A 487,587-nucleotide genomic window follows, 5' to 3' on the forward strand; every position below is an offset into this window, starting at 1 on the left:
ATAGGGCAAGACTAAGAGAATTTAATAAGCTCCACAGTGGGCCTGACTAAAGCCATGTCCTCAATCCTCCCCCCGTGTGCCCCCACAGCCACCACAGCCCAGCCCCGCTCTACACGTCCAGAGCCGACGGGGAGGTCTGTGACCCAGAGAATAATTTAAGAATGGAATTCTTTGGGTTGAAGGGCCCTCCCCAGCTCCCGCAGTGCCCCCCTGCCATGAGCAGAGACATCTGCACCAGCTCAGGTTGCTCAGAGCCCCGTCCAGCCTGGCCTGGGATGTCTCCAGGGATGGTTCATCCACCACCTCTCTGGCCTACCTGGGCCAGGCTCTCACCACCCTTTTACCAGCTGCACCCAGCAGCAGCCTCGTGTCACATCAGCTGCCCCCAAACTCGGCTCCAACGACTTAATTTGCAATTTAAACAACACTCACCCACAATGTTGGGGTGCTGGAGGTTTTTCAAGATCTTGGCTTCGTCGTTCAGTCTCTGCTGGTAGATGCTTTGCTGCTTTGTGTTGCATTTCGGGTTAATTTTCTTCACGGCCCAAGGGGAGCGAGACAAACCTCTGGGAGACCTGCAGAAGAAAACCCGCACGTCTCAGAACAGCGGGCAGCACCAGGGTTGGAGTGCGGACAGGTCCCTGAGGAGCCATTCAGGAGAGCGTCTGCCTTTATTTGGCGGAATTAATAAAGAACAACGCTAAAATAAACTAAGATCTGCTCATGTGCACACCATAGAGGTGCATAATAACGCATGGTTTGAAACTCAAGGAGGGAGATTCAGGCCGGACACGAGGCAGAAATTGTTTGTGCTGAGGGTGGTGAGAGCCTGGCCCAGGTTGGCCAGAGAGGTGGTGGCTGAACCATCCCTGGAGACATCCCAGGCCAGGCTGGACGGGGCTCTGAGCAACCTGAGCTGGTGCAGATGTCCCTGCTCATGGCAGGGGGGCACTGCGGGAGCTTTAATGGTCCCTTCAACCCAAACCGTCCTGTGATCCGATGATTTTTACGGTTCTAGAGGAAAAACCAGGCGCGGCGCCGCTCCGAGCTCCACCCGCGCTCCCACACGCACCTTTTCATCAAGTAGACGTTGACCCCGGTGCCGTATCCCAGCTTCTGCATGAAGGGAGAGGCCGGGATGGTGACGGAAACTGGGCCCCCACCTAAAAAAAAAATAGATTAAAAAACCCCACCAAAATAAATATACATATGAATAAATACATATATAAATACATAGATCAAAACCAGCCCCACGTGTGACCCCGCACGGATCAAACCACCGGGAGAAGCTTCGCTGAACGGTCGGACTCGCCAATCATCAAGGTCTTTTCCGACCAAACCGATTCCCTGAGGGGTTTTGATGCTCTGATTACGAACGAGGGTTATCACTCCGCGCGCAGAACGCGTGCGGAGTTCTGAAAAGCTCCTTTCCAACCCGCCCGTCCCCCAATATCTCACCAAACCCCCACCCCGGGATGGAGCGTTGGGTGATGATGTTTTACCCGTTACACACGTTTTATCCCGGGGTGACCCCACCGATGTTTGGGGTGAACGGGACTCACCCGGTTTGTCCTTCTGGGCTGGATTGGGGGACTTGAAGGTTTCCATGGCTGCAAAGCGCAGGGGGGACCCGGGGTCACCCACACCCCCAGAACTGGGGGGAACGCTCGGGAGGACGCGCTGTGCTGGGGCCTTACGGATGTCACGGCACTACATTAAAATGCAATTAATTAAAAAAAAAATACAAAAAAAACTAAACAAGAAACCCCACAACAACAACAACAAACCCCACCCCACCCCCCCAAAAAAAAACAATCCACAAAAAGCAACAACAAAACCAGCAAAAATAGCCCAACCAAGACCAACAAAACAAGCACCCAAACAAAATTTGAAAAAATAATTAAAAACGAAAAAATTTTTTAAAAGTCAAATTAAAAGGTAAAAAAAAAAAAATCAAGGAGTTAAAATAATTTTTAAAAATTAAACTAATAAAAAAGTGAAAAATTAAAAGAAACGTCGAAATTAAAAGAAACGTCGAAATTAAAAGAAACGTCGAAATTAAAAGAAACGTCAAATAAAAATACAATAAAATTAAATAAAAAATTAAAATTAAAAATAGGAAAAGGTAACAGTAAAATAAAAATCAAATGAAAAACTAAAAAGTCAATAAAATACAGAGTCAAATTGAAAGATAAAAATAAGAACTAAAATTGATTTAAAAGCCAAAAAAAATTTAAAAAAATCAAATTAAAAAATCAAATCGTAAAAAATCAAATAATAAAATAACCATTAAAAAAGAAATAATTAAAAAACCATTAAAAATGGAAATAATAAAAACACATTAAAAATGGAAATAATAAAAACACATTAAAAATGCAAATAATAAAACTGCAAACGCGCAAATAATAAAAACGCAAACACGCAAATAATTAAAAAACCAGAAAAATAAATAAAATAAAACATCGGTAGGGAAATAAAACATCGGTAGGGAAATATAGGTAAAAACACCAAATAAACAAAATAAAACATCAAATCAATAAATAAAATAAAACATCAAATTAATAAATAAAATTAATCGAATTAAAACAACAACAACAACCAAAAAACCCAAACCCAACCAAACCAGCCCCACCGCACCCCAACAACCCGACAGGAAAATCAACCGATCTCCCAGCACCGCGGGACCGGACGCGGCCCCGGGCGCCCCTTGGGCTCCGCTCCGCGGGGACAGGAGCGGCCGCTCCCCCGCGTCCCCGCCCTGTCCCCCCGGACGGCTCGGGGGTGTCTGGGGCCCCGTGTCCCCCGTGTCCCCCCACCCCGTGACCATTACCCGCCACCGCCGTCTGAATCCCGCGCGCGGGAAACCCCGACCCCGCCCCCCGGCTACGGCGGCCCCGCGCGGACAAACCGGGAGGAAGGCGGAGGGGGGCGGGGCCAGCCCGAGGGGCGGGGCTTGTGGGGCGGGGCGGGGCTTGGGGTGGGTCTCCGGGGGTCCCCAGGCTCTGAGAGGGGGTTTGGGGGGGGGGGTAAAAGGGTCCCCGAGTGCTTTTGGAGGGACTCTTGGGGGTTCCCAAGGATTTGGGGGGGTAAAAGGGTCCCCGAGTGCTTTTGGAGGGGCTCTTGGGGGTTCCCAAGGATTTGGGGGGACGTAAAAGGGTCCCCGAGTGCTTTTGGAGGGGCTCTTGGGGGTTCCCAAGGATTTGGGGGGCACCTGAGAGGGGTCCCTGGGGCTCTGGAGGGGGCACGCAGGTCACCAAGGCTTTGGGGGGGCCCTGAGGGATCCCCAAGTGCTTTTAGGGGGGGCTGCATGGGTTCCCTAAGCCCTCAGGGGGGTCTCCATGAGGTCCCCACACCCTTGGGGAGGGACCTCATTGGGGCAGTGGAGTCCCCAAGCCCTTGGGGGGGTCTCCATGGCATTGCCACCCCCTTGCGGGGGGTCACTCTTGAACCCCCAGGCCGTGAGGGGGTGACTCTGAAGTTCAGCAGGGTGCCCAAGCCCTTGGGGGCTTTCCGAGCCCTTTTGGGAGGTCTCTGGGGGGTCCTCAAGGGGTGTCTCTGGGGGTGGGTTTGGGGGTTCAGGCACCCCGGGGTGCTCTGTACCCCCCACCCAGGGGCTTCTTGAACCAGGGCCAAGCCACACCCAGGGTCTGTATTTATAGCCCCCCGGGACCCCCACAAATCCCCATCGCTCTTTGACCTGCCCCCTCCGAACACGGCTGTACCAGCAGGGTAGAGAATAATAAAAAAGCATTTATTTCTCTAATAATAAAACCATTTCAGGAAGCACGGCTGAGATTCGTGGGGGACGGAGGGACCCCCACTCCCCAGCCAAATTTGGGGGCGCCCCGTCCCCCCCGTCACGGCGTCAGGCACTTGACGCCGGCGTCCTCGGCGTGGCCGCAGTTGGTCTTGCCCCAGCTGGAGAAGCTGCAGCGGAGGAGACTTTCCTCGGTCCCCTTGCAGGAGACGTCGTCCATCCAGATCCTCCCCGTGCCTGCGGAAACGGGGACACGCTGGGGGACGCCGGGATCGGCGCTGGTACCAGTACGGGCACCGGGAGCGGCACTGGTGTCCCGCTGCGTCCCCCGTGACCGCGGGAACATGCGTCGCCGGGGTAAAGCAAAAATCGTTCGAGCCCTTGAACAAAAGGCTTCATCCCTTATGAAAATCCCCCCCTGTAATTATTATATCGGTCCTTCTTTTTGGTAAAGTGTATTAACTTTATTTTATACCTATATATTATTTTTATATATAACATATAATATATACTACATAATATGTAACATGTATGTAGTATATATTACATATTATATGTATGATATGTAACATAGTACATAGTATATATTATATATTATGTATGATGTGCATGATATGTAACATATTATGTAGTATATATTATATATTATGTATGAAATATATGAAATGTAACATATTACATAGTATATATTATATATATGAAACATATTACATAGTATACATTATATATTATGTATGATACGTATGAAATGTAACATATGTAGTATATAAATTATATGTTATATATTATATATAAAAAATAAAAAATATATATAAAATAAAGTTAATACACTTTATACTACATAAATATAATACACTTTATAGTACGTAATATCATACATAATATATACTATATACTATATATAGTATATATACTATATACTATATATATAAACAATATATATAGTATATATGCTATATATACTATATACATGTATTATGTTATATATTATATGTTACATATTATTTTTCACTGTGATGTAATGAGGTAGTGGAGTTTCATTGGAGATTTTTTGTATTTTTCATGCTTAATTACAATAAAGACCTAGAAATAAGGATTTTGCTGCTTGGCAGCTGCCCATGGAGGTTGAGGGATGATGCTCCTGGAGAACTGAGACCCCACAGCATCCTACAGCCCACCCGACACGGGTTGGGGACTGTTCGGGACCCTCCGTCTGGGGTCGGCGATCGGGAGCCGGCGCACAACCGGCTCCAGGGATGGCTGGGTTGATAAGGAAGCAGCAAAATGCTGCAAAAATCCAGTTGCTTCGCAAGGTTTTCCTGTGATTCGTCATCAGAAACGCGGGGGGTGGTGGTTAGTCCAAGCGTGGTGCCCCTGACCCCCCTGTAAAACCACATTTGGGGTGCCCCAAATTGCCTGGGTCACGCCACAAACAGGAATAAATCCAGATTTTTCTAATTTTACACTTTGCAGCCCAGGTTTTCTCCTCGGCCAGTGCGAATTTTCAGGGCACGTCCTAATTCCCCATCGCTGCAGGTCACCAGCGCCAAAGCTCTGACGTGGGGGGGCCTCTGGGGAGGAAAATCCTTCCATGTCCTTCATGGGTCATTTTTTCCCAAGTCACTATTCCTAGTGAGGTGGGATGTCCCTCAAAGCACCCTACTGGGACCAAGACTAATTAATATCTTCATCAATGATGCAGTGGGATCAAGTGCACCCTCAGCAAGGTTGCAGGTGACACCAAGGTGAGCGGTGCAGGTGGCGCACCGGAGGGACGGGATCCATCCAGAGGGACCTGGACAAGCTGGAGAAGTGGGGCCATGTGAACATCATGAGGTTCAACAAGGCCAAGTGCAAGGTCCTGCCCCTGGGTCGGGGCAACCCCGGTATCAGTCCAGGCTGGGGCTGGAGGGATGGAGAGCAGCCCCAGGAGAAGGACTTGGGTGCTGGGGTGAGACACTGGACATGAGCCACCAATGATAATGATTTTAGACTAAAGGAGGGAGATTCAGGCCGGACATGAGGAAGAAATTGTTTGTGCTGAGGGTGGTGAGAGCCTGGCCCAGGTTGGCCAGAGCGGTGGTGGCTGAAGCATCCCTGGAGACATCCCAGGCCAGGCTGGACGGGGCTCTGAGCAACCTGAGCTGGTGCAGATGTCCCTGCTCATGGCAGGGGGGCACTGGGGGGGCTGGGAAGGTCCCTTCAACCCAAAATATTCCATGATTCTACAGCCAGGCGGCTGTACCAGCTTTGAGGGTGGCAGAGGACCGGGGTGGGAGACGGTGGAAGAAACCCAGGAGTGGGCAACCAGGGCACTGGTGGGAGGTCTCCCAGGGCTGGGGTGAAGGACACCAACTCCTGGAGAGCTCCAGCCGTGCTCGTGGAGAAGGTCTGACCAACCGACGTGTTCACGGCTGGATGACGGCCATGGTGGGTACCTGCTTTTGGGACCCATCATCTCCCTGGCAGCCCCAAGCGGCTGGGGAGAAAACAACTCAAGGAGTTAAAAAGCCAAAGTGGAAAGGGAGCTGGTCTGGGCAGAATCATAGAATCGTTTTGCTTGGAAGAGACACTCAAGATCATCAAGCCCACCCCACCCCAACGGTTTGGTGCCAAGGGCCGCCGCTCCGCCCACCAAAGCCTTCCTGACAGTTCCCCTCTGTTTTTAAAAGCTTTTCCTTTTCCTTTTTTTTTTTTTTTTTTTTCCCCCTCCCTTTTGTTATTCTAAAAAGAAAATAGATCTCAAAAACCACGTCCGGCTGGAAAACCCGAAGCGTTCGTTCCAAAACAACAAGCCTGGGGACGGCTCCGCAGCGCTGAGTCAGCGCGGGGACGGGGACGGGCCACCGGGGCCCGCGCCAGCGGAGGCCGCGCACGCGGCCCCACGAGCCAACGCCAAAATGTTTGGCTGCCCGTGCTGAATAAACTGGTGCTCAACTGGGCTGAAGCTTCTGGGCCCCTCAGCTCCAGCAGGACAGGGAACTGCTGGAGAGAGTCCAGCGCAGCCACGAAGATGCTGCAGGGAGTGGAGCATCTCCCGTGTGAGGAAAGGCTGAGGAGCTGGGGCTCTGAGCTGGAGAAGAGGAGACTGAGGGGTGACCTCATTCATGGGGATCAATATGGAAAGGGGGAGTGTCAGGAGGATGGAGCCAGGCTCTTCTGGGTGACAACCAGTGACAGGACAAGGGGCAATGGGTGCAAACTGGAACACAGGAGGTTCCACTTAAATCTGAGAAGAAACTTCTTCCCGGTGAGGGTGCCAGAGCCTGGCCCAGGCTGCCCAGGGAGGTTGTGGAGTCTCCTTCTCTGCAGACATTCCAACCCGCCTGGACACCTTCCTGTGTAACCTCATCTGGGTGTTCCTGCTCCGGCGGGGGGATTGCACTGGATGAGCTTTCCAGGTCCCTTCCAATCCCTGACATTCTGGGATTCTGTGATTCTTGGGCCACCGCAGCCCCTGTCCTGCTTGTGGGGGACACGCTGGATGCCTCCAGGCTCATTTTTGGTGGGTTTCTGGGTTGATTTATGGGTGTTGGTGGTGGATGAGGTGGGGTAGGGGTGGAGGGGTCCTACCTTGGCCGAAGCGGGCCATGCGGTACACCTCCTCGGCACCTCGGAAGCCCAGCATCCGGCACACCACGTCCCCGTCCTTCTTGTCCCAGCCGTCATCGCACACCGTGCCCCAACGCCGGTCGTAGAAGACCTCCACCCGTCCCTCGTGGGAGCCGGAGCCGTTCACCAGCCGAATCATCCCCTCCTCGGCGGCGGCTGCTGGGGAGACAGAAGAAGATCAGAGGGACCTTGGTGGCATCTCCAAGTGCTGCTCCTTGCCCACCTCGAACCACCTCCTGTGCCCTCAGCTGAAGAAAGCGCGGGGTGATGCGCCTCCAGGAGACCTGGGGACATCCCGCCACCATTGCGTGTGGTGCTAGAAGGGCCCCAGGGTTTTGTCGGGGGACAATGAGCCTTGCGGTGGTCACGCCAAGATGGGAAACCTGTTCACAGCCTAAAAGTGCTGCAGGGAGGGCAGGGACCGGCAAGGCCCAGTCCTGAAGCCACCAAGGTGAGACCAAAGGGAGACAGCTCAGGCTGGCGATGAGGAGGGAGATCCGAGCAACCACGTGGGAGGAGGACGATGCCAACAAACCCGGGGCACAAAGCGTTTCCAAAAGGGACTAGAAAGGGAATTTCAGGTGATTGTGAGGCTCTTCCAGCCTGGAGAACAAGGACCAAGTCCACGCTGCCCAGGTGGACCCTGACTTGGTGCTTATGGCTCCAGTTGGTCCAAAAAGCCAAACTGGGGTGGTGGGACATAACATGTTCTCCTCCCCACCATGGCTTTGCTCCCTCTGCTCCCTGTTGCTGCTCAGCCTTCCTCCTCCCACCATCACCCTCCTGCCAGGTGGGACCAGCGTGGTCACCCCAGGGAGAAGCACGGAGGGGTGGTGGTTTATCTGCCAAGGGAATGACCGAGGAGCTCAGCACCAAAACCAACCCACAACGGTTCTTCCTTCCACCCCCAGCCAAGGAAACCCAGCAAAAGGAACACGCCACAAATCCCATTATTTGGGATGAAAAAGGGGTCAAATGGAGAAAATCGCTGTCGGGCAGCTGGGCTCTGTGACTCACCGCAGGCTGGGACGGCGGCCACGGGTGGAGCTGGGCTCTTCCAACCAAGGTTGGATTGCAGCTGCTCGGAGATTTGTATTTAAAGAGATTTTCTCAAAGCCAGGGTGTTGGTTTGTTTTCTTTTTTTTCCCCTATCAAAACACACATTCCCATTGGAAATGCTCACTGACATCACTTCTCAAACGAGAAGATAAATGAGGTTTGGATTGCTGCATGAAGAAGCATTTCCAGGCAGACCGAAGTCTCCTCCTTGATGACCATCAACTCTCCAGCTCATCCTCCATGCCCAAGGCTGGTCCCCATTGGAGAACGGATCGGGGGGCTGCGCTCTGCTTCCATCCCACCAAAACCACCACAACCACAGCCACCAACAATATCCCAGCAGTGTAAACGGGAACAAAACCTCCTTATCTGCTGTGATTTTGCCCATACATGGACCATGGCAACTTCCCAAGGGATGAAACCAAAAGGTCTCCACACCAAGAGGTGACGATTGCAGAGGGAGCTTCAAAGAGCCGGGTAACATCTGACATTGGTCCCACTTCTGTTTTAATCTCATGGTGGTGGGATATCACAGAATCACAGAATCGTTTTGGTTGGAAAAGCCCCTCAAGATCATAGACTCCAACCATAACCCAACCCTGGCACTGCCCCATGTCCCTGAGAACCTCATGTCCGTCTGTCCAACCCCTCCAGGGATGGTGACTCCAGCACTGCCCTGGGCAGCCTGTTCCAATGCCCCACAGCCCTTTGGGGAAGAAATTGTTCCCAATATCCTATCTAATGTCGATCTAGCTCTGCCTCCAAAGCCACCCACATTCCCTGGTGCCAGGAGAGCAGGCAGGTGACCAACAGTCCAGGACCCGTTCCATATCTCCAACCCAAGCCAGTTGCTCACCCCAACATCCTCATTCCTCCCCCTGCAAGTCCCTCCTTGACCTGTTGCTTTGCTGGATGCCCATCAGAGCCTGTCCACGCTGCAGGACAACAACCCCATCCCCAAGGAGGTGTGGAATCAGGGCAGAGATCCAGGTACTACCAGGATGTTCCCATTAATCAGCAGGGTGAGGGCTGCTAATTAACTCTCAGAGCTCAGCCTTTCCACTTAGCCTCTAACAAGCGTTGCTTAGAGGGCTCGTAAAAGCTCATAAACCCCAGAAGTCTTCTCACAAAGTCTTCTCACTTCTCACAGTGTCAGCTGCCCATAACAGCCCAGCTTGTCCCAGCCCAGATGGTCCCAGCCCAGATGGTCCCAACCCAGCTGATCCCAGCCCAGATGGTCCCAGCCCAGCCTGGGGCTGTTTTGTGCCCACAGACCCTGGAGACCCTTCAAAAGCTGCAGCTGGAGTGGGGGCTGCGCTCGTGTCCTGGCCCCCAGGAGCTGGTGGAGCCATCGGGAGATGCTCAGGGACCAAAGCGGGTTGTCCACATCGTTGTGCTGCGGGAGGTTTGTCCAGGATCGGGGCCTCCCCAGCAGGAGCATCCCAGCCCTGCCTGCTCCCTGCCTGCAGCATCCTCCTGCCTGCAAAGTCTCCTGGCCCCATCCTGCTCCAACATACCCGGTAAACCCCCCAAACCGCCATTTCTTCCTCATCCTGGGCATGCGCGTTCGGTTTTTGCTGCAGCAATTCCCTCCAAACCCCTTGGCCTCTCCCCTGCCCAGCCCCCAAAAACCAGCAAAACGCGCAAGGAAAAGTTGAGGAGGAGAAATAACTCCCAGTGGCCAAGAAAACATGGCCTGATGCTTTGCAGCTGGGTTGAGATATCACCTCCCCCGGTGATGGAGACCATCTGCCCCATGTTCCCTGGACCCCCACCTCCCTCTCCTGCTGCCCCCGCTCCACTCCGGTCACTTTGGGTTGGGATTCTGGATGCAAACACCACGTTTCCAGGGGGTGGATGTGGGGTATGTCTATCCCAGGAAATTAAATAGTGATATTCACCCTCATTTGGACTTTGCAGATAGGAACTGGTCATGTTCGCCCACCAAGAGTGGCTGGAAGGGGTGGGGGTGCTGGGTCCTCGGGGTGCAGGTGCGTCCCACCACAGAGCTCCCTGCTCCCCTTACGACCCCACCACATCCTTGCTTGTGCTTGACGCCCTTTGGGTGTCACGGTGGCTGGTGGCAGGGACCTGGAGACCCTGTGTGGGCACCTGAGACAGGAGAGATGTCCCTGGGGTGGTGGGAGGGATGTCCCCAAGGAGGTGGGAGAGATGTCCCCAAGGAGGAATGACTCCGGAAAGGCAGGAGGGATGTCCCCACAGAGGCAGGAGAGATGTTGCTGGGGCGGCAGAAGGGATATTCCCAGGGAGGGATGTCCCCAAGGAGTGACCTCCCCAGGAAGGGATGTCCTCAAGGAGGCAGGAGGGATGTCCCTGGAGTGGCAGGAGGAATGTCCTCAGGGAGGGATGTCCCCAGGTTGGCAGGAGGGGTGTCCCCAAGGGAGGATGACCCTGGGGAGGCAGGAGGGATGTCCCTAGGGTGGCAGGAAGGATCTCCCCAGGGAGGCAGGAGAGATGTCCCTGGGGTGGCAGAAGGGATGTCCCCAAGAAAAGATACCCTGGACAGGCAGGAGAGTTGTCCCCAGAAGGGATGTCCAAAGCTTGGAGGAAACCATCAGTATCTCCAGGGGTCTCAGGGATGAGGTCCCTGCCCAGCACAGCCATAAGGATGGGCAGGATCCAGCCCTGGGCTTGCTCCCTGGCATTACTTTGCTCTCTGCAACTGCCTGAAAGGAGCTTGGAGCCAGGGGGGGTCGGGCTCTGCTCCCCAGGAACAAGCGCCAGGAGCAGAGGAAACGGCCTCAAGTTGCGCCAGGGGAGGTTGAGGTTGGATGTGGGGAACAATTTCTTCCCCAAAGGGCTGTGGGGCATTGGAACAGGCTGCCCAGGGCAGTGCTGGAGTCGCCATCCCTGGAGGGGTTGGACAGACGGACATGAGGTTCTCAGGACATGGGGCAGTGCCAGGGCTGGGGGAACGGGTGGACTCCATGATCTTGAGGGTCTTCTCCAACCAAAATGATTCTATGATTGAGCTTGATCCTATTTATCTCCCGGAAAAAGTGGGGTGCAGAACACCCCAGCCAGCTTCGGGCACCCTCAATCCAGCACCACCATCCCGGTCGGGGTCTCCACACACCAGGGGCTCCTGGGGCTGCAGAACAAGGTGCTTCCCCCTGCTTGGCTCTGCCTTAACGTCACGACCACTTCCCTTGAGCATCCTTGGTCTGACATCCCTCCCACCTCTCCGTTGCGCCGGTTCCTTCTTGCCCAAGGAGGAAAACCCAAACTCAGGGCTCAGCAGCCTCGTCCCGGCAGCTTTCCTGCCTGCTTTGCAGGAGGCATCGCCCCACAGGCTCCTAACCCCGCAAACACCACCAAAACGGTACCCAAAGCAGCGGGGAGATGACCGTGATCGAGAGCTTACCCGTGCTACCGCCTCGGTCCCCCTTCTCTCCCTTTGGGCCGCGGTCACCTGGGAAAAGAAAGCACATGGCATAAATCTTGCTAAAAATCAGATTTTTCCCGGAGATCCTGCTCTTAGGTGTCAGCAGCGCTTGGAAGGCTTTATCAGTTTGGGGAAACTGAGGCACGAAGCAGCAAATGACTTCTTGTCCCCTCTCCTGACCCCCCCAGCCATGCTGCTTGGCTATGGAACCTTCTCACCCCTCCAGCTTCTCCTGGGATGATGCTTTGAAGAGCAAAACCAACGTGGCCCTGGGAAAACGCGGCTTTGTGCAGGTTTATCCCGCGTGGGGCCGGCTGCTCCCCAGGCTCCGGGGGTTTGTGTTTCATGCCCAAAGTGGTTCTTTGCCCCTGTATCTGCAGGGGGGGTACCCCTTGGTTTGGACTCTACAATACCCCCCAGTTTGGGGTGCAGGGAAAGGATGGGAGGATGGAGAACACCCCAAAAATCCTCCTGGGGTGCATGTCCCATAGGAGATGGAGGACAGAGGGGCTGGTGGCCCCTCAAACCATCCCATCCGCTCTGCCCCCCCCTCCATCCCAAACAGTGGAGCAGGAATAAAGGAAAACAAACCCTGAGTCTGGGGCTAAAAAAACCCCCAAATTTGGGGCTAAAAAGGCCTCATTTTGCAGAGGTCAAGGGCAGGGACCTGGTTTCCCGCAGCCTCAGCGGAGCATTGACCCTCCTGCACCCAGCTGGTACCTCCCCACGAGCAGACTTGCTGAACCCAGACCCCGTATCCATGGAGAAGCAGCGATGCTGAGGGGCTTGGACCAGCTGGGTAAACAGGCTGCCTTCGAAAACACGCCTACCTCCATATAAAAATAATGAGCTCACTAATCATCTGTATCATGGCTTGGCTTTCCTCGCGACCCGCGAGCAAGGGCTGCCTCTGCCTGCACCCCACCACCCCCAAACCCCTGCCCACGCTCCAGCTTTGCCTCTGGCAGGCAACAGATGTGCTTTTCTGCGGCGTGCACCACTGAAAACACCATCCTGAGTGGGGCTGTGGGCTTAGCTTTGCCGGTCCTGGCTTTGCCAGTCCTGGCTTTGCCGGTCGTGGCTTTGCCAGCGATGCTCCACAAGAGAGCCCCAGCGCTGCGGCACAGCCCTGCTTCGCTACATCCTCTTTCGTCTCCGTGTAAGAACAACAAACAACACACACACGCTCTGAAATTTTGTATAAAATAATAATAATAATTAAAAAAAAAGCATGCAGGAAATTCTTGCCCTTTAACTTGGAGGCTGTGGGAAGGCGCGATGGGTCCCCCGGGCAGGCACAGCTGTGTGGGATGAGGAAAGCTGCCTGCAGCCCGGCCCGCTGATGGGAACCAGATGGGAACAGCCCCCCCGAGCAGCGGGACAGGGGCCAGAGATGCTGCTCCCGGCACGTGATGGTCCTGGGACACCGGAGCAGCCCCTGCTCTGCACCACCGGCGTTCCCCAGCCCGGAGGAAACGGGGTTGGAAAGATACAGTTATGGGGGGTTTGTGTTTGTCCCCAAAAATCTGGCTCTTTCAGAGCAAAAGATTGGATCTGGGGAACAATTTCTTCCCCAAAGGGCTGTGGGGCATTGGAACAGGCTGCCCAGGGCAGTGCTGGAGTCACCATCCCTGGAGGGGTTGGACAGACGGAGATGAGGTTCTCAGGACATGGGGCAGTGCCAGGGCTGGGGAACGGTTGGACTCAATGAGCTTGAGGGTCTTTTCCAGCCAAAATGATTCTATGACTCTAGAAGTGCCCTCCCTGCAGAGTCTGGGCTCCATCCTATAGGGCGTTGTATAGGAATGATGGAAAGAGGTGAAGGTGCAAAGGTGGAGCTTGAGGAACAGGAATGTATCGGCTGTGCTCGCAGAAAAGTCATGGACTGAAGCTCCTGGTGTAAATCACTCAACTGCCATATGAGACCGTTGCTGGTCTCATAGAGTCACAGAATAGTCTGGGTTGGAGGGACGTTCCCAGCTCCCCAGTGCCCCCCTGCCATGGGCAGGGACATCTGCACCAGCTCAGGTTGCTCAGAGCCCCGTCCAGCCTGGCCTGGGATGTCTCCAGGGATGGTTCAGCCACCACCTCTCTGGCCAACCTGGGCCAGGCTCTCACCACCCTCAGCGCAAACAATTTCTCCCTCATGTCTGGCCTGAATCTCCCCTCTTTTAGTTTAAAACCATCACCCCTTGTCCTATCAGAACAGGTTCTGCTAAAAAGTCTGTCCCCATCTTTCTTAGGGGCCCCTTTTAAGTACAGAAAGGCCACAATCAGGTCTCTCCTTGCTTTTCATTGCTCTCCAGGAAGGCTTTTCTCCTTCTTTTCTCTTTTTCCCTTCTTCCCATCTCTCTTTTCTCCCAAAACCTCTCTGGTGAGCAGAGAGGACATCCCCTTTGGTGGCACAGCTTGCTGAACTTCACGCTTGGGTCAAGCTCAGCTCCCTGAGGTGTCCGGGCTGGAGAACATCCCTGGCTGGGGACAACTTCCCTGTGAGCTGGAAGGGAGAGAACCTGGGGATGTGACAGAGCTCACGCGTTCAGCATCACCACTGGTCCTACCAGAAAGTCCTGCCTGGTGCCTTCACCCAACGAGTGTCAAGGTTTTGCTCAACCGTTTCCCACTGCAGGTCAATCAGCACAGCTCAGGCTGGTTTTTCTGGACCGTGCAGACAACTTTGGCACAGATGCCATGACAAGTGACCCTCAGCTCTTCCCACGGCAGAAGCTTGGTCCTCACTGACATCCTGCATCACCTCTGCTCCAAAAATCAGCGCTGCTAAGAGTGGCAGGGCACAAAACCTGCAAAGCTCATGGGATAGGGCATCACTGGAGGAGGGTGGAAAGAGCTCCTGGGTCTGCAGGGTGAGGTGGACCACCATGGTCCCAGAGCAAGCCCCAAGAAAAGCTGCCAACTCCCCATCTTCATGGGCAGAAACACGTTCTGCCTTCAGCAACATACCAGAAATTCCCTCCTTGCCTGCACGTGGTGTTTAGGAAGGGGACTTCTCTTATTGCCCTGAAATTATCTATAAATTAGTAATCCCTATCTTGGCTCATTTTCTGCTGTTTCCTCCTGAACGTGTTCCCTGCGCAATGTTCTCCATGGAAGAGTGAAGAAGACTGATGTATACTCGCTTTCCAGAAGAATTTTCCCCATTTGGAAACGAGAAAAGTAATACTCCACTGGGGTAATTTTGAGGGAAAATGCATCAAGGATAGGAAAATACCAACAAGGGAAAATACTCAGGACTCTGCTATGGACAGGAGAAGTTGTGACTTGACCAAGTCAGAACATCTCTGTGGGATGGTTTGACCCAGGATTTTTGGGGAGGAGGCTCATGTCCCCCAGGTTCCCCCCACCCCAGGACAGGCTGTATTTCCCAGGGAACTGGTTGCTCAGAAAAGTCATTATAGATGTGTAAGACTGGTGCTGCAGAAAAACAGGCCTTTGCTTGAAGCCTGGCCTTGGACCGTTGCCTGGCTCAGTATCTGTTTCCTATAAATTTCAGAGAATCCCATAAACTGTAGAAATTCAGAGCTTGCTGCCAGCGTGGTTTGCTGTTTGCTGGAGAAGGGATTGGATGAAAACCCCTTATCTGAGCACTCCTGACCTCCGGGAGGTGAGAAACGGGGGCTGTAGTTTGGGGTTCCCTTCGTAGGGGACACGTCCAAGCCCTGGAGGTGACATCCATCCACATGGGTCAACAGGGGGAGGTGGATGGAGAGACCTCTGTGCTGGTGATGGGCTCTGGTGGGACCTGGGAGTGGACCATCCCCTTGGGGAGGACACTTGATGGCTTTGCTGCCATGGAGTCATCCTCACCCCAAACCAAGGACGTCCCCAAGAAATGCACGAGGAAGGGGGTGCATCAAGGCCACGGCTGGTGGAACCCTGGAGATGGCTAAACCTTCTTCAAGTCAACGGGCCTCCTCAGATACAGGGATTACTCTGCACCCATGATACGGTGATAGCCTGAAGCAATGCACCGCATGGCAAAGACCCACCAATACTTTGGCATGCTCTCCGACCCATCACCTCCCAAAACCAATAGCAGAAGTGCTTGATTTCCCTGGACAAGGGGGCTTGAGATGAAGACCAGCTTTGGGGAAGGGTCACCAAGCTTGTGGGCGTTGATGCTCTACTACTGTGGTGTGGCCATGGTTCTCCCTTGAGGCAGGGGCTGGCTGGGGATGGTCTCCATCATCTCCTGGGCTGGGAAGTGCTGGAGAAAGGCTTCATCCTCAGTGTCGTGTCTCCAGAGAGCTCCTTGCTGGAGCCGCGACACCCACCACAGGGTCTGTTAACACATCTCAGCACTGACCCAGCACAGCAGCTGTTAACATTTTTGACTTAGGAGTGGAAACGTGATGCAGGAGCCCGTCAGTCTCCTCCCTCCAGAAGGGGCACGTCCCACGGGGATGCGCTTTGCAGAACAAATCTGTTATTTGGGCTTGGTTGTCTACTGGATCCTCTCTAGAACCTGAGGGAATGGCAGCAAGATGTGCCAGGGAGGGTCAGCTGGACATGAGGAAAAGGTTCTTCACCCAGAGGTGCTGGACACCGGAACAGGCTCCCCAGGGAGGTGTCACGGCCCCAACCTGACAGTGTTCAAGAAGAGACTGAACAACGTCCTCAGACACACGGTGTGAACTGTGGGGTGTCCTGTGCAGGGACAGGAGTTGGACTCCATGATCCTGTGGGTCCCTTCCAACTCAGGACATTCTACGATTCTATGATACTGAAGCCTAATTCAACTGTCCCAGGCTCTTTGGGATAATTTGCTCCTCTAATGAGCACTTGGCACTGGCCAGTGAGAAAAACCCACTTTCCTCTGCTCCAGGGAAGGGAAGGAAACCGCAGTCCCGAAGCACATTGTGGTTTTGGTTGGCCAACCTCAGTGTTTGATGCGCTGCCAGGAACATCTCAGCGCTGACGTCTCTCTCGCGTTAGCACCCCCATCCCTGCAGCCCTCACACCTTTGCAAGGTTTGTGTCAGGGACGTGTCCAGGGGCTGGTTTGACCTTCTGCAGCATCAGGCCATGTATTTTCACCCCACAGCTTGGATCACAGAATCACAGGATGGTTTGGGTTGAAGGGACCTCCCCAGCTCCCCCAGTGCCCCCCTGCCATGGGCAGGGACATCTGCACCAGCTCAGGTTGCTCAGAGCCCCGTCCAGCCTGGCCTGGGATGTCTCCAGGGATGGTTCATCCACCACCTCTCTGCCCAACCTGGAACAGGCTCTCACCACCCTCAGCACAAACAATTTCTCCCTCATGTTTGGCCTGAAAAAATCCTTTATCCCCACAACATGATATTGGCCATCCTACAGGCCACAGGTCCAAAAAACCCAAGTGATAGTGCTGGAAAGCAAGCACAAGATGCTGCTTGCTTTATTCTTGCAGCACATCCAGCTCTGTGCCCCGCTGGCAGCCTCTGCCTTGGTGGGAGGATGGAGACTTATCCCAGCTCCATCAGACCAGACAGAGCAGGAAAAGGACATTTTAGAAGGACATCTTCCTTCAGCTTTCACCCAAAGAGCTCACTGCATGGAGAGCTTGTAAGACAAATAACAGATGGCACCTCTGCAAGAAGGGACACCAACATCTCCTGCCCACAGCGCTGCCTGCAGAGCTCCGGGCATCTTCCAGACCTGGACACAGGTCTGTGGCTGTAACCCCAGGTCCAGGTGGCCACATCCCAGGTCAACATCATGCACCAGCATGAGATGAGGGGGGTTCACAGCTTGGGCCCCCTCCAGCTCTGCCCAGGAAGGTGCTGTGTCCTTGGGCTGGGCTCTTCCTGCCTCCTCCTGACCACAAGGCATTTTGAGGCAGAAAAAGCATGTTTTGGGATTATTCATCCTGGGTTAGGTTGCAGGATGGAACTTCTTTTAATAGATCTCCTGGGACAGATCCGTCCTGCTAAATAGGTGCGCAGCCACTTCCTACACCCACAGTTTCTCCCTGCTCTTAGCCGGGGTGTGGTGGGGAGCCGCAAGACCACAGCGAGCCAGAAAAGGTCACCAGAAAACAAACACGAGGCTCTTCCTAAAACCCCGACAGAGCCAAGCGTGGGAGGGCAGCCCGGCAGGTCCTCACGGGGCTCTGTCGAGGCCTGAGCCCCATTGTGTGGCAGGAGCAGCAAAAACCCAACGGTTTTGCCATTCTCCCTCTAGTCCCTGAACTCTCTCCACTTCTGGCTGGAAAGTTCTCGGTGCAGAGGTTGTTCATGTGCAGGTTCCCAGCCCAGCAAGATCTCCTCTCACAGAACCCCAGCCTGGCTGGGGCTGAAGGGACCTCTGGAGATCCCCCAGTCCAACCCACCTGCTCACGCAGGGTCACCAGAGCAGATCACACAGGTCGGTCCAGGGGGTTTGAATGTCTCAGAGAAGGAGACTCCACAGGCGCTCTGGGCAGCCTGGGCCAGGCTCTGGCACCTCCCAGCAAAGAAGTTTCTCCTCATGTTCACATGGACCCTCCTGTGTTTCAGTCTGTGCCCGTTGCCCCTCACCCTGGCGTTGGGCACCACTGACCAGAGTCTGCTCCATCCTCTGACACCCACCCTGAGATATTGATCCCATTGATCAGATCCCTCTCAGCTTCTCTTCTCCAGCTCAACAGCCCCAGCTCTCTCAGTGTCTCCTCATCACAAAGATGCTCCAGACCCCTCAGCATCTTTGTGTCCCTCCGCTGGACTCCCTCCAGTAATTCCTTGTCCTTCTTCAACTGGGGAGCCCAGAACTGGACACACAACTGCAGATGGGGCCTCCCCAGGGCAGAGCAGAGCGGGAGGAACAACCTCCCTCCCCCTGCTGCTCACACTCTTCCTCATGCACCCCAGGTCCCATTGGCCTCTTGGCCACAGGGCACGTTGTTGGCTCATGGTCACCCTGTTGTCCCCCAGAACTCCCAGGTCCTTCTCTGCAGAGCTGCTTTCCAGCAGCTCCACCCCAACCTGTACTGGTGCAGTGGGTCCCCAGCCAGGTGGGTCCCAAGCCGAGGGACCCACCCCTCTCACACCCACAACCAGTGTCTCTGCCCCTCATGCTGGTGGTCTCCAGAAGCCACTTTGCCGCCCAACAAGCCCAGCCAGACCCCACGACCCACCCAGGAGCAAGCGCAGGGGCTGGTCCTTACCTTTGAATCCCCGCATCCCCACTGGACCTGGAGGGCCAAGGTCTCCTTGGTCGCCTTTCAAGCCACGTGGTCCTGGTGGTCCTCTCTCCCCGGGTAGCCCTGGAGCGAGGACAAAGAGGCAAAATGACCCTCTTGTAGCTGAGACCTACACAAACCAGATGTGCACACACACACACACATGTCCTGCTTGCCAGCAAACATGGCAGGTGGTCTCTGGTTCTTTGCCAGGACTTGGGGATCATCCAGAGACACCCGAGAGTCCACCTCATGCTCTCTTTCTGCACCCCTGGGTACAGGATGGATTTAACCCAGCCATGGACTGATGATTGGAGCACCTGAAGGCTCAGCTTAAGGTAACTGGGCTCCAAAGCTGGACACCAAGGAGGAAGAGTGAGGAGCCAGGGTGGAGCAGAGACCCCAAAGAGACATGACGTGCCCAGCATGAGCTGCAGGTCCCTGCCATCCATGCATGCTGAGCAGGTGGGTTTGCTATTTATTGGAGAAGGGTTTGGATTAAAACCCCTTAGCTGAGCACTCCTGACCTCCGGGAAGTGGGAAATGGGGGCTTTAGTCTGAGAGCTTGGGCTCCCTTCATAGCGGACATATCGAAGCTCCAGGGGTGACCTCCATCCATGGGGGCCAGCGATGGATGGAGGTGTGACGGTGATGGGCTCTGGTGGGACCTCGGGGTGGTCCCACCATGTTGATCCAGCAGAGACTCAGCTTGAGCCTGAGCCTGGGGCTGGATCTGAAGCTCCTAGGGGAGAAGTCCTTGAGATGAAGCTCATTCAGCACCCGAGCTCAGTCTCCCGCCTGGCATGATGCTGTGTCTCCCCTGCCCATGCACAGGGATCACCGGGTTCCCTTGGCACTGAGCCTTCCACCCCTCCTGGGCTGGGCTTTTCCAGACTTAGTCACTCTTTTCCTCTGGTTTAAGAGAAAAAAAAAAAAAAAAGCTGCCAAGAGGAATTTGGGCACCAGCTTCAGTGGACGTGGTCTGGACTTAACTCTTCCCCTGCTGCATCCAGCCAACACCTCACCTCCCTGCCAGGGGGATGCTGCAGGGCCTGGCCGTGGGGTTGGGTGGAGAAGGTGGGAAAAAGGCAGGGTGGTAGATTCATTGTGCAAAAGGGATGCTTCACGAGCCTGGCTGCACCTGAACCTGACCTTCTCCTGCCCAAAGGGCTGGTGCTGTGACCGCCTCCAAAAAGCAGCAGAGAAAATGAGACAGAGAAACACCTAAAAATAGTGGCCCTTTCAGCAACTCTTCCTGAAGGTGAGCCCTCCAGAGTTTGTTTTGTTATTCCGTCTAAACAAAAAAAGAGGAAAGAAAAAAAAAAAGAGGGGGAAAGAAGCCAGACAATATATTTCTGATGCTTGTTACACCCAAGAAAAACAGCCATGAATCTGTCAACGCAAAAAAATGTAGCTGTCGGTGAAAGGCGCAGGGGCAGCCAGCGCTGAGCAGGGCTCTGGGAGAGCGGTCGGCTTTCCAAGCTGGATCTGCCCCACTTGGCTGGTCCTGCCGCCCACCGGGGTACCAAAATAGGAGGTTTTAAGCCCAGCTCAGTACCCGCAGCTCAAATGCACAGGGCCAGGGTGCTAAACCTGACTCTGACACCGATAGTCTTATGTAGTTCAGGTCTTCAGGAGACAAGGTGGAGCCAGGGCTGGAGATGGAGAAGGAGGTCCGTGCCCTGGGCAGGACAGATCATAGAATCACAGAACCATCTGGGTTGGAAAAGACCTTTAAGATCATTGAGTCCAACTGTTAATCCCACCCTGGCACTAAGCCATGTCCCTAGGAACCTCGTCTATGCATCTTGTCACCTCAAAAGAGCCTCTTGGGGACAGAAAGTCCTCACCGAAGGGGATCCTCCATCACCTCTGTGCCACTCCTGGCTCTTGGATGCAAAGCCAGTATTTCTAGGCTTGGTTTAAAATCAGAAACAGGCTCAAGCTGACTCCTGTTTCTTGGGGTAGGGGGTGTCTTCTGCTGTATTTTAATTGAATTTCTCTCAAAAAAAAAGGTTGAAATTGAGACGGGGAAAAAACTTGGCATTCTTGAAATTGAAAATAACGTCCTATGAAAAGCCTCAAGAGCTGCAGCTGGTGCCCGAGTCTCCTCAGCCAGCCTAGAGGGACCCTGAGCCGGGTCCCCGTGTGCTGCCGGGGGAGTGCGGGCAGCGGGACCAGCCCCAGGGCCTTGCAAGGGCTTGGTTCGAGTGACCATGTGGTGGTGGCCAGTTCCTGCCCAACGCTGGGCTGGGTGGCTGCATCGAAGGGGCCTGGGGGCACCAACCGGCAGGTGATGGACCCTTGAAGCTCTCGCTGTCCTGGTCCCAGCTGGGAAATCAGAGAATCCCAGCCTGGCTGGGGTTGAAGGGACCTCTGGAGATCCCCCAGTCCAACCCACCTGCTCACGCAGGGTCACCAGAGCAGATCACACAGGTCGGGCCAGGGGGTTTGAATGTCTCAGAGAAGGAGACTCCACAGGCGCTCTGGGCAGCCTGGGCCAGGCTCTGGCACCTCCCAGCAAAGAAGTTTCTCCTCGTGTTCACATGGACCCTCCTGTGCTTCAGTCTGTGCCCGCTGCCCCTCACCCTGGTGTTGGGCACCACTGAACAGAGTCTGCTCCATCCTCTGACACCCACCCTGAGATATCCATAAGCATATTTACACAATGAGAGAGACTTTTTGACCCCGAAGACTGACAGCCTGGCGGGAGATGGGGCAGCAGGTTAACCCTGTTGTTCTTCAAGACCTGTCCGTAGCCAGCGAGGTCCCAAGGGACATGTTGGGAAGTCACCAGGAGGTGTCCTGTTGACTCTATGGACTTTGGGTGAAGGTTTGCAGGGTTCTGGGCACCCTGGGTGTGATGTTCCTTACCTCGCAGCCCAGGCAGGCCGGGAAGACCAGGTTCACCCTCCATCCCTTTGTTGCCTTGGTCTCCTTTGGGTCCTGGTGGCCCTGAAACACAAGAGGGTTTGGAGTGCAACCATCGCGCCCCAGCTTTGCAGCCCTGCAGCAGGTGCATGAGCGCATCCACCCACCCATTAACCAGCCATTATCATTTAACAGGTGTCCGGGGACCTCTAATAAACCCAGATCCCTGCAGACAGGAGCAAAGCAACAGCAAGGGAGCTTGTCAGCAGCTTTCTTCCACAATCTGTGGATTTTAAAGCCCAACCACGACTCCATCAACCTAAGTGCCAGAAATCTTCACCTTGCAGCTCCGGCACTTCCACCTTGAGTGTGACTCTATGGGAAATTCCAACCTCCCGGAATTTCCTTTTGACCAAAAGTTGTGACATCTCCAATGATATAATGTTAAGAAAAAATCTTTAAAAAAAAGAAAAAGCATTTTAGAAATACTGAGATGACCCTTTAGGAGAGGATTTGCATCACTGATCCCATCAGAAACTGGCCACTTGTGATCACTTTGCGGTGTAAACTCTGGTGAGCGGGCAGAAAGTCCAAACCAGCAATAGAGTTCTATTGCTCAGCCTGCAAAGGGCCAGGTCTGCAAAGCTGAAAACAATTATGAGCTAAATCAATTGGAAAAAAGAATTTGAACAGGAAAAAAAAAAAAAAAAGACTCATGGGATGATAGAAAATAGGGCAGAGAGAGGCCTGGAAGGGCCGTTTCATCTTTGTCCTACCAAGCCAGGGTGATAATTGGAAACTGTTAAATGCTGTTTTCCTAGAAACCCCAAAAGCCATAATCTCACAGTTGTGTGGAAAGCAAACGACTAGCCAGGGCTCCAGGCGATGTGGTAATGCAGAAGGATCAGGAGAGGAAGAGAGCGGGGATGTTTAGCCATCCTAATGAATGAGTAATTAGGATCTGCAAATAATATGCAGAAATGAGCAGGTTCCTGAGCAGACGAACCACAGCGAGCTCAGGAAACATCCTGAGCTGGAGATGGTCATGGGTTTGGAGAGGACTACGGGGAAATATCGCATTTCCTTGGGTTTCCTCTTCTCTAGGTGATGCACATCTCTGGGCACTGAGGGGATGTGGGGATGGACCCCAAACCCTGAGGACACGTCTCCTGTTCTCCATTGGCAAAACAAAAGGATTCAAAGAACAGTGGACACCCGGGAGAGCCGAGTATGACGAGGAGGCATTTTTGCGTGGGAACAAGAGGAACCATGAGCAGCAGGGACGCTGCCTGCCCGGGGACAGGGAGGATTCTCCATGATGGAGAAGGTCCAGCAACATCCACAGAAGAATGTGGGGCAAAGTATGTGCTGTGTGGAGACACTGGGATGGCTGGTGGAATAGTTTTTGTTCCCATAGCATTAAAGAAGGGCTCTACAACAGCCATTAAATCATAGAATTGCAGAATGGTTTGGGTGGGAAGGGACATTCCCAGCTCCCCCAGTGCCCCCCCTGCCATGGGCAGGGACATCTGCACCAGCTCAGGTTGCCCAGAGCCCCGTCCAGCCTGGCCTGGGATGTCTCCAGGGATGGTTCAGCCACCACCTCTCTGGCCAACCTGGGCCAGGCTCTCACCACCCTCAGCACAAACAATTTCTTCCTCATGTCTAGAATGTCTAGAATGCAGAAGTAAAGAATTGAAACACGTCAACACCATTAATTTCAGCCTACAGGGCATTACAGAAAGCAGATTCTGCTCGAGATCGTGGCTTTATAGAAGTGATGGTGATTTTGAAGGGTTTCAGTGAGAGTGTCAAGGCAAAAGGGATTTTCTACTGGCACATCTCCTGCCCGAAGGTCCCAGCTGTCCCAGGATGGGCAGTGGAAACTCTGCATGACCCTGCCTGGGTTTGGGTCAAGTTCTTCCCTCCCCTGCTGCACCCCGGTGTAGTCACAGCAAAGGCTGGGCTGCTGAAAACCGCTGAATTAAACCAAACAGATGCCTTCCCACTGCGAGCAAAACTAAAAGCAACCCTGGAAACATCTGCAGTGGGAGCCACCGAGGAAAGGTCTCTCATTTTGTCACCTTGACTTTGCCCCAGCCGCTCTCTCTGAAGGAAAGGGGTCCCACACCAGTGACACTGGAGCAAAATCCTGCTGACATGAAATGTCTTTTGTCCCCCACGTCGGCACCAGCACAGGTCGGCTGAGGTCCCCTGTGCGGGGGCAGCTCCAGCAACTTCCATCTGCTCTGGTTTTATGGGCACATGTGGAAATAACCCATGCTAGGGCCCCACCTCGGTTCTGTTAACCCTGGAAGGGACATGGGACCTGCCTGCTTGGGGCACCTCTTGGTGGGATGGGGGCTGGAGCTGCCCTTCCTCCTTAAAATCGGTTGCTACAGTGCAGCCCCCCATCCTCCGCCACCATTTCATCATCTCATCATCATCTCATCATCATCTCATCTCATCTCATCTCATCATCATCTCCTCTCCTCTCCTCTCATCTACCACCTCAGAAAACCATCCCATGGGTCACCATGGAGGTCAATGGCATGGAGGGGCTAAGAAGGGGGCCAGGTTTCATGGAGGGTGACCATGGGCAGCAGACAATCTCATCAGCTCTGTAAGAGCTGGAGGCTGGGAGAACACGGTCAGGGAAGTTGTTCCTCATTCACTTTACCCAATGTCTGGAGTCAGAAATGGAGCTTGGGGATGGGCTGATCCTGTTTGCTGGCTCCTGGGTTGTGGCACCCATCCTTCACAGCTATTCCCACAGCAGTGAGCCCTGTGGTCCATCAGCCACCAGAACATCTCCAAGAGACACTGCCTTGGAGTGTCTGTTGGCTCAAGCTGTCCCAAAGGTTGGACACTGCCTTGTTGGTTTGGCTGGCCTGGGTCTGCAGGCTCCAGAGAAGCCCTTCCAACTCCTGCAGTGACCCCGTCATGAGGAACAAGGAGTCCGAGTGGTTCTGCAGGAGGTCCTGGAGCCTCCAGGCTCATCCCACTTCAGAGGCAGGTGCAGCAGCTTCAGAGGGGAGATGTTCTGGTGGCTGATGGACATCCAGGCAGCTCCATGAGCAGGCACGGTCCTGTCCCAAGGGACAGCTGGTGGGATGAGACACAGGGTGGGGTGGAGGATGGAGGAGCACGGGGAAGACAGCACTGCAGACACCGTGCCAAGCTGGTCCCCACCCCACCATGTCTGGGGTTTGCACTCAGGAATGAAAACCGCAGCCCAGATGCACTCTCCTGCACAGGGCTGGGCTGCATCAGCGGAGGAGAAAAACCCTCCCCAACTATCGGGGCGAGGACTTGCATGACGTGCGCAGCTCTGATGGCCAGATGGGATCATTGCCATCACCCCGGCAGACCCGCTGCGAGCCAGCGCATCCCACCCCGTGAGTTGTGCAAGCGGATGCAGGCGGGCGGTGGATCTTGGGCATCCTCCCTCCCGTGACACCCTCGTTTAAGACCCAGAGCCCTTCTCCGAGACACGCGAGCTGCTTGGCAGGTTCAGCTGTTGGAGATGAGCCTGGAGACCTCCCCAAGCTGCCATCACCAGCAAACAGCCCCAAAAGCCAGAGCCCGAGGCAGCTGAGGTCTTGGGGGAAGGAAAATGCTCCCCCAGGCAGGCAGCCCCGCATCTCCCAGCACCGGCTCTGCTTGTGTGAATCCAGTTGGGAGCACAGCAGATTCACCCAAGGACATCTGCAGCCAGGGTGAACATAGGTGGGCACAAGGGTCCTAAAATTATCCAGGCCCAGGGTCCGTGGGTGCTGACAGGGCAAGGAGGGAGGAGGGATGGGGAGGTGGGGGCTGCCAGGAATGTGTCAGCGCAGCAGCTGATAAATCAGGTGCTGGCCCGTTGGGAGGGGATTTGTTTGGTTTTCTGCTGGTGTTAATTGGAGTAACGTGGCGCATGGGCTCCGTGACAGTTCCCTCCCGGGTGGCTTCATCCAAGAGAGGGTGATGTCCTCCCTACGGCACTGAGGGGGAGAGAGGGCACCAAGGGTGGGTGGGCAGCTATGGAAACCTCCAAGCAGAGGGTCCAATGTGGTCCCAGCAGCCTCAAACCAGGAATCAGGAGCCAACATCCCCTGAGGACCAGACCAAGGACCATTGGAACAGGCTGCCCAGGGCAGTGCTGGAGTCACCATCCCTGGAGGGGTTGAACAGGTGGAGATGAGGTTCTCAGGGACATGGGGCAGTGCCAGGGGTTGGACTCAATGATCTTGAGGGTCTCTTCCAACTGAAACGATTCTATGATTCTATGACCAGGGAAATGACCTCAGTGAGCTGCTGGCACCCAAGGGTGGTGGTTGGCCTGGATGGGGAGATGCAGCTGCTGCACTTCAAACCACATCTGTCCCCTCCTGGCTCAGCAAACGGACAGACAGATCAAGTGCCTTGGCCTCAGCCCCATCCTTCGCCATCTGTTTTTTCAGCTGAAAACACCAGAAATGAGTAACAGCATCTCCACAAGTACAAACCAACAGCTTAGAAGTGGGGGAGCAACTGCCCCCCAGCCTCTTGCTTTGCCCCACGACCTTGTACTGGGCTCTTCTGTGTTTCTTCATGGTGTTTCCCCTCCCGTGGCCAGTTCGTTTGGGACTGAACGAGCCACCACAATCAGATATTTAGCAGCTATGGATGTGTCCCTTGATATCTGCCCAGCATCTTTTGGACCCACTTGGGTTTCTGCCTCCAAAAGCTCCTGCAGCGAGGAGCTCCAGCCAGGTGAGAGGGTGGCATGTGGGACAGGGGAAATTCATAGAATCACAGAATCGTTTTGGTTGGAAGAGACCCTCAGGATCATCAAGTCCAACCGTTGACCCAACCCTGGCACTAACCCATGTACCTGAGAACCTCATCTGCACACTCCTGACATAAGAGCGGAAGAAATGTCTAAGCAGATGGTTAACCCTGGCCATACAGCTACACTCATGAGATAATGGGGTGACAAATGGCTGGACCTTACAGATAATCAGGAAAAAGAGAGTAGATGCTTAGCAGACTGAGTGGGGATTAGAGAAACAACCATATAAGTACACAAAAAAGGACCAGCAAAACTAGGGGTAATGGTCAAGAGTGATCAGGGATGGGTTCGCTATTTCACCACGATGAGGGTGGTGAGAGCCTGTCCCAGGTTGGCCAGAGAGGTGGTAGATGAACCATCCCTGGAGACATCCCAGGCCAGGCTGGACGGGGCTCTGAGCAACCTGAGCTGGTGCAGATATCCCTGCTCATGGCAGGGGTGGCACTGGGTGAACTTTAATGGTCCCTTCAACCCAAACCATCCTGTGGCTTGATGATTTTATGTGCTGGAGATGCCTGAACACTGCTGACACCTAAACAGAGTTGTCTGACAGATTTGATACATCCTGAGACATCCCCACAGGACATCCCCATGCCACAGGGACCATTTGCACCACCACCCAAAGCACCGAGGACACTCCCCTCCTCACAACAGCCTCATGCACTGGCGAGGGAGCTGCTTACGAGAGGTTTTCAGCTCACCCTGTATCACGGAGATGTTCTTCAGTGCCACGGAGTGCTCCCAGTCCTTGAGCCGCAGGTCCTCGGTCACATTGTTGAGGATGGCCAGCTCGTGCTTCAGCTGCTGCTCCATGGCGATGTGGATGAGCCGCATCTGCCGGGCGTCTTCGGTGGCATTGCTGATCAGCACCTGCAGGTCCTGGATGCGGGTATGGTGGACGTTCACGTCGTAGGAGAAGGTCCTGTTCATGGTGTCCACCGCCCCGCTGACGGCCGTCACCTGGTCGCTCAGGCTCTCCATCCTGCTGCCCAGGTGGCTCAGGAGGTGGTCGTGGTGCTGCAGCAGCAGCCGGCTGCTGTTGCCTTCCACCGAGAGCTTGTACATCTCCTGCTGAGCCGCGTCGCTCTGTTGGCTCAAGCTGTCCCACAGGTTGGACACTGCCTTGTCGGTTTGGCTGGCCTGGGTCTGCAGGCTCCAGAGAAGCCCTTCCAGCTTCTGCAGTGACCCCGTCATGAGGAACAAGGAGTCCGAGTGGTTCTGCAGGAGGTCCTGGAGCCTCCAGATGTGATCCAGCACGTCCCCCTTCAGAGGTAGGTGCAGCAGCTTCAGCTGCATGTCCCGAAAGCTCTCGTTGAGGCGGTTGACGTTCCCCATCAGCGCCTTCAGGTCCTCGGGGGAAGTCTGTGGTCTGGAGACTGCAAGGGATGGAGAAGCGGAGGCATCAGAAAGCACCCCATGGAGAGGGGACCCTCCTGAGAGGTGCAACCCTGCCCATAGACGTCGTGGAGTCTCCTCTGGAGACAATCAAACCCACCTGGACACGACCCTGTGTGATCTGCTCTGGTGACCCTGCGTGAGCAGGTGGGTTGGACTGGGGGATCTCCAGAGGTCCCTTCAACCCCCAACCAGCCTGTGATTCTGTGACATCCACCTGTTCCTTGGTGCTTGGAGGTGGAAGCCCTACCTCAAACCCCAAAAGATTCATCCCCATCAGCTCCTCTCTGGCCCCACAGTTTTCTCCGTGGTTGGAAAAGAATGTTGGTTGCTGAAGGTCTGGAGAAGGAGACACCTCGCTCGGGAAGGACAGCAAAGGCTCCCAGCAGCTCTGGGCTTCGGGCTCTGGGCTCTGCCAGGTGGGTCAAGGTGCTACAAAGCTTCGCCCAGTTGTGTTTGCCTTGGGCCAGAGGACTGGCTGCTAAAAGCATCCGCTTCCCTTTCCTCAAAACAGACCTTCAAAACTGCTGCTTCCCCCCACTGAGGTTTTAATTTTAACTTTAACAATCAGGTTTCCCTTCTGGCCGCTGCTCCTGGGCCTGAGCTCAACCCTCTCACTCTGTAATGAAGACCAGCAGGTTGGCTTGGAAGGTCTCCACGGCTCGGGGTGCGGTTTGCTGTCAAAATCCAAGTACCGCATCCCGGGGCTGCCAGGGCTCTTCCCAAGGGAAGGATGGAGAGAGGAATCATAGAATCACAGAATCACAAGATGGTTTGTGTTGAAGGGACCTTCCCAGCTCCCCCAGTGCCCCCCCTGCCATGAGCAGGGACATCTGCACCAGCTCAGGTTGCTCAGAGCCCCGTCCAGCCTGGCCTGGGATGTCTCCAGGGATGGTTCAGCCACCACCTCTCTGGCCAACCTGGGCCAGGCTCTCACCACCCTCAGCACAAACAATTTCTTCCTTATACCTAGTCTGAAACTCCCCTCCTTTAGGTTAAAACCATCACCCCTTGTCATATCCCACCTCGGCTCAGGAGCATCCTTCATCCGCCACCTCTGCATCCCCGATGGGACAGAGCTCCTGGCCATCCCCACCCCAAACCCCTCCTGGTCTTGCACCAGCTCCCAGAGCACCAAGATGGGGTTTGGAGGGGGAACCTGGAAATCTGGGGGGAGCCTCTTGCTCTCAGCGGCTCCTAGCACTTCCTTAGTGACCCCCTGCCCAGCAAGCCCAGTAGCACCCAGTAAAAACCAATCCTGCACTCCATCACACCTTGGTGAACCCCAAAAATCACTGATCCAGGCAGGGGAATATCATCATCTCCCTCTGCCTTGCAGCGACTCTGGGTGTCCAACGCAGTGGGGGACTCAAAACCAAACCCCCGCGAATAATGAGATTTAAAACAAACAAAAAACCAACCAAACAAAAATCCCCATTGTTCCAGCGGCGCTGGGGCTGGCGTGAGGCTGCGGGCTGGCGTGGGACCGTCCTGGCAGCTCAACCCCCTCATTTCCAGGGAGGAGAAACCCAACGAAGGCGTTTGGTTCGAATTAAAATCGCAGGATTAAGGAGAGGGCAAAGGCAGCCGTGCAGGCACGAAGGGGCTGGGGCCACCCGCTGCGGTGGCACTGGGTGCCCCAGGGGACACACTGTGACTGGGGGGACCCACTGTGCTGTACCAGGGGACCTGAGCATCTCCCAGGCACTGAAAGCATCTTTTCTTCATTAATTAGCATCCATGAATTAATCTTGCTGCTGGATTGTCCCATCTTTCCAGGCTGGGGCATGCTGATGTTGTTTGGTCCCCTCTGCACATCCCTGCTTGTCACCTGTGTCACTGCAGGGGGGACACCTCAATGTCACCAGTTATATCACCTGTCCCTGCTGTGCTGAGAGCCCAGTGGGCACCATCTCGGGGGGCTTTTGCCCATGGGGGTTCACAGTTCAGAAAGCAACCAGGTGACATGCCCAAGGCCACCCTGAGAGGGGACAATTGGCAAGGAGGGACCTTGGGAAAAGCCACCACGGGGCTGGCAAAGGGCTGGGTGCTGCTGCCTCCTGCGTGGGTGACCAAAGCTGCTCCCTCGAATCCTTCTGGACCCAGAGTGCCCATAGAATCACAGAATAATCTGGGTTGGAAGGGACCTTCAGAGGTCCATGATGGGCATGGAGACAACCACGGCTTCCTTGCAAGGAAACCAAGGGGAGAAGCAACGCTGTGTGACCGGGATGAAGAGAAATCACCCATAATCCAGGTCCCGCGGTGGCCAAAGTTTGGGGAGCACAGGTGAGCTCCTCCCTTTGCACCTGCAAAACCTGAAGAGTTCCCTAAATTCCCACAAATCACTTAAAACAGCCATCTGAGATCCCTGGGGTTCTTCTCTGCCCAGCCCTGGAACTACAGCCACCAACCCCAGAGCAACTCAGGCTGCTCTGGATCATCCCTGGCACTGGCACTAAACTAAGTTCTCAGGGACATGGGGTAGTGCCAAGATTGGGTTAATGGTTGGACTTGATGATCTGGAGGATCTCTTCCAACCAAAACGATTCTGTGATTCTCTAACGCCCGCCCTGGTGTCTGTTCTTTGCATGAAATCAAGAGCTGGGAGCTGGTAGGTCATGGAGTTGCTGGGAGCCTGGAGCACATGCATAAATGCACGAACACAGCTCTTGTTTGCACATATGTGCTCACACACACATGCAGGCATGTGCACAGCACAGACACTTATGCACACTTGCACATGTATACCTGCACACACTCAAGTCTGCACAGAGTGAACACATGCATACATGCACACACAGTGCTGGTGCATGCAGACACATGCACACAGCACACATGCATTCACACATGCACACAGCACAGACGCATGCATCCACACAGCGTGCACACACCCAAATGCACACAGCACACACGTGCATGCACACGGTGAACACAAGCATGTGCGCGCACACAAAGCATACGGGTATTAACACATGCATGCACACGCATGCACCCTGCACACATGTGCACACAGCAGAGATGCATGCACACAGCACACGTGCAGGCACAGTGTGCACATACACACGCACACGTGTGTGCGCACACAAATGCGCACAGAATCCCAGCCTGGTTGGGGTGGAAGGGACCTCTGGAGATCCCCCAGTCCAACCCACCTGCTCACGCAGGGTCACCAGAGCAGATCACACAGGTCGGTCCAGGCGGGTTTGAATGTCTCCAGAGAAGGAGACTCCACAGCCGCTCTGGGCAGCCTGGGCCAGGCTCTGGCACCTCCCAGCAAAGAAGTTTCTCCTCATGTTCACATGGACCCTCCTGTGTTTCAGTCTGTGCCCGTTGCCCCTCACCTTGGCGTTGGGCACCACTGAACAGAGTCTGGTCCATTCTCTTGTCACATACGCACATGCACACACACACAAACACCCCCAGCACAGACCCACTCCCCACCATGGAGCCCCAAACCAGCTCCTGGTAGCGCTGCAGATGAGCTAACAGTCCCCAAAAGGCTCCTTGAGCAGCTGTTCCCTCCTGCTATTGTGTTTTGGGGACACACCGTCTTCCCGGCTGCTGTCCCCACCCCTGTTTGGAGGAAAAAAGCTTTGCAAGAACCCCACAGTGCTACCCCGAAAGCCTTCCCAGGCCCTTCTGCTGCTGAACAGAGCAGCCCCAGCCCCGTGCAAGGTCACACTCACATATGGGTGCGAAGGTGCTAAAGAGCTAATGGGCACGGAACGGCAGCGGCAAATAGATGGGGGGGTTCACCTGTGGAACCCCTCGCTGCAGGCAGTACAGGAAGAGAAATGCCTTGAGGTTACTAAATACACATATGTTTGTATAAATACATACATATATGCACGCAGCACAATGTGAATGTGCATGCAAGCTCCTGCCCTCTCTGCACATCTGCATTGCAACCTGTGCATATGCACCTGGAGCTGTGCACACACTGACACTCACATTTTTGCACAACAGGGACCACAGGCAGCTCTTCCCATCAGTTCATACCTGCAGGACGTGGGCTCTGGCAGAGATAATCCAGCCTTGATGGAAACCACCCCTTTGCTGGGGTGAATGGAGAATATGACCTGTGCCCTCTTGCTCCTAATAATCATTTTCATGCGACCTGTCCCACAGGAGCCTTGCAGAGGGGACAAGCACACAGACGCACAGCTGTACGTGCACACAGGAACCCTGCACCCCTGCATGAACCCCAAATCTCTCTTCCCCCCTTTTAGGCTCCACGGTGATGCTGCAAAGCAAACGTGCATGTTGTATGATTCTATGTTGAATATGGATGTTTTCACCATCCTTGACAATCCAACTTTTGCAGCATTATGTAGCTGCAGAAAACCGAGAGGCTGTGCACAAAGTCTCACAGGACACCTCAGTTTAGTGTCCAAGCTGAAGGTGCTGATGATGATTTGAACCCTGGGGGCCATCGCCACAGAATCCCCTGGGGTATTTTCTCTATGGGGAAGTCGAGCAGATGATTCAACACACAACTGGGTGCACAACGACAGTCTGGGCATCCCAAACCTCCAGCCCAACACAAAAACATTTCTTCCAGCATTTGGGAAAGGGTGGAAACTAAGTCCTGGGCTGGGAAAAGAGCTGCAGGAAAAGGATTTGGAGAAGGATGGGGAGCAGGGGACGGAGTGCAGCAGCAAGAACTTGGCTCCACCACAAGTTTCCTGGGGCTTACCAGCCCAGGCTGACGCAATGGTTGGGCTTGGGTTTTGGGGCTACGACCCTTGAAACGGAGGCTGCTTCTTCCTTGGATGCCACGTATGGAAATGTGGCCACTCTCAATGCAAATATCGGCACGGAGATGGGGTGCAGGTCGGATGCCCATCTGTGTGCATGTTTCAGATGCCCACACAACGGCGCTTGGCTCATTAGCAGAGTCTTAACGAGCCCTGTCTGGCTTCTCAGTGCTGCAGAGCCGCTCAGGGCTGGGTTCCCTGGGCACGGAGCCGGGTTAGGATTTGGGTTCAAACACCAAAGTGCAGGTCTGTGCATGCAGGCGGCTGGGATTTAACCCAGACCTTGCAAAAAAAAAAAATTAAAAAAAAATAAAAAAAGAAAAAAAAGCGCGAGGTCAGATTCCTAAATTTGGGCTAGGTGCCTTTTTGGGGGGCGGCAAGGGGGAGACAGGGGCGGGGAGAAAGAGCGTGTGCGTCCCCAGGAGCCAGAAAACTGCTGCCAGGCTTGTGAGAGAGGATATTAAAAGCAGGTTGTGTTGAAAGCGCTCCGGCTCTGTTGCTGAAAACATCCTGTTTCCGCAGCTCCGAGGTGGTTCCCGGTATTTTTAGCGGTTTGCTCATTTTCTAACCCATTTCCACGGAGGGTGTTGCGAGTCACAGCACACCTGCCCAAAATGATGCCTGGGGCAGCTGAATCCCCAAAAGCACCAGGTTCTCATTCTGGGGACACCAGCGTGTTTTGGGGTATCTCCAGGGGGGTGATTTTTCCTGCAACACCGCAGCCCTCCCAGGCAGCACCCTGGGGTGTGCGTGTGTTTGCACAGACACACGCATTTCTCTGTGTGTTTGCACACATACGTTCGTTCCGGGGAGGCTTTTGGGGAATTTTCCTCCTTTCCCGTGGGCAGGAGGGGAAGCAGTGGAGCGGGGCAAGTGGAGCATCCCCGCTCCGTGCTGCTGGCCCTGGATGAAGGATGCTGGCACATGGACCGGGGACACAGTTTCCCCATCACCCTTGTATTTTGGGGAGCAGCTGGGGTGTAACAGCTCCACATCCCTCTCCAAAGAGCATCAGGTCTGGAGATGTGCTGGACACCAGGCATTCAGATGTCTTGGGTGGGACAGTGTCTGTTCCAGGCGGGATCTGCTCCGAGCAGGGACGTCACTGCGGCTGTGGGAGGACAGAGGTGGCGTCAAACAGGGATGTTCCTCTTCCAGCATCATGAACAGCTCTCCCCAGCCCAAGCACGAGGTGAGGACAAGTTTTCTTCACTAAATGCTGTATCTTTCTGGGTATCTTCCCCTCCGACGGAAGGTGGGGGATGCCGGGCAGGTCTCAGCTCCGACACGCTGGTGTCTGTTCTCCATGAGCACTAAGTGGGATGTTCCATGGGAAAACCAAGCCCTCCGTGGTTAAGGGTGCCCAGGAATACCCAGTTCTGCTCCTCCGAAGACCATCGGCTCCAACATCGAGGTGACAGGCTGAAGCTGGGGACATCAGAGCTGTATCCATGGGCTACATGTGTGGATGGGGTCTCTGGTTAACGAGCTGCTCTTCAGCCTGTTGCCAGACCAGCTTGTGCCTGTGGTTTTTCTTTATGGGATAAGACAAGCTCTGGGCACCCGTGGTTGGCCAGGCCACCCCAGCACTTGGGTCAGCTACAGCCAAAGCCTTGGCTTAAAGTTCCGGAAAGCAATAACGAAAGAGATGATTTCTCTCTTCATTTTGTCCTTTCTTTTCCAAGATTGTGGCGCGCAACCCAGGGCGTAAAGTGGTTTTTACTGGGCTTTTCCTGAAAGCTGAAGTCCTGCCAGTCACGGGACTCCGGGAGACGGGGCTTTAAAGGTGCCCATGATCATGAACCTCCAGCTCTTCCAGATGCCATGATGTGATTGTTATTGCTGGAGCTGCTTTGGGGTGAGCAGCTGTAGCTCAGCCCAGGACAAGAGCGTCCGTCCCGAGCTCTTTGCACAATTCACGGCATCCCTCGCTCGGGGTTTCGCCGGCCAACAACAACATTCAAACAATGTAATGCAAGAAATAAGTGGGAGAGGTTTCAAAATTCCAGCGAAACCTTCTCTGTCCCTTCCACAGCCCAAGAAAAAAAAAAAAATAAAAAAAAAATCCACCCTTTGCAAAAGACACAAGCTGCCTTCACAGTGCCAGCAGCTGGAGTTAAACATTAAATCCATCACCCCCCAGCAGGCAGGGTGCAGAAAATCATCCCAAAGGAGGTTTGTGGCTGGAAAAAGGGGGGTTTTCATGTCTCGCCCCATGGATGCTGGGGTTAAAGCTGGGAAGGAGGTGGGTGGGAAGCAAGGAGCTGGTCTTTGGTGGTCGCATTTCCCAATTCGAGGCCATTTCCAAGCCCACCCCCCCCAGCAGAGCCCCACACGGGGGTGGTATGGGTGCAAGGTGGGGGTAATGGGGTTGTGGTTTCAACCAGGCATCTTTCCATCACGATGAGGGGGAAAACAAACTGGCGGTGACACGGACCACATGGGATGTGTACACGGGGGGGAGCTGGGAGCAATTATGGGCATTTGCCAGCAGCTTTCCCATCCCTGCACTCCCTAAAAAACACAGAGGGAAGGGGCAGGAGCCTTGTGGGGATGTGCTGTGCAAGAATAACACCCAGCCTGCATCGCCATCCTTACCCCGAGGAACACGGGGGGGGATCGGTGCCAACCCAGCAGCTCTGGGAACAATTCGAGCCTTGAACATGGGGCTCCTGAGCTTCGCCGTCCCCAAGGACATGAAGTTTGGACCCTCCGGCCACTCCAGCCTCAAAGCTTAAATCAAAAGTGCTCCGGACATGCAGTATGAGCCAGTGGGTTCCTGGCATTGTCCCCAGGGAGCTGGAAATGGGGTGTGAAGGCGATGCCCAAGGCGGGCATTGCTTCTGCACCCCACTTCTGTTGGATCCCAGATTTTTCTCCGCTGGATAGAATGGAAAACCCTCCCAAATGCCACCACAGTGTCACCAGAGCCATGGTCCCATGCTCACAGCCAGACCCAACTCACATTGCACCGAGATCCTGCACGGGGTAGCATCACCCTGGGGAACCGCAGCACCTTTACCTGCAAGGATGAAGACTCCGACGAGGATGAGGAAGACGAGCAGGTAGAGTCCCACCACGGCGTACTTCAGTGCAGCCAAGGAGCCCAACCGGCCACAGCGTCCCGCTGCCTTCATCCTCCTCCCGGGACCTGGGGACAGAGCGGGGTGTCAGGGGGAGCATCTCCCGCCCGGGGAAATATTGCAAATATAAGTTGGGCAACACATTGTGGGTGCAGAAACAGCTCTGCATGCCCCACTGTTGGCCCACATGACTTTCCCTGGGTTGGGACCATCGATTTGGGTCCAGAGGAGCCCCAGAAATGACCCGAGGCCGGAGCAGCTCTGCTGGGAGGACAGGCTGAGAGAGCTGGGGGGTTCAGCTGGAGAAGAGAAGCTCCGGGGAGACCTTAGTGCGGCCTTTCCAGACTTAAAAGGGGCCGAGAAGAAAGATGGGGACAGACTTATGAGCAGGGCCTGTTGTGATAGGACAAGGGGTGATGGTTTTAAACTAAAGGAGGGAGATTCAGGCCGGACATGAGGGAGAAATTGTTTGTGCTGAGGGTGGTGAGAGCCTGGCCCAGGTTGGCCAGAGAGGTGGTGGCTGAAGCATCCCTGGAGACATCCCAGGCCAGGCTGGACGGGGCTCTGAGCAACCTGAGCTGGTGCAGATGTCCCTGCCCATGGCAGGGGGGCACTGGGGGGGCTGGGAAGGGCCCTTCAACCCAAACCATTCTAAGACACCTGGGTCCTGACATCCCTGCCAGCCCCTGCTTGCCCAAACCTGTCCTTACTGAGATCCAGCTCCTATTCGATGCTGTCACGAGCAGCAAGAGCTGGGTGAGAAGGAGGTGGGTTTTAGGAATAAAGTAACTAGAAGGAAAATGTAAGGAAAGACAAGGAAAGGGTCCTGTGCCATGAACCCAGCGACAGGGAAAAATCATCTGGTTTTGGGCTTCGCACACATTCAAAACCCAAGCTGATGTTGAAATCTGGGCCAGCTCGTGGTCTTAGATAGGAGCCAGAGCCTGATCTGCATACAGACCCCACATCCTTCTGCCCCCAGCCCCAGGCTGCAGTGATGCTTCAGCCTGATGCCTTGGCTCCCTAGATGACCCCATGATGCTGGGATGGGGTGCAGCGTGTTGGGTGCCTGTGTTTTTGTGTTGGACCCTTGCAGAAACACAAGGTTTCTGAGAGCTGCTGAGAACCAGCAAGTTCATGCCAGGTCAACTGTCACCACCCAGGTTTGCTCCTTGCCAGACCTGAGATGTCTCCAAGGAGACACCAAAAGGTGGAGGAAGAGTCCAAAACCCCCACCCCCTGGAGATTTCATAGAATCATAGCATCATTTTGGTGGGAGGAGACCCTCAAGATCATGGAGTCCAACCGTTCCCCCACCCCTGGCACTGCCCCATGTCCTGAGAACCTCATCTCCGTCTGTCCAACCCCTCCAGGGATGGTGACTCCAGCACTGCCCCGGGCAGCCTGTTCCAATGCCCCACAGCCCTTTGGGGAAGAAATTGTTCCCCAGATCCAACCTCAACCTCCCCTGGCACAACCTGAGGCCGTTTCCTCTGCTCCTGGCGCTTGTTCCTGGGGAGCAGAGCCCGACCCCCCCTGGCTCCAAGCTCCTTTCAGGCAGGTCAGAGATCAGAAGGTCTCCCCTCAGCTCCTGTTCTCCAGCTGAACCCCCAGCTCCCTCAGCCGCTCCCATCACACTTGTGCTCCAGCCCCTTCCCCAGCTCCGTTGCCCTTTGGGTTCCTCCATCCCACTTTTCCTGCCCTTTCAGCCCTGATGCACCATGTAGCACCGACCCAGCACCTGCATCAACCCAGGAGAAAGGAAGAAGCACCACAGCCACCCCTCCTGGGGAGGGGACCGCGCTCATCCATGGCCAAGAGCAACACCCACCTGCACCCCAGACCAGCCCTTCTGGGCTTTGGGACCTCACCCCACCACCAGCCATGGGGCAGGAGCTCAGCTCCCCGTGGGACCAGGTCCTTGGGGTGCCAGAGAAGGAGAGGAGGTACAATGGGTTGGGGTGTCCTGGGCTGCACCCAGCTGATGGTCCGTGTGTCTGTCCTGCTGGAGCTTTGCAAATGCCTCCAGCCAGCGAAGGGTTACGCTGGGTGTATCGCGTAACTCAGCCCCATTTTTTGGCTCGGAAATGAAGAAGTGCTGAGGTCAGGCTGGCTGACACCCCAAGGGGACCCCGCAGGGACATGGGGTGCTCCATGCGCCCCAGCTCAGGTGCAAAAGGTGGTGCCTCCCCACCAAGAACCCCCCATCTGCAACTCGTTACCCGCACGCGGTTCCCATTTACTGTCACCGGCCAAACAGATGGAGCCGAGGGGGTTCAGAACGAGGAAAAACTGCAATATTTTTCTGACATTAACACTTCTATCAGGTCCTGGGAGGCTCCGGGAGGAGCTGGCCCCGCGCCCCGAACCACCCACTCCTTGGGGCAGAGCGCGACCGACCGCAGCTGCGTACGCTGGGTTTGCTCCGAGGAGCCCACAGGCGCGTTCCAGCCAGTAACCAAGGGGAAAAGCAAATATTTCTTCCCTCTGCCCATGCCCAGGGGAGCTGGAGCTCTGGTCCAGCCGGTCGGTGGGGATGCAGAAGGTGCGAGGCTGAAAGCAGCCAGGACTTGGTGTCCCCGAGCTCTGGGGGATCCAGAGCTGATGTCCTGGGGGTCACGGCAAGCAGCAGGTCCTCAGCCCCATGCTGAGCACTTTCCGTGAACCCAGAAGGGAGTCGGGTGGTCCCATCCTCATGATGAAGCTCTCGGGGTCGACTTTGCCCTTGGCCTGTGCAGCTACAGCCCAGACACAGCCCCACGAGCAACATCTCCTGGGGGAATTGGGTTCAAGGCCAGGCTGGACGGGGCTCTGAGCAACCTGAGCTGGTGAAGATGTCCCTGCTCATGGCAGGGGGGGCACTGGATGAGTTCCCTTCCCACCCAAACCATCCTGCGATTCCTTGGAGGGCCAGGGTGAGTTATGGTGAATTATGTCCTCAGAGGTCCAGGAAAACCTGCCACAAAACTGCCCAAGCCAGGGAGATACCTTGAACGCTGCCCACACCAGGGCAAGGTCTCTGCTGGGAAGGGTGGCCTCAGTCGTGGAGGACACCAACTCTTCCAGCATCCCTCCCTCCAGGCTCCACCACCCCCTGCCCTGTCTGGGGACATGGGGACAGTCCCTGGGCAGGATCTGCCCCTCTCTCTGCTGCAGGAAGGTGGGCAGAAGCAGGAGTAGACGCTGCTGAGAGCAGGGGGACACTTGCAGGGTGACATCAAGTTTGGGGAATGGCGTCAAGACTCAGCTTTCACCTGGAGGGGAAATCCACCCTCTGGACTCAAAATGTCCCCATCCCAGAGGCTGGAGGGCAGGAGGAGACACCCACACAGCAATGACCACCTCCTCTTGCAATGACCACCTCCTCTTGCAATGATGAGCCACCTGCGCCACACAAGCATCCAAAAGCAACTCAGCCAGGACTGGGTGCTCCCAGTTCACCCAGTGCATGTATGCATCTCATCCTGGCACAGGACATGCCCTCTGGAAGTGCCCAGGATTCTTCATCACATCCCAGGGATGCCCCACATGCCTAAAACCAGGAAGGTGAGTCCCCCATCACCGCGATCCCATGGTTGTGGTGGGGGACAGCAGCACTGGGAAGGCTGCTCAGAACACGACCAGTTTCCCCAGTGGCCCCACAGGACTCTAAGCAGGTCCCACATTCCCCAGTGGTTCTGTCCCCACTGCAGAGCATCGCTGGACAAAACCACATGCAAGAGAACCAGAGGCTTGAAGGAGGAAAAAGAATACCAAAAAAAGCCACCCCAAAAATCAGCCTTTAGCAAGCAAAGTGACCTTCCCTGGAGCACAGCCCGGGTCAGGGGCAGAACCACATGAGATCCTGGACACCCCCAGGGTCGTTCCCCATCAGACCAGACCAGGAGACAGGACAGGAGGCACAGACACCTCCTTGCAAGAGGATTCCCTGAGTGTTTCTCCCCATGGGGCTGTGCCAACAGGAGAGGAGAAGATTCCTGCTCCGTTTAGGACACACACGTTCATCACCAAGATAACCTCCCCCAGGCACCCCCAGGGCAGGGATCGCTCCTCTGCTCTGGTCCCCTGGGACCCACAGCTGGAGCTGAGCCCCCAACTCAGACCAGACACCTTCACCAAATCGCTGAGCTGCTCCCTGAGCAATCCAAGTCACTATGTCCCCCCCAGAAGCTCTCCAGGTTTCTGCCACCATGTTCAAAGCCCCTCCAGACGCATCCGCACGTGGAGCCCGTACTCACCGTCCTCGCAGAGGTTCAGTTTGGAGAGGTTCCTTCCCTCAAAGGGCTCCTCAAAGATGGAGCCGTTCTCCCTCTCGTTGAAGGTGTGGAGGTACATGGCTTTGTTCTCCATCCTGGTGGAGCAGAACAGGCACATGAGATGGTGCTGAGCGGCTGTGGTGTACCCTGACATGGCTAATCCTGTGCCCTGCATGGTGCTGGCACCGTCGTGCTGGGTCCATGGACCTGCTGCCAGGGGACCTTGTCTATCAAGAATAGTGTGGCCAGCAGGACCAGTGATGGTCCCCCTGTGCTGGGCACTGGGGAGGCCAAACCTCCAATCCTGGGGCAGTTTTGGGCCCCTCACGCCAAGAAAACCCTTGAGGTGCTGGAGCGAGTTGAGAGAAGGGAACGGAGCTGGGGAAGGGGCTGGAGCACAAGGGTGATGGGAGCGGCTGAGGGAGCTGGGGGTTCAGCTGGAGAACAGGAGCTGAGGGGAGACCTTCTGATCTCTGACCTGCCTGAAAGGAGCTTGGAGCCAGGGGGGGTCGGGCTCTGCTCCCCAGGAACAAGCGCCAGGAGCAGAGGAAACGGCCTCAAGTTGCGCCAGGGGAGGTTGAGGTTGGATGTGGGGAACAATTTCTTCCCCAAAGGGCTGTGGGGCATTGGAACAGGCTGCCCAGGGCAGTGCTGGAGTCACCATCCCTGGAGGGGTTGGACAGACGGACATGAGGTTCTCAGGGACATGGGGCAGTGCCAGGGCTGGGGGAACGGTTGGACTCCATGATCTTGAGGGTCCCCTCCCACCAAAATGATGCTATGATTCTGTCCTATGACCTGCCTGCTCTTGCTTGGCAAAACCGGCCACCACATCTCAGCCTGTGGTTTCTTGACCTGCCCATGGCCCAGGCTGGGCTTGGCAGTGCCCCAGATGAGACCCAGACCCTCTCAGCCAATGCAGGGAGAAGCTGGTGGGTGGGCTCAGCAGGACCACAGGTCCACCACCAGCAAGTCCTGCCTGTGTCCTTGCAGCTCAGTGAGATGCTCCCCACCACCACAGACCCTTTGTTGGCCAAGAAGGGGCTCCTACCACCCACCCGTGCTTGACCACCTGCCCTGCAGATGTCCAGCCTTGGTGTCCCTCTCCAGGGCTGGGGAGATGGGGGCCCATTGTAGCTATGTGAGCTTCCCAGGACATCTTTCACTCTAAGGACTTGGGGTACCCCTGCACCCCCAGATATCCCCGCACCCTGACTATGAGCCAAGCCCAGGGGCCTGATCCTGCTGTCACTGCCCCTCTGGTCAGGAGGCTGGATTTGGGCTGGTCTCATGTCCACAGCAAATACTGTGAGCCCTGGTGGGGTTGTGCCCCCACTGCCACCAAGGTTTTGTCACAGCACCCAGCCGGGGGGTTGGAATCGGCCCCCAGCAGGGCTCTGGTAGTGAAGGAGTTAAACTCACCCCCTAAGCAGGACCTGCTGAGCACTCCCAAACTCATTCCTGTGCGCTGCGACCCCCCCAGCTCCAGCTGGCAGCACATGGGTGCTGTGCCCCATGGGGGCCCCCAGCTCCTGCCATCCCCCCCGCTAACACCAGCCCCGCTGGGCACAGGGACCACCCTGGCCAGGAGCAGCATCCTCAGGCCCTGGTCCCTGTCCCACGGCGGGGGACATCACTCGTGTGACCCGGGGGGGTCTCACAGCACCGCGGGATCAGACCTCGCTCCTCCTTCTGCATCCCAGGGGGTGGCGGCTCCCCACGCAGGGATGCTCAGGGAGCACCCCCTGCACCCACCCCACGCAGGGGGTGTCCATCTCCACCCCCCATCCCTCTCCCCGCCCCCGCCCCGGAGACGCGTGTCCTCTGTCGCGACACCACTCACCTGCCGGGCAGACCCACGCAGGAGCGAGTTTCCCGTGGCTCCTTCCCCCGTCTTCTGGCTCAGTCCCCGGGCTGCGACATAGTGGCCGGGGCGGGGGGGCGAGGACAGCAAGGGGAGCCCCCGACCGCACCGCCAGCTCCCCCCGGGTGCAGAGGGGCCGCCGCTCCCATGGGTGGGGGGCGTCCCCGGCGGTGGGTGATGCGTGGGGCCGGTGGAGCGGCTGCGGAGCCGCAGGCTGTGAGCAAAGAGCGCCCGGCCGGGAGGGTTTTGTAGGCGGGGAACGGGACGGGGGGCCGGGCTCCACACCCACCCCCCACCCTCCGGGGCCGCCCCCGCCGCCCATTCGCCGGCCTCGGGCCGCCCTGGCCGCGGGGAGCCGGGTGGGGGGACCGGGGCAGGAGCATCCCCCGGGGAACCGGGGCAGGAACCGGTGGAGCCGGAACAGGAGCAACCCCCGGGAAACCGGGGCAGGAGCATCCCCGGGGGAACCGGGGCAGGAGCATCCCCGGGGGAACCGGGACAGCAGCATCCCCGGGGGAACCGGGACAGGAGCATCCCCGGGGGAACCGGGACAGGAGCAACCCCCGGGAAACCGGGGCAGGAGCATCCCTGGGGGAACCGGGACAGCAGCATCCCCGGGGGAACTGGGGCAGGAACAGGGGGAGCCGGAACAGGAACATCCCCCGGGGAACTGGGGCAGGATGATCCCCGGGGGAACAGGGCCAGGAGCATCCCCGGAGGAACCGGGACAGAAGCATCCCCGGGGGGCCGGGGCAGGAGAATCCCGGGGCGGGGCAGGAGCATCCCCCGGGGGGTGTAGGAGCATCCCCGGGGGAACCGGGGCAGGAGCATCTCCCGGAGGGGCCGGGGCAGGAGCATCCCCGGGGGACCGGGGCAGGACGCTTCCCCCGCGGGGTGTAGGAGCATCCCTGGGGGAACCGGAGAAGGAGCATCCTGGGGGGAATCGGGATAGGAGGATCTCCCGGGTGCGCTCGGCTTATGGGGGGGAGTTTCCCGTGGAAGTCCTGCCCCTGGGGCAGGAGGGGGGTGAGTGGGGCGGTCCGTGTCCCAGCTCCAGTGGGTCTCCACAATTTCCCTCTCCCCTCGGAGCCCAGTTCCCCATCAGCTCAGCGCACGACGGGCAGGAGCAACCGCAGCCCCCAGAGAGGGGAGAGGTGCTTGTTCCCTGCTGCACCCAGGGGGAAACTGAGGCACGGAGGAGCAGAGGGAAATATGCTGAGCTGACCCTAAATCACGGCTGTTCTTTGCCTTGGCGTGGGATGTGCACCCACTGTGGTCAGTCTCTGGGAGGGGACAAGGTGGGGGGGATGGTTTAAGGTGCTACTGCAGGTCCCTCGCTGGTTTTGGGGTGCTGCCCACTTCCCGATGCAGCCTGCAGCTCCCCCAGGCCACTCGGCGTCCCGAGGAGCCCTTGTCCCATCCCATCCATGGTCCCGGAGCAGAGCCAAGCACCCTCCAACAACTCTACAGGGCTGGGGGGGGACTGGCTTGGCTTGGTGACACCATCAGGATGGTCACCTCTGTCCCCTTGGGGTGGGCATATGTGGGTGCACTGCTCCCCTTCTGGGAATGCCGCCGGAGCGAGCACTGGGCAGACTGGGACGGTGGGGTCACCGCTGGTTTGTGCCTGGTTCACCACCCATTGGGATGATGGGGCCAGGCAGAGCCACTTGGTCCCCCCAGTGCCATCAGCCGGGCCATGACAATGATAACACACCCTTTTGGAAGCCATAAACATACTGGGACCAAGACCTAGAGCTGGAAGAGAGATGGCAAGAGCTGGGGGAGAAGGAGAAGCGCGTCTCACCCAGGGACATCTCACGATGCCATCCCGAGGACACCCATCACCTCTTCACAGGGCTGCAGGTCTCCTCCCACAGCCAACCCTGACCAACGTGTCCCCTTGGGCACCCACCAAGGCCACCCCAAAGCTCTGGGACAAGGAAACTCAACACACTCTGGGTCTGAACAGCTTGGGGTAGGGCTCTGACCCCTGGGCTGCCTTTCCTCGAAGAAAGGCCAAAAGCATCATCGACGCTTGTTCTCCATTCAGCCCCGGCCAAACATCTGCAAACGTTGCGCCAATGAAACCAAAACTACAGCAAATAAAGGCAATTATTGTAGAGAATTCCCAAGGATTCATCTTAATACAAAACACCTCATCAAGCAGGCTGGTTACTTCTTCTGCATTAAAAAAAAAAAAATACCAGTCACGTGTAATTCAAAAATGTTAGTATTTTATTAGATTTCAGGTGATTACCAGCAGAGTTGCACTTTTGCGTCTTTACAGCCTTCTCTGTTCATGCACCACACAATAAATTTGCCATTGGGCAGTTCTGGGTTTGATTCAGGTGCAGGTTGAGTCTCACTCTGCTGGGTTCTCCTGGAAAAGTGAAATACATGGGGGAAAAAGGATTTATTTTTATTAAAAGAGTATAAAAACGACGCACAAGCTACATCCAACTTTTAGTATAAATGCAATTAAACTCATAAGCTTCATCCATCATCCTGTTTCCTAAAAGACGTTCAACAAAGCAGTTGAGCAAAGCCAGCAATGGGGAAAAGTCCCTTCACGAGGGGCTGGTAGATGTGACATGGGACCTCCAAGAAATCCACACCCGCCTGGGTCCTTACGAGCCTGTGTGGAAGCTACTGAATCTAACCCAGAACATCGCTAAAATTCCCACTTGTATGGTGGTCAACACAGAAAAGCGATGAACTGGTGGGTTAAAAGCAGCAAATAAATAAATAAAGTATTTTTATGAATAAAAAGCAAAGGAAGACTCTTCTTGCAGGTCTTTTTGGTCAGCCCGGCTGTCACGGGGATTTTGGCAGAGCCTGGATTTCTTGGCATTCCTTCTGGAGAGCTGCAAGGAGAAGAGCAAAATTAAACATTTAATTGTCGACTTCTATATTTTTTTGTAGAAGGGGGAAGAAAATTATAATGTATTCAATAGAAATGAATGGGAACATGCAAGTATGATCAGCAGTCATGAAGCCCGGCTGTTTTTTTAGGAATATATGGTGGGAAAAGACACAGAGCACCCCAAGTCTGTCCCTCTCTCACCCACCACGTGTGTCCCAGACAGGAGGAGTTGGACCATACCTGGCAGCACCCCAACCAGTTGGTCCCACAGATGGAAGGTGAGGCTGAGCACATTGGAAAAGTTCTTCTCCAGCATCTTGATGATTTGCTCCTACAATCACAGAAGACGACAGCATCACGTAACAGAACCATTAAGCTCCAGGAATTTTCCACTATTATCTGCTGGCACTACCGAGGTCGTAATGCTGGTGATGGCAGCTCCGACCTTGTCATACCCAAAAAAACCTGCTGGGGAAGCATCAAAACAGTTCTTCAGTACCCAAAGCAGATGAGGATTAGGTAAGTCCACATCCCACCCAGGTGTCCACCGGCTCCAGTGGAGCCAGCGTGCCAGATATTTGGACGGCATAAAGGAACTTCACTCAAATAACTGTGATGAGTCTTGGTGGGCTTGACCACAGCCTGAATCCACCAGGTTTCAACACACATGAATGATCTGACTGGCCAGAGACGGGGTAGAAGAGCTCATGTGAGGTCAGAAATGAAGAGGGGACCAAGCCAGGAAATTACTACCTAGAAATCTAAAATTTTGCTTGCTGAGTAAGAAGATGGCAAAGCTGGTTTTGGGATTGAATCCAAACACAAATCAGCTGAAGCTGGTCAAGAGCTCATTATCTCATGGAAATTTCCAAACACCATCACATCTATAACTTCGCAGAACAACCTGCTCCTCACATGGTCACTCTGTCATCTTAGTAGCTGTGTCCCACATGGTCCATAAAACTTCACCCCATCTGCAGTGACCACCAGTCCAGCCATTAATTTGTCTGTCACATATTCTGAATTGATAACAGCAAGTTTTGAAGCGTCGCTCCCCATGAGATCCTGGAACTAGCTCTTCGTCTTCTTTGCTTTTTCAAACATCTCCCTCCCTATCTCCACCTCAACGTCATGTTCCAGATGGGTTTTTGTCTGCGTCTTCATTCTTATGAAATCATAACATCATTGTAGTTGAAGAAGATCCTAAAGATCATCGAGTCCGACCATTAACCCAGCCCTGGCACTGCCCCCTGTCCCTGAGAACCTCATGTCCGTCTGTCCAACCCCTCCAGGGATGGTGACTCCAGCACTGCCCTGGGCAGCCTGTTCCAATGCCCCACAGCCCTTTGGGGAAGAAATTGTTCCCAACATCCAACCTCAACCTCCCCTGGCGCAACGTGAGGCCGTTTCCTCTCGCAAACCATCTCGTGTTCCCTCAAGGACGAAGCAGGACCTGACTGTAGCTCAGTTCTGCTGCGCCAAATGCTAAATAATAATGACTGGTTATTAGAGGTCCCTCCTAAATGACTGTTAAATAGATGATGGGGTTTCCCCCGCTCACCGTCTCTCCTGGGGTCACAGCTTTCCCAAGCACAGGAGGATTTTGGGGACAGCAAGGGCAGGGCAGCTCCAATGCAAGGGAGTGTTGCAGATGGGAGTTGCTGCTGGTGTTGTCCCAAGGTCAATGTCAGAATCCTGTCCCCAGGACAGCCCAGGCTGAGGATTTGATCGTTGTTGGTTTATTCTCTGCCAATCAAGGCAAGCTTCTTTTATCACAAGACACAAGATTAATTCACTTCCTTCTTTTCTTTGGAGAATAGGAGATAGGAAGATAGTAATTTTCTTTCGTATTCTGTCAGAACCATGTAAAACACAGAACAGAAAAGGATGTGCTTGCAAACATCACCGTGATTTATATATTGCACACGTAACACAGCACACCAGCCCTGGTTTCCAGGTAAAGAAATTCTGAGGGCTATTGGCTGTAGGAAGATTAGAAGCAACATAATGAGAGATGAGCAAGTTGCTGAGATACATCAATCAATTAGAAGCCTTGCCCAAGTGAATTAATAATGATGAGACATTTTTAATTTGCTCAGTGGCTGGACAAAGTCATGACATCTGAGGTTTCTCGGGGAAGAAGAAAGACCCGAGTGCTTCCCAGACCAGGCCACCTGCAGCTGAGTTTCCAAGATTAGTTTATTGGTGGTATTTGAGAAGAGACCAGGCAAGGTTAGACAACAGTAAACATTTCACCAGACGAGTGTATCACTGGGGGAATGAAGGCAAGATGTACCGGGATACAAAAAGTTCTTTGGAGTTGTTTTATCAAGGATGACAGTTGGGCCATCTTGTCCTGCCAAGCCAAAAGCTTGGCTTATGAGATTTTGCTTCTTTGTGTTTATTTGGCTTTAGCAAGAGAATTCGCTCATTTGTTGCTTTGCATCTACTAAAACATGAGCGATGGCTTAAAAAATGTCAAAATTCCTGGTGGCAATTTTTACGTAACTGCCCAGAAAAACAAAACAAAACAAACTTCCATCTTTTTCTGCTCTTTTATCCATCCCATCGTGATCTGTTTGTTCCTGGATTCCCAGGTCATTCCTGCTTGTCTCAGCGTTTGGAACAGACAGCTGGAAACCCTCTGCCCCTGCCTAGTCCTCCCCACAGCCTCCTTCAGCCACTAGCAGCCTGTCTGGGCAGAAAGTAAAGATCTCTGCAGGATAACACATCCCATCCTAAAAGAGGTAGGGCTAAAACTACCTCCTGTGGAGCCTTTCCCTTCACCGGCTGTAGGACAAACCCAAACCACCAGCTCAGCTCAGATGACGGGTCTCCTACGCCTCACCCCACAAAGTCATGGAAGGAATTTTTGACACTGAGGATGGTGAGAGCCTGGCCCAGGTACCCAGAGAGGTGGTGGATGAACCATCCCTGGAGACATCCCAGGCCAGGCTGGACGGGGCTCTGAGCAGATACAAATATCCAGGGAGTTTTCTCCTTGCTAGATGCAGTAATTCTACCACCACCACCTCCCAAAGGGCTATTTCTGCAGCATGGCCTCTGCCCTCTCTAACACCCTTATCCTTCCCTCATTTCCCTGCTCCAGACCCCAGCCAGCCCATTCCAAAGCTGGAGAAGCTCCCGGGGCGCTCTGCAGGAGATGGCACTTGGCTCTCCACTCACTCCTATAATCCCTCCTCTGATATTCCCATGGGATGCCAAGAAGAACAGCTAATTTTCCCTAGGGCAGGGAGCTGTCAGAGATGAAACTCTGCTTTATGCACCCCCCTGGATCAATCCAAGTAGCCAAATCCTGGGTTTATTTTTCTCTCTAGAAACAAGCCTCCGCCAAACCCTCTTGAGCACGGCTAAACCTTGGAGCTAGATTTGTATTATTTGCAAAGTTCCCATTATTTCTTCTCAATGCAATTTGGTGGGGAAGATACCCAGGGCCAAGGGGCGCTTTTCTTGGGGAGTAATCAGAAAGAGTTGCTCCAGGTATGGGGAGCTGCTGTGGGATGCTCTGGCTCCTTGGACAAAGCACCAAGATTGCTCCATCATGGTGGATATTGGTCTGAAAGGCTCATCTCCACAAGCATGAAGAAGAAAAGAGGTGTGATGGCTGGGGAGACCCAAATAACATGATTAGAGGCATGGACACCCCAATCTCACTCCTCCTAGGAGAGCATCAACCCCACAGTCCAGGGTGATACCCACTACAAGGAGGCAAGGTCAGAGCAACCTTGGGATGGAGGGTCACGGCAGAAGGATGTGGGACTCATCATGGCACGTTGGGGATTGCACGGGACTCCTGTTTATGCAGGATCATAAAATACATACAAAATACCTTGGAAATGTTTTTATGGGGAAAAAAATGTCACCTGAGGTGATTGCTTAGGAATGCACAGAGTAAAGAGAGCAAGGCACGGACATGAATAATAAAACTGAATTATCTGAGACGATCCCCACAGTACTAAGCACCTCTGGCTGAGTGCTGGTTCTTATGAACGGTGTGGGTGTAGAAGAACTCATCCTGCAAGTGTACAAAGAAAAGAGGAGTCCATTAAAGACAGCTGGTTCACGGTAAATCTGTCACTTTTCTCTTGCTCCTCAGCCAGGGAAAGGTGACTCGCGTGAGAGCGAGCAGCTTTTGGGCAATGCCACAGCTAGGAGGTCCCGTGCCTCCAAACCAGAGGTGCAGGACCTGGTCCGCATGCACAGCACAAAACATCCCCTCCCAGGCTGCTGCACCGGGGCTGTACCTGGCAGCTCGCTGCCGAGTTGGTCCCGTGGGCAAAAGGAGAGGCTGAGCATGTCGGAGAAGTCTTTCTCCGTCTTCTTGATGATCTCCACCTGCACAACATGGCCAAGAACATGAGCAGGGGACAAGGCTCGGAGCCTCTCAGCCCACAGAACCCCCCCTGTTTCTGCCTGGCAAAGGAGCAATCAGATGTAGACGCAGCAGCTTTGAGCTGCTCCAAAGCCCAAATCATTATTAATTCGAGGGCAGGAGTGATGTAGTTACCGATTATGGATGGCAGCTGCTAGTCGTTAGAAGTTTGTGGGCAGACCGTCGAGTATGGGGCTCAGACCCACATCAGTGCCTTGAACCGCGTTGAGTCAACACTGGTGAGCAGCCATGATGGCTTAATGACATTAATAATGCTTTAGCCATCCCCGGAGATGACTTCTGCCCCAAAAGCAATGTCAATGGTGGCCTCCCAGTGTACGAGAGAGCCTCCTGATGCCAGCAGGTCCAAGGAGATGCCTTCGTGTTACCACACACATGTTCACCAGATCCTTTTTTGAGACATTGTCCTCCACCCCCAAACACTGCCCATGGCTGAAGAGAGGTCCCCAGGGAGCAAGAAGGTGCACAACTTACCTTCAGGTCCTGGAACTGCCTTCTCAGGTTTGCCTGTGCATTTTCAAACACCCATCATTCCACCTCTTTCTTTATACCCTTGCTAAAGATGGTTTGTGTCCTCTTGCAGGCCGGTGCTCCACTTCGCCTGGCAGCAGCTGTTGGTAAATTGGCGATGGTCACACTGAGATCCAGACCTAAGATGCCCATGGGGAGGAAGGCCAGTGGAGCGGTTTGGGAAAGGAAAATCATAGTCATAGAACGGTTTTGGTTGGAAAAGACCCTCAAGATCATCGAGTCCAACCATTAACCCACCCCTGGCACTGCCCCATGTCCCTGAGAACCTCATCCCCGTCTGTCCAACCCCTCCAGGGATGGTGACTCCAGCACTGCCCTGGGCAGCCTGTTCCAATGCCCCACAGCCCTTTGGGGGAGAAATTGTTCCCCACATCCAACCTCAACCTCCCCTGGTGCAACTTGAGGCCGTTTCCTCTGGTCCTGGCGCTTGTTCCTGGGGAGCAGAGCCCGACCCCCCCTGGCTCCAAGCTCCTTTCAGGCAGGTCAGAGATCAGAAGGTCTCCCCTCAGCTCCTGTTCTCCAGGACACTGTCCTGCTTAGGCTTGGCTAACTGGCCCAGCTGCCTATTTTTAGAATTAACTAATCAAGTAATTAAGGCGTCTTCCCAAAGCAAACATGGGTGACTTCTCAGTTCTGGGTTTTAAACTTTTTCATTTTCTGAGTGTGCCACCTACTGATGGGAAAGTGGTAACGAATTCGTGAGCTTATTACTTTAGGATGATAAAGGAGACATGAAGGATGTCCTTCAAAGATAGACGTATAACAATAAATTAATTCTAGGGAAAAAAAAATCCATAGTTTACAAGAATCAGCCAATTAATTTAAAACAGGCAGCTCATTTTCACTATTCGAGCATGATCTACTTTGGACTTCAGAAATCTCTCTGAGTTGATGACCAAGTGATCCTTGTGCCCTGTGGATTTCCTCCCAGCCTTTCAGCAGGCAGATTGTAAGCCTGGAGGGCTCTTCTGAGCCTGTATTGGGGTTATTCTGTAAAAATCAAAAGAATCTTCAGTGTAAAATGACAAAAAGATGAGGTAGCTGGTCACCCAGCAGGTCATTTTGAATGGAGACAGTAAGGGAGCGGTGGAGGCAGAGAAAATCATGAAAGAATTTGCAGAGAAAATATAAAACAGCATCTGCCATTTTACACCATCAAGCTAAACAATTGATGCAGCACATCCTTGGTTGAACACATGAGAACTGAGACAATGATGTCAGCTTAATTTTCCAAGAGTTGAAAGAATTTATCAGATTTAATCAGACTAAAGATTCTATAGGAAAACCAAGTCCAACAATTTGCAACAGAGGTGTGGAGATACTTAAACCTTTACATTAGAAAGAAATCTTCCCAAAAGTTACTGTCAATAAATACAGTATCAATTAATTAATCAGGCTAAAATCAGACGGCAGGTTATTTAAACAAACTACAGTCATTCAAACATCAACTGCATAAGAAGAAGAAGCATGGCCACAAAAAGTCCATTGCAAAAGAAACTGAAATTTATCTAAGTTTATACAACCTCTTAGCTTTGGATTTGTAGAGTTGTTGGAAACTCTTCTTGCACAGCAGAACCAGGTAAAACCTCAGCAAATAGGCAACTTATAGAAGCACAGAATGGTTTGGGTTGAAGGGACCTCCAAAGCTCCCCCAGTGCCCCCCCTGCCATGGGCAGGGACATCTGCACCAGCTCAGGTTGCTCAGAGCCCCGTCCAGCCTGGCCTGGGATGTCTCCAGGGATGGTTCAGCCACCACCTCTCTGGCCAACCTGGGCCAGGCTCTCACCACCTTCAGAACAAACAATTTCTGCCTGAATCTCCCTCCTTTAGTTTAAAACCGTCACCCTATCACAACAGGTCCTGCTAAAAGGTCTGTCCCCTTCTCTCTTATAAGACCCTTTTAAGTACGGAAAGGTCTCAACTTCTGGGGGACACAACCAGACCCATCACATGGAAGAGCCACCATGCCTATCTTTTTTCCCCAAGATGATGCACTTTTTCCAACATCTCCCTGTTGTCTCATTTCTCATACTCCTGGGGACCAGCAGCAACACCTGGGCGTTCACTGAAACCTTCCTCCCATGTTCTTCAACCTGTTTGCTCAGATATGGCCAGGACACCAGGTTTGTTAGTTGACCTTGGACATGACTCCAGCATCTTGCCTTGAGTGACCTGAGCTCAGTAGGATGGATGAGTTGTGGATTGCCCACCCTGGTGCCAGACGATGGCTCCAGAGGTCAAATCACATCTGCCCATGAATGGGTTGTCATTGTCCACCAAGAGGAACCCCAAATACACCATTGCTGGTGTCCCTTGTCCTCAGTCTTGCACATCAGCAATCCTGGCCATGTCACCTGCCACCCAGGCCATAGTGCTTGTGAAGCTGTAGGGACAGGGCACTTGGGGAAGCCATGGCAGGAATGAGTGGGACGGGGTCAAAGCAACCATTGTCACAAGTTTTGCAGATAAGCGTTACGCTCCTGTCCCATAAGATCTTGCACTCACTTCCTACACGAAGGGCACGGTGTCTATCTAAAAGGATCATCAACCTGCTGTCCACCTCTCCTGGGCATCCTGGAGAATTCTGCAGCTTCTCTTAGGAAACCCATGTCTCCTTCCCCATCTCTTGGGGATGCAAGTGCGGCTTGGACCAGCACCATTCGGGTTGGACTAGCAGGAATGGTTTCTAGGAGAGGAGGGACAGGAGATGGATCCTGAAGAGCATCTCCCACAGGTTTTGGGGTAACTGTGGTCCCACCTGGGAGAGGACACAGCCCATCTGCCCATGAGTGGTTTCTCTGACGCCATGAGCCAGGCTGGAGTGGACCTGGCAAACAGCCTTTTCCTCCCAAAATCCGCTTGTGTGCCTGTGCGAGGGGAGATGGGCTGAGCTCAAGGACCTGGATGGCACCAGCCCCAGGTTGTGCAGGGACACCAAGCCCCATCCCTGGTCCCCAGGGCCAGGCATCTCCATCGGCCACATGCCCAGGCTGAAAGCACAGGCTCGGACAAGTTCTGCTCGAAGAAAGGTCTTTATTGAGATGTTGGCTTGGACAGGAGGCACTTGAAGCTGTACAGGTTTTGGGGGACAGGGACCTGGTTCCCTCTGAGCTGCTGGTTTCCAGGAGAGATTTCCAGCCACCACAGAACCTCGTTAGCATGGAGATCAGAGCAAGCCCCTGCCCGTGGGGCCAGCCCTCGCTGCCTGCTGTCGCCTTGGGACCATGGAGGACCATAAGCTTTGGGGTGTCTCAAGAACTGGGGGTGATGACTGACTTCTCCTCCATCCCCCAAATTGCCCCTGTCAGTAAAACACCTTTTCCAGGTAGGAGTTCAGGAACATCCCGGTGGGGTCCATCTTCTCCCGGACAGAGCAAAATTTGGGGAAGGCTGGGTACATCTTCTCGAAGTCCTTCCTGGTGCAGCTGTGGGCCTGCAGGAGAGAAAGTGTCCAGGGGAACTTGTCACTGGCCCTGGACCCCACCACCATATGCTGTGGGAAGCACCTGCAGAAGTGGTGGGACCTCCATCCCCTTTATACATGCCCAGGGTAGGTAGCAAACAGGGGAACAGCATCTCCTTGAGGAACTCATCTCCCTCTGGGACCAGCCTGATGTGGGGGCTCTTCTCTGACCCCCACTCAACCACAAATTCCCCCTTCTATGTGATGGAGAAGGGGAAGGGACCCCCTGCCACATATCCTCTCCTCCCAGAAGAGCGGGGCCATCAGTACCTTTGCCCAGTGTGGTCTCCCACCGTGCTTCTTCATGATGCCCTCGTAGGTCAGCCAGTAGTTGAGGCGGGGGACGTTCTTCCCATAGGGCCTGGGGTGGGGGACAGGCAGGGGGGACATTAGCAGGGGATATGAGGGGATCTGCACACCCGGGAAACCCCCCTGAGAAACCTCCACCTGGGGAGAAGGACAGCCCCAGGGACCCATCACGGGATCTTTGACCAGCACTGGGTGATGGAAACCCTCTGGGAACCAGTATCCCAGCAGCACTTGGCCAGTGGACCCTGACGTAGGACAACATCCTCAAGAAAGAGGGGTGGGTGGCTCTAGGGTGCTCCAAGGCCACCCCAGCCCTTCTGGCTCAGTGCCTGCAAATGTCCAAGTGGGGTGGGCAGGCAAAGGTGCAGGAGCTCCTTCCATCCATCTCTCCAGCGCCAGCCAAGAGCTGGTGTTGATGTGTTTGAGCTGCATTTGCTGCTGCCGGGTCTCAGCACAGCTCCTGGAGCTCCACCAGACTGACTCGGGGAGGAAGAAGAGGAGGAGAGGCGGGTGGAACGGGGCCATGGCTCACCTGTACATGATGATGTTCATGTAGCAGCTGTCTCGCTGGAAGCAGGGACTCAGCCAGATGTCGTCCCCCCGAGCGAAGCGCACCTCCACGGGGTAGTGAGCCACCATCTTGGGGTTGTTCTCCAAGGCGGCTTTCAGCTCCAGCAAGGCTTCCTTCGTCTTCTCGCTGCCCAGGAGAAGCCCCCAGCCCAAATCAATGCCAGTATGACCACAACCAACTGCCTTCAGGTTTGAACCCCCATCCCCACAGCTCCATCCCTGGCCCCGTGCTAATTTAGGGAATGAGGTGGCATGTCCTACCACATCCCTGACATTGCTTTGGGCTCACAAAACCACAAAACGTCGTGTGACTTGGATTTGGGGATCTTATCAAAGCCGATAGATATCTCCAGGGTGGGTGTCAGAGGATGGACCAGACTCTGTTCAGTGGTGCCCAACGCCAGGGTGAGGGGCAACGGGCACAGACTGAAACACAGGAGGGTCCATGTGAACATGAGGAGAAACTTCTTTGCTGGGAGGTGCCAGAGCCTGGCCCAGGCTGCCCAGAGCGGCTGTGGAGTCTCCTTCTCTGAGACATTCAAACCCCCTGGACCGACCTGTGTGATCTGCTCTGGTGACCCTGCGTGAGCAGGGGGGTTGGACTGGGGGATCTCCAGAGGTCCCTTCAGCCCCAACAAGTCCGTGTACCCTGGGACAAGGATGCAGAAGGGTCCCCATGCTGAGCTTGCAGGTAGGAATGGCGTCTCCTAGCCAGGTCCCTTTCTCCATGGCTTTGGGCTGGGGCAGGCACAGGCAGGGGATGGGATGTGGTTTGGGTAGGGATTCCGGCTGGGGACCGACAGGGAGGGTCTGCAGAGCCATTTACATGGGGATGGCCCAGTCTTGAACGTGCTGCTTGAAACGACACTCGTAGTTGAAGATCTTGTAGCTGATGGCGATGTTCTCCACCCGGGAGCTGAAGAGGAGCCAGAAGAAGAAGCGGTTGATCCAGCACACCAAGCTGGGCACGAACGTGCTGCAGGGAGGGAGCAGGAGGTGAGAACTGACCCCAGAGCTGCTGCCCAGGGATTTGCCAAGGGTGTGAGATGTGATACTACAGCCTGGAGAAGAGAAGCTCCAGGGAGACCTTATTGCGGCCTTTCCGGACTTAAAAGTGGCACATAAGAAAGATGAGGACAGACTTTTTAGCAGGGCCTGTTGTGATAGGACAAGGAGGGAGATTCAGGCCAGACATGAGGAAGAAATTGTTGCCCTGAGGGTGGTGAGAGCCTGGCCCAGGTTGGCCAGAGAGGTGGTGGCTGAACCATCCCTGGAGACATCCCAGGCCAGGCTGGACGGGGCTCTGAGCAACCTGAGCTGGTGCAGATGTCCCTGCCCATGGCAGGGGGGGCACTGGGGGAGCTTTGACACTCCCTTCCAATCCAAACTATTGTATTATTCTAAAAGGCTGCTTTGCTGCTGCAGACTCAGGCTGCTCCAGCACGGCTCCATCTCTGTGCACACCAGAGGGCAGTGCAGCCCCAGACAGCCACCCCAGCCCAAACCCGCTCCTCCTGCACAGGAGCTTGCTCGGAGCAGAAAAAGCATCTCCTCCTTCCCCAGGATGGGTGTCACAATTCCTCCCTTGCCATCTTCACTAGGACATGCAGTGAAACAGCACAGGTTTCAGAGTAGAGATGCAGAAAACAGAGATGGATGAGTCCAGCCCTGGACAAACCTCCTGGACCCGTCTTGTCCCCCACCGCTGCCCAGAGCTTGCTCCTACCTGATCCAGAGCAGAAACTCCAGCAGATAGTAGCCAACAGCATAATCCCACAGCCAGCTGGCGGAGGAAGAGGGGGGCTGCAGAGCCAAGCAGAGGAAGATGATGATCGTTAGGGAGCAGCAGGGTTTGCAGGTTTCTTGCCAGCGGGTGTGAAGGTGGGAGCACGCGCCTGGACCAGGAGCAAACTGGGAGCAGGGGTTTGGATAAGGGCACCCCAGGACGCCCCAGACTTCTCTCCTGTGATGAAAAAGGGCTACATCCAGTCCCACGAAGAGACCAGTCTTTGTCATGAGGATGCTGAGAGCTTGGACAGCCCCAGCTGCATCTGTGTCCCCAAAAAATGTTCTTTCCCTGATCAGACACCCCGGCAGCCCTTGCACTGCAAGCCCAGCCTAAAACGTTGGCCCCGGAAGGGCGCTCAGCTTTGTGCACAGGCCCTTCTCCCTTCTTGCATGGAGCCCGGTGCGACCTGCCTTGTTGGTGGGGTCCTGGTAGATGACGCTGACGTTCTCGCTGTGAGGGAACCACAGGAATCGGAAATATTGGGATCTTTTCAGGTGGTCCCCAAGGTGATCAAGGACCTGCAACAACAAAAGGAAAAAGGTTGGTGATTTTTCCCATCCCAGAGCAGGGACCCCAGGAGCAGCGGGGTGGAGGCACCTCGGGGGACTCCTGGGGATGCCAGGGCAGGTCCGAGGAGTCTGTCTGCAGTGTCCCAGCAAGCACTGGGTTGGAAAGGAGTCAATAGAGCCCAGCCATGCACCAAGGGGCTAACAGGGACCATGGGGACCCGACTCTTGGAGAAGGGAACAGGGCATGTCCTTTGTCTCCTCTGCCTTGGCTGGGACAGAGCTCCCCATCCTGGAGATGCTGCTGGGGCTGTATCTGTCACACATCCGAGCTCAGATGCCATGTCCTCATACAATCACACCTCTGTAGCCCCCAGACTGCTCCATCAGGCATCACCAGACACGAGGCAGCATGGCCAGGGCTGGAGGGTCCCCCTGCAGCCACCAGCCGTTCAGCAGGACGTGCTGAGGGCTCCTGAAATCCACCTCCTGGGCCGGTGTCAGGGGTGCCCTTCCCGGGGCAGCACAGCCCTCTGTGGCTGGGATCGCAGAAACACAGAGTCATTTCGGTTGGAAAAGACTCGCAAGATCATCGAGTCCAACCATTAACCCAACACTGCCAAGGCCACCACTAACCCACGTCCCTGAGAACCTGGGCCATGGGCAGGTCAAGAAACCACAGGCTGAGATGTGGTGGCCGGTTTTGCCAAGCAAGAGCAGAGAGGTCATAGAATAGAATCATAGCATCATTTTGGTGGGGGGAGACCCTCAAGATCATGGAATCCAACCATTCCCACAGCCCTGGTACTGCTCCATGTCCTGAGAACCTCATGTCCGTCTGTCCAACCCCTCCAGGGATGGTGACTCCAGCACTGCCCTGGGCAGCCTGTTCCAATGCCCCACAGCCCTTTGGGGAAGAAATTGTTCCCCACATCCAACCTCAACCTCCCCTGGCGCAACTTGAGGCCGTTTCCTCTGGTCCTGGCGCTTGTTCCTTGGGAGAAGAGACCAACACCCTCCATAATGCAATGGGCTGCAATGGCGCGTGGAATTGGGATATGCCCTGTCCCAGAGATGTCCCCAGGTTCAAAGGCAGAATTGCCCAATTATTCATAAAGACAGCAAAAAGAGCTTTAAGAAAGGCAGCTGCCTGACACAGCAGCACCTGCAGAAATCAGAAGACCCTCCAGCCCTCGTCCCTTCTCCCTACCTGTGCATTCAAGGATGGAGGGACCCTGTGCTCGCTCCCTGCACAGTGATTTTTTGCCCGGACCAGCACCTCTCCCTCTTGCAAACAGCTTCTCCAACCACTCCCTGCTCCTCCTGCAGACATCTCCCACAGCTTTGCAGGCATCTCCCACAGCTTTGTACACACCTCCCACAGCTTTGTAGACATCACCCACAGCTTTGCAGACTTCAAACGCCAGCAGCTTTGCTTCAAGAAGCTTCCCTGACCCAGGAGAAGGCGCAATGACCCATGGATATAACCCCAGGAAGGTCATGGCAACCTTAGTTGTCACGTTGTTCCTTTCCTGCTGGGTCCTGTCAGTTATTTGTCTTAATGAGCTACTAATCACCAGGCTGGGCTGCTTTAGCACCGAGAATCTTGCTGTGACCCTGCCATAAGCTGAGGGTCTTTTGTAATGCCATGGTCCCATTAAATCACGGAGGATGGGAAGATAAATAGTATATTCCTGTAATTGGTGAGAATTAATGATAATGTTGTTGTCTTCATCTTCACATCTCCCAAAAGGCCACAGAATCTCTCTGAGATGGTCCCAAAACAGCCTATTTTCTGGCCAGAGAAGTTCTTATGTCAGAAACGCTTAATGATTGTGCAAGTAGAAGCAGAGCAAAAGCTACGACCCCACATTTTCAGTGGTTTGGTTTCGGAACAAATGCATCGAGTAGCTAAAACAAGTGGGGAAAAGACGGATGCAGCTTTCCCAAGGTGATCCTGCCCACGTCTGTTTGTCTTCCAGCCGCAGCATTTGAGCTCAGAAGCAAATTGCCAGCGGGGCGACCTTTTCAATGTGCGCTTTTGATCCTCGTGATAGAGAGGAATGTGGCTCTGAAGACAATAAGCCCCGCGACTTTGTAGGATAATTACAACACAGCGAGCGAGGCAGCTTCGGGAGTCCTTGGGGACACTGTCTGCTGGCTGAGCGCCCAAGTAGGAGCCAGAGGTTGAGTGGTGAAAATCTCGGTGCTATAACGTGGCCAATGCGCTCAATGAGACAACCCCGGAGCATGCAGAGACCTGGGGGATTTTGTTCGTCTTTGCTTCCCTCCCAGGAGTCCGGGATAAATCCTTTTGCTTCATAAAAGCCAGGTCAAAAAAAGCCACTTGCTTTTTTTTTGTTTGCAAACACCCTCAAGTGCTCGCTGAGCTGAGGGTCGGGCACCCCGCCTGCTGCGGTGCAGGTTTGGATGCTCCAGATGGTCCTCGGGGAAAGAACCAGGACGGGACAAGGGGCAGATGTGGAGGATGAAGCACAAGAAGTCACTTGCACATATCCCGTAGGTCCACCAGAGCAACAAAGGGGAGCCAAGGAGTGCGGAGAGGTAGCATTTTGGGTGAGGAAACGGTTATTTAGCCTCCTCTTTTGCCTGTGTGCTGCCTGCGCCAGGATCCCACCGCATCAGGGGACGATGTCTGAGCACCAGCTGGAAGAGTCACGTCCACGCACTGAGGCCAAACCAAGCGATTCTGGCGAGGAGGGATGAGATGAGGCCCAGCAGTGGTGGGGGGGGTTGGTTTTGGAGGAGCTGGGCTTGAGGGATCCATCCCAGGTGCCTGAGACATCCCCCAAAGGGACAGGATTCAGGTAAGGGTTAGGAAATGGTAGGCTCAGACCAAAAGAAGCTCTTCTTCACCCACCAGATCACTACGCTGTGCAAGTCTGCAGTTGTTTTAAAGTTTTCATGGGTTAAGAAGCAGATTAGAGACCTTCTTGCATGAGAAAATCATTGTGTTATTACATATCAATTGATGCATTGGTGGGGACAGACTTCTGAGCAGGGCCTGTTGTGATAGGACAAGGGGTGATGGTTTTAGACTACAGGAGGGAGATTCAGGCTGGACATGAGGAAGAAATTGTTTGTGCTGAGGGTGGTGAGAGCCTGGCCCAGGTTGGCCAGAGAGGTGGTGGCTGAAGCATCCCTGGAGACATCCCAGGCCAGGCTGGACGGGGCTCTGAGCAACCTGAGCTGGTGCAGATGTCCCTGCCCATGGCAGGGGGGGCACTGGGGGAGCTTTAATGGTCCCTTCCACCGAGACTATTCTATTCAGGGGAAGAAGCATCATATCTGAGCCTGACTCATCCTCATCAGCCTCGCAGCAGCTCTGGGGCAGGGGGAGGTTGGCCCCATCGCTGCCACCACCCAGGGATGCTCGGTGGGTCTCTCTGGTGACCTCAGCTGTGCAATGAACCCTCTCAGTCCCGTGCCTTGTTCCTGGCCACCGTCAGCAGCCAGAGGAGCTGCGTTTATCCCGGTGGTAAAGACAATCACGAGGCCAGAAAAGAAAGCATGCGGATCTTACATAACCACAAATCCAAGCCTGGCTCCGCTGACACATATATTATTTGCAATGTCTTAGATAACTCAGGCTTAAATATTTCAAGCAACCTGCTCCCTTGCCATTATTCTCTTCCGCTTGGCTGGGCCGCTCGACATGAAAGCCGGAGATCTGGAAGCAGGCGAGGAGCAGCAAGGGCTGAGAAATTGATAATGGCATTAATATTTATAGAGTGCATTCTCGTTTCACCCTGCTAACAGCCCCGAGGGACGGGGAAAGACAGGCTGAGCTTTGCAGGGGGTAAAGCCTGGGCAGATAATGCTGAGTAGAGTAAAGCTCAGCCTAAGCTACCTGCCTTGCTCAGGAAAGCGGGGTTATCCTGAACATGAGCTTAAGTTTCCTAGCTAAAAGGCAGATTAAGAAGCGTAAAACAACTCTCGCCCTGGCGATTTGGCTGAGGGAAAGTGCTAGAGGATGCAGTGAAGGTCCGAGCAGCCTGGTGCGGGGTGAGGAACGAGCTGTAAGGACCTGGCAAGTTCTCACCATATTTTAAAATATTTAAATGCATTTAAAGCGGGGAAATCCCTGCTGCAGGGCACCAGGGAAGTCTCAGCTCAGTAAACAAGCCGGCATTTCACAAAAGATACTCCTGAGCCATTTAACACAAATTCATCACCTCTGAAACTGGAAACACCGGTAGCGACCTCACTGCGGGATGGAGAAATGTCTCAGGTTTCCCTTATTCCCTCCCCACCTCCCAGGAAAAATAAGGCGCTGAAGCGCTCCAGCTCTTGGCTGCTCTGGTGCAACTGCTGGGAGGGGGTGACAGCAGGGGGGACATGCCGAGGGACCCGGGTGACATGCATGGACCTCTCTGTCCACCTCCCCAGCCAGCCCAGCTGGCACGGTACAAGGACCACTGCTTTGGATCAGCGATTACAGAAAAGATACTGCAAAAGTGCGTTAAATTCACGTTGGTGGTGGCGTTCGAGTCACCCCAATGGGGCACTGAATAATTCAGTCCTTAAAAAATTAAGGACGGTGCTTCTCAGAGCTTTACTGGTGCTGCGGCTCTGATCAATCCTGCAACAAATTTTGCTGCTTTTGTCCAAGGACTATTTATTTTTCATGAGCCAAACTTAGCGAAGGCTTGCGCTGTCGCTAGCCAGGGCTGGAACTGGACCTGTGAGACTCAAATGAGACAACGGATGAGGATGCTGCTGAGGATGCACCAGCGAGGATGTCAGACCACAGGAGGACAAAGATGATCAGTGGTTGAAGCAGATCCAAGCCCCTGGAGAGGTTCTTTTCCACTACCATCAATTCCTCTTCTCCATGGACTTTCTGCCTCAGTTTCCCCATCCAGAAATCTGCCTCCTTCGAGTGAACGCAGTGGGACCACACGGCATTTAGAAGGCCACCAGGTCTTTCAACTTGCAGGTGGCATCTCCTCTGTAGGGTTTAGCCCGTGCGATGCTGCAGCCTCCAGCGATGATCTGGTGCCAGATGGGATGAGCTGGATGACTGCTCAGCTCGAGGCAGGAGGTGACATCCTGATACGGTGGCTGTGCCGGGCTGTCCCAGCCGTGGAGGGGCTGAGCATCAGATGGAACAGCTCATTCCATCTGACTTCCCACCACCATGAGGGTGGGAGGGCTCCAAGGAATTGCGTGCAGCAGTTAAAAGAAGTTTATGTAGCGGCAGAGACATGGGAATTTGGTTTTGATGTGTTCCCAAGACAAAAAAAATCCCTTCAAATCGCTCTGTAGAAATGCCCATGGGGCCTTCAAAAGGCTTTCTGAGGGAACCGGATCACACCCACCATTGGCCACAGGCACATGGAGACTGAAGCTCATAAAGCCCAGGCGACGCGCAGCCCCAAAACAGCGCATTTTGTGCCTCTTTCGAGGGAAATCAGCCTGTTTCATGCTAGTTCGTGCTGGGTATGGAAAACTCATCTGGAGGTAACCGCTGCCCAGCATGGAGCATCTCTGTACCAGCACCCCAGGCCACTGTCCCCAGTGCCTCAGCCTTGTCCTGAGCAAGGACCTGAACTTCTCATGCTCCCCATGGCCAATCTAGTGCCCTTTCGTGGGCTAAAGGCAAGATGTGGTCTTCAGGCAGGACATGGCCACAAAAAGGGGACAACAAAGGATGGACAGATGGTGGGACAGCAGAAGAACTTGCTGAGGAGGAGACAGCCATAGGAAGCCTTCAGAGCTATGCGTGATCCCCATCTATGAGACAGCAGGTCAGAAACCCTGCTCAGAAAGCCAGCTCCCTTTGGGCTTGTCCCAGATGGGCCAGTAACCAGCACCATGCACCTTGGCCTGGGTGATGGGGACCTCTGGCAAGACGGAGACAGAGAAGGCCAGCAGCAATGTGACAGTCAGTTAAAAGGGAGTTTTCCATCACAGCTCTGGGGTTGGATCCCCATAAGGGATTTGTTCAGTCTGGCCCTTGAAATGTCTCACCCATCGCACTCCTACTCATCCGCAGCAGAGTTTGTCCCAAGTTCAGCTCAAAAGAAGAGTTCAGTCCAACTTCACACTGGGAGATCATAGAATCACAGGGTGGTTTGTGTTGAAGAGACGTTCCCAGCTCCGCCAGTGCCCCCCCTGCCATGGGCAGGGACATCTGCACCAGCTCAGGTTGCTCAGAGCCCCGTCCAGCCTGGCCTGGGATGTCTCCAGGGATGGTTCAGCCACCACCTCTCTGGCCAACCTGGGACAGGCTCTCACCACCCTCAGCGCCAACAATTTCTTGCTTGTATCCAGTCTGAATCTCCCCTCCTTTAGTTTAAAACCATCACCCCTTGTCCTATCACAACAGGCCCTGCTCAAAAGTCTGGCCCCATCTTTCTTATGGGTCCCTTTTAAGTCCAGAAAGGCCACAATAACATCTCCTCAGAGCCTTCTCTTCTCCAGGCTAATGATGGAGATGGGGACCCCCACCCCAAAAAACACCCAGACCTCATACACAAGAAAGGACCAACTTGTTTTCAAAAGCACAAGAAGTGCATGGGCTATTTTAAGTCGTTTGTCTGTCACTGGAAAAAACCGCCAAGCTCTCCGTTAGCCAAGCAGCAGGAGACGACGAGATGGGAGATGGCACCTCCTGGGTGAGCAGAGGGCTGGCGGAGCAGCCGTGCCCTGCGGGATGCTGCTCCTCTCCCCCGGGACGCGCTGCTGCCTGCGGGGATGCTGGCTCAGCGCACACACACTCTTCTCCCTCTCCTTGCTTAGTCCAGGCAGCACATCAGCCCGTCGGACCAGCCCAAGATTTCCAGCAAGGGCAGTTTTCTCCAGCTGGAACATTAAATCTGCGTTAAGCTTAGTCATGCGTGTCTGGGGTCACCAGATCTGCGAACACCGGGTTAAACAGAGCAGAGGTGTGGGCTCATCCATCTCCCGGTGATGTTGTCCGTGGACAGAAGAAGCTCAAGTGCTGAGAGTGGCAGCGCTGATGCCCCGTAGGCTCCTTCAGCATCTCTAATTCAATTGCACCGGAGCCTCCGTGCTCAGCCCCACGCGGCCCGGAGGCAGCCCAGGGAAGATGAAGCTGACGGCTCTGGGCAAACCTCCATCCCGGCTCTGGTGGGACTGCTGGCATCACAGAGCCCGGAGCAGCTCCCCACCACTGCAGCTGCCCATCCCATCACGGGGTGGGGGAACAGCTTCAAACCCCCAGGGTTGTACACAAGGGATAGGCGATAGCTGGAGGAGAAGGGTCCCATTTCTGTCATCTCTGAGCTGAGGCAGGGGACAATTGATGCTGAGAAGTGAGGATGATGCTGCAGGATGTGGGGACAATGACAGCAGTCTCATTGTCCAGACTTTTCCCTAAAGACGGCACTCGCTGTCTTTCCCGAGGGCAACCACCTTGCCAGCCCCAAATCTGAATGGGAGGTGAACTCAAGAAGAGGAGGAAAAGCTCTTCAGGCTAAACATGCCGAAGAAACTTTTTACACTGAGAGTGTGGTGAGAGCCTGTCCCAGGTTGGCCAGAGAGGTGGTGGCTGAACCATCCCTGGAGACATCCCAGGCCAGGCTGGACGGGGCTCTGAGCAACCTGAGCTGGTGCAGATGTCCCTGCCCATGGCAGGGGGGGCACTGGATGAGCTCTGAAGGTCCCTTCCAACCCAAACCATTCTGTGATTCTAAGCATTTTGACACTCTCCTCCCCTGCCTCGGTCCCACCGGTGACACGCAGCTGCTGAGCAGGAGCCACCTGTCCCCCTGGATCTCAGGTTTGCAACACTCCCCATGCCAACGCGTCCTCTCTGAGCTGGGGATCATGCCCAGGGATGCAAGCAGCGGTGCCTGCCCGCTGCCTGCCAGCCTCGGTGGTCCCAGCTCCTCTGGTGGGACCCAGAGGATGTCTCTGAAGGACACAGCCATGTCCCAGCACAGGGTCCTTCTCCAGAGCACAGAAAGTCTTCGATAGGTTCCTGAGAATACTGGAAGCCACCAGCCTTCTCCTGCAGCCATAAGCTGCCCGGGGGCTGCACAGAGGCTGATCTGGGACAGTAAAATCAAGCATTGGAACCTCAGGCTGGGTAAATGCAAAAATCTGCATCAGTACAGACCAGTTTTTAAAGAGAAGCCTGGGGGCAGCTCAGAGGTGAGCACGGCAATGATGAAAGAGGTGAGGTTTCACATCACCTTCACATCCCTAAGCTGTCCTGGGCCAGATGTGGAGCTGAAAGCAGCTGACGATGGGCATGACTTCTCCCAGAGAAGCTGCCAGATCACGCTCAGCCCTCGCCTCTCCCTCATGCAGCACCCCTGGGAGCAAAGTAAATGTCTTTCCACAGCACCAGGGGACTCAGCACCCCCATTTCCCACCACCCCACAACATGCAACCATGCCAGGGGCTGCACCCCAAACCCTGCTTTGCTCCTGAACATCAGCTGCACGACGTGATGATGGGGAGATGAGGTTCTCAGGGACACGGGTTAGTGGCAGTGTTGGGTTAATGGTTGGACTCGATGACCTTGAGGGTCTCTTCCAACCAAAATGATTCTGTGATTCCACGTACATCTCACTGCAGGTCCCAACCATCCACCGGCCCAACGTGGTGCAGAGGTGGCACTCATGAGTGCCTCTCCTCCCACCCCACTACCTGCATCTCTCTGCTCCCAGAAGATGTGGTTTCAACCCATGGGAAGTTAAAGTGGCATTTGCTAAGAAACATGGCTTTTCCTTCCTCTCATTTGTCACCCTGGAGAAGTTTCCAGCTTAAGGAACACTATAGGACGAGAGAAAACATCCTCAAGTTGCGCCAGGGGAGGTTGAGGTTGGATCTGGAGAACAATTTCTTCCCCAAAGGGCTGTGGGGCATTGGAACAGGCTGCCCAGGGCAGTGCTGGAGTCGCCATCCCTGGAGGGGTTGGACAGACGGACATGAGGTTCTCAGGACATGGGGCAGTGCCAGGGGTGGGGAATGGTTGGACTCTGTGATCTTGAAGGTCTTTTCCAACCAAAATGATCCTATGATTCTATGAAGATGTACAAAGAGTACAATGTACACACACCTGTGGGATTTTCTACATCGCCACTTCCCATCTCCCTCCAACCATGTCACCTTGTCAAGAACTTTGCTTATCCCCGTGGATGCTTGGGAAGTATCGCCCACGCCGTACCTCAGTGAGGGTGGAGGGGAAGGCCACCTCGTGCAGGTGGAACTGGGGCACGCACTGGAAGGTGACGGTGAGCACGACGCCCAGGCAGCCGAGGTGCAGGCGGGCAGCCTGGAAGATGTCGGCGTTGATGGACTCGGAGCACTCCAGGATCTCCCCCGAGGCCGTCAGCAGCGTGAGTGCCACCACCTGCCGAGAGGAGAGGTGCTGGTGTTGGTACAGGCTGGGGATGGAGGGATGGAGAGCAGCCCCAGGAGAAGGACTTGGGGGTGCGGAGGGGTGAGAGATGGGACATGAGTCAGCTGTGATAAGGGCTTTAAACTAAAGGAGGGAGATTCAGGCCAGACATGAGGAAGAAATTGAGAGCCTGTCCCAGGTTGGCCAGAGAGGTGGTGGCTGAACCATCCCTGGAGACATCCCAGGCCAGGCTGGACGGGGCTCTGAGCAACCTGAGCTGGTGCAGATGTCCCTGCTCATGGCAGGGGGGGCACTGGGGCAGCTGGGGAGGTCCCCTCCCATCCAAACCATCCTGTGACTCAACGATTCTGTGATTCAATACAAGAACTGCTTTCTCTTTAGCACAGAGCTCATTCGTTGGACCACAAGACCATAAAGCACAGGGACAGAGGAGTTTTCAGCTGGATCATATTTTGGCTGGCAGATGAGAAGGTCCCACTGTGCCTGGTGGATCTGAGGGTCCCCCACAGCAGCCCCATCCCTGGAGGACAGGACCCCTCCTGCTTGCAGTGTTCTTCTTCCTCACCCCAGGGTTGGGCACACCAGACCAGGTGATGGGACATCTCCCCTGAAGCCCTCAAGATGCTGATGATGTCCGTGCATCGACTCGTGTCTCACCTGAGTGGGGAGGATGCCATGCTTGATCCCAGTGTTGTGTGTCCCCGTCCCGATCACACCAGCTGCTGCCACCTCAGAAACGGCTCCTAAACTGGGAGCAGGTGAAGGGACTGAGTGAGGACCACAGTGTGTGGGACACGGCCCACCCTGCCAGGCATTACATTGTGTGCAGACCGTGCACAGAAACCCCCAGGACATGTTCCCCTGACCCAACGAGCAGAGTTTTCCACCCTTCACCAAATCCTGCAGCAATGGGTGGGTTTGTTGGCCACATGCGCTTGTCTCCATAGGACGTATCTATCAAGACGCTGCTATGGTCCATGGGGAGGAAGAAGCAGCTGGTGAGAACAGGTCACCATGGTCAGCTCAGCTGTGTCCCATCTCACAAGTCCCCATCTCTCCCCATCGGCATGGAGTGACTTGCTGGGCTGGAGGCATCCCTCTCATTTGCATTCAGAGCAAGGGGTGAGGAAACTGGATTTACCCCAGAAACCTCATTGTGGAGCAAAGCTGGAAGCAGCATCCACAAGCATAAGGGCTGCAGGCCAAGGTCCGTCCCTCCAACCACGGCCAAGATGGGCACGTGGGGATGGTAGAAGGTTAAAAAAAACCTGTGTTGTTCCTGTGATTTTCCCCAAATACATTTCCAGCTTCCAACAGCTGGGGAGCAGGGATCTCCTGAACCAAACACGGGTTTTATGACCATTGCAAGCCTTGGTGGATTCCTCCTCCATGAGGGAGTCCTGCTCAGGTGGAGCTTCTTTCTCTGAACCCTCACCCCAGTCCTGGCCAGGGCTCTGACAAATTCATCACTTTCATTGACAGAGGAACATAGATATTGAGTTAGACAGTAATTAAGGAGCAATTTCCTCCCTGAGGTCAGCAAATGAAAGAGATTGAGCGTGAGAAATGCTGTCCATGGCTATTTCCTTTGCAAACCCCTGTCTGAATCTGGCTCTCTCCAAGTCCTTGGCAAGACACCCTCTGCCAGGGAGAACCACATGTGTTGGAGCATCTCATCTTCTGCCCCAGATTGCCCTGGACCCCCAGCCCATCACTTTCACCCCTTCTTCGGGGGACAGCAGACATGCCAAAGCAATGCAGAGCAAAGATTCTCCCATGCCTCCTGCTAAGATATTCCAACGGCTAATCGCCCTTTGCCATCAAAAACTCATTCCTACCTAATTTTGTCAACCTTCAGCCTCCTTTGCCTGGTGCTGCCTGTCAGCCTCTGCTCCACGTGAGGCAACCCTAGGAGAGCTGCTCTTATCTTCTGAGGGACAGGGAATGTAGAGTTTTCCTTTGTGACATGGAAAGGACCAGCCTGGTGGGTGCAGTGAGAATACAAAGTTGGTGGGGATGAAGGTTCCCCTTGTCCAGCTTCCTGCTCCAAGGCAGGATCAGCTGCTCCATCATGAAGGGGGTTGACCTGTGGTCTGCAGGGCCCTGATGGAAAACCAGATCCTGAAGTAAACACCCCTATTCTGCAGCAAAAGCTCTTCAAACATCCCTGGTTTGACATGTCTCAGCACTTGACCTGGGGCAAGGATGGACACTTTGGAGGACACCCAGGGATGTGTCTCACTCACTTGGCCAGGGCCAGCCCATGCTTGTTCAGCTCGACGTTCAGATCCGAGAGGAAAATCCCACCTTCCACCGTCACTTGTTGCTTCTCCTTGTCCACCTGCAAAGGATGGGATGGGATGGGTGAAGGTCACACAGCTCAGAGAAGAAACACCCCATGGAAGACACCTCTGCTCTCACCAATACAGTTGATAATGTCTATATTGGAGAGCCACGTACCACGAGGGACTAGCTCCATCCTAAGCTGCCACCTGTCTCAGACCTTCACCCAACCCAAACTTCATCCAGCCCGTTGGTGCCACTGGATCCTGACTCTGGTCCATCTGCCACTCCCCTTTGCTCTCCCCAGTCTCAGAGGTCTGTAACCTCTCCCATAACTTCTCCCAGGTGTTGGTCAATGCAAGGGAGAACACACCACTCAGCAAAGCTCTACCTTCAGCAAACCTCTCTGCTCTGCCCTCCTGAGCTGTTTCCTTGCCAACATCGTCAAATGGAGCAATCGCTCATGGGCACGTTTCCCACCTGACGCAGGAACAAACCATGGACCATGAACAAGGAGTCCCATGGAAAAGCCAAGGGGCAACAGGTACAAGTTACTCCTGGGGAGATTCCGACTGAACACAAGAGGGAAATTTTTCCTGATGAAAACAATCAGCCGTTGGAATAATCTCCCCAGGGAAGTGGTGTGTTCCCCAGCATTGGACACATTGAAGATTCAGGTGGACAGGGTGCTGGGCCAGCTTGTCTAGACCAGGCTTTGCCAGGAAAGGTTGGACCAGAGGAACCGTGTGGTCCCGTCCAACCTGGGATTTGATGATTCTGCAGTTCTATGACTCTATAAACATCCAGCCAGGTCTTTGCCCAAGGCACCTTGCAAGCTCGCATCAAGTGAGATGTGACAGGTGACCCTGCCAGGCACCTCCACCCCATCCAGCAGACCCTGCTGTGATGAGGACAACGTGCCAAGGTTAAGCCCTCACTGAACACACGTTGGGAAGGCATCACTTCTTTACATTTGTATCGCTGTTCCAAATGCTTCCAAGGCACAAGGGATGATTTTACACTGGGAAGATGCCCAGTCCCTAGTCCTGCACCAGCATTTCAGGGTCTGGTTTGGGAAAACTCCGGGTTGTGAGAAGAGGAAAGCCTCTCCATCCTTCCACCTCTCACCCTAGTTATGACAGCGTTGGTGTCATACCTCAGTGGTCACACAAGCAGGGGTGCCACCACATTTCAGGGCCACCACCCCACCTCCCAGAAGCCAGTCTCACCTTGAGGACCCTGTTCATCTTCCCCATCTGGATCATGAAGTCATCGGTGCAGGCGATGTCTGATGGGGAGTGACCACCCCCCACCACCTTCACCCTCTTGTGCCGCTGTCTGGCCATATCCAGGATCTGCAGAGACAACAGGCAGCCCAGAGCATCCACCTTCTCCCCCAAAGCTGTGTGCTAAGGACGATGCCAGGGGCACTGTGAGACATCCCAAGATAAAATCTTACCCATCACTGACTCCACCTTCACTTGGATAACTCACCATCTGGGGTTAAAACCACCCTGGAGCCCAGACACCTCCTAAGACAGCCCTTGGGATCATCCTTGGGGGTTGGACTAGGTGACCTTTAAAGGTTCCTTCCAACCCAAGTCATTCTATGATCTCAAAAGAGGTGATGCCCACCTGAGACTGCCTAGGGTGACAGAAGCATCTCTGGGGTGACAAAAGTGACATGGGACTCCCACCCCTCAGTGTGGCAGCCGGGGCAGGTAGAGGACCCCAGAAGGACGCCAGATGCTGATGCCCAAGGAACAGGGTCCAACTGGGGCCAGGCGTGCTGGTTTTCTGCATCTTTTAGGTGTTTGGCCCATTTGGCCCAGTTCAGTAGGATGGGCCATCTCCTGGGGCTGCGGGAAGGACTTGTGCGGTCACCATCTGTGACCCCTCTGACTGAACACAATGGACCATCACAGCCCTTCTGGGCCTTTTCTCCTTTTCATTTCTCACGAGTTGTCTCCTGGAAGGACCCCCCTTACCTCCCGGATCTCCTCCACCGAGGTGGGCTGGAAGTACAGCTCCGGAGAAGAGCCATAGGTCTTGGCCCAGTTCTGGAACTTGACTCCTCCTTGGCCGTGAACCTGGACCAAAACCAAGAGCTAAAGCAGAAGAAAGCGAGTGCCACCCCTGCTTTTCCACACAGCCCGTTCTCCGTCTGCCAAGACCACTGTGCCAGAGCCACGTTTCCAAAAGGATTAATTATTTATGGGCACAGAGGATCGTCTCAAGCCCTCGAGTCCCTAAAGCGGAGATGTCTCCACGTGAGCAAGTCACCCTGGGCTCCCTTGGCAGTCACTGGGGAGAAGTGGGAGGATGCCCTGGTGTGCTGGAGACATGTCCCTCGAGCGCAGCCCACCCCTTCCTCCTACAGCGTGATGTGTGCTGGGGTCCTCTCGCTTTGCACCGTCTCTTCTGCCCTGGTCTCCTCTCAGCACCCAGATGTACCTTGTGGCTTCATGTCCCAGTGTCCCCAGATGGTCTCATCATGAGGGGCTGACTGGGACCAGGTTGGGACCTCCCTCCAACCTCAGCCATCCACCCTGAGACGCGGTCCCCAAAACACACAGCCCCATCCCATCTCCAGGCAGGGCTTAACCCAAAGCAGGGCTTAACCCAAGGCAGGGCTTAACCCAAAGCAGGGCTTAACCCAAGGCAGGGCTTAACCCAAAGCAGGGCTTAACCCAAGGCAGGGCACCCTCAGGGTGGTCTGGATGGGTCCTAGCAGGATGGGGACAGATTGTCCCTGGTCATGGCCAGCCCAGCTGGGGCTTGGGCAAGGGAGGACCTGGTGTGGTGAAACGGAGAAATAAACTTAACAGCAAAGTCAATTCTACTGTTAAGTGGCATTCTTCATTTCATCAGCGCTGGGGAACACCGGGGCTCATCCTCCGTAAGTGCTCCAAAGACTGGATGCTCTTGCGCTGCTTATACTCACACAATTATTACATATGCATTACAATGTTTGAAAATTTTGACATGCCTCTATACTAAGAAATAATTGAGGATGTTATAATTGTTTAGTTTCTTACTTACAATACTTGTATTAATTATTAGTTAAATATAAACTAAGCACTCTGCTTCTAAACAGTGTATCACTCAATCTTCTGTCTCCCTCTTGTCATGCAGAAGGATCTAAAACTTGAAAAATATCCCCTTGTTTTGCAGGTGGTCAGAAAGCATTGATCATGTCAATTGGTTAATGATGGGTACATCTTTTATAACTTAACCACAGTGTACATTTATTTAGCAGCTTCTCTTCAGTGGGTTTGGGCACCAAGCCCCAGAGAAGACGGTGGGTCCCCCCGCCCCAGGCAGGGCTGGGACAATGTTCTGCCCCACCAACATGTCCCACCTTGGCTATAGGGGATGATTTATTCCCTTGTCACCTCCTGCGATCTCCTTCCTCCAGCCTCCTCTCCATCAGCAAACCCCCCACCTCCCACCTTTCCACCCTCACTGTCCTTCTCCCCATCTCTGACGGCTTCAATTCCCACCCAAAAAGCAGACCCCCAGAACTGCCCAAACTTCTCCAGGGGTGCAGAAGGGGTGTCTGCAGCATCCTCCCTCCTCGCCACCCCCTTCCACCACCACCTCCAGCCCCCCAGGCAGGGCAGGGACAGCGGATGGCCCATCACTCTGCCAGGGAGGTGACACTGCCTGTGGCCAGGGCCATCAAGAAGCTATGGCAGATGTAGCCCAGATAGCAGCAGGGAGCCCTGGAGACAAGGTGGGGCTGGGGCTGCTCCGCAGCTTCCCCCCCATAAGATAAACCCAGAGCTGGGCTGGGAGCCAGGGAGAGAGGCAGGGAAAATTGAAGAAAAAAAAAAAGAAACTGAAAACCCGTGTGTTAGAAAACGCTCATTTATCCAGGGAATCTGTTGTTTTCCCTTCCCTCTCTCTTTTCTGAACCCCCTTTCCTATTTCTCATCATATTTCTCATTGGGGTTGGACTGGATGAGCTCCAAAGGTCCCTTCTGACCAAAACTATTCTGTGATTCCATGATCACGGCCATGTCGGCTATTAAATCCACATCCAAGTTGATTATGAAACCCTGTCATCCCCACCAGCCCAAATCGCTGCACATTGCCTGGACCACCCTTCCCACCCCAAAACCAAGAATTTCCCCTCTTTTGGCTTTTCCTTACCATCCTGTCGGCCTGTGAGATGCTGTGCAATGAGTGGGACTCCGGCTGCTCCGGCACCGGGATCCTGGCCGGACCAAGGCTGGTAGAGCTTGTTCCTGCCCTGAGGGTCAACAAGGAGCTTCTGGAAGGATAATGAATAACAGCCTGGCCCTTGGGCTCTGCCTGATTCCTGGGGGAGGAGAGGGGCCGAGCCGAGTGGGATCCGGACACGCATTTGAACCCGGAGTCCTGCATCCTCCAGGGATGGTGGTTTTGGGAAGAAGATGCTTTAGAGGGTTTTGGGGAGAAGCTGCTTCTCTTTTGGAGGGTCCTCACCCTGGGGAGGGTCCCCTGAACCTGCAGCCTTTGCACAGGGAAAAGGGGGGAATAGGGAAAAGGCGCTGCCAGGTTTGGGGGGACCCGGCAGTGGGTGAGGCGAAGGTCTCAGTGCATCACATTGCCACGAGCAAAACGCGTGCTGGGGGTCTTCACAGAACCACAGAACCATTTCGATTGGAAAAGACCCTCAAGATCATCGAGTCCAAGCGCTCCCCCAGCCCTGGCACTGCCCCATGTCCTGAGAACCTCATGTCCGTCTGTCCAGCCCCTCCAGGGATGGTGACTCCAGCACTGCCCTGGGCAGCCTGTTCCAATGCCCCACAGCCCTTTGGGGAAGAAATTGTTCCCCACATCCAACCTCAACCTCACTCCCTGTTCTGCAAGGCGGAGGGTGTTGTTTTGCACCCCAGATTTGCTCGGCTGCCCCACGGGGAGCAGAGGGGGGTCAGGATCTGGGCAGGTTACGGGTCTCGTCTGCAGGACAGCGAGCAGCAGCGATTTGCAGCTCTGCAACCGCGGCTGCGCTTTGGTGATAAGCAAAACCTCCCCAGTCCCTCATTAAGGAGGGGATGATAAGGATTTTTCTGTGCTGGCTAACTCGGACAAGGTGACCCCCTCAGGAGCACCGCTCCGAGCCCCGAGCGGGCAGGGAACCGCCGCTGCCTTCGCATGGTGCTCAGAGATTCATTTTTTCCAGCACAATCCCCCAAAATTGCTTTTTAATTCCAGAGCAGGAGTTGCGTAGCCTGCAAAGGACCTCGCAGCAGCTTTTTCCCTGGGTTTTCACATCCGCCTTCAAAGCTCCCTGACCTCCTGACCATCCCGAAACCCTGCTGAGGTTTGGTGGGTTTTTTTTCTTTTTCCTGGCTGCAACTCAGCAAATTAATGAATAATCCTCCCGCACGCCTTCCAGCCCAGATAGACCTCAGACTGGGGTCAGATACCTCCACGCTGGGTCCAAGTGCTGTGCAAAGGTCATCAAAACCTTCCCAAAAATACCCTCCGAGGGTTATTCATTAACAGTGCGGGGTGAGGGGGATGCAGGAGGGACTCAGCTCTGCCCCATCGCCTCGGTCTCCACCAGCTCTTGTTTTATGTAGGAGGGATGTCCCAGCTTGGCTAATGACTGCAGAACAGCAGGGAATAATTACATTAAATGGAAAAAAAAAAAGTGGTGTTTTGCCAGGTGTCAAAGCTATTTGTGAATTTATTTATGAATTTTTGGGTGAGATGGGAAATGCCCCGGCATGCTGCAGAGTCTCTCCTGGAGGGATCCGGGCGGCTGGAAAATCCAGAGCAGGGAAGGATTCAACCCCCCCAAAGTCACCCTGGGAACTGGGAGATCAGTTCTCAACTGGTGTAAATCACGGGAGCGCGATGCCAGGGGCTGCTGGGGGTGGGACAGGGTCCCTGCCAGGGTGACACAGGGTTATTGGGTGCCCTGGCCTGGCGGGGGGTCTCCAAAGCAGCCGAAATGGGGCTGGGGACTGGGAGAGACCCCTCTCTGCAGCCGCTGGTGCTGAGCCAGTGCAGCAGCAGAGTCCTGCCCCAGTGTCCTGCCTTTGCAGCTGCTTCTTCGCTGGCACATCTGGGACACAAACGGCAAATGCATTCCCAGATTGCAATGCACTGCTAAATTGCAATGAGTTCCCAAATGGCAGTGCATTCCCAATTTGTAGTGCATTCCCAAATTGTAGTGCATTCCCAAATTGCAATGCATTATCAATTGCGATATGTTCCCAAACTGCAATGCACGCCCAAATTGCAATGCACTCCCAAGTTGCAATGAGTTCCAAAATTGCGATGCGTTCCAAATTGCAGTGCATTCCCAAATCGCAATGTGCTCCCAGACTGTAATGCATTCCTAAACTGCTGTGCACTCCCAAATTGCAATGTGTTTCTAATTGCAATGCACTCCCGAATTGCAAGAGCTCCAAAATCACAGTGCATTCCCAAACTGCAATGCACTACCAATTGCAACGGCCTCCCAAATTGCAATGAGTTCCAAAATTGCAATGCATTCCCAATTTGCAGTGTATTTCCACACTGCAATGTGTTACCAATTGCAATGCACTCCCAACTTGCAGTGACTTCCCAAATTGCAATGCATTCCCAAAGTGCAATGCACTCCCAAATTGCAAGGAGCCTCCCTTGCTGCTGTGCGGGAAGGGTGGATGTGTGAGACTCTGCCTCTGAGCCCTTGCAGGAGCATGGAGATGTGATTTGCCCCAAAATTTGGCTTGTGACTGGAGCTTTCCCCCTGTCCCCTGCCCATCAGGCTCCTCCCCAGAGCTGCCTGCACTTAGAGGGGCTCCCAAAGTTACTGCCTCCCCTACAGGAGTGGGGAAACTGAGGCAGGGGTGCTTTGCCGAAGGTCCTTCAGTGTCTGGGCCAGGCAGAAATCAGGTGGGGTTTGGCTTTTTGCCTTCTTTATTCTCCGTTTAAAAATAAAACAGCTGAAATTTAATTATGGGCAGCTTTTATTCTTTACTTCTCAATCTCCAAGGGCTTTTTTTTTTTTTTCCTCTTTTATGAGTTAATTGCTTCCTTTCTGCAATGGGGCCAGAGAACAACGGCTGGAGGAGGGGAGGACAGGACTAGAGTTGGACCCTGGATGGGAGCAGGGACATGTTGTCCCTTCATTGTCCCCACCAGGCACAGCCACGGTCCCACCGTGTCCTCCCTGCAGCTCAGCATCCCTCCTGCAGCACCCATGGGTGCGTCACAGCCTTGGAGGGAAATGCCAATTAAAAGCAGAGGAAAACAGTACATTTCCAGGGGGTTTGGTCCAGGGGACAAGCAGAGACGGTCACATCGTGCCACCCTTGTGCCAGCGTGGGTTTGGGGGGGGTTGACACTGCAATTTGAGCCATGCAAAGACATGTTGGACCCAGAGGGACCTTCGCCCTCAGCACCCAGCAAACAGGGTGTTTTCAGGCCTTTTGGGGCTGAAATATTAACCGAGCATCCCCAGGGTAAAACCGGTGCTGTCCCAGAGTCCAGGGATGGATTGAAATTTAACCGGGTGCCATCAAGCTTGATGGGTGCAAGGGACCGCGGCGGGGTGCAGTCCTGCCCCCCAGCACCCAAACCCCAGGGGGCAAAGGGAACCCTGCCCGTGGGTGCCAGAGCCAGAGACTGGTATGGGGTAAAGTCATGGAAGTGCAGAATTAGGATTAGGATTAGGATTAGGCCCATCTCCTTCCCACAACAGCCCTGAGCCCGCGCCCCAAAGCAGCTGTGTTTTACCTGCATGTATATTCTTTTTTTTTTTTGTCCCATTGCAGGTTTCTCAGGAGCAGCCGGGCAGCCATGGGTTTTCCAGCCTACTCGTTGTGTGCGTGGGGCAGCATTGCCCCGACAGACCCTGCCAAGAGGTCAGCCCTGGGTTTGGGGCTCTGCACCCTCCTCATCCCCCAGCCTGGCCCTGCCAGGCTCTGCCTGCACCCTGCACCCCATGTGTGCACCCTGCACCCTGTGCGTGCACCCCATGTGTGCACCCTGTATCCCCTGTATGCACCCCATGTGTGCACTCTGCATCCCGTGTATGCACCCCATGTGTGCACCCTGCACCCTGTGTGTGCACCCCGTGTGTGCACCCTGCATCCCGTGTATGCACCCCATGTGTGCACCCTGCACCCTGTGTGTGCACCCCATGTGTGCACTCTGCATCCCGTGTAGGCACCCCATGTGTGCACCCTGCACCCTGTGTGTGCACCCCATGTGTGCACCCTGCACCCTATGTGTTCACCCCAGTACCTGCAACGTGCACCTCATATCTGCACCCTGCACCCAGTGCCTGCACCCTGAACCCCATGTGTGCACCCTGCACCCTGTGTGTGCACCCCATGTGTGCACTCTGCATCCCGTGTATGCACCCCATGTGTGCACCCTGCACCCTGTGTGTGCACCCCATGTGTGCACCCTGCACCCTATGTGTTCACCCCAGTACCTGCAACGTGCACCTCATATCTGCACCCTGCACCCAGTGCCTGCACCCTGAACCCTGTGTGTGCACCCTGCACCCTGTGTGTGCACCCCATGTGTGCACTCTGCATCCCGTGTATGCACCCCATGTGTGCACCCTGCACTCTGGGTGTGCACCCCCATGTCTGCACCCTGCACCCTGTGTGTGCACCCCATGTGTGCACACTGCACCCTGTGTGTGCACCCCCATGTCTGCACCCTGCACCCTATGTGTTCACCCCAGTACCTGCAACGTGCACCTCATATCTGCACCCTGCACCCAGTGCCTGCACCCTGAACCCTGTGTGTGCACCCTGCACCCTGTGTGTGCACCCCATGTGTGCACTCTGCATCCCGTGTATGCACCCCATGTGTGCACCCTGCACTCTGGGTGTGCACCCCCATGTCTGCACCCTGCACCCTGTGTGTGCACCCCATGTGTGCACACTGCACCCTGTGTGTGCACCCCCATGTCTGCACCCTGCACCCTATGTGTTCACCCCAGTACCTGCAACGTGCACCTCATATCTGCACCCTGCACCCAGTGCCTGCACCCTGAACCCTGTGTGTGCACCCTGCACCCTGTGTGTGCACCCCATGTGTGCACTCTGCATCCCGTGTATGCACCCCATGTGTGCACCCTGCACTCTGGGTGTGCACCCCCATGTCTGCACCCTGCACCCTGTGTGTGCACCCCATGTGTGCACGCTGCATCCTGTGTATGCACCCCATGTGTGCACCCTGCACTGTGTGTGCACCCCCATGTCTGCACCCTGCACCCTATGTGTTCACCCCAGTACCTGCAACGTGCACCTCATATCTGCACCCTGCACCCAGTGCCTGCACCCTGAACCCTGTGTGTGCACCCTGCACCCCATTTGTGCACCCTGCACCCCACTACCTTCACCGTGCACCCTGCACTCTGTGTGTGCACCTTGCACTGTAGGTATCCAGCCTGCACTCCCATGCTCTGACCCTGTATCCCGCGCCTTGTGTGTGCACCCTGCACCCTGGTGCCTGCACACTGCACACTCTGTGTGCACCCTGTGTGTGTACTCTGCACCCCCATATCCACACTGTGCACCCTGGGTGTGCAGCCTGCACCCTGGTATCTTCACCATGCACTCTGTGTGTGCACTTTGCACTGTCCCTGTGCACCCCAGCGCCCACACTCTGCACCCTGATGCCTACACGGTGCACCCTTTATATGCACTCTGCACCCCATGTATGCACCCTGCATCCCAGTGCCTGCACCCCGTGTGTGCACACTACACCCCAGTACCTGCACTGTGCAACCCATGCTTGCACCTTGCACCCCACATGAGCACCCCATGTGTGCATATTGCATCCCATTACCTACACCGTGCACCCCATGCATCCAGCGAGTACCCTGCACTCCATTTGTGCACCCTGCACCCAATGTGTACATCCTGCACCCTATTACCCACACCGTGCACCCCATGTTTGCAGCCTGCACCCTGCACTCCATTTGTGCACCCTGCACCCAATGTGTGCACCCTGCACCCTGTGTGTGCATCCTGCACCCCATTACCTACGCTGTGCACCCCATGCATGCAGCCAGCACCCTGCACTCCATTTGTGCACTCCGCACCCAACGTGTGCATCCTGCACCCCATTACCCACACCACGCACCCCATGTTTGCAGCCTGCACCCTGCACTCCATTTGTGCACTCTGCACCCAATGTGTGCACCCTGCACTCTGTGTGTGCATCCTGCACCCCATTACCTATGCCGCACACCCCATGCATGCAGCCAGCACCCTGCACTCCATTTGTGCACCCTGCACCCAATGTGTGCATCCTGCATCCCATGTGTGCACCCCATAACCCAATGCCTGCATCCCGTGCGTACACCCTGCACTCTGTGTACACCTTGCACCGTATGTATGCAGCCTGCACCTTGCACCCTGTCTGTGCAGCCTGCACCCTGGTACCTGCACCCCGTGTGTGCACCTTGCAGCGCAGCCCGTGTCCGCACCCTGCACCCCTTGCACAACATCCTGCAGACATTTCCCATCAGAGACTCATTGCAGAGACTCCGCTGGGCTCAGAGAGACAGGAGAAAAAGCTGGAGGTGACTGTCTCCCTCCAGATACACTTGTCCCCTGACTACAGCGCATCTGCCACCACTTTCTTCTCCGCAGCAGAGCCAGAACACCCACCTCTGCCACTGTCCCCTGCTGGCACCTTGCTCAAGCCCTAAAAAAAAACAGTGTGGGGCAAATAATGAGAAATAAAGCTTTAATTCCTGCAAACAGCCTGCAAGCAGCCTTGCAAACCCGGCCATGTCCCCAGGGCCAGGTCCCGGACATGCTGGGTGCTGTCACTGTCACCCACCCGCTTGGAGCAGCTGAGCCTCCGCTTCCCTGGGGACACAACATGATTTTTCCTCAATATCCATTTTCTCTGTTGCTCTCCAAGGTGAATGTTAGGATTTGTAGTGCGGGAATTGCAAGCTTGTCTTAAAAAATAAACCCAGCTTTGGTGAGCTGCCCTGGGAGCTCCAGGAGCTGCCTCTCGTGTCGAGGCTTTGCGGGATTATTTCTTCCAAGCCCCTGCTGGTCATATCAGGGCTTTGAAAACCCACCCTGAGCTTTTCCAGACATTTTCTGCTTTCTTTTCAAACCGAAGAGCTGAGAGAGGAGCAGGACAGAGCCACGGCGCATCACCCAGGTGGACACAACGTCATTTTTGCTGGTACGAGCTCTCCAGCTCTGCAGCATCCCGAGGAGCATGGTCCCTCTCCCTTCACCGAAATCACCACGAGCGGCTTCCAGCTGCAAAAAGCAACGGCCCAGAGGAGCTCGATCTGCAGCCAGATTTATTTCTTCATTTCAGGCTCCACCCGTCGCGCTGCGCGGTCGTTGGGGCAGCGGCAGCCGGTGCCGTCGCTCACGTTTGTGGGATAAACTCCCCGAGAGACCGAGCGAAGCCCCAGAGGAAACCAGGGTGGGATTTTGTGTCTCTCTTGCTGGGGTCTGTGTTGCCCTGGCCGCGCCAGCGGTGAGGCCCCAATCTGCTGGGGCTCTGCTGGTTTGCTGGTCCCCAATCGGAAGGTGTTGGGGTGTCTCCATCCCCACCGGGCACCTCGGACTCACTCCATCCCACCCGCCTGTGCCGGCATCAGAGCTCGCTGGACACACTGAGGATGGGGCACGTGTCCTCCTGTGGGGTGGAGGACGGGTGCACCCAGGGGACCGAGAACGTGGGACACAAGAGCACGAGTGTGATGGGAGCGGCTGAGGGAGCTGGGGGTTCAGCTGGAGAACAGGAGCTGAGGGGAGACCTTCTGATCTCTGACCTGCCTGAAAGGAGCTTGGAGCCAGGGGGGGTCGGGCTCTGCTCCCCAGGAACAAGCGCCAGGACCAGAGGAAACGGCCTCAAGTTGCGCCAGGGGAAGTTGAGGTTGGATGTGGGGAACAATTTCTTGCCCAAAGGGCTGTTGGGCATTAGAACAGGCTGCCCAGGGCAGTGCTGGAGTCACCATCCCTGGAGGGGTTGGACAGACGGAGATGAGGTTCTCAGGACATGGGGCAGTGCCAGGGGTGGGGAACGGTTGGATCTGATGATCTTGAGGGTCTTTTCAACCAAAATGATCCTGTGATTCTATGCACTGGGGCACCGAGGACCTGTGCACCCCAGGATCGAGGGATCCGCATGCAGGGTGCACCAAAACCACCTGCACCCGTGGGGCTGAGGACACTCACAGCCCGGGCGGGGGCGGGAGCCGGTCTGGGCTGCAGGAGCGGGGGCTGGGGGTGGGGGTGGGAATCGGGGGGAAGGGGCTGCTGGAGCAGGAGCAACGCCAAGGCTTGGGGCGCAGGGAGGGCTGGGCTGCAGGGGGGGCTGGCAGGAGCCTGCCAACACCTACAAAAACCTGGAAGGCTGATGCCAGCGCCACGGGAGAGGCTGTTTTGGCAGCACTCGCCTGGTTTTCCGGGCAGGGCTGTGGGGCGGGTGCTTGGCCGCCGGTCCCGGCTGCCCAAGGATGATGCTCTGGGATCTTATATTTCATGGGCAAACTCCAAAGCAGCCCCAAAACCCGCTCCCAGGGCTGCCCCCCAACCAGCAAACCCGGGGGGACCAGATTGTGGATAATGCCGGGCTGGGGGGAGCAGGTTCAAACCTCTCGCTGCCCACCCAGGGGATGTTGTTTTTCCCTCTCCCCTCACTCCAAATCCACGCAGCTCCTCTTTCAGGAACGAATCCGGATGCAACAACATTCCCGTGGGCTCGCTGGCAGAGCGGGGAAGCGCTGGGAAGAGAGACGCAGACAGACAAACCGCAAAGCCCTGGCTGAAAATAGTTGAGGGCTGGGGAGAATTCAGCCAGGGGGGTGGGAAATACCAAGCGTGTTTGCCCAAATCCCTACGCCATCCTGTTTTATAATGTCTGTTGGGGCCAGGAGAAGGGCTGGGAGCTCGGGGAAGGTGGATACAGGCTGGGGACGAGCCCTGACACCACGGGGATGGGCCACGGGGCGAGGGGACGAGGTGGAGAGATGCTGCAGGAACCTGCACCCCATGGACAGCGGGGAGAGCCGAGGCGCTCGGGTCACTTTGTGCTTTATTTCTCAGCGTGATAAGGCAAAAGGTGATGTCTCAGGCAGCATTAATTATTAGTAGTGCACTAAAACCTCCACACCAAAACCACAACCCGGGACCCTCCAGTCAACCCCCCTGAGCGAGGGAAGCCCCTGGGATGGGGTCGGGGTGATGTGGCAGCCCCAAGGAGGGGTTGAGCCCCCAACCATCTCCCAGGACCTCCGTGAGAGCTCCCGGGGACCCTGCACAAAGCAGGAGTCCCTGTGCCACCCTCCTCCCAGCCCCGGCTCCCCCATCCCTTCCACCCATCAAACCCCTCAAAAATACCAAACCAAGCCCTGAAGGCAAAAATCAACCCCTAGAGGTAAAAATGGAAGTGTAAAAGGCAGCATCAGCCCGGGGGGGAGGGAGGGCACGAGGCAGAGCTCTGCCCGCTCACAGCCTGGAGATCTTGGGCACGGGGGTGTCCGGGGGGAGCCCCTCCAGCCACTCCAGCAGGATCCTGTTCAGCGTCACCGGCCTGGGGGGGTGACACAGAGCTGGGGTGGGATCTGGCATCCCCTGGGGCAGGGGGAGCCGGATCCACGCCGTGCACGGTACCTCTCCATCTGCGTCCAGTGCCCGCACTCCTCGATGTGCCCCCGGCGCAGCTGCGGGATCTACCGGGGGGGAACACACAAGATGGGATGCTTTGGGCCAAGATCTGGCACAACTTAGATCAGCACAGCCCAACCCAGGCTGCCTCGGCATCCCCAGCTCTTCCTTTTGGCAAGAGGAACCCCCCCTGCCACTGCAGGCAGGAGAGGAGGCAAATGTCCCCCTCTCTCTCTCTGTCTGTCCCCCCTTCTCAAGGGATGTCCCCAAAATCCAGACCACATCTGGAATATTGTGTCCAGTTCTGGGCCCCTCGGTTCCAGCAGGACAGGGAACTGCTGGAGAGAGTCCAGCGCAGCCACGAAGATGCTGGAGGGAGTGGAGCATCTCCCGTGTGAGGAAAGGCTGAGGAGCTGGGGCTCTGAGCTGGAGAAGAGGAGACTGAGGGGTGACCTCATTCATGGGGATCAATATGGAAAGGGGGAGTGTCAGGAGGATGGAGCCAGGCTCTTCTGGGTGACAACCAGTGACAGGACAAGGGGCAATGGGTGCAAACTGGAACACAGGAGGTTCCACTTCAATATGAGAAGAAACTTCTTCCCAGTGAGGGTGCCAGAGCCTGGCCCAGGCTGCCCAGGGGGGTTGTGGAGTCTCCTTCTCTGCAGACATTCCAACCCGCCTGGACACCTTCCTGTGTAACCTCATCTGGGTGTTCCTGCTCCGGCGGGGGGATTGGGCTGGATGAGCTTTCGAGGTCCCTGCCAGTCCCTGACGTTCTGGGTCAAATCCCACCGTGGGGTCTCATGGAAGCAGGACAGGACCAGGCTGGCTCACCCACTGCTCCATGCCCTTGCTCATATTGGGATGCAGCACCACGTCCTTCCCGGCCGTGACCATCAGCGCTGGCATCATGATCTACAAGGGGACACAGGTGACAAGGTCTGGGGAAGGCGCCGCGTCTGCAAATCGTCCCCGTGGGACAGGATCGGTCCCCACCTTCCTGTCCTTGGCAGAGAGCGCCCAGCGCCAGTTGGGTTGTATGTTGCGGTACCAGTTCAAGGGGCCACTGGGAGAGAAGGGAACGAGCTGGAGATGCTGGGACTCGGCTCCTGTCACCACCGCAGGGACAATCCCACGGGATTGACAACGGCCTCCGCCCAGCAGCCTCGCGCCTTCTCGGGGTTATCAAGTAAGGCCAAGGTGGGTTTGGGGGTCCCTCTTCTGCATGGGGGGACCCCACCACCCACCCAGGCTCCTGCCTCTACCTGAAGCCGGATTTCTGGAAGCGCTGGATGTAATATTGCAGATCGGGGCCGTGCAGGATCTGGCTGGCGGGGGGGTCTTCTGGGAAGCCCACCAGCAGCCCCCCTGCAACAAGAGGCACAGCACTGCTGCCATGTCCCCCCCACGGCACCCCCACCCCACAGTGAGCTCTGTGTCCCCCTCACCTCGCTCCAAGACCGCATGGAAGTTGAGCTTAAAGGGCAGTCGGTCCTGCAGAGAGAGGTGAGTGATGGCAGGCAGGAGGAACACCATCCCGGGGGGGAAACCCACTATCGGGGGGCTCCTCAGGGCTGCCAGGCAGACTTGGGGCTCCATCCCCCTCCTCGCTGGGAGCAGGCACACAGCATCGCTGCATCCCGAGGGACGCAGGAACCAACCGAGCAGCCCTGCACTGCGAAGCCAGGAACAGGCAGGGAGCATCGCTGCATCCCTAAAGATACAGGAATCCATCAGGCAGCTGTGGGACACAGAGCTGGGAGCAGGCACGGAGCATCGCTGCATCCCGAGGGATGCGGGAATCAATCATGCAGCCCTAGGACACAGAGTCAGGAGCAGAGCATCACTGCATCTCAAAGGATGCAGGAATCAACCACACGGCCCTGGGATGCAGAGCTGGGAGCAGGCACAGAGCATCACTGCATCCCAAAAGATGCAGGAACCAACTGTGCAGTCCCAGGATGCAGAGCTGGGAGCAGGCATGGATCCCAAAAGATGCAAGAACTGACTGTGTAGCCCTGGGCTGTGGAGCCAAGAACAGGCACAGAGCATCACTGCAACCCAAAGGATGTAGGAACCAACCATGCAGACCTGGGATCTGGAGCTGGGAGCAAGCACAGAGCATCACTGCATCCCTAAAGATGCAGGAATCAATCACACAGCTGTGGGACAGAGCTGGGAGCAGGCACGGAGCATCGCTGCATCCTGAGGGATGCAGGAATCAATCACGTAGCTCTAGGACACAGAGTCAGGAGCAGGCACAAAGCATCACTGCATCCCAAAAGATGCAGGAATCTACTGTTCAGCCCCAGGGTGCAGAGCTGGGAGCAGACATGGAGAATTACTGCATCCCAAAAGATGCATGAACTGACTGTGCAGCCCTGGGCTGTGGGGCCAAGAACAGGCACAGAGCATCACTGCAACCCAAAGAATGTAGGAACCAACCATGCAGACCTGGGATCTGGAGCTGGGAGCAAGCACAGAGCATCACTGCATCCCAAAGGATGCAGGAACCAACTGTGCAGCTCCAGGCTGTGGAGCCAGGAGCAGGCATGGAGCATCAGTGCATCCTGAGGGATGCAGGAATCAATCATGCAGCCATGGGACACAGAGTCAGGAGCAAGCACAGTGCATCGCTGCCTCCTGAGGGATGCAGGAACCGACCATGTAGCCCTGGGCTGTGGAGCCAGGAGCAGGCACGGAGCATCACTGCATCCTGAAGGATGCAGGAAATCAATCACACAGCCCCAGGCTGCAGAACCAGCAGCAGCCGGCGGTGCCGGCAGAGAATGCCACCGGCAAGGCACAGCCTCCCACACGCTCCCGGGGTGCTTTTATTTTAAACGGCCAAGGTTTGTGCCCTGCAGCGAGAGATGAACATTTATTTGCAGGGGTGAAGGACGCAGTGCTGGCACTGCGAGGGCTGGGGAGAGCTCCAAGCCCAGACAGATTCCCCAGGCTGGGCTGTCTCTCCCCAGGCACCACGGCTTCCTAGAGCTCTTCTCAGTCCCTCCTCAGGGTCAGCTTTGAATCTTAAAAAGATGCAGGCCCTGCGCTGCTGCTTACAAGGATGCGTTCACTCTGGTCCCTACTGATGGCTGACAATGCAGACTTTCACAGGACAATAAACACGGGGCAGGACAGCCCTCAGAGTCACTGTGGGCCACTGCAAAGCCAGCCCTGAGCCCTTTTGGGAGGGTTTGGAGAGGAGTATCAGGCTGTGAAGCCCCCCAGGCCCACCCTCAGCTCCAAACGTACCTCCTGGCGCGTGGAGCGGATCAGCACCTTCAGTGTCCGGCCGATGTCCTTCTCCAGCTCCGCTTCTGCAACACCCTGCACGGGGCGGGGAGGAAGCACCGTGGGTGACACCGACCCTCCCCAGGGACCCCAACCCACTGGGGACTCCAGTTTCCCCCCCAGGCCAGATCCTGCCACCCATTGGGGTTCGGGGGGACGCTGGGGATGGGTTTTTGCAGAGTTCAGCTTGGGGACAAGGTCTGGCAGGGGGACCACAACCCAGCTGGGGTGACAGTGAGACCCCCACGGTGTGACACCAGGCGATGCCCAGGGGGTCCCCATACCCTGGAGTGAGGGGTTTGAGCCCCAAAAAAGTGGTGGAGGATAAAAATTGGGGTCCTGGACTCACTGGCTCCTGGAAGTAGAACTGGTATTCGAAGGTGGGAATGGTCTTCATCTTCTCCACGACATCCATGGCGGGGTCAGCGGGGCGGTACGGGGTGTTCAGCGAGGCCACGGCTCTGCCACATCACACACAGAGTCACCATTTGGGGTCCCCCGCGCGAGCCGGGGCTTTGCTGCGGGGACAGGACGGGATTTGGGGTGCCCCAACCCCCGGGGGGGACCCCGAGGACCCACCTGACCCTCTCGGGGTAGAACAGAGCCATGTTCCACACCACCGCGCCGCCCCAGTCGTGACCCACCAGCACCGCCTGCGGGATGCCCTGCGGGGAGGGGGTGTCAGGGCTGCACCCCCACAGCAGCACCCGAGACGCAGCAAAGACATCAGAAAACACCAATATTTTCTTTCTTTTGTGTTTTTTTCCTCCACTTTTTTGCGTTTTTTTTTTTTCCCCCACAAGGAACAAGCATTACCTGGATCCCCCTGAGCTATTTGCTCCCATTTAATGAAACATTACAAGTAGCTGCACTCTCCAGAGGAAAAAGGGTTTGATTTATCCACTGAAAACATGTCTGGAGGCTGCTTGTCACCCCGAGGTGACAGCATGGGGACATCTTGCTGTTGTCACAGCCAAATAAATCCCCAACCCCTGGGACGGGGCTCACAGCATCCCCCAGTGCGGATCCTGCGGTTCCCCCCCCACATTCCTTTTTCCTGACCCCTCTGGGCACCTACAAATAAATCCAATTAAACCCTGTGCTGCTGACGATGCAGCAGCCGGTTCATAATTAGCTGATATTTAGAAGCGTAATTAAAATTCCCTCCCGGCGGACGCGGCTCGGGGCTGGCGAGTCCTGCTCGCTGCTGTGTGATGGCGTGAAACCTGGTGTCTGAGACCCCCCCAAAGAGGGGTGGAAGGTTTGGGGGGATCCCAGCAGCTCCCACAGCCCATGTGGGGCCGATGGGTCCATCCCACCATCACCGCGCCGGCCCCTGGACCGCTCGGCATCTCCTGCATCTCCAACACCAGCACAAAGCCGCCGCCGTTCCTCGCACAAGGAGCCCTTGCAAAACCCTCCAGGGCTCTTTTTTTCCTCTCCATTGTTTCTTGAGTTATTCTGGGTTTTTTTAGCACTGTGTTTTTTGAAGGACTCGCCCCCTTGGAAGCTGTTTCGCAAGGAAAAAGCCCTGGAGGTGCTGGCATTTGTGGGCTCTGCCTTCCTCCCCCTCCACTTCATCTCTTTTGAAAGGCACAGGAATCAACCCCATCCTCTCGCCGGGATGGGAATTAAACCCAGAGCTCCCAAGTGGATGGGATGCCGAGACGACACCGGGTTCAACCATGCTGGGGGGCAGCGCTGGTCTCCCGGCCACCCCAGTCACTCAGGAGCTGCTACAATTGGGTTTTAATGGGGGACGGGGGCTGCAGCCCAGGATCCTTCCCCACAAGCATCTGACCAGCTTAGCAAAACCCAAACCAGGCACCACCAGCTCATCTCCCCGTCCTCAGCAAAGACACGACGCCCAGGAGAAGGTGACGTGGAGCTGGGGACCCTCCCAAGGATGGGATGTCCCCACCACGATGGGTTGGGGTAACGTCCCCGTCCTTCAAATCCCACCCACGGGGAACACAAGGACAGGGCTCGGTGCTACCCCAAGGGGTTTGGAGCAAAGTCACCAGGGACCTCTGGTGTCCCAGCATGGGATAAAGTCACCAGGCAGCTCAGCTGTCCCTTCCTGGGAAGGAAAAGGTGAAGGACAACCCGGGGCACAAGTGCCCAAACCTTGCTGAGAAATAGGGACCCATCGCGGGAAGCTCCTCACCAGTTTGTCCAGAAAAACCACCAGGTCCTGGGGACAGGAGGAGAGAAAGGGTCAGGTCCTGGCCGGGACCATGTCCCACCAGCCCACCGCCCCCGTGCTGCCCCTGCAGCTCCTCACCTTGCAGATCTGCTCCTGCGAATATTCTTTTATATCTGCACAAAAGACACAATGGCCATTATTTTACCATCTCCACATCTCTATGGATGTGTTCTGCATCCATCGGAGCTGCGGGAGGAGCAGAACAGCTCCCACCCCCCCCAGGAGAAGACTCCTCCACCCACCTTCTCCTGGGCTGGACCTCAGGACCGGCAGCTCCAGCCCCAGACATCCCCATCCCCAGTACATCCCAGTAAACCCAGCTCACCCGGCGGGGCCGTGGACTCCCCGTAGCCCTTCATCTCCAGAGCGATCACCCTGAATCCAGCATCGGCCAGCGCCGGGATCTAGGGGGAAACCATCAGCTTCTGGAGGGCACGGAGACCCCCGGAGCCCCCCTGCCCACCCCAGCATGCCCAGAGATGTCCCCGAGGGGCAGCTGGTGACCTGGAGGGTGGGGAACATTCCTGGGTTATCCCGTGTCCCTCAAAGCTGAAGGCAGGGTGGTGGGACAGTCCCAGAACCCCCCAGGAGTGCTGGCCGTGCACTCCCTCCACCCCAGCATCCCACCCCCATCCATCCATCCATCCATCCATCCATCCATCCATCCATCTCCTCGTCCCCTCCATCACCTGGTAGCGCCAGGAGAGCCAGGACTCGGGGAAGCCATGGCAGAGGCAGATGACAGGGCCATGTCCCAACTCCACAAAGTGCAGCTGAACGCCGGGCTGGAAGGGACAGAGACCCCTCACCAGCCCGGGGTGTCACCCCCCAACCTCCACTCACCACCCCCACCAGCACGGTTTGGCCACTGGGGTGGATGGAGAAGACCTGAGTGATGGGACAAGCTCAGCATCCCCCAGCCCAGAGGACAAGGGACAATGCAACAAGCCACCCCGCGGCTGGCACGTCCTTGCATGGAGCTCAAGACCCTCCCCAGGACACCTGACCACCCTCCACCAAGCCTGGGGACACCTTGTCACCCAGGCAGTCCCCTACCCGGATGGGCACGTAGCCGTGGGTGACGTTGGATGGGTCACACGCGGTCGGCAGTGGCTCTTCTTGGCCGAGAAGCTGCGGGGCGAGGAGCACAGGGTGAGCGGTGGCTGCAGCGGGATGTCCCCACCATGGGACAGCCACGTGTTTGAGGTCCGGGGGATGAGGTTATGGGCGGCGGGCAGCGTTTGCAGGAGGTCACTGTCCCCCTCACATTGGGTCCCAAAGCCACCCGCAAGTCCTGCGCCAGCACCGTGTCACGGCAAAGCCCGGAATACCTCAGGTTGGACCTGTAAGGGTCATCGAGTCCAACCCCTGCTCCTCACCGAAGCCTTACTAAAAAAAAATTAGTGACTTTACACTGAAATCTAAAAACATGAGTGAAGTGCACCATGAATGTTCAAAGTGAAACGTCATTTAAAAGAACCAAAGGAAGCCTTTAGTTTCCAAACAAGTTCTTAAACAATCTGTGCCCCCCAAAACATCAAATATCTTTACGGTCAACCTCATAAATCTGGGAGCCGGACACAGTTTGAGTTTGGCAACAACATGAGTCAAGATGCCAACTTCAGGTGGTTCCCTTGCGCATGAGGGGCCTCGACGGACCAAGGGGAGGAAGGACGGGAAAACAGAGGGAAGGGGGAACAAAGAAGATAAAAAATGGGTTGGTGACGCATGACCAGGTCATGTCGACACCTTTGCTTGTTTCTGCCTGTGCCCACCCAGCCATTATGTGCACGAAGACCAGCAGGATTTACGCTGGCGCTTCCGCTGTTTTTTCCTCGTTTCAACACTAAAAACTTTCCCTGCATCATTAGAAAGGGAAGAAGTAACTGTATAATTAAAGTGGAGGAAAAAAAAAACCCAAACCCGAAGCCCAGGACACAAGCACCACTTGCAGAGCAGCAGCGCTGCCCGAAGGGTCCATCCCACCCATCGCTGCAGGGACCCCAGGAGAACAGGGGGCAGGGGGCACCCAGACCACACCGTGTACCTGGACACCCGAGAGCCGCTCCAGCTCCTTCAGGACGGTGTCGGTGTCCCTGACGAGGACAGTGGCCATGCCCATCTCCCGAGCCGGCCTCAGGTTCTCCGCGATGTCATCCAGGAGGATGACCTGGAGACGCACCAGCCAGGGCTCAGCACCCAATCTGGGTGCTCGGAGGGACCCCCCGTGCCCTGTTATTTTTTGCAGGGGTGACGGCCGTACCTCCTGCGGTTTCGCCTGCAGAGCGTCCAGGGCGTAGGTGTAGATCTGGGGATCCGGCTTCTGCGCTCCGAGGCGGCAGGACTCGATCACCAGGTCGAAGTGCCGGTGCAGCACGTTCATCAGCGTGGCCGTGAAGAGCCGCCCGGTGCTGTCGTCCACCCAGTTGTTGGTGAGGACGCAGGTTTTAAACCCTAGGAAAGGGCTGGTTTTACCATGCCGGTCCCCCAAAAGCATTTGATTTCACTTCTCCTCCCCAAGCCACATCTCTCAGACCTTCCCAGCCTAAAATTTCCCATTTACAAGGCTCTGTCTGGAACAAGACAACCCAGCAGGAGATAACAGGATGCTCAGCAGGAGCTTACACCCAATTTGTACCTCTAGAAAAGCAAATCTGAACCTTCAGGACACCAGCCAGAGCTCGGGGACACCAAGATGCTGAGGATGAGCTGGTGGACCCGTCACGGTGCAGGGTGAAGGGCTATGGCATCCTGCTAATTGCTGGCTGGGTGATTACATGTCTGATGGATTTGGCAGCAGGCTCGGAATATTTAGTTAGAGGTGCTGAGAGAGCACTTTGATAGAATCACAGAATCATTCTGGTTGGAAGAGCCCCTCAAGAGTCCAACCATAACCCACCCCTGGCACTGCCCCATGTCCCTGAGAACCTCATGTCCGTCTGTCCAACCCCTCCAGGGATGGTGACTCCAGCACTGCCCTGGGCAGCCTGTTCCAATGCCCCACAGCCCTTTGGGGAAGAAATTGTTCCCCACATCCAACCTCAACCTCCTCTTGATGATGATGAGGGACTGAGCAGGGACCTCATGATGGGACCAACCAGGACCTCCACGGCACCCGCTCAGGAGGGCAGCAGCACCCTGACTCCATCAGGTTGAGAGAGGTTCTCCTGCCCCTCTGCTCTGCCCTGGGGAGACCTCATCTGGAATATTGTGTCCAGTTCTGGGCCCCTCGGTTCCAGCAGGACAGGGAACTGCTGGAGAGAGTCCAGCGCAGCCACGAAGATGCTGCAGGGAGTGGAGCATCTCCCGGGTGAGGAAAGGCTGAGGAGCTGGGGCTCTGGAGCTGGAGAAGAGGAGACTGAGGGGTGACCTCATTCATGGGGATCAATATGGAAAGGGGGAGTGTCAGGAGGATGGAGCCAGGCTCTTCTGGGTGACAACCAGTGATAGGACAAGGGGCAATGGGTGCAAACTGGAACACAGGAGGTTCCACTTCAACATGAGAAGAAACTTCTTCCCGGTGAGGGTGCCAGAGCCTGGCCCAGGCTGCCCAGGGGGGTTGTGGAGTCTCCTTCTCTGCAGACATTCCAACCCGCCTGGACACCTTCCTGTGTAACCTCAGCTGGGTGTTCCTGCTCCGGCGGGGGGATTGCGCTGGGTGAGCTTTCCAGGTCCCTTCCAATCCCCAACATGCTGTGATCCTGTGATTCTGTGATCACCCCTCGCCCCAACCCCCCCCGGCACCCACCGCTCCTCCGCAGCACCCTGGCCGCCTGCAGCAGGGGGGCATTGACCGTCCCCTTGGCCGCCATCTCCTCGAAGATGCGGGAGACGGAGAAGGTGGGCGGCAGGGTGATGCCCGAGGCAGAGGCGTGCTGCCGGCAGCCCTCTTCCATCTCCAAAAAGAGCTGGAAAACATCCACACAGTCATTCAATAAACCCCCCAAAAATAAAATAAAGCCCATCTCGGAGCCTGCGCTCCCCCAGCGCACCGGAGCATCCGTGATGCTCCACGGTTGGTACCCGAGGGCTCACCTGGGACAGGGTGATCTGTCCCCTCATCACTTTGGCGTAAGGACTGTCGGAGCCACCAGCAAACAGCACTTTTCGCAAGAAATTACTGCAAGGAGAAGGAGGGGAGGTCAGCTGGGGGGTATCCCAATACCGGAGGGGTGCTGGGGTGCACTATGGGGAGGGGGATGCTCCGTGCTGGGGATACAGAGCTGCCTAAATCAGTCCTGCTCCCTCGTCCATCATCTCCCGGGACTGGAGCACCACTCCATTACAGGACCGGGAGATCGCTGCCCATTTATTTCTCGCTGGCAGTTCAATTACTTCGCCCGCAGATAAATGAGCAGGGAGTTTCGACACGAACAACAAAAAAAAAGATAAAATAATGCAAAGAGTACGGGTATTTTGTAAGCTGTATCTCAGGGAAAATAATTTTCCCCTATCACAAGATCACGAAAGGCCTTCTTGGGTGGCAATAAAACAAGATTATAGCCACTGGCCTTAGGACAAAGCTCTCCTCCGAGTCGATAAAAATGCAGCTCAGTTAAAAATAAACGGCTTTACCTCTTCCAGCAGGATTGCTGTCATCTTTTTTTTAATATAAAACGAAGCAAAAAATATGTTTGATGGCCTGATAATCTGGGAATTTATTGCTCCATCTGCTCCACGTCCTCCAGCATTTAGCTATTTAATATTTTATTCTTTTTTTAACTCCTCGCCTTTTTTTTTTTTAAACACCCACACGCTGCCAGGAAATCCCAACATGTTGGGTGATACAGACAGAACCTGTTTGGCTGCTGTTTGGGAGCTTTGGGGATTAGTAATTCCCAAATATCTCATATTAAATGGGGCAAAGGGCTCAGCGGGACTCGAGAGGCTGTTTGGGACCCGCTCGGGGATGCAATTTTCTGGGTTTTGTCAGCTCCAGCTTGTGCATTTAGTTGTGTCAGGTCTCAGCGCTGGGGAAGAGATGAACTTATTTAATTATCTTGCTTAATTAAGTATTAGATGCTCTTCTTAGTGCTTCTGCAAACATCCCCTATGGCAACCTGGGGGTTAGTTTTAACTGCTGACCTGCACCCCACAAGCAGGACAGGATGCTCCCCAGCCTGCACCCCACATATACACAGGGACCCCAACCTGCACCCCACACTCAGGACAGGGGGCCCCCAACCTGCACCCCACACCCTGTCCTGCGTTGCTGCTGCCCAGTCGCGCACAGCCCGTGCGGGCGGGCGCCGCACACACAGTATTGTCGCCTCGTCTCTACGTGTCTCGGGCCGAGCGGCGACTCGCCGAGGCGCGGGCGGAAAAGCGCCGCCGGGCTAGGCCGGGCCGGGTCAGGCCATACCTGGGCAGAGCGCAGTCCCGCTCGCAGGAGCCCAGGAAGTGCTGCAGGCCGGGCCCGAAGAGCACGCCGCCGAGGTCGAACAACACGGCCCGCCGCGCCATGGCCGCCCCACCGCCGCCGGCACCCGGACTCGAACCCGTGATCTCGGCCCCTCCACCGCTGAGGCCCCTCCGCTCTCCCCCGCAGGCCCCGCCCCCGAGGCCTCGCCCCCTGCCTGGGCGCTGCGCTGGGTCCTAGCGCCGCCGTTCGGCGCCTGTCGCACAGGGCACCCCTGCACGGAGGCCATCCCTTTTGTCCCACCAGCACCCTCCCGGTCCCGGGGGGCTTTGGGGACCTCCGTCCCCACGGCTGTGGGTGGCCGCCCACCGCCCCCCTGCTGCTGTGGGTGCCCGCCCCTCCACTCGTTCCCTGTCTCTGCTCCCCGGGGTTTTGCCCGTAATCGCGTGTTTTTTTCCCATTAACGAGGAGCCCGGGACCCCCCTTCAGGTCCAGCAGCACCCCAAGGTGCAGCAGCACCCACTGACCCAACCTGCCTGCACCCAAATCCTAATGTGGCTGAAGGTGGGAAGGGGCAGGGGGGGCACAGGCCAGACCAGCCATATGTGCTGAAGGTGTGCACACGCATGTGCACGCACAGGTACACGCATGTGCATGCACACGTGTTCACACGCACACGCACCTGCCTGCATACATGCAGGAACACATGCACACATGTATGCACACGTGTTCACACCCATGTGCTGGCACACATCTCTGTGCAAATGGACAGAGAAAAATGCATGTGTGCAAGCATGCGCATAAACACGCATATGCAGACATGCATGTACAGCTACAGGCATGTATGCACACATACAGACATGCAAGTACACATACACACATGCCTGCACACATACAGACATGCACGCAGACATACACACGTATGCACACATACAGGCATGTATGCACACACATGTGTGCACATATATATGCAAATGCGTGCACACACATATGCACATATGTGTGCATATGCAAAACCCTTGTGTGTGTTTGCGGAGCATGTGTGCACACCACCAGGCACGTTGCTGAGGGGGTGTGTGTGCTCTGTTCAGCGCGTGTGTGTGTCTCCGAGCACGTGTGTGTGCACTGAGGCTGTGTGTGCTCTGCCAGGCATGTGCGTGCACACCGAGCACACGTGTGCACTGCTGAGCACGAGTGTGCACCACCAGGCATCCGTGTGGGCACTGAGCACGTCTGTCCACGCTCAGCACACGCCTGCATGCCAAGCACATACGTGCACACACGTGAACGCTGCGTGGCCATTTCAGCAGCCCTGAAGCCCCCCAGAGAAGCGGCCTCGGTGGGATACACGACCCCCCGTGCACCCCAAACCAGCCCTGACATACTCAGTGCCACACCCGTGTCCGTGGCGTGTCCGTGGGGACCCCTCCCTCGGGATCCACCGGCATTGCCGTGGCGTGGCGGCCGCGTCGCCGAGCGGTGAGCGGGGCGGGAGGGGGGTCGGGGGGGATCGGCAGCGGTTTCGCAACCCCAGCCCCGTGCCTCAGTTTCCCCACCTGCCAAACAAGCGGTGGGATGCTGGAGGAGGGGGGAGCTGGGAGGGGTAACTGCACCTCTGCACGGCGCAGCAGAGCTGGGGGGGCTTTTTTTGCTAGTGGCGAGGGACAGAGTTATTTAAGGGGGGGCTCAAGCCCGGACAAGCCACGCATTTATCAGCAGCGGGGCTCGGTGTCCCCCATCCCTTGTCCCCAACGTCCCGCTGTGCCCGGGACCCCCCCCCACCCGCTCCCGGGGTGGTCCAGCGCCGGGGGGTGGACGAAACCCCCCTGCCTGCCTCCCGCCAGCTCCCAGCCTTTTCCTCCTCCCATCGCGGCGGGGGCAGCTCCGGCTCAGCCCCCTCCGCTCACCCCAAACCCGGGGCCGGCAGCGGGGCCGCAGCCCCCCCGGACCTCCAGCCGCCGCCGCAGCGAGCCCAGATTCTCCCTTGGAAAAAAAAGGTGGGAGCATTCTTTTTTTTTTTTTTTTTTTTTTTTTTTTGGAGGGGGAAGTAGGGGAGAAAGGAAGAATTTTGCTGGGCTGTTGCTATTCCGGTGCAGCCGCGGTGCCAGCGAAATGCCAGCACGGCGACGCCTCTGAGACCCGGCCAACTCATGGCAGGGCTGGGCCGCCGCCGTCTCTGCTCCCCGCTGCCCCCCGCCCCCCCCTTTTTGGGGGGCCCTTTGCTCCGACCCGAACCCCCCACCCCCGCCACTCCTGCCAGGTGCGGGGCTGAGACCTGAGCAGCTCATTGCAGCCCAGGATGCTGGGGGGATTCGGGATGCCCGTGGGAGCCCCCTCCTCTCTGCAGAGGGGCTTTTGGGGGGGTGGGGGGTGCTGGTGGGGACCCCTCCGAACCCCCAAACTCCCCCACCCGCCGCCTCTGGCACCCGGTCCCGGCGCCAAGACTTTGCGGCGGCGGTTTTGAAAGAGCCGCATTGTCTGCACCCCCCCAGCGCCTGGCCCCCCCACCGCGGCCTCCTGCTTTGCCCTGGCTCCCCAGGCAGGGTCTGGGGGGACAAGGTGCCCCCCGGCAGGATCAGCCTCACCCCAGCCCTTCCAGCCTTCAACTTAACCCCTCACTGCCTCAGTTTCCCCATCGCTATGCTCTGTGTGTTGTGCTTGGGGGGGGGAGTGCAGAAAGGGTCCCCCCTTACCCCATTGGGGTCCTACATGGTGCGGGGATGGTGGGGTACAGCACCCCCAAATCCCAGCAGCCAGAGGTGCAGATGCATGGAAAAATAAGGGTGTTTAGGGGATTTTGCTGGTGTGAACTGGGGGGCACCCCAAAGGGTCTTAGAGGGGTCTCAGCCGCAGCCTCGACCCCCCGTTTTCTCTTTGCTCCTGCAGGACACCATGGGGGGCCCAAACTGGTGCCTGCTGGTGGGGCTCTGCGCCCTTGTCCCCCCCGTCACCACCCAGGGGGGACCAGAAGAGGACGTGACACCCGGCACCGAGACGGAGGAGCTGGGGTACCACCCAGCCCACGATGGGGACCCCCTCCGGGACCCCCAGCACTGCGGCATCACCTTCCACACCCCCAGCCCTTGCAGCCCCCCTGGGCCGCCCCCCTCCATCTCCCGCGATGAGCTGGATCATCTCAAGAACCTCTTGCAGGACACCAAGGCCAGCCTGAAGGACCTGGAGACGGCGGCCACGCTGGAGGACAACCAGACCCGTTACCAGGACGTCATCACCGAGGCGCTTCCCGCCATCCGTGGGGCCAACCTGGAATTTCGGGAGAGCCTGGAGAACGTCCGCAAGGAGCTGGAGGCTCACGTGGCTGAGACCGATCACCCACAGATGGCGGAGAAGAAGGAGAAGTAAGTGCCCTGTGGGGGGATGGACATGGGGAGATGCTCCATGGAGCCGATGCCCCAAACTCCATGCGGGGGAGGCAGCCCCAGGCTGGGGGCACCTTAAAGGGTCTGGGTGTCCCCAAGAGCCCCACAGCCTTTGTGGTGGCTCTTGGGTGACGTGTGGGGTTTGGATGCTCATCCATGTGTGTGTCCCCGCCCTAAAGCCACCGCAGCAGGGACAGTGAGGGGTCCGCAACGACAGGGTGGGGGGTGGGATGTCAGGAGGGGGGAGTGGTCACTCCCAAACCAGTGACCCAGCACAGCTGAGCCACAACGTGATGATGGAGCAGGACGGAGGAACTGGGGGGTACCTCCTCACCCAGGCTGGGGACATCCCGCTGGGACGCCCAGAACTGCAGCATCACCTTCTACACCCCCCTGCGGGGATGCTGGTGGGGACACTGAGCCCCCTTTGTCCCCCTCCCCAGGTTGCGGAAGGATGTCCGGGTGGTGGCCCACATGCTCCGGCTCACCAGCCAACTGGCCCAGAGCCTCGAGGCCGCGTCCCATCGGCTCCACGCCGAGCTGAGCCAGCGCCTGCAGAGCTCGGCCACCCACGTCACCGCTGCCACCGAGCCCTAGGACAGCGGGGACGGGCCCCGTGTCACCCCGCACATGGCCTTGCTTGCTGGTAGGACCCCAACCCGGCTCATCTCCCCGGCTTTTGGGGTGTCCGGGCTCTTCATCCTGGTCCTGGGAGCTGAGGTTCTGCACGGGGGGTTTGTGAAATGGTTGGGGGCTGGAGGTGGCAGCGCCCAGAGGGGACGGGAGGTGCTGCCTGCGAGCGGGTGCCATCGCACACGTGGTGCCATCACGTGTAATGCCATTGTATACATGATGCCATCGCACATGTGATGCCATCGCACATATGGTGCCATCGCACGTGATGCCATCGTGCACGTGATGCCATCGCACACACAATGTTATAAAAGGTGATGCCATCACACGCAGATGCCATCGCACGTATGCCGCCATCGCACGATGCCATCGCACGCGTGATGTTGTCACACACGGGATGCCATCGCACGTGGGACGCCGTCGCACGCACAATGCTGTCACACGTGATGCCGTCACACACGATGCCTTCACACGTGTGCTGATGCCATCACGCACGCGATGCCGTCACACGTGAGATGCCGTCACACACGTGACGCTGTCACACGTGGTGTCACACACACGGTGCCATCACACACGCAATGCCATCGCGCACACAACGCCATCACACGCGCGATGCCATCGCACACGCAATGCTGTCACACGTACGATGCCATCGCGCATGTCGTCACGCAGCAGAGCCCGGTGCCACCACGTGTCCCTGTCCCTGTCCCTGGGCAAACCCCTGTGTGGGGGCTCCGTCCCACCCCAGCACCCTCTGCTCCCCTCACTCCTCCATCCACCCAGGCTCTCGTTTCCCCAGCTCGCCAGCCCCGTGTGCCACCAGCTGAGCCCTCGCACCCAGACCCGTGCCTGAGCTGGGCTCCTGGGGCTCCCCAGAGTGTCTTAAATATTAATCCCAGCTTGGCTGCATCTTACCGGGTGTCCGTCATGCAGACAGAGCCGCTGCCAGCCCTGGTGAATCCTTCTCACCCTTGGCAGCACCTTGTCCAGGCTTGGAAGAGCCTTTTTGACCCTGAGCTCCGGAATTTGGTGCCTCTGGGTGGGCAGGGTGGAGGGGATGGGGATGGAGATGAACCACCCAGGAATAAACTGAAGCTGGCACCTCCGGTGCTCTCAACCCATTGAGGTTTGGGCAGTGGGAAAACAGCTGGAAGCGAAATAATCCCTTCTTGTTTGTAAGCCATGAGGCTGGAGGGAATGGCCAGGGCACCCCAGGGCACCCCAGTACCCCCAGTGCACCCCGAGCGGGGGCGGGAGGCAGGAACAGCCCCGGGCAGCGGCGCTTCTGCAGGAATAAAGATGCATTGCGCTCGGCCAGGCGTCAGCCTTATCTCTGTTTTCTCCCCATCCTCTGTGCTCGGAGGGAAAAGGAGGAGGGATGAGGTTGTTAATATACTGCCCCTCCACCTCCAAAACTGTGACCCCCATCAGGAGCCCAGCGAAGGGGACAGATCCCCCCAGCATCCACAACGTTTCCCACCACCCCCCAGCCTTCAATCCACCATCCCAGCAGACAGCTCCTTTTTTTTTTTTTTTCCTCCCCGGAAAAACCAATGTCGCTTGTCTTTTTTTCCTGATTAATTTGCTACGGTCTTACCTGACACATCCTTCTCCCTAATTCCCCTCCTTTGATGGGCCCGGATTGATCTCCTGGAGCAGCCCGTGCAATATCCGGCTGCTCCCCATCCCTCTGGCATCCATCGCTCCATCTTCCCCCCTCCTCATCACCCAGGTTTGGGGATCCATCTGACACCCAATGCCCTCCCTTTAGCTCCACAGCCTTGGGATGTGGCCATGGGCTGAGGACCATGACACAAGGACGGGGCTTTGCATCGCCCCGCTGGCTGTGGAGAGGTTCCCCAGGGCAGGGGAGGTTTGCCACAGTGGTTTGATACAACCATGACATGGATGATTAAAAATTGGAGTGGTCTGATGCAATCGTGACATCAGTGAGACATCTGGATCACCTCAGCGTGATGTTCGCATCGGTGACATGTTCCTGGAGAGAGGACAACCCGATATCTGCCTGGCTTTGGCATCAGCTGCCGTGGCGGTGAGATGGTGGGATGTCATCTCCCTGGTCGTCCCCATGGATTTCTGGTATCCAGCATCCCAAGGATGGTGGGAACAGTCCCATGGATGCGGATAGGATTGGAGGCCGGCAGCGGGGCTGGGAGAGCAGCAAATTCTGGTGCCCTCCGTGACCAGATCTGCCTTTTCATTAATCTCCCAGGGGAAAGGAAGCAAATCGTCGGGCAGGTCCTCCGGGGCTGGAAATTGCAGCCCTGGGCTTCGTTTGCAGGAAGGTCGTGCATTAAATTTCCTTGCAGGAAGGAAGGAGAGAGGCTGCTCTGGGTCTTCACCCGGGAGGTTGAGAAGCAGCGCGGAGCTCTGGGTTTCCCATCCTTTTGTGGTCAGACAACCACCTCTCCTGCCCAAAGCAGCCTTGTCCCCATCCCTGTCGCTGTCGCCTCGGATGGGGACACCTGAGATGGGAAGAGGGGTTGATGCTGGATGTTGCCATGGCTTTGCTTCCCCAATTTTGCCACTGTCCCCCTGGCAATGTTTTACGGGACAAAAGTGGGCTGAGACAACTCAAGACCTTGCGCCCCGTTTTAACGCAGAACAGGGGACATCACTACTTACTGGAGCTGCCCTGCCCATGGGCAGGTTGGGACCAAACCTGGGGTGGGGGACAAGTGGGGAAAACCTGGTCTGGTGGGGATGTGAGCAAGCAGCCCCCTGCATCCCCCCAACTGTGCAAGAGCCTGGACCTTTGCAATGCCCCTGCAATGCCCTGTATGATACCCTGAGCAATGCCACACACAATCATAGAATCATTGAATCATTTAGGTTGGAAGAGACCCTCAAGATCATCGAGTCCAACCAATGCCCCATGCAGTGCCCCACATGCTACCCCGTGCAATACCCCCTGCAGTATCCTGTGCAATAATCTGTGCAATATCCCATGCAAAACCTCATGCAGTGCTCCCTGCAATGCCCCATGCAATACCCCCTGCAATGCCCCATGCAATAATTTGTGCAATACCCCATGCAAAACCTCATGCAATACTCCCTGCAATGCCCCATGCAATACTCCCTGCAGTGCCCTGTGTGATAATCTGTACAATACCCCATGCAAAACCTCATGCAACACTCCCATGCAATAGCCCATGCAATACCCTGTGCAATGCCCCATGCAAAACCCCATGCAATGCCCCATGCAATACGCCCTGCAATGCCCCGTGCAATAATCTGTGCAAAACCCCCTGCAGTGCCCCGTGCAATAATCTGTGCAATGCCCCATGCAACACCCTGCAACCCCCTGTGCAATGCCCTGTGCAATACCTCATGCAACACACTCTGCAGTGCCCCATGATCCCCCCTGCAACATCCCATTCTGTGCTCCAGCTCCTCCACTCCTCAGCACTTTTTTTCCTGTTCTCCCTCCCTATGCTCACACACAAAGCCCAACACCCCCTTCCCAATCCCCCGGCTGAGCGATGCCTTGGGAGCAACCGAGAAATCCCTGTCTCATCCAGCCCTTTCCCACGCTGGGGATGCTCTGCCAGCGCATGGCGGGTGATGAGGAGGGCCAGGGGAGCTGGTGTCCCTCCAGCCTTCCTCCCCCTCATCCTCCCCTCCTTCCCTGCCTGGCCATGACTCTCCCTCCTCCCCCTGTCCCTGTCGTCACCGCCACCACTTTGAGTAAGAGCTGAGACACCGTCAGCGGAGCTCAGTCCTCGCCAGAGCCCTGCGTGGCACAGCAGCCCAACCCTGGCGTCGCGGAGGGAACAGGGACTTTGGGGACCCCTCCTCGCTCTTCCTGCAGCAGGTAAGGGGGTTCGTTTGGTCCAGGCTGGGTGGGAAGGAGAGAAGCTCTTTTTCCCCGCAAACATCCATGATTAAAGCTGTTTGCAGAGCGCTGAGGATGGGCAGGGAGTGACGGGGAGGCAGCAGAAGAGAAAGTTTTCCAGCTGTGCCTGAAGTTCCCACCAAAAACCAAAAAAAAAATCCCCCCACTGTCCGCCTTTAAAATCCAATAAATATTTATTCTCGCTGCCTCCCTGACTGCACGTCGGGATGCCGAGAGCTTTGTCGGGCTCGCCGCAGTCGCGAGCATCCTCCGGTCCAGCCTTTCGCATCCTCGCGGGGCAGGTTCCTGCATCCCCCAGAAAAGTGGTTGGCAGGTACCAGCCAGCAGCATTTTTGCAGGTACGGAGGTGCCTCTCGGGGCATCGCTGCTGCGGGGTCAGCAACACAGCAAACCCAGCGCTGGGGGTCAGGGGGCAACGGGGAATCTGTCAGGGAAACGGTTTGGATGTGGGGAGACAAGGCAGGGCTGCAGGTACAGGGCAGGACCGGTATATTGAGATATCTCAGCCAGGAACGTCCATAATTTCCTCTCCAGTCTGGCACAGTGGCCAGTGTTTCTCCTCCTGTTTCCCACCCCGCTCCACCATCCATGCATTAATCAGTTGAAAACTGCACAGAAGATGATGATGAGTTCAGGAGGATTTTGTGGGTTTACCGGCTCAGGGAGGAATTTAAGCCAAAGGAGCTTCCTGTTTAGCAACATCAGTGCTGACCTGGGAACCTCCTTCTCTTGGGGACGGAAGGAGTTGCCTCCTGGAGAGGGGAGGTGGGTCCTGGGGGCACAGTCAGGTGTGGAGGAGTCACCTTGTAAAAAGAAGAAGATTTTGGGACCTGGGCAGAGCAAGAGATTCCTCCCCTTGCAGAGACTGGCCATACTGGGGAGGGGAACCAAACACATCCATGGATAGGTGCATGGAAGGATGGATTAATGAACGTACAGATGCATGGATGGGTGGATGGGTGGATGGATGAGGGTGGATGGTAAAAGGGTGATCCCTCTTCTCAAAAGTGAGTGTTCCTGGAGAAACCAGCCCGAGGAGCCGATTTGGGGCTTGGTCTCAGCTCTTGGAGCAGCTGAGATGTTGCTCCCTCCCTCACCCTTGGGGAATGAAGCAGCTTGGAGTCAGGGAGGGCAGAAGGATGGTTGAAACGAGTTATTTTCTGGTCACCCCAGTAAGGTTTGCAGCACTGGGCTCTGTCTCTGCTATTAGATCACCTGGGGACCAGAAACAGGGACGAGATGCTTTGGGGATGTTTTCCCTTGGCCCTGCCATGGTGGCAGCTCAGATGAGCTCCAAACACTGGCTTTGAGGGGACCACAGTGTTGAGGTGGCACCACGGTGACAGTGCCACTCTCTGCTGTCTTTCCAGGGATGAAATGTGGGGCAGGTGACTTGGCAGAGCATCCCAGACCACACACCCACCCTGGACCAGCTGTGTCCCTCCTGAGGTTCTCCCAGCCCACGTCCAGCTCAACCCATGGCTCCTCCAGCACTCCTTAATGGTGGGGACACACAGGCCACCGTGTCAGAGGTCCCCTGTGGTGGCTTTCGCTGCTGAGCCTCCTCCTCCACCACCACCTGAGCTCGTCGCTCCCCTTGGTTGGCTTTGCAAACTGCTCCGGGGGGAATCCATGGGGGACACTGGTACCAGGAGGATGTGGCGGCTGCCCCATGGCATCGTCCCCCTCGTCATGTGGTGCTTTGTCACCTTCCAGGCAGGTAAGGACAGCTCTGGCTTTCCATGGGGTACCCAAATTTCCTTCCCTTGAGCCCTGCCTTCCCATGGGTGTCACCCACTGGGACCAAGGCGGGGGAAAAAAATCTGGGGAGAGGAGAGGGGAGGGGAAGCTGAGGGGTGCATGTGCATGGAAAACCAGTTCTCTCCCAGTTTACCCCCATGCAGTCTCCCAGCACCCCCAGTCTCCACGCTGGTGTGGTGTCCTCCACCACACACCCTGCTAGGATGGGGTTCGTGTCTTTGAAGGGCAGCTCAACACCAGCTAGACACTTGCGGGGGGACAGTCTGCTCTGGGTCACCCCCCAGGGGATGCACCTCTGGGACCTCACATCCAGCCTGTGCAAGCTAAAATCTTGCAGGAATGGGAAAAAAATGGATTTTACTCCCACCTCCTGTCAACGCAAGATCGCCACGGAGCTGAGCATCTTTTCTGTCCCTTCACTTGGGACCAGCCCTCCCCAAAACCTCTGAAACCTTCAATGCTGCTCAGCACATCATGCCTGGCCAAAGTTCAACAAGCAGGACCCTTGCTGGGCTTGCTGGGTATGCCGTGGGGCAATGCACCCATCCTTCTCCAGGGCAGAGCCACCCATTCAACGTCCCTTTGGTCACGCTTTGCTGTGCAAAGCCCTCCCCCGCTCCATCCCTTCCTCCTTCAGTGTCCCTGGACTTGCTGGTGGAAATTTATGGGGCTCTGCAGCGAGCGAGGACGGCCGAGCGATGCACTGCAAGCTGACGGCATCCGAGACCAACATCAACAATTTCTAGGCAGAGCGAAGAGCGTTGAGCTCCTTCCCAGCCCCATCTCCAGCCCAGTCCCAAGGGAGGACTCTGGGTGGGCTGCAGCCACCCCAGGGACTGGGTCATCCCTTCACCTTGCAAAGCCAAACCAGTTAGCACCAATAAGAGCAGCTGGAGGGGACTGGGAGAGGGACCTCAGCCACCCAAGATGGGGATTTTCTCAGTTGATGTTGCAAGTTGAACTTGCACTTCACTGCCCGGGGCAGCTTTGAGGAGGGAAATTCCCCTCTCTCCATGCCAGGGTGGGGTTCAGCATCGCTTGGGCACCCCAATTCAGTGGGGTCCATCCCCATCTCCCCACAGTCTCCTGCCTGCAGGACCAGCCGGGCAGCCATGCCGAGGAGCGTCTCTTCAAGCATCTCTTCACCGGCTACAACCGCTGGTCACGGCCAGTGCCCAACACCTCCGACGTGGTCATTGTGAAGTTCGGGCTCTCCATCGCGCAGCTGATCGATGTGGTGAGTAGCCCTTGTGGTACCTGACTTTTCCCAGTTGGTCCTACTGGTCTGCGAGACCGGGGGCTGGGGACCCTGGTGGGAGGTTGGGTTTGGGCACCAGCAATCTCTTGGCCATCTCCATCAGGTGACAAACCACCCACCCTGCCTCCCTCAGAGCTCCAACGAGCAGCAGGGTCTGCATCCCTCCTCTCCATCCCAAACCCTCCCTTGATGCAGGAGAACATCAAGGAAAACTGCGGTTCTTCCTTCTTTCCATGACCTTACCCACCATCTACCTGCCCTGGGGCACATCTGGGCTTTTCTGTCCATCCATCCCTCATTCCTCCCATGCACACCCATTCACCCACCCATCGACCTGTCCATCTATCCACCCATCTACCTAACCATCTGTCCACCTATCAGCCTGTCTACCCATCCAGCTGTCCATCCTTCCACCCACCTCTCCATGGGACTGCACATTTGTCTGTCCATCAGAGCAGCTCAGAGCTTTATGCTGCAATTTGCTATTTCTTGCTGCCATCTAGTGAGAAGATTTCTCAGAGAAATATAGTCTCTCCTTGGACTTGTACCAGTTGCTTCCAGGAGCTGAACCCCAGATGTGGAGGGCAGAAAGTGAAAGCAGTGATTTGGGGGAAGATGCAGTGATGGGACAAGCCCTCTCTTCATCTCCCCTCACCTCTCCCTCTTTCCCACCGCAGGATGAGAAGAATCAGATGATGACCACGAATGTCTGGCTGAAGCAGGTAGGAGCCTGGTCCCTCTCTGGGGCAAGAGCGTGTCAAGGAGGGGACAGCCTTTAAGACCAAGTCCCTCTGGGTGGCATCTCCACGTTGCTGTTCCTCTGGGGGATGCTGCCAGAGGAGGAGGCATTGGGCAGCTCTGTCCTATCAGACCCAAGGTGACTTGATGCCTTCCCCTCCATGTCTCCCTCCAGGAGTGGAGTGATTACAAGTTGCGCTGGGACCCCGCGGAATTTGACAACGTCACCTCCATCCGGGTGCCCTCTGAGATGATCTGGATCCCCGACATCGTGCTCTACAACAAGTGAGTGATGCTGCTGAGATGGGGCGGCCCTAGGGCCTGCTACCCCATCCCATCCCATCCCATCCCATCCCATCCCATCCTCCTCCGACCTTCACACCTCTCCATCCCCGCAGTGCCGACGGGGAGTTCGCCGTGACCCATATGACGAAGGCCCACCTCTTCTCCAACGGGAAGGTGAAGTGGGTGCCGCCCGCCATCTACAAGAGCTCGTGCAGCATCGACGTCACCTTCTTCCCCTTCGACCAGCAGAACTGCAAGATGAAGTTCGGCTCCTGGACATACGACAAGGCCAAGATCGACCTGGAGAACATGGACCACCACGTGGACCTCAAGGATTACTGGGAGAGTGGTGAGTGGGCCATCATAAATGCCATTGGCACCTATAACTCCAAGAAGTATGACTGCTGCACCGAGATCTACCCCGACATCACGTTCTGCTTCGTCATCCGTCGCCTCCCGCTCTTCTACACCATCAACCTCATCATACCCTGCCTGCTCATCTCCTGCCTGACCGTGCTGGTCTTCTATCTGCCCTCTGACTGTGGGGAGAAGATCACCCTCTGCATCTCCGTCCTGCTGTCCCTCACCGTCTTCCTGCTGCTCATCACGGAGATCATCCCCTCCACCTCGCTGGTCATCCCTCTCATTGGCGAGTACCTCCTGTTCACTATGATCTTCGTCACGCTCTCCATCATCATCACCGTGTTCGTCCTCAACGTCCACCACCGCTCCCCCAGCACCCACACGATGCCCCGCTGGGTGCGTAGCTTCTTCCTTGACTTCATCCCCCGCTGGCTCTTCATGAAGCGGCCCCCGGCGCTGCCGCCCCCCGAGGGGACCGCGGGGCAGTACGACCTCCCGGGGACCAGGCTCAGCACCTCCCGGTGCTGGCTGGAGACCGATGTGGATGATAAATGGGAGGAAGAGGAGGAGGAAGAAGAGGAGGAGGAGGAGGAAGAGGAGAAGACATACCCCAGCCGCATGTCGCAGGCGGGGTCCCACGGCCAGAGCACCCAGTGCCGCTATGGCTGCAGACGCCAAGCTGGGAAGGTGTCGGGGGGCTCAGCCCCCCGAGTGCCCCCCAAGGGGGAGGAAGAGGAGGAGGTGGGTGCAGAGAAGGGGCTGGTGCTGTCCCCCAGCATCCTGAAGGCCCTGGAAGGGGTTCAGTACATCGCAGACCACCTGCGAGCTGAGGACGCTGACTTCTCGGTGAGTGGGTACCCCCGAAGGCTGGGGGGGTACGGGGGGGTCCCTCACACCGGGTGCTGCCTCCTGCCACTTGTACCTCCCTGGGGGGTCTGTGCTGGGACCCCTGGTCGGTTCCCTGGCTGCTGAGGACCCAATGCTGGGGAGAAGATCAATGAGATGCCTGGTCCATGGGGTCAGTTGAAGGTTCCTCCAGCTGTGGGAGCACTGGAGGTCCCTTTGCTGTCCCTGGAGAGCAGAGATGGCCCATCTTGCTCTGCTGGGACCTGGCTCAGGGGCTGCACCCCTATTTTTGCCCAGATTGTTTCAGAAAACCCTGGGTGGGATTTGCTCTGCCCCAAGCAGCCTCCCCAGAGAGGTCCATCCCCAGCCCTGCTTCTCCAGGGTTCTCCCAAGGTATCTCCTCACCCTGAGGAGCCCCAGTTGGTCTCCTAAGCTCAGAGAGTTCTCACAAATTGGGGGGCTGCACCCTCTGCCCAGGCTCACAGCCCCTCTCTGCTCGGCAGGTGAAGGAGGACTGGAAGTACGTGGCCATGGTGATCGACCGCATCTTCCTCTGGATGTTCATCATCGTCTGCTTGCTGGGCACCGTGGGGCTCTTTCTCCCGCCCTACCTGGCGGGGATGATCTAGGGACCAGATGGTGGGGACCATGGGCAATGCAGGGTCCCTCCTCCCAGGGAGAGGGCACGGTGGAGCCCACGTCCAGGCGGAGCCTCACCTCTCCCCAGGAGGACACAGTCCCAACCATGGAGGACCCTTGGGTGCAAAATGCAGGCTGGAGCAAGGGCTGTGCCGAGGGGTGACCTGGGGATGGTGCGGAGGGACAGCTCCTTGCCATCCTGCCCGGGGTGGTCGCAGATGTCCTAGCATTGAGGAAGGCACGGGACAGCTTCCCCATTGCCTGAGCACAGCCTGGAGGCATCTAGGAGAGGTTTCTGCTTCCTCGAGCTGCTGCAAGTCCCACTCAGAACCCAAGAGCCATGTGTCTAATGTGCTGGGCAACCTCACAGGCACTTTAGGATGCATCCTGACCACAGGGTGCTCAGGACCACGGGCTGGCATGTTTGAGCATGACATGGAGCAGCTGATAACGCCTTGGATGGTCCATGGAGAAGGTCGTGAGGTGGTGGTCCCTGCTCGGCTGCATGGTTCAGGGGTCTCTGCTCTGCAAAGCCCAGCCCAAACATAGACCCTCTGCAACCCACCGGCACAAGCAGTTGCTTCCACGCCATCCCCCACCAGAGCTCGGGGCAGCAGGAGACAGGAACAGCTGCCCTAGGTGGCCAAGAGGCCACCAGCATCCTGGCTGGGACCAGCACTGGTGTGGCCAGCAGGCCCAGGGCAGCGACCGTCCTGTGCTGGGAATGGGGAGGCCAAACCTCCAATCCTGGGGGCAGTTCTGGGCCCTCATGACACCCCTTGAGGTGCTGGAGCGAGTTGAGAGAAGGGAACGGAGCTGGGGAAGGGGCTGGAGCACAAGTGTGATGGGAGCGGCTGAGGGAGCTGGGGGTTCAGCTGGAGAACAGGAGCTGAGGGGAGACCTTCTGATCTCTGACCTGCCTGAAAGGAGCTTGGAGCCAGGGGGGGTCGGGCTCTGCTCCCCAGGAACAAGCGCCAGGACCAGAGGAAACGGCCTCAAGTTGCGCCAGGGGAGGTGACAGGCAAGCACGGGCACAACAGGACTTTGTGCGTGGTTTATCTCAGCCGGAATGAACAGCGCTGTGGGAAGATGCTGGGAAAAAAGCCCAAACCGGACGGTTTCCAACTCAAAAAGCACAAACCGAACAGAGACTTGGTCTGCCGCCGTCGCTTAACACGGAGCAGCTCAGAGAAAAAACGCAGCTGGAAGAGGCACCGTTCTCCTGGTTTGTGCCACCGAAGGCTGTGGTCCCCGGGGTCCCATCCCTCCCCGTGCTCTGCGGGCTTGGGGACGGGCACGCTCCAGCCACCCACGCCGGACCCACCTCCCATCATTAAATAAATTCTTCTATACTATGTACAAGGAAATGCAAATGGTCCCTCCGGCCACCACTTTGATGGCCCTTGGGGACCCCTGTGAAGTCCCCTGGGATGCCAGCTCCCCCAGACGCTGTGACCCCAGCTTGGGGTCCAGGTCCCCATCACGACATGCCGCCCGCGGCCATCTGTCCTCAGACGGACACGCGGACCTGCTGGCAGCCGGGGAGCCGCCGAGCCAGAGGGATCTTCAGCTGCCTGTGGGGACGGCCAGGTCCCCCCTAGTCCTTTGTGGGGAGGAGTCACCAAATGCCTCCCTCCTTCAGAAGAGCGACAAGACGATGATAAAGACACGAGCGGCTGCAGGAGGAAGTGGGGACAGGGAGAGCAGGACGGCGAGGCCACGGGGGACACACAAAAGCCAGCTCCTCCGCAACGCCCTCCTCCATCTCCACCGACCAACGCGTAGTGGTCCCTCTCCTCTCGTTCTCCACCCCTTCTCCTCCCCTCACTCCAAGCACAGCTTCACCAGGTTGGCCTGGACCTTGGCTTGGTCCACGGCATCCAGGAGGTTCTTGGCGTCCACGGCCAAGGTGTGGGAGGCCGTCAGCATCTGCCGCTTGCACTCCTCGCTCAGCGAGGTGACGGCGTTCTGCTGCGCCAGGCGCATCTTGTTGATGAGGTCGGCCAAGTCCTTGTTGAGCAGCTTCTGGGTCCCCTCGATCTGACCGGGACATGCAGGGGTTAAAGGCACGGGTGCCACCAGCACCCAACCCCACACCAGACCCCTCTTCCTCCTCCTTGGTCCTACCTCGGTGCGGGAGCTGGCGGGCAGGACGGGCAGGATCTCGTCGACGCTGCCGATCAGCTTCCGCAGGGACAGGCCCACGTTCTGCGGGGAGGGCAGCAGGGTTGGGGTGGTCCATGGCACGGGGAAGTGGGGCGTGGGAACAGTCTGGGCCACTGAGTCAAGGATCCCGTTTGGGAGAGGAGCATGGCCAAAGGAGCCAACAGAGGAGCAGGGCATGTAGGAAACTCTCCCATTATTGACCCAGGACTCAATGGAAGAAGACGACATGTTGGAAACTCTCCTATCATTGACCCAAGGACCCAACAGAGGGGCAGGACATGTTCCAAATGCTCTCACCATTGACTCAAGGACCTAAAGGAGGAGCCAGACACGTTGGAAATGCTCTCACCATTGACCCAAGGACCAAATGGAGGAGCTGGGAGTGTTGGAAATGCCCTCACCATTGACCCAAGGACCCAATGGAGGAGCAGGACATGTTGGAAATGCTCCCACCATTGACCCAAGGACCCAATGGAGGAGCAGGACATGTTGGAAATGCTCCCACCATTGACCCAAGGACCCAATGGAGGAGCAGGACATGTTGGAAATGCTCCCACCATTGATCCAAGGACCCAATGGAGGAGCAGGACATGTTGGAAATGCTCCCACCATTGACCCAAGGACCCAATGGAGGAGCAGGACATGTTGGAAATGCTCCCACCATTGACCCATGGTCCCAAAGGAGGAGCTGGGAACGTTGGAAATGCTCCCTCCTACATGTGCAAGACCTTCCTGAGAAGGATGCTTGGTAGGAGTCGCTCAGCAGACTCATTCCCAGCTCCCTGCCCCATCCCCCTGGTGTTGCCCCCTCCCTGCCCACCCTACCTTCACCACCAGGATGTACCCCTCGGGGGGCAGGAGGCTGATCTCGTTCTTCAGCTGCAGCACAGCCCGCACCAGGTCCATGACGTTGCTGTACACCGTGTCATCTGTGCGGTCCAGGTTGGCGGTGGGGGCCGGGTGGATGGACTGCTGGGGAACGGGGACACAACGGTGATCAGATGGACCAAGGGGGCAAGGAGGGAAACACCAACACCTATGGGGAGCCCTGGCCAGGCCCACCCACCTCCCACCCATGACCTCGATGCTGCTGGGTCTGTCTGACCCCTCTGGTGCCTGGGGGAGTCAGGAAAGTCCCATCCTGCAGATGATGGAGGTGGAGGTGGACTATGGAGATGGAGAAGGAGAACCAGGACCACGGTGGCTCTGTCCAGAAAGGTCTTACCTGCACCACGAGTCTTGGTGGCTTCTGGGGGGGCCCCGTGAACTCCGCTACGCCGTCAGTAATGGAAAGGAAGGAGAGTCACTCCGGATGGTCCCTTGGACAAGCTGCAAGACCCCTGGGACCCATGACATGTCCTACACCATGTCCCACTGCAGCTGGACACCCCGACTGACCAGCTGTGCCACCTCCCCGCAGGGTCAGACCCCCTTAGACGCCCCATGCCCAGGACAGGCAGGACCCCCCCCCACGATCTGGGGTTTCTTCCATGGAGGATCCCAAATCTGGGAGGGATCCGACCCCTGAGGCTCCTCGCAGCTCAGCGCAGGGCACCCCGCTCGCACCCCCAAAGTGGCTGCCGGGGGCAGCCCCCTGACCCTGCGCAGCTCTGGGCACTCACTGTAATCCGTCTCCTTCTCCGGGAGCAGCTGTGGGGGCAAAAAACAGCAAATGAGAGGAAAAAAGTCCTGGCTGGAGGGAGCAGAGAGGGAGGAGGCATTACCATCCCCTCCTGGGGTGGGGAGCTCCGCACCACCAGAATTTCACCCCGTTAACACTTTTTCATTAATTCCTTCCAGCGAGGGGCATGTATATAAGTATTTATCACCCACCCATGCCAAAGCAAAGGGGGATCTCCGGACATCCCCCAAAAGAAGGACCCTCTGCACCCAAATACACCGGGACCCGGCAGCTTCACCACTCACCGGGGGAAGGTTGTTGTTCATAAACACCATCGGGTCCTGCAAAAGGGGAGAAGCTTTGTGAGAAAAAAAGGGAAATAAAGGAAAAAAAGGGATTTTCCTGATTTCTGGGATACTTGTGAAAGATATCACGGAAACAGATCTCTGCAGGGTCTGGAGATGTGTATGGGGAAGGGGCTTCGTGCCCATCTCCATCCCATCCCATCGCCCCTATCTGCTCCTGAGATACCAGAAACCTCAAAGTTCTGCTCCGAAGGAAAACGAAGCTTAATTCCAAGTGCTGTTTGCAGCCTCGGTGGGGGGGGGGCTGAGCTTTGCTTTATTGGCGCGTAAAGTCGATCAAATAAAAGATTTTCCATCTCCTTCCAAGCCTGTCTCACCACAAGCTGATGCATTAGTCACACGATAGCTATTTCCAGGTCCTTATTTCAAAAAGCTTTATAAAAGCTCGTTAAGACATGATTGAGTGTATTTTAAAATTGCCCAAGTTTCCAAATATTCATTTTGAAATCAAGCAGCTCCGTGAGATTTTTAAGGATGCAAAAAATAAAGAGGTGCAAGAGGTTTGGCTACTGGAGGAGCTGTTCCCTCTAGGAAAAGTGGCTTTTCCGGCCATGAAAAACAACATAATTGGTTTTTGTGGCTCTTCCAGCACCTTTGTGATGGTGCAAGATCTGGAGACAACACAAGGCCACTCACCAGGGACTTCTCCTCCTGCCGCAGCCACTGGTAGTCCTCCACCATCTGCTTCTGCTGCTTGTCCAGCACCTGCTGCATCTTCAGCCTCTCCATCTCCCAAAGCTTCTGTGCCTCTTCCCTGCTGCTGGGACGGAGAAAATCTTCCTCCTGGTGTGTGATGGGGGGTTCAGGACTCAGAGGCCACCCCAGTTTTGGCACCGGGAGCCAGAGCCCCGCTCCGCACATGCAAGCCATGCGCCGGACCCCAACAGCCATGCACCCCCAAACTGAACGTGGGGAGCACTTGTGGTTTCCAGCAGGGACAGGAAACCACTGGTTGGCCCCAAATCTCCCACCACCACATTCTGGAACTTTCCACGGGCCTGGGGAGCAGCTCACCGTGCTCGTGGCACCGTGGTGGTGCCGGCACAGACAGAGCGTCTCAGGATGTGCCCCACCACCCAGCTCTGATTTTGGGGCTAAAGTAACCAAGTCCAGGCTGCAAACCACCACTGGCATTTCAAGTGACACCACCGAGAGTGAGAAGCTGACCCAAAGCTCCGAGGAGCAGCGGCCACCTGTCCCCTGTCATTTTTGGGGACACCGTGCCAATGCTCATCCACCAACATGCCTTCACCGTGATGTGCGTGCAAACGTGCGTGTCGGGGGAGCTGGTGACACCCCAGAGCCCTTCACGGGCTCGATGGCTTCGTCCTGCAAACAGCACCCGTGGGTGACACGATTTGTCCCTCCTGCAGCCAGGGTGGCAGCGACACGGAGCTGAAAGCAGCGCAGACGGCAGCGCAGAGCGGAGCGCGGTGCAGCGAGCATCCCTCCTCCCGCCCGGCCCTCGCCTCCTGCCACGTCCACAATGTCCCCAGGATGTCCCCACGCGGGGCCGGGACGTCCTCCGGATGCTGCAGGATTTGGGCATCCCTCTCTTACCCTCATGCTGTGGCGCTTGAGGACGTTGTGGCGGTTGAGCGGTGGGGTGTGCAGGGAGGTGGCCGGCGACTGGTACTCGACAGGGCTGGTGAGGGTGGGCGAGCTGGCACACAGACCCTCGGGGACCTGCGAGGGGGTCAGCGGGGCGGCGCGGGCACAAAACAAGGCAACGGGGTTAGTGCAGACAGACAGACAGACAGAGCAGACAACGCAGGGAAGAGCGGCTTTTGCACCAGGAGCCTCTGCTCTCCTCTGTGCAGCAGGATCGGAACCTTCCTCCTACTCGGCTCTTCTTCACTCTGAGCCCATGTGGGCTTGAGACCTCCAGCGCTGCTGCCTGGACCCTGCCCGGCCCCAAAAGGGCACCCAAAATAGTCGCTCTTGAGGGTCTCACAGAACCCCAGCCTGGCTGGGGTTGAAGGGACCTCTGGAGATCCCCCAGTCCAACCCCCCTGCTCACGCAGGGTCACCAGAGCAGATCACACAGGTCGGTCCAGGCGGGTTGGAATGTCTCCAGAGAAGGAGACTCCACAGCCGCTCTGGGCAGCCTGGGCCAGGCTCTGGCACCTCCCAGCAAAGAAGTTTCTCCTCATGTTCACATGGACCCTCCTGTGCTTCAGTCTGTGCCCGTTGCCCCTCACCCTGGCATTGGGCACCACTGAACAGAGTCTGCTCCATCCTCTGACACCCACCCTGAGATATTGATCCCATTGATCAGATCCCTCTCAGCTTCTCTTCTCCAGCTCAACAGCCCCAGCTCTCTCAGTGTCTCCTCATCACAAAGATGCTCCAGACCCCTCAGCATCTTTGTGTCCCTCCGCTGGACTCCCTCCAGTAATTCCTTGTCCTTGTTAAACTGGGGAGCCCAGAACTGGACACACAACTGCAGATGGGGCCTCCCCAGGGCAGAGCAGAGCGGGAGGAACAACCTCCCTCCCCCTGCTGCTCACACTCTTCCTCATGCACCCCAGGTCCCATTGGCCTCTTGGCCACAGGGCACGTTGTTGGCTCATGGCCAACCTGTTGTCCACCTTGATTCACCCTGATGATGCTGTGGGGACCAGCACCGGCCCTTGCAGAGGACACCCAAACTCAGCCCAGGTAACACCAGAAGCAGCAAAGCCTCCTCTCCTCCCAGCTGTGCCTGCAAACCGGCTGGTGCCCAGGGTGCAAACTGCCCTTCCCTGGGGCAAAAGCCTCTCTGCCAGCTAAGAGGGACGGACAACACATGGGGTGAGGAGGGCTGAGCCCTGAGCAGCACAAGGTCCTGATTGCAAAGCATCAAGAGGCACTTGGTGGTGGTGTGGGACACCCTGGAGCCCCAAAATCCATGAGCCCCCAAGGGCTCGAGCTCCAGGCAGGGCTTTCCAGCGTTGACCCTGTTGCTCAGATCCCCATGAGATGCTCCAGATGTCCAGCCTCACCTGGAACTGCAGCTTGGGAGCCAGGAGGTTGCTCTGGGGTGGTGGTTTGTACCTGGGTCTGCTGGGCTGTGGGGAGAAACACATGGTGGGTGCAAGATCAGGGAGGTCCCACTTCTGCAGCACCCATCAGTGGGTCAAGGTGGGGAGATGAAGCCGCACGGGCTCTGCCATCTCCTCACCTTGGGAGGTGGCTCCTGGTAGGATGGTGGCTCCATGATTTTGGGAGGCCGGTGGCGGTTGTTCCTCTCCTGCTCCTTGGCCAGTTCCTTCTCCATCAGGTAAATGTCGCTGCAGGGGGACAGGGAGGGTGACAGTCCCAGGAGGGAGCATTGGCACATCTGCCATACCCCAAAGTGTGGATGGGCCATGGAAAACATGAAGGAGGGAAGAGGGATGGGAAGAGCAAAGGGAAAGGAGCAGGGGGACAGAGTGTGGTCCTGGCCAGCCACACCAGCATCAATAGAATCACAGGATGGTTTGGGTGGGAAGGGACTATTAAAGGTTGTCTGCTCCAACCCCTGCCATGAGCAGGGACATCTGCACCAGCTCCGGTTGCTCAGAGCCCCGTCCAGCCTGGCCTGGGATGTCTCCAGGGATGGTTCATCCACCACCTCTCTGGCCAACCTGGGCCAGGCTCTCACCACCCTCAGCGCAAACAATTTCTTCCTCATCAGTTCCCCCACCTCCCCGCTCACCTCAAGCTGCAAACCAAGTCCTTGAACTTGGGCCTTTCACTGGGGTCGTAGTCCCAGCAGCGCGTCATGAGAGTGTAGAGGATGGGGGGGCAGAGGTCGGGCTTGGGCAGGCGGTCGCCCCTCTCCAGCACCCCGATGACGTCCTTGTTCTCCAGCCAGAAGAAGGGCTGCTTGCCGTAGCTCAGGATCTCCCACATGCACACAGCTGGGGGAGCAACAGGAGCAACCTCAAGCCATGTTAAACCTGGGGCAACAGCCCCTCTGCTTGGGTTTTTGGGGATGTGGTGACATTGCCATGCTTTGTTGTGTGACGTCAAGTCATAGAATCACAGAATGGTTTTGGTTGGAAAAGACCCTCAAGATCATCGAGTCCAACCGTTCCCCAGCCCTGGCACTGCCCCATGTCCTGAGAACCTCATCTCCGTCTGTCCAACCCCTCCAGGGATGGTGACTCCAGCACTGCCCTGGGCAGCCTGTTCCAATGCCCCACAGCCCTTTGGGGAAGAAATTGTTCCCCACATCCAACCTCAACCTCACTTGGCTGCTTGGCCTTTCTGGTCCTGGGGTGGAAAATGCAGAGGAAAGAGCTGCCTGCTCCTGGTCACTGTTGGCCATAGGGCTGTTTGGGATGGACAGACAGACAGCTGAGCTCCAGAGGCCATGAGGATGGGCTGATGGGCAGCAGGGTGGATATTTGCAGGGAGCAGAGTTTAACTCAGCCCCCCCGACTGTCTTGAATTCACTGGAGGAAGCATCTACTGATGGTTGAGTTGCAAGAAGCTCTGCCTCAGGAGCCCCTTCCCCAAGGTCAAGGTTGGGACAACCCCACCGTTCTGGAGCAGGATTTGTCCCTGGGCATTGAGACAATGCCACGGGGGTTGGACAATACCCAGGACCCCTCTCCATCTCCATCCCACCACGCACCGAACATCCAGACATCGCTGGCCGTCGTGAAGCGGCGGAAGTTGATGGACTCAGGTGACATCCACTTGATGGGGAGACGGGTGACAGATGCTGGAGGGAAAGACAGAGGGTGGTCATGGTCACTGTGGTGGGGATGGATCAGCCCCAGCACAGGCAGCGAGGTCTCACCACAGTCTCCACTCTCACAGAGCCCCAACCCCATCACGCAGCTCTTACCTTTATAATATTCCTCATCCTCGATGTACCTGGAGAGCCCAAAGTCACCCAGTTTCACACACTCCGGGGAGGCCACCAAGATGTTCCTGACGGCAATGTCCCTGCAAGGAGAGAGAGCCTTGGCTGGAGAGGAGGGATGGAGGAGAGCTCACACCTGGACAAGAAGGGTCTACAGCAAATGATGCTGCCAATCTCTGCCCACTCCTGCTCCCCCCCAACTGTCCCCCCACAGTCCCTGCTGTCCCCTGCCTCTCAGGCCACCCTGCCCAGCTCCTTGTCCCTCCTGTCCCACCTGTGCACGCAGTTGATGGCCTCCAGGTAGGCCAAGGCTTTGCTGATCTGCAGGGCGTAGAGAACGAGCGTGGGCACGGCCAGACAGGGCTTGTTCTGCTCCAAGTACTGGCCCAGCTGCAAAGGGACAAATGATGTGGCTCAGAGACCCAGGGGACAGAGCAGGGGGTGGCAGGTGGACAGGTGGGACCCCCCACTCACCTCTCCGTAGGGATAGAGCTCCATGATGATCCAGGTGGGCTCCTCCTCCGCAATGCCGATGAGCTTCACAATGTGGGGGTGGTCCAGCTTCTTCATCAGCACTGCGGGGACACCAGGTCAGACCCCCTGCAATGGGGGGACCCCCCTCCAGGAGCCCACCCCCTGTCCTGAGGTGGGGGGACAGGTCCCTGCCATGGAGCCAGAGATGGAGCAGAAGGAACTAATGTCCCTAAAGGGGCTGGGGCTCCATCTCCCCAGGGATTTCCATCCAGGTGGTGCCCATCTGCTCCTACACGTGGATTCTGCAGCTTTTCTTCCTCCCTCATAACCATCTCTCCCATAAATCAGGTATTTTGGAGAACAGCCAAGTCACCGGGCTCCTCCCACTCTGTCCCACATCGCAAGGGCAACTTGTCCCCAAGCAGGGACCAGGAGATGCCAGGGCAGGATGGAGAAGGGATGGAGAAGGGATGGAGAAGGGATGGAGAAGGGATGGAGAAGGGATGGAGAAGGGATGGAGAAGGGATCCATCCCTTCTCCATCCAGTCTCTAACACCCCACCATTCCAATGCTGCGAACACCACTGGTCCTCCCACATCTCTCCAGGCTCCAACCCCTGGAAAGGGCAGCAGGACCCCCCAAAGGGCAGCAGGACCCCCCAACGTACCCGCTTCGCTCAGGAACTTGTCCCTGGTCTCGGGGCTGCAGTCCTTCTTGCAGGTCTTCACGGCCACGTTGACCCGCTCCCCTTTCTGCCAGGAGAAGAAGGGGTGGGGGGCGCTGTACCCGGCCCCCCGGCCATGGAGGGGGCAGGAGCAGGGCAGGGGGACAGGACACTCACCGGGGTGGTGTAGATCCCTTCATAGACCTCTCCAAAGAAACCTTCTCCGAGGATCCTGCCCAACGTGACATCCTCCCGGGAGATGCCGTAGTGCTGGGCTTCATGGACGGGGGGACAAGGGGACAGGGGGACAAGGGGACAGAGTGGCAGTGCCAGCATGTGGAAAGCTGCCTGCACCCCTGCCCACACCACGGGCAGAGCGCCCCATACTACGTGGGAGATGCTGACGGCACCAACCCTCTCCATCACCCCCCAGCGAGGACCCCTAGGTCCTGCCTCATGGCATGTGGGGTGACCCCAGCTCCTTCAGCCCTGGGGGTTTTTTTTTTTGGGGGGGGGGGGGGAGGGCGGGGCAGTGAAGGTAAAATCTTGTCCTCAGTTTTGGGGGGACAGGGTGGAGAATGGGGGTGGGCAGGAGGAGGTGGGAGGGCTTGGCTGGGGTGGTGGCACCTACCTCCAGACCTCGGTCGTGAAGATTCATCGAGGATTTCAGCGTAAATATCGGAATCTGGAGGAAAAAAGGAGGTTGCAGGCAGGGATGTGGGCAGAGGTGCTGGGATGTGGGCAGGGATGCTGGGATGTGGGCAGGGATGCTGGGATGTGGGCAGGGATGCGGGTAGGGATGCGGGCAGGGGCGCTGGGATGTGGGCAGGGATTCTGGGAGGCAGGGATGCGGGCACGGATGCGGGCAGGGATGCGGGGATGGAGGCAGGGATGTGAGCAGGGATGCGGGCAGGGGCGCTTGGATGTGGGCAGGGCTGCGGGCAGGGGGTTCTTGCAGCATCCCCAGCCTGCAGCATCTCCTGCAGCCAACCCAGCCCTTCCCAGGGCTGTTCTGCTGCATCTCAGCACCCCAGACAAAGGGCTGGGGGGGGCCCAGCTCCATGGAATTCCCCCAGATCCTGAGGCAGGGGTGTCCTGCAGCCCCCTTGTCCCCCCATGGGGTGGGAAAGGAAAAGAGCCAAAAAACTCACCCATGCTGGCACTGTCGGACAACAGGGACTGCCGCTCACCCAGGTGCCTGGCGGGGGGAGGAGGTGGAGGGGTTAGGGAGAGGGGTGGGGAGGTAGGATTTGGGGGGTCCCCAAAAATGTGGGGTCGGGGCTACTCACGGGGCTGGGATCTGGGGTAGACTGATCCTCTTCTCCCGCTCTGCAGAGGGGACAGCACACAGTCACGTCCCAGTGCCCCTTCCCAGAGCCCGATGGGCGCTGGGACCCCTCCCAGAACCTCAAGCACATGTGTAGTGAGTTTGGGGGTCTCAGCGGAGCTCAAGCCAAAGCCACGGGTGATGCTATGGCTGTGGAGAAGCGCTCAGGGGGGCACAGGTGGGGACCAGCCAGGGTCAGACCCCCCTCATCACAGCGTCACGGGCACTGTGGACCCCCCAAAACCTCACCCACACATGCAATGAGTTTGGGAGTCTCAGCTGGGTTCACACCAAAGCCACAGGTGATGCTGTGGCCGTGGAGAAAGGCTCAGAGGGGCACAGGTGGGGATCGGTGCCCCCCCAGGGCGCTCACCTCGCCTGGGGAGGATGATGAGGGAGGTGTCCGAGCCCCCTTGCAGGCGGCAGTAGCCGTCGATGAGGTCGGCCATGTTCTCCGCCTCGGCCAGAGACGCCGTCTTGATCGCCAGGGACTGGGGGAGACAGCGGGGAAAGTGGGGGTGAGCCCAGAGCTGGGGTGGGGGGTCCTGGGGTCTCCCCATTTTCTCCACCTCGGGGTCACTCAGTGACTCTGCAGTGGACCCAGTTTCTCCAGTATCATCCTTCCCAGGCCAACACACCCAGCACCAAACCATCCCTGGGCAGGGCTGGACCCTTGGGGTGGGGGGGGAAACCCCCAGTGCCCTATTTTGAGGGTCAGTCTCCCCTTGGTGGGGGTTCTCCCAGAGGAAATGCAGCCACCCACCACATCCTACCTCACCCCCAGGGATGCGATGTCACCCCACGGCACCGGGGGATCCCCCATCCCACCCGCACCCCCCCGGCACCCTGGGCACCCCCCCAAACGCCTCCTGACCTGGGGGGTGCCGCTGAGCCCCAGCTGCAGCACAGCCCGACCTTCCTCCACGCTGGAGCACTTGATGGACTTGATGTGCTTGAATTCGGCCAAGCAGGTGGGCTGGGGAGAGGGTCAGAGCCCCAGGGGCAGCTTGAACCCCCAATTTCAGAGCAGCCACCCCCCCACTCCCCATCCCCAAAAATGCACACACACCTTGGCTTCCTTGCTCGTCATCTGCCGGATGCCCTTGGGGCCGATCACCAGGTCCACTGTGATGTTCCATCCTTGCTGGGGGGACAGAAGGAAGAGGATAAAAATCAGGGGTGAGGGGTACCCCAATAGCCAGACCCCCCCGCAACCTGCTGCAAGGTGGGAGACACTTTGTGAAAAATCACCTTCTTGGAGAGGGGATGGTTTGGAGAGGAGATGGTATGAGCAAGTGGGTGCTTTTCCCCCTTCTGCCCCCAAAAAGTGGTGCCCAGCACTACTGGTTTGCCACTTTCTCACCCCAAAAGGGGTTCAGCAAATTTCAGACACTGGCTTGCAGCCACCAGGCTTGGACCCCTCGGGTGTGGAAGGTCCCTGGAGCCCCCCACTGCAACCCCAGCCCCACGAGAGGAAACGGCCTCAAGTTGCGCCAGGGGAGGTTGAGGTTGGATCTGGCAACAATTTCTTCCCCAAAGGGCTGTGGGGCATTGGAACAGGCTGCCCAGGGCAGTGCTGGAGTCACCATCCCTGGAGGGGTTGGACAGACGGACATGAGGTTCTCAGGGACATGGGGCAGTGCCGGGGCTGGGGGAACGGTTGGACTCGATGATCTTGAGAGTCTTTTCCAACTAAAATGATTCTGCGATTCTATCTCAATTCATCCCGTCCCACCTCATCCCACCCCAGCCCAGACGCACGATGAGCTCGCAGCTGTAGCTCTCCTGGTCAATGTTGGCGAAGGTGGCGAGGGTGTGGAGGAACTTGAGGATGCACTCCTCCTCCCGCAGCAGCGCGTACTGCTGGAACGTCTGCTGGATCATCTTGCGGAACTGCTTGGGCTGCGGGCACAGGCTCTGCTGAGCACCCCGGCTGTGCAGGGCACACGGCGGGGAGGCAGGCAGAGGGTGCGGGATGCACACAGACATGTGCACGGACACGGAAACGTGCACACACATAGATACATGCACATACACAGACAAGCACACACGCACAGGCATGTGCACACACATAGACGTGGACAAATGCAGGTACACGGACACATGCACACACAGGGGCACATGCATGTACACAGACACATGGGACATAGGCATGGACACACGCATGGACACATGGACACACAGAGGGGTGGTTATGTGCATGCACATGGACATGTGCACGCAAATGGACATGTGCACGCACACAGACACGTGCGCACATATGGACACATGCATACACACAGGCATGTGCACATACAAGGAGACGTGCACACGCATGGACACATGCATGTACATGAACACATGCACGCATGCACTCACCTGCAGATATAAATCTACCCCCACACATATGCACATGCATGTAAATTCCCCTTGACATGTGCAAGCAGACATGCCTATACATGCAAATCTGCCCTTGAACACTGATACACACACGGGCCTGCATGTGAATGCACACACAGAGGCACAAACACCTTAATGTGTGTGTGCAAAGCTCTATGGGTATGGGTGGATGTGCACATACACACGTGTGCAAACCCACTCACGCATGCTGATGTGCACAGCTGGCCCAGATGTGCACTTATTCAGATATGTATACATGTGTGTGCATGCAGATCTATCTCCACATGCATGACCACGTGCTAATCTCCATGCACACCTCGCTGCATGCACACAAGCACCCCCAGCCACATCTGTGCACTCTCACAGCCCTTGCACACGCGCACCCAGCTCTGCTTGCACACATCTACCTCCCAACATGCATCCCTTACCTTCAGGTTCTCCTGCATCTGGCTGGGGAAGAAGAGGTCCAGGCCCACCTCCTTCCTGCAGAGCAGAGACACCCCCGCATGTTAACGGCCCCGTGGGGACCCCCCAGGAGCTGCAGACCTGTGCAGGTGGGCATGCACCAAGAAAAGTGGGTGTGGAGAGCAAGGGGGGACTCCTGGGGGAGAAACTGCCCACCCAGCAGGGGTGAAAGGTTCCTGTATCCCCCCCTGCATCCTGCCCATCAGCAGGAATCATGGCTGCGGGGGGATGAGGAGCTGCGGGGGGATGAGGAGCTGCGGGGGGATGAGGAAGGCTGCCTGCAGCACCCCAGCCCCTGGGGGCCAGCTGGCAGGGATGAGGGTTTGGGGTACAGGGGCTTCTGCCCGGGGGGGCTGTGCCTACTCACTCCAGGAACTCGAAGTTGGATTTCTTCTCCAGCGCGTTGTGAGGCATGTCCTTGTAAAACCTCCTGCCAGATGGGGGGGTCATCAGCCCTGCACTCATGTCCCCCCACCACATCCTCCCATCCCGCAAACCCTGCCATGCCCCCAGCCACCGTTCCCATCTCCCCCAGCCCTCCCGCTGCTGCAGAGGGGCTGGGACAGGCAGGGACACGTACCTGAGCTCCAGGCAGCCCAGCTGCAGGGCCATACCCTCGCTCACCTTGCTGGCATAGTTCTGCATGTACTCGCTGCGGAGCTGCGAGGAGATGTGGGGTCAGGGGGTGCAGGGGGCATTCACAGGGGGTGCTGGCAGGGGATGCTTGCAGGAGATACTGGGATACTGGCAAAGATGCTTGCAGGGGATGCTCATATGGGATGCTTGCAGGGGATGCTCATATGGGATGCTCATGTGGGACACTTGCAAAGGATGCTGGCATGGGATGCTTGCAAGGGATGGTCACAAGGATGCTTGCAGGGAATGGTCACAGGGAACGCTTGCAGGGTATGCTCACAGAGATGCTTGTAGGGGATGTTTGCAAGGGATGCTTGTAGGGGATGTTTGCAAGGGATGCTTACAGGCACGCTCACAGGGGATACTTGTAGGAGATGGTCACAGGGATGTGCTCACAGGGGATGCTCACAAGGGATGCTGGCAGGGAATGCTCGTACGGGATGCTCACAGGGGATGCTGATGGGACATTTGCAGGGGATGCTGGCAGGGGATGCTCACAGGGATGCTGGCAGGGGATGCTCACAGGGGATTCTTGCATGAGACGCTTACAGGGATGCTGGCAGGGGATGGTCACAGGGATACTGGCAGGGGATGCTGGCAGGTGACACGTGCAGGGTCTGCACCCTCCCATGTCCCACACTGGGATGCAGCAGGTGTAGGAGGGGGGTGACAAGGCTGGGATCAGCTGTCCCCGATGGAGATGCACAGAACCAGCAACGGGATGGGACCCCAAGGGGCCATCCATCAGCAGCCCAGGGTGAGGGTAAATGGGCTGCAAGGTCTTGGGGCTCTCAGGACCCACATTTTTTGGGCTGGGGAGTAGGAAACATCCTCCTGGAGGTGGGGTGGGGGTCAGGGTGGCTGGAGAGTAGAGCTGGCTGAGGCTAGAAAATCCCCAGGGTCACCTCTGACCTGCTGGTAGAAGTAGAGCAAGGTGGTCCTATCCTCTTGGAAGCGCTCCATGAAATCCTCCGGCAGGTAGCGGATCTGGAGGTCGTACCTGGCAACAGGAGAGCCCCTCCATGAGGACCACACTGCAGGAACTTCCCCTAGAATAGGGCTCGGTGGTCCCTGTGTCTCTGGGTGGGTTTGGGGACACGGAGAGGGACACCACCCCCATGAGGTCCTACCTCCACTCGGCTTCCAGGTGTAGACACTCGTACTTCTCCTGCACTTCACCCACCGTCAGGTCTGGGTGCAGCCAGTGGATCTCGTCCGACTTGACGTGTTTCAGGCGCAGCCCGTAGCACTCGGCCAGCTTGATGTCGGGCCCGATGCGGCCGCTCACCAGGATGGACCTGATCACCTCCTGGGGTGGGACGGAGCAGGGCTGAGACCCCAGCAGCCCCAGCCGGGCTCCAGGTAGCGGGAAAATGAGGAGGAAACACAGCAAAACTGCAACAGAAATGTCTCCAGAGCGAAAATACAGCCCCAGGCACAGCCACCAGCCCCAGCCATCTCCATGTGAAGCCTCCAGAGATGCCTCCACCTTGCTCTGCAGCAACCCACAGCCTGGACATGTCTTATCCAACCTCCCAGGGGTTTTTTGGTCAGGGATAAAAACCCAGTTGGGTCATTTCCACCCTTCCTTGCACCTCAGCTGAGCTACACCTGGTGCACAGCATCAGTTGTAAGCAGGGAGCAAAGCAGACATTGGTGTTGCTGGAGAGCTCTGGTACCCAGATGGGCCTCTGCTCTCACCCTGGTAACCAAAAAGCCAACCAAAAGCTGATGGTTATTGACACATCTGGTGGCCAAGCTGTCCCTGAGGAGCGACCACCTCCGGCTCACTCCGCTCCTGCATCCCAATGGCTGCGCTCCCAGCCTTGCCTTGGGGACAGCTGGACCTTGGGGACAGCCAGACCGTTGTCAATTCATAGAACCACAGAATGTCCTGAGCTGGAAGGACCCACAGGATCATGGAGTCCAACCCCTGTCCCTGCACAGGACACCCCACAGTTGACACCGTGTGTCTGAGGACGTTGTCCAGTCTCTCCTTGAACACTGTCAGGTTGGGGCCGGGACACCTCCCTGGGGAGCCTGTTCCAGTGTCCAGCACCTCTGGGTGAAGAACCTTTTCCTCATGTCCAACTGACCCTCCCTGGCACATCTTCCTGCCATTCCCTCAGGTTTTAAAGAGAAAATGGGGATTTTAGTAGAGCAGCACCATCCCTTCATCCTTCCCAGCAGCTGTGGGGCCATAGTGGTCCCAAAGCTCAAACCATCACCAAGGATTGACTGATTCTGGAAGAGGCTGAGGGAGCTGGGTCTCTTGAGCTTGGAGAAGAGGAGACTGAGGAGTGACCTCATTAACGTTTATAAATATATAAAGGGCGGGTGTCACGAGGATGGAGCCAGGCTCTTCTCGGTGACAACCAACAGTAAGACAAGGGGTAATGGGTTCAAGCTGGAACACAAGAGGTTCCACTTAAATTTGAGAAGAAACTTCTTCTCAGTGAGGGTGACGGAACACCGGAACAGGCTGCCCAGGGGGGTTGTGGATTCTCCTTCTCTGGAGACATTCAAAACCCGCCTGGACACCTTCCTGTGTAACCTCACCTAGGTGTTCCTGCTCCGGCGGGGGGATTGGGCTGGATGAGCTTTCCAGGTCCCTTCCAATCCCTGACATTCTGTGATTCTGTGATCTTCTTGCCATTCCCTGGGGTTCTGTCACTGGTCACTAAAGAGAAGAGTTTGGCGCCTGTCCTTCGTCCTCCCCTGGTGAGGAAGCTGCAGCCACCATGAGGTCTCCTCTTATGGCTTCTCTTGCATTTCCCCTACCCAGGCATCTCCTTCCCAACCGGACAAGTCCTCTCCTGCTCTGACCACTCCTCTGAAACCTTCTGCCATGCCATCTCCTCCTGGGGACTGGACAGCCCTGTCCCCCTCCGTGTCCCACCAGCCGAGGAACAACCCCCAGCTCAGCTGTACCTCGGTCATCTCCCTGTGACTTCATTGCAATGAATGTCCCGAGGAAGGGTCAGCGTCACCCATTCTATGATCCACTTGTCCCCCGGCCTCCTCCCATCGCTCTCAGCATCACTGTGCCCAGGGATGTCTTCTCCAGGGCGAGGTGAACCAGGGCCTGGAAACTCCTCTTTGCTGCCCACAAAAGGGACCAGCAGCGACTCGTTGGGGCAGATCCTCACTGCAGGAACTGGCAGTGGGGACAACAAGCCCTTGTCCTCTCCAAGCTCCTATTGGGCCACCAGAGATGGCCAAATTTTCTCCCTGCTCTCCAGGTTTTGGTGCTTCTCAGCCATGGGGTGCCCATGCCATGGGAAAGGGTGTCTGAGTCACCATAGAATCACAGGATGGTTTGGGTTGGAGGGACCTTCCCAGCTCCCCCAGTGCCCCCCCTGCCATGGGCAGGGACATCTGCACCAGCTCAGGTTGCTCAGAGCCCCGTCCAGCCTGGCCTGGGATGTCTCCAGGGATGGTTCAGCCACCACCTCTCTGGCCAACCTGGGCCAGGCTCTCACCACCCTCAGCACAAACAATTTCTTCCTTGTGTTCAGCCTGATGTCTGGAATGGAGCCGGTTCTGATGTTCGGTGGACAAAACATCCCCCCTCCCCTGCCCAATCCCCTTCTCCCCACCTACCCGGATCTCCGTCGTGACAGGACACTTCACCAGCTTGAAGTTCTTGCCCAGGTTGAAGCTGTTGCTGTAGAAGCAGACCTTGAGGATGCGCATCTCCTCCTTGTCCATGTCCAACGTCCCCATGCCCAGGGTGGCCTCCAGTGTCCCGGCCAGGCTGCGGGACGAGCTGCTCCGTGGGCGACCCAAGGCCTCGGGGATGGACGTCATTGCCACCACGCCGGGGGTGCTAGGGGCTGAGCATCCCTTCCCTGCGGGACAGACACCGCGCTGGCACCTCGGGGACCCTGGGGACAGGCTGGGGAGAGGGTCAGGGGGATGGGGGAGGCAGGTGGGGACAGTGGGGACACCCCAAGGTAGGTGGGGAAGGGCTGGATGGAAGGGATGGAGAGACGGAGGGGTTTGGAGGCAGAGGTGGGGAGGGACAACAGAGTGGGACAAGGGTGGCTTGTGTCCTGTCACGCAGACCCAGTCACGCACGGCCACCAATATCACCCAGCCCAGCAACTCTGGCAGAGCCTGGTGTCCTTGTCACCTCCAGAGCAATATGTCTGCGTCCTTGTCACCTCTAGAGCAACATCTCTGTGTCCAACCACCTCCAGAGCAACACCCTTGTGTCCTTGTCACCTCCAGAGCAGAACTTCTGTGTCCCACCACCTCTATGTCCCTTCTCCTCCGGGCAGCACCTCTGTGTCCCTGTCACCTCCAGACCAACATCTCTGTGTCCCCATCAACTCCAGAGCAATACCTGTGTCCCTGTCACCTCCAGGGACCTCTGCGTCCCCAGCACTCACTGTTTTCTCCCCCATGAAACCCAGGTAAAAGCTTCGGGCTGCACCAGCCCAGCACAGGAACCTGCGGCTGGGGGTCAACAATGTGACCCCCCCAACCCAGCTGCATTTAGCAGAGAGTTTTGCAAAAAAAACCCAATACAAAGCAAACTGGGGTGAACAAGCCGGTTCCTTCTCACCTGGAAGGGCGATACTGGTTTATATCAATTTGCTCTTTTATTTTTAGAGGGGATAAAACCCAGAAGCCAGCTCAAAAAAATGCCATTTGAGCCAGAAGGGAAGTGGCTTGAGTATTTCTTTTGCTGAGAAAAAGAGTCTAATGGGGTATGTGGGGCTTGGATTATCCAAACTTTTCCTCTTCGGGCAGATTTTGGGTTGTGAGCTGGGCAGGGTTGGCACACAGGATGCCCTGGGCTGTTTTTTCCACCTCTCTCGACATGCACCCAGGCTGAGACCGGGCAAACTCAGCTCACAGCCCCACCAAGGGCACAGGGGTTTATCTCAGCCTCGTCACTGGTTTCTCAGGCCAGCACCGAGCTTTGCTGGGAACCTCGATGAGTAGAAAACCAGCCAGCACATCCCTTCACCTGCAGCCAGCCCCGGGGCAAATTCAGGTTTGCAAAGAGCAGCTCCAAACCACATTTTTGTAGGTGTGAAATAAAAATAATAAAAATAAAAATAAAAAAATATGGAAGTTCACCCATTAGGCTGTTTCTGAGCTGGAGCCCAGCTCAGCTCGTTCCTTGAGTTACTGATTAAACAAATAGGAGCGTCACGGCTCTCGTGTTGCGTCGCTGGGGTTTGCAACACGGAAATGACCCTCTGCAACTGCCTGAAAGGAGCTTGGAGCCAGGGGGGTCGGGCTCTGCTCCCCAGGAACAAGCGCCAGGACCAGAGGAAACGGCCTCAAGTTGCGCCAGGGGAGGTTGAGGTTGGATGTGGGGAACAATTTCTTCCCCAAAGGGCTGTGGGGCATTGGAACAGGCTGCCCAGGGCAGTGCTGGAGTCACCATCCCTGGAGGGGTTGGACAGACGGACATGAGGTTCTCAGGGACATGGGGCAGTGCCAGGGCTGGGGAACGGTTGGACTCGATGATCTTGAGGAGCTTTTCCAACCAAAATGATTCTGTGACCCTATGGTCTCTGTTGCCTGCCAGGGCAGGTGCTCATCAACACCAGCCAGCCCAGCCCAAACTTCACAGAATCACAGAATCATTTTGGTTGGAAAAGACCCTCAAGACCATCAAGTCCAGCCATTAACCCAACACTGTCACTAAACCATGTCCCTTCAAGGCCACTTGTCTCACACCACAAGCATGAAGTGCCGGGGGGGGCTGCAGCCGTCGCCCCATCACCGACCTCTGCAAAACCAAGCGCTGGCGGGGAAAGAGCAAAAAACAACCCTGCAACAAGAAAAACCCTACAGCAAGAAAAACCCTACAGCAAGGAGATGTCAGCAGGAACCCTTCCCAAATCCAGCTGCTGAGCTTTTCTCTCCCCATTCCCCGGTTCCTTGTTCCTCGCTGGGATTTGCACCATCGTTTGCAGAGCACGTCCCAGCGGTTTTTACAATTACAGCCTCCCGCGAGCTCGTGTGCTATCGGGACGCCGTGTGCTGCCTCCCGCCACCTTCATCTTTTTAAAGCATCTTGCTTGAGTCACCGGCCTAAAAATACACCCGGCGTTGCCTGACGCTTTTGGGTCCGTACGAAGGGGTTTGCTGTCAGTGGTGCAACACACAGACAGCCCCAAACTTTGTTTTCCAGGTAAGGGAATGGGCAAAAAGGCTCTGTATCCCCATGGCTGCGACGGAGCAAGGCTACGACAGCGATGGGATGCTAAATGTGAACCTGGGCAAGGCAGCAGCATCCTCGCCTCTGTACACAGGTCGGTGGACACATGGATGTGAGCTCGTGTGTATTTCGTGCATTTTTCATACCAGATTTTGTTGTTTGGTCGGTTGGGTTTTTTTCTTTCCGTTGGCCAGCTCTCTGCAGGTGATGCACCTCATAACCATGTCCCTTCTCACGCAGGGACAACCAGGGCGTCCCAATTTGCTCTGCCCTGTCTCTGGCCATCCCCCCTGGCAATATCACGGGTGCTACATGCAACACCAGCCTGCAGACCACATCCCGCTGTGGCTGCCCAGCATCGCGCCGTGCTGGACAAGTGTCTTCCACTAAATCAGGATCAACCAGAAAGAGGGTAAAGCAAAATCAGCAAATCCCCTGTCCCAGCTTGGTAGCAGGCGCAGGAATGTTCCACTTGAGGCTTTGCTGCAGCTCTGTGGAAGAGGCTGGTACCCAAAGAGCTTCTCCTCCGAGAAATATCTAAAATAAATATCTAAAAAGAAAATCCTGTTTCAGAGGGACCTTCTGAGGGGGTATCACGGTGGGGACAGTGCCCTGGTCCAGCCCCTGGGGAGAGGGAACTCAGCTCCTGGTTGAGAGATGGAGCTGCTGACTTAGGAAGCTGGTATTTCTCAGAGCATGTGCTGGGAATGTTTTGCTCCGGCTCTTCTTTTTCCCCACTTTCTCTGCATTTCCTGCTTTCTTCCTCTAGCCCCATGCCCACAACATGTCCCCTTGCCCTCTCGGGGAACCCATGGGGTCAAGGCTGGGGCTGGATGTCCCGTCTGTGTCCCTGCATTGACGAGTGATGCTGCTGGGGATAGAAATGCAGAGAGAGAGCGTCCCATGGATAACAGCATCCTGCAGGGCGCATCTCATGGATAACATCCCATGGATATCAGCATCGCAGAATCACAGGACGGTTTGTGTTGAAGGGCCCTTCCCAGCTCCCCCAGTGCCCCCCCTGCCATGAGCAGGGACATCTGCACCAGCTCAGGTTGCTCAGAGCCCCGTCCAGCCTGGCCTGGGATGTCTCCAGGGATGGTTCAGCCACCACCTCTCTGGCCAACCTGGGCCAGGCTCTCACCACCCTCAGCACAAACAATTTCTTCTTCACGTCCGGCCTGAATCTCCCTCCTTTCATTTAAAACCATCACCCCTTGTACTGTCACTACAGGAGCAGAGGGGCAGGATCCCCCCAAACCTGCTGCTCACGGGGCTGGGATGCAGCCCAGGACACGGGTGGTTTCTGGGCTGCCAGCACACATGGCCGGGTCATGGCCAATGTCTCACCCCAGCACCCAAGTCCTTCTCCTGGGGCTGCTCTCCATCCCTCCAGCCCCAGCCTGGACTGATACCGGGGTTGCCCCGACCCAGGGGCAGGACCTTGCACTTGGCCTTGTTGAACCTCATGATGTTCACATGGCCCCGCTTCTCCAGCTTGTCCAGGTCCCTCTGGATGGATCCCGTCCCTCAGGTGCGTCACCTGCACCGCTCAACTGGGTGTCACCTGCAAACTTGCTGAGGGCGCACTCAATCCCACTGCGTCATTGATTAAGATATTAATTAATCTTGGTCCTAGTACAGACCCCCAAGGGACACCACTTGTTACTGGTGTCCATCCACATCCAGACATTGTGCCATTGGCCACTACTCCCTAGGTGTGACCATCCAGCCAGTTCCTCATCTGCCGAACAGTCCACCCATCAAATCCATATCTCTGCAGCCATCAAATCCATACCTTTGCATCCCGCAGAGAGCATCCCATGGATACCAGCATCCTGCAGAGAGTATCCCATGGATAATATCCCATGGATATCAATACCCTGCAGAGAGCATCCCATGGATAACCTCCCATGGATAACAACATCCCCCAGGGAGCATCCTGCTGCCCCTGGGCAGCACCTCTGACCATCCTGGCCAGAGTCCGACAGGGCTGGCGGCCGCCAGGGTGAACAAGGGCACATCCCGCGTTTCGATGTCCCCTCAAGCCCAGCACGGACACAAGGGACGGCTCCAGCCCCGCCAGCCAAGCACCCCAAGTCTCGCAGCCCCTGTATCCCCCCGGGCACATCCCCGCCTTGCCTGGGCCAAGATATTTGTTCAAAATAAAGCTGGGGAGGGCAGCAAAGGCACCACCTGCACCCTGCCTGCATATCCCAGCTGCTCCCTGCCAGGCACCCATTTGGCTGGAGGCTGGAGAAGGGGAACTGGCCACAGCCCGAGCCCCCCTGCAGCCACCCCACCTGCTCACCTCCCCTCCAGGGTGGGGACACATCCCAAGGGACCCCAGATTTGTCCCAAACTGTGTCAGACGCAACACAGCCCCAGCCAGGCACACGGTGACGGAGGAGCCCACGAAACGAAACCAAGAGCTTCCACCGCCACCAGCGTCCCCTCGCTGCACCCTACCAGCCCCTGCTCCCTTCTCCTGCAGGTGACACCCCAAAATGTCCCCGCAGCCGCTCGGAGCCACCCCCGTCCCGCACCCGGCACAGCCCAGACCAGGAAGTTTTTTTCCGGTCGCTCCCACACTCTGCGAAAAGTTCGGTACCCCAAGTGCCGCTTCCTCCAGCCCCATCCCAAACCCCGACACACCTGGGCTGGCGGCCACCACCTCGTCCTGCCCCAGGGACACACGGAACCCCCCCGGCCCCTTCCCTGGCTCCGCGTGACGAGTTTGCAGGTGCCCAGCCCTCCACCCACCTCCTTGTGGTGAGGGTCTCGGTCCCACCGTCACACCGCGGGACACCCAGGGACGGGGGAGCAGGAGGCAAGCGGCACTTACAGCAAGGTGGCCGTCCCCTCTGTCCCCAGGGCCAGCCCGGGCTGACGGAGCCGGCGCTTCCTGCTGCGGCTGACAAGTGTGCGCAGAAGTATTTGCGTAGCACCCCGGCAGCGGGCAGGCAGCAGGCAGGGCCCACGCGCAGGCAGGCTCACACACGTGCTGCAAGCGGCTGCTCGAGCCCGGCATATGGATGGGGAAACTGAGGCACGGCTCACCCAGCCCGGGACCAACCAGTTTGGGTGGTCCCAGTGCGAAGCGGCGGACGCAGGCAGCAGGCAGGGCAGGCAACAGGCAGCAGATGCAGGCAGCGCGTATCCCCCTCCTCCGCAAACCCCAAAGCCCACTGAGCAACGCCACGACCCCAAAGCGCCGGGGAGAATCCAAGCCGAGGACGCTGCAGGAAGCAGGGGACGGGGACAATGGTGACTTGTGACTCACCCTGCGCACCCACGAGGGTCTCTGGCTGCCAACCAGCCCCATGGGCTCCATCATCCCTCACGCCGGGACCCAGCGCATCCATCCCCAGACCATCCTCATCCCCTTTTCTCGGCCAAGTGGAATGCTGGCTCCATCCAAGCCTGTCCCCGTGGTCCCCGCCCAGCGTGGGGACCCCAGCCCAGCCGGAGTCACCCCAAAGGCAGGGGACAGGGGACAGGGGACGCGCAGGCAGGGCCCCAGCAGGCAGGGCTGCCTGCTCTGCTCCCGGCCCTTCCCCTATCTATGCAGGTATTTAAATGACTCACGACTTTATGGCTCGGTTCCCCAGGGAACAGACGGGCTCTCACCCTGTTTGGCACCCCACTCCAGCCTTGCTCCGCCACCGAAACCAGTGAGTTTCCACCATTTAACTGGGAGAGGGGGTGGGTGCTCCCAGCTTTATCTCTTATTCTCTGTATCTACCTCAAATCTGCCCTGCCCAGCTCCCATCCATCACTCCAGCCCTGTCCCCAGTGGGAAGCAGGTTTTTGCCATCCTGACGTAGATCCCGGCCAGGTATGGAGGGTCAGTGACACAAAAACACGGCGTGTGGCCTCAGGGTGCTGCTGGGACCCCCATGACGGCTGGGAGCTGAGCTCCAGCCTGGTACAAACCTCTGCTGGGGGTCCTGCCTTCCATCCCATCCCAACCCTGTCCTCCATCCCCTGTCCTGACCCCCAGGGCATCTCTCCCCATTCCCACCAACGAGGGTTCATCCCTGTGGGATTTCACCCCAGCTGGACCGCGGCACATCCCTGGAACACGCAAGATGCTGCTGGGATGCGACAGCCCTTGGAGGTGGGATGGGAGGTGGGAGAGTGGCCCAGAGGTGGGAGCTGGCTGGGGGGCACTGGGAGGGTCCCACTGTCCCTGTCCCCCACCCCGGGCAGGCAGCACTGGGGGAGGATGGGGACAGAGGGCTCCTCACGTGATGTCCCCGCAGAGGAAGCCTGTGTTTCGCAAAGCTAAAGGAAGTGACACAGGCTCCTGCCTGGCCGCCTGAGAGGGGGGTTGAAGCAGGTATAGAAGCACTGTCCCCTCTGCCGAGAGACCCCAAAACACAGCCCCCCACTGACGCCCCCACGCCCGGTGCAGCAGCTCCCCACAATGGTTGCAATCACCCCCAGCAGATGACAAGCATCCCCCAGACCTCCTCAGGTCCCACCACGTTTCTGTCCATCTGACACCCATCCTACTACAACAGCAGCCCAGGACCCCTCATTCTGTCTCTTGTGGGGGGCGGTATCCTCCTCTCCCAGGCAGGCACCCTTATTTTTCAGACTGGGAAAACATCGGCGGGGTTGGTTTTGGGTGCAGGGCTGGGCATGGACCCACACCCCATCTTCCCCATCGCCCCCTGCATCCCATCACCTCCTGCATCCCTTCTCCCCCGCCACACACCATCACCCCCATATCCCATCTCCCTCGTCATCCTATATCCCCCGTGTATCACATCACCCCCTGCATCCCATCTCCTCCTGCATCCCATCTCTCCACGCATCTCATCTCCCATCCCACATCCCATTTTTTGCTGCATACCATCAGCCCCCCACCCCATCTCCCCCTGCACCCCATCTCCCATTCCATCTCCCCCTGCATCCCGTCTCTCCATGCATCTGATCTCCCCCTGCATCGCATCACCTGCAGCATCCCATCTCCCACCCCACATCCCATCACCTCCCGCATCCCATCACCCATCCCACATCCCGTTTTCCCCCACATCCCACCTCCCATCCCAATGCCGCGACTGCGACCTGCACCCCGACAGCCCATGCGACGGCCGGTACCGGTGACACGTTCCCGGGGAATTAACAATAACACCCGGCGAGCTGCCGCACAGCCCACGCACGGCAGCTCAGCTGGAGGGGCTGACTCAGGCGCGGGGACAGATCTCCGTGTTCCCGGCGCCGAGCGGCACTGCCTGTCTGGAGCAGGGATGGGATGAGGCAGGACCATCTGGGGAGGAAGGGCTCACCAGGAGATGGTGACAACAGGCTGCCGGTCCCCGAGGTGACGGGATGCCCGTGTGAGGCTCCCCACGAGGATGCATCACAGTGAGGGGCTCAGGGACCCCCAGCCCCACTTTTGTTTGGCCATGACCAACGTGGTACCCGGTCTTGAGGACAAAACGTCACCTCTGAGCGCTGCTAGCTGCTCCTGGCCACCTCCTCCCCAGGCAGGGAAGCTCTGCAGCCACCCCCCAAGTATTCGTGGGCCCCATAGCTGCGGGGGGGGTACAGCATCCTCCCCCCAGGCCAGGCTGCCCGGGTTTCAGATGCAAAGTTTGCTACAACCATCCCTTCTGGTCTGCACCCCTATTGAGATCTTCCTGCCAGAACTGCCCGAGTGTTGCCCCTTGGCCACGCCAGAGCCATCGGTATCTCCGCTGATCCAACCAGGCGCAATCCCACAGGGGGAAAACACACCCCCCGAGCAGCCCCAGGCTTTGCGGGGCAAGGGGTCCACCCAAAATCCCTTGTCTTTTGTGCCACGAGAGAAACAACTCACACCCGAGCCAGCAAAGCTGTGTTTTTATATCCCCCTGCAGCTGCCAGGAACGAAAAGGATCACGGGCAGGCTCTGAAATCTGGGATCAAGGTCCCAGGGCTCTGGTGCTTCGATCCTGTATCACGGGATCATCCTGGGGCTCCCACTCATTCCTACAATTAATAATGGAATTATCATTTGGTCCATGGCTTTTTTCTCTTGTACCTCCACAACACAAATGGGTCCAACACCGCTCCAGCCAGAACGACGCGACTGTGGCGTTAGGAAAAGGGTCAAACAAGCCAATAGGCTGGAAAAGCTCCCAAAATCAGGCCTGGTGGGGATCCAAAAGCCTCGAGGAGCGTTGTAGGAGGGGTGCGGGAGATGCTTTTTGTTCTGGGACGATGCAGGGGGACGGGGCTGAAGCACCATCCCCAGGCCAAGGGGCTGGCAGGGCTCAACCTTCCCCCCCAAAACCAAACCACCCCAGCTCACAAAATGTCACCAGGCTAAAAATAACCCCCGAGCGGCATCAAAGCCTCCCCTCGGGGAGGGAAATCAGCTTCCCAGGAGCAGGGTGGGCGTATTTCCCGGGAACCTTGCTGGGGGAGAAGGAACCGGAGCAGGAGAGGGCTCAAAGCATCATTTTTTGGCACGGTGGGATGTGTCCCGGTCGCCAAGCATCCCTCCCGGTCGCCAGGCAACCCCCGGGGATCACAGGAGATGCTGCTCCTGCTTCGTTTTGGGAAAGAGGAAGAAAAAGAAGAGGATCTGGGGTAGAAACCCCAGGCGCTTACATTAATTCCACTTATATTCATCTCAGCTTGCTGAAGGAAACTCATTGGCAAAACTCCTGGCGGGGCTGTGGCTTTTTTGGGGCAGAAATTTCCCATCCGGGTGCAAAGCTCCAGCTCCTCCAGCCCTTCCCCTGCATCAAAGGGGAATTTCAAGCCCCAGCTGCTCCGTCACAGCCTGGAAAAGCCCTCGGCCGTGGTCACACCACACGGTGACAACTAAATTATCTATACTGTCCTATATGGCTTTACAGCCACCTCCCAAGCCTGCGTTAGAGTTGCGTGATCCCAACACACTCAGCTAGGTTTGCAAAATGTGGGAAGTTTGCATGTCCCAGGGGAATTCAGCTGAGTTTGGGGGGAAATTAATTGCTGTCGTTTAATTAAGCATTTTCTTTTCTTGCTCGTCAATCATTTCCACCGGGTGATATCGCGCAGCCGCACAGGCTTACGCAAGACCGGCTCGCTACCAAACTGCAAGTTTTTTTACCCTTTGCAAAGTTTTCAGCCCTTTTCTCAGGCAGATAAGCATTTTAAATCACATTTTTTTAAAATTAAATAACCCAGGTGACCTCCCCGAGGTGCCTTCAACTGTCTGCCCGCCTGACCTGAGCTGCAGATGGACCAGCTCAGGCCAAAAATTGATGTTTATCCCCCTTGAACTCCCTCAATTTCTAAACTACTTTCAGTATGAGGTCTCTAATTTTTTATCTCAAGGGGTTTTTTTGACTTGGGGCCAGGAGTGCAGGTCCCAGCGGGGGGAAAGGCGGCTTCATTTCATGTCACCCCATCTTGGGATGCCAGGGATGCTACGGAGCATCCCCCACCCTCTCTGCAAGGGGAAGGGTTTGGGGATTTCCCACCTGAAATCCCTCGGTGTTTCAGCTTCTGGAGATCAAACCAGGCAGCAAAATGCCCCGATTTCTGCCAGGTGGAAATTCCCCGTGTGCTGGAAGCTGCCCCAGCAGGGCCCCATGGGGACCGGCCAGATCCTGGCAGGTATTTTGCCTCTGGCTCTAGTGGCACAGGGAGGGGAAGGCAAATCCCCATCCTCCTCCTCCTCCTGGTTTGACTGCAAATTAATTAATTAGTTAATTAATTAATTAGTTTTTTTTTTTTCCATGCAGTTAGAAGCCTTTCTTTTCTGTAGCTAGCACGGTTGCTGCTTGCGTTTAGTTTGAGAACATGCGGATAACGCCCCAGGACAGAGTTTTAATTACTGTTTTCTGAGAGCCAAGGTCTCTGCCCACAGGTGTGGGGCAGCGGGTGGGACAGACCTTGGCTGACACCAGGCTGATCAGTGACAATATTCCGTGCCATTAGCATCACGCTTCGTATTTAAGGAGAGTCGGGAATCTTTTGGCTTAGGGTTTTTCGCAGCCAGGATGGAGACCTGTTTGGGAGTTTCTTTATTTCAGCCTTTCATCAGCCTGCTTTTTTGCAGGGGCCTCTGGGCCTTTTTCTCTCTTTTCTCCCCCAATGGGCTGTTCAGGACCAGGTGCGGCTGCCTGGGACTGGCTGCTCAGTGCAGACAGTTCGTGAGCAATTGCACTGAGTATCTTTTATTTTATATTCTATTTCTATTTTGTACATCTTATTAAGAGTAGCGTATTAGCATTTTGTTATGTTATTAAACGGTTCATCTCGATCCACAAGCTTCTCCTTTCCCTTTTGATTCTCTCTCCTATTTGGGGGCGAGGGGGGTGAGCAAGCAGCTCTTGTGGTTTTATTGCCAGCTCAGGTTAAACCGCGACAACTGCTCAATGCCAAGGGAAGGGATGGCGGCCTTGGGGTTGGTTTGCACGCGACGTAGCTGGGCAGGGGGAGCGGGACGTGCAACGTGGCTGGGCGGGCAGCGTGGCAAGATGTGCAATGTGCCACGGCGTGCAGTACGGCAGGGTGTGCAGTACGGCAGGGTGTGCAGTATGGCACGGCGTGCAGCGTGGCAGGGTGTGCAACAGGGCACAGTGTGAAGTGTGGCTGGTCCACGGAGTGTGGCAAAGCATGCAACACGGCCAGGTGTGCAACACGGCCAGGTGTGCAACATGGGCAGGTGTGCAACGTGGCACAGCGTGCAGCACGACTGGGTGGGCAGCGTGACAAGGTGTGCAGTGTGGCGGGGTGTGCACGTGCAGCGTGACACAGCATGCAGTGTGGCTGAGTGTGCAGCTAGGCCGGCTGTGCAATGTGGCAAGACGTGCAGTGTGGGACAATGTGCAGCACGGCTGCGTGTGCAGCGTGGCTGGGTGTGCATGTGCAACATGGCTGTGTGTGCAACGCGGCTGGGTGTGCATGTGCGATGTGGCTGGGTGTGCACGTGCAACATGGCACAGTGTGCAGCTTGGCAGGGTGTGCAATGTGGCATGGTGTGCATCATGGTCGGGTGTGCAATGTGGCTGGGTGTGCATGTGCAATATGGCTGTGTGTGCAACGTGGCTGGGTGTGCATGTGCAGTGTGGCTGGGTGTGCATGTGCAGTGCGGCTGGCTGTGCATGTGCAACATGGCTGTGTGTGTAATGTGGCTCGGTGTGCATGTGCAAGATAGCACGGTGTGCAAGTGCAATGTGGCTGGGTATGCACGTGCAACGTGGCACAGTGTGCGGCATGGCTGGGCATGCAGCATGGTCATGGACGTGGCTGGGTGTGCATGTGCAGCGTGGCAGGGCGTGCAGCGTGGCAGGGCGTGCAGCGTGGCAGGGTGTGCAGCGTGGCAGGGTGTGCAGCGTGGCACTGTGTCCTGGGCACGCAGCTCAGCCAGGTGTGCAATGTGGTAAGATGTGCATGCAAAAAAAAAAAAAGTGTGCAACATGTTGGGGTGTGCAGCCTTTCAGGGCGTGCAGCGTTTCAGGGTGTGCCACACTCTGCCCGAGGCTCAGAGCCCGAGCACCCCAGGTGACACTCACTGGTCACCTTAGGACACAAGACTGAGGTCAGGTTGCCCGCGGTAAGCAGGGACAAGGGCAGGGGACAGGCAGGGACAGGGCAGGGGACAGGCACAGCTCTCCTGCAGCAATTAACAGGGCCAAGATGCCCAAAACCTCCGTGGAAATCACCTCCCCGGGGCAAAGCATCACTGTGCAACTCTAAGGAGCGAAGTGGACACTCTCAGGCCCCTGTTTTTGGCTTCTTCCCAGGATGAAACAACTCACACCCTAGAAATGTCATTTTTTTTCATGCCTTCAAGCGGCTCTGCTCAAAGCTGTGGCCTCCGGGGTGCACAGACCAACAACACGGCCCATACCCAAATCCGCAGCACTTCCTTCCCCCCGGCGCTTCTCTGCACATCGCAGCCATCCCAGTTCAGCCCAGCGCACCTGCTAACCTCCCATACTGGTGGTTACAGCTGGGGAACGTGGCTGCTGGGTTTTTCCTCTGTGGGAACCAGAGTTCTGCTGAAAGTTGGGTTTTTTTTTAGCAATTTTTTAACACGAAACATAGCAAACCGCTCCGAAACTGAGTCCTGCGAGGTTTCCCCGTGGGGCTGATGGGAGCCACATCTCCAACGCGTCGTGTTCCTGTTCCCTCTTTGAAGCCGCTTCCCCAAACAGAGCCGAGTGACTTCACTGCGATGCCACCAGCACTGTCCCACGGGAGCTGCAGGAGGATTTCCCTGGGGAAAAATCTGATTTTGCCCCCCGTGGTTCCCTAGAGAAAGGTCCCCCTGGGATTTTTGTGCTGGGTTTTACCCCTCCTGCATGCCAGGATGCCTCGGTGGAGGAGACGTGGGGATCACACAGGATCTGCCACCCTATCGATTTCTACCACGAGCACGGCTTTGCAGGGAAGGTTCCCAGCTCCGTCTGCCCCTCATGAGTAATAACTCAGCCAGGGAAAAAGCAAAATGATTCAGACGCTGCTTTTCCCAGCCCCCAGCGCCTAGAAGAACCTTTTATGCTGAATATTAAAAATAGGTGAGTGTGAAGGCATGGAAACGTAGAGCTTGGGGACGGTGGCACTTGTGGCCCCGCACACCGGAGCCCTTGCACACGTGTGTGTGTCACTAGCGTGTGCAAAGCATCACTGGCTAAAGTGAGGGTGTGTTCCCCGTGCACACACACACTGTGCATCACTGCCCGTCCTTTGCAGTGGCAGCAAGGAGGGGTATGTGACAGATGCAATGGGACACTGTCCTCTCCCCGACAGACCTCAAAGTCACCTCGTCCTGGAAATGCCCCTGTGCTGGGCACAGTTTCGGGTCAACAAAGGGCTGCAGGAGCCTCGCAGCATCACCTTGCCCATGAAGCCACCGCCGCTGACCTCTCCCCACCTCCCTGCCCTAACGTCGGTGTCTTGTCCCCTGCAGTCCCACCAGCAGCGTACAGCACGCACACAACCATCACCGGCCCCCTGCCACCTCCTGGGGACAGTCCCAGCCCCATGTGGCACCTTCGAGCCTCTCAAGTCCTTCCTGATCCCTGAACAAGAGGCCAGACAGAATGACAGAATCATAGAATCACAGGATGAAGGTTTGAAGGGACCTTCCCAGCTGCCCCAGTGCCCCCCTGCCATGAGCAGGGACATCTGCACCAGCTCAGGTTGCTCAGAGCCCCGTCCAGCCTGGCCTGGGATGTCTCCAGGGATGGTTCAGCCACCACCTCTCTGGCCAACCTGGGCCAGGCTCTCACCACCCTCAGCATAGAAAATCCCCTGATGTTCCTGTCCCGGGGGATCCAGCCCTTTCCAGCTGGGCGGTACAGAGCAGATGGACCCGGCCAGAGCTGAGGGAGGAGAAGCAGCGTGTCCCAGGGGGACCCTCTGCCAGGACGATGTGTCCCCAGCTGTATGTCACCCCAGGAAAAAGCACACGGGGCTGTTCCATCAGCCCCCTTGGACCACAACGCTCCCGTCTCCGGCTTTGCCCCCGCTGTGCTATGCTGGGGAGCACAGACGGACACGTTCACCAGCAGGAACCGCCCCGCCGCTGGGCAAATATTGAGACGGCAGAGCCCGGGCACCTCCCGACCGCTGCTCCCTGTCCCCGAGCACCCCAACACCGCTGTCCCCTCCACACGGGGGACCCCCACCACGGGTAGGGGTGCCCCTCTCCTGCACCCACCCCCTGCCTGTCCTCGCTCGGCTCTCCCTGTCCCCCCCGGCACCAGGTGTCCCCCCAGGGGGAAGCAAAGACTCTCACCTTGGCAGGGGTGCCTTGGCCCCCCGGCTGGTGGCAGGGACAGGCGGTGGCGTCGCCGGCGGGGCCGGTTGTCCCGGTGGGTGCGTGTCCCGCGAGTTGGCACCGGTGAAACCACTCCTCCCCGGCGCCCGCTTCCGCAACGGGCTCGCTGGGGCTGGCGGTGCCAAGGAGGAAGAGGAAGGCAAGGAAGGCGAGGAAGGCCCAGGACTCCTCGGCTGCCCACCCAGCCTGCCCCTGCGGGCGCGTTGGGGCAGGTTTTGGGATCAGGCAGGAATTTGGGCAGGGAGCCCGAGGCAGCCGGCGTTGGGGCTGGTCTCGCTCGTACCCGGGAGGAGCTGGCAGGCTGCCCATGGGGCCCCCGCCGCAAGGGTGTCCCCCCAAAACCGCCCCAGCACTGCGGAAGAATCCAAGGCAGCAGGAAGGAAGATGGTGCAAGAGCCACCGGGGACGACGTTCCTCGTCGTGGGGTGGCCGTCCGGCACTGTCACACCCCCGGGGCACAGCAACAGCTCCCTGCTTCTGGGGTGCACCAGGCCCCCCCTTAATGCTGCTTTAAAGCTCCTCTGAGGACCCCCCCCATGCCTGGACATCAAGGCTGGCGACCCAGATCCCCAGAAAACCTGACCCCACGGTGGTTTGGGCAGCTCTGGGGATGCCACGGGGCCGAGGAAGAGCTGGAGGAAGAGGGGAGCAATGGGGTGCACTCCACGCCCCCCGGCATGCAGTGGGGCAGCCACGATCCCAGGGAGCACTGGAGGTGGTGGGGGGCACCCCTGTGCCGAGCGGGAATAGGGAAGCGGTGGGGTGAAGCAGTTCCCCAAATCCCAGGCAGGAGTTTGCAGGGTCCCGGGGAGCTGCAGCCCCCCTGGGTTTCCCCCCACCCATTGCTCAGTGGGTGCCTTGCTGGGTCACCCCATTGGTGGCTGCTCCCCAGCACAGCGGGGTCCCCCCTGGGTGGGCATCCCCTGCCTTGGAGAGGTGTTCAGAGGCAGCTCTCACCCCATCTTTCTTAGCAGCTCAGCTCCCCCTCCTCCCCAAATTAACCCCCCCACAAGGTGTGATGCCTGGGAGCGACTGATGCTACACCCGGACACGGCCTCACCCCGCTACAGCCACTGGCACAGTCGGAACATCCCTGAGACAGCACAGAGGGGCAGCGGGACCCCGGGAGATGGGTGGGGGAAGAGGCAGAGAGACCAAAAAGCTTCTGGACATGAGCAAGACCATCTCCAGGGCCAGGAGAGCTTTGGACGGACACATGTCAACCACCGTCACCCTGTTCCCAGCCTGGCAGCCGTGCCCGGAGCTCCCGCAGCCGCTCTCCCACGCACGGAGCGCGGCGCTGACAGCCTGCGCCCACTCTCCTGCCCGACGCCAGCCAAGCGATTGAAACGCCTAAATATCGTCAAAAGGATGGAGCCACCTCCACATCCCCCCGGCAAGGGGCAGGGGGAGCAAGGGGGGCAGCTGGGGGGGGCGAAGGGAGACCACCGGCTGCGGGGACCCCTCTGCTCGCTGCTGCGGAGCCGGGGAGGCGGCACCAGCGCTGTGCACCCCTTTGCCCTGCACCCCTTTCCCTCTCCATCCCCTCGCCCCCGTCACATCCCGCCCACGCGCTCCCAAGGAGGTGCCTGGGCTCCAAACATTTGGGAGAGACCCTGGCACGCTGCTCCTGCACCCACAGCAGCATAGCCCCCCAGGGAGCAGGGCGGCCCTCTCCCCCTGCTAATCCCTGCCAAAAATTACCCCAAGAGCCCCCCCACAAGCCCCCCCGAGAGGATCCAGCCCCGTGACTTACAGGAAAGCTGGTTGAACAGCCTGCTGAGCCATCCCATGCTCCTGCACCGAGGGCGAGCTCGTAGCTACGAAACGCTCGAGAGAAACAGGTTTCCCCCGCCCCGCTCCTACTGCCTCCCCTTTCCCCAAACCACCCTCTTCATTGGCACAGAGAGAACCGATAAAATCTGACGGGATTTATTAATAGCAGTTCTCCCATCACTAGGGAGCGATGCTTCAATAAACGGCTTTGAGCATCCCAGCACAGGGCTGTGGGAGGGAGAAAAGCATCAACTTACTTTTGCCAGGGAGCAGGGCCGGGGCCGGAGGGCGGAGGTGATGGAGAAGGACACGGGTTGCAGCTCCAGGGCCACCACAAGGTCTTTGGTGGCACCAAGAAGGGGCAGAAGAAGTTGCATCGTGAGAGAGCCGTGGGGAGATGATGCCGGAAGAAGTGGCTGGGGGTGTCCTCGGAGCCAGGAGGGTTGGATGGAGCAGTCCCCACTCGTTCCAAGAGGGCAGAGGAATGCTGCAGGTTATTGCTGCCACCTCGAGGTTGGTCAGCCCGAGCTGCAGAAATACCCTCTGGCCCCCCACAGCACCCCGGGGAGTGTGAGGCTCCCCTCAGCCCCCACAACCTATAGCAAGTTCCAGCAAAGTGGTTATTTTTATCATTCACTTTGATAATCAATCTTGTTTTCACCTGCAGGGGATGACAAATCCTTTTCCCAAATGGCTCAGACCCCAAACCCCTAAAAACAGCAGGAGTGGGGGGGGCGGTTCTGGGAGAGACAGGGTACCAAGCCATGGGTGGAGCAAGATTCGGGATGCTCGGGTGGTTTTTGGGAGCTGTCAGAAGGAGCCAAGACAAGTGCTAGTGCCCCGATATGGTCATCGCCACCCCTGGGAGCACGGTGGGGTCCCCGTGGGTGCTCCCCGCCAGCACCCCATCTCTCCTCAGCCCTCGGGAGCGGTAGGGTCAGGCCACCAGGGCTGGAAGGGGATGGTGGGACAGGCCCTGAGGATTTGCAGGAAAGCACCCGATACGGGGGAAAGCACCCAACATGAGGCTGGATCTGCTCTTCTTTTGCCATCTGACGGTCCCTGGCGAGGAGGCTGCTCAGCTTGCTGGGTCCTGGAGCTTTTCTGCCCGTGACACCGCAGACCCTCAGAGCCTGGGCTGTCGTCCCTCACCCAGTCCAGCCACCACCCTCCTGGTGTCTCGGTCCATCCATGGTGGGTTCACCATGAACCGAGATCCTGCCAGTAGCTTGGAACAACCCCAAAGTCCTTCCCCAACGCCCCACTTTGGAGGGGGCCTTTGGGTCCTGTCCCAGGGCAAATAAGTGTCCTCTGAAAGGGGCTCCCTGAGGTCCAGGTTGGACATGAAGCTGCTGATGCAGGCCTGGAAAGGCAGGACCATGCCAGGCTGGGGGACATGCAAACCCAGCCCAAGGATGATGGATGAGGCTGAGATGACCACGTCTGGTCACCTCAGGGCAGCAGGACCACCCTTTCTCCTCCACCTGGAGCTACTGGTGGTGACCACTGCAGGGTTGGAAGGATGGTGGCCGTGAAGTGCAGAAGAAGAGGTCTCCAGCTTCAGCACACCCGGGCATCCGCCCGCCTCTGGGCTGTGGGAACTGGTGCCATTGCCTGCGCTGTTGCCATGGGGTTGCCATGGTATTTGTATCTGTGGTTGCCATGGAGACGGGAGGAGGCTGGGATTGGGGGGCTGCTGCCAGGATGTCCCCAGGATGCCCTGGATGTCCCCCAGAACCCTCGTTCCCCAGGTCCTTCTTGAAGATAAGAGTGACGTTACCTTCCCAGGGAGCTGAACCTCCTGGCTGGAGTGCCCTACAAGCAGCTCTGCCACCTGTGTGTCCTCTCTCCTGCCTGAGTGGGTGGGACAGGAGCCAAGCTGGACCCAAAAGTGTCCAACAAAGGGGGGTGGTGGGGACGGGCTGCACTAAGGTCTCCCCAGAGTTTCTCTTCTTCAGGTGAACCCCCCAACTCTCTCAGCCTGTCCTCCCAGCAGAGCTGTTCCAGCCTCAGATCATTTCTGGGGCTCCTCTGGCCCCTCTCCAGCAGCTCCATGTGTGTCCTGTGCTGAGGACCCCAGAGCTGGACCAGCACTGCAGGGGGGTCTCACCAGAGCAGAGCAGAGGGGCAGGATCCCCCCAAACCTGCTGCTCACGGGGCTGGGGACACAGCCCAGGACACGGGTGGTTTCTGGGCTGCCAGCACACATGGCTGGGTCATGGCCAATGTCTCACCCCAGCACCCAAGTCCTTCTCCTGGGGCTGCTCTCCATCCCTCCAGCCCCAGCCTGGACCGATACTGGGGTTGCCCCGACCCAGGGGCAGCTACCTTGCACAGTAGTTTGTGAGTTCTCATGGAATCATAGCACAGTTTGGGTGGGAAGGGACCATCCCAGCCCTGCCATGAGCAGGGACATCTGCACCAGCTCAGGTTGCTCAGAGCCTCGTCCAGCCTGGGATGTCTCCAGGGATGGGCCCTTTGTGGCAGGTTCACCTCTCCAACCACCACCCTGAAAGCACCAGAAACCTCTACACCCACAGACCACCATGGTCATGTACCTGCTCCTTGGTCAACAGATGGGGCCCTTGACCAATGAAACACCTCAGCTGAGAGAAGTTTCTAGATCACTGTCCGTAAATGGCAACAGCAGAGGTTCAGCTTAGGGTATAAATGGAGCTGCCAGAGACTCCCATTGAGTTGGTGTCCTTGGAGCAGCAAGGTTCTCCTCCTCAGACTGGGATGGCCTCTAAGGAATGCTCCTTGAGGATTCGGCCATCTTGCTGGCCTGGGGAGTGATCTTCTGGGGACCCTTGAGAGTCCTCACTTTGTACGAGTGGGAAGACGCACACCTTGAACCATCGTGCCAGAGTTTGGGGATTCCTTGAATTTGAATCAGGTGTGCAGTAATTAAACTCCCAACCAGTACCCGAATCCATAGCGTTTAATATTGTTTAATGTTGTCAGAGTGCTGACTAATTTTGGATAAACCAAATTTCTAGTTGGTTCTCTGGTAAACAGTTCTGGTTAGAATAAAGCCAGTCTGGAGCTTATCACCTGCCAACATTTATTATTAGGGTGTTTCTGCAGCAGCATTGCTGCTCCAAACCGAAGACCAAAGTGCAGGAGAGCGTCGGGGCAAGCGGGGCTGGCTGGGGACACAGAGAGCTCAGACCCACCGGCACCACGGGAGGGGACCGGTCACCCCAGCCCATGGCTGGTCCCAGGTCAACGGGCTCTTCCACACCATGGCCAGGGCAGCGTAGGGAGTGCTGGCCAGAAAAGTCACCCTGACAGCTCCTGAGGGTGGACAGGAATTTCACTGAGGAGCCTTGAGGGGAATTGGCCCAACTCGCCCCCATCCTTCCCCCTCAGGTGTCCCTGCGGCCACACAGACACCCTGACAGGGTGTCCCAGGGCCTGGCCAGGATCCCTGGGGCAGGAGAGGGGCCGAGAGACCAGCACAGTGTCCCTGGCTGCTGAGAACCCCCAGCCCCTGGGGATGGCCGCTCTGACTCCCCGTGGGGCCGCTCCCCGCAGGCCCTGGGCCGTGTCCTGGGGTGCATGGGCCCCCAAACCCTGACACAGGGGCTCTCTGGGCGGCTGCACCATCCCCTGCGCCAGCTCAGCCCTGGGTCACTGGGGCAGCCCTTGTGTGTCGATGTGATGTCACCGTTGCATCACAAACGTGGCCCTTATTTAAGTGGGTTTCGGGGAGGCTCAGGTGTCATTTCGACTGCAAGCGAGCTAGCGAGCGAGCCAGCGAGCAAGCGAGCCAGCAAGCGAGCTAGCGAGCGAGCCAGCGAGCAAGCGAGCCAGCGAGCGAGCGAGGAGATGGGCAAGCGTGTGAAAAACACATCAAAGATGGAAAGACAAGCAAAGGCGCAGGTAGGAGCGGGTGCTTCGGTGTCACCCCAAGCTCTCCTCACCCCGGGGATCTCGCCGGGTTTCTCGGCTTCCCCAGCTGATCCTTTGCACACCCCCTCGTCCTGCAGAGACCCCAGAGGAGATTCTCGCTCTGCGTCAGGAACATGGCGGACTGGCAGCTGACCCTGCTGATCTTCATCATAATCCTGCCTTTCTGGGTCCTCTGCAACATCCTGCTGCCCCGCACCATCATCTTGTTGATCATGGCTGTGAGCATCTACGTGGACCATTGGGCCAACACCACCATGGCCAAGGTCAGTGTCCGTCCTGGGCCACATTTTGGGAGGGAACAGTGAGCAGTGGCCATTGCCCAGCCAGCCGGGCCCCTGCCCTGGAGCCACCTCCGCTGGGCACCAGGCTTGGGGCTGGGACACTCCTGTCCCTGTCACTCCAGACACCCTTCCCAGGCTCCTTGTTTCCTGGCCGAGGAGGGACACCCCGCACTAACCCGGGCTTTGCTTCCTGGGGACAGGGCAGGAAGAGCCCTCGGAGCAGCAGCCGGACGGACGCCATGGGGGAGCAGCCCCGTCCCAGAGCTGCCCCGAGCTCCACCGCGGCTCCCGGCCGAGACAGCCCAGCGCAGCCAAAGCCCTGGGAAGATGAGGAGGGGTCTGCAGAGAGCCCCAGGCCCGGGTAAGGAGAGCCCTTCCCTGCAGGGGGGCAGCCCCTCGGGAGCCCCTGCCTTGGCCTGAAGGTGCCCGGCCCCTCGCTCTGCCTTTGTGCTGCTGGGCTGGGCTTGGCCCATGTCCCCAGGTCCCCAGCTCAGCCAGCGATCCCAGAGCTGGCAGGGCTGGCACCGGGGAGCTGGGTGATCTCCCATGGGATGGGAGAAGGCAGAGAGAGGGTGCTGGGTCTGTCCTGTCCCACACCAGCCCCCACAGTCCAGCCGCTATTTCCTCCACAGCGGGTGGATTCCCCAGCAAGGAGAGTTGTGGAGAAGGAGCTGCGGCGGAGAAGCAGCCTCTGCAAAGGAGCTCCCCCAGGAGACAGAAGACAAGGGTCCAGGTGGACATTCACAGGCTGACAGCAGCTCTGAGCTCCCCAGGAACCAGCCCTCCATTGGCAACGTAGAGGAGCTCAGCAGATCCCTGATGGACTCCCTGGACATAATCGCAGTCTGCCACGACCTGATGGAGGAACCAAAGGCAACATCTTTGAAGAGCAGGGCTCCAGTCTTGCACAAATCCAAGAGCAGAGAATACCTGGTCTGCCTGCAGTGCCGTCGATGCGTCACCAGCAGCTGCCCACACTGCAGCAAGCCCGAGGAACAACAGGACCTGCCCGTGCTGGTCATCATCCTCCACGGATACTATATGATGGTGGCCAAGGGGAAAGTGGTGGAGATGACGCTGGAGCTGAAATTTGAGCTGCTCATCGGTGGGAAGCCGGTCTACACGTGGGAGAAAGCCCAGCTGCTCTGCGAAACAGACCCTGAGACGTACTACATGGACTGCAACGGGTCTCTGCCCATAAGCCTTTGGGGCAGCGAGCGCTCGAAGGCCCCGCACCCCGTCCTCAAGACACCACAGGGACAGATGGGACCGGCCAGGCAGGACACATGGGCTTCTCCTGGGCAGCAGCCTTGGACAAAACGCAGCGATGCCAGCAGTGCAGACCTGCAGCCGGCTGGGCAGGGGGAGTCTCTCCCCACCGGGGTCCCCACTCAGGCCAGGAGCCCTGGGGACAGTGAGACCTCGCAGGTCTCGTGTCCCAGCCTCAGGGCCCCGGGAGCACCACAGGGACAGACAAGACCAGCCAACAAGGACACAAGGGCTGCTCCACACCTGCAGCTGGCTGGGCAGGGAGAGTCTCTCCCCACCATGTTCCCCACGTATCCCTGTCCCCCATGGGCACAGCCCCCCTCCCCTGTGGCCCTGGAGCGGCTGCACAGGGCTGGGCTGGAGACACTGCCCCCGGTGGCGTTCAAGGGCCTGGGGCAGGGGCTCAGTCTGCAGCAATGCATCCGGCTCTGCTGCACGACCATGAACAGGAGACTCGGGGCTGCACTGGCCTATCTGTGCATCGCAGAGAGCTCGGAACCCACCGACATCGCGGAGTGGGAGCAGACGGTGCGGATGGATCTCCAGCGCAGGGCTGACATGCTCTCACACACCACGGAGGTGGTGGTGTGAAGAGCTCCGGCAGGACAAGGTGGGACCGGCAGGAGCGTGGGCAGGGGCAGCACAGTGTGGGAGGCCGGGGCCGGGCTGTCTCGTGCGGCTGTCGGAGCTGGGTTGGTCGGGAGGTGTTTCTGCAGGATGAGGTCCTGTGGAGTGTTGGGGTGGTGCTGGGAGACGGGGTGGCCTCTGCTGCGGTTGGTTTGGATGGGGCTGACACAGAGTGCTGACTCCCCACCAGCTGGGTCCCCTTGGCCCATGGAGATGCTCCAGCAGATGGCACCTGGTTCCTGTGTGCGCTGAGCCAGCTGCCCCCACCCTGCTGGGGCCCAGGAGATGCCCGATGCTGCTGCTCACACCCCTGACCCGTTTGCTCCCTGTGCAGCCGCAGGACCAAGGACAGGAGGAGCCCCCAAGCGCCTCGAGCTCTGCTGGGATGGAGCGAAGATCCGCCTGTCGCCTCTGGAGGCCTCGAGCAGCAGAGAGCCCCGAAGAGCAGCTGTGAGCGGACAACTCAGCGCTGACACGAAGCTTCTGTCAGAATAAAACTGTGGAAGCCTTGAAACAGCCTGGAGAGCTCTTCATTTAGGGAATAAAGCGGGGGAACAACCTCCCTGGCTCCGCGGGGCTGCCGGGGGCGGGATCCCGGGACAGGCCCTGCGGTGCCTCGCAGGGGATCTGCTGACCCAGGCGGGACCAGCAGCGCAGCGCCGAGCACACAGGACCCAGCGACCTCTCGCAGGGCTCCCGGGGCCGTTCTTCAGCACCAATAATTCCGCCCTGACCCCCCTTTACCGCCCCTTCCCCTCGGGCCGGGCTGCGGACGTTACTCGCCCTTCTCGGCTGCTGTGAGGAGGCGGGAAAGCGCCGCGCATGCGCAGTGCGCAGGTGCCGGGAGCCGCCCAACGCGCATGCGCGGTGCTGCCGTTGCCATGCACCGCGGGGACGCCGCAGCCGCCGTGCGCATGCGCAGCAGCCGCCGCTCCGGGCGGGCCGGGGCTCCATGAGCCGGGCAGCGGGCGCGGATGCGGGATGGCGGGCACCGGGCCCGGCCCCCAGCGGCCCCGGCCCCCAGGAGCGCATCGCCGCCCGCCGCCGCCGCATCTCCGCCCGCCTTGATGCCAAGCGCCGGTGAGAAACGGGGCTCGCGTCTCTCCCCCCCGCCTGCACCCCCACCGGGTCCGCCGAAATCAGAGCCGGGCCCAGGCCGCTCCCTGCCCCACACCGCAACAAGCCCCGCTCCTTCTGCCCAAACCCCGTGTCTGGTCGCAGGTGATCTCCTCTGCCCCAAACTGGCGCTGGAGTTCATGCCCCCACGCCCAAACTAGTCCCAGTTCCCTCTCCCAAACTGGCACCCGGTGCCGAGCCCCCCAGGACCAGCGCGGGCTCGGAGACCGGCCCCAGGGCTCGGAGCAGCCCCCGCCCCGCACCAGCCCTGGGGCAGGACCCCCACCGCCCACCGCGGGGGGCAGGGAGCCAGCATGGCCTTTCCAGCCCTCCTGGGCCCCGCTTTGCGGATGTCGGTAATGTCTCTGAGGTAGCCTTGGGTTGTTATTTTTCCCAGTCGGTTCTGTGCTTCCCAGCAAAGTGCAAACTGGACGTTACCTTGCAAGTGTTCAGTGTAGTTTGTAGTTGCTTTTGGTAAATATGAGCAGAACTTTACAGCTGAAAATTTTAGCAAATCCAGCTTACCAAGTAACATGAAGGAAAGAGTACATTAAATATCATACAACCTTATATCTCTAAATAATTCTTTATATTTAGTGCGCATCTACTTAAGCTAAATGATTAGTATCAAACTTAATTGGGCTCATCCACTGACCTGTGAGTAGTAAAACCATCGCCACACAGCTCACTTCTTTAGCAGGGAGAGCTCACAGTAGCTCACCCAGGCTGTCGCATTTATCGAGTAAAGTGGGTGACTCGTAGTCAAATTGCACACGGTAGGAAAAGTCTGCACGAGACTCCCTGAACCCACAAGCCAACGTGTCCGGTTCCCGTTGTGCTTCCCGTGGGTCTCCGGGAAGGAGTTCTTGGCCTGGCTGCGGCTCAGGCCTTTCCCTCCTCTGGAGCCTGCACCGAACCGCTCTGGTTTGGCTGGGGGGTCGAGTGAACCCGCCACACCTGGGACTGAACCCACCGTGGGGAACAGAGAGCGAATTGTGCTGTGCTGATCCAGCTGGGATCCCAGATCCAAGGGCATCTCCGAGCATTAGGGTGTAAAATGTTCTGCGTTTCCTCTTTTCTGCCCAGGGCGGCCCTTGGAGAAGATGCGGAGCCCACTGTGGTCGAGGAGGAAGAGCAGAGAAGGAGCCGTAAGGAGATTGAGGAGAGTGGGCAGGTGCGGCAGGAGGACGGGAAGGTCCTCTGGTGTCCCTGACCTCTAGACGTTTGGCTTTACCCTCCTTTTAGCTTCGTGCGGTGCTTAGTGCCACACAGCAGCGCTTATGTGAGAAGCAGCAGGGACAGAAACTCCTCAGGACTGGGTGGGGGGTGAGTCTTGGGCTGGATCCCGGGAGATGATTCCCCTGTGACAAACAGCCCGTGGGCTGGAAGGATCTGGGACTGTCGCTGTGCACCCAGACCCCAGCCCAAATCCCAAGCCCCATCCGCACACGCAGGGGAAGCAAAATAAGCAGGAGCTCTCAGCACATTCCTCTCGGTGCTGCTGCCGTGCAGGGCTTGCCAGGAGAGGAGCGAGCCCGGAGGGCATGGAGGTCCTTGCAGTGCCCATCAAACCCCACCAGAGCATGGAGAAACGAGGGGTTTGGGTCTGCACAGGCATCTCAGCGCGGGGATAGGAGCCAGACCCCAGGCAGGCATAGCCAGCGTTGCTCCAGTATCCCTCCAGAGTGTGAGATGGCTGTCACTCAGCTCCACAGTTGAAGAAGGACAAGGAATTACTGGAGGGAGTCCAGCGCAGGGACACAAAGATGCTGAGGGGTCTGGAGCATCTTTGTGATGAGGAGACACTGAGAGAGCTGGGGCTGTTGAGCTGGAGAAGAGAAGCTGAGAGGGATCTGATCAATGGGATCAATATCTCAGGGTGGGTGTCAGAGGATGGAGCAGACTGTTCAGTGGTGCCCAACGCCAGGGTGAGGGGCAACGGGCACAGACTGAAACACAGGAGGGTCCATGTGAACATGAGGAGAAACTTCTTTGCTGGGAGGTGCCAGAGCCTGGCCCAGGCTGCCCAGAGCGGCTGTGGAGTCTCCTTCTCTGGAGACATTCAAACCCGCCTGGACCGACCTGTGTGATCTGCTCTGGTGACCCTGCGTGAGCAGAGCTGGGGCTGGGGGATCTCCAGAGGTCCCTTCAACCCCAACCATTCTGTGATTGTGTGTGACACTTCACAGAGGCTGGCCAAGCTGCTCTTTGAAGGCACGCAGATGGTGACAAACATCCAGGTGGCTGCTGACCTGAGGGAAACTCAGAGGAGAGCAGAGGAGGCAGAGCTGAAGCTGCAGAGGTGAGAGACTGCGTGGTGGATCTTTACAGAGTGCAGCAGGTCAAGGCTGGTGGCTTCTCCACGTGGCACTTAACAATCTCCTCCAGACCCCTCGCATCTCATATCTCTCTACAGAACTGCCTGAAAGGAGGTTTTAGCCAGGGAGCTTCGGGCTCTGCCGCCAAGGAACAAGTGGCAGCGTGATAAGAAATGGCCTCAAGTTGCGCCTGGGGAGGTTGAGGTTGGATGTGGGGAACAATTTCTTCCCCAAAGGGCTGTGGGGCATTGGAACAGGCTGCCCAGGGCAGTGCTGGAGTCACCATCCCTGGAGGGGTTGGACAGACGGACATGAGGTTCTCAGGACATGGGGCAGTGCCAGTGTGAGGTTGATGGTTGGACTCAATGATCTTAAAGGTCTTTTCCAGCCAAAGCAATTTTTTTATTTTATGTCATAAAGATCTTCCTCCTTGGACACACTCAGCACGTGCCTGGATGGGGCTCTGCACAACCTGCTCTGACTCTGAGCTTAATCCTGCTGTGACCAGGAGTCGGTGATTTCCCAGAGCTCTTCCAGCCTCCATTATTCTCTGACCCATCTGTGTCCCTTCCTGGGCAAACCTGTCCTGCTGCACCAGATTTGCTGGGCAGCATCTGCGGGACAGGCTCTTTCAGTCCTGTCCCCAGGACGGGGAGATCAGCTGGGAGACACGGAGTCTTTGCTCCTGCTGCCTTTGGAGGGCACTGCAGGAACATTTTATGGGAGGCTGCCCGTAGCAAGACACCTGTCCTTGCTCAGATGGATGGTTTCCCGGTGGGAATCTCATTAAGAAAGCAGGTGCAGTGTCCAGAAACTGTCTGTAGAGCAAGTTTAGGGGTGACAAAGGTGGCTGCTGTTCAACCTGACCCTTGGGCCATCCCCAGGACACACTGGATGGTGCCTCTGGAAGAATAAAGACTTTTGTAATATCGATGTGAGGTGTACAGTGCTGCACCTCCAATCCTGGGGGCAGTTCTGGGCCCCTCACGCCAAGAAAGGCCTTGAGGTGCTGGAGCGAGTTGAGAGAAGGGAACGGAGCTGGGGAAGGGGCTGGAGCACAAGTGTGATGGGAGCGGCTGAGGGAGCTGGGGGTTCAGCTGGAGAACAGGAGCTGAGGGGAGACCTTCTGATCTCTGACCTGCCTGAAAGGAGCTTGGAGCCAGGGGGGGTCGGGCTCTGCTCCCCAGGAACAAGCGCCAGGAGCAGAGGAAACGGCCTCAAGTTGCGCCAGGGGAGGTTGAGGTTGGATGTGGGGAACAATTTCTTCCCCAAAGGGCTGTGGGGCATTGGAACAGGCTGCCCAGGGCAGTGCTGGAGTCACCATCCCTGGAGGGGTTGGACAGACGGAGATGAGGTTCTCAGGGACATGGGGTAGTGCCAGGGGTGGGGTAACAGCTGGACTCCATGATCTTAAAGATCTTTTCCAATGAAAACACTTCTATGATTCTATGATTTGGTTTCTGGACAGTGTGACTCCTAAGTCCAGACATAGCTGGGAGGCTGATTGTCACTGCTTGTCCACCACCTCATGCCCAGAGACAGCTCACCTGGCAGAAGGACTAGTGCTCCTTGCTCCCTGCCAGGGTGACTGCTGCTTGAGCTGAGCTCTTGAGTCTTTTCTCCTCCAGGTCAGCAGTTGTTAGAGCACTGGGCAAGGGCAGAGCTGGGGAATTGTCTGTCTGAAGAGTCTGCAGGTCTCCAGCTCTGCCCTTGCTCTAACAACCACTTGCAAGAAAGCTGCTGCTCCTCTTGATACCTTGATACCACTTTGAATCCAAACTGGGTTACGCAGGGAAGTGCTCCTGTGGTGTGGGCCACCGAACCCCGTCTGAAGCACTTTCTGCCCCAGCTCCCTGTTTGCCATGTGCTCCTCACTGCTGCAGGCTGGAGAGGCTGGACAAGGAAGCCAAGTCTGGCACGGCCAAGTTTGAGGAGATCACCTCCAAGTGGGCCCTGGCCACAGAGCGGATGATCCCGCAGGAGCTGTGGCAGCTGCTGCACCGGCAGCAGCAGCGATGCACGCGGCTTCTGGAGCAGAAGAACCAGCTCATCGGTGACCTGCAGCAGGTGGAGTGGGGAACAGGCAGGGACAACCAGCAACCACAGAAAAGTTTGGGTTGAAAGCACCGTTAAAGGGCATCTAGTTGGGGTGTTCAGTGTGGAGAAGAGAAGCTCCGAGGAGACCTTATTGTGGCCTTTCCGGACTTAAAAGGGGCCCATAAGAAAGATGGGGATGGAGTTTTGAGCAGGGCCTGTTGTGATAAAACAAGGGGTGATGGTTTTAAACTAAAGGAGGGAGATTCAGGCCAGACATGAGGAAGAAATTGTTTGCGCTGAGGGTGGTGAGAGCCTGGCCCAGGTTGGCCAGAGAGGTGGTGGACGAACCATCCCTGGAGACATCCCAGGCCAGGCTGGACGGGGCTCTGAGCAACCTGAGCTGGTGCAGATGTCCCTGCTCATGGCAGGGGGGGCACTGGGGGGGCTGGGAAGGTCCCTTCCCATCCAAATCATTCTGTAATTCTGTAATTCTACCCTCTCAGTTAGCCCCTGAGGATTCTTGGTCAAATACTTCTCTCTGATTTCTGCATCTGCTCTCCTCCAGGAGCTGAAAAACAAAGACGAGCAATATGTGCAGGCCATTAAGAAGCAGTCGGATGATATCAACCTGCTTTTGGAAAGAATGGAGGAACAGATCAGGACCATGCTGAAAACTTACCGTCAGGAACTCCTGCAGATTGAGGTAGCCAGTTCGTGTGGTGGTAGAAGAGTCCCCTGAGAAAACCTGCAGCCACTTGCATGTCCTCTCCTGGAGGCCGCTGGGTACAGTTGGCAATGAGTGGTGATGACGTGATGGTGAAGGGTTCTCTCTCCTTCACAGAAAGCTTTTGAGCTCGAACGGCGAGAGCTGCTGGACAGCAACAAGAAGAAGTGGGAGGAAGCCATCCAGGCCCACAACACGCAGGAGGTAAGGTCCATGTGAGATTTAAAATCATAGAATTGTTTTGGTTGGAAAAGATCTTTAAGATCCTTAAGATCATCCAGTCCAACCGTTAACCTCACGCTGCCAAAGCCACCTCTAACCCCTGTCCCTGAGAACCTCATCTCCGCCTGTCCAACCCCTCCAGGGATGGTGACTCCAGCACTGCCCTGGGCAGCCTGTTCCAATGCCCCACAGCCCTTTGGGGAAGAAATTGTTCCCCACATCCAACCTCAACCTCCCCTGGCGCAACTTGAGGCCGTTTCCTCTGCTCCTGGCGCTTGTTCCTGGGGAGCAGAGCCCGACCCCCCCTGGCTCCAAGCTCCTTTCAGGCAGGTCAGAGATCAGAAGGTCTCCCCTCAGCTCCTGTTCTCCAGCTGAACCCCCAGCTCCCTCAGCCGCTCCCATCACACTTGTGCTCCGGCCCCTCACCAGCTCCGTTCCCTTCTCTCAACTCGCTCCAGCACCTCAAGGTCTCTGCTGCAGTGAGGGAGCCAAGGCTGCCAGGACTAGGGCTGCTCTCCAGCACTGGGTGCCTTGAAAGACCCACATGCATGAAGACAGTTGGTTCCTCAGGACCATGGGGGCCAAGGGACAGTTTTTCAGCCTCCTCTGCAGGGGAATTATCCTTGTGTGACCTTGCTTTGTGCTAGCAAAAGGTGCTGTGCTCACAGGAGGAACCTCTCACCACTGATGGATGATGTTCTTCTACCCGTAGCTGGAATACATCCATGCCCGCCTGAGGAAGGTGGAAGAGTTTGAGAAACAGCTGAAACAGCTGCTGCTGCAGGATGAGGAGGAGTATAACAGCATGAAGATCCAGCTGGAGATCGAAGTGCAGGTACAGAGAAGGCCGGTGTGTACCGTGTGGGGAGGCGGTGGAGCGGATCTCCCTGGGCTTTTCTGCGTGTAGCTGGCTCTGGGGGACAGCTGCATGTTACGAAAGCTGCAGCTGGTGACCGCTCACCTCAGCTCTTCAGTGTGCACAGTCCATCCCTGTGTCAACAGGGGGATGGAGCTGTTGTTCCCTCCTCTCCATGGGTCCTACACCACAGTGTCCATCTGCCCGTGGCTCTCAGGGCTCTGTAGTACCTGAACTGTAGCTCTAGGACATATGAAGATCCTGGGAAGGTCAGGGGTTTGCCACTTCTGACATCTTGATTGATAGGAGGATTGAATAGTGTGAGTGTCCTGACATAAGGTCATTTCAGATCAGCCCAGTTTCCTCCTTCATCAGTGCCTTGGCATAGGAGGTGGGAACTTTTTCCCCTGACATTTGGCCATGGCCTGGTTTCTCTAGTGCCCATGAAGTCCACTTGGTCTGAGAACTGTCGTGAGTTTGCCCTTGCCCACGTGGGAGGCCGTGCAGTGGGAGAGCACAGCCCTGGCACACGGCTGGTGCACAGGCACCAGGGGCCCTCACTGCACACCCAAACCTTGTAGCCGTGACTGCCCCGAGGTACAGGGGACACCTCTGAATTCACTGCATTCGCTGCGAGCAACGGCGTCAACAGAGCAGCGCATCTGAGACTTGCTGTAGTCATAGAGACACAGAATCCTTTTGGTTGGAAAAGCCCCTTGAGATCATCGAGTCCAACCATTCCCCCAACCCCAGCACTGCCCCATGTCCTGAGAACCTCATGTCCGTCTGTCCAACCCCTGCAGGGATGGTGACTCCAGCACTGCCCTGGGCAGCCTGTTCCAATGCCCCACAGCCCTTTGGGGAAGAAATTGTTCCCCAGATCCAACCTCAACCTCCCCTGGCGCAACTCGAGGCCATTTCCTCTGCTCCTGGCGCTTGTTCCTGGGGAGCAGAGCCCGACCCCCCCTGGCTCCAAGCTCCTTTCAGGCAGGTCAGAGATCAGAAGGTCTCCCCTCAGCTCCTGTTTTCCAGCTGAACCCCCAGCTCCCTCAGCCGCTCCCATCACACTTGTGCTCCAGCCCCTTCCCCAGCTCCGTTCCCTTCTCTCAACTCGCCCCAGCACCTCAAGGCCTTTCTTGGCGTGAGGGGCCCAGAACTGCCCCCAGGATTCGATGTGTGGCCTCACTGATTCCTCAAACCAACATGAAAATCCCAGCTGGGTTGAGGAGAGAGGCCCAAATGGGTGCCCCACTGAGCAAAAGCTGGATACAACTTCAGTCCATTCTCCCTTCCCCAGACGCGGCCCCATAGCTTGTACTTATGGAGAAACAGCATCCCACCACTCACCCCTGAGTGATGCCATGTGGCCAGGGGTTAGCTCGGGACATGTCCATGGGAAGATGGGGTTTGGAGATGCAGGATCAGCAGGATCCAGGCTTCCATGTGGCCTTTGCTTATGGCACAGCTTGTTTTTGTGTTTTTTGAAATGCCAGAACCTGGAGAAGCAGCTCCAGCAGATGAAAGCCGCCTATCAGCTGACCCAGGAGAAGCTGGACTTCAACCTTCAGGTGCTTAGAAAGCAGGACGAGGAGAACGCCATCATCAGAGGCCAGCAGAAGAGGAAGATCAACCGGTAAAAATCCATCCTTGGAAGATGGGCTCTGCCTTACCTGCCGTCACCTCCCATACACCATTTTTTTTGGAGCCCATCACCTAAAAGAGGCCAACAAGCTCCATCTGAACCCATCCCTGGGCAGGGGTCAGCCCAGGGCAGGGCCACCCCCTGAGAGCTTTGAACAGCTCGGCCATGGCCTTGGCACTGAGTAGTCACTAGTAGGTGAGCAGCCCCAAGTCCAGATACAGGACACACATGGAGCTGCTGGAGAGGGGCCAGAGGAGCCCCAGAAATGACCCGAGGCTGGAACAGCTCTGCTGGGAGGACAGGGTGAGAGAGCTGGGGGGTTCAGCTGGAGAAGAGAAACTCTGGGGAGACCTTAGTGTGGCCTTTCCGGACTTAAAAGAGGTCAAGAAGAAAGATGGGGACAGACTTTTGAGAAGGGCCTGTTGCGACAGGACAAGGGGTGATGGTTTTCAACTAAAAGAGGGAGATTCAGGCCGGACATGAGGGAGAAATTGTTTGTGCTGAGGGTGGTGAGAGCCTGTCCCAGGTTGGCCAGAGAGGTGGTGGCTGAACCATCCCTGGAGACATCCCAGGCCAGGCTGGACGGGGCTCTGAGCAACCTGAGCTGGTGCAGATGTCCCTGCTCATGGCAGGGGGGGCACTGGGAGAGCTTTAATGGTCCATTCCAACCCAAACCATCCTGTGATTCGATGATTTTAAGTCCCAAATCCTTCATGCAAGCTGGGTGCGCCCAAAGGTGCCTGTTTGGGGACGCCCAGCTTGGCTGTCCCTCCCCAGGCTCTACACCATCTTCAGTAACTTGAGAACAAAACTGGCCAAACAAGAGCAGCAGTTCCGAGAGGAGAAGCAGAGCCTGGCCGCCCACTGCGAGCGCATCGTGGGGAAGTGCAAGGTGGTGCAGAGGAAGATGAGGTGGGGTCTGCGCGGGCATCCACCCATGGGGAGGCCTCTGAGCACCTAACTGAGGCGCCAGGGGAGCAGAGTGATCGTTTTGGGGCACGGATTCCCCTTCCAAGAGCCATTTCCCTCCTCTGCAGGCACTTTGCTCTCAGCGACAGTGAGAAGTTCACAGAGGTCTGGCTTATGAACGAGGAAGAAGCCAAAGGGCTGATGCGGAAAGCCCTGGATGCAGATTTCGTCATTCACACGCAGCAACTGGGGCTGCACTGGGAAGAGCCTCGTTACTGGTTCCTGAACAACGTCGGCCCCCTCGGGTGTTACAAGGCAAAGAGGAGGGCGACCGAGCTGGCTGCGCAGATCCTGACAGGTGGGACACACAGTGCGCTTGTCACCCTCGTGTCACCAGGACACCCTCACCTTCCTCTGTGACAGCCCCTTCTGTCACTCCTGTTCTTGCCATTGCAAGGTGGCATCTTGCAGGGGTGACATTGTGAGCCCACGTCCCCAGCCCTGAGCTGGCTCATGCCAAACCAGTCTGGGGATCCTTGCACTCCACATTACCCAGTGCTCCCAGTTCCAGACAAGCTGACCAAGAGCCAGCTCATGTCCCGAGATCTTTTTGGGGTGCTTTCCAAGTTGCAGGGAACAATTGTGATTTCCTTCTCCATATTTCAGAGAACAGCTCTGAGGGACAGGAGGAGGAAGAGAGAGAGAAGGATATGGAAAAAGTGGGCAGTGGAGGAGGAGGAAAAGAAAACACAATGAAGGTTGAGGATAAAGTCACACCTCTGCGAAAAATCTGCAAGAAAACTGCCAAGAGGATCCTGGAGCTCATGAGCGACGAGTCGGTATGTGATGATATAGCACATGGCTTGACCAGGGAGCAGGCGTGCTGTTCCCTGGTTGCTCCAGCTTGTACTGGATCTTTTCTCACACCAAGAAAGGCCTTGAGGTGCTGGAGCGAGTTGAGAGAAGGGAACGGAGCTGGGGAAGGGGCTGGAGCACAAGTGTGATGGGAGCGGCTGAGGGAGCTGGGGGTTCAGCTGGAGAACAGGAGCTGAGGGGAGACCTTCTGATCTCTGACCTGCCTGAAAGGAGCTTGGAGCCAGGGGGGTCGGGCTCTGCTCCCCAGGAACAAGCGCCAGGAGCAGAGGAGACAGCCTCAAGTTGCGCCAGGGGAGGTTGAGGTTGGATCTGGGGAACAATTTCTTCCCCAAAGGGCTGTGGGGCATTGGAACAGGCTGCCCAGGGCAGTGCTGGAGTCACCATCCCTGGAGGGGTTGGACAGATGGAGATGAGGTTCTCAGGGACATGGGGCAGTGCCAGGGGTGGGTTAAGTGTTGGACTCAGTGATCTTGAGGTTCTTTTCCAACCAAAATGATTCTATGATTTTGTGATGCTAATAAAAGGTACTGGCAGGCACAGCCCCCTTGCCCAAATCCACAGTTGCCCAGACCAGAATAAGCCCAGGGTTCTCCATCCGATGCTCCAGGCTGTTCCCCATCTCCGGGGACAGTCAGCAGAAGTTTCAGACCATGAGGTCCTTTTGGCATCACCGTGCTGATAACTCCACCTCCCTTCTCTGCTGGGAGGCTGTTCCAGAGCCTCCTCACCCTTCCCAGCCGCTGCCCGCTCGGTCTGTCACCGCAGGATGGCACAGCCGCAGTGTGGCACGGGCTGGCTTCGCGGCAGAGATGCAGGCACTTGCTATTTCTCCTCACCCTCTTCTCTGCGTGTCTCCCAAGGGTTTCCTCCTGGAGGGCAAGCAGCTGAGGCTCCTGCAAGCGCTGGGGAGGGACGACCGCATCCTCATGAAGCTCAACTCCATTTTCGAGGTGAGTTGTGGCTGGGGAAGGGAAGCTGGTGGTCACCAGGGAAAGCTCTGCCCCATGTCCACGTGGTGTCGGACTGAGCCACCCCAGGCTCAAGGCCATCCTGCTGAAGAATTAAACATCTCCAGGGCCCCTCCAGCCTCTTCTCAGACTCTCCCACCCATAAATACACCCAGGCTGTCCCACACTAACTAACCACTTCTTACCACCCATTCACGCCTTGCATGGCATGGCCAGAGGGGAACCTTCTGCTCTGGGGAAATTAATAATAACTAATTAATAATTTATAATCATGACCTCGTTAATGTTTATAAATATATAAAGAGTGAGTGTCAGGAGGATGGAGCCAGGCTCTTCTTGGTGACAACCAATGATAGGACAAGGGACAATGGGTGCAAACTGGAACACAGGAGGTTCCACTTAAATATGAGAAGAAACTTCTTCCCGGTGAGGGTGCCAGAGCCTGGCCCAGGCTGCCCAGGGAGGTTGTGGAGTCTCCTTCTCTGCAGACATTCCAACCCGCCTGGACACCTTCCTGTGTAACCTCATCTGAGTGTTCCTGCTCCGGCGGGGGGATTGGGCTGGATGAGCTTTCGAGGTCCCTTCCAACCCCTGACATACTGTGATTCTGTGAAATGCTCTTTGTTTTGTCCCCAACTCTTGTGATGTCTCCGAGGGATGCTCACCTGGTTCCTCTGCTCCCCAGGCCCTCGGGATTGACAGTGAGGATGACCTGTACCAGCTGTTGGATTTTTTCCTGAAGTACAAAGCCCGGGAGGTGACTGTCAGGCAGGTGAGACCACCAGGGACAGCAGAGCTGGGTGTCCAGGAAAGGAGGACAAGAACATTTGAACACCTAGAGAAGGAGACCAGCATGTTAACCCTGAAATGTTTCCGGTGAACATGCCAGGGCTGAGATATTGTAATCTTCTTCTGCCATGGCTGAGTAGAGCCTCTTGCACGTGAATTCTTGCCTCAGCTCCCTGAATTTGCCAAGGGACAGAGCTGGAAGGTCCCGGGGGAAGGTGGCTCTTGGGGAGGAGGAGGAAGTGGAAGGCCCAGTGCCCAGCTTGCTGGCTTCCCTCCAGAGCCAGGGCAGCTCCGGAGGAGAAGATGTCACAGATCCAGCTGAGGACAGGGACCACGGTGGATCCAGCCCCAAGAGGGACGAGCTCAAACGCCCTCAGAGCCCGCTGGCCTCCCTTCCGTCTGCGTCCATCTGCGCCGATGATGTCCTGAGGATCCTGAACGCGTTTATGCAGGATTTTAACAAGCCAAGGTAGGACCTGGGGCAGAAAGGGGCTGTTGTCACTGCGGGGGGAGCCAAACTGGGGCGCAGAGGGGGCGGTGGAGGGGTGCGGGCAGGACTGGGGGTGACAGATTGTCCTGGTAAGAGCTTCCCCTGCAAGATTAACGGTTGGACTTGATAATCTTGAGAGTCTTTTCCAACCAAAATGATTCTGTGATTATAGAGGGGTGGGGAGGGTCCCCCTCAGGGAAAGGGGGTACAGGCAGTGCCGGAGTGAGGGGTGACAGGGGACAACCAGGCAGGAGGTGACCAGCAGACTGGGGAGGAAAGCAAAGCCGTGGGGCAGGAAGGTGCCAGCTGTGCTCGTTGGTGTGACGATGGCGATGGCACTCAGTGCAGCTGAGGGAATCATCGAATCATAAATGTCCTGAGCTGGAAGGGACCCACCAGGATCATGGAGTCCAACTCCTGTCCCTGCACAGGACACCCCACAGGTCACCCCGTGTGTCTGAGGACGTTGTCCAGTCTCTTCTTGAACACTGTCAGGTTGGGGCCGTCACACCTCCCTGGGGAGCCTGTTCCGGTGTCCAGCACCCTCTGGGTGAAGAACCTTTTCCTCATGTCCAACTGACCCTCCCCTGGCGCATCTTCCTGCCATTCCCTGGGGTTCTGTCGTTGGTCACTAGGTACGGGGCTGTTCTTCCCCCATGAGGAGCTGGGCCCCAGGGCTTTGTTCTGTGTCCCCAGGGAGAAGGACGAATCCCCGAAGGAGGTGCTACCAGTACGGGACAGCTCCAGGGACGAGCAGTACTGGGCAGCGCTGGCACACGTTATCCCCCAGCCCGTGTTGAAGCTGTGGGACGCGCTGGCGGCGGCACTGGAGGAATATTAGTGAGTGGCTGGTGGTGCTGGCGGGGACGGGGCAGGCTGGTGGCATCGCTGGGGACACCGCAGCCATGTCAACCCTCTGTCCCCCTTGCCCAGCAACGTCCTGATGTCCCGGGCCACCCTCCTGGCCGAAACATCCATCCTGCAGCAGCAGAACTCGGAGCTGTGCATGCTGCTGGAGGAGTACGTCAGCTCCAGGGTGAGCGTGTCACCCTTGTCCCCTGCAGCTGGGGACACCCCACCACATGTGCCCCACACGGAGGTCCCAGACACGGGGGTCACTGCCCTGGAGACCCCACTGCTGTCAGGCTCACGGTGTTTTTTTCCGCGCAGGTGAACAGCGAGCTGCTCTGCCCTCCCACAAAGTGGATGGACTTGAGCTTGGCCTGTCCCAGGGACGCGCGGTGAGTGCCCAAGGCCAGGGCAGGGATTTTCTAGGCCCCGAGCTGTGTCTGGAGCCGGGGCTAATAAATCTTTTCTAAATCTGAGCTATGAGTGTGCGTGTGGCCTGCGAGGAGCATCCCTCTCGCCTTCGTATTTACCTGATTTTACACTTTATTCCCCACTTTTGCTTTTGCTGCCCAAACACCTTTTCTCTCCCCAGACAATCATCCCCAATTACTTTTCCCTCTTTGGTCCCAGTGCTGCTACATCTCTACCTAAATTCTAACAACCCCAGGTTCCAGTATAAGTTGGGGAATGACCTGTTGGAGAGCACTGTAGGGGAAAGGGAGCTGGGGGTCCTGGGGACAGCAGGGTGACCATGAGCCAGCACTGTGCCCTTGTGGCCAGGAAGGGCAATGGGACCTGGGGGGATTAGAAGGGGGGTGGTCAGTAGGTCAGAGAGGTTCTCCTGCCCCTCTGCTCTGCCCTGGTGAGGCCGCATCTGGAATATTGTGTCCAGTTCTGGGCCCCTCAGTTCCAGCAGGACAGGGAACTGCTGGAGAGAGTCCAGCGCAGCCACGAAGATGCTGGAGGGAGTGGAGCATCTCCCGTGTGAGGAAAGGCTGAGGAGCTGGGGCTCTGAGCTGGAGAAGAGGAGACTGAGGGGTGACTCATTCATGGGGATCAATATGGAAAGGGGGAGTGTCAGGAGGATGGAGCCAGGCTCTTCTGGGTGACAACCAGTGATAGGACAAGGGGCAATGAGTGCAAACTGGAACACAGGAGGTTCCATTTAAATATGAGAAGAAACTTCTTTATGGTGAGGGTGCCAGAGCCTGGCCCAGGCTGCCCAGGGAGGTTGTGGAGTCTCCTTCTCTGCAGACATTCCAACCCGCCTGGACACCTTCTGTGTAACCTCATCTGGGTGTTCCTGCTCCGGCGGGGGGATTGCACTGGATGAGCTTTTGAGGTCCCTTCCAATCCCTGACACTTTGTGATTCTGTTATTCTGTGTTTTCCGAGGCAATATCAGCCCAAAGCGGTGCTACTGGCAGAATTATCTCCACAAGGGCCATGTGGCATCCATGACTCCCTTCCACTCCTGTGCTTCACACCAGTTAGATCTCATTCCCAGTACAGGTTTCCTGGCCAGTTTTATCTTTAGCCTTGGCTAAAGCAGAACCCTAAATTACACCCCCGCAACAGCTCCTCTGCCTAACGCTGACACAGCACAAGGTTTCTCATACCAGAGCACAGTAACACAGTCTTCTGTTTTTACTCACGGGGTATCTGTGCCCTTGAATAGTTCTTCTTTTTCTCCCGATCCCCACCAGGGGCTCCAAGCAGCTTCCAGGGCGGGTGATCCCCTGGGATGGCTTCCTCACTGTATCCATGGGTTGCAGCGGGATCCACGGGGCAGAAATGCAAACACGAAGGGCAAGAGCGAGGAGGTGGGAGACAGGGAAAGGTTTTTGGGGCAGTGAAAGGGTTTTGGGCAGGGAAAGGGATTTTGGGGCAGGGAAAGGGATTTGGGGGTAGGAAAAGGGGTTTTGGGGCAAGGAAACGGGTTTGGGGCAGGGAAGGGGGTTTGGGGCAGGGAAAGTTTTTTGGGGCAAGGAAATGGTTTTGGGGCGGGTAAGGGTTTTGGGGCAGGGAAAGGGGTTTTGGGGCAAGGAAAGGTTTTGGAGCAGGGAAAGGGTTTTGGAGCAGGTAAGGCAGGGACAGACACACTGCCTGGGACCAGGGGACAGCAGACACCACCCGGCACATCTCCGCTTGCTCTGCTGAAGCGCCAGCTCCTGGAGTCACAGGATGACCCAAGAACCTGGGACCGAGCAGCCTCCTCCAGCTCCTGGGAGGGAGGTAAGTGGGGATCAGCGGTCCCGGTCCCACGGAGCGGGGCAGGGGAGCCCTAAACCCCCCACCCCACTCCGGACAAGCACGGGGCGGGGCTCATGAACCGGTGCAGCAGAAGCAGAAGGGCTGGAACCCGGTGGGGTTGGACCGGGAGAACCTCCGGAGCGGGGGCGGAGGAACCGTGGGGCCGTGCCCGGGCGAGGTCCCTCCCCGGCGGCTGCAGCCCGGCCCCCTCCCCGTCCCCCCCCGGCCGTCGCCAGCACCGGCCGAGCCCCGGCCCCGCGATGCTGCAGGCGCTCGCCCGGGCCCCCCCGCGCCCGTCGCGGCGGAGGAGCCGCTGCAGGCGCTGCCACTCGCCCTCGGCAAGGTAGGAACCCCCCACCTGCCCCCGGGGACGCGGCGCTGGGAACCGGGGACACCGGGGCTGCCACGTGGGCTGGGGGTCCGGGCACCGGAGCAGCCCTGGGGGGCCCGGTCGGGGAACCGGAGCAGCACCGAGGTTGCGGTACCGGGGATGCTCCGGGCGTGGGGTTCCGGGGCAGAGCTGGGAGTGGGGGTTTGCGCACCGGGGGTGCGGATCCGGCTCCGGGCACCGGGGCTGCTCCGGGGGCTGGGGTCCGGGCAGCGGGAGTGGGGGGTCCGGGTCCGGGCACCGGGGAAGAGCACGGGGCTGGGGGTCCGGTCCCTGGGGAAAGCACCGCGGGCCGGACACCAGGGCTGCCCGCGGGAGTTGGGTCCGGCTCCGGGCGCCGGCGGAGAGCACCGGGGGTGAAGGTCCGGGTTCCGGCACCAGGGCTGGGGATCCGGCTCCGGGCACCGGAGCTGCCCCGGGGACCGCGACCTGGTCCGAGCACGGGGGCTGCACCGGGGGTTGAGGGTCCGGGTCCGAGCACCGGGGGGAGCACAGGGGATGGGGGTCCGGGGAAAGCACCGCGGGCCAGGCACCGGTACTGCCCCCGGGATGGGGGTCCGGGTCCGGGCACAACCGGAGAGCACCGGGGGTGAGGGTCTGGGTCTCGCACCGGTACTGCCCCAGGGATGGGGGGGTCCGAGTCCGGGCACCGGGGCTGCCCACAGGATGGGGGTCCGGGTCTGAGCATCGAGGGGGAGCACCGGGGTTGGGTGTCCGAGCCCCGGGGAAAGCACCGGTGTTCGGGCACCGGGGATGGGGGTCTGGATTCGGGCACGGGTCTGCCCCGGGGACTGGGGTACGGGACCGGGTAGGGGGGCTGCCTCGGGGATGCGGATCCGGGTCCGGACACAGAGTCTGTCCCGGGGGTTGTGGGTCTGGGGTGCCCCGGCGTTGGGGTCCGGGAGCGGCCCGTTCCCCGCGGCCCCGGCACATCCCGGCGCGGCGGCCGGAGCCCGCCCGCCCTTGGTGGCTGCCAGTGGCCCGGGGCGGTGTCACTCAGGCGGGTCCCTGCCCGGGGAGGGAGCTGCGGGGTGAGTCACCGGCAGGAAAGCGATTGCATCAGGAGCAGGGCTGTTTTTTCAGCCGAGGCTCTCGGAAAACCCCGCTCCAGCTTCTCTCCATCCATCCCCTCTCTCCCCAGCGCCATGGAGAAGGGAGCCAGCCCCTCGGCCAGCAGCTCGGTGGCCTTGGCCCCATCCTCCACGGCCACCTTCAAGGAGGAACTGCTGTGTCCCATCTGCTACGAGCCTTTCCGGGAAGCCGTGACGCTTTGCTGCGGCCACAACTTTTGCAAAGGCTGCGTGAGCCGTTCCTGGGAGCACCGGCACCACGTGTGCCCCGTCTGCAAAGAGCCCTCCTCGTTCGACGACCTTCGCGTCAACCACACGCTCAACAACCTGGTGGAGATGATCCTCAAGGAGGACGGGCAGCGGCGGGGCCAGGCGGCCGCCCTCTGCCCCCTGCACCATGAGGAAGCCAAACTTTTCTGCCTGGAGGACAAGGAGCTGGCGTGTTTCACCTGCCAGAGCTCCGAGCAGCACGAAGGACACAAGATGCGGCCAGTGCAGGAGGCGGCGGCGGATTTCAGGGTGAGGGATGCTCCAGGAAGGGGGGGAGCGGTGGCATAGAGAGGCACCCCAGGATCTGGAGGGGTGCAGCTTGCTCATGCCCTGGCACAAACTTGCCAGCGCATGGCTTTGGCTCGTGCGCAGCGCGGTTGTACCCGCCGGCGTGCTGGGATGAAAACAAGCCACACCGCGAGGGTGGGTCCCTCGGGAGTGTCCCGGCCGCACCGCTACCCCACGCTCTCCCTGCTCAATAATTACCCAGTGCCACCCTGTCCCCTGGGACACAGCCCTTTGCCCTGCGGGAAGGGGGAGCGGGATGATGCTCTGAGGGGTTTGACCCGCTCCCCACATTTCCTTGGCTCATTTTTCCTCTGCCTGAATCTGGCCACGCTGGTTATTGCAGCAGCTGGTTATTGCAGCAGCTGGTTATTGCAGCAGCGCCTCGGGGCTGGGAGCATGTTTGGGATGGGGGTTGCACAATTCCCCCAACTGGAGGGACACAGAGTGGGGAGGCAGCACCGAGCCCCATGGAGCCGGATGGGCCACGGCTGCGCGGGGAGGAGGAAGAGGAGGAGACGGGCTTGGCCGGCAGCCGGGCATTGTGCCAGAACCCGCCGCGTTTCCCAGGCGGGAAAGCAGCCGCTGCCGCCCTGACTCAGCCCGTGGGGACGTGCCAGATTTCAAATATCGCGGGGCGGCCGTGGGGCTGCTGTTTTGCAAGGCTGGGCAGGCTGCCCGCGGTTCTGAGCCGTCCTGGGAGCGCGGCAGCGGCTGGGACAGGCAGGGACTTGATGGTGCATCAGTAAAAGGGCTTAAAAAACAAGGGAGGATTCGCCACGAAGCAAAGCTCCTCTGCCTCGCTGCACGGGGACGGCGTGTTTGCACAGCCCCGCGCAGCGCTGCTAAACCTTGGCTGCAGGAGGGTAAAGGGTGGATTGAGCAAGGATCCGGCTTAACCTCGTCCTACTGGGTTTGGGGCTCTTGTTTTTCCGCACTGGAAACCCTGGGCGTAGGGTCCTGAAGGCGTCTCGTCCCCGCAGGCCAAGCTGAGGAACATGGAGACCTCCCTGCGGGATAAGGCGAAGGATTTTGGGGCCGTGCATCGCTCCTACGAGTCCATCGCCAAACACAACCAGGTGCGTGGTCCCTCCTGGCAGGGAGGCGATGAGCCTGATCCTGACACGTGTGTGCACACGCGTGCACACGCCCTGGGCAGAAATGCAGCTGGTTTTGGGGGTGGAGCGCTGTACCCATCCTGGGCTGCTCCATCCCCGAGCGAGGAGTGTGATGCCGGGTGGGAGGAAGGACTCGGATGGGGAATTGGGGAGCCGGGTGATGGGGTGTGCCTGCCGTGGCAGTGGGGACGTTGATTTTGGGAGGGCAGTGGGAGCACTGGAGCTGGTCGGAGGGCTCTGGCTGGGCATTTGGGGCCACCCCAGCATTGTTGGGGGCTCCGAAGGGAGGTGCTGACATCCCGCCGCGGGGCAGGTGGAAGCGGCGCGGCTGGAGGAGCAGATCAGGAGGGAGTTTGAGAAGCTGCACGAGTTCCTGCGGGGCGAGGAGGACGCGCTGCTGGCCCGGGTGCGGGAGGAGACGCGCCGCAAGGACGGGCTCATCCAGGGCAAGATGAAGCAGCTGGCGGAGGAGAGCCGGGCGCTGCTCAACGAAGCCCGCCAGCTCCAGGCGGACCTCAAGGAGGATGACTACACCTTCCTCATGGTAAAGCCCTGCCGGGGTGCTGCCCCCATGCCCAGCGGGGTGTCACCCTCGCTGTGTCACCCTCTACTGGGGTGCTGGGGGATCATTTGGGTGTTTGCAAGCCCCTGTGTCAAGCTGAGGTTTGATGCCTGGTGTCTCTTCTCTTTCAGACCCACAAGAACCGCAAGCGCAGGTAAGTGCCGGTCCCTGCTGCATCCCCTGCTCGGTGACACGGGGTGATTGGGGTGGCTGAGCCCCCCCATCCCCTCCTGGGGGCTGAGCGGGGTCTCCTGCCCCACTGCAGAGTGGGGTCTCTGCCCCAAGGGACTTCCCATACCCCCATGTCCCCTCTGGGTCTGGGTGCTCCACTAGAATGTGACGGGGGTCCCCAAGGGCGGGCAGCACCCTTGGGTGCCTCCGGGCAAGGGACACACACACACACATGCAGGAACAAAACAGCATTGGGGGAAGCACTGAGACCCTGTTGTTGGGGGGATTTTGTGCTGGGACCTTCTTGACATGAAGAGAAGTCTCCAGGAGACCTTATTTTGGCCTTTCTGGACTTAAAAGGGGCCCATAAGAAAGATGGGGACAAACTTTTGAGCAGGGCCTGTTGTGACAGGACAAGGGGTGATGGTTTTAAACTAAAGGAGGGAGATTCAGGCCGGACATGAGGAAGAAATTATTTGCGCTGAGGGTGGTGAGAGCCTGGCCCAGGTTGGCCAGAGAGGTGGTGGATGAACCATCCCTGGAGACATCCCAGGCCAGGCTGGACGGGGCTCTGAGCAACCTGAGCTGGTGCAGATGTCCCTGCTCATGGCAGGGGGGCACTGGGGGGGCTGGGGAGGTCCCTTCAACCCAAACCATCCTATGATTCTTCACTCTCCTGGGGTGAGAGCAAGGTTGTGGAAAAGCCCAGGAGAGATGTAGGGTGCTGGTGGGGTGGCTCCTGCCAAAACACAGGGTGGCGGAGGACCCAGTGCAGTCCCTTCCTCCATCCCTGGACCCGTCTCCATCCTCTGCCCCAGGATTGCCTGCACGGCCGAGGAGCCGGAGGCCGTTCCCTGGGGGATGCTCCTTGATGTCGCCAAGTACCTGGGCTCGCTGCAGTACAACGTGTGGAAGAAGATGCTGGACATCATCACCGTAGGTGAGGTGTTGGGTCCCCCCAAAAGGGTGGTTGTCCCAGGGGTGGTGGGCGCCGGAGAGTAGAGGAATGTGGAGCAGCTGTGCACATGGCTGATGAGCCTGGAGAAAGGGGATGGAGAGCAGAACGGGTGCCCTGGGGTACTTGCTCCCTGAAAAGGAAGCCCTGGGGAGTGTATTTCTCCATGGGTCGTCCCCAGAAAGGAAAGGATGGGGAGATGCAGGGCTGCAGTTTCTCCATAAGCTCATCCCTACAGCAACCCAGGCTCCTACCATGCATGTCCAGAGAAGGGAGCGGAGCTGGGGAAGGGGCTGGAGCACAAGTGTGATGGGAGCGGCTGAGGGAGCTGGGGGTTCAGCTGGAGAACAGGAGCTGAGGGGAGACCTTCTGATCTCTGACCTGCCTGAAAGGAGCTTGGAGCCAGGGGGGTCGGGCTCTGCTCCCCAGGAACAAGCGCCAGGACCAGAGGAAACGGCCTCAAGTTGCACCAGGGGAGGTTGAGGTTGGATGTGGGGAACAATTTCTTCCCCAAAGGGCCGTGGGGCATTGGAACAGGCTGCCCAGGGCAGTGCTGGAGTCACCATCCCTGGAGGGGCTGGACAGACGGACATGAGGTTCTCAGGGACAGGGTGCAGTGCCAGGGCTGGGTTAATTGTTGGACATGATGATCTGGAAGGTCTCTTCCAACCAAAATGATTCTGTAATTCTATGTCCTCACCCCAGTCCCGTTCAGCTTCGACCCCAACTCCGCAGCAGGTTGGCTCTCGGTGTCCGAGGACCTCACCAGCGTCACCAACGGCGGCTACAAGCTGCTGGTGGAGAACCCCGAGCGCTTCACCTCGGCTCCCTGCATCCTGGGCTCCCGCGGCTTCTCCACCGGCTTCCACACCTGGGAGGTGGACCTGGGTGGCATGACGAACTGGCGGGTGGGGGTGGCCCGGCCCCACAGTGGCACCCACTGGACCTTCCACCACGACGCTCGCTCCGGTTTCTGGTACATCTACCGCCTGTCCGGGAAGGACGGCAAGAAGTGCCGAGCGTCCAACACGGCGCGGTCGGAGGCGGCGCCGGGCGACCTGAGGCGGATCCGGGTGGAGCTGGACTGTGACGAGGGGGAACTGTCCTTCTACGACACCGACCGCAAGACGCACATCTACACCTTCCACGAGAAGTTCGGCGGCACCGTTTTCCCCTACTTCTACGTGGGGGTGACGCCGGTGGGCGCGCAGCCCGAGGCGCTTCGCATCTGTCCCCTCCGGGTCCGCGTCCATGAGGATGTCCCCGTCTAGTGGCCACCATCTCCTGCCACCACCACCGCCTTTGCCTGCATTTGGGGCTCTCCAGATGCTTTTTTCAGCTTTCCTTACAGAAAAAAAAAAATTAAGGGAAAAAAAGAATTTATGCACGTACTGCCTCTTTGGTTTTTTTTATCATTAATAAACACTCTGCTCTTCTGGTACGGCTCCGCACCTCTCTCTGCCCAAATCGCTCCTTCCCTGTCCCTCTCCATCAGGGATTAAAGCCAGGAAGGCTTTGGGGAGAAGGTATATCCCTGCCAGGGGGCTGGAAATAGTAAATGAAGCCATCTCTGGGATTTCCAGGTTTGTAGAAATGTTGCAGCTTGCAGGCTGCAGGTCTCGCTGCGGTGGGTGAAGCAGGGGATGGGGACCTTTGGCTACACGCCTCGGGGACGGGAAAATCCCACACGCTTGGGTGGACGTGGGCAGAAGCGTGAGTTTCCCTTGCACACACAAAAAAAACAATGGGAACATCATTGAGAGTAACAACCCATCTCCTCCAAACCTTCTCCCTGTGACTTTACGCTTTTGAGGGGCTTTTCCCTAAATCCTCAGCTCCGGGAGTCAAGTGATGATGTGCGGTTGGTGTTTAGAGGTGGAAAATGCTCAGAGGTGTGATGGGGGAGACAAAAAACACCCTCTGCAACCCCATGCTGGGGTATTAATCCTGCTGGAAAAGGGCTTTTTCCTCCATCCTGGTGAGCACTTGGTGTTGAAGTTGATGCTCTATGGAAAGGGGGGGTGCTGGTGGGCTGTGCTGCCCGCATGCCGATATTAACGGGTGGTTTCCATGGTTTCTCCCTATTTGCATAGGATGCTCCTTAGGAACAAGAGCTGGTGGTGGGGAAAAAAAAAAAAAAAAAAGGCAAAAAAGCCCAAAAGGCAGATGTTGTTGGAGGTGTGTGGTGTGGGGGCGACCCCGGGGGTCCGTGCCTTCCTGACGTGGGCTGATGTTATCGGTGACCGACCCAGCATCCCTGGGTATTGGGGCGAGCATCCCACCTCGCGCCGCACCCCGATGCTGCGCATCACAGCCCCTGCCTGGAAATCTGGGTATCCTGCGGCCGGTTCGGTGTTATTTGGAAATAATAAAAAGCTGGCGAAGCTCTTTGGGTTGTCGGGGCTGGAGCAGGATGAGGTGTTTGTCGGGTCCGAGGGAGCATTTCCCTCCCTGGTGTAAAAAACAACGAGAAAGGGTGAAACGCGACATCGCTTTGGGTGGCGAAACTGAAACGTTTTGACTTTTTGTCCGAATCATCCGGTGAAAAATTGGTTTGCAGGAAACAATATGAATTAATGAACTGGTTGATTCCTTAAAATTCTGCATTTTTTAGTGTGATAAATGATACCCGCACTTTTCCCCGAGCTTAATTTTATTCCCACAGAGGCAGAGAAACGTCTTTAAGCAGAAACGTAAATCCTGCAGCCACGGGTGATGTCTCCCTGGGACTGAGCGTTTGCTTGCACATGCGACATCAGAGGAGGAATTTGGGGAAAGCTGCGGGAAGGAGCAGGTGGGGTTTGCGTGGGACCCTCCTCTGCAGCCACCGCGACCCCCCCCGAAACCCGAGATCCTGCCTGGGACGCGCTGGTTACTCACAGGACCTTTTCTGAGCTCAAATCTTTCTTGCAGCAATCAGAAGGGCCTCATTTTATAATAATTATTATTATTAACACAATAATCACAAATAATATTTTTTAATTATTTTTACTTTTATTTTTTATTTTTATTTCTTTTATTTTCTCTTATTTTATTTTATTTAACCTTATTTTTATTTTATTTTCTCTTATTTTATATTTATTTTATTTTCTCTTATTTTATTTTTATTTTCTCTTATTTTATTTTTATTTTATCTTATTTTATCTTTGTTTATTTTTAATTTTATTTTATTTTTTGTATTTTATCCTATTTTACTTTATTTTTAATTTTTATTTTATTCGTATTTTATCTTTATTTTCTTTTTCTCTCATTTTATTCTTTTATTTTAATTTTAGCACCATTTTGGGTTGCTCACGCCCAGGACGAGCAGCGGGGTACCCGGGATCCCCATCCCATCCCCCCCTGCAAGAGGTGGGTGGGCACCCCTGGTCCCCGGGTGGGTGTGGGGCTGTATTGCCCCCCCTCCCCGCCTCCGCGTCCCCCCCCCATTTATAGTGACGGGCGATATTTCGGAGCAGCAGTCGGCTCTTCCATTGGCTCGCAGCCCGGCGATGATGTCATTTCTGCCCAATCCGAGAGCGCAAAGCACCTTTTCCCCGCCCCCCCTCCCCTCCCCAGCTCCGGGTACCAGCCGGTGCATCCCGGGGGGGTGGGGGGAACAAGGGGGACCCCCCCAAAAGGAGGTTTCCCGGGGTGGGGGCGGCCCGGGGGGGTGCAGGGGACAGATCTGCAGGTGGGTACCCAGCGCTGGAACAGGTTCAGTGACAGTGATGGGGGGACATTTATGGGGAGGTTGGGGATGTCCTGGGGAGGGAGGGGGGTGCAGAGGCCACCCCAGCCCTGAAACCACCCTGAGCACGGCTGGGGGATGGGAAAGGGTCTGGGGGACACCTTATCTCCCTGGGTGCCCAGGGTCAGCAGGAGCATCCCGGGACACTCTTGGTTCAGCCCGGGATGCAGATGGGTCCCACGCACCCACGGCAAAAGGTTTTTTCAGTCTCTCCCATCCGTGTCTGGGAAGGGTTTGGCCGCTGGCACCGGGCAAGTGTCCCTAAGACAGAGGGACAGTCATGGGGAGAGGCAAACCCTTCAGCTGGTGCTTCTCCTGGGGCCTCCTCTTTTAGGTTGCATCTTGAGAACAATTTCTTCCCCCAAGGGCTGTGGGGCATTGGAACAGGCTGCCCAGGGCAGTGCTGGAGTCACCATCCCTGGAGGGGTTGGACAGATGGAGATGAGGTTCTCAGGGACATGGGGCAGTGCCAGGGGTGGGTTAATGGTTGGATTCTATGAGCTTGTGGGTCTTTTCAAACCAAAATGACTCTATGATTCTTGCTGTTGGGACTCTTTCCTCCCCAGAACCAGCTCCATGGCCAGCCTCCCCTCCAGCCACCTCTTGCCATCTCCTGTGCTGGAGATGGCCCCACACCAACCTGTCCCCAAGGAGAGTTTGGTGGGGACAATGTGGATGGCAAAGGGGCGGCCCATGGTTGCCCTGGCTAGACCCAAATCTTCTTCATCTCCTTTTTCTACACCTCGTTTAGTTTAGAGCATCACATAGTGCTGGAGAAAAACAGCTCCCAGTGCTGGAGCAGCCAGGAGGCTTCATGGGGTGGAGGGTGACAACCCTCAGGGATGGTGGCCACCAAGTGTCCCCAGAGCCACAGGAGCTGGAACCAAGCGCTGTCCCCCCCCAAATGCTGGTCCTGTGGAGCTGGGGGACAAGGAGGCACCTCAAAATGTGCCCCCGCCCCAGCGCTCCCAGTATCTCCACCGGCTTCAGAAACCCCCGCCAGCCATGTGGCCACCAACGCGGGGTGGCAGGGTGGGGTTTGTGCCCTGAGCCTGGATCCGTGGGGAGCTCAAAGGAGTATTTGAGCAGATCCTCCTGCACCCTCCCGCCGTGGGGTGTCACGTAACCCAGTGCCAGCCACGGCAGGGACCGTCCCACAGCCACGTGTGTCCCCACAATGGCTGTTTGTCCCCCAGTTGGCCGCTGCGTCCTGACTCTTTCCTCCCCTTGGCTCCTCCAGCTCAGGGCTGGTGCTCTGGCCCCTTGGATGTCCCATGGGCATCCCACCCACGGCACCCATACCTGGGTGGGCACCCGAACCCTGCCAAGCCAGGGAGGTCCGGTGTAGATCCTTCTGGAGGGAAGCAACGTGGCGTTGAGTTTCACATGAGCTAAATGGCTGAGCTGCGGTGTCACACCTGATGTCACCCCCATTTCCAGCTGGGTCACCGTGTCCTTCCCCATGTCCTGAGGCCACAGGGCTTTGCAAAGCCACCCTACATTTATTTTCCAGGGGGGAACCACCTCCCCACAGCTGCCCCGATGCTCATTGCATAATGGAGGAGACCGGTGCCTAAATATACCCGTACGGTTCCCCGGAGGTGCCGGGCGTGTGATCGCCGTCAGACGCAGCTGTCAGTGATAAATAGGTCAGGGTGAAGAAGATTTGGGGAAAGAAAAGTCACTTTATGGGAAGGACATGGCCCGGAGAGATGTCCTAGCTCTACTGGGGCTCCCCGAGGACCTTCGCTCACCCCGACATCCCCAGTGGCTTCACACCAAAATAATTTCGGAATCTGGGACTTGGCCTCTCCCAGTTCCCGTTGCCCTGTTTGCAGGAGGATAATGAGTCCTCACGTGGCTTTGGGGACAGGGATGGGTCACAGTGGCCTTGTGCCACATCCCGGTGCTGGGAGGATGGAGAGGATCCAACCATTGCCCCCTAGCATGGGGACAACACCCCACAGCCTGGCTTTAGGGGAGCAAGGTGGTTTTATCCATTGGAGATGCCACCAGGATCCCATTAGACCCTTCCAGTCCCCTTCTTTGTCACTTTGTCACCCTCCCAGCTTTGTCCTGCTCTAGCAGAGCACCAATGCTTGCTTCCCACCATGCGCTCAGCCCTTTTCATCCATCACCCCCCAAAAAAACCCCCTCAAACCCCCTTTTCAGGCCAAATCCAGCCCCTCACCTCCACCCGCCTTCTCTCCCAGCTCCCCCCTTTCCTTGTATCATTTTTTTAATGTGATTTTTAAATATTTTTTTTATTTTTTCTTCCCCCCCCACCCCAAGACCCAGCCTGAAAATAGCTGCTGGGGCGTGATGTCATCGGGCTGGTACCCGGTTCGCACAGTCCCTCAGCCAATCAGCGGCGGCAGCGCGGATGCTCCAATCGCGGAGCGGAGCGGTGATGTCATGGGAGGGGGGGAGCGCTGGGGGCCCCCCCGGGCTGGGATGCTCCGCGCGAACCCCCCGCGCCCGCGTTAAATGAGCCCGAGGAGCGCGGAGAAGCAGCTCAAGCACCGGCGGTGGGGTGAGTGCTATGGGGAGGGGTGGTTGTTGGCGGGGGGGGGGTTGTTTTTTCTTTTGGAAGGGGAAGCGTTGAAAAGTTTTTGGGGAGGGGTTGAAGTGTGTTGGGGGGAATTTTTTCAGGGGGTCACTGAATGTCGCTTTCTAGCTGCGACACCCCGCTTTGTCCCCCTCCCCATCCCTCCAGCATCCTCCTCGCTGTGCCGGGACACCCCCGCACCCCCATTTATTTTGGGGTGTTACCCACTCCCCCCACCCTCAGAGGGGCGCTTTCCACTCCCCTGGACACCGGGAATTAGCCGGGGGTACGTGTGTCCCTCCCCACCCCTCTCAACAGCCGAACTGGGGCTTCTGGAGAACCCCTACAACACGGGGGTGCAGGGATGGGGTTCAGCATCCTCCACCTCGCCCCAGCATCCCGGGGGGGTCCTACACACTCAGCATCCTCGGAACACCCAGGGGCGTGCATCACCTTGCCTGGACCACCCCCCCCACACCCAAATATGGGTGCAGGGATGCGGAGCCCCCCCGGAGGCCAGGGCCAGGCTGAATTATTGATGGTGGCAGGATGCTGGCGGAGGTGACCTGATAGATTTATTCCAGGGAGGGGAGAAAAGCGAGGGGGAGGGAGGAGGCGGCTGCCACCCTGCTTCACCCCCGGAGAGGCGGGGGCAGAGGATCCATCCCTTGGGAAGGTTCAAGAGAAGGAACTGGCAGCCCCCCCCAGCTTTTTCATCCCCTCCGTCTCCGGGTGCTTCTTCTTCCAGGGAAGGGGATGGGAGATTTGCAGGGGGGCGTCCCCACTGTCTCGGGGGATTTTCAGCAGAGATCAGGTTGTGAAACCAGGCTGCAGCTTTTTTTGGGGGGATGGGATCGGGTCCCCTCCCTGCCACGTGCGCCTCTCTGGGAGCAGGATCGCTCCCGCGGCCGCTCTGTGCCGGGGATTCGAGCGAGGTTTAAGCATGGGGGGGGACAGATTTCAGCCTGAGGGGGACAGATTTCAGCCTGGGGGTGTCAGCAGCAGCAGGACCCCCAACCACACCCCTGGTTGGGGCTGGCGGAGGGGGCACCGGGGCTGGAAAGCAGAGAAGGAAAGGAGCTAAGCAGGGAGGGGTTTTCCTCTTGGAAAAGCCCCTGAACATCTTGACCAGCATCTTCATCCAGCAAGGAGGAGGAATAGGGCTGGTATCCTTAGGGATGAACCCCATTATCCTCTACATTTTCTGTCCGATGGTGACCTCTGCATTTTATTGTCATGAATGCCTATAAGAAGGGGTTCTCTAGCATGAAATTTGTTCAGGTGTGTCCCCCGCTCAAGCAAACCCAGGGAAAACGAGGATTTGGGTGGTGACACAAGGGGTGGGAAGGGAAGACGAAGGCTGTCAGAGCTCCCGGCACAGCCTCGTGTCGCCACACGAGCCATTGGAGCATCCCCACCCTGCCTGGGCAAGAGCCAGTGGGAGAGAGCGAACCCCTCCAGCCAGGGGGGTTCACCCCTGGGTAACCCCCAAACCAGCCTTGGCTCCGGGGGTCACCTAAAAGAGGGGGAGCATCTCCAAAAAAGGTGTCCCCGGCAGTGTGTCCCCACATTTTGTTCCTGTTCCCTCCCTGGCAGGTTATTTGCGAGATCCCTGTGTTGGATCTCAGCAGGATGGGGTTGAGGGGTCAGGATTTATTGGGAACTCCCCAAGTCGGGCTGAGTTGGGGTGTGTTGTGGTTGTGGAGCTTACAGTACCCTGGTGTCCCCACGATGCCCATGCTGGGGGGTTACCCCATCTCTGGGGGGCTGCAGGGATTTACAAGTCCCCATTTTAAAGAAGGATTTTATTTATTTTTTTCCCTTAGAAAAAAACCCCATGAATAATTCAAAAAATCAATCTCAGCCCGTGCTTTGGTGCTGCTGGGAAGGGCATTTCCACCGGGAAACCCCTCTGATGCCACCAACACCCCCTTTGTGCACCTCAGAAACCCTGGGAGAGGGTTTATCCATATTTTAATGAGTTTTTGAGTGTTGCTGCCCCTTGCCAGGTCTGGTGCTCACCCTGGGGATGGATGGGGTTCCCAGGGATGCCCCCACTCCTGACCCACAGCCACAGAGACCCCCCGGGAGGTTCCCGGTGGGATGCAGGAGATGGTCCTGGTGCATCAGCCCATCTGCAAGGGGCAAGATGGGTACTGGGGCTCTCTAGACATGAGTGGGGGTGACAGCAGGGGTGGCCTTAGGACACATTGGTGTGTGTCACCCCAACATCACACCAGTGTGTCCCCCACATCACACCAGTGCCCCGGCCCCTGGGACACCTCGCACTGACCCCAGCTCTTTCCTCCCCCAGGAACTCTCTTGCTGAGGACGCCCAAGGATTTCCACGCCATGACTCTGGCTGGTATGTCACCCTCACGGGGCCACGCGTGGGGACAGGGGACAGCACGGCTCACCCAATGCCATGAACCCAACCCTGGCACCTACCGCATACCGGGGCACCCCTAGTTTGAGTGCGGTCCCATGCAAACCACCCTGGGGGTGGCTCTGCCTTGGGACACCCACAGGTTAACATCCCAAGACCGACAGAACCCCTGTGGCCATCAGTAAAGCACTCTGCCTCTGCGTGCCTCAGTTTCCCCTTTGCATGCCTTGCTTTCCCCACCCTCATCACCCTATTTGCAATATCTGGGCAAACTTTGGTCCTAATCCTTCCCTGACACGTGGCAGCCCCTGCCCCAGATACTTGGCAGGATCCCCCCAAGTCCTCTGACCCCCAACCCCACCATCTCTCCCCAGCTTACAAAGAGAAGATGAAGGAGCTGCCTCTCGTCTCCCTCTTCTGCTCCTGTTTCCTCTCAGATCCCCTGAACAAGCCGGGGTACACGTACGAAGGTAGGATCCTGCTGCCTATCCGTGATCCAGGGGTGCAGGAATGGTGGGGGCTGTGGGGGGCTGCAGACCCCCCCCCGGCATGAGCAGGGTCACCCTCAAACCCAGAGAGGTGGCTCCATGGTCTGCTGGCACTGGCTGGAAGCAGGGGACTGGATCAGGGTTTGGGGGGACTTGGGCAGCCCCACAGTCCCCCCTCTATTGCGGCTACACCGCACGAAGCGGCGAGTGTGGGCTCAGTATTTTTAGGCAGCTGGTTCTCAGTGATTCAGGCTGATTCACGTTGGCGGGTCCAGAGACGAAGGAGGGGGCTGCTCAGCCTTGGGGGGCTCCTCCTGGCTGGGATCTGCAGCTGGAAAGGGGCTTCATGGTCCCATCCCCAGTCCCCAAAGAAGGGCTGATCTCTGTGTCTCCCTTGGGGAGATGCCTGACCCCCCAGTTCACCCCAAAATTCCCAGGTCATTTCTCATGATGGGTGTCTTGGAGTCCCAACTCCAACCTGTGACATTGAGGCTGAACCGCAGGGGTGCATTTGGGATGTGGGGGTTTGGGTGGAACCCATGGACCTCGAGGAAGGTGGTGGCCCATTGTGGGGGCTGCAGGTGCCTTTTGAGCAGGGCCTGTTGCGATAGGACAAGGGGTGATGGGTTTAAACTAAAGGAGGGAGATTCAGGCCGGACATGGGGGAGAAATTGTTTGTGCTGAGGGTGGTGAGAGCCTGGCCCAGGTTGGCCAGAGAGGTGGTGGCTGAACCATCCCTGGAGACATCCCAGGCCAGGCTGGACGGGGCTCTGAGCAACCTGAGCTGGTGCAGATGTCCCTGCTCATGGCAGGGGTGGCACCGGATGAGATTGGAAGGTCCCTTCAATCCAAACCATCCTAGGATTCTATGATTCTACGACCCCGGGATGGTTTGCCCAAAGGGGTGGGATACATCTGTGCCAGTGGTCAGCCCCTGCCCCTCTCCCAGCAGACACAGTGGACCTCACCTGGTGCGTCATCTCCGATATGGAAGTCATCGAGCTCAACAAGCGCACCTCGGGGCAGTCCTTCGAGGTCATCCTCAAGCCCCCATCGTTCGATGGCATCCCCGAATTCAATGCCTCCCTGCCCCGGCGGCGTGACCCTTCCCTGGAGGAGATCCAGAAGAAGCTGGAGGCAGCAGAGGAGAGGAGGAAGGTAGGTCTGATGGCTCATGCACAGCAGTGCAGCTTGGGGACGTGCCCTGGGGACACCAAACTTGGGCTCAGGATGCTCACTCAGTGAAGTGCACCCACCTTTGGGGATGCTGCTGAGTTTGGAGAGGGTGGTTTTGGCCAGGAGGAGAAGGGACCCATGGTCCCCATGGCCATTGCATCTCCTTTGCCCACACCAGTACCAGGAGGCTGAGCTGCTGAAGCATCTGGCGGAGAAGCGGGAGCACGAGCGGGAGGTCATCCAGAAGGCCATCGAGGAGAACAACAACTTCATCAAGATGGCCAAAGAGAAGCTGGCGCAGAAGATGGAGTCCAACAAGGAGAACCGTGAGGCCCATTTAGCCGCCATGCTGGAGCGCTTGCAGGAGAAGGTGAGAGCCTGATGAGGAGAGAGGGGGGACGTACTGGGACACCAGTCCAGGAGGGTGTCACAGGACACCTGGGCACCCTCCATGGCTTTTGGGGTGGCATCATCCCCTGGGGACACCACCAAAGAGGGGGTCCTTCTACCCTCCCACTGTGCAGCAACACCCAAACGCAATGTCCCACCTGGGGTGGGGGGGTCCTGCCTGACATGTCCATAGGCTAACGAGTGGTCGGCGGGTGGAGAACTGGGACCTACATCTCATCCATAAACATGCAAAGCGTTTGCTTTCCCCATGTCCCACCGTGGTGGCCTTGACCCACCACCGGCAATTTTTCCACCTCCAGGGTGGCAGATCTTCCCCTGGTCCCTTCGCCAGAGGCCATGGAGCCATCAGCTCCCTGGTGGAGCTAGAAGGGTCCATATTGTCATGCTTGGGAGATGCTTCCACCCTGTCAGCCGGTGCAGACCTCTTCTCTCTCCCCGAAGCAGGTCTGTTCCCAGCCTCAGCATGGAAGGTCCCACCCTCACCATCTCCAGCTCCCTCCAAAACATCCCTTCTGCAAGGAGCTCGCTCAGTGCCCTTCACCAACCGCCTCAGCTAGCCTTGGGTCAGAGGTGGAGAGCACCAGATAATGAAGGACAATCCGAGCTAACCCCATCTCCTTGGGGCTCCCGGTCCATCCCGTCTGGTTGACATCTACCTCCTAGCTAGAGGGCGAGGACAATCTGTCCCCGAGTGCCTCCAGAGTCCTTAAAATCACCCCAGGGGAGGAGAGGACGCTGTTGACCCATCGGTGGTGTCCCTCGGGGGATGAACCTCATGAAACGCTCTCGTGCCTTCGAACCCCTCCGAAGCCGCTGGCCAGCCCATGGGGACCCCGAAGTCCGTCCAGCTAATGCGTGTCCCCCCCTTCCTTCCCTCCTACCCCCTCCCCGCAGGACAAACACGCAGAAGAAGTGAGAAAAAACAAGGAGCTCAAGGAAGAAGCCTCCAGATAAAGAGGCGATGGTGGGACTGACAGCTCCGGGGAGGTGGCGGAGGCTGCCGCAGCGCAAGGTCGGATGGTGGAAGGGTGGACGTTCCTCTGCTTTCTTTGTTTGTGAATGTCAAGAGTTGACAAGTGAAGCCATCCTAGTCGTTTCGGGGAGGGTGGGGAGGGAGGAGGAAGGAGGGAGGGTGGGCGGGAGGGTGCCGGCTTTGGGATGCCCATCTCCTTGGTGGGTACCACGACCCACCCGTCAACCATGTTTGGAGGAGACAGCTGAGGGCTGACGAAGTGGAGGAGGTGACCCCCCCTGGGGAAATGCCAGGGGGGATGGAGAGGGTGGGGAGGGAAGATTTGGGGGGAATTGTGCGTCGTGTGTGACTTTAATTTGGTGCTGGGCAGGCAGGGCGGGCAGGCAGGGCATCCCTGTGGCTTCCTTCTTCTCCACTCCACCCCATCAATGGGCAGCGGCATCTCTTGGTGTCTCTCCCTCCCTTGTTCCTGCCTGGACTCAGGGCCTTTTGCCCAAAGCAGGTGTTATTTGCCCATAAACCTTACAGAACCATTTTGGGGAAGGGGGAGAAGAGACCCTCCCTGTTGGAGGTGTTCAGAGAGTGAGGGTCACTTGCTCCAAAGGTTTTACTGGGCTGTAGGAGACCCTGATGATCCTTTTCAAGGGTGAAACTCAAAAGCCCCATGACTTCCCAAAGAGCTGCATTTTTTTCTAAGAACCTCTTGAGAATCACCTTGTGGAAACTCAGATGAAAGCCCCTTTTCTGCGGTTAGAGCAGCTGGAAAGCCATCAGCTTTTAGAGGTGGTTATTCAAAAAGGAAGATGGAGAGCGAAAGCAAGAGAAGAAAACAGGGCAGGGTTGTGGAAACTATGATGTAAGGGATGGGGAAAAACAAGAGGGAAAATGGAGCTGGGGGAGCCCAGGCCGGAGAGCTGGAGGTGGGTTGGCGATGCCTCCCTGGAGAGCAGAAGACAATGGCCATAAGGAACCCCTGGGGACAACGATGGCAGCTCCTGGTGACAATAGGGCAGGAGAAAGGCAAGTTTGGGAACCCATCAAGAGCCCAGGAGGTGTTTTGTGAGAGCTGCTGGGCAATCCCCTAGGTGATCTTTGCCTCCAGGGAGGGGGAGCAAAGCAGAGAACTTGCAGTGAGTTCCCTCCCAACGGGAGGGGTGGCAATGTCCCCTCCTCTCCCAGTTGCCAGCAGGCACTGGTCCCAGTACCACCGTGCCCTGGCGTCTCAACAGCCTCCAACCCTGATGCTAATAGAACCTTTGGTCTCCACTATGGTCAGACAAGGCTTCCCAAGCTCTGATGGAACCACATGTCTTTACCCGAGCTGTGAGATGCTCACCCAGACCCCAGAGCCCCTGGGGGGACCAGTCCCGGTGGGGGAGCATGGGAGAGGGCAGCAAAGGAGACGGAGGGGGCTGTTCTAGCTGTGGCACGAGCTGTCCTTTTTTTGTATACAACTATTGTAAATAAACTGCCTTGGCATTTCTTTTGTTTTCTCATGAACTGTGCAGTGTCTTCTGTGTGGTGTTTGTGGTTTTTTTGGGGGGGCATCCCAAGGTCACTTACACTGGGAAGGGGAAAGGGACTGGGAGGGGGAAATTAGGGTGGGAGGCAGCGTGTGCATCAGGGGGATGAGTATGTTTTACCCCAATGCCCCAAACACCTCGTAGATCCATTTGAGGTGTTCTTAGAGTTTCCCATCTGGTTCCAGAGGGCCCCATGTCCTGTGGACCCCATGTCACCTCTGCCCACCCCGTGTGCCAGCCATCGATAGCCCACGAGTCTCCAATGGCAGAAGACACCCACACCTGGGTGAAGGGTTGGAGCTCAGAGCCTCACACCTGGGCATCCTGCACCAAACATCAGAGAAGAGACGATGGAGACCAGGTCCTTGCCTACATGGTGGAGTCTTCTCCTGAAGCATCATCCCATGGGCACACCCTTGATATATAAGGGGCAAGCACAAAACAAAGATTTGGTACTTTCAAGACGCCTCCCAAGGAGACATTTCATGGCACATGCCAGAGTCTCAGGGCTGAGACCTGGACGGATCTCTGTACCTGATCCCACCTCTCCTACTTGATGCAATCCCATCTGTAAATCCCAGCACAAGCAAGACCTGTGCTATGAGTTGCACCTCCTGAACATCAGAGGCTATTCTGCAGAGCAGACACGACAGATGCCACTCAGCTGCTGACCTACATGTGGGGAAAGGAGTGCTCGTCACTGCAAGGTGACACATAACAGATCAAAGCACCTACAGAAACAGCATCCTAGAAGGGCCACCAGGACATCAAGTGAAGAGGTGAATCTTCCTGCCACCAGCCCACTGTCAGGCTCTGGGCTTTTTCTGGCTTGTGCGTCACCGACACTGAGCAGGGACATTTCTGCCGCTTCATGTCCTTCCTCTAGTCCATAGCCTTGTGCTGGTTTCTCAGAAATTCTTTATTTGGGCAAGGTTCCAGCCATTCATTCATGGAAAGCTGGCACTGGTAAGCAAGGTGTATGGTGGGACCATTGGATGTCATAACCAGCTGGGGCCTCTACAGGGAACTGGGGGAGTCATTAAAACTATTCAAGGACAAGGGTCATAGAACCATAGAATCATAGAATTGTTTTAGTTGGAAAAGACCTTCAAGATCACCAAGTCCAACCGCTAACACTGCCAAGGCCACCACTACCCTGCGTCCCTGAGAACCTGATTTCCGCATCTGTCCAACCCCTCCAGGGATGGTGACTCCACCACTGCCCTGGGCAGCCTGTTCCAATGCCCAACAGCCCCTTCCGGGAAGAATTTTTCCCTAATATCCAATCTAAAAGGATGCTGTGTGAACTCCAAACCAGTATGAAAATCACATTATTCTGTCTACTCCTCCAGCATGGAGACTATCTGCGGGTGAGAAACCATTTGGGTGAGGTGGAGGAGTCATGTCTGAAGTAGAATGATTCATCTTAGAGAGTGTGCTCCAGTCTGAACCCGATAACTGCAGGGGAGCTTTGGGGTGCAGAGTCTTGCAAAGCCACCATATCGGTAATGCCCTAGAAGGTCAAGATTCTCTCAATCATGACATCAGATATAACAAATTTGAGTAGGGATGTCACAGAATTGTGACTAATAAGGGGGGAAAATGTAATTAGGGGTAGATTATTTGGGCTGAGAGAAAGAGATGCTAAGGCAGAAATAGAAAAAAAAAAAAAGAGGAATAAGGTATGAAAGCAGGTAAGGAACACAGGAGGATGGGATCTTTTGGTGGTTGGAGGATGGACGCCTACGGACGGTGGTGACAATGACCTGGGGACCCAGCCACATGGAATGTCATTGGACAACTGGCTGGAATATCCATTGGGGCTGTGTCCAAAAGAGGGTAAAAAGGGACACACTTGCACCCTGGTATGAAGAGTTGTGGGGAGTGAAGGATGGTAGAACTGTAACTCAGCAGTAGTAGTGTGTGATTTCTACAGTTTAAGAGTGATACCTTTATCATTGTATTTAATGATGTGCAAAATCAGATTGTAGATTAATAATGATAATGAGATCATTAGTTCATTAGGTTGTTGCTTATTCAAGTGATTTATCAGTCTCTTCGTAGAGTATTGCTTAACCAGGGGATATCCTGGTCTTTGGGATGTCTGCAGTCTAAAGAGGGAAGATTGGACCCAAGAGGGAAGATTGGACCCTGAAGGAACCATGTTATATCTGAGACACACGTGCCATGGGGCAAGAGATCTCTCTCCACATCTGGTAGCGCCCAGATGTTCACCGCAAGTGATGGTACAACAGCAGTGTGGACCAGCCCACGGCAACTCCCAAACACCATCTGATATGTCTTGGGGACACCTCTCAAGGAAGACTACCAAGGCAAACCCAACAGAGGGAAAGACAAATAACATTCTTTTATTATCTGGGGGATATTAGTTTGTAGAATGCTTGGAAGATATTTTTTTTTGCTTGATTTGCCTATGAGAAAATGAGGTTCCAGGCAAAATATTGTCCAGAAGAGTGTAAAAGCTACAGAAACCATCAGGGAGCCAGAACATCAAGCGGGAGACAAGTAGTTGGGAGGGACGGTGCTTTGTCTGTAATACATCTGCCTCTCCCATTCGCTGAACCATCTTTGAACTCATCTGCACACATGAAACACGAAAAAGGTAATTTCATTAAATATTCATCACCAAACACAATCAGGGCTGAGGCCAAGTCCCAGCCTCCATCTCTTGATCCTGCGAGGAGGCAAAGTCAGGAAAAAAGGAGGGTCACTTGCATCAGCTACGAATGGAAAATGAAAAGACAGCAACGATTAATCCAGAGTAAGGCAGTAAAAAAAGTCTTAAAATCATGTCTGATCATTCCTACAGACCACTTTTAGGGTGGACAGAAAACTCATCAGAAGTTCTTTGCCAGAGAAAGGACAGAAAAGTTAAAATGGAATGGAAAAATTGAAATCCTTCAGCTTTTAAAATGTTTAAATATTTTCATTTGGAGTATTACTATCGCAGCCAGCTAATGTCCACATGTGTGACACAACCCCTGCCAGGGAAGGCGAGGGCCACTTCAGACCTTCCTCCTTGTTTGCCCATGACACTGTCCCTGGGCTATGAATGCTGGGTCTCCTGGCCATCTCAGCATGTCCTGGCCATCTCAGCATCTCCTGGCCCTCTCCTCAGGGCCATCTCAGCCCCTTGGAGCCACTCAAGCACACCCCTGGGGTGGTGGGACCTTCAGTACCAAATACCTACGTGGCGATGTGAACTCTGCCAAGACCAGAGAGGTGCTCATCTTACAGCAGAAGAATTGGTCTGTCACGTCCCAGGTGGAAAACTCGTATAGAATTGCTGGTTCTTCTCTTCCCTCTAAAATACCATTGGGTTGGTAGCCAGAGACCTCAACATCACCATTCAACATCAGGTCCAGCCTCAGTGTGTGGCTGACTCCCATCACCAACTGGATTTATTCTCAAGCCTTGGGGATGCCCAAGCCTGCTGCTACCCGGTGAAACTGTGAGCCACATGTTTGTCTTTGCAAAGCCCTTCTCAGCAATCACCTCCATGTTTTCAGGAGAGCTTTCACCACTCAAACACTTGTTGAAGGTCTTGACACATCTGATGTTGGTTCCATTCTCTCCAAAGCAAGCAGGCAGCAACAGGCATGATGGCTCAGTCCCTCAGGGATCTCCAGCATCAGTTTTTTGCTCACAGCAAACTTTTTCCAGCCCTCTCTCCCTGGTGAAATGAAGAATGTCCCAGGCTCCTTCATGGGGAGAGGTGGGGCCGGAAAGTGCGTGGTCGAATCATCATGACCACCTTTCTCAGGGAGTAATAGTCTGTGTCCTTCCACGAGTACCACACGATACCGTCCGGCCCCAGGATCTTGCGGTTTTTAATGGAGTATCGGCCACCCTGTGATGCAGAGAAAGAAGGATGGTCAGGCATGGGAAACACATGGAAGCATCATCTGGATGGGAGCATCTGAAAACTGATTGCTCTGAGCAAAGAACTTAATGACATTGCAGTGAAAAGAGCAAGTAAAGCCCAACATTTTTCAAATGGTCCCAATGGAGCTGCCATCCATCCATCCATCCATCCATCCATCCATCCATCCATCCATCCATCTATCCATCCATCCCAGGCTGCATGAGTCACCCATACCACAAGTTTCCACCGTGTGGTCCCAAACCCCAGTGTACTGAGGTGTCTTAAAAAACATGTCTGGCCCATGGCACTGAACAGGCTGGATTGCCTCAGTGCCTGGAGAGCAGAGGTTGGTCAAGCCAGGAAAGATTGCTATGATATGAGGACCAACAGTCTCCTCCAGCGCTTGGATCTTGTGTACTAATACCTGCATCCTCATCCTTCCACTTTACTTTGTAGTACAACCCACTGAGTTTGAAGAAACAGCACCTTGCATCCTCATCCCTCCACCTTACCTTGTAGTACACCCCGTTGAGGTTGGAGAAGAAGCACTGGTGGTACCACCAGCCTCCATGGGAAATCTCGGCGCAGATGTTCCCCGAGTCGGGTGTGCTGAAGCTCCTCTTGTTGTGGTACCAGGCAAAGGAATCCTCCACCGTCCCGCTGAACCCATCCACATGCAGGCGGTAGTAGTTTGCCTCGTCCTCAATGCTGCAAGCAAGGAAGGTTGGACTTTTTAATGGGGAGTGTTTGAGTCCCCTGTCCAACCTGGATCCTGCATTCCTGGTGTGGACACTTAGCAATCATCGAGCTGCTCTGGCCAGGCTCCCTGCTGTGATTCATCACCTCTAAAAGCCAACGATGATGTATTTTTCCCTTCTGTGGGATGTAGATGATTTTGTAATGACTCAGGGCACTTGTTATAGGGCTGAACTGGGCAGAACGTGACTCTAAAACCACAACAAAGGACCGTGGCAGCTTTGGCAAGAATGTCCCTCTAATTACACAGCCCTGCCTCCTCTCCACATAACAAGCATTCCACTCATCACCTAGACTGAGCTAATTAGTAACCTGGCCCTGGGCTAGCAAAGGCTGAAGGTCACTGCCACTACACATGACGTCTGAGGAGAAAAATTGGGGTGACCATTCATAGAATCATAGAATGTCCTGAGCTGGAAGGGACCCACAAGGATCATGGAGTCCAGAGCACACATTTGCTGGTGGAGGATGCTCCATGACACATTCAATGTTTGTTTCGTTTTGTTTTGTTTTGTTCTGTGTTTTTGTTTTGTTTTGTTCCGTGTTTTTGTTTTGTTTTGTTTTGTTTTGTTTTCCAGCAGTTTTGGGGTCTACTCAAAGCCCTCAGGCTTCAAGTGTCCCCAGGGTGCAGTGCTCCCTTGAACATCCTCCCATGGTGGATTCCTCCACAGTCACCCATAAACATTTCCAGTAGAGACAGTGAAGGAGTTAATTTGGGACAGATCAGGTCATCCCGGATTAAGAAAGGATGTGGCTGATGTGGTATGGATAAATAAAACACCAGAGGAGAGGAGGAGCTATGCACACCAATGGACACTACGTCAGGCCCAGCAAGTAAAAACCACAAGTAAAGAGGGTGAAAATCAAAACACGACTCTAAACCAGGAACATGCTGGAGGACCTGCCCAGCAAGACCACGGGATTCTAAACTATTTTTGACACAGAGGTTGATAATTTCAGCAGAAACGAAACCCCTAAACAGCTTGGGACTGTCCATTGGGTCCTACAGCTCCCTTCCCCTGGGGCTGTGGATGTTGGCCATGGCCAAACAGGGCTGCACATTCTCTAGCTCACACCCAGGCTTCAACCCGGAGCAAAAATTGGTCATCAAATCCAGGTGGGGAAGGAAGGATAGACAGCCTGAGCCCAGTCTAAAAAGCTCCCTAGATACAATCATTCTGGCCTAAACAGGGTTCCCATGTCTGAAGGTCTCCCATCATTGAGCAAGTTGCATCTATGAGAAGCAGGGAAGGCCACCCCACTTTCTACCTGAAGACCTGGTAGAAGGCGTGCTTGTGCTTGCTGTTCCAGTCCTCCAGGTCGATGCGCAGAGAGTAGTCCCCTTGGCTTGTCATCTTGTGGATGTTCTCATTGCCCAACCAGAACTCGCCGTTGAGGTCCCCAAAGCCCTCCTTGTACTCGTTCCAGGTCCGGTTGAAGTCAACTGAGCCATCCTGACGCCTCTGGATGACTGTCCAGCCCCCACCTGCCAGGAGAGAGACGAGGTAAGATGGGAGTCTCCAGAGAGCATCCAAGGTGTCCCAGACAGACCCCTTAGTGGTGCCACCTCTGAGGATCCATCTGCAGCTCAGCAAGGTGTCTCCTTGTCAATCCTCCTCCCACCAAGTGGCAAAATACAGTGTTGGTTGCTGCATGGGGATAATGTAATGCCCGTCATAGCTCACAGAAAAGGGCTCCTACCTCTCCCATGTTGGTTCATGGTGATGTTCCCCTGTTGTCTGTCCCAGATCTGGTTTTAAATGAGAGGGAGATGGTAGTTCTTGGGAGGCAAATGTTTGGGGACTGGAACAAACTAGAGATCCTGGAGTTTGGAGATTATTATGTACTGTTCCTGCAGCACCACCAAGGCACACAAGCTCTCCCAGTATTGTCTCACTGTGTCCATCTGCTCTCCCATCTGTCCAAATCTCTCTTTTCTCTCATTTTATTCCAATATTGAAAGCTTGGGGGGGAGACAGGGGACTGGGACAGTCTTTTTGTTTGCTGTTTGTACAGTCTGTCACTCTACAGTGTCCAAGATTGTGTTGATGGTCGTGCAAATAATAGTGATGACATAACAGTGACCACATTGTCTGAACAGCCTGTTTCTTAATGAGCACATGCATCCCAAAGCTGCAACCGCCTGTAGATAATACAACAGGGGAGATATGTACATGTGGGGAGCTGAACCCCTTCCTCCAGCATGGGATGTGTGGATGTGAGACATCCATCCAAGCAGCAGCAGGTCCATGGGGCAAGGAACTGACGATCCACCACCCCGTTTCCCTGATAATTGCCATTATTCTTCCAAAACTCGAATGTCACAAACGAATTTTGTCAGTGAGTTTACACCTTGGGATGACAGTAGTGCGCTCCAGATGGATTTTTAGACAGCAAAGGTGTGGGAGGTCACCTGCTCCCTCATTTACACTCCAAAATACCTGTGGGAGAGGATCTACCTCCCCTCTCCTCACATCAGCACAGCTGCAAGTAGTGGTTGCCCACACATGGACCTCAACTACCCACAGATGCTCCAGATACCTCCCAGTGACCAGCTGCCACTCCAGGAGGGCTTCTTTTTCTGCAAATCTTGTGATGTATCCACTAATGTGCTGCAAATGTCTTGGATGCATGAGGACATCTCAAAGAACATTAAACATCTGTATTTATGCAACTATATCCTATAATGTCTGATTTGAACTATTCATCCAAACCCCTTCTATAGCCAGCAAAGAGGATAAGTCCTCTGTCCCTGGAGAAGAGCCCTACTGGAGATGCTGCCCTCAAAATAATTCAGATATAAGATGCAGCTCTCAGATGAGACAAATCCCACCCAAAGCTCTGCTGGAAGATGTTGTAGGTGTGTCCTGCAGTACCTTCAGTGTCCATCTCACACAGCACTTCAATGGGCATTCCTCCGACCAAGGGCATGATGCTGTAGACCCCAGAGCGCCGGAGCCCGTTGTAGTAAACGGAAGCACAGTCAATGGGGCAGCTCCTGACGTGCTTCACCTCTGAGTGAAAAAGCAGAGAAACACGGCATTTAGTGCACGGTGTGGAGAAAAGGGCTCACAAGCAATGCTGGTTTTGATTTCATGCAATCGTAATGTGGAGCTGGACAAATAATCCTGGATTCAGAGCTTCTCCTGAAGCTGAAAACCTCTGCAGCAGGCTGGCTTCACACCTGAGTGAAGTGGCTTCTTAGTGATAAGGTTCATTAGCACAGACCTGCACTGAAGGATGATGTGGTTGAGGGATGATCTGCAGTTCAATGCCAACCTGCTTGTCAGAGCCTGAGCTGGTCCCTGAGAGTGTCTCACCATCCGTGGAGAGACAAAGAAGCCAACGAGGGACAGGACTATTCTCTTAGGAAGCGTGGAAGCCATCCCAGAGATGTCCATTGCCCTGAGGAGCCCATCTGGATGTCTCAGAAAGGCAGGTTGGGTGAGACAGAATATTAGAATCATTTCTGGCTGGAAAAGACCCTCAAGATCATCAAGTCCAGCTGTTAATCCAGCCCTGGCACTGCCCCATGTCCCTGAGAACCTCATCTCCGTCTGTCCAACCCCTCCAGGGATGGTGACTCCACCACTGCCCTGGGCAGCCTGTTCTAATGCCCCACAGCCCTTTCCAGGAAGAAATTTTTCCTAATATCCAATCAAAATAGGTCTCTAGATAGGACTCGTGGCCAATGCAAAGGGGATTTAAAGCAGTTTTCCCACACCCTTTCCCTACAACCCGCCTCAAGGGAGGCTGTAAGGGCAAAGCATCCCCCCCAGCCAACCCCAGCAGGTCCCCATCACCTGGATGGTGCATCTCCTCCTGCAGCCTCATCTCGGCAGGGCTGAGGCAGGTGGGGTTGCGCCAGGCCCAGTCGGTCAGGACGGAAATGTTGTTTATCTGTGCCTGCATGTCGTAGAGCAGCGTGGCCTGGATGTGCTGCAGGGTGCTGGCCTCGCTGTACCGGTGCTCCAGGTCTTCCACCCGCTGAGCCAGGCTGCGGTTCCGGCCGATCGCCTCCTCATGCTGAGGGGAGGGAGAAAGGTGGGATGGGGGGATGCCTGGGGACTGGGTCATGGTCCCAGGAACTCCCCAGGGATGGCCAGCGGGTGGAGGGAGGGGATCCTGCCCCTCTGCCCCGCTCTGGTGAGACCCCCCTGCAGGGCTGGGCCAGCTCTGGGTCCTCAGCACAGGACACACATGGACCTGCTGGAGAGCGGCCAGAGGAGCCCCAGAAATGACCCGAGGCTGGAACAGCTCTGCTGGGAGGACAGGCTGAGAGAGCTGGGGGGTTCAGCTGGAGAAGAGAAGCTCCGGGGAGACCTTAGTGCAGCCTTTCCAGACTTAAAAGGGGCTGATAAGAAAAATGGGGACAGACTTTAGAGCAGGGTCCATTGTGATAGGGCAAGGGGTGATGGTTTTAAACTAAAGGAGGGAGATTCAGGCCGGACATGGGGGAGAAATTGTCTGTGCTGAGGGTGGTGAGAGCCTGGCCCAGGTTGGCCAGAGAGGTGGTGGCTGAACCATCCCTGGAGACATCCCAGGCCAGGCTGGACGGGGCTCTGAGCAACCTGAGCTGGTGCAGATGTCCCTGCCCATGGCAGGGGGGCACTGGGGGAGCTGGGAAGGGCCCTTCAACCCAAACCATCCTGTGACTCAATGATTCTATGGGCAGGCAGGGGAGCAAGAAGGCAGAGAGGCAGAGGAGCACTTGCTGCCTGCTCTCCATGGAGACCAAGGGTGGTGCCTGCACCCTCAGCCTCACCCTGCAACCCTGCACCAGCCCCTAGCCCATCGTGGGAGCCACAGGCAGCTTAATATTCAGGTGCAGAAAGGCCACACACAGGCAAGCCCAAGTTTGCAAGAGCAATGCAAGAGTATAGGGTTCCTCTCCAAACACCCTCCAGTCTGCAGCCCATCGCAACATGGATGTGCTTTATACATATTTAGCAACCACTTTTGCAGTTTCCTTCCAAAAAGCTGTCTGATCTCCCCTTGAACTATGTGATATTTTTATAACATTATAAGGTTCTCCACAGACTATCAGAATGTATCATGGTGAGCCATCTCCTGCTCTTTGGGCAGCCGCTGGTGCCCGGTAAATAGCAATGACAACAACCATGCTATGCAAGGAGTGGGTGTGATACAGGACCCCAGCTCCTTTCGTGACCCTTTTGCTGGTTGTTTTTGTGACAAGCGGTTTCTAGTCCTCTGCAAAATGACCATGCAAGGTGGCTGGAGATGCTCACAGCTCGTATCAGGAGATGGAAGACCTAGAGCCCCAGCAGCACACACCGGACATGCCCCAGACACACAGTCACTGCAGACTCGCTCGTCTCTCTTGTTCAGGGCTCCATGTCCATTAGATGGCAGAGCAGACCTTAAACAGCACCTCCAAAATCCCACAGCAGCCTGGGAGACCTCCCCACCTCCCCTGGACAAGGCAACAGCTCCACACCTTCTCCCCAAACCCTGCCCAGGGTCCGGCAATCCTGGACCCCCACCTGCAGCGAAGGGATGTTAGTTCTGCACCAGCACTGCCCTTCCCTGTCCCCTGATGGGGACATCTCTTCCTCCATCACCCACTCCGTGTTGCTGCCTCAGGCTCACGAGCCACCCCAAAGCCTCTGAAAATAAATTAGTTTATTTTCTCACCTCCCCATCCCCAGCATCAGGGGTAAATCTGGATTTTCAGGTGCCTGTGCAAGCTTGTGGCTTGTTAAGTATCCTTGGGGACACAGAGATCTGGCACTTGGCTCATCAGTACCTGCAAAACCACAGTGGTGCTGTCGAGGGTCGGGGATTTCCTCCACCTGAAGGGGTTTGCGTGCCCAGAGCATGTTTTCTTCCCTTCCAGCTTCTCCCAGAACCCAGCCCAAACCTCAGTCCCCATGTCCTGCCAGGACACGTTGCATCTTGCTGTTCCCAGGAGGTGGCATCACCACCGCTGAGTTATTGTACCAATAACTAACGGCAACTCTATAATATCCTTCCCACTGCCCGCATGACCCTGCTAAAAGCCCACCAAGCTTTCCCCCATCCCCAAATCCAGATAGGAAAAGGTAGCAAAGTGGGGATTATGGCATGTAACGGCACTGTGTTTTCCTTCCCAGCCTTGCAATGTCTCCAGCTCTAACATAAATCTGCTGTCCCCCCCACCTGCTCTGTGAGCTGTGACTGATACAGGCTTCTTCCAGCTCCCTTCACCCACGCATCAGCTCTCTGCGTAAACCCTGTGATGCTTTCTCCCAGACAATCCCCTCCTCCACAGCTGATACTTCTGGTTTTTTTTCTTTTTTTCCTGCTGCTGATTAAAACCAGCACAGCCAGACCCCCACCAAAATGCCCTGATGCTGCTCCCTTCACTGCATCCCTCTGCTCCAGTGGGACTGGGATGTATTTTTGCACCATGGGGTCCTGTGCGTGTCCCAGGTGTGCAAATGCAATAGTGCTGCAAATGCACAGGGAGGGCTGGACGATGAGAGTCCTTTTGCTCCCTAAATCGTGTTGGAAGGAGGGAAGTGGGATGTGAAGAAAGGACATAGATGGGGCAAATTCATCTTTATTGTTCTCAACAACTGCCTGAAAGGAGGCTGGAGCCAGGGGGGGTCGGGCTCTGCTCCCAAGGAACAAGTCATAAGGTGAAATGGCCTCAAGTTGCGCCAGGGGAGGTTGAGGTTGGATGTGGGGAACAATTTCTTCCCCAAAGGGCTGTGGGGCATTGGAACAGGCTGCCCAGGGCAGTGCTGGAGTCACCATCCCTGGAGGGGTTGGACAGACGGACATGAGGTTCTCAGGGACATGGGGCAGTGCCAGGGCTGGGGGAATGGTTGGACTTGATCTTGAGGGTCTTTTCCACCCAAAATGATTCTGTGATTCTGTGACCCAACTTAGGTGTCCCCGTCAACCTGAGAGGAGCTGTGACCTTGAAGAACCTCTTGCTCTCAGCTCAGAGAGACGTCTCCGCTTGGACAGACCAGCCCACGCCGAGCTCCCAGATAAATCCTGATGGCAAAGCCCAGGGAGACCAACCAGCAGCAGCCAGAGGCTAATTTATGAAGACGGATTAAGGGAGCAACAGCTCCTTGGTGGGAGGAATGGAAATGGAAGAGACGTACCCATGCTGACACAGCGGGGAGATGCGAGGCGATGAAGCATCTTCCCAGACTGGGCACAGGTGCTGGGAAGTGGCCAGACCAACACAGAGGGAAAACTCCTTATGGGAGCATCCCAAAGCCAGCAGGGAGCAGAGACAAGCAGCTCAGCAGCTCTTGCTGCCTCTGGTTCTGTCTGTTTGATTATAAATCCCTGCTCAGCAGGCAGCTTTGCTTCATGCTTTCCCCCACTCTGGTGCCACATTCATTTTCATTAGCTGAACTCTCCAGATTTGTTTTACCTCTTTCTTCTTCTAGGCTTCCCATCCCTTTGTTTTTTTAGATTAATGGGAAAAAACCCTGACGTTGGAAGAAATGGCTGGAGGTCTCCAGCCCACCCGCCTGCAGAGAGCAGGGCCAATTCCCAAGCTGGATCCTGTTGCTCAGGGGCCTTTTCCAGTCGAGGTCTGAAACTTTATAAATGATCTCAAAAGACCTCAGAGGATAGAAACACAGGATCATTTTGGTTGGAAGAGACCCTCAAGATCATTGAGTCCAGCCATAACCCACCCCTGGCACTGCCCCATGTCCCTGAGAACCTCATGTCCGTCTGTCCAATCCCTCCAGGGATGGTGACTCCAGCACTGCCCTGGGCAGCCTGTTCCAATGCCCCACAGCCCTTTGGGGAAGAAATTGTTCCCCACATCCAACCTCAGCCTCCCCTGGCGCAACTCGAGGCCGTTTCCTCTGCTCCTGGCGCTTGTTCCTGGGGAGCAGAGCCCGACCCCCCCTGGCTCCAAGCTCCTTTCAGGCAGGTCAGAGATCAGAAGGTCTCCCCTCAGCTCCTGTTCTCCAGCTGAACCCCCAGCTCCCTCAGCCGCTCCCATCACACTTGTGCTCCAGCCCCTCACCAGCTTCAGGATGTTCCCCTCTTGAGTGCCCCAATATCTTGGTGGCACAGATGTTGTTGACACTGTCCACAATGTATGAAGCACTTGGAGACACTTTAGACAGGACCTGGGACATGGCTGCTCCAGGACACCTGGGTCCACCCCATGTCCCCCTGCTCTCCTTGTAGGGTGAGGACACCAGCAGCATTCCAAAACAGACACATCTCCCTCAAAGCTGCTCACCTGGGCTCCTGTTGAGGTGAAACAAGCTCTCCCAATTCATCTCACCCTCCAGGAGACATCCAAGAGGTCCTAGCAGCATCTATGTCTACATTCACTGTTTAGATCCCTATGAGATCAGTTGGATCTCATAGAGACCCTTGCATGGAAGTGGGCATGAGAAATTCCCCTGGTTTGGTGCTGCTCCAGAAGTACCCTCATACACCAGCTTCTGTGCAGCTGTGAGACAAAGCAGGTGAGCCAGGGTATGATGTGAGAGCATCCACAATCTAAGGATGATTCAGTACAAAAAAAAAAACCCAAACCAGCAAGTAGCAGGGAAATGGATAACACAGTTAAAAAAAATAAAAAATAAGTCATAGAAATTTCCAGGAGGGTGACAGAGAGACAACAAGAGCAGAAGCTTCAGCCACTGCTGATGGGCCAGTAAGGGACCTGCTGGGACATGGCCTTGAACAGGGCCCACCTCAGCCCTGCAGCACATAAGAAGGGGGAAACACAATTATCAGGAGTATTATGGGCTTCTGTGTCTGTGTGAGACTATTGCGGAATCATAAAATGGCTGGGGTTGGAAGGGACCTTAAAAATCAGGTATTTCCAGTCCCTGCCATGAACAGGGACATCTTCACCCAGTTCAGGTTGCTCAGAGCCCTGTCCACCCTGGCCTGGGATGTCTGCAGGGATGGGGCATGGGCACATTCATGTCTATGTGCATATATATATATATATATATGCACGTGCATATATATGTGTATGTGCTTGTATGAGGGGTCTAAACGACAGCGGCTGGAAAGACCTGGAGTGTTTCTATTTCCCCAGTGAACTTAATTGTGTGTATAAGTTGCTAACAAATGTCAAGATGGACCAGCTGGTGAACAGGAGGAGACCAGCAGGGTGAGGAGGTGCAGGATCTGGGCATGGATAAGAGACCAACTGAGAGCCTGTGCTCCACATCTAATTCCTCCTCCTGAACACCGAGTGTCCTGTTTGAGGCCATCAGCTCAGGTCCCTCTACAGCCACCACCAGGCAACCAGCATCTCCAGAGGGAGATTCGTCCTCCTGCCTCCTCCCTCTGACTCTGAAGAGACCCTGCCACAGACGACTTTGCCCTTAGATGGGTCATTTCAGACCCTGGAAATAAAGAATGCATTAAGAGCATGAACGCTGCAGGGAAAACCTTTAGTGTGTTACCATCCATCTCCCTCCTTGACTCTGAGCTGGAGACGTCGGTGAAAGAGCTGCAGGTCCAAGGAGCATCAGGAGTGTGTTTTGGGGCCAGTGCAGGGAACTGGGGTTGGGGAAGGAGAGATTAAACAGTCCAAAATGTCATCAGGGGATGGATGTGGGAAGTCAAGAGACCAAAGACCTGTTGCACCAGCTTGTCCCAGTGCAAGCGCAAGGAGAAAATGGGAAAGTGGGTGAGAAGATGGGGACAAGGGCCAACATGAGAGGAGGGACCCTGGGTGGGGGGCATCAAGTGGGTCTGCCTGAGCAGGAGCACCCATCCTGACTCACATACCCCCCTCCCTTCCTCTGCCAGCCCAGGAACAGCTTGCACCCACGGAGACATCCACGGCACAGCCGCCCACCCAACAGTGTGACCATCAAACAGCCCTGCCGCCTCAGCACAGCCTTGCTTTCCCCACGGGGCTGCTTGAAAGAAATTTTCCAAACAGGGACTCCAAGGGTGAGGATGAGAAGAAGCCAAATAGAGAATAAACCACCTCCAGAGCTCAACCATGTCAGACCTCACCTCCTCCAAGGGCAAAGACAAAGGTGCTGGTCACCCAGCAGTCTCAAGGCTCTTCCATTGCTGCTGGACGTTCTGCACGTCTCTTCAACAACCCCATGAGACATCTTAGATGGGAAATTACTCCTATGGCCAGAAAAACACACCCTGATCCCTCCCTGCTCCTGGTTAAAACCCTGGGCAAGCTGCTGCTTGCTGCTGCTGACAGCCAAGCCAAGGGTTTGCTGGGTAAAATCATGAGGCAATGCCAAACCTCTGAGAGCTTCAGAGGTGCCAAACGAGGTTGGAAAAAATGTGTTAGTGTGAAGCTTCAGGCTGTGAGGCTGGTGAATGGAGCTGGGGTGGGATGAGTGCCACAGAATCATAGAATCATTTTGGTTGGAAGAGACTCTCAAGATCATCGAGTCCAACCATTAACCCAACCCTGGCACTGCCCCATGTCCTTGAGAACCTCATCTCCGTCTGTTCAACCCCTCCAGGGATGGTGATTCCACCACTACCCTGGGCAGCCTGTTCCAACACCTGACAACCAGAAAGGAGATTCCAGGAAGGGTGCCACGGGCTGAATGTCAGGTCTTCTCCTTCTCAGCCATGGCCATCAGAGATATGGTCCTTCACTGGCCACCCAAAACTCCAGGTCTAGCCCTGGATCCCGCTATGGGCAGTGGGACGGATCAGCAACCCCTCCTAGGCAGGCTCAAAGATAGCACAGATAAAACACCAAAGGGTTTGTGGCTAATGCTAAGAAAGATCAGCCCTGGAAGGCTTCTGGACCACGGCAGGAGGAGCAGCTGGGGTTTCATGGATATCCCAGCCGTGGTCAGAACAACACCACATGCTTCACCAAGTGTCCTCCTGCAACTGCTGGGAGCTGGAAGGGACCATGAGGAGGGACCAGGGACACCTGTGAAGGGGGGTTCTGCGAAGGGCAGCCCTTTACCTGGAGCTCAAGGACTTTGATGCGGTGCCGATGGTTCCTCAGCTCCTCCTGTAGCTCTGAAATCAGTTCCCGCAGCTCCAGAACTTGCTGCTTGCGCTCTTCGTTCTCATGGAGCCAGTAGGACACCTCATCAGTGCAACGAAACATGTCTGGGCATCGCTGCTCGTCCCCCTGGGGCAACGTGGCCACGATCTTACAGCGGCCATTGGGCAGGACCTGGTTGCTGTACTCGCCGCACTGGATCAGGCCCGTGCTCTCCTGGGGACCCTCGTGGTCTCTGTACCCAGCGGGCAGGGACTTCTGCAGCGAGCGGCTGCTCAGCGTGGCCACCAGGATGAGGGACAGCAAACCCACCCTGGTAGAGCTGGTGCTGGAACAGACCTCCATCAGGCAGGTGAGGATGGTCCCCGGGGATGAGCCCACGTGTCTCATCATCAAACACCGTCAGGGGGAAAGTGGGAGATCCCCAGGACATAACATCGGGTCTTCTCCTGAGAGTCAGTGAGTGACATTGCAGCTGTATGGGAACAGAGCATCAGTATGGATCCCAGAGCTCCCACCAAGGGGGTCGCTGCAGGCAAAGGACCTGCCTGTCCCCGTAAAGCATCCTCCTTGGTGTCACCCTGTGGCCACCAAGCTGCTACCAGCTCTGGTGGGAGATCTTCCACTGTCCCAGCCAGGCTCCACCGGCTTTGTGGGCTGCGTTTCCCCTCCTGGTTGGCTTGGAGGGTGCTGAGGTCTGGTTGGGGGTGGTCAGCCCCTTGGGCAGGGCTTTCTGCCCATGCAGGACCATGCACGGGAAGGAGGTGGCTCTGTCAGATGGGGCATCTCGCTACATCATCACTCCCTGAAATGGGAACCAGAGCAAGGAGACAGGTGTTAGAAAGGAAGGATGAGCAACCAACCCTCCTCATCATGCTGCCCACCCACAGCCACTTTCTCTGGCCCCTTCCAGCCATCCACACAGTCCAGGCACACAGGGCACAGATTTGGGGCTCACTCCATGTCCATGTGTATGACTTTTCTTGGCAGATGGAACTACAAATGGAATTAAAAAGTGAATGCTGGTCATCTACATGGGCAGCCCAGATCACCAGCTCAACCCTGGGCAGGGTTAGACCGCCCTGGGGCAGTCTGGATGGACCCTGGCTGTTGGGTGATTGTCCCAGGTGGTCTCAGGTCCAAAGAGGGGGCGGGGGATGGAGGGGTAGTGGCCAGGTCACCATCCAGGTGAGAAAAATATATTACTTGATCCCTTTTATCCAGAGCCCCATCCCTGGAGACATCCCAGGCCAGGCTGGACGGGGCTCTGAGCAACCTGAGCTGGTGCAGATGTCCCTGCTCATGGCAGGGGGGGCACTGGGGGAGCTGGGAAGGTCCCTTCCCACCCAAAATATTCTGTGATTTAGACAAATCGAGTTCCCCTTGCAGCCAGAGCTGCTCTCTGATCCCTGTCTCACATCAGGGCTCCCAGCCACGGCATCACCCTCTGGGTCTGCTCCCAAGGTTTGTCCCCACCAAAAGCCATTCCCATCCCAGTCCAGTGAGGATGAGGAACTGGGAGAGATGCCACATCTCCCCAGCAGCACCCCAGCTCCCAACATACCTTCAGAATTCCTGGTCAGGCTCTTGGGCAGCAAGACCAGAGAGCAGCGAGCACCATGAGAGCAGGGTGTGATTTAAGGGATGCTAAATGCTTATTCCCCCTGATCCTATCACCGTGCTATAAATAGGGCCAAGAGAGCCGCCGATCTCAGACGACGCATGGGAGGGAGGAGCGCGAGTCCCGGTGTGAACTTATCAGCATATAGGGGATTAAGCCGGTGGCTTGGCAGGAGAACAAGGCTTCCCCTCAGCTAGAAAACCCCCCTGTTCCACCCCTGGGGTGTGTTTTGGGAGAGGGTGGGTTCATCTGGCATGCCCCATGCCAGCAGTTTTGGCAGGAGAGCTTCTCAGCCTGGCCATGGATGGGGGCTCAGGGCAGCGAGCAGCCATTATTTATTTTATCCACTAGCCCAGGGCTTCCTCTTTGCTTTTGCAAGGCAGTAATGCCAACAGGCTTGGTTAATTACATCTGCTAATCATTCAAGCAAAACTGAAACCAGAGATTTCCATGTTGAACAACAGTGTCGGCTGTTGTGTTTTCTTCCCTTAATGTAAAGAGTTTCCAGATGATGTTCCCAAACTGATTCTCACAAAGGAGACACTCAAACCATCTCAGATGGCCACCAAAAACAGAGGAACTGCCTGGAGAAGGGGAGTTTTGTTAGCAAACATCTGCTTGGGTGGTTGGGAGAGACGCTGAACCCCACCGGTCCTCCAGCAGCTATCCCAGATGGCCAGGTGAATGTCCTTGGGAGGACCTGTCACCTCCATGGACAGGACCCTCCTGCACTGCCGGTGGCCAGCAGCAAGGCTGAAAGGAGGCTGTGGGTGACAAGGGGGGGGACACAGCTTGCATGACACCCCAGCATCCTGACTCTATGTGCCATGGTGAGGCCATGTCCTGCCCTGACTTCCCCACAGCTGGATCCAGCCCGGCAGATGCAGTCTCTCTTCCCCTGAGAAGGATGCAATCCCAGTTTAGCTCTAGGCTTAGGCAGAAAAACTAAAAGCCCAGCTGGATCGCCAGCCCACAACCAGCTCCCGGCTTTGCTTTCTATGGGTAGAAATGTTTGGAGAAGGGGTTTTATTTGTTTTCTTGGTCTCTGCAAGGGAGATGCTCAGGGCAGAGCATGGGGATGGAGAAGCGGGGGGAGTCCTGCCTCTGAGTCCTGCCAGCTCAGGACGTGTCACTGTGTCCCTGGGGAGATTTCTGCATCTCCAGCACAACAGGAATCTCTGGGTCCATATCTACCACCCAGAGAGGCTTGGAGAAGGGACCTCAGCAGTAAGTCCCTGTGCAAGCTGAGGTTGACCCAAGCTCATGCATTCTTTTAATGAATGGAGTCATAGAATCATAGGACCACAGAATAGTTTGGGTGGGAAGGGACCTTCCCAGCTCCCCCAGTGCCCCCCTGCCATGAGCAGGGACATCTGCACCAGCTCAGGTTGCTCAGAGCCCCGTCCAGCCTGGCCTGGGATGTCTCCAGGGATGGTTCAGCCACCACCTCTCTGGCCAACCTGGGCCAGGCTCTCACCACCCTCAGCACAAACAATTTCTTCCTCATGTCTGGCCTGAATCTCTCCCTCCTTTAGTTGAAAACCATCACCCCTTGTTTTATCATAACAGGCCCTGCTCATAAGTCTGTCCCCATCTTTCTTCTCGGCCCCTTTTAAGTCTGGAAAGGCTGTACTAAGGTCTCCCCGGAGCTTCTCTTCTGCAGCTGAACCCCCCAACTCTCTCAGTCTGTCCTCCCAGCAGAGCTGTTCCAGCCTCGGGTCATTTCTGTGGCCATAAATGAGGTTGAAGCATCCTCACAGAAGGTGTGCCAGCCCAGCAGGCAGCCAGCCTGGACAGCAGTGCTGCGTAAAGCACAGAGGGAAGAGGGACCCTGAGATCATCCTGCAAAGCTCTGCCATGAGGGACACCAAGAAGAAGTGCTATGTGAAGGAACACCACAGGCAGAGGATGGGAAAATGGGGCTGTAGGCAATGGAAAGCCAGAGAAAAGTCATTGCAGGGAAGGGAAGAGTGATGGTCCATCTAGACGTGACGAACGTGAAGACCGTTCAGTACTGACACTTCTCTTTGGGCTGGATCCCACCACTGCACCAGCAAAACCCACTTCACCACCACAAGATTTGTTCATCTGGCCAGATGTAGATATTTACCCTCCAGGCTTGTCCTGAGCCACCCCATGGCCAGTGGAGAAAATAAGGATGTGAAGGTAGACACCAGCATGGCTAAAAGGTGAATTGCACCCCATAGCCATCTCTTTATGGGGTGGTTTGGGGGATGTTGGGGCAGGGAATCAATATACTCTTGAATGGCAGCCAAGAGCTCCTCCAGCACGGTGAGCTAAAGACCAGTTTTCCTTTATTGCACACGAGTGGATAAACATTTAACGTGCTTGTCTATAATGAAATCCATTATCCTCATCTTTCATGGAGGCCCTACAGTTCTGGTTCCCCCTTTTCAAGGTCGGTCGTGGTGGAGGAGAGGAGGTGGAGGAGGGATGGAGCCACATACAGCCTGACCCTTTGTGCAACCACTCAGGAGGCACTCTCCCAGTAAATGTTTGGGCTCCTAAATGGATCTGACCTCTCTCCTCCAGCCCCTTTCCCTTTCATTTTCCTCTCCCTATTATTCTTGAAAAAAAATTTTTAAAAAAAAACAACCCTCATCCGGATCATTAGCGTCAGAGGCGGAGACGGGCGCCGAGTGCCACATGGAAGAGGCGAACGTACATTTTGTTCAATGCCCCCTCGAGTGGCGTTTCGCTCAAGGCTGCTCCTTCACAAAGGGAGACGTGAAAATGGTCCCCGCTGGCAGCTCATCACCGGCTGCCCTGACAGGGCTCGCTGCAAAGCTGCCTCTTCAGGGAGACAAAGAGCGGCCATTTCTTCTGCCTTCGATTGATGTCTGAGTTGTTTGGGGAGCATTTAGAGAAAAAGGGGAGCGGGGAAGGGACTGGGGGGAGGAATTCAATGAGAGAGTCTCGGTGATGCTAATAGAGATAGATGGCTCTGAAAGACCCAAGGTTGAGCGCTCCGTGTTTGGTCTGCTCATCTTCAGCATCCTTCCCTGCTCTTTGCGGGGACATCAGCTACAACCCCTCCAGTGGTCCAGGATTTCTGGTCTCATCCAGAAAGGAAGTGAGGAAGCAGACTCAAGCCGTGCCAGGGGAGGTTGAGGTTGGATCTGGGGAACAGTTTCTTCCCCAAAGGGCTGTGGGGCATTGGAACAGGCTGCCCAGGGCAGTGCTGGAGTCACCATCCCTGGAGGGGTTAGACAGACGGACATGAGGTTCTCAGGGACATGGGTTAGCGGTGGACCAAAATTACTGTATGATTGTATGATTCTATGATTAATTGAAGCCAACGCTAAGAGAGCTGAGTACCGCTTGGCCAACTCTTTTGCAAGCCATAGATACAGATCACAGAACCCTACTCGTTTTCAGGCATCCCAGTGAGCAGCTGTTGTTGAGCATCCATCTCCCCAACATGCTGTGCTGAGCAGCACCAGGAAACCCCTGGCACCTCCATCGTGCCCTGCCACAAGCACACAATCACAGAATCATTTTTTTGGAAGAGACCCTCAAGATCATTGAGTCCAACCATAACCCACCCCTGGCACTGCCCCATGTCCCTGAGAACCTCATCTCCGTCTGTCCAACCCCTCCAGGGATGGTGACTCCAGCACTGCCCTGGGCAGCCTGTTCCAATGCCCCACAGCCCTTTGGGGAAGAAATTGTTCCAAAGATCCAGTCTAAACCTCCTCTGGTACAACTTGAGGCCATTTCCTCTCACCCATGTCTTCTGCTTCCTCTCAAATGCAGGAATGCACAACATTTCTCTGGGTATTGAAATTATTGTATTGCTACCCCATCCCAAATCCCATTCCATCTGCTTCTTTCTGTAGTTTCTGGAGAGACGAGGTCCCCACCACCGTCTCCTACATGCTACAGCTTCTCTAACCTTCAACAGCTCACGTGCTCTGTGTGCAAACAGCCCACCAGCTCTCACGTGGTCTCTCTTTGAGGGAGAAATGTCAAAAACTGCAATACTTCTCCATTTCTTGTTCCTGCACAATGGAGTGAAGAGACGCTCAAAGTAACCCTGGATAAGCCCCCAACCTTCACCCTGTCTTGGTGTCCTGGAGGAAAAGACAAACTAATCCAACTCTACTAACCCCAATCTCTTAGGATTGCAATGACTTGGATTAGCTCCCAGCACGAACACCAAGAATTGGTGTTTTGCTATAAAATAATAAGCAGTAAGAGGCAGTTCAGAGGTTCCCGAAGACCAGGGAACTCCAAATCAGAGCAAACTTTAGTGCTGCTCCACTGCCCACGCTCATGCTCCATAAATATCACCAAAAGCTGTACCCTGAGGTACAGGGGCCATAGCTTTCCAGGGCTCACGCTCTACACCAGCCCCAAGCCTTGGATGCAAAACTGCCCCAGGATGCCCTGCCCGGGGTAATCCCGGCCTGGGGAGGGTACGGGGTGGGCCTGGGGGCATCGGATGGAGATTTAGGGTCCAGCTGGAGCTGGGGAGATGTGCTCAGGAAGGCACTGCAGGTCTCGGGGCCACTTTGGGATCCGGCTCTGCCCAGGGGCTTTGCTAAGCTCCTTCGCCCTTAATCCAACCCCGGGAGCACCAGCCCTGGGCAGAGGCAGCATCGCGAAGGGATGAGCAAGGCTGTTCGTGCTCCTCTCTCAGCTCCCCGCAGCCTCCCAAACCCCCCTTCCCATCCTCTCTTCCCTGCTGCAACTTCAATGTGGGGTTTAAAGAGAGTTGAGGTCGCAGAAAGGAGGAAAGCGGGACACGGCTGAGCATCCCGGAGGCTGGAGAAGGGGCTGGGTGCAGTTCTCCTCCCGCGGGACCCTGGAACGCAGCAGAGTTACAGGGATAAAGTCCCTGCGGGGCTCCTAAACCCCGCTGAAAGCCGGTTCCTCCCCTCTAAGAAGCCGTAATCCCTCTTAGGGGCACAGGCAATAATCGGGGATTTGGCTCTGGGTGTGCAAATGCGTGTGTGTGTGTGTCTGCATGTATATAACCGGCTCAAAAAAGAAAAGAAAAGCAGCGTGAATGAGGAAAGAAAATGCTGAATCGGACAATTTTGGGTTCCTAAGCCCGCCTCTTCTATTGCCCTGTGGCTGGGGTACACGCGTGCCAGGCAGGGGGGGACAATCCCACCCCCAAGGGACAGGAGCATTTGTGCCCAGCACTTTTAGCCATCCAAAAGTCAGGCAGCTCCTCCCAGTCCATGGTCTGGGCTGGCTCTGCTGTCACTGGAGAAGAAGCCACATCCCAGGGGCACGTCCATGTCCTCGGATGGGTGACAGTGACCCGAGGGATGTCCCCAGGACACCCCATTGAGAGGGTCATGTCTGTGCCCCTACCCCAGCCAAGGATTTGCTGATCCTGTCCTTCCAGCCCAGACAACGGGACAATTTCCAAACCCAGGAGCTGAAATGAGGTTAATTCAGTCTAACGTAAGGTGCGATATTTACTGACTGTTTTGTGGGTTTTTTTTATTACCAGCAGCTGTAATTGAGCAAGAAGTGCACCTCAGGGGGGTTGTCCCATGAGACACGATGTCTCAGTCCTGAGAGCTCCTTGCACCATCCACCAGAAGGGCAACTGCCCTCCTCCTGCCCTCCCACCTGCTCTGAGCAGTTCCTCAAGAGAAACGGGACTTATTCCTCCCTAAGCCATCATTCCCTGCTGAGGGTTACAGCCCCAAAGCCCTGTGACCATCTCGCTGCTCCTACAGTACACTTGCTCTGGGACATCCATGTCTTTCCTGTACTGGGGGTGCCCAGGGGTTTTTTGGTCCTCTGCATTTCCAAGAAAGCGAGTCAACTGTATTTCCCTCAAAAACTCTTAATGAGAGGGATATAAATAGCAATGGATGGGGCTCAAGACCATTAGTTTCTGTTTGGCAGCTCTGTGCATGCAGGAATTGGGGGCATGGAGGGGCTGCGAGCCCTGGTGATGCCTGGTGGCACCCGGTAATACCTGGTGATGCCTGGTGACACCTGCTGATGCTTGGTGATGTTCTGGTGACATCTGGTGATAACTGATAATGCCCTGGTGATGTCCTGATGATGCTTGGACTTGCCCTGGTGATGCTTGGTGATACCTGATGATGCCTCGTGGCACCTGGTGATGCCCTGGTAAGGCCCTGGTGGTGCTTGGTGATGTCCTGGTGATGCCCTGGTGATGCTTGGTTATATCTGATGATGCCCTGGTGCTGCCTGGTGACATCTGATTATGCCCTGGTCATGCCTGGTGATATCCTGGTGATGTCCTGGGGATGCCCTGATGTTGTGCTTCTAGCATCCCAGTGAGGAAAATCTGGCACACGTGAGAAAACCAGGTGCACTGGAGAAAGGTCATGGTGGTATTTGTCCTTTCACTGCTGTCCAAAGAGATTGGTGTTAAGAGGCAAAACCAGGACAAACAAAAATTGTAATGTCTGTGCTCAGCTGCCAGAAGATTAGCAATTATTTATGCAGCTGAGAGACTCTTCTGAGCTAGCTTGCTCCTCACTAGGCAATGCCACCACCTTGATCACTTGGAGGGCTCCGGGAGAAAGGCAGATGTAACAGGAATAAAGCCACAGAAAACTTGGGTCAGCTCAGTTGTGATGGTCGAGATGAGCCCAACTCCAACTTTCCAAAGCCATGGAAAATCAAGCTGCAGACTCCTGTTTTAATTTCTGATGGGATCAAGACGGAGCTGCAGGACACTTCCAACCAAAATGCTTCTGTGACAGATAGGACGAGAGGAAACGGCCTCAAGTTGCGCCAGGGGAGGTTGAGGTTGGATGTGGGGAACAATTTCTTCCCCAAAGGGCTGTGGAGCATTGGAACAGGCTGCCCAGGGCAGTGCTGGAGTCACCATCCCTGGAGGGGTTGGACAGACGGACATGAGGTTCTCAGGACATGGGGCAATGCCAGGGGTGGGTTAATGGTTGGACCTGATGATCTTGAGGGTCTTTTCCAACCAAAGTGATTCTGCAATTCTATGATAGGGCTTCCCTGAAAAGATTTTGCCAGTTGGGATGACCTTTCTGCCTGGAAAAATCAAGCTGAGAAAGACAACGGAATTCTGGAGGTGCCAGAACATGTTGCCATTTTCCAGCCTATCCATATTTGGGGAAATTCAGCCACAACAGGGGATAAATGTGCCAAGAGGTGCTCAAACCTGATGTGCAAACCAACACCTTCCCTAGAGAGAACATTCCGCAGCCTGAGCTGCATGTCCCAAATGACAAGTGTTCCCTCATCTGCTTTTCCAGGCTGCCTTCCGCAGCATCTTTTGGGGTCACGCACACCCCTCCCCAGGTGCAGATGGTCTTTCTCCTCCTGTTTTTGGCTCTGCTCACCAGCTACATCTGCAGCAAGACCAGTCGCTGCCTGGGAGCATCACACCGTGGCCACCCAAAGCCCTTTCACCCAAAGCTCCCTGAGTCTCTGGGTCCCCATCAAACTCCACTCGGTGCAAAACCAGTGCCACACACCTTGTCCTGATGCAAGATGTGCAACTGGTACCCACCAGAGCATCATTTCTAAGGGAGATCAGGGTCGTGAAGGATGATCGGGAGCTGCCAAGCAACAACAAGCATCCTTTAAAACACTTGTGTCATTGGAAACGTTGCTCCTATAATTAAAAAAAATGCTGTATTTCTTTACAGAGCAGGGACATGGGCTGTGCAGCTCCCAGCCGAGGATGCTGTAGGTGCTGGAAGTTGATTGGCTTGAAGCAAACACTAGAAAAGATGGTGAAAAAAGAAATCCATGGAGGGTTATTAAGCACCGTGACCCACAGATTGCTCTGGGCATGCGCTGCAGAGTTGTGTGCTTCACCATGAACTCGGAAGAGCAGCAGAAACAAGCCTGTTAAAGCTGTAAAGGTTCTTGTCCCTGCAAGAGCTTCCTTGGGGACAGGGTTTGCTGCAGCCTTGCACGGGTCCTGCAATGATAGTCAATGCATGATCTGTCCAGTGGGGCGACGTGACTCAAGTTTTTTGCAAATATCGGGAAGAAAAGAGGATGCCAGAAAACACCAACAAGCAAAAATACCAGTACTCTCAGAAAATACTTACAAGCAAAAATATCAAAAGTAATCCCAGAAAATACCCACAAGCAAATATATCAGTGACATCGTTCAGATCCCAAAATGCCTTTAGCTGCCTCTTCCTAGAGAAGTGCCCAATTTTGGTTCAAATCAGAGAGAATCAGGCACAATTAGAGATTTTTGCATGTAAATAGGGTTAGGGAAAGTCGTTGGCATCAGTAAGCTTAGGCAGAGCAGCAATGAGTCCTACCAGCTCCCGTGCCACATGGCCATTTCTTTCTTCATTTTAGGTCTGATCTTGATTTTATCAAAGTCAGGAGGAAAATCAGTTGACCCCAGTAGAGGGGAAAAGGTCTCCCCTCTCTCTGATAAAACTCATGTGTGCCATGTCCCAGCCAAAAAAATATTTTTTTTCTACTGGCGGCTGCCCTGAGCTGCTCTTGCTGTGGAGCTCAGCACCTTCATGTGAACTTAAACCTGGTACCAGGTGGTTGATAGGCCAAGGAATGGGTGGTGGGATTCCCAGCCCTTAACTTCAGAGCTGCTCTTGCTCCTCCAGAGGAGATACAACCAAGCAAGCAGCAGCGTTGTCCTCCAGGAGCAAGGTGGGTGACTTGTATTCCATTGACTTCCACGGACTCAAGGCAGGCACAGGTGGGTTCCGATGGGACCCCTTGATCCAAGCCAGCTGGAAACCACATTTCTGGGTGTTCACAGAGCTGATCGCCTCCATTTATGCACCCAAAAAGGCCCTGATCCTATGGGTGATCTACCAGTCTCTACCTCCAAGGCTCAGTTTTACCATCAGTAAGTATTTTCTGGATTTAAAATCTTCAAAGGATGGAGATATACGTAGTTTTATGGTGGTGATCCAACTGTCTCTTCATCTGGATGCCTCCTGGGTCCTTGCTCACTATACCCTGCACAAGCCCTTAATGCAACCACCTTGCGGATCCATCCTCATCCCATTTCACCAAACATAGGATGAAGATGGTCCAGATGGACCAGGGTCCTCAGCACCACCAGCTGCACCCGGGCAGGAGCAGAAGTGGGCACTGAGCCCAGGAGACCTGGGTCGACATTCTGCAGGGAATCTGTCCCCAGGTAACAGGGAAGGGGACTGTCTCAGCACCCAAAGGCACGTGGCTGTGCCAGAGGGACATGTAGGTCCTAGGACTGGCCATCGTGGCCGTCACGAGGTTTTTGGAAGCCCCAGAGCACCTCTTGCCCCCTTGGCGCTGGTGTTTAGAACCGGGTGGGATGGCAGCTCCACGTCCCACGGGATTTGAGCACAGCTGTGACATTCGCACGGCGGCTCATTCACACCCAGGTGAGACCTGTTCTCCAAATTAAATCGGAAAGGCCAGAAATCACGCAGCTACCGAACTCATTCACCCATGGATGCCTCACCCCCGTGTCCAGCCCTGCCGGGAAAGGGCTGCACGTCCTGAGCGTGTGGCTCTTACGGGGACAAGGTCGTGATGAAGCCACCAGATCTCATTCAAGGCACTCCTAAAGTGAGGTCTCCATGGCTGATCCCCGTGGGCTTGCCTTGCTGCTGGCCACCCTCAGAGCCAGAGATGAAGGATGGTGCTCTCGCAGTGTAATTATATGGCCCTGGATGCTCTTCAGCTCTCCCCTGCTCAGGGAGAAGAAAGAAGAGTCATAATGGTATTTTCTCCCTGCGGGAGGGTCCTTTTCTTCTTGTCTTGTCTTCCCATCACTCCCATTCGTCTGCCTGGGAGTCGGCTGCATCCACTAATCACTTAAACAATGGACTCCCTTTGGAAAAATTAAAAAAAAGTAATGAAAAGATTTTGCAATAAAATGGGTATCCTGTTGTTACACTGGGAACAGTCCAGCACTGGGAGGGGTAACTGCTTACGCCAGCATCCCAGTTTCAAGGGTGGCACTTCTGCATCCTCCAGAGATGCTGGGGCACCAACATCCCCAGGAGATGCTGAGCTCCCTGGCATTGAGAGTCTGAGCTCCAGCTGTGGTTGTCACCAGGAGGGAGGACTGAAAGCACCAGTGGTGAGACCAGTGAGGGTGGCGATATCGGACACGAAGCCATGGCAGAGGATGCTTCATCTCAGCCCCTCACCTGCAGCCACTCCGCTCACAGAGGTTTCCTAAACAGATTTTGCATCTTCCTTGTAAACATAAACTGCTCAGATTGGCCTAATGAAGATGAAAGAGCCTTTAAAGTGGGAATCATAGCTCCGGTTTGGGCCATAAAGTATCTCAGAATAGCTCTCTGTCATGGAAAAATATTGCAGATGGGGGGATCCGTCGGGGAGGACGGAGGCAGCTGACGCAGTTGCGGGTGCTGGGGTGAGATGTGGATGGTCTGGGGATGGATTTGGGGAGGACATGGGGTCCGGAGAAGATGTGAACCAAACTGAAATGCTGCAGAGGGTATTCCTTGAACCCCTGGTGCTTTGCCTCGTTAGTAACCCCTCTCTGGAGGGTTTCACCCGGTCCCAGGCTACGCAGGTGGATCTGTTGCATCCCGATACCCCTTGGCAAGGAGATGCACGTCTGAGCCCTCTGAAGGACAAACCACGTCCTTTTTTTTTGTTTCTTCTCAGCCTCTTCTCTCTCCGTAGGAAAGAGAGGAGGATGTCCAGAGCAGATCTCTGCGCGACGGAGCATCTCCACCCCAAGGCAGATGTGTGGACGAAGAGGCTCAACCACAGTCTGGGTCTCTCCAGTCCCAGCATCCTGCTTATGGGCTGCTCTCCCCCAGGGTGGCTCCTCTCTCTACAGAAGACAGTATCGAGTAAAATAGGAGGAAATTCTTCTCCCACCCAAGGCGAGACCACATGTGCTCTCTGCTGCTATGATTGTGGGCAAACCCCCATGTGTGGCTTTGCTGTTCCCTGCAGCTTGTCTTCTCATAAGCATGTGAAACAACAACTATGCTTCATACAAGCTGGGGAGAAGAACGCCCACAGCCCATGTCCAGCTCTTGCCTGAGCCCAGACGCAACAAAAATCACTGTTAGGTGCTCCAGAAGAATGGTCCAGCCTTCAAGGGCCACCTTGGCATCACACCCTGAGGATGGAAAATCCCGATGCAGACATTTTTCTCCGCTTGGGTAGGCCCACAGCTGGAAAAAAAAAGACCTTAAAAATCTTAAAATCATCTCCTGATCCCTACATGTGGCTGAGAACCAATGTCACCACAACGGGATGCTTGTGGAGAGCAGCCAGTGGAGGTGATGAGCAAGGTTAGAGGCAAATCCAGCTCACACACGCAAGACACAGGGTGTAAAAGGCCCTGCAAACCTTGGTAAACCTGCTCTGAACACTGTCCTGCTGCTGCTAAACTTCCCATGTGAGGCTTGGCGGGGTTTTGGGATGTGGTTTTAACCTCAACGAGCCCCAGAGCAGCGTCAGGAGTTAGTAAAGCCCCAGCCATCCGCAGGGGTGGTCTGCACATCGCCACCCTCTTTTGGGTGGAAAAATAATGCTGAGCCCTCCAGGCACGAGCCAGCTGGCCTGGGGCAGCTGGAAACTTGGCACTGGATGAGTTTCCCCATCATTCCAACCTCCTTGGTCCCTCCATCACCCCCAGCCCCCTTCCAAGGTTCTATCCTGCAACAAACGTTGTAGAGCATGGAGCATCCCTCCTGCTAGCCCATGTAAGGCTTGGCCAAGGAGTATGAAGGAGCCTCCTGGAAGACAGCACAGCTCTTACATACAGACTAGCCAAGGCCAACTCTATAGAAAACATGAGTCATAGAATCATTTTGGTTGGAAAAGACCCTCGAGATCATCGAGTCCAATCGTTACCCCACCCCTGGCACTGCCCCATGTCCCTGAGAACCTCATGTCCGTCTGTCCAACCCCTCCAGGGATGGTGACTCCAGCACTGCCCTGGGCAGCCTGTTCCAATGCCCCACAGCCCTTGGGGGAAGAAATTGTTCCCCAGATCCAACCTCAACCTCCCCTGGCGCAACTTGAGGCCGTTTCCTCTGCTCCTGGCGCTTGTTCCTGGGGAGCAGAGCCCGACCCCCCCTGGCTCCAAGCTCCTTTCAGGCAGGTCAGAGATCAGAAGGTCTCCCCTCAGCTCCTGTTCTCCAGCTGAACCCCCAGCTCCCTCAGCCGCTCCCATCACACTTGTGCTCCAGCCCCTCACCAGCTCCGTTCCCTTCTCCCAACTCGCTCCAGCACCTCAAGGCCTTTCTTGGCGTGAGGGGCCCAGAACTGCCCCCAGGGTTGGAGATGTGGGCCCAGTCCCACTGGGTTTCACATCGCTGTGCAATAGGGAAAGCGTCCGCAGCCCAAAACTGGTCCAGCTCTAGTGGAGCAGGGAGACTGGGGCTTGTCTTGGGTGCAGAAAGGGAGTGGTAAGCCTGGGCAAGCCTCACCTTTCTTGGCCTTGCTTTCTCCCTACACCATTAAAAACCCGGACATGCTCTGGAAAAGCCACCCCCCAGGCTGGAAATCCCTCTCCCAACGTTTTTACCCCAAAGCCGGTGATCACAGGACTCCCCGGCACAGCAGGCAGAGATGCCCGTTGCCTGCGCCCTGCCCAGCTGCTGCTGACCCGAGAGGTTTACTTTTGACCAAATCCCCTTTTATTTCACAACAAGACAACCCCAAATCCTCAGCACCCATGGGAGCACCAAGCCCTCCCACACCTGAGCCTAAGGAGTGACGGACACTCCTGTCCGGCGCGTTGGTAATAAACAACCCGTGCCAAACCCATCGCCGTGGCTCATAGTCTGCAAAAGACTTTCCATCCAACCCCCCCCCCGCCCCCTCCCCCGGCTCCAAAGCTGCAAACGCAATTAGCAGCATCGTCCGTAAAAACTTTACCGGCTGCGGTTTCGTGGAGAGATGCTAATCCCTCCATCCGCCGCGGGGCCGGATCCGGCGAGCGCCCGTCGCTTGCTCATCTTTTGTTCGGTACCTGGAACGGTCCCTCTCGCCCCCCCCCCGCCTTCCCTCCGCAGACGGATGCGATCGGCGTCGTTGGGGGGTATAAAAAGCCGGCGGGTCCAGCGGTTGAGTGGCAGATGCTCTCGGGGAGAAGGGGACGGAGGACGCGCGGCGGCCGTCGGGCTCCCACCCCACCCACAGGTAAACCCCCCAGAAACCAACCACCCAGCCCTGGGGGTCTCCCCGATGTGTTTTGGGTTCTAGGAGTGGGGGGGGGGGGAGGAGAAGAAACTTTGCAAAAATACGGGAGGAGTGGATGGTGGGGATCGGTCGCTGCAAAGGGGTGACACGCCACGGTGGGTGGCAGGGGTTTCGCAGCGAGGGATGGGCAATAAAACAAATAAACAAATAAAACAAATAAACAAAACATCCCCTTCCTGCCTCCGCTTTATGGCCCCCTCGCCTGCGTTTATTGTCGGGTTTATTTGCATTATTGGGCGTTAATGTGTTACAGAAGTGCTGCCGTGCTGGGGGGTCCCGAGCAGCGACACCTGCAAATTCGGTCAGATGACAGAAAGATATTTTTGTTTAAATCTGGTCTGTCTCTCTGGTTTATTCCCCTTTCTGAACTGCTATTCACCATCATAAATCCAGGGTGTTTTTTTCCCCCTGCCAAGGAAAGTTCCCCTCCATCCAGGCTCGACCTGGTGGCTCTGACACCGGAGGGGAGGGTCAGCTCTCCCTTCCAGACACACATTTTGGGCCAAAATGAGAGATGTCATCTGTTTTCTTTCAATGTGGGATGGGGTTTTCCTCCTTGCAGCACGGGGGAAGGTGAGACATGAGTCTAAACTGAGTTAAATACAGATTTTCAGGAAAGAGTTGGGGTTTGCAGAGAGAAAGCAACCCGGGCATCCTTGGGGACCCTCAGCTGCATCCTGGGGGACCAATCGCAATCTCATCCTTGATGGCACAGCAGCAACAACCCTCCAGCCCCAAAGTTTTTGCCAGATTTTGGGTTAATTTTGGCAGCCCTGTGGGCACGCCACATCCCAAACCCCACCATAGACCTTCCCAAAAGCCAAGCCACCCATTCCAATATTATTTCTTGTAAAATACTCACGTCTCACTCTCCTAATCCTAATTTAATATTATTTGCAGCCGTGCCTCCCACCACGCAGGAGTTTCGCAGCCGCTCGAGGGGCATCGCAGGACAGGTTAGGAAGGAGCATATATTTATTTTTTAGAGGACTCAGTTTGCAAGCTGCGAGTGGTTGGCAAGGGATGAAACCTGAAGGCAGGTCCCTAACGCTTTCCCCTCACAGCATCACTCATCTTTATGGGGTTTTTCGGAGGCGGCTGCAATCCCCGCCGACAGCCGTTGTCACCGACGGTAGCGGTGACAAAGGACCTGGGCTCCAAAGAGACGTTTTTCTGTTGGGAAGGCTAAAGGAAGAGGCAGAGGGGGGATGTTACCTGTTTTTTGGTGCGGTGGAACAGGAGCAGAGTGATGCGGGTGCAGGAGGCAGCTTCAGCTGTCGCCTTCCCTTTTCCGTGCCTCAGTTTCCCCTCTGGTGGAAAAAAGTCCCCCCCAAGGTGACAGTGAGGAGCATCCCTTGAGGATGGAGGAAAACTTTGCAGAAGGAGGGGTTGGCAGCACTAACGCATCTCCCAGGGGACAGGCAAAGGGACAGGGCTGGGGGGGCTCAGCTGGGGGGACCCCACTCCTGCAACCCCAGCAGAGGTGACTTCAACAAGGGAAAGGTGGATGCAATAAAGAATAAAAGAGGGGTTTTAAAAATTTTCTCCCCATAGTTCCTGCACGGATCCCGGACCCAAAGCCCCTCGCGTCTCCCCCGGGAGCCCAGCGGCGATGCCGAGCGTGCTGTGGGGCAGCCTGCCCGTGCTGCTGGGGCTGCTGCTCTGGCACCCCACTGGTGCCACTGGTCCGTGCTGGGAGAGCAGCAGGTGCCAGGACCTCACCAGTGACGCCGGCGTTCTGGTAAGCTCGGGGGTAGTGATTGCGCTCCGGTTGCTTTGGGTTCTGACCCCGCCAGGCACTGGCACGGTGGGCTGGGGGTGGAGGTGACAGGGATGGTGTCACCACAGGGAAACTTGCATCAATGTGGGGTGATGCTTTGCACTCAGTGACCCATGGGTTTCGGGGGGCTCGTGCCTCTCGGCTTCATGCTGGGGGATGATGCTAAAATAAGTTTTTGAGTTTTCATCCCTCCTGCATTGGAGTCTCCTTCTCTGCAGACATTCCAACCCGCCTGGACACCTTCCTGTGTAACCTCAGCTGGGTGTTCCTGTTCCGGCGGGGGGGTTGCACTGGATGAGCTTTCCAGGTCCATTCCAATCCCTGACATTCTGTGATTCTGCATGGGATGAAGCAGCAATTTGAGTATTGGGTTTACCCCATGGGTGCTCACGGAAGGTGGTGGTGACAGCAGGTCACAAGTTTGCTCCGGGGTCCCCGCAGTGTGGGCTGTGCCCCCCTCCCAGTAGCGTTTCAAGCCAGCCAGGGCTGGTTTGGTGCCTGGGCACGACGCTCAACCATCAAAGGTCCTCACCAAAGGTGTGGCACCACATGGGGACCTCAGTGGGGCACAAGCATCTTGTGAAAGACCCACTCTGTGCAAGCAGCTCCCTGCAAACCCGCCCCAGATGATCATAGAATCATAGCATCACAGAGTGGTTTGGGTCGAAGGGACCTTCCAAGCTCATCCCATCCAGCCCCTGCTGTGGGCAGGGACATCTGCACCAGCTCAGGTTGCTCAGAGCCCCGTCCAGCCTGGCCTGGGATGTCTCCAGGGATGGTTCAGCCACCACCTCTCTGGCCAACCTGGGCCAGGCTCTCACCACCCTCAATGTGATGTTCTCCCCTTTCCCACCCATCTTTCCCCGGTTCAGGCGTGCGTGGCGGCGTGCCGAGCCGATCTGTCGGCCGAGGCTCCCGTCTACCCGGGGAACGGGCACCTCCAGCCCCTCTCCGAGAGCATCCGCAAGTACGTCATGAGCCATTTTCGCTGGAACAAGTTCGGCCGGAGGAACAGCAGCAGCGGCGGGGGCCACAAACGGGAGGAGGCGGCGGGGGGGAACCCACCCCCGGCATCGCTGCCCGCCGCCCCGCCGCCCCACCGCGAGGAGGAGGAGGAGGGAACGGGGCTGGAGCGGGAGGAAGGCAAACGCTCGTACTCCATGGAGCACTTTCGCTGGGGCAAGCCGGTGGGACGCAAGAGGAGACCCATCAAGGTCTATCCCAACGGAGTGGAGGAGGAGTCGGCTGAGAGCTACCCCATGGAGTTCAGGAGGGAGCTGGCGCTCGGCGGCACCGGGGCACTGCCTGGCGAGGAGGAGGAGGAGGAGGAGGAGGAAAGCCAGGAGGAAGAGGAGGAGAAGAAGGCCGGCGGGTCCTACCGCATGAGCCATTTCCGTTGGCACGCGCCCTTGAAGGACAAGCGCTACGGGGGCTTCATGACCTCGGAACACGGCCAGACCCCGCTAGTGACTCTCTTCAAAAACGCCATCGTCAAAAGCGCCTACAAGAAGGGGCAGTGATGGGGGGAGAGCCCGAGAGGCGTCCTGCCCTCCCCCTTAGCTTCAGTGTCCCGCTGGCATGTGTTTCACTTAGAGATCACTCGTTATGTCCTTCTTAATTAGTATTCCAAGGGGGGCTGCTCCCGGGTGTCACTGGGTGGGAACAGGTTTGGGATAAAGACGTCACCGCACCCGGCAGGGATGCGGGGATGATGCCCAGTTTGGAGCACGCTGGATGATTTTCATATATTTTCACCGAGCTGTACAATACTGTAAATGATGGATTAAAAGAATTCTAAAAAAAAAAAAAAAAAAAAAAAAAAATTAAAAAATAATAATAAAATTTTTTGCAAGCTACCTGGGTGTCGGCAATGTCTCCAGGGGTGCCTGGTTGTTTGTGAAGGGGTGGGGAAAATAATTGCAAAGTAAAATCCTGCAGCTGGGGGGTACAGAGAAAGGCTGGAAATCATAGAATCACAGAATAGTTTGGGTGGGAACCATTAAAGCTCCCCCAGTGCCCCCCCTGCCATGAGCAGGGGCATCGGCACCAGCTCAGGTTGCTCAGAGCCCCGTCCAGCCTGGCCTGGGATGTCTCCAGGGATGGTTCAGCCACCACCTCTCTGGCCAACCTGGGCCGGGCTCTCACCACCCTCAGCACAAACAATTTCTTCCTCATGTCTGGCCTGAATCTCCCTCCTTTAGTTTAAAACCATCACCCCTTGTCCTATCGCTACCTCCACCCAAGGATGGACGCCCCGTGCAGAAGAGCTGCAGATGGGATGAACCCACCCCCATCCAGGCCCTAAACAAGAGCTTTTAGGGCTGGGATGGCCACGCAGGCGGTTGTGCATCCCCACACGTACATCGTGAACCCTCAAATAGCTATTCGGGTGGTTTATTTCCCATTTTGGCCTTGGCAGGGGGGTTTGCACACATTCAATCACAGCACGAACAGAAGTTGAGGACCTTTCCCCACGGCTCTGTGTGCTGTGGGATGGGCAAAAAATGAGGAAATACTGAATTATAAAGGGTGGTGAAGCCTAGTTTGGGTTGGATCCGAGGGAAAGAAGCTTGTCTGTAGCCGAGACCATCCTCCTCCTCACTGCGGGTCTTCTCCAGCCCAGCTCCGACCACCACTTTTCCTCTTCCAGGGCAGAAAGACGTTGCCCGGGTGCCGTGAACACACCAAGACAGCACAGCCCCAAAGGTGGCAACATCAACATTTATTCGAAAAGGGCATTAAGACGATGCATTTGAAAATATTTACGGCTTCTCGGCCCTTTTTTAACAACCCCCTTCCGCTCGGCTAAACACAAATGCCACAGTGCTCAGAAATACAGAGATGGAAACACACACATGCACCTGAAACCACCCCATTTATAGAAATATATATGTATATTTCTATATATAAATATATAGAAATATATTTGTCATCTATAGGTACACAAGTATCTAAACTAAACGTGATGTACAAACAGGTCACTTACACCGTGTGTGTGTGTGTGTCTTGGCGGGGGGGACATTTACAGGTGGAGTTTGGGTCCCAAAATGTGGAGGGGGTCACGGTGGGACATGCCGGGGGACACAGCCAGCGGGGAGGTGACAGCCCCGGCCCCGTGGGACAAGCATTGGGACCGGAGGGACAACAGGGAAAACCCACGGTCCAGGTCCTGGGAGCAGAGCCCAGGGGTATTTTCTGTCCAAAAAGGGACGATGGGCACCCCAAGATGTGCCCCACGGTGTCCCCGTGGCTCCTTCAGGGCGAGCAAACCTTGTGCTCATCTTTCCACCTTTTTTGTGGTTTTGAAGAGTTTTGGAGGTGGTTTTTCCCTGCAGACACACAATTCGGGACTTACTCGCTTTTCCTACTGTGTTTTGTTAAAAATTTTAGTGGGTTTTTTTTTTCATTAGAACGACCACAGGAGCAAACCCTCCATTCCCACTGCCCACCCCAAAACCTGCCCCAGCCAAAACTTGGGGTTCAGCAGGTCTGGGCATAACTCGGGGAGCAAAAAGGGGTTGGGGACACAGCCCAGAGACACACGGGGACCCCAAGGAGATCCTCAGGCGACGCTGCGAGCAGGGACAGCGCCGTGATCCAGCCCGGGGACCGAAATAAACCCTGTTTTTTCCTGTCCTCTTAAGCTAGATCGCTTCCTAAACCCGGATTACAGCGCGGCCACACAAACAAGCGGTGACCTCGGGGCGATCGCAAACTGTATCCGCCACCCAAGGGAAAAATAAAAAATTTAAAAAGCGGAAGGCGATGTGTAATTACAGCTTAAAATAACGGAAGGTCTGTAGCGAGGGGTGTCGGAGAAATGGGTGGTGGCTGAAGGAAGCCAGGGGGACATGGGGACGCTGCTGTCCCCCCCCCCAGCTCCAGTTCAGATGTTTCTGTGCCTCTTCATGTGACAAAGACAGAAGCGGCGAGTCCAGAGCTTGAAAGAGACCTCCCTGGACAACTAAATACCCTCTTTGAATGACTAAATACCCCCCGCAAACAACCAAATACCCCCTGCGAATGGCTGAAAACCTCCTGTGAATGACTAAATACCCTGAGAAGAACTAGATACCCCCAGAGAACAACTAAATATCCCTTGTGAATGACTAAATTCCCCAATGAATGACTAAATAGCCCAATGAATGACTGAGAACGCTCTGTGAATGACTGAAAATGCCGTGAACACCTAAATATCCCCTGTGAACAACCAAGTGCCCCTGCGAACAACTAAACCCCCCGCCGTGAATGACTGAAAAACCCTGTGAATGACTAAATGCCCCCGCAAATGACTAAATACCCCCATGAATGACTGAAACACCCCTGTGAGTGACTCAAACCTCCCTGTGAACCACTAAATACCCCCGTGAACAGCCAAATGCCCCCATGAATGACTGAATATCCCCTTAAATGACTCAAAACCACCTGTGAACAACTCGAAACCCTCTGTGCATGACTAAATACCCTCATGAACGAATAAATACCCCCTGTGAATGACTGAAAACCTCCTTTGAACAACCAAATACCCCCTGGGAACAATTCAATAGCCCATGAACAACTGAAACCCCTCTGCAAACAACTAAATACCCCACGAACAACTAAATACCCCCTATGAATGACTCAAAACCCCCTGTGAATGACGAAACATCCCCTGTGAATGACTAAATAGTTCACGAATGACTGAATACCCCTGCGAACAACTAAATACCCCCAAATGACGTGTCCTCCCCATCCCAACCGTCTTCACCTCGCAGTTTTGGTTTCGTAGGACCCAGAACATTCTACCATGTGTGTCCAAAGTAAAACTCTCGATAGCCTCATCCCCCCCCAGCCCAAATCCAGGTTTATGCTCTTGTGCAAGAAGAGGCGCGACCACGGCCCATCAGATGCAGGGTGGACCCAGTAAAACACCTTTTCTCTCAGCTAATTCCTGCAGCGTGGGGGTTTCTTTGTGGTTACGGCTCAGTTGATGCAAGATGGGACTTTATCAAAGTGATTCTGCTAACAACAACTAAAAAAAATAATAATAATAATTCTTTCTTCGAGACAGGAGCCCCAAAACTGTGACAACCCAAACCCAAAAATGTGAAAATGGTGGGTTAATGAGTTAATATTCCCCAGCATGGTGGTTGCTCGTGCCTCGTGTCACCGCTCTGGGTGTCCCACTGCGGGCTCAGCCGGGCACTCCTGCGGGTTTTCCCAAAAATAGTGGGTGCTCCCAAAGAAATCACGTCTTCAAGTGACCTGGAACCAGCCAGGCTGCTGTGTGTGTCTCCATGCTGGGATGGGACAATCACCATCCTCACCGGGCAAACTCTCCATCGGGGACATGGGGACACCTCGAAGCACCCAGGGGAACTGTCCCCGCACCGAGGGGGCTATGGGAAGATGCGGGGGGACCATCCCCTCGCCAGTAACCTGCCCCAAACCCAGGCTTTGGTTTTTGGGGCTGCCCCAGGCTCCAGCACATGGCACCCCAGATCTTCTCCTGCCTTTTCTAGTCTTACTCCCTCCATCTCCAGCCTTACCCCTCGCCAGGGGCTCTTGATGTGGTCAATGGATGATGTGGGGAGGGATTTCCCCAAGAGACGGGTTTGCTTTATGCTGGGAAGATGTGCGTGCTCAACGTGCTCTGCCCAGAGCCAGGGCATCTCCTTTCTCCTCTCCGAAACTGGAGAGGGACATCACAGCAACCTGCCCATGCCACCGTGCCCCGAGCCTCCTGCACCACCAACCACTGCAAAAACGTGGCTGCGGAGGCAGCGAGTCCAAAAAGAAAAGTACAGGACACGGGTTTGTGGTGCCAACAAATCCTGGGGTGGCCTCGGTGTCCGTGTCCCCACCCGTCCTGCACGAGGAGGAGCTCCCCGTGGGGTCGGCGGTGTGTCCCCAAGAGGTCCCTTGGTGCGAGCTCGGTCCCGCCGGCACGGCCGCCCTCAGTACACGCACAGGTCCGGGAACTTCATCTCGTACACCGGGATGGAGTGGTTTTGGGGCTGGCCGTAAGCAGCTGTGATGGTGCCGGAGGGGCTCGGCGGTGGCCTGAAACACAAGAGGTGGAAGGTGGATGAAAAGGGCGGCTGAGAGGAGACCTTCTCGCTCTCTGCAAGTGCCTGAAAGGAGCTTGGAGCCAGGGGGGGTCGGGCTCTGCTCCCCAGGAACAAGCGCCAGGAGCAGAGGAAACGGCCTCAAGTTGCGCCAGGGGAGGTTGAGGTTGGATTTAGGAACAATTTCTTCCCCAAAGGGCTGTGGGGCATTGGAACAGGCTGCCCAGGGCAGTGCTGGAGTCACCATCCCTGGAGGGGCTGGACAGACGGACATGAGGTTCTCAGGGACATGGGGCAGTGCCAGGGCTGGGTTAATGGTTGGACTCGATGATCTTGAGGGTCTCTTCCACCCAAAATGATTCTACGATTCAATGAGGCAGTTTCCAGAGAGGTTTGTGGAGGAAGCAAAGCCTGGTGTAGAAAACACATATTCCTGCACCATTGCAGGCCTCCCCAGTGCCACCACAGCAGAGAACTTGGGCAAACAAACCAGAGCTTGCTCCCAGCAACCGCTGTCCCCTCTGCCACTGCACAGGCCCCAACCCCAGGCTGGGACCCACCCCCAGCACATGAGTTTCCTTGGTGGGGAGGGACACGTGGCTCATGTTGTCCCCCACCCCGCAGTGGCCTTGTGGTCAGACACCCCCCGCTCCAGCAGCAGGTTGTTGGATGACTTGACAAACTGTGCTGGACACAGCGCGCTCGGCTGTCGCCCTAACTCACCGTATGGTGATCTCGAAGATCTGGTTGAGTTTGCTCTGCAGCAGCGTTGCCTGCAACACAGACACAGAAGCCGTATGAATGTCGGACCACGGTGGTACAAATGGGACAAACACCCTGTCGTCCACCCCAGGTCACCAGAGCAGCTGGAAGGTGGTCTGGCAAAGTTCAGAGCTGCATCATCTGGCAAAATTCAGAACCACATGTGCCCTGTGGCCAAAGGCCAATGGGACCTGGGGTGCATGAGGAAGAGTGTGAGCAGCAGGGAGAGGGAGGTTGTTCCTCCCGCTCTGCTCTGCCCTGGGGAGGCCCCATCTGCAGTTGTGTGTCCAGTTCTGGGCTCCCCAGTTCAAGAAGGACAAGGAATTACTGGAGAGAGTCCAGCGGAGGGACACAAAGATGCTGAGGGGTCTGGAGCATCTCTGTGATGAGGAGACACTGAGAGAGCTGGGGCTGTTGAGCTGGAGAAGAGAAGCTGAGAGGGATCTGATCGATGGGCTCAATATCTCAGGGTGGGTGTCAGAGGATGGACCAGACTCTGTTCAGTGGTGCCCAACGCCAGGGTGAGGGGCAACGGGCACAAACTGAAACACAGGAGGGTCCATGTGAACATGAGGAGAAACTTCTTTGCTGGGAGGTGCCAGAGCCTGGCCCAGGCTGCCCAGAGCGGGTGTGGAGTCTCCTTCTCTGGAGACATTCAAACCCGCCTGGACCGACCTGTGTGATCTGCTCTGGTGACCCTGCGTGAGCAGGTGGGTTGGACTGGGGGATCCCCAGAGGTCCCTTCACCCCCAGCCAGGCTGGGGTTCTGTGACTGTCACCATTTGCCTCTCCCCAGCAGAACAGCCACAGGGATGTCGAGTGCCCCAGCCCCGACTCACCCGGGCACCGCAGTGCGCCGCAATCTCTTCGAATGGGGCTTTCTGGAATTTCTCCACCACTTGCCGCCTCCGCTCCCGCTCCTGCTCCTCCACGGCGACGCTGTCTACTGAAACAGAGGGGAGAGATGGTTCTGAGCTGCTCTTCACCCCGTGCTGCATCCCCACCTCCCCAGCAGACAGCACGGATTTGGGCATCACTAGAAAGCCAAGGAGAGGGTTTCCAAGCTCTGGCTTTTGGTCCAGCCCCCCAGGGACACCCCCAGGGCCAGGCAGAGCTGCAGAGGTGCCATGGTGAGGTGGTGAGGATCCATCCATGGTGTGCGCAGATAAACTGGGGTGACAGCACCCACACGTACACACCACGCCAGCCGGTTCCCCCACCTACCTATTGCCTTCTTCAGGGTCTCATACGTGATCTCTTCCGCCGGTGCTCTCTAAAGGAAGGGGGAAAAAGCAGACAATGCTCAACACACAGCACAGGACAGCGTTCCAGGATCACAGCAATGCAGAACCACTGTCCCAGGCTGTATTCTGGGAGATGCCCCATCCCTGGAGACATCCCAGGCCAGGCTGGACGGGGCTCTGAGCAACCTGAGCTGGTGCAGATGTCCCTGCTCATGGCAGGGGGGGCACTGGGGGAGCTTTAATGGTCCCTTCCAACCCAAACCATTCCATGATTCTCTTCTTACACCAAAACACAACCTGTCCTTAAAGATCAGTGATATCTTTCCTGGCAAAATGCACTTTTAAAATGTTTTTTCGGGCTGGACTAACCACCTCCCCAAAGGCTCTCGTAACTCAGAAACACACATATAGGGAAAATAAATATTTTCTACCCAAATAGCAGTGGGAAACCCTTCCTGCTGTGCCGCTCCCCCTGCCAGGACCTGCCTGCACCCGGAGGGGAGTGTCAGGGGGCAATTGGGGTCTTTGTGACCCTACCCACTGCCAGACACACCAGGGCTGAGTTATGAGCCCTTGTGATTGCAGTCAGAGGAGAAATTATGCGTGCAGCCAAATGAAGAATTAGAGAGGGCTTAGTTGCCCTCTGCCAGGCTGCTAAGAGCAAGGGGTGCTGAAGGGATGAGGCGTAACACGGTACCTGCTCTCGCTCCGGGCTGTTTCTCGACTCCACCTCGACCTGCAGAGAAATGGTCTCACCAATGCTCTTCCTCTTGGACAGTCGATCTTCATCTGTTGAGGAAGAGGAAGGGCAGAAGAGCTAATTGGAGCCACTTCACACAGCTTCGCGTCCCACCCCCAGGGTAGCAGCCCACCTAAAACATCCACCCAAATTCACCCAAATCAGCAGAATCGAGGATGGAGCCAAGCCCAGGGAGCCTCACAGCTCCTTCCACCCAGCCACACATGGCAACCCCAACCAGCTCCCAATTAACCACTTTGCGCCTCAGTTTCCCCAAGGCTGCACCTCTAACAGAGAGGAGAAACACAACAAGCACATGCATGGGGCAAGAACTTCACAGTCCCGTAACTGGGAGCAGCTTCCTCCCTTCCCAGCTTCCCGGGATGCCCCGGGCTGGTGTGTACCCGTCAGCTGGGGGATATAGGGGGTGCTGAGCCGGTCTGAGTTGTAGCCGCTGCCGCCCAGCACCTCGCTGATCTTGCTCTGCCAGAAGAAGACCTCCGGACCCAGACAGTCAAGGCTCTTGCTTAACCTACAGAGATGGAGAAAAACCAAAGGAGATGGTAGAACCGTGCCAGCAGAGTTTCCAGTCCCTTTGGGTCAGAAACAGATGGCTTCCGAAGGTCCTTTCCAACCCAAACTATTCTACGGACACCAACTCCTTGGCAGTAGGTAGAAGGTCTTTTCCAGGCTCTTACCTGGGTTTCTCCACAAACACATCTTCAGGGAGCAGATAGGGAGCTTCCCTCTGGCGCATCTGGATGACCTGCAGAAGACAAGCAAGGAGCCGAGCTCAGACCCTGCAGGTGGCCAGGAGAGCCGATGGCAGATCCCCGTCCCCAGAGCCCCCAGCACCTCGTGGATGTGCTGGCAGAAGGTGGGCACGGTGGTGAGCTGGCTGATGAGGTTCAGGTACGCTGCACCCAGGGCGAAGAGCGCGCAGCGGTTGTAGGCTGGCAGGTTGTCCTCATTGATCTGGGCAACCTCCTGCAACAGAGACACGGCTCCATGAGGTGAGGATGGATGAGGCCGCAGCGTGGTCTCCATCCAGCTCATGGCATCACCTACCCTCCAGATCACAGAACCACGGAACCATTTGGGTTGGAAAAGATCCTCAAGCTCATCAAGTCCAACGTTAACCCAGCCCTGGCACTGCCCCATGTCCCTGAGAACCTCATGTCCGTCTGTCCAACCCCTCCAGGGATGGTGACTCCAGCACTGCCCTGGGCAGCCTGTTCCAATGCCCCACAGCCCTTTGGGGAAGAAATTGTTCCCCACATCCAACCTCAACCTCCCCTGGCGCAACTTGAGGCCGTTTCCTCTGCTCCTGGCGCTTGTTCCTGGGGAGCAGAGCCCGACCCCCCCTGGCTCCAGGCTCCTTTCAGGCAGGTCAGAGATCAGAAGGTCTCCCCTCAGCTCCTGTTCTCCAGCTGAACCCCCAGCTCCCTCAGCCGCTCCCATCACCCTTGTGCTCCAGCCCCTTCCCCAGCTCCGTTCCCTTCTCTCAACTCGCTCCAGCACCTCAAGGCCTTTCTTGGTGTGAAGGGTCCAAAACTGACCCCAGCTTTTGGAGTTTGGGTTTGTTTGCAGCATTTCAGAGGCCGACAAGGTGACTGGGGTCCCTCTCCAGTGTGTTGGTTTGATCTCACTATGGTAGGATATCAGATTGGATCTGGGGAACAATTTCTTCCCCAAAGGGCTGTGGGGCATGGGAACAGGCTGCCCAGGGCAGTGCTGGAGTCACCATCCCTGGAGGGCTTGGACAGACGGAGATGAGGTTCTCAGGACATGGGGCAGTGCCAGGGGTGGTTGAACGGCTGGAATCAATCTTGATGGTCTTTTCCAACCAAAATGATGCTGTGATTCTATGATTTTATGGTGGGAGAAGCTCAGAGCAGACGAAGCACTTGCATCCCCCTCCCTTACAGACCTCAAATCCAAAACAACCCCCCTCCCAGACGCTCTGTTCCCATCACATCCCAGCCCACCCACAGCAGCACACCCACCCCCTCACCTACCTGCACTGCCAGCACCAGGCGGATGAGATCCACCACCACCTCCTCGTTAGCCAGCTCAATGCTAATGAGCATCAACATGCTGTACAGAGCCTCGTAGTGAGCCTGCATGTTGCTCTCCTCCTTGCATATCAGGTAGATGTGCCGGTAGAGCTGCTGGCCGTGCTGTGGGGACACAGAAGGATGCGGTCACCTCCTGAGCATCCCCTGCCATCAATGCAGAGAAAGAAAAGCAGTAGGGGCAGGCAAAGGGATTTCCAGCCATGTGGGAGGGAGCAGAGCTCCTCTGGTCCCCCCAAAAAAAGAAGAAAGCCCCAGGGAGAGGGAGCTGTGACCATCCGGTGGTGTTTCGCCATCCGATGCTGGACCTGGATGGGGCAGAAGCACCAGCAGGTCCAAGAGCAGAGCCCAGGGGAAAGATTCCTCTTTTGAGAAGCATTATAGAAATCGCAGCAGTAAAATAAAAGCCCTGAGACACATTCCTTGATGTGGGACAGAGCAGGGCAAGGGAAACTCAGCTCGGCAACAGATTTGTTTTAGGGGCTGCATTGCTGCTCCCTGGTGTGCACAAGGCAATAAACGGATCCTCTCTTGGCCCCAAGTTTGCTCCAGAGGGGTTTGCATCAGCCCTGACAATGTTTTAAGGGAGGTAAATGGAAAGAAGGCAGGAAGGAAAGAAGGCAGGAAGGAAAGAAGGCAGGAAGGAAAGAAGGCAGGAAGGAAAGAAGGCAGGAAGGAAAGAAAGAAGATGATCCGTCAACTTTGAAAGCCACTTGATAAATAGCTTTTGGGACAGCAGCACACCCTGGGTTATTCATTCCTTGGGGCGAAGAACAGGTTGAGGAGTCTAGAAAAGCCCCCGTGTGAAGCACTGATGGAGACTGAATCCCACCGGCTTTTCCCAGGGACATCCCCAGGTTCAGAGGCATCACAGGACACCGTCATGGCTCAGTGTCACTCAGGGAAACAGACACATGTTCCCTACATCAGTCCACACAAGGACAGCTTGTCCCAGACCCTGCCACTACCTTCTTCATGAAGACGGTATCTTGGCGCGAGCATTTGTCCACTTTCAGCTTCAGGATGGAGATGTCGCTGATGGTGCTGCAAGGAGAAGCCAAGGGGAGGAGAAAAATCAGACATCAGAGGGAAGAGGCACAATTTCCACACACCTGCAGAGCTGCTGGCCAGCAAGCAAGGGGGGAAGCTAAAAGTGGCTTTTAAAACCCCATCAGAGCAATTCAGATATTCAAGAGTACTGAGCCAAATCACTACAGGATCTCAGGGCAGCGGAGCTCAGGAACACAAAGGCAAGTTGAGGAAGATGCGTGCAAGCAAAGGGGATTAGCAGGACCACAGCAAAACCCACGGAGATGTTTCCATCTGGGATTACAGTCGCCTTCTTCCAAGGTAACACAGCACGGACAACACGATGAACCCACTCAAGAAGGTTATTGCTCCTGCGCATCCTCCTGGGACCACTGTCTAACCACGGTTATGTTCAGCAGGATGGTCCCACATTTTTCAGAAAGACAGCCCCCACCTCTCTGTCTCTCTCAGACCACTGATCTGCAGCATTAAACCACCCCAGAGGTGGTCCCAGATTTATTAATAATCCTACCAGTGCTCCCAGCCCAGCAGATCTCCCTCCCAAGGCTGCCCTGCAGCTCCCAGCCCTGTCAGGGACACCCCAGGACATACGTGATGGTGGAGAATTTCTGTCGGTTCCCATGGCGATCGATGAAGCTGATGAGGATCTCAAGGACGAAGAGGCGGATCTCAGCGTCCTCCATGAGGGCTGCAGAGAGCAGCCTGTCCAGGAAGGCGCTGGGAAGTGCCGTCAGCATGTTACTGCACTGGAAGCCCACGGAGACCTGGAAGCATCCGAGAAAAAGGGAGACAAGGTGACAGTGTCACTTGGGGTGGGTTAAAACACACCAATGCAGAGGGGATACAAGCAGAGAAGACTAAGCACAGCTTGAGCTCTTCCTAAAACAGCCCAGGGGAGAGGATTCCTGAGCTCAGCTCCTCCATGCCAGCAACATGGGGGCTGGACACTCCTGTGGGGACGGTGACATGTTCATACCTGGAGGAGGGACTTCAGGAGCATTATCTGTGTCAGCCGATTCCGGTTCTCCCTGCCACGGAGAGAAAGAAAAAGAAGTGGTAAAATCCAAGTGAAAACGAGACAATGCAAAGGATGGAAAAGCCTCAGAAAGGGCAGAACCGCTTTCCCACAGTGTCACCCCCACGACCAGCCACACTGTAAAGGTCGCCAGCAAATGAGCTCCAGATTTAATAGGTAGCAAAAAGGCTGTGAAAGGAATGATGAATATCAAAGTGTACATCCTGCCATAGGCATCAGAAATGATGCAGAATTCACATCTCCAGGCAGGCAGAAGCTCAGGTCAGGAAGATTAACCAGCCTGTGCATGTCCCCATCCCACAGCGACTCCTGCAGGGGACACCAGACACCGGCTCTGAACAGGCTTCTCACTTTTAAACAGCTGAAAATCAGTGAGACAAAGCCCAAACCCTCCTGTCCATGGAGGTTCCCCTGCTCCTCGCTCCTGCCTTGCTTCTTGCAAAGACACCATGAGCCATGCTTCCACTTCAGCAACATGTTCCTTTTCATTTTAATGCAAAAAGAGGAAATCTTGATTTTTCTATAGTCTGAACTCAGTCTTTCCTAGCCCTGCGGGGACACATGGATCTCCTAAGGGATTTCCAGGCTGTCTCACGACATGCTGCCCATTCTTCGTATCTCTGCCCAGGGATGGAGCTACACCACGCACAGCAGCATCCTGTCAGCTGAAGTACAGGCTGCAGCTCTTCTGCAAACCCCGGGTTCACGTACACACCCAGAATCATCAAATCACAAGACGGTTTGGGTGGGAAGGGACCTTCAAAGCTCCCCCAGTGCCCCCCTGCCATGAGCAGGGACATCTGCACCAGCTCAGGTTGCTCAGACCCCGTCCAGCCTGGCCTGGGATGTCTCCAGGGATGGTTCAGCCACCACCTCTCTGGCCAACCTGGGCCAGGCTCTCACCACCCTCAGCACAAACAATTTCTCCCCCATGTCCGGCCTGAATCTCCCTCCTTTAGTTTAAAACCATCACCCCTCGTCCTATTGCAACAGGCCCTGCTCAAAAGTCTGTCCCCATCTTTCTGCTCAGCCCTTTTAAGTCCAGAAGGGCCGCACTAGAGGTCTCCCCGGAGCTCCTCTTCTCCAGGTGAACCCCCCAGCTCTCTCAGCCTGTCCTCCCAGCAGAGCTGTTCCAGCCTCGGGTCATTTCTGGGGCTCCTCTGGCCCCTCTCCAGCAGCTCCATGTGTGTCCTGTGCTGGGGACCCAGAGCTGGACCAGCATTGCAGGGGGGTCTCACAGAGCGGAGCAGAGGGGCAGGATCCCCCCAAACCTGCTGCTCACGGGGCTGGGGACACAGCCCAGGACACGGGTGGTTTCTGGGCTGCCAGCGCACATGGCCGGGTCATGGCCAATCTCTCACCCCCACACCATTCTTCACACACCATCAGACGAGATTTAAAGTCTCTCCCAGAGGCAGCTGACAAGCCCAGGGACTGGGCTACACTGCAGGTGTCAGGAACTACTCCCCCGTGAGCGAGGAGCGGAGCAGCCGGCAAAGTCTCTCTCCCATCAGAGACAAGTGGGAAGAGTCTGACTGTACTTTGAAGATAAATATAGCACGAAAATCTGTTTGCTCCTTACCTACATGTTTCAGCGCTGATATCCTCGCTCCAAATAGCTCTTGTGGTCTGTTCCCACACTTCTCAAGCAATTATGTTGTTTGGGTGTTTTCCCTTCCTTCTCTTCCTCCACCACCGGGTATAAATATCACCTCCCGCTCAGCATTAATAAAAGCTCAGAGGCAGCTTGGAGAGGGGATGCAGTGATGAGCAGCCAGTCCCACAAAGCCACACTGGAACAGGTTGGCCAGAGAGGTGGTGGCTGAAGCATCCCTGGAGACATCCCAGGCCAGGCTGGACGGGGCTCTGAGCAACCTGAGCTGGTGCAGATGTCCCTGCTCGTGGCAGGGGGGGCACTGGGGGAGCTGGGAAGGTCCCTTCCAACCCAAACCATCCTGTGATTCTACACATGAGCTTCTCAAAAGCCACCAGCAGCCACCTCACTGCCCTGACACATCTGAAATTACTCCCCAAATATTATTTTCCATTCCTGGCTTGTTTTGGGTGGCACCCCAGGACCGAGCTCCTGACAAACGAATCTCTCAGCAGGCGCCTGAAAAAATGCAGATTTCAACTGCCTGTGAATATCTTTCCTTGTTGACACTCCGGTGTTCCAAGGGGCCTTTGTCATCACATTTGCAGCAAAAAAAGACAGGATTTTAAACAACGATTGCACATTTCTCAGCTTCCTTTGCTCTTCAATGGAAGTTCTCGATGCTCAGCCTTTCCAATAACGTCCCCACGTCCCACTCTGTCCCCAAAGGCCACCTCAAGGTGGGGATGGTTCCAGGAGCTCCGCGTTCAAAGTTTTACACCCACATGCAGGGGACAGGGAGAGGAGGGCAGGGGGGAGGAAGAGGAGGGAGGAAAGCGCTCGTTCTCACCCGGCTTTGCCCGCCTCGATGGCGTGCTGCGAGGAGGGCAGCGGCACCTTGTTCATGATGAACACCATCACCTCGGACTGCTGGTAGGTGGGCAGCGTGCTGGCGAAGGACCCTGCGGGGACAAAAACGCGCTGGCAGTGTGCGAGGAGCAGCTCAGCGCCCCGAGAAGCACCCAGTGCTCGGGGGTCTGTCTGCCTGTCCCACTCCAAGCCGGCTGCCAGACCTTCATAGGCAGATTGGGGTAGGACAAAGCCCACCTGGATGTGGCATCTGCAGGAATTTTACCTTCAAACCCCAATAAACACCTCCCAAGTGGGGCAGGTCCAGGCCCAGGCAGGGGGACGCTGAGAGATGCCAACCTCGGTCTCTACCCTTTTCCTTTTTGGGGCTGCTGCATCCCCATCCTGCTCTTTTTCCCTACTCCCCTTCCTCAGGGAGAAACACGGATCTGCGGGTGCCCAGCAGCTCTGCGGGGATGGCTGGGGCTGCAATGCCACCTGCTGATAACCCGTAACCCACGATAAATCTCATTTCCCATCACTGCTTTTAGCACGAGGGTGACTTTGTCTCACCCTGGATAATCCTGCAGATACATAAAAGCAGAAACTGTAGAAATGAGGAAGAAATTTTTGACATTGAGGGTGGTGAGAGCCTGGCCCAGGTTGGCCAGAGAGGTGGTGGCTGAACCATCCCTGGAGACATCCCAGGCCAGGCTGGACGGGGCTCTGAGCAACCTGAGCTGGTGCAGATGTCCCTGCTCATGGCAGGGGGGCACTGGCTGAGCTTTAACAGTCACTTCCCCCCAAACTATTCTATGATTCTACAAAACCCACAACTCAAGGTGTGACCCCCACAGCGTGTCTTACCAATGGTTTTAATGACAGCCTCCTGGAACATCCTCTCCTCGTGCTCCTTGATGATCTTGGTGCTGACACCAGCAGCGCAGTCGTAGCTCCCGGTCAGCGCGTAGTCAATGCTGAGCCGCAGCTGCCGCAGCAGCGTGTTGAACACCTCCAGCACCGTGGGGCCTGCGGTGGGGAGAGAGAAATCACAGAATCATTCTGGTTGGAAGAGACCCTCGAGATCATCGAGTCCAACCGTTCCCCCAGCCCTGGCACTGCCCCATGTCCCTGAGAACCTCATCTCCGTCTGTCCAACCCCTCCAGGGATGGTGACTCCAGCACTGCCCTGGGCAGCCTGTTCCAATGCCCCACAGCCCTTCGGGGAAGAAATTGTTCCCCACATCCAACCTCAACCTCCCCTGGCGCAACTTGAGGCCGTTTCCTCTGCTCCTGGCGCTTGTTCCTGGGGAGCAGAGCCCGACCCCCCCTGGCTCCCAGCTCCTTTCAGGCAGGTCAGAGATCAGAAGGTCTCCCCTCAGCTCCTGTTCTCCAGCTGAACCCCCAGCTCCCTCAGCCGCTCCCATCACCCTTGTGCTCCAGCCCCTTCCCCAGCTCCGTTCCCTTCTCTCAACTCGCTCCAGCACCTCGAGGCCTTTCTTGGCGTGAGGGGCCCAGAACTGCCCCCAGGATTCGAGGTTTGGCCTCCCCAGTGCCCAGCACAGGGGGAACTTCGCTGCAACCGCAACAAAGGATGAAGGGATGGATGGAAAGGATGAGTTTATCCAGTTACCGACAGATCCGGAGGCTGCGATCACAGCTGCCTCGGACAGAACCTCCACAATGCCGGCGCGCACGGTGGCTGCACTCTTGCTGTTGGCATCCAGGTGCCCCAGGAGCTGCTGGATGACGAGATGGGAATGTTGCGGCTGGAAGGAGAACAGGAACATCAGCACAGCTGCTGCGTCCACAAGGTGACAGCCTGTTTCTGTGACCCAAACAGTGACTGGGGACAAATCCTGCACACATGTCCTGTCCCTGCCCAGCTGTGGATGCAAAACACAAGGAAGCACCTGGAAGAATCCAGCTTTATATGACTAAGCAAGAGCTTGGAGCAATTTGCACAGGAAAAACGATCTAAAGAGCTGTACAGATCTAAAGGAAATTGTGACAATTAATCCTGGGGATTTCAGGGGGAAAGGATTTGATTTTTGCCTGGGTTTCCCCAAACACGTCTCTACTTCAAAAGGGTCCTGCTGAGTTACTGTGACCTGACACCTCCAATATGCATTAAAAGGATTTTATAAAATCTAGTAGTGTTGTAAAGGGTTTTAGGCAGTTTACAGGATTGAAAACAAGGAAAGACAACAGGGACTGGTGATTTGTTTCTCACAGTTCGAGTTGTCCAAGCAGAGCTGTGGCTTGGCCGAGTCTGAAAGTGAAGCAAACTTCATTTCTGCTGAAGTGGGGCAGCAGGTCTGGGGCAGCCCCAGCAGCACAGGACGGGGTGGGAAGGCGGCACCGTGCCCAACATCACGCGGGGACACAGGCAGAGTTTTATCAAGATCCATGTGGAAAAAGAAATGATGGATTTTTTCCCATCACTTTGGATTTAGCTAAATGGCATTTCCGTGGCCCCAAGTGAGAAGAGCCTGGCAGAGTCGGTCTCTGAGCATCCCTGTGCCTAAGGACAGGGACAGAATCATAGAATTGTTCTGGTTGGAAAGACCTTTAAGGTCACCGAGTCCAACCATTAACCTCGCACTGCCAAGTCCACCTCCACCCCATGTCCCTGAGAACCTCATGTCCGTCTGTCCAACCCCTCCAGGGATGGTGACTCCAGCACTGCCCTGGGCAGCCTGTTCCAATGCCCCACAGCCCTTTGGGCAAGAAATTGTTCCCCACATCCAACCTCAACCTCCCCTGGCGCAACTTGAGGCCGTTTCCTCTGCTCCTGGCGCTTGTTCCTGGGGAGCAGAGCCCGACCCCCCCTGGCTCCAAGCTCCTTTCAGGCAGGTCAGAGATCAGAAGGTCTCCCCTCAGCTCCTGTTCTCCAGCTGAACCCCCAGCTCCCTCAGCCGCTCCCATCACACTTGTGCTCCAGCCCCTTCCCCAGCTCCGTTCCCTTCTCTCAACTCGCTCCAGCACCTCAAGGCCTTTCTTGGCATGAGTGGCCCAAAACTGACCCCAGGTTTTGGAGTTTGGGCTTGTTTGCAGCATTTCAGAGGCTCACAAGCTGACTTGGGTCCCTCCCCAGCGTGTTGCTTTGACCCCACTATGGTGGGAGAAGCTCAGAACAGATGAAGCACTTGCATCCACCTTCCTCAGAGACCTCAACTCCAAAACGACCCCCATGTCCCCCTCACACAGCAGGACCGCCGGACTACGCCTGTCTCCAGCTCGTTTTGGAGCACACTCAGAGCCCAGCCCATCGCGAGAGCTCAGACTCGGCACTGCCGGGATGCGGCAATGCGGCCGCGGCTCTGACTCAGCCGTGCAGGCAGATGCAGGCGCTCCCAAGCATCCCCGTGTGTCCCCAAACGGTGCCAGCAGCCAGAGCCCCCACCTGGATCGAGTACATGATGATCCTGAAGCAGCACGTGGCAAAGATCTTCGGCTCCCAGAGCGAGTGGTTGTCCAGGTGGCTGGGGAAGAGATGGAAACGGAGGGGAAAGTCACAGTGGGTCCCCAAAACCATGCAGGGGTGCAAAGCAGCACTCAGGAGCTGCATGGAGCAAACGCTGCAGGCGAGAGCAGGGACACAAACTCCTTTCCAAGGTGATTTTTCTCAGCGACAGGTATCTATCCCATGCCACCTTCCCCATCGCATCCAAAGATAAAAGAGCTCAGCCTGCAACCCGGTCCCCATCTCCAGCACCATATCTTCGCCCAGCTCCTGCCTGCGGTTTCCCCGTGCCTCAGTTTCCCTTGTGCCAAAAACCGAGGGACGCGGGACTCACATGAGGACGGGTTTGATGGCGTTCTTGATGTTGCCATACGCCGCCCGGCCCAGCAGCTCCCGCAGACACCGCTCCGCCAGCTCCGTGGGACTCTCCTTCTCCTTCTCGGCGGCTTGCAGCGGGGAGGGGGAGCGGCTGCGAAAGCACAGGGGGGCGGTGAGACCGGCACCGAGCCTGCGGCAGCAGTTGGGTGGGAGAAGAGGAACAGAACTGGGCAAAACGGAGCAAAACGGTGGCGGCATCGGCCCCCGCGGGGCTGTGGGTCACCCCGCAGCAGCCAAATGTCACCCTGCCAGGGACACGGGGCAACTCCATCCCACAGAGCCCGGTGATAAAGCGCTGCTGGGTTGGAGCCAGATCAGAAAGCAGCTGTGGCACAGGGATTGCAGAGGAGGGGGATGTGCCAGCAGCACCGGGCTGTGCCAGGCAGTGGGGCAGCCCGTGTCCCTGGGAAGGGAGGGACAATCACAGGGAAGGATCTGGAGCCTCCAGCACACGACACACATGGACCTGCTGGAGAGGGGCCAGAGGAGCCCCAGAAATGATCCGAGGCTGGAACAGCTCTGCTGTGGGACAGGCTGAGAGAGCTGGGGGGTTCGGCTGGAGAAGAGAAGCTCCGGGGAGACCTTAGGGCGGCCTTTCTGGACTTAAAAGGGGCCCATAAGAAAGATGGGGACAGACTTTTGAGCAGGGCCTGTTGCCATAGGACAAGGGGTGATGGTTTTAAACTAAAGGAGGGAGATTCAGGCCGGACATGAGGAAGAAATTGTTTGTGCTGAGAGTGGTGAGAGCCTGGCCCAGGTTGGCCAGAGAGGTGGTGGATGAAGCATCCCTGGAGACATCCCAGGCCAGGCTGGACGGGGCTCTGAGCAACCTGAGCTGGTGCAGATGTCCCTGCTCGTGGCAGGGGGGGCACTGGGGGAGCTGGGAACGTCCCTTCAACACAAACCATCCTGTGATTCTATTTTCTTATCGGTGAGGACGCAGGACATAACATCCTCCCACGGTGGAAACAGCTTCCCAGGGGAGGAACAGCAAAGCACTCCCAGCCCAGGTCCAGTCGCATACTCCCCAGAGCAGATGCATCCCTTTTTCCATACTTGAGCTCGTTTGGCACCACACAAACACCACAAATGCTTTTACCACCGTGATGCTTCACTTTACAAGAAAAAAAGGGAAAAGGCATCTGGCCAGAAGCCAGCTTCCCAGGGCTGATACATCTCTCTTAACCTTCCAAAGGACAATCCCAGGAGGAATTTATGCCAGCTCCTCTGCCCTGTGCTTTTCTTCTACGCTATTCCGCTCCAAACACCCAGCTGGTGGCCAGCACGCAGCTGGCGGGAGGTTACGTTGGAAGAACGGAGGGTCAGCGAGCAAAACCATCTTTTAAGTTCTTCAGATTCCTCTTGCCTGGCTTTAAAACAACAGCTTTGGGAGTATTTTAGCAGGAATCCCTCACAGAGGTCAGCTCGCAGCTCAGAGCCTTTGCAAACAGTGCATTTGAACTGCAGGGACTCACCTCTCGGTCTCCTCCACATGCTGCAAGTTGAAGAGCAGCGAGGGGACGATCTTGTCCATGTGCTGCGGGTCCCAGATGTTGGCTTGGAGCTCGTCGTTCACCGTCTTCCTCACCACTCCTTGCAGGCCTTTAATGCCGGACATCCGGATCCTGGGGAGCAAATGGACACCAAAATGCTCCATATCTATACAGCATACGTAATTTTACATTTATATACACAAATATATACGTGGGTGAAACTGCAAGAAGTTGGAGAGAAGACACTGATTTGGTTTGGCTGTGGGATGTCTCCATTCTCTGGCTGCGGTTTTCCCATTTTTCCCCCTTCCCAGAAGCTGCATCCATGGGGATGATGGATGCTCAGGAAATCCAGGTGCTTTTTGATATCTGTGTCCTTTCTGAGTCCAATAAAATCATCAATAAAAATTTCCTGGCGCAGCAGGATTCCCAGGGCTGGAACCAGCCGCTCAACACCCACTGCTGACGCCTGAGAAAGACACCACACGCTTATCTGCAGAAATAAATGCATTAAATAACCCACTCTGAGGTCTCCGTGACACATTTTGCAGATCTAATCAAGGCAATAATCCGACTGAGACACGAGGAGCTCTGAGCAGGACCAAGGGCCCAGGGAAGCGGCGCCTCCGTTTTAATTACAGGAGCTGCAGAATTTGTCTTTTCCAATCTCCAGTGCAATTTAGCTGGCGTCACCAGTGCCCTGAAGGCCAAATGGAAATAATGAGCCTTCTGCATTATTTCCTTATTAAGGAAATAAAAGAAAAAAACCCCTGTGTGTCTGCAGTGGTGAAAAGAGACAAGCCTGGTCTTCGGAGACAAGGCTCCGTGAGCAGTGGTGAACCTCAGGGGTTCATCCCTCTGCAAGAAAACTGGTCCCTGGTACCGCAGCTCCAGGAACAGCATCAACACCATGTGCTGAGATGCTGCCCGACATCTGGGCTCGACAGAAATCTGGTCCTTGGCAGCAGAATCCTCCTGCTCGGAGCTTCCCGGTGAGAGCCATGAGTGCTAAACCATCGGTGCTACAGCATCGGTGCCTCCCAGGACCATTGCAAACGCTGGGTCTTTTTAAATACATCCCCGACAGGCCTGGCTTGGGTGGCAGTAAACAACATTAATCTGGCTGCTTTAGCAGTAATTAATCCTCCCGGGTGCATTTCCCCATCCCAGCAAAGCAAGTGAGTCCTCGATGCTGTCTAGAGAGATGTAACCACCTTTAAACATGGAAAATAAGAGCACGGGGCTGCAGGAGGCAGTTTTTGAGCGAATATTCATGCTGCTAAGAGTGGGGAGCCTCTTCCCATCATCATCATCCTCCTTTTGGGGTCAGGATCACTCCCTTGCCTCCTGCTCTCAGCTCCAGCTGCCCTGGACTGAAGGCGAGAAACGCTTAAAGATGTACTGGGGTAGCCCCGTGATGGGCAGACTGCTCACGTTTTGGCCCAAAAAACCAAGCTGGAAGCCCAAGGGCAGATTTGTCCCTTGTCTTGTCATCAGTTGTGGCCAGAGTGAGCATAGCTGCCCTGTTCTCAGAACAAAAAAGGCAAACCAACTTCTCTGGCACACGTGTAATGCTGCACACAGTATCCCACACAGCAATAGAGGCTGGATATGTGCTCTAGTGTGTTTTCCAGGCTCCTGCTTCATCCTCCTGTGTAGTCAGGAGGGTTTAATGCCTGGAAAATAAAGGAGGGTTGAGAACAGCAGCCTGAGCAGCTCTGGGGTATCACTGAGCAAATCCATCACGGCACAAAGCAACCGCTCCCCGCAGCCTGGATCCAGCCTGTCCCCAAAAGCAGGGGATTGTCTGCTCTTTTTTTACAATGGGGGTGGTGAGAGCCTGTCCCAGGTTGGCCAGAGAGGTGGTGGCTGAAGCATCCCTGGAGACATCCCAGGCCAGGCTGGACGGGGCTCTGAGCAACCTGAGCTGGTGCAGATGTCCCTGCTCATGGCAGGGGGGGCACTGGGGGAGCTGGGAACGTCCCTTCCCACCCAAACCATCCTGTGGTTCTAAGAAAGGCAGAGGCTGGGGGCACAGGCCCCCCGAGATGTGCTTGCAGAGCCAGGGACACCCCACGGGTGACACTCACTTCGTCCGGATGTCCAGGTCGTCGTGGCTGGAGTGGCACATCTCGCTGAAGCGGGAGACAAAGAAGTCGTAGCTGCGGTGATAGGATGGGGTGTCCTCTTCGATGTTGGCAAACTTCACAAACTGAGAGAGGAGAAGAAAGAGGGGGGTCAACCCAGAGGGCACGACAACAAAAATATCCTTAAAATTCCTCTCCAAAGCAGCAGACGAGGCTCTGAGTTAAGGATCACTAATACACAGCACATATTAGTAACAAGAGATAAATTTGCCCCCAGCTTCTTTCCATCCTCCCAGATGGCACAAAATCCGGCCAACATTTCCCAAACTTTGCTGCAGGGGTGAAAACAGCCTTGGAAATGCCAGCGGAGAATCCAATTGTGAGCAGGTTGTTTAACCACATCCCAGATCTCGCCTGCAGCACCAGGACCCAGCGCGGCCGTGCCAACAGGTGCGGAGCTCGCCAGAAACACCAGCGGAGCAACGGAGCTGGACTTTAAGCTTTCGTGGAGAGAATTAAAGAGGAAGAAAAATTAAACATGTTTCTGAAGCTTTTGCCTGAATTCAGAAAAGATGAGAACAAAGGGTCAGGAAGGAAGGGGGAACCTCAGCTCACCCTGTCGTGCTGAGAGGGGTAGCTTGAAAAAAAGGAAAAATAAATAAAATCTCAACAGAACAAGAGCTGCCATGAAATGGCAGCACCAGCTGCTGGCTGGAACACACAGAGCGTTCAGTCTGTATCCACCCAAGAGCACCGGGTGCTGCGAAGGGATGAGGTTTATCCTTGACCTGGGACAAAAATGTGCCACTGAGTCTCTGTGCTTCATCCTCCCACTCGGAGCAAGGGTGTAAGCAGCTGCTTGCCAAGATTTAGGCAGAGAAATCTGCTGGCTGCTTTCATGGGGACAGACTTTTGAGCAGGGCCTGTTGCCATAGGACAAGAGGCGATGGTTTTAAACTAAAGGAGGGAGATTCAGGCCAGACATGAGGGAGAAATTGTTTGTGCTGAGGGTGGTGAGAGCCTGTCCCAGGTTGGCCAGAGAGGTGGTGGCTGAACCATCCCTGGAGACATCCCAGGCCAGGCTGGACGGGGCTCTGAGCAACCTGAGCTGGTGCAGATGTCCCTGCCCATGGCAGGGGGGGCACTGGGGGAGCTTTAATGGTCCCTTCCCACACAAACCATCCCGTGATTCCATGACTTTGTGCTCCTGTGCTGCACTGAGGCCATTTGCACAATTAAGGGACAGGATGGTCCTTGTCCAAGCAACCCCCCAACCACCCTGGCTGTTCACTGCTCTCCCAGTGTTACTGGGAGATGCGATGCTGGTGCAGCTCCATTGCTTACGACAGCTCTGCAGTCGCACCGAGCGATCCCACATCACTCAAACTGTCCTGGATCGAGGTACTACAACTACTGGGTTTCTCTTTCAGCTGGGAAAGGAGGTTGTAGCATGGAGGGTGTTGGGCTCTGCTCCCCAGGAACAAGCGCCAGGACCAGAGGAAACGGCCTCAAGTTGCGCCAGGGGAGGTTGAGGTTGGATGTGGGGAACAATTTCTTCCCCAAAGGGCTGTGGGGCATTGGAACAGGCTGCCCAGGGCAGTGCTGGAGTCACCATCCCTGGAGGGGTCGGACAGACAGAGATGAGGTTCTCAGGGACATGGGGCAGTGCCAGGGGTGGGTTAATGGTTGGACTCAATGATCTTGAGGGTCTGTTCCAACCAAAACGATTCTACCGTTCTATGACCTAACCCACCTCCAAGGGGTTACGTGCCCACCTGGCACTTCTCAGGGTGCTCAGCACGCTCTGCAGATGCCCAGCCACACGGGAGCTCCTTCTTCACCCCCATTCTATCAGCGGGCTTTTCTCACTTCTTGCTTTCTGCATTTTTTGACATCCAGCCCTGCCAGAAGAGAAGCAGCAGCACCCCCCCGGTGCCCCTCACAGCTGGCACAGCCATCCCACCCATCTCAGTCCATCACGCTGGCGCTGATGAGCGTGTACCCGCTGCTATTAATACCAGCAGCTGCAAAGTCTGGCTCTGAGCAAGCTCAGCCCCGCCAGGAACCATTCCCAGAGTGCAGGGACCGGCTCCAACTGATAAACTCCTCTTACTCACCAGAAAAATGCAGGTTTGTTATATAAGGAACCTCCGTACCAAGCAGAGCTCAAAGTAGGTTTTTTAGATTTTTTTTTTTCAGCTCATGGCAACTCGACGTGCGACCGGAGGTGAGGGAAGGATGCAGAACAAGGAGCAGTAACGGGGATCCCCGCGGCAGCTCTGGGAGAGCCGTCCCAAGCATCCCATGGCCAAAAAGTATTGTGAAATCAAGGAGAAAAATGGCTTCTCCACAGCCAGTATCTGCAGGTATCAACCCCACACCCACACAAGGGACAGCAGCTCATTTTGTCCCATCATGGAACCAGCTCATCCCTGCCCAAAGCCCCGGGGATTGCCAGCCGACCCATCCACGCCAGCACCCAACCGGTTCAGCTCCTGGCCCGGTGCCACTCTGCCCAGTGACACTGGATGTGGCACGGGGGTCACATCTGCCCACAGCTGGAGGCAGCTGCCCTCCCTGCACCCATCTGTAGCAGGGCCAGAACTTAGAAAAAGCAGCCAAGAGCAGAGACAAACGGGCCTCGAAGCCTCCTTGCTCTGCCAATGGGACATTTTTAGGACTCCGCCACTCGCTCACAGACTGTTGCATTTTTCCAAGAGGCGGCTGTCCCTGCGAGGGTGACTACAGGACATTGAATCACAGAATCATTTTGGTTGGAGAAGACCCTCGAGTCCAACCGTTCCCCCAGCCCTGGCACTGCCCCATGTCCCTGAGAACCTCATGTCCGTCTGTCCAACCCCTCCAGGGATGGTGACTCCAGCACTGCCCTGGGCAGCCTGTTCCAATGCCCCACAGCCCTTTGGGGAAGAAATTGTTCCCCACATCCAACCTCAACCTCCCCTGGCGCAACTTGAGGCCGTTTCCTCTGGTCCTGGCGCTTGTTCCTGGGGAGCAGAGCCCGAGCCCCCCTGGCTCCAAGCTCCTTTCAGGCAGGTCAGAGATCAGAAGGTCTCCCCTCAGCTCCTGTTCTCCAGCTGAACCCCCAGCTCCCTCAGCCGCTCCCATCACACTTGTGCTCCAGCCTCATTCCTTTCTCTGAACCATCCAGAAACAAAAAGCAGCACCAGGATACATGGAAATGACCCACTGAGAGCTGCACTGGCAGGAAAGGAGGCATCAAACCTTCAGGGAAAGCAACTTATTTTCACTAACAGGCAACGCATCCCAGCCAAAAAGCTGCTTTGCAGCTTTACGTCGTTTTTCCACTAAGAAAACAGTTTAAAACATTGAAATGCAACACTATTTCTGCTTTGGTTTGTGGGGGCGCAGGGCTGGGCAGCTTGGGGTTCCCGTGCCTGGAGCCAAGAAGCTGCAACTGCAACACGGCTGGGAGAGCAGAGAGCAAGCGCGGGGAAGCGCGAGGAGAAGCAAAACAACGGCTGGGAAGGGATAACGCCGCCTCCTAGAAATACATCAGACATAAATACATCAGAAGAGGAACATCAAGGCGGGGGAAGAGCCGTTTAAATGGAAGATCAATGTTGGTTCGAAGGGAAAATAAAATAGAAATGACATGGAGCTGGAAATTAGATGGTTCCTACCCAAAGCGGGGAGGTTGCCCTAACGAGGATGAGGAACCAAAGTGGATTGAAGCTGCAGCTCCATATGTTCACCCTGGGGATTACAGGATGGGGTTATAGCGATCAGGGGATGTTGGATTTTCGCTGCGGCCGTGGATCCGGGCGGGCTGGTCCCCGGGATCAGCCCCTGCGCAGCCCAACCCCTCGGTGAGGTGGGAGATGTGTTCCAAGCCAGATTTTCACGCCGCGGAGAGTGACTCACACGGAGCAGGTTTCTATAAACAACCTCCTCCCGCCTTCGCCATCAGCTCCGTTATTGTGAAGATTGCTTGAGACAGCACCCTCTAATTAAGCACGAGCCTGAGGCACATTTCTCATTAGCAGACAGAGGAAGAAGTGTCTCATTATCATTACTCACTTTTCTATAAAAGCCCACAAGTTTTCAGTGCTGTTTGTCCTCTGAATGCTGCCACCAGTGAGAACCCAAAAAAAAAAAAGCATCACTAAACCATCATTCCTGATCTGGACTCCTCAATAAAACAAGAGGGAGGTGATTCTGCCCCTCTGCTCTGCTCTGTGAGACCCCCCTGCAGTGCTGGGCCAGCTCTGGGTCCTCAGCACAGGACACACATGGAGCTGCTGGAGAGGGGCCAGAGGAGCCCCAGAAATGACCCGAGGCTGGAACAGCTCTGCTGGGAGGACAGGCTGGGAGAGCTGGGGGGTTCAGCTGGAGAAGAGAAGCTCCGGGGAGACCTTAGTGCGGCCTTTCTGGACTTAAAAGGGGCCCACAAGAAAGATGGGGACAGACTTTTGAGGAGGGCCCGTTGTGATAGGACAAGGGGTGATGGTTTGAAACTAAAGGAGGGGAGATTCAGACTGGATACAAGCAAGAAATTGTTTGCGCTGAGGGTGGTGAGAGCCTGGCCCAGGTTGGCCAGAGAGGTGGTGGCTGAACCATCCCTGGAGACATCCCAGGCCAGGCTGGACGGGGCTCTGAGCAACCTGAGCTGGTGCAGATGTCCCTGCCCATGGCAGGGGGGGCACTGGGGGAGCTGGGAAGGTCCTTTCAACCCAAATCGTTCTATAATTCTTTGATCCTCCTCTCTGTGGCTGCTCTCTGGACACTTCTCAGGTCCTTGCAAGGTGTCCAAGCAGAGCCCAGCATCAGAGGGGCCACTGGCACCTGGCACGGAACTGAACCTCAACGGGAGCTGCTGGCGTGGAGCCAGGGAGGGGACAGCCCTTACGGTGCCACGGCAGAGACTTGAGGGGACCAGTCCCGTGACAGATGTCCTCAAGCAGGAGGCATTAGGTCAAGGCAAGATAGAGCCCTGCCTCATTTTTCATGCCCGTGTGGGGCAAACCTCCCATGTTCAGGCAGCCATGGAGGTGAGAGATGGTCATAGAATCATAGAATAGTTTGGGTTTTAGTTTAAAACGATCACCCCGTGTCCTATCACAACAGGCCCCGTTAAAAAGTCTGTCCCCATCTTATGGGCCCCTTTTAAGTACTGACAGGCCACAATAAGGATGATCAGCTCCATTTAAACCCGTTCTTAGAAAGCCGCAAGGACAGATGCTGCTTGTCCAAGCCAAGCTACTGGGCACCGGCAGAGGCCTCGCAAGCCCAGGTGTCAAGTACACCCAGTGTTCCCAGTGAAAACCAGCAGAAAGGCCATGCACACGTGGCTGCCAGCCAGGACCAGCAGTTTGGATGCTGGGAGGACGTCACCTTTGTTCATTCGTCCTCCTTTCCCCTCATTTCATGTCTGTGACCGGCACATCCCAGCCCAGCTAAGCCACTTAGTGCAAGCCACGGCTTTGTTTAAGCCAGCCCTTTGCTGAGCACAAAGAGCTCCCAAAATCCATGGGGATCACCTCCCGAGCTGGTCTGTTGTCCAGAACTGCTGACAGCCCCCCTGTGCTCAGGCTCATTTAGGAAAAGCTGAATTCAAGAGTGAGAAGGCAGCAGAGATCAGAGACCAGCGACAGCTCACAGCAAACAGCAGGGACAGCACATGGGGTCTCAGAAACCTCGCACACGAGAGGGGACACCATAAACCCTCCCCTGCAGCCTCTCCCCATCCTTTCCCAACAAGTCTTCCTGTCCTGGCAGAGAAGTGGGGGTGACAGACTGGGTGGAAAGCCCAGGGAAGGGTCAGCGGGGTGCTGTGCCACCACCCGCCGCGTTCCTCCTCACCGAGTTGGTCCCCAGGATCTGCAGGTTGGGCTTCTCCGACTCCAGCAGCTTGGCCACCATCTTGAGGAAGCTCTCCACGAAGAGGTTGATGCTCTGGCAGTGGCAGGCCATGAGGAGCTGGTCCAGGGCCTCCATGGCAATGCACACGTAGCTGCGAGCAGAGAGGCCGAGGTTAGCTCCCAACAGCAGCATGGGCCCACGGCCATCCCTCCTCATCCTCCCTCCCAAACCCGCTGCGTGCCCACCAGCAAAATGCCAACCTCTTCCACTGGCTGACCCACGGAGAAATTTTTTACACCCAGAATAACCTTGGAATAGTGTTAGGTGCTGCTGGCTGCTCCCAGCATCTCTCCTCTGAGTGAAGACCCAGCAACACTTTGCATCTCCCCGCACACCGCCTGTGGGCCTCCCTTGCTCTGAACTGGTCTTTATATTACAAAATCATAGAATCATTTTGGTTGGAGAAGATCATCAAGTCCAACCATTACCCACCCCTGGCACTGCCCCATGTCCCTGAGAACCTCATGTCCGTCTGTCCAACCCCTCCAGGGATGGTGACTCCAGCACTGCCCTGGGCAGCCTGTTCCAATGCCCCACAGCCCTTTGGGGAAGAAATTGTTCCCCACATCCAACCTCAACCTCCCCTGGCGCAACCTGAGGCCGTTTCCTCTCATCTTCTTGAGGCCTTTCCGTACTTAAAAAGGGTCAATAAGAAAGCTGAGGACAGACTTTTGAGCAGGGCCTGTTGCGATAGGACAAGGGGTGATGGTTTTAAACTAAAGGAGGGAGATTCAGGCCAGATATGAGGAAGAAATTGTTTGTGCTGAGGGTGGTGAGAGCCTGGCCCAGGTTGGCCAGAGAGGTGGTGGATGAACCATCCCTGGAGACATCCCAGGCCAGGCTGGACGGGGCTCTGAGCAACCTGAGCTGGTGCAGATGTCCCTGCTCATGGCAGGGGGGGCACTGGGGGAGCTTTAACGGTCCCTTCCCACCTGAACCATTCTATGATATCTTGATTTCGAGCACAATTCCTCTTTTAACCTCCATTTTCGAGCCAGCTCCTTTCCCGGCCGATTTGCAGCCTCGGTGTCCTGCAGCAGCCACCAGCTTGTGCTGCAAGAAGAAAACTCAAAAGCACCGGGCTCGGCGGCAGCGACGTGGGCAGGAGCTGCACATCTGCCTGCACGTTGACGGGCAGCTGGGGAGGCACCTGCTCTCTCAGGGGAAAAAGAAACTGTCTGATAAAGCCTGGACTTCCAGGTTCCAGCTGGTACAACACAGCAAGATCCATCCCATCTCCTGAGGCCCCAGAAATGTTGACATCTGGCTCCAGTCTTGAGTAGATTCTCCGGTGTCTTGTAGCATGGTTGAGCCTCTGCTGCAGCTTGTCTGTCCTTCAGACACTGCTACAGCTCTTCTATATATGGTGAAAATAAGCAGCCAACTCTTCCTGGATCTGTGAAGCTCTTGCCCATCTGTCAAACTGGGCTAAAACTGGCCCAGAGGGAAAAAAAAAAAAAGGTATGAAGAGGTGACTGACAAGCAGTGTGAAGCATCAAGCTCCTTTCTTATTGGAAACAAGGCTGAAAACAACATTCTGTGTCCACTATTATTGCGACAGAGTGGCTTCTCTTTTGGGGACAACTGGACACAGGCCACTGAGAGGGAAAAGGGACACCTGTGGAGTTGTCACGTCCCAGCCACCCTCTTACAGATGGTGAGTTGCATTGCTGCGAACTCAAATGAGAACACTTTCTCCTTTTAGTGATAAAGGTAACAAAAAGATGAGACCAAACAGCGCTGAAATCAAGGCTGCCTTCAGCTCACAGGCAGGAGAGGCACCCACGTGCCCTGCTGCTCCCCCCAGCGCCGACCCACAAACGAAAGGTTGATGAAATGCCTGAAGCGGGTTTGAAAAGTTAAGACTTTGAAAATTAGCTCGTGCTCCAACCCAATTACATGCCTCTAAGCACAGGCGGCGGAGGAAGGAATATATCCCCCCCACACCCGCCGAGGCTTGTCATCAGATGTCAAAAAAAATCTTTGAAAGCCTTTTCTTTTCCCAACATAGCAAGCGGAGCCTGTTAACAGCCGCTTAACCGCAGAACATCAGGCAGAGCTTTGAATGCCCTGTCACTCCGGATGACGGGTGATGTGGATGAGGCTTTGAAGGTTTTCCAACTTCTAGCACTTCTCCGGCAGGCTGCTGCCTTCTCTTCCCCCAGGATAAAAGGCAGGCTGGAGTTCGCAGCATGAAGCTGAGCCGTTGTTTGTCTGTCGTGGCTTTGTTCAGGAGACGACGAGAATCAAGCCAGGAGGGATTTCAAAGGGAAGGAGCCCTCCCCGTGCTCCCCTGGAGTTTCTAATCGGGCCAGCCAACTATTTCCAGGTGGGCGCTTCTCTCCTTGCAGTAAACACGGCAAAGCTGGAAGCGATGTGGGGAGGGAGGGCGAAGGGAACAGGGTCCAGTCAGGACCACACAGGTGAGTGGGACAGAACAAACACAGCAATTTCCATCCAGTCCAGCGCATCCCTATCGCGTGCTCTCTGGAAAAGCGTCAGCACGCTGCCCCTCATCATAGAATCCAGCCTGAATCTCCCTCCTTTAGTTTGAAACCATCACCCCTTCTCCTATCGCAACAGGCCCTGCTCAAAAGTCTGTCCCCATCTTTCTTATCAGCCACTTTTAAGTCCAGAAAGGGCCTGAATCCCCTCCCTCCACCTCATCCTTGATCCCACTTGTACGACATCACCAGAGCTCAGCAGAGGTGTTCATGGGGTACAACACACCCAAGCTTGTCCTGAATAACTCCCAGCAAGCTGCAGGCAGGGCCACCCTGCCCAGCTGCTTGCCCACAGCCAGCCAGACTTCCATCTGGCTCTAGAAGAGCCACTCTGGGCTTTTAAAGGCCTGGAGGGTGCCACAGGCTCCTGATGATGGGCCAGGGGATGATGGCAGTCCTGCTGCTGGGAACAAACACCATACACACACAGACTACACAAATATGGACAGGACGATGCCAGGGAAACGCTACGTGGCTCCCGGCTTGCCTGGTGCCTTGCAGCTTAGGTAGCTGACCATGAGCCAGCGTGTGCCCAGGTGGCCAAGAGGCCACCAGCATCCTGGCTGGGACCAGCACTGGTGTGGCCAGCAGGCCCAGGGCAGTGACCGTCCTGTGCTGGGCACCGGGGAGGCCAAACCTCCAATCCTGGGGCAGTTCTGGGCCCCTCACGCCCCGAAAGGCCTTGAGGTGCTGGAGCGAGTTGAGAGAAGGGAACGGAGCTGGGGAAGGGGCTGGAGCACAAGGGTGATGGGAGCGGCTGAGGGAGCTGGGGGTTCAGCTGGAGAACAGGAGCTGAGGGGAGACCTTCTGATCTCTGACCTGCCTGAAAGGAGCTTGGAGCCAGGGGGGGTCGGGCTCTGCTCCCCAGGAACAAGCGCCAGGAGCAGAGGAAACAGCCTCAGGTTGCGCCAGGGGAGGTTGAGGTTGGATGTGGGGAACAATTTCTTCCCCAAAGGGCTGTGGGGCATTGGAACAGGCTGCCCAGGGCAGTGCTGGAGTCACCATCCCTGCAGGGGTTGGACAGACGGACACGAGGTTCTCAGGGACATGGGGCAGTGCTGGGGTTGGGGTAACGGTTGGACTCGATGACCTTGAGGGTCTTTTCCAACCAAATTGGCTCTATGCTAAGGAGTTTGCACATCCCTGCGTGATCCCACATCTCACTTTCGGAGGCAGGACGCGCTCGGGTCTCTCTGTGCTGTGCTCACAGCTTCAGGACAGCGCGGAGCACACAGGAGCTGTGTACCCCACACACCCCAGCCCTTGCCTGCGCCCCTTCTGCTGTCTGGTGTCCCATCATTGTGCAGCCACTGGGGTGGCTGGACCAGCCTCCCAGCCCTTACCCATATCGGTGCCGGCTCACGTCTCGGATGAGCCGCTCGGAGAGGTAGGCACCGATGCGATCCAGCTTCTCCGGGGCAGAAAGGGCATAAAACGTCAGCTTCTCCATGTTGGTCTTCACCAGCCCATCCTGAAAAGGAGCAGCACAGGGTGTGACAACCTCGCACCCACCCCGGGCAAACATCAGGAGCATTTCTGCAGCAAGCCTTGGCAGCGATGCCAGAGGTCTGGTGCACGCTGGTCCTGTCCCAGTGCTTCTGCACACCTTGTACACCACGGGAGGCAAAGGAGGATCATATTTAACCTCAGCTTGGCCTCCATTGAGCACCCCAGACTGTAAATACAACAAGAACCACTTGTCAGCCTCGAGCAATATCCCAGCCCCAAGCGGGACAGGGGCAGACATGGACCTGCTGGAGAGGGGCCAGAGGAGCCCCAGGAATGACCCGAGGCTGGAACAGCTCTGCTGGGAGGACAGGCTGAGAGAGCTGGGGGGTTCAGCTGGAGAAGAGAGACTCTGGGGAGACCTTAGTGCGGCCTTTCTGGACTTCAAAGGGATGAGAAGAAAGATGGGGACAGACTTTTGAGCAGGGCCTGTTGTGATAGGGCAAGGGGTGATGGTTTTAAACTTAAGGAGGGAGATTCAGGCCAGACATGAGGAAGAAATTGTTTGTGCTGAGGGTGGTGAGAGCCTGGCCCAGGTTGGCCAGAGAGGTGGTGGCTGAACCATCCCTGGAGACATCCCAGGCCAGGCTGGACGGGGCTCTGAGCAACCCGAGCTGGTGCAGATGTCCCTGCCCATGGCAGGGGGGCACTGGGGGAGCTGGGAAGGTCCCTTCAATCCAAACCACCCTGTGATTCTATGGAGCCAAAGCATTGCCCGCCTCCCAGGAGCTCTTTCTGGGAAAGTCGCACGACATCCCTGCAACCCAAGCACTGGAGCTTCGTCAAGTGAAGCAGCATTTCATCTACCTCTGGGTCCTCGGGGAAGATGTTGTCGACGAGTCTTTTGTAGCGAGGCCGCAGGGCACCACAGCAGCCGCACACGCCTGCAAGAGATGAGACAGAGCCGGTGAGCAGGGACAAAATCCTCAGCTCCTGGGCAATCCCCGGCGTGAAGGTGCCTTTGGTGGAAAACGCATCCTTGGATTCAGTGGGGAAGCCTTGGAAGAGGACATGGCACCAAGCTGATGACATCCCAGAGTTTTGCAGCCAAAAAAAACCAAGGGAAGAACACCGCAGCTGCGAGGCAGGGAATTGGCTGGCGACCAGCATCATTTGACGTAGGACTGCAGGGTTATCTGCTTTTCTCACCCAAGAAAGCAACCTCCAGAGGCCACAATGTCCCAAGTTCCCCTAAATCTGGGCCTCTGTGTCTTGCAAGATCCTCTTTTGCGGGTCCTCAGACCACGAGCTCTTTCCTCCGATGATTCACCCAAGGGCACATCACTCACAGCCTGCCCCGTGCAGTGACAACGAGAGCTCAGGCTGCTGGAGATGGCGACAGAAAAAGAACAGAGAGCATTTTATGAAGGCTACAAAAGGAAAACGCGTTTTTCCTGTTTGCAGTTCCAAAGCTGAGCTGTTGAGAATCACCAAACCCCTTCGATTGCCCCTCTACCTTTGGGCTGCCGGACCACGGTCTGTCTCCCCCGAGGGGACACCAAGGGACCTGTGTTCCGCAGGACACCGACACAACCATCCCCATCCTCAATTTTTGAGTGGCCTCAGATGTGCCAGCAGCCTTTCCCTGATGCACAAGCCTTGAGGCAAAACCTCTTGCAGCAGCAACTTTGCAGAGCAGCAAACACCGGGCATCACCCTCATCCCGACTCAGAGCAATTAGCCCCGGCCACCAAATGTCCCAAACGCAGCCGCCATCCCCTGCTCTGCTTTCAGGGGGCTGCCAAGGCAGGGGTTTGCAACCTGGGTATTTATCCCTGTGCCACATCCCGTTTCTCATGCTCCACAGCAGCCAGGGATGCCCCAATCTTCAGTTTGGGGGTGGCCGGTGGTCCAGGAGGGCTCCTGAGCATCCGCTGTGCTCCCATACACACGGAGCATGGGGACAGTGGCAGCAGCAGAGGGTTCAGCATCTCTGGGCACCTCCGCGCTGCTACATCCCCCCCCGTGGAAAGCTGTACCAGCACTGCCCGGCCTCCCAGCCACTGATTAATATCTGCAGAGTTTGTTTATTTTAAAAAAGGGGAAAGAAAATTAGATTGCTGGATGCGCTACCCTCCCCAGCGCCGCTCTGAGGGCTTTGCACGCCAGGACCCCCCGGCTCCAGCACAACGAATATTTTCCCCGGCGTTTGGTGTTACTGGGGTGCTGCACCCACCGGGGAGATTGGTGTCAGCCCCCGCCAAGCATTGGCTTTTGTGAGCCCGGGGACACGTGAGCAATTCGGGGCTGCTTTTTCGCAACTGCCGGCGAGACGCAGAAGCCGGGGGGACAAAGGCTGCGGCGGCGAGAGCCGGGGATCGCTCCGCTTGGAACGCATGAGCTCACGGCTGCTCGTGCCAGCTCCCGGCACCCGTGTGCTCACACAGGGGAGGTAGACGCTTGTTTTGGGGTCCCCTTTGGGGTCCCCAGGCCCAGCACTCCCAGCAAAGAGCTCCTTTCACCCCCCGCACATTCCCGCTAGCAAATATTTTATTTCTGAGTCTCGCATCCGCTGCTCTCCCTCCTCCCTTCTCAGCTGCTTGCGATCGATTTTGCTTTTTCCAAAGTACCTTTAAACTGGCCTCTTAATAAATTCTCGTTTGCCATTCACACAAATGAGCTTCTGATGATCTCCTGCATCATCTTCATGAATTCCCCTCGCCCCGGACGGCCGAGGCAGCGCGACTTATCCCACCGCGCCGGTGTCCCAGCAGGGGCCACGAGCTCTCCCTGCAAAATATCTGGAAATTTTCCCCATAAATGATCCCATTACCCAAGAGACCTATTCCCTTCCACCTCCTGCAGCCTCTTCAGTGATTATCTCACCTCCAGAAATGTGACTGTGGAGTATTTTTGGGACAAATGTACATTTCTAGCCCTGGGAAAGGAGCACAGAGCCCAACCGCGTTCCCAATCCCCCACCCTCATCGCGATGAATGAAGCTGAGGAGCAGACACAGCACGGATCCCATCAATAATAATCGCATAATTAAAGCTAACGCCTTCCCTCTCACCTAACACGACCTCTTCTTCCAGAAGCAGGAGATTTTTAAAGCCTCACCTAAAGAAATTCAGCAGCAGCAGAGAGACGAAAACCCGAAGCACCTCCCAGGAGAGGGGACCCGGGGGACCCATCGGTCCCATGGCGTGGGGGGACAGAGATGGTCCAGACGGGGTGAACGGGAACGTTGCTCAACCCAAAGCCACCGGTGAGGTCCCACCACGGCCCAGCAGAAGGACAAGGTCTCCAAAGGAGACTCTCTGGTGTCCAGTGAGAGGGCTGAGCTCCCTGAGCACAGCCCTGAAAGGGTCTCTCCGGCATCAAACCGAGAATAACTTTCCTGCCCCAAACCTCTGCTTGCTCTCGGTTCTGCCCGACATACACACGCACAGACAGAGGGACCAGAAATCCTTAAAAAAAGCAGAATAAAAATGGCACAGACCTTGAGGAAAGAGGAAATTTTCCCCTTGTTTCATTTCCTCCCTCCCAGGACTTTCCAGAGAGCAACAAACCCCAGTCTGGTCCTGATGCCGGGGCTGAAATCAGGTCTGGATGGGACCCCCCCAGACCCTGACAGCACCAAACCTTAACGCTAGGGCTGGCAACAACCCCCCGCTAAAAAGGCTCTCAGACTTTTTTTTTTTTTTTCTATGATTCTGTTTTTCCAGATGCTGTTTTCCTTTAGCACCCACCACGCCGTCTCCATCCACCACCCCTGAGCAACGCACCAACTTGATGGCATTCCGGGGGGGACACACACAAAACCCTGCAGCTGCAACGCTGGCACAAGGTGTTTAAAAAAAAAATAAAATAAAATAGAAAGATGACACCGAAGGTCACCGGCAGCCACAGCAGCTTGTCCCTCCCCGGAGATCCGACCCAACACCCTGGGGTAAAAAACACAAAACGAGGGGACGGTACCTGCTCCGGCCACGTGCAGCATCTCCCAGGAGCAGGCAGGGCCAGCGGCACAGAGCCGCAGTGCGGGGCTGAGAGCCCAGCTGCTCAAAGCCATCGTCTCCGGAGCAAACCGGGGGGTTCGGGGCACCGGGTACCGCTCTGCTCCTCGGCCAGCGGCTGCGGGATCCGGCCCAGCAGCAGCATCGCTGCGGGGAGATGCTCAGTCGAGCGAGGAGCCGGCGTTTAAATAAAGAAGGGAGTTTTTCAGCGAGCGCTGCTGAGTCACCCGGGGCGGCTCCGATGGGAACCGCGCTGGGTTTGCTCCGCCGGCGGCTGCACCGGGACGCGGGGGCGGCCGGGGACGCTGGGCATCTCGTTGAGCCCCGATGCGGGGGGTCAGGGTGGATTTTTGGGGGTCCCTTGAGCCTGAATCTCTGCCGTTTCAGCACACGAAGCGTCGCTGGTTTGCGCTAACAAGGGGGGATGCTCGGAGCTGAGCAGCATCCAGGGATGCGGGGACCCGCGCGGCGCATCACGCTCTCCTCCTGCTGGCAGCCCGCCGCTCCGAGAGCCCAGGACACGGGGTTTCTTAAAGAGAAGGTAAATCTAGGCAGGGAGAAACATGACTCAACCATCTCCGTATGGAAGGGAATAAGGTGGGAAGCTCGGGAGCAGCGTCGGCTCCCGCAGCCGCCCACGACACGTGTGTCACCTCCGTCTCGCGCCCGCCTGGGACACCCCACAGCGTTTATTTGGCTCTTCACCGTCACCCTCAGCCGTGGCAGGTCACGTCTACACCCGCTGGGGCACAAAGCGAGCCAAAGGACCTTTTCCTTTAATAATTCATCTCCGAGAAAGTCATCTAATGAAGGATAATTACATTTTTTCAGTCCCAGCGAGTGCGGGTTGCTGGCGTAACCCCCACGTAGCCACTCCGACACCAGCACGAGCCCCGAGGCTCTGAAATAAACTCATTACACGTGTTTCCAGGAGGAGGGTTCACTGGTACCAGCTGTAACTGGGGTTTTGGGACAGAATATGGCCCATTGAGAACAGGACACAGGCCCAGCTCACCTCCCAAAATGACCACGCGCTCGCCTTTCCTCATTAATCCCCTCCCGTCCCCATTTTAACGACACTCTGGCAACAAGCACGGCCGGAAAACCTTATGGCCATAGTATTCGATGCCTGGAATTTACTTAATAAGGGCATTCCAACTGATTGCAAAAAGATCTTAATTAAATCGCACAAAATCCCTTATTAAACCTAGTATCCCGTGAAGGTCACCCGCTTAACCCCAAGCAAAACCACCGTCCCGAAGGTAGCCCAGCCCTGTCCTGTCCTTCCCCGCACAGAACCAGGGACCTTTCCCTAATCTGCTTAGCAAAATCTCATTTACGCAGCCAAAGCGAGAGTCTCCTTCACATCCATCCATCCTCTGACTCCATCAGCACTTTGGCACCCGGCGGGTGAGTCCGCCCGGGGAAAATGATGAAATGTCCCTGCTATCCGTTAGAAATGTCACTGAGCAATATTCAAGTTGGCCCTGAGACGCTTTAGTCCTATTTTCCATCCACCCCGGGGTGGGCAGAGGGATGGAGCCCACGGGAAGGGGAGACCAAAACAACAGGGAAAGCAAGAAACAAGCAGAGAGAAGGGGCGGACCCGGTGCTACCAGGGATGGTGGGAACCAAGAGAGATGCCGGGGTCGCAGACCCACTTCTTCTTCTTCTTCGCTCGGGTGCTCCTCTGAGCTTCTGCCACCGACTTAAGAGGCAGGAAAACCTACATTAAAAACCCAGTTTCTGCACCAGCCAGCCTCCATTTGCCTCCCAAGGTGGCTCAAGCAGTTTGGATCAGCCCAGTGCAAAGAAAATTTGTTGGAAAAGAGCAGCCGCGAAAAGAGGGGGGACCCTGGGCGGCTGCATTAAACCTCTGCCATATTTAGTTGGGGAGGGGGCTGAATCCAGCTCGCAGCTCTGTAATTCAGAGCAATGCCCTGATGTTAATTAATAGCTGCCGACCTTCCTGAAGGGTTCGGGCTGCACGGCCGCAGCTCGTTCCCTTGTTCATTAATCGCCGCTCATCCAAGTGTCCTTCGCTACAAACCAGCATCTGCAAAGGGGTTTGATAAAAGCTGACAGCTCCTCGGTGAGCAGAGACGCTTTTGGGGACGTTGCAGAAGACCCAAACCTCCGAGGGCAGCACAAGGCAACGCTGGTCACAGGGAGACGTGTCCCTTGACGCCGGCACGAAGGGACAAGGAAATATTTTGAGGCACCGACAGCACAGGCAGAGACGCCCGGGACTGGCGAGCCAAGGCTGTCGCTGCCAGGACGTATTTCTCACGTCGCTGAGCGGGATGGACGGGAGCGTGTCAGACAGGGAAACGCTCTCCCAGACATCGCTTGGAGCCGGTGGTGCAAAGCCTTTTAGCTCAGCAATTAAATTTGCAGCTTCCCCCTGGCGCTGCTCCACGTACCGCTCTCTCTCTGCTTCCACTGACGCAGCCGGGGTGCTGAGCCCCAAATTACAGCTCTGTGCTGGGGCAGGGAACCCCTGACGGGAGCAGGTCCAGAGGCTGGATCCACACTGGTGCCACATCTCTGAATCCCACCTGGATCTGCCCAACTAATCACAGAATCATTTCGGTTGGAAAAGCCCCTCAAGGTCATCGAGTCCAACGGTTCCCCCATCCCTGGCACTGCCCCACGTCCCTGAGAACCTGCCGCAGAGATGCTCCTGATGTTTGCCCGGGGTGGGTGCGAGGTTGTCACACCCTGTGCTGCTCCTTTTCAGGATGGGCTGGTGAAGACCAACATGGAGAAGCTGACGTTTTATGCCCTTTCTGCCCCGGAGAAGCTGGATCGCATCGGTGCCTACCTCTCCGAGCGGCTCATCCGAGACGTGAGCCGGCACCGATATGGGTAAGGGCTGGGAGGCTGGTCCAGCCACCCCAGTGGCTGCACAATGATGGGACACCAGACAGCAGAAGGGGCGCAGGCAAGGGCTGGGGTGTGTGGGGTACACAGCTCCTGTGTGCTCCGCGCTGTCCTGAAGCTGTGAGCACAGCACAGAGAGACCCGAGCGCGTCCTGCCTCCGAAAGTGAGATGTGGGATCACGCAGGGATGTGCAAACTCCTTAGCATAGAGTCAATTTGGTTGGAAAAGCCCCTCAAGGTCATCGAGTCCAACCGTTACCCCAACCCCAGCACTGCCCCATGTCCTGAGAACCTCATGTCCGTCTGTCCAACCCCTCCAGGGATGGTGACTCCAGCACTGCCCTGGGCAGCCTGTTCCAATGCCCCACAGCCCTTTGGGGAAGAAATTGTTCCCCACATCCAACCTCAACCTCCCCTGGCGCAACTTGAGGCCGTTTCCTCTGGTCCTGGCGCTTGTTCCTGGGGAGCAGAGCCCGACCCCCCCTGGCTCCAAGCTCCTTTCAGGCAGGTCAGAGATCAGAAGGTCTCCCCTCAGCTCCTGTTCTCCAGCTGAACCCCCAGCTCCCTCAGCCGCTCCCATCACACTTGTGCTCCAGCCCCTCACCAGCTCCGTTCCCTTCTCTCAACTCGCTCCAGCACCTCAAGGCCTTTCTTGGCGTGAGGGGCCCAGAACTGAACAGCTCATTCCCATCTTCCCCCCCTTTCCAAACACTGACAGCTGACGTATCAAATCCAGCTTTAACAACCCCACGGCGGGACAAAAATCAGCCCAAATTCCCGCTTACACCAGCGACAGATTCTCCCCTCCATTATTTAAGCTTCCGAGCCCGCTGCTCCGGCACCGCAGCGCGTGTGCAAAGCTTCCACAGCGGCCAAATTAATTAATATTTCACAGCGGTGATTAGATTCCGGCATTAAGACCGCACCAGCCCCTTTTGCAGGCAGGGGAATCCACCCATGAAAGGCTGAGCTGGAGGTTTGCATCACGTACCTGGCACCGGTTCGAGGGGAGAAGGGGAGTTAAGCGCCTTAATGGGTGCCTGGTTTTGTTATACAACACACGGCAGAGGGAAAGCTGAGGGGGGAAAAAAGCTTAAACAGCAGGAAATTCACTCAAACTCTGGCCTCGATGCGAGATGTTCACCAGTTTTCGCCTGGCTGGTCCAGATCACGTAGGTGGAGAAGCTCTGATGGAGGCTGAGGGTCCACCCAACATCAGGACCAGCCTCCGAAAGCTGCTTAATTAAGAGAAGAACCTTAATTAAGGCTCGTTTTGCGAGCCCAAAGCTTTGCCCCACGCAGCGCAGAGCCGGATGCGACAGAACAGCCAAAGACACGGGAGGGTTTGCAAGTTTGAAAGGTTTTTAGAGGAAAAAAGAAACAACAAGCAAACCCCCCACTCTGTTTCGCATGGTCAACACAAAACACAATAAGGGCCTTTGTGAGATGCTGACCACGCACGTTTCTGCGGTTTCCTTTTTCCCCAAGAAGCGCTACATCAAAGCCCACAGCCAGTTCTAACTTTGGCAAAAAACGTGAGCAAAACCCCTCATTTAAAGAGAGACAGAATTGTGATGGGACCAGCCACAGCCACACTTTCTCTCCAGCCTTCCTTCTTTTCTCTTTTCCCTTTTCTCCTTTCCCTTTTCCCTCTTCCCTTCTCCTTTCTTTTTGCCTCTTCTCCCTTCTCCCTTCTTTTTGCCTCTTCTCCCGTCTCCCTTCTCCCTTTTGCTTTCTTTTTGCCTCTTCTTTTTGCCTCTCCTCCGTTCCCCCTTTTCCTTTCTTTTTGCCTCTCCTCTTTTCCCTTCCCCCTTTTCCTTTCTTTTTCCCTCTTCTCTTTTCCCTTCTCCCTTCCCCCTTCTCTTCCCTTCTCTCTTTTCCCTTTTCTCTTTTCCTTTCCCTTCTCTTTTCCTTTCCTTTCTTCTCTCTTTTCTCTTGATTTTCTTCTTTAGCAAACATAACTGACCTCCAGCCACCATCACAACGGTCTCTCTTTGGGCTTTCCATCAATCAGGGGTGAAGTGCTGGGCATTGCTAGGTTTGGACCGGCAAAAATGAAGGAAAGTGCATTGATATATCTCTTGAAAAACCTGCAGGGCATCTCTTTGCCGCTGCCTGCTTTGGACAGAAGGATCCTGTTTGTGGCAGGTATTGCAAATTCAGTCGCAGTTTGCGGTCCTTACCCAGCATCTGTAAACCTCTTCAAAGCATCGGATTTTTGCTCTCATTCAACTTTCTTATCCAAACCTTCGGGTCTGAGGTTGATCAGTAATTCTTGACCCTGGGAGTTTGGTGGTTTGGAGTGTCTGTGGCAGGGGAACATCTCCAATCCCCACGGCAGAGCTACGGCTGGGAGCGAAACACCTCTGGAAATGCATTTTCTTGTGCAATTACTGATTGCACAAGCAATTACCAGAGGCCTTAAGCACTCGGGCTTGATGAGTTTCGAGGTGAGCAATGTCAGCTCCTGGTCTGGCACCGTCTCTGCCAGGAAGAGGAGTCCCCATCTTCACTTTAGGGGTCAAATCCTGCCCGGACACGGCAATGCAGCAGTAAAAAAGCCCTGGACTTGGCTGTAGTCATCGGGGTTTAACACAAACCCTTATGAGAGCCACGACCAAGCAGCTCAGAAAAGCCCACGGCGCTGCCGGCACCACAAACAGCCCCTTTTCCTCTACGAGCATTGAATTAATTTGCAGATCATTTAGTTAAAACGTATAGAAGTGGGGGGGGGGGAAAAATGCAAAGGAAAAAAAAGCGCTTAATTGCATTTCACATTCCCCTGCTGAGCCATCCAGTCCCACCAAGAGCTATTTATTTAGCACAAAACCCATCCGCTCGCGCGGCTGCTGGCTGTGGCTCGGTGGCACGTGGGCAGCTCGTGGGGACCTCGCTGGCACCCACCGCCAACAACGCCTCCTCCCCAGAAAAACCTCATTTCCCCTCTTCCAGCTGCCACCGAAAAGAAAAATGAAAAAAAAAAAAAAAAAAGGGGGAACCTTCTTTCTCTATTTCCAGCTTTGCTGGTGTGGGAGGAGACAGCTCATGCTGGCAACCAGAAAGCAAAGCGAGGGAACGTGGAGGAAATAAACTGCGATGAGCCGGGCGGTCGAGATTCGGTTTGTTGGCTGACACACGCGGCCGCCCCAGTAAAAGTGGGGGGGGGACTGGAAAGGAAATCCCGCTGGGAACCCCCCATGGAAGGGTTAACCCCATCCCGCAGCTCCCTGCTCCCCTTACGTCCCCGTTCCTGGAGCGCCGTCAGCCCAAGGAGCTCATTCTGCCTTTCGTAGATGTTTCTGAATTAAAGCCCAGGCTCCTGGAGGCAGGAGTGAAGCAGGAAGTTTTTGGGGGTTGGGAACAAAAAGCACTGGGCTTTTCCCACAGCCAAGGCCACTGCACAGCCCCAAGCAGGGGGGAAACACGTTATTTTGCCAGCCAAAGCCCAGCTCTGGTGTGAAATCCCCCGTGGAGCAGCTAATCCCTAAGCCAGGCTTAGGACAGTGAGCTCCGACTGGAGACGGGGACACCAGCCCGATGGTTCGGCTCACAAACCTGCGCTTTGCACGAAACCAGCCATCCTTGATAGGACAAGGGGTGATGGTTTTGAACTCAAGGAAGGAGATTCAGGCCGGACATGAGGAAGAAATTGTTTGTGCTGAGGGTGGTGAGAGCCTGGCCCAGGTTGGCCAGAGAGGTGGTGGCTGAACCATCCCTGGAGACATCCCAGGCCAGGCTGGACGGGGCTCTGAGCAACCTGAGCTGGTGCAGATGTCCCTGCTCATGGCAGGGGGGGCACTGGGGGGGCTTTAACGGTCCCTTCCCACCCAAACTACGAGATGATTCTATGATCCAGGCTGGCACAGCCACGGTTGAAGCTCAGCTCTCGCGTTTTGACCCGTGATGCAAAAAGAAATGGAATCGGGGCTGAAAACGGGCGCAGATACACAGCGGGGCCCCACGCCACGATCTCCCACCTCTCACACACAAACACCGGCCCAGCACAAGGTGCCAGTGCTGGATGAGGGGGGATGCGAAGGGTGGCCCGTGTCCCCCTCCCAGGGAGGCAGCAGGTCCCCCCATAACGGAGCAAGTGTTCTGCACCACTTCATCCTGTCCACAGAGAAAAAAACCCAAACCATCGCCAGACATCCACCGAATCCTTCTCCCAGGCCAAGAGATGGTTAAAAAAGAGATTAAAAAGATGCTGATAATCCTGTGCGTTTCTAATGCACCTTTCATCCCAAGTATCCCACAGAGCTTTCCAGCTCCTGGACGCTTTCCAGGGCCACAAGCCGCAGCGATGCTCAGCCCCGAGCGCCACCGTGGAAGGGACCAGCCTGGCTTTGTCTTCAAAGTCACATTCAGGTCCCCAGAGACGCTCTGTCCTTCCTCACCCTGAGGAAACGCCGGGTATTTTGGAGCAGGGGCTTCCCCAGAATGTAAGCTGGGGGTAAGAGGAGCCGCAGCCCCATGTGGCGTTGCCATTCGGGATCCAGGGGACAACCAGAGCACGTCACACCCCTCGGGACAGGTTGTTAAAGTGACATCGGGGGGGCTGGTGGGGGTTTTGGGTACTCAGCTCTCCCCCAGGTTTGCAGAGGGTTTGGGGTCCCCTGCAGCTCCCCAGCAGAGGATTATTAAATGCTCCAGGGTGCTGCAAATTGCTCGGATGGCGACAACAGCTCCCTGCTTGCCAGCGGCACAAATTGCCAAAAAAAACCCCAAAATTCAGCCCAAACACCAACACGGATGCAAAAGCCCTGAGCGAGGGGGGAACTGGGCACTGTCGGGAGGATTTGGGCATCGGGGATGTGTGTCCTGCAACGCGAGCATCGCTGCCATCCCACGCCAGACAGACGGGTCCTGCGGTGGGAGCGGGCGAGGGAACCCTGGCATGGGGGGGGCTGCAGAGGGACCGCGTCCCCGGGGACACGAAGCATCGTCACCGAGCCAAGGAGGGGAGGGAAGCATCCCCCTCGTTTAGCGGGTGGAAAAATACCAGCTGGGAGACCTGAATGACTCAACGGAGGCCACGGAGGAGTCAGCACCGGGAGGAGAGGAACGGAACGGTGTGTCCTGCCTCGGATACCCCCCCGTGGGTAACACCCCCTCCCCAAGCCCCCCAGCTCCCCTCCCTTCCCGCAGGAGGCACGTGCTGCATCCCGACACATCTCAGGACCTCCCCACGTATGCACCCCATTGTACCCCAAAACAAGCACCCCATCACCTGTTGGGGGTCCAGCACCCTGCCCACCCACCTCACCCTGCCAAAATCACTCACCCCCGGCACCGCAGCTCCTCGCAGAGAGGGGGCTCAACCGAGAGCCCCAAAACAACCCCGCAGCCCTCGGGGGGGGCTGGGACCCCCCCAGGAAGGGCAGCGGTCGGCGGGTCCCTCCTCCGTGGTGCTGGCCCTGCGCTGACAGCACAGGGAAGGATGCTCGGGCGGCGGCTGGTGAGGATTTAAGAGCCACCCGGCCACCCCCCACCCCTTCCCAAAAGCTCCCAGCGGCTTAGCATGGCCCGCTGCCCCGGGGGGGGCACCAGCTGCTCCACCAGCTGCTCCCCATTACGCACACGGCATCACCCCGCCGGGGATGTGGGACCCCATATGTCCACCCTGCACAGAGGGGTGACAACGGGGGGGTCAACGGAGGGGGGGGGAACGGCAATCCCCCAAACACCCCGGGGTGCACCAGCCTATGTGGGGCTGCCCCACGCCAAGGACCAGGCAGCTCCCCGGTATGGCGGGGGGGTGGTTGCATATAGGACTAAGATCCCCCCTGATCTGATGGGGGGGTGACACTTTTCCCCCAAATAACCAGGTGGAGCTGAAGAGCCCTATATAGCTCCCAAAGCTTCCCCACCCCAAGGACTGGGTGAGCCCCCACCAGTACGGGGGGCACTGGTCCTATAGAGGAGCAAGGTCCCCCCTGCCCTGGGGAGCAGGTGACCCCAGGAACCCCAGCTCGGGGGGGACGGTTAACGGCCCATGGTCCCCCAGGGAGGGGGCAATGTCTCTTCATAGGACCATGGCGTGTGTCCCAGCCCCAAAGAGGGGGCACCCTCCAGAAACTGGGGGGGATGCACAGCCTTGTAAATGAGCAAGGTCTCCCCAAAACCCAAAGAGGGGGTGACATCCCCAGTAACCACGGAGATGCACAGCTCTATATAGGACAAATGTTCCCTCCCAAACCCAAAGAGGGGTCACCCCCAGTAACTAGGGGGACGCACAGCCCTGTAAATAACCAAAGTCCCTCCCAAATGATGTTGATCCCCCCATACCCAAAGAGGGGTCACCCCAGTAACCAGAGAGATGCACAGCTCTATAAAGGACCGAGGTCCCCCAAAAACCCAAGGAGGGGGTGACCCCCCCCCCCAGTAACTTAGAGGGTGTGCTGCCCTGCACAATACCAAGGTCCCCCCACCCGCAACGCGAGGTAACCCCCCTGCAAATGGGGGGTGCACAGCTCTTCATAGGACGGAGGTCCCCCCCACCCCAAAGCGGGGATACCCCCCAGTAACTGTGCGGTGCACCGCCCTACAAACACCGAGGTTCCCACTAACCAGGCCCCGGGGGATGCAGCCCCAAGTCCCCGGGAAGCGGGAGCGGGGGGCGCGCACGACCCCGAACCAACACGGGCACCGGTACCGGTACCGGTACCGACAGCGGGCTCGGCCCCGCGGGCACTCACCGTACATGGCGCTGCCGCCCGGCGTGGCCCGGCCCGGCTCGGTGCGGCTGCAGGCGACGCTGCCCGCCCCGGCTCTGCCCCCTCCCCGAGCGGCACCGGGGGCGGCACCGGGGGGCGGCACCGGGGGGCGGCACCGGGGGCGGCACCGGGGGCGGCACCGGGGGCGGCACCGCGGCCGCGGCTCCTCCCGCCCGCGCGGCCGCAGCGCCCCGCCCGGCCCCCCCGGGACGGTTCGGGGGGAACTGAGGACCCGGGACCCGCTGCCCCACAGCCGGGAGCAGCGCGGCATCCAGCACGGTGCAGCCCCCCCGCCCCACGCCGCACCGCACGGCACCCACCCCCCCGGCACCAACCCCCCGGCACCCACCCCCCCTGCACCCCACAGTACCCACCCCCCCTGCACCCCATGCACCCACCCCCCTGCACCCCACAGTACCCACCCCCCCTGCACCCCATGCACCCACCCACCTGCACCCCACAGCACCCACCCCCCTGCACCCCATGCACCCATCCACCTGCACCCCACAGCACCCACCCCCCTGCACCCCATGCACCCACCCCTCTGCACCCCAGGACACCCACCCCCCACAGCACCCACCGCCTGCACTCACGGCACCCACCCCCTGAACCCCACAGTACCCACCCCCCCTGCACCCCACAGCACCCACCCCCCCTGCACCCCATGCACCCATCCACCTGCACACCACAGTACCCACCCCCCACAGCACCCACCTCCTGCACCCCACGGCACCCACCCCCCCCTGCACCCCACGGCACCCACCCCCCCCTGCACCCCACAGCACCCACCACCTGCAAGCCCACAGCACCCAACCCCTGCACCCCACAGCACCCACCCTGTGCACCCCACAACACCCAACCCCTGCACCCCACAGCACCCACCCTGTGCACCCCACAGCACCCACCACCTGCAAGCCCACAGCACCCAACCCCTGCACCCCACAGCACCCACCCTGTGCACCCCACAGCACCCAACCCCTGCACCCCACGGCACCCACCCTGTGCACCCCACAGCACCCACCACCTGCAAGCCCACAGCACCCAACCCCTGCACCCCACAGCACCCACCCTGTGCACCCCACAGCACCCAACCCCTGCACCCCACGGCACCCACCCCCCGCTGCACCCCATAGCACCCACCCTGTGCACCCCACAGCACCCACCCCTCTCTTTATCCACTCTGCACACCCCACAGCACCCCCAAACTGCACCCTGGGGCTTCACCCCACACCTGGCAGCACAAGCCCCAGTGGCAGCAGCTCTACCCTGCACATTTGGGCTGTGCCAGCGAGCCAGGACCCCCCCGCGCCCCCCAAACACACCGGTGAGCCCCTGAGCATCCTTCCCCAGCAGGTCAGCCGGCCCCGAGCCCCATTTGGGGACCCCGAACCCCAGCAGAGAGGTTTCCTTCCAGAGCTTGGTCACCCTTTGCATCGCTCATCCTGAAAATAAGCACTCGGGGGTGTTAAATCCCCCCACTTTCCCCATGCCGGGGAGACCCTGTGTGTGCTCCCCCCATCCCGCTGCCAGCCCCACGGAGCACCCGCCCTGGCATCTGTGGCCACCCGAGTGGCAACCGTGGCCTTTCCCCGCACCGGCCGCTGCCAGCCTGGCCAAGTGGGAGCTGCGCCGGGCTCCCGAAATACGGATGCTGCAGAGGCCCAGGTCAGCTCAGCTGCTTCTAGAAAGTTCTGGAGAGTGAGACGGGGAGGCTCAGACTGCCCTGGAGAGACAGGGATGGCAGGGAAGGGGCTGAGAGCATTTGGAGGGGGTGAGGAATAAGGAAAATACCTCCCCGAGGTGCCTTAGCAGCACTGAAGCGATACAGCAACGCCAAAGGGGAAACTGAGGCAGGGACGGCCCGCGCACCACGACACTGCACGGCACAACACAGCGTGGCACTGCAGAGGACTACGCAGCAACGCCCGGCACGGCACGGCACGGCACAGCACCACCTTTTCTCCTTTACATTTACGTTTTCCCCACCGTTTGGACCCATTCTGCCTATTTTCCCAGCTCCCTTTTTGCCAGAGCCTCTTGTGCCACAGCCACAACATGTGAGCCCGAGCCCTCCCCGTGCCAGACCCTGTCACGAGCACAAGTGACCCCCCATTTGGGGACAAGGACAAGGCTGGAGGTGACAGGGCTGAGGAGGGACAGGGGGCACAGGAGGTGCTGGCACCGGGCTGCCGCAAATCTCCCCCTCCCTGAGCTTTTTGCTGCAAAGCCCCCCGGGTTGGATCATCTAATTAGGCAATAGCTGGTGCCTCATGATCCTCCTCACAGGGAAATTATGTTTTAATTAAAACATTTCGGGAGTTCGTCTGTGTTGCCAGTTCCCCGGGTGATGGAGCAGCCACACGAATTGCCGCGTTCCCAGGGGACCGGAGGGTTTTGCCGGGGGACACGGCAGCAGGGACAGGCCAAGGGACAGAGCTCCTGAGTGTCCCTGGTCAGGCCCAGCCCCAGAATCAGGCACAAAGTCCTTTTTATTGTGAATTAAAAAGCCTCAGAGTAAAACCTGATGATGAAGGAAGAGCCTGAAGCAGACGTGGCCAATCCCCCCAGCCCGGGAACCCTCGTCCCTTTGCTCATGGGGATTTGCGAGGCCACCAGCCAAGGGACACGGCGGCCAAGGAAACAAGTCCCCACAAGCCTCGAGTCCCCCCCAGTCCACACCCAAAACACATAGGGCTGGTTCAAACCCCTCGAAAGTCATTGCCACTGGAAAAGACCGGCAGAATCTCTGCCCTCGGGATGGACACGAGCAACCTGAGCAAGCTGCTCTGGGTGCAGGTGTCCCTGCTCACGGCAGGGGTGGCACTGGATGAGCTTTGAAGGTCCCCTTCAACCCAAACCCTTCTGTGATTCTACAACCCCTGCCCAAGGCCAGGTTGGATCCATGGAGGTTGGGGGTGGGGGGCAAGACAAGGGCTGAGAAGAATCAAACCGTGCCTGCTGCCAGCACTGCTCCTCAGCCCCCACCTGTCCTTGTCACAACGGGGACCCCAACGTGCTCCAGCCTTGCCTAGAGGGACACAAGCGTGTGTCTTGGGCGCAGCACAGTCCCCTTACCTCTCCAGCAGATAAAGGGCGGGACGCCAAATCACTCGGGGCAAGGGATGCTCTCGGGACACGTGGCCGTGGACCTGCCTGGGGCTCAGAAACGCTGTGCAGAGATCGGCATAGAATCATAGATTCATAGAACCGGAGGATCATTTTGGTTGGAAAAAGCCCTCAAGATCACGGATTCCAACCGTTACCCCAAACAAGGTGGGCTGTGGTGGGGAGCTGGGCTGCGGTCACGTCCTCATCTCCAGCCCTCGGGGATCCTTGTGGTCCCAGCTTGTGCCCAAGCTCTTGAGCTCCAGCTGCAGCAAGGGAAATGTTGTTAAGTTGTAGGGAAGAGTTTCTAAGAGCCAGATCTGTGTGTGAGGAGCACTGGAAGCTGCATTTCATTGAATCACAGAATCATCTTGGTTGGAAAAGCCCCTCGAGATCGTTGAGTCCAACCGTTACCCCAACCCCAGCACTGCCCCATGTCCCTGAGAACCTCATCTCCGTCTGTCCAACCCCTCCAGGGATGGTGACTCCACCACTGCCCTGGGCAGCCTGTTCCAATGCCCCACAGCCCTTTGGGGAAGAAATTGTTCCCCACATCCAACCTCAACCTCCCCTGGCGCAACTTGAGGCCGTTTCCTCTGGTCCTGGCGCTTGTTCCTGGGGAGCAGAGCCCGACCCCCCTGGCTCCAAGCTCCTTTCAGGCAGGTCAGAGATCAGAAGGTCTCCCCTCAGCTCCTGTTCTCCAGCTGAACCCCCAGCTCCCTCAGCCGCTCCCATCACCCTTGTGCTCCAGCCCCTTCCCCAGCTCCGTTCCCATCTCCCAACTCGCTCCAGCACCTCAAGGTCTGCCTTGCATCCTTCTCCCCATCCCCCTTCCCCGCATCCCCCCTCTCTCCCGCAGCTGTTTCCATGGCCACGGAGCTGCTGCAGTAACCACAGCGGGGTCTCCGGCGCTGAGCCACAGATCCTTTCCTGGCCATCACGTACCCAGGGCAGAGCCAGACCCCCGGTCCAGACCCCCATGGCTGTTCCCACACACCAGCACTTGGCCTCGGGGCGTTTGCACCGGTTCTCGCACACCCGCACCCATTCTGGCACCAACACCCGCCACGTCACTCGCACGACACCCAAGGACGGGCTCTTCCCGTGCCCCGATGGTTCCCACGTGCGATGTGCCACCTCTCACACATCCCCGCATCGCTTTTTGCGCGAGGGTCCGATTCTTGCACACGCGTGGCACAGGAGGGACAGGGGAGACACCGTCACAGTGCAGGGTGATGCTGCCCACACATGGAGCGCTCACAGCCAACGGAGCGGGATCTTTGCCAAAAAGCCGAGCGCTGCCCTCCCTCCAGCTGCGAGGGGAGCACCCGTGGGGGTCTCTGCTGGGAGCACTGGTGTGAGATGGCTACAGGACCATCCCCAGCCCCTCTAGACATTCCCAGTTATTCTGTCCCAACACGAAGTCTGGGGACAGCGCGGTGCCCTGCACCACCTCACCAACACCCTGGCTCCTGGGTGGGGAAACTGAGGCACGCTCTGCCTCTCACGCCCAAACACCACCGGCTCTTTCCCCAAGCCCAGCGAAGCTGTGCAGGCCACAGGGACACTCAGGGGATAGAGATAAATTGTTTATCCTTAAGGCTGCTGGGCTGGTGTCTGTTGCCGTATCCCGAACGGATAAGTCGGCAGGGCTGCTGTGAGCCCTTACGCTGCCCAAACTCGGTGGAGAAGTTGGCACGATGCTGTTTCCCTCATCCTCCTCTCCAGGCACAGAGGGGTTTTGTACCTCCCAACCCAGAGAAAACCCCACAGAAGGCTTTATATCTGGTACCAAAACTAAGAGAAAAAAAAAAACCAACAACACCCAAACAAACCACTACCTTCTTTCTTTCTCCTTTTTTCCAAACAAACTAAAGGAGACACTTGGCCCAGGATGAAATTCCCCCCAAAAAAAAACCCCAACCTCTTCTCTTCCACGCAGCTGGGATGGGGGCAGGACAGCACGGGTCTCCTGCATGGCAGTGGGAATTACAAGCCCATTTTCACGCTGTTGCTGAGCAGGTGGGATCCCTCCTGGCTTGAGAAGGGGGACGGTGCCCTGGGCCAAGGTGGGGGGCTGCCCAGAGGTGTCCCCAGCAGCATCTCAAGCAGGAAGGGCTGAATTCAGCTGCCAGACAGATTTGTAAGAAACAATAACACCCCTAAGACCAGGAGTGTTTGTACACAGATGCACAGGACCAGCGGAGCAAGGGTTAAAGGAATCAGCATAAATTGGCACAGAGACATGTGCCTGGTTTCATCAAGAGGCCAGAGAGCGGGAAGACGGAGAACAAACCCAAGATAACAAAGAAGAACAGAGCTAAAGATAAGGTGACATGAAGATGAAGAGCAGAGCTGGCATCATAAACCACCCGGAGGGACGGATAATGGCAGGACTATTTAGGCAAAGATTTATGAGACCAGATAATGAGGCAGAAGATCCCAAACAGCCCATAACAGACCTGTCAAAATGCAGCTTCTTGTTGCCAGTCTGGAGCAAGCCACGAGAGATATTGAGGACACAACCGCCAGCATCCCCAATTTGGGGACACACCGGTGACACCCACCGCACCCGCAGCACCCACTTCTGCCACCCCCCCCTTCCAAACTGGGCCCCTCGCCAGCCAGACACACGGTCCCAGCAGGACATGGTGGGGGGTCACAGGATCCCTCAGCTCTGAACATCTCAGCCAAGGACACCCCATCCCACATCCGTCTCTATCAAGTCCCCAGAGATGCTCAAACCCTGTGGGTCCTGCCTGGGGATCTCCTCGCCCAGAGGTGGCTGTGACCCCCCCCGGGAAGGAGACCTCAAAACCCATGTGTCCCCTCCTCGTACCTCGTCTCCGCAGCATGATGGAAAAGTTCCTCTTCTTGACGGGATCTTGCTGGCCTGCAAGGAGCAAACAAGGACATCATTTACAACCAGGGTCCCCGTGGTTGACCCTGCCCCACACAGGGGTGGGTCCCTCTACTCAGACCCCATGGGCTGTGTCCTGGGGAGCCATGGGGACAGTGCCAGCTCTGGTGTCACCTAAGGCCACCTGCCTCAGCAACATCCTCCCCTCAAGAACTTGTTTTATGAGTGGTCCATCCTTGAGGAGATCCTGTTTCCTCCACTAAGAACTGATTCAATGTCAACCCCCGCAACTCCTAACCAAGATGAAACCAATATTTTCTATCTAACCCGCCCAGAAGGCTGTGAGCTGCATCCCACCAACTGGGACATTCCCATCCTGGCCTAATTAATTCCTGCAGGGACCCAGATGAAGCAAGAGTGTGTTGCCTTGACAGGGGCAAACACCCCACTATGGCCATGCAGCAGGTCATGTTGGGGAAGGAGATCATAGAATCATTGAATCATAGGATGGTTTGGGTGGGAAGGGACCTTCAAAGCCCATCCAGTGCCCCCCTGCCACGAGCAGGGACATCTGCACCAGCTCAGGTTGCTCAGAGCCCCGTCCAGCCTGGCCTGGGATGTCTCCAGGGATGGTTCAGCCACCACCTCTCTGGCCAACCTGGGACAGGCTCTCACCACCCTTCATTAGAAACAATTTTTTCCTCATGTCTGGCCTGAATCTCCCTCCTTTAGTTTAAAACCATCACCTCTCATCCTATTGCAACTGGCTCTGCTCAAAAGTCTGTCCCCATCTTTCTTATGGGCCCCTTTTAAGTCTGGAAAGGCCGCACTAAGGTCTCCCCGAAGCTTCTGTTCTCCAGCTGAACCCCCCAGCTCTCTCAGCCTGTCCTCCCAGCAGAGCTGTTCCAGCCTCGGGTCATTTCTGGGGCTGCTCTGGCCCCTCTCCAGCAGGTCCATGTGTGTCCTGTGCTGAGGACCCCAGAGCTGGACCAGCACTGCAGAGGGGTCTCACTGGAGTGGAGCAGAGGGGCAGGATCCCCCCAAAACCTGCTGGCCAATCGCTTTGCCTTATTAGGTTGGTGCAAAAGTAACTGCAGTTTCAGATCATTAATTTTAAATCATTATAACCAGGCTCAAACGCATCTTCATTAATCAAAATCAGAACCATTACAATCGACACATTTTTGCCAATGAGAAATAAGTTTGTTTATTCCTGTAGCATAAAAATCCATGCTTGGGGATTCAACAAACACTTTGAAAGCATTTTCTGCATCCTGCTGGTTGTGGAAGCGTTTTCCCTGCAAAAAGTTGTCGAGATGCTTGAAGAAGTGGCGGTCGCTTGGCGAGAGGTCAGGTGAATGTGGCGGACGAGGCAAAACTTCGTAGCCAAATTCGTTCAACTTTTGCAGCGTTTGTCGTGCGACGTGCGGTCGGGCGTCGTCGTGGAGAAGAATTGGGCCCTTTCTGGTGACCGATGCTGCTGCGGGCATTGCGGTTCTGGTGCATCCCACCGATTTGCCGAGCAGACTGCTCAGATGTGGCCGTTTTGCTGGGATTCAGAAAGCTGCAGTGGATCAGATCGGGAGCAGAGCATCAAACCGTGACCTTTTGTTGGTGCAAGTTTGGCTTTGGGAAGTGCTTTGGAGGTTCTTCTTGGCCCAACCACTGAGCCGGTCGTCGCTGGTTGATTTATAAAATCCACTTTTCATTGCACGTCACAATCCAATCCAGAAATGGTTCATTGTTGCATAGAATAAGAGAAGACAACGCTTCAAAACGATGATTTCTTTGATTTTCGGTCAGCTCATGAGGCACCCACTTACTGAGCTTCTTCACCTTTCCGATTTGCTTCAAATGCCAAACGACAATAGGATGGTCGACGTTGAGTCTTCAGCAGCTTCTCGTGTAGCTGTAAGAGGATCAGCTTCGATGGATGCTCTCAATGGGTCGTTGTCACCTTCCCATGGTGGCCACCATGCTCCCCTTCAAGGCTCTTGTCTCCTTGGTGAAACTTCTCGAGCCACCACTGCACTGTACGTTCGTCAGCAGTTCCTGGGCCAAACGCGTTGTTGATGCTGCGAGTTGTCTCCGCTGCTTTACGACCCATTTTGGCCTCGAATAAGAAAATCGCTCGGATTTGCTTTTTGCCTAACATCATTTCCATAGTCTAAAAGAAATATAAAATAAACAGCGGGTAATAAGTCGGTAGTGAAAAAAACATAAAGCGAGAAAAGCTCATTAAAATTATGCATGACATAACCACCTTTATTTAGGAATGTATTCCAGTATCAAACGGGAAATTCCAATGATGCAAAAACCGCGATTACTTTTGCACCGACCTAAGCCCTGGAGCTCTCCAGGGCCACGCAGCCCCTCCCAGGGAGCACCCAGCAAAACGTGACACTACGTGCTGCTGTTTTCCAGCCCCTGGAGGTGCCGGGACAGGGCGGGGGAGGAGGGGAAGGCCTGGCGGAGGTGCCACCCCGTCCCCGCTCCACTTGGCGGCGAGGGGACGCGAACCGCGGTCCCGTGTCCCTTGGCTACGGCCCTACCGCACCTCACTGCCGCCCCCTGCTGGACGGCAGCGGCCCCCGGCAGAGCGGAGCGCGCCAACGCTCTCACCCAATCTCGCGAGAACTTCGGGCTGCTGACGGGCGCGGGGGGTGAAGTCTCGCGCGAGCGGGAGCCGCAGCGCGGTGAGGCGGCCCCGGGCCCGCCGCGCTCCGTCGCTCCCTCCGTCTTTCCGCCGCCTCAACCGAGACGGGCCGGCGCCGCCCCGGCTCGGCCCGCTCCGCCCCGGGCCGCCATGGAGGCGAATCCGCCGAAGCGGAAGGAAACGCGCAAGTCGCTGCGGATTAAAGTCATCTCCATGGGCAACGCGGAGGTGGGCAAGGTGAGGCGCTGCCATTGGCGGGCGCGCAGTGGCGGGCAGGCCAGCTATCCAATGGGGAGCCGGGTGCAGGCGTCTGCCCTGCTAGAGAGGCCGCGGATTGGTGGCTGTGCCGGCTGGCGGGAGCCAATCAGGGGCAGGTCGTGCCGTGTGGTGCGAGGCGGGTGGTTGGGGCGAGTGGAGGATTGACAGCTTGGGGGCGGGGCCGCGCGCCGTAATGCCGGCGTTTATTGGCTGCGTCGAAGGGGGCGGGGCCTACGGGGGTGCGGGTGTCATGGCGGCGGCGGAGGGGTCCTCTGTCTGTCCCCGTATTTCTTCTTGGCCCCTTTTAATGGCAGAAAGGCCGCAATCGGTCTCTCCAGATCACCCCTCCCAGTCTGGCTTTAGTTGGAGTTTCCTCAGCAGCTCCTGTTCCTCCTCCTGTGCTGAATTACCATTCTCTTCTATGGTATGTTATTTCTTCTCCCAACCAGGTTCTGTTATGAGGAACTTCCCTTTTTTGTTTGCAGAATAAATCTAATCCTGTTAAACTGCCGACAGCACGAGGACTCCCCGGGGGCAGACAAATGCCTCACTTGGCAGTAAGAAAATCCAGAAGGATCTTGCAGGACAGAGTGGGCAAATAGATGGCAGGCGACATTTATCCTTATGGCATTTATCTCTGCAGCCGACTCCTCTGCTCTCCTTAAACAGTATCTCTGCCAGTCAGGGCCAAAACTGGGGCTGGAGGGACCCACTGTGACCCTGAATGTGCTTCTTATGCTGCTGAAATGTTTCTTTTGTGGTTTTGGGGGAGCTGACTGTCCCCAGGATCCTGAATAAACAGCTCCTCCAGCTGGATGTTTTCTGTAGGGAAATAAATTGGATGTTTGTGGCACTACTGTCTCCAAACAGGTAAGGAATAATTGACTCTCAGGGGCTGCAATCTTGCACTTTTCTTTCTTTTGCAGAAAAAAAGTTACTCCTGGTAGAGGTTGGTGCTTTGGTTGTGGGTTAATTAGTTAGTTTAGGGACTATGGGCAGAGTTCATGTCTTAGCAGCCATCCAGCTGACTGGGGCTGTTGGTGAATTCTGTGTTAATGTGACTATTACGGTGGGTGGTGCCATACTGCTGAAACTCCCCTTTCCCTTCTTCCAGAGCTGCATTATAAAGCGCTATTGTGAGAAGCGGTTTGTTCCCAAATACCTGGCGACCATTGGTATCGACTACGGTGTCACAAAGTAAGTACCTTTGCGGTGAGGAGTTGCAAATGCCTGGAGAGCGGGATGAACCACACGGTCGTAAACAGCAGGAGTGGGTCTGCCAGGGCCTGTAGTGATAAGACAAGGAGTGATGGTTTTAAACTAAAAGAGGGAGATTCAGGCCAGACATGAGGAAGAAATTATTTGTGCTGAGGGTGGTGAGAGCCTGGCCCAGGTTGGCCAGAGAGGTGGTGGCTGAACCATCCCTGGAGACATCCCAGGCTGGACGGGGCTCTGAGCAACCTGAGCTGGTGCAGATGTCCCTGCTCATGGCAGGGGTAGCACTGGGGGGGCTGAGAAGGCCATTCAACACAAACTGTTCTGTGACTTTCTGGCCATTAAATCACAGCACTCAGAACTTTGTATGGATTTTCCTGTCCCCAGTCACCCAGCTCTTTAGTGGTGACACAGCCCATGCGAGGGCTGAGCTGGAGCCTTCACAAGCATTTCTCTCCTCTCTTTCAGAGTGCAGGTCAGAGACCGAGAGATCAAGGTGAACATCTTTGACATGGCGGGGCACCCGTTCTTCTATGAGGTAAGGCAGACCCATCTCAGAAGTGTTTGACATGTGTCAGCTTTCCTGAGATCTGCCTGAAATCTGTCTGGGGGTGGGAAACTTGAAAATACGTTTCTTGGGAGCTTCCTCTGCTACAGCACACCTCCCTCTTTCCTGCCACGGACACCTAATGCAGGGCAGCACTGGAAGAGGAGAGATTCAGGCCAGACATGAGAAAGAAATTGTTTGTGTTGAGGGTGGTGAGAGCCTGTCCCAGGTTGGCCAGAGCGGTGGTGGATGAACCACCCCTGGAGACATCCCAGGCCAGGCTGGACGGGGCTCTGAGCAACCTGAGCTGGTGCAGATGTCCCTGCTCATGGCAGGGGGGCACTGGGGCAGCTGGGAAGGTCCCTTCAACCCGAACCATCCTGTGATTCTATTCTATGATTCTGTACAAGCCCCAGAGGCTACAGCCCCGCTCCAGCTGCTGTTCCAGACCCCCTGACACACACCTGCACAGACAGACAGACATCCTGCCGATCCCTCCAAGAGCCACGGTTAGACATCACAGTCCCTGGGGTGACTGCCCCCAGTCCTTGCTCTGACTCGTGCACAGGTCCACACACAAACACACGTGCAAATGAGTCTCTTGGTCGACTCCCAGACCTTCCAGTCCTCCCAGGAGTTGGTGACACGTTTGTGCTTCTGTGCTTCTTTCTGCGTGTGATGAGCCTTTCATGGGCTGATCACACTCCTGCAATGGGCCTGGGGGCAGCGTGGTCAGGTTATTATTTGCTTTCCCCCACCCGTCCTTTTCCTGTGATCTTCTGTTTGTGTGGAGATGAGATTTTTTACTCCAGAACCAAGTAGGTGCCAGGTGAATGGTGATCTCCGAAATTTTCCGGGCGATGTGCTCTCAGCCTGCCTGTCACTGGTGTCAGCGCCCTGTCTTTGTCCCCGCAGGTGAGGAACGAGTTTTACAAGGACACACAGGGAGTCATCCTGGTTTACGACGTGGGACAAAAGGAATCTTTCGATGCCCTGGACGTGTGGCTGGCAGAGATGAAGCAGGAGCTGGGCCCTCACGGGAATATGGAGAACATCGTCTTCGTTGTCTGTGCAAACAAGGTGGGCTGTGGTGGGGAGCTGGGCTGCGGTCACATCCTCATCTCCAGCTCTTGGGGATCCTTGTGGTCCCAGCTTGTGCCCAAGCTCTTGAGCTCCAGCTGCAGCAAGGGAAATGTTGTTAAGTTGTAGGGAAGAGTTTCTAAGAGCCAGATCTGTGTGTGAGGAGCAATGGAAGCTGCATTTCATTGAATCACAGAATCATCTTGGTTGGAAAAGCCCCTCAAGATCATAGAGTCCAACCGTTACCCCAACCCCAGCACTGCCCCATGTCCCTGAGAACCTCATCTCCGTCTGTCCAACCCCTCCAGGGATGGCGACTCCAGCACTGGCCTGGGCAGCCTGTTCCAATGCCCCACAGCCCTTTGGGGAAGAAATTGTTCCTAAATCCAACCTCAACCTCCCCTGGCGCAACTTGAGGCTGTTTCCTCTGGTCCTGGCGCTTGTTCCTGGGGAGCAGAGCCCGACCCCCCCTGGCTCCAAGCTCCTTTCAGGCAGGTCAGAGATCAGAAGGTCTCCCCTCAGCTCCTGTTCTCCAGCTGAACCCCCAGCTCCCTCAGCCGCTCCCATCACACTTGTGCTCCAGCCCCTTCCCCAGCTCCGTTCCTTTCTCTCAACTCGCTTCAGCACCTCAAGGCCTTTCTTGGTGTGAGGGGCCCAGAACTGCCCCCAGGATTGGAGGTTTGGCCTCCCCAGTGCGCAGCACAGGGACAGTCACTGTCCTGGGCCTGCTGGCCACACCAGTGCTGATACCAGCCAGGATCCTGTGGCCTCTTGGCTGGTGTCACCAACACGCCCAGGTTCTTTTCTGTCGGGCACTTTCCAGCCTCTCTTCCCTGAGCCTGTAGTGCTGCCTGGGGTTGTTGTGACCCAAGAGCAGGACCCAGCACTTGGCCTTGTTGAACCTCATACAATTGGCCTCAGCCCATCAATCCAGCCGGTCCAGATCCTTCTGTATGGCCTTCCCACCCTCCAGCAGATCAACACTCCCGCCCAGTTTAGTGTCACCTGCAAACTCACTGAGGGTGCACTCGATCCCCTCGTCCAGATCACCGATCACCCTTGGAGCTGTGTTCTTCCCACTGCTGCTGCAGCCCCTGTCTGAGCTCTGATCTCTGTATTTTTTCTCGCTCTAGGTCGACTGCACCAAGCACCGCAGTGTGGATGAAAGTGAGGGGCGGCTCTGGGCAGAGAGCCGGGGCTTTCTGTACTTTGAGACATCAGCACAAACAGGAGAAGGAATCAACGAGATGTTTCAGGTGAGGTGGAATGAAGGTGCTGAGGGTACAGACACCACACCGAGCCAGGATTCCATGGCAGAATACTCCCTGAACTGCCTGGATCCCACAAAACCCATGGGCCCTCTGCCCCAGGGGTGTCTTCCCGGTGAAATGCCACCCTGAGAAACCTGTGGCTGTTTCAGGGTCTGTACTGGTCCCCTCAGTCCTGAGCTGGCCTGAACTTTACATTGCTGGGAACACAAAGCAGAGATGCCTGTGTCACCTCTTTGGGTCTAGCACTGAGCTAAAGTAGGTTTGAGGTAAATGTGGGGTTGACCTTTTCCTCAGCTTGTCGTGTGGTCCTTGCAGGGACCAGATCCCCCCAAACTGGGGTATCCCAGCCCCACTGCATCCCAGGCAGCAGGGAGTGAACATTCAGCATTTGTGCAAATGCTCCCCTGTGCTTTGGAGGAGGCGCCCGCAGTCAGTGAGGGCAGTGGGGTCTGCCGTGTACTGTCACCACCTTTGGGGACTGTTCTTTGAACGTATTTTACTGAGCAACCTGTCTCAATTTTATTTCATGGCAAAGAATTATTTCATGTGTACATTTTTTTCCATTTTGAATTCATTGTGTTTTATACTCTTCGGCTATTTCTTGGATTTTGATTACTTGGTTTGCTTCCCGAAAATTACATAGTACAATTTGTCATTACCCAGCAGAAATCTGTTTGAAGGCGTATTTTTCCTGCTAACTCCTCCTTATGTCCTCAGAGTTTCTACTCCGCCATCATTGACCTGTGTGACAACGGTGGGAAACGTCCTCCTTCCAGCACGGGGGTGGGCTTCACCAAAGAGCAGGCAGATGCCATCCGCAGGATCCGCAACAGCAAGGACAGCTGGGACATGCTGGGGGTCAAACCTGGAGCCACGAGGTGAGGGACAATTCAGCATTTTCCTGGCTGTCCCTGATCTTTCTGACCCAGGAGGCTGGTGGCATCTGTGATCTTTTAGCGACCTGATAATTTCGCTTTGGTTTATATAGCAGCTAGGCACAGAATTGAGGCAATGCAAAATAAATCCTCAATCCTGAGCAGTGAATTTCCCCTTTTAACAGAGAAGCCAGGCTGGAGGTGAGATGGGAATGATGAACATAAGAGCTTCAGCCCTGCCCTGCCTCCTGCCTCCAGCCTGAGCTGTCTCTGGCCACTCACTTTCCAGACATGTCCGGAGCAGCTCCAGCTTTACTTTCCTTGCTCTCCACTCCTGGAGAAGCTTTTTAGGCTGCTGTGCGGCTGCTGCCCATGTTAGCAAAAAGGGGTTGATGTTACAGCTCTCCCCCCTGGAAACAGTATTTCCACAAGACAAGCTTTCTCTTGTCTTCCTCGCCAGGTGGAGTTGGTCATTGCCTGTATAAGAGGTTGGATATCAAACCTCCCAGTTCTGTATGAATTAGGCAGCTAAAAGAAGCTCCTAGAGCTGTGCCTTGTTTTCTTTCTGAAACATGAGGACTACAAGAAAGCCCTTGAGGTGCTGGAGCGAGTTGAGAGAAGGGAACGGAGCTGGGGAAGGGGCTGGAGCACAAGTGTGATGGGAGCGGCTGAGGGAGCTGGGGGTTCAGCTGGAGAACAGGAGCTGAGGGGAGACCTTCTGATCTCTGACCTGCCTGAAAGGAGCTTGGAGCCAGGGGGGGTCGGGCTCTGCTCCCCAGGAACAAGCGCCAGGGGAGGTTGAGGTTGGATGTGGGGAACAATTTCTTCCCCAAAGGGCTGTGGGGCATTGGAACAGGCTGCCCAGGGCAGTGCTGGAGTCACCATCCCTGGAGGGGTTGAACAGACCGGAGTTGAGGTTCTCAGGGACATGGGGTAGTGCCAGTGTGCGATTAACAGTTGGACTCTATGATCTTGAGGGGCTTTTCCAACCAAAATGTTTCTGTCATGCTATGACTACCCTTGTGTACTCCTCGCGGAGGGGCTGGAGGGTGGATTTTTGGATACTGTACGCTGTTAAGGACTCACGCATCCTCTCGCTGGCTCTCTGAAATGTAGGTGTCGAGTCCAACCCCTCCTCCAGCCCCTTCCCATCCACGGGGAGGGCACAGCACCTCCACAAGGCAGTTTTGCTGTGATCACCAGGACAGACGGACTCGCCTCCCTCCGGAGGTGCCTCCCTCTCCGCACAGCCTGCAGCCGGAGTCGAGATGTCTGCCTGGCCCAGACACCCGAGGCTTCAGGGGCTGAAGTGATTTGCAAAGCCCTTGCCCAGAGCGCGTAGGCGGTTTGATGCGAAGCTGAGTCAGGGTGCGTGTGCCCCCACGCTGTCTCCCGGCTTTTTGCTTTCGTGGTGCCGGAGTCTCAGCAACCGAGGCACATGTCACAGGCACGTGTCTGTGATGGGAACGTCCGTGGTGGCACAATCCTGTGGGGAGAGGCTAGATCTGCCCCAGGAGAGAGGTTTTCCCCCACTGCTCATAGAATCACAGAATGGTTTAGGACCTGTCAGAGCAACGCCACTTCCAGAGACTTGGTGTTTTGGTGAGAGTGAGTTAAACCTCCAAGAAGAAGGTTTAAACCCCAGGAAGCTTGGCTGAAACCTCAGCAACCCCTTCTCACCCAGAGCAGATGATGCGGCACTTTTTGTTTTCCAGTCTCTAAATTTTTCAAGAGTTTGCTGTTTTTCCCTCCTTCCTTATATTTGCTTTGGCATCATTCCTTCTTGCCAACATGCCAAAGACGCAGGGGATGAACCCGGATCCCTGGTCCTGGCTACCTTGCTGGCATCTGCTCAGGGTTTCTGTGGATGAGCTCTCGTGCCCGCGGCGTGGATCGCCTGCACTGATCTTGCTGAAATGCTTTCAGGAGCTGCGTTCGCCTTAGCACCGGTGACACGAGCGTTAGCAGAAATGCCCGTGTGCTGCCGAAAAGCAGGCTCTTTCCCCATAGCACAGATATTTCACGTATTTTGGAGTGGAGGTGTTCAATGCTGAGTGGAGAGGTGGGTCATTGGGGAGCCAAGATGTGTAACACCCCATGGACTACTCAGTTGCAGGAGATAATGAAGCTGGTAATGCTGGTTTGCATCAAATCACAGGATGGTTTGGGTTGAAGGGACCTTCCCAGCTCCCCCAGTGCCCCCCCTGCCATGAGCAGGGACATCTGCACCAGCTCAGGTTGCTCAGAGCCCCATCCAGCCTGGCCTGGGATGTCTCCAGGGATGGTTCATCCACCACCTCTCTGGCCAACCTGGGACAGGCTCTCACCACCCTCAGCACAAACAATTTCTTCCTCATGTCTGGCCTGAATCTCCTTCATTTATTTTAAAACCATCACCCCTTGTCCTATCGCAACAGGCCCTGCTCAAAAGTCTGTCCCCATCTTAAGTACAGAACATCCTCTTTCCTTGTGTCATGTCTCCTAGGGACGAAGTGAACAAAGCCTACCGCAAGCTGGCCGTGCTGCTCCACCCCGACAAGTGTGTGGCTCCCGGCAGTGAGGACGCCTTCAAAGCCGTGGTGAACGCCCGGACCGCGCTTCTCAAAAACATCAAGTAGGGAACAAGAGCCACTCGGAGCTGGAAACTTTCCCCTCTTCCCAGCCAGCTCCCCGGCAGCCTCACGACTGTGGGGCACCGCTCTCCTCCTCACACGGACACCTTTGCTCCCTGCATCCAACTGTGGTGGCTTGCGAAGGGGACAGCGCTGAGGAGGGAAGAGGGACCCCAGAGCCCTCCCTGCATCAGTGGCCTCAGGTTGTGGCTGGCGTTAAGTGCAGGAAGCAGCGATGTCCCCACCTCCCCGGCCGTGTGTCACCTCCCGGGTGTCAGCAGCGGGGAGGGGTTTGGATGTGCGGTTCTAACCTGTGGGTGCAGCGAGGGCAGAGAAAAATCTGACCTGAGAGCGTTGGTGTGGTGGGAGGAGGATGCCTGGGAGGGCAAGGGGTTGTCAGTCCGTCTGGGTGATCCTAGAGCTGCCCATACCAAAAAACTGCACGGGCACTGCCAAGCGCCAGGGCCGTTCAGCTCCTTGGTCAAACCTGGCTCCTTCCAGCAGACACCCAGCGCTGCTGTGGTGAGGAGAAGGGGGTTTGCTTGAGGAAACCTCTCTGGTCCTGCAGGGAGAGACTGTCCCCTAGTGTGTCCTTTTCCTCCCCGAGCTGTCGTGTGGCCAAGAACGGCCCCTTTGGCAGGACCAGGGCTCTCCCACGGGCACCCACCTCCTCGGCACAGCGCAGAATCTCCTGCTGCCACCTCCATCCATCTCCCCGAGCTCACATCATCGAGAAGAGCCCCTCAAGCCATGCGCTCCCCGTGCTGGCGAGCTCTAGGAAGGTGCCACCAGCCCCTGCAAGGGGCTGTCCTCAGCTGCGGGTGGCCCTGGCTGTTTGCAGGCAGGAGGAGGGTGCTGCCCCAAGGAGGAGGCAGTTGGGTCCCCAGTGCGGCTGCCTCTGCGCTCTGCTCCCCCTCCCCTGGGCCAGCCTTGTCCCCCGAGTGCCACCCACCCCGCGGAGCTGCGTGGGTGCCTGTGATCTCCCCACTCGCTTGGCCCTGTGATGCTCTCAGGTGAGGCTAGTGATGGAGAGGACACATTCTCCCCCAGCCCTCTCTTCTCATCACCCTGCGTTGCTGGTTGCGTTACAGGTTGGGGATCAGCACGTGGGTGCGTGTTGCTCCCTCCTCGTCACAACTGGCGTTTTCTTTGAACAGTCTTGATTTAGAGGGGGAGCGTTGCTGCTCAAACCAACAAGTGCTTGTCAAGGCTCAAGATCTGGCTGTCGCGTTCCTGAGGCGGTCAGAGCTGTGATGTCTGCCAGGCTCTTAGGGGAGACCAAAATGGAGGTTCCTTGGGCTCCTGTGGTTTTGTCAGCACCCAGTTTTACCTCCTTGCTGTGCTGTGAGCTTGGCAGGGAAGGGCAGGACGCCGAGCTACAAAATCCTTACCCCACCGCACAGGTACCCTGTTTAAAAGCATTTTCTCCTATGGTCAGTGCAATATTTTTTTTTAATTTATTTTCACTTCAAGGCAGCTCTTTTTATGTTTCATAAAGCAACAGTAGACACCCCCCCTCCTTTTTGGCAGCAAACGTTAAAGGACTTTAAAACCAGCATCACTTTGCTCTTGCTCTGGTTTTTCGTGCTGAGTTACTGGGAAGAAGACAACCATCCCGCTGGGAGGCACTTTTTGCTCCTCTGGTGTAGAAATAACCAAGGGGAGATGTTTCCACAAGATATTAATGTTTAAAATAGCTCCATTTTTCCTCTTCCAGGTGGGGGAGATCAGCCAGACGGGCTGTGGCAATTTACACTGACAGGGTCTTGTTCCACGTATTTTATAACGTTGCGGAGTTCACTGGAAACTTCCCCACTTGTCTGGTAGAGGAAAGCACTTAATCCTGGTTTCAAAACTCTTTCTCTGTATTTTTTTTTTACCTCTGAGGAGGGTAAATAGCCTTGTTGCTGAACGGTACACTTCACTTGGAGGGCGAAACCTCAGTACCTGGAGTGGTTTTGAGGCTTCCGCGGGTCCTGCTGCTCAGGGGCTCTCCAGGCCCCTCGTGCCGCACACGGTCCCTCCTGTTTTGCTCCTCAGGTGACTCTGGCCACCGGTCTCGGGGTTTCTTTGTCTGTTTACAGAGCTGATGGGATGTTCAGAGACAATTGCATGTGCGTGTCACGTCTAGCGATGCCGGTGACCTTCTAAGTTGTGTTATTTTTATAAATTAAACCCCTCTTTGGAACAAAGGAAGCCCTGTGAGCCGTCCTCCCGCTTGCTGTTAATGTTTAATTGCCCTTTGACTCCTTTCTCTCCCGAGCTGGGTCTGACTGAGGCTGGTGGTGAAGAGCTGCCCTTGAGGGTGATGATGGAGGTTGTGAATCAACTCTGCAGGAGCGGGAGCTGGATCAGGGATCAAGGGAACAGTCCCAGAGGGATGTGAGGTGGGATTCACTGAGCTGCAGTGGGGCCTGGTGCTGGGCAGGGGATGCAGAGGGGAAGAATCATCGAATCACAGGATGGTTTGGGTTGAAGGGACCTCCAAAGCTCATCCAGTGCCCCCCCTGCCATGAGCAGGGACGTCTGCACCAGCTCAGGTTGCTCAGAGCCCCGTCCAGCCTGGCCTGGGATGTCTCCAGGGATGGTTCAGCCACCACCTCTCTGGCCAACCTGGGCCAGGGTTTTACTACCCAGCAAAGCTCCGTGCACACACGTCTCACCGACAGCCCTGGTTGTGTGATGATTCCTCCATCCCGGCTCCATCGGCTCCCTCCAGCACCAGCCACCATCCAGGCTGTGAGTCCCACGTCCTCTTCCATCACACAAAGAGCAAGTCCTGCTGCTGGAGTGTCCATCCTGCCACAAAGCCTCCGGGATCTGAATCCCAAACGAAGGGACTTCCCATTCCACAGCCAGCAACACAGCCAGGAGCCACCTCTAAAGATCTCTGGGAATGAAAATCCTCCCTCGCGGTGCCCAGAGGCTCTGCCTGCTCTCCACCTGCCTCCTGGTGCTCAGCAGAGCTGGCAGGTGGGGAGGACACGAGGATTTCTGCTCTGGCCCCGTGCCCAAGAGCCACGATCTGCTCCTTGCTGCCGCTCCAGGCTCCTGTACCCTTTAGCACATCCACGCAGGGCCCGGGAACAAACCCTCTGCCTAGATGAGGCTTCACAAACCAGAGCTGGGTCCCCTTGCCGGCCTTCAGACCCATTTAGGTATTAATTACCACACAGAAGCAATTACTTCCCCTGGCAATGCAGCCGCGATGGCCTCTCGTTGGAGGACACCTGGGAGCACAGTGACTCCGGCCGTGCAGCAGCTCCATGGGGCCCAACGTGGTTTTCACTTGGAACCACAGCTGGTTTTCCAGATCCAGGGGAACAGGTGATGGCTGAAACATGAGGAAGAGGAGGGGGGAACTTTCTGAAGAGGTTTCAGTGGGGTATCAGTCAGCACGGGGGTGATTATAGCCTGGAGAACAGGAGCTGAGGGGAGACCTTCTGATCTCTGACCTGCCTGAAAGGAGCTTGGAGCCAGGGGGGGTCGGGCTCTGCTCCCCAGGAACAAGCGCCAGGACCAGAGAAAACGACCTCAGGTTGTGCCAGGGGAGGTTGAGGTTGGATCTGGGGAACAATTTCTTCCCCAAAGGGCTGTGGGGCATTGGAACAGGCTGCCCAGGGCAGTGCTGGAGTCGCCATCCCTGGAGGGGTTGGACAGACGGACATGAGGTTCTCAGGGACATGGGGCAGTGCCAGGGCTGGGGGAACGGTTGGACTCGGTGATCTTGAGGGTCTATTCCAACCAAAATGTTTCTGTGATTTGGGCAGCGTAGGCAAAGGGGGATGTGCTGGGGGAGAAACCTTTGGTTTCTCTGTTCCAACTGGTGGCTGTGACCTCAGGGAGGACCACGGGGTGAGTTAGGCTGGCAGGTTATTTGGGTGCAGAGGGTGTATGTCCCAGCACCCCCCTCACCCCCTGGGACTGGGATCACTGGCGCCCAGCGAGGCCGCTGGTTCAAGGTACGTGGGGGCTGCGAGCTGCCGGGTGGGGGAGAACGGGGTGATGGTGAGGATGGCGTGGGGAGCAGGAAAGCAGCACTGGGACCGAGGGAGCGGCGCCAAACCAGCCGCCGGCACCGAAAGGGTTACGGGGGGCGGAGACGCCCCGGGACGCGCCGGTACCGGCGCAGCCGGCGGTGGGTGCCCGGCCCCGGGGAAGCCCTGCCCGCTGCACCCCCCCGCCACCCCCGGAGCCGCTGCCATGGCCCCGGAGCCGCCGCTGCTTCAGCCCCGGCCCCGGGGAGGCGGCGGGGGCGGCGGGACGGGGCGGCCCCGGCCGTAGGGAGCGGGGGAGGCGCTCCGGGCACCGGAGGATGCTGCCGGCGACCGGGGGAGGCGAAACGCATCGTTCCCCGGGCTGCGACAGGTGGGATCTTCGCCCCCCCCCCAGCACCACCGCCCCCGGTCCTTCTCCATCCACCCCCGTGGAACGGAGCGGCTGGGAAAGGGGGAAAAAGAGGGGGAACGGGGGGGATCGCCCCCCGAAGCGGCTGCCCTCGAAGGAGGAGCGGGGAGGCATCGCGACATCTTTCTGGCTCCGCCACGTTTCGGTTGCAACCTGGCAAGTGCGCAAGGGCTGGGGAGGGAGAGCTGGCGGGGATCGCTGGGCTCCCGGCCTCCCCACGCCACGCCGGCCTTGGTTTATCCTTATTCCCTTTTTCTCTCCTTCGGCCGCTCCTCGGCACGCAGCCGGATTTGGGGCTACGGCTGCGGGAGAAGGGGAGAAGCCTCGCGGTTCCAGGGGGATGCTGTGGGTGATGCCCCGCTGAGCATCGGGACGCGGGGGACCGCGGCGTTTCTGCAGGGCCGGAGCAGGGACAGGTGCCGCGATGCCCAGGAACAGGGACTTTTCGGAGCCCGAGTGCTCGGCCGAGTACTCTGCCGACTACTCGGTGAGCCTGCCGTCGGACCCCGAGCACGGCGTGGGTCGGACCCACGAGGTGACGGTGCGCAGCTCGGGCCCCTGCCTCTGCCTGCCCCGCTTCATGCGCCTCACCTTCGCTCCCGAGTCCCTGGAGAACCTCTACCAGACTTATTTCCGCCGTCAACGCCACGAAACCCTCCTGGTGCTGGTGGTCTTCGCCGCCCTCTTCGACTGCTACGTCCTCGTCATGTGCGCCGTGGTTTACAGCGCCGATAAACTGGCCCCGGTGCTGGCGGCGGCGGCCGGGCTGGTCGCCCACGTCTTGCTCTTCATCCTCTGCAAGTACCGGCTGCTTCCCGAGCGGGTGACCCGCAGGTTCCTGCCTTACGTCCTCTGGGTCCTCATCTTGGCCCAAATCTTCTGCTACTTGGGGCTCAACTTCTCCCGCTCGCCCGAGGCCAGCGACACGGTGGGTTGGCAAGCGTTCTTCGTCTTCTCCTTCTTCATCACCCTGCCGCTGCGCCTGGCGCCCATCGTGCTCATCACCGCCGTCTCCTGCGGCATCCACACGCTGGTGCTCGGTGTCACCGTCGCCCAGCAGCAGCAGGACGCCCTGGACGAGGGGACGCTGCTGAGACAGGTACGGGGCTGGCGACGGGACACGGGGACCCCCGGGGTGGCGGGGAGTGATGGGCAAATCACCTCTGTTTGGTGTTTCCGCGAGTTACTGTCCCTGTCCTAATGCCCTGAGCCTAAAGCTGGGTTTGATCCGCACCCTGCGAGCTGATTGTGGTGTTTGCTGGGAGCAGGGGGCTCCCCAAAACACCGGGGTGCTGGGGAGTGCGGGAGCACCCACCCATGCACATGGCCATGGGTCCATTCCCAGGAGCCACCATGGGCACACCGGCTGCGGTTGGGCTGCTGGGGAAACTGAGGCACGGGGGGGCTGCAGGCTCCCCCACCCACCCTGCCCAGCAGCTTTGCTTGTGCCGACTTGCCTTTGAACCGCAAAAATGGCCAAAAATGGCCATTTTGAGCAGGAATGTGGCAGGATCCCAGCTTCCGGGCTGGCAAACAAACAGGCACCGGCGCTTTCCCATCACCAGCCCCGCGCCCGGGCCAGAGCCCGAGGACTCTTTGGGGTGATTTTCTGCACCAGCAAAGCTGGAAAAACAGCATCCCCAAGCCCAAACGTGGCCCTGAGGACGGGCCACCCATTCACATACACAGCAAAAGAGGGGACGTGGGGGTCGGTCGGGGGGAGAGCGGTCCCTGGCCCGTCAGGTTCTTAATATTGCCTGGGAAATACCCGCCTGGAGCAGCTAAAACCTCTTTTTATTCCCTAGATCAGTGTGTTTCACAGCTTGGCCGTGTGCCTTTCCTCCCACCAATGTCCCCATCGATCTGGGGAGCCTTTCCATGGCCAGGGTGGGGGGAAAAAGGAAAAAAGCCTGAGCTGAGAACTCGTGTTGGCGGCTGCTGATGGCAGAGGAGAAAATCCCACTGGAAGCATCCGCTGTGCCCGTGATGGCGTGGGCTCCGTGGGAGGATGCTGTGGGAATTGGGGATGCTCTGGGTCAGGTCCCAGGAGACCTCCAGCTGCTCCCAGCCTAAACAGGAAAGGAAATGAGGCGTATTTATTCACTTTTTGGGAAGTTTTGGGAGCGTCAAGCCTGTGGTCGCACCAGGAGTTTGGAAAATGGAGCCTGCTCACCAAAAAGCCCCAAAATACTGGTTTTTTTTTCCCCGTCTCTGAGGCGTGTCGTTTGGGGCTGGGACATCTGGTGTCACATGGGGTTTTGCAAAGAAAAGCACTTTTTGGGCGCAATTTCTGGAGCGTGCCAGGCTGGGTGCTGGGATGACGCCGTGGGTGCCCTCCCAGCAGTGCCCATTTGGAGGAGAAATCCCCGTGCAGCAGCAGCTTTCCCAGTTTTTACTCCCCACCCGGGATGTAAACGCTACACGTGGCCGGTGCAAAGCCATGAAAACCTCTCGCTGCCACCAGCCCCGGTGCATGGAAAGTGAGGGGGCGCGTGTCCGGCAGTGGGCATGCGTCGCCGTCACCGCCGCGTTAATCATTGCCGCGGCACGGAGAGTCCGGGGCCGGCAAAACCTTGGCAACGCTGCATGCCTCAGCCTCTGCCTGCCGCAAAAAACGGAGGAACATTATGTCCAGAAATAAACATCAGATGCTTTATTATTATTATTATTATTATTATTATTATTATTATAGCCCGGAGGGCACCGCTATTAATAGGATTGTCGCTGGAGCGGGGCTGGCGCGGACCGAGGGGGTTCATGCGAGATGCTGGCAGCTCCTGCCAGCGAAAGCTGAATTGTTGGGGTTCGGTGGCTTTTGAGGCCGTTTCTGCTGTGGTTTGTGCACAAAGCAGCTGCAAAACATCCTCAGGCTCGGCTGACAACCCGGTCCTGGTTTGGATGGGATCCCAGCAGGATCTTTCCTGGATGGGGAAGGAGGGATGAGGCTCATTCCGCCGGCCACGCTGCACGTGTCTTGCTCTCGCTCCCCCCAAATTACTGAGTGCAAATAATAACCAGTGACCGTGCCGGCAGCGGGGTCTCCTCCGTGTCGGTGTTTGGGGTGCCAGGAGGTGTTTTGCAGCTCAAGGCATGTGGGCATGTGCTGGGGGAGGGTTTTGAGGGAGGATTTTGGGGCTGAGCATCCACTGCACGGCTGCGGAATGCAGCTGGAAGATGCTCAGCGTGGGCCACGGCTGCATCGACCAGCGTGTCCCCGGGGTTTCCAGTGGCCCCCCTGAGCTGCCCCATCCCCATCCAGCCCTGGGAAAATGGCCCGTTGTCATGACAACCCAAGAGGCTGGTTAAAAATAGCAAGTGGCTGCTTGTTTTGGGGGTTTTTCCGGCTCCTCGCTCGCCGCCTGCCGCGCTGTGGGTGCGGGGGGTTCCCGGGGATCCCCCCGCTGCGGTGGTGGGACCTGGGGCAGGATCAGGCCCTGGGGCACCAGCTGGGGGTCCTGTATTTATTGCTGCACCAGGCCTGTTTCATCAGTGCCTCAGTTTCCCCCTGCATGGAAGGGTTTGGTAGCTGCTCCCTATCTCCATGTGATGAGACCAGGCTGCTGTTGGGTGGTAAAACCTCCAAGGACAGGGACACCCAGGGACCAGGGTCACTTTGGGGTTTTCCTCTGACCAGGCTGAGATACAGGAACAAGGGAGGGGACAAAGTTGGTACCAAGGAGGGGACAAGGTCTATACTGGGGAACTGGGGACGGGACAAAGATGCTGAGCGCAGTGGCACAACCCCGATGGAGAAGAGCCCAGAGGTGGCTCCGTGCCATTGAGAGGGATGCAGAGGGGCAGGAGCGTGCATGAATACATGGTTTTAGAGTTTGGCTGTGTTTTTATTCGCTTCCTCTGCACAAAGGGCTGCGATTCCCATGGCGGGGGGACGGGAGCGGGTGGCACGTGAGCCGCTCGCCTGCAGCATCACCGTCCCCTGCGGTTGCGCCCGGTCCCTGCCGACCTGCTGCCTTTTTCCAAAACATCTCTGCAAGTTTTAATGAAGTGGCGTCACCCACCGGGGACCACAAGGGCTCCTGGGGTGCTCGGGGTGTGATTCCCCGGCTGGATCCCTCCTGCAGAGCCACTGGGATGGTCCCCATTGAGTCCCCCCAGCAGATAACGGTGGCTGTGGGATTGTCCCCTTGGTCCCCAGTGAGTCCCCCCAGCAGCTGACGGTGACCATGGCTCGGTGCTTTATCCCCAGGCTGTATTTTAAATCCTTCTCCACCACTTGAATATTTTTTTTCCACTCTCATCCAAACCAGGACTTGCGGTGACCCTGGCACCGTCCCCGGGGGCTTCTCAGTGTCTCCGCTCACCCCTTGTCTCCTTTCCTCTGTCCCCACAGATCCTGTCCAACGTTGCCATCTACCTTTGTGCCATCACGGTGGGCACCATGTCCTACTACATGGCGGACCGCAAGCACCGCAAAGCCTTCCTGGAGGCGCGCCAGTCCCTGGAGGTCAAGCTCAACCTGGAGGAGCAGAGCCAGCAGCAGGTAGGAGCCACCGCTGGGCTCGGGGACAGCGCGGGGACAGGGGATGGCGACGGGACAGCGGCGTGGCTTTGGGACGTGGACACGGCGCCCACCCTGCGCGGTGTGGAGGGACCGTGGTGGGCGGCGATGGGGACAGGAGGAGCCAAGGTGGGAGGTGCATTCGCAGCTTTGCACCCTGTGCTCAGCTTGGGGATGTTCCGTGTGTGTCCATCCTCTCCCAGATCCTGCCACGGCCACCACCAGGCTGTCCCCAGCCCCAGTGCAGACCTGTAGCAGGTCCCCAGGAGCAGCTGTATGGCAGGTCCCTTGGTGGGACCACAGAACCCCAGCCTGGCTGGGGGTGAAGGGACCTCTGGAGATCCCCCAGTCCAACCCACCTGCTCACGCAGGGTCACCAGAGCAGATCACACAGGTCGGTCCAGGGGGTTTGAATGTCTCAGAGAAGGAGACTCCACAGCCGCTCTGGGCAGCCTGGGCCAGGCTCTGGCACCTCCCAGCAAAGAAGTTTCTCCTCATGTTCACATGGACCCTCCTGTGTTTCAGTCTGTGCCCGTTGCCCCTCACCCTGCCGTTGGGCACCACTGAACAGAGTCTGGTCCATCCTCTGACACCCACCCTGAGATATTGATCCCATTGATCAGATCCCTCTCAGCTTCTCTTCTCCAGCTCAACAGCCCCAGCTCTCTCAGTGTCTCCTCATCACAAAGATGCTCCAGACCCCTCAGCATCTTTGTGTCCCTCCGCTGGACTCCCTCCAGTAATTCCTTGTCCTTCTTCAACTGGGGAGCCCAGAACTGGACACACAACTGCAGATGGGGCCTCCCCAGGGCAGAGCAGAGCGGGAGGAACAACCTCCCTCCCCCTGCTGCTCACACTCTTCCTCATGCACCCCAGGTCCCATTGGCCTCTTGGCCACAGGGCACGTTGTTGGCTCATGGCCAACCTGTTGTCCCCCAGAACTCCCAGGTCCTTCTCTGCAGAGCTGCTTTCCAGCAGCTCAGCCCCAACCTGCACTGGTGCCTGGGGTTGTTCCTCCCCAGCTGCAGGACCCTGCACTTGCCCTCGTTGAACTTCACCAGGTTCTTCTCTGCCCCGTCAGCCTGGCCAGCTCTGGCTGGATGGCAGCGTGGCAGGTCCCCGGGTGCAGCCACACATCAGGTCCCTTGGCAGGGCCACGTGGCAGGTCCCTGTCCCCATGCACAATCACATTGCGGGTCCCCAGGTGCAGCCACGTGGCAGGTCCCCATCCCCGGCCAGGTCCCCATCCCCGGCCAGGTCCCCATCGGCAAGAGGAGCAGCCAGAGGGGACCCGGTGTCGCGGTGCAGCCGTTCCAGAGCCCTGTTGGGTGACAAGCCGGGCTAATTTTAGCACCTTATCTGGGGCCTCTCCCCCGTCTCCCATCTCTTATCTGGTGGATCCACTGCCAGCAATTTGCTCCCAACGGCAACAAGAGACACGTGGTGGGGCCGGGTCAGTGCCACCAACGTGCTCTTTGCTGCAAAACCTGGGGGGACGCTCCGATGGCTCCTAAGGGGTTGGATTTGGGGGGATGTTGGGTGATAAGGGGGAATCCTGGGGCTGGGGGATGCTCCGGGTGAGGGAGCCTTGGAGACCCCAGCTCGTGGCTTTAGAAGGATCCGGGAAGGGACATGGGGATTATTGTCACATGAGCTCTGTTTCCTTGGGGAACTGAGCTAAAAACAGCCCGTGATCCTGCAGGAAAAGCTGCTGGCGTGGGGCCGAGGCGCTGGGGGCAGAGAGCGATGCTGGGTCCATCCATCCCTGCTCCCTCCAGGCCATCGGTGGTGGCTGAACCAGCAGCCCCGTGGGCAGGACTGAGGTTAATGGGAGCTGAGAGTGGCCGGGGAGCTCCGGCGTGTGTCCCCTGCCAGCAGCCCCTGGGGACAGGGACAGGGATGGGGACACGGCGCCGTTTCTCCAGCAACGGTCCCACCGCGGCTGCGTGCAGAAACAGCCCCGTCCCGGGGGAAAACCCGCTTCGTTAACCGAGTTACTCACATTCAGTGCAAATCCCCGCGTGCAGCCGGCCAGATTTATCCTTTCTCCAGCTGCGGGGACAGCAGCGGGTGCGATGTCCCCAAGTGGGCTTGATCCTCCTGGGTGACCTCGGTCCAGTCCTGTGCGTGGATGTGGGGTACCCACCACATTTTAAAATTGATAAATCCTCCCTGGCGTGGTTTAATCCAGGTCCGTTCACTCAGCCCTGGGGTAGGACACCCCAGGGCAGCTCACAGAGACGTTGGGGGACATGGGTGCAGACCCCGAGGTCCCTCCCAGCACTGTGTCCCAGGTTTACCCGGGATAAACCCTTGGCCAACCCAATGCATTTTCATTCTCAAGCTCCTGGTGAGGGGCTGGGCAACATATAGCACCTGCAGAACAGATCTGGGCTGACCAAGCAAATTTCGCAGCCGGTGTCCAAATCAGCATGTGGGACTGTCCCTCCTTCCCATGGTGACAGGGACAGGGAGGCTGGTGGCACAAAAATGCCACCCTCCTACTCTCCCCTGGCTGGAACTTGTTCCCACTTGCAAAAATCTTTGTGAGAACTTGTCAAATAAGGAGGAAAATGGTAAAAGCAGCAGCTGGTATCCCTGGCAGAGCATGGCCAAGGGGGACCTGGCACCCATGGGTGCATCCCCTCCACCTGCGGGTGTGGGTTTGGGGTTGCGGTGATGGCTCCCAGCTCCCCGGGGTGCCCTGGGACACCCCGCTCCGAGCTCAGCCTGCTTGTTCCACCCATTCTGTCCCCATGTGTGGGTGACATTGGACCAAAGACCTGCCTGGGCCTTGGGATCCTTTGGGGACGGGCAGCTCCAGCAGCCAGCGCCCAGGAGCTTGACAAGCGCCAGGACCAGAGGAAACGGCTTCGAGTTGCGCCAGGAGAGCTTGAGGTTGGATGTGGGGAACAATTTCTTCCCCAAAGGGCTGTGGGGCATTGGAACAGGCTGCCCAGGGCAGTGCTGGAGTCACCATCCCTGGAGGGGTTGGACAGACGGAGATGAGGTTCTCGGGACATGGGGCAGTGCCAGGGCTGGGGGAACGGTTGGACTCGATGATCTTGAGGGTCTTTTCCAACCAAAATGTTTCCGTGATTCTGTGAAATGTCACTTTGCTGCTCTCTGTCCCCATGGAGAGTGGAATGCTCAGATCACAGCGCACGCAGCGTGTGTTTGCACCGTGGGGTTGCGTTGTGCATTTGCACTCCGCATTTGCAGCATGTGTTTGCGCTGTACGTTTGCGTCATGCGCTTGCATTTTGTATTCGCACTGTGCATTTGCACCGTGCATTTAGTCTGTGCGTTTGCACCACGTATTTGTACTGTGCATTTGCACCATGCATTTAAACTGCCATTTGCATTGTGCTTTTGCACCATGTATTTCCAATGTGTATTTGCACCATGCGTTTTCTTTGTGCGTCTGCATTGTATATTTGCGCGGTACATTTGCACAATGCATTTAAGACTGTGCATTTCCACCATGTAGTTGCATCTTGTATTTTGAACTGTGCATTTGCACCACACATTAAGGCTGCTGTTGCACTGTGTATTTGCACCATGCGCTTGCATCATGCATTGACGCTGTCATTTGCATTGTGCATTTGGACTGTAGATTTGCACCATGTATTTGCACTATGCGTTTGCATCGTGCACATGCACCGTGCATTTAAATTGTGCATTCGGACTGTGTAACTGCAATGTGCATTTGCACGTGTTTAAGCTGTCATTTGCATCGTGCACAAGCTGTCATTTGCATCGTGCACATAGACTGTGCATTTGCATCATGTATTTGCTTGCACCATGCGTTTGCATCATGCATGTGCACCGTCCATTTAAATTGTGCGTTTGCACTGTGCATTTGCACCAGGCATTGAAACGGTCGTTTGCATTGTGCATTTACACTGTGCATTTGCACCCTGTATTTTAGTGCCAGCATTGGTATAATGGTTGGACTGGATGATCTTGAGGGTCTCTTCCAACCAAAATGATTCTGTGATTCTATGTTTTAGACTGTACCTTTGCACCATGCCTTTGCATTTAGGCCGAGCCTTTGCACCATGTGTTTGCACTATGTACTTGCGCCATGAGTCGCTGCTCTTGGCCCGGGCTTGTCTTTGCCTGGTGACGATCTCCCTTCCCTGCTGTCCCCAGGAGCGGCTGATGCTCTCCATCCTGCCCAAGCATGTGGCCGACGAGATGCTGAAGGACATGAAGAAGGACCCGAGCCAGAAGGAGATGCAGCAGTTCAACACCATGTACATGTACCGCCACGAGAATGTCAGGTAGGATGGGGAAAAAAACCTTTTTTTTTTTTTTTTTTTTTGGCAAAAAATGTGCATTTTGCAGTTCCTGCTAGAAAAGAGATGAGAAATTGGGGTAGTTTGCAGTGAGAGGGGACGGTTGCCAACCAGACCATGACTTGGGGCCCCTTTGTGGTTTGCAGAGCATCGTTTGCAGGGCACATGTGGGTGACATTGGGCCAGAGACCTGCCTGGGCCTTGGGATCCTTTGGGAACAAGCAACTCCAGCAGCCAGGGCCCAGGAGCTTGGAAATGTCACTTTGCTGCTCTCTGTCCCTATGGACAGGGGAGTGCTCAGACTATAGCGCATGCATTGTGTTTGCACTGTGCGTTTGCATTGTGCATTTGCACTGTGCATTTAGACTCGGCATTTGCACCATGCATTTGCACCGTGCATTTAGACTGTACATTTCTACCCTGCCTTTAGACCGTGTATTTGCAGCGTGTGTTTGCACTGCGCGTTTGCATTGTGCATTTGCACTGTGCATTTGTACCGTGCATTTAGACTGTACATTTCTACCCTGCATTTAGACCGTGTATTTGCAGCGTGTGTTTGCATTGTGCATTTGCACTGTGCATTTAGACTCTGCATTTGCACCATGCATTTGCACCGTGCATTTGTACCGTGCATTTAGACTGTACATTTCTACCCTGCATTTAGACCGTGTATTTGCAGCGTGTGTTTGCACTGTGCATTTGCACTGTGCATTTGCACTGTGCAAACTAGACCATGGCTTGGGGCCCCTTTGTGGTTTGCAGAGCATCGTTTTTCAGCCATGTCCCAAAATATCCATTTTCCCGGTGAAAAAGGCGAGAGGGGAATTGGGGATTCTGGGGTGGGTCAGGGGGGTGCAACACTGGGGGTGAGCCGCTCGCCCTTGCTCCCTGCAGCATCCTCTTCGCTGACATCGTGGGCTTCACCCAGCTCTCCTCGTCCTGCAGCGCCCAGGAGCTGGTGAAGCTCCTCAACGAGCTCTTCGCCCGCTTTGACAAGTTGGCAGCTGTGAGTGTGTGTGTGTCCCCCCCCCGGCAAAAAAATAACCCACCTGGCAGGTCTCAGCCACCACCCCGCCCTGGCTCCAGGCAAAAGCCGCATCCCGGGATGGGGAGGAGGAGGTTAAAATGTTCATCGCTCTGGGACGTGGGAGACGCCCCGCGCTGCAAAAATAGAGTTGGGAAAGGGGGGAGCCCCCCCGAGCTGAGCCCTCTGGGAAGGCGGGATGGGAATGGAAAATCCGATTATTTGTGTCCCCGCCAGGCGCTGGAGACGCCTGTGTGGGTCAAGGTCAGGATGGGGGAGGGATGGGCTTGGGGGGGTCCCAGCTGATGGGTTTGGGGGTGACGCCCACCCTCCCATCCCCAGAAACACCACCAGCTGCGCATCAAGATCCTGGGCGACTGTTACTACTGCATCTGCGGGCTGCCCGAGTTCCGGGAGGACCACGCCGTCTGCTCCATCATGATGGGCTTGGCCATGGTGGAGGCCATCTCGTAAGGGTTGTGTCCTCGGGGCGGGGGGAGCATCACCCCCCAGGGTGGGCTGGGCATCCTGGTGGGCTGGGGGGGGTGTAAAATGCATTAAAATACAGAGGGATGATGATTAATGATGGCGGTTGGGATGGAGATGGGTCACCCCCAGATCATCCTTGTGTTCCCCCCAGCTACGTGCGGGAGAAGACCAAGACGGCGGTGGACATGCGGGTGGGGGTGCACAGCGGGACGGTGCTGGGGGGGGTGCTGGGCCAGAAGCGCTGGCAGTACGACGTGTGGTCCACCGATGTCACCGTGGCCAACAAGATGGAGGCGGGTGGCATCCCCGGGTGAGCATCTCCTGCGGGGGAGGCGGAGGGGGACACGGGGTGTCCCGCACCCACGGGTGACGCTGGCACCCGGTGCCGGCAGGCGGGTGCACATTTCGCAGAGCACCATGGATTGCCTGAAGGGCGAGTTCGAGGTGGAACCGGGAGAAGGTGGCACCCGCTGCGAGTACCTGAAGGAGAAGGGCATCGTCACCTACCTCGTGGTGGTCCCCAAGCAGCCCCTGCGCAACGGCATCAACGGGGTGGTGAGTGGCGGCGCCGCCGCGATGAGCTGGGGCCGGAGGGGACACCTCGCTGCCACCCACCGCCTCCCACCTTGCAGAAGCTGTCGCTGACCTCTTCCCATGGTGGTTCCCCACCGTTGGTCAACACCAAGGAACTCAACGGCAGCCTCAGCCCCGAGGAGCCCGAGGAGCCCGATGCCAGGGTGAGGGGCACCCTGGAGAGTGGGGAGGAGGATGGAGAGGTACGGCCCGTGCAAAGCGCATCTCACCTGCATTTGGTGGCCATGCTGGGGTGGTGGGACATCCCGGCGGTGCCGGTGTGGTCTGGTTGACACCTCGTTGTGCGGGTGCAGGCGGTGAACCCCTCCTTCCCCAACCCTCGGCGGCGGCTGCGCCTGCGGGACCTGGCCGAGCGGGTGATGGACGCCTCGCAGAACGAGCAGGAGCTCAACAAGCTACTCAACGAAGCTTTGCTGGAGCGCGAGTCCATCCAGGCGTGAGTCACGCCGGCCGGTGGCACAGCTCGGCAGGTCTCTGGTGCCACCGGGCGCTGATGGGCCGTGTCACCAACAGGCTGAAGGGGAAGAGCACCTTCCGGCTCTCCATGCGCTTCATCGACCCTGAAATGGAGACGCGCTACTCGGTGGAGAAGGAGAAGCAGAGCGGAGCTGCCTTCAGCTGCTCCTGCGTCGTCCTCTTCTTCACCGCCTTGGTGGAGGTCTTCATTGACCCCTGGTACGGCAGGGACCTGGTGGGGATGGGTGGTCCTATGGCCCCGCTGGGCTTCAAACCTGTCCCCTCTTGGGCTCTTCGGCAGGTTGGTGGCCAACTACGTGACCTTCGTGGTGGGGGAGGTCCTGCTGCTCATCCTCACCCTCTGCTCCTTGGCTGCCATCTTCCCCCGGGTGAGACGGGACGGGCTCACCGCTCATGGTGATGGGTCATTGTGGTGGCTCATCGCTGTGTCCTGCCTGGGCGAACCCCTCCCCACCGTCCTCTCCTTGCAGGTCTTCCCCAAAAAACTCGTGACCTTCTCCACCTGGATCGACAGGACCCGCTGGGCGCGCAACACCTGGGCCATGGCCGCCATCGTCATCGTCACCATGGCCGACATCGTGGACATGGTGAGCCACCAGCGGGGCTGAGCCTGCTCCAGCCTCCATCCAAGCAGCCCATAATTGATCATTAAAGCAATTAGCAGGGCTGCACTATAGGGCGGAAATTTAGGTCGGGTCACCTTGTCCTGCTCTGCAAAGCACCCTGTCCCTTTGGGTGGCCATGCGGCCCAGGGAGAGGTGACCCCCATCCCCACGTCCCCCTCCTCACGCTGCCCTCGTGCCCCCAGCTCAGCTGCTGGCAGGACCATGGTGGGACAAGCAACATGACGATGGGGCCACCGTGGCCGGGTGGCTGCGGGGAGCAGCCCAAGTACTACAGCTACATCGCGCTGCTGGCCTTGGTGGCCACCATCATGCTGGTGCAGGTCAGCCACATGGTCAAGCTGACCCTCATGGTGCTCATCACCGCGGCCACCGGCACCGTCAACATCTACGCCTGGGAACATATCTTTGACCAGTACGACCGCCGCCGTGGCCAGCAAAGCATGTAAGGGGTGGCAGGGGGGTGGGCACAGCGTGGGGGGTCACAGCCACGGCCACCACCCACCACACCTCACTCCTTCTGCTGGCAGGTCCTCACTGGTCCCCTCCAAGTACTCCATGACCGTGATGATCTTCGTCGTGATGCTCAGCTTCTACTACTTCTCTCGTCACGTGAGTGACGCCCCGACCCCGGGAAGGTCCCTCCCTTCCGCGTCTTCACTCTCAGCCCCTTATTTCTTGCAAGCTCTAAGGCAGAAGGATTTGTCCCCAGCTGTCAACAGCATCTCCAGCTCTTCTCCAAGGAAGGCCACCCAAGGGCTCTCCAGGACCACAGCAGTGCAGGGGACACCTCTGTCCCACCCCCATGGTTAGGGGTGGCCCCCAGGCCCGTGTGTGCCCCATGAAGGTCCTGTTTGCACCTTGGAGCAGGTCTCATGTCCCCAGTTAGGGCTTCACCTTGTCCCAGAGCCTTCTCCCAGGCTGTCCCCAAGCCCAGACCGGCCCCACAGTGACCAGGATGCTCGCAGTGCTGAAGGGGACCCACCGGTGGGTGGGAACTGGGGGTGCAGCCGTGTCCCCCCCACCCCCAGGTGGAGAAGCTGGCCAGGACCCTCTTCCTCTGGAAGATCGATGTCCACGACCAGAAGGAGCGGGTCTACGAGATGCGGCGCTGGAACGAGGCCCTTGTCACCAACATGCTGCCCGAGCACGTGGCCCGGCACTTCCTGGGCTCCAAGAAGCGGGATGAGGTGAGGGGCACCTGGCAGGGGATGTTTACCTCCATTTTTTGGGGCGGGGGGGGTCCTCTGGATCTGGAGGCTTTGCCATAGGTTCTGGCTGAGCACCTTTGGTTGGATGAAGATGATGTGTTGGCCATGCAAGGTGATGTTGAAGAGCACCCTCGTGTTTTCACACATGACAAGGGATGATGGTTTCACGGGAGGGTTTGGGTTTGCTGGAGGTGCGGGTGACTCGCGTGGGCAAGTCCCCAGCTCACGGCCACTGTCCCTCTCGTCCCCAGGAGCTGTACAGCCAGTCCTACGATGAGATCGGTGTCATGTTCGCCTCCCTCCCCAACTTCGCCGACTTCTACACGGAGGAGAGCATCAACAACGGGGGCATCGAGTGCCTGCGGTTCCTCAACGAGATCATCTCCGACTTCGACGCGGTGAGTCGGGATGGAGCCGGCCATGGGGATGGCATGGGGCTTGGCCAGACCTTCTCTTCTGGGGGCAGAAGGACCTGCCATGGCCCTGGGGTGCCTGAGGGTCTTGTCTCCACACCTCAGCTCCTGGACGAACCCCAATTCCGGTGCATCACCAAAATCAAAACCATCGGCAGCACCTACATGGCCGCTTCTGGAGTGACCCCCGATGCCAACGCCAACGGCTACAGCACCAAGGTGAGAGGTCCCTGTGGTGGGGGGGACAATGGGCAAGGGGTGCGCAGAGCTGACCGGTGCTGCCCTTGCAGAAGGAGACCCTCTCAGATAAGGAGCGCTGGCAGCACTTGGCTGACCTGGCCGACTTTGCCTTGGCCATGAAGGTGACGCTGATGAACATCAACTACCAGTCCTTCAACAACTTCATGCTCCGCATAGGCAAGTCTGGGAGCATGGGGCAAGTTCTGCCTCGGTGTCCCCCGTCTTACCTTCCCCACCAGTGCTGGGACACTGGGCAGCAGCCGGGCTGGGGTGGGACCTCATTGCCCCAACCCCTGGGATGGACTCTCCTGCAGTCCAGGATGTCCCATCCGTGTCACCAGGCATGGAGGTGATGTCCACTCCCCGTCTTGCACAGGCATGAACAAAGGGGCCGTGCTGGCGGGTGTCATCGGCGCCCGCAAGCCGCACTACGACATCTGGGGCAACACTGTGAACGTGGCCAGCAGGATGGAGTCCACCGGCGTGATGGGGAACATACAGGTGGGGTGACAAGGGGGACCCATCGTAGAATCACAGAATCACAGGATGGTTTGGGTTGAAGGGACCTTCCAAACTCATCCAGTGCCCCCCCTGCCATGAGCAGGGACATCTGCACCAGCTCAGGTTGCTCAGAGCCCCGTCCAGCCTGGCCTGGGATGTCTCCAGGGATGCTTCATCCACCACCTCTCTGGCCAACCTGGGCCAGGCTCTCACCACTCAGCACAAACAATTTCACATCTGGCCTGACATGGGTGCAGCTGTGGGGGGGCTGCAGCCCTCAGAACACTGCAGGTTTGGGTGGGAGGGGGAAGGTGCTGGCAGGAGCACACGGGGACGGTTGGAGCTGGTTGAGGGGCTCCTGGAAGCTGGGGATGGGGCAAGATGATGTTCAACAAAGAGCACCCCAAAACAATGGGGTGGGAGCCAGGCTGGTGGGTAGACCTGTTGTCTGAGTGGCACAAGGGGGGCCCTGCTCCCCACGTCACGTGCCAGGTAAGCTCCCCCCAGCATCCCACCACGTCCTCTTGTCCCTGCAGGTGGTGGAGGAGACTCACCTCATCCTGAAGGAATACGGGTTCCGCTTCGTGCGCCGGGGAGCCATCTACGTCAAGGGCAAAGGGGAGCTGCTCACCTTCTTCCTGAAGGGCCGGGAGAAGCAGGGCTCCTTCCTCAACGGCTCCTCCGTCACCCTGCCCCATCAGGTGGTGGACAGCTCGTGAGCGAGGGTCCCGCGCCCACCCGCCACCACGGCCACCACCTCCTGGCACCGAGCCGGGGGGGACACACGGCACCAGGGAACGTCCATCCCACCGCAGTCCGGATCTGAAACCAAACTGGAGACACCAACCGCGAGACACCAACCCCTTCGCACACCGGAGGTTTCTCCTGGGGAGTTCGCTCCGTCGCAGGAGGGGGACACGAGGCCACCCCGGTGGGATCCTCCGGCCGGTCACGTTCACGCACAAGCTCGCAGACGTGGGGCTGGGGACACGCTGCTTGTCCCTGGGTGTCCCAGGCTTCACCGGGCAGGTGGTGACACCATCGAGGGGACAACACGGACATTAAAGTAGCATCATGGACTGGCCCCGGCCACCATGCGCTCGGCATGAGGAGATCCAAACTCAGGGCCGGCTGGGAAGCCACCGCGTCGCTCCTGCGTGCCAGGAGCTCCAAAGCAGGAGCATCATCCGGGGTTTTGCTGTTGGTACCAAGTTCATCCTCGTCACAAAGCACCGTAGTTAAATCGGAGAGATGGAGAGTGCAGCGCCGCCTCGGAAGAAGAAAAGAACCAATATTGTGTATTTCAGATATATAAATATATCTAATATAAGATACAGATTGACATTTATATTTTTAACTGTGCCTGTTCCCTCCCCGCGCTTGTCCGGACACCGCTGTCACTTACTGTCACTTGCTGGAGGAGCAGGGACCGGCCCAGGAGGGGACCGGGGTGTAAAACACGATGGTGCCAGGGCCAGGGGGGAGGCTGGAACCCGCAGAGTGTAATTTTGCCGCTAATTTCTTGAATAGAAGCAGCTGAATTTCACAGCCAGATTCTGCACCTGCTTTGTTTGGGGCAGGGGGTGGATGTGGTGAGGGGGGTTTGACCATCCATGCGAGGGGATGTGGGGTTTTGGGAACGGTGACACGAGTGATACGGGAGTTTAATCCCCACCCCATCAGGTGGAAGGAAATAAAATCCACACCAAGCAGCACCCACAGGAACCCAGAGTGATGCTGGAGTCTTAAATCCCAGACCTGCCTCCCTCTGTCCCACACAACCAGGGAGTTGAGCCCAAGACCTGGGTTAAGCCTGGCTTTGTGACAACTGCCTCAGTGACAAGCTGTGGCACTTTAGCAGCCTAAGTGCCCATTTTCCGCTGAATTCCCCCCAAAAGCCTAGCCTAGACCTTCACTCCACGGCAAGGTCTGGGCTCTGCCCAAGGTTAGGTGGGGACTTACACGTAAACCTGCGCTCTGCAAACTCCGCCTGCCGTCAGGCCAGGCACCAAGCAGCACTTTTTCCGCTTTCCAAATATTTTTTTCACCGAAGAAAACACAACCACAGAATTAAAAGTGATGTGGGATGATGAAAAGGCCTTTGGTTGGAGCACAGGTGGAACCGCTACACCGAAAAGGCAGAGGTTACATTTAAACAGGTTGTCCAAGCTGGACAAGAAGCTCTAATGATCACAGAAATAATTTAAAAAATTATAAAGTGTTTTCCCTGTTGCTTCATCGCATGTGGGACCAGCTTAAAAATAAGACAGGAGAAAATACTGTCATTTAAACCCCATTTTTTATATATATATATATAGAGAGAGTAATTTAAACCCCATTTTGTTCTACTCAACCACATTATAAGTCTCAGAGAAAACAAAAGAAAATTTTTTTTAAACACCACAATTTCAGTAACTTGTATTTGATTTATTTAATGAACAAGTCATTGAAGTACTGTTACAAACCAGCAAGTTTTTAAAGATCTGACCCAGACTTGAAGCACAATGCCTGAAGGGAAGGAAATTGCAGGGGTGACGCTGCTGCGAGGGAACTTTTCTGGAAAGTTCAGTGTCACTTCCGTCCCTCAGCCGCTTCCAGCTTCTGACGCAAAGTCCTTTATGGCTGTAGGGCACAGATTATTCCGCTCGCTCCCCTCTTTTTGAGGTGCACGGTGCTGATCTCTAAGTTGTCATCCCCAAAACACTGAGATTTTGCAGTTCAAATACAGTTTCTGATTTCAGCTGCACGATGTTTCCTGCAGCTGTGGAGATCGGCGCTTGAACAAGCGAAGCAGCACAGCGCCGAGGAGAGATCCCCTGCAACAGACACCCCCAAAGTCTCAGGAAAACATCGATTTCAAGAACCAAATGGGGCCACGGGGAATATTTGCCCGTCGAGGTGACTCCCCGTGGGCAGGGGAGCTCGGAGAGATGCGTTTCCAAGGAAAGGCCGGGCGGTCACTGAGCTCCATCCAAGCGTTTACCCGTGCTGCCAAAGGAGCCGAACGCTTTGTGCAGGGCCAGGCGGCGAAACAGGTCCGAGTGCGCTGCTGCCGTCTCTGCGAGGGCTGCAGGAGCATCCGCTGGAGACAAAGCGATAGTTAAAAGGGAAAGAAACACCATTTTACCAGCGTACGTACAACTGTTGGCTTCTCTTTCATCCCTCGGGAGTCTTGCGCTCGCCCTCACCATGCAGTATTTTTTCTCATAACCCTTCTCTCTCCTTCCCAAGCCTGCGCATCCTGCAAACCCCACGGGATTTGATGGCTGTGGAAAGCGCAAGCGCCTTAAGAAACACCCACAGCTGAAGGGTGAGGACAGTAACGTGGGAGCCTCAGCCACGCAGCTGCTCTCTGAGCCCAGAAAAAACCTGAAATTTAGAATCATAGAATCATTTTCATTGGAAGAGACCCTCAAGATCATTGACCACTTACATGCAGAGGAAACGATGACTTCGGTGGGGAGGCTGCAACAGAGATCTCCGTAAAGCAGCCTCGCGTTGAACGGAAAGGTCTCGCTTTTACTTGACGGGTTGTAATTAAAGACCAGCAAGTTACACAAGGAGTTTCTCTGCATGGTTCCTTCTATCTGATCTGAAAAGTGCTCCTGGAGGGACAAACGCATGAAAGTTAGGAAGAGAGAATAGCAGGGTAGGACGGGGAGCTCGCTGAGCTCCAGCCCAGCATGTCTCTATACTCTGGGGTGGCCGTGTGGGAAAGACTTTTAAATAAAATAATGCTTGGGCACATCTTGAGCCACGTGCTCCAGGGGCTTTTTACAACATTTCAGCTGAGGGACCTCCGGAGAGGAGGACAGCTTTGCATTTGACAGTAAATTTTTAACGAGTAAGACATCCAAGTAGGTGATAATTGACAGAACAGACAAAACAAACAGAGTTTATAGTCACACAATAATTTGTGAAGTTCTAAAAAAGCAGAACTGTGAGTGCTCCAAAGAGAGAAAACAGTCCAGATTCCCTCCAGCACTCGTAACGCTTGGTACATCAAAGGGAAAAGGATAGTGACCAGCACCATTACAGCCACCGGTACCTGTAACTGGTCTGCCTGGTACCTCCTCCCTACGTAAGCGTTCAGGTGGTCGGACAGCACGGACAAGAAGCGCCTGATGTCTGTCTGCAAGTACTTCTTGGCGATCTGCTCCAGGGGGATGAAGATGGGAATGGAGTGGTGGTGAATCCGCACTTGTGGCTCGGTGAGCAGATCCAGGTGGTAGGAATCCAAGTAGGTGCCCTCGTAAGCCGTGCTGATGCAGAAACACACGCCCTGCTTGGTCAGCTTCCCACTGATCCCTTGGGGGAGAGAGAGGGTTTACTCAGTGCTGCTCTCATCAGAGAATCACAGAATCATTTTGGTAGGAAAAGGTCCTTAAGATCACCGAGTCCAACCGTTCACCCACCTCTGGCACTGCCCCGTGTCCCGAGAACCTCATCCCCGTCTGTCCAACCCCTCCAGGGATGGTGACTCCAGCACTGCCCTGGGCAGCCTGTTCCAATGCCCCACAGCCCTTTGGGGAAGAAATTGTTCCCCACATCCAACCTCAACCTCCCCTGGCGCAACTTGAGGCCGTTTCCTCTGGTCCTGGCGCTTGTTCCTGGGGAGCAGAGCCCGACCCCCCCTGGCTCCAAGCTCCTTTCAGGCAGGTCAGAGATCAGAAGGTCTCCCCTCAGCTCCTGTTCTCCAGCTGAACCCCCAGCTCCCTCAGCTGCTCCCATCACACTTGTGCTCCAGCCCCTTCTCCAGCTCCATTCCCTTCTCTCAACTCGCTCCAGCACATCAAGGGCTTTCCTGTAGCGAGGGGCCCAAAACTGCCCCCAGGATTGGAGGTTTGGCCTCAACAGAATGATACAGTTCAGTAAATAATAGACCCTGCAACATCCCAGAGGCCTCCTGTGAAAGGCAGGGAATTATAAGGTTATGGCTCTTCCGATGTTTTGAGACTCTAAAGGCTCCAAGCATAACAGCAGCATTAACAGGGAATCATAGAATCCCAGAATAGTTTGGGTTGAAGGGACCTTCCCAGCTCCCCCAGTGCCACCCTTGCCATGGGCAGGGACATCTGCACCAGCTCAGGTTGCTCAGAGACCCGTCCAGCCTGGCCTGGGATGTCTCCAGGGATGGTTCATCCACCACCTCTCCGGGTACCTGGGTCAGGCTCTCACCACCCTCAGCGTAAACAATTTCTTCCTCATGTCTGGCCTGAATCTCCCCTCTTTTACTTTAAAACCATTGCGCTTCACATCAGGCTAATTTTCCTCAACTTAGCACCCCAGAAATGCAGCCGTTGGCAGAGCGCACACAAATCTCGAGATGTTACCTGTGAGGTAAAAGACCTGCAGCGTGGACTTAACTTTTCTAATCTTCCACTCTAAAACAGCCTGAGCACTGTGCTGTGCTGGATCTGACATGGCTCCTCTTTTCCCAAGTTGCTACAAAAGGCAGAAGAGAGGTCAGAAACCACTGGCATGAATGTGTCACCTGCACTCAGGCTACCGAGAAATAATAAACAGCTCTGGGGAAAGCGAGACGGCGTTTCAAGCAGAATAGGGGAGAAATGAACAGGAGAGGAGAAAAACTCAAGCGAAGAATTCAGAAGTGGCCACACGACCTCCAAGCACGTAGACCCAGCAGCTCTGGACCACACAGTACTGAAAACAGGGGACACCAGGACTGTACGTCACTTAAAAAGGGAAAAGTTAAACGTAGGAGTTGGCTCTGCATGAATAAGTTCAATAAATCCAGGTTCTGAGAGCCAGAGCGCACCAGAGCCCTCTGCCAGGTCTCTGTGGGAGCCTTTTCTCACCCCCTGTTCCTGCAGCTCCACTTTAGCCCGCAGCTCATCCCGCTGCTGTCGCAGCTCCTGCACTCTTGCTTCCAGCCTGGCCAGCTGCTCTTTCCGCTGCTCCGCGGCCGCTTGCTTCATGGCTGCCTCGCGAGCCCGCGCTTCCAGCATCTCCAGGTGAGCGAACACCCCTGTGAGGAAAAGCACGAAATGCTCAAAAATCTAGGCTACGATTGTTCACGGTCTGCACTGGTTCCATGCAGATACATAAAGAAACCGCTTACAACAGCTTTTCAAAGAGGCAGAGGACAAGCAAACATCTGGCAAAGAAGCTTTTGGGAATTTTAAATAGTGAGGCTGAACGCCAGCAGACCCTAAACGCTGCCCCACACAGAATCCCAGCCTGGTTGGGGTTGAAGGGACCTCTGGAGATCCCAAAGCCCAATCCCCCTGCTCATGCAGGGTCACCAGAGCAGATCACACAGGTCGGTCCAGGCAGGTTTGAACATCTCCAGAGAAGGAGACTCCACACCCGCTCTGGGCAGCCTGGGCCAGGCTCTGGCACCTCCCAGCAAAGAAGTTTCTCCTCATGTTCACATGGACCCTCCTGTGTTTCAGTCTGTGCCCGTTGCCCCTCACCCTGGCGTTGGGCACCACTGAACAGTCTGCTCCATCCTCTGACACCCACCCTGAGATATTGATCCCATTGAGCAGATCCCTCTCAGCTTCTCTTCTCCAGCTCAACAGCCCCAGCTCTCTCAGTGTCTCCTCATCACAAAGATGCTCCAGACCCCTCAGCATCTTTGTGTCCCTCTGCTGGACTCCCTCCAGTAATTCCTTGTCCTTCTTCAACTGGGGAGCCCAGAACTGGACATACAACCCCAGATGGGGCCTCACCAGGGCAGACACCAGCAAGCTGAGCTCCTGAGGAGCAGAACAAGCAACCAAACACACCCTAAATTAGCTGAGAGCGACTCAAGACAGGACTCAACGAGCCAGGGGGTCACGTCTGTCCCCCAGCCTTTCAGGGTTCACTCCTGCAGCAGGACACACTTTGCACTGGGCTGTCCCACACCCCACACCCCACAGCTCACCCCCTAGTGAATGCGCTTTCCCTTCCTCCATCCTTCCTCGCCACTCTCCTGCAAGTGGGCAGGTGGGTGTCAGCCCCCCCGGCCGGGCTCTGTCACTTGAGATGCAGAAATGACGTGGGGACAGCGACAGCTCTTCCTTGGGGGGACCTTCCTCTTCTTCCAGAGACCTTCTTCTTCCTCAGGGGGCTTTCCTCTTCCTCCAGAAATTTTTCTTCTCCCCAGGGACCTTCCTCTTCCTTTGCGAACCTTCCTTGTCCTCCTGGTGCTGCACCAGGACTCCAAGAAGTGCCGAGGGCAGGTCTGGCACCTTGTCCAGCGCCACACGCAGACAATCCCACTGAAAAGACACGTTATAACTCCCCATTTTCTATGAGCTCCAACCCCCATTTTCTATTAGCCTCCACTCTTCACATCAGCCCCATAAAGAAACCCCTCAGGGTGAAGGCACGGACAAGATTGAGTGGCCTCGGCCAGAAGGATGAGCCACCACAGACCTGGGGGGTGACAGGAGGTGCTGGGGGGTGACAGGAGGCGCTGGGCAGGGGGTTAGTAACCTAAACACTGAAACTAGTAACATGAAAGTCTGAAGGAGGCTTCCAATTTTACCTAAATGCTACTCTAAAGGATGCAATAAAACAAACAAACAAACAAACACACACACCACACACAGAGAAAACCCAACACCAAACTAAAAATGTAACAACCTGTCAGAGAATTACTGCTGGGCAAATAGTTGGCCGATCATGAGTCCGAACACCTGTTAATCCATTAAAAACTGCAATAATACCATTGCCACCTTTTATTATAGATTTCTTCGTTTAAATGGCTGGTCTTCCCACTGACAGCTATTTTTAAAAAACAAAGGCTATTCAATGCAAGTTTGCAAAATTACGTTGATTTTAAGAGTAACGCATCAGTTTATATATTTATATGAAGCATTGACATCTTTCACTTTTTTTTTTTTTTAAAAGACAGGAAGATACCGAGAAGATTAAAGATGAAGGACTATCCAGGAGCCCTCGGGGCGGGGGAACAGGAGGCCCTGAGGGGTGACGGGGGCCCTGAGGGGTGACGTGGGGCCCTGAGGGGTGACGGGGGGCCCTGAGGGGTGACGGGGGTCCCCGGGGTCTCCCCACACGGACGGGCCGGGCTGGGCCGCGACCCCCGGGGTCTCCGCCGAGGGGGACGGGGACGATGGGGGAGCTGAGCAGCGGGGGGCTTGAGGGGACCCCGCCGAGGGGCTGGGGGCGCAGGGGCCGGACCCCCCCGGGCCGGTTCCCCACCGGCTCCGCACTCACCACAGCAACCGCCGCTCGAACTGCGCGCCTCAACGCCGCCGGAAGGACGTTTAGCCGTACAACAACATGGCGGCGGCGCTGCCTCCCGACTTCCGGCCGCGTCCCCCCCGCCTCCCCCCCGCTCTCCCCAGCAGGCTTTGCGGGCGCCGTACGGCAGCATGGCGGCACCTGGAGCGGCGGCGCTGGTGCAGTACGTGGTGCTGCGGGGTGACCTGGCCCGGCCGCCGCTGTCGTGGCCGCTGGGCGCGGTGGTGGCACAGGCCTGTCACGCCGCGCTGGCCGCGGTGCATACGCACCGCCAGCACCCGGACACTGGCGCCTACCTGGAGCTGGGCGGCGCCATGCGCAGCGTGGTGCTGGAGGTGCGCGGGGCATGCCGGGAGCGGCGCGCTCAGGGCGGGGCGGCGGCCATGTTGGGCGGGAGCGGCGGGGCCCTGAGGGGCCGGGGGGCTGAGCAGGCGGAAAAAATGATTTAAAAAAGCGCGTGTTTTGGGAGTTTTCCGACCCCTGCTGGCTCACAGCCCTTCCAGGGGCTGGTGGCGCAGCAAGAATAAAACGCCTTTTGAATAAGATGTGGAGTACAGAGACTGCCCGCCTTAATCTCTGCGTGTGCGCAGGTGGCCCTGCGCCCGGCCTGGCCACCGCCCTCAGCACAACCGGAATTTCTTCGCTTCTGTCCGGGCACCAACGCCCCTTGCAGCCCTCCCCTCACTGTCTGCCCTGGGGAGGCCGCGTCTGGAATATTGTGTCCGGCTCTGGGCCCCTCGGTTCCAGCAGGACAGGGAACTGCTGGAGAGAGTCCAGCGCAGCCACGAAGATGCTGCAGGGAGTGGAGCATCTCCCGTGTGAGGAAAGGCTGAGGAGCTGGGGCTCTGAGCTGGAGAAGAGGAGACTGAGGGGTGACCTCATTCATGTTTATAAATATATAAAGGGTGGGTGTCAGGAGGATGGAGCCAGGCTGTTCTTGGTGACAACCAGTGATAGGACAAGGGGCAATGGGTGCAAACTGGAACACAGGAGGTTCCACTTAAATATGAGAAGAAACTTCTTCCCGGTGAGGGTGCTAGAGCCTGGCCCAGGCTGCCCGGGGAGGTTGTGGAGTCTCCTTCTCTGCAGACATTCCAACCCGCCTGGACACCTTCCTGTGTAACCTCATCTGTGTTCCTGCTCCGGCGGGGGGATTGGGCTGGATGAGCTTTCGAGGTCCCTTCCAATCCCTGACATTCTGTGATTCTGTGACTTTATCCCCCAGGCTCCGGATGAGGCGGCGCTGGTGGCACTGGCAGAGACCTTGAAGCAGCACGACATCGACCATGAAGTGTGGACTGAGCAGCCCGAGGACGTGGCCACTTGCCTGGCGCTGCGGCCCTACCCCAAGGAGCGGGTGCACCAGCACCTGAAGAAATTTAAATTGCTCAAGTGACCGTGACCGGGCAGCTGCTTCTCATAGGGAGAAGGGGCTGGGGGAGGCTGCCGTGTGCTGGGAGCACCGGGCTAAGAGCAGCAGGATCAGAGAATCGTTTTGGGTGGAAAAGACCTTCAAGATCGAGTCCAACCATTAACCTCACACTTGCACTGCACCGTGTCCCTGAGAACCTCATCTCCGTCTGTCCAACCCCTCCAGGGATGGTGACTCCAGCACTGCCCTGGGCAGCCTGTTCCAATGCCCCACAGCCCTTCGGGGAAGAAATTGTTCCCCAGATCCAACCTCAGCCTCCCCTGGCGCAACTTGAGGCCGTTTCCTCTGGTCCTGGCGCTTGTTCCTGGGGAGCAGAGCCCGACCCCCCCTGGCTCCAAGCTCCTTTCAGGCAGGTCAGAGATCAGAAGGTCTCCCCTCAGCTCCTGTTCTCCAGCTGAACCCCCAGCTCCCTCAGCCGCTCCCATCACCCTTGTGCTCCTGCCCCTTCCCCAGCTCCGTTCCCTTCTTTCAACTCATGTTACATGGTGTGAAACGGGCTCGTTGTGGGGAAGATTAAACGTTATTCTGTGCAGAAAGCAGCTGCGTGTTGTATTAATCTGCCGTCCCCTCACTGCCAGCGCAGGCAAATTTTTTCCCTTCTGCTGCACTTGAAAATATCGCGGGTGCGTTTTAGGGGCGTCTCTCCCACCTCCACCCCCTGCTCCATCATGCTGGGGTCACTTTTTCCAGGGAGCCCGGTTTGTCTGTGACTTTATTTGTGCGGAGCCGTGCGAACAGCAGACGGCAGCATCGGGACTCGCTGCGGAGCTCCTGCCTCCTTTACAGTAAAAATGTTTGAAGCAAAATCACTTTAAATTAAAAAAAAATGCATTGTCAGCGACAAGCGCGCATGTCCCACCTCTCCTCGTCCTGCTCGTGCTGTTAATTCCGCTGCCACCCCCCCAAATTTCCCCTTTTCCAGGTGAAAACAAAACAGCTCTTTGTGGCCGTGAATTTGGGCCATCGGCACAGAAACAACCAAATGTTCGCTGGCAACTCGGGTCCTTTTTTTCTCTTTTTTTTGGTCATCTTTAACTCTTGCAAATGTCAATCAACAAAGCTACACATTTTTTCCACGCACCAGTGCGATTTTTAGAGAAGAGGGGGGAAAAAATCCCCCATAGCCGCCCTCTGCCCCCCATAAAGTCAGCAGTGAATATTAAAAGCGACCCGCAGCTTAAAAGAAAACAAATTTATACGGAGCTCAGAGCTATTTACAGTGACAGGCTTGAGGGGTAAAAAAAAATAAGCTATCTCCCAACAGAGAATTCAATTATTATTATTATTTTATTATTATTATTTTAAATAGTTTAAGCTACCTCAGCTGTTAAACACAATCAAAGCAGAAAGAACCGACTGCTTAATTTTATTTAATATTTAATCAGAAAATTTTATCTACAATAATTGACAGAGCCCTCCCCCCGTCCTTCCCCCTAAAAATTATTGCAGTTTTTCCCCCAAACTGTTGTTTTTTTGTATCACTTTTTTTTTAATGTCTTTTTAGATTTTTTTTCCTACTGCTGTTGTCATATACACATTGTAGCCCCCCCTCCCCGTTTCGTTCGGAGGCCTGAAACCAGCATAAAACATGGAAAAAATGCTGGGTCAAAATACTCTGTTTTTTCTTTTTCTTTTTTTTTTTCTTTAAAACCAACAAACTCACGATTGCTAGAAAAAGCTGATTGTACGCACAAGCGGGCGGGGGCGGAGGGGAGAGAAGGGGTTTGTTTGTTTGTTTGTTTGTTTGTTGTTGAAGCGTGAATTAAAAAAACGGCTTTTTCCCGCAGAAATCCAGCGCCGATCCCCTTCCGTGCCCCGAGACGTGATCAGTGACAGATCCAGCTGAAACTGAGAGTTTTTTTGTCTTCTTCCTCCTCCTCCTGCCGCCGCCGCGCTCCTCCAGCTGGGAAACCTTCCTCCGGGTTGAGAAGCCAGCGACGTGATTTACAAAAATAAGAATCATCTGTGATTTTGGCTCGAGAAACCGACCGTCCTGCCTCGGCGCTTCGCCGACATCCAACGCTTTTAAAAAAAAAAAAAGGGGAAAAAAAGGAAAAAGGAAAAGGGGGAAAATGGGGAAAAAGGGAAGAAAGGGGGGGGAAAGGGAAAAGTGGAGGAAAGTAGGAGGGAAAAGGAATAAAGGGGGAAAAGGGGAAAAGGAAGGAAAAAAGAAGGAGAAGGGGGAAGGAAAAGTAAGAAAAGGAAAATAAGGGGGGGAAGAAAAAAGAGGAGAAGGAAGGAAGGAAGAAAAAAGAGGGAAAAGGGGGAAGGAATAAATAAGAAAAGGAAAATAAGGGGAAAAAAGAAAAAAGGGGGGAAAGGAGGGGAGAAAGGAAGGAAAATGGAAAAAAAGGGAAAGGGGAAAAGGGGGAAGGAAAAATAGGAAAAGGAAATAAGAGAAAAAAGGAAGGAAAAGAAAACAGAGGGAAAGGGGAAAAGGGGGAAGGAAAAATAGAAAAAGGAAAGAAAGGGGGAAGTGAGGGGGAAATAGGAAAAAAGGGGAAAAGGTGGGGGAAGAAAAAAGGGGGAAAAGGGAAAAAAGGAGGAAAAACAGGGGAAAAGAGAAAAAAAGGAGGAAAAAAGAGGAAAGGGGATCAAAAGAGGAAAAGGGAAAAAAGGAAAAAAAGAAAGAAAAGGGAAAAAAAAAAGGGGAAAAAACCCAACCCTCCCCCCCAATCAACCAAAAAGAAAAAAAAGACCCCTTTTTGCTCCAAACACTACGAGCTGAAGAATGGCTGCGGGTTGAGATATCAAAAATCTCAGAAAAATATATAATATATATATATTTATATATCTCTGTACGTCTTCTTATTTAAATTTCACATTCCTCGAAAAAAAGAAACCAAAAAAAAAAAAAAAGAAAAAAAAAGAAAAAAGCGATTTATTCAGTCAGTAGCTGCTGAAGGAGACTCTTCTGCTGGCCCGGCGGCGGGGGCGGCGGCCCGGCGGCGTTTTTCGGGGTGCCCAGAGGAGCCGGCGGATTGAGGTAGGGATCTCCTACCAAATTCACTGTACACTGCACGTCGGCAAAGACCTGAACCTGTTGTACCTGCTGGGACACAAAAAAAATAAGAGGGGATTTTAGCGGGGCCGGGGCAGGGGCCGGCGGCGGCGGAGCTGGGAACTACGTGAAGCGTGAACTCACTAGAGAACTTCCTCTAGTCTGGAGCCACCCCAGAGAAGAACTCTTCTGTCTTCTTGTCCTATAAAAAGAAAACCGCTGCAACTCATTCGGCTCGGGTCCAAAAATTAAAAAAAAAAAAAAAATTAAAAAAATGAGGTTTTTTTGGGGAAAAAAAAAGCCCCAAGCCTGGCATCCCCTGGGGGAAGGTGGTTTGTGGGGTGGCTGCGGTGGTGAGCGAGGTCCAGCGCGGCTGTTTGGTGGAAATTCAAAAAGAGTTTTGGTGCGTCGGCGGTGCTGCCGGCGCGGCCCCGCGGGCTCTGCGGAGCGGGGAAGGGGCCGGCGACGCCGCGGCGAAGCCGGGGACGAAGCGGTGGCATCATCGGCGCTGCGCAGAGGGACGGGGGCAGACGCCGTCCCCACGGCCTCCCCCGGCCAAATTTCCTCGCCGGTGACAGCCCCACGGTGACACAGGGGCCACCGGTGACGGCCAAGCCTAGGAAAGAAACCCTCCCGGGTGACGGTGAGCCGGGGCGAGGGGTGTTTAGCACCAACTCTCGTTTATTTTTGTTTTCCAGCTCGGCTGCGGTGTCACCCCGCTCTTCCACGCCGGTGAAAACGGTGACGGCAGCGGCGCGAGTTTGGATGCAAAGAGGGTTTGTGAGTGGCACCGACGTCCCCACGGGCCGGCTGTCACCCAACGCCGGTGGCTTCAGCCTGACCCTGCTGTGCGGGGCCAGCTCCGGTGGAAACCCCGGTACGGCCGGGGACGTTCAGCCTTTTCGGGGGGGGATTTTAAACTCCTGGGGGTACCTGAGATGTGCTTAGCAGTTTCTTACTGACCTGCGCCCCATCTCCTTCCGTTTTCAAAAGGTCAGTGGAGGAAAGCTGGTTGCAGTAAAGGCCTGAGGGTCTCAGCGCCGCGTCATTTACCTGGCAAAAGCAAAATCAAGGCTCAGCCAGGGCTCCTGGATGTTGGAGGGACAATCGCTACCTTCCTGAGCTCAGTTTTTGGGGGATTTGGGGAGGAGAGGGGGTGACTGTGCTGCCAGCACCCTCCCTGCACCGTGAGCTGCAGGGTTTTGGGGGGACCCTAGGGAGCAGCTGGGACCTTGTTCAGCTGTCTCCCCACCCCCTGCAGCTTCGCCTGGGGCTGCTGCTGGCCCTGGGGGTGTCTCACCCCACCAGGGAGCATGAAATGTCACCCAGCTCGCTCCCTCATCGCCGAGCCCTGTGGCTTCTCCCCGGGGAGGCTGTGAGCCCTGGCCCGCAATGCTCCTGCACCAAACCAACGAGGCAAGTGTGTCCTCCAGGAGCTTCACGGCACTGAGACAAACCCCGGCAGCTAAAAAAGCTGGAGGCATCTTGATCTGGCCAGGGAGGATCTCCTGGAAAGGTCCGTATCCAACCGTTCCCATTCTCCATTTCCCATTCCCATTCACAGCTCCCCGGGGACACGTGGCTACAAATGGACCCACCATGAGGGCTGGAAGTTCTGGAGATGCTCAGCACATCCCTGCACCCCCCAAGGACACATGGGACACCCCAGAGCACCATGCGGAGGCGGCTGGACCGTTGCCGCGTCCCCCTTTGGGCACTGGTACCCCCAGGGCCAGAGAAGGGGACACCGGAGCTGGTGACCGTCCCAGGAGCAGGGACTGACCTGCTCCGAGCACATGGAATTCATCCCGGGCATCTGCAGCGAGTTCATCTGCATCTGTCCGGCCATGGGGTTCATGTTCTGGACGTTGGTGTTTCCTCCTGCCATGGAGACAGTGATGCTCATGTTGTTGTACATGCCCTGCTGAGCGGGTGCCGGCTGGTTCTGTCCTGCTTGGCCGAAAACGCTGGGAAAGAGGAAAAAAAAACGTTACTCGGGTGTCCGCAGCAGGTGCTGACAGGTCCCTGGGGACAGCGGGAGGGACAGGAGGAAAGGAGGTGGCTCTCGGTGTGATGGGGTAGAGCAGGAGAACCTCCAGTGCCGAGAGAGGGATCGTTACGGGGCTTTGGGCTGGATTAAGGGCCAGTCAGATGCAAAGCCCTGGTCCGTGTGACACCGAGCTGTCCCCTTCATGTCCTTCCAGTGTCCTCCTCGACACCCGACCGTCCCCACTCTGCTCCAGGCAGGAAGACAACTCTCCATCGCCAGGTGAGGTGAAGGATCCCACCTCATCCCACCCAGTTACCTGCTCCACGCTGCTTGAGCAAGACGGGTCAGCTGAGCTACCTGCACACACCCAAGGCATCCCCCAGGTGAGCTTTTTGGTTTATTTTTCCCCATTTCTGAACATCAGAAGCTCAAACCTGACTCATGCCAAAAAAGGCAACAAGTCTGGTGACTCTTCAATTCGCCTCCATGAGTCAGAGCTGGACACACCTTAAGAAGGTCATGCGGTGACCTGGGACCGCTGGTCTTGACTTGGTTTATTGTCATGTTTCCTTAGGCCACTTTAGTGACACCTAATTAAGCCACTTCTTATATTAGAAGCCAAAGACCTGCTTCATGTCTTACTCAACACATGCTCATTCATTTAACTGCTGTGGGCTTTGCGTCAAGGTGATGACGAGGACATGGGCTGAGGGGGTCTTCTGGAGGACATCGTGGAAGGAGGACACAGCCTGAGCTCGGCACGTGTCCCCAGCCAGGTGTCACCTAGAGGCACCACAGCCCCTGCCAACACACCTGGTGGTGACCACTACCTCAGTGTCACCTTCTGGGTTGAGAGAGGTTCTCCTGCCCCTCTACTTCGCCCTGGTGAGACGGCATCTGGAATATTGTGTCCAGGTTCTGGGCCCCTCAGTTCCAGCAGGACAGGGAACTGCTGGAGAGAGTCCAGCGCAGCCACGAAGATGCTGAAGGGAGTGGAGCATCTCCCGTGTGAGGAAAGGCTGAGGAGCTGGGGCTCTGGAGCTGGAGAAGAGGAGACTGAGGGGTGACCTCATTAATGTTTATAAATATATAAAGGGGGAGTGTCAGGAGGATGGAGCCAGGCTCTTCTGGGTGACAACCAGTGATAGGACAAGGGGCAATGGGTGCAAACTGGAACACAGGAGGTTCCACTTAAAGATGAGAAGAAAGTTCTTCCTGGTGAGGGTGCCAGAGCCTGGCCCAGGCTGCCCAGGGGGGTTGTGGAGTCTCCTTCTCTGCAGACATTCCAACCCGCCTGGACACCTTCCTGTGTAACCTCATCTGGGTGTCCCTGCTCCGGCGGGGGGATTGCACTGGATGAGCTTTCGAGGTCCCTTCCGATCCCTGACATTCTGTGATTCTACCCGTGTCACCCAGGCTGTCCCCACCACGATCTTACTTGCTGTTCCCCATGGCTCCTTGCTGCCAGGTCTTCATGTCCGGTGACTGGTAGCCCGGTGTGGGTGGCGCCGGCTGCAGCATGGGGCTCTGCGACGGCGGGAGCTGCGGTGACATCAAGGGGCTGCTGGGGCTGAGCGACGGGGCAAAGGTGGGTTCGCTCTGCTGACCCATGCCTGGGGAGGACAGACGGTGTCAGCGGTGCCGAGACCCCCCCGCAGCAACCCCTGTTCCTTCCTCCTCCCCTGCAACAGCGGGGCTGCTTCTTCCCACTGTCGGGCATTGGAACAGGCTGCCCAGGGCAGTGCTGGAGTCACCATCCCTGGAGGGGTTGGACAGATGGAGATGAGGTTCTCAGGGACATGGGGCAGTGCCAGGGGTGGGGTTACTGTTGGACGCAATGACCTTGAGGGTCTTTTCCACCCAAAATCATACTATGACGTTTGGTCTCGGGGTCTCTGGTTTTCATTTCGAGCAGCTGTATTGCTCAAATGGCAACATTTCAGAGATGAATGAGCAGGGAAACCCCCTCCTCAAGTGTTTTCCATCAGCAGATGTTCCTCTTTAGCATCACACCCGGCTAGAAAACAACCAGGGGAACGATGTGATGATGATGCCAAAGGAGGTTTCTGCAGGGCTCCTGCAGCCACACTGTCATTTTCGCTGCTCGTCAGGTATGTCTGCCTCACTGAGACCCTGCACTGATGCTTGACCCGTCTGCACGAAGTCCGTGCTGGCTCACCCATCTCCTACGAGCTGGGTGCCCACACGAGCGGTGCGAGCTGCCTGCAGCCCGTTCCAGCCATCTCAGCACGGCCTTGGCCGTTTTCAGAGCAGGGAGTTTTAAGGAAGTGCACTTTAAAGCATTGTCTTGCAGTTCAATTTGCAAGGAAAGAGGGAATTATTTACACAGATGGTATCTTCAGACCAGACACGAGGAAGAAATTGTTTGTGCTGAGGGTGGTGAGAGCCTGGCCCAGGTTGGCCAGAGAGGTGGTGGATGAACCATCCCTGGAGACATCCCAGGCCAGGCTGGACGGGGCTCTGAGCAACCTGAGCTGGTGCAGATGTCCCTGCTCATGGCAGGGGGGGCACTGGGGGGGCTGGGAAGGGCCCTTCAACCCAAACCATCCTGTGATTCTATGATTCTATGATCTTTTATTTTTTTTTTTCGAGATTCAACCAGAAAATGTCCCCTTGGGAGGTGGAGACCAGAGAGCAGACCAGTTCTCAGGCTGGGTGAGATGGTCGGGGATGAAGCCCGGGGTGAGAGATGAGCATTTTCAGCATCCTGGGGGGTCCCAGCTCTGCCCCCGCCTCTCCCTCCCCACTGCCGGACGCCTTTCCCGTGCACCCAACGGCTCTACGTACCCGATCCCGAATACTGAAAGATGTTCTGCTGCATCTGCGGGGTCATCCCGGCGCCGAACTGTCCTCCGACGGCGCCCATCATCCCTCTGTTCACCATGCTGCCGCGGTTAGCCAGCGCGGCCTCGGGGTTGGATGCCAACGGCGAGAAGGGGCTGGTGGAGGTGGGAGGGTTTCCTGGGCTCGTACCGTAATTTGGGGGGTAAGGGAACTGCTGAGGGGGTGCTTGGGGCAAGCGAGCGGCTCCGATCTGCACCGGGAGCCCGGCGGAGGGGGGGAGGTTGTTCCCGAAGCTTTGCTGTCTCATCAGGATGGCTCGTTGCTGCATGAGCTGCCGCTGCCGGTGCTGTTGGCTGTAGAGCTCGCGCTGCCGCTGCGCCAGCATCTGGGCATTGAGGGGAGGCTGTGGGGAAGGAGGGGGACGCCTCAGTTATCACCGTTGCCCTCCGGTTCTGGCAAACAGCTCAGAATTCCCCTCCACCTCCCGGCGCGAGGGCTGCGGGTGTTCACCTTCCCCGGCTCGGGACACTCGTCCTCGGTTTGCGAGGAAAGCAGGAAAAACCCCGAAATGCTGTAAATCGGCTTTTTTGTGCCGCCGCAGGGCAGAGCAGGTTGGTGATATTGAAAGTTTGGCCTCTGGATGTGCCTAATGGCAAAACTACAGGGGCCAGAGAGTCCCCCATGCTGGGAAAAGATAATGTGGGTCACCTGGCTGCCCCCAACCACCCCTCTCCCCCATGGGACCCACTTGTGCCCTCACTGCAATGATTCTGGTTTAGGGCTGGAGTTGGGTTATGGGTGGACTCGATGATCTTGAGCGTCTCTTCCAACCAAAATGATCCTATGATTCTATGATCCCATGAGCCAGAGCCCAGGATTCCTGACTTGGACTCGTTCAGTTGCAAAATGTTTAAAAAAAAAAAAATCTCACAAGTTTTGCCATCACCACGGGCTCATTCCCCCTGTGGCCGAGCCAGATGTGTTGGAATTAATCACCTTAAAAAGCCTGACAAAGCCATCAGCGGCTGAAATCAGAGCTATGACGGGAACCGTTCCGTCCCTATTCCTCACTGACGCTCCCCACGGCGTAGCGGGGACGTCACAAAAATGCAAAGGCTTCTCCAAAAAATGGAATAAAGCCACCAGAACTCAGCTACGCTTTCCAACTTCTCCTCGCACCCAGATGTTTTATCCACTTTATTAGAAGCCAAACAAGAACTTTAGGGCCTGGGGGATTTGCAGGATCGTTAAGAAGATTGACTAGAGATTCTGGTATTTAAAGGATGGCATCTATTTCCTAAAGATCCTTCTCAATTAAATGCGTTAGCACATCATCGTCTAAGTAATAACGAAGTATTTATACCTTAAGCAGGTGGAGGAGCTGGAATTAAGGCTGAAGCAAAAAAACCCAACCTACAGCAGCTCATCTTGCAGACATCTCTCTGCATGCTGAGAATTTTTCTGTCCCATTAATTAAAGAGACCAGATTGTGCGAACCAGGTGACATGAGGATTAACCCCTAATTTGGACCCAGGAGGGAAACTTGGACATAAGGGGGAAAATTTTCATGACACAAATAATGGTATAATCCCCCCAGGGAAGTGGTGGATTCCCCAACACTGGACATTTTTAAGGTTCAGCTGGACAGGGTGCTGGGCCAGCTTGTCTAGACCGGGCTTTTGCCAAGAAAGGTTGGACCAGATGATCCCTGTGGTCCCTTCCAACCTGGGATTTGACGATTCGATGACTTTTTTCCATGCTGCATCCCCCTTACCTGCGGCGTGATCTGCTGCTGCATCCCCGCCCGCATGTTGATGCCCACCGGGGAACTGGCTGCAAACTGGTTGAGGATCGCTTGCCGGTTTTGATGGATCAGCTGGAGAGGAGGAAAAAAACCCAGGGACATCTTAAAAACTCAGATTCAGAAGCTTCCCATCCCTTCCGATCCGGATGTGGGGGCTGCAGGTGGGACTGAGGGTCCCTCCGTCCCCTCGGGGATGTGGAAGGGGAAAGAATTGAGCAGTGGAGGGGAAAGGGAGCTGGGGGTCCTGGGGACAGCAGGGTGACCATGAGCCAGCACTGGGCCCTTGTGGCCAGGAAGGGCAATGGGACCTGGGGGGGATTAGAAGGGGGTGGTCAGTAGGTCAGAGAGGTTCTCCTGCCCCTCTGCTCTGCCCTGGTGAGGCCGCATCTGGAATATTGTGTCCGGTTCTGGGCCCCTCAGTTCCAGCAGGACAGGGAACTGCTGGAGAGAGTCCAGCGCAGCCACGAAGATGCTGCAGGGAGTGGAGCATCTCCCGTGTGAGGAAAGGCTGAGGAGCTGGGGCTCTGGAGCTGGAGAAGAGGAGACTGAGGGGTGACTCGTTCATGGGGATCAATATGGAAAGGGGGAGTGTCCCGAGGATGGAGCCAGGCTCTTCTCGGTGACAACCAGTGATAGGAAAAGGGGCAATGGGTGCAAACTGGAACACAGGAGGTTCCACTTAAATATGAGAAGAAACTTCTTCATGGTGAGGGTGCCAGAGCCTGGCCCAGGCTGCCCAGGGAGGTTGTGGAGTCTCCTTCTCTGCAGACATTCCAACCCGCCTGGACACCTTCCTGTGTAACCTCATCTGGGTGTTCCTGCTCCGGCGGGGGGATTGCACTGGATGAGCTCTCGAGGTCCCTTCCAACCCCTGACATTCTGGGATCCTGTGAATTACCTGCTGCTGGCCCTGCAGCCGCTGCTGCAGCTGAAGTCGCAGCTGGTTGGGGGCCGTCGGGGGCCTGTTGAGCGTCTGCCGGGGCTGCATGGCCATGGTGGTGGGGAAGGCGCCGCGGGGCGGAGGGACCTGCACCGGCACAGCTCCGAACGACGGCTTCTGCCTCACCATGCCGGGGAAGGCGCCGGGGAGGCTGGCGGTGGGAGAGGCGGAGGAGTAAGGCTGGGGGTACATGCCAGGTTTCTGCTCCATCATGAGCGGCGGGGTGGCTTGTTGGGGTTGGAACCGTTCTGTCAGGGCTTCCAGCCCGCCGCCCTGGTGAAAGCAAAAGGGAGGAGGTAAATATATCACTTTGGAGCCCCACCGGTAGCTGTTCTCTCCTGGGAGTGCTCAGAGGGGACGGGGGGACGTGCCTGGCACGGGGCAGCTCACTCCTGAGGATGCTGCTGCCTGGAACCCGCATCCCTGGGATGAGCACCGTGTGGAGGAGGGCATTAAACGCCCGCTCCCCAGGGCTTTGCAAACCTTAGAGGGATATGAATTATTTCTTTTGGCTTGCTTGGGAGCCAAAACCAAGGCCAGGCTTTTCAGAAGGGCTCACAGCTGATGTCTCTGGGCTGGCAGGGGATTGCAGGGGAGCGGCAGGTATTGCTGCCTTCCCCTGCCTTCATCTGCCTTCCCCTGCCTTCATCTGCCTTCCCCTGCCTTCCTCTGCCTTCCCCTGCCTTCCTCTGCCTTCCCCTGCCTTCCTCTGCCTTCCCCTGCCTTCCTCTGCCTTCCCCTGCCTTCATCTGCCTTCCTCTTTGTTCCCCTGCCCTCCTCTGCCTCTCTCTGCCTTTCTCCGCAGGGTTTGCTATGCCAAGCTGCTCATCTGGTCTCCGAACATCAGCACGCCCAGCTGGACCCAACCTAAGTCTTGGCGGATCAGCCTGAACAGGGGAAATAGTTTGTACTCTCCCTCTCCTTTCCTATTTTTATGTGGCTTCGGAGGGAAGCTCAGCTGGAGGAAGAGTCACCATCTGCCCCAAAAGCACCTCGGACACAGGTGACCTCCAAGGACCTGAGCCATAGTATTAGGTTGGTGCAAAAGAAATCGCGAGTTTTGCATCATTGAAATTTCCCGTTTGATACTGGAATACATTCCTAAATAAAGGTGGTTATGTCATGCATCATTTTAATGAGCTTTTCTCGCTTTATGTTTTTTTTTGCTACTGACTTATTACTTGCTGTTTATTTTATATTTCTTTTAGACTATGGAAATGATGTTAGGCAAAAAGCAAATCCCAGTGATTTTCTTATTCGAGGCCAAAATGGGTCGTAAAGCAGCGGAGACAACTCGCAGCATCAACAACGCGTTTGGCCCAGGAACTGCTGACGAACGTACAGTGCAGTGGTGGCTCGAGAAGTTTCACCAAGGAGACAAGAGCCTTGAAGGGGAGCATGGTGGCCACCATGGGAAGGTGACAACGACCCATTGAGAGCATCCATCGAAGCTGATCCTCTTACAGCTACACGAGAAGCTGCTGAAGACTCAACGTCGACCATCCTATTGTCGTTTGGCATTTGAAGCAAATCGGAAAGGTGAAGAAGCTCAGTAAGTGGGTGCCTCATGAGCTGACCGAAAATCAAAGAAATCATCGTTTTGAAGCGTTGTCTTCTCTTATTCTATGCAACAATGAACCATTTCTCGATTGGATTGTGACGTGCAATGAAAAGTGGATTTTATAAATCAACCAGCGACGACCGGCTCAGTGGTTGGGCCAAGAAGAACCTCCAAAGCACTTCCCAAAGCCAAACTTGCACCAACAAAAGGTCACGGTTTGATGCTCTGCTCCCGATCTGATCCACTGCAGCTTTCTGAATCCCGGCAAAACGGCCACATCTGAGCAGTCTGCTCGGCAAATCGGTGGGATGCACCAGAACCGCAATGCCCGCAGCGGCATCGGTCACCAGAAAGGGCCCAATTCTTCTCCACGACGACGCCCGACCGCACGTCGCACGACAAACGCTGCAAAAGTTGAACGAATTGGGCTACGAAGTTTTGCCTCGTCCGCCACGTTCACCTGACCTCTCGCCAAGCGACCGCCACTTCTTCAAGCATCTCGACAACTTTTTGCAGGGAAAACGCTTCCACAACCAGCAGGATGCAGAAAATACTTTTAAAGAGCTCGTAGAATCCCCAAGCACAGATTTTTATGCTACAGGAACAAACTTATTTCTCGTTGGCAGAAATGTGTTGATTGTAATTGTTCTTATTTTGATTAATAAAGATGTGTTTGAGCGTGGTTATAATGATTTAAATTTAACGGTCCAAAACTACAATTACTTTTGCACCAACCTAAAACAACCGCTCCTGTGAATTCGAGCCTTATTACAGCTGGGGGACGGTTTCCACACCAGCAAATAAGAAGACCTGCGCTGCTCCAGCTTGGCTCAGGCACAGAAATGTGGTGTTTGAGCTGTGAGAAATAACACCGAGGAGCCAGAATCCTTAATCCGAGTCCCACAGACTAAGAGCAAGTTGTGTTGAAGGAAACGGCACACACAAACCACCCTCAAATCCCACCGCCTCGGGGATTTGGTGAGATGGTGCCCACCAAAGGACTGAGGCAGGGATGAGGATATGGGAACGGTGAGGGGGAAAACATACTGCTTAGGATCAATTAAGATGGTGGTGGGGGAAAATAAATCGCTTAAGATTAATTAAGATGGAGGTTATACAGATACCAGGACATAAAACAGCAGCTGGTGATGGCCAGAAACCACAGACCTGCTGAAATGAGGCTTTTTTACTCTTCTCTCCCCAGATTACCCGGTTTCCAGCCTGATTAAACTGGGTGCAGATATCTCCAGCACCTCATCCCACCTGTGGTCGCATGGTGGGTTTGGTTAAGCCAGACTAAATCCCCAAACTCTGCCCCAGGGGATGCGAACCCCTACCTGCCAATAACACATCCCAACTATAACACGTTTTCTTCCCAAAGATGCCTTTATGCTGATGTGTTGTTTCTCTAAAGATGTATTTCAAGTCCACATTTCATGGAACTATTTCAAAATATTTCTGAGGTTCAGCTGAAGCCACAGAAAAAGCCCAAGATTCCCATTAATGAAATGATCCCTGGATGGGAGCGACGCTGGGTCGGGGTCCAAACATGAGATAATCTCCCAAACCAGGTTGTGCTTGGCAGGGGAAGCGCCGGCTCGGCGTGGGGACACTCGGTACCATCCAAGGGCATCTCAATCCAGCGGTGCAGGGAGCTCTGCCAGCTGAGGCTGCAAAACCCTCGTGAAAACACCGAGCTGTTGCAGCTGCATCTTTGGCAAGAGCATCTCTGGTCCTCCGTACCAGAGAGGCTGAGCTTACTATCCCTGATTTGCAAAAAAAAAAAAAAAGGCAGGCGGTGATTTTGGATGCGGAGACTTGAGAAAAAGGGACGTGGCAAATATCTGAACTCGCACGTCCCTCAAATCGCTGATGAAAAGATAAAACCTCCCAGTAGCGCAGCCACAGAAGATTTGCCACCTCCGGGCTTAAATGATGCAGGATCAGGCATGGAGCAGCCCGAGGGATTTGCTCTGAGAAGCTTCTTTCTTAGGACATCCCATAAATTAACAACCTTTCGATTCTGTTCCTTGTTTTGGAAAAAGCGTGCGTGTGCTACGGGGCATGGAAAAAGAAACCGCTCGATGACAAACCCCAACCGATCCGTCTGCATTTTCTCATTTTCCACGTTCCTCGCTGTCTCCCCCTGCCATGCCTTGGTATTTATGACTCTAAATATTAATTCGGCCCCTTCCAAAGCATCTGCCCCCACGGATCTCTGCAAACTGGGAGTCCTCACCGGAGCTCAGCTGCAGAAACCAGGGCCCCAGCACCACTAAAAACAAACCTGATTTTTTCCCCACCCCGCATTTCAACCCCAGAGGGGCAGCTGCACTGTAAGCCAATCTCGACGGTAAGGGCTGCGCGCTTTCATACCAGCAAGGCCATTTGATATATAATTAGGCGGCACAGCCCCAGCTCAGGAATCCCGGGCTGTGGGATTCCAGCTGGAAGGCTCCTCCGTGCCCTAATCCCCCCAGCGAGGCGGGGACGCGGGACACCCTGCCAGCTCACCCGATACACCACAAAACCGCTCGGCCGCCTCTTTACCAGGCTGCCCGTTCCCACGGGGAATGGCGTTTGAAAAGCAAAGCGAGATATTGTATTTCCCGCGGCTGTTTTCCAGCTTTTTTGACTGGCGGGTGGGAGAGAACGGCGTGGTATTAAGTATCGCCTCTGAATCTGATGCGCTCGTGTGTTCCCGCTCGCATCTGGCTTCCCGTCACCGCCAGATGTTGGGAATCCTCCTCCGCGCCCACGTCGAGCCCCGCGTGTGACCTCCGGGAGCGGTCCCCTCTTTACCTGGACCAGTTTGTCGATGCCGAGAGCTCGGTCCAGCTCGGCCAGCTCGGTCTCGTCTTTGCCGCTGAGGAAGGAGACGAGCTGCTCCAGCAGAGCCTTCTCGTCGTTCCGCCCCTCCGGCGTGGTGGGGGGACACAGGAGCTCGTCCAGCTGCGAGGTGATGCACTGGCTGCGGAGAGAGGAGCGGGAGGGAGGATCGTTAAGGTTGTACGAAGCGGGGAGGAGGTTGAGCGGGAACATGCTCGAGCGACGCGCTCCCACCCGCTGCGGCACCCAAACCCCGCGGGACGCGGCCTCGTCCCGCCTGAGCCCGCTCCACCTCAAGCCTTGTGCCAAGACCTGCTTTTAAAGATGAGCCTCTCCACGAAATGAAGCCCATAAAGTGGGATTTTTTTTGCTGTTTAGGAAGAAAACTTGGGTGCTTTTGCTTTGCTCCCGCAGGCGTTTTGGGGAGGAAAGCGGGAGACGGAGCAAAACTTGTGCCGGCACGAACGCGGGGAGGCTGGGATGGAGCAGCTGGAAGCAAAGCAGCTGAAGGCAAAGAGGAACGTTTGAGCTGCGAAAAAACACGATTTCTGCAAAGCTCGCTCGATATTCTTTGGGAAGAAGATTAATATGTAATGAGACACATTCCAATGACGTGACTAATTGGAGTCAATGGGATTTGCTGGGTCTGACAGGCCGACCAGAGCCGTGGCACATCACGCTCGCCGAGAGGCACAAAGGCGAGGGCTCGAACGTGCCAGCGGTTCCCGAGCAGCCGACATGTTTATCCTTTCAGCTCCAGATGAGGACCAGATGTACAGCATGGAACCGGAGCCAAACCGAGCGCGGCCGCTGCCGCCAACACACGCGGCCTCGTCCAGGGCAAAGAAAAGACTCGGCGCTGGGGTTTCTCACACTGCAGAGAGACAGAGGGGAAAAGTGGGGCTGGTTTCACTCCGTAACCACGGTCCCTGCGCCTTGCTGCTTGTAGCAAACCCTGTTTTTTTCCTTGCCGAGGCCAACGTTTGCTGCGCAGGCATCGCTCTTGCAAAGGAAGGGGAGGACAGGCTGCTGCTCCGCGTTAACAGGCAGCTGGAGGAGAAATTTGGGTTGGCGCCATCCCTTCAGCCCGTGCCGGACCAAAAGTTGGTTTATAAAGAGATCATGGGGACGATATAATTTTTATATAGTGAATAAACGTCCAGCACATCCTGCTTTGCAGCCCAATCCAGCTTGCAGATCCATCCCCATCCTCTGCCCCCCATGGTGGGCTCCAGGTGAGTCTGCGGGCAGGTGACAAGGGACAGAGGAGATCCAGGTCCCCAGTCACACTGGTTTCGTGTTGCAAACATTTTCTATCCACCACAACCCTTCAGGCTTCTTTTGTTTGAAGGTGAAAACTCCGATTCCGCATGCGGTGAGGAGGAAACATTCAGCCGCTTGCAGAGATGGTATCAAATGCTGCTTGAGGTCCCGTCAAACATCTCCCTGGCGTGTTCTCTGAAAGGTCTCCAGCCCACGCAGATGTCCTGGAAACCTCGGGCAGCTCAGGTGGCACCGGGTGCCAGGGCCGCGGCAACCGAACCGGCCCCGGGTGGCGTGTTTGACCCTGGGGGATTAGAGGAACACGTGAGAACAGTGACTTGGATTTGCTTTGAGGAGACCTGGACCCGGCCCAAGGCGTCCGTCTGCTGCAGGAGACACAAGAGCACTTGGGACACGGAGAGGGGACGTTGCAGTCATCCTGCTTTATCAGGAGGCAAAGCCGGGGAGAGGAGGATTTGGGGAATGAGAGAATTTAAAAAAAGCAGCTCCTGTTCCCCAGGACACCCAGATCAGGGCACCAGCTGCTCCTTAAACAGGACCAGGACCTCAGCCCACGTCCAGCCGACGCAAACCTGCCAGCTGGGAAACCTTTGCAGCCCCCAAAGCAAATCTCTGCTGGCTTGATTGTAGCTAAAATATATTTATTTGTCCTGTAACATCTGCAGTCCAAAGGCTCCGCCTCCTTGCCCTGACTGTGATCTCCATTGGGGGGACAGGCTGGGACCAGGGGCATCTCCCAGGACGAGCATGTCCTCCACAGCTGGAGCACATCTGCAGGCCTTGAGGACCAACATCCAGAGGCTTTTCCCCAGCAGAATCCCTTCTCTTGGCTGCAGTGGAAGTTGGATTTTGATCACTGTGCTGCTCGCTGGAAGTGTTTGGACCCCACCAAGATGTTGCCAAGGCAGGCCTGACCCATGATGCTCCACCAGACCTACGGTTACCGAAGATACGAGAGGAAACTGAGCTGGGAACCAGCTTCTTCCAGCGCTGCCTCTGGCCACAACCTCTGTGAGGAACCACCGGTGCGCGGAGACCCTAATTGAGGAGGAATGGAGGCTCAGCAGGACGAGCAGCCCTCCATCTCTCAGCTCACTGTCCTCTCGTGGTCCTGGTCCATGTGTTGGTTCTACTGGTGGCTCCACCATGTGGAGAACCCAAGTTTGCTGTAGGGAGACGATGGAGCCAGGGGATGTCTCACCACACAGCGTGGTTCTCCTTGCTTTCTCCCTCCTCAATGCCGAGGAAATCAAATATCACCTTGTCAAACCTTAACCGGGCTGCGTTTTTTAACGTGTGGTTGAAACCATCACTCTCCAAAGGCAGGAACCATGTGAGATTTGTTACCTCCGCATCTCACCAGGCTTCGGGCAGATGCCGCTGCTCCACCGGTCTGACCTTGTCTCCTGGCCCAGGGTTCTGCCTTGAAAACCACCCGAGGAGCTTTTCCCACCTGAGGACTCCTGGGATGCTGCTGCCAAACGCTTCCCTCCTCGATATCCACGCAGATCCCAAACCTTCCACGCCAATGCCGCGGTCCTCGGTCCATAATCCTGCTGTGAAGGGGGAGCCGGGAGAAAATCCAGCTCCTTTCCTCACAGCTGCGCTGGCCAAGGAGACAGAAGCGTCCCCAGCCAGCCAGACTGACGCAGTGCTTGGAGCACACGGCTGCTGAGTAAGGGAAGGTCATTTTTACCCCAGAAGCAGCATTTTAAGGAACACTCGTAGCTTAAAACACGGACTGATTTTTCTAGCAGCTCTGCCTTTTGCCAGGTACGCCCCACAAATTTATCCCATAAAAAAATGACACCGGCAAGGCTTAAAAAGGAAAGTTACTTCCTCAGGCTGATGTAAATGCTAAATTAAATGGGGATTTGTTTTATCTCCCAGCTCTTTCAAGTAACAAGTGGCTAAGCCTTTCCAGCAGAAGTCCAAGATCCAGTTGCAGCAGTGGAGACCACTTAGGCAACTCTCTTCTTGGGCTGAGTGAAGAGCTTTGAGAAATTAATCCAAATTTAGCCCCGAGAAAAAGAAGTTTGGCTACCGGCTTGCTCAGTTACAACTCTTCCACGTCTTCTTCAGGACGGGAAAACAGAGACTGTGCTCGTCTGCTAAAGATGTTAATTAGGAGAGGAAATTCTGCCTCTCTGCAAAGCTGGGCTTTGGCAGCCCAAATATCTGACCTACGGTCTCCTCCAACCCGTTTCTAGCCAAGGAGTGACGTTGTTCTTTGGGCAGATCATCACCCCTTGGCTGCTCCACGGGGCATGGACCCAAAAAAGGTGGTTAGAGGATGAGACGGGGGTTATTTGATTAGAGCTGTGATCATTTTAGGTGAAGCCAAACACGTGGGGACTGCAAAAAGCTGTAATCATGTGAAAACACAAAACTGTCCCGTGATTCTCTAGATTCCACCGCTGCCCCGGCGAGAAGAGACGCTGGAGAACATCACTCCAAATATTGGCAAGGGCCAGCGGGGGCTTGGAGTATCCTCAGCTCTGCCACGGATCTGGGGATTATTCATGTCCACACATCCCTCAGGTGTCTCCTCCCAACCCACGTCCCTCATCTACTCGTACGTTTGTCCCTAAGAGAGGTGACCCGGGCAGCTCTTGCCAGGACACCCCGACGTTCTCCCGGCAGAGGTGAGGAAGGTGCCAGCCCCACCGTACTTACTCTTCGGGTTTATTCATCGCGCCTCGGTTCATGGCTGCCATGCCGTTATCCGGCCAGGGCATCTGCTCCCCCATTCCCGGCTGTCCGAACTGGTGATCTGGCACCCCCATCTCCAGCTCCGGCATTCCTAGGGGGGAAAAGTGGGACAAGGGGAGGAAATATTAGTGCTGCCGGGGTCACTGGGCAAGCTCAGAGCAACGGGATGCCAGCGGTGTCCTAAAACATCCCCAAAAGGGACGCCAAGATTCACCACTTCCAGCTCTTTTCAACCCAAAGTTACAGAGAGCTGGTGTGGTTTCCCAACCATTAATTATAAGCATGAAATTCTGGGTGAAAATCTAGGCAGATAACGCACACACAACAGATGTGCATGACCCTGTACGCTCAGTATATGCAAACGCTATTAAAAAGTTTCCCTTTTCAGCACATTTCTAGCAAGAGTTTCAAAATTTAGCCAAGTTAGAGGGTTTCTTCTTGAAAGCAAATTGTTACTACTGAAGATTTTAGCTTAAAACCCAAAGCCCGCACCCATCAGCATCTCCTGCCTCTCTTCTGGAGGAAAGTTAATTTGCACAGGGAAAAGAGCCAACACAATTAAATTAAGTTGTAGCAGAACTTGGAGCCCAAGCACTGGCCAGAGATTTATGAGGCTGGAGACTTTACGTCATCCCATTTGCAAGAGGAATCGGGACTGAAGATCAAACGGCACCTCGGGTGATGCAGCCTGTGGAGATCCAGGGAGGTGGAAACCGGAGGGGTCAGCACATTTCTGGCCAGGGTGGTGATGCCACATTGGGATGTGCCATCGGTGGCCGTCCCTTTGCCAAAACCCCCAAGTTTCTAACAGAAATGCTGATGGAGGCGGTTGCTGAAGATGAAAATCTCTCTTCTTTTAACCAAGCTCAGCTGTGCTGATTCTTTTCCCAATAAAAGATGTTATTTGCTTGAAAACGTCTGTGGTTACCCAGTGCCCGGTGTCTTCGCTGTTGTCACAAGGAGCCACCAGCTTCACGTGCCACCCGGAGCATGGGGTTGGTTTTAAAAACCAGAAAATAAGATCCCGGAGGGGAGGACGGTCCAGCTCAAGGATGCTCAGCATCCCAGCGCACGCTCTGGCACGGCGGCTCCTGCTGAGCACTCCTCGATTTCTCGACATTTCTTAATAAAAGCCACAAGGTTGCTCGGCAACAGGCGGATACCGGCAGTGCCAGTGGCAGCTCATGGCACGGTCACGCTGCAGCTTGTCCCCAATCCTTCCTTGTCTTGCTCAAAAACGGTCCCCAGGCTCATTGATGCTGAAGATGGTGGATTGTCTCAGGTAGAGCATCATTTACTGGGGTGTGGGTGACCCTCTTTGAGGCAACCAGACCTCGAATCCTGGGGGCAGTTCTGGGCCCCTCACGCCAAGAAAGGCCTTGAGGTGCTGGAGCGAGTTGAGAGAAGGGAACGGAGCTGGGGAAGGGGCTGGAGCACAAGGGTGATGGGAGCGGCTGAGGGAGCTGGGGGTTCAGCTGGAGAACAGGAGCTGAGGGGAGACCTTCTGATCTCTGACCTGCCTGAAAGGAGCTTGGAGCCAGGGGGGGGTCGGGCTCTGCTCCCCAGGAACAAGCGCCAGGACCAGAGGAAACGGCCTCAAGTTGCGCCAGGGGAGGTTGAGGTTGGATGTGGGGAACAATTTCTTCCCCAAAGGGCTGTGGGGCATTGGAACAGGCTGCCCAGGGCAGTGCTGGAGTCACCATCCCTGGAGGGGTTGGACAGACGGACATGAGGTTCTCAGGGACATGGGTTGGTGTGAGGGATGGGTAACAGTTGGACTTGATGATTTTGAGGGTCTTTTCCAACCAAAATGATTCTGTAATTCTCTGATTTTGTGGATAAGCACAGCTTGGAAACTCGCTACTGGTGAACAAGGATGCTTGAGCTTCACCTTGCCACCTCTTTTCACCCATGGGACTCCCTGGAAAGCCTCAGCGTGACCCGGAGAAGGCGGCGAGGAGCAGGTGCCCGTGTCCGTACGTACCTGTGTCGGGTGGGAAGGGGTTGGGAGCCGTGACCGTGCCCCTGCCCTGCTGGGCTGGCCCGCGGGCGTGCGGGCTGCTGCCATTGCTGGTGGGACAAGGAACTGGCCTCAGCTGCGCTGGCTCCAGGGGGTCGCAGAACTCAAAGGGCGTCCGACCAGCCTGCACACCCTGCCCGCTGTTCATCGCTAGAGATTCATCCAATTATTTAAAAAAAGAAAAAGGGGAAAAAAAAAAGCACAAGTCAGATCTCTCCCCAAGGCTCGTTGCGAGATCCCCGGCGCTCGGCAGATTCCTCGCTGAGGAGGGGAGCTGGTGTCGGGAAGTTTGGAGGGCAAGAAGGGGGTCGTGGTGGGATGTCACCTCTCCTGAAGCTGAGAGCTCGGTCCCACGTGTGGCTCGGTCACCCGCAGCCACCCTGAGGTAGCATCACGTGCAACAGGTGATGGTGACAACAGCCCCTGGGCAGCACTGCAGCTCCTGCCTGTTGTGTGGAGGGTAAAGGGATCCAGAAGCTGGGCTGGCACCCAAGCCCCAAAGCTCCTTTAAGCTGCAGCTTAAAATAATCAGCTGGGCAGAAAAATTAATCAACTGGGTGTAAGAAAGGCCACATCAATGAGGCTCTGCTCCCTCTGGGGTGACCCCAGCACAGGAGCCGCGTCCCCCTTAACCTGGCAGCTCGGGGGAGGCTCAGCAGCACTGCTCCCCGCATGGGCAGCTCTCACCTGCTGGCTTTAAATCAATTAAAACCATGTCATTAGGCCTGGCATTATTCTCATTTTTATTTAGATAGGGTTTTTTGCAGGCTCAGCTGCAGTTTGCCATCAGGGAGCACGTCTCAAATGCTCCCGTTGAACTGAAAAACAAACGTAAGAGGCAGCTTTGCAAACTGGTGGCCACTGGCCACGGCTGTTGGGCACCTCTCTCCCAGCCAGCAGCACCTCTAAACCCTCGGGAACCGGCTCAGGGGCGCGTTACCACCCCCCACGTGAGTGAAACCCAACAGCAGCACCTTCAGCAAGGCTCGTGGCAGATCCCCTGGGCGGTAATCGCTATTTTGGACCCTGTAACCCAGGAGAGGAACAGCTGGCATTTCAACCATGCTTGCTTTCCTCCCCACTCTAATTTGGATGTGAGATTCCTCTTCCTCCAAAGGCAATCAGCCCCGCTTTTAATTATGTCGCAGCATGACGAGTGTCCCTGCTGCTGAAGGTGCCAACTATCTCAGCCCTGGGTCAAGAGGCTCCTTGGTGAGCAACTGTGAGGCTTGAGCGATAAACCTCGTGATGGATTCAGCTCAGAGGTGATGGCCGGATCGGTTCATGGCTACAGCGGTGGGAATGACAGCTCTTTGTCACCTCCCTGATGTGTCCCCAAAGTGGGGAGGCCCAGCACGGCTCCCCCATCCCTCTGGGCTCAACGCAGAGGGAACGGCCTCAAGTTGCGCCAGGGGAGGCTGAGGTTGGATGTGGGGAACAATTTCTTCCCCAAAGGGCTGTGGGGCATTGGAACAGGCTGCCCAGGGCAGTGCTGGAGTCACCATCCCTGGAGGGGTTGCACAGATGGAGATGAGGTTCTCAGGGACATGGGGCAGTGCCAGGGCTGGGGAACGGTTGGACTCGATGATCTTGAGGGTCTTTTCCAACCAAAATGATTCTGTGATCGCTGTGGCCAGATCCACGCTGGTGCTGCCCCAGCAGAGCCGGCGATGGAGGAGACCCTGCCCTCCCACCCCCCGGCAGGGACCCGCTTTGGGGACGATTCCTGGCGTTCCCCGGGGACGGACACGTACGGTTGAGTCCCGCGGGGGCTCTGGCGGTGGCGCTGGGTGGCAGGGGGGCTGCCAGCATCTCCGGTTTGACGGCCACGCCGCTCTCGTTTCTCTCCGCTCCGCACAAGCCGGGCAGCTGTGCCGCCTTCTCCAGCGAGGGCAGGAGCTGGTCCAGCTGCTCCAGTTCGGCAGCAAACTACGGAAGGAAACAAAAAATACATCACGGGTGGGTGACTGAGCCCAAACGCCAGACCGAGTGCTGCTTTCGCATCCACGTAGCCCCCCAGTGCTGCTCCCCCATCCCTTCGCATCTCGCGTGGATGGAGAACCAGCCCCGTGTCCCCTGCCCGGCCACACGCAGACCCTGGGGGGACAAGGACTGTCCTCCCTGTACACGGGTCCCCACCCCAGAGCCTGGTCCTCAGCGGCAGCTTCGAGATGCTTGTGTGCTGCAATTAGCGTAATTATTAATGGTACGCACAACCTCCAGCTATTTAAAACGAGAGATAATTTGCTTTGTTAACATACATACACTTAGGCGGAAATTTTAATAATAAAGAATTGGTCTTTCCTAAGAAACAGAAGTGACTTTTTGGAATGAGTGTCCAAAACCGACACTGGTCTTGGGTGTGTAATTCCCCTCAACGGCAGATCAAAATATGATCCAGTTTTTCCAGGCTTTGTCAGCGCTACGAGTGGAAAAGTAGATATTATACCCGGGGACCCGAATAAATGGGAAAGCTCCTGGGAATGGGATTTGCACCGGTGGCTGAAAACGCAGTGCTGTAAAGCAGCGGGTTGGGATGAAAGGGGCTGAGATAAATGGGCTTGGGCTAAAAAAAGAAAAAAATAGCTCAAGGGAAACAAAATGCTTTAGAATTTAAGGACCTGTATCGATCCAGAAGGACCACTCCTCAGCATTAGGGAAAGCCTGGCCATTAACACGGGGTAATTAACAGAAAAACTGGTGGCAATCCCAGTTGCCACGAGCAGCAGGCACCAATATTACCATTTATAATGGACTGAACGGACTTTTTCTCTTTTTCCCCTGTATCCTCTCCATCAAATCCTAAGCCAAGAGCCCTGAGAAGCAGAATATCCTCCTGACCCTGGGCTCACGGCGAGAAATAAATGCAGCAAATTCAACTCCTACAGCCGGCTGCACATCTCAACTCTTCCAAATAATGTAATTTCTCGACCAAGCAGAATTCCTTTAAAGCTCAAGTTTGCAAAGAAAAGAGAACTGAAGCAAAAGGGAGACATCCACGATACGGCAGAAATACATCTCCTCAAGTTCATCTCTTCCTGCAGGAGGTTATTTTGGACGCAGAGAGAGAAGGAGGGCACAGAGGCAGCTGCGGGCACCCAAAATGGACATTAAGTGGAGTTAAAATGGGAGCAGTGAAGCTCTTTTGTGGCTTGTTGGGTTTGTGAAGAGGTTGGAGATGCAGGGGTTGATAGGACCAGAGGAAACGGCCTCAAGTTGCGCCAGGGGAGGTTGAGGTTGGATGTGGGGAACAATTTCTTCCCCCAAGGGCTGTGGGGCATTGGAACAGGCTGCCCAGGGCAGTGCTGGAGTCACCATCCCTGGAGGGGTTGGACAGACGGACATGAGGTTCTCAGGGACATGGGGCAGTGTCGGGGTGGGTTAATGGTTGGACTTGGTGATCCTGAGGGTCTCTTCCAACTGAAATGATTCTATGATTCTACAGAAACACAGGGTGGCTGAATATTTCTGGGCAGCTTCTTCCCCAAACCTTCAGCTCCCGGGAGAAACAAGGTTCCAAAACAAGAAACAACCCAAAGGCAAATCAAGGGACAACATCTCTGCCTTCCATCCCTTGCCCAGCCGGCTCGTGGGACGCCCCACGTGTGAAATCAGCTCGGGGAGGAGGATGGAGATGCTTCCAGGAGGTGCCCACCCAGCAAACCTTCATCCCTGGCTGGCCCTGCCCGCGGGGTGGAGATAATTCTCCTCCCGAGCCGCTTGGGCAACAAAATCCTTGCACAAATTAAATAACCCCATGATTTTATTGCGAACTTCAGATCATTAGGATTTTCCTTTCATTTTTTTAACTCCCGCAATTTCTATTAGCTCTTTTCTAAGCCTTACCTAAGTATTTTTTGTTCTAACCCCGCGAACGGGTGGCTCTAAGCAAACCCAGGGCGAATCCGTATGATAAATCAGGAAAGAAAATAATTCCTTCGAGGCTGAAGGCGAGCTGCAGAGCTTACCCCACAACTCATGTCGCTCCTAATTGATATTTTGATCTTTAAAATAAGAAAACAAAAATCTAGCAGGGGCTAGATTTTATATGAAACGGCAGCTCCCCCTCCCCACCAGAGGAGCCTCTAACAGAAAACACATGGAAATGAAACTCTGTCCTGAGCTGCTGAGCAGCAAGGGCTTGTTCGCTCCTCAGAAAATCCATTTTAAGACTCCGCAAACCCTCTCCAGGCTCTTTTCTTAACTCTTTGGAAGCACTCGGTACGTTCCAGCAAATAATCCTGATGCTCTCCAGCTGCTGGGGGAGGGATACTTGGAACCGAAAAGCCACGGAGGAGCCTAAAAATGCTCAGCTGCTTCCAGCAGCGCAGGAGAGGGGCTGATAAACACGGCCAGGCTGGAGCCGGCCCAGCTCCGTGCGCCTGTGTGCGGGCACAGCACAATTAGCTCACGCAGCCTCGTTAAATTAATAGGGCTTTCTGGCCTCTCCGGAGGATGGAGGACCTGGAACCAGCACTGATGCTCAGCAAATCACAGAATCACAGGATGGTTTGGGTGGGAAGGGACGTTGCCAGCCCCCCCAGTGCCCCCCCTGCCACGAGCAGGGACATCTGCACCAGCTCAGGTTGCTCAGAGCCCCGTCCAGCCTGGCCTGGGATGTCTCCAGGGATGGTTCATCCACCACCTCTCTGGCCAACCTGGGCCAGGCTCTCACCACCCTCCGTATGAAAAATTTCTTCCTCATGTCCAGCCTGAATCCCTGCAGGATGCTCTTTCTGCAGGAGCATCGTGGTGGGTACCCAGCTCCATGGGCATATTCACTCCCCACCAGCCAGCTCCAATGTGCCTCCCAAAATAAACAGGTTCTACCTTGAGTTTTCCTCATCCAGAGGCAATTTATGTTAATCTAGGTCATAGAATCACAGAATCATTTTGGTTGGAAAAGACCCTCAAGATCATCAAGTCCAATCGTTCCCCAGCCCTGGCACTGCCCCATGTCCTGAGAACCTCATGTCCGTCTGTCCAACCCCTCCAGGGATGGTGACTCCAGCACTGCCCTGGGCAGCCTGTTCCAATGCCCCACAGCCCTTTGGGGAAGAAATTGTTCCCCACATCCAACCTCAACCTCCCCTGGCGCAACTTGAGGCCGTTTCCTCTGCTCCTGGCGCTTGTTCCTGGGGAGCAGAGCCCGACCCCCCCTGGCTCCAAGCTCCTTTCAGGCAGGTCAGAGATCAGAAGGTCTCCCCTCAGCTCCTGTTCTCCAGCTGAACCCCCAGCTCCCTCAGCCGCTCCCCATGATGACGGATCTCAAATGGGAGGTGATGGGGAGGACACACCATCCAGCTGATGACACCAGGAAAGTGCATTACAGAAAGAGATAAGGAGTGCGATTCCCACTTGCCTACAGAATAACTGACTGCGGCTCCCAATCCAACTGAGCCCTTAACCTTATTAAGAGACTTATTGTGTGTTTGTCACCCCAGGCTCTCCCAGCTCCGTTATTCATCCCTGATCTCCAAAGCCGTATTTGCCGCAGTCCGTAAGCGGGCGATCAGCCCTGCTCTTCATGTCAGCCGCTCTCTTCTCTTTGCTTAAAAAGGATTAAGCAGCCTTATCCGTGTTACCATCTCCCCTGGCTTTCAAAAATAAGAAATCTCTTCTATTCATAGCAGCGTGTAATGAATATTTATACCCCCAAATCTCTATTGCAGAGATCTGTCACTGGATTATTCAATTTAATAATACTTTTAGGAGAACTAAAAGGCCCGTATAATTGCTAATCGCAGCCAACAAGAGGGCAAGGGATTGAAAATTCCCTGGGACACAAGCCCTGAATGTGCCCAGAGATGCAGAATTAAGAACCTTTTTGCATGGCAACGCGCACGTGGTCTTCTCCTCACTCAATCCCACCGCCTGCAGTGATGTGCTGTGTTTCTTTCTCAGTTTTATACACCTCCATAAAGTTCCTTCCCTTCCCAACATCACCTTGAAGGTCTGAGCTATCAAAACGTGAAGCATCTGGACAAGAAGGGACAGCACAGGTGCTGGAGGAGGTGGCACCAGCACGTGAGGAGATGGCACCAGAACAGGAGAAGGTGGCACCAGCACAGGAGAAGGTGGCACCAGCGCTGGAGAAGGTGGCACCAGCACAGGAGGAGGTGACACCAGCGCTGGAGAAGGTGGCACCAGCACTGTAGAAGGTGGCACCAGCACAGGAGGAGGTGACACCAGCGCTGGAGGAGGTGGCACCAGTGCTGGAGAAGGTGGCACCAGCACTGGAGGAGGTGGCACCAGTGCTGGAGAAGGTGGCACCAACACAGAAAGTTGTGGCAGCCACACAACATCTCCCCACACTCTTCCGAGGCCCACCACCTTGCTGTGGAGAGCCCACGCCAGCAGATTTGGAGGAAACTGTCCCCAAAACCCAGCTTGTCAAGAGCAGCCCACCAGCACGGACACAGATGGGTCCACTCACCTGGCCCTGCGTCTCCAGCTTGACCTCCTCCGTGGCAGGAGGTTTGGCGAGCGGCACCGGGGCCGTGTTACAGGGCTCCATCTGCTCTGTCTTCTCCACCTTCACCTTCACGTCGTCCAGGCTCAGCGCCGGGGCTGCAGCAAGTTCCTTCTCGTCCTTGTCCAGCAGATACCGCAGGAGCTGATGATCCTTGACATCTTTTTTCTTCAGCGTGTCCGGCTCCAGTTTAATGTCCGGGGTTCCTGGCAGCTGGCTGGGAGCCGCGGGGGTGGTGGTGGCATTCGGGGTGCTCTCCTTCTTCTCGTGCTCCATGGCCAGGGTGGTGATGTCTGAAGGGCTGCCCTCCTGAAGGAGTCTGTGCAAGATCTTGTGCCGCTCGGTCAGGGAGCTGTGGGAGGAAGGGCAGGTGCTGCTGGGAGGGTTTCCGGAGGCCAAGGTGCCACCGGTGCCCGCGCAGGCCAACGAATCTTTGCAACTCGTGTCCGCGTCGGCGTGTCGAAGCTGCTGCTCCGCCGTGCTGGCCAGAAGCTGGACCAGCTTGTGGCTGGTCGCTTGGGAGCACTTGTTGTCCCCTTCCGAGAGCCTGTCGCCAGTGTGCAGCACGCCCGAGTCCAGTGGCTTGTTGTCCCCTGCCCCGCTGTCCGACTGGATCATCTCGCTGAGGATGGAGGCGATCTCCTTGCTGTCCTTGGACTCGGCTTTCATGGGCTGCATGGCGAGGCGGCCGGGCGAGCTCTGCGAGCTGAGCTGTCTCAGCACAGGGGGTGGCGTGGAGTAGCCCACCGGGGTGCTGGGACCTTCGGCCAAGCCCTGCATGGAGTTCATGGGGGCGCCGGGAAAGGATCTGGTGGTACCAGTGGCACCGCCGGCCCCGCTGCCGCTGTTGGCCATGCCCACGGGAGAGTGCATGGTGGGCATGGTGGGCGAGAAGGGATTGCCGGGCACGCGGGGTCTGGGCACCAGCCCCGGGCTGACCCGATGCCTCGGGGACATGAACTGTGGTGGGGTGATCCCCGGACTGTTCATGGGCGAGCTGTTGAGGTTCAACGTGTGGTTACTGTTCTGGGGACCGGCTTGTCCCTGGCTTAAGGCAACGTTGGCTCCGATCTGGTTCCCAGGTGAACACCCGAAGTTGGTTTGGCTGGTGCTGGAGTTGCTGTTGTTGTGGAGGCCGGCGCCTGGCTGCTGGTTGACGTTGGTGGCCAACATGCTGCCGTTGGAGGGAGGGATGGAGGGCGGCAGGGCCATGCCTTGGCCCGGGGAGATGCTGGGGTTCAGCGAGGGGCTGACCCGGGGAAGGGACATGGCGGAGTTAGTGTTCTCCTGGGGTGAAAGCATGCCATGATCCCTGCGGGAGAGGAGAAGGAGAGGAAACGTCACAAGAGGCTTTGCCCAAACCTTCACTGCCACTCTGGCAGCTCCTGCACCCCTGTCCATAGAATCACAGGATGGTTTGGGTGGGAAGGGACGTTGCCAGCTCCCCCAGTGCCCCCCCTGCCATGAGCAGGGACATCTGCACCAGCTCAGGTTGCTCAGAGCCCCGTCCAGCCTGGCCTGGGATGTCTCCAGGGATGGTTCAGCCACCACCTCTCTGGCCAACCTGGGACAGGCTCTCACCACCCGCAGTGTGAAAAATTTCTTCACGTCTGGCCATGTTGCAGAGCTCTGAAGCCTGGAGAGCAGCAGGTCACAAGCTCTGGTGGTCTCAGCCTTCCCATCTCCATCAGCCCTTCAGGATGCCTTTCAGCCCCATGGATGGGGTACAGCAGCTTTAGCATCTCCCCAGAAATGCGACGCTGCTCGGGATCACAGCTGCTCCCTGGCTAAACCCCAAAGGCATCACCTTCTCTGGGTCTTTGGTTCTCCCAGGGCTGGAGGAAGACCATGCTCTGCAGCGTTCTCCTCCTCCAGCCCCCTCGTGTTTCTGCAGCACAGCCCGGGTCCACAGCCTCACCGCTCCCTGTCCTGCCAGTTTGTCAGAGCCTCTCCCTCCTCAAAGTTCTCTAGGGCAAGGCAGAAATCTGAAGCATGTCTATAAACCTCCACCTGAACTCCCAGGGCCGCCTCTTCATGAAATAACAATAATCAAGAGCAACAGAGCTCTGGTTTTCAGCCTCAGGTTCCTCATGGGGATCACACCTCCAAAGCAGCATCACAGACCACCCGTGGGTCCTCCTTCCGCTGGAGGGAATCACAGAATCATTTTGGTTGGAAAAGACCCTCAAGATCATCAAGTCCAACCATTACCCAGCCCTGGCACTGCCCCATGTCCCGAGAACCTCATGTCCATCTGTCCAACCCCTCCAGGGATGGTGACCCCAGCACTGCCCTGGGCAGCCTGTTCCAATGCCCCACAGCCCTTTGGGGAAGAAATTGTTCCCCACATCCAACCTCAACCTCCCCTGGCGCAACTTGAGGCCGTTTCCACTCATCCTAAGGGACGCTTTGATTCCTGGATCGCCCACCCAGGCGCTGACACGCCTCTGGAGCGGTGGGTTGGGGACGTACCTGTCGATGACGTGGATGCCCATGATGAAGGGCTGCATCTCTGGGCTGGTGGGGTAGCAGAGCTTACACTTGGTGTGGGCACTGAGCACCGTCCCGTCGCTCAGGGTGAATCGGTACGAGGGGCTGAAGGCCGTGCCGCGTGTCATCACTGAAGGAGACAACCAGAAACACCTCAACCCCCACTTAGAAACTCAAGGCAAAAGCCACAACACCCTACAAGTACCAAGAGGAGGATGGAGGGAGCAGAGGAGAGAGAGAACCTGCCCTGCCTGGGACAACCACCTTCCCAGCAAACGAAAGCCCATGCTGCATGTGTGCCAACCCCAGATATGGAGAAAATAAGAGGGTTACGAATAACCACAGTGGCACCAAAATCCTCCCAGCTGCTTCTCCAGTTCCAAACTCCAAATCTAAATCCACCCAGTGCCATCCTTGAGTGCTCAGAGTTTCTGAAGGGGCCACCACCAGCGCAGAATGTCCAAGCTGGCGAACCCCAGCCCGGCTGGGAAGGTGCAGCAGGATGTAACCCCAGCAAAGTTACAGCTCTCCAGGGGCTCAGCGACCTCCTGCTCCTGCCTTTCCTACCTCCCTGTCCTGAGAATCCTCATCAACAGCAAAGATGCTCATCAGAGAGGTAACAGAGCAAAGATGCTCACGAAAGAGCTGCTGCTGCTTCTGCTTAGACACTGGGGATGGCGCTTGCGGATGGCACGGGAAAAAAATGTAAAATCATATTTAGCTCATATTTGTCTCAATTCTGTATTTCCCAAAAGGTGAGAGGAGCCCCTCCAGCGTTACTCAGCCCTTTCTCCTCTCCCTTTGGCGCTTTGTGATTATTATCGCAGCATCCATTTTTGCAGAAAGCGTTTATCCGGCGAGGAGTACCACGCTCCGGCGGGGAAGAGGAGCCCAGTTACCTTCTTGAAAGAGCTGTTTGGCGTAGGACGGCTCTCTGCCCTGTGGCTGGAAGAAAGCGTAGATGCATTTTCGCACCAAATCCTCCCAGCCCGTCCTGCCAGCGGCTCGCAGGGAACTGGTGTCGATGGAGATGATTTTACCTGGGCGGAAAGAGAGAAGCCATGTTACTCAGGCACGGCGTGAGAAGTCCCTCAGCAGAAACTGGTCTGTAAATGTGGAAAATGAAGCCAGGTCCTATTTGGTGTCAGGCAGCAGATGCAGGAGGACACCAGGATGTCCTCCAGAAGGAGGTGGAGGTTCAGGGAGTTTGCTCTGGGTTGTGCCACCTCTACGCACACCTTGGCCAGCCAAAGCAGACACAAAACCCAACAAGAAGAACTTCTTTGTGAAGGGACCCTCGCTATTCCAGATCTTAGGTCCCCAGATTCACAGAATCATTTTGGTTGGAAGAGACCCTCAGGATCATCGAGTCCAACGAGATTCACACCCTCACCCGGTGGGACACCCTCCGGCCACCCTGTCCACACCAGCAGATCCTCCAAGCAGGACCCGCCGCCTGCTTTTCCCTCGGCATGAAACCCCAGGCAGCTTTGCTGGGTGTTTTACAGCCATGGACAGGGAGCAGTGGGCAGAAAAAACATTCATTGAGGATTTTCAGGCTGCAGGGAAGTCCAGAGTGATGATTAACCACCAGGAGGATGGTCACCAGAGTGGCTACAAAGCAATATTTGAATGAGAGCAAACCCAATCTGAAATGTTCAGGGAGACCAAGGTTAGATATGAGAAGGAAACTGTTTGTGCTGAGGGTGGTGAGAGCCTGTCCCAGGTTGGCCAGAGAGGTGGTGGATGAACCATCCCTGGAGACATCCCAGGCCAGGCTGGACGGGGCTCTGAGCAACCCGAGCTGGTGCAGATGTCCCTGCCCATGGCAGGGGGGGCACTGGGGGAGCTGAGAAGGTCCCTTCAACCCAAACCATTCTGTGATTCAATGATTCTAAAGTGACGACTACTTCATTCTCATCAACCAGCAACCTCAACAGCCCCCGAAACCCAAGGGAGCAGAGAGGGGTTGTGTGCATGACATGGCTCTGGTGTTCCTGGATAGGTTGAGGTGTCTCGAGTTGAGGTGTCAACTCCATCGGTCCGTTTGCAAAGGACAGGACAAGGCTCACGCTCTGGGGTCCTGCACCACTGACCCATCTCCACCCCAAGACAACAAATCCTCTGGAGCCAGGACCCCCCGGCATCCCTGGGATGTTACCTGTGGTGTCTTGCTTGGTCACGAAGGATTCAGAGGGGGCGACGGCTGCCGGTCGAGGTAATCGTCTCGCGATGCATATCAGACACGACTGGAAATCTGCCAAAGTAGAAGGGACCAAGAATATGAAAATCAGACACTACAGCCACCACTTGCAATTTAAAATTTTAATTTAAATACCACTGCTGGGCTTGATTGCCATATCCTGCCCTGGGAGTGTTTACCCTGAGCCCTTCAAAGCAAATAGGCTCTGTCTAAACTCTATAAAATTTGCTGGAAAAGAGGTTTCCAGTGCTTGGAGAAATTAATTGTAAAGGCTTCTCAGATCTGGCAGCATTGTACAATAAAAGTCAGTACTAAAAGCCAGCAACTGTCGGCTTCAGGCAAAGTATTTGGTCATAAAATACCATAATTTATTCCTTCCAGTCATGATCTCTTGTGTAAACCGCAATGGATTAATCCAGCTAATGCGCTGGAAAAATAATAGCTGGGACACCAAAAGGAGAGTTGTCAGGGCATTGGCAGGAAAGCAACGGCCCCCACGGTGCCGAGGGAACCCTGACTGTCCCCAGTCCCTGAGGACATCTGCCTGCAGGGAAGCGATTCAGCCCAAAAACGTGCGAGCAGCACCGTGGTCTGGCCAAGTGCAAGGTCCTGCACCTGGGTCGGGGCAACCCCGGTATCGGTCCAGGCTGGGGCTGCAGGGATGGAGAGCAGCCCCAGGAGAAGGACTTGGGTGCTGGGGTGAGACATTGGCCATGACCCGGCCATGTGCGCTGGCAGCCCAGAAACCACCCGTGTCCTGGGCTGTGTCGCCAGCCCGGTGAGCAGCAGGTTTGGGGGGATCCTGCCCCTCTGCTCCGCTCTGGTGAGACCCCCCTGCAGCTCTGGGGTCCTCAGCACAGGACACACATGGAGCTGCTGGAGAGGGGCCAGAGGAGCCCCAGAAATGATCCGAGGCTGGAACAGCTCTGCTGGGAGGACAGGCTGAGAGAGTTGGGGGGTTCACCTGGAGAAGAGAAACTCTGGGGAGACCTTAGTGTGGCCTTTCCGGACTTAAAAGGGGCCGAGAAGAAAGATGGGGACAGACTTTTGAGCAGGGCCTGTTGTGATAGGACAAGAGGTGATGGTTTGAAACCAAAGGAGGGAGATTCAGGTCAGACATGAGGAAGAAATTGTTTACAATGAAGGGTGGTGAGAGCCTGGCCCAGGTTGGCCAGAGAGGTGGTGGCTGAACCATCCCTGGAGACATCCCAGGCCAGGCTGGACGGGGCTCTGAGCAACCTGAGCTGGTGCAGATGTCCCTGCTCGTGGCAGGGGGGGCACTGGGGGGGCTGGGAAGGTCCCTTCAACCCAAACCATTCTATGATCCCCATCCCACCTCTCCTCCTGCCCCTCCTGCCCGAATACTGCCTCACAAGCAGCGGACACTCTCTCCTACCTTCTCCCTCCTCCTTGAAGGACTTGGGCTGGGACACGGTGAAGCACTGCATCACCTCGTAGCGCTGACGAGCCTCCTGGTTGTCGGTGCCCGGCTCGTCGGGCGGCCGGATCAGCATCCTGCAGCTGAACGTGTGGCTGTTGCGCCGCGTCGCTTCCTGAGGCCAAGGAACTCCATTGACTGGGGGATGGAGGAAAAAAAAGAAGGGCTATTAGGAGCTGTACCATGCACATGTCCCCCTGTGACTTTCTGAGGAGGTAGGTCCTATCATCTCCATCTTACGGGCAGGGAAACTGAGGCACGGGGTCTCTGAGCCACTTCCAGAGCCTGGGAGGGCTCCTGCCTCTTGCTGTTGTACTTGAAACCCTCCAAAACGATGCTCATGGCAATTTTCCAGCAAGTCCAGCTAAACATCTCCATAGAAATTAATTCTTTCTTTGCTTCCTCCCCATTTCTGGGGAGCAGCAGCGAGAGCTTTTAGAACTGCAGCAGCAAAAAAATCCCCTTTTTTCTATAACCTGGCTTTTCCAAAAACCTCTGGGCACTAGCTGAATGATTTCACTAACCCTCTACATCATCTTTGTGGATATCCATCTTCAACCCATATGATTTTGCCACCAGCAGATTCTCAAGTTTTCATGCAACCTGCTCTCCAAGAAGAGCTGAGGGGCTTGTAACATCCAAGGAAAGGAAAAATACACAGCTTGAAACTGGGTAACCACAGGGAAAAGACAATGCCTGAACCTCTACAGGCTCAATCGGATGAGTGCCAATAGATTTGGGTGTTTAAAGACATCATCGTATTTACCCAGGAGGAAGACGAGTGTGAATTTCAGCAAAACATGTATTTTTAAGTCAAGCTACTTGGAAAAGGCTCATCTGCCTTTTGTGTTTCTTCCAAGGTGTGAGGGGATGAGGGATCAGGGGAGGTTGGATGTGGGGAACAATTTCTTCCCCAAAGGGCTGTGGGGCATTGGAACAGGCTGCCCAGGGCAGTGCTGGAGTCACCATCCCTGGAGGGGTTGGACAGACAGAGATGAGGTTCTCAGGGACATGGGGCAGTGCCAGGGCTGGGGGAACGGTTGGAGTCCATGATCTTCAAGGCCTTTTCCCATATAAATGATTCTATATAAATAATATAAAAAACACTATAAGGCCAACATCACTGAAGACACAACAGCATTTTTTACAGCGCTCTCCAAGCACCAGCTGATAAAAAAAAAAAACAACCTCAAGGGTTTTCTTACCCAGAGACTTTGGCAACAAGTTCTTGACGAACTCAGCGTGATCCCCCACGTGCAGGATGCTGTAGACACTGGTGTTCATGAGCTCCTCCTGGTTATAACCCAGGTAGCTGGTCACGTTCTCGGAGACGAAGACAATCCTCCCTTCACGGTTCACGACGAAGAAGAAGCCATCCAGCGCCTGCAAGGGGAAGAAGCCGAGGTCAGGATGCTCCTTGACCCTGGACAACCTTCCTCTGCCTTGCACACCTTGGCTTCATCCCCGCTCCGTGTTCCAGCAACGATCAAATAACAGCACGTTTGCTTAAAACACGTCTCCAGGTCTGCAACCTCCTCTGCTAAGGACGTTCCTGCCACTAAGGACGGTGCCAGTGGAGGAGAAACAATCCTCTGCCAAGGGCCAGAGCAGGCAGAAAGGCTCTAATTTGGCAAGGCACTGAAATTAAGCATATGCTTGATTTGCTTAATTACAGCCCAAGAATGACAGAGCCTTTGCATCGTGCAGAATGAGGGTTTTGTTTGGTTTGGGTTGGGTTGGTTTTTTTTTTTTCATGCGTTTAGGATGCAAGTGGCAAATTCAGCCCTGGAATTGAATGGAGGAGGACAAGCACGACCCAGACCAAACCACACACCACCGGGAGATCTTCTGCTTATTTTAACGAGGACACCATCATGGTTTTTAATTAACTACCATGGTACGGGGTGGTAATTTCTTCCGTAGCTTTCTGGTGCTACGAAATAAACTCAGAGCTGCAGAGCCCACCCCTTGAGAAGGCTGATTGCCAGTTTACGCTCTTCCAAGCACCTAAAATGTTTCATCCAGGCAGGATTTGTTTTTTCTGGAACCTAATTCCTACTTATCCTGCTCATCGACAGCAAGCTCCAGTGGACTGTGATCCTGCAACAAGATCTGGCCGTGTTTCAGAGCTGGAGATGGTGCAGGGACAGGAGAAACTCGGGACGCCCAAAAATTGGTACCCACAGCATCGCCCTCTCCTCCCCGTCCTCCCGTTTGCCCGTGCTGGCAGTGAGGGACTCCGATGGAACTTTATTTAATGCAGTTTCTGAAAAAAAACCCCAGGTTTTGCTGTAGAGCAACATTTAACCACAAAAAACGGGAAGCATTTAAAAAGAGAAAGAAAAAAGAAATCGTTTGTCAAAATGGTTCTGGTGGATTGGCGGCAATTTGCCTTATTCCCAGCTGTTGCCAAGACAACCAGCCTTTGCACTTCAGGCACCCACAAAATATAAAAAGCCCCTGGATGGATTTTAAACCCCACTTGGACCCTTTTCTCCAGGTGATGCTGGTTTTGGGGGCCGGGGGAGCAGGGAAGAGGCGGCAGCCGGTGGGCAGATCCAACTTGCACACCCCCCATTCCACCAGCTGAGCATTTCTCCACGGCTTAAAATATTAAATTACCTCATCAGCTTAATTAGTTATGGAAGTCAAGCCCAAAACAACAAGTCAAAGAGGCAAAAAAACCTTCCTAAAAATGAACAAAGTGCTTTTTAATGGCCCTTTTTACCTCCACTTTTCCGGGTCTGCAAACCCCGCCTGAGCCCAGGGCTCCCAGAAGGAGCTGGAAGGCACTTGGGGGATGTTTTTTGGGCTGCGGAGCGCTTGGGGACCAGCGAAACCACTAATTGCTCCTTGCAATCAATCCGCACGGAAAATAAACTCGGCGCGGCAAGGGCTTGGCATCCGCAAAGGGCTTCGCGCATGGGTTGGGGTCAGCCACTCAAGCGCACGGGAGGAGAACGATTAAGAAATGACTCCTCAGCCTGTATAGATAATAACCGCCGTCTAAATATGAATTTTAAATCGCATAATACAGGGGGAGTTGTTTACAAAGCGGCGTCGACCAAGCAGTAACGCATCTCTGCAGAAAGGACGCATCAATACCCAGCCCAAGCACGAAGGGTAATTTGGAGTCGTGAGCTGGCTGATTTAATTAATTTCCTTTTTTTTTTTTTTTCAGTCAAGACCTCAGGTTTTCCAAGGCTGTTTCTATTGCTGATGTGCTGCTGTCCTCGCTTCATTCCCCATCACCCAAGGGCCACAACGAGCCGCCTTTTCCCACGTGTGGACACGGACACGAGGGGATGGACCCAGCTGAACGACGCTCATCATTTCGGCGATGGAAAGGCACGTTCCCCAGGACCACGCCGCGAAACAGGCGGATTTACGGTGGATTTAGGGACGCTGCTCTCTCTCTCTCTTGGATTTGTTGGCTCTGCCGCTGCTCTCATAGGATGATTTCTCCCAATTTAACCCAAATCCTGGTGTTTTGTTGAGGTTCTGCCTTCTTCTCCTGCATCACTTTGTATTCCCGTGCCTGTTGCACTCCTCAAAACCTTCCCAGCCTAATTTCTAAACCCCTTCTGCATTTTTGCCTCTTTTAACCCAGCACCTCTGTATCCAACTCCCCCTTAACTCCATCCACACATTTCCAGCACCCATTTTCCAGCCGTTCCACAAATTTGATCCTTCCATCTTTTGGAGATGCAGAAGAGGCCAAAAATGTGATGCAGGGGGGTGAAATCTCTCTCCCCAGGTATCCTGAAACCCAGGCTGGTTTTCTGTCTCAAAAACGATGCCACATTTCACCTCCCAGCTCTTGGGCTCCCACCAGAAAACGCAGAGCAAATCATCGGGCTGTGTCATGTCGGCAATTATGCTCTTACAGTTAATTAAACGAATCAGACGCGGCTTCCTTTTGGGTTGTGAAAGTGTAATTTTCTCAGGTGGGTTCAAGGCAAGAAGGCGGATGTGGGAGGGTGATCGTCATCCCCCCAACCCCAACCTCCCCCTGAGAAACTGATGATTCTGATTCTGTGAAATCACCGGTTGAACCATTTTGGATTTGAAGTTCTCTCTGGGGCCTGGATATAATAAAACCTTGACATAAAAACCTTCTCCATACCCCATCAGGTCCAACTCAGAGCTTCCTCCTGAGACAGGATTCTTTCTGATTTATTGATGGCAACAGAAACGCAGAGCACTCTCCTCATCCTCCCTATTTTTCAGAGCACTGGAGGATTCAGATCTGCTGAAAACCACCCACCACAAGACTTAACTCACCTCCCAACCAGAAGCAACTCGATATTTTAATGCTGATATTAAGAAGCTACGCAGAACAGCTTTGACTTAACCAAGTCCAAGTTCCATCAAGACTCACTTTCCAATGCGTTTGCTGACACGAAGGACTAAAATCAGTTTACCTGCAACTTAGGCCAGGGATGCAGCTGGGTTTAGAGCATCCCAACTCCGTCCCCGTTGCCTTCCTCCTCTGTATTTCACTTTTTTAGGGCAGTAGCGAGACCTTGGCAGCATCAACAACAACATTTGAGCACCCACCTCCAGGAGAAGAGGTCCCAGAGACTCCTTCTCAATCACGCCTTGGCTGCTGGACGAGATGTCGGACTTCTGGACTTCATCATCAGCTGCTTTCTCTGTAGCAAAGGAAAAGGGACGGTTTAGCCAAAAAAAAGGTCATTTTACTACTGAGTTATTGCCTATAATAATGTTTTTAGGGACATGGTTTAGAGGTGGACTTGACAGCGTGAGGTTAGCAGTCAAACTCGATGATCTTAAAGGTCTTTTCCAACCAAAACGATTCTATGATGCTAAAATACTAAGAGGCAATGCAGGATGTGCACCAAAAAACTCCAGCATTTGCATTTCATCCCTCGGTCCCATGAAGATATAATGGCATTTCTAACTATTTATTAATGATTATAACACAAAAGCACTCATTCGATCACAATCTACTGCCAGCAGGAAGGAAAAACCCATCTTAGGCAGAAGCCTGCAGGAGACATCCAAAATCAACATTTTGAAAAGGAAACGGTATATCCAGTTCAGCGCAAGCTACAATATTTGATCTGGAACTTTTCGGACAACACTTTGTGAAAAAAAAAAAACCACGCTTGGAGCAATTCAGAGAGAACACGCTGTGCCAAAGGAATCCTGCTGGAGGAAAAATAAAGCAGCTCCTACCAGGGATATACGGGGAATATCATGGATGCTGGTCAGCCGAGGATGGGAAAAGAGCATCCGACACGGAGCAGGTGATGCTGCTGGAGGAAAACCCTTATTGCTGAATAATCCCTTTGGGGGAAAAAAAAAACCAAAACAAAACAACCCAAAAACTCATAGAGAGAGCCCTGTTATTTATCTTGCACTCCCCCGAAAGGTGCCAGCCACGTCTCGCAGCTTCTCCGAGGAATTCGGGGTAAATCCAGCAGCCAAAGGCGGGTGGCAAGTGGGATGTGAGAAAGCTGGCGATTGCGGGCAAGGGAGCCACGGTGTGGCTGGTGTTCCGGGGCTGTTTCACAGAATCCCAGAATGTCAGGGATCAGAAGGGACCTCGAGAGCTCATCCAGTGCAATCCCCCCGCCGGAGCAGGAACACCCAGATGAGGTTACACAGAAGGTGTCCAGGCGGGTTGGAATGTCTGCAGAGAAGGAGACTCCACAGCCTCCCTGGGCAGCCTGGGCCAGGCTCTGGCACCCTCACCATGAAGAAGTTTCTTCTCATGTTTAAGTGGAACCTCCTGTGTTCCAGTTTGCACCCATTGCCCCTTGTCCTGTCACTGGTTGTCACCCAGAAGAGCCTGGCTCCATCCTCCTGACACTCCCCCTTTCCATATTGATCCCCATGAATGAGTCACCCCTCAGTCTCCTCTTCTCCAGCTCAGAGCCCCAGCTCCTCAGCCTTTCCTCACACGGGAGATGCTCCACTCCCTGCAGCATCTTCGTGGCTGCGCTGGACTCTCTCCAGCAGTTCCCTGTCCTGCTGGAACTGAGGGGCCCAGAACTGGACACAATATTCCAGATGCGGCCTCACCAGGGCAGAGTAGAGGGGAAGGAGAACCTCTCTCGACCTACTAACCACCCCCCTTCTAATGCCCCCCAGGTCCCATTGCCCTTCCTGGCCACAAGGGCCCAGTGCTGGCTCATGGTCACCCTGCTGTCCCCAGGACCCCCAGCTCCCTTTCCCCTCCACTGCTCTCTAATAGGTCATTCCCCAACCTATACTGGAACCTGGGGTTGTTCCTGCCCAGATGCAACACTCTACACTTGCCCTTGTTGTATTTCATTAAATTTTCCCCCGCCCAACTCTCCAGCCTGTCCAGGTTTTGTTTTGCTCCTCCACATCCACGGCCGTGGAAAATCCCTTCACCTCTCTGGGTGCAACAGGGAGAGCAGCGTCCCCACCGCCGCGGGACACGGGTGAGAATAAACCTTGATGGCTGGGAAGCAGGCGTGTCTGGGGCTATGGATGTATTTGCAAAACGGAGATCAATTACTGCTTAATTATGCAGTTTGGGCGGAATATGAGCAGAAAGAGGCAAGTGGGAGCTAAATCTTGATGGAGAGGATACCCGCTTCGTTAATCGAGCATCACGTAGCGAGGGGAAAGCAGGGACACCTCAGATTGCAGATGCTTTTTGCTCCAGTGAGGTTTTGCTCTGCAATACAAACAGGCAAGGTCCTGGGGACAGCCGGAGGGGCAGTGGAAATTATCAGCTGTGCAGCATGCAAAACAGCACATGAGACCTGAAGCATCCGTGGTCCAGGCTCACACAGGCAGCTTTGATTAAAAATGAAGAAGACTCTCTGTGGGTAGCCAAAAAATGACTTGAAACTTGGTCCTCTTATTAATTTTACGCCATTTACAAGGTTTTCCCAGGTACCAGAACCACAAATTCAGCCTCGTAGCTGAAAATTAAGCCGTGTTCTTTCTGTATAACTGGTAATTGTTGGTATAAAGAAAGATGGGGGAGGCGGGATGCGGCTGATGATTCGTGGACAATGTGCACGGTCCAGGGGGACGCGGCCCCGTCCTTGCAGGAATAACATCCCGGGATTTGCCGGGAAACCAAAGGGATGCTCGGAAAACACCCAAGGACCAAACGCATGTGTGGTGGTGAGAGCTGGAGGAGGAAAACCACCCAAACTGGTTTTAAGAGGGAGGCAGCAAGTCATGAACACAGCAGGACAAGGGAAAAGGCTCCTCAACTCCCAGTGCCTTGTGTAGGACCTGGAAACCCTCCTGCGCATCAATAAATACACATTTATCAACCAAATGTCTTTGTGTACCAACAAACCAGGCTGATGAAAGTTCCCAGAGGGCAAGAGATGTTTTCTCGGGATAAATATCCATTAAAAAAACAGCTGAGAGGTTTCTAGGACTGTTGGAGGTTTCCTGCTCATCTCTCTCGATGTTGGTCTCTGTTTCTCATCATCGTGGCACCAAGGGAGCCGTCCCCCCCCACTTGTCCGTAAGCAAAAGCTAAATTGCATTTGCTGTTTTGCAGCATGTTGGATGCAAAGTTTATTACTCGGCATCAAATCACATTTGCAAAATGCACAGATGTGGCACTTTAAACTCTTCACCTCTGCGTCCTCTCAGGATTTGACACATCTTTACCCATTTTCAAGCTCACTTTGGGTGTTTCTCCTTCCCAACTCCGTCCTTCACCCCATGAAGGGTTTGCCCAAAACTTGCTCTTGTGGCCCCAAAACCAACAAGCGACGGGCACCCCGTTTCCAGCACGCACAAGTTTTGGGTGCTCAAGCAACGGTCTGACTTCAACCCTAAAATCCTTGACCCCTGCGTCCTGCTACGGACCCCTTGGGCAGCTCATCTCATCCCCACGGGCCTCAGTTTCCCCTGTTTCAAGCAGAAACCAGAGTTCATCCCACCCAACCCACCTCCGAGCAGTGATGGTTAAATCGTGAAGGAGCAGCACCCTCCTGATGAAGACACCCAAATCCCTTCCAGGGCTGGAAAAACATCCCAAACACCCAAAACCACGCGAGCTGGTACGTACCACAGCATGAGAAATGGCTTTTTTTTTTTTCCCCTACTCTTAATAAATTGATGCACTCAGAGGCGACGCACAGGCTTTCAGCTCTAATCCTCTAATTGGGCTGCAGGATCCTCCTCCTGTTTCAGTGCAATAGTTTCACCTGCCAGCTCCGCACCCATTATTTGGGAGGATCGGGTGGCAGAACGATGCGCTGGCACCATCTCCCTCCCGCACAAGTTCTTCTCCTTCTCACCTTTGCAGCACCAGGATCCGGGAGCAGACGGATCCCTTAAAAATCCTGCTCATCTTCTCCGAGGTGACACATCCCAGAGACGCACAACCCCTTGCAAGCATCAGCGCATCTTCAGTTAATGTCCTTAAAGCAGCTCTTTAGCTTTTCCATCCCGAGCATCAAGGAGTATATGACAAGCAAACTGCTGGTTTGCACCTTAACCCATTCATCTCAATCTTATTTTTATTTTTCCAGCATTAATTGTGGCTGGCGACAGGCTGATGCTCTCGGGGAGCATCGGTCGTGGGCCAGGCATCCCCTGCGCTCGACGCAGGCAAACACAGAGCAAATTCCCAGTTCCCCAAGCTCATAATCTGATTATAAAGCTGGACAGATAGATCCACAGGAAAATAAACCAAGGGGAGCGACACGAGCCCCGGCGCTGCTGCCGTTGGGGCTTTGGCAGCCTTGGGCATCGTAAATCCCCATCGCACAATAAACACCAGGCACGTCGATGGCCCCGATTGGAACTTAATTGCCGCAAATGTGATTAAAGCCTTTTTTTTTTTTTCTTGCGGCACGGAGAGGAGCTATTTTAAATGCGTTCCTCAAAATACACCCCAGTTTTCTGATATGCAGAAGGATATCTGGGCACCTCTGGAGTCTATAGGAGCCGCGGGGTCCTTGGTGCTCCAAAAATATCAGGTCATTGGATTTGAATCGTGAGATAAGTGTGTTACAAGCAGGTCACCCAACACCATCGATAGATACTGTGCATAACTGATGGCCACTGTGGTGCCTGGGAACACCACGGACGCTTTGAAAACAATCTTGTCCCGTGCCAAGCCCGGGCAGCCAAGCTCAGCGTGGGGAGAGGTGACATTTCCAGCTCAGCCTCGCTGTTCCGCAACCACACGAACCTCCTGGCACGAAGTGGCTGATTCTTTGCAGGATGAAAAGAAGCGATGGCGAGGGATGGAGGATGCTGCTAAAGCACAGCGAGACTGGGAGTGATAGAATCATAGAATCTTGGGAACACAGAATCATTTTGGTTGGAAGAAATGCTCAAGATCATCGAGTCCAACCGTTCCCCCAGCCCTGGCACTGCCCCATGTCCCTGAGAACCTCATGTCCGTCTGTCCAACCCCTCCAGGGATGGTGACTCCAGCACTGCCCTGGGCAGCCTGTTCCAATGCCCCACAGCCCTTTGGGGAAGAAATTGTTCCCCAGATCCAACCTCAACCTCCCCTGGCGCAACTTGAGGCCGTTTCCTCTGCTCCTGGCGCTTGTTCCTGGGGAGCAGAGCCCGACCCCCCCTGGCTCCAAGCTCCTTTCAGGCAGGTCAGAGATCAGAAGGTCTCCCCTCAGCTCCTGTTCTCCAGCTGAACCCCCAGCTCCCTCAGCCGCTCCCATCACCCTTGTGCTCCAGCCCCTTCCCCAGCTCCGTTCCCTTCTCTCAACTCGCTCCAGCACCTCAAGGCCTTTCTTGGCGTGAGGGGCCCAGAACTGCCCCAGGATTGGAGGTTTGGCCTCCCCGGTGCCCAGCACGGGACGGTCACTGCCCTGGGCCTGCTGGCCACACTACTTTTGATGCGCTCGGGTGCCCAGATGCTGGAAGCGATGCCCAGCAGCGCAAAGCGATGGGAACAGATTGGGCATCACCAAGAGCCGCTCTCCCCGTCCCCCAGCCGTATCCAGGGGTACCACAGGGTGTGCAGCTCCTCCCGGGCTCGCGCGGTGGAAGGACGGCACGGAGAGATGCTGGGGGGCAAAAAAAAGGGGGGGTGGGAGGTGAACAGAGTAATAATCAATCCCCCTGGCAAAGCGAGGGCTGACAGAGGGGTGACAAGCTGCTGAACCAGCGGGGAGCAGCCCAGGCCGGGGGGACAGCAGCAAGTCGAGGCGTGCGGACGAGCAGCCGATCTGTTTGGAGCATTTTCCCCGCTGATTTTAGAAGACGACAATGCACGAAGTCCTTTTTTCTTGTTAATAAAAGACCAAAGCACACACGAGAGAGGCAAACTGTTATTTCTGCTCCTCTGAAAGAGACGGCGCAATATCTACCCCCCCAAAAAACTGGCTCAGACCCTCTGCCCCAAAACCACATCGCGTAGAGCAAAACTGAAAAATGTGGCTTTGGCAAGCGGGTGCCACCACCCCCCTGCCCACACAGCTACAGGGTCACTGGTGTTTTCCCCTTTCTTTGTCTCTTTTCCCTCTTTACATTATTATTTTTTATTTTCCCAGCCTCCCCAGTTCATCTTAGTTGCCTCCATTCCTTTTTCAGGTCTTCTGCTCTTTCTCCACCACAATTTTGGTGGCATGGGGCACAGCAAAACCATCCCCAGGATCCTGCACTCGCCTCCCTCTGCTTCCAGACTTCTATAGCTAAAACCCCAATATCTGGAGAAAATCAGGCATCCAAGACAGGGAGAAAATCCAGCATCTAAGGTAGGGAAAAGGCAAGTGGTGGAGAGGAGCTGTGACCTCCTGACCACGGCCGGAGACGTTCCCCGGAGCAACGTTGAGACCACGACCATGCAGCTCGAGGACATGACCAGAAAAGTCCCCAAAAGGGCTGTAACTCATCATGTTTTACCCAAAACACATCGTGTTATACCCAAAACAAGACAAAGCCCCTTGGCCAGGAGAGCGCCTACACTCCAAGGGGCTGGAGAAGCCACCAGAGTGATGGTAGGAGCACAGGGTTGGTGGCTTAGGGGACACTTCCCAGAGCCACTCCAAAGCAGAGGGTGGAAGAGGAAGGAAAATGGGGGTGAAGGGGTGGAGATCAGAAGATGTCCGGCCTTGATGTCCATCTGCCGTGTCTCGGGGAGTCAACCCCGGCCCCGCAGGCTCCACCGCACAGAGCTCCAGCCGCAGCATCCAGGGCAAGTGCTACCGTCTCTCCATCTCTTAAATCTTTTAAATTAAAATCATACCAGCTGTCTGATTCTGCTCTTCACATAAAATTTTGCAGTTGAAATGCCCTTTTTTTTTTTCTTTCCCAGAAATGAGAAAGGAGTATCTGAAAAACAATATCTTTCATGTGGGTCTTCTAAAACAGAACATAAAACCTACAAAATAGGGTTTTGTTGAGAAACGTCATGAACGCAGAAAATCAGAACAATTGTTTCCACTTACTCAGAGCAAAAATTTATAATAAACTGCGTTTTGTCTTGAGTTGTGAGGAGCTCGCTGCCGCTCCCCAAGGAAACCCCCACGGAGAGGCCCCCGCGACCCAAACGCTGCCCCACACTCTCCAAGGGCTCGTTTTCAACCCCAGACTTCTATGCGCAACGTTCATTCTTCATTTCTCATGACAGCAGCCCCAAAAGTCTTTGGGTTTGGATTTTTCTATTCAAAATTCAACGGCTCAAAGGCAAAAGAGCCCAAGCGAGGAGGATTCGAGGCTGTTCCCAGAGCGCGTTGGGTGCCCCGGTGGGTACCAAGGATGCAGGACAAGACGGAGACGTTGATGTGATGCCTGGAAAACGCGATGGAGCACCAGGCACAACATCTCCCCGTCCCGCTCCGCAGCCTCGCAGAGGGTGATGTCAGCTGAACCCCCCAGATCTCAGCCAGCTCTATCTGATTTTTAAAAGACGAGCGAGGAAAACACAAAACAATCCACATCTGTAGTTTCTCAAATGAGGAGCTTTGATTTTCAGTTAATTAAAATCAGATGGAACAGACTCGGTGCAGCCACGGACCGAGAGCGTGACAGAAAGCTGGGCCATTAATTAGTGCCTACTATGGGGTTCATCAGTCCCGTAAACCCAACAGGAAAATAAAAAAGCCATAAAAATAAACTCCTTGGCAGAAGGTGTGCAACTTCCAGTGGAGCAGGAAAAATATGGTTTAAAAAAGCCAAGAGAGAAGAAGAAGACAATGGCATTGATGCAGGAAAGCAGCAGGAAAGGGGAACCAGACAGTAGAAATGGAATTTTTTCATTATTTTAAATGATATCCGAAGAGGACGGCATGTCCAGGCCTATCTGCCAGGTGAGGGATGTGTTGGGGGAAAGACTCGGAGCATCGCCGGCTGATGGAGGTTACTCTAAACCAAAATTCCAGATTGGAAGCTGAGATTTGCCCAACACCCCCATATTCAACGTCAGTACATTCACATGGAGGCAGCTGCAGAAAACCCAGCCCAGAGTCCTCCTTTCTTCACTTCCACAAATACCAGATTCCTCTAAAACACTGTATGGAAATCAGCAGCTCTTGGGTTGTATAACTTTTTATTCTAGTGGGAGGAAGGAAATTATCTGATCGATGAATTAAAAAAAAAACCTGTGGAAAAATACAATCTGTGAGATTCAGAGCTTGAAAACACCAGCGCCAAGAAATAGAAGAGCAGATCTCGGGATCCTTCCGATCCCTGCGCTCGCCGGTTTTACACCACCCGTTGGGATGGTCTATTGGTGACAAGCCCAACCGTGACGCCAGGTCACCCTGGGACACCGGGGTGAGATCCACCTCATGGAGCACGGGACATCTGTGATGGAGACGCTTCCGCCTGAACTACTCGCCTCCTGCTCTCATGCTCTGCCTCTCCTTGAGGCAGCTGGACCTTGAATTCTGGGTCAGTTCTGGGCCCCTCACACCAAGAAAGGCCTTGAGGTGCTGGAGCGAGTTGAGAGAAGGGAACGGAGCTGGGGAAGGGGCTGGAGCACAAGTGTGATGGGAGCGGCTGAGGGAGCTGGGGGTTCAGCTGGAGAACAGGAGCTGAGGGGAGACCTTCTGATCTCTGACCTGCCTGAAAGGAGCTTGGAGCCAGGGGGGTCGGGCTCTGCTCCCCAGGAACAAGCGCCAGGAGCAGAGGAAACGGCCTCAAGTTGCGCCAGGGGAGGTTGAGGTTGGATGTGGGGAACAATTTCTTCCCCAAAGGGCTGTGGGGCATTGGAACAGGCTGCCCAGGGCAGTGCTGGAGTCACCATCCCTGCAGGGGTTGGACAGACGGAGATGAGGTTCTCAGGGACATGGGGCAGTGCCAGGGCTGGGGTAACACTTGGACTCCATGAGCTTGAGGATCTTTTCCAACCAAAATGACTCCATGATTCTATGACGGCTCCATCTAACGCTCTCAGAGGCATTTGCCAAGAGCCTGTCCCCAACAACCCATGGCAGCACTGGGAAGTCGCACTGAAGCCCAGGGCTGGTCCCAGCAGATACCAGCCTCTCCGACCACTGCAGAAAACATCAAATCCTAAAAGGATGAAACCACACAGACTTGTTCATTCGCCAGCATAGATTTGCTGGTGGGACACTGGATTTATAATGAGGTCAGTGATTTCAAGGCAGCTTTTAAACCGTGTGAGGAAAAGATACAACAGGGCAGCGTCTACAGAAATGCAGCCGTGACTTATCCTTCCACTTGCCTGGAAAACCCTTCAACATGGATATTTCAGAACCAGGACGACATCTCATGATGCTTTGGTGCAATTTGCCATACGGAGCTGATGGCAGGTCCCACCGGCAGGAGGGCTACAGCCACCTCCACCACATCTACAACCAGGCCCGACAAACGGACACTCCCGACAGGAAACAACCCAACACCGTACTGGAGCTTCAGCCTGGTCATCCCATGCTCAAGCAACATTAGAATCAGAGAATCACAGAATAGTTTGGGTTGAAGGGACCTTTGAAGCTCATCCAGTCTAACCCCGGCCATGAGCAGGGACATCTTCACCCAGATCACCTTCCATGTGGCTATGGGCTGCTCACCAGTTTTGGCTGCTCCTCCAACTGGTATTTCCCCTCTTTTCCCACACAGAGGATAAAGATTTTGAGGGCAGGGATTTTCTTTGGCTTTTTAAAAATTTTTGCTTATTTTTTTAAACAGGTATCTAACCAGCAACAGGCACAACCAAGCTCCTCAGGGCTCCATGATGGAAATACATCCTCAGTCTTGTTTTAACCTATTTGACCCTTACTATAATTTGCAAAAAAACATATTCCAGCGTTGCCCTCATCCTCACCAACTGCTACATGCTCAACTGAATGGCAACCGGTGACATCCTTCCAAGTGAGGACCTCACCGAGGATGGACAAGACATGTACCTAATGAGCCTAGGACATTAATCCCCGTTAACGCTCCCATTTTCCAGCTGAAGAAACGCAATGCACAACCACACACGCTTCTGCAACTCCTCCTGGAGTGGATCAAGAAGTTCGCTGGCATCTTCTGAGCTGAGATGCCGTAACATGCCACATGAATGCTCATAACCCAAAAGCAACCAGAGTTGGCTTCAACCAATGCTGGTTTCACGCCCCATGGTGGTTGACCAACTGGTGGGTCTCTTGAAGGACTCCAGGTAGACCTGATGTACCATCAGGGTACAACAGCACCAGGAGTACAGATTAAGATCCAAGACACCACTCCTTGCTCCGATCAACAAACACCACCTTCTTTGGCAAAGTTTATATGGAAAACTCTATTTTTCTGCATCTGATTAAACCCTTGTGCAACGGCGAAGGGCTCAGAGCAAAGGGTGCTGCCATAAAACAGAAGGAAAATGGTTTTTCTTTCAGTCTTCACACCTTTTAGAGTTAAACATTAACGGTGTCGAGATGTCTTAAGTAAAAAAAGGCTGGTTGTCTGAACAATGTCAGGAAAAATTATATGGTGCTGAGTGAATGCAAAATTAATGAGCGCTGAATGCTGACAGGAGAGAACAGGCATAAGGAGCCGAGACTTTTTTATAGTCGACGCTGAGATCAAGCAGGTAGAACATTTCCATCTTGCTGGGGGAAGGAATAAAGGGAGAAAAAAACTTTAATCTCAAATCTGGAGGATTTAATTCCTTCAAAAACTGTGTCACCTCTGCACGGCCAAATCTGCAGAGATGAGAAAGGGCTAGATGTATCTCCCCCCCTGATTTTAATTCAGCCCTGGCATAGCCTTCCTTTTCCTCCTGCAGGCATAAAATACGTCGCAACACCACTTTAATGATCCAACTTAATTTTGCAAAGAATTTGACTGTCGTTTCTCAAAGCGTAGCGTCTTGAAGCCCTGGTACGCTGCGTGTTCAAGTCTGGGAGAAGTTCCTATTAAAAATTCACTCGTGTCAACTGTTAAACTAGCTGGATGCTCAAGTTGCACAGGCACGTCCAAGATGTGAACGGCACCGGCGAGAAGCCGCCTGCCAACGCGTGCACACCACGCAAAGCTTGAGCACGGCGAGTGGGGAGCACAGACCCGCTCCTCCAAACCTGACTCTCTTGCGTCTCCCATATGTCCCCCACCGGCTGCAAAGGGACACCTGTGAATCTGCAGCCATCATGGGGATCGACTTGCGCCAAAGGGATCTGTTGGAGGTCAAGGGTAACTTCGTGGTGTGGCATAAATGAACTGAAGGGTGGATGGAACACGTGCGCATGAGTGTGATCAGTAGGTGCACGTGCAGCTCCAGGCCGTGAGATGCCCCTAGCGGGGACACGGATTGGCAGGAGCGAGCCACGTGGTATGGGCAGCTACCTTGAGAAGATAGAGGCACGTGGTATGGGAAGCTATTCAGGAAGGAGGACTCATGTGGTATGGGAAGCCACCCAGAGAAGATGGAGCCACACGGTATGGGAAGCTACCTAGAGAAGATGGAACCACATGGTAAGGGAAGGTACCTAGAGAAGACAGAGCTACATGGTACGGGAAGCTACCCAGAGAAGACGGAGCTGCATGGTATGGGAAGCCACCCAGAGAAGATGGAGCCATGTGGCATGGGAAGCCGCCCAGAGAATCACATGGTAAGTGAAGATACCCAGAGAAGATGAAGCCTTCTGGTATGAGAAGCCACCCAGAGAAGATGGAGCCACATGATAAGGGAAGCTATCTAGAGAAGTTGGAGCCATGTGGCATGGGAAGCCACCCAGAGAATCACGTGGTATGGGAAGCTACCCAGAGAAGATGAAGTCTTCTGATATGGGAAGTCACACAGAGAAAATAGAGCCATGTGGTATGGGAAAAAACTCAGAGAAGATGGAGCTGCATGGTACGGGAAGCCACCCAGAGAAGACAGAGTCTCATGATATGGGAAGCTACCCAGAGAAGATAGAGCTGCATGGTACGGGAAGCTACCTAGAGAAGATGGAGCCTCCTGGTATGGGAAGTCACCCACAGAAGAAGGAGCCATATGGTATAGGAAGCCACCGGAGAAGATGGAGCTTCCTGGTATGGGAATCCACCTGGAGAAGACAGACCAAGCCACACGGGTGAAGACTGACTGCTTTCTTGTCGATCTGCACAGAGCCTCCCCAGGAGGACCTCACCTCCAAAGTGAACTTCCAGTGCAACCATCACCTGCAGAACTGTGGGTGCAGCACGAGATGCTGGATGTTCCCGGTGGGTACACAAAGGCAGAGCCCTTGGGTTCTCCCCATCCCAACGCGGGAGAGCGCCTGGGAGAACAAGGAACCAGGCTGAACATCCATTCTTCCTGGAAAATACTGCAGAGACTCATGTGATGGAGTTCTGCACCTAGGACCAAGGCGCAGCTACCTGCAACTGATTTTTTAAGGACCATATCCATTATTTCCAACACTTGGGATGGATCAAACTATTCCCTGCTCCCATAAGAAAGTGTCCACGCACATAATTCACTGTCTCAGCACAGCAGCTACACCAAACCCAGAGCAAACATGGAGAACCTGATCCACCACTCCAGCGTTCGTCAACCCTGCTCATTGTAATACAGACTTAATGAGTTAAAGGGTAGTTATAGAATCATAGAACAGTTTGGGTGGGAAGGGACCTTCCCAGCTCCCCAAGTGCCCCCCTGCCATGAGCAGGGACATCTGCACCAGCTCAGGTTGCTCAGAGCCCCGTCCAGCCTGGCCTGGGATGTCTCCAGGGATGGTTCAGCCACCACCTCTCTGGCCAACCTGGGCCAGGCTCTCACCACCCTCAGCACAAACAATTTCTTCCTCATGTCCAGCCTGAATCTCCCTCCTTTAGTCTAAAACCATCACCCCTTGTCCTATCACAACAGGCCCTGCTCAGAAGTCTGTCCCCATCTTTCTTACAGGCTCCTTTTAAGTAATTAAGTGAGACTGGAGGTTTAATTAATGAATGAAAACCTGTTTTGGAAGGTGGACTTCCTAAACAATCAAAGGCAGAAGGAACGGTGAGAAGTATCATTTTAAACCATCCAGATGGTGGTGTTGGTTCTCTACCCAAGGCTCTGGTGAGGCTTTAAGTGCCCCCAAACCCCCCGGGATGAAATCGTGGGGCTCGGGGGAGGCAGAAGAAGCCAGATGAGGAGCTCGACAACCGGGCACTGGGGAATAACGTGGCCCCAGAGGGAGCGAGACGGCTCCTGCATCTCTCACGCTCGTGTCCCGGCAAGTTTGTTTGCTTTGCCCAACCACAGCGCTCAGCACAATAAAAGCCATTATCTCCTTGTACAAATCTCCCTTTATTTCCTCCGCTCACAGGAGCGTTAGGAGGATTAAGGTCTATAGAAGTTTGTTCAGGGGAAAATCTGAAATGAAAACAGTCAGACTTGCATTGCTGACTCCAAGTATGTTTTCTTTTTTCCCCGTAAGAAAAGAGGTTTATCGTGTTAGTTCTTGCTTTTTAGGCACGGCAATGCTCGCACCGCTGGCCGCTCTGATGGGTCAATAATGAGATGGGCACTTGCAGAGGTGTTTCAGGGTGAGTTTCCCTCTGAAACCCCTCTTAGGTGGGACACTCGTTGACTAGGTCAGACGAGACGCCTCCAGCACGGCTGCCAGAAGAGATGTGGGACAGACCTCGCTCATCCTGCTCCTGCACCCAAAGGGATGCAGCTCATGGGATCCACAAACCCACTTCTGATCATCAACCAAATGAACCGGAGTCCAGAGCAGAGGGAGGAGAAGCTCACAGGAGACAAAATCCTGCCCAGGTGCCATCCCGGGGGGGAAGAAGAACCTTAAAATAGGTTTTGTCCATCTCTACGAAGGGTAAGGACGGCCACGAAAAGGGTTTTAAAAGAAGGGGATTTTTTTCCTCTTCTTTTCCTACCTCTCTTAAAAATGAGACTGAATCAAGGAGGGGAAAAAAAAGAAAAAATGAGGAAAAAAAAAGCTAATCTAAAGCAGCAGAAGGCAGGAGGAGGAGTGATTTCCACAGGTGGTTTATGACTTTCTGCATGATCCCCACGCCTGTTACATCCTATCAGATCCTCTTCTTACGGTGAGGTGCTAAAGGATTTATTAGTTCTTGACAGTGTGAGATGTTTAAAAGCTTGAGGATGTAATAACCAAATGTTCACTTGTTAAAATAAAGGCACCGTTTGGAGAGGTCTGTGCAATTCTTAGCAGCCTCCCCTTCCCCTTGCTCTATATTTAAGCTGCCAGCTAGATTAAAACTGTCAGAGCAAGGATGAGAATTTTATTGACATGCTTTGTAGGTGGTACGGCTCCATAAAATAAACATATACAGGGGATGCTCCCTGGTGCTGCTGCACAGGCAGAGATTTTTTATAGTACTGACCCGGGGGAGCTTGTATCTGAAATCAATCCCTGATAGAAAGCAGATTATTCCAGAAGATACAGAGAGACAGGCTTCGCAAACGTCTGCGGAGAGCGCGGGATGCAATCTGGTTAACATTTCACCTTGAAACCAAACTGCGGAGAAGAGGAAGGCGTGAAATTCCCCACACCCGCCCCAGCAAACTCGTCAGCCCTCGTGCGCGAGGTGCAATTAATTACTCTGATAACGGGGAGGTTTTAATCCCGGGAAGGGTGTAGGAGGGAACATGGGGCAGGGGATTCAGGCGGATGCTCGGGAGGCAAAGCAAAGATTCTCGCCCCAACGTTGTGCTGGCAGAAGTTGCTGCCGTAGGCGGGAATTTCACTCTTGAGGCATTTTTCAAAATCAAAATGTTCAGATTTATAGAGATGGGCCAGTCTGACTTCCTGAAGACCACAGAGCCATCAAGGTTAACTTCTCTAGTAGCCAGCATTTTCCATTCTTGTTAGTGTTTATCATGTCATCATCACATCCCCACTCTTTTTTTTTTTCCCCCTCCAGATACATTCAACAGAGCTCTTCAACCTTCCACACTGCGAGACATCTTCTCCAGCCCCTGGCTCTGGATTTTGCAATCCCCTTCCAGTGTGGATACCACGCCTGAGCTCCAGTTTTGTCCCACCAACACCACACACATGTAACATCACCCAAGAGAAGCCCACCTTGCTTTTCATCGCACTCCAAGTTCACACTGACTGCCTTCACTTCCAGGATCTCCACGTCTTCTTGAATAATTTTGTACATCCTTTCACATCCATGAAGATGTTGGACGGCACTGAGATCTACCAGAGACTCCCCAAAAGCTCCATGAAACTCAATGTTGAGAATAAAGGCATTTCATCAGGATAAGGGGAGGTCACCTGCGTTCCTTTGGCACCCAAGGTAAGGTGGTCATGCAGGGAGAAAACACACATCAGCTCAAGGGCGGGTTGACCAAAAAGAAGACCAAATGGTAAAAAAACCTACCCAATTGCTCTGCTAAACTGTGTTAATTTCTCCCAGTTTCAACTACTTGAACGTCATGCACTCATCCACCAAGAACACGAGCTTTGGCTAAAAGTTGGAGATGGCTTAATGGAGGTGACAAGACCAAATAACCACCATTACCTCCAGTGTACCATGGGTGGTGCCAGCAACAACCTAACGCTACTGGTAAGATCTGGTAAGAAAAATCATGTCAGTCTGGGCCAATTCACTCAAGAAAAATCAACTTTACTTGGAAGAAGTACAGAAAAGAGCTGTTGGGTTGATTAAAGGAAAGGCGTAACTATTTGACACCAAGATCCTACGAGAGCTTGGTGTGTTGGATAAGTCAAGTGAAGGTAGAGAACGAGAGCAACAACTTCATAAAAATATATTAGGGAAGGGTAGTAATTGCCAAACGGAAGAAAAAAAAAAAACAAATTAAAGGGCAGTGTTGGCACAGAAACAATCTGAAACTCATTTCCACCAAAACTGAGCAGGTGGTTTCATGCTCTTCAGGATCTCAGAAGGATTCCTGGAAGGATGAAGTTAAACAGCTCAAAGGACTCAATGTGTTTGTTCTCTGTTTACCTTGGCTCAGCCTCACACTTGAGGGCTTTCAGTGGGCACCTACCGAAGCCAAGGAGGAATTCCCCCTCCCCGCTGACGTCTCATCTGCCCTCCAGGGCTCGGTTGTTTGTCTTTCTCTGGAGCCCTCGAACAAATGGGAAAAAATTGGCCGCCAAGACAGGATGGACACGGTGCGAATCCCTCCCTGCACAAGCAGCTCCATCGGGATTAACCCAACCACCAGATTTGGGATGAAGAAAGAGTTTTCCCATCCCCAGCACCTGCAAGAGACAGCACCGTTGGTCAAGAAGATCCTTCCTGACCTCAGGGATGAAGATGGAGGAATTCGGAGTCTGCAAAAGCAAAACTCCCCTTTTCTGACCTCCCTTGAAGCAAACAAAATTAGGGTAACTCCGATAAAAGTCAATGCATTTAAAGAGGAGACCACAGCACCAGGCTGACAGTTGTAGCCTGAAGACATTCCAATCTAATTTTAGATTTGACACAAACCTTAATGTGGTTTTAATTAATTAAAAAAAATCCTTTAATTAATGTAAACCCCTTAAAGCGGTTTTCATTTACTCCATTTCCAGGAGACGTTTCCACTTATATCGCTCCTCAGATGCCGTTCTGCCGCTTGCTTTTGTTCTTCAGTCAAACCTCAAATGTTGGACCTAAACTTCTCTTTATAATACATTGTTGGCCTTTAAAGTTGGGATGCTTTGAGCTCAGACTATTTCTTGAGCATTCGCTTTAATCCTTTTCCAAGCAATGGCGTTTCCATCTCATCTCTGACTACACAAAAACTCTACAACTTGTTCTTCCACTGCGTGAAAGTATCCTCTTGTGGGTCCACGGAAGGATCTCCGTGTTGACTCAGCACATGAAAGCGACCAAAAATTACACTTGAATTCTCTGAATCCAGTAGTTTCTCTCAATTTCTGCACACAAGGCAGAAAGGTGGTGGTGATGTCCTCCTGGCAGCAACACCCACCTTGGGCAGCTCTCTAGGCCACCAAGGAAGGAGCCCAGATGTGACGTGGGAATGCAACAGGACATCCCCAGGGTGCAGATCCCTTGGGAGCTCTCTCCCCCTTGGCTCTCCTGATGGCAACCGGTACTTGGTAGAGCGGCTACTGGCTCCTGTCTTCAACCTGCTCCATCTGCACATCCAGCCTGGGCACCACATCTATGTGACCATCACACACTGCGTCCAGTTTTGGGACCCCACTGTAAGACAAACTGGAGTGAGTTCAGTGGTGGCCACCAAGATGGTCAGGGCTGGAGGACTGACCCTGAGAGCAGAGGCCAAGGGAAGGGCTTTGGTCAGCCTGGAGAAGAGATGGCTTAGGGGCACCTGACAGCAGCCTGCCCATGCCTACAAGAATCATAGAATCATTTTGGTTGGAAGAGACCCTCAAGACCATTGAGTCCAACTATAACCTACATCTAGCACTAACCCATGTCCCAAGAGCCTCATCTATACATCTGTCCAACCCCTCCAGGGATGGCGACTCCACCACTGCCCTGGGCAGCCTGTTCCAATGCCCAACAGCCCTTTCCACGAAGAAATGTTTCCTAATATCCGATCTGAACCTTCCTTGGCTCAACTTGAGGCCACTTCCTCTTGTAGAGGAGTTATGGAGGTGATGGAGCCAGGTTCTTCACAGCAATGCATGGTGAGAAGATCACAAGCAGTGGGTGCAAGTGAAGCAAGAGACGTTCAGGTGGGACAGGAGGAAAATCTTGTTCATCACGAGACCAGCCAAGTCTTGGAGCAGGATGCACTTGTGCTTCTCCATCCTTAGGGGCTTCCAAAGCCCAACTGGGTAAAGCCCTCAGCAGCCTGGGCCGATCCCAGAGCTGACCCTGCTTTGAGCCCACTTGTCAAACACCAACACGATCCAAAATGGAAATAAGCTTGATGGAAATGAGATGGTTCCAGCTGCACAGAGATATCACCAAGGCCCAGGAAAAACATTTGATTTGTCCAAAAGGACACTGGATTACAAGATGGGGAAAGGAAGAGCTGAAAGAATATTCAAAAATATAAAACGCAAGAAATAGTGCAAGTATAAACAAGGCAGAGCACGTTATGCAGAAGGTACTTTCCGTCAGTGGAGTGGAGGCAGCAGCTCCAAGGACCTGAGAAATTTAACCAGAAACTGGAAATACTGCCTGGGATTCAACGCGCGTCAAGAAAGAAGAGTTCAAATTGGAGTCGGTAAAAGAAGGATATGCAGACAATTCAGGAGGACCCTAAACGAAAAAAAGAAAAGACTAAAGACTTTAACTACATTATCCTGGCAAGATAAAACCAAGTGAGAGAGAAGGTCCCAAAGGCTCCATCCCCTCCTGCACTGGAGATCTCCAGCTCCGTTGCAGACACAGTAACGTGGACTTGGGCTGGATATTTCCTCAAAGCTGATGAAGGTCCACGCAGAGCCCAGGGGCTGTGGCCACAAACCCCTGTGGACTGAAGGTACCGTGGGAGCCTGGAGCAGGGCAGAAGAAACCAGCTGGTTTAACTGGGCTGCACTGGGTTCCTCTGCTTCGGGGTAAAGCTCACCAAGGGGCCTCGGCTCTTGCTTCCACACATTGCACACAACTACTCGCTCTGTGGTTTTATGGGAGTAATTTTATGACCTTTACTAATGTACCACATCACTTGGCTGCTGGGACAAGAAGGGGCTCTTGACTCGGTGCCCGAGGACAATGGCTTCTCCTCTCCAAACCTCACGCTGCTGTCACAGGCTGCAGGAGAAGCCTCTTCTCAGACCACTGCTAAATACCAAGCCAAAGGCTTTTTTGTTCTCTTTTTAAAGCTCATCATGAGTTGGCTTTCCCAAACCCAAGCAGAACCTCAGCATTTGTTCTGAAGAGGCTTCCAAACGTCCCACTGAGGACCCAGGACCTCTCCACGCTCAAAGCTGTCCGTGTATATCACAGAATAAATCCAGGGCCAGATCTAAGCATATGACAAGACAGCGGGGAGACTTAATTAAAGGAAAGCCACTGACAGCCCAGTGATCGTGTGCAACACAGCAGCCAAAATCAATAATTATTTCATATACTTCATTTAATGAGCCTATTGTATTTACCCAAAAGGAAAATTACTTTCCCAAGCAGGTTGACTTCCAAATGGGTGGTGGTCTTCAATTCAGGGTCCTCTTCTATTTGGGCTGATGTGCCCTACGGACAAAGCAGCACAAACTTGCCCGAAGAAGCCTGTTCTATTATGGTCATGTTTCAGGGAAAAAAAAGAAAAATAAAAAGATGTCAGGAGGACACAACTGCTCCATGGTACTGTTGGACCCAAAAGAGGACACCTCCATGTAGTAGAAGAACAAGATGTGGAATTTTAGTGTAATCTGAGAAGAGACAGAAATGCTCTTATCTCTGAAACCTCTGAAAATTACTAAAGTAAAGGCTCAAGAAATAGCCTTCTCCCCTTCCCTGCCCAAAGCAACTCAACTTAAGAACTGAGGGTCACCTTTGCAGGTTAACACAGTAACATTTGGGAAAGAAAGCTAATTCTTCACTTAGTTCCCTTTTAAAACATCCTGAATCAGGTCATTATTCTGTAGAATTATTACAGAATAAAATGGCATTAATAAAGATCAGGTTTTTAAAAATTTTCCTTATCCATCTATAAGAATTAATTCAGCAGCTCCACCACAGAAAAGCCAGGATTCACTGGGGCCGAAGGTGCCACACATGGGGTTATACGACCCTCCACCGTCACAAGAAGCTTTGTACTGAAGGCAAAGCAGTGGCTTGGGGTCCTTCACGAGCCAAGCCAAGTTGTACAAATCCAAGCAAACACAGCACAAATCCTTCATTTTGGCAACTACGGAGTAAATCTGCTGGGGCTTTTGGACCTCGTAGGAGCAGAAACTCATGAGCATCGCCCCAGGCATCCTGGCGATGCCGGGAGCCGTGCGGCGGATGCTCCTGGACCAGGTACCTGCCGGCTCTGCGCACCGATTGCCGCAGAAGCCGAACATACGGCGGCTCAGCGGGAGAGACGTCAACGATGAGCAAACGCCGGGATACGGGGGGAAGGAGGTGCCTTGGACGCCGGCGGTGTAGAGTCACCGGTGATGCCTTCGGAGCTGTTTCAAGGGCAACCCTCTGCGGCTGTTTGAGTTTGTCTGCAGGGGAATGAAAAGCTCAATGCTACATGATTTATTCTGTTATGGTGTTGGATTTATACTCCTGCTCTGGAAGGAAACGAAGCAGCCTATCAATGGAGAGGGCTTTGGGGAAAAGATTTGGTGGCTTCATCTTAAAAAGGACACTGATAAGGTTGGGTGCTCTACAAGGGAGATGAGATGCCTTTCAGTACATAAAAGATGGGGACAGACTTTTGAGCAGGGCCTGTTGCGATAGGACAAGGGGTGATGGTTTTAGACTAAAGGAGGGAGACTCAGGCCGGACATGAGGAAGAAATTGTTTATAATGAAGGGTGGTGAGAGCCTGGCCCAGGTTGGCCAGAGAGGTGGTGGATGAACCATCCCTGGAGACATCCCAGGCCAGGCTGGACGGGGCTCTGAGCAACCTGAGCTGGTGCAGATGTCCCTGCTCATGGCAGGGGGGGCACTGGGGGAGCTGGGAAGGTCCTTTCCAGCCCAAACCATCCTGTGATTCTATGACTCCTCTGCTGGCTCCCATTTCCATCAGATCTCTGCACGCTGCTCATCATCCCTTCCACAAATGAAAGGTTATCGCCATCTCAAAACTTGGGTGTTTAAAAAACTTTCCAGGGGAAAAAGAGAAATACTTTTCTGGAGCCTGCAGAGTGTGGTGTCATGGGGTGCTGGATGCTGAGGCTCTGCCTCTCCTTGGGGCAAGGGCGATCCCAGCCTCTGTAGAGAGTAGGCATCAGGCATTCCATCACGAGGTGGTCTGCACATCAGTGCAGCTTTTCCAACATCTCTACTCATTTTTGTACTCTGCTGTATGACCAAGATGACTTATTTTTACATTTGTGGCCACACATCAGGTGCCTTCCTGGTGGCAACTGAGCCTCCTTCCTGTCCTGCAGCCTCCTGACCCCATCGCATCTCCACCGCGCTGCCTTGATGGCTTCTTCTAAAAGCCTTCACACCACCTCTGCTAACCCTACAAGCCAAAAAGCGATGCACGTTGAGCAGCAAAGCTGTGCAGGTTGCTTCCATCCATTGGGCTTTGACCACAGCAGCACTTCCCTGAACTAAAATGACCTTGAGAGAGCTCACCAGCATGTGATGGATGGACAGCAGCTCCAGCTCACGGCGGGGTTCCGCAGCAGAATAGAATCACAGAATCACAGAATCATTTTGGTTGGAAAAGACCCTCAAGATCATCAAGTCCAACCGTTCCCCCAGCCCTGGCACTGCCCCATGTCCTGAGAACCTCATGTCCGTCTGTCCAACCCCTCCAGGGATGGTGACTCCAGCACTGCCCTGGGCAGCCTGTTCCAATGCCCCACAGCCCTTGGGGGAAGAAATTGTTCCCCACATCCAACCTCAACCTCCCCTGGCGCAACTTGAGGCCGTTTCCTCTGGTCCTGGCGCTTGTTCCTGGGGAGCAGCGCCCGACCCCCCCTGGCTCCAAGCTCCTTTCAGGCAGGTCAGAGATCAGAAGGTCTCCCCTCAGCTCCTGTTCTCCAGCTGAACCCCCAGCTCCCTCAGCCGCTCCCATCACACTTGTGCTCCAGCCCCTTCCCCAGCTCCGTTCCCTTCTCTCAACTCGCTCCAGCACCTCAAGGCCTGTCTTGGCGTGAGGGGCCCAGAACTGCCCCCAGGATTGGAGGTTTGGCCTCCCTGGTGCCCAGCACAGGACGGTCACTGCCCTGGGCCTGCTGGCCACACCAGTGCTGGTCCCAGCCAGGATGCTGGTGGCCTCTTGGCCACCTGGGCACACACTGGCTCATGGTCAGAAGACTCACCCCAGGGGGGAACCTCCAGCATCCACATGCTGGGCACGACGTCCATCTGAAGGCCAAGAGGAGGGAGGTCCCCATGGGCGGACCACAGCCCTGAGCAGCCCAGGAGGGACTCTTGGAGAGACCTTCTCATTGCTGACCTCCGTGCTGCCCAGGGGACATGGGTGGCCTTTTCTCCTCCTTTCCCCAGCCAGCGATTGCACACAGGCACAGCCCAGGGCTCCACAACTCAAACCACCCAACTCGGAAAAAAAAAATCAAGAAAACTTTTTTTGTGGGACGGACAAAAGCTGAAAAATTAACTGTCTGGCCTCTTCCTCCGCTGCGTTTATTGCTGCCTTGGCAGATGAATGTCAGGTTGCTGCCACAGCCGCAAACCGCGTGTTCTGCCAACTGTACATTACTAACGTTGGAAGGTGGCCAGGCCTCGGAATCTTTTCTAAAAGCATTTGCTTCATACTTTAAATAGCAGCCTGGCAGGCAGGGGGATGGGAGGGAGGACTCGGCCCCTGCGTTCGATCCATCTGCCCGCTCCTCTGCGCCTTCAACGCGGGGACGACCCACGGTGGAGGTGCAGGGCTGGGGAGAGGTGGGATGTGACCCCCAAACCCTCCCGAGATGTGACCCCCAAACCCTCCCGAGATGTCCCCCATCCCTGGGTGCTGCCACCTGCCCATTCCCAAGCTCCCCGGTTCCACGCCTGGCATGTCATTAATTAAATTAATAACAGGACGTCGGCTGCTTTTTCAATGAAATCCGCCGTGCTATGAGGTTTAGCATTATTTTCCTTGGCGCTTATGGGTTCTTGCTTATTATTGGGCTGAAGAGCATCATTTGCCGGGATTTGTAAGATTCTCTGGTTTGTTGGGACGTCCTGAGCCTGCTGTAACACACCGCTGCAAAGTCCAAGCTCCCCAGCTCCTCTCTCTTACAAGAAATCACGTCTCCCAGCGAGTTTCATACCATGGAATTAGAAGCGACACGGCCACGTGTTGCAGGATATGTCGCTGTTCACAACACTTTAGCTACAAAACCACACCCTCGGAAGTTAGTAAATATTAATCAGGTTTAAGGCTGAGAAACAGAGAGGAGGAGGAAGGACACAGGCAGGGAAACACAATGTCTAACACTTCATATAACTACAAGGACAGAAAACTGTCCCTGGCTACAAATACTCTGACTTTTCGGCGTATTTCTCCTACCTCCTCCTGTAAAATGCTCTTGCAGCAAACTGCTAAGAACAAATACAGGTGAAGTTTCTTTTCTTCGGTAATTTGGCGTCGCACGAGATAAGCCAGCAATACAGAGCAAAGCTCAAGGCATCATATTTTTAAGTAGTGCTTGTCCTAGTTAATGTTCAGCCCTGCGGTGCAATGTCAAGAAAACTAATGAACAGTCAAGCGGCAGCGAGCAGGAACCCAGGCATGCTCACCCGCTACCAAACGCCTTTCGCAGCCCGGGCACGACGTGAATGAAATCCAAAACCAGCTGTCCTGGTTCACCGGGAAGCCCGGGCAGCCTGCAGAACGTGAACCGAATGCTTTGCCACTGTGTTCGCCCCAAAATTCTGTGCCTAAAATAAGAGCGAGCCGGGAGGATCGACAGCAGTGCCTGGGTTAAACTAAAGGAGAGGAGGTTCAGGCTGGACATGAGGAAGAAATTGTTCATAATGAAAGGTGGTGAGAGCCTGGCCCAGGTTGGCCAGAGAGGTGGTGGATGAACCATCCCTGGAGACATCCCAGGCCAGGCTGGACGGGGCTCTGAGCAACCTGAGCTGGTGCAGATGTCCCTGCTCATGGCAGGGGGGGCACTGGGGGAGCTGGGAAGGTCCTTTCCAGCCCAAACCATCCTGTGACTCTATGGAGTGCCTACCCATGTCCCAGCCACGGGGTTTGGGCAAAATTGAACATCTATTATCTGGCAACACGGCTCCACTCGGAGCGTGCGGTGGGAGCTCTGGCAAAGGCAACGCTTGACGGACGACGTGCCCTCGGCATGAATACAGAGCGGGATTCACCTTGTGCACAAAGGACGAAGCATTTGCACGAAGGACAAAATATTTGCACAAAGGACAAAGTATTTGCACGTAGGAAAAAAATTTGCACGATGTGGAGCAAGCTGGAGCCCACCTGCAGCAGGTCCTGGAGGGTGCTGGGGTTGCACCTCAGCCCTTCCCCTCTGCATCACTCGAGCCCTTTACACTTCCACATTTCAGTCTCTGAGTTGACATTAGGGGTGAATGTTAACCTTTATATGGCTTCTCAAGCACCTCTTCTCCGTTCGCCGGTGACAGCGCCGTATTCACCGGCAGGAGGTGGATTAACGCCCCCTCTAATCTCTTTGGTTGGCAGGAGAACAGATCTGACAAGGGTACGTGGTTCTGCACAGCTTGTGGCAGAGCTGTCTGTCCTTCACCTTACCTGGCCGTAAAATGGGGTTTCTGCCCACGGTTTATCACAATATTGCTGATAAGCTCTTAATGGCCTGATCCTGAAAGCTTAACGAGCACTTCTGATTATTTTAATCTAAGGAGTAATTGCAGAGTGAAGCACGAACACGGAGTAAAGTGCCACCTTGCACCAGAAACAAAGGTGGCATCTCAAACAAGCCAAGCGCCGGAGGTGAAACATCCCCTTCCATATTGATGCTTCCGTAAAAGCGGGAGAAGGAAAACTATCGCAAATGGAATGATTACGTCACGACTTTTCACTAATTACATCACAATTATCCGGTGCAGTTGGGTGCCAGGAGAACCTGCGGCCTTACCTTGCTCCAACCTCTTCATCTGCTGGATCTGATCAACCGTCTTCTTCAGGATCTTGCATTTGTCAGGTTTGACACTCAGCGTGTCGATGTCCCCGATGTTTGCAGACAGCAGCTCCGCCAGCTCCTCTAAATATTTGTTCTCCTGCTCCCGTCGACGCTTTTCATTGCTGTTACAGAAAGAAAACAAAAAATAAAAGTCGCGTTAATGATCTTTTTTCCTTACTGTTCAGTCTAATCACACTTGGGTACTGGACAAGAACCCAAAAATATAAATAGTGGCTGAAGTGACAACCGTCTCATAATCCGAATATGTCCAAAACACCGGGGAGTTCATTCAGGCTTTTGTATGTATTTTTATGCATACAAAAATAAACAACATTAATGCCAAGGGAGATACCTAGGGCTAGCCAGACACCCCCAACAAAACCAGATCTCTAACGTTCAGGACTCTGCCTTCCTCTCAAAAATTGTTATCACAAAAATAATCAAAAATAGTTCTACACAGCTCTTATTTTTCCATAGCCACTATTCCAGCTGCTGCCATTTTTAATCCTAAATTCACACATAAAGGTTAACAATATTCACCAGAGTTCACCGAAGTGAAAACCTGAATCAACGGTGACAAGAGGAAGATGAAAAATATTCATGAGATCACCCTTTTTGTTGCAGTGAAAGCAGATTTTCTTTGAGCTCTCGGCTGCTGCAGAAGCCCAACGCTCTCCCCATCAACTATTTCTAAATTCTGGGAATTGAGAATATATAATTTACGTGCTATGACATGGCCATCATCGAAGGTACCACAGACACTGTAACATATTCCTCTACCAAAGCATTATAAGAATTAAAGCCACCAAAATGAACTGTATATATGGGACAGACACATTTTCCCTAAATATCTTCCTTTACATCAACCACGGGATGAAATGAGGACAGTTCCGAATGCCCAACATGGCTCTACGCCGGTTGTGATGCCTTTTGTCAGGTTGCTTTTCAATATTTTTTGGTTACAACTTCCACAGGACGCCCAGCAAGAAGAATTGCCTGAAAATCCCTGTTATTTACTGGACACCAAGAAGCCGCTGAGATGCCTGTGGTCATGGTGAGATGTTCCTGGCCCCACCGCGCATGGAAGGGCTGAGAAAACACCGGTTCTAAAAGCCGATTCCAGAAGTCCAGCTCAGTAGGAGATCTGTGTCCCACCGCAGTCGAGCTCTGGCTTGTGCTACGTGGCCAAACAAACCCCACCAACAGCCAAAGGCTTCGAGAAGAGCGTGAACATACCCTGAGAACTCTGCCCAGACCCTTTAGAAACCACATGTGACCAAAAGGGGATGGAACAACCCCAGCCCTCCCCTCTGAGGAGCTCCTCAGGCTGCACAGATGTTTCTTTATTTGTTCCTAATTCCCCTTCATTAGCTCAATATCCAGGTCTGACAGGTAGATGTTGTCTCTTGGGGATTTTTCTGCTGCTTAAACTTGCTTTCCCATGAAAATATCTGACGACCGCAGGGCTGAACCTCCGTGAGGAACCTCCCGTTGGCTCCCACGTTCACCCTCCATCACCTCGCTCCTCCTTAGGGCTACAGAGTTGGGGAAGGGTTTGGAGGGGAAGCCGAATAAAGAGCGGTTGAAGTCCCTGGGTTTGTTCGGCCTGGAGAAGAGGAGACTAAGAGGAGACCTCAGCGTGGTCTACAGCTTCATCACAAGGGGAGCAGGAGGGGCAGGGCTGAGCTCTTCTCTTCAGTGACAGGGACAGAACCCAGGGAACGGCAGGAAGATGTGCCAGGGAGGGTCAGCTGGACATGAGGAAAAGGTTCTTCACCCAGAGGTGCTGGACACTGGAACAGGCTCCCCAGGGAGGTGTCCCGGCCCCAACCTGACAGTGTTCAAGAAGAGACTGGACAACGTCCTCAGACACACGGGGTGACCTGTGGGGTGTCCTGTGCAGGGACAGGGGTTGGACTCCGTGATCCTGGTGGGTCCCTTCTAACTCAGGACACTCTGTGATTCCCTGATTCCTCCTGCCCACAGCGGTGGGACTGCCCAGAGGAGCGACAGGAATCCCGCATCCTCCTTTAACTCAGTGGAGAAGCAGAATTTAAAAAGAAAGAAAAAAACAAAAGACAAAGCCAGCAGTGGGTGTGGAGAATCACAGAACAGTTTGGGCTGGAAGGGACCTCAAAGCTCATCTAGTCCAACCTGCCACAACAAGCCATGTTTCTGCTTGGGCCACCTCATGAAGTCCTCAAGCGAGACCTTCCATGGTGCAACCTGGAAGCTCCTCTGCAATAGGCTTGGGTGGCTGCAGGAGCCCTCCTGTCCCTGGCAGGGGCTGCCAGCGGGTGACAAGGGACAACAGGCAGCAAAACCAGCTTCACGGACGTAGGCTGGATGTCCATCTGCTGCAGAAGTGCTGGGTCCAGCCGTGGGCCTCAGTCTCTTCTAGCGCAGGTATCGGTGGCAGCAGCGCTGGCACGTTCCCCAGCAACGGGCAGGCAAATGCTTCTCGAGTGAGTATTTTAGTTAAGTCAAATTAATTCCTAGCTCTCCCCCTGAACAAAAAAGCAATAGCAGAGGGGAGGAAAAAAAAAATCCTTCTGTTGTGGGTGAGCTCATTTCATGAAAACCCTTAATGTCGCTGTTGCTGTGGCAACTTTCAAATTGTAGGAGGGAGAATTGGCCAATTTTCCTTACATAAAAGCATCATGAGAATATTACAGCAGTGGGCTGTTCTTTATGACTCCCAAGTATCATCAATAGCAATAGTTAAACCTTCCAGATTTTAACAAAGGAGTTTTGAAGTTCACTTTGCTCCGGAGGACGTTCGGAGGAGCCTGGCCAGCCCAGGGAGGAGGACGAGGTCCCTCCCCACCGCGGCTGCGAGTCGGGACACGGTCTGAACAAAGGAAGATGCAGAACGGGTGAGGATTTTGGTAACATGCTTCAGCTCCAGTGTTCGGGGTTGGATGGTCAACCCAGCGACAAGTATGTGAGTCAACACTTCCAAAAATGCCTGTAGGTGCTTTGTGGATGTGAAAGCTCATGGTGCTTGGACAAGGAAGGAGAATCCTTCATCCAGAAGTTTCTGCTTCTCTACGATCTCACCCTATATATTTTGAAAGACCCCTGGTGTGGGCAGCAGAAGGTTTTCTTGGGGTGCTTAGGGGTTAGGGAACAAAACACAAGAGATCTGCTTCCCAAAGGCAGAGCAGACGAAGCAAAGCCAGGTGTGTGCTCATCCACAGAATCATACAATCGTTTTGCTTGGAAAAGCCCCTCAAGATCATCAAGTCCAACCGTTCCCCCACCCCTGGCACTGCCCCATGTCCCTGAGAACCTCATCTCCACATCTGTCCAACCCCTCCAGGGATGGTGACTCCAGCACTGCCCTGGGCAGCCTGTTCCAATGCCCCACAGCCCTTTGGGGAAGAAATTGTTCCCCAGATCCAACCTCAGCCTCCCCTGGCGCAACTTGAGGCCGTTTCCTCTCACCCCATCACTTGCTACTCGGGAGAGCTGTTCCTTCAAGGAGAGGTGTCCATGGGGACCCAAGGACCAAGAGCTTCACCCCACACTCACCTCCGCGGCGAGGACCAGCTTGGAGACCAGGCTGGAGACAGCAGCGAGGGCTGCAGAGCTCTGACCCAAATCACTCATCCAGAAGGGGGAAACATTTCACATGACAGGAGTATTTGGTACAAGTAAGATAGCTACAAGTGCCATCAAAACATGTTCTGCAATTATGAGTCCTCTAATGACACATGAACTGCAGAGTCTTTATAAGGTGTGTGAACTCGACAGAACCAAAAACCGCAATAAATAGAAATCCTCAACCAGCCACTTAATGTCTCTCTACTGGAACACCGTAGCCTTTACATTTCTCGTCTAGAATATCATGTATGATCTGTAAGCGACAGAAAATCCACCTGGGGTTTGCTCGGTGCATCAATATTCTGCGACGACGAGCAAAACCGCATCCCAGGCAGCAGAGACACGGAGTCAGCAGCAGCACTTAACACTCATCCTTACTAACAGACTGCACCGCCACGGAAAAAGACGCACGAGATTTACAGGGAGCCTGGAAAAGCCAGTGGAAGGAGATCACAGCCGCCTCCATCCAGGACTTTGGAGTCTTAAGTGAGGTGGTGAGGTAGCTGGGATGGGAAGGTTCGGTCCTAAGCAAAAGGCGCCTTTCTGCAGTGAGCTGAGCTTTAAAACAGTCTGCACGAGCACACAGAAATGAGATATTTCAGACAGGAATGTTCTCTGTTCTGTAATTGCACCCTGGAGCAAGAAGGTCTCCACCAGCGTTTCTGAATATTACAAAAATAAGGATTTCTTGGGAATCTTGTGTGTACAGGCAGAAGGCTTGGGATGATCTGCAGACCTCACAGATTTACCTCATATTTACCCTGAGAAAGCTTTCCTGTTGCTCCGAGCACTCTCCGTTTATAAAATCAATACACTAACTTTGATAACCAGCCTTCAAATCATCATTTGCCACCTAACAACAAGCAGAGCAGATGGGGAGCCGCATTTCCATCGTGCTCCATCTTCCACTGCAGCCACCGCTAAAAGCAAAGCGAAGTTCTGGTGGGAAGTGTGAACGTTTCCGAGCGGCTGAAACCCGGCTCCATCTGCTCGAGCAGACGGGACGGAGCGACGCGGTGGGAATGACAAAGTAGCCACGGCCGGGGATGGATGGGGAGCAGCGTACGTACCTCTGGGCTGTGTCGCAGGGCGAACCTTTCCTCTTGCGAGAGTCGGGGTTGGCAGGGTCCGTTGAGCTGTCCCCAAGGCCACTCATGTTGGTTGACCTACTTTGCACCTGGAACCGAAGAGAGACAGGGTCAGGACAAGGTTTTGGCAGCTGCGGGAGGAGCGGTTCATCCGCGGCAGAGTCAGGAAACACGGACCAAGCGACCTCGGAAGAGGTGACCAACCCAACGCAAGTCTTTCTTCTTGAATCGATGCCTCGTTTGTGAAGAAAATGGCATGAAGGGGAGACACCAAGTGATGGCGTCACCCTCTTTTCCGTGTCCCCTGGTCACCATTTGGCCAAGCGAGCCCTCACACCAGCACCATCTTCCTTATGTCACAGACTGAGCTCTTCCCCGTATCCCCAGATTTCACCTTCCTGGCCTTATAACATTTTAACAACTATCTAAACACGGGCCCATTCCAATGCTTTGTTTACATGTGTTTGATTGCTTTTATTTCATTTCCTCCTCCTTCAGCCCATTTTTGGATCTTCTGCCATCTCCCCCCGGTTCCTCTGACTCATGGCTGCCAGAGGACGCTCCACCCCTCGCATTGTATCTCCATTCCTGCTCCCCCACCACCTCCTTTCCCCTCAGCACACGGCCCAGGCTTTAATTAGAGCTGCAAATTGACTCATCTCTTTAACGGGATGTGACACCTTCCCACGAACCCCGTCCCCACCTCCTGCTGAGGTGCCCCCCACGCACGGTCCCCCCAGCCCCAACCTTCCCACCACGGCCGGTCCTTGGCCCGTCCCAACACTGGGCACCTCCTGGGTTCCAGCTCTCGCCAACACACGGACGTTTCACCCTTATTTTTTGGCTGTAATTTCAACAGATGTTGGGTAAACTAGTCCACACTGTGGAAAACAAGAGGTTCAAGCAAATAAACAAGGTCTAGAAGTCACGAGGACTTCAACGTTGCAATATCCCCCGTGGGAATTCTCCTTAACAATGAATTATGTATTTTTATTTAACTGAATAAAATACTGTGTAAACCAAATAAGGGCAAGAAAACAAATTAAAGCTTCTTTCTGGGTACTATTAAAGAGGTTTGGCCAAAGACCATGACACTCTCCAAGCTGAGAACTCAGCCGGACCCCTCCAGCTGCCTACATGGGACTAAACACGTCTACAGGACAGGGTCAAACCTCATACAACACGGTAAATCAAGGCACGGAGCTTCTCCAGAAAAGAAGTCAGCTCTGCACGTTGCTCCCCTTGCTTTTCTAAAGCCATTCAGTGATTTTTCTTTCAGTAACCACAATAATCCAATATTGGATAATACCCCTTCTTTCCTTATTTTTATTTTACGGTTTTGGAAGTGTTTATCATTGTGAGAAGACACAATCTCCAACAAATAAAGCAACGGGATCCTGGACAAGAAGGTAGAAGTTTAGAGAGTAAACGGACTAAGTTCTTACTTAATTTCTTCCATTATTTTCTAAAAGCTGGAATTTTAACAAGGATTAAACTGCTGACGGATTGTGATAAAACAAACCCGAGAAGGCGCGATCACAGTCCCCGCAGCCCAGATTCTCCCCAGGGTTTATCAGCCTGCCCGAAAGCACGGTGAGATGCCTTCAGTGCTCCAGCATCTCCCACCCTGTGCCTGGACCGGCACAAGGCTGCTGCTCATCAAAAGCCACCGGCGCTGGCTCATCTCCTGCTCAGACAGGTGACAATTCGAGTCCCACCAGCTTTTGAAAGTCCTCCGAGACCCAAACCACACCTGCAGACCAGCTCCTCCTGACCCCAGAGCCACGCGGAGGGATGGACATGGCCATGAGCATCTCCTCTGTTCCCTGGTTGCTTGAAGACCCCAGTGTTTGTATTAAAAGCCAGAAACCACCTGTGTCCTGGGCTGTGTCCCCAGCAGCATGAGCAGCAGATGGAGGGGGGGGATCCTGCCCCTCTGCTCCGCTCTGGTGAGACCCCCCTGCAGTGCTGGTCCAGCTCTGGGGTCCTCAGCACAGGAGCTCTTTGCTCCTCAGGACCAAACGAGGAGATGGAGGCAGAGCTGAACGTCTCCTCCCACCTGGGAGGGGTTCGCTCCCTGTCACTAACCAAGAAACCAAACGTATCCCAGTGGAAAACTGAACTCCTGGCACCAAACCCATCCTGCATTCACCACTGCAGGAGGTTCTGCAGAAGATGAGGTAGGAAACCCCAACAGGGTGCTGAGCTCAGGGGGAATAAGAGTGGTACTGGGCTTGTGACAGGACAAGGGGTGATGGTTTTAAACTAAAGGAGGGGAGATTCAGGTCAGACACGAGGAAGAAATTGTTTGCGCTGAGGGTGGTGAGAGCCTGGCCCAGGTTGGCCAGAGAGGTGGTGGATGAACCATCCCTGGAGACATCCCAGGCCAGGCTGGACGGGGTCTGAGCAACCTGAGCTGGTGCAGATGTCCCTGCTCATGGCAGGGGGGGAGCTGGGGGAGCTGGGGAGGGCCCTTCAACCCAAACCATCCTGTGATTTGATGCAAACCAGCATTACCAGCTTCATTATCTCCTGCAACTGAGTAGTCCATGGGGTGTTACACATCTTGGCTCCCCAATGACCCACCTCTCCACTCAGCATTGAACACCTCCACTCCAAAATACGTGAAATATCTGTGCTATGGGGAAAGAGCCTGCTTTTCGGCAGCACACGGGCATTTCTGCTAACGCTTCTGTCACCGGTGCTAAGGTGAACGCGGCTCCTGAAAGCATTTCAGCAAGATCAGTGCAGGCGATCGATGCCGCGGGCACGAGAGCTCATCCACAGAAACCCTGAGCAGATGCCAGCAAGGTAGCCAGGACCAGGGATCCGGGTTCATCCCCTGCGTCTTTGGCATGTTGGCAAGAAGGAATGATGCCAAAGCAAATATAAGGAAGGAGGGAAAAACAGCAAACTCTTGAAAAATTTAGAGACTGGAAAACAAAAAGTGCCGCATCATCTGCTCTGGGTGAGAAGGGGTTGCTGAGGTTTCAGCCAAGCTTCCCAGGGTTTAAACCTTCTTCTTGGAGGTTTAACTCGCTCTCACCAAAACACTCAGTCTCTGGAAGTGCCGTTGCTCTGACAGGTCCTGATCTTTCCTCTCGGCAACTGAATTAAAAGAAAAAAATGTGCGGCACTATGGCAGGTAAAGTCGACTGTCCCACCAGGATGCTCCACTGCGGGACCGTGGGTTGGCAAGAGCGACCATATGTCCTAGAGAGGTGAACTAAGGACAACATCGCAGCCTGAGCTGAAATCCTTGGCTTGAGTTAAGCCCTTGATGTAATACACTCAATGTTTCTTTTTTATTGTAAAAGTCGTTTATTTTACAGCAAAACTTGCCAGGGCTGACAAGCTGAAAAATGTCATTTGGTCTAAAAATAACGGGGGTGACTTGATTTGGAACTCCTGATGGGTCAGGGCACGACCAGGGGACGTCTCCTGCCGAGGTGAAAGGCAGAAACCTGATTTCTAAACACTGGCTTGTTGTAAAAACGTGAATATTCTGCTGGCTTTGGAAGCCAAACAAAGGCAGGAGAAGGAGATGGGATGGTAATGAAAACAAGCTAATTAGTTCAGGCCAGGGAGGGGCCGCACTCTCTAGGTTTAATGCAGGGGGTCTCCGATGCAGACCTCTGCTAAACTGATTGCTCCTCCACCAAAAAATATCTATTAAGGAACAATATAAAATGTTGCTGGTGTCCGCGATGGTGCTACTCGCTCAATGAGGCTCACTAGGACATCAGAGAATCACAGAACGTCCCGAGTTGGAAGGGACGTACAAGGATCATCAAGTCCAACCCCTGTCCCTGCACAGGACGACCCCAAAATTCACCCCACATATCTGATGTTTGACCACGGCAGGAGCAAGACCTAAGCATTGCGTCAACGCAAAGAGCGTTGGCTTCTCGCCCTCCTCCAGATGCACGTGGATGAAGCCTCATCCCAAAGAGACATCACATGGTGCAAACCTGAAACGTAGAGTTTTTTTCAGCAAAACAGCGCCTGCGATGCCGACTGCAGCTCCCGGCTCCAGCTAAACCAGGGCTGAACTCCAGCCACCAGCGAGGCCAAAGGTTTGGAGCTTCTCAGAGGTGGTTCTCCATCTCCATGTTGTTGTTGCTCCCCTGGTTCTTGGTCCACAGACCTGGATATGGCACTAGATCCTGGGCCCTCCTGATACATCACTGCATCTGCTCACCAGAGACTAATTAGTCTCAAAGAAACTAATCAGAAGAACAAAAAAAAAAAAAAAAAAGAGAGGAGGAATAGATAAGCAAAAAATAAAGAAGAGAAAATAGAGAAGCAAAAGAGCTGAAGTGACCTGCCCATGGTCAGGCAAATGAAACTACCTGTGACTTCCAACCCTATCCTCTCTCCTCTTCCATCCGTCCTTCAACACCCCAAACTGGAGCGTGTACCTGAAGAAGATGCTGATTTTTGCGATGCTAACGAATATCCCAGCAGAGACCAGAGCCTTGACATGGAGAACGAAGCACCAGCCAACATCAATATTCCAACCCAGCTTTGGGGATCACGACATGAATGCAATTTCCGCATTAACAAAAAAGGATGCGAATTATTGTGGCTTAATGCTTCTGCTCTCTGGATTTCCAATAGCTTCCCGAAGACCATCGTTACCTCTAGCAGACACAAATAGCCCCGGTGATTTGAACTGACAGTGTGGAAGGTGGAACTGGCCACCGAATACTTAATTTTAACAGAATTACCTATTTCTAAAATGCGTTTCCCACATTTTGGATGAATTTGACTCTGAAAAAATACTTACAAAATAACACTAACATACTGAGAGAGAAACAATTAGGTTATTTTTAAGCACACAACAATGTTGGAAAAGTCCCTTATATTACAGCTATTTATCATCAAAATATAACCCATCTGTGCGTGCGCAGTCTCAATTAGAGGCAATTAAGAGCATACTTGGAGTGTCGCAAGGACACATCTATATCGTTCCCCTTGTAAGTTCATCATTGGCTGCTCCTCTCATCGCCGGGGGCTGAACAAACCTTCATTTTTATTTTTCTTTTTTTTCACTTTTCCAGGTTACAGAAGAAATGCCAGAGCTGTGATGTGGAGAAAGAAGAGGCAACGGGTGAGAAGGAGTGAGTCACTCGCTCACCTTCTGCATGTGCGGGCAGGTTTGGGGTGGCTTTTTTTAAATAGAACTGTTTCTGACCTCACCCTCCAGAAAATAAGGTGAGAGATGTAAAGTCCTGATTAAAAGTTGGGGTTTTTTGGTGGCTGAAGTTGTCAAAAAAAAAAAGTCACGTCTGTTTTGTGCAACACTCCTTGGGGGAGGAAAAAAATCCCAGTATCCATATGGCATCGCTTCAGCCTGCAGAGACGTCTGCCTTCCAACTAAATTCTCTTTTCTTGGAACCTCACCCCAATTTCCTTGCCTTGTTTCTTCCTCTCACCTGGTCTGCGAGTCCATCATCTTCTTCTGCCCCAGCCTGGTGGAGATGCTGCCAGATGGACCCTCTGGCTCTGGCACACCCAACCCAACAAGTGTTACTGGGAAGGATGAGCAACTGGGTTTGTCTTGGTTCCCATTACCCACCCTGAACATCCCCTTGTGACACCAAGCGATGCCACCATCGTTATGATAATAACAATGACCAGAGAATCACAGAATCATAGAAATGCTTTGGTTGGAAAAGACCTTTAAGATCATCGAGTCCAACCATTAACCAACCACTGTCAAGTCCACCTCTAATCGATATCCCCAAGAACCTCATCTACATGAAACATTTCACCTGTTAATCCCATGTTTGAAGACCATATTCTTCAAAGCACAGCAGTCAGGAGAAAATACTTGGAAATACAACAAATAGAAAAAGATAACTTAGGAACTAGTAAATAATACAAGATTACAGTAGTATTCTCCTGTACTATTTCAAGCTAGAATACTGAAGCCTAAAACAATGACCACATTTTAGCATGCTGAAGTCAAGGTTGGATGGAACATGCTCAAGGTCACCAGGAGAGGCTGCAGCAACCCTACCTTGAGCCCATGTCTCCGTGGTCATTAGGGCTGTACAAGGAGGGAGCTGATAAATAAAGATTTATTTTCACTGGGGAAAACTAGAGGTGAATCATCGAATCACAGGATGGTTTGGGTTGGAGGGACCTTCCCAGCTCCCCCAGTGCCCCCCCTGCCATGAGCAGGGACATCTGCACCAGCTCAGGTTGCTCAGAGCCCCATCCAGCCTGGCCTGGGATGTCTCCAGGGATGGTTCAGCCACCACCTCTCTGGGCAACCTGGGACAGGCTCTCACCACCCTCAAGGTGAAGGCAGAGGGAGATCCGCCCTCCCTGATCTCTTTAAGTTGAGCCCATGGCATTGGGAGGAGGATGAATTTAGGGAGAGAGCAGCACGCTCCGACGTCCCCATGTCCATCCAGCCTCACGGGCTGGTGTTCGCTTTCCTTCCTAGGAAATAAGCGCGACGTGCAGAAATCTTAATTATCGCCGTCCCCGCAGAGGCAGCAGGCTAATAAAAGCTGTCAGCTCGGGGAAGCGGTGGAGCGAAAGCTTGTCGTCTCAATTCCCCGCATCCGCACCCACCCGCCGCTCCCGCGGGCAGGGGACGGGCAGGACGCGTGAGATGCCTCCACCCTTCAGGAGAAGGTTTCCACTGCCACCGGCATGGAGAAGCAAGGACCACGGCAGGTCAGGTGGTCCCGGGCAGGTCATTTCTATACCCCAACTCCTGCTGTGCCATGAGGGAAATCAGTTTAAATATCGCTGATGCAATGCAGGTTAAAAGCCAGCGATCAAAAATTCGACTGATGTGCAAGATATTAACTTTATGAAAGATTTAACATTTTGACAGCTTAAAATGTTTCTGAAGATGAATTTCACTTCTCTGGTTCACTATTGCCCTCCCTCGGGGCTGCAGCAGGGGGACGGGGACTCGTCCCAGGTCTCAGAGGCAATCACAGAACAGTTTGGGTTGGAAGGGACCTTCAAAGCCCATCTAGTCCAACCCCTGCCATGAGGGTTTTTTGCTTTTTCACTGACTATTGAACAAGCAGCTCCTCAAGTGCTGGCAACCCCTGGGAATTAATTGACTTCATATATCCCTGGGAATTAATTGACTTAGTATTTACAAACCGCTCAGGATCCTCTTGTGAAGGGCACCCTGGATGTGCAAAGTCCCCACACCCAGCAGAGAACCAGGAGCTGGCACCAAACCTCCCAGCAGCTCTTTGCTCTTCAGGACCAAACGAGGAGATGGAGGCAGAGCTGAACGTCTCCTCCCACCTGGTAGACCATGGTGGGTTCGCTCCCTGTCACTAACCAAGAAACCAAACGTATCCCAGTGGGAAACTGAACTCCTGGCACCAAACCCATCCTGCGTTCACCACTGCAGGAGGTTCTGCAGAAGATGAGGTAGGAAACCCCAACAGGGTGCTGAGCTCATGGGGAATAAGAGTGGTACTGGGCTTGTGACAGGACAAGGGGCGATGGTTTTAAACTAAAGGAGGGGAGATTCAGACTAGATATAAGGAAGAAATTGTTTGTGCTGAGGGTGGTGAGAGCCTGGCCCAGGTTGGCCAGAGAGGTGGTGGCTGAACCATCCCTGGAGACATCCCAGGCCAGGCTGGACGGGGCTCTGAGCAACCTGAGCTGGTGCAGATGTCCCTGCTCATGGCAGGGGGGGCACTGGGGGAGCTGGGAACATCCCTTCCCACCCAAACCATGATTCTGTGATTCACAACCACCCATGGTGGCCACAGTGGGCCAGGCAGCACCAAGAATCAAGTCCTTTACCCCCAGGTCCTACAGACCCATGTCCTCTGCAGAGCAGCCATGGGGAGGAGTGAACCTCATACTAACTGGGTGGAGAGACAGGACACTCATCCCACCTTCCAGGGCCCCATTTTTCTTTTAATTTTAATTCTGAGCCCTCAATATGTCTTCATACTGCAAGATGGAAGAGACGAGCTTAGCTCTCCAAATCCAAGCTTCTCCATCACCTTCTGCCCCCAAGAAATCCTTTGCTTTGGGAAGGTAACACGGGTTGTACAACCCGTAAAATCAAACCTATTTGTCTGAAGGGAATTTTGCATATGGTAACAAAAATACACAAATCCAAGTGAATGCCCCAAGGACAAAAGCACCGGCCAGTTGCACGCCAGCTCTGCAAGTGTTTGCTCTCCACATAATCCCTAAAAACACAAAAAAAAGAAGGGAAAGAGGTGCATAAATCAATGTCCTGCGGACTAAGTATCACCCTTAGAGAGGCTACGATCAAAAGAGAAGGCGTGAATTTTAATATGCCCATCATCTCGCTCAAATTTGCAACTCACAGACCCGCAGCAGCAATTCCCTTTTAGCCCGGGGATAATTCCAGCAGCCAATTCGTTTCACAAACAACTAGGAAAAATATGGGAAAGGGCTTTGCCTTAGCTCGAGGAAAACAAATAATCCAGCTGTGGGAAATCAATATTTGATACCTAAGGAGATCTCTGAAAATCCACCGTGCCCCTCTGCTGTTTTCCCGAGCTCTTTTTAAAAAGCCCACCTCAGCTCAAACACACCGGACAGGAGGTAACTGATGTGCTGCTTATTACACTAATTGCAATCAACTCCTTGTTACCTGGTGCTCACCCACATCTGTCTGTCGTAGCCATCTGTTGTCTGTCTTAATTAGATCGTGCGCTCCGTGGGGCAGCGACTGTCACCGCACGCGATTTTCTAACCCCCGCCCCGGCACCCAACTTCTGTCCCAGCATCTACCTCCCGCGTGGCCAAGTACAAGGAAAAAAAGTTAGAAAATAGGAAGCCAAAACCAAAACCCACCGCGAAAATAAAGCAAATCAGCTCAGTAGAAACCACGCTGCACCATGGAGGGATCACCCACAGCTTCTGATACTTGTCCTGTCTTTCTAGGATTTACTTTCTGAGATCCTCTGGGGTTGTTTGGAAGAACCACGAGGCACCAAATCAACCCAAAACCAATCGCAAGGGAAAGAGGAAAACATGGAAACTAAACTTTTCCTTCTAGTCCAGCATAAAAAATATAGGAAAACTACAAAGAATGACCCACCTCGTGCCACCGTCCTTGATGTTGAGGGGAACAGAGCCCACCAGTTCCAGCGGCGCCTTCAGAAGGTGCCGTCTTGCACCTCGGCTCTTCCCATTAATTTCTAGAGCACTGAAATGCTGCAGATGAATTATCACCAACTTTGAGCATCGGCTCAAGTGCTCCCTGCTAAAACACCATGTGTTACAGGTTCTCCTAAGCCTTGCTCAGAAGGTAAATCCTGACTCAGAAGATCAGAAGCGACCATAGCTACGTATGATGATGTTCCTCTTGACGAGGAGCCCGGTTCCTTTCCAAGAGTTGGGTCAATCCAGGTGCCCACTTGGTCTCAGCCGTGGCTCTTTCCCCCCTCCATTTCAACCCTCTGGCCACGATCTTAGACAAAACCAAGCCTAAATTCACGTCAGCAGCGCGACAAGTCGAAGATATTTAAGAGACAGATGCCTTGGTGCTACATAAGATGGGAACCCACCGCTTATCTTCTGTTTGAATGGATCATAACTCCATATCAGCTGAGTCAATCCACCACCCATGGGAAAAGTCCATTTAAAGGGATAGCGACACATTATTTTCCCTTGAAAATGACTCCAATCAGGTATTTTAAGCCTGTGTAAAGATCTCCGAGTATTAAAACCGCTTTGTTTTTTATCCTCATTAAAAGCCCAGTAGAAATTCAAATTTCTTCCTCCACCGGCTGTTTTCCCAAAGCACACTTTGTCAGCACGTACTCTGCATTTGAATCCAGATATTTCCATGCTCAAAAACCAGAAGAAAAACATTCAACCATTGCTGTTAGCGGACACGGAGCCATCCACGGGAGCAGAAAACTAAACCTGCGTGGGTTGAACAAGCACCAAGCAATGGGCTGGTTGTGGTGGTCTCTACAGTGGTGGACGCACTCAGGTTTAAGTCTTTAGGATCTGGGCTTAAGTGCCATCCTGCTTGGATTTCTTTCATTGTTTTTCATTTTGGGGCTGTCAGTCCCAGATAACCTCCAAGGCTGCATCACGCACGGTTCATACTTTTGGAGGCAGCAAGGCTGGTAAAAAGGTGAAATAAATGTACGTACAGCACCAGAAAGAAACAGCAGCTGCGCGAGGAACCCGCTGAAAAGGTGAGTCAAGGTTTGGTGGGTATGATTTTAATAATAAATAATAATTTTTCTCGTTGCCCACTTCCTTTTAGGACACTATGATGAGCAAGGAGGACGGAAATTTAGCCGGTGGATGGTAAAAATGGCAACGTTCTGCTTAAAAACACATGGGAGCAAGGGCTTGGGATGGGGTCCCGCATGGGAGGTTGGACTGGATGACCTTTGAAGGTCCCTTCCAACCCAAACTATTGGACTAGATGACTTCGAAGGTCCCTTCCAACCCAAACTATTCTACATTCTATGATTCTATGGGAGTCAACCTTTGCTGGCTACAACAGCTCCGTCCCATCTCTGCAAAAGGATGTTCCGCTCTACATTGCAAGCAGGAACCGTGCTATTTTAATGCAAAAATAAAATACAATTATTAATTTTTTTTTTTGCAATTGCTTTGCACTAATAACGAGAATATGTTGCAAACACAAACCGAGGTGAACCCAGAAATGGAGATACAATTTAGATGCCATCCTTGAGCAGTTTTCCTTGATGCCAACAAGCATCGCTTGGCAATGTTTGCAGCAGAGATAAGACACAAACCAGAACGGCACGGAGCGTAACCTTTTCTCCCAGTAACTGATAGGAAAAGTGGGTTAATTTATACAGCTTCTGAAAGGGAAAAAATCAGGCTAATTCACTCGCAGTCACAGAACATTACACACTTAGTTTCATATTACGCCTGTGAATTACATGTTGCAATTACACAATTTTCTCTGTGGGGAGAAGAAAGTATTTGGCAGAGCGTACAAATACATCAGGTTCGCGTGTAGGGCAAATTAAACTGCGGCGCGAGCACACGTGGCCTCATAAAAATCACTTAATTCACAAGAAAGCGCCGGCACATCATGTGTCGGACCACGGCACGGGAAACCCATCGGCAGAGACGGCGATTGGCTGCTGGCAAGGTCGTGGCTTTTCCTGGTGGAAAAACCCTTTTTTAGGGTGTTGTGGGCGTCTGTAGTTTGTGTGAGCTGGCTGTGGCCATGTTGTGTTGGTTGCGGTAAGGGGGATGCTATAGGTCCCTCTCTTCTAAATTTGCGGGATTTATTTATCTATATACACACCCCCCTCTAATTTCGTCATTACACGTTTCTGTACTTGCATAATATCTCGGATACCTCAAATGCATGGATTAAAGAACAAACCGAATACTCCAGCAACCCGGTGAGAACCACCGCAACGCCGGTGATGGACATCCAGCAACGTCACCTTCCAGATGTGCCTCCAAACCACATGTTTCGGGGAAGGTACCATGTGAAACGGCTGCTCCGGCAGCTCCCAAACAGCCACAGCACTCCCCACTTTTTGAGCAAAAAGCGTATTTAATTACCATTTACGCTGCAGTGAGGCAAAGGGGAATTCCTCCCTAAAATCCAGCGATTGATGCCCATCACCCCTGTCTTTATTTTGGGTCAACTTCAGTCGCGAGCCCAGCAAAAACCACGGGCATTTCTCAATGGTGGAGGAACCTTGTTTGGGGAAGCTCTTGGATCAAGCCGTACCTTCGTGTTTTAGCAAGGAGCTTGAGCAAACTCAAGAGTCCTGGTGGATCAGACAGAAATGAAGGCACCATATACTGGCTCGGTATAAAACACATCCACTGACAAGACCAAAAATGCCAAGAAGCTGAATTGGTGGGAAGGCTGAGACCTCGTGTCTAATGACTAACCTTCTAACCATGCTTGGAAGATATCCAAAAGAGTTGTTGTTATTGTATCAAGCAGAAGATCTGGCCAGTTTTAATTCTCCCTTTTCTTTTGCTCTTTCTCACTTTGTTTTCTTTACTGACATCTCTCCTGCTTTTAGTCCAACGCTTTGGATTGCTTCTGCTTTCTCCTGCATGGTCCCACCACCGGCAGCATCTGCAGGTGCTTCTGGAACCACCTAACAAAAGTCACGGCAAGCAACAGGACAAATGGTCTTCTGCTGCCCCCCGCCACCACCTGAGACCTCTGGTTTCCACTGTCCACCTCTGCTCTACTTCTCCTAAGCCCTCGGTAGGTCTTGTGGTGCTCACACTGCTGTGCATTCCCTCGGGCTCTCCAGCTTCAACTCATCCGTGAGAGGAAAGCCAAAATGTTGAGGATCACAAATGGGAGCTGTGAAGATGTGAAGAGACTTAAGTGGGTGGAGAAGAAGAGATGATAGAAGAAACCCTCAATAATAGTCTTTACTGGGAAAGAAAAGGGCAAGGTGGCAAGGTCAAAGGTCCCATCCATCTCGGTGGGATGGGAATTTGTCACACAATCATAGAAAGGTTTGGGTTGAAGAGACCTTTGAAGATCATGTAGACCAACCCCTGCCATGAGCAGGGACATCTGCACCAGCTCAGGTTGCTCAGAGCCCCGTCCAGCCTGGCCTGGGATGTCTCCAGGGATGCTTCATCCACCACCTCTCTGGCCAACCTTTGAGAAGACGCAAACCTCTACTTGGCCATTTTTAAAGGTCCTACCAATGCTCACAGGGATGGGGATGTGGTGCCACAAGCAGAAGGTTTTGCTCACCAGGACATCAGGACCAACCATTAATTCAGCCCTGACCAAAGCAAACAATCCATCAAAGCAGGCGAGTGCTTCACCTTCACGATTAACGTTCTGCCCTCGCGTAACCAACCGGAACAGCGAGACGAGCCAAGCGCTGTGCTGCAGCTTTTTAAATGGAGAAGGAAAGCGATTATTAAGATAGAATGAAAAAAATCCACTGAATGGGGTCTCTCTTCTGCCAAAAGTAAATCTTTTGAACGGCCGTATAGGGAGATATTAGAAAAATAAAACCATACAGAAAGAAAAATCCAGCTTAAACAACCGAAGCATTAACGCCTCTTCCAAATGAAGCCAAACCCTTATGAAACCCACCGAAGATAATTGAAAATTCCTTGATAATTGGATTATTGGTGTTGAAGAAACACCCTCAAGATGCCGCCAGCTCTGTGATTATCCTCTACCCAAGTTGAGGTGACGTACGACAGAAACAGCACGTTCGCCTTCAATCTGTGCAGATTTTAGAGCTACACGAGACCATTTGCAACCAGAAGATCTCAACCAGCTTCTCAACCACAGCTGGTGCCCGGTCCAGTGCAGAAACCACCTTCTCACCTGCTTGTAGAAGGTGGGATGGGGTCAGCATCCTCCTCCTCGCAAGGATGAAGGAAAGGTTCCAACCTCTAGAGTATATCGCGTAGGATTTTGCTGCCAAAAGGGATGAAGAGTGCTGTCACCCACAGTTGCATCCTTGATGTTCGCTGAGCACCTGCAGTGGGCTGGGGTTTCGAAACGTATGAAAAATAAGAATATACCATGTCAGATCTTGCTCTTGAGCAGATAACTGAGATAGAAAGACCCAACGCAAACTCTTCTGCCATCAGTTTGCAGAGCATCATCGAGAACATCCTAAATTCCTGAGCGGCGCGGGGCAGAGGAACCTGGTGGTGCTCACAGCATTCCTGCTCAGCCCACTCCTATTTATTAACCTAATTAGGGATGAGCCAGCTATTGAAATGTGTGTGCAACACAAGATTTGGAAGAGATGTAACCATCGCCGAGAGCAAAAATGGATTACAAAGCACCCCAGGGAGTTGAAAAATATGGGCAAGAAACAAAATGAAACTCGGTCAAACACAATTTTAATCAATAACCACGGGGGGAAATAACCTCAGCTGCAGGGAGAAGAGGCTCCCACTGCCATTTACTGGGTTGGGGTGGTGTTACGAGTATTTTTTTCAAATATTTAACAGTAGTCAGATAACACCGGCGAAATGTTGGATGGGAACTTCTGCAGCAGCGACATAGCAGCGCTCCTGGATATTTGGGCACGGTCAGAAGAGCACGGAGAATGAAGGGTCGGGGGTTTTAGACGGCGTTGGGAGCGATCGCTGCGTAATTAGCAAAGCAAACAGAGGATTATGCACAGCTGAGATCACCTTCTCAGCACAGAGACAGCCACAACCCGTGCTAAAAGAGCAGCGGGGATGACAAAGCGATTAAAGGGATTTAGAAGCAAAAGATTAAAACAACAAAGTGGGTGCAGTTGGAGCAAAACCCAGTGAAAAGGAGAAGCTGCTTGAACTCAACAGGTCTGGATTGCGTATATACGGTCCCTATGTGATCCGTATGGCGGATGCAAAGGCGGGGGGATTTTCCGACCTGGGTTGATGAGTCTGGGCTGGGAAGAGCAAGATAGAATCATAGAATCATAGAATAATTTGGGTTGGAAGGGGCTTTTTAAGGTCATCTGGTCCAACCCCCTGCAACGAGCAGATTATCACGGCGCTTCCCGCAGAGGATGGCAGGGGAGGGACGGGAATTATTTAGACTAATTAGAGCAGGATCCTGCTTTGGGAAGAAGAATGAATTAGGGAGCAAAAGGTTTATTTTCACTGTCATGAGAGCGAGTGTAGAGTTGTTTCCTTCAGAAATCAACCCTGCAAGAACCCCAAAACGCCTCCGCATCGTCCTGACCTGCATCCCCCCGACACATCCCAGGCGGGGGACGGACCGGCCCCCCCGGCCGCCTCCTCCTCCGCCGGCATCGCGCCAGGCATCACCGCAGCCCACAAAGAGCCCCAAGAACTCCAGTTTCATCACCTTCCAGCTGCATCTCCCTCCTGCCGCTCCGGAGCGAGGGGACGCGGAGCTGCAAAGCTCCGAGGAGCAGCCACTTGCTCCTGCTTGTTACAAACCCTCAGGCATCCAGGAGCAGACAGAGTACCAAAAAAAAAAAAAACAAATGAGTTTTCTATAAAGCTACAAAAAAAGCAACGAATGACAGGTAATACTTTAGGAGATGGGTTGGTTTCCTGAATGTTTATTTGCATTTTAGCAACACCTAGAGGTCCTGAGCAAGGGCGGGACCGTTATGAGATGCTCTGCGGGGAGGATGCAGCGGTTGCCGCCTGCAAGCGTTTCCAAATTAAAACACGCGCCCCCGGGGCTGGGAGACCACAAGTTTGGGACCGCGCAGCAAAGCACGACCTGCCTCCGAGACACCGAGTCAGGCTTAGAAATCAAATTCTGCGGTCTAAACCCCAGCGAGACAGAGCGGGACTTCTGCATCCTCGCGGGTAGCGCAGCCCGCGGTGGCTCCGTCCCCCGGCCGGGGACAGGGGCTTACCTGGCTCTTCAGAGTCCTCCTGGAGGTTTCTTGAGATGGAGAGGTCACAGCCGTCCCAACACACGGTGACAATGTGCCCCAGCGAAGCAGGAGGGAGGAGGCACAAGGGGGACGAGCAGAACGAGCAGGGGTGAAACCCAAGGCTGGAGAGCTCCCTCTTAGAGAGGAACCGGGCAAACCGCAGCGAACGCCACTTCAAAAATGCAGATTATTTCTTTTTCCCCCCATCTTCAGTTATCTTCGTTTGTGTAGGGCTTAGATTTCCAAACACCTCCCTCTCTTCTCAGCTGATATTTTAGACTAACCATATGGAGGAAAAGGGAAAAAAAAAATAAAAACCACCACCCAGCAACAGTAGCGCGCGACGGAGGCAAAGTCGTAGCTTGTTGCATCATTATTAATCCCTTATTACCATCACTCACAGCTGCAGCAGACGCCTCCGAAACACGAGGATCCCTGCCCTGAGGTATTTACAGAGCCGGTTAGATGTGATATAATTAAGAGGTAAATAAGGCAGTAGGGAACATAGTGGGGGGGGGAAAGGGAAAGAAAGACACAATTAACTTCAGCAGCTTTGCAGAGGTTGCCCATATTTTACATGACAGTGTGTTGTGCCCACAAACTGTCGGGCTGAGGTTTTTTTGGGAAACCATCTGGTGTTTTAACCACTGAAACCCCCCGGTACCGGTCTCCAGCATCCTTTCTTTTCTTATTTAAAGCTGCTGCCGAGCGGGATGGTACCAGCGCTGCTCCAACACCCCCATTCTGTCCATCCTTCATCCCTCCATCGCACTCACATCCCTCTGGTACCCTGAAGTGATGACGGGACTTTAGACACCCCCCGTTTGCGCACGCAGCCCCCGGGACCACGGCTTTTGCCAACGCAGCGCTGGGTAGTACTCTTAAAAGATACTTTTCAGGTCTTTAAAAGCAAAGAGGTAAAGAGAGGAAGAGGAACCCAACCGCAAATCCTATTGCTCTTCAGGAAATGTCCCACAAACACCAGCCCCTACAAAACTCAGCCCATGGGGAGCAGACTGACGGGCACCGGCTTGGCGATGACGCGGGTAATTATTGATTAATGGGAAGGTGACAGCCGTGAGTGGAGATGCTGCAGGTGGAAAACGCCACTGGAAATCACCCCGCGCAAGGAGAAAAATGCACCAGTCGTGAGCGCTGCGCTGCTGCGACCTCCGCTCGTCACATCAGGAGACGCGGCCGACCAGCAGCAAACTGGTGCCAGGTGCCCTTCCCAGTTCCCAGGGTCTCTGACCACAGACCCAAGCACGTGAGCAGCACCCAGAGTGGATGATTCCTATTAATTTCAGATGCGCACGCACCATGTCCTTGTCCTTTGTGTGTGGATCCCAGGCGGGTCTGGATACAAGCAGCACGGGGCGGGATCCTAAAAGCCGCTGACAGGTACCTGGTAAGTGGGAGCCTCGGGCAAGGCACGACAGAAGAAGACGTCACACATCGCACTGATTATGTTTGAAAAGAAGAAATTCTTGGGGTAGATGCAGCCCTGGATCTCACCCTGGCTGGAAAGTACAAGGTGACACAGGAACCAAGGATGAACGTGGTGCTATCTCCATCCTGGTGTCATTGCGCTTTTTCTAAGAAGACAAACTTTTGAAGCCGACCTTGGACACCCATTTCCTGGTCGCCGAAAAGCCGGGAGAGGAGCAGGTTTCTCCCCAAAGACCAGAGGAGGATGGGGCTGGCAGAGCGCTGAGGACCATGGTGGGATCTCAGCAGCATCTCCCCCAGCATTGACCTCGGCTGCAGCCGGCACCGATCCGGCACAACGTCCCCCAGCCCGACTCCAGCCATCGGATCCGGGAGATAACGCCGCACCCCGCACCTTGAATCACAACTCTTTTACTTTCACGGTTGAAGCAACCCACTTAATTAAAAGCAGCCTTGATAATTAAAGTTTCCAGCCAGCCCTGCTGGCTACAGAGATGTTCGCTTTCTAAGGATGGAAAGAGGGAGAGTGTTTTGGGAAGGGGCTGAGCCTCACACACAGCCAGGGATCACTGCAAGGAGCAGCACCACTAGAAATGATATTTTATATATTTTTTTAACTTACGCAGCTGCCCTCATAGCACTGCAGTAGAATTAAAAGCAGCGGTGAGGATTAGCACACTGAAAAAAATCCGAAAGTCGTGGCGTTCTACAGCATGACAAGCATTTCCATGACAAGCCGGGCTAAATGTGTTCAAAACAACCCTTAGCAAAACATACACGAGGATGTTTCAGCACCACATCCCCCCAAGCCTGATGTCAGAGACGCAAACCCACTAGGAAAGGTAGAAAAGGAGCAAAAATAATTGCACCACTTCGTGCCCTTTGAACAACCTTTGGATCCTGGTGGCTTTTGCCAGGAAGAATAAGGAAAGTCAAACTAATTAAGTAACGAACATGCCTGCAGTACAAAGTGTGAACATTTTAAAAGTCTGGCAAGTTGTTGGGGAGCGCTCGGCGCCCGGCTCCGCTTTCCTGCTGCCGTTCTGCGAGCAGCCACGATGCAAAAGCTGAATTTTATTTTTATTTTCCATTTTAAGCATCAACTCAAGAGCTCCAAAATGGAGTATGGCGGAAACCATCAATTTGGAAAATATTTCTCATCCTGCTAACGGGCATTTGGGTGCTTTTCATGGAATTAATTCAACGCTGCTTGGCACAGCGCCCTGAACAGGCCCAGGAAGATGTCCCGGGCCAACCAGCAGACACCAAGCCATGGACACCCCATGTGTGCTGGTTCTACCAAGGAGGCGGCTCCAGGTTTTTGGTTCTGGAGCAACCTCACCATTGCTGGTGTGGTTGGCAAGGCCACGGCAAGCAGGAGCCAGGATGGATGCTCCACCTCAGCTGGCGTCAATGTGGACGCTGTGTCCTCTTGGCCACCAAGCAAAACGGGTTCCCATGAACCAAACCATCCGCCTGCTTCACCCACCCAAGTCCAGGGTGACTTTTCCAAATATCAGAGGTTTTGTCCATTCAAAAGGGACAAAACCAAAGTTTCCTTCCTTTGCGTCTCCAGCTGGGACCAACAACAACAGCAAAGAGAGTCAAGTCCCTCCGTAGAATCATGGAATAGTTTGGGGTTGGAAGGGACCTTCAAAGGTCAGAATAGTTTGGGTTGAAGGGACCTTCAAAGGTCCATCTAGTCCAACCATCTTGTATCAGAGCAAGGTAAGGACCAGGGAACTGTGGAGATCTGTGAGTATTCAGACTGGGCTGACTGGGCAAATGGGGACGATGGGTATGGAAATGCTAGAAGGAAGAAACAGCAGGAGAAGGGCTGAAAAATGGCAGATGTTGATGGTAGCCAGGTGACCAGGTCGTCGGGATCTCAGCAAACATCTATCTGCAGCATTTCAGGAGACTCAGGTTGGGAGACAGAAACCAGGAGGTAAATCCTGGTGAGCCATGGAGATGGGACAGGGTGGCCATACCATCCACCATCAGCTCCTCCAAGGCATGAAGAAGCACACGCAGACCCTCAGAAGAAGCCAGGAGGTGTGAGGAACACACAAGCTGCCATCTCCATCCCATCTCCAGGAATTCTGCGCCTTTGAGGAGCAAAGGGCACAGACTGAAACACAGGGGGTTCCATCTAACGAGGAGAAACTTCTTTGCTGGGAGGTGCCGGAGCCTGGCCCAGGCTGCCCAGAGCGGCTGTGGAGTCTCCTTCTCTGGAGACATTCAAACCCGCCTGGACCGACCTGTGTGATCTGCTCTGGTGACCCTGCGTGAGCAGGGGGGTTGGACTGATGATCTCCAGAGGTGCCTTCAACCCCAACCAGCCTGGGATTGATTCCGACCTCCTGGACACGAGCAGCTTGTGTCCAACACACGTCTTGGTCCCACAACTCCGTGGGTACAAGGACATGAGTACGGATCTGTGAAATCCAGTTTGGATTGAATTCATTTCAAACTAAAGTCACCTTTCCTCTGGTTTAAGGTCTTTAAGATTTGCTTCATCGCTGATGCGATGCTGGAGCTTTATTGCCCACAATATGCTGCTCACCGAGATCTCACCCTGGTCACCACCGTCATCGACACAACCAGAAGGCCATGAAAGGATGGGGAAGAGGGGCCCAGCAGAGACCACAAAAACCCAAATATCGCAGGGAAACAACCAACTTGTGACAGGTGTGAGCCTGAGATTTCTGGTCCCAGCTCTTCTCAACCCTCTTGGCAAATCATCATCTCCCCTTTAAAACCAATTTGCCCATCTTCCAGACAGAGGATGCTTTTTGCTGCTCTGTCTCACCCGCCTGGATCCCATGTTTTTAATGAAAAAGAGGGGTTTTTAGTGCCACAGTGCCCCTTTTTGATGGAAGACCTACTTCGATAACCCCCAAAATTTACAAGGGGTGAACAAAATAGCTCTGAAAGCACAGAGGGAGATACAAACCTCAAGAGCGGCATCACGAGACCCAACGCTTGGATCTTATTCTTGTGCTATTTAGTGATGCGCTGATGTCATCAGCGACAGAAAAAATGGAGGAAAAAAAAAGATAGAGCCGGGTTTGGAAATGGGAATTTGCTCGTGCCACTCAAGAGAGGTGCAGTGGAGCCTCCGGCTAGAATTTATGCGGCGTTTTAAAGGTTTACATAAATCCTAACCAATCTTCTCCATCACTCCAGCCTGTCACAGCGGTTTACGGTGGAAATTCCTACACCACCTTCCCCCACGCCGCCGGATGGAGGCGGCGGCTGCATTTTTATTCACCCTGCGTAAATCAGCGACTTTTTCTGCTGCCACGTACGGTCCCGGACCCAAAAAAGCGAGTTATGGGCAGGAGAAATTAAAGCACAAAACCTCACGCAAGAGCACCACGGACACAACAACCTCACGGCAGCTCCAAAGCTCCTTCAAATCCTGCAACGCTTTGCTAAAGCGGACGAATATACATGTGAAATCATTAACTTCATCTGCTGCTTTTACTTCTTCCATCAATGATTAACGGATGTTAAGCAATCAGCATTTTTTTTCCTTTTAACGAGGAACGCTTTAAAAAGAAAATAAAGCACCCTGATGTCCTTACTTCTGCGAGTCGCCGTGAGGATCCGTGCCAGCTCTGCCCAGATCAGACATTTCCACGTTGCGTTTCAAGGTCACCGCTGAAATAACGTCATTTTCTACCCGGCGCATTTGCCGACGAGCGCGCGGCCGCTTCCGAAACGGCCTCGGCGAAGTTCGATCCATACAAGAAATCCGAAGTAAAACGCCTGAGGGAAACCGGGCGCGGAAAATGCAAATATGGCTCATTAGCCGGACGCCGGCTTTTCATTGCGCTGTTGTATAAATGCTGAATAAAGTGACAGCAAAGGGGGTTTTCCCCGCTCTATCCCAGCAGGAGAGCCCGGCTGTGTGAACACCCCGCTCTTCGCCCCCAACCCCCCCAAAAACTGCCACCAAAGCCCACGTCTTGAAATCAAAAGCAATTTGGCCTTTTTTTGACAAAATTCAGCCACAAGGCAGGTTTTTAATCCACGCGGCCCTATCACGCTGGATGGGCCGCAAATGTTTTTAAACTGAACTCTCTCAACCTTCTTCTGTAGCACGGAAAAATTATCATCTCATGAGGGGAAAAACTAAGGTGCAAAAAAAATTCCTTTCCCCGAATTATTCCTCTGGCACCTCCCGCGTCCCAGCCCAGTGATCGGAGCCTGCGGCTGCTCCATAAAAAGGGACATTTTTGCACTTGAAAGGAGCAGCTTTTTTATTTTCCAGCTTGGGAAAGAGGCTCCTCTGAGCGACAGTTGGGACTTAGAGCCAGGGGACATGGGACAAAACCAGGACCAGGCTGGGCAGGGACCCCAACACCGGCCTTTTCCCCAGCGCTGACGTGTACCACAGACAATATATTCTGCTAAAATTATGGATGAGTTTGGCTTGTGTATGGAGCCAGAGACAAAAATAAAACAATTAAGGGGGGAAAAAGCCCAAATTATTGTCAAGCTTTTGCTTTCCAGCAAAGGAACCCGTGTCCGGCGACCCTCGGTCCCAACCGCCCCTGATGACCAGGCAGGAACCTGGGGACTCATCGTCACACCAAGAATCACATCACACGCATCGTCAAGGTCCGTATGTGATTTTTTTTTTTAAAATCATCAACGAAAGTAAAGAGGAACCTTAAGGTGTTTGGGCTGTAAAACGCCTTTTTTGATCCACATCCAAATATTTTCATTTTTGCCATCAAGGCGGCATCAGAGCGTCTGATTTTGGGGACGCCAAGGAAGGTCCCTCCTCCGCTGCCCTGCTCAGAGGAACATCAGTTTTCAAATTCTTTTCATCCAAACCTGAGATGAACCAGGACGGGTTTTGCACAGCACAGCTCCAGACATCAAAGAACAGGAGGAGAAAGCACTCAAAAAGTCACGGAGTGGGGAAACTTGGATGAGAAACTTGAAATAATGCGTGTCGGTAGGATGGAGAGATACAGATAAAGATAAGATAGAGATAAGACAGAAATGATGCTCCAGAAGAAGTCGGCAAAGGAGAAAATGCTTGGAGCCACTGCAGATGTGTTATATCAAGGAATAAAAAGGCAAATACTTTAAAAAATTAAAGAAAGAGGAAAAAGGGTATTAAAAAAAAAATCAAACTAGAGGTAGAATGGAATGAAGTCCCAGAGAACTAAAAGCCTATCTACATAAAGCTGCAGAAAAACTTAATTAAAGAATAATGTCCAGGTAGCATTTTCCCTGCTCGTGGCTGGGGGGGTGGACTCGATGACCTTAAAAGGTTCCTTCCAACCCAAATTATTTGGTGATTTTAATATTTTTTGTGCGGGGAGGACGCTGTTATTCACACGGCGGAGCCTGCAGGACCACAGACGTGGAACGGCCAGGGGAGAAGACGACAAAATGCAGGAGAGAATGGCCAGGGGCGGGGAGCAGTAATATTGAGATGTACGAAAAATAAAAAATAATCATGTACTATAGGCACAAACAATATAATAAATATGGTCTTGACCACCGACTGCAGAGACCTGACGTGGTCCAGCTGTGCCAAGAAAGCACGAGGGGAAAGAGGGAAAATGGAAAAGAGATGAAATGAGAGTGGAATTCTACCAAAAATCCAGCACCAAATGAAGACTCTATTTCATCTACATCTGCGGAATAAAGAAAGCTAAAGACTAAACGCCATCGCCTGCTCCAAATCCGAGTTTCTGGTCACATTCTTGCGAAGCAAAGCGTTTTTTGGAGGAGATCCTTCCAGCCCTACTGCTCTTTGCAGCCTTGAAGGGATCGGGAAGCGCATCATATAAATCAAAACCAAAATCGTTGAGAAATACGGTGAGTTTCAGGAGTTTCCCAACAAAGCATCTGACACCGTCTCCCACAGCATCCTCACAGCTAAACTGAGGAGGTGTGGACTGGATGATCGGGTAGTGAGGTGGACCGCGAACTGGCTGAAGGAGAGAAGCCAGAGAGTTGTGATCAATGGGGCAGAGTCTGGTTGGAGGCCTGTATCTAGTGGAGTGCCTCAGGGGTCAGTTCTGGGACCAGTATTATTCAGTATATTCATCAAAGACTTGGATGAGGGAATTGAGTGTATTATCAGCATGTTTGCTGATAGCACCAAACTGGGAGGAGTGGCTGACGCTGGGAGGCTGTGCTGCCATCCAGAGACCTGGACAGGCTGGAGAGTTGGGCGGGGAGAAATTTAATGAAATATAACAAGGGAAAATGTAGAGTGTTGCATCTGGGCAGGAACAACCCCAGATTCCAGTATAGGTTGGGGAATGACCTATTAGAGAGCAGTGTAGGGGAAAGGGAGCTGGGGGTCCTGGGGACAGCAGGGTGACCATGAGCCAGCACTGGGCCCTTGTGGCCAGGAAGGGCAATGGGACCTGGGGGGGATTAGAAGGGGGGTGGTCAGTAGGTCAGAGAGGTTCTCCTGCCCCTCTGCTCTGCCCTGGTGAGACCGCATCTGGAATATTGTGTCCAGTTCTGGGCCCCTCAGTTCCAGCAGGACAGGGAACTGCTGGAGAGAGTCCAGCGCAGCCACGAAGATGCTGGAGGGAGTGGAGCATCTCCCGTGTGAGGAAAGGCTGAGGAGCTGGGGCTCTGAGCTGGAGAAGAGGAGACTGAGGGGTGACTCGTTCATGGGGATCAATATGGAAAGGGGGAGTGTCAGGAGGATGGAGCCAGGCTCTTCTCGGTGACAACCAGTGACAGGACAAGGGGCAATGGGTGCAAACTGGAACACAGGAGGTTCCACTTAAATATGAGAAGAAACTTCTTCCCAGTGAGGGTGCCAGAGCCTGGCCCAGGCTGCCCAGGGAGGTTGTGGAGTCTCCTTCTCTGCAGACATTCCAACCCGCCTGGACACCTTCTGTGTAACCTCATCTGGGTGTTCCTGCTCCGGCGGGGGGATTGCACTGGATGAGCTTTCCAGGTCCCTTCCAACCCCTGACATTCTGGGATTCTGTGATTCTGTGAAATCCCACCCCTTCAGCTGTTCCAGTTTTTTACGACTTCAGCAGCAAATAATTCCCCTTGCTGGACTGGCCTGGCTCCAGCGCCGGGTTCGGTTCCAGCTGCTTCGTTAAATGGATGATTAATTGATGTCTTTGTCCCGGCCGCATCTGCTTTTCACAAGAGCATCGGCCCCCATCTCTGGGGGATTTTTCACTCCATCTCTTCACCTTCGAGGAGATTTGAAAGGGTCGGATGGACAGAAACTGATGCGACATCACCATAAAAAAAGGAAATAAACTCAATAAACCCCCGACTCTCCCAATACAGAGTTAAATAAGACAAAGAATTGGGAAGACAAAGAATTTGCAGACGCTCCTGCGAGGAGCACAAGTTGCATTTTCTCGCCCGTTCTCCCGGGCACGGTGATTAATGGTGAATTCTGCAGAATTAGTTCACCCGCCGCTGGAAACCTCGACCGCATCCACAGACCTGCAGCCGTCCCACCAAACCGGCCAACAAACACACCTGCCCCTGCGCAACGTCGGGCTTCCCAAGATATTTTTAATAAAATGCCAGAAACTGAGAAGCTTTCTAGATAAAATAAAATGAAATAAAACAGAATGAAAAGAAAATAAAGTAAAATAAAGTGAAATGAAATAAAATGAAATGAAATAAAGTAAAATAAAGTAAAATGAAATGAAATGAAATAAAGTAAAATAAAATAAAATACAATAAGATAAAATAAAATAAAACAAAATTAAATAAAACTAAACAAAATAAAATAAAACAGAATAAAAATAAAACAAAATAAAACAAAATGAAACAAAATGAAATGAAATAATAAATAAAATAAAATAAAATAAAACAAAATGAAATAAAACAGAATAAAAATGAAACAGAATAAAACACATAAAAACAAAACAAAATAAAATAAAGTAAAATACAATACAATACAATACAATAAAACAAAATAAAACAAAATAAAATAAAATAAAATGAAACAGAATAAAGCCAAACCAAACCAAAATAAAATATATGTTGTGGCAATTCAACGACACCATCAGGTCGCAGCACTGAGCATCTCACTCCCAGCTCCGCATTGATGTGTTCACACAAATACGGGTTCTTTTTACATTTTCTCCTGAATCAACCACGGAGTTTTGAGCGAAAAGGCTCCAAACGGTTCAAATAGGACAAACTCAGCTCAGAATAAGTTTTACCATCAATGATCCTTCCCCCCTGCTCAGGACCTTGTACCCTCTAAACCTGTTGGTGTCACCGCCAGGGCCTCACGCTGGGTCAAGTTACCGAACCTCCCGCTCAGCTACCGAGGTTTTCAGAAAAAGAATTAAAAAAAGAAGTTAAAGCCATTGTTCTATCAAATAACCACCCGCAGTGGTTCGCCGGGGCACCCTGGGCTGAGATTTCATTTTATTTGACGTTTAGTTTTACATTTGCCTTTGAGAGACAAGGCGTCGGGTGCAGCTCCGAACAAATCAAAGCTCTCGGCATTTCCATCTTACAGCAATGGGGCATCTTCCAAAAGCTCTTCCGAAATGGCAGTTGAAACCAACGGTTGGCTACAAGAAGCCGATGAAGTGGCACAAACCACGTAGGGATGGGACACGATGGTTGGGCTGCTCAGCATCTCCAGGCATCACAACAGATCTAAGGTTTCACAACGGGCAAGACGGAGAAGTTGTGGATGCCCCATCCAAGGTCTTCAAGGTCAGGTTGGATGGGGCCCTGAGCAACCTGAGCTGGTGCAGATGTCCCTGCTCATAGCAGGGGTGGCGCTGGGTGATCTGCAAAGGTCCCTTCCAACCCAAACCATCCTTTGGTTGCATGATTTCCAAGTCCCTTCAAAAGACCTTGTGCGGCTGTGGGCAACAGACTTATCAAACACCAGCAAATCTGAATTCTCCTCTCCCAGCATTCAAAGTTCCCCGATTCAAACAAGCCCCAAGAGATGGAGAAGCAAAATGCAGGGACTGGGAGTAAGATGAGGCCTCGCACGATACCACAAGTGCCCACTTGTCACGTAGGTGAGTACTTGACACTGACCTTTAAAATCCAGCATCTCCACTGATGTCACTCCAGGTTAGGGAGGGAAAATGAGGTTTGGTTTATCCAAGACACGGCTGCCTCACGGTGAGCAGATGACACTCCAGGAGAAGAACTTCACGGCTGAAAATTATTTTCATGGTAAATGAAGGAGTGGAAAACATTCCTCAGATTTTACAACTGCTCGAATAAACTCCCAGCTCCACATAAGTCCCACAAGGATCCTCTAGCAACCTTCTTGCAAAAATGTCTATTGACCCACAGAGCTGACGTAGCACCATAAGTAGATGAGATGAGGCCACCAGATACCTCCACCACTCTGCACCTTGTGCTTTACACACAAGCCCCACAAATCGCCCTATACTGGCCCAGCTACGAGGACCTTACTCCATCAACACCAATCTATAATCTACTAATTATTTATAGAGACAAACATTTCATCAGGAGATTGATCCTGATGCTCAAGCAGCCAAGAACTCCTCCAGGAACCTACAGCTTCTCCCCACAGAGGGATTTGCCTCTTTTCTCCCACAGCAGCATCTCTTTGGTCCATGTGCCCACGGACCATGGCCAGAGCCGAGCAGAATAAATCCAGCCCGAACACGCGAGGCTCATGATTAAATCCACACGATTGCGTTAACATCCTTTGACAGCCAAGCTCCGGAGAGGTTTCCGACCCTCTCCAGGTAGCAAACAGCAGATGAGGAGCATCCGAGGTAAAGATCTGAATGGCAAAGCGAGAACAAAATCGCTTTGTTTTGTGAAAAAAGCAACAAAAACAAGCTGCACGTTCCAGCCTGCGTGTCTGGCCAAACCAGCAAATTCAGCACTTTCCAGCCTGGCTTCTTCTGTCACTTAAAAAAAGCTCTAAAAAACTGGAAAAGTCACTAGGTTATGATTTCTGCATCTAGAAAATGCACTTCATAGTAAATGTCTAGTTTAAGCAACTGTCAGCACTTAATGTTTCTGTTTACTCCAGTCCAAAAGAGCAGACTTTAAATAAAAACTGAACTTAATTAAGCGTGTCACATTCTTTCGGGCACGCCGGCTAGAGCGGTGACCAAGATGCTTTTCCCAGCCTCTCCACTACAAACTCCAACACACCAACATGCTGGTTAAAAGCCCAAAGTCCAGCTTTATTGAGGAAGAAACTGGTGACAAAACACAACTGAGCCCAACCTGGCTCATCTCAGAGATGCCTCGAGGTCGCTTGGTCCCTGCTCTGCAACAGCAGCTCCGAGGCTTCTGGAGGTGTCTACACAACGTGTGGCTGCTGCAAACTCAAGGCAGGTGAAGCCTGGAGAGCAAAACACATGAAACCATGGGATGAGGACGTGGACCTCTTGGAGCAGGTCTGGAGGAGCCCCAGAAATGACCCGAGGCTGGAGCAGCTCTGCTGGGAGGACAGGCTGAGAGAGCTGGGGGGTTCAGCTGGAGAAGAGAAGCTCCAGGGAGACCTTAGTGTGGCCTTTCTGGACTTAAAAGGGGCCCATAAGAAAGATGGGGACAGACTTTGGAGCAGGGCCTGTTGTGACAGGACAAGGGGTGACGGTTTTGAACTCAGGGAGGGAGATTCAGGCCAGACATGAGGAAGAAATTGTTTGCGCTAAGGGTGGTGAGAGCCTGGCCCAGGCTGGCCAGAGAGGTGGTGGCTGAACCATCCCTGGAGACATCCCAGGCCAGGCTGGACGGGGCTCTGAGCAACCTGAGCTGGTGCAGATGTCCCTGCTCATGGCAGGGGGGGCACTGGATGAGTTTTGGAGGTCTCTTCCCACCCAAACCATCCTGTGATTCTCTCATCTCCCCATTTTTGGTGGTGACAACCGCTCCTATGAGCTACAGCAAAACCTACACCCTGTGCCTCTTCACTTGGCTCCATCCTGGTGACCAGCACCAAATGCTTGGGGATGATACAGGAGCGCACAAAGACATGGGCAAACCTTGGGGGTCGGGGGCTTTGGGAGGCACAAATCACAGAAGACACAGCTCACAACAGGTCTGGGGCTCATCATCAGTTCTCCAGGTATCAACTCAAAATTTCTGAGGCCTCTCCTGAGGAGGTGGACCACATATCTCCACCCATGTATGTGTACCTAGTGGTAATCCAACATTACAGGACAGTCCCGACAAATACACTTGAAATCAAAGTTACGAGGCAACAGGCAGGAACTTCTTTTCAGCACCAGCTGGGCTTGCAAAGAAATCTCTCCTTTATGAACGTTACACGTGATTACCAGTGCTAAAAATCAGCATTTCCCTTCTACCCACCCCAAATTTGCAGCTGCAAACTCTTCTGTGTCCGTCTGCCTTGAGGTTTTAAGATTCTGCTCCTGAAGGATGAATCAAAAAATCAATAGCCAGCACTCGGAGACCCCCAGCAGCTGGTTTTGTAACCCAGTTTCTGCCCACTGAGGAATACCCTGAAATGAAGCTTTATTCTCCTCCGGGTTTCAGGCTGAACTTAAGCCACGATGTCCCAAGAACAAGAATTCGCATTTCTCTCTCCAGGAACCATCTCCAGGTCAGGTGTGGACACATCTGACCACTGCTTTATCTCCTCCATGTACCCCAGGACTACCAAACACACAATTTTAGCTGCAAGACCTTCTCAGCTAGAAAACACATTTAATGATGCGAAACCTCTGTGAGCTCTGGGTAAGGGAGGGTGAATTTTGCCGTCGGAATTGAAACTCAGCCCTGGAATTGCTAAGCGACAAAAACAAAAGATGTTCTTCTCAACGGATGGTGTGTGTTACAAACCCTGCAAGCTTGATATTCAGCAGGAAGAAGTGCAGAGTTAAGGGGGAAAAAAAAGACCCAGTGCAGGGTTCTACCTCTTAAATTGCTAAAACGCCCATGTCAAAGGGGTTAAATATATAGTAGAGCACGTGAATTGGGAGCAGCGATCAAGAAATTCAAACATAAAGCCAAAATTCTACAAATCAGGGTATGGCTGCAGAACCACAGTCATTATAAAACTCCCTCCTCTTATTTTGCTGAAGTGGGGGTTGGTCAATGAGGAGGATGATGCAGGGAAAGGTGTTTAAAACAACACACGATGTCTCACTGCACTTGGGCTCCATGAAGAAGAACTCAACGTATGTCGAGGAGGACAGAGGTGGGTGCTCGGATGGGAAGGGGACACCTTTTTATCTTCTCTTCCTAAAAGTGCATGGAGATATCCATTGAGTCAGCAGCAAGACTTGCTGAATAATGCATATATGCATTTATAGATATATTATTATTTTATATTGATCACAGAACCCCAGGCTGGTTGGGGTCTAAGGGACCTCTGGAGATCCCCCAGCCCAACCCACCCGCTAACGCGGGGTCACCAGAGCAGATCACACAGGTCGGTCCAGGGGGTTTGAATGTCTGCAGAGAAGGAGACTCCACAGCCGCTCTGGGCAGCCTGGGCCAGGCTCTGGCACCTCAAAGGAAAGAAGCTTCTCCTCATATTCAGATGGAACCTCAGATGTCCTCAAACGGCGCGTGTGTGGCCCATCTTCAGGAGAAGACATGAGCTCCTGGTTTAACTCGGGGCTGCCTTGGAGGCGGATCCCGTGTGTAGGTAACTGTGCCCTAGGACGCACCCCAGAAGGAAAAGAGCCGATTAAGACAGCAGACAATTCACTTGCAGCCCAATTTGAGCAGAGCCCACCCCAGAGGGGGACACTGGTGTATTAACCCGAGGTCGCTGGTCCTGCTGTCTGATCCCTTCTGAATCAATAAACCTTTGCTCTTCTAACGCCAGAAGGACGTCGTTCTTCATACGTGGGGGCACCTTCTGTCCCCAAAATCTTTCGCAAACACCACAATCAGGAGCTAAGCGCTACACGCAGACCCTCCCTGTGCCAGGGGAGGGATCGACACCTCCTCACCCGCCTTGCTGTGGTTTTAGTGCCTCCTAAGAGGTTCCACAGCAGGAATAATTACAAACCGGTTATGAAAACAGCTGATCTCCCATGGAGCAGAGAGGTCCTGAGGGTTCAATTATGTGACAAGAGAAAACAATCAGGAGACACCCTGGGTTCAGCCTTGCTTTTATAAATGTCTCGCCTTTGTTATTCTTACCTAATTGTAATGGCTTAGGTAACCAACCTTAATTGCGAGGCAGCTGCACACAGAGGTACCTGCAGCACCCGTCAACAAAACAGGGTCTGCTGAGCCACGATCATCCAGAGCGTCCTCCCTACTCCCAGATGGGAAGGGACATCAAAAAGGCTCATCATGGTTTTGAATTAAAGCTCCAGCGATGACGATATTGATTTAGTGCAAGGCCACTTTCTTCTCGCTCAATAGTTTGTCTCAGGAAAATTTGGGGAAAAGGTGGGTTTGGGGTTAGGCGCCAGCTGTGGGTTGTCAGAGTGGGCTTCGCGTGTGGTCACCTCCAATCCTCTTTCATCTCAGGCCTGAAAAGCAGGAGAAATGCTTCTCCAATGAACCACAGAGGGGAAGAAATTCTTCACTGTGAGGGCGGTGAGAGCCTGGCCCAGGTTGGCCAGAGAGGTGGTGGATGAACCATCCCTGGAGACATCCCAGGCCAGGCTGGACGGGGCTCTGAGCAACCTGAGCTGGTGCAGATGTCCCTGCCCATGGCAGGGGGGCACTGGGGGAGCTTTAATGGTCCCTTCCCACCCAAACCATCCTGTGATTCTATGCAAGACAGTAACTCATTATCACTGATGTTCTTCTCCAGATCCTCAGCTAGGAACACAAGGCATTTCTAAGATGCCTCCAGAACCACAGAGCAGCACATGAAAACCAGTATCACAACAAAATTAATCCCAGTCTGATCACTAACAGGCTCAGAAACCCACTGCACGTCCAGTGTCTTCAACAAGGGGATAGAGGACAGATCCCAGTTGGTTTCCACCAAGGAACACGATGGTCTCAGTTCGTTCACCATAAGGATGCAAAGAACCCAGCCCGGCCTATTATGATTTATTTTAAAAGGAAGATTTGTGCGCTTCTCATCATCTCTGCGCTGCCATCAGCAGCAGTCAGAGCGAAATTATATACTACCAGCAAAGCAATTTGATAAAATAGCTGCATTACAGAAGAGCGCACCCTGAGATTGCCGAAGGCGGCACGTGCGAAAAGGGACCGAAACTCGCAGGAAATTTTGAAATCCTTAACCCTTAGGGATCCCAATCTCATTATGTTCTAAAGATTCAAATGCACACAAGCTTAATCTTTTCATCCGTGCACAAAAAAAAAAAAGCCCTGACCATTTTCCGCATCGCACTGAGGGTTGAGTCTCTACCAAGCAAAGCACAAAATGAGGGCAGAGAAAAAAAAAAGCAGCAGGGACAAGCAGCTCTAGCTGAATGATGGACACAGCAGGGACCAGGAATCTCTTCTTTTTTACAGAAATCCTGCTGCTCAGCAAAGCCTTCGCTCTGAAACGGGCTTCCAAACCCAGCGGGATCCCAAGCTTGTGTCCTTTCGGATGCAGGATCCGGCTGGTGTGACGGGGGTTGCTCAGGAGACGGGGCACCCGAGCGACCTCCCAACACCCAGCACCACACCGGCTCACCACTGCCCTATTTAGAACAACTGTTCCCAAGTAAATGAATTAAAAAATTAATTCTCAAATAGCTACGGTTGAAAAAGTTGCATGTTAAGTGGGAAAACTGCAAATTGCCTCCTCTTCCCGACGGGGAGCCATGAGATGAAACGCAACTTGATCCCTCCAAGTAGGTTCTACCTGTGGTCCAGCAGCGAGTTCTTTAAGCCCAGGAGATGTTTTGGGTTCAGTGTAGTCCCTCAGCATCAACCTCTGCTTGGTTTTCTCAGAGTCTTCCTGTTGAAGTCAGGGATGGACGAGAAAATTTGGCATCTTCATCTTTCCTCTTCAGAGCATCAACATGTGCCTCGGTCACCAGAGATGAGGAGAAGACTTTCCCTGACAGGATAAGCTGTAGCTGCCCACTCCAGGGATTTTTTTTTTGCATCTTCTTTAAGCCGTCGCCATCAGAGAGGGGATATCAGATCAACGAGACCTCTGCTCCGAATCCACTCCAGCCGTGTATTACAACAGGACCCAGAGGACCCGGGGGCAGAGCGTTATGATGATTGGCACAGCTCAGGTTGTCCCTGCCCCAGATGTCAAACCCTGAATGGATTAGACTAACCGAAAGGAAAAAAAATGACCATTTCCATTTTATAAGCTGTGGCTCCGGCCAGAGTTCTCAGCATCTTGCCAAAAGGCCTATGGAGAACCGAGCCGTGCCAGGCCAAACGCGGCAGCGAGGCTGATCCTGCAAGGAAGGACTTGGCTTCTCCACCACCCACTCCATGTTGGGTCTATGTGCCCTTCTGGTGACCTGGGAAGATCAAAGCACACACTCCTCTTTCCTGCTTACCATTTAGTTTCCATCTAAGCAGTCACAGCAACCTCCAGATGTAGACCGGGCAGCGTTTTGGCAGCACCTCAGCATCCTAAGGGTGGTGAGATGCTGGGGCAGGTTGCCCAGAGAAGTTCTGGATGCTCCATCATTGGAAGCCTTCGAGGTCAGGTTGGATGGGATTTGAGCAACCTCATAGAATTATAGAATCATTTTGGTTGAAGAGACCCTTAAAATCATCGAGTTCAACCGTTCCTCCACCCCTGGCACTGCCCCATGTCCCTGAGAACCTCATGTCCGTCTGTCCAACCCCTCCAGGGATGGTGACTCCAGCACTGCCCTGGGCAGCCTGTTCCAATGCCCCACAGCCCTTTGGGGAAGAAATTGTTCCCCACATCCAACCTCAACCTCCCCTGGCGCAACTTGAGGCCATCTTCTAGTTGAAGATGTCCCTGCCCATAGCAAGGGGTGGGACTTGGTGATCTTCAAAGGTCCACTCCAACCCAAACCATCCTGTGATTGTACGATCACATTGATAACCCCCAATCTAAAAGCCAAAGCCCAACCCACAATGAGAGCTATGATTTTATGATTTTACAATCTACGTCACCACTAACAAGTAGGACACCTTGCTTGTGCCAGAGAAAACCATAGTTCAGACCCTGCTCCCCAGAAGACAACAGCCCAGCTCTTGGTTTTTGTCCTGCCCTGGGTTCCCCACGTCACCGAGCGTGCGGCGGGTCTGGGGCTCAGGAAACACGTGGGTGTAAACAGGTCACCGACTCGCAGACTACGCAACGCGGCGCCTTCCAGCTGATGTAACACAAAGTAAATGCAGGTGAGGTGACCACATACGACTTCTGCGGAAACCACAGCTCGTTCCAGACAGGGGACTCACCAAAACAAGCCCGCGAGGGTGTCTGGGAAGAAAGGAGCATCTTTTCTGAATGAAAGAAAGGGAGAGAGGCAGCACGATGGTGAGAACGGCACGGTGGGGGCTTGGGCGAAGCGAGGCATCCAGCATCACCGACACCGCAGCTCAGCGTCCCCAGGAAAAGCCCTGGGGAATTTAGGGAGGAAAAGCATCTTTTGTTCACAAAACTGCGTGATTAGACTGATTTTGGTGGGGATAGATTAAACCCCAGGTAGAGAGATGATGATGTCTTAACAACTGCTGAAGCAGAGGGATGATGATGCCCACGGAGTAGGCATCTCCCACCTCTTCTTGGACATCAGCCCTGCCAGAACTGAGTCCTCGTATCCTCCACAAACATGGGGAATCACGTTCAAATCCCACATTTGAACAATATATCTGGGTGAGAGGCAGGAGAAAATCTTTGCCCTGAAATCTCCTGCAGCAGATAGCACCACAAAAGCCTTTCTGGTGATGGTGAAGCCTTGGAGAAGCACCTCTCGGTGGGTTCGTGTAATGCTTTGGGCGCTAAACTTAATCTCTCCTATAGTTAAATTCTCCAGAATTTGATATTCCCCCTGCTCAACCGCATTCACTCGCAGAGCAGGTCCTGCAACATTCTCCCCAGGTTGAGTAAGATCGCTTGGGGGCCAAGTCTGCTGGCAAAGCAACGGCACGTTGAACGTGGGGCACGGGTCCCCACGGCCAGCACACGCGGCTGCAACACGTCCCCTTGCTCCAGGGAGTCTCCAGAGCTTGGGGAAGAAAGGATCAAGCCGTGTTTCCAGACCTACGCAGGAAAGAACCAGCCAGCAGGATGGTTACACGGGAGCAGAGATGCTCTCAGCCCCACGACCTTGCAGCATTCCTGAGCCCACACGTGCTCCCCAGAGCAGAAAGATCTCTCTCAAGAAATGCCCTTTGTGATCACGCAGTCAAAACAACGACGACTTGAAAGCCGCTTGCCCCAAACTGAGTTTCACGTTGCAGAGGAGATCGTTACAACCGCAGCATCTACAAGAGCAAAAATACAATTATTCTCGGGGTCGCACAATGCTCAGGTTCCTCAGGGAAGGCTGGGAATGAGAGACCACAGGTGAAAACCGCTTTGGATGATGAGGACAAGGAGAAGATGTTTAAAAGACGTATAGATGAGGCTCTTAGGAACACGGTTTAGTGCTAGAGTTAGGTTATGGTGGAACTCGATGATCTTAAACGTCTCTTCCAACCAAAATGATTCTATGATTCGATGACAAAGGACTGTGCCTCTCATTGGGTTTTTTTGTTGACCCAAAGAACCAAACGCCACCTCAAAATGCTACCAAGAAACATATGGAAACGCAGAACGAAGGATCCACTGGTAGGGACTTCCCAAAGCGCGGCGCGGCAGTTCTGGGGCCCAGCTGTGATCATGGGGTGGGTTTGATGGGCCAAAGCTGGAGCTAAAAAGCACCTGGGACAAAGTTGTCGATGGCCAAGTACCTCCTGAGAACGCCTGTCATCCAGCAGCACCGGTCCAGAGCAAACCTGGCCAGCTTCATCCCAACCCTCCTGCTTCAGGGATGTGTCAGCTGTTAATCACCAGGACTAGAAAGACATTTTCTCTGCAGAGAAGCTCTGCCACCATTTCCACTGCCGGTTTCTCAAAGGTTCCTGACAGCGCTGGATGGTGCTGGACATGGATGAACTCTGGGTCTCGCTGCCGTCAGTGTCCCCCCCATCTCCTTGCTCGGCGTAGATAAACACAAACCGCATTTAGTGCATCTCCAGAAACTTCACTAACCGTGACCAACCTCACGAAGCCAATCAAAACCATTTTCTAACGAGCACTGTAACACTAAAGTCCAAAAAGGTCACGTTTCTCAGGAGGCTCTGAAACTGAAACCAAACGTGAGCTGGGGAGCAAAGCCCTGCTCAAATTTAAAAGTGTTTTTAAGAGTTCTTCTATTTCAAACTGTCCTATAAAAAAAAAAAAAAAAAAGGATGGAGTCTTTTTCTAAAATATTTCTAATTGCTTCCAAGGAGTCGCTTTGCTATAAAAACTTCACAATTTAAACAACCGTTATGAGCGTGTATGAATTTCTGTGGCACAAACAGCACAGCTTTGGTTTTGGGATCAACGCAGTTCCTCCTGTGCCCAGGACAGGGAGAAATCCCACCAAGGGAATCAGAGTAAACTCGGAATTGCTTAAAATTAGCTCAGCCAGGGTTTGTTTCCAGCCACATCACGGTACTTTAAATATATATATATATATATGTACATTTGTAGTACAAGCTAATAAGATTGGGGATGTTTTCAGCTGAAGCTGGATCCATCAAACAGGTCCATATTGATAAAATTTAGCACTCATGCTCTGTTCCAACAAAGTTTCCAGCACAGACTGATTTTTAAGGAAGCAAATGAGGATTTGGGGGACTCCAAGATTCACGTGTGAGCCGGCATGAGACGGATTTTCATTTAATATCCAGAAAAGCAGGTATTCTGAGTGCCAAACCCAGCACCCCTCCATCCCGCTTTCCTGCAAATAAAAGAAGTGGCTTCTGATTTTTGTTACAGATCCAAGCCCGTACCTACAGAAATTAATATTAAAAGCGACCGTGGGTGTTAAACGGCTCCTCTCGGCGTGGCTGAACCAGCCCGGGCCGCGATCAGGACACAACCCACGCCAGGAGAAAAGCTGGTTTTCTGCAAACACCGCCACTCCCTGAACGAGACTGACAAACCTGGGAGACCATTTCCCCTCCACGTCATTATTTGAACACGGCGGCTCGTGCCAGCGCGGTGCTGGTGAGGAGACGGCGCTTCTTACCCCGTATTTTGAGGAAATAACGAGGAGGTTTTGGGGCGCAGAGAAGACCATGGGCTCAGCTGCCCAGCGCTGGTGTTATCGCAGGAGGGATCGGCCACCGGAATCCTCACCCGTCTGCAGCCGGATCAAAAGTTGGGTTGTTTTTCTCATTCAAAGAACGAAGGAAAAATCAACAGCGTTTTACCACGACCCTGTATTGGGCAAACAGCGCACATGTCCGTGCGTGGAAATGGTCACGAGCAAAACCCGCTACTTCAAACAAGCTATTTTTGCCCGAACAGCACTCCTTTAGGAAAAAAAAAACAACTCCATTCCCATCTAATTCTTCAAATCTCCCCCAAGGATGATATCAGTGCTGGGGAGGTGAGGGGAGACCTTCCCATCTCAGCTCCTTCCCTCCCCGACGTCTTGCCCAGCACAGGGATGCAGCATTAGAGAAAGCAGCAAGTTTTGCGTGGTTCAAGAGCACCTCCTCCAAATTTTTGGGCTGTAAAATCATCGTATAAGCATTCGTTTTCCTGAGCCAGGCCTGGCTAAGAAGCCGCGCTGCCTTTTTAGCGTGGGGTTAGCAGACTGTTGGGTTTGTCTGCGGGGTGTCAGGATGCCGGGGGCCGATAAATCGCCCCTGGACGGCGCTTACCGAGGGCAACGCGATTGGCGAGTCGGGTCGATGAGCAGAGACGCAGCGAAACCCACGGCTGGTTATCGACAGATGCCGCCTTATCGCAACACCGGGAGGAAGAGACTGAGCTGAGAGAGGAAGGAAGGCTTCAAATCTAATGAATAATATCAAGAAATGGAGGTTTTACTGTCTCAACCCCTGACTTTTTGCCTTGGAGAATTATGTCATTATTTAGATGAAGCTTCTGCTTCAGCAGAAATCTGAAAGCAAAACTTTTTGAGGGATTTCCGTGGAGTCCTTCTGAAGGTCTGTAATCAATTCTATTGCATCAAGTGTCCCAGCAAACCCCAGGGCTATGGACAGATTGAGCAGGAGTTAGATCTGAGTTTACAGACATTAAACTCGATCCTAATGTCTCTTCCAGGGTCTCAACTCCAGGAGTAAGAGAACTGCACGTGTAGCATCGAAAGGTGACAGATGGGGACCCCAAATCCACAGTGACTACAGCAAAATTTTCATCCAGGCTCTTCAGTCAACACACGTTATGGATAAAAATCTTAGAGCCTGATCCTACCCCATTTTTTTTTCTGCAGAACACTTCCAAATTGATACTTCAGTTTAGAAGCAAAGTAATTTCTTTTTATCTGCAAGAAAAGTCATTGAGACCAGGAACCGAAGCTGCAGTGAGGTCGCCACCACCAGAAGACTCAGGCAAGTTCCCTGCGCCAACCCTGGAGAGGAACAAGGACCTCCAGGGAACAGCTTTCAGATGTTCACCTGCTTGTTTAGGTGGACATCTGAAATAGGCCACTGCTCTTGGGTGGTGAGAGCCTGGCCCAGGTTGGCCAGAGAGGTGGTGGATGAACCATCCCTGGAGACATCCCAGGCCAGGCTGGACGGGGCTCTGAGCAACCTGAGCTGGTGCAGATGTCCCTGCTCATGGCAGGGGTTGGGCTAGAGAAGCTTTGAAGGTCCCTTCCCACCCAAACTATTCTATGATTCATGCAACCTTACGCTGCTCACCTCTAGTCACATTTGGACTAGATAATCGTTACAGGTCCCTTCCACCTGAAATGGTCTATTATATCTCCCCACCACCACCAGGCATCATGACTCCCAGCCTAACCATAGGTGTGCACCTTCAGAGACGAGACTCCCAGCTTCCTGAGCAGCGCCCAGTTGGAAAGCCAGCACGTTCTGGAGACTTCACTGCTGGATATTTCACACGGCTGCTAAGATGTGGATGGTCAACCTCACAGAACACACGGTACGACTCTCTGCTCCACGCAGGCTGCCACGGGCAGGCTCCTGAGCCAAGGCCCAAGAAGAATCACAGAATCATTTTGGTTGGAAAAGCCCCTCAAGATCATCGAGTCCAACCATAACCCAGCCCTGGCACTGCCCCACGTCCCTGAGAACCTCATGTCCGTCTGTCCAACCCCTCCAGGGATGGTGACTCCAGCACTGCCCTGGGCAGCCTGTTCCAATGCCCCACAGCCCTTGGGGGAAGAAATTGTTCCCCAGATCCAACCTCAACCTCCCCTGGCACAATCATTTCACCTCTGTTTTCATCCCTCTCTCCCCCTGCCCCTTTTTCTCCTTAACTGATGAGGTATTAAAAGAGATTGGAAGACACTATTTTTTCAGCTGCCACATTCACCCTCCTTTAATGTGTCTATATTTTGAAAACTAGAAAGACTCAAGAATTGTATACCAATGATTGTTATATATATTAAGGCTGAAATAAAAGAAAATATATAAAAACATGAAGCTGAGCTACGAAGAAGAGCTGGGGCAGACTCTTCCGCAGGGCCAAGATCTCCATTTGATGGAGGAGGGTGCACAGGAGGGACAAGCGATGAGAAGAGATGATAAGAAGATGATAAGAGGATAATCACATGTGATTCAGAGGGGACACGTGGGTGAGGGAGGGTGAGAGGCTTAATTCTTCAGGAACGGCATTCGTTACCTGGGGATTAAACATGCAGCAACGCTCCTTTCTAAGAAGGAAGGTACAAGTTCAAGCAAACATACCTGTGAATACTTATATCTTTGGCTTATGTACGAGTCTGTGAGCTTATATGCAAAATTTGTGGCCGTTGGATATTTTCTGAATTACCCTCGTCGCTTTGGAGTCGTTACGTCTGAGCAAACTGAGCCTCGGCCACGAATCTGCCACCAAAAACCACACCGGGGCCTGCTCTGGGTTGGTGAAGCTGTCCAAACCGTGACCACGGAAGTGACACTTTCCCCATGTAACACATCCTGCCACGATTTTAAAGAAGATATTGCTAATTAATTACAAAAGCATACAGTTTTGCACTTGGAAAGCATCAACAGCAGCCCAAGACGGCGCAGCTACTGGCACCACCAGCCCTCTGCCCATCATCTTGTCCATCTAGGATGAGAGGAAACGGCCTCAAGTTGAGGTTGAGGTTGGATGTGGGGAACAATTTCTTCCCCAAAGGGCTGTGGGGCATTGGAACAGGCTGCCCAGGGCAGTGCTGGAGTCACCATCCCTGGAGGGGTTGGACAGACGGAGATGAGGTTCTCAGGACATGGGGCAGTGCCAGGGCTGGGTTATGGTTGGACTCGATTACCTTGAGGGTCTTTTCCAACCGAAACGATTCTATGATTCTATCAGGTGTCTCCAGGGTGGGACATTTGACCGACAGGTTTCCAGCGCTCCCGATGTGCTGACACCGGCCACTTTCAGACCCTAAAAATGTACTATATGGGTAACACCAGCTTAGGAAGGTCCAAGGGTTGGTGTTGGCCAAGCTGGAAGCCCCTGGTAACCCCAGGCCGGTTGTCTCTTAGGAGGACACGGGAGGAGGCGTTTCTTTCCACCTAGGAATGGAAAGGGACGGAGGAAGCCAATGCAGCTCATTTCTGTCTGCAGTAATTAATGCAGACAAACATTGGCCGGCTCCTAACAAAGGGTCAGTTTTATCCCCACTCATCTCCAAGGTGAGGAACACCCTCCGAGTTCACCATGACCTGGGGAAAGAAGAGCAGGAGGGACCATTTGTGCGACAGCAAAGGTTCCTCCCATCTGCAATTCTGAATTTTCTCCAGCATGAGGAAGTTGCGAGAGATGCACCTGATAAGCAAAGAAACCAACAGCAAAATGGAAACTCAGCTTTCTGGAAACTTTGTGCCCAAAAGCCTCGGCACCCGGCTTTGGGCAACGTTCAATGAAACACAGTTACGTGTTCTGACACAAAAACTCCAGCACCGCTCCGCCGGCATGGCGTATTGTCAATTATATCGCTGCTCAGTACATCCTGAAATATTAGAAGCTCGTGTCCTAATTAAATAGTTTATTCAGGCAAAAACTAAAATTACAGAGGCTAATTATGTACCACATTAAACATTTTTTACGCTCTAATCAATACGAGGTAACTAGCGATGCTGTGGCCCGATAAACACCTAATCCATTACCACCCACCGCAGCGAGGGATTTACAGTTAATAATGAAGCTTATTTTTAATAAGAGGTTCAAAACCACACCCGGGAAGACGGCGCCTTCCTTCCTTAATGGGAATTAAGTCACAGAGAACATCGTTGGAGTAGATTTTGATTGCTCCGGCTACATTTAGTCGCCCTTTGGTGTCAGTGGGGGGACCTCACATCCCAACCACTTTATAAATGTATATAACAACTTATATACAATTTCTATCTCTTTCTCTCTAGATCTATATAAATGATATAAAAATAAATATGTCTATCAATTATATATATGCATAGATATATTAAAATGTATCTCTATTCATATATAAATTATACAAAAATAAATATAAGTTATATGTACATGGATATATAAAAATTGTATGTAACTCACTGTTCTATGCAATTATAAAGTGTTATATACAATAGACATACATGTGCACAGATGGGCCCCATAAACACACACCTCTTATTTTAAAATTAAAAAAAAAAAAAAAAGAGGGAAAAAATAAATCAACACCCTGAGGTCAGCCCGGTGGCAGTTCAGCTGGCCAAGCCCCTCGTTTTGGGGCAGAAATCCCAAAAAAACCATTTTTCGGCCCCCCCCCGCTGACCCTTTTTGCAGGGACAAAGGGGACAGTCCGCTCCCTTCACACCAGGGTTCCATCCACCTGTCTCCATTTTTGGTGTGTCCCCCAGTTTTACCCAGATTTTTTCACCCATTCTCCTATCCTTCCAATCCCCATTTTTTTTTTATGACCCAATTCCTTCACCTGCTTTTTCAAGTTAAAACCCGCGAGCTCCGCTTCATTTCGATGCGTTTCCTTTATTTTACTTTCCATTTTACTTTGTTCTCCCCTTCCCCATTTCTCATCTTTTCCACTACGGCTCCCATTACCTTTTTAAAGCCTTTTGACATAGAGTTAATTCATTTTTGGGAGCGCAGAGGAGATCTCGCTCAACTTGACCCAAGTTCTCTCAAATCCTCTGCACGGAGCAGCTGTTGCCAGTTCGCGATGATCACTGCAGGTTCCAACTGAAAATATTCTATTTTTTTCTAACCAGAACCCCTTTATTCCTGAGGTCCTCTTAAGATTTGGGGGAATAAAGAGAAAAAATGGAGGTTTTTTGGGGGGCCCGCTTAGGATTTGGAGGGAATTAAGGGAAATATGAGTGTTTTTTCTAACGGATGGTGGGTTTGGTTTCCATTGTCACGTGTTTGGTGCTTTTAAAGACATGAATCACCTATAGCGACTCTGGATATAAACCTCTCTCCAAATTTAATAAGCAGGAGTATCAAATAGGCCACATTGGGTTCATTTAGGCTTAATATTAAAGTCTGACCACAGCAGGGTCCCTCCTTTGGAAGGCCCACACTCTTGCCAGCTGTTGACCAGCCCAACGGTTGGCGTTGGCCAACGGAAACATCTGGCACAGCTGGTGGATGCGAATTCAACCCACATCCACAGCGCGAAGGGCAAAACCCAAGGACTGGGTAGGTCAACGCCACCTTCTGCTCCTGATTTTGGTGACAAATGATTACATCTCACTAGGCAGCTTCTTGGTTTTATTATTATTGGGGTTTTTTATTATTATCAAGGTCAGTCCAGGGGATTTTGATGATGGGAGACGAGCCCAGAGGGGCTGATGCTGCAAAACGAAACGTTTCCTTATAAATTGCCAAGTACATTTACTAAATTTTAAAGACACCAGTGGATTTCAGCCCCAAACCTGACGCCACAACATAATTCTTCTTTTTGAAGAACCCAATGAGATTCAGAACTCACACGCAAACAACGACAGATGGAAGACAGCAAATGTTAAATTCCAATGTGTTCCTACGCTGTTTTTTGCGGAGAAATACGGCAGTAGAGGCTACAGCTCATTTTAACTTAAGCCGGGTCTTGTCCCAGTTAATAACTGTTATTTCTGAGCTTTGGTAAGAATCTAAGAGGAGCCAGAAAGTCATTCCTACCTCGGAGCTACCAGGGTCCTGCTACACAAGAAATTAAAAATTACAGAAATAAAAGATAATTATTAACCTCCATGGTGATTTGTCGTAGCATCTGTCAAAATACTTTAAAATACTTTTTGAGCATTTGTTCTTACACAGAAATTAAACCCCCCACTGATTCATCGTTAGGCAGTTCTCAGAGGGGCTTGAGGTTTTGAATAACCAACCTTTATCTAAAATCCTAGTTTTTCTCTAAATATAGATTTTGCAAGGTTCCCATTCTTATCTGTTTGGGGTTTTTGAAGTTATATATCATATATTAATATCCCAACAATGCAAGTCAGGTTTTCTTTCTTTTTCCAAGCCAGCCTATCCAAACCAATACCCTTAACTATTTATTGAGATTACCTGATAAAGTCCACCACCCGCACAATTTTACATTAGCCACCAAGAGATAATTAAATTTAGATTAATTCAGATAAATTGGACCAGATAGCAAGGAATAAAGCTTAAATGAAGAGAATCAGCCAAGTCACTTCTAAGCAGCTCAATTCACCTTCTTGTCTCCCTGGACTGTAGCCCCAAAAATGAATTTATTGCCACACTTTGTATTTCACAGACTTGGTGACCACATCGAAGTATTTTAGGAGTGTTCAGCTTTACGGCGCATCTGGCTGATAGATATTACTTTCAGAAAGAGTATAAAAAATTAATTTTAAAAAGATACTACCTTGCCAATAGCTGCTGAGAAATACAGGGAAGAACCTGAATGACGCCTTCCTAATCCACAACCTGCATTTTAAAAGCAGAATTCAGTCTTCGGGTGAACGGCAGATAAGTCGGCAACCCTCAGTCCATGCCTTGCCTTCTCCAACAGTAAATAAAACAAAGCAAAGCAGAAATTCCTGCAGGCTGGTGGGTTTTTTTGGTGTACGGAGCTCCAGAAATTCCCCCAGCAAAGACAACTCCCCCTTCCCAAGCTGCTCGATACAGAAATCTCAAAGTCGAGAGTGTTGGTGACACCTCTGGGAAGATAAATCTTCCCAACGACCCAACCTTTGCAGATTCCAGAAGGGAACTGGAAGATCAATCCTTCTCCTGAGAAACGCGGAGGTTGCTTTGACTTGGCTTCCCAGACCCTGGAAACGGTGTTAAAACCCAACCTCAAAGAGCACATCTCAAAATCAGTCGATGGGGCTGGTTTAGAGCATTTTGTAGGCTGAAAAAAACGCCGTGATAGCATGAAAGTCCAAGCAAAGCATCTTATGGCTCATGCCCTTTCACCACGAAACAAGAGGACAACTCAAAATTGGGATGGAGAGACCAGAGAGGGGATATGGGAAAGGAAATTAAAGTTGGTCGCGGTGGAAAGCCGCTTATCTCGCATACAAACCCACCAGGCTTGGGACGGCACCAATGAAGCAGAAATCCCATACTCTGATTCAAATAAATCTCTGCTATTTCGATACAATATGGACTTTCAGAGCTGAAAACACAGGAAGAGAATTAAGTCTCCTTGCCCAAGATCAAGTGTTGTCGGGGGTAAAGCAAATTTCTGACCCTACATTGCTGCAATCTAATCTCCAGATACCATCTGACTCCCCGTGCGACTGCACACAGCAATATCCTGCTTTTAAATGCTGGTCTGGTACGAACAAGAATTGCCAATGTACTCTCATGCATCGTATAAACGCCCAAAGAATGAAAATGAATCACAGCAGGAAGGAAAAACTTATGGGTTTAATGTAGTATTAACTACTGCTTCTCGTGACCAAGAAGGAATTTCAGTAAGAGGCAGAACTGCTCTCGTTTGGCAGGGACGTCACAGCAGCTCCATCAGATATTGCCCCGGGGAGGAGCAGCTGGGCTTACAAGCCCAACTGAGGGATTTCCAAGCACTACCTGCATCTCCTGAGCTCCAGACACAAGGACATTGGGCTTCCCAACCCCAGAGCGACGCACAGAAGCTGTTAACGCTCTGTTCCTTCAGAAAGAAATTAAGAGCAGCCTTATTTAGTCACTCATAGGGGAAGCCGAGACTCCAGCCTAAATTCTACCCTTAGAATCGTGGTGCGAAGGGACGTTCCCAGCTGCCCCAGTGCCCCCCCTGCCACGAGCAGGGACATCTGCACCAGCTCGGGTTGCTCAGAGCCCCGTCCAGCCTGGCCTGGGATGTCTCCAGGGATGGTTCAGCCACCACCTCTCTGGCCAACCTGGGCCAGGCTCTCACCACCCTCAGCGCAATTTCTTCCTCATATCTAGTCTGAATCTCCTCTCTTTTAGTTTCAAACCATCACCCCTTGTCCTATCACAACAGGCCCTGCTCAAAACTCTGTCCCCATCTTTCTTCCCGGCCCCTTTTAAGTCCAGAAAGGCCGCACTAAGGTCTCCCCGGAGCTTCTCTTCTCCAGCTGAACCCCCCAGCTCTCTCAGCCTGTCCCACAGCAGAGCTGCTCCAGCCCTCAGGTCATCTTTGTGGTCCTAAAATGTGGCCTCTTCTACCCTCAGAGGCAGAAAAGTCTTTCCCACCATTTGCAACGTGCTTTGGAGCTCCATGGTGAAGCGCAAGCTGAAGGCATGAACATCTCAGGTTATTAATCGTAGAATCATAGGATCATTTTGATTGGAAGAGACCCTCAAGTTCATCGGGTCCAACCATGACCCAGCCCTGGCACTGCCCCATGTCCCTGAGAACCTCATCCCCGTCTGTCCAACCCCTCCAGGGATGGTGACTCCAGCACTGCCCTGGGCAGCCTGTTCCAATGCCCCACAGCCCTTGGGGGAAGAAATGTTTCATAATATTGAATCTGAAATCCAATCTGCTCTCACTACTGCCACTATTTTACTGCCCTACACAGAAATACACGTGTGCAGGGCCGGCATCACCCAGCAAGCACAGGATTTGCAAGTCCAGGTTCCTCCTTTCACCAGCTCTCCGGTGCCATCACTCCAGCTGCACCGGCTGTGAGTAACTTGGGGTAAGTGCACGTGAGACGCAGGATCCCAAAGATGGAAACCAACAGCCTCACATCACTTCTCAATAAAGACGCTTCCTCAGATATGTGATTTGTAAAAGCTCTTCTCTTTAGTGACCAGTCACAGAACCCAGGGAACGGCAGGAAGATGTGCCAGGGAGGGTCAGCTGGACATGGGGAAAAGGTTCTTCACCCAGAGGTGCTGGACACTGGAACAGGCTCCCCAGGGAGGTGTCCCGGCCCCAACCTGACCGTGTTCAAGAAGAGACTGGACAACGTCCTCAGACACACGGTGTGACCTGTGGGGTGTCCTGTGCAGGGACAGGGGTTGGACTCCGTGATCCTGGTGGGTCCCTTCCAGCTCAGGACATTCTATGATTCTATGACCAGCTTGGGAGGGACACTGTCCATTTGAAATCTAATTAAAAACCTGAATTTAAGTTGCTTCGGTGATAGAGGCAAACACCCTCTCTACTTCATAACCAGGTTTTTCCATATACTGTTCTCTTCATGCAAATGTAGAAATGACTCGCATTTTCTTGACTGTTTATCCCCTTCCTGGTCCACCCAGTGCAACCCATTTCCCTCCCCATGTATTTCCCAAGCAATGTAAGGATTTTCTAGGTTGCTTTTCCTTAGAGACCTGCCCTAGAGTCACCTCCAACCCCTGCCCCAAAACCTGGGCTACACCTAAAAGCCACTTTTCATTTTTTAAGGAAAAACTGACACCATTTTGCAGCTGCATCCACAGGGAGGGAAAGCAGCCCAGCGAGGGTGCTGGGGCAGCCTTTTAGCAACGCATTTATCCAACACAAGATTTCTCTGTTGGGTTTGGGTTTTTTTTTCTGCTTTACTGCAGCAAAACTGTTCTGCTTCTTCGTTATATAATTTCTCCTAACGTTCTCCTTTAGGCTTTCTCCTTGAAGCGGGCTGCAGAGAGCTCAGCAACGAAGGCATCTGCAATAGGAAGCCTGCAAAAGTTCGGGGAAATACTCCCCCAAAATACATTAATTTGCAGAGAAAAGTAAGACGGGGCTTCGTTTTGTACCTCGGCACCACCTCCACATTCAACAGAAACACCACGAGCTGTTTTGTTTCACGTGCACGAGAACGACCGACATGCTAAAAACTCCGCAGGCTGAAGCGCTGAAGGTTCCCTCCACTAAGCTAAAGCTTAAGCCGAGCTTAGCTAAAGCTAAACCATTTTGCGCGGTGTGAAGCAGCAGGACCAAACCTGCATCCTTTGCAAGCACACGGCTGCTGATCTTTAGGTTTGCAAAAACAACAGGCATTAATGAAACAAACAGCAGGATGAGAGGTAAAGCATTAAAAAAATAATGATAAGGATGGAGAGACTTATAATTAAGCCTTAAGAATGAAGAAACGGGATGGGGCAGCGCCACAAATGGGACCTTTGCTGCGGGAAAATGATGCGCTGGGTGCATCTCCTGCCCTAAATACAGTGGGTGCGTTAAAATAAAAAATCAGAGTAGGGATCAAGTATATTTAAATGGGGGAAAAGGGGAAGCTCATACTACAGAAATGGGTGTAAATATACCTTCGTTGAGGCAAAAAAATCAACATCTTGTAAAAAGCACGAATGCACAGAAGGAAGGGGAAAACCAGGAGAGGGTCAGGGGAGTCCAGCTCCCTCGTGGAGGGAACGTGAGGTGAAACTAATTAAAATGTACAGCCCTGGGAGGGTTGCAGGACGAAAGAACTGCAGAAATAAGTCCAAAGCAATGCTATTAAATCACAGATATTAACAGCGGGAGAGATCCGCGAGTATCTCGCCTGTTAAAATGGAGGGCGAGAGATGCTCGAGCTGCCTCGCGAAGCATCGCGGAGAAGCAACCGCATTCAAATCCTTTACCGATGCTGCTCCGCGCTCCTTGAAACTGTTTTTACAACACAAAAATAGGCGAGTGCCCGAGAAAATACAGGAAAATGGCACAAAAAAAAGCCTCCAACACATAAGGTTTCGGAAAAGTAGGACATCCTTTGAAAGACGCAGGATCCCAGCGAGGTGACAAAGGGCTGTGAGTTCTAAGTAACTCAGTGTTGCTTTTGTTGAATTCTTCCCCAAAATTCTTCACTGCTCCGGAGAAAAGAACTTCTTGCTTTGTCTGACGAATTAGGAATCACTGCTAATGAATTCAATGTTCCCAAACTGCAAGAAGACTCAGTCTTTTAAAGAAAATGTCAATAAAAGGCGCCGGGCGGGGAGGGAAACCCTACCTGGCTATAAATCCCTGGAATTTGGTAGAAGCTAAAACATCTTCCAGCACGAAGTAGAAAAATGGAAGGTCAGTTTACGTAACAAAATTTGCGTGCATAACAAACGCACCCTCCGTGCAACTGTAAAGTCGGTGTCGCAAAACCATCCGTGCAGCAACGCGCTGGACCCGCCAGCGGCGTTTCGGTTGGAAACGGAAGATGAAACTCCATGTAAAAGAAAAAAAAAAGGATTAAAAAAATTAAAAAGTCCTGGTGTTTATTAAACCACGAAGAGCAATAAAAACAGCAGGTTCACAAAGATCTGTAAATGTGCGTGGGGCTGAATTGCAGGACTGCAAAGCAGATTTGCGCGCAAGTCCCGCAGCTGCACGGACAATACGAGCAAATAAAACGGCTCCAGCGCTTCGGTGGGAAGTTCACACCGGTGCAAGGATGCGGTTTGTTTTATACCCGTGCCACCACGCTAGGAGACAAGTAAAAGCTTTATTTTTCCACTCGATAATGAAAGCCTGTGAAAATAAAGCGAGGAAAAGACTCGACACCCGCTCGCAGGGAGGGTTGGGCTGGAGGTGCTGCCTTGGGGAGGTGGCAGCGATGTGGCACCTGGGTGATCACAGCCGAATCACATTAATTGTGTTAATATTAAAAATATTTCGCTTTGGGGGCTCTTCTCATAAGAAACAGAGGCTGTTCCTCCCTTTTGCTCTAGAGGATGATGCTGAAGGCACCAGGACGGTGAAGCCAGAAGGTGACACCGTCCTCTGATGGAGAGTGCGGCAATACAGGCACGCACCTGCAAAAAGATCCCTGATGGGCATCGGATATGTTTAATGAAGTCACATACCTGTTGCGAACAGAAATACCGGGCGATTTTTGAGAAGCGCTGCACCACCAAAATCAAATATCGACGAGCAAACCGATAATTTAATTGATGTTTCACCCCCTACCCTTGCGTCAAGGCAATGAGTCCTCTCCTTCACCAAGTCCCTCTCAGAAACAATGAATGGGGCCATTATGTAGGCTTTTAATTTTTATTCTTCTCTTTAAAGCCACAGCTTTCAAATGGGAATATGTCAGGGCTGAACACCTCACCGTGCTGGAGAAGAAAGTTCATCGCGACCACCTGCGAGACTCAGGAGCAAGAGCAATGGTTTCCAGGTCTCCTGCCGAGGATTCCGCTCTCACGCAGCGGAGCAGCCATTTCGTTTGCTGTCATGAAATATTTATTAGCCTGCTGATGAGTTAATTAAATTTTTTAATAAGATTTCTGTACTTACTGAAATTATTTACCCCGTGTACAGTCACGGTGTTGACAATAGATGGGTAAAGTGGTTTATGAAGTGATTTTATTTTTTTAATGACTTATCTACTTGTCTGCAAATGCTCTAATCATTGCTAACAGCTGCGAAATTTATCTGTCCTTCGTATTTAACATGCAAAAGAGTTGCTAGATTGCTTCCACCCTGTCATTCACCCATTATTACTCCATCATTTTCAAAGACCACTGCAGCATCCCAAACCAAGACCTACCGTACAGTAAACGACTGATTAAATACTTCGTTATCAACACTCACATTAATAACAGCAGGGTGGGAAAGGTCTAGAGTTTAACTGCGGACCCTCTTGGGAAACAACAAGCAAACAACATCTTATTGTAATGAAGTATTTTCGTCTGCCGGAGAAAGAAGGATGGGATGGGGTGGGATGGGGTGGGATGGGATGGGGTGGGATGGGATGGGATGGGGTGGGATGGGGTGGGATGGGGTGGGATGGCGTGGGATGGCGTGGGATGGGGTGGGATGGGGTGGGATGGCGTGGGATGGCGTGGGATGGCGTGGGATGGGGTGGGATGGCGTGGGATGGCGTGGGATGGCGTGGGATGGGGTGGGATGGCGTGGGATGGCGTGGGATGGCGTGGCACGGCATGGCATGGAGTAGGATGGTATGACCATTGTGTCGCAACGCCATTCTTCATGGTATATTCAGAAATAATGCACTTACGCCAAGAGGAAAAGCTTCCTCCCTGTTTTTACATCAGTCAGGAGGCTGCTGTGCAGCTGCATTTTCCATCTAAAGATAGATGGAGTCTGGAGAAATGTAGAGCAAAGGGAGCTCATCTGTGGCATTACACTATTATATTTAAGAAAAAAAAAACCCAACGCTGCAGCTGTATCTGTAAATCATCGCTCTGACATGTGCTCGGGTCTCTAATTACTCACTTTCACGAACTAAAGACACAGGAGAGAGGGATTGAAGACAAGCCCACAGAACGCGAGGAGACAACAAATGTAGAAAATTTGGAGGAGTCTCCCATTCATGAGATGAGAATCAGCAAAATTCGGCGGCTTCGCTTCCCTCTCCTCTGCTGGGATCAAAGCAGGGAGAAATATTAATTTTCTGAAGCTACAAAGAGGGATGAAAACCCTAACGAGTGTTTGACGCCGCAGAAGCGCGAGCGAAGCTTCGCTCGGCACGACCGACTCGAAATTTCTAAATAGCTTAAAATCGGCTGCGGGGGAGAAATGCGCAGTGAAGCCACGTACCCGCTTACAGTGCGGTAAAAAGGAAGGGATTTCTACTAGAATTAATTTAATGTCATTAAATTTAACGTCATTAAACTCAACTGCTGATGGCTTCTATGACCACTGGCAATCTCTGCTCCCGAAGGGGTTTCTCCACACCTTGACAATAGGCATTCATGGATCTGGACTGTATTTCCTATAAATTTGAGCAAATTTCTGTTTTGTTGTCCAAAAGTTTACAAACACCGTGTATTTAAATGCAAAATATTTGGTAGAGTCGCAGGAAAATCAGGGTTGAGCCTTGGGACGTCTCTGGTCCAACCTCTGGGCTCTGTCCTCGTGGTGAAGAAGTTTTTCCTCATACCCACCTGAACTGCTCTTGTTCCAGCTCCACGGGGCAGAATTCCCTCTTTACAATTCTCTTATAAAAATAATAATAATTTTAAAAAATCAGTAACACCACAAGATTTTGTTTTAACATTTGTCAAGATCTGGGATGACCTTTCCTTGCTTGAGAACACCCATTTCCTTTGCGGTTCTTCCAGTTGTGCGATTAAGGGCTTTGAATCGCCCATTCACATTTTCACTCTGTTTCTTTGAAGATTTTTTTCATTAAATCTTCCACTTCAAGTATGAAGTTTCACTTATTTTCCACCTCCGGACCACGTACTGTGGTGGTTACCATAAATTTAAGGCTGCTTAAATCAGAATTTTATCCCAATATCTTAATAAAAGATTTTCCCTTCATTCGCTACGCGTTCAGATACTCAGAAACTGCTCAGCTGTATAAATCCAATGCTAAAAGACACACCATCCATCTGATATTCCCGTACTTTGTTATTAAAATTTGCTAATTAGTTTGCCTTTCCCTCTTCACACTTGGGCTTAAGACAGCAGAGAATTTCCCTACAGATAAAATTGGTCCCTTCTTAACAACCCATCCACGCTTGGAAAAGGAATCTGCTTTCTCCCAGGTGACGTTCCGATACAAACTGTAACAAGCAACAGGGCAATTTTCCTTTGATTCTCAATTTCATTTTAACTTCGTCAAGTAGATTTTAATATATATCTGTAGCCGTGATTCGTGACAGCTCCATCAAACAAACGTGTGCCTTTCACTGTATAAAGAACCGCGGGGATAACAAGGATGGGGACGCGGGGCTGGGGAGGGAAAGCGCATTAAAGCTCGGGCTTTATTAACCTCACGAGGCTCTTCCGAAACCTGCAAGGGGAGTCTAAGGTCTTTATGAAAATAAAATTTAAAAAAGAAAGCATCTATGAGGAGTTTGCTCTATATTCCCAAGTATTTTTTTGCTAAATATTCCCATCGCCTTGTCGTTTGTGTAACTCGCAATTCTAAGAGGTAAGGAAATTCAAGGAGGAAAGCAAGTGTTATATGGGAAAAAAACCTGATTTTATGGAAAAAACCATCACTTTACAGCTCAGAGAGACAGGAGTTCACTGGGTATTAATGAACTTGATGCCACAGATGTCCCTGCATCCTCTCCATCCCACCCCAGTGGGGTATCGGACGGTCCAGACAATCTTCCTACAGATGCTGAATTTCACCCCGAGTTGATAATTCTTATCAACAATGTACTCTGAACTTTTAAGCATCATCTGAGGTGCTTTGAGATGCTGGAAGGTCAGGGAGGAGGAGGAGAGGATGGCACAGAGGAACGCTGAGCGAGGACGGACTTGACCTTCAAGGTCTTTTCCAACCAAAATGATTCTACGATTCTATGAAAATTCAGACTCTCATTCCAAATCATTAGGATTTCATGGGTGTTGTGCTCCTAAAACTTGCTTGTAATGAAAATTATTTACCACTATTATAGTTTTTTGGAAAATATTACTGTACATGACGCCGCTCCCTCCAGCTCACAATACCAACTCAACAGTAAATAACAATTTAAACCAGTATTTGGGTGAAACTGCCAGGAAATACTTTAAATTTCGGTCCTTTCCTGATGGCAGTAGGCGCGTGTGTGTGTTTTAACGCATATAACCTTCATCTTCAAACCACAGGAACTAGATATCGATAGTTTTCTTTCTGAGAAGCAAACGGAGCCGCAAATTTAGCAAAACCTCCCTGGCGCCGGTGGAACGTACTCACCACCAACTCAGCGCGGAAATAAAGAAACGCCAGCAAAATTCTTCTCGCTTTTTGTCAGCCAAGCGGTGGCTTTGGGGTTTTGTGTTTATCTCTTGAAAAGTTTACCAGAAACAGTTCTCACCACTCTCCTGAGTTATTGACAAGCGGTTACACAACTCCCATCAGCTCGAGAAAAATGTTCTTAGCGATAACTGGAAGATAAAAGAGACTCCTCCAACTGAAAGCACAAATAGTCCTTACTAAGGGTTTAACCCATCTCACATCTTCCTCTTTCAAAGACAAGATCAAAAGTGAGGGAACAAACAAAAAGGCAGGTCTAAGCAGGTTTCTTTGTTATTTTTAGAAGATAAAAGGACCTCCCTTTGCAGATATCACGCTGCTTTCCCCAGAAGCTGCAGCTTTGCAGCGATGGCTGGAACCACCCTGGAGCAGAACCTGCCTCTTGCAGGGTTCAACTCACCGTCCCCAGATGGTTTCAACCCATCCAAGAGCCTTCAGACAGAAGAAAAAACCTCCGGAATGGAGAAATATCACCCCAAAAACACAGCCAGGGTGCTGATGCTCATGCAAGTTTGCAGATGACATCGAGCCGAGTGGTGCAGTTGATGCATTAGAGGGACGTGATCCATCCAGAGGGACTTTGATGAGCTCAACATGTGGCCACACGTGAAACTCATGAGGTTCAACAAGGCCAAGTGCAAGGTCCTGCCCCTGGGTCGGGGCAACCCCAGTATCGGTCCAGGCTGGGGCTGCAGGGATGGAGAGCAGCCCCAGGAGAAGGACTTGGGTGCTGGGGTGAGACATTGGCCATGACCCGGCCATGTGCGCTGGCAGCCCAGAAACCACCCGTGTCCTGGGCTGCGTCCCCAGCCCCGTGAGCAGCAGGTTTGGGGGGATCCTGCCCCTCTGCTCCGCTCTGGTGAGACCCCCCTGCAGTGCTGGTCCAGCTCTGGGGTCCCCAGCACAGGACACACATGGAGCTGCTGGAGAGGGGCCAGAGGAGCCCCAGAAATGACCCGAGGCTGGAACAGCTCTGCTGGGAGGACAGGCTGAGAGAGCTGGGGGGTTCAGCCTGGGGGGAAGGGGAGGAGAGGAGGAGAGGAGGAGAGGAAGAAAGAAGAGAGAAGAGAAGAGAAGAGAAGGGAAGGGAAGGGAAGGGAAGGGAAGGGAAGGGAAGGGAAGGGAAGGGAAGGGAAGGGAAGGGAAGGGAAGGGAAGGGAAGGGAAGGGAAGGGAAGGGAAGGGAAGGGAAGGGAAGGGAAGGGAAGGGAAGGGAAGAGAAGAGAAGAGAAGAGAAGGGAAGAGGAGAAGCTCCAGGGAGACCTTAGTGTGGCCTTTCCGGACTTAAAAGGGGCCGAGAAGAAAGATGGGGACAGACTTCTGAGCAGGGCCTGTTGCCATAGGACAAGGGGTGATGGTTTTAAACTAAAAGAGGGAGATTCAGGCCAGACATGAGGAAGAAATTATTTGTGCTGAGGGTGGTGAGAGCCTGGCCCAGGTTGGCCAGAGAGGTGGTGGATGAACCATCCCTGGAGACATCCCAGGCCAGGCTGGACGGGGCTCTGAGCAACCTGAGCTGGTGCAGATGTCCCTGCTCATGGCAGGGGGGGCACTGGGCGAGCTTTAACAGTCCCTTCCCACCCAAACCATCCTGTGATTCGACGACTCTAGTCCTGCCAACCTCTGGAACATCTTCTATGAACAAAACCAAGGCGGAACTTCTCGTACTTCTCCGGCTTACGGAGGCAGCGACCACAGTTGTGTCCTGCAGGAAGAATCTGCCACGGCTGGTGTCTCAGCTCCAGCCAGCGGGAAGCCCGACACCGAAGAGCTGCCCTTGAGAAGGGCAGAGCAGTAGCTACCGCAAACTGACAAAAGGTACCAGAATAGCTAAAACAATGAAAGAAAGTAAATAGGCACCGATTTATAACCTCACATCCACAGGAAAGGCTTGCGCAGCAAATACTGCATTAGGCAAAGAACAGCAAATCGTTAAATCCTGAAAACCGACGGACTCGCTTGAGTGTGATTTTCAATTAAGCGATACATCATCTTTGTGGCCCAGGAAGCAGAAATTCCTCGAGGGCAGCAGAGAACCCAGCAGATTAAAAAGCCATTTAACACACCCGGCATCATCGACTGTCCTGTTGGATGCTGATGACGATCCTGCTCGGCCAAGACACAATCACGTTTCCACCTCGTTTCCTCGGCACAACAAGAGCCACCAACATGGTGGGGCTGGAGACAACGATGAGTTAAGATTCTGCTGTTGAACGAACCACCACAGACGTGGAGGAAGGCGTTACAACCTGTATTAATGACATACACACCACCACAGACGTGGAGGAAGGGGCTACAACCTGTATTAATGACGTACACACCACCGCAGACGTGGAGGAAGGGGTTACAACCTGTATTAATGATGAACACACCAAAGGTGACGATAAATTGATCACTGCGTAGCTGCATTTGCTTAAAATTTCTAAGAGTAGCAAAGGCAAATGGATGAGGTGGCTTGTTCCAAAAGATAAGCAAAACCACAATCTGGGTATTAAAACACAATAGATCTAATCTAAGTAATGTTTAATGGAAGATCACCCCATCCTTACTTAGACATTTTAATTTTTTGAAGGAACTAAACACCAAAAGTTGATGGAAGAGGCGTCTCAAATACTTTCTGTATAAACAAAGCACCCGATCTCACTGTCCAACTGTAGGATTTCTGCGTGAAAACAAGAGCATCTAATGGTATTTTTAGAAAAAAAGGAACAGAAAGAGCTCTCAGATGTGAAACTACAACCAGTTCCCTATGAAAACAGTTCTTAATGTCACACGGAAGAGCCGAAGTCACCAGCGGACCCTGAAATCCCATCAGCTGTTTTCTTCTCAACATACGCTTGAAACTTTTGTCTTCAGCAAGGCGCGGGTGCCTCGAAAATACAAACGTCTAACAGAAAGGTATTTCAACATCATGCGAACAAGGACTCCAGCAGAACCAAGAGACCAAAGGAAAACAAAACAGGAAGGGGAGACTCAGTTAAGACTCAAACACCTCACACAGGGCGAATGCTTTGAATCGAAACTTTTTTTGCTAGTGGCAGCTGGCTAGAACATCTGCACGACAAATATGAAAAGAAATGTGTTTGGGGGCCTCCACGTGGTCGTTCTAACTTTTCTTCTTAAAAAACCCCACGCGATATTGCTGGAGCCTCTTCCAGTGGGTACCGGGGAGGCTCCTGGTTGGTTTGTGCTCTTTGTGTTTTAAAAGCAAAGCTTCAGGAGTGGCTTTAATTCATCCATGGGGAGACAAGCCTGGGATTTCTTCTTCTGAAGTCCCCGGAAGTGCTGCGTGTGTCTTCGTCTGGATCAGCAGACCGTTTCAAATACACGGCTGAAACGACATCCCTCTCTAAAACTAACAGAAGAGGTAGAAGAACAGATAATTTGGGAGCACGGTGACTTCCAAACCTGTCATCTGTGTCCTCCCCACCCCACCAGCAGCCCCGGGAACAGGGACCGGCCAGGCAGAGGTTACGACTTCAAGGAAACGCACCTATGGCAAATACCTCTCACGAGATACCGTTTATAGTGTTGCAACCCTCGAAAACGCTGTTAGCAGCAGAAAATCTATTTAAAGTGGAAGGAATATGATCTTTAAGGAATAAAGAAGGAGTTTCGGCTCAGCAAAGCCCCAGGGTTAGGGTGGGGGAGGGCGATCGCGTTTACATTTTTTCATCTCAAAGCCCCGTCGTAGGATAAAGGGGTTGGGAACAAAATCGCAGCGACTGGACTTTTTGGCTTGGCATGAAATCCAGTTGCTAGAGGAAAGAATGAAATTTAATAAGACAGATGGGGAGTAAAAAAAAAAAAAAAAAAAAAAAAAACGAAAGGCCGGGAGGTGCCAGGTGGGATGAAGGTGGGAGCCCCATCATCAGTCCCCTAAATTAGGGGAAATCCAGAGCAGCAGAGGAGGCACCTCACCCTTAAAATTAATCTAGAACTCACTCTTCCTCCCTGCAACGATCTCCAATTTCACAGATATTTAACTCTTGACGTGCCTGGGCTGTATCCATCAAGCTGCCTGACGTTCAGAGATGTCTCAGGTAAAGCCTGGGAGCACAATTTGTCCTCGTTGCTTTGGAGAGGGGGGAAAAAAAGGAGGAAATAAAGAAGAAAAGTTGCGTACAGCACACTCCAGCCTGAGAACCTCGGTCTGCAAGCTCCCGGCCTGGGCAGGTATTAATTAGTGGCTGGAAATCAGGTCGGCAGCAGGGAGAACCCACCACCGTGCCACGAGGCGACCTCTGCAAAAGCTGAACTTGGCCAGATACCGGAGAGAAAAATAAAGGCATCTTAAGAGCCGCAGGAGCCAATTTTTATTTTGGTTTTGCGTGATAACAGCTTATCTGCTTCCAGCCAAAAAGGAGCTGTTATGTCCAGAGGGAAAGGTGATCTTTTTGTGGTGAAAAATCCTGAATCCAAGCGTTTATCGGTTTAATAATTAACTCTGAGCAGCTCTCCCAGCAGTGGACTGGGGCTCTGCTGGTTTCTTACCACCAGCTCCTCTCCGCCCGGGTGACTCCGACCTAACACTTGGGACAGCACACGGCAATACAGAACCGATATTATTTCCACATTTTACAGCCATTCCTGCCATCAACAAGGCACCAACACCTCCAAGCCACCACCGATCGTCCCACCTCAGTCTAGAGAAGCAGGCGACTCGGGGACAGTAACCAGGTAGCCAAAGGAGGACATACACCACCAGTATCTTACTGGGACCAGTATTTACACCGCACAGGAACAAGCCCCGCTCAGTCCAGCAGAAAACATCCCATTTTCCATCGCGCTCCAGCCAAAACCAGCTCCGACGCCAAAGTTTCTTGCAACACCAGCTATCTCAGACAGGGAACTGTGATCCAAGCAATATCAAATTTCATCACAAAAAAGCAGCTGTAGCGATATATGCAATTTTTGCCCTACAGCACGTCGGTTAGAAGCTGGTTTTCCGGGGGAATGAGCAGGGTACAGGTCCTCTGTCCTGCATACTCATGGTCCACAGTGGTAAATTCTCCTGGTCTCGGCAGAGCGAGGCTGCAAATCCCACAGTCACGCAGAAGCTGCAGCCAACCCCTTATCCAACTGCTATTTTTTTTACCGTTTTGTTCATTTCTAAATCTATCCTGTGGGCAGACCACAGAAGTGTTGGAGTTGTTACACGCATCAGCTAGTAAGAGCTATAAGGATGCTGAGCACACGCTTCTTGCTCTGGAAATTCTGTTAGCCCTTGCCATAAAACATTGTGATTTCCCAAGTTTGTGACTTTAAAAATTCTCTAGTTACGGACTGAATTCACCTGAGCAACCCCACGAGCCAGCCTACAGCATAGCACCGATTTACCAAAACCCGGTATTATTCTTTAGCACAAATCCTTCGCATACCATTCTGCCGGCGCAGCAATTAGCTGTTCCCTTTTGCAAAACATATTGAGAAAGCGCAGTCGATTCAGGCAATAATTCCATCTTTACGAGCTTCGAAAACAGCTCTCGTAGCTACGAATGTAATGCAGAGTGACTGCACAGCTCACGGACGAAAAACAACCCAAAGGATGCCAAGGACAGAGAAAAACGAGTGACTTTTGCTTTCAGCAGTGCCAGTAATTCATTTCGCATCAAGAGGTGCTCCAGCAAAAAACACCTCCCCGACAGGTTGAAATATTTTCTGCTGGAGGAAAGAAGACACAGAGACTTGCAACCTTACCTCTGTCTTCCCGAGGTGAAAGATGGTTCATGGGAAAAATGGGATTCTTCGGTTAATTAAACGGGAAAATGAGGGGTTCCTAAAGCCTCGGCAAATGCAGGCGTCGACCTTCCATGGGCCGTCTTCACCTGAGCTCTTCTGACGGGGGACCAGCATCAATCACTGAGTCCTGCGGAGGAAAAAATACTTTATTTGCACTGTCTTTCATTGATATTTCTGAACTGTTATGCATACAATGCAATTTTCAGTAGAAAACCAGCAACGTTGTTAATTCGCAACTATTAATTCACAGCCAACCATCTCAATACTATCAATTGCAAGGTGTCTTTTTTATTTCATTGGAAAATAACTCATCAAGGTTCTTCAAGCTTTAAGCTACCTGGGGAAATAAAGCAAATGAAAGCTTAATACTCCAACTAATACTTTTTTTTTTTTTAATTCTCCCCTCCCAATGCCACTCCGAAGAAATAAAGATCACCCTCCAGAAAAACACAGATCGAGCAGCAAATCTGCCATAGCGAGACGGCATCTACACAACACGGGAGGTAACAAACTGCCACCAGAAAATGAGAGCTGGTGTTTGCAGCCAAGAGGTTGCAGAGCACCAGGGAACACGTAAAACCCAAAATAATCAGATCCTTCCCTGCCTCACAAACACACCGGGAGTAAATTGCTCATGTTATTGAGCATAAGCTAGAACTGGATCAAGGGGATTTCTCTGGTTCCTCCCCTTCCGCAGATTTTCTGCATCACCCTCGACACGCCAGGTAGCTCTGAACCTGAGATAAGCGTAATTATTTCTATCCTGACATAGGTATGCCATAAAAAGACACCTAGACCACAATATGACCATTTTCTCCAGCTCCCCCCTCTCCTGTACATCAGACCGGCCTGAACCTTGTTCCTCTCCAGCTGAATGCTTAATATATAAATTAATCTGTGGCTTCAAAATGCTTTGGAAGCTTTGTTGAAAACACTAAGTTCATAAAATAGAGCTCTTCGTATTGTGATGAGCTGCCTGAATTCTAATGAAAAAGTAAGTAAATTTTTCCCATATAACAAGTGCCAGGACCAGAGGAAACGGCCTCAAGTTGCGCCAGGGGAGGCTGAGGTTGGATGTGGGGAACAATTTCTTCCCCAAAGGGCTGTGGGGCATTGGAACAGGCTGCCCAGGGCAGTGCTGGAGTCACCATGCTGGAGGGGTTGGACAGACGGACATGAGGTTCTCAGGGACATGGAGCAGTGCTGGGGTTGGGGGAACGGTTGGACTCGATGATCTTGAGGGTCTTTTCCGACCAAAATGGTTCTATGATTCTATTTTCTTTCTCTCTCATTGTTACTAGGATTATTGGGTTAACTTTATACCTCCAAATCCAAGCATCTCAAGTCAGATGAGGGAAGAACCAGAACCAGATGAGGGAAGAAACCTGCTTGTCCCCATCACCGCTCCTGCTATCACAAAAGAAATTACTTGCATGGACACAGTCTTTAGAACATCAATCTAATAATGCATCCGTCATTAGCAAGACAAGAGTCACAGAATCACAGAATCCCAGCCTGGCTGGGGTCTAAGGGACCTCTGGGGATCCCCCAGTCCAACCCACCTGCTCACGCAGGGTCACCAGAGCAGATCACACAGGTCGGTCCAGGCGGGTTTGAATGTCTGCAGAGAAGGAGACTCCACAGCCGCTCTGGGCAGCCTGGGCCAGGCTCTGGCACCTCCCAGCAAAGAAGTTTCTCCTCATGTTCACATGGACCCTCCTGTGTTTCAGTCTGTGCCCGTTGCCCCTCACCCTGGCGTTGGGCACCACTGAACAGTCTGGTCCATCCTCTGACACCCACCCTGAGATATTGATCCCATTGATCAGATCCCTCTCAGCTTCTCTTCTCCAGCTCAACAGCCCCAGCTCTCTCAGTGTCTCCTCATCACAAAGATGCTCCAGACCCCTCAGCATCTTTGTGTCCCTTCGCCAGACTCTCTCCAGCAATTCCTATAGGTCATTCATTGCAATTTATTCAGGAAAAATCAAGTAGGCAAAAGGAGGGAGGAAAACTCAGATGGCAGCATCGTCTCCAAGGTGCCAGCAATGCCCAGCTCCAGAAGTTTACGGATCTACATCCAGCGACAGGGGCACGTCCCGCCGGGACATGGGACACCTGCCTTGTTGAGCATCCGTTTTTCTGCACACGTGCACAGAAACAAACACAAAAGATGCACAAACTGCTGTATCGTTCAGGCTTCCAGTCTGAAAGTTGTATTTTACCAGTAGGAGACGGATTTATAATTTCTAAATAATATAAATAATATACATGTCCCAGCTGCTTTCACCACCCTTACAATAATTAGACAAAATGATGCTAAGGAATGTTAGAACAGCAAAACATAAATAATAATAATGGAAACTTTAAGAATATGTTTCCAGATTCCCAGGGCAAGGTGTGTTTCTGGGGGAAATGAAGCTCCCCAAACTAAAAAAGGGAAGATGTTCCTGTTTTAAAACAATAAAATAACTCTTCTCAACCTGTCTCTCATGAAAAGGAAAGCAATAATCAGAATTTTAAAAAATATATAAAGCAAACAGAAGAAAAAGTAAACTGTTGGCGTATTAAAATACATCAGAAATCTAGTGATATGAAATGGCAAGAGAAGCAAAACGAAACGAGAGGAACCACAATATTCACAGGTTTGACCATATCAGGTTATAAAAATTACCCAGGAACAGCAAATTCCAGCAACGGCTGGAACAGAAACAGAGCAACCAGCAGCAATATTATAGGAACCGCAGCAGAATGCAACAAATATTTCTGTTCATTAATTAAGAAAGAAACCAGATGGTCCAGTCATGCCACAGGAAACATTTTCTATTCCAAGCAGCAACGCAGGCAGATGTGAAACAACGACGAGCGGAGCTGCTTGGTTTTAAATCAGGGGATCTTCAACTGCATCCCGGGGGATTTAAAAGAACTGGACATAAAAAAAATTAAAAAGAATTTAAAAAAACCCGACTCTGGACCATCTATCGTAGCTTCTTGCAAGTCAATTCTGGAGATTTCAGAGCATCGGAGGACACACTGTGGTGTCGATATTTTAAACGTGTGAGCAGGATGACCAGGCTAATAATGAGCTATCGGTCCAGCCGACATCCCAGGAAGAAAAGGAAAATGCTGGTATGAAATCTAATTAGGAGTTATAGGAAGTAAATAGGTGATGTCTATCGACACATAGGACTTAAATCAATCGTGTGTGTTTTTATTAAGACGAGGAGATTGGCTGCAAACTGTAATAGCTCTGATGCAACGTACTTAGCGCTCGGTAAATCACTTAACTTTGTAAAGTATGATTTCTCGAGTAACTAGAACTACATTACATACCATGGAATATATTAAACACATTAACAATTGGCCGAGCAACAAGTCATAAAATACAACTCGATCATCATTAATGACGTGCCCGGTCCCAGAAGGAGCTGCCGCAACGCGGCCTCACGGCGACTCCGAGAGCTGCACAAAGCCCAGGACACGAGATCCGGAGCTTTTACCAACGTGACTACAAACCAAAGACCTTGCGCGGCTTTATCACCAGACACGAACGAGGAGCAGAGACCCTTCCCGATGCAGGCGAGACGGAGCAGAGGAGGGACACAGGAGCAGCCTGCTCAGTGCAAGAACAAGGGGGCGAGAAATAAAAGCAGCAGGTGGCAAGTCCAAAACCAAAGAGGAGACAGTGATTTCTTCACACGTGACCTGGATAAGTGGTTTAGCTCCCTGTGCAGGATGCCGTGTGTTCTAAATGTCTGTGCAAGCTGAAGGGAAGATGGGTCATGTCACAGAGCAGACACCCACGATGGGCACTAAGAAGATGGACACCGTAGCATGGCCAGCAGGCCCGGGGCAGTGACCGGCCTGTGCTGGGCACCGGGGAGGCCAAACCTCCAATCCTGGGGGCAGTTCTGGGCCCCTCACGCCAAGAAAGGCCTTGAGGTGCTGGAGCGAGTTGAGAGAAGGGAACGGAGCTGGTGAGGGGCTGGAGCACAAGTGTGATGGGAGCGGCTGAGGGAGCTGGGGGTTCAGCTGGAGAACAGGAGCTGAGGGGAGACCTTCTGATCTCTGACCTGCCTGAAAGGAGCTTGGAGCCAGGGGGGGTCGGGCTCTGCTCCCCAGGAACAAGCGCCAGGAGCAGAGGAAACGGCCTCAAGTTGCACCAGGGGAGGTTGAGGTTGGATGTGGGGAACAGTTTCTTCCCCAAAGGGCTGTGGGGCATTGGAACAGGCTGCCCAGGGCAGTGCTGGAGTCACCATCCCTGGAGGGGTTGGACAGACGGACATGAGGTTCTCAGGGACGTGGGGCAGTGCCAGGGCTGGGGGAACGGTTGGACTCGATGATTTTGAGGGTCTTTTCCAACCAAAATGATTCCGTGATTCTGTTTCTGGCTGAGAGTCCTGGAGATGTTGAATGATCAAAGGCTGGAGAGTTTGGGACAGTGTCGTGCAGGGCCTGCCCAGTTCTCATGTCCTTATGGAATCTCTGCGTTTAGAAACTGGGTGCAGATCCATCAGCGCTGTTCTTATATTCTCAGTTCAGAGCAGAGCAAACTGTCCTCAGGACTGGACCCCAGGGCTGGTGGGGCCACCAACCGCGCAGGGCTCCCCAGTGCAGCTCCCTGCAGCACCAGCTGCACCAGCCATGTGCTTGAAAACTCCTGAACGTGGGACCTCAACCCACTCTTTTAAAGACAGCTGAACTCAGGCAGGTCCTACAGCTTCTCATGATCATATTAGATACTATTAGCAACCTCTTCTTTTCCAGAGATGGTGAAACCGTGGCCTTTGAACCACGTGCAGCTTTCAGGCAGCCCTGGAATCACTCCCGGACTGCAGCAAAGTTGCACAAGCGGCAGCAGGACGATGCTGGTCCAAGGCCACCAGATGATTTGGGCCCACATCGGCAGCAGAAAGAGGGTTTGAGAGGCAGCAGAAACACATGCTTCATTCAGAGAGCGCCCAAGATCTTCCAGACACAACTCCCTGGCAGAACCACTCCATCCCCTCCAGCTCTCCCATGTCCCACCTGGTTGCTTCTCCTCAACCATATATGAAGATCTTGCTGAGCTTTCCCAGGTCTTTACCATGCGATCTGTCTGCAGACCACCACCTGTCGTCCAGAAATCACAGTGAGAAGCTAAAGGAGTTGGATCTTGGCTTTCCTTTCCAAAACTCACCGCCTCGAGGCAATCATAAAAGACACTTCACAAGTGCTATTACGCGCAAGCTTTCAGTTTAAGATACAGAGAGATCTGGAGGACAGATAAAAGTAATAAGTACCCATAGATTCTATACATCAACAGCCAAGGATATTTTTCCCTTTCATCAGCAAGCCTTTTAATTAGTAGGCATATGCACTGAGAGATTTTCAACATTAAAACCTCCAAGCCCTTTCACTGAAGCTTGTGTTGACTGATGACCTTTGCTCTTTTGTTTTCTTTCCAAATCCTGTATTCAGCATTTTTTCCTCAAACTATTGACAACTTCCACTGAATGGTTTGAAGCGATTTGAGCGTATTCATGTTTTCCCCCCCAACGAAGTATCAAATTGCGTTGTTCCCCACAACCCACCAACGTAGAAAGGAGAAATATCCCGTACAAGTCGGCGGATCGGAACGTGGGTTTCAACGGTTGAAGCTGAGGGCAAGAGGTGGGTTATCCGTGATCTCGTTAAGCACGTCCTCTGAAGCTGCTTTGAGCAAGGTTCAGACCAGATGACCTCCTGAAAAATCAGCGCAGAGCGTAAGGAAGATAAAATCTACCACGGTGTTTAGGCTCAAGGTCAACTGCTAATATATTTTTGAGTCAAATATATCCACTAAACCATTTCAGACATCCCAGCGATCAGCAGACACATCCTGCCCTCCTCCACCCCAGCGAGTTCTCACCTCAAACCTTTCATCTTTAGCTTCCTACGACATTTTCCAATCATTTTTCCAAGTCATGTGCTTTCTCCTGCAGCTTCGGCCATGGACCTATGGGGCATAATCACTTTGCAGCCAAGTTCTCACCCAGTCCGTGACGGACCGAGCCGCTTTTGAAGTGGTTCAGTATGTGAACCATCCTTCCTTCACTATCTCCCTTGTCATATCTTACTTAAGGCTCTCGATGTTTTATCGGCGGCTGTTGAATATTAAAATGCACCAACAAGGGGCCGTGGAGGCAGGAGCAGGAACAGCATCACTCTGTTCGCTTGATGGACCTACAACGTGGAGATAACCGTGGGTTTGGCCAAGCCTGGCCTACGCTGTGACCGTAGGATCCTCTCCTGTCCGTCAACTGTGAGTTTGTTCCATTTAGCCTAAGTAATCCAAGCTAATAAATTATACTCAACTACAAAAAGCAAGCGGAAAGGAGTTGGGAGGGATTTAGTGTTTATTGTATGTTGACAAAATGCATAATTTATTTATTGTTTTTCATTGCCGTCCTATATATAAAAAGGGCAGACGACAAAGCAATATTAAAAAAGAGCAGCTTTGTTAGAGGGGTTGCAGGAGCCTCCCCAAGGACCTTCCTTCTCTGCCCGCTGACAAGTAACGTGCAGCACCAAATATTTTTTTGCAGCTCCTCCAAGCTCCAAACTGCCGGGCCAGTGTAAGTGCTGCATTTTTAAAAGAGATATTTAATCTCCCTGGAGTAAGGACAACAGGCAACAGCTTCAATTCAATGCTAATTCTCACTACATTTCCCCTCCCCATGAAAATAATCTTTCAGGTTCCCTTTAAATTTGATTTTGCTTAAGAACTTACACACATTTTTGGGCATCTGGAAAGCCTGTTTTCCCTCCTTATCTACTTTTTCATGTACTACTGCCTGATTTATACCCCAAACCAAGTAAGTGTTGCAGGAGATGGAGAGAAAAGCCCTTTTGCAAGAGGGCTAAATCTGTTTGCCAGTTCGCTGTTGCAAATTAAAAGGTCAGAAAAACAATCACTGTATTTGGAAAGAATAATTTTACACAACTAAGACCTCAGGAAAAAAAAAAAAAAAAAGAAAAAAAATTAACTTTGTTCCAGTAAAGCGAGTTGTCTTATCTACCCGCGAGGAAGTTTAATAAACAGCTTTCTGTACTTCGGAGGTTTTGAACGCGTGCCAGGTTTTGCAGGGATCTCGCTCCTCCCAGATGAAACTGCGGGGCTTTAACTGAAAAGCAGAAAGCGTAAAATGTGCTTTAAAAGAAATCTGAAGGAGCAATTGATCGCGTTGGTTCGTTTAGGCAATCGGTAACGACAGGCAACACGAATACTAAAGTTCCATCTGCTCCTACTGTCAGAGATCAAGATTAACCTGCCGGTTCCCAAAGCCCGAGGTGCTCCGGCAAGACCGGAGAGGCCCATGGTGGAGCCCAGCTTAGGAGCCCTGCCAGGCTTTGCTAAGTCCAGCCTAGGGCAGCTCCAGGTGGAAACATCTGGGCTCATTTGCTGCTGGAGCTCTTGAGGGACAGGAGAGAGGCACAAGTAGCTCCAAGGTTGGTGCAAAGCAGCAGCAGCCGCATTTTATGGCACGTTGTTCAACTCTGCCGGTCTTGACCAACTGTCCGGCAGTTGCTCGTGGGGATATTTGAAGGACTGAAGAAGACAGGCTGAATTTCACTGCCACATGCCACCAAAGGTGGGGGTTGACCCACTGAGAGACAAGCAAGGAGATAGAATCATAGAATCATTTTGGTTGAAAGAGACCCTTAAGACCATCGAGTACAACCACAACCTAAGTCCACCACTAAACCACATCCCTAAGAGCCTCATCCGTACATCTTTTAAACCCCTCCAAGGATGATAAGCCAAGATGAAGAGTTGTTGAGCTCAACAGAAAGGAAAAGCTGTATTTATGTCTTCAACACCAAGTAGAAAAGAACTTTCAGCAGGTCACCACAACATCTACTATGTCCATGAATGCTCCGCCTGCCACAGATCTCCTACACCATTGTTGGCTTTTCTTCATTCCTCATTCACCCATCTCATCACAACGCAAAGCCCTGAGTTCCCAATTTTGGTATTTATGCCAATTGCTGTAATTTTGAACCAGCTCAGGATTTCCCAAGTGCTGTGAAGCCGTAACAGCACTTTGCTGGCAGCTGGACCACGCGCAGAATCACAGAATCGCAGCCTGGTTGGGGTCTAAGGGACCTCTGGGGATCCCCCAGTCCAACCCACCTGCTCACACAGGGTCACCAGAGCAGATCACACAGGTCGGTCCAGGCGGGTTTGAACGTCTGCAGAGAAGGAGACTCCACAGCCGCTCTGGGCAGCCTGGGCCAGGCTCTGGCACCTCCCAGCAAAGAAGTTTCTCCTCATGTTCACATGGACCCTCCTGTGTTTCAGTCTGTGCCCGTTGCCCCTCACCCTGGCGTTGGGCACCACTGACCAGAGTCTGCTCCATCCTCTGACACCCACCCTGAGATATTGATCCCATTGAGCAGACCCCTCTCAGCTTCTCTTCTCCAGCTCAACAGCCCCAGCTCTCTCAGTCTCTCCTCATCACAAAGATGCTCCAGACCCCTCAGCATCTTTGTGTCCCTCCACTGGACTCTCTCCAGTAATTCCTTGTCCTTCTTCAACTGGGGAGCCCAGAACTGGACACACAACTGCAGATGGGGCCTCCCCAGGGCAGAGCAGAGCGGGAGGAACAACCTCCCTCCACCTGCTGCTCACACTCTTCCTCATGCACCCCAGGTCCCATTGGCCTCTTGGCCACAGGGCACATTGTTGGCTCATGGTCACCCTGTTGTCCACCAGAACTCCCAGGTCCTTCTCTGCAGAGCTGCTTTCCAGCAGCTCCACCCCTAAGAAGCAGTGGAAAACACACAAGTCAAAACCTCTCCCTTGCCGTGACTCGACCGTCATCAGCTCTGGAGAACATTGAACTTGCTGCAGGATCCTGCAGAGAGAATAACTCTGGAAGCTCTTTAGCAGACGCCACTTTCCAAGGGTTAAGTGGAGAAAAGAAAATCCCCAAACCAACAAAACCTGAAACATTTTTCTATCCACACACAACCCAACACCACAGGTGCCCACCCGCTACATTTTGCCAAATTAATCCATAGCTTGCTCCGAGCCAAAATAATCATGAGATTTATGTCCAAAAGCTCTCAAGTCATTAACAGCCTTAACCACACACTCCATATAAGTTTTTAATAACTTCCAGATATAGACTAGATCCAACCTTATTCCTCCTTCACCGGCTGAACTCCATGAACACCCTGATTCCTGGAACGGCATCCACATCCTCAGAATATTCGGTTTCTTTCATTAGGGCAAATTTGCTTTCCAGCCAAATGACATATAAATAATTATTTATGCAGCTCAGTCCTCCTGCAGCGCTCAGGCCCCTTTCCTTCCAAAGCCTCACAGTTATCTTAGCTAAGCATCTACCGTCATTTGCAAACGATTTTGTCAGACCGATGCCAAAGGGTGATAAGCGCTTGCTTGCCTGATGTCAGCTCCTCGGAAAGGCTGAAATCGCGTGACGTTTCCAAAGGACCTTATTTGAGGTGGTGTCTGAGTAATCTAGGAGAGACGAGCTCGTACGGAAGAGGATGACTGCTTTGAAGAGCTCTGCAAATGCTCATTCCACGTGCTGGAAAAGAAGACGCATGTTTGAAAGTGGAATTTTAAGTTGTCACGGGTTCCCCGTTCCAACAAAACCAGCTCCTGCCACACTTTAAAAATAAATCCCTAATCTGAGATCTCCTGCAAAGAACAATCTTGCTCTGAGGAATGTGAGACTGACTTGTAATTCTTTCTACTCAAAGCCGACGATGATGATTAAAGGATGACAAATGGGTTTGTGTAGGTACCATCGTGAAAAAGGCTGCCGGCCAATAAACCTGAAGTGATGCACAAACACGCGGATACACCACGCGATGCACAAACACGCGGATACACCATGTAATGCACGAACACGCAGATACACCATGCGATGTGCAAACACGCGGATATACCACGCGATGCACGACCATGCAGATACACCGCGCGACGCGCAAACACGCGGATATACCACGCGAGGCACGACCATGCAGATACACCACATGACGCGCAAACATGTGGATATACCACGCGATGCACGAACATGCGGTTACACCACGTGATGCACAAACACAGGGATACACCACATGATGCAAATATGTGGATACACCACATGATGTGCAAACACGGGGATATACCACACGATGCAAATACACGGATGTACCACATGATGCACAAACAGGCGGATATACCACGTGGCACACAGACACCGAGGTGGGTTCAGCGCTTGATCACAAGGACATGGTACAGAACTTTAAACTGTTTATTTTCCTACTATCCAGCACCAAAATGTGCTTAACAAGCGCCAGCAGCCCAGGACAGATGTTCCTGCCTTTTCTTCTTCTACAACAAAATGTAATTGAAAAAATAAACTAGCAGAGCAGGATACCATATATAAAATATTTAAAGGATATTTTATAGAAAATTAGAGTTCAAAATTTTTCATTAATATATTAACACAGAGAATGTGTACCAGAGTCCAACAGTGACAACTTGGCTATTCAGTTGCATGTCTGGACTTCCAGCTCTTAATTATTCTTGTCTTACATTTTTAATGCTTTATTTTCAAAACAATGACAGGGAGATATCAGACATTGTGAAATCCTCATTCTCTCGATTCCAATGAATTTGGAATTTTAATTATATTAGACCTCAAACATAATTTCGCGTGGGCCTGGGTCCTGCCGAGTCAAGCTCAGGACTGTGTGTAAGCTGGAGATGCAAAGCATCGTCACGGGTCCGTGTCTCTAATCAAACCCTCCCTGTCCTCAGCCCCGGGATTCCAGACCTGTATCTCATCACGTTTATTGAATCCAAACTGTGACAGAGCCCATTATATGCAGAAGCAATTTAGAAGTTTCTGAGAAGCCGACTCAAGAGGTTTCTTTCAAAAGTAAAGCCTACAAAATAATTTTAGGATGTTCTGCAACGCTCTTAAGCGTCGTGTCTTGATGATTAAATATATCAGGACAATGAAAGAGAAAAAAATGAAGATAACTTTCTGATACAATCACCGCTTCAAGATTTGGAAACTGCTCTTCTCTCGCTGCCCTAGTTACTCATATCATTATATTTGAGATTTTTATACAACACAGATAAACAGATTGGATATGAACGCTGAAGCGCTGTGTTTACTATAATCCCCAGCTGACAATTAAATAACATGAAGTGTATTAATATGAAGAAAACTATTATACTGGAGTTATAACTCCATATATTAAGGAACAGCATAAATCCATGTATGCATAATATAAAAACATGTAGCTAGAGCTACAGAAAGAAAATACAGTAGTAAAAAGGTAATTTTGAGGACTCAGAGTGAAAAAAAACAAACTGTAAAGTAAAACCTTCATCACTGCATTACTGCACACTACCATATAAAGCTGTTTAAACAGTTTAAATGCATGTTTATCTTTTTAAATGATTTCCATATGGTACCCCAAAAAAATACTGAGACTTTACCAAAACCCAAATTAAAGCGGCGAGAATATTTCTAGAAGGTTTTGTCTAAGTCGGGACCAAGGATGGGAAATGGCTTATGCTGCTTCTGGTTCTTTGAGAGGGGGGAAAATGGGGGTAGGGGAAGGAAATTCCATGTATAACAGCACCCAATGCACCAGCTGCAACCATGGATGAGGACCAGTAAATGCAGCCTAGAAGATATATTTTATATATACACGTATATGTAAAATAGCTGAAGCTTTTAAGACGATAGGCTTATCAGCCTGAATGCCTAAGCAGTGCTTTAGAAATAAAGGATTACTGGGTGTAGAGGGCCTGAGTTTATACAGAGGAGCTGGGGTGAACTTAAAAGCTTTACAGCTCTTTCTCATGTATTTATGCTTATTAAAAGAAAAAAAAAATAAATAAAAAACCCAAGATGCCATAAGCTTATGTGTCTTTTTAACTTCAGCTGTTTGAATGCTTTGTCTGAATCGATTCCCAGTGGAAATTCGGAATTCCAATGTCAGCTTTCATGCACTATTTCAGCTTCTTCATTTCACGGGTGCCGTACAGGGCCGCGACGACAAGGGCAACAGCGTCACCTCCTCAGCTACCAGCACCCGCCGCCGGAACACCTTGGATAATCATAATTTCCCGTATAAAGCCTATTCTGTGCTATTATAAACTAATAGAAAGTAACACTAAAATCTGAATAAACTGGCCTTGAGTGGGCACTGGTGGAAGAGCAGCTCCGGAGTGGTGTAAGGGAAAAAGAGCCAACTCGAAGAAGGAAGCCAAGGGTTAACAACCGCTTTTCTCCTTCGCCGCCGCAGCCTCAAACAGCTCGTGAGATCTCTCACCACCAGCTACGCTCCCCTAAGCCCGTTTTCCAGGAATTTTAGAGAAAATGGACACGTGCGGACCAGTGAAATGTCAGTGCTAATACACATCTTCCCCATCTTCTGCTCCTACATCCATCGGGTCCCACCATCGGTCCAGAAAACGCAGCATCGCGCTGGTTTTTGGTGTGGTTTGCCAAGAAAATGGGGCACGGGCAGGAAGGAAAAAGCAATTTTCAGAAGCAACTGACTGCAGACACTCAAGTTGAATGTAACGTTATAAAAGAGGAGGGGAAAAAACTGTTTATAAACTGCTTTAAGTCAACACATCGAGATGTGTTTTTGGCAAAACGTGTCTCCTGCGGACAAACCAACCTCTTAACGCTTGAGTTTCTCCCGTCCAACAATCCAGAGCTCCCTGCTGCTCTGATCCTTCCAGGGAAATCGGTCCCACCACCAAGGATTTGGCTGCGAATTCCCACCTGTGGCCGGTGGCAACGTGAACGAGCCTTTTTCTGTGACGCTCCTCCAAGCAGCCCCAAACCACGGCTTTTCCTTCTCGGAATGAAAAGCAGATGGTAAACAAATCAACGGACAGTTATCTAAACAGTTGCTGAGATTCAACATCTCTCTTCATTATCCAGCTCAAATATATTGTTTTCACTTTCATACTCCCAGCTCTGATCTGTTTATTGGTTTGCAATAGCGGGGAATTTCCTTCTCCTTTTCCAACAGCAACTCGGTAACCACAGCGCATTTGGCAATTCCTTAGACAATATTCCTTTGAAATGTTAAACCGAACGGGGCTGGAAATGAGAAACAGCTCCAGTGGAGGTGGTACAAAGATGCAACTGCCACTGGAGGAACTTCAGCAAAGATCGAATCTCCTGAAATAACTCCTGGTGTCTCCATTGGAGGGGAGAATTTGATATACCCTTTTCTGACAAACAAGCTAGCAGCAAAGCGAAGGATTCCCAAGTGTCACCTCCTATATCCCTTCAAAACCCGTTCAACAAGCAGCCTCCAAATCGCTTTGACCTACCGAGGAACGGCACGTTTTGCGGGAAAAAACGCCTTAAAGAAACCAGGGGCTGTAGATACTTCAAGTGGGCACATAAAATGTACCCAAAACACGAGTCCAGCGAGGCCGACAGATGCTCCTCTGCCAAACTTCTTAACTGCAGACCCATGTCCCAAAGCAGAGGGCATCACCATAGCGAAAACCAAGACCTATCTGGGCAGAAGACACCAGGGTGGAGGAGAAGCACCCTGAGGTGTCCAGTAGTCCACAAGTCTTGAACTTGGCCCGGTAATTCCTCCATCGAGCCCAGAAATCCTGAGCATAGAACTGTAGAATACCAGGTTGGAAGGAATCACAAGGATCATAGAATCAGAGAATCACAGGATGGTCTGGGTTGAAGGGACCTTCCCAGCTCCCCCAGTGCCACCCCTGCCATGGGCAGGGACATCTGCACCAGCTCGGGTTGCTCAGAGCCCCGTCCGGCTTGGCCTTGAATCTGGATCATCTGGTCCAACCTTTCTTGGCACAAGCCTGGTCTAGCCAAGCTGGCCCAGCACCCTCTCCAGCCCAATCTTCAAAGTGTCCACGTTGGGGAACCCACCACTTCACTGCGGAGATTATTCCAATGGCTGATTGTTCTCATGATTAAAAATTTCCCTTCTGTGTCCAGTCGGAATCTCCCCAGGAGTAACTTGTACCCATCACCCTCGGCTTTTCCACGGGACTCCTTGTACAAAGGGAAACTTCACCTGCTTTGTAGCCACCTTGAAATACTGGACCATGGTGACGGGTTCTCCCCTAAACCTTCTTTTCTCAAGGCTGAACAAGCCCAATTCTCTCAGCTTCATCTCCAATTATACTTTATTAATGAGAAGGGGAGCATATAGGAAAACACGGATCGCAACTAATGCATCCATTATAATTAATCCCCGACTGCTCCTGTGGTGTTCATACTCTAACACAAGGGCGCTCCAGCTGCAACGTGCTGTACAGAAACACGACCAGAAGGGAGAGAATGTTGCAAATGCAGCAAAAAAACCCCACCCATCCCTCTTTTATATGTATTCACCAAAACGATCTCCTAAGCCATTAGGATTTTAACGCCATCCCGAGCTATTCGAGGGGGATTCCTGACCCAAAAAAGGGGTGATTATCGCTAATTGCAGCTGCAAAACAACTCAACGAGATGGCAGGCGCATGCAGAAAGCAGAAGGAAAATCTGAAAACCTGAGCGAGCTCCCTCCTGCTTCGGTTTCTGCAGGTGTAAAATGAGAATTATTGATGCGGACACCTTTTGTTAAGTGCTGCGGGCTTTGCTGCCTGCACCTTGTAAAGCAGCAGCGTCTCCTGCGCAAGCGACTTCGAAAAACCGTCATAGATCTGGAAAAGGAAATTACACGGATCCAAACAGATGGTTAATCAAAAGGTTAGTTGCTGGTTCTGCAGCCAAAGGAAATAGGTTTCTCTTCAGCAAAAATAAATCATATAAATGATATAAACATGCGTGGCTTAAGTAAAAAAAATAGTTTAGGTCAATCTGGATTTAAAACCTTCAGCATCATCCCGCTAATCTCGGCATTCCTGACGTTCAGCAGTTGAGCCTTAAAATCGTTGAAGTTGTTATAGGGCTGCCCGGGTCTTTCGCTGGTTCTGCGGCCGCATCCCAGGGATTTAATCACATTCCCAAAATGCAAAGAGGTACCAAGAACGGCACCTGCATTTCATTTCGGTGCCAAGATTTTCACGTATCAGCAGCAAAAATCGCTGGGCTATCCCATCACCCCATCACGTTCGGGACTTTGTCGTCTCGGGGTTTATCTTTCCCAAACAAACCAAATGGGAAGGGACGGCATCAAAGTTTTAGAACCACAGGATGGTTTGGATGGGAAGGGACCATTGAATCTCATTCAGTCCAACCATCCTCACCCAGCTCAGGTCACTCAAAGTGTCACCATTGTTAAGCCCTGGACTCCAGCATGTTAAAATAAGCCCTTTGGAGATGAGCTGTATATATAAAAGTTCCACGGTTACCTCTATGCAAGTTACCACGGATTAGATGGCACTAAGTACTTATTTTCCAAAGCCATTTAGAAGCGTTTAAGAGATTTTTTCCATTCTTGCCTCAAAGCATTTCATACCATTAGCCACTGTTTTTCTGATCATATACATTATGTGTTAAGTCTTAACCAAAACTTAATTTTATACTCTTACAGCTTACAGGGACCGCATTAGAGAGAGGTACGATAAAAAGATAGATGTTTGTAGAAAATGTCAAGCTAATCTTGACAGCCAGCAAAGCCCTCGTGTGAATTAAAGGCTACGAGCAAGTATTTTCTCATTCTCCCAGATGAAACAGCTGTTGGATCAGACAGATTTTTCCAGATGTTAGAAATCAGGGGCTACACTCATATCGATAACCATGACCGGCACCTACGCAATTGTGTTTAAACAGTAGTATTAATGATTCTTGTCGTGACTGCAGGAAATGGAGCTGAAGTGGCGATGTTTTCAGTCCAAAGAATGAAATCCATAAGATTATCCAAAAGGAGAGTTATTTCTGCTCAGCATCACTTCTGGAAAAACTCTTATCTGGAAAGAATTCTTTGATTTGTGTTTTTAATGAAATGTTGGAGGCTGTAGGACACTAAATCTGGGAAGGCACCTCCAACAACTGATCTACATGGACATTGTCCTCTGGTTGGTTGAGCAAACACACAACCCACCTACCCCAGCATTTCCTCCACCTGAAAATTGTGAGAAATCGATTTTTATGAGCATCTTTGAGATTTATTTTAAATGCTATACCCAAAATCTAACTATTCTTTCATGGGGGATGCTGACACACGACAGAAGATCCCAGCTCAAAGCCAACTGCTCCATCGGAAGGAGAAATTCAGTTCAGCAAAATGGGTCCTGCCTTTCATGACCTGCACTGCCCGAATATGACAAAACAACCACCAGATTTACGTGATGGATTTTATTTCTATCCACCAGCCAGCCTTGCTTTGCATCACACACCCAGAAAAGCCAAATCCTACCAGGCTCCATTCCACCACCCCTCAAATACCCACATCTTACCCTTTTTTTTTTGGGCATTTAAATAATCCCCACAAACCTAAGGCAGAGCAGACAAATAATTCATTTACAAGGTCTCGGTCCCATCTGACTGGGACGGTGTGTTCTAATGGAATTAAGATACAGAAAACGAGTTACACGCCCCTGTTATTCGCAGCCCTACTCATCTTCCTCAAACCGCCAGAGGCGTCCTAATCCTCAGTTTCAAGGGAATAATTTCCTAAAAATGAAAGAAAAGCCATTTTCAAAGCCATCCCACCTGGCAGGAGCGTGGATACCAGGTGGGTTTGACTCTCCAGACCAATGTTGTCCCCAATATGTGTCAAAGTCTCCGGCACCAACAAAAAGAAATGACGAGCTCCTGTTTCACACTGGGTTTCCGTAGGCTTCACATGGCATCATCACAAGCATGGAGGGAGCCAGATGTGCCCCGCAGCTGGCGCTGAGAGCGATACCCAAACTCTGGGAGGTGATATTGGGAATCTGCTGGATCAGCCGCTCCGTTCATCCCCATCCTCCTGTCGGATCCGCTGTTTGAGCTCTGCCATCACCAGGCACGGCACCAAGAAACAGTAAAGATGATTTAATTTCTGAGGAGAAACTGCAAATCCAGGTTGCGATGATAAGGACGTCGTCTTCTTCGTGATTTGCGCCTCAGAATCCACGGATATGACGGGAAGGTACCTGTTACTAAACAGCTCCTTTTCACCGTGTTCTCACTCGCTCAAGCAAAACTTCAACATTGTCAGGACCTGGTAGAGTTGGAGGTTTCGACCACAGATAAAACACCTTTCCATCAAGTTTTCCAACCAAAATGTCTTTCTTTTACCTTGGACACTGTAAAAGGCAATTTCTCAACCTCGCTACAAGTTGAGAAGGACTTACAGATAAATAGTGATTTTTATAAATACTGTACAGTAGCGTAAGCAGACTAAAGGGAACTATTTTATTCCCAAAGACATTGCAAAACAATTGTGTGTGTATAATACGCTTTAAAAATGTATTATTTTTTTCAGATCAATCTTAAACAAGAGTGCGATCAAAACCATACAGGAATCTAAAAATATCTGGCCAGAGAAAACATTAAACAGAGAAGCCCAAGATTATTTGTTAAAGGGATTTATTCCCCTTTTTTTCCTTCCTTTAGAGGTTCCCAAGTGCTACTTGGGGTGCGCCAGGTAGCAGGACACGAACCATCAAGAAGATCCAGACCATCGGCACTAGGATGGGTGTCTTTCTACTATCTCCAAGTGGGTTTTGTTCGGTTTCTCAAAGCCAAGCTCAGAATTATCGACGGGTAAGACGATCCAAATACCACCCGTGCAAATCCCCACCTGCGCAGGGACACGGCGTTTTAAAAGAAACGGCCTGAAAGCGCGTTAATCGCTGCTGAAATCCTTCATCTCGGGAGCAGCCCATCTACAAACGTTTCGTGTTTTCAGTCGCGTTAGAGCAAATTAACTCCCCGGTGTTTGAAGTCTGAAGCGAACTCGCTCCGCAGTAATTACCTCCCGCTCTCCTACAAGTAGCTGCTTGTGCCAGCCCCGCTCGCTCTCGCTCCGAGTGGCGACGCTCCGACGTGCCGCGGCTCTTTACGTCGCTGAAGACCACTCTAAAGAACTGGTTTTTCCTCCCCTTGCTTTAGAAAACTCTCTCCAGAAGAGCCTGTTTAGCCAAAGACCGTGGAAACTTTTGAAAAAAATAAAACAGAGAAGCTTTGATAAACACCATTTCAAAAGTACTTCCTAGAGCGAGGTGTATAAAATTATCTTGGGTATGCGCTTTTCCCACTCAGGCCAGGCTGAAAGGGAGAATTCCCCGGTGATTCAGCCCAGCATTTGAAAACGTGATGTTTTTATTAAGTCCGAACAAAGCGAAGTCTCTCGAGGAGGCACTTGATTCCCGAGCACCCGGAGACGTTCAGCGCTTTGCCAGGCGGAGCAAAGCTTTGCTGATGAACCCACAAACCCACAGGTAGCAGCTTAATATTGACCGTACCTCCAGGAAAAGGATTTATTGGCTTCATTTGGTTCTCCTAGAAGGGTTCAGCACAGCGTCAGCAAGTTAGTCCGTGCTTCAGAGACATAAAAAGATGCAAGGCGCTGGAAAAAATGCGTTGCGTGTTGAGCCCTTTCCATCCCTCAGTTATCAAGAGCTCTCCTCCCAATATACACCCTCATCTCCCAAAATTTTCGCTAGGACTATCTGGTAAAAATTCACATTCCTTAACACACAAAACACCCCGTCACAGAGGCCACCACGGCTCCGTGTCGGGTGGGTTTATATTTTACAGTGGTCTTCACGCTGTGCAACATAACCAGCATGACCGTTGGCCTTTCTGTTCCCTTTAGCTCTTGCCAGAAGATCCCAAAATGCACGGAAATCAGCCCAAAAGTCTTCCACGAACTTGGTGGTGAAGGTCCTGGTGTCTGGGAGAGACTCTTGTTGTTCCAATCCAGGTCTTGTTCTCCAAACATTCATCGCTCCCCTTTGAAGTTTTATTTCACAGACCTTAAGGACGCACAATATAAAGCGTAAAAAAGTGGGGAACGAAACCAAAGATCAAAGATTGCCCCAGCAGACAGAAATGAAACTTAAGACTGAAATTAAACTTAATATGCCTTGAGAGTGCTCTCATATAAATAAGTATTTTGAAGCTGATAAGTGTTGGGAAGCATTAATACACTTAGAAATATCTGCTTGCAGGAAGAAAAAAGATCAGCTGGGAGGATTTGGTGATATACAAAATGTATTCATTTCCTAAACCGAGCAAATTAAAGGAAAATATTTGTATTTGTATCCACGTGATCTCTGAGTTGATTGTGCCATCTCTGGAAAGCTATCCAAGTGGGAAATAAGCAAAACTCATCCCGGAGAAACCCCGTAATAACGAACCGGATGCATTTTTCTCCCCGAAGAATGGGGCTACATGGAGATCATCAATAAGCATCCAAATGAAAAAGCAACCAGAGGGTGGGCCAGGAAAACTACAGCAAAATCCAGAAGCTAAATTCAGCAAATGCTATTTACTCTGAATGAGGATTGAGATCCAAAGGGCAGCTCCGTGTGTGTCCATCTGGCAAACGGAGACGTTTTCCTCAAGCTCCCATGGCTCTGCAGGACCAGGACTTGATCCTCTAAGGAAAAGAGATGGGAACCAGCTCCCAAACCGCCTCCGTGACGATTTTAGCCCCTATGGAAGTGAACTGAGAAACAGTAGTTTCTTCTCTTTATTCCCAGCACAGGAAATACCAGGAGATAATGTTATCTTTTCCTAATAACAAGGCCAGACCTCTTTTAACATCTAAAAATCACCGCTTGGCTTTACCTTTATGTGCTTGGGGTTTAGAAATAAATAAAAATACACACAAATTTCATTCCCAAGAATATACACAACTGTATCAGGGAAACTGGGATAAGGGACGTGCAGAGGGGACAAGGGACGTACAGAGGGGACAAGGGACATATAAAGAGGACAAGGGATGTATAGAGGGGACGAGGAACCCACAGAGGGGACAAGGGACGCACAGAGGGGACGAGGGACGTATAGAGGGGACGAGGGATGCACAGAGGGGACAAGGGACATATAGAGGGGACAAGGGATGCACAGAGGGGACAAGGAACATATAGAGAGGACATGGGACGCACAGAGGGGACAAGGGACGTACAACTTCATCCTTAAGCAAAACCTGCAAATGGTGGAGCCAACACAAGCGCCTGTAACTCATTAACTCTCCCGACAGAAGCGACTGTGGCCAAGAACTTCAGTCAACTGACGAAACAAAGAACATTTGCCCCAGGCTCCAATGGATATTTCACTAATTACGGGAGAATTAAGCGCAGATAGAGACCTCTCTTAAGAGAGCACAGGTCAAGAACCAAGAATTTGTTTAATTTCACGGATAACAACAGACTTCAATAAGAAACAACCTCTAACAAATGCACTCTTAAACACAGGCCGGGGATTTTGCAGCACTAATATTTGTGTGTGGAGCGGATCCACCGAAGCCTCCCAGTTCATGAACCTTCTCCATGTGGGGAAAAAGACTCAATTTGGGTAATAACATTTACAGTTTCCTGGGAAGCGCTGGTACATGTGGAAGCACCAGGATCACGCAGCGATGACCATATTCAATTTTCAGTGACCATTCCTTGAGCTTCTTGCCCTCGTTTTGCTTAATTCATCTATGCAGGCTGGCTCTTCTCTACGCTAAATGCAAGAATTGGGCCAAGACCTCCAGAGCCCTGGGCAGCAAACGACAATTTCCAAGCACAAAAGGTGCTGCTGGAGGCCACATCTCTGCTCAAGACACATTTTTGTCTCCCCCAAAAAAGATGTTCCTGTTCCACAAAGCTGGTGAAACAGGGATCTCCCTCCCTATTTACATAAAGCGTTACGGGCGCGACATCTTAACGCCGTGCAAGAGATGAAGCAAAATGTGCTAAAAAAGCTTCGCGTTTTCATATGAATAATAGATAAATAGGTAAATTATATAAAAGCATACCATGAATATACTCATCATGTTCTTCCAAGGGGATTTTGCTGACCTGTATTTCCAGCTGGGATGGCCACACAGGTAAGCGGGAGACTAAAATGTCAGGATATTGCAAAGAGTGGCCTCCGGCTTTCTAATCCTAAACCTCCCCGTGACACGAAGAGCCTGTGACCCCATCTAAGCTGACCCATAAAACAGGAATTCCAAGCAAAATGTTCTTTTTTCCAGGCACAAACATGCCATTTGTTTTCTCTCTGTCCAAACAAGTGCAGGTATGAACGCCCATCGTTTCAGGTTCTGAGCAAAAGGGAATGAATGAATCTTCTAAATATAAAATAAGGGCTCTCGTGGAGGAACTCGGGCTGAACTTGACCCTTCCCTACTTGGCAAGTGCTTCAGTTTTAATGATCTGTCCCTAAACATCCATCCAAGAGCTGGGGGACAACTCCATCCAAGAGCTGGGGAACAACTCCATCCAAGAGCTGGGGATGCAAATTCTGGATGCAAATTCATAGATCACTATAGGGAGATGATATTTTTTAAAAGGATTGGATGCGAATGCATAGATTACTATAGGGAGATGACATTTTTTTAAAAGTATTCTGCTTCTAATAGCTCTGGCACTAAGCAAGGAATTACATCATTTATCCAAACCTGGGAATTCTGGACTCCTGAGCACCCGGGACTTGAGTCCTAACAGCTCCTCTCCCTAAAAATCCTGAAAATTACCTGTCCCTTGGTGATTTCTTACTGAAAGCGCCATCTCCTCCTTTAAAGAAGTGGGTAGAAAAATCCAACAGAGCTATTTGTTACTGTTTCTTAGAAGAAAAGGGCCCATAGCCATGATTCCTCCTCCAAATGAACCAGCAGGGCCCCATTTCCATGACAAACTTGGTGTCCATGTCAGAGTCTTGAAAATCATAAGGACGAGCAGCCACGCGTCGCTCCGAAACCAGCTGAGCTAGAACCAATTCTCCAGGACAAACGCGCTGTGTAAACAGCAATCACATAATCTGCTTTAAAAGCCCTATTACCGATGAGACAGAATCGCGGCGGGTTTTCCGACGCGGAGACGAACGCCAGCACAAATATTTGTTCAGCGCTAAACTGTAAGACCTGAGCGGGAGCGATTCTGGCCCCGCTGAACCGCGATTGCTCCATCCGCTGCAAAGTGAGTCCTTTATTTTTTTTTTTTTAATTTTATAAAGCAGTATTAATATTTTATGATTGCATGCTCCTGCATTCCAAACATATAAATAACTCCAGATTGCTGAATGCTTCCACCGCCAAGGATATATTCGCTTTACCCTTTTCTGCCTTTTTGTGTTGCAGGGGGTGGGGAATAAAGTGTATTAAGTCTAATGAAAATGCAGCCTGACATCATGAGTAATTCCAAGCTCGTTCAAAGACTTTTTATGTCTAAAAGAATATGAAATGAAGTGAGCAGGTCTGTTTAACAGGGACGCGTAGTAACGCAGATATAATACAAGAAATTGAAAAGGTAAGATAATAGGCTCGGAACACTGTACCAAGATTATTCACTAATTTGTGCTTTGGTTTAATTCTGGGGAGATGAGTTCTACAGTCAACTACTGGCAGTCAAGCATTTTGAGGTTGTTATTGCAAATTACAGCACAGGAGAAACTGGGATCGCCGCAATCACAACCTGCAAGGGGCGGGTCGGAAATAATATGAACCCTATTACAAGAATAAGTCCTGAAATTTTCCACGCACATCCTCAATTTTTTGAGGTCACTCTTTCCTCAGGAATTCCTCCAGTCATTCTCATACATTAAATTCTCCACAATCGCCTTTTTCGAATATTCCCCATTGAATATTTTGCCTCCCGATGCACCGAGTACCATTAACCCATCGCAGCCTCATCCCGCTGCTGCTCGTCTTATGGCATCAAAAACTCAACAAGTCCTTTTATACAAAACTGGGGTCCTACCTCAAAATATGGTTGGACTCTATGACCTTCAAGGTCTTTTCCAACGTAAATGATTCTATTCTATGATTCTATTCTAAAATTACACATCAGGGAGATGCGCCCAGACCTGGGACAGTGTTAAGATCCAAAATACCGACCTCGTCTCGAAAAAGCAAAGGGTTTAGGTTAAGTTTAAATGGACCAGCCCCATGACTGATGCGGAGGAGAGCACTCGGATGATGGACCACAACACGTCCTGGTCTTTCAAAACCAAAAGCCATTGAGCAAAGAAGAGAAAAATGGAACCGACAGCAAAGTCACAAAATAAAGGGACATAAACACTGAGGCTACTCAAGAACAAAAATTCTGTGCCCATCTACTTCTCATACACCATGTTATTCTTACGGCTAAAGCGTGCAAATTAAAAAAATAAATCTCAGTCTAATTTAATTACAGCAGAAGTTACACTCGCCAGTTTATCAGCATTTGGAAAAAGAGCGACACAAGGAGGAGGAAAAAGCTCATCCAGCGGCAGACTGGTTCTACGGAGCAATATTGCATGTTTGGCTAATACATAAGACATCAAACGGCTTAATAAAAAATAAGCTCATTTCTGACAGAGCAAATATGCAAGGGCATGAAATACTGGTTTAAATTATTTCACTTATAGAGGAGAAAGAAACAAACCAATCTTGGCTGAGCAAGCTGTGTGCATGTGGAAGTGCTGTGCCAGCAGCCACGGGGCTTCGCTGCAAACCACGATACAAACATCCCTTATTCTTTCCATTTATAACTATATTTTCATGCATCCCGAAGCTCAAATAAACCCGCAGCTCCCCTCGTGCCACGGGGCTTTTCACCCTTTGTCTGATGGACGGGAACCACTTTGGTCAAGAGATAATTTCCTGCTTTGTTATGTGTGTAGTAACAGATTCTTTCCTCTCCGGGTCAGGAGTATTTTCTGTGGTTAATACCGACAAACTCTGGCGGTGCCAAGTCCTCAACAACAGGAAAAAAGATCCCCAAGTTTCTTGAGAAACAGCCTAAAGAATCTTTCTCCTGTATATAAAGAAATATTATGCAGCCTTATGTTCAAAATCTGCTCAGCTTGCAAGTCGTTTTGATTTTTTCTTAACCACCTGCCTTGTAAAGTCACCTGGGAGTTAAATGTCAATATAACTTGTGCTTTGGAACAAAGCCTCTGCAATTAGAATATTTCATTACGGTACCAGCTCTATTAAACACGTTTATGCCTTATTACTCATTCTTTTTTGTTGTTTTGCTTACTTTAACCGGTAATTTTGCTGTTGTTTCTTCTTACAGAATGCCACGAAGGTTTGTGTCACTAGTAAATAAGATATTTACAATCATGTCCTCCTAAAAAGAGATCTCATGCGTTGACATGAACCAGAAGTGAGCTTATTACCTAAAAAGAACAAGGATGCTTACAGGGAAAGACACCAGCAAAACTTTTCTAGCTTGAAAATCATCGAACAAATTCACTTCAAAAACAAAAATACCAAGCGTAGCCGCGAGGCCACACGGAGAAGAAAGTGGTTTAGCAGGTAAAACGAGATGCAAAAATCCAACCCGACACACAGCGACGGTTCTCGCCCAGAAATAACACCCAGAAAGCGCTTGGAGAGAGTCAGTAAATGATTTTTAGCTCCTTATCATCCAGCAAAACAAATCAGCTCTTCCTTTGAAACGCCAGCGATTCCCACCCCGACATCCTGATAGACTCAGCAACTGGAGGTTTTAATTTCTGAAGCCTCATCCCCGCAGTTTGATTTAATTTCCCATCATCTCCAGCAATAAATGACTTTAAGCCGGGCTTTGCCTCGGCGAGGTTACTCATCTGGAGGTAAAACAAGAGGAAGGGCTGAAAAAGAACTTCTGGGAAAGTCAGTGTTTGAAAGGTTGTCATTTACAACAAATTATGCTGCAAAAAGAATAAAAAGATAAAAAGCCTCGCACTATGAGTCAGTAGATAAAGGCGAAAATCGACCATGAGGTCTGGAGCAAAATGAGTTTTCTTGTCATCCCCGTTCCTGCACAATTTGCTCACTAACTGCTACATAGGAGGATATATAAGGATACACCGTGAAGTTTTCAGCGTTTCACAGTTTTGTCTGGTTCTCATTTGGGATTTTGAAAAACAAAGCATGAAAAAAATACAAGATTGAGAAAGCAAAGCCTCCAAATCCAATACTGCGGCAAAAGGCAAATAAGGCACAGTGAGATGTTAAAGAAAAAAAAGAAACACCCTTGAAGACTTTGGCTTCAGCTTTTCTGAAAGCCAAGAGAGACCATTAAAAACCTATTTATTTGGAAACGAAACCCTCGCTCCGACACGAAACGCTCCGTGTTTTGTGCGCGAAGACGAACCCGGCGAGCAGATAAACCATCCCGATGAATAAAGCTAAAGCCCTTTTCCCCAGATTTAGCAAGCCTAATAGGTTAAAGTACATGTCACACCCTTTCTCTACACCCACTACATAACTCTGGGCTTTGTTATGTAGACAAGCAGGCAACCAGCTTAGTAAGCATCTTAGTGTATTTACAAAAGGCCTCCACATTCGCACTCCGATATTATGTAAACTAAGCCCTTGCGAGAGAGAGATCCATTGCAGAACGGAGCAAAACAGACATTTCCCAAAGGGATCCGTGTTTGGAAACAATACTTTAAAGGCTCCACCACACGCTGCTAGCCCGGCCAGACAATTAGAAACACAAGCTCACCAAACAATTAAGGGTTTGTCATTGGCACGGAGGAAAGGGGAATAAATTCTGCGAGGAAATGGCAGCTTTGGAGGAGCATATATGGTGATTTGGAGGGGATATGTGTGCGCAGCTCCAGCCTTCCCAGCGCCATCTATTTTGAGGATGAGAAATAAAGGAGTGAGATTCGGCGCATTCACGGCGACGTGAGGGTTCCACAGCATCTCCAGCCCTCTCCCATCACCCCAAAATCCCCCGGCACGCCGGGCTCCGCATCTCCTGGGCTCCAGCGGATGGAAACGCCGGGCAAGCAGCTGCCCAGAACCACAATGTGCCTTTTCTCATCCTCACCTCAACCCTCTTCATTCCCTTCGTTCGCGAGACGAGCCTGTAAATCCTCAGGGCGAGGAGCACGTACCTGAAAAGCACCAATTTCGGGTGGTTACACCCAATGTTTTTCTCTTCCTAATGGATTCCCAGACCAATCCAGATGAGGAATACAGAACAAAGATGGCCCCAGAGAGACCACACGCTTCACAGACTAGGTCGCTGGTAGTTTTTTGAAGCGAGGCGTGGACTGCAGCGCCGTCCCCACGGCGGGCGATGCCGAAGCTCCACGTGCCCGCAGAAGCGATTCCTCCCTCCGCCTGCTCCTCCGGGTTATAATTACCAGCAAGAACCACAAACACACGCTCAACCTTCCTCCTCCGCCGGGTTTGGGCAACCGGGCTACAAACCCATTTACAAGACCGGTGTCCATCAAGACACAGCTCCAGAAGACAATGTCACAGGCACTTCTAATTGATTCCTGCTTCGGAGCTGAGCAGCCAGACCTCTATGAATAGAAGCTGCGAGAGCTCAGGAAACAGCCTTTTCCCCCCCTATTTTGAAGGAGGGGATTTTCTGGGTCCATTATTTTCATCGTTGTGACTCAACACAGGCATTTGCGTGCGTGCGTAGACAGAGCTGCTATTAACGGCGAGTCGGCCTCCTGGAAATGACAAAAGGTTCATTTCTACTCATCGAGGGGTCTCGTCAAACTCCGCTTAGCGCTCAGGCTCATCCCTCAAGCACCAGAGCGAGGTTTTGCAGAGCGAAATCGTTCAGGAGCTGGGAAAAGCGCGGCTGTTCGAGCCCCACGCAAATGCCGACTCCCTAGCAACACCAGCTTCCTATTCTGGAACAAAAGCTCTCCAAGAAAGAAAATCTCATCCTCCAAGGAGGGAAGAGAAAGCCTGATGTGACAGCGAGATGTTACCGCTCGAGCTACAGGAATGAGCCGAATCAGTGTCAAAATGATGTAGGGTGTGGTGGGTTCACTCGACCCCCCAGCCAAACCAGAGCGGTTTGGTGCAGGGTCCAGAGGAGGGAAAGGCCTGAGCCGCAGCCAGGCCAAGAACTCCTTCCCGGAGACCCACGGGAAGCACAACGGGAACTGAACCCCAATAACTTGTGGGTTCAGGGAGTCTCGTGCAGACTTTTCCTACCGTGTGCAATTTGACTACGAGTCACCCACTTTACTCCATAAATACAACAGCCTGGAGGAGCTACTGTGAGCTCTCCCTGCTAAAGAAGTGAGCTGTGTGGCGATGGTTTTACTACTCACAGGTCAGTGGATGAGCCCAGTTCAAGTTCAATGTTAATCATTTAGCTTAAGCAGATGCACACCGAATGTAATGGATTATTTAGAGATACAAGGTTGTATGATTTTTAATATACTCTCTGATTCATGCGACTTGGTAGACTAGATTTGCTAAAATTTTGAGCTCGTATTTACCAAAAGCAACTGCAGACGACACTAAACGCCTGCAAGATAAAAGTCCAGCTTGCATTTTGCTGGGAAAAATGGAACTGACTGAGAAAAAAACGATCCAAGGCTAATTTAGAGACATTACAGACATCTGTGAAGCGGGGCATATTTTGCACTTCGCTGAGAAGAAAGGATTTATCCAGACAAAACAGTACCTGCAAGGATATGGACCATAAACAATGTCTGCAGCCGAACAAAACATTGTTCTGCACAAGCAGAACCCTAAAATCACTCCTTTGCGCCATACAGAAAAGCTGGTTTTGTTCCGAACCAGCACGGCGGGGAGCGGGAGCATCCCTGGGGTGCAGATCTGCTGCATCCACGCTCGAGCGATACCTAAAATCACCCAGTACCTGCTCTTCCAATGTCCATCAAGCCCAACGAGCCGCGCTCAGCACCATCCCAAAGGTTTTAAACACCAAGTGGGACCCGTCCTGCAAACCAAGCAAGATTCTAGAAGTGGTGAAGCAAAAATTCTGTAACATTTGGAGAGCAAAGAAACATCAGATGCAGAGTAGTTACTCATCATTTATCACCATAGACAGACATTTATCCCTTCTTTTTTTTCTTTTTTTGCTCCTCGCCCTTGTGCTATAACAACATCATTTTACTGGGGGTCCACGTTCGCCCAGCACTGGGATTTTTTCCTGTTGATTACACGACCTTTTCTTCGCCTCCTTTCTACCCACTCCGGGGTTCAGCTTCATTTCAAGTCTCTGATTGTCACGGGGGCCTCTGTGGCAACGTTCTGCTGGTTCCAACTCCCCGTTTCAGGCTCTGCAAACGTCCCTCTCCTGAATTCCTCCTCTTGCAGCGAGTGCGGCGCAGGGAATGCTTTCCCCGCTCGTTATTATCAGTCATCCAGATCCCTCAGAAAAGGGCTTTTTTTAAAGCAGTCGAGCATATCATGCCAACACAACGACGACTTGGGTTACAATCTGAAGCCTCCTGAAGATTAAAGCCAATTATATCTAGACTTTTACCGTGGTTTTCTTCTTTAAATGTTAAATAAGTTTAAGGTTACGTGACCACCTGCAAACCTGTCCTGCCTCTTTTTAACTTTTTTTTTACTTGTCCTAAGTGTTTATTTTTGTTAAGGAATTGCATAAGAATGGCATTTATTTCACAAACTGATCTCACTACCTATTTACGGCGTACCTTTTTCTTGGAATATTAATTCCTTGTATGCAGTATTCTTCATCAAACTTTATCTCATTTTCTTTTGAAAAGGTTTGGGATTAACCCTCCTTTTCTCCCAATAAACCAGTAGTGTTATATTAGAAGTCTTCATTATTTTATTAGCAACAAGCGCGGCATTAAAAAAAAAAAAAGAGCAGCCTTTAAATTGCTGTGGAGGTGCAGAGATAAGATTATTAAGGAACTTTTAAAGCAAAATAAAAGTCCAAGTAGCAGCCCTTGGATACTGCACTTCATGCAGAGATGGATCTGCAGCAGGTGTGCAGGATTTGAGCAGAAGAGCTTGAAAATGTAACTGCTTTTGTAAAACCACTTGATAATATTGACAGTGAGGTGCTCCTGTTATCGAAGCACCAAATATTTACAAGTTTAGTGCCCAGGACAACCCAGATGATCACTCGCAGGCTCAGCTCTGGGACCTGACGTGAACAACCTTCGCACAACCCTAAATTACTTTCTTGTGCCAAAGACTTGTGGGTTTTCAACCCCTAACCTGCAGGTCAAAGCACTAAGCTGCCGTTTCACTTTTCGGAGATTTTTTTTCCTTATTCCAGAACCCTCCAGGTCTGCACGTGAGCAGCAGATGCTTTTCAGCCTTTAGCTGGAAGCCGGATCGGTTTTTAGGAAGCGCTGAATCAGTCAAAGGAAATGTTAGAGAGAGATTTCAATGACATAATAATTAAAAGAATTTATTCCCCTTACCAGCTTCCTATTCCTCTCTTTTTTCTTTTGTTTTTTTTTTTTTTTCCCCCAAATCTTGGCCGGTTGCTAATTTTCCAGTGCATCTCATCGTTCTGCAAGCAAGAAGGCAACGGAGCCGCCTTTGGTCAGCACAAACAAGATGAAACTATCTGGGTTACGCAGCAAGTTGGAGCCGCAGAAGTTCCGACCCATCGCGAGAAGTCGACTGTGCAGAATTAAGTCCTCTTTGGGACGTGTATATTGGCTGGAGATAAGATGGGGTTGGTTTTTCGCAGCAAAAAAATAAGGGTTTTTTATTTGCATGCGTTAATTTGGAGGCGTCGCACCAGCTGATGAAAGGGATTGACGGGACTTTTCGGCACGGTTGGTCAGTTATGGACACTAAAGCAGAAGGTTTTTTGAGTTACTTCTTTGATTTGGCATTTCCCCTTCCTCACAGCTTTTTTTTTTTTAAATAGAGCAGAAAAACATAATTCGCAGGAAGAAGATGTGAGAGGGGAAACGTCTATGAATTCATCTTGCACACCCCAAAAGCAGCGGTTTATTGTCAAGCGCTTTGTTGAATGAGGCATCGCCTCCATACTGATGAAACTCCTTCTTTGGAAACGTTTCCTTAAATTTAGACTTGAAGATTTTTGTGTGTTTAAGGGCTGATTTGTTTTCTTCCAAATCCACAAAATCTTGCAGGTGAAGAGTCAAAAATTGTCCAAAGTTATTTTTCAATTCCTTACCACCGAAAATCTGATTATTGCTTTTAACCTTCCTCATTTTCCCTGTTTTCCCACTGCATTCGTTTCTTTACAGTTCACACCTTCTACTGTTTAATGCCAGGCTTCTTATATTAAAAACACTACTTGAGACAACGGAATTTATTCAGCTTTAGAGCGCGAGTCTTGACAAATGTTGTTCTTAAGTCCTTTCACAAAGTGAATCTTATCCTCATGATGAAGGGTCTTCGTCGTCCTCGGTTTTTTAAATAATCCACTGTCCAAATAGAAATAAGATACACAGCGTCTAATGACTTCAAGCCCCTTCCTGATTTGTATTTCCTTGCACCTTTTGTTTCTTAGGTCCCTTTTCCCTCTTCCAGCATCCCTACCTGGAGCAGCTCCTCGGGATCCCCCATCGGTACAAACCGCCGCAGTTTCGCTACATCCGATGGGTAAATTTCCAGCGTCTGAGATCGCCTCCTCTAGTCCAACCCCTGCACAGTTCAAATCCCATTTATTCCCTACGCTGATGCTCCCATTCCCCATCAACTCCTCTTCATCCACCTCCTCGCAGGCGATTTGCGTTGTCTGCTCCGCGTTGTAATTTACCCCTTACTCACATTCGCTCTTAGGGATTGGATAATTAGGAAGTACCTTGTGTGCTGTTGCTCACGCTGAAATACCTTACGCCAAAAAAAAATAACTCCTGGCTATAATACCTTGTTAACTAAATCAAAAAGATGCCATTAGTCGCAAGGGTGAGTTTTGGACACCGAGTATTTGAGCACACAGAGCAGCTCCCTCTGTTTTGCAGCGTCTTTAAACTTTTTTTTTTTTTTACACCAATTAAAAAAAAAAAATACATCCAAATAAATCCCATTCACTGCCGGCATCGCATCTGCCTTCGCTTTTTGCAATTTCCCTTTTCAAGCTTTTTCTAAATAGTTTTACAGCCTTATTATGGTGACGATGGTCCAAATAATCTTCTTAGGCAACCTGTTGAGACAACGTTTGGAAAGCACGACAGCTGGAAGCAGCGACAAGGTATTAATTATTACAGCGCAAATAAGTAGTTTCATCCTTCGGATGTCCAAGGATGGGACTTGACGTAACTTTTAAAGGGAACAGGGTGATTTTCATCCTTAGATTGTTCTTCAAGAGGCTTCTCGTGAAGTTCTCAAGTCTTGGCTCCCGCTCTGCAGGATTCCACCAACAACTTTACTACAATCTCCCAGGCAATTTAGGATTCTGGCAAGACTTAGTGCAATCTATCACTGGGGTGACAGACAGAACATAAACTGTATCCTGGCTGACATCACTGCCGGAGTCTCGAGTGAAGTCAGAAGAAACTATTGCAAAATGAAAACCAACGCTGTCAGAATCGCAGGCTTTCTACCACCCCGAGGTTCCCATATTTCTTCCTCAGCGCAGGTTGTTTTGGTTAAAAGGGACTCGCTTTATCCAAGAGGACTTTTACTGTCACGACGAACCAAAACGCTCAAATAAAAGACTAAATAAAATAGTACAAAGCAAGGCTGAAAGCAGGAAAAGGGAGGTTGTCAGAATTCTCAAAGCAGCCGCTGTGCTGGAGCTCCATGAAATTTAAGTATATTTTTAATAACTAGGAAAGCCTTCAAAAAAAATGAAGTATAAGAGCGAGGGTTGAAAATGAGCAAATGACTTGATGCTACCATTAAAAGGCAAACTGGAGAGGACTCCAATTTGCTAAAGGCATCGTGAAATGTCTTCTGATCCTCCTACAATGAAGTAAGAATTTTACTTGGATCTAATTCACTTGCTACACAATTTAGCCTCATTACACAGCCCTAACAAAACCTCACAGAAAGATACTTAAAGCAGGTGGACTCTTTGCATTTCCTAATTCTATACGCCAGGCTTCAGAAGAAACATATCCAACCCCCAAGGGAAATGTGCTTGCTAAAATATTCCAAAAAAATGGAGAAAGCCTTGAGGAAATGCCATCTATCCATCAACATCAGAGGTGGGTTATCAGAAATTCCTTTGAGGAGAATGTCTCCTACCCAAGGAGAAGCCCCGGTGACATATCAAACGATCCCACCAGCACGGAGGTTCTTCCCACCGAAGCAACTGGTTTATTTGGTGAACCACCAAGGTCGCCGACACCCTCCTGTGTTCTTGCTCCTCAAACAAACTCAACTGGAAGACCAATATTTGCGTAGAGCTGTTAAATCCCAAGACTCGACGCCCGCTGTTAAACACGAGTACGTAGCGGCTCGGTACCAGCGGCGAGGGTCACCCGTTTCCAATGATCCAGCGGTTTTCCTCAGGGGTTAAAATTTGCAGAGGTAAAAAAAGGGCGAAGCCGTCGGCTGCTGTCGGTCCCTTCTCGCCGTTCCACGCTGGAGAAGACTCGTACGACAGCAAATGACATGAAGATTGACACTTTACCTCCCGCCCGCGACTGCGGCAGCCTCGAAACTTCTCCCCGCGTACCCTGCTATTCTGACAGACATTTCTATTATTGCCATATGCTTCATAAACCGAGCAATTAACGCAACGCTGACTTGGCAACTCAATCAAACACAAAAGAGACCCGTCCTATTTAGCTGCCTGACACATCCAAGCGCGGGCAACATTTGCACCGTTCTACCGAAACCTCCCTTCCCACCAGAGAAGGAACAATAAGGAGATTTTTCTACAAAAATGAAAAAATTTAATTAGCGTGCCTAAGTACTTACATCTATCCTTTAGCTTTCTGCCTCCCATTCCAGCCTGTTCTCATCTTCCCTCTCTTCTCCGATACCTTTATCCAGTTTTCCTCCTCCTTTCTTTTCTTTTCGTTGTCCCTTGTTTGCCCTCCACAAAGAGAAAGGTTTGAAATACCAAAGCAGCATCCGCTCCTTCTATTCCTTTAAGGGCTTTTAGAGCTTTTCTTCTTGCTGGGGCTTTTAAAGGCGAGACGCTTCGTTGAAGCATCGCCTGCCCAGGGCCATGTAGAAGGAACTCTGAGTGCCCACCACACACACACACAAAAGGTTTGTAATTTTTAACATTATTAATACCAAAAGAACGCAGCCAGAGTCACAGAATGAGAACCAACATTAAAATATTTGTGTACTTGTTTACCTCTCTTGCTAATGGTCCTAATTACGGAGGCTACTGTGGTTTAGTAATTTACCTCTCAGGGTACAAAAATGATTTCTAAAAATTCACTAATGCCTGTGAAACTTAGAAAAACAAGAGGCTCAGATGAAAAGAAATTGACCCAACCTGCATCCGTGCCCAAGACAGACCGCAGCAAAACCACCCATGAGGACACCGGGGATTTCTTTGCCGCGATGCTACATGTTGTAAAGCTGAAAAAGCAGAGCAAAGATCCTCGAATAGCGTTTCAAACAGGAGAGAAGATGCTGCAAATACCCTTGGCCACCAAGACTCTTCATTGAGCAGGTTTTTGCTGCAGCCGAGCTCATTAAAACACTCAAAACCCCGTGAGATCACTTTACAGACGGCGTTTCCAGGCTTCTGTGCAATAAAGATTGAGTTTAACCTAAAATACACATCCACCTAAAGCGACAGCTGTCCTTTTAGAAGCCAAAAATACTTCTGAACTTTACAAAAAAGTTTTCTTTAAGGGTTTAACATCACTTGCAAGTTTCCGGGCAGTCGGAATGGGAACATCGTGCTCCTGTGCTGGAGATTACGGTCAAGAGCGAATCCAGTGACACGTCTCCGGGGAACGGGAACGCCGAGCCCGTAGATGTACCGCAATGGTCTTTTTATCTAAATCCACTTAAATAAATAGAACTTGCATCTGCCTGGAGACAAGGGATAGATAACAAGCATTCCTGCCACACCGGTTGCAAAACCTGCGTGTTGTGGGTTGAGATTTGTTCCTTTCTAGGGTTCAAGGTGCCTGAATTCTGGTCTCCTCCACAGCCACAAAATTACCTCACAGCTTTTGCCGTGATTTTTTTTAATCAAATTTATAACAAATTTTTTTTATAACGAATTTATTCACGTCGGACATACTGGTTTTCAGCTAATATTTTAACAAACTTAAACTTCTAAAGTGGCTTAACCTAAGAGAGCGACTCTCGAGCTGAGACAAAGGTACAGAAGAAAAGCAGTGGCGGGGAAAGAACCTGGATCAGTTATAATTTACCCAAAAAAATCCACTTAGATGATCCTTTGATCCCATTTTTCATTCTAGCCCCATAATATATCTAGCACATGGGTAAATACAAGGTCGGGAGCATCCTCTGCTTTTGCTATAGAAGCACCGTGGATTCAGAGTCTTCTGCAGATGATCCTTAGACTAAAAAACATTATAAGCAAAGAGAGTCAAAAAGGGAAAATAAAAATTAACAGAAAACAGGGAAAGAGAAAGGCAAGCTAAGACTTGCAGTATTAGGAATGACCACGATTAGTCCGCAAACCTGCCCAGCAGTGCCCAAGGTGTAAACTGGGTTTCCACAAGCTTTACTACAGGTGTAATCCTTTTAGCCCAACACCCAGAACCCACAGGCTGGCACGTGGACATGGACACGATTCCATGGTTTGTCCCCAGGTTTAAGCGAACGGGCTCATCACGGACGTAACAGCCACTGTCACCTTGCACAAGAGCAGTTCCCACTTGGTTTTGCCTCGCCGGCACAAGCCGGAGCTTTCTCCTGATGAGGGTTTCTCTCCAACGATGTCCTTAAAGCAATTACACAAGCTATGAGCTACTCACCGTGTCAACAACTATTTCTTTCCTACGGACCGAAACGGCTTAGAAAAACATGCCACCGAAGAGCATCTCCTCACCTGGGCACAAAAGAACAAACCTCGGCTCCTCTCCTTGAGCACGGGATGGATGGAGAACGTGAAGCTGCTCTGTCCCTACTCCAGCTAGTAAACACCACACGACCGGCAGCATTTGGGAAGAAGGACAATAAACATGTTACAAATATTCATCTTTTTTCCAAAGCTAGTGCAAGGCTATTGCTGCAAGCTTCTCAACATTATTTCAGTTTTACTGGTTTCTGGCAATCACCGGTGAAGCGACCGAGGCTCCTCACAAACTCCTGGTATGAGCTGTGGTTTCCTGTTTGTTGTGTTTTCCAGTATACTTAAAAGCAACTTGAAATAAGTTACTTTGTCCCTGCTCCCCCACGTTGAGATTAAACTGTGTAAACATCTGTTTGAGGTAACGAGTTTGTCTTGCTTTCAGAAAATTGCCTAAATTTGGGGTCTCTATTGCATCCCTTTGTAAATACATACCTGCTAAGTTACTTTTTTTTACTAAACCACTCCTCGGTGAACTTTCAAGCGTTCAAAAATAAGCTGAGAAAGCTCGAAACTCATTTTAATTATGCTCTGATAAAAGAGTCAGCCCATTTCTTCAAGCAGTCATTTCAACTGTCATCCCAGTGAGTGAATTCATTTTCTTAAGAGCAAGTCAGAAAATGAGGACGATTTAAGTGAACACCAAGCGCCTACTAAATGCTCGTAGCATTTCCCCAGGTTGTGTGTTATACCTCCCTTCCTTTAGGGAAAAGGGGCAATCGCGTTGTAAAAAGCAAAACCCTGTTGAGTCAGGACACCCGCAGTCCAGGTTCTGACACAGGGTGGCCCAAAGCTACTGAGTCCCTTTAGTGACCTGCGAAATGAGACGTTGGGTGACACGGCGCAGGCGTGCAGAGCACGAGCTTCCGAACAAAGAGGCTGTACAGACATCACGGATCAGCCCGGGGTGTTTAATAAAGTCAGGACGGGTATTGTACGTGGCTTAGAGCGGTGAAGTGTTCCTGCTGGCGGAGTTTGCTTTGCTCGGGGTGGAGGATGTGTCAGTGTAAACTGTGTTAGCGCTTCACCAAGAGGAGGATACAGCTCGAGCAGCAAAGGTACACACGGGGCCTTGGAATAAACAACGTTGTTCTGCTTTGGGAAAGATTACCAAAAAAAAAAAAAAAGGAAACCCCGCACAGGCAAATGCTCACTGTCGGATCACAGAATCATTTTGGTTGGAAAAGACCCTCAAGATCATCGAGTCCAACTGTTACTCACCCCGGCACTGCTCCATGTCCCTGAGAACCTCATGTCCGTCTGTCCAACCCCTCCAGGGATGGTGACTCCAGCACTGCCCTGGGCAGCCTGTTCCAATGCCCCACAGCCCTTTGGGGAAGAAATTGTTCCCCACATCCAACCTCAACCTCCCCCGGCGCAACTTGAGGCCGTTTCCTCTGGTCCTGGCGCTTGTTCCTGGGGAGCAGAGCCCGACCCCCCCTGGCTCCAAGCTCCTTTCAGGCAGGTCAGAGATCAGAAGTCTCCCCTCAGCTCCTGTTCTCCAGCTGAACCCCCAGCTCCCTCAGCCGCTCCCATCACCCTTGTGCTCCAGCCCCTTCCCCAGCTCCGTTCCCTTCTCTCAACTCGCTCCAGCACCTCAAGGCCTTTCTTGGCGTGAGGGGCCCAGAACTGCCCCCAGGATTGGAGGTTTGGCCTCCCCAGTGCCCAGCACAGGACGGTCACTGCCCTGGGCCTGCTGGCCACACCAGTGCTGGTACCAGCCAGGATGCTGGTGGCCTCTTGGCCACCTGGGCACATGCTGGCTCACGTTCAGCCGCTGTCACCAACACCCCCAGGTCTGTATTTCCAGCACCTGCTCTGCTGCTTCTCCTCCAGCCCAGAACCCAGTGACCGGTGCATGAGGCCGGCTGGCAGCAGTGGCTCACTCCAGCACCTCAAGGCCTTTGTCATCATGAGGACGGTGATGTTCTGCTACGCCACAACGCGTGCTGGATCTCAAAAAGTCCCAGTCGGGATGCACTAATGATATTGTGTCTGCTCTCCTTCTGCCACACCAAACCTCTCCCAACTTGCTGGCCAAGAGCATCCCAAGAATTCGCCGTCCATTGTGTTGGTGTAGGAACAAAGCAAAGAGCGTTTCAGCCTGGCATGCAGAAAATCCCTTGCTGCGTGTCACCGAGCTCAGCTGCGGTGTCACCTGTGGCCCTGGGCTGAGGGCATGAGCTGATGGCACAAAACGGAGCTGAAGGAACCTCTTCTCGGTGCTGTGAAGCCCTTTTCTCCGACAAAGCCACTGCGCGAGGTGCTTCATTCTCCTGGGACCGCACACATGTTTCGCAGAGCAAGAAATCTGTCGTACCTTCCTAAGATTCCAGTGCGTTAGAATTATTGTTAAACATATCTACTTCTGGAGCCCCGTTACGCATAATATTACAAAACCTTTACAAAGAAAGGATACGAAGAGTTACGTTCAAGAACATCTCTAGCATTTCTCCCTTCTTTTTTTCTAGCAAGTCATCCTTTATCATTTTCTGCAGAACGCAGGCTTTAGCCGACCGTAAGCACAAAGTATTCTCTGCAACTACATGCAAAATTTTATACTTGCAGATGATGTCGGTAATTAATTCCTCTCTAAAAGTGCCGTTGAGTGATGAGCTGTATTAGAAGCCTGGGGTTTAATAAGCTCTTGCAGAGGCACAAGCTGCTACACGCACTGCCTTTAGAAACCCCAGTGTAACATACACCGAGTTTGCACCTCGGCCCCAGCACCTGAGTTTCCAGTCGTGAAAGTGCATTGTAGCCATAATCCGACCTCATGTGCATCTTGGCTTCGGTGACTCTCACCAATAAGGTGTTTTTTTGCTGTTGATAAGGCTATCACAGCTACAGGGATTTGTCTTCGAAATGTCCTTGAAATACAAGGAGTCAGAAGTTTGTTTATGAATAAAATCAGTAAAAAATATTCTCCTGGAAAGGCATGAACTGGGTCACAGGGAAACAGAAACTCAGCGTAACTCATGTTATCTGAAAACTCTATCTATAATGTAAAGTCATTAAAAAAAATGTTCTAGGCTTCCCAAGAAACGTGGTTCTGTTCATTTTTTGCTATTTTGTTACTCCAATTTTTAAAGCAGGTTTTTGATCACTTCACAAGGAACCTGTGAGCAGTAGCGGTGTCAGACTGAACCAAAGTCCTTCTGTGAGACTTTCTCCCAAACATCAAGTTAAATGAGAAACGAGAAACCTCATTTCTTACAGAAACATGTACATTAGACACAACAACAGCTGAAACTTTTACTGCAGAAACCCCAAAAAATTCAAGTTACGGTTCTAGCATCAAAATGGAAATAGGCAGGAGGCGGCACCAGCTTTTTGGTTTTCATTTTCAGTTCTACTGGGAAGCTTTTCAATGACGCCCGTGTGCGATTCACCGTTTTGCTCCAAGCAAATCGGCAGCACGAGGCGAAGCGCGAAACGCCGAGGAGTTCATGCCAGTACCGACCAGTTTGGCTGCCCAGTTTGACTCGCCGCCCAGCAGCACGACCCGGCTCCCCCCCAGTTCAAAGCGATTCCTCCCCCCTCCTAAAACACTGGGGTCATTTTCTCAGTGGAAAAATCAAATACGAGAAAAATCAGCTCTTTGCATCATTCTTTTAGTTGCGTTCGCCAAAAAAAAAAAAAAAAAATTGCTGTATTTACATAGCACATGCGTATCCGATAAATTAGGAGCAGAAATGTCGTTTAAGCCACTCTGAGCAGAAATTACAATCGATTCCAGAGATCCTGAGAGGGTATAATACCCCCAACAAATGTTGCCAAACCATAAAGAAAGAAAAAAAAACCCACAGATGGATACCATGTGCATCTGTTGGAAGCAAATACAACCTTGCCCATGATAAAATCTTCATAAACAATAAAGCCCTGCATATTTTTAGCTTGACTAAGAGGATTACACAAGGGTTTTATGAAGACGTTTACACCGGGACGGACACGCTACCCAGTAGCGACGTAGCCACGCATGTAACTGCGTGTGTAACCGTTCCTTCGGGAACTGCTTTCAAATCCCAAGAGGAAAATGATGTTTGGCTCGTGACACGGGACAAAAAGGGTCTGGAGCAGCATCACGACACGATTATTTCACCCGACAACGCTCCTTTCCTCAACGCCACCGTCCCAAGGACACAACTTAGGGTAAATCCTCAAGATAAGAGCACTGTGAAGGTCTAGCGCCACAATTATTCCATTATAAAGCCTTGGGGTGGGGCTTCGCTTATAAACTTCCACATTAAGACACGGTTATTCCATTAAAGAAAAAAAAACACGCTACAAATTTGAGACTTGGGTCTCACTGTATCCTTGGTCATATCTGTATCCATCCGTATCAGCATCGTCACCAGTAGTGAATCGAAGTCAAAATGCACTTGCAGGCTACACGAGGAGCTCGGTTATCCAGCCTAAGGGGAAAGAATATTCTAGAAAAGTCACAGATTTCAAAACAAGTCTGCAGTTTGAAACACGGCACAGCAATATAACGCAACCTCGTTCATAGAATCATCAAATCCCAGGGATTTGGGACCTCCAGGTCCAACCTTCCTTGGCAAAAGCACTGTCTAGACAAGCTGCTCCAGCTGAACCCTAAAAACATCCGATGTTGGGGAACCCATCGCTTCCCTGGGGAGATTATTCCAATTGCTGATCATTCCATCAGCCGTAATCAATATTTCTAAGCCATAAAGAGTTCCTTAACTCCTACCCCACGTGCACGAGCTCCTCGGTCCCTGCTCCTCGGAGAATCCCTCAGTTGAGCAACTTTCCTCCAGCTGCGCTTGAGGAAAAGTCCTTTTTTCCCCAGCCCGGTTCACCAAAGGGCATCCGGAGCCTCCTCTTCTCTCAATGCACTTGTTGATAAAGCGATATCCAAATGCAAAAGCAGATTTTTAAGAGATGCTAATTACTGGCAGCAGCTTAATGGGCTCATTAGAAACCAGAGCTCTCCATCAACGCCGGAGATCGTGCCAGCGCGGCAAGGAAAATAAACTTGGGTTCTTTTATTAAAAAAAAAAGATATTTCCACAGCAATGAAAGTTGAAAGCACAACTCAAGGATTACAGTATTTCATTTTTTTTAAAGTATCAGTATTAAATATAGACACCTCAATAACTTTTTCAATACATAAGTATCCATTTTCTGGGGGAAGCGTTACAAAAAAACAAGGGTATTTTGCTACTCTGTCACCACTCGCTCCACAGGTTTAAATTTGGATTAAAAGGCCCAGTATCTGGGCTGCCTAAAAAGCTTCATTTTGTGGTTAAAACACAGGGTTACACATCAGAAAAACCTTGGATCGGTTTCCAGCTCTGCCAGAAACATCCACGAAGATCTTGAGTGAGCCCAGTTAAGCCAAATCAGAAAAAAAAGCCACTTTTCCTTGAGAATCTGAGAGTAATTCTGTGAAAAGAGCGAACTGTACTACATACTTGCACTGTGGAAATACATCATAAACCATTATAAATTATAATTAACTCCCAAACAAATGTCTGAAATGGTTAATTCCTCATGTTTGTGGGGAGAGCCCAAATTTCATCCATTTTTAGGAAACAATCGGATTTACAAGGGTGAATTATTTCCATTCTAACACCTGCCCATCACTCTTCCGCAATTCAGCTTTTTCAGAGAAATATTTTCACATTTGAAGGCTGAAAATTCTGTCTGTGAAGCTGGTTTGGACCTTTATTTTTTACCTTTTTGGTTGAAATAGTGTTGGGGGGGGAATGTGGAAAAAACACACAAAATCCGTCTCCAACAGCCTGTCAAGATAACAACTAAAAAAAATACATCTCACAGCTGAATTTCAAGAGTTGGCCTTGAACTCCTGGAGCCTTTAATCCACCGACCAGAAAGAGCAGAACTTTCATATCTCACAAGAAAGACTCAAGACAAATTCAAATTAATGTAGCGATGGCAAAGCTCAAGCACCGCAGCTGCGAGGGCTATAGAAAAAAAAAAACAAACAATGGGGCGATTCACCGAATTGCAAAATTCAGAGCAACAATTCAAGTGTCAGACCATACAATCAATGGCGAGGGGAGGAAAAAATAAAACCTGAGCCGCTGACCAATGCTCAAGCAAAAACCACCCGTTGCTCTAAGATAAGTGTCCGGCTGCAACAAAACCAAGATATAATTGTGCAATAGTATTTACTGGCATCAAAGCAGAGCAAAAAAAAAATCTGGCTTTTCTGCACCAAAAAGGCAGTGACATTATTTAGGCGACAGTTTTTATGCACGTTCTTAAATATTTAGAGCTCTATGCCACGAACAATAACTATTCGTCTGGGACCGGCTGCAAGTGGATGTTGTTTAATAGGTATCCCCAGCTTCAATAAATGAAAAATAGTTCATAACGCTCAAGTTGGCTATTAAAATACTTCCCACTACTCATGTAGCACATATTAAAGAAGTGGCCGGGTAGTAACTGAGCAAATTCCCATTAAAATACAAAAAGAAATGCCGTATTTTACAATTACGTGGATACGGCCAGGGCCACATTGGCCCAGCTCGTGGTTGACTCCATGGAGAGTCTATTGTGGAACACGGACAGTCCACCCAAAGCAATTTGCACGAAAAAAATCTAAATATCGAAATATTGTTTCCTGAAAACTTTTGGTCAACTGTTGTGGCTGCGTAAGACAACAGTCCAAAACAGTAAAGCGCGGGTAGAATCGAAAAAGAAGAGTAAAAAATACCATGTTTGAGAAAATGGGAGGGGTTCCAGCCATTTCTCCTTCAATTCTTTTACTGTAAATAGACGCTAAATTGTTATTCAAATATTGACGTCAGTATTTCACTGCTGATACACTTCGAAAATCCTTAATCCTGAGCATGCCAGCCATAAATAGTCCATACAAGTTTTTACGTGACATCTACCACCGCTTGCAATGACGATTATTTGAATTTAAAGGCTGAGCCAGAACTTAAACCCAGCTTGGGTGTATCAGCAAAATACAGACCACATATATGATTAAATATCATGCTTACATGACTAAGAAAAGTGCACTAAATATCACCTTAGAGACATTTCAGACAAGAAATGACAAATATACTTGAATCACCGCAGTCCCTCCCTAAGTAGCTTATTTGTTTGTTTAGTTCCAGGCGCAATGGGAGCTCCAGCTAATTCAGGTTGCCTGTTACTACCTCATTAGAAATACTAATTACTGCTATTACTTACTAACCGTTTATTTGGGTTAACCTCCAATGCAAGCCAAGATGCCTTTTCGATTCTATCTCAGAAGCCCCGTTGTGATTCCAAAGCAAAGACAATACTTATTATCTAGACTTTCTTCTCTGTAAAAAATCACTAGATTTTGGGGAGAATTCGGCAAAAATCCTTCAGAATAACTCGTAGGACGCTCCTTATGGGGAGGAGAAGGGGGAGCCAAGTTCAACTCTTCTCCCTTTCAAAAGTGACGACTTTGGGTTAAATTACCTTAAATGACTTGTTTTGGAGTTACATTCAAGGCGCTTTGCGATCAGTTAATTAATCCTTGATACAGGGATACTTGGCAATTTTTGATAGGAGCAGAATCAAGGATGACAAGGAAATTACTTAAGTCAAAAAAAAATTAGGTTTTGAGCCATCTCAAACCAGGGAAACGTAAAATGTTCTTTAGCAAACAGCAGAATCTCCTCAGTCTGATGCAATCACCAGATCGCTCAGACCCTTTTGTACTGACTTAACAGATAATATTTTGATAATCCTCATTTTTGCCCCCATGAGAATCCTCACAGGTCACTTCAGAGAGAAAAAAAAAATAAAAGATAAGGGCTTTTATTTCTTTTTTTAATGCGGATGAAGTTCGAAATGGTCAGGTACATAAAACCTGCGGGAGCTTACAGAGATAAGACTGTTCATAACATTTTCAGGGACCTTGAACCGAGTATGTGGCAGCAAAGTAGGAAATGAGCCAGGAATAAACAAAGCTTTCAATACTCAAGGAAAAATAAATGCAAAAGAGAAGACTTATCTTCAATTCTGACAATCTGCTGCGAATGGGGAGATGGAAAGAGCTCAAGGCTCGGACAAGGAGTCTTGGTGATATAAATTTATAGCCATGGATGCCTGACCTTTCTTTCCTCCGCAGAGTAGCGCAGGGTCTTCCCTCCTATTCCACCTCTACCACGTGTTGCTCTCAAGACCACATCAGAATTAGAATTTCCAGAACACAACCTCTGGATTACGAGAGGAACCTCTGGCACGGCCTGAAGAAAAACTCTAAATCCTTTGAATCCGTTTGAGTTGGAGTCGAAACGATCGACGCTTCCACGCCGCCCTGGCAGCGAACGACCGTCCTGCCACGCGTAGATCGATCACAAGGATCCTATTAGTATTTTTGTAACCATCACCCCCTTTTCGCCGCTCAACAGGGAAGAAGCATCTCCATCTCTGTATTCCTTACCACGACCCTTCCTCGCTTGCGCTCTATCTTCTACCGATGGAGAAACAGAACAGCCTTTTAGAACCTTCCAGCACTTGGAAGACACAACTTACACTCATCACGACAGAGAACACTTAATCCTACAGCCTCCTGACGTGGTTGAAGTTCCAGATAACCCTTTTTCACTAGGAACACAAAGACAACTTCCCTTGCAGACTTCAAAAAAATGCTTTGTATCTACTTAAGTCTTCTTCTGAAGGTGGAAACTACTTGCTGATTAAATCCAGTTTGCAGCGTATCGCAATTTCCTAAATTACTTCACCAGCAAGGGCTGCGGAGAACAACAGCTCTGTGCATCATTCTGTGGGTTGGGAGAGAACTCGTTTAGTGCTCTAAATCTCATTAGAACTCGCTGATCGGGATGTAAAATACACACTTATCTCCGAACCGAAGGCTTTTAAACAGCTTGAAACCAACTCGGCTTTTCTGTCTTCAAGGAGCAGTTGTTCTGTATTCCTCACACTTCGGGAGGCCTATCTGAAGAGCTCTCTTAGTAAACAAATTAAAATCATAGTGCTATATTGCTTTTAGACAATATAAAGCGAAAGCTGAACGCTGGAGAGCAGCTGTTCAAAGAGCAAATGCAGATACGAGGGTCAAACGCTGGATCTCCAAATCTCCCCCGGCAAGCTGGTCGAGCCCGTGCCCATCTCCGAAACCGGAATTTCACTTCCCTCCTCCCCAAAGATGATATTTACTCTTAGAAAAAGTTCCAAATAATCTCTGGGGCTTCGTTTCAACCAACAGGAGCTCTCAAAAACGCCTAAATTTGCAGCAAAACCTGATTTTGGGGGGCAGAGCGGTGCCAAACACCCAACAGCACCAATCCCCGGTACATTTAATATCAAAGTTTTCCCCATCAGCAAACTAATAGGCAGCACCGAGGGAGGAAAACATTTCCACATAGTGTTCTTTGGGGAGTTTGTTGCTTTTTTTTTTTTTTAATTTTTAATGGCTGTTCTGTGTATTTTCCCCTCGCACTTTAAACCTCTGCAGTGAAACTTAAATCTTGTTTAACTAGATTTGTTTAAAATGTTTTTACAAACTCTGAAGAGGGTTGGTTTTTTTTTTTCCGGCCCACCAGTCGCACGCGAAATGTATGAATTACCGAATGTGGGTATTTTCCAGCATCCAGGAAGAAACCCGAGAGTAAAAACATGCTTCTTGGGTTTAAAATACCTCCTTAAAAAGCCTCCGGAAGTTATTTACCGCTGTTTTGAAGCAGTCGGCAGTATCTCTGCGATCATACATTCTGTGGCAGAGGAGGAATTCAGGAATCCAGCTCTCCTCGCACGTAGCACCACGCACACACCTACGAGCGAGTCAACAACAGTTCAGGTTGGGAACAGAGGCCGCAGGTTTTTTGGAGGCCATTGGTAGAAACGTGTTTCTGGTTTTTAGCGACGTACGAACACATTTGATGTCCCAAAACCAGATTCTCCCTTGGGCTGGGTGATATTTCTCCCCGGCAGGACTTGGTCACCAATTTTTCTGCACCCCAAAATGAACACATCTGTGCTATCCCCACCCCGCCTAAAAAGCACACCGCATTCTCCACAAATCTGGACATGAAAATGATGTTTATTCCCTTTCTGCACCCCGAGCCCTGCTGACCTGCCCAGCCCACAACATCCTGAACACCAAAACCTTTGCTCCCCGTCTTCCACACTCACCCCAGCTCCCCAAAGCAAGACATGACACACATCCTAGAATCGCAGAATCATTTTGGTTGGAAAAGACCCTCAAGATCATCGAGTCCAACGTTCCCCCAGCCCTGGCACTGCCCCATGTCCTGAGAACCTCATCTCCGTCTGTCCAACCCCTCCAGGGATGGTGACTCCAGCACTGCCCTGGGCAGCCTGTTCCAATGCCCCACAGCCCTTTGGGGAAGAAATTGTTCCCCACATCCAACCTCAACCTCCCCTGGCGCAACTTGAGGCCGTTTCCTCTGGTCCTGGCGCTTGTTCCTGGGGAGCAGAGCCCGACCCCCCCTGGCTCCAAGCTCCTTTCAGGCAGGTCAGAGATCAGAAGGTCTCCCCTCAGCTCCTGTTCTCCAGCTGAACCCCCAGCTCCCTCAGCCGCTCCCATCACACTTGTGCTCCAGCCCCTTCCCCAGCTCCGTTCCCTTCTCTCAACTCGCTCCAGCACCTCAAGGCCTTTCTTGGCATGAGGGGCCCAGAACTGCCCCCCAGGATTGGAGGTTTGGCCTCCCTGGTGCCCAGCACAGAGACAGTCACTGCCCTGGACCTGCTGGCCATGCTATGGCTGACACAAGCCAGGATGTTGGTGGCCTCATCCTCATCCACCATCTCCATCCTCACTCCTCTGCAATCTCCATCACAAGCACAAGCCCACCTGAAATCCCCAATTTTACAGCTCTTTGCAGGTGTCGACAACTCCCAAGTGCCGCCACGAGGACCCACCTACACCGAGGGTCCCACAATAACCTCCGGCATCAGGAGTTTCCGCCGTCACATCACAAAATTCCCTGTGTTTTGAAGTGTTCTGCAGACCCCACCGTGTGCACACCACAGTTTGGGAACCTCTGCTCCAAAGAACAAAAGCCACCAGCTGCTTGTCACCAGAGCTACCTGTGGATGATGCAGGGACTGCCGGAGCCAAACCCTCTGGAGGTTTGCTGGCAAATTCAAGGCTATTTGCACCCAATTTAATAAATCCGCATATAGAACCAGCGCGGTCGAGTGCTCTGGATACTTAAGAATAACCCATCAAGTGCCTTTTGCCTTTCACGAACCCCCGGCTACTTGGGCAAATTATCCAGTTGATGCGATGCTGGTTTATTCACCTGAAAAAATTGGAATATTTCTTGGTCTTGCAGGGAGGGGCGTTACAAAAAGTAACCGATACATGCGTGACGCTCCGTTCGTATCAAAACTGAACATCATCAAGCAGCTTATCATCTAAAACATTAGAAGAAAATTAAGTAGGTTGCAAAACCAAGCACTAAAAATTATAGAGTAACAGATTTATGATCGTCTGCGCAACCTTAATCCGTTCCACTTTGTTAGTCCAACCCATACAGTGAATAAGTCAGAGAATCTATGGAAAAATATCATGCGGCTACAAAATTATAATTGCAGTTGCATCTGGTTTTCCTCACTTTTGAATGTACGGCTTTACAAACTAAATAGCTTCTTGATTTAATGGAACTTCCCAGGTTTTCATTCTAGTCTGCAATATCAAATTGTACTTTTTTTAATATGCTGTATTTTAACATATTTCATCCACAACAGTATCAGAAAATGATATTAAATTATCACGTTATGTCACATGGAAACAGATGTATTTAACAGAATTTAGGTAGTTTATTTTCCCATTTTCACTGTATTTGAAAAATAAACTAGATTAAAGTATATTTACCAGATATTTTCCATACAGCGAGCTTTGTATATACAATATTGTTTCCGTTTCCAACAACAACAAAAGCGTAAAATCAAGCCAAATGCTATTTTCAATGGCATTTTTCAATCCATTAAAGCTTTTTTTTCATTTATTTTGGGCCTTCAAAGGGATTATCACCATTGCATCTTCAAAAACACAGAACTCTGTGCCAACTCCGTCAAGTCTGAGTAAACTATTTTAAAGGTTAAGGACATAACTATTAATTTGGCTGTCGGAGGCGCTGGGATCCCACAACTTCCACTTTGCCTTCAGTGGATATTCCACACGGAACACGACCCGATTACGCTAAAATATGAACCTGGGAAACGCGATTTTGGACACCCAGGGAAAACCCACATGGAAGTATTTTTACAGAGAACATTAGAAATTACATCTAGAGAAAAAGAATTGCTGAGACAATAGGATCCAGTTGAAAGAGCACCGAGAAAGTTTGCAAACAGTATAAAGCGTGGTCTAAAATGGTGGATTTTCATAACCTTAATTTAAAAGAAAGCAAGAGTTCCGTGCTCAGAACTGGTTCAGTCCTTGTTCCCCGTGAGTCCGAAGCCAACGTAACGTGGGGTTTTACCTGATCCTTCACCAGCAGCTCTCACTTGTTCCATAAATCAACATTCTTAAAATGACATTTGGAGACATGAACAGAGGCATTTTACCCCGGTTCCATTCCAAGAAATTCTAACTATTCATACAACAGTAAATTAGGCTTCACACTAATTACATTTCAATACACATTGGGACTTCGCGCTCAACTTTGCAGTAAGTTGAGCCATCAGCATATTGTAAACGCTCGAGTTTTATATCGTCGGCAATGCTGTGCGTGCAGCTTTGTATTATTAAATTTGAACTTACGAGTCGTATAAAAGCACAACGCGATCTTTCGGGTTCTGCTCTAAATGTTTCTGCTGTCAATGTTTCCAGAGTGCCCAGTTATCCTTCCTTCAATCTTAAAACAGCACCTTCCATCATTAAAAACCACTTGCCTGCTATTCACCGTTCAGCCGAGCGCAACTGGAGCATGGAGGAAAGTCTGGCGAACCCATCCTGCCCAGCTTTGCTGGTAAAATTCAGCTTGGAAACCTCTGCTCATAAAAAAAGAAACAGGTACCGCAGCTGCCAGATGTTTACAGAATTAGCGGGGGGACGCAGAACTCATTTTGCCAGCGATCGCGTTTAAGAAACGCGTGAAAGACAAAGGGATCGAGCTTTACACACCCAGCCTGCAACAGGTTTAATTCTAGTTAGATGTTGATTTTCATGCACGATTTTTCCAGTATGATTTGACGTAACTGCTCACAAACACGCGTCAAAAGCCTTTTCAGGTTAGTCAGACTTTCGTTAAATGAAAAAAACAACTTCAAAGACAGAGGGTGACCGGCGCTTCCACTGAAAAGTTCATCTCTCAACTTATTCAAGGTCTGGGAAGTATGTTGATAAAACTGGATGCAAAGTGTCAGATTAAAAGCAAAATGCAGCTTCTGGGGAGAGGGAGGACAGGCAGCGAGTGTGGGATTCACAAGAAAAAAGGACTAAGAGAAGTTAAGGAGTCTGAGCTGCGACATTTCTTGTCCAATTTACATATGAATCTGATCTAATGGTCTGAAAAATTCAGGGCTTTTCTCTCCTATTTCTTCAATCCCAGAGTCAGAGAATGTTAATAGAAAAGGGAAAATAAAACAGAAAAAGGTTTTCAGTTTTCACTGTCAAACTCTCAGTGCTGTTTTACTAGAAAGATTGTAATATCTACTTTATTATTATTATTATTATTATTGAAATGGCAAATACTGTTCTGAAACCTTCTGGCCAGGGAATCCCAGTGCTGTGGGGGAATCTCTCTCCCCTCCCAAGGCCTTTATTTCCAAAGACAGGAGGAAAACCCACTAATATTAAGTGGATAATATTATCAACAACCGACCTTCTCGCTACCATGTGATACCATTTAATAGCATTTGATCCCAGGACAGTGTTGTGATTCTAAACTTACCCCTCCATGCACAATGTGGATTCCACGTACACAGGAAAGCTACCAACTTGTTTGGGCTTTAAACAGCTCCTTTTTCATAATTCCATCATACAAATACAAGAAATAAGCCTACTTCTTGCCCTGCCTGGCATATCGCCTTATTTTTGAAGTCTTTACACTCTGAAAATAAAAAAAAAAGAGAGACCCTTGGGATTTCAGATGTCACATTAAAAAAGCAGGGGAAAATAAGCCAAAGAAACACTGTTTTGAGCTTGTTTTATGGTGTATTCCATGATAGATAACTAAAAAGAAACATAAATAGCTTAAAAGAGACGTTTTAATGATGTATGTTCCAAAATAGCAAGTTGCAGGATCAGCCCTGACTGGGACATTCCTGAGACTTGTTTAAAACAGGACCTGACACTTAAGGATCTTTTCCCTCTGCAGAAAAAACACATTTAAGAGCCCTTCCACCCAGCAGCTTTAAGGAGTTGACAATTTGTGAATCATCAGAGCAAAATATGGATGCTGCAGACTTCACTAACCCAAGCAAGTCAGCAGAATGTTGGTTTCTGTATTCACTGCAATGTTTTCTTTTCCTAGATCACCTTTCTGTAACTCATCAACTCGCACCAGCTCCGCTAAATGGAGGCGAATCTCCACGCGGACACACGACCAGCTTGCAGAACCTAATAAACCACTAAGCAGGTTTAAACAGATTTCGGAATATCTGTGTGCCGATTGCCATAAGTTGGTGAACAAATCCCTCCAGTTTAGGCCACGCAAACTCATCCGAGGATCCTCGCCGCAAAATCCACGTGCAAAAACCCGCCCTCGATTTTCCCCCCACTCACCCAAGGGGAAAAAATCCCGAACTCCTTGTGCCGAGACGTGTCGGAGTTGCCTGCATGAGAACCCACCGCTCTTTTCAGGGAAAACAGGAGGAGCGGTATCGCAGGATTATCGGCGCAGAAGCTATTTCGCCTGCATTTTCCCCACGGAGCGTGCTGGCTCTAGCCCAAAGCTAAGCGAAGCCTAGTTTCTAACCTACATTCCCAGCCAGGTAAATTAGTTCAGGCTTAAAGAACTTCCAAACCAGTTCAGCAGTGGTTTTTTTTTTTTTCTTTCCCTTTGTAAATGACAGGAGCTCAGGTGAAGCGCACGGTGCTGACACATCCTTTAGACCCAGCCGGGGCCCCCGAGAGCTTTGCAATTTGTCCCACAGCAAAGCCGCAATGTTTCGGATGGTCAGTTTTACACGGAGATGCTGCCGTGGTGGTAAAAACCTGTTCTGCGTTGCCCTGACTCACACGTCCAGGGCGTGCAAAAAGGTGCGAGCCATAATTTTTAATATTGCAGCTACAGGCAAACAGCCTATTCCAGACCGTAAAGCGCTGTTTCGCTGCGATGTTACTAAAAATCTCCCAAAAACTCAATATTTAGGCTGCTAATATGCTGGGAGGACCGACTCTCCTGCTGCCCACCACCATCCAGCTGCTTTCCCATCACAACTTGGCTCCTCTTTCAGTTCAGGCTGGAAGTTTTTGGAAGCAGAGGCCACTTTTGCTCTGGTTTTGCATCACTCCTACCCCACTGCAAACCTGGTTCGTTCCTGGGTTTCCTGGGTGCTGTGGCAACAGAAATAACACAGAACCACCAATAAAAATTGCTTATTTGTACCTGCCAGCAATTCAAACTCATATGTAGAACAGTGGCCTCATGCTACAGGTATTACACACCACGTTGGCCGTTCAGAAACACCTGGTTAAAATATTTACCTGTTAGTCCAACCCCTTCCTGCTTAAAATCCTGTCTTTAAAGGTAGAATCTAACTTTTAAAACTATTTTTTTTATCCCTTCTCTTTGATCAAAGAGATAAGAACCAAGCTTCAAAGAAACACCGTCAACCAAGCAAAACAAGAATAACTTGTCATATAAATACTTGCCTTATACAAAATATACTGTTTTTCAGCCGGCAAACTATTTATGCAGGAGACGGGATATTTTTAGTAGTAGCGCTCACACCTTCGTTTCTGGCAATCCCTGCAAAGTCTGATGCAAATTACCCCCCTCCGATTAGCAAGCAACGAGGTGCCGATCTCCAGCAGATCTGCTCCTTGAAAATATGCTTATATAATTAAGCAAGCCTAATAATCCTAAAAGGCTTCGAAGGTTTGTAACAGCCCACCCGACAACCACGCCAGGAGACCCGAGGGAAGTCGACAGAGGGTCCACGTCCCCAAACACGGACTTTTACAACGTGAGAATGACAGCGATCCCACTCCAATAAACCTCCAGTGGAAGCGTATGACTAATTGTCTGAATTAGTCATGCAGTTGTGAGCATGTGTCGTAGAACGATCAGAGGGCAAGGCTCGGGGAAAAACACGCACGCTCCAAAGCAACGTCGGCCCGGAGCAAACCCAAAGTCAGGGTCTGACTCCCGAAGAGCCAAAGCCCCCGTTCGCCTATTTCTTTGGGGAGGAAAAAGGGAGTTTTGCGCTGCCATATTGTTTGGCAACGCGTTTCCAAACGCCAGATACCCATCTTGAGCAAATAAGTCGAGATTTAACATTTCACTGTGCCCATCGGCTTGGAGCCAGGCGCAGGACTGCCAAAGTTACTACTGTTTATTATCTGCCATCAAGAGCTGTTTGTCCCCTTAAGTGGCAACTTGAACTTTAATCATTTTCACCAAACAGCGCTGCAAAGCTGCGGATACCACAGCACTTACTCCTCCACGCATTTGTGGCTTTGCATCCATCTTTTCCCAGTTTACAACGTTTCTCTGCTGCTTTGCAAAAGGCCTCGGTGTAGAGCTACAGATGCACCACATACTACCTATACTTCCACATGTAACACCTGTTTTTCACTTGTAGAAACTGATGGGCACAGCAGGAGGAGTTCAGAGCACAAACACATTTGCCGAAATATTCTGCAGGCAGAAGATCACAACCTCTGAATTGCGACGGGACAGTGCGCCACCAGAAAAGGAAACAAAGCATCTTTTTTGTTCACATTTACCATCTTGCCACTAGAACTCACCAGGTATATTACTCTTTTTTTATATATATATATATACACACACACAGAGGCACATTTTACACACACACATATGTGTATCCTGCCAGCCCACACAAACCAGGTCTTTTTTTTTTTTTCAGTTTAAACCATCAACACAAAGAACACAATCCATGAGACAAAGCGAAGAACATACAAGCGCCACCCACACGAGTCCAAATTTCCAGTTTTAATACACTTTGCTGTGTCACTCTTTTTTTTTTTTTTTTTGGGGGGGGGCTATGCCGTATTTGGCCAGTGAAAATTTGATATCTACCGTATGCCGATTAAGCTTCCAGTGGATGCAAGCAGCAGCCCCAGACGGCGCTCCACATCTTTCCGCCTTTGCAAACACACTCTTTTGGGTGCAAAAAGAAAGGGGAAAAAAAAAAAAACAAACCACCAAACCACAAACAGGAGACCGTCACCCAACGCACACGACCCAGTTCTCAGCCACCGAAAGGTCAAAACGCACCTAGGAAACTGGAGGGCTCGAGAGCGTCTAGCAACCCACACGGGAAGGAAACAGCCTTCCCGCGACGGATTTTTCAACCGCTAAATGTCATATTCCAGCAGCTGGAGCCCCCCCCGCCGCACAAACCGGGGCCACCGCTCGCCTATGCGCTGGCAGGTATTTGGGGTTATTTGTGATCTGCTGCTGGTCCGTGTCTCTAAGGGAGAAATGAAGGAAATTTAGGGCAAGTGCTCTGCTAGGAATGGGGGGTGAACCCCCCCCAAGCTCTGAGGAGCCCAATTCCCCACTCGCCCCACCTGACAAGCAGCTGTTCCCCACTCCGGTGACCCCAAAAACCCCCACGGCCACCTCCGGCTCCCCCTGACCAAACTCACTCACGTGCGCTGACAACCAGAACAGCCCCGCCGGGGTCAGGGCGGGGGGTGGGTTTTGGGGGGGACACAGACACACACCAGGGAGGGGGGGACACACGCACACACACGGTGTCACACGCAGACAAAGAGCTGTCACCTAAAACGCCACCAAACCGAGCGTCCTCCCTGCCCGGGGGGGTCCCCGCAGCCATCCCCAGGGGCTGGGGTGAGGCGAGGCGGGGGGGGGGGGGCACTGCGCTTTCACTTTTTTAATCAACTTTGAATTAATAATAACAATGAGTGGGGGATATTTAGGAAAAGGAGGGTTGGCGTTGAACCGCCCGGGGTGTTTCTCCTCAGGGGACGGCGGGCGGGCGAGGGGATGGTGGCGGGAGGGGAGAGGAGAGGCCGCGTCGCCCCCTCCGCGCTCCGCCCGCCGCCATGGCAGCCCGGGCCGGGGGGCCGGGCCGTCCCCCCCCACACCTCCTCCTCCCGCCGTGCCCGCCCCCGCCGTGACAGCTGCGCCTCCCCGCAGGCCGGGGGCTGCGGCGGGGGCCGGGGGGCGGCGGGCCGGCCCCGCCAGACACACCCCCGCCCTGCGCGGCGGGGCGCCCCGGCCTCCCCCCTTCTCCTCCTCCTCCTCCTCCTCCTCCCCAACCCGGGCGCCACTCACCTGCCGCCGCTGCCTGGGTGACAGCCGCCTCCCCCCCGCCGGGGCTGAGGCCGTGGAGCTCAACGGGCAACGCGACAGCGACTCCCCCGGCCAAGCGGCGGGGGGGGCTCGCAGCTGCGCCCGCCGGCGATCGCGATGAGCGGCCGGGCGCTTTAGCTGGGGGCCCCGGTTCCCGCTGCGGGGCTCCCGGGGTAGCCGGGGCCCCTTGCTTGGGCGGCTCGGCGAAGCTGCGGGGCTTCTCCGGCTTGCTCGCCGCTCTCCCTCCCGGCGGGACGGGGCGGAGCTGAGCACGGAGGAGGAGGACGGGGGGCGGTGTCGGAGGAGGCCGCCGCGGCCCGGCCCGGATCACTCCTCCTCCTCCTCGCTCAGCCGCCGCCGGCCGCCATCTTCCCCCGCCCGCCCGCGGCCCGGAGGGGCTGGGGAGGCCGCGGATCCTCCGTTGTTGTGCCCTGTTGTGCCATCTTAGGGGCGGCCGAGGCCTCCCCGGGGCGGCTGGGGGGGCTCCGATGGCACCGGAGGTGCCATCGGAGCCCCCCCAGCCCGCCCCGGGGAGGCCCCGGCCGCAAGCGCTGCCTCCCCAGCCCGGGACCCCCATGGCGCCATCCCCCTCATCCCCACAGCCCTTCCTCACGCTGAAGAGAAGCTGCCAAATAAATAACACACCGTGCTGAAGTTAACCAAAGGCTCGCCCATGGCGATCGATGCTTTCTGGCCACCTGCAAAACGAGGGGGTGTTCTTCCAAATTTTAGATCCTTCTGCTTGGGGAGAGGGAGGCAGATTAAGCGATAGGTTGTTGGGAAGCGAGAGTGCTTGGTTTATATCTAACTAATAATAGATGCGTTTTAAGTAAGAACCTAAACTATCATAACAAACATCATCAATTATTTCTCAGTATGTCAAAATTTTCAAAAATTGTAATGCGTATGTAATAATTAACGTGAATATAAGCAACGCGAGAGCATCCAGTCTTTGCGGCGCTTACAGAGGATGGTCGCCAGTGTCCCGCAGTGCTGATAAAAGAAAGAATCACAGAATGTCAGGGGTTGGAAGGGACCTCGAAAGCTCATCCAGCCCAATCCCCCCACCGGAGCAGGAACACCCAGCTGAGGTTACACAGGAAGGTGTCCAGGCGGGTTGGAATGTCTGCAGAGAAGGAGACTCCACAACCCCCCTGGGCAGCCTGGGCCAGGCTCTGGCACCCTCACCGTGACGTAGTTTCTGCTCAAATTTAAACAGAAAAATAAAGAACAAAACAAAGAACGCCACTTAACAATATCATTGACCCTGCTATCAGTTTATTTCTCCATTTCAACACCTCCCTGCTCTAAAGCACCGTCTGGTTGAGGTCGACCAGCCCGACCCGTCCCCCAAACCAAAGAGCCTCCACGCTTGTGGTCTCCTTGTCCCACTCACCTGGATGGGCTGGTGTCACCGAGCAGCGGCATTTTGTGCTGGAAGTTACCTGTTGGGTTCTGTTTTCCAATCGCCATCCCCTACCGAGGCTTCAAGAAAGACCTAAAGGCTTTCGTCTTTCTTCTTGTTCTCCGTCTACATATCAAAAGGGCTGAAAAGTCCCTGGATCAGCTGGGTACACCAACTGAAGTTCAGCGAGCGGTACGGGGTGACAGATTGTCCCACACAGACCTTGACCCATCATTTGGTCTCACTGACATTTTCGGCTATTTCCACACAAAGGTGCCTCATGTGGAGCTGTCACAAGTGCTCTATCAACTATTTTATCACATTCAGGCCGTATCTGGTTACATTATTCATCCTGTCTGTGAAACTACAAAATCCCCAAATGCTTTGTGTGTCATGAGGCAAAACAACCCGATGGGTTGAACGGTTTAAAATAAACCAGAGCTCCAGGTGCCTCGTTTTCCTCCACAGGGGCTCTTTATTCCTCAGGGGCTTGAGAGTGCCTGTGTTACAACAAAACAAATCGGTCTTAAAAAAAAAAAAAATGGTCAACCACACAACATCATAAATCCACCTGCCGCAATCACCTGCATCATCATCTGAACTGGATTTTTTTGTCTCCCTCAGAAACCTGCACCTTTCCTGGGGTCCCAGTTACCCCTGAGGTTCTTGCTTCTCAGAAAAAAGCCCATGCCAGCTGTATTCAATAAGTGACTATGTCTGCAGCACCTGTGAAGGGGATGGGCAGGATAAACCCAAGTTAACCCTTCAGCAAGTAAAGGGACAGGAGGTATTGATCACAGGCTTATGAGTTGTGGTTTTTTTTCTTGTTATTTTGGGATCGATAAGATGTTTCCCGGGCCATTTTATATTCGTCCCAACCTGCCTAACTGTAGGTGCGTTTGTGTATAAAATACTGTATGTTTTGTCTATCTTCAACTAGACAAATAGTTAGTGAACTTCTTATTTTAGAAGAATTTCAGGCCCGTGCTTGTGAACAAAAGGATCGGAACAAGCGGGGATGCGGTAGAGCAACAAGACGGAGGAGAGTGGCAACCTGAGATCGCGCACCCCCGGCCAAACCGAGGTCCAAACCCCTGTCCGCGAGGTAACGAAGGAATGCTCCCGATTCTCCTTTAATTGCGTTCTTGGTAGGGGCTGAGGCGACGCGAGCAGCCGCTGCATGCTGCTGCATGACCCTTGGTTGCAACACACCGAGGTGGAAGCGCTGATAGATTCCTTCTGGTCCCGCTCGCTCCGCGACAGCGGCGAAGGAAGGAAGCTCTGCAAAAGTCGGGAGCTTTCCTGCGTTGCCAGCTCTCCAGTGCCTCTGCAGGCTGTGCCCACTTGGGTTTTATTCAGGCAGAAAATGTTCAGCCTTCACAACTAATAACAAAACTCAGTGTTAGAATATTTCCTCTCCGCGAATTCCTCATGAGAAAGTAATACATGAGCTAATCTCCGGCAGCAGGGACGTTGTAAGTTTTCAGTGATATTAGCGCTGAGAAGTATAAAACCATTTTTATTACTTTAATCTGCAGGCTAATTTTTAAATGGAATGCGAGTATAAACAATGCTGGTTTTAAGTACATTACGGAGCTGTCAGGCTTTGACAATTTAAATGAATGAGACTTCAAAAAGTATTAGGAAAAAGATTAAATGTCTCATTGAAATACACATGAAATAGAAATGAAATCCATCAACAAAATGAAATTATTTCAAAACTTCCTAGAATTAAATCCAAAATACAGGTCTCTCCCACCAGGTAAGTGATACCACGGTGGGTGAGACTTTATCTGAGAGCAGCTTAATTTCCAACTGACAAATAATTTACTGTTGTTCGATCTTTCTAGCCTGAGCACTTTGTAAAACAAGATTATTTGATCCTCTTCGTTTTACATGGGCAAAGCAGTGTTTAAGAGGTTTAAGTGGGGGTCAAGCAACAAATGAGTGATGGAATCCCCAACCAACACAGTGTCGAGGTCTCCTGGTTGTCCTGTTCCCTGACACCAACCCTCGGTGTGACGCTGTCACCCGTAGCACATTTTTCTGTACAACTCACTTGCACTAAAGGGCATTTTCAGGCTTTATTTCCGTTTAGGAAGCAGACGCTTTTCAGAGTTTCTTGTAAGCCACAAGTTGTTAATCTGAGAAGGCCAAATTAATAGTATGGAGTTCTTTAAAGCTTCTTGGCCAAATTCAGCATTGTAATAAGTAATAAATAATTTCTTTGATAATAGGATTGTCTCTATTTAGTACGTATATGATTCTTTAGAGCTCCATGTAACTCCTGAATATGAGCTTGACTCTGTTTCACACTGAGCCCTTGAGGAGTGCTGAGCTCCTCCCTTACTACTGACTTACTTATCCCCTAAAAATGTAATTAAAACATTAAGATTGCCCTAAATGAGGGGTTGAGCAGGAATGCCAAGTGTGGGAGCACCGGGAGGAACAAAAGGCAGGAGAAGGGGACCAGAATGACATCTGACGATGGCATCTGGACTAGCAGGTCACCAGGATTGCAGAAGGCATCCGCCTGCGTGGAACGTGGAAGAATTGAGACGTCAGGATGAACGTCCCTTGTCCTCCAGCTCGTCCTGAGATGGGACAGAGCAACGGACACCAGCACTTTGGCACCTGAAGGTACTACCTGGTGCTTCTGAGTCTGCGTGAGGATATGATTGAAATCTGTTTTGTTTTACATTTTTTCCACCTTCTAAGGTCTCAGGAGCAGGTGTGCAGCATTGTGCCATCATTTCCTGCGTGATAGCCTGTTTGCTGGTGTTCAAGACCACCTAAAATATGAAAGTTTGGGGTTTTTATGCACCAGAGAACGCATTTCACTAAAAAAAAAACCACCAAAAGCTCCAAGCCGAGAGTAAGATGCTTTCAACACACCAATTCAACGCCTTTTCCAAACCTCTTACTTTTACAACTTTGCAAGCATGCTTTAGCCGAAATTAATGCACGAGCCCGTTGAGGTTAATGAGTTGTTTCGCGTTCAGACACCTGCGTAGTTCACGCAAACACCTGGGCCTGGCTGGAGACGCGGGGGCTCGGAGCAGAATGAAATCCTTGCCCAGGATGGTTGCTGAAGGCAGCACCCGCTCCCAGCACCGCTTGGGGAAGCCTTAATGAAAAGCAGCTCATCAAGCAGTTACGTAACCTAATGATAATCCGGCTCAGGCCGGGCAACACTTAAAGCCACAGAGTCTCTCTGCCGTGACCTATTTTACACTGGATGCGAGGGCAAAAGTGTGCGGTTTGTAACTTCGCCGCGTCTGTTGCCGCCGAGTTATTCCCCGTGGGTAGAAAAGCCCCCAGCGCGCGTTTCTTCTGCTTTCCTGGCTGCAAAGCGACGGCTTCGCATCTGCCGGTGGCTTTTTACAGTATCGGCGCCAAGCGCGGGCACGGCGGAGAGCAAATCGCAAACAATTAGAAGGAAAACACTTAATGTCCCGCAGGAAACTCCGTGGACTTTAATTTCAG

The 487,587-nt window shown here is 53.6% G+C and overlaps 18 protein-coding genes across 30 annotated transcripts in view; 9 read left to right on the forward strand and 9 right to left on the reverse strand.

Annotated features, from left to right (window-relative positions):
- The window catches only part of PBK (PDZ binding kinase), an 8,364-nt gene extending 5,501 nt beyond the window's left edge, over nucleotides 1–2,863 (reverse strand). Inside the window, exons 1-4 of the mRNA XM_065632028.1 lie at nucleotides 2,831–2,863; nucleotides 1,563–1,710; nucleotides 1,073–1,163; nucleotides 433–575 (exon numbers count right to left, since the gene is read on the reverse strand). Coding sequence (XP_065488100.1) covers nucleotides 433–575; nucleotides 1,073–1,163; nucleotides 1,563–1,608 — 280 coding nt within the window. The 5' untranslated portion in view covers nucleotides 1,609–1,710; nucleotides 2,831–2,863. The remainder of the gene's footprint in view (nucleotides 1–432; nucleotides 576–1,072; nucleotides 1,164–1,562; nucleotides 1,711–2,830) is intronic.
- An 892-nt stretch (nucleotides 2,864–3,755) lies between these two features.
- On the reverse strand, nucleotides 3,756–42,257 carry SCARA5 (scavenger receptor class A member 5). 2 transcript variants are annotated; one of them, XM_065632684.1, is made up of 9 exons: nucleotides 42,014–42,257; nucleotides 40,153–40,265; nucleotides 35,854–35,982; nucleotides 27,378–28,052; nucleotides 21,864–21,944; nucleotides 18,975–19,073; nucleotides 11,814–11,861; nucleotides 7,331–7,525; nucleotides 3,756–3,994 (listed from the first exon to the last, which is right to left on the reverse strand). In XM_065632684.1, exons 2-9 carry the CDS (start codon nucleotides 40,262–40,264, stop codon nucleotides 3,858–3,860), a joined length of 1,476 nt encoding a protein of 491 aa, XP_065488756.1. In that variant the 5' UTR covers nucleotide 40,265; nucleotides 42,014–42,257; the 3' UTR covers nucleotides 3,756–3,857. The 2 variants fall into 2 exon arrangements, with proteins under 2 accessions (XP_065488756.1, XP_065488755.1); XM_065632683.1 differs by having other exon boundaries at nucleotides 7,331–7,528.
- Nucleotides 42,258–53,149: 10,892 nt separating this feature from the next.
- On the reverse strand, nucleotides 53,150–71,764 carry LOC135986485 (L-gulonolactone oxidase-like). The gene is made up of 12 exons (XM_065630449.1): nucleotides 71,576–71,764; nucleotides 70,112–70,213; nucleotides 69,353–69,478; nucleotides 68,087–68,181; nucleotides 66,498–66,588; nucleotides 65,646–65,831; nucleotides 56,387–56,494; nucleotides 55,914–55,990; nucleotides 55,014–55,163; nucleotides 54,150–54,314; nucleotides 53,579–53,669; nucleotides 53,150–53,278 (listed from the first exon to the last, which is right to left on the reverse strand). The coding sequence occupies exons 1-12, from the start codon at nucleotides 71,762–71,764 to the stop codon at nucleotides 53,150–53,152; spliced, it is 1,509 nt and encodes a 502-aa protein (XP_065486521.1).
- Nucleotides 71,765–81,132: 9,368 nt separating this feature from the next.
- On the reverse strand, nucleotides 81,133–92,761 carry EPHX2 (epoxide hydrolase 2). Its single transcript, XM_065630939.1, has 19 exons — nucleotides 92,587–92,761; nucleotides 91,260–91,344; nucleotides 90,973–91,132; nucleotides 89,488–89,678; nucleotides 89,272–89,394; nucleotides 88,281–88,355; nucleotides 87,914–88,009; nucleotides 87,550–87,628; nucleotides 87,303–87,337; nucleotides 87,186–87,212; nucleotides 85,598–85,683; nucleotides 85,368–85,479; nucleotides 84,980–85,054; nucleotides 83,170–83,215; nucleotides 82,987–83,089; nucleotides 82,718–82,787; nucleotides 82,556–82,636; nucleotides 81,728–81,786; nucleotides 81,133–81,647 (listed from the first exon to the last, which is right to left on the reverse strand). Exons 1-19 carry the CDS (start codon nucleotides 92,685–92,687, stop codon nucleotides 81,563–81,565), a joined length of 1,689 nt encoding a protein of 562 aa, XP_065487011.1. The 5' UTR covers nucleotides 92,688–92,761; the 3' UTR covers nucleotides 81,133–81,562.
- A 1,233-nt stretch (nucleotides 92,762–93,994) lies between these two features.
- On the forward strand, nucleotides 93,995–97,903 carry LOC135987343 (uncharacterized). Its single transcript, XM_065632176.1, has 3 exons — nucleotides 93,995–94,062; nucleotides 95,470–95,942; nucleotides 96,407–97,903. The coding sequence occupies exons 2-3, from the start codon at nucleotides 95,476–95,478 to the stop codon at nucleotides 96,558–96,560; spliced, it is 621 nt and encodes a 206-aa protein (XP_065488248.1). The 5' UTR covers nucleotides 93,995–94,062; nucleotides 95,470–95,475; the 3' UTR covers nucleotides 96,561–97,903.
- Nucleotides 97,904–102,129: 4,226 nt separating this feature from the next.
- Nucleotides 102,130–106,353, forward strand: CHRNA2 (cholinergic receptor nicotinic alpha 2 subunit). Its single transcript, XM_065630668.1, has 6 exons — nucleotides 102,130–102,193; nucleotides 103,317–103,471; nucleotides 104,170–104,214; nucleotides 104,406–104,515; nucleotides 104,629–105,724; nucleotides 106,228–106,353. Exons 1-6 carry the CDS (start codon nucleotides 102,130–102,132, stop codon nucleotides 106,351–106,353), a joined length of 1,596 nt encoding a protein of 531 aa, XP_065486740.1.
- Nucleotides 106,354–107,590: 1,237 nt separating this feature from the next.
- Nucleotides 107,591–125,107, reverse strand: PTK2B (protein tyrosine kinase 2 beta). The gene is made up of 30 exons (XM_065632102.1): nucleotides 124,901–125,107; nucleotides 122,428–122,606; nucleotides 122,210–122,297; nucleotides 121,242–121,321; nucleotides 121,029–121,091; nucleotides 120,625–120,679; nucleotides 119,579–119,719; nucleotides 118,887–118,961; nucleotides 118,692–118,793; nucleotides 118,191–118,308; nucleotides 117,780–117,819; nucleotides 117,642–117,688; nucleotides 117,122–117,175; nucleotides 116,668–116,765; nucleotides 116,494–116,578; nucleotides 115,827–115,927; nucleotides 115,627–115,742; nucleotides 115,335–115,435; nucleotides 115,119–115,208; nucleotides 114,195–114,399; nucleotides 113,679–113,787; nucleotides 113,500–113,565; nucleotides 112,076–112,201; nucleotides 111,152–111,298; nucleotides 110,456–110,491; nucleotides 110,152–110,179; nucleotides 109,755–109,801; nucleotides 109,355–109,501; nucleotides 108,491–108,571; nucleotides 107,591–108,403 (listed from the first exon to the last, which is right to left on the reverse strand). The coding sequence occupies exons 1-30, from the start codon at nucleotides 125,105–125,107 to the stop codon at nucleotides 108,188–108,190; spliced, it is 3,048 nt and encodes a 1,015-aa protein (XP_065488174.1). The 3' UTR covers nucleotides 107,591–108,187.
- Nucleotides 125,108–148,060: 22,953 nt separating this feature from the next.
- LOC135987150 (dynein regulatory complex protein 1-like) lies at nucleotides 148,061–161,320 on the forward strand. The gene is made up of 17 exons (XM_065631870.1): nucleotides 148,061–148,208; nucleotides 149,331–149,418; nucleotides 150,434–150,546; nucleotides 152,446–152,629; nucleotides 153,165–153,302; nucleotides 153,441–153,527; nucleotides 154,258–154,380; nucleotides 155,895–156,034; nucleotides 156,821–156,955; nucleotides 157,081–157,310; nucleotides 157,619–157,791; nucleotides 158,689–158,778; nucleotides 159,482–159,568; nucleotides 159,864–160,054; nucleotides 160,772–160,915; nucleotides 161,009–161,111; nucleotides 161,246–161,320. Exons 1-17 carry the CDS (start codon nucleotides 148,081–148,083, stop codon nucleotides 161,318–161,320), a joined length of 2,229 nt encoding a protein of 742 aa, XP_065487942.1. The 5' UTR covers nucleotides 148,061–148,080.
- A 2,116-nt stretch (nucleotides 161,321–163,436) lies between these two features.
- On the forward strand, nucleotides 163,437–169,420 carry TRIM35 (tripartite motif containing 35). Of its 2 annotated transcripts, none has more exons than XM_065631952.1 (7): nucleotides 163,437–163,519; nucleotides 164,706–165,153; nucleotides 166,146–166,268; nucleotides 166,621–166,851; nucleotides 167,001–167,023; nucleotides 167,859–167,980; nucleotides 168,701–169,420. In XM_065631952.1, exons 1-7 carry the CDS (start codon nucleotides 163,437–163,439, stop codon nucleotides 169,264–169,266), a joined length of 1,596 nt encoding a protein of 531 aa, XP_065488024.1. In that variant the 3' UTR covers nucleotides 169,267–169,420. The 2 variants fall into 2 exon arrangements, with proteins under 2 accessions (XP_065488024.1, XP_065488025.1); XM_065631953.1 differs by having other exon boundaries at nucleotides 166,173–166,268.
- A 4,792-nt stretch (nucleotides 169,421–174,212) lies between these two features.
- On the forward strand, nucleotides 174,213–179,703 carry STMN4 (stathmin 4). Of its 6 annotated transcripts, XM_065631820.1 has the most exons (6): nucleotides 174,213–174,258; nucleotides 176,588–176,638; nucleotides 177,034–177,129; nucleotides 178,097–178,305; nucleotides 178,502–178,693; nucleotides 179,176–179,322. In XM_065631820.1, the coding sequence occupies exons 1-6, from the start codon at nucleotides 174,213–174,215 to the stop codon at nucleotides 179,320–179,322; spliced, it is 741 nt and encodes a 246-aa protein (XP_065487892.1). The 6 variants fall into 6 exon arrangements, with proteins under 6 accessions (XP_065487892.1, XP_065487897.1, XP_065487894.1 ...); XM_065631825.1 differs by lacking the exon at nucleotides 174,213–174,258 and having other exon boundaries at nucleotides 176,596–176,638; nucleotides 178,100–178,305; nucleotides 179,179–179,322; XM_065631822.1 differs by lacking the exons at nucleotides 174,213–174,258; nucleotides 179,176–179,322 and adding an exon at nucleotides 179,629–179,703 and having other exon boundaries at nucleotides 176,626–176,638.
- A 5,251-nt stretch (nucleotides 179,704–184,954) lies between these two features.
- Nucleotides 184,955–197,219, reverse strand: LOC135986487 (angiopoietin-related protein 7-like). The gene is made up of 6 exons (XM_065630451.1): nucleotides 196,788–197,219; nucleotides 189,676–189,898; nucleotides 188,749–188,886; nucleotides 187,142–187,358; nucleotides 185,629–185,824; nucleotides 184,955–185,101 (listed from the first exon to the last, which is right to left on the reverse strand). Exons 1-6 carry the CDS (start codon nucleotides 197,217–197,219, stop codon nucleotides 184,955–184,957), a joined length of 1,353 nt encoding a protein of 450 aa, XP_065486523.1.
- Nucleotides 197,220–211,446: 14,227 nt separating this feature from the next.
- Nucleotides 211,447–214,929, forward strand: POMC (proopiomelanocortin). The gene is given in 4 exon segments (XM_065631112.1): nucleotides 211,447–211,569; nucleotides 213,184–213,219; nucleotides 213,221–213,370; nucleotides 214,282–214,929. Coding segments are annotated over 4 exon segments (957 nt in total).
- A 4,308-nt stretch (nucleotides 214,930–219,237) lies between these two features.
- On the reverse strand, nucleotides 219,238–259,750 carry EFR3B (EFR3 homolog B). 2 transcript variants are annotated; one of them, XM_065631572.1, is made up of 23 exons: nucleotides 259,681–259,750; nucleotides 246,948–247,024; nucleotides 245,978–246,105; nucleotides 242,071–242,221; nucleotides 236,233–236,354; nucleotides 234,125–234,274; nucleotides 232,606–232,740; nucleotides 232,212–232,290; nucleotides 230,439–230,574; nucleotides 229,673–229,834; nucleotides 228,807–228,918; nucleotides 226,303–226,354; nucleotides 225,918–226,090; nucleotides 225,245–225,320; nucleotides 224,220–224,381; nucleotides 223,057–223,188; nucleotides 222,900–222,967; nucleotides 222,606–222,733; nucleotides 222,160–222,251; nucleotides 221,443–221,491; nucleotides 221,058–221,161; nucleotides 220,180–220,229; nucleotides 219,238–219,451 (listed from the first exon to the last, which is right to left on the reverse strand). In XM_065631572.1, exons 1-23 carry the CDS (start codon nucleotides 259,685–259,687, stop codon nucleotides 219,346–219,348), a joined length of 2,451 nt encoding a protein of 816 aa, XP_065487644.1. In that variant the 5' UTR covers nucleotides 259,688–259,750; the 3' UTR covers nucleotides 219,238–219,345. The 2 variants fall into 2 exon arrangements, with proteins under 2 accessions (XP_065487644.1, XP_065487643.1); XM_065631571.1 differs by lacking the exon at nucleotides 259,681–259,750 and having other exon boundaries at nucleotides 221,058–221,164.
- Nucleotides 259,751–268,337: 8,587 nt separating this feature from the next.
- Nucleotides 268,338–278,364, forward strand: DNAJC27 (DnaJ heat shock protein family (Hsp40) member C27). The gene is made up of 7 exons (XM_065631389.1): nucleotides 268,338–268,556; nucleotides 269,692–269,774; nucleotides 270,261–270,330; nucleotides 271,255–271,419; nucleotides 272,553–272,675; nucleotides 273,408–273,568; nucleotides 276,051–278,364. The coding sequence occupies exons 1-7, from the start codon at nucleotides 268,470–268,472 to the stop codon at nucleotides 276,181–276,183; spliced, it is 822 nt and encodes a 273-aa protein (XP_065487461.1). The 5' UTR covers nucleotides 268,338–268,469; the 3' UTR covers nucleotides 276,184–278,364.
- Nucleotides 278,365–280,423: 2,059 nt separating this feature from the next.
- ADCY3 (adenylate cyclase 3) lies at nucleotides 280,424–296,494 on the forward strand. Its single transcript, XM_065631816.1, has 20 exons — nucleotides 280,424–281,683; nucleotides 284,936–285,085; nucleotides 289,258–289,388; nucleotides 290,298–290,409; nucleotides 290,770–290,897; nucleotides 291,068–291,226; nucleotides 291,309–291,471; nucleotides 291,549–291,692; nucleotides 291,804–291,946; nucleotides 292,024–292,185; nucleotides 292,268–292,355; nucleotides 292,458–292,574; nucleotides 292,796–293,055; nucleotides 293,141–293,222; nucleotides 293,642–293,800; nucleotides 294,073–294,219; nucleotides 294,340–294,453; nucleotides 294,525–294,651; nucleotides 294,851–294,975; nucleotides 295,512–296,494. Exons 1-20 carry the CDS (start codon nucleotides 281,009–281,011, stop codon nucleotides 295,692–295,694), a joined length of 3,369 nt encoding a protein of 1,122 aa, XP_065487888.1. The 5' UTR covers nucleotides 280,424–281,008; the 3' UTR covers nucleotides 295,695–296,494.
- Nucleotides 296,495–297,447: 953 nt separating this feature from the next.
- CENPO (centromere protein O) lies at nucleotides 297,448–302,142 on the reverse strand. Its single transcript, XM_065631818.1, has 6 exons — nucleotides 301,868–302,142; nucleotides 300,795–300,964; nucleotides 300,309–300,420; nucleotides 299,024–299,283; nucleotides 298,409–298,580; nucleotides 297,448–298,057 (listed from the first exon to the last, which is right to left on the reverse strand). The coding sequence occupies exons 1-6, from the start codon at nucleotides 301,896–301,898 to the stop codon at nucleotides 297,933–297,935; spliced, it is 870 nt and encodes a 289-aa protein (XP_065487890.1). The 5' UTR covers nucleotides 301,899–302,142; the 3' UTR covers nucleotides 297,448–297,932.
- A 1,171-nt stretch (nucleotides 302,143–303,313) lies between these two features.
- PTRHD1 (peptidyl-tRNA hydrolase domain containing 1) lies at nucleotides 303,314–305,149 on the forward strand. The gene is made up of 2 exons (XM_065632460.1): nucleotides 303,314–303,527; nucleotides 304,418–305,149. The coding sequence occupies exons 1-2, from the start codon at nucleotides 303,324–303,326 to the stop codon at nucleotides 304,586–304,588; spliced, it is 375 nt and encodes a 124-aa protein (XP_065488532.1). The 5' UTR covers nucleotides 303,314–303,323; the 3' UTR covers nucleotides 304,589–305,149.
- A 1,198-nt stretch (nucleotides 305,150–306,347) lies between these two features.
- NCOA1 (nuclear receptor coactivator 1) lies at nucleotides 306,348–482,947 on the reverse strand. 5 transcript variants are annotated; one of them, XM_065631322.1, is made up of 23 exons: nucleotides 482,679–482,947; nucleotides 429,456–429,624; nucleotides 371,891–371,997; nucleotides 367,170–367,336; nucleotides 342,734–342,828; nucleotides 339,379–339,556; nucleotides 338,132–338,311; nucleotides 336,694–336,789; nucleotides 335,432–335,572; nucleotides 334,515–334,662; nucleotides 332,007–333,354; nucleotides 327,325–327,499; nucleotides 325,535–325,720; nucleotides 323,515–323,641; nucleotides 319,528–319,696; nucleotides 315,123–315,437; nucleotides 314,195–314,296; nucleotides 312,424–312,823; nucleotides 311,054–311,228; nucleotides 309,409–309,592; nucleotides 308,589–308,678; nucleotides 307,770–307,827; nucleotides 307,586–307,673 (listed from the first exon to the last, which is right to left on the reverse strand). In XM_065631322.1, exons 3-22 carry the CDS (start codon nucleotides 371,974–371,976, stop codon nucleotides 307,783–307,785), a joined length of 4,407 nt encoding a protein of 1,468 aa, XP_065487394.1. In that variant the 5' UTR covers nucleotides 371,977–371,997; nucleotides 429,456–429,624; nucleotides 482,679–482,947; the 3' UTR covers nucleotides 307,586–307,673; nucleotides 307,770–307,782. The 5 variants fall into 5 exon arrangements, with proteins under 5 accessions (XP_065487392.1, XP_065487390.1, XP_065487391.1 ...); XM_065631321.1 differs by having other exon boundaries at nucleotides 307,586–307,676; XM_065631320.1 differs by lacking the exon at nucleotides 307,770–307,827 and having other exon boundaries at nucleotides 306,348–307,673.
- Nucleotides 482,948–487,587: the final 4,640 nt, after the last annotated feature.

The sequence above is a fragment of the Caloenas nicobarica genome, chromosome 3 (assembly GCF_036013445.1).
Source record: "Caloenas nicobarica isolate bCalNic1 chromosome 3, bCalNic1.hap1, whole genome shotgun sequence".
Classification (NCBI taxonomy): Eukaryota; Metazoa; Chordata; class Aves; order Columbiformes; family Columbidae; genus Caloenas; species Caloenas nicobarica.

Bases quoted from the DNA above. Each gene is read 5' to 3' on its own strand.
- SCARA5 (XM_065632683.1), bottom strand. From the start codon at position 40,264: ATGGAGAACAAAGCCATGTACCTCCACACCTTCAACGAGAGGGAGAAC. The intron at 35,983-40,152 runs GTGAGTACGGGC...CTCTGTCCCCAG, and splicing joins ACTGAACCTCTGCGAGGACG to GTCCCGGGAGGAGGATGAAG. The intron at 28,053-35,853 runs GTAAAGGTGCTG...CATCCCTTGCAG, and splicing joins CGGAGTCTTCATCCTTGCAG to TCTCCAGACCACAGACTTCC.
- LOC135986485 (XM_065630449.1), bottom strand. From the start codon at position 71,764: ATGGGCCATCCGCTGTCCCTGCCCTGCCTGGGGGGCTGGAGGTGGTGG. The intron at 68,182-69,352 runs GTGAGACTGGCT...CATCCTTTGCAG, and splicing joins AGATGAACAGGGTCCTCAAG to GTGGACAAGGAGAAGCAACA. The intron at 55,164-55,913 runs GTAGGAGCAAGC...CCCTCCCTGCAG, and splicing joins GAGTTTCTGCTCTGGATCAG to CACGTTCGTGCCCAGCTTGG.
- EPHX2 (XM_065630939.1), bottom strand. From the start codon at position 92,687: ATGGCGCGGCGGGCCGTGTTGTTCGACCTCGGCGGCGTGCTCTTCGGG. The intron at 88,356-89,271 runs GTACACGGTGTG...CTCGCCCCGCAG, and splicing joins AGCGGCTCTCGGGTGTCCAG to CTTCTCGGCCAAGAAGAGCC. The intron at 85,480-85,597 runs GTGGGTCCTCGG...GTGATGTGGCAG, and splicing joins TTCTACCCCGAGAGGGTCAG to AGCCGTGGCCTCGCTGAACA.
- LOC135987343 (XM_065632176.1), top strand. From the start codon at position 95,476: ATGGGGGGCCCAAACTGGTGCCTGCTGGTGGGGCTCTGCGCCCTTGTC. The intron at 95,943-96,406 runs GTAAGTGCCCTG...CCCCCTCCCCAG, and splicing joins ATGGCGGAGAAGAAGGAGAA to GTTGCGGAAGGATGTCCGGG.
- CHRNA2 (XM_065630668.1), top strand. From the start codon at position 102,130: ATGTGGCGGCTGCCCCATGGCATCGTCCCCCTCGTCATGTGGTGCTTT. The intron at 104,215-104,405 runs GTAGGAGCCTGG...GTCTCCCTCCAG, and splicing joins CGAATGTCTGGCTGAAGCAG to GAGTGGAGTGATTACAAGTT. The intron at 105,725-106,227 runs GTGAGTGGGTAC...TCTGCTCGGCAG, and splicing joins CTGAGGACGCTGACTTCTCG to GTGAAGGAGGACTGGAAGTA.
- PTK2B (XM_065632102.1), bottom strand. From the start codon at position 125,107: ATGACGTCCATCCCCGAGGCCTTGGGTCGCCCACGGAGCAGCTCGTCC. The intron at 117,820-118,190 runs GTGAGCGCCCTG...TCCCCTCTGCAG, and splicing joins CATCATCCTCCCCAGGCGAG to AGCGGGAGAAGAGGATCAGT. The intron at 110,492-111,151 runs GTGAGTGGCCTT...CCCCTTTTGCAG, and splicing joins GGCAGGAGGAGAAGTCCCTG to GACCCGATGGTGTTTATGAA.
- LOC135987150 (XM_065631870.1), top strand. From the start codon at position 148,081: ATGAGCCGGGCAGCGGGCGCGGATGCGGGATGGCGGGCACCGGGCCCG. The intron at 153,303-153,440 runs GTAGCCAGTTCG...TCTCCTTCACAG, and splicing joins AGGAACTCCTGCAGATTGAG to AAAGCTTTTGAGCTCGAACG. The intron at 154,381-155,894 runs GTACAGAGAAGG...TTGAAATGCCAG, and splicing joins AGCTGGAGATCGAAGTGCAG to AACCTGGAGAAGCAGCTCCA.
- TRIM35 (XM_065631952.1), top strand. From the start codon at position 163,437: ATGCTGCAGGCGCTCGCCCGGGCCCCCCCGCGCCCGTCGCGGCGGAGG. The intron at 163,520-164,705 runs GTAGGAACCCCC...CTCTCTCCCCAG, and splicing joins TGCCACTCGCCCTCGGCAAG to CGCCATGGAGAAGGGAGCCA. The intron at 166,269-166,620 runs GTGCGTGGTCCC...GCCGCGGGGCAG, and splicing joins CCATCGCCAAACACAACCAG to GTGGAAGCGGCGCGGCTGGA.
- STMN4 (XM_065631820.1), top strand. From the start codon at position 174,213: ATGAGCCCGAGGAGCGCGGAGAAGCAGCTCAAGCACCGGCGGTGGG. The intron at 178,306-178,501 runs GTAGGTCTGATG...TGCCCACACCAG, and splicing joins CAGCAGAGGAGAGGAGGAAG to TACCAGGAGGCTGAGCTGCT. The intron at 178,694-179,175 runs GTGAGAGCCTGA...CTCTCCCCGAAG, and splicing joins TGGAGCGCTTGCAGGAGAAG to CAGGTCTGTTCCCAGCCTCA.
- LOC135986487 (XM_065630451.1), bottom strand. From the start codon at position 197,219: ATGAGACACGTGGGCTCATCCCCGGGGACCATCCTCACCTGCCTGATG. The intron at 185,825-187,141 runs GTAGAAAGTGGG...CCTTGCTTGCAG, and splicing joins GCCTTCTACCAGGTCTTCAG to CATTGAGGACGAGGCAAACT. The intron at 185,102-185,628 runs GTAAGGTGGAGG...TCTGCATCACAG, and splicing joins TCAACGGGGTGTACTACAAG to GGTGGCCGATACTCCATTAA.
- EFR3B (XM_065631572.1), bottom strand. The intron at 226,355-228,806 runs GTGAGAACGAGC...TCTCCGTGGCAG, and splicing joins ATCGAGGCGGGCAAAGCCGG to GGAGAACCGGAATCGGCTGA. The intron at 221,162-221,442 runs GTAGGTGGGGGA...CTGTTTCAGTAG, and splicing joins GACCCTGAAGAAGGCAATAG to ACAGCGTCGCCGTGGAGGAG.
- DNAJC27 (XM_065631389.1), top strand. From the start codon at position 268,470: ATGGAGGCGAATCCGCCGAAGCGGAAGGAAACGCGCAAGTCGCTGCGG. The intron at 268,557-269,691 runs GTGAGGCGCTGC...CCCTTCTTCCAG, and splicing joins GCAACGCGGAGGTGGGCAAG to AGCTGCATTATAAAGCGCTA. The intron at 269,775-270,260 runs GTAAGTACCTTT...CCTCTCTTTCAG, and splicing joins ATCGACTACGGTGTCACAAA to AGTGCAGGTCAGAGACCGAG.
- ADCY3 (XM_065631816.1), top strand. From the start codon at position 281,009: ATGCCCAGGAACAGGGACTTTTCGGAGCCCGAGTGCTCGGCCGAGTAC. The intron at 291,693-291,803 runs GTACGGCCCGTG...GTGCGGGTGCAG, and splicing joins GTGGGGAGGAGGATGGAGAG to GCGGTGAACCCCTCCTTCCC. The intron at 291,947-292,023 runs GTGAGTCACGCC...TGTCACCAACAG, and splicing joins GAGCGCGAGTCCATCCAGGC to GCTGAAGGGGAAGAGCACCT.
- CENPO (XM_065631818.1), bottom strand. From the start codon at position 301,898: ATGGAGGAAGGGAAAGCGCATTCACTAGGGG. The intron at 300,965-301,867 runs GTGAGCTGTGGG...TTTTCCTCACAG, and splicing joins GAAAGCGCATTCACTAGGGG to GGGTGTTCGCTCACCTGGAG. The intron at 299,284-300,308 runs GTAACATCTCGA...CTCTCCCCCAAG, and splicing joins GCAGGTCTTTTACCTCACAG to GGATCAGTGGGAAGCTGACC.
- PTRHD1 (XM_065632460.1), top strand. From the start codon at position 303,324: ATGGCGGCACCTGGAGCGGCGGCGCTGGTGCAGTACGTGGTGCTGCGG. The intron at 303,528-304,417 runs GTGCGCGGGGCA...TTTATCCCCCAG, and splicing joins TGCGCAGCGTGGTGCTGGAG to GCTCCGGATGAGGCGGCGCT.
- NCOA1 (XM_065631318.1), bottom strand. From the start codon at position 371,976: ATGAGTGGCCTTGGGGACAGCTCAACGGACCCTGCCAACCCCGACTCT. The intron at 314,297-315,122 runs GTAATTCACAGG...CCTCCTCTCCAG, and splicing joins GGCTGCAGGGCCAGCAGCAG to CTGATCCATCAAAACCGGCA. The intron at 311,229-312,423 runs GTACGTAGAGCC...TGTCCTCCCCAG, and splicing joins CTTTCAGTATTCGGGATCGG to GCATGGGTCAGCAGAGCGAA.